General features: G+C 38.6%; 3 protein-coding genes and 1 pseudogene across 22 annotated transcripts; 2 read left to right on the forward strand and 2 right to left on the reverse strand.

Moving 5' to 3' along the window:
- Window positions 1-78,577: 78,577 nt before the first annotated feature.
- Window positions 78,578-143,355, reverse strand: SPMIP7 (sperm microtubule inner protein 7). Its single transcript, XM_005549608.5, has 9 exons — window positions 142,601-143,355; window positions 134,178-134,275; window positions 108,752-108,828; window positions 104,349-104,487; window positions 102,417-102,484; window positions 97,915-97,956; window positions 96,428-96,535; window positions 86,199-86,306; window positions 78,578-78,826 (listed from the first exon to the last, which is right to left on the reverse strand). The coding sequence occupies exons 1-9, from the start codon at window positions 143,151-143,153 to the stop codon at window positions 78,703-78,705; spliced, it is 1,317 nt and encodes a 438-aa protein (XP_005549665.1). The 5' UTR covers window positions 143,154-143,355; the 3' UTR covers window positions 78,578-78,702.
- Window positions 143,356-145,976: 2,621 nt separating this feature from the next.
- On the forward strand, window positions 145,977-295,788 carry ZPBP (zona pellucida binding protein). 15 transcript variants are annotated; one of them, XM_005549610.5, is made up of 8 exons: window positions 145,977-146,182; window positions 149,743-149,823; window positions 158,233-158,358; window positions 181,108-181,260; window positions 208,205-208,423; window positions 221,159-221,235; window positions 249,966-250,143; window positions 294,188-295,788. In XM_005549610.5, exons 1-8 carry the CDS (start codon window positions 146,056-146,058, stop codon window positions 294,280-294,282), a joined length of 1,056 nt encoding a protein of 351 aa, XP_005549667.1. In that variant the 5' UTR covers window positions 145,977-146,055; the 3' UTR covers window positions 294,283-295,788. The 15 variants fall into 15 exon arrangements, 13 of the variants coding, with proteins under 13 accessions (XP_005549667.1, XP_005549668.1, XP_073892668.1 ...); XM_005549611.5 differs by having other exon boundaries at window positions 181,111-181,260; XR_012433199.1 differs by lacking the exon at window positions 221,159-221,235.
- Window positions 245,327-467,688, reverse strand: VWC2 (von Willebrand factor C domain containing 2). 6 transcript variants are annotated; one of them, XR_010585667.2, is made up of 6 exons: window positions 466,648-467,123; window positions 464,639-465,437; window positions 438,034-438,163; window positions 319,206-319,600; window positions 310,327-310,505; window positions 245,327-247,164 (listed from the first exon to the last, which is right to left on the reverse strand). XR_010585667.2 is itself a non-coding variant. In XM_074036573.1 (4 exons), exons 2-4 carry the CDS (start codon window positions 465,332-465,334, stop codon window positions 319,449-319,451), a joined length of 978 nt encoding a protein of 325 aa, XP_073892674.1. In that variant the 5' UTR covers window positions 465,335-465,437; window positions 467,303-467,688; the 3' UTR covers window positions 316,650-319,448. The 6 variants fall into 6 exon arrangements, 2 of the variants coding, with proteins under 2 accessions (XP_073892674.1, XP_065398040.1); XR_010585668.2 differs by lacking the exon at window positions 245,327-247,164 and adding an exon at window positions 309,212-309,464; XR_010585665.1 differs by lacking the exons at window positions 245,327-247,164; window positions 466,648-467,123 and adding an exon at window positions 467,303-467,688 and having other exon boundaries at window positions 309,542-310,505.
- Window positions 290,065-292,502, forward strand: LOC141410004 (nucleolar GTP-binding protein 2 pseudogene; annotated as a pseudogene).
- Window positions 467,689-570,150: the final 102,462 nt, after the last annotated feature.

Raw genomic sequence — 570,150 nt, forward strand, 5'->3', positions numbered from 1 at the left:
TAATTTTTGAAGTTGATGCTGGTGCTTCACCAGACTTTTGTCCTTAGCTTTTCTGATAGTCTCTTGTAACACTGCAGCTCACATGGTAGTTGGCAAATGTTAACGCATATTTTGTGCAATATACGGTCATTATTAGGTTTATTGAGATGTGGAAATTACTTAATTTTTCATTAAGTATTTACCTTCTTTTTAAAAAAATAATTTCTGTCAGAATGAGTTATTGCAAAATAAAAAAGCAGTTCACAGATATATGACATTCACAAAATAAAACAATTACAGAGATGTACCACGGTGATGAAGAGAAGATTAGCGGTTGTAAGAGGTAAAGGATGAGGGAGGGTGGGTGTGACTAAAAAGGGGTAGCTCAAGAAATTTTTGTGGTGACACAGCTCTGTATTCTGATTATGGAGGTGGTTACATGAAGCTACACATGTGATAGAATTATATAGAGCTATACACACACACACACATCTGAAGCTCAGGACAAAAAGGATAGGTCATTACTGGTTTTAACTCACACTTAAAGTTGAACTTTCTCTATTGACTGAGTTACACATTCAAGAGAGAATCAATGCTCATCTACTCATCCCTTCTTGACTTATTTTGGTGTACTTCCTAATAATGGCAGTACTTCACTAAAACATGAAAAACCTAAACCAATTTACCAAACAGGAGTCAGGGACACAATCACTAACAGAGACTTTCTTGGACAAACTGGAACCTACACTCCTCATATTTTTAGTCTTGCCAACATGAAGAACCTAAAGGAGAAAAATGCACATTTCTCAAAGATTCTGACTGGGAGCTGGATGTAGTAACTGGACAGGTCTTTGGGTTGTTTCACTTAGGCAGAGGGTGTAAGTGTGTGTAGGGAAGAAGTGTGTGCCTGGATTTTGGATAGCCATAGTCACAACTATGGCAGAGCTTGCTAGAGGATCACTGGTCAACATCTACATCTTTACCTTCAGAATTTATTGAGATTTCATGTATGGTTTAATGCATGGTCTATTTTTAGAATGTCCTACATGTACTTGAAAGAACGTGTATTTTCTGTTTCTTTGGGGTAAAATTCTACATAATAGTAGCTGGAGAATATTAATTGTATTGTTAGAGACATTGATAACTCTGCTTATTTTTTTACTGCTTAATCATATCAGTTTTGGGGGATAGTTTGTTAAATTATCCAGTTTGTTAAAATGAGAATGTTCAAATAAAATATAAAAGCAAAACCACTTTAAAAATAAAAACAGTAGAAAGCAGTATATTGATAAATTCAATAACTAATTTTATTAAAAATAAAAAATTGACATTTTAGACAGATTAAATTAAGGAAAAATAGAAAAATACTCAACATATAAATGAGACACTACATATAAAACGAATACAGAGAAAATTAGAAATTACAAAAACAATCATGCACATACATTTTCTGATACACTTAGAAATATAGTAGTGAGGATAACATTCTAAGATACTAGAATTGTATTTATCTTGTATCCTAAGGTATTAATTGTATCCTAAGACAGTGTGTCATTAAATTTGACTGAACAAGTAGTGGAAATCACAAATAAGTCAATAATCAAGGAAGAAATAAAAAATTTTATCTAAAAATTTCCACCAAAAATCTGACTATAAATGCAAAAGACATTATAGATCATTTTTTAAAACCTTCAAAGTAATTTTTCATTCTAATACCACATAATCAATTTCAAAGCAAAGAAGAAGCTGGAAACTGCAGTGATATCATAAAACTAGGATAACTAGGAGAACAAAATATGAAAAAGCACAAAGAACCATGTGGAAACCAATATAACTTTCAAATATAAGTACAAAGACTTAATCAGTTCAGCCAGCTACTATTTAAGTTGCTTAATACAATAAATATCAATTGGATGGGTACCTTGTGGAAATGTAAAAATGGCTTAATGTCTAGGAATCCTCTAAGATCACGTAATATATCGATAGGTCAAATACAAATTTAAAAAGTGATGCTGAAATATATGGTGAAAAAATTGTTGTGTAATATACATTTAATATTTCATTTTTTGAAACTTGGTACATTAAGAATGGAAGGATTTTACTGATCATTGGAGAAATGCAAATGAAAAACACAATGAGATACCACCTTACGCCAGTCAGAATGGCGATTTTTTAAAAGTCAAGAAACAACAGATGGCTGGGGGTGGTGGCTTACACCTGTAATCCCAACATGTTGGGAGGCTGAGGTGAGTGGATCACCTGAGGTCAGGAGTTCGAGACCAGCCTGGCCAACATGGCAAAACCCCATATCTACTAAAAATACAAAAAATTAGCCGGGCATGGTGGCAGGCCCCTGTAATCCCAGCTACTTGGGAGGCTGAAGCAGGAGAATCGCTGGAACCCTGGAGGCAGAGGTTGTAGTGAGCTGAGATTGTGCTACTGCACTCCAGCCTAGCAACAGAGCTAGACTCCGTCTCAGAAAACTAACAAACAAACAAAAAAACAAAACAGATGCTGGAAATGTTGGGGAGAAATAAGAATGCTTTTACACTGTTGGTGGGAATGTATATTAGTTCAACCACTGTGGAAGACAGTGTGGCAATTCCTCAAATATTTAGCACCGGAAATACCCTTTGACCCAGCAATCCCATTACTGCGTATATGCCCAAAGGAATATAAATCATTCTATTATAAATATACATGTGTGCGTATGTTCATTGCAGCACTATTTACAACAGTAAAGCCATGGAATCTACCCAAATGCCCATCAATGATAACTGGATAAAGAAAATGTGAAACATATACACCATGGAATACTATGCAGCCATAAAAAGGAATGAAATCATGTCCATTGCAGGGACATGGATGAATCTGGAAGCCCTTATCTTCAGCACACTGATGCAGGAACAGAAAACCAAACACTGCATGTTCTCACTTATAAGTGGGAGCTGAACAATGAAAACACATGGACCCAGGGAGGGGAACAACACTTACTGGGGCCTGTCAGGGGAGGGTGGGGGTGACGTGATCATTAGAGAAAATGCTGGGTTTAATACTTAGGTGATGGATTGATAGGTGCAACAAACCACCATGGCACAGGTTTACCTATGTAAAAAACCTGCACATCCTGCACATGTACTCTGGAACTTAAAAAACAATAAAATAACTCCAAAAAATTACTATAAACAAAAAAAAAAGAATGGAAAGATTTTTAACATGAAAAATTATGTACATGTAATATAAAGTATAATGTGCTTTATATATTTAATCATATAATTTATGTATAATTATCATTACACATTATATGACATAATATGTATGCTATATAATATGTAAATATATTTATGCATAATGTAAAGGATAATCTGCAATTTTCTTCTTTAGGTTCTTCATATGTAAACATGTATTCATATATCTATAAGTATATAGATACATAAATGCAGCAGCCAATATCATAGTGAAAAGTGATCCATTAGAAATGCCTAATTAATAAAGTAAAAAGAGAAATGTGTCCATTATTTGACATTATCCCAGAACTTGTAGCCATTGAAGCAAGAGAGCAATCAGAAATAAGGAATTCAAATATTAGGGAGTAGACAAAATCGGTATTATTTGTGGATGATACGGCATATGTATAGAAAATTGGCCCAGGACCAGACAGATTCACAGCCGAATTCTACCAGAGGTACCACAAGGAACTGGTACCATTCCTTCTGAAACTATTTCGATCAATAGAAAAAGAGGGAATCCCCCCTAATTTTATGAGGTCAGCACCATCCTGATACCAAAGCCTGGCAGAGACACAACAAAAAAAGAGAATTTTAGACCAATATCCCTGATGAACATCGATGCAAAAAACCTTAATAGAATACTGGCAAACCAAATCCAGCAGCACATCAAAAAGCTTATCCACCATGATCAAGTTGACTTCATCCCTGGGATGCAAGGCTGGTTCAACATACACAAATCAATAAACGTAATCTAGCGTATAAACAGATCTAAAGACAAAAACCACACGATTATCTCAATAGATGCAGAAAAGGCCTTCGACAAAATTCAACAGCCCCTTTCATGCTAAAAATTGTCAATAAATTAGGTATTGATGGGACGTATCTCAAAATAATAAGAGCTATTTATGACAAACCCACAGCCAATATCATAATGAATTGGCAAAAACTGGAAGCATTCCCTTTGAAAACTGGCACAAGACAGGGATGCCCTCTTTCACCATTCCTATTCAACGTAGTGGTAGAAGTTCTGGCCAGGGCAATCAGGCAGGAGACAGAAATAAAGAGTATTCGATTAGGAAAAGAAGAAGTCAAATTGTCCCTGTTTGCAGATGACATGATTGTATATCTAGAAAACCTCATTGTCTCAGCCTAAAATCTCCTTAAGCTGATAAGCAACTTCAGCAAAGTCTCAGGATACAAAATCAACATGCAAAAATCACAAGCATTCCTATACACCAATAACAGACAAACAGCCAAATCATGAGTGAACTCCCATTCACAATTGCTTCAAAGAGAATACAATACCTACGAATCCAACTTACAAGAAATGTGAAGAACCTCTTCAAGGAGAACTACAAACCACTGCTCAACAAAATAAAAGAGGACACAAACAAATGGAAAAACATTCTATGCTCGTGGATGGGAAGAATCAATATTGTGAAAATGGCCATATTGCCCAAGGTAATTTATAGATTCAATGCCATTGCCATCAAGCTATGAATGACTTTCTTCACAGAATTGGAAAAAATACTTTAAAGTTCATATGTAACCAAAAAGAGCCCACATAGCCAAAACAATCCTAAGCTAAAAGAACAAAGCGGAGGTATCATGCTACCTGACTTCAAACTATACTACAAGGCTACAGTAACCAAAACAGCGTAGTACTGGTACCAAAACAGAGATATAGACCAATAGAACAGAACAGAGCCCTCAGAAATAATACCACACAACTTCAACCATCTGATCTTTGACAAACCTGACAAAAACGAGAAATGGGGAAAGGATTCCCTATTTAATAAATAGTACTCAGAAAACTGGTTAGCCATATGTAGAAAGCTGAAACTGGATGCCTTCCTTACTCCTTATACAAAAATTAATTCAAGGCAGACTAATGACTTAAATGTTAGACCTAAAACCATAAAAACCCTAGAAGAAAACCTAGGCAATACCATTCAGGACATAGGCATGGGCAACAACTTCATGTCTAAAACACCAAAAGCAATGGCAACAAAAGCCAAAATTGACAAATGGGATCTAATTAAACTAAAGAGCTTCTGCACAGCGAAAGGAACTACTATCAGAGTGAGCAGGCAACCTACAGAATAGGAGAAATTTTTGCAATCTAACCATCTGACAAAGGACTAATATCCAGAACCTACAAAGAACTTGAGCAAATTTACAAGAAAAAATCAAACAACCCCATCAAAAAGTGGGTGAAGGATATGAATAGACACTTCTCAAAAGAAGACATTTATGCAGCCAACAGACACATGAAAAAATGCTCATCATCACTGGCCATCAGAGAAATGCAAATCAAAACCACAATGAGATACCATCTCACACCAGTTAGAATGGCAATCATTAAAAAGTCAGGAAACAACAGGGTTTCCTAGAGAGGATGTGGAGAAATTGGAATACTTTTACACTGTTGATGGGACTGTAAACTAGTTCAACCATTGTGGAAGACAGTGTGGTGATTCACCAAGGATCTAGAACTACAAATACCATTTGATCCAGCCATCCCATTACTGGGTATATACCCAAAGGATTATAAATCATGCAAGTATAAAGACACATGCACATGTATGTTTATTGTGGCACTATTCACAATAGCAAAGACTTGGAACCAATCCAAATATCCATCAATGATAGACTGGATTAAGAAAATGTGGCACATATACACCATGGAATACTATGCAGCCTTAAAAAAGGATGAATTCATGTCCTTTGTAGGGACATGGATGCAGCTGGAAACCATCATTTTGAGCAAGCTATTGCAAGGACAGAAAACCAAACACTGCATGTTCTCATTCATAGGTGGGAATCGAACAATGACAACACTTGGACACAGGAAGGGGAACATCATGCACCAGGGCCTGTCGTGGGGTGGGGGGAGGGGGGAGGGATAGCATTAGGAGATATACCTAATGTAAATTACGAGCTAATGGTTGCAGCACATCAACATGGCACATGTATACTTATGTAACAAACCTGCATGTTGTGCACATGTACCCTGCAACTTAAAGTATAACAATAAAAAAAAGAAAATAGGATAACATTAGGTACAAAAACTATTCGAACCAATAAGAGATTTTAGAAAATTGGACAGACATTAGGAACTTTCTTAAATATTAACCAATAAATAGCTGGAAAAAGATTTTTAGAAGATCTGATTGACAGGGACAACATGAGAAAAAATGAAAACTATTATAGTAAATATATGAAAACAAAACAAACACACTTCAGACCTTTCCTAATGGACAGAGGAGAAGTGCTTAAGTAAATGGACAAGCCTGACTAGGGCAGTGCCCCTCACCGGGCAGAGGGAGTACGATGGAAAAAAGAAATCAGGCATCTGTTTCCCAGAAACTGATTTGCTATAAGGAGAAGCTGAAAGTCTTAGCCTTGATCTTCTACCTCCTCCTATACTGGGAAACACAGTTTGGTCTTTGGAAGCTTGGGCCTCAAAGCTGGAACTCCAACCACTAAGAAGTTTTTCAACTATGTAGTCTTCTTGAGTTTATGCAGAAGGGAAGAGGAAGCGCAGTTTAGGACTCATGCTCTATGCCACATTCTCTGGTCTATCTGTTATTACTGCAGTGTTGCAATCGTTGCTTTGCCATTTATTAAAGTGAGCAGTTGTTTTTCATGTAGGGAAAATGTGGTACTCAATTCTTAGGTTCAAAAATCTATGACTACCCTCTCAAACTCATAACTGCATTTTTTAAGTTCACTTTTTCTTAAAAAGCAAAATGAAGGTAACGATCTATAGAAAAATAGCCCAGGTCTGATGTCAAAATGGGCAAAAAGAGTTTGTTGCCTATCTTTTAACTCTTGAGCAGATTTTTCCCTTTTTAAAACTCTGTTTTTTTTTTTATCTAGAATGTATTCAAGTATTAATTTTTTAACCAATGTTTATATTAACTTGCTATGTGCTAAATACTATATTAAGTGTGTGAGTAAAATGATGAATATATATGTGTACATATATATGTATTTGTGTTGTCTTGTATGTATGCACACACATGGCTATCCCAATTAAGAAAAATACTTATATAAAGAAAAAAGACTCTAAAAGAACACATGACAATTCTGGGAGGTAGTATTACAGGTGATTTTAAGATTTTTTTTTTTTCAAATGATTATGAAGAGCATGGATTATTATTTATTATCTAGAAAAATATTTTGGGGAATTTTTTAAAGCTATAGAGATTTGAATTGCTGAATTGTAATCTCTATTGTTCGCTTCATGCATGAATTCCACATTAAATGTGAACTCGATTTCTAAAAGCCACTGTCGGACCATGATTTAACACTACTGCCAGCTGGTGGTGGGTTACTATAATTGCAGGTTTAGTTATTTTATGTGATGACTAGCTTCTAGGTAAATTTGATTCCTGAATTTTTCTCTTCTGTGACATGTCATGGTCAGAGGCACATGTCACCCTATTAGATATCTTATTTATTTAGTGGAGGAGAGCTGTGTTTGAGCTCTGATGAGCAGCCTGGTCTTCAAAATACCTAATCATCCACTTGTAATGGGGTTTCCCTAAAAAGATGCATTAAAAATGATTTGGAGTCAGGGAAACACATGATAAAATTAACAGACTAGCCCTGGCAAGAAATAACGAGCCCTGGCAAGAATAGAGTCTTGCCTAAATTAACCAATGGTCTTTCTTTCCCTTGTCTCTGGATAGTTCTCCAAAGCAAGGTAATTTGTTTCTTTCCATCCTGGGTCCTTTATAGGCTAGGGTCTAAATATTGACCTCTCAGTTTTCCATACAAATTACCATTTTTGCACCCAGCTGATCTCTGGATGATTAAATTTTTCCCAGAAAATCTTTATTAAGCCTCTCTTATGTAAAAAAAAAAATCATCTCTAGAGATGATTTTTGATTCTTAAGCCTCGTAAAGCCAAAACCAAACAAAATAAATACCAACTCCTCTCAGACTACACATTGTAATTTTTCCACCCTGGATGAAATTGGTGTTCCTTCCTAACAAAATTTCCTTAAACAGTTTGATCATTCCTGCACCCTTCCTCTTTCCCATCACCCCCATCACCAAGTTCCAGCTCAGGGATGCTTAGTCCATGTTTCAGAATTCTAACTTACTTTTGAAAATTTCACCAGAAGGAAAGAATTTAATGTTCCAGTTAATCAATAACATAAACCGAAGATGAAGATGGGGGATCACTAAATAAACAAGTGAGGAAAAAGTAAACACAAACACTGAGTTTTCTCAAAGCTAGGTGCATGTTTTCTTATATGTTTACACACCTAATATTGGAACGCAGAGTATGATCTATATGTGATTAATATCTATGTTTTGATCATGCAATGCCTTCCAATATCAGAAAGGTTAACATGTGAGAAATTAGTCTGTAGTATTTCCCCAACATGAATGTTTACAAATATTATTACATCTATGATAGTTTTACAATCAATGGCATCCTGGAATGAAGAAAATGAAGTATCTTTCCTTCATGATAAGCCCTGTCTTGATGATGAACATGAATGATTGAATGTTTGGCAGAGCATTTTGAGCACTTCAGTAACGCAGAATGACCACTCTGCTTTGGATTGTTTGCAAAATTCAGCCACAAAGCAAAGCCATGTCTGGAGCCAATGGGAGGTCTATATTTACATTTTAGGACGAGACTTGCTTCCTTTAAGCCCTAAAATACTGCTGAAGATGAGAGAAAAGAGGAACACTTCTAACTGGAAGGGGTTTGTTTTGCTTTTCTCATTTAAAAGGGCAAATTTAGTTAAAATTTTAAAATAAACTAACAAGATAAAGATGAAGTTTCCTATAACTACAAACACAAATTAAAATAAAATTATAGGTTTTTGCTAGAGATGAGATTGGGTGTGGACGAGATGGGATTTTTAAGGAGATTTTTGTATGTAATCTATTACTACTTTTGTCTTTGAAATGAATACGTTGAAGAAGTCATTAACAATTAGCTACTGCCAAAGAGAATTGTTGTATTGGCTGTTGTGCAGGCTGACATGATTCTCATTCACTAAAGTGGGGGCAGGATGGAGAACGCTGAGCTCTCCACAGAAGTTGGAGGTGTTTGGAAAGTTCCTCCAGAACACCAGCTGCCTACATGACAGTCACATTCAGTAGGAGAACACGGGCACATGTGCTATGCTCCAGGATAGATATTCTCCTGGATTTGAATTGTAATGAGATTAATTCAGAAAAACAGCAAGACAGGAAATATATGTTGATTTTGATACTAACTGTGGCAGTTAAACCACAATTATCTTTGCACAATAGTGTTCATTGCTTACGTAGTTAAATAAGTGGAATTTTTAAAAACATGGATTTTCTCCCCATTTGAAAAAGGAGCATGTCAGGAAGTATTCAATTTATGACAGAAAGGACAAAATGAGGAAGGTGATGTTTAGCTGAAAATAGGAAACTAATTCTAAGAACTGCCAGCTTGAAACCCAAATCCTGATTCCCTCCACTAGATAATGACGCAAGGAGTTCCTCTGTATTCACAGCAGCTCAGATAACTTAGCTGTTTTGTAAGAATCCCCAGGAGTTGGAAACCTTAGTTCCAAACAGAAAATATTTGGTACTTACCACCCACTTAAGCAAATAATGAGAATCGCTGCCCCTCCCTTAGTTTCCAAGTAACTCAGAACTGCCTCTACCAAGGACACCAGGGACATGGAACCTAGCAGCCAAGTGCTCGCTTTGCTTAGATCTGAAGACCTAGTTCTGGGAATTTTTGCTTGTAAATATAGAAGATGGTATGGTATAGTGGAAAGAGCTCTGATTATGGAATCACAGACTTTGCTGTGAGTTTTGTGTCTACTATTTATGCATTGTCCTTGGGCCAATAAGTCCTTTGCTTTCTGGAAGTGTGGCAAGGGGACCAATATTAGCTGTATAGCTCCTAAGATTGTTATAAGAATCAAAATAAGACAATGATAGAAAAAGTGCTATAGGCATTATGACATTCATAACATTATCGTTATTATTAAGGAATTTGAGTTTAGAGTTTATTTAGAGTACTCTAATTTTTAAACTATTAATATCTTCTTTATATAAAATCAGGCCATTTTCTGGTATTTTCCTACTTCTAACTTTCTGTCAAATCTTCCAATAGAGGTGAATGAGAGAAAATATCTATTTCAAGCTAACTGGAGTAAACCTATATGTTATCTAATATTACTCTCCTTACCATGTATGCAAATTAGCCATTAGGTTAAACCATATTAAATTGCTAATTCTGGAGGTAAAAATAATTCAGCATTGGCTATTATAAACGTTTCAACCTAATACGACCATTCTCATCATATAAATGAATCAGATGGGATGTAGAGAGCTAAGATGATAAGATAAGAGATAAGAAGATCAGCCCAAATTTGATTCTTTCCAAAGTGAGGCAGAGGACGGCAGAACAGAAATTTGATCTCAGGGCCCCTCTGCATCTAAAGCCTCTGCACCATATTGACAGCAATTAAAAGCCAGCTTGGTGAATTTTCTCTGTTGCCTGGGATGTAATTTTACTGGGCTTGATATGAATCAGCACAGCCTGAAACTCTTACCTCCCCACTCATCCTGGGTTTCATTTTGCTTTTATCAGGGATTCCCCACACTTTCCGTCACCAGCACTGGGCCACTCCAGTCTGCACCTTTCTGGCTGGGAACACAGCCTGAGGAGGTATCTTTGCTGTATTAGTTCCACAAGTGTCATTCTAATCATCAAGCATCTGCTCATATTTTTGACCTTGATTATATGTCCTTTTCATCTTAAGCACATTCTTTGAGAATTCAAACCCAAGCTAGGTGTTTGAGCATTATCCAAACCTCTGAGCACACTTTCTTTTGAGAGCCTTGGACCTTGGAATACTATCTCTTTTTTGTTTGTGTTTTTTGCTTGCTTTGACACTGATGAGACTGTGCCTAGAAATCTGAGTTTTAGAGAGATATTCTTTGTTTGTAAGGGAGCACATCAGCTTATATTTTTTGAGTGATTACTATCTGCAGGCACTATGCTAAGTGCTTTACATGTGCTGTGTATTTTAATTCTCATACTAACACTCTGAGATAGATATTGTCATGAACTCACTTGACAGATAAAGAAAATGAAGCATGTGGAAGTGAAGGGTCTTGCTCAAGTGTGTGTGGTTAGGAGGCACTGGTGTTGGGATTCTCATCCAGGCTGTTGGACTTCAGATCCTGAGCTCTGTCACAATAGTCTATTGTCTCCTTGGTGTTGGATCCTGAATTATTTCTTCACTTATCTAAATATTTAATGCCAAATATTTATATGTAAATGTGCACACTTGTGATTCAATATCCAGCTTAAACATGATTTTAAATCCAAGTAGCCATAAATATATTCATATTTTGTATCAAGTAAACAAATCTTTTGACAATTAAATAACATCTTTTTACTTTTAAGCAGATGTTTGGGTCTCTGTGGAAGTAGTCCCTAGCTAACATGAGATGCCGTGATGCATGAGCCAAAGTGACAAGCATCTAAGTCCCTTATTCTAGCAAATTCAGTTGTTTTGTATGGGATTACGGAAAGACATGAGAGGCCATTTCATGCCCTGGAGCATTACTGCTGAGCCCCATGATGTCACAGGACCCTGACAATAGGTGGTGTAGGATTATGCTCATGTTTAAGTGTTGAGAAAATTCTCTGCTCATTAATTTATCAAAACAACATTTAGGAAAATCTTGCTTTTTAGCTTTGGGGAAACCCTGACCTTTTTTCTAGATTTTGCTTTGCTTTGTTTTATGCTGCTTAAACTGACGAAGAATGATGAATGTGCATTACTTATTTTTCTAAATTATTAACAATTCCTTGAAGTACAGACAAAATAATGCAGGGAATATATTTATGGCAGATAGCATGATATAGTGGAATGAATGAGAGAGGCAGAAACTGTGAGACTGGCTTAAATGTTGGCCCAACTACCTACCAGTTACGTAAGAGTGGGAAAGCAGATTAAGCTTTCTGAATCTCAGTTTGTTTTTTCCTTCATTCGTTCATCTTTTAAGTTTCTACTGAGTATCAGGTGCAGACTTAGGTCCTGAGTAAGACACTGCAATGGAGTCTTTTTTCTTCTATAAAACAGCAATAGCACTACTTTGAGTTCGAAAATGTTTGTTATAAAATGCAATTTTCAGATGTGTGAGTGTTTTCATATTAAGAAGCTTAATTAAAGTATGATTCACTTTGTGCTTTTAAAAAATTTTACAGTTTAAAAAATCTTACTTAAAAATTATGGTAACACACACATAACAAAATGCGGTGGCTCACACCTATAATCCTAGCACTTTGGGAGGCTGAGGTGGGTGGATCACCTGAGGTCAGAAGTTCGAGACCAACCTGGCCAACATGGCCAAACCCTGTCTCTACTAAAAATACAAAAATTAGCCTGGCGTGGAGGTGGGCACGTGTAATTCCAGCTACTTGGGAGGCTAAGGCAGGAGAATCACCCAGGAGGCAGAGGTTGCCGTGAGCCAAGATCATGCCATTGCACTCCAGCCTGGGCTACAGAGCGAGACTGCATCTCAAAAACAAACAAACAAACAAAAAAAGTACCACTTAAATCATTTTTTAAAAGTCAGTGACATTATTTTATTCAAAATATTTTGCAATGATTGCCATCATCTAGTTTCAGAATTTGTATGATCCCAAGTGAAAATCTGTATCCCATTAATCTCATCCCCAACTCCTAGCAGCCACAAATCTGCTTTCCATCTCCATGAATTTGCCTATTCTGGATATTTAATATAAATGGAATAATACAATGTGTCACCTTTTGTGTCCTGGTTCATTCACCTAGCATAATGGTTTTGTAGCATGTTGTAATCATGCATCATTTATTTTATAGTTGAATAATATTCCATTAACTGAATACACCACATTTTATCTACCTATTGACAGACATTTGGGTTGTTGCCACTATGAACATTTGTGTGTATGTTTTTGCTTACGCATCTATTTTGAATTCTTACAGGTATACACTTAGGAGTGGAATTGCTAGGTCATATGGTAATTCTATGTTTAAATTGTTGATGAACAGTCAATTATTTTCCACAGCAGCTATACCATTTGACATTCCTGCCAACAGCATGTAAGGGTTCCACTTTCTCCACATCCTCATCCTTGCATGTTATTTTCCATTTTTAAAATTTTGGTTATTCTAGTGGGTATGAAGTGATATCTCGTTGTTTTGGTCTGAATGTACTTAATGACTAATGGTGTTGAGCATCTTTTTATGTGCTCATTGGCCATTTGTATATTGTCTTTGGAAGAATGTCCATTCAAGTCTTTTGCACGTTTAAAAATTGGTTTGCTTTTTTTATTGAGTTTTAAAAGCTCTTTATATATTCTGGGTATTAGACCCATATCAGGTGTATGATTTGGAAATGTTTTCTCCCATTCTCTGAGTTGTTTTCTCACTCTCTTGATTATGTCTTTTGATGGACAAAGTTTTTTATTTTGACTAACTCCAATGTATTGATTTATTTGTTTTATGTTACCTGTGCTTTTGGTGTCATGTCTAAGAAACCTTTGCCAAATCCAAGGCCCTGAAGAGTCGCTCATGTGTTTTCTTCTAAGAGTTTTATTGTTTTAATTCTTACATTTAGGTTGTTGATCCATTTTGAGTTAATATTTGTATATTTTATGAGGTAAGTGTCCAATTTTATTCTTTTATGTATGAATATCCAGTTGTCCCAGCACCATTTATTGAAGAGACTCTTCTTTACGAAATGAATAATGTTGGCACTGCATTGAACAACCAATTGACTATGAATCGTTTTATTTCTGGGATCTCAGTTCTATTTCATTGATCTATATGTCTATCCTTATGCCAGTATCACATGCTGGTAACACAGCTTTGAAAATGAAAAGTGTGGGCTGGGTGCGGTGGCTCATGCCTGTAATCCCAGCACTTTGGGAGGCCAAGCCAAGTGGATTACTTGAGGTCAAGAGTTTGAGACCAGCCTGGCCAACATAGTGAAACCCCATCTCTACTAAAAAATACAAAAAATTAGCTGGGCGTTGTGGCAGGCACCTGTAATTCCTATAATCCCAGCTACTCGGGAAGCTGAGGCAGGAGAATAGCTTGAACCTGGGAGGCAGAGGTTGCAGTGAGCTGAGATTGCACCATTGCACTCCAGCCTGGGCAACAAGAGTGAAACTCTGTCTCAAAAAAAAAAAAAAAAAAAAAAAAAAAAAAAGACAACAACAACAAAAGAAATGAAAAGTGTGAGCATTTCAACTCTATTCTTTCTCTTCAGATTGGTTTGGCTATTCAAGGTCCCTTGCAATTTCATGTGGGTTTCAGGATTGACTTTTCCTTTTCTACAAAAAAGATTGATGAAATTTTGATAGGGATTGAATCTATAGATCATCTTGGGGAGTATTTTCATTTTCATGGTATTAAATCTCTCAATCCATGAACATAGTATATATTTCTATTTATTGATGTCTCTTTTTTAAATTAAGGTTTTGTAGTTTTTCAGTATAGAAATATTGGCTCTTCTTGGTTAAATTTATTTCTATATATTTTATTCTTTTGAATTGTATTGTAAATGGAATTTTTAAAACAATGTTCAAATTGTTTATTGCTCATGTGTAGATTTGCAACTGATTTTTGCGTATTGGTGTCATAGCCTACCATCTTGCTGAACACACTTATTAATTCTGTTTTTCTTAGTGTGCTCTTTAGCATATTCTATATGTAAGATTATGTCATCTGGAAATAAATATAGTTCTACTTCTTCTTTTCCAATTGAAAAGCCTTTTATTTCCTTTGCCTGACTAATTTCTCTGACTGGAACTTCCAGTACAATATGGAATAGAAGCAGTGAGAATGAATATATTTATCTTATTCTTGATCTTAGGGGAAAACAATCAGTCATTTTCTATTAAATTAGCTGTGGACGTTTCATAGATGTCTTTTGTCAGGCTCAGGAAATTTCCTTTTTTTTTCATAGCTCTTTGAGTGTTTTTATCATGAAGGGGGTTAGATTTTTATCAAATGCCTTTTCTGAATAAATTTAGAGGATCATATGGTTTCATCATTTATTCTGTTGATATGTTATATTACATTAAGTAATTTTCAGATATCGAACCAACCTTGAATTCCTGGAATAAGTTCCACTTGGTATGCGTGCACATGGTATACAGTTTTTGTTATATGTTACTGGATTTGGCTTGCTAGTATTTTGTTGAAGGTTTTAAATATCTATATTAATATGATATATTGATTTGTTTTCTTGTGATATCTTTGGTGTCAATAGGAAATTAAGAATTTATAAGCGGCAAGGAGTAGGGGCAGACTGGAAGTTTTTCAAGGCTCCTAACTAACTAGGGAAAAATTTTCAAATCACACAACAGTGCAAAAAGAGCAAGAAAGAGTATACTATGTTTTCTATTTATCTTTGACACTTACATTTAGGGCTTCCTGAATCTACTTTATCCCATTTGTAAGCTTACTTATTGAATTGGCTAAAGAGACAGGAACAAAGCTTTATAGCCATGAAAGAACTGCTGTAATCTTGGTATCATAGGTGGAATGTGCCTTTGAATAGACTTGATTACTCTAACCTTTTTGTTTCTCTATATTTAAGGGATGAACTATGAAAAGCGTATTAAAAATAACATGAGCCTGTCTCATTATGTTTGGCTGAAGTTAAATTCCAGTAAATGTTTGGATTCCTTTTCTAATCACTACATTAACTGGAATTAATAACTGAGAAACAAAAGACTAATACTCCCAATATTTTTTGAGGTTGTGAGTATATGGCATTATTCATTTAATCTCCCCCCAGCAACTTGTGCTTATGCACACACACACATACACAATCCCCACCCCCATACAGGTATGAATATGTGTGTATATGCATCTGTGTGTGTATATGATTTAACATGACTCTACTTTTGAACATTCAGTGAAAATTAAGAAATAATTCATACAGATGATATTGGATGGCTTAAGCCTAAAAGTTAAAACTATCATTCTGGTTTAAAAAGTAAAATAGTACATGCAAATGAATTTCCCATCATAAGTTGCTTATTTCCAGTTTTCACAGCAGCTCTGACATAGGTTTGAGGGCTGACATTTCATCCTTGGCTGTGCAAAGTTTCCAACTCATGACTGTTTGTTGCTGGGAGTCCAGAGCAGAACTGGAGGAAAGGTGCTTCCACCACTTCTTCCTAGAGAGGGAGGGGCTGGGAGCTCCTTGCCACAGGCTGACCTCTGTCCCCTCCCTTGCTGAGAGCTGGTGGTTGCCCAGTCCCTGCCAGTGTTACCTCACTTCCTCTATTTGGAGGTCCTCCTCTACCTCTTCCCTAATTCATCTCCATGACGTGTCTCAAACTTTTCTGCATGAAGTTGTCACTAATTCACTTCACTCACTTGGGTCACTCCTTTGGGCTCCTCTATCTTGAGATAGGTCAGATGCCATTTACAGAAGGAACTCCATCTCTAGCCATGTAATGAAGTAAAGAGACAGGCATAGGTGGTGCTTAGTCTTCCCGCTGGGGTAAGAAAATGGAGGCTGGAGGAACCCACAGGGTGAGGATGTTGTCAAGGAAGGGGAGGCTGGGCACAAGTGTCCAAGAGCACAGCAATCTCAATCTTGTTCAGGGAAAGTTGTCAGCTGTGGGAGTGGAAGTGGGGTAGGCAGGCGGTGATGGGATCCCAGTGGTAGATGGAGTGTAGACCATGAGCATATTGGCTAAATGATGCCAAGCAGTATGGAACCACTTGAAAAACTGGTTCTTGGAGCCTGGGTCCTTGCCGCCTGGTAGGGTGTTCAGAAGCTGGACTTCAATATTGAGAGGAAGGCATTTGGATGACTAAATGGAGACAGAAAAGAGCACTTAAAGTCCTTTCCATAGACTAGGGCATGCACAGGACAGGGAGAGTTGGTGATTGGGGCACACAACAGGAGCTCCCTGGTTAACCACGTAATAAGAGTGATGATATTAAGTTCTGCCTGTTGAAAAGAGAGAAGGGGATGGTTGCAAAAGTTTAAGTAATTGCAACCTCAGTCAAAAGTGATTCAGGAACTAACTGTGGGAGAGGGAGTGAGCATGTGGGTATGGGTGATCCTTTAACTGAATCATAAGAAAGTAGTGGGAGAGATCCAGGGTGAGGAGGTTACAGTGCCATGCCAGGAAGGGAGACCTGCTGATTGGGCCACTCGGTAGCTAGGTGAAGAAGCCAGGTCAAGGGCTTCCAATTTTTCAGGATGGAGAGGATCAATTTTTTGAGGGCATCTTGAAGTGATCACATTCTCAGAAACAAACCTATAATAGGCAAACTCACACGATGCCAAATTATAATCCAAAAATAATCCTTTTGTGAATTTACTATAAGAATCATTTCTTTCTAGTGATATTGATATATGTGACCCAGGTTACCACTTCCAAATCAGTAACTATCAGGATATGATTGGAGCACAGGATGGTGAAAACTCATAGAACACTTCTGGGTACTATTCAGGTCTCTTTAATGCCAATGTGGGCCCAGTCCCAAATGTGACAAGCACCACTCATGACTTTCCTCTCCTCCCTTTTCTAATTCAGATTCCTTCTACTGTCACCCTCTCCTCAGGTCTGCCTCTATCATTGATGGTACTACTGTTTCCTCATTGGATTTATGTGTGGTCTTATTCTCTCATGCTTTGATTTAGGAGATACGGCTTTTCTAAAGACCACCACAGAGTGCCACCTTCTGCATTGCTTGAGAATTCTGATAACTGAACTTAGAAGCTCATCTTAGGTATAAGAACACACTCCTTTAACTTCTCTCTATGGGCCACGCAGGCAGAATGAGACAGTAGTCTGAGACAGCCTGTGTCTTTCCAACACTTCAGATCCTTAATCATTCTGATGAAGGAGTGGATGGAGAGATGGACAAAGAGCTCACAAACTCAGAAACAACCAGAGGTGTAACATCTACTAGTCTTTTTGTCTTTCATGAAATCTCACCTCCTCATCATTTTCCTTATCTGTTTGATGATCACAATTGAGCACTTATTCCTTAGCACTATTGCTTATTATGTCTCTTAGGGTTTCCACTCCAGAGATGCATAGCCTCTTCCTGACCTGGGAATGTACCACTATTTGGTGCTGAATTGTGACCCCAAAGTGCTCAAGTACCCTCCCCAGGAAGGCAGAACAGATGCTTAAACCTGGGACTCTTAAGAAAATGCACATTCTGATTCTGTAGGTCTGAGGTGGGGCGCAAGGATCTGCATTTCTACCAAGCTTCCAGGTGGCACAGGTGCCACTTGTTCCTGAACCTTGAGTAAAAATGCCCCTAGTGGTAAAATCAAGGGGTTAGAGCTTAACCTTCCTGAGTTGGAATCTCATTTTCCTCCATTATCAGCTTCATGACCTTGGACAAATTCCTCAACCTCTCTGAGCCTCAGTTTTGTGTCTGAGGATGGGGATGCCACTTGGTTCCCAGGTTCTTGTGAGGATGGAGGTCATGTATGTTCAGTGCTTCTGCCAGTTTATGCCACCTGCAGTCTTCACAAGACCCTTCCCTTCAAGCCCCATCTGAGTCCCTTCTCCACCCAATATCTGACTTCTCTATCTGGAGGATCCTGGAAGGACAAGATAAAGCTGTTCTCAGGGCCTTTTCTAAGGTATTCAGTCTGCTCTGGGGCCAAGTAGCCCTGTGATGTGGTTGCAGCCCCTGTTTCCACCAGGAGTCATCCTGCCTCTGGATCACAGCTTCCAATCCCTGGGATCTTCCTGAGCTTTGGAGTTCTGGGCATATCTGGCTTAGACTCTCACCTTCTACTGGCACTGTGGAAAGGTGCTCACCTTTTTTATTTTTTTATTTTTGAGATGAAGTTTCACTCTTGTTGCCCAGGCTGGAGTGCAATGGCATGATCTTGGCTCACCGCAACCTCTACCTCCTGGATTCAAGTGATTATCCTGTCTCAACCTCCTGAGTAGCTGGAATTACAGGCATGCGCCACCACGCCTGGCTAATTCGGTGTTTTTAGTAGAGATGGGGTTTCTCCATGTTGGTCAGGCTGGTCTCGAACTCCTGACCTCAGGTGATCCACCCGCCTCAGCCTCCCAAAGTGCTGGGATTACAGGTGTGAGTCACTGTGCCTGGCAGGTGCTCACCTTTATGCCATCAGCCAAGGAGACCACATAAGTCAGTACTTTTCCCCCACCTCAGCACGGCTGCTAGCTGGAGAGGATGAACAAGCATTGCTTCTAAATGGAATGAAGTTTACATTTGTTTGGGGAGCACATTTCTCTCTTGTGGTGATCTGTCCCTCAGAAGTTGGTTACTGGCCTGCATTTTCCCAAAGGCCTGGTAGCCTGATTTCAACCTGAGAAGTGGTTCCTCTTTGGCATTTAAAGACCACTTCAGTTTCCGTTGCCACGTGAGATGTGCAATCCCAGATTGCTGAGCAGGGCTTTGGCCACAGGCTTCCTGCCTGCAAAGGAGAGCCTGGTTTTTTACTTGAAAGAGAGCAGGAGGCTCTTGTGTAGAGAGCAAGGGGAAATCATTAAGTTGTCCATAGTTACCAAAGGATATGTAAGAAATATGTTCTCTAAAGTGGAAATTGCTACCCTTGGGTAACAGGAAAAGGCTGACCATTACATTATAAATAGGAAATGGGAGATAATGAAATCGATGCCAAGCACACAGTGCAACCTCGATAAGGGAGTTTGCATCACAGCCCTCCCAATTCATTTTCACAGATGGTTCTTCTCTCAGGCATTTAAACTTTGTCTCTAATATTAATCGGTGAAATGAAAAAAGAGATTTGCCCAGTTGTGGTTATTGTTATTGGAGACTAATACCAATAAAGTGGTAGTAAAATATCCCCACAATATCCTCTAACATTGGAAACAACCTCAAGGGCTGAAAGCTGACTTGTGAATTCCCCCACCCTCTGAAATGCTGCTGGTTCTAAGGTCTTGTGGAAATGAGAGAGAAGTCATTTCATTTAAGTCTTAATGGACCCGAGCTTTAAACAGTCGGTGTACACAGCCTCAGCATGTCAGGAGAGGCCATAGGTAAAGTCTGTAAAAGAGATTCGCACGCCAAATGATTCACCCAATATATTAGGTAGGCAGCTGTAATGCAGGCTCCTTCCATATACAACTATATTCACAGAAGGTCTTGATCCTCAGTGATCGTTATTATAGAATCATAATGCCAGCAAGTACCCAGAGACCACCTCCTCATATCTCAGGTCCAGGCTGTTCCTTGGCCTAGCAAGGGATAGTCCACAGCTTAGGAGCCAAGCTGGGAGAAAGACTCCCAACTCCCATCCCAGAAGGAGTGCCACGCAGACCCCCACAGCCCAGCCCTACCCGACCTATCCTCTGCTGTCATGGTAGCTGTAATGTGAGTCACCAGGGTTCCCAATTCCCCTGGCGGTTGGGGAGGCCTTCACGGTCAGGTCTGTGGGACTGGTGACTTCCGGAATCTTGTACCCATGGTCCAACACGCTGCCTGTGCTTGGAAACGGCTGTAATCTAACCTAATATACACACAAGAAAATCAAAGGTATCCTCAAAGCATGATAAAAGAAATGGATGGTGTGAAGCTCCCAGTCAGCAGCAAACCCCAAGGGCATGGAGCTCCGGCCTGGATTCCTCAAGACAGAGAGCCATGGAGACGGCAGTGCTGGGTTGGGCCGAGGTGTCACCAGATCCAGCCCTCATGTCAGAAAAGGAAACGTTTGGGCCCCAGGGGAAATGGCTGGTCCAGCATCACTGGGGACATCAACTGGCTGAGCCAGGCTAAGGACCCAGGGTTTCTGGGTGATTGGCTGCCACACTCTCCCTATGGCACCTTGAGGGGTACAGAACACCCTGCTCTGGGTCAGGGAAGGACAGCCTCCTGAGCTGCCTGGATGTGCTAGTTAAGGCACTCTGGGGCCAATCAAAGTCACCTCCAGGGAGTTTATGTAAAACAGCAATGTTTATTAAGGAGAGGCACAGGTCTCTCTCTGAACCCACAGGAAGCTTTCAGCTTTTTTGCACTAGTTCTGTCTCACACACACACATTTCTGTTGGTGTCTGACTCTTTCTCTATAGACCAGTGTTCTTTGCTCCTCACCGCTCATGGTATAATATTCCATAAATTCACCCAGCCAAGACTCTTTCCATCTCAACTCCACAGGGATGCTGAGTTTGAAGGTGCTGGTCTCTGATGCTCACCTGCAGTTGCAGGTGGGGGCTGGCAGGTACACCTGGTTGAAAATTGGACAATGAGAGGCTGTTCCTGAGACTCCAGGAACCTGGACAGAGTTGTAAATGGACTCTGCAGACATGTCAATAGGTGTCACTACATCTAGGGATCTGTGTCCTTCCCCAACACCCAAGGCAGCCTCACCCAATCCAAGTACTTACCAACCTTGTGTTTCTGTCCTCTCCACTCCAATGACAGGCACAGGGCCCTAGAGGAGTGAATGGGGGACTCGCCACATGCTCACGCAGCCCTGCCTTTGCAGGCTCTGTCCTCACTCCAGGGTCACGCGCACCCCTCGGGAGAGATTCCGGGAAGCAGCCTTTCCTGCATTAATGGCCATGATGCTCCCTCTGTCCAGTGGGAACCTCCAGCGGGCCAGTGTTGGGGATGTGCGTATCAGTGAGGTGAAAGGTCTTCTTCTACAAACTGCATTCTGGCTTCAAAATAACCCAAGTTCCCCCTGGAACATGAGCATTGAAGTTCATGGTCCCTGACAGCAGCCATGGGGAATAACAAGGCACGTGAACGAGGAGCCCTGGTGGCAGCCCATGTCTTCTGTGTATTGAAAGGCAATTTCCCAACTCTCCTTTCTGGCCCACTGTGCAGTGCTGCCTTTTCACAGGAATTTCTGAACTGTCCCCAACTGGTCTCCTGGCCTCCCAATTCCCTATTCTCTAATCCAGGCTCTGCCATTGGCTCTACTGAGCTTTACAAAGGTAACTGTTTCCTTTTCTGTTTTAACCCTCCCAAGGCTCCCCCAGGCTGATGGGTTCAAGTCTAAGTTTGAAGCAGAGCTCTAAAGCCCTGTGTGACCTGGGGCCTTTGCCCTCCAGCCCTCTGCAGACATGCTCCAATCCTGGGACCGCAGGGAGCACTCCAGGCAGTGCAGAGCAAGCTGGGGGGCGTGGCGAGCCCATCTCCAGTGACAGGCGTGCTCTCTGAGGGCTTCCTGGGCCTTTCTCTCAGCAGCTCCAGCACTGGGACCAAGGCGGGGACGTTACGGGTCCTTGATCCTGTTTGATGCCATGACTCTGAGTGGTGAGGGGACATAGATCTATTGCAGTTTTAATTCTGATGGGTGAATTACCTAGTTTTGGTCACACAGAACTTGGCTGCAGTTTTAGAAATTAAATGGTGCGTCTCCACATCTCTTTATTACAACTGTTGTTACTTAGGCCCCAGGAAGTGCCAGGGTCCAAAACTGTAAGCAACAGTGTCTGAGGACTGTAAGGTATGGAGGGACCAAGGAGCTCATAGAACTGGCACTGATTGAATTCTTGTCAATGCCCGACTCTGCTAGGCCATTTATAGATTATCTCAGAGGGACAGATGGAAAAACTGGCAAAGATAAGGCGAGTTTAATGACTGCTAATATCCAGAAAAGGACAGGCCTCAAGGGAAAAAGCTATGGGGGAGAGAGGCCTGCTCAGAAGAGCGCGGCAGAACGCAGGCACATGCCGCACTTGTCTCCACCTCAATCTTTGCTGAAAGATGAATCCTTCCTGGAAAGCATCATGCCACAGTCAATAGGATTCACCTGTCCAGGGCTTGCTGTGAGCAGAGTCCCTGTGCTCTCTGGAAAGCAGAGGCACATGGCTCTGGGGACACTCTCCCCAGCTTTTCACCAAGGAGGAAAATAAATGAGGCCTGGAGAAATCCCTGGTACCTCTAGGTCTGGTATGGGAGCAGTTCTGTCGGAGTTCCCAGTCGTACCGCCCCATCTCTGAGGCTCCCCTTTGTGCTAAGAAGGGTGTGGGGACCCCAAAGAGTAGAGCAGCAGCTGCTCCTACCCAGGCACCTGGGGGCAGCTGATTGACCAGAGACAGCTTCCTTCCAGAGAGAGGCAGTGCCTGAGGCTCCCTGGAAAAACACTCAAGTGCCTCAGCCCCTTAACAAAATGTCCTTCCAGAAACAAGAACTTTCTCTTTTCAACTCAATTTCAGTAGCTGAGCACCTGCCAGGCTATGCTTCAGGTCCAACTTCCTCATCTTCCTTGTCCAACCCGATGCGATCTCCCTTCCCAGGGGCTTATCAGGCCTCAATGGATTTGACAATGACTACTTGGCCTGGCTTCAGTTTCCTGCAGAGGCCAGGAGACCAACAGCTTCTTCCCTTCATGCTGCTGAGTTGATTAAAGTAGCTCGTCTTTATTTAGTGGGAGCTGTGAGCCAGGCAATGCGATAATTTCATCATTTTATGTACTAAACCTGGTGCTACCCTCTGCTTTACGGATGAGGAAACTGAGGCACATAGGAGGAGGTGATCTGCCGGGATTTTGCCCAAGACGGCTGGAATCCCAGGGTGTGCTTCAAACCTACACTCTTTCAGGTCCTTTCTGGGAAACGGAAGGCAGCTTGTGTGAGGAGATCCACGGAGGGGTTGTAGGGGGAGGGAAGAGAGCACAGTAGAGGACACAAGATGCAGCGTGTCCCCGAGTGGCCAGGAGAGGAGCTCAGCCCCTCCCACGGCCCTGGGGTCAGCACCAAGGCCTGGTTTGTGTGAGGGACACGGTGTAGACAAAGAGGGCTGGGAGGATGCAATTGCCACAGTGTGTGGTGGTGGATTGTGCTAAATTTGTTGAGACTGATATGAAGAGGAGTGGGGAGTGAGAAGGCACAAAAATGTGCACATGTGGAAAGGCCCAGAATAGCAGAAGGGCCTGCACTCTCCAGCCAGGGAGGCGAAAACCCGTCCCACTGCCTGGAGCAGACCTTGTTGGGAGGAAACGGAGGCAGCTGGTGAAGACCAGGCGCTCTCCAACCCTGGGCAGTTCCTCTCGTGTAGAAGCCAAGGTACGGATGTGGTTTCCAACTCTCTGGAGGCCCCAAAAGATATGTATCCTGGCCTCATGCACGCTTGATTGAGAGATAAGTGTTGGCATGGAACCGAGGGGAGCGGGGTGCCCAGCACATGTCCCCACTGCTCCCCACTGCCCAGGCTGATGCCCGAGGTCCCCCTGCCTTATGCACCCTGCTCCTGCCCTGCCCTTCCCCTAACCCACATCCTGCTGCTGCCTCAGCCCGGCTGGAGCCCCTGCCCAGGCCAAGCACTGTGGCTATGTCTGTCCCATGACCACGGACAGGGTCCCTTTCGTTCTCCTTCCTACCTAGGCCACATCTGTTCTCTGTGGATAGAGAAAAGCCACAGTGTGAGAGCAGAAGTATTGGAAGGATGTGTGCCCCGTGTGCTCACCTGCCCGCCTGTCCCATCTCCTGCCCCATCCCCTGCCCCGGCCTGCCTCCCACTCTTTCTCTAACACCTGCCCCATCCCCTGCCCCAGCCTGCCTCCCACTCTTTCTCTAACACCTGCCCCATCCCCTGCCGTGGCCTGCCTCCCACTCTTTCTCCAGCATCTTCCCGTCCCTCTTAGTTCTTGTTCCTGTGCCTTGGGTCAGGCCATCCTCTCCCCTCTGCAGGATGCAGGGCTCCCATCTGCCCTACCCACCCTCCCGGCTGGGCTCTACCTTAAGCCTCAGCTCCAGCTTTGTCTCGTGGGCTGCTCAGGGCCAGCCCCGCTCTGTCCCCTGCTGGGTACTCTGTCATATACTTCCTCATTTTATTGGCACCATCTCTTTATGCATCTGTTGTTCTTCACTGAATATATGGTAACCTCACAGACCTGGGCCATTGCTCCTTCATCTTTTCATCTCAACACATCTCACAAGAGCCCTGTACAGTAGAAAGAGTGGCCCTCACAGGGCTGACCATGCGCCCAGGCTGGCGGTCCTCTTCCCAGCAGGCTCTGGGAAGTGAGTGTCAGCTCCTGAGTGCACCCCTTGGTGGTCTTGGGATTGTCTGCCAACATCCCCTGGTGTGTCGTAAACAGGACTGAGAGCTTACGAAAGTGCTCTGCCACCTCTAACATGAGCTTCAGCCTGCAGGTTATCGTTATCCACGCAAGACCTGTGGCAGGATGGCACGTGGGCAGGCCTGGGTAGAAGGAGAGAAGAAAAGGGGAAAGAAAAGGAGACTGGGAGGGTATAGGGCAGGTAGGTTCTGCAGGGGCCATCGGATTCTACCTTGGTGACAGGAAGTTGCCTCACTGGCCCAGGTCTCAGCTTCCCTAAGCATGGGAAGTGACCCTTTGCCTGCTGGGGTGCTAGAAGCATTTGCAGTCAGCAGAGCCCAGAGCATGCGTGCTGACACCTGTCTCCTGATGCCAGCATGCGGACACCTCCTCCTGATGCCAATGTGTGGACACCTCCTTCTAATGCCAGTGTGAGGGTGCCTCCTCCTGATGCCAACATGCTGACACCTGCCTCCCAATACCAGCGTGTGGACACATCCTCCTGATGCCAATGTGTGGACACCTCCTGATGCCAGCCTGTGGACACTTGCCTCCCGATGCCAGCATGTGGATGCCTCCTCCTGATGCCAGTGTGTGGACACCTCCTCCCGATGCTAGTGTGTGGGCACCTCCTCCCAAGGCCAGCGTTTGGCCCCTGCCTCCCGAGGCCAGAGTGCAGACACCTCCTCCTGATGCCAGCATGCCAGCACCTGCCTCCCAGGGCCAGTCGTCTTTCCTGCTGCACTGCAGGTGACTCCTGGTTGTGCCAAGTTCCATCTGTGGAAGGGGCTCCCTGGCAGGTAAACATATGGAACCAACCTTGCTGACTGCAGGTCTACCCTTAAATTTGGCCGAATTCAGCTGAGTCTGTCCTGGAGTGAAATCCTCCTGCCAACTGGAGGGCAGGAAAGGGACTGGCACACACGACCTGGCCTCCAGACAGCTTCTCTGGCCACTTGTGGATTCCTTGGTGTTTCTCCCTTCTATCTCAGAAGCTGCCACGTGCATCAAAGCTGTTCTTATGGTTGTGTACAGATCTCGCCTCTCCGTACCAGACATGCTTTGATGTTTTGAAAAAGTCTTTAAAACCAAGCACAAGATTTTGTAGTTGTGACTAAGGAAGGAGATAAACAAACCCAACAATATTATTACAAATAAAATTCTACCACTTTGCCTTTGTTGAGTAACTTCAGCTTATTTGATACCAGCTTATGAAGAAAGACAGTTAGGTATTTATTATGGCATTTTAAAGAGGGCTAAAGTGACTTGTTCACACCTAGAGAGTGGCAGAGAAAGTGTTAGAAGTTCTGTCTCTAGCTCATATGCTTCTCCCACCCTGGTGAGCAGAGACCACACATCCCGTCTTGGCCATGCTGTCTTCCAGTGTTCAAGAAGAGTGAGGTTGAAGGTGATCTTGGGTAAGAGATTTCTGGATACAGCAGGCCATTGCACAAGGCTGCTTGGTCAAGCCTTCGAGTGTCCTCTCTGGCTCATGCTGGGGACACAGTTATTGCAAAGGTGATGCCCGCACAGATAAGGAGAGATTTGCGTAGTTCCTCAGCCAGTTTGCACACATTCCCATTTGACCCAACTCTCAGGTCATGAAACCACTCGCTCACGGGAGAATTCAGTGAAAGGCAACCGTCCTCCCGCCTCCTTCAAATTCTGTCTAATTCTGACAAGTCGCTGAGTGGTCAAGCACAACTCCTAGTGGGCAGAGAATGTTTCACTTTTATCAGCAGAATGAACCATTGTTAGGAATGCATGTTCTGGAGACACAGAGGCCCAACTGCCAGTTCCATCATGTTCTGTGTGACTTGGGCAGATAATTCACTTCTCTGAGTGTTAGTTTCTACTTCTGGAAAATTGTGATCCTGATAGCATTTATTTCAAAAGACTACTGTGAAAATGAATTAGAGTCACATATGGGAACCGTGACAGCCGTTTAAGTGTGAGCTGCGGATGCTGTTTCTGGCACAGCCCTTGTAACGCAGGGTGGTATATGGAGATGCATCCTATGAGACAAAGTCTCCAGGTCAGTCTTTTCCATCCTCTAGGGAATCATTTTATTTGTACTTCAATGTAAAGTATGACTTTGATAATTATTTTTGCAGAGAGTCATTAATAAGAGGATGGCATGAATGAGCCCCGGCAGTGACTCACGTCACTCTCCAGGTTTTCTATCTCCATCAGAAAGGATGGGGTTGGGTTGTGTATGTCCTCAGTCCCTCCTGCCTCCCACTTTTCAAAAGGCTCAGGCTACAGTCAGTGTGTGTGGAAGAAAGAGTGGAAAGGTATGAGCTCTGCTCAGAGAAGCACAGAAGGAAAATGTCTAACCAACAGACTCAGTAGGGAGACGGAGCCAGGAGTCAATGGAAGTGACAGCCAGGCACCAAGGGGTCCACGGGCAGGATGTATGGAGCTGTGAACCCCTGCCACTATGCTGGAGCACGTGGCATGTGGTAGTGACCCTGGGCAAAGACCACATGAAAAGTCACAACTAAGTCTTACACACTTACAAGACGTATGCACTTATTCTGTGTGAGTCATAAGGCCACCTTGCCTACATGACCTGCCAATTCAATGAAAAATATACTAAATTATAGCAATCAACGCTGTGTAATAAATATTTTGTTCTCTGAGGAAAAACCCCAAAGGTCTTTCTAGCAGGCAGGCATTTACGATTATGAAACACTCCCCTCTGGGTCTCCCACGCAGGTTCTGGGATTCCACACTGACTGCTGACTATATCAGACTGGAAATAACCACAGCGCTAGTCCCACATCTACCATGTGTGTGCCCTTAGACAAGATTCCTCATCTGTATATTACCTGCCTCTTATTCTATAATTTATTATGTTATAATGACCAAATTAGGGATAATATATACCTATAAATTACCTTTTTTTCAAACAAGGTGTCATGACCAAAATAAAGACCTGGTGTTATGTATTTGAAGCCACCTTACATTTTTGCCTTGAAGCCTTTCTAAGATTCTGTTAAAATGTTTGAAAATATTTTGTTCCTAAAAAATAGATACCAATACTTTTAGACGACAGTTTCTTGAGAAAAATGTGGAATAAGTAAGGTCGTGAAAGTTCCTTATTGCAGATGGCATCACAGCTATGGCTGCACTGCTATGGCTGAAGCCTGGAATCTGAACAGAATACAGAAATGCTTTCTTTCATGCTGTGTTTTTCTCCTCGAAGAGAGAAAAGATAACTATTTCGATCAAACAAGATGGTCCACCTGTTTCGGCTGTGGACTTGTTCTATCCACTGTTGTTGGACAGGACTCAGGACACGGGGGTGCCCTTCTCAGTTAATAAAGACAGCGATGGTCTGGCTTTAATTAGCGCTAAGGGCATAAAGAAAGAAAAGCTGGCTGGGTGTGGTGACTCATGCCTGTAATCCCAGCACTTTGGGAGGCCGAGGCAAGTGAATCACCTGAGATCAGGAGTTTGAGACCAGCCTGACCAACATGGTGAAACCCCGCCTCTACTAAAATTACAAAGATTAACCAGACGTGGTGGCGCATGCCTGTAATCCCAGCTACCGGGGAGGCTGAGGCAGGAGAACTGCTTGAACCTGGGAGGTGGAGGTTGCAGTGAGCCAAGATGGTGCCACTGCACTTCAGCCTGGGCAATAGAGCGAGACTCCATTGAAAGAAAGAAAGAAAGAAGAAAGAAAGAGAGAAAGAGAGAGGAAGGAGGAAGGAAGAAAGGAAGGAAGGAAGAAAGGAAGGGCGGGCACAACAGGGACAAGGTGAAGAATGGCAGATGACAACCTGGAGAAGCAAAGGGCTTCTTATGTCTCAGATGACTTAGGCCAACAGCCCCAGCGCCATGGAAAGAGCAGCCTGTGGTGGGAGGGAGGGCAGATTAGGACAGCCTGGGCTGTGGGGGCTGACTGCATGAACTGAGAAGGAGGCACCTTTTTCTTTGTTTGTTTTTTGTTTTTGAGACAGGGTCTTGGTTGACAGGTACTATTCTGTACCTAAGTGTGTGTGCGCCCTCAGCTGACATCCATCTTTTGCCAGAAAAGTCTTGATGATGTTGTCCCTCCAATCTCCTGTGCAGTGCTCGGATTTCACACATTGGGCCTTCCCATGGCATTTCACCCCAGAACCCACTTTTTATTCTCCCTGCCTGACCCCAGCACGCCTAACCCAGCAGTTAGTTTTGAGGGACAATACTTTAAAACTTCGTGGCCTCCCTCACCCATCTTCTGGCAGCCAGCCTCCTGTCCTGGACTGACGGTGGCCCTCCACCCAGGTCCCTGCTCTCCCTTCGCCCTGCATCTCTCTTCCACAGAGCGTGTCAGCTCCACAGCATCCCCCAGGGCGGCAGGCCCGACTCACAAACCTCCCGGCTTCCCCTAATTCTGGGAGTCAGAACCAACTTCCTTCCCAGCCAAGTTTCCCACACCCCACCCAAGGCCGCCTCTCCATCTCCTCCCTGCCTTTCCCTCGGCCTGGAACGGCCACTCCTTTCCCCCAGGTCTTGCTCAAATGTCACTTCCTCAAAGAGGCCTTCCCTGCCCACACCCGCTGGCCTGCGCCACTCAGCTGGAGTAAGTCTCTTGCCAGCGCCAGTGGGAAAGAAAATATCCGCATTCAGGTTTTGTCTTTGCTGCTGTTTCTGGTCAACTTCCTCTCATTGGAAGCAACATTCCCTGAGGGGAGTTGGTTGTAGCCTCCCCAGTTTCAGCCCCAGTGCTGCAGCGATGCCAGCCTTGGAGTGACCACAGGGTCAGCCCAGAATGAATGAGTTTGAGGTGAACAACCTCATACCTGCTTTTCCTAACCCCTCCTCTTTAAGCTCCTTGATGGAAATCTTTGCTGGTTACATCTCCTTGCATCTATCTCTGCCTGCTCCAGCACCTTCCTCTTCCCCTGCCACCCTCCCGGGAGCATGAGCTCCCCATACGCTGTGCACCCCAGGGTGTTTCTGCCCAGGGACAGGCTAATGTGCAATGAGGGCTGCGGCCTAACATGGACGAGAAGGCCTTGGGTCCTGGTGCCAGAGCACTCACCTCTCCCTCCTTCTTTGGCATCGTGGCCTTCCCCATGGAGGTCCCATCATCTGCCGCTGCTGCTTTGCCTTAGAAAACTCAGGGACACTCACTGACTGCCCCTGCTCCGTGCCCCTCATGCGTCCATACCACGTGGCAGCTTACAGGGTACCCACTCCACGCGGGAGCTTAGGCAGATCCTGATGGGACAGAGAAACAAAAGGAAAAGCCTGTTTCCAGCAGCATTCCAGGGGGTTCCTCTCCTAATCCAGGGGACAGAGGAGCTCACCAGTGATACTGGTGTGAGGGGAGAGGTGTGGCGATAGAGGGTGCTGTGGGAGTTCCAGAGGACCCCATCGACCTGGTGGGGGCTGGGGTGGGTAGCCTAAAGTCGATTCCTTCCCAGATTCACCTGGCCCAGCTCCTCCATCCCAGGAGGGACGCCCTGGCTTCCTTCTTTTGATCCCCTATTCTCCCCCAGCCCGGCCAAACTCTGTGCAATGTGATGAGTTGCTCCGTGTTTAGGGAAGCGAGTCATCACAGGTCCAGCACCCTTCACAAGCTGCCCCATGTTTCTTTTTAGTGTCACCCCACCCCCAATTTTGCACACACTATACACACTGAAACCTCAGTTGACTTCCGTGGCCAGCTATGCAGGGTCTTGTTGGCCAGGCTGCTCCTCTGCCTGGAATAACCTCATCTTCCTCCCTGGCAGGCAAGTGTGAGTCACACAGGGCTTCAAAACATACTAAAATGTCACCTCCTCTTTGAACTCACCTGCCCCTCTTCCTGGCTTGCCCTCCCCCATCCACAGCCGATGCTGTCTCCCTTTGAACTCCTGTCAACTGGGTAAGACTTCGGTGCTGGCATTGCCTAGGTACGTCGTAATAAACAAGTGCTTATTCACAATAGCAAAACCAACCTGGAGCCCATCAACAGTGGCCTAGATAAGGAAACATAATACATATGCACCATGGAATACTACACAGCTGTAAAAATGAAATCATGTCCTTTGCAGCAACATGGATGCAGCTGGAGGCCATTATCCTGAGTGAATTAACACAGGAGCAGAAAACCAAATACTACATGTTTTTACTTGTAAGAGGGAGCTGAACATTGGGTACACATGAACATAAAGATGGCAGCAACAGACATGGAGGATACTAGAAAGGGAGGGAGGGAGGGAGGGGGAAAGACTGAAAAACTACCTATAGGGTACAATGCTCACTACCCAGCCGATGGGATCAATTGTACCCCAAACCTCAGCGTCATGCAATATATGCACACAACAAACCTGCACATGTACCTCCTGAATATAAAATAAAAGTTGAAGTGAAAGATAGAAAGAAAAAAGAAACAAAGAAAGAAAAAGAGAGAAGGAAGAAAGCGAGAGAGAGAGAGAGAGAAAGAAAGAAAGAAAGAAAGAAAGAAAGAAAGAAAGAAAGAAAGAAAGAAAGAAAGAAAAGAAAGAGAAAGAAAGAAAGAAAGAAAGAAAAGGAAAGGAAGAAAGAGAGACGGAAGGAAGCAAGAGAGAGAGAGAAAGAAAGAAAGAGAAAGAAAGAAAGAAAGAAAGAAAGAAAGAAAGAAAGAAAGAAAGAAAGAAAGAAAGAAAGAAAGAAAGAAAGAAAGAACAAGTGCTCCGTGAGTTCCAGGAAGGCAGGAGCTGATTTCATTCCCTGCAAATCCCTGTGCCTGGCTCGGTGCCAGCACACAGTGGGTGTTCAAAACATACGGCCTGATGGAAGAAGATAATATGCTTCCATCACTACAATTGTGAAATCCTTTAAGATAGCAATGTGATAGACTTGACCTCTGTAGAAAGCAAAGCCACGCTGAATAGAATCAGCTAATTTTTTTCTTTTTTAAACATCTGGCGAATGATTTCATGGGATCTGGCTTCAGTTTCCTCCCCCAGATCGTGATGCGGAATTCTACCTGTGGGCTCCACATTGGTTGATTCAAGGACCTAGTCAGTACTGCCACCTGGTGGCCGTTTACCCCATTTGCAGACTGGGCTCTTAAAAACACCCGCACAGTAATTCTGCAATCATTATTTATTTATTTTGGTAAAATTCCCATTTTTCCCCCACTCACAGGGGAAGAAGAAATAGTTTTTAGTGTGAGAGGGAGAGGATTTCCTCACCATTATTTCCCTTCTAAAATCCCACCCCCACCCAGACCTGCACAGTCCACAAGGAGAGCCCATGAAGAGTGGCCTGGCCTTGGTGGAAACCCACAGCACCCTCTGGCTGTCTGCACTTACGCATCTCCGCATCTCCGAGCAGAGCAGAGATCGCCTTGTCAGACCTCCCGCAGCGACGTAAGCCTCAACTCCAAGGTCAGGAGCAGCTCCGGCTGGGGGGGGCCAGCGACCTGTTCTGTGCTCTGCTCCAGGCCCCTAAATGCAGCATTTGATTTCTCTTAGGACAAAATGAAGGCTTGTTAAATATATGTTAAAAAAGTAAGCACAGCCAACCAGTGCCACTCTCATTGCTTTACCTTTCCTTGCAACCCTATAACAGTCAATGGAAAGACAAAATGTGAGCTGCCAATTTCTCCTTCCTGGGACTTCAGGTCAACATCTCCTCATTACAGCCATCATTCCAGAAAATAATGACTATGTTCTTTGATACTTTGATACTTGCAGCGATGATCTAAGCCCTTAAATGCAGGGATTAAGTTCCCCTAAAAAACTAGGGCTATGTCGGCAGGCTGGTCAGACTGTCTGGAAGAGCAGCCAACAGGAAGTCGTAGATTGTCTGTGCTTCTTCTGAGTTTGGATGCGTCTTTACCAGAAAACTATACTGTCTCTGACAGCAGCTTTCAACTCATGATCCTGCCTCTTGTCCCTCTTAGCAAACCACTACCAAGTGGCATTTGAAGATATCGAAAAGTCCCAGCATAGAATTGCTTCATTGTGAGTGCTGGTGGTGTTGGCACACAGTGGGTGCTCAAAACACGTGGACCCAATGGAAGAGCATTTGCTTTTATCACTCTACAACTGTGAACGTCTTTATGTTTTCTCTGTACCTGAATTGTAGCAAGGCAAGGATTGGGGCTGACTCTGGGATTTGGGGACAGTTAAGGCAGCCAATGGAGTCTGTTGGCAGGAGTATTTACTAGTCCTCCTGCAGGAAACAGAAGGAGGGACCCTGGAAGTGAGGTCCCTGGGGTTCTTGGTTGAGGACTTGAAAGAAGCGAGAGAAAGATGGATCTGAGCCTTTTAGCCTATCTTCATCTGAGGTGAGGTTGTTTTGCTTTGGACCCTACATTCCCAGCAACAGGCTCAGGGGGTACCTCTACAGACCACACAGGGAAATTCACTCATTCATCCATTCATTCACTTACACAACCGATGATCATAAACAGTTTGCTGCAAGGACTATGCTGGGTGCTGGAAATAGGGGGCAGAGAGAAAATCACCATGGTGCTTGTTTGCAGAAAGCATAGAGCCTCATGGAGGGAAATGGAGATTAACCAAAGTATCACATAAATGACTGTATGATTACAACTGAGAATATTATGAAGGCAAAGAACCTATTATACAAGAGCATAGAGCAGAGGAGCTTTACCCAGCCCAGCAGCCAGCCAGGCTTCACAGAGGAAGGAAATCTTGTATGGAGAACTGATGGGTGAATGGAAATTTACTGGGTAGTGAGAGGGGAGAAGAGAGCCCCCGCAACCTTCTGGAAGTAACAGAGCTACAAAGGGAGAGGGAAAGAGATCTGAAAGAGGCAGTGTGCGGGATAGAGCCTGGGGGAGAAGGCACAATTAGCGCTGGGCGGTCGCCGGCCTGGGCAAGCCTGGTGGACAGCAGCCTACAATGCATGGCCAACCATGCTGAGCTCACACAGAGAATCGTATGAGAAGAGTGCAGGCTCCTCATTGACACACAGGATCTCTGTACTAGAGCAGTGCCTGAGGTAAAAGATTAATAGCTGCGTAATAAATTGTTGAATGAGTAAATGGAAAAATGCTTGGTCTCAGCCTTGGCAGGTGGCTTCTAGCAGGGAAAGCTCCTAGCTCCCTTAGTTTTTCTTCCTTTCCTTATCCTCAAGGAAGAGGAATGCTTTTGTATTGGTCAAGTCCAGGGATATTGATTGGGTCATGTGGTTCTACATGAGCATTAGGCAGAGAGATACAAAATAAACAGGCATTAGGGTGAACACTGTTCTATGCTTTTGCTCTGGTTCCTGTGTTTTGTATTTGCTTCTCCTTGCTGAACATTTTTCCTGTTACCATCAAAGGGGTAAGAATAATAATAGGGCTAGGCTGAGGAAAACAAAAAAGTAAAGTGGTTTTACTCCTGCTCCCTTCAGTTCAGGCAAGTGGCGTCACTGAAGTGATTCTATGTGGCTTTGAGGCCAACAGTGACACCCAGGATTTTTCTGCTGAGGTTTAGCTTCCCGTGGGAAGCTTGCAGGGGTAGGTTGCTGACCCAGGGTCAGATTCAAAATTTAGGAATGCTAGGTGTCAGTCAGTAATCTCTCTCTCTTCTATTTTCACTCTTGAGGACGGTGTATGACAGTAGATAGTATCAGAGGTGAGCATACAAGAGCAGAAGAATGCAATGTGGCTTTGGGGCTCTCCCATCAAGAAGTGGGGTCCATTTCCTGACCTCTGGGATCTGGACTCAGGAGCAGCCTGTGACTTGCACTGACATCAATGGATAATGAAATGGATGGAGACAGAGTTGTGCAAGTTCCAGAAGCTACGCCTTGAGAGCTCTTGCAGATTTTGCTTTTGACCTCTTGAAACTGCCCTGAGACCACTGGGAAGGAATGCCTGTCTGGTTTTCTGGAGGAAGAGAGTCACATGGAGAAGAACTGAGGCAGCCACCAACTGCCAGACATGTGACCACCAGCTCTGCTGACCCCACAGCTCAAAGAAGCTGCACAGATGAGCTGAGGCTACACTCTTCAGGGAACAATTCACGCAGTCCTGAGAGACAGCAACTGCTTGCTCTTCTGAGCCACCAGGCTTTGAAACAGTTCATTGCTTCTTTTTTATGACATACTCTAATTGCATCATCTTGTTCAATGCTCACAACAACCCTGCAAGGCTCTTATTAATTTTCCACTTTACAGATAAGAAAACCGAGCTTCACATAGTAGATGCAAAGCCATTAAGTGGCAGGACTGGAATTTGCACTCATGTCTATGTGGCCCTAAAGGCCACCCTCTCCCTATTTCACTGGCCCATCAAAAACCACAGAGACCAGATAACAAGAGCTCGTCATAGTGCTGACAGCAGAACTGAGGTCCCAAACTGCAGCGTGCTCTGAACTCTTCTGGTCACAGAGCAAAGGCCATCGAAAGGGATCAATAGAAGACACAGGAGCTTCCAGAATGTCAGAGAAAAAGGATGGGCTTGGACTTCTATTGACTTCATTGAGTCAACACAGCAGTCAAAAACTGTTGTGATTGGGGACCCACACCCTGTCTGTTCTTGTTGATCTTTGGACAAACCATTTCAGCGGACTGAAACTTTCAAATAAAGCTTAGAAAAGTGAAAAAAGAAAGTGTGGGAAGAACACCATAGTAAAAGAAAATAGGAGAGATAAATAGTGAGGCAAACGTATCACTAGCATCATGGTCTATCAGATCATGTGCTCAAAATAAGGTTATGGATTTATTCTTAGTGGAAGGACTGGGGCTCATGGCCCGAGTATCATTCACAAAGAAGCCAGAAAACTCCATGTGTCCACGTGGCCAGAGGCAGGAATGCCCCTGCAGGCACTGGATCGCTAAAGCTGAATACCTGCCAGAGAAGCTTTGCTACCCTAAAGCCAAGGCCAGGTCTTCTAAGAACGCACCAGACCAATAAGGTAACATGTCCTGTGACGGTCTGGTATGGTTATGTGCTTTGCCTAGAATCCAAGATTGCATTATGATGGAATTTCTGATATAGAAAAATTGTAATGTTCAAACATTGTTTTTGATAATAAAGTGCTTCTTCATTAAAAAATAGTTTAATTGTGGTAAACTACACCTAGCATAAAATGTACCATTTCAGACAATTTTTAAGCATATAGTTCTGTGGCATTGAGTACATTGACACTGTCGTGCAACCATCACCACCAGCCATTTCCAGAACTTTTTCATCTTCCTAAACAGAAACTCTGTATTCATTAAACATTTAATCCTCATTCCCACCTCCCCTTATCTCCCGGTAACCACCATTCTACTTTCTCTACGATTTCCAGAACTTTTTCATTTTCCTAAATGGAAACTCTGTATTCATTAAATATTTAGTCCTCATTCATTCTCACCTCCCCCTATCTCCCGGTAACCACCATTCTACTTTCTCTATGAATTATACTACTCTAGGGACCTTATATAAGCGCAACCATACAGCACTTATTCATTAATGACTGGCTTATTTCACTTGGCTTAATGTACTTAGGGTACATTCATGTCATAGCATGAGTCAGAAGTTCCTTCTTGTTTAAGGCTGAGTAATAGTCCATATTGTGCGTTTACCACAGTTTGTTTATCCATTCTTTTATAGATGGAAACACCCACCTTTTGGCTATTGTGAATAATGCTGCTATAAACATGGGCATACAAACATCTCTTTCAGATCCATTCTTCTGGGAAGATACTGAGAAGTAGACTTGCTGGGTCATATGGTAATTCTATGTTTAATTTTTTTGAGGAACAGCCATGCTGTTTTCCATAGCAGCTGTACCATTTTATATTCCCAACCAGAATGATGATTTCTTCACATCCTTGCCAGTGCTTGTTATTTCTTTTTTGTTATTTTTTTAATTTTTTTGAATGAGTAGCCATCCTAATGGGTGTGGAGCTTCTTCATTTTATAGAATAGGAAACCAAGACATAGCAAATGTTAAAAGTTTCCCTGTGGTCACACAGCTAATAAACGGCAGAGCTGAGAATTGTACCAAGGTGATCTAAATCCAAGGAGCAGGATTTTAAAGTTTTTCTTTCCAGGTTAATGGTGGACAACCTCAGGCTTATGGGATTTCTGCTAATTGTATGGAATTGCTCATCACTGGGAGGCTTGTTCAGCATACGCTGAGGTGAGGAGGAAGACATAAAATACTTCCATCAGTGAGAAGTGAGTCTGCATTTGGTTCACTCAAAAACAAGTCGATAACCTGGAACAGATAAAATCAGAATAACTCCTGACCTTTGGTACAAACGCCAAGGGACTCGAATGTGGATAATTTTGGAAGCCAACTGAAGAGTTGAATTATTACTTGTCTCAATGCTTCCTGCTTTCGGTTGGTTCTGGAAATGGAAGTGCCAAGCCCTGCCAGGAAGTCTTCTCTCGTGGTTTTACTGGTCAGGGCTAATTTAGGAAGTGCTGGAAATCTCGTAGAAACCCCTTGGGAAATTTTTACCTTGTTTTCCTACATAAAAAGTTCCACTCAGTTGTAAAACCTCAGAGATGACATCTGGCCTCCCCACTGGCTTATCTGGGCAAAACCAGGTGTCTTTTCCCGGTGCAATTCAGTATCAGGCATCATAACCTGGGCCGCTTGGGCTGTTCCAGGAGACGGGAGATGTTTTGCCAGGCATTTTGCAGGTTCATGCAGGCGCCTTCTTCCCAGTCCACTCACACATTGCTCTATGACATGGTTGGTAAGATTCCCATCTCACTGTGCAAGACCTTAAGGCTCAGAGAAAATGGGCCAATTTATCCAACGCTACCCAGCTAATAAACAGGAAAGTCAGCACACAAACCCAAACACATGTCATTCCCTAAATTACACTTTTCTCTTTACCCCTCTCTGTTGAGAAGTATCAGAATAATTCCTTTATTTAAGGAGATTTGAGTTCTTACTGTAACATGTGCAATCTTAAATTTCTCCATCAAATAGAAAACACACATGTGGCATGAAGTCCACACTCAGGCTCCCATCCACGCCCAGTGGCTTCTGAGAGTCTCTCCTTTCCTTATGCAATGCCACCTGCAGCCCACCGGCTCCTTGCTGCTCCAGGACAGGCCTGCGCTTCTTGCACCCCCTACCTGTCCTCATGCTGTTCCCTCTGACTGCAGTGCTCCTGCTCATGCCGTTGTCTTCACTTGGCCGGGTCCTACTGATCATGCATGCCCTGTCCAAAGGACCCCCAAAGAAGCCATTCTCTTTCCCTCTTTTCAGTGCTCACAGCATGTGCCCTGGACCTTTTTCTTATGCATCACTGTCTCCCTGCCAGCTCCATGCATGTCTTATTTCACCCCCAAGAAGTCCTGGATGTGAAATGCATGGCAAGCTGAGGACACACCTGGGAGTTCAGGAGATGATGTGAAAGATGGGCCAAACAGTGACAGGGGTGGATGCAAAACAATGGCAAGTTCTATGCAAATCAAAGGAGAAAGGAAAATGTGAACTTGCATTAGAAAATGAATAAGATTTAGAAACCAATATTTGGGGTCGGGTGCGGTTGCTCACAACTGTAATCCCAGCACTTTGGGAGGCCAAGGGCAGTGGATCACCTGAGGTCAGGAGTTCGAGACAAGCCTGACCAACGTGGTGAAACCCCGTTTCTACTAAAGATGCAAAAATTAGCCAGGCATGGTGGTGTGTACCTGTATTCCCAGCTACCTGGGAGGCTGAGGCAGGAGAATCTCTGAAACCTGGGAGGCGGAGGCTACAGCGAGCTGAGATCACACCACTGCACTCTAGCTTGGGCAACAGAGTGAGACTGTCTCAAAAAAAAAAAAAAAAAAGTAAAAGTAACTAATATTTGGATGGCGGAGGTTCAGGGCTGGGGAAACAGGGTAGGCAAACATCAGAGAGCAGAGAAGAGGTGGGCAGTCCAGACATGAGGAGCAGGCCCATCTGGTTAAGGTACAGGTTCCTATTAGGACTGACCCAAAGGTAGCGCTGCACTTGTATAGGGTGCCAGACGAGAGACACTTGCCATCAGCAAGAAACAAAATTTTAAGTTTCTTTACAAAACAAAGAACAAAACATAAAGTGTGTATTATTATGTATGGCAGTCGAAAATCAACCATTATTAATTCATTTGTTTAATAAATATTCGAGGGTGTTTACCACATTTAATGAATAAGTTAGCCTGTCTTCCTGCCCTCATAGAGCAGATAGTTGAATAAGAAGAATCAGAAGCAAGTCCATTCATTGTCTTTTCACTTAACATTCATTTTGAAAGGATGCCTAGTAATTAACATTATCGAGAAAATGGAATAATCATTTTATCCTGGAAAACTACATCCTACAGGCTTAGTTTTACTGGTGGCAAAATTTTATTCACATTTGCTCAAGAGTACACTTTAAAGGTGGAATATGAAAAGATAAAATTCTAGTTCATTTTCCTTTCCTTAAAATCAATTTTAATAAGTAAGAGCTGAGTGTCTCATGAAAGATTAATCTGATTCTATTCCCTTGAAAAATTAAAAGGTGAAAAATCTTTTACTTATGTGCTATTCTTTTTCATAAAGATACAAGAAAAAAACTTGGCATCTTGTTTTCTAAATCTATGATTCAAATATGCTCTCAGCAGTTTGGAAATTACATGTAGGGTTTGCAAACTCAATTTACATATCCAGCAGTAGTTTGAGTTAAAAAAAATAAATTAGAATCAAAACATCACCTTTCTCTGGAAAACTAAGTACCAAGGCTGGTGGCAACCCCTTGCATGAGTCATGACGATTGCTTTGAAGGTCATTTTCATACTCCCACCCCACAGAGCGCCAGGCGCCAGTTGCCTGCAGCAGGCAGGCCGCTGAGTCAGAGTGCAGCCCTCAGCCTGTCACCCACCTGTGCCCTGGCCTGGTGGCATGACTCATCCCTGAGGCCCAGCCCCTGTGAGCCTCCTGATCCTCCTCCGCAGGATGTGATCTTCCTATCTCCCAGTTCCCAGGCTGAGAGGGCCACCCCCAGGTCTCTTCATCTCACTGGGCCAGGAACAAATGAGCTATTTTTAAGTGGGAATCAGTTTCTGGAGGTCTAAGTCAGTCTTGGGAGTAGATTCTCACTCCTCTGTTCTTGGAGACAAAACAATGTGGAGTTTTTAGTCATGTCGTTGCTTCAGACTAAGAAAATCTGCAGTTGGCAATGGTGAGAGAACTCTCTCTTCCTTGCAGCAGCAAGCCTTCCTGCCCAGGTGACGGTGATGGCCTTAAGAGGCCATCTGTTCCCCTCTCCTGTGGCTCTGAATGGTCGGCAAGGTCGGGCTGGGCCATGGGTCCTGAGGAGAAAGGGGCGGTTCTGGCAATATGGCAGCTGCATCGGGGCCTAGGACAGGTTGAGCCTGGAGGCAGTAATGTCGAGTCAGGTTGGGAGTGGGGGTAGCTGAGGTGTGCTTCTGGTTTTCCTCTCTACGTTGCCATCTTCTTTTGTGAGCCAGCCTGAGGAGAGTCTGTTAGAAGTGACAGGTGTGAGCATAGCTGGGCTTTCAGGCTAAAGGGATGAGTTTTGATGGTGATCTCATTGAAAGCAGACTGAAGACTTCTAGAAACTTGGAGGGGTGAGGAGAGCGATGGCTCCTGTCAGGGTGGATCTGAGAGAAGCGAAGCTCTTCTGGGAGCAGCTGCTGGCAGGATGGGACCCACTTTGTTCTTGCTCAGAGGCTGGGCTGCTGGAGACCAGTCGTGTTTACATTCTCCTCATCACAGTGCATTTCTATTACAGACCAAGTGTCATGACATCCTAAGCCCAAGGTTTATTCTTACATATCACTGGTGAAGAACCTAGCTTAGGATCACATGCTGTGAGAATCAATGCGGACTGGAAAAGCCAGGACCCCCTGAGCAAACAGCCAGCCAGTTTAGACTGTCCCTGAAAACCAGGGACAGTCGGGGTGGCAATTTTCCCCATATTTGAATATTAACAATATAGCCTCAGCAAACTGACATCTCCACCTAAATGAATTGCTCAGGCCTTCTGTAGAGAGAATCGTGTGTCCATATCCTTCTTCAAAGTGATGGCTAATTTTGTGTGTCAACTTGGCTACACTACACAGGCCAGGTTTTACTCAAATAACAGTCTAGATATTGCCTTCAAGTTATTTTTTGGATGAGATTAACATTTACCTCTGTAGATTTTGAGGAGAGCAGATTGTCCTCTGTAATGTGGGTGGCCTCATTCTCTTCATTGAAGGTCTTAACGGAAGAGACTGAGTCCCTGGGAAAGAGGAATCCCTGCCTCCAGACTGCCTTTGGACTTGAACTGTAACATCAGCTCTTCCCTGAGTCTCCAGTCTGCCTGCCTGCCCTGAAGATTTCAAAACGGCTGGCTCCCACTTTCTCATGAGCCAATTCCTTAAAGTAAATCACTCTGTAAACAGACAGCCTATTGGATCTGTTCCCTGGAGAACCCTGACCAGTGTACCCTGTTGGGTCATGAATATAAAGCATACGAACATGTTTCAGGATCTCACATCTTAAAAGACAAAATAAATCTGTCCCTCGGTCCCACCTCTCCACCAACTCCTGGCCCATTTTTCTCCTGAGGTCACAGGAAATCTCCATGTGGGCCTGGCTCCTGGTTGCCCAGCAGTGCCGGGCATGTACTCTGTCTCAGCCCTGCCAGTGAGTCTCTTCCCTCAGGAGATGGCTCTTGTCAGGGCCCTGAGGATCCCAAGCCACGATGGCTGCCAAGGTCGTGCTCCATTCTTCCGGTCTGATTCCAACCACTTATCGGCATTTGGCACCACTTTCTTTTGAAAACTGCTTTTCCTCCAGGCTTCTGTGGACTCTTACCTGGTGGATTTCCTTCTGCCTGTTTCCTTCCTAGTTTCTTACTCATGGTGCTGAAATAGGGCAGTCCCCCCTGGGCTCTGCTCTGGCCCTCTTTCTCCTTTACTACTCTTCCCAGAACCTCCTTCAGGCAAGGCTTGTCCTGATGACCCCCATTCTGTCTCTCATCCTGGCCCCTCCCTGAAAATCCAGACCCGCACCACCACCTGCACACCTGGCATCCTATGCAGGCTTCTCATAGGCTTCTCCACCTCCTCAGGGGCAAAGCAGAGCTCGTGGCTCTCAACTCCAGTGAACTGATCTCGCAGTCTCAGTAAACAGATTGACCCAGTGGCTCAGGCCACCCACAGGCATTATTCTTCCCCTCCCCACATACTTCAATGTGTGGTAGTGTTATTGAAATATAATTTTATGCCATAAAGTTTACTCACTTAAATTGTACAATTCAATGTTTTAAAATATATTCACAGAGCTGTGTAATAATCACTACAATGTAAGTTTAAAATACTTTCATTCATTATTCGTAGTGACTAGTAATCATTCCCTATTTCTTCCCCCAAGCTGATCTCCTCCCCAAGTAATCAATAATTTACCTTGTGTCTCTATAGAGTTACATGTTCTGCACATTTTATATAAGTAGAATCATACCCTCTGTGGCTTGTGACTGACTTCTCTCACTTAGCGTGATGTTTCTGAGGTTCACTCATGTGGTAGCATGTACCAGTACTTCATTCTTTTCATTGTCAAATACAATTCCATTGCATGGACCCACTACATTTTGTTTATCCATTCACCAGTTGATGGACATGTGGGTTGTTTCCATCTTTTTGCCATTATGAATACTGCTGCTATGAACATTCATGTACCAGGGTTTGCAGGACATAAGTTTTCATTTCTCTTGGCTCTATACCTCAAAGTGAAATTGCTGGGTCATATGGTAACTTTATGCTCAATCATTTAAGGGACTGATGACAGACTTTTTCCCAGAGTGGCTGCACCACTAGCAGTGTATGAGACTTCCACCTTCTCTGCATGCTCACCAACACTTGTCTACCTTTTTGATTACATCTGTGCTGTCGGGTGACTGATTTGGTGTCCAATGCTTTGCTGTTCCAATCAGTACTGCCCAAGCTTTGGAAATATTCTTGCACGAGAAATCATCACCAACCCAGCCACGACTTTTTAGTAGCTACTGCAGGCAAGTTCCTTTTCTGATACTCTGAGAAGGCTAAAGAAAAGAGACAAGATGCAATCTTTGCTGTAAAGTGCCTAAATATTTGTTTTTGAGTTAAATACCTTTTAAAACATGGATATTTAGGGTGGGATTATATGAAATCCAGTTAAAAAAAATCAATGGAATGTTTTCCTGGGATCTAGAATCTGAGCAGGCATTGGAAGGATGGAGAGGATTTTGATGGCTATAGGGAAAATAGGTCTTTCCTGGAGGATGCAGTAGCATGAAAAAATACTAACTCTCTAAAGGCAAACAAAGCAGTTTGGTTGCACACTAAGGCTCAGGATACTCCAGTGGTATCCTAGTTTCTGAGATTGGGGGTTACCCTCTGAGAGGTACAGGCATTCCAATTGCCATATTGATATGGCAGCTTCGACAAAGGGAACATTTGGTCATTCATTCCCATTTTATGACTCTTCCCCTGACCTCTTTCCTGTCTCTGCATCTTACCTCATTGTCTGCCCTCCACTCCAACACTGAGCTATATCCCAGTCCTGCCCAGTACCCAACTTTCAACCTGATTTTATGGGTGACTTTCATTAAATAAATGAAAAGAATACTATTTAGGGTTCCCCCCACTCCCCAAGACTACATTAAAATATATTATGCCTATTGGCTATCACTTAATGTTCATATCAAAACTTCTTGCTTCAGGTCAAAACAGAGAGAGAATTGAATGAATTGCCAGGTCATTTTGCCAATGGGGAGGTTATCATTCTGAGTGGTAGAGTAAGGGCTGGGACTGTACTTTAGGAAGACTGACCTGGCAGTGTGTGAAGGACGGTTAGAGAATCAGTGAGTGAAGACCAGGTAAAGAGCCATGGCTTCAACCAAGGTTTTAATTCCTGAAAATCTAACTAGAAAAAAATCCCGTATATCACAGGACAAGTGTGAGTTGTGGAGCTAGAAGTGACTGGACGTGGAAGGGACTGGGGAAGCCAATATGCTTCTTAGCAGAGCTTATTTTTCTCTGACAATATATCGTAGTCTCTCACTCTTATCTGTGGTTTTGCTTTCTTCAATTTAGTTACCTGTGGCCAACTGCAGTCTGAAAATATTAAATGGACAACTCCAGAAATACACAATTCATACGTTTTAAATTGTGTGACATTCTAAGTAGTGGAATGAAATCTCGCGCTATCCCACTCCATCCCACCCAGGACAAGAATCATCCCTCTGTCCAGTGTATCCACACTGTCTCAGCCACCCACTGTGAGTCACTTCACGCTGCCTCATTTATCAGATCAACTGTCACATCATCACAGTACCTGTGTCAGGTCACCCTTATTTTACCTAATGACAGCCTCAAAGCTCATGAGTGGTGATGCTGTCATGTTGTTATAATTGTTCTATTTTAGTATCAGTTATTGTTATTAATCTCTTACTGTGCCTAATTTATAAATTGAACTTTATTATAGGTATTTTTGTTTGGGAAAAATAGTATAGAAAGGGCTTGGTACTATCTGTGGTTTCAGGTATCCACTGGGGGTCTTGGAATGTATCCTCAGAGGACAAGAAGGGGCTATTATAATGTGGTACTAGCATTTCAACAATGTCTGGTTTTTCTTTGTTGTTTTATTTATATCCACCACAGCTTTGTATGGCAGAGACAGATAGTCACCTTGGAAAGGATCTACTTTGTTAAATAAGGTGTTATTTAAGCAAAACATCTTACAATGCAGAAGAATAGAATGAGACTTCTCATTTACCTCTAAACACAGCCTCTTCCATTAGGGATGCAGAACACTAGAGCAACTTAGAAAAGGAACCCAAGGTATGTGGGTAGGAAGGCTGAGACCCTCACATCCCTCTAGCTGGGGTTTTAACTTAGCTTTGCTGTTTCAAAGGAGCTGATTCAGCAGGAGGTCAGGGGCCCAGCTGACACCTGACACACAAAGGTCAGCTGCTTAGCTGACTGCCCCATGATGAGAGCTGAAGGTGAGCCACTCTGGGAGTGGTGAGGGCACATGGTGTGTGAGCCAAGAGCACATCCTGATCATGGGGTCCAGGTACAAGCACCAACATGGCATGTGTTGGTGCCTGGACCAGCCCAGAATTACTGCCAAGTGGGTTCTTTAAGCTGACAGAACCCACTTCTTGCAGCACCACCACCCAGCAGCAAGTGAGTGGAAAGTATGGTGGACCCACCAGGTATCCCATTCCCTATCTTTCTGCTGCAGCCTGGAAGCGAGACTGACCCCTTGGACCAGGTGACCCTCAGCAGGTAAATGCAGGCCTTGCTAATAAAAGATGTTGGGGGCTCGATCAATTAACCAGGAAACAAAGCATGCTTCCATCTGTACTCAAAGCTGATAAAACAGGTCACGTACAGATATTTAAAAAATGGTTTTCTACTCCAGTATATAAAAATAGCTTTGCTTCTTCAAACATAGCTAATGGCCCATTAGCACTCACGAGGTACAGAAAGACTGACGGAAAGCCAGTATTCATAAGTTTTCTGTATTTGTGAAGGAATTATCGGTGTATCCTGAAAATGCTAAGCAAGTGTTAAGTAATGTGCCTGCTCTATGCGGGTATCTCTTTCCCTGGATGGTGTGCCCTCTCCCATTCAGTGTGATTGTCAAATTTCTGCTCTTTGACTCTCCTTAGCTCTGTGGTCCTGCGCAAAGCTGTACAAATTCGGCATGGGTTCCAGGGTTCTTTGTCCTGTGCCCGCCCCATCCTTCTTGCAATGGCTGTGACCTTTTTGTCTATCAGCAAAGGGAAGGGGCAAGTCTGAAAATGGGTCCCAGGTTGATGATCACAGTTTTTATTGTCTGAAATCTAAGCAAAATAATGTCAGCATTCAGTCAGTTCAGCTACTCACGTTGAAAAGATGTGCGAGACTCAATGAGACGAGAAGCCAGGATCACCTCCTTCTCACATTACTGACTGCTTGGAAATAGTTTGTCAAATTGTATTTATGGTGAGACAGGTTCAAACAGCAGCTTTAGAGCTACCCGCCTGGAACTGTATTGGAAATGGGAAATGATGGGAGCAAGAGAATAATAAAGGGTCAATTAAGGCTCCGGGGAAGATAGGAGAAAAGACAAAATCAGAACGAATGCTAAAATGAATCTGATTTTTTTCTTTTTTTTTTTTTTTAACTATCTTAAAATACAAGGGGAAAGGAGTGCATCAAGAAAAGTAGCTCTGTCAGCACGTGGAGAAAGCAAACTCAGGATGCATAAAGTAACAAATTAATAACATTAATCATAGTCATCATAGCTACCATTTGTTGAGTGATGACAAGTTAGTTAATAATGTTAATCACCATAATCTTAGGCACCATTTGCCAAGTGACTACTCTCTGTTACTGATGGTGGAGCTGGTATTTGAGCTTATGATTTCCAACTCCTGAGCTCCGCTGTTTCTACTTCACCACTGCCTCTAAATGCGGGGACAAGGATGGAGACTCTTTGCCCAAATGCTAGTCTCTCCTGAGTCTGAGTTAGTGAGCCATTTGGGATCTCCAGTGCACCCTGGCCCTGTCAAGCTCATGGGAACTAGGAGGGCCATGGATAGGAACTCCAAATCATCTTTGGAGATAGCCAACTATTTCAGAGAGCCAGCCTGGATTCCTGGCAGCAAGCAGAGAGAGGCCAGGCTGGCCAGTGGGAAGTGATGCCAGGGATTAGGAACACGGAATGCAAAAGAACAAAACAGGGAAGGGGAAAAGTTGCTGGGCCCTATTGGGCCGCTGTCCTCCATGCAGCAGTGGAATGTAACTCAGACATGCCCACTGGCTCTGATACCCTGCTGCTGCTCATTGGGCACCTCCTGAGGCCGTAACTCCCTTGCACTTCCAAGTTGGTTCAGTCAAGTGCTGTCTGCATTTAAGGAGGACTGAGGCAGAAAGAGAGTGACCATCCATGCCCAGAGGCAGGTGCTGTTAGTAAGGCCTGTGGGAAGCTGGCTGCCAGCAGTGGCTGGAGCCAAAGGTGGGCAGAGCTGTGGGAGCCAGAATGCAGCAGGTGGTAGATGAGGAGGAGTCAGAGCCTATTCATTATTCATCAGGAGGGCTTGCACCCTGTTAGTGTAGGGAAGGGGAGATATGCCCACCACCTTCTGAGGATTCAGCAACTGAGTCTTTAAAATAAACTGACAACAGGCAGACTAACAGGAGAAAAAGTAGACAAATGTATTATGTGCACAGGGGCATCACAGGAAATAAAAGTGAATACTCCAAAACCCAGCGATATGGTACATGGGTCCCCACCCAAATCTCATCTTGAATTGTAGCTCCCATAATTCTCACGTGTTGCGGGAGGAACCAAGTGGGAGATAATTGAATCTCCCACAAGGATAGTCAGGATAATTGAGGGTGGTTTCCCCCATACTGTTCTCATGGTAGTGAGTAAGTCTCACGAGATCTGTTGGTTTTATAAGGGGAACCCCTTTCACTTAGTTGTTATTCTTCTCTCTTGCTGGCCATCATGTAAGACATGCCTTTCACCTCTGCCATGAGTGTAAGGCCTCCCCACTGTGTGGAACTGTGAGTCAGTTAAACCTCCTTTTCTTTATAAACCACCCAGTCTTGGGTATGTCTTTGTCAGCAGTGTGAAAAGAGGCTAATATACCCAGTGAGATTTAGAAGCTTATATAGCCTCTTCATGGGGGAAAGGGAGAGGGTTGTAGGCAACATACGTGAGAGTAATGATTTTTTGGAGAAAGGCAAATTGGCCCTTAGGAGAATAGACGATGGTTGGTGACAAGGTCTGTCTGGGTGTGGTATCACTTCAGCTTTCTCCCCTGTGATGAGAGTCCATCTTCCCTGGATAATGAAACTCCCTGGAAAGGGATTGATGACAACTGAGGTCCTTTGGGAACTCTATCTTTGGACTGATAAGGAGTGTTCATGCTGTTTTGCAAGTGCCTTCAGCTCAGTAACAATATACCAAAGCAGCAGATTTGGGGGTGGCATTTCCTGAACTCCCTCATTAACAATTTTTTTTTCCCAAGATGGTAACTTCCTCCTAGCTATAAATGGATCAAGGGCAAGGAGCATTGCTTGGGAAATCCCCAAGAGTCTGACTGGCAGCTAACAGCCAATCAGTCCAGCATTAGAGCAAAAGCCAAGTAACACTTTATCACATTTCCATAGAGCTTTAGTTTTCAAAATGCCTTCATGCGCACCAATTCATTCCACCCTCATGGAACTCTGTTAAGTCATCACTATGAGCCCCACGTTACCAAGCAGAAAACTGAGGTCCCAAATTTTGCACAACTTTTAAGCAAGGGAGGACAAGTCCAGAACTCTTGTCTACCAATTTCTGCAACTTGGGCCATTTTTTTTTTTTTTTTTTTTTTTTGTCTGAGACGGAGTCTCACTCTGTCACCCAGGCTGGAGTGCAGTGGCGGCTCACTGCAAGCTCTGCTTCCTGGGTTCACGCCATTCTCCTGAACTTAGGCTGTTTTATGTGATGATAAAATGTGGATGCTTATGCGTGTATGTTCCAAGACAGTAGTGAGAATACTTTGCAAATAAAATCTACCCAAATTCCTCCACATGTGGTCTATTTAGTTAGTAGTGTGCTTTACAATGGAGAAGTAGGGCGTGGGAAGAGAAGGTAGCAATGGTTGGTCTTCCTCATGAAGAAGTACTCATAACTTTTCTGTTTTCGTTTTGCACTTTAACCAAGCAACACTATATTCCCCTCACAAAACAAATAGAGCTGTGAAGATGTTTCAGATTCCATGGGTGATTTTAAATACCATTATATTTCATGTATCAAGCATTGCTCTCTTAACTGAGTGCCAGGTACATGCTACACACCTGTGTCAGATATTGCGTTTAGCTCCACAGCAGCCCTGACAACATGAGAATCATTATCCCTGCTTTATGAATAAGCCTGAGATTTCCAGAGGCTTAGCATCTTACACTGAGGCATGCAGCTAACAGCCAGTCAGTCCAGCATTAGAGCAAGAGCCAATTCCACATTACTTCTGGAGAGAGAGGGGAATGGAAGACAGTTATATTCAAGTCATATAACTGGAATCACTATGTTGGGACAGAGATCTCTGATTCTAAAGCAATAGAAAACCCTGATGAGGACCCTATTCAAAGTTGTAGACTGGCAACTTCTAGTTGCATCCTCACATAGCAGAAAGCAGAGCAGAGAGAAAGCAAGCACGTGCACGCTCTCTCTCTCATGTTTTTTAAAATAAGGGCACTAATCCCATTCATGAGGGCTCCACCCTCATTACTTGATAACCTCCCAAAAGCCACATCACCACATATCGTCACATTGGGATTAGGGCTTCAACGCATGAGTTTTGGTGGGGGATGCAAACATTCAGTTTATTGCACTGAACGTGTGTCTATTTGGAAAATTTAATGAGCTAGTGCATTATCTAAAAGGATCAAGTATTTATTTTAATAGGAATATATTTTTAGTACAGCTCACTAGATACTGGGAGATGGAGGGAGTTACAGAGATGAGTGAGATCAGATTGTTGCCTTTGATGGTGCTTACTGCTTACACTCGAATAGGAGGTAGACATGTGCATAAACAATGGAAAGTGAGGTGGGGCAGGACAGGCCAAGTAGGAACTGAGAATGAGAATACCGCCTATTAGCTGGTGGGAATACCACCTGGTTTTCAGGCTGTGGCCCCATTACCTGATAACTGGGGGTAGAGGACCCGCTAAAGACGGTAGCCAAGGAGGCTGGTTAGTGTTTGGTCATTATGGACCCATTAAACAGCTATACCCTAGTCCTCCCGGGGATTTAAAAAACATCTTATTTCCCACCAGTCTGAAGGGCCTTGTTCCTCTGTTTGTTTCCCTCTTTGAGAAATAATCGTTCTCATAATTGCTACACACTCACAATCAGATGTGATGATTTAGCAGCTGATCGTCCCTGTTATTCCTCTCTCTTACAACAAGAGATTATGGAAGCACATATGATTATTATTAGTATGAATCTTTAGAATAGAATTAAAAACTTTTTAAAAACTTCTTATTCAAAACCATGGCATTTGAATAATTTTTGGGCTACCAAACGGAATTTATTTAGGCTAGTTTAAAGGCTAATTGATACAATTTCAATTTCAAATTGAAACACTACTTATAATGCATTGTCATTCATCTTAATGGGTGTTAATGTTGAAACATAATTGCGACTCTTTGAATAAGAGCATCATTAACCCCATTATTGCTGATCAATGTACAGAGAGGCTCTAATAAAAACGCTTGTCCGGTATGACTGGATGTATGATCTGGTATCTCCAATCACGAGCATTTGTGCAAGGAAAAGGGGCCTGCCCAAATACTTTAATGTGTAACTTTTGGATGTTGAGGAAATAAATGATCTAACACATGAAGTGCCTAACATTGTGCCTAGAATGTAATGAGTACTCAACAAACAACTCAGTGGGTAGTAGATTGTGATTTTTGCAGCTGCCCTCTGAAAGTTATTATCTTTATTTTCTTTTCCCAAGCCTCTCAGAGATTCCCACTGGATCTAGACTGTATGTTAGCTACAGAAAGTGTCCTGGAATGCATATTAATTGTGGCTGGGCACACTGGCTCACGCCTGTAATCCCAGCACTTTGGGAGACTGAGGTGGGCGGATCCCAAGGTTGGGAGTTTGAGACCAGCCTGGCCATCATAGTGAAACCCTGTCTCTACTAAAAATACAAAAAATTAGCTGGGTGTGGTGGCAAGCACCTGTAATCCCAGCTACTTGGGAGGCTGAGGCAGGATAATTGCTTGAACCTGGGAGGCAGAGGTTACCATGAGCAGAGATCGCGCCACTGCACTCCAGCCCTGGCGACAGTGCGAGACTCCATCTCAGGGGGAAAAAAAAAAAAGAAAGAAAGAAAGAAAAAGAATGCATATTAATTGTGATGGTCACTAGCTATTGCATTTCTTGTATATAGCAGGCACTCTACAAAATCTTTGTTATATAGCAATACCACAGAATAGGTATTATTATGCCACTTTACACACGAGGACACCAAGTTTCAAAGATGTTAAAGAAAAAGTCCCGAATTCACACACGAAGTGCCCATTAAGTGGCTAAGCTGAAATGTCATCTGACACTGTGGCCCAGGCTCTTAACAACCATGCTACCACCCACATGGAGGGATCTTCAGGGACAGTGGGTCACGTCTACCTCTGGTCAAAGTTCATGCAGCTCCTCAAATTTCCAGAAAAGGAAAGTGAATCGGCCTGGCTTGCTCTGTCATGCAACCACTGCCCTTTCCAGTTCCCCTTGCCTCAGGCTCCCAGCACCCAAGGAGCCCAGAGCCCACCGCTGTGACCATTTCCCTGAACTGACTCTCCTGCATCCTTCACTATAGTCATCAAAAACACAATGCACTCCACCTCTGCATTCACGCTCGCGGGTTGCAGTTCTAGAGTATTACTGACAGCCAAAATGTTAGGCTTTATCTTTCCCAGATGGTATTCCTTGAAGGTCTCTAGTGGGTACCTAACACCCTACCTCTTAGGGCCATCCCATTTGAGCTCATTGAGGTGGTGAGTGCATTCAATGCCTCCTACTATCAGCCAGCCAAGCTTTGCTTCACTCTCATTTAACCTACATTTACTGAGAGGACGTGTGTGCAGGGGCTGTGCACTCTGGGTAGTTGTATGTGGACAGATCCAGCCTCTTTTACCAAGGAGTTGCCTGCAGTTTAGTGCAGAATTTCTGGTATAAACAATACAGTAGTACAAGATAATTACTATAACTATTTATTTTAATTGCACACTATGTCCTTATATTATGCTAAGTATGTGCTTAAGATTCAGTCCTCACAGTGTACTCGAAGAAGTTAGGAATATTCTTACTCCATTTTACATGTGGGGAAACTGAGGTCTAGAGAGATCAAATAACTTCCTCTAGATTCTAGATTACTTGGTGGTGATAGAGTTAGGGTGTCCATCTCACTAGTCGACCCGCAGAGCACAAGGTTCAAAAGGCCTTACAGAGAATGACAAAGGAGAGAAAATTCCACCACTGACTGGCAAAGCAAGAGAAGGCCACACGGAAGAGGCAGCGTCTAATTATAATCTTACAACTTGAGTAAGAACATGCAGGTGGACCAGAAGACCTAAAAATTCTAGCTGAAGAAAGAGTTTAAAGCTGGGTGGAGGCCAAGGTCGTCTCATGTTGTGGGAAATGCTTGTGGTGTTACTCAAAGCAAGGTTCCTGGTGCAGGCGGGGGCAGTGGGTGCTAGAGAAGGGAAGTGGCAGAGCTGAGGCTGGGCATGTCAGGGAGGGCCCTGCGGGCTATGCAAAGGCTGGGGAGCCCTTGAGGAAGTTGGAGACCCAGGTTAGGAAGCTCATGGTGCCTGTACCTGCTGCAGGGAACAGGGTGGACTGTAAAGAAGATACCTGGGTGTGGGACCAACTCCACAGCTACTGCCGTGGCCCAGGTGGGGCACAAAGAAGACCTGAGGGCAATGGCAGCAAAAATGGAAAAAAGGTTCACTTACTCAATGGGTAGAATGATCAGGACTTCGTGAATAAGTGGACCTGTGTGTGTGGTCAGAGGAATGTATATTTAATGTGCTTTGCATGATAAGCAGCAGAAACTGACTAATGCGAGCAACATAAGGACTGTGTCTGAGGGACACAGTCAGCGCAGCTCACACATATGAAGAGCTGGCATCCCGGCTGCACCAGGGATAAGGCCCAGAGACCCCAAAGGCCTCCAGAATCAACTTTCTAGTCATGCTCATAATGGGATTTGGGTACAAAGTTCCATTTTGTCTTGTCTCTCTTTGACTCTTAAGTGTGGCTGAATACCTGCAATACCTGCTATTAGGAGAGACATATGGCCATATCTATAGGAAGCATGAAGTGGGGGCATGGAGGGACAGAAATTAAATCTATTTCCTGGAGGATTGCATGAAGTCAGGTCAAGGGTCCTCTAAGAATGCAATCTAGCCTTCTACTCTAGAAAGGTTTGAGGTGAGCTTTCCATTCTTAAAGCAGAACAATATTTTTTCATGGGTGAAAAATATTAAGATTTATAACATATTAGCTATGATTGTAAAACACAAACCAATTTTAACTCCTCACTATTTAAAAGGAAGTTCATCCATAGCGGTAGTTCTCCCTGGGCAGACTGGGGTGGTGTCAGCCCACTGAGCGTCCGGAACACAGTAACTGCCAGAGTTTGAGGGTTGAGGCATGGGAACAGATGGAGTCCAAGCATGTTGGCTGAACGTCTAGTGGAGGAGGCATACATTTAGGAGGTGACACACCTGGGACTTTAGCCATGATGGTTACTAGCTGTGTGCTTTGGAGCAAAATTACTTATCTCTGTGAATCTCTATTTCTTCAGAAATTTCAGCAAAATATCAGTTCCAGACTTCACCTCCTTAGAGTCTGATTCAGTAATTTCTCATGAAGTTCCATATTATGAGCAACCACAGTTAAAAACTGATGTACAGGGCTGGGCGCTGTGGCTCACACCTGTAATCCCAGCACTTTGGGACGCCAAGGCAGGTGGATCACTTGAGGTCAGGAGTTCAAGACCAGCCTGGATAACATGATGAAACCCCGTCTCTACTAAAAATAGAAAAATTAGCTAAGCGTGGAGGTGGGCACCTGTAATAACAGCTACTCAAGAGGCCGAGGCAGGAGAATCGCTTGAACCTGGGAAGTGGAGGTTGCAGTGAGTCCAGATCATGCCGTTGCATTCCATCTGAGAGACAGAGCCAGACTCCGTCTCAAAAACAAAAACAAAAACAAAACAAATAAACAACAACAACAACAAAAAAAAACTGATGTACAGGAAAACCCTCAAATTTTCCATGGTCATTTATTTTTTCACTCATTCATTCAACTCCTGTTTTTCCAGCACCCACAATGTGCCTGGGCCTGCGCCTGGCACTGGGGCCAGAGCAATGGAGATGACACATAGGACTCACTATGTCATGGAACTTACGCTCTTAGATGTAGTTATCAATAAATTAATCTGGTCGGAGAAAAATGTCACATCAGCTCTAGGATGGTACCTGATTATCACCTGCTGGCAGCTCCCTGAAACTGCCTTAGCTCCTGAATCCTCAAATGCTTTTATTAGCAATTCTAGAGCTAAAGAAAATCTCCATTTACTACACCCAAGGACACTTCAGTTGCAAATAAATATTCAGCAAACTCACTTCACGTATTACTGTGGGACATTTCAGTAAGCACTGTGTGGGGAGAGGGAGGCCAGCATGGGCCATATGCAATGTTCTTTCTCCAGCCCACCAGTTCTTCTGCTGTACCTACTAAATCACAAGACAACTTTTGTGCTACCTCGTGGCATGTTTCTGAGCATAAATGCGAGTCCCTGGTATTGAGTCGCTGCCATGTGAATGAATGCTTTCCCCCAAAGGGTCAGCTCCTTCCTTCAAGGGGATCATGAGCAGAGCTGAAGTGTGTATCCATGGTCGTGCCTCCCACCAGCTAGAAGGATGAGAAGCAGTTGTCCTTGCAGGTTAGAAACTGCAGACTGCTCCCTCTGAATACTATGAAGACTTAGAACATAGAAATGAGCTTTTTAGACAATTAGGGAACTTGATAGTAGCAGATGAGACTCAGAACTGAATCCAGCAATGAGATGGTTAACATGGACAGCCTGAGTGATATGCATTTCCTTGGGAGCAGAAGTAAGGAGCCCACATGGGAAGAGCCTGGCAGGGTGGAAAGAGGAAGCTGAAGCCTGTGCTTGTGTGGTCTGGGTTGGGGAGGCGTGCAGCATGGAGGGCCAGGACAGGAACAGCCAGGACTTGTGGGACTCTGCAATGCTGTTGCGTTCACAGTGAAAAATAAAGTGACTTGAGAAGCTGAATGTTTTAATGCAGGTTCAAGGGATATGTGCCTCTCTTGGCAGAAATGAATAAGTGACTATTTTAGTTGACAATGACTTTTTTGTTTTTTTTTTTAGACGGAGTCTCACTCTGTCGCCCAGGCTGGAGTGCAATGGCGTAATCTTGACTGACCGCAACCTCCGCCTCCTGGGTTCAAGCGATTCTCCTGCCTCAGCCTCCAGAGTAGCTGGGATTACAGGCATGCGCCAGCATGCCCAGATAATTTTTTTTTGTATTTTTAGTTGAGACAGGGTTTCTCCATGTTGATCAGGCGTCTTGAACTCCCGACCTCAGGTGATCCGCCCGCCTCTGCCTCCTAAAGTGCTGGGTGTGAGCCACCGCACCTGGCCCTTGACAATGATTTTTATCTGGCATTCCTAATGGCCCTAGCGCCCTCAGTGCCTCTGTAAGGGGTGGGTGGTAGTAAATGTTTGTGAATGAACAACTGGCCTACTGATGGGATTATTGAATAAATCCTAGAATCGTGATTATAATAGTAACAAAATGAAGCAGTACCAATTGCCAACATTGGCTTTGGTACAGTGGAGATGAATTTGGGCCTGGAGGAGGGCCTAGCTCTCACTTCAGCATGGACTAGTAAATAAGAACAAGGATGTTGGTATCAACTGTCTTGGGTTCAACTCCCAGCTCAACCACCTGCTAACTGTGAGACCCTGGATGTATTATTCAATCTCTCCATTCTTTGGTTTCTAAATTTAAAATGAGGTGTAATAGTACTGTCTCTCTCTCTCTCTCTCTCTCTCTCTCTGTGTGTGTGTGTGTGTGTGTGTGTGTTAAGGGAGTTATATATGTGAGATGCTTAGAATCATGCCTAGAACACAGCAAGGTCTGTGGAATTATTAGCTATTATTATTAGTTGTAAGAGACAAATATACAACATGGGTAAACAGCATCTGGCACAAAATCTCTGTTCAATGCTTATCACCTGTTTCAGACACAGGCTAGCTGGTTACAATTTTATACTGTATTTCACTTCCTTTCTTACCCCCTCACCACTTAAAAATAAATTCAACTCCAAGTATATTCCCAAATCAAATTATATTTAAGATTTCAAATAATTCAGCAGTTACCAGGCAGAGGTGATTGTTCAGTAAGGACAGAATGCACCATGCCCTAATAATTACAGTTTTTAAAAACCTTGGCATTTGTGTTCCCAGTGTATGGAATGGTCCTCTGCCTCAGGCACTTCAATGGTCTTTGATCAAATGTCATAATTTTGCCAGGATCCGATGCATCAGAAACCCAAATGGCCATGCTCACAGACACTCTGAGGGCGAAGGGCAGGAGAGACCCCGCGGCGTGGTATTCCAGGAGCCCCTTCAAACCAGGACCACCGCAGAGTCAGCAGCTTCCTCCCTGAGGGGACAGGGGAATTTTAAAGTGGGACCCTTGGGCAATCCCCCGGCTCTTACCCAAACGGTCACAGGGTCTGCAGTGGGTGCAGGACAGTGATGGCTTCTCCTGAGAGGAAATGTGACCAGGGAGAAGTGCTGGATAAAGGGAACTTCTGGGCTGGCTTTGTCCAGAAATTTCCTGTTGAGTGTTTCACTTCACGTTTAGGAAAGGATTGAGGAACTCTTGGGAATCCAGTTAACAAAGGTTTAGAACGCAATGAAAAGAAATTCAACACACATGTCTGTCTCTCAGGGCCTCCTGGGACATGCTGCTGCACGCTAAGGCCAAGGAGACTTGAGTTTTGGCCTTTCTTCTAAGAAATGGAGACAATTTTACATCCTGTCTTAGTTTCTCAACTTGCTGATGGTCCTGAGCACGCACTTGGCATTTGTCTTTTTTTTCCCCCTTTTTCCAGGTTTAAAAAGAAGAAAAAGACAGGAAATACTGGAAGTGGTTCATTTCTTCATGCACACCCATGCCTTTTTGCAAAGTGCACCAGAATAACCACCACCCTTCCACTTTCCTCCAAAATGCTTTCCTGCTTATTCTAACGCTTCATACCAATAACCTTGTTCCAGGCCAGACCCATTGAAATTAAGCAAAACAAAACAAAACAAAACAAAACAAACAAAACAAAACAGGCCAGACCAATGAATGTAATACCTCTATTAGAATATGCATTAGAACATCATGCAGAAAAGAATCTATATCTTTCAAGGAGAGCATTTTCTTAGTACTTCTCCATAGGTTTCAGAGAGCAATTTTTGGAAGACTGGAGAGAAAAAAAAAAAAAAAAAGTGCAGGTTTTCTTTTCATTTCATGGATCCTTAACCCATATTTAATGCAGGCTCTGGATTTTAGACACAGCAAGTGTGCTTGTAATTATTTCAAACAGTTAAAAAAGCTAGTTAATGATGTTCAACATAAGTAATCATGTTAAATAGTAAAATTTAATTTCTTAAAAACTTAAATCCTCATATCTTCTGGAATGCATTGTACTGTAGGATGTCTGAGTAAATTAAATTCTCTCCTGCACACTAAAGCATCAATTTCCTTATGGTAATTATCTGCTAGATTGGATCTGTCAGAGGCAGGGAAGCAAGCCTGACATTATACCCTCTTTACAAAAAATGATTACAAAAAATTAAGACGAATGAGTAAAATTAAGGCTGTGGCTGGTAAGCCTCTATAAAGCTCTCATGGATCACTCTACAGAAGATACCATTGTACTGGGGACTAAGCTTTTAATGACTAGCCGTATAATCAGGTGAAGTCCATTAAAGAAGGGCAGAAGTAACCGATCACAGAGATAACAGCGAGAAATGATTTTCCGCCAAGTAGAAGCAATTTATTAAACACAAAAACGCATTTTCTAACGGAAGTGTCTGGATGGATAAGGAACTTGGTAAAGGTGACAGGATTTATTTCCTGGAAAGTTTGAAAAAATGGTAATGCACAGGGGTCTATGTGTGCTTTTTCTTTGCCTTTGGAGTCTCAGAGGGTTCCAGGTGGAATTCCCCAGGGTTCTGGCAAAGCCAGCTGCACAGCCAAGTGCCTTCAGGGTCACGCTGCCACCCGCCTCTGAGTTCTCTGGTCTAGATTCCTCAGAAGCTAATTTGACCAGAGATATCTTTCAATTCTGCGCTGGGCTCTCATGGACTGCACCGTGGATAACTGAACCGTTCATCTGCTGTTGTCAAACCCAGCCGTGTGTGGAAGCGCTTATGGAATATAATTGCATGGCTATCAGGGCCAGCACATCAGTTTAATTAACTCTAAGGCAAAGAAAAAGCAAAATCCCCATGGAATCATGAGGAAAGCTGCCTGATCTCAGGGCATACATTAATAAAGAAAAATGCCTGAGTTGGCGTTCAAGGCCCAGGAGCAGCTACCATCTGGCCATGTCCCGAGTCCCTTTCCTGCTGTCCCAGAAGAGCTCTCTGCTAGTCCTGGTCATGCCTTTTTTAAGGGGGTATTCCTTTCCAAGGACTCTCTCCTCCTTGCAAGTGACTGAGATTGCGGGTCAATCCCTGCTCTGCAGTGTTCTTCCCCTCTAGGTCTCAGTTTTCCTGATCTGGAAAGTGGGATCATTAATGACAGCATGACCTATCAGGTTTACTGGAGCATACAAGAGCTCCGGGCTTGTTGAGGTGCCGGCACATCCATACTATCTGGACTGCAGGATGGCAGCCTTCACCTGGCTTCACCATCAGCTGTGTGTGGCCATCTTGTCCCTTCTCTGTGAGCTCTGTGAGTGTCAGGAAAGTGTTTTGTTTCCCATTGTATTCTCAGCACCCAGTACAAATGCCAGCAAATAGTAGATGCTTTAAAATTACTATTGAATGAAAACTGTGAGGGCACAATTGGAATTTTTCTAGTCATGAGTGAAAACAAGGGGCAATGAATTTTCATTTGTAAGCTTCGGTTTACCTCCATTTGAATGCTATAGATAATCTGGTGCATGGCTTTCTTGCATCTCTGGTACTAACAAAAGCACACAAGCTTTGGGTGAGCTGTGCACATTCAGACTACTAGCTTGCAGACATAAAAGCTATCAGCTTAACTCATGCTTCAGCATGAAGTGTATGTGAGGTAGTTTTCCAATGACAGTTTTCCCGTGGACATGCATGGCATTTCCTGAGGCAATCCCAGGAGCACAGGCAGGCTTCTTCAGGAGAAGTAGCAGCACCACTGAAAGTAGCAGCACCAGGCAGAGGCCAGCTCAGATGGTTATTCGAGGCAAACTGTCATCTCAGTCCTCATCATGGTGTTCGGAACTCTTCAAAGGCTTGTCTGCAGGTTCAGCATGAGTTCCTTCTCTCCCGGCCTGCTCTCTCAGCAGAGCACCAGGCCCAACTGGGTCTGTGTCATTGTTCACACTTGGCATGTGGTTGGCAGGCTTGATCCCTTTCTTTATCAGAAAGACCCCTGAGCATTCTTAAGGTAAAGTTCTCTGAGATGGCTTTTCTAATGTGCTCAGGGAAAACAAACTGCTTTCATTAAACTTTGTTTATATTTCCATAAAAGCACTGCCAGCTAATTGGGTATGTGTCCGTTGCTCCAGGGAGTTAGTTATTTGAAAGCACAGGGCGTATTTTTTATTCTCATCAATGGTCTGGAAATCTTTCCTGATATAACTGGTAGGCAATAGAAAATAATCTTACTCTTAAGTGACGATGAATATAAAATGTGTCCAAACGATGGTGCAAATAAGTATTTAGCTATTTGATTGAGCGAGCCACGTTTCCCTCTAAACCCTGGAACCCCGATGGTCTGCTGATTCCTTTCTGGTCTCTTCCCTTATTCCTCCCTGTTGTCACTATTGGTTATTTCTCATAGCATAAGTTTTGTTTGCAACTGTGGTAAAATACTCATAACATAAAACCTATCATCCTAATCATTTTTAAGGGTATATTTAAATAGTGTTAAATACCTGTCATGCAACCATCACCACCATCCATCCCCAGAACTTTTTCATTCTCCTAAAGTGAAACTCATTAAACACTAATTCCCCATTCCCCTCTCCACCCACCAACCCTAGGAAACCACCGTTCTTCTTTCTGTCCATGAATCTGACTTCTCTAGATACCTCATATAAGGGGAATCATCCTATATTTGTCCTTTTGTGACTGCCTTATTTCACTTAGCACCATGCCTACAAGTTTCATCCATGTTGTAGCATGTGTCAGAATTTCCTTCATTTTAAGGCTGAATAATATTCCACTGTATGTGTAGACTACATGTTGTTCATCCGTCCATCCATTCATCAGTAGACACTTGGCTTGCTTCTACCTTTTGGCTATTGTGAGTAACACCACTATGAATGTGGGTGTACAAGTATTTCTTTAAGATCCTGCTTTCAATTCTTTTGGATATATACCAAGAAGTAGAATGACTGGATTATATATTTAGTTTTTTGAGGAACCAGCAAATTGTTTTACACAATCACTGAACCATCTTACATTCCCACCATCAGTGCACAAGGGTTCCAATTTCTCCATATCCTCACCAATATTTGTTATTTTTATGTATTTATTTATTTTTTGAGACAGAGTTACACTCTTGTTGCCCAGGCTGGAGTGGAGTGGCGTGATCTTGGCTCACTGCAACTTCTGCTTCCCAGGTTCAAGCGATTCTCCTGCCTCAGTCTCCTGAGTAGCTGGGATTGTGGGCATGCACCACCACGCCCAGGTAATATTTGTATTTTTAGTAAAGATGAAGTTTTGCCATGTTGGCCAGGCTGGTCTCGAACTCCTGACCTCAGGTGATCCACCCACCTTGGCCTCCCAAAGTGCTGAGATTACATGTGTGAGCCACCGTGCCCGGCTGTTATTTTTAATTGTAGTCATCCTAATAGGTGTGTAGTGACATCTCATTTTAGTTTTCATTTGTATTTTCCTAATGATTAGTTGATCAGTTTTCATATGCTTGTTGATCATTTGTGTATCTTTTTTGGAAAGACATTTATTCAAGCCCAATTTTTAATTGAGTTATTTGTTATTGCTGAGTTATAAAGGTAATTTATATATTTCAGATAATAGTCTCTTATCAGATACATAATTTGCAAGTATTTTTTCCATTCTGATAGTTGCCTTTTCACTGTTGGTAGTGTTCCCTGACACACAGAAATTTTTAATATTGATGTTATCCAGCTTAATTATTTTATTTTTGTTACCTATATTTTTGATGTCATATCCAAGAAGGCATTGAAAAATTCAATATTATGAATCTTTTCTCTTATGTTTTCTTGTAAGAGTTTTCTGGGATGGATGTGGTGGCTCACGCCTGCAATCCCAGCACTTTGGGAGGCTAAGGCGGGCAGATCACTTGAGGTCAGGAGTTCAAGACCAGCCTGGCCAATACGGCAAAATGCTGTCTCTACTAAAAATATAACAATTAGCTGGGCGTGGTGGTGCACGCCTGTAATCCCAGCTACTCAGGAGGCTGAGTCAGGAGGATCGTTTGAACCTGGGAGGTGGAGGTTGCAGTGAACTGAGATCACGCCATTGCACTCCAGCCTGAGTGACAGAGTGAGACTTTGTCTCAGATTAAAAAAAAAAAAAAAAAAAAAGTTTTCTGGTTTTAGGCCTTCCATTTAGGTTTTCGATCCATGTTGAAGTAATTTTAGCATATGATATAAGTTAAAAGCCCTAATACTTTTATATAATAATATAAGTGTTATGCTAACAAATTTTGGTCTTTTTAAAAAAATTTATGAAACTCACTTTTCCCTTAAAAGAGCGAGGAAGGGGTAAAGATGACACTGTGACAGACAAAAGAAATCTTATCTTACCACATTTGTATCCAATGACACCCAACTCAACAAATATTTGTAAACTTTGAGTACAAATTTATATAGAAGCAAAGATAAATGCATGCCTTGGGTTTGCACCAGAGTGCACTCTGCTGGAATGTTTGCATTTAGAGCAGAATCTTACTCCGTAATTGACAGTACTGCAAAGTTGAGAGAGGAGCTAGTGACAATGGTGGGAGAAAGCTTTTAGAGACATTGTTGTTGCAATGGGAAATCTGGGGAAACCACTGTTTTTCTGTGTTAAACACTTCCATCACCATTGTGGGATCAGGACATGAGGGAGATACTGTCTCCCAGGAGGACTGAAATGAGTGACCAGGCCCAATAAATTCACATGAAAGTCTTTGAAACTAAAGAGAATTAATGCAAATGGACAGCCTAAGGTGCAGGAGTGGGACCATAGACAGGAAGAGTGCTGAGAGTCAAGAGCTGGAAAGAAGAAACACATTAGAACAGGTGAAGTGCTTGTTTAATACCTTTCATAAACCCTGTGCTATCTGTGGGCAAGTTTCTAGGAGGCCTATTTGCATGAAAGCCCTATGTTCCTGAGCAAAATGGTGAAGGAAGCACCAGGGATGAGAGATCTGGTCCCTGTACCATGGGAAGCTAGACCTGGAGTCACTGGGTACAGTGAAATCTACCAGATAAGCAGACTCTGGCTGGACTGCCTTGGCCTCCCTGGGCTCCAGGTCTGGGCCATTGATTCTTGAGAATAACTTGGGTATAGCACAAATTAAAGCTGACTGAATGCCCTTGGGTTCTCCCAGACACCCAAATCCCTAACCTCTCAGTGATGTTATTGGATGGGGCTTAGGCAGCTATGACCCTTGAGGTTGTGATCTACTTCCTGAAAATGTATGAACTGAAGTCCAAGGTGAGTGAAACTTCTTGGCTGGCTTTGTGCTCAGGGCTCTGCATGTGAGTTCCTCCTCTGTGACTCTGAAATGAATACCCAGAAAGATGACATATACATCAAAATCATCATGACGCTTATCTATTGCCATAAATTGGAGCTTATACCCCTCCCAAATTCATATATTGAAATCCTAACACTTAAGGTGAGGATATAAAAAAGAGATGAGGTCTTTAGGAGTGATAAGGTCATGAGGGCTAAGCCCTTGTCAGTGGGATCAATGCCCTTATTTATAAGGCCCCAGGGAACTTTCTTGCCCCTTCTGCCATGGGAAGGCAAAGCTGGATGGCTAGATCTATGGGCACCTTGACATTGGACTTCCCAGCCTCCAGAACTTTGAGAAACAAATTTTTGTTGTTTATAAACCACTCAGCTTAAGGTTTTTTTTTTTTTTTTTGAGACAGGGTCTCACTCTGTCACCCAGGCTGGAGTATGGTGGTACGATTATGGCTCACTGCAACCTTGACCTCCTAGGCTCAAGTGATCCTCCAACCTCAGCCTCCCAAGTAGCTGGAACCACAGGCATGTGCCACCATGCCCCGCTAATTTTTGTTTTGTTTTGTTTGTAGAGATGGGGTTTTGTTATTGTTGCCTAGGCTGGTCTCAAACTCCTGGGTTCAAGCCGTCTGCCTGCCTCTGTCTCCCAAAGTGCTGGGATTAAGGGCATGAGACACTACACTGGCCAAGAGAACATTGTTGTATCAACCTAAAAAGACCAAGACACCTGTAATTTCAACAAGCACCTGAAGTAATCTACACAATCTTTATAGGTGCTTCATGGTTGGCAAATATAGTCAGTGATATTCTTGTTAGTCGCAATATCCTAAAGATGGAGATGAAGAACTTAGAAAGTGACAACTTCGCTTCACAGAGGGGTCACCTGAGGCCCAGAGATAACACGTGACTTGCTGGAGCTGACTGAAGGCAGAACTCGCTGTCATGGGCCATCTTTGCTACATCATTTCTGCTCCTATAATTCCTTATAGGCTAGTTGACAGGATTTAGTGATTTCTCAGACTATCATAAAATACATGCTATCATATCAGGTGCTTTTGCCTAAGTAATTATAGACTAAGTTTTAATTATTTAATTGGCTAAACAATGTTTTGACATGGTGGCAGTCCATACAAAGTATTTAATTATTCTGTAGGAAAGTTAATAGCAGGAAAGCACAAACTGTGCTTCAAAATGAATTCAGGAGCCATCTAGGATGTTAAGAGGAGACCTCACCTTCATTTTATGTAAAATCAAGGGAGCAGGTTTTTAGTTAATAAACAGATGAAAATACTTTTTTTGAATTAAAATAGCAAAAAGCCAGCTTCATAGTGAAAAAATTTGAGAAGACTCCATGGTGCATTCTCCTTCCCGAACAAAGACACAGATGCAAGTAAGGGGCCTCAGTGACAGTGGAAATTCTCGAAGACTAGAGCTGGAATAACATGGGATTTTGTCATCAGCGGACAGCATCAGAGGGCAAAGGCTTTGTATAGTGAACAGCTTCCTCCTACCTGGCCAGCTGTGTCAGATTCAGAAAGGAAACTTCCTTTATTTTATTCTTCACTGTGCCTCAGCTGCAGCACACTGCCTGAGGGGTTTCACAAAACCCCTCACTGTGACTGTCTCCTGGCAAGCAGGCCTATCAACATGCAAGCTTCTCCCACAATTAGCACACAATGGTGCTCATTCCATACAAAAATCTTCTCCAGGTGTCTGCACAAGTGACCATCCTGCAGAATTCTTTTTAGCCATGCTGTGTGCCAAGGACTCACTAAGGACTCACTTCCATTTGTAGGTAGAATGTAGTGTACGTTTTCCTGAGACATAGGAGGCATTTAATAAATGTTTCCTAAAGTAGTGAAAGATTTAAGTCAGTGAGTTTGGAATTTTTTCAATTCATCCTCAGCATTTTAGGAATCATATGAGACAAGACGGTAGAGGTGTAAATAGATACAACATTCTCTGTCTCATATAGGTGAACTTCAATTTCCTTCTTGTAACTTTGGCTGAGTTTCTGAATATATGCCAGGCATTTTTTTTTCTACACTTAGAGGACATAGTTTCCAGCTGTTTAGGACCAACGGGGCATACAGATAAAATATGTAAAAAATTCATTAATAGATAGATATGTGCATAGGGTGCAATGAAAATGATAAGAAAGGAGTCATTAATCCTCCCAGTGGGTTAGGAGGACTTCACAAAGCATGGGATACTACCACGGGGTCTTTTAAGTTTAGGGTGAGAAAGTTGGTGGGGAAAGGCAGGCACTCTGGGCAAAGGCGAGAGAACCTATAAAGAGGTGTGACACAATTCCTGGCAGCTGCCATGGCAGCAATGGGATGGGATGGGATGGGATGGTGGCAGGTAGAAGGTAGCCTGGAAAGAGAGGAGATGGGGACCATGTGACCATGTTCTGAGAGACCACTGTGTCCTGAATGGGCTAGAGGTTTGTTGTAAAGGAAATAGGAGCCATTGAAGTATTTTTAAGCACAGAATTAAATAAACAAATTCATATTTTAGACCAATCATATAGCAACACTGAAGAAGATGGATTTGAATGAGGATCCATGTTCCCCAGAATAAGAGAAGAGGGAGAAACGGATGGGGGGGGGGAGAGAGAGAAAGAGAGAGAGGAAGAAGAAGAAGAAAAACAAGAAGAAGAAGAAGAAGAAGAAGAAGAAGAAGAAGAAGAAGAAGAAGAAGAAGAAAAAGAGGAAGGAGGAGGAGGAGAGAAGGGGAAGAGGAGGAGAAAAAGGAGGAGGAGAGAGAGAGAGAGAGAAAGAGAGACCCCACTGAAAGGCTATTACAAAATATCAGGCATAAAACAGTGAGGGTCTAAATTAGAGGAAAATGAGAGACAGGAATGGAGAAAAGAAGATTTAAAAAATTAGTAGATATATTTTTTAATATCTAGATGCAGGGTCCCTGACTACAGAACTGGATCCCTTGATGGGGTATCAAGATTTATTTGTGGGTCACCAGCAGATAGAAGCCAACTGAACACACCTTAGTAGGGCAAGTTGCACACGAATATTATTTTCCTGTGTTTAGTTTCTCTCCTATTCAGAACTTCCTGTAATTGATTCAAACTCATCTTAAAACACTCAGAAATATTTATCAATCTTTTTTGATTGTTATTTACAGGGAAGAGTCCAAAGTTCGCATACTGGCATTTAAGGATCCTTTAAAATCTGGCCCTAGCCTGCCTCCTATTTTCCCTGTACCTGCAGTTCTCAAAGAGTCATTTGAGAAAACTCGAGATACCCCGCACTCATTCAGATATCTGTGAGGTCAAATCACAGACAGGAAAAAAGTCCACTGGGAGTGTGTATTTGGTTGAAGTGTTTGACTAGAGAAGTAGAACCAGTAAGGTACCTATGTTATATGTGTATGTGTATGTATGCGTATGTGTATACACAAACACAGGTAATTTTTTAAATGATCTTAGTACAGAGTGGGCTGGCTAAGCAGCCTATACCAGGCTGCCCCAATTCTGAGGCTGGAGCCCGAAGCCTACTGGCAGGCTGTCAGGCAGGAAGATCACTAGCAGCCTGGAACCACAGTGCTGAGCTGGACACACAGAAGCCTGTGTCTGCTCTTGTTGCCACTGATCTTACTGACAAGGGCACGTGGTGAAAACTGGGGTCCTTCCTCAGGGAGCAACACACACCTGGCCCAGGAGGCAGAGAAACTGAGGAGGATTCCGAAGAGGGGCCTCTGTTCCCAGCATTTGACAAACAGCTGGAGAAAGTGTGTGTAAGATACAAAATGGCCATTGCCTCTCTCCCACCTTCTAACTTTCTTCCTGAGAAAATCTCCCTTATAGCCCACTCTTACCAAAAACATGCTAGAATGGAAGTTCTGGGGAATGGAGTTCGACTTGGCCAAGATGATGCATTACAAAACCATCACAAAGCAATGGGCCAATCAATTTTCAACAGAACAGTTTCCAACAGCATACGGCAAATAATTTTGCAAAAACTACCTCTTGTCAATTTTTGATACAGAATCAAGGAATAGTATCTGTAATTATCCAAAAAAATTAAAATATTCCTCTCCTTACTAGTTAACTGTGTGAAGCCTGACTTCCTTCATATTCTTCAACCCAAAACACCTATTGCCACAGATTTGGAATGCAGAAACAGGCATGAGAATCTGGCTGTCTTCTGTTAAGTCAGACATTAAAGAGATTTGCAAAAATATACAATGACACTCTTCTTATTTTTTTTTTGTTTTGGGAAATATAGTTATTTTATTTAAAAAGTAATTATTTGTGTTAACATAAAATGACTTTATTATTATGGTTTCAAAATGCATTGATCCAGATTCTGAAATTTCTCAATTTTAATTTATAATACAGTAAATATCAATAATGTAACCCATATGATCAAAAGTCCTTGGGAACCTTAATAAGTTTAAATGGTGTTAAGAATTCCTAAAATCAAAATGTTTCAGATCTCCCCACTTGATGGAGGGAGTCATCAGTTCGAGCGTCTCAAGTGGAGCCAGGAATGTTCTCCTCACTCCTCCGCCTCACAGAACTCCTGATATTCTTCAGGGCTTTGCTGAAGTCATTGACCCCAGGAAGTGTCCTGTTCTCCCCTGAAGCGGGAGCCTCCATTTCTCTCTTCAAGTTTCTTACATAATACATTCTTCTCTCTGGACCTTGCCTCGCCTGTGGGATTTATCTCTGCAACCAGAAAACATCACATGCCCCTGGGGAACCAACCTTCCTTCCCTCCTTCCTTCCTTCCTTCCTTCCCTCCCTCCCTCCCTCCCTCCCTCCCTCCCTCCCTCCCTCCCTCCCTCCCTCCTTCCTTCCTTCCTTCCTTCCTTCCTTCCTTCCTTCCTTCCTTCCTTCCTTCCTTCCTTCCTGTGTTCTCTTTTCTTTTCTTTTTTTTTTTTGGAAACAGAGTCTTGCTCTGGCGCCCAGGCTGGAGTGCAGTGGTGTGATCTCGGCTCACTATAACCTCTGCCTCCCAGGTTTAAGTGATTCTCCTGCCTCATTCTCCCAAGTAGCTGGGATTACAGGCATGTGCCACCATGCCCAGCTAATTTTTGTATTTTTAGTAGAGGCGGGGTTTCACCATGTTGTCCAAGCTGGTCTGGAACTCCTGACCTCAGGTGATCTGCCTGCTTCGGCCTCCCAATCTTTCTTTAATTTCTTTTCTTTCTCTCTCTCTCCTCTCTCTCCCTCCCTATTTATTTATTTATTTTTCTTTTTTTGATCAAGCTCTCCTGTGTGTCTCAGACTTTTGGAGACACATCCTGGGGTTCATATGCCTCACACTTTAGGAGACACATCCTGGGGGGTCTGTATGCTTTAGGACTTTAGGAGACACACATGAGAGCTTGATTTTGAAAAAAGAAAGATGGTGGCTCCTCATATTCCAGGCTGATGTATTGAATTTCCAGATAAGCAGCCCCAGAACTGTTCATTTATTCTGAAGGGGAATGTGTACAGAGAATAGGATGTTCTTTTGAAAAAAATTTGCACTTCCATGTGACGTGGGGCCCCAAAATTGGAATTAGCAGTATTTTCACAGAAATAGTTTCTCTCTTTTAGTAATATTTAGAATGAGTGGTACTTGACTAAATATATTTCATAGTCATTTGCAATCGGAGTATCAGTGGTCTGACACTGGTTGGAGGCAGATCTCTGCTAGATACCTCAACCCACCACGAGCTAGTATGTAACCTTGGACATGCTGTCTGGATTCTAGTTTCCTCATCTGTAACATGTAAGAAATGATACCTACCTTGTAGTGTGGTGAAATAACTAGATGAAATACTACCAGCAGACCCACACTGTAAGCAATGAGGCTGCGGAGCAGAGGGAAGCAGCAGACAAGAGGGATGCTGACCAGAGCAATAGATGAAAGAAAATGATCCGAAGGAGAAAACACAGTGAACAAAAAGGGAGTAACTGGGAGGACAAACACAGAAAAAGTATTGGAAATTTCTGACTTTCCATCTTATGAATTTTAGGACTGCTTGGAGTCCTGGGTGACTAACCATCCATCCATCCATCGATCTATCCATCGATCCTTGTTGCAGATATTTGCAAATACCTAATAGTACCTGGCTACATACATAACCCTCATTCACACCAAAAGGAATCAAACATGACTTTCAACAAGAGGAATAAAACCAGACTTGAAGGATCAGGGAAAATAATACATAAACAGGTCCATTCATGACAATGAGATCACTGCTATAACATAGTACAGACAAAACCTAAGTAAGGCGATATTGGAAGTAACATAAATGTGGGGGTTTGAGAGATCTGGATTCTAGGCTGGCTCCCAGCCTCCAGTGCTGCTGCCCACATGAATCCTGGTATCCCTGGCTCCTCAGCATTGCCAGAGGCCCAGCCTGTCTGGAGTAAGAGGACTTGGTTGGCCGGGCGCAGTGGCTCACACCCATAATCCCAGCATTTCGGGAGGCTGAGGCGAGGGGGATCACCAGGTCAGGAGTTCGAGACCAGCCTGACCAACATGGTGAAACCCCATCTCTACCAAAAATACAAAACTTAGCCTAGCATGGTGGCGCGTGCCTATAATCCCAGCTACTCAGGAGGCTGAGGCAGCAGAAACACTTGAACCAGGGAGGCAGAGGTTGCAGTGAGCCAGAGATTGTGCTATTGCACTCCAGCCTGAGCGACAGAGCAAGACTCTGTTGCAAAAGAAAAAAGGAGGACATGGTTTATCGCGATGGCTCCTGGGGCTGGGCAGGGTGGGGAAGAGCTGCTTGTTACACAGACAGTACCTGCAGGCCAACAAGGGGTGCCAAAGCGTGTTTCAGAGGACAATGATTTTTAATATTCAAGATTGTATTGATTGCTTCTAATGTGCCAGGTACTTCTGCATATTCTTTTCTTCAACACCCACAACAACCCTGTATCTTCCTAGTGAGAAATGGGAGTCTTTGAGGACATAAATTCCATGGCACAAATCAGCGTGAGTGCTGGATCCTATGCCCTAACCTCTCCTGGAGCAGACTCTGACGCAGGCCAGGCGCATGGCTTCCCGGGTAGGGCCTAGTGCAGCATACAGCCACGGTCCAAGGGAATAGGTTACGGCTTTATGGTTTTACTGGTATTTCCATGTGAACTTTGAAGTTCTAGAAAGTTAGAAACTTACGGAAATAAAAGCTAAGTATTAGGGAAAATTTCCACCAAGAAGGCAAATACTCTTGCCCCACAGCCAGAGGGAGGGGTACGTGAGCGTCAATCTCAGCACAGTTGGAATTTCTAGGTTCCTGCATGCGCAGAACGGCTGCTCCTCTCCTCACCCCTGCTAAACGTCCCTCCTCCTGCCTCTCCCTGCCCCCTTCAATGCTGCCCCTCAGGCAGGAAGTGAACAGGAGCAATTCACTCACAAGAGGTGCCTCCGGGGAAAAGGGGTGCCTCTCTGCAGGGTATGCCAGAAAGGAAGGGGTGCTGTCACTGTGAAGAGGGCTGGGGCTTGCTTTCAGGAGCCCCAGACTCCAGGAACCTTGAAGGACAAACAATGAAGAATTGAAAGGAACTAGAATCAAACCACAACCAACATAAACACGTCACTGCCCTGCCTTAGCTAAGCTAACATTTTCAGCAGAAGAGGGTGAAGGTTTTGTAAAGGTCCTGGTGGTTTGGAGAAATACCCCATGCTCTCACCTCCACAGCACCATGGAGTTCACGCCTGAGCTCCGGGAGTCCTCCCCAGGGATAGCCTGGCATCTGGCATGAGGATCTGGCTGTCAAGCTGCAGGAAAGGCTGGGTCATGCACCCATGGGCAGGGCATGAGCCTTCACAGAGCCTGGACTCCATCTGGGGAGAACCTTCACTTGGTTCCACTGGTTTTCAGAGCCAAGAACTAACTTAACTGCACAAATGGTCAGAGTGGCCCCAAAAGAGCAGCAACCACTTGTGCTTGGATGATTGTGAAGTCCCCTGTGTGTAGATCAAAGGAATCCACATGTGCTCAGGTGGGGCATTTACGCAAGACAGCTCCTCGAGAACACGAGAGGAAGGCGCTGGCCTGCCAGGCCTGGCAGCAGCTGTAAGGGAAGCATGCCTTGGCCCAGTCTCTGCTGTGCATCCCCTTTTCTGGGTCTCCTTCCTTCCCTACTTGCTTCCTCAGCTCCTTGGCTGAGGTTCCCGTCATTTCAGGGCTCTGCCTGGACTTCTGGGGTGTCTGAACACCACATGGCCATCCCCTTGTCATCCTTGGAGTCACAGGAAGCCCAGTGGCTCTTCCTCCCCTGTGTGTATTTCAGCTGGGTTTAAAGCTTTTGCAGGAGAGGTCCTTTTATTTTGCTACTGGTAAATTCATTATTAAATAATTCTTGAAGAGATACAGGCCACTGATTTTCTGCAATTTGCATCACCACACTTTAACTTATATTGAAAGCTGAGCCTTTTGGTCTTCTAGTTTTAGAAGTATATTAATATTTCTGTGACCTTTCCCAGATGGCAGTTGAGACATATTCTTTTAAATAGCAAGACCAAGAAAACCAATAACCTAAAATGAATATTTCTGACCCTAGTTTGATGAGCAAATTAGGAAAGATAAGTTTTTTTCCCAAAGAAAAAATAAGTCAAGGGGACTTCTAAGTTCAAATAAAATGATATGTCTATATCTATCCATATTCCAAGATATTCAAATATGGATAGATACACAAAATATTGAGATATGAATATATTGATATATAACATGAATGTATGAATATATCCATATTCCAATTTTTGTAGACATGGATTCAGATATATCTTTTAATATGCTGTAGCACTTTACACCCCTTTAAATTCCATATTACACCTTACATAATCTGCTTGCATATTAAAAGGATTACACATTTAATATTTGGATGACAAAATGAAAGATAAGAGAAGCTTTCTGCTCAGCGTGCAGGGCAGCTGCCTCGAGATAGATCAACAGTAAGTACACAGCACCTTCTCTGTCTTCCTGCTGAATGCTCCTCTGTTTCCATAAACATTGGTCCAAGCGTGGCAGAGCCAAACTTGAGAATAAAACTTGGATTTAGGCTGGGCGCGGTGGCTTACACCTGAAATCCCAGCACTTTAGGAGGCCAAGGCGGGCCTGATCACGAGGTCATGAGTTTGAGGCCAGCCTGTTCAATAAGGTGAAACCCCGTCTTTACTAAAAATACAAAAAAATTAGCTGGGCATGGCGGCACGCGCCTGTAATTCCTGCTACTCGGGAGGCTGAGGCAGAATTGCTTGAGCCCGGGAGGCGGAGGTTGCAGTAACCCTAGGTCACGCTACTGCTCTCCAGCCCGGGCAACAGATTGAGACTCCATCTCAACAACAACAACAACAACAACCCTGGATTTGATTTTGCAGCCATGAGCCTGCTTCCTGGGGGGTCCCAATGGCTGAGGAAGGTAGAGTTGCAGTGGTTTCTCCCACCCCTATCCACATTGCTGAGCTCAGTTCAGCATAACCTGGACCTCACGCTTTGAACACTGAGCTTCTTACCAAGGCCTGTGCCTTAACAGAGGCCACTCCACCATGATGCATGCCAAGGAAGCAACCGGAAGGCCAAGACTTTCCTTAGAGACCAGTCCAGGTGCTCCCAGCAGCGTTTAACATGACTGTTATCATTGCAGTCTATTTAGGAAAGCTTTAGATTGTGGACTAGGAGTCTACAATTGCTCACATGGTCTTAGAATCATCCCAGGAAAGGACCCATAGGGGATCTACCCTGAAACACGGACGTTTTAGTCAACTTCTCAGGGAAGACTTTGGTTATATCTGTCTTCTTAGATAACTGAGTATGAAAGCATAGTACTAAGTCATTAAATGTTGGGGAATATTTACTCAATATACTGATTTGTGTTTGGAAGTCATTCTTTCGAGCAGGAATTGGACAACGGTCAGTGTTCTGATACCACCCCCTACCCTCAGCTATCAGACATCAGTTCTCCTTAATTTCTGCTTTGCGCAGCACAGTTCCCACTCAGCCCATAGCCCTGCCCAGAGCTCAGCAATCCTGCATTGGAGCTGTGCTTAGCATTGCGGGGTTGCCATCCCAAGACTATGCCTGGACCCTGCCCATGGGTCCCTCCAGAGCAGACAGCCTCTAGCTGTGACACTGGCCTTCCAGTGCAGATACCCCAACCTTCCACAATGTGCACCCTGCAACCTCAGGGCACCACACCCTCAGCGTCTCTTCCCCACCCCTCCTCTGCCCAGGCACGTCTTCCTGCTTGTCCTCACCCGGCCCTTTGCTGTCTCACTTTATCTTTTATCTTGTGGCTCTGCCCACAGAAGACACAATAAAAACAATCTACCAGCACTAGAAACATAGATTTACACTGAACACTTTTTAGGGCTTTATTTCCAAAGTGTGCATGTAAGGAAGTAAATCTGTTTCCATTTACAGTTTACAGACTAGAACCAATGGGGTTTGCCCTGGAAACCCAGTCTGGGTAACCAGCCAAGTCTGGGCTGGCACAGAGGAAACCAGCACTCTTCCTGTGCACCTGTAATTAGCAGGTAAGATGAACAGGGCTGAAACAACTCTTCACTGTCAATTTCACCACTCCATGAGGAATCTACATTTATAGAGGGTGAAATGGGAATTGCTTTGACAACAGTAATTGTGAGTATCATATTTAAACCAACCATAATTAAAAAAAAATACAATGGCGTCAAATAAAATCACAGTATTGTTTCTGAGTACCATTTGGATATGATGCATTTTTACACAAAGTAAAAAAAAAAAAAACAAAAAAACCACTGAAAAACCATGTCACCCAGCCCAGAGTCTACACTGTGCTAATGGGAGCAAATAGATTAAATTTTGAGTAAATTTGGAAAATTTTCACTTATTAGAAAATAATTCTGGGTTAAGTTATTTCTACTATTGGATAATTGCCTTCTCTGACCATAAAGGCAATTTGGACAATCATTAGGAGAGGGGTCTAATTTTTTTCCCTAAAACCAATGCTCCATTTTGTGCATGAAACACTCAGGGCAAACAAGTTAAACATGAAGTCATGTAGGTTTTAGATTTTTCTGTGTCCACTTTAAGACCTTACAGTATTAGGAGATACCTCAGATCCTTCAGGAATAGAAAAGATACAAATTTTATTAAAATGTTGCTAACGCAGGAGGAAGCAGGCACACAGCCCTCAGAGTCATCAGTGGTTGTCAAACTTGAACGTGGGTCAGGATGACTCCTTTAGTGGCTTATTCAAATGTCAGTTTTAAATGTGGAACCCTGGCTCAAGTGTTTAAGCTATCAGTTAATATATTCATTCCCTTCAGCTTTGAGCTCCCTGGCAGGCAGGGGGAAGTAGAAGCACTTTACCTTATGTAATTTCACTCCTGTATATATTATAAACCAGCAGATTTTAGAAGAGATTGAGGTGGGTGACTTACATGATTCTCATACTCTAAAACCAGTTTTTTTTTTTTTTTTTCAGGAGGGGCTATCATTTTTCTGTTTCTAAATTATTAAAAGAATGTTTTGGATAGTTTCTTATGTAAGGACCTTTGAAGAGAAAGGGCATTGACTTTATTATAACTTCTCAAGTTTTCCGGTTTTTAAGAATACATGCCTACTGTAGTCACAGTATAAAAGGGTAATCACCTGTAATCTCAGGACTAGTAACTATTAACCTTTTCTCTACATTCTTCTATGTATACATATATTTAAAATTTAAATATTAAATACACACTGTTGTAATACTTGCTTTTGCATTTGCCAATATTGCATATATATTTTTTCATGATAATCAGTATGAAGCTGTATTATCTTTTTAATGCATATGTTTCAGTATATTAATGTACAACAATTTATCACATTTTCTCTCTCTCTTTTTTTTTTTTCTTGAGATGGAGTTTCACTCTTGTTGCCTCAGCGGGAGTGCAGTGGCCCAATCTCGGCTCACTGCAACCTCCGCCTCCTGGGTTCAAGTGATTCTCCTGCCTCAGCCTCCTGAGTAGCTGGGATTACAGGTGTCTGCCACCATGCCTGATTAACTTTTATATTTTTAGCACAGATGGGTTTTCACCATGTTGGCCAGGTTGGTCTCAAACTCCTGACCTCAGGTGATCTGCCTGCCTTGGCCTCCCAAAGTGCTGGGATTACAGGTGTGAGCCACTGCACCAGGCCTATCACATTTTCTTTTGATGGGCATATTGTATTGAACTATGCATCTCAATAGGGAAGACACTAGGTTCAAGAGACTGAAGAAGACACCCAGAGACAGCAAATGAGGCATGGGATTTTATTAGGAGCATACATACAGGGGAGAGAGTCCAATGGAGGTAGGCTGGATAATAGGACTGCCTTAATTACAGAAATGGTGGTGGTAGCCTGGACAACATATAACCACATAACCCAGTGGCGGCAGGCTGGGCAGGAAAATTGCAACTGCTTGCAAAGAGCATGCAGTTTATATAGCATTTTCACTTAACATCCTCCTCCTAGTGAACTCCACCTGCCAACCTTCATGAACCCAAAACTCAGCGCCTCAATCTCTTGTTCGGTCATGTTCCACAGGATGTGACAGGGGCTCAAATGTTTATCATAGATAAGAAACCAATCTCTGTGTTGGCCACTCCCAGATTCCTTAGCTCAGAACACACATCAGGTGCGTCTGCCATAAGGGTCATTCCAAGAGTATGCTTAAGTTATTGCTATCAGTTGTACTTACCCTACAGCACAGTAAGTTGTTCTCATTTTCTCTCAGTTAAATAAAATGCTATACCTTTAATTCTTTATGCAAATATATTTGCTTACTCCGTGATTATTTGCTTTGACAAAATCCAAAAAGTGAAATGACCAAGTTGAAACGTATGCCACTTGTGAAAGCTCTTAAAACGTTTTGCCAAATATCCCCTAGGAAGGTGTTACCCATGTGAACGCCTACTGGTGGTATACAGACATCTATTTCTGCTCATCAGCACCAATTTGTGGGTGAAAAGTAAAATACTACGGTCATTTCTCTAATACTACTGAGGTGTAAAGATTTTATTGGCCATTCATATTTCTTATTTCTTGTTAATATCCTTTGACTTGTTTTTACTAGTATCATCATTTTTAAATCATAGGCTGTTTTTACAATGAGAATATGAATCCTTTGACATATTTTCCTGGCAGTTTTATCTTAAAATTTTGGTTGTATTTTTTATGTTGAAAGTAGCTTTTTATCTCCTTCAGTGTCCTTTTGGGAAATTTTTTTCACACCCTCCACCTTATAAACCAATTCCCCTGAATTTCTGAGTAATCTGTAACTTATCTATTTAAGTCTGTATTCCAAGAACAATTCAGTTAGTGGATCTTTTGTTTCAAATAGTTGTCCCAATACCATCTATTGAAAAAAACCTATCCTGTACTCAGGGGTTCAAAATGCTTTCCTCCGTTTGATTCTAGTTTCCATTCTGCTCTGTGTTGAGTGCCATATTTTTTCATATTATTGTACTTTTGTAATATTTTAATATGCTGCATTCTAACATCCTTATCTGCTAGAATAAGAGTATTAGCATGGATTTTCTTCTGTCTTTCATTTTCTTTCTTTCTTTCTTTCTTTCTTTCTTTCTTTCTTTCTTTCTTTCTTTCTTTCTCTTTTCTTTTCTTTCTTTCTTTCTTCTTTCCTTTTTTTTGAGGCAGGGGTCTCACTCTGTAACCCAGGCAAGAGTGCAAGGGCGCCATCACGGTTCATTGCAGCCTCAACTTCCAGAGTTCAAGCGATCCTCCTACTTCATTTTTTGACTGTTTTGTAGAGAAGAGGTCTCACCATGTTGCCTAGTCTGATCTTGGACTCCTGGGCTAAAGCAATCCTCCTGCTTTGGCCTCCCAAAATGCTGGGATTACAGGTGTGAGCCACTGCCTGGTAGCATGCATTTTCTGTCTCAGGTGAACTGTATAATTTATAACATCTTTCACCTAAATGCTATAAAAAATGCCACAGTTCTCTGTATTTGGGTCATCTCTGGGGATAACTGAAAGCTGAGAGGGTGACTTTATAGAGAAGATGGTGCCTGGAGGGTAGGGAGTGAGAGGCAAGTTGTTAGTCCGAGGAAGCACACTTGTGATGGCTCCTGGTGAAAGAAATCATGCAAGACCAGAATTCAGAATCTGAAGAGCTGATGCATATCCCTGAGACTATCTCCCATGGCTTTTGTGACTTTTAGTTGTAATGTTGACCACAGAAGCCCAAATACTACAACTTACACCCACAGGTCAGGGTCAGGAACACTGGTAATTCTATGTTCTTCCTTGTTGTGACTGACCTTGGATTCTAGGTCTGTGGTGAGCAGTATTTGCATTTTATCATCACAAGTGAGAAGTCTGAACAAGTTAGAGTGCAAATGAAGAGTCACCATCTCTCTTTTTCTGAATGAGGTCCAGGGATGCTACAGACAAAGCCAACATCCTTCTAGAAGCAGCATTTGGGTGTTCAAGTGCTCTGACAGGTGTCTAGGTATCTGCACTGTAGAGAATGAAAAAGTTATCTTAGCCTGGAAAATGCTAAGATCCAGTATTACTGAAGCCCTGTCCAGGCCCTGAGTGATGAAGAGGTCTCTTAGATTTTGAGCACCACCACCCCCTGACAAAGTGGGCTGCCAGGGATGTTTACTGCAAAATGTAATCTCAGGTACCTACGCTAATCTGCTTCCTGAAGGAGGATAACATTGCCCCATTTGTGTTTTGCTGAGAACGTTTCAGACTTGAAGATTTTTATTTGGGTCTGTTTTTTTTGTTTTTGTTTTTGTTTTCCAATTTACTCTTTCTAAAAATAATTAAACTACAAGATTGGGTTCAGGGGGTGCCATTCCTTTTGCATGCAGGGACGTCCGCCCTCAGGATGGATGGCTGTTGCCCTTCCTCTTTCATCCTGGTAGAATACTCACCATCCAAGTCTGTGTTGTTGTTCGTTGAGGCAATACATGATTCCATCACAAAGGTAGCTGACTTCTCCCTTTCTGTGGGAAAATCAAGAACAAACTACCCCCGAAAGCATTTACACATTTACTTGGAGTTCTGAGGTATAACTATCTTGATCTGAATTTCTTAGAAGAAGTCAGATAGAAACCCTGAGACATTTCAGAAAAGTCTAGAAACACAGGGAGGGTTTTTTTTCTGTTTCTTTGTTTTTATAATTCATTGAAGGTTATCCAATCTGCTGAAAAAATGGAAGGGTAGGAGAGATATAATATTTAAATTTAGAAAATCTCGGTTCTAGTTATAACTCTACTAATTACTAGTTGTGTGACCTTAAATACTTCACTTTTCTTGGCCTTAGTCTATTTTATTCATAAAATGCAAGATATTTGTAAAATGCCTGCTACGAGAATTTATTACGAGGTTGCAGGATCAAATGAGCTAAGGTTTTCAAAAGTACTTTGTAAACTCCAACAGGCTTTGTGTATGTGTATGTGTGTATGCAAATACTATGTAAATATACTTTAGGTGTATATTCGGAAGACCAGAGGGCTCCCCCTCAGCCCACATGCACCCCTGAGAGATTCTGCGAGCTGGTGCTCTCTTTGGTCAAGGCCGGGTCAGGCCACACTCTAACCCAAAGTGGTCCTGACTTAGACCTCAGGACCCTCATGGGGCCTGGGGAACGCTTCTCTCTGAAGGAAACACTGGAGCAGGCCAAGAGAGGGTAGATGTTGTCCCCTTGTGTGATGTCCCCTGCGAGAAAAGAAGAACGCACTTTCTCAGCTCAGTGTTCCCACTGACAGCATATGGATTTTTGACTTTGAGATTCTAAAATCTATGGTCTGCTTTCTGCTGTAGAATCCCTGCACTGAAGTGGTCCGATGTGAAACCTCTAGTTAGACCCAATAATCCAACCCTAAAGAGGAATCTTCTGCAATACAGTCCCTGTTCCCCTGCTGCCGGCGGCTTCGTAGACTGAGCCGCGGCTGGCCGGCGCCCCGGGTCCAGCTGAGCGCTGCCTACCGGAGGAGAGAGGCGGGGCTGGGCAGGGATGCGCAAGCCAGCGGAGAAGAGCACGGACCCCACCACACTGCGCAGCCGGGAGAAGCGGCCTTTATTTCCCACCTCCGCACAGGCCCTCCCCAGGCAGAAGCCTGGACAGCCGGCGCCGGGCAGCCTCCTCTAGTAGTCTATGGTTTCTTTGTCCTTCTTGTTGAAGGGGTTGTAGGGTTTTACAATTGTGACCAGTCGAGACAGGGGAGCCTGGTGACGGAAGAGGTCAACTGCCATTTCTTTCTGTAAGACGCTGAGGCAGCATGGGGAGAAAAGGAGGAAAATGAGACATAAAAGACATATAAAAACATACAACCTCATCCAACAAATGATACCCATGTGCGGGAAGGGGAAGAGAGCGCGCACTGCAGGCAGGGAGCGAGGATGACTCCTGCTGGGGAGCTCTCGGCTTCAGGGACTGCACCTCTGCGCTGCGCAGAGTTATGGTGGGTGCTAGGAATGGCGGTGATCTGCAGAAAGCCACCCAAGGAACCCGACCGCATCGTGTCTGGGGAGGGCCCAGGGCACGCAGGCGAGAGCTCTCCGGGCTGGGCGGCCGTGGGAATTAAAAGGAGTGTCCTCCGAAGAGGAGTGAGAGGTGGACAGACAAGGCACAGGGAAGCCAGGACAAGACATGGGGCGGGCAGACCTCGCTCAGAGGGTAAGAGGGAACATACTTGCGTCACTCAGAGGCCTGGAAAAGACATGGGTGACATGGGAGTGGGGAACCCGGGCCTCACCCAGTGGCCAAGAGGAAACATGGGTGGAGTGGGCCAGGGCCTCACCCAGAGGCCCCAAGAGAAGACATGGCTGGGTCACTCAGAGGCCAGGAGAAGACATGGGTGGGAGGGGCCCGGGCCTCACCCAGAGGCCAAGAGAAGACATGGGTGGGTCACCCAGAGACCTGGAGAAGACATGGGTTGGGGGACCTGGGCCACACCCAGAGGCTGGGAGAAGACATGGGTGGCAGGGACTCAGGCCTCACTCAGAGGCCAGGAGAAGACACGGCTGGGTCACCCAGAGACCAGGAAAAGACATGGGTGGGAGGGGCCTGGGCCTCCCGCAGAGGCTGCTGTTGAAGGGTGAGCAAGGCCTGGTGTACAGGACTTTACTGGCTCTGCCAGAGCATTTAAGCTGCCTGTTCCCAGAGGAGGCTCATGACTGGGCTTCATTTTACTTTGCTTGTATACCCAGTAGGAACAAATTTGCCCTATCAAGTTTGGTGTGATAACTAAAATAATTTTGTTTAAAAAAGCTTTGAAAATGTGGAATGCTTTGCAAGTGATGTTTTATCCCCTTGGGTTACTGGCATTCCCAAACTCCCTATTCTGCCTGGAGGTGGCTGTCCCAGTATCACAGGAGTTGGGCCAGCTATTATGAGCAACCCCACAAGCCCATGGCCTGAAGTAATTTTGCTGTGAATTTGCTGCTATTTGAATCACACACGCAATGCAGTGCTTGTATTAGCAGTGAGTTACAATGCTGGCATGGGAGATTAAAAAATTAAAAATAATTAAAATTAACCTTCTATATAGCGACTCCGTCAAAAATGGCTTTGTTTTATGCTATGATCACCTTGAACTAATATTTTATTTTGCTTTATATATATAAATACACACATACACACATATATATATATTATATGTTGTGAGAAATGGCTGCAGAGGTGGGAAGGCAAGTTTCTGTGAAGGTTACATTCTGGTGGGAAGGTGTGGGCAAGAAACACTGGACTGTCCTGGAAAAAGGGAGCTAGAAAAATCATTTGTGCCTGTGTTCCCCTTGCTCATGACTTTGGAGATTGGTCACATCGCTTCTTCTCCACCTCCAATACACCCCATCTCCTCACTTCAAATCTCTTTCAACTGTCCCTTCCTCTCAGTTTACATTCCATCCCAATATTCATCCTGAGGCACTGTGGGGGCCCTATGTACTTTGCTCCAAATATGGTGTGGGAGTATATGGCCATGGACCCCTTTGTATCAACATTTGAGGCCCAAACAACTTAAAACCTCCAAACCACCAGTACAATTTTCTCGATTACAGAGATCCAGCCAAATGCACTGTTCCTTGTCTCTGCATCAAGAAGATTCAATGGCCTCTCTCTTGTCCCCCTTCCAGTGTACAGCCTGGCAGGCAGGAGCATGTCACTTGACTGTTGGTGTCAGAATCCAGAGCCAGGAGGTTCAGGTTCAGGAGAGAGTGGGCAGGAAGGAAGTGAAGGCAGGAGGCCCGGGAGATTAGCTGTTTGCTTTTTCAAGAAGTTTAGAGGTGAAAGGAACGAGAGGGGAGAACAGGGTGGCAGCTCACAGGGAAGCCACAGGAGACTTTGCTGGGGTTCTTCATAAACAACTGGCCAGCTGGGAGAGGCCAGCACAGCGGGGCAGAAGGGAGGAAGCAGGACTGATGGGAACACAGGACTCAGAGCTCAGAAATAATGATCAATATTTTAGAAAAGTAAGAGCATGTCTTCCTGGGGGAAAAGGGAGACAGCAGTGATGGAAATAGAGCCTGGCATGTGGAGAGGAAGAGGGGACACTAGCAGGGAAAATGAAAGGGTCACGTTGGGTGCCCCAGCAAGCAGGAAGCAAGGCCAGCTGAGAGGGGTGTGGGGAAGGGACTGGAAGCTCGTGTGGCACAGAGAGGTTTGAAGACAGCCACCACAGGAATGGCATTAGCTCTGAATAAGCGAGGAACCCATTGCAGAGGAGCAGTGAGAGTACAGTAGCAGCTAATATTCAGGAGTTCCCAGGGGATGCCCGTGTGAAGACGACTTCTTAGAAATAACAGGAAAAAATGCATCAGATCAAGCAGAAACAGTCAGAAGGAAGTTAGCTCACTACGTTCTCATGACACTCATCAGAGAGAGATCAAGGCTCATACTTTCACTGGAAAGTTTTAGAAAAATAAATTATTGTGTTAAATAAAATCAGAGTGATACTTTTTGATGTGAAGACCCTGGAAGGCCCAATTTTCTGACCACAAGGGCCAGACCTTCCTGCTAGAGGGCACTGTCCTTATGAAAGCATGGTGAGTTTTTACACGTTTTAATTCCCTCCTGCCCCTCTGCACTGTGCTTTTACGTGCCAGAAAAAGCCACCACTTGCCAGGAGCTGCTGTTAGGGCAGAAGGCAGAGGTGCAGGCCTTGACACCTGGGCCCAGCACAAGCCATCACTTAGTTGTGGGTGACACTTTGGTTAGTGTCACTTTCTCTAGCGTGTTATCTGCACCCTAAGAATGAGAATCCCAGAGACGCTGCCTCAGAGGGCGCTGGGTTCCCATTCGGGCCATGGATGACAGCTGTATGTGCACTATGTGTGTATATTGAGGGCCATGGATGGCAGCCATATGTGCAGTATGTGTGTATTGAGGGGGATTGCGAGGACCCCCAAGAGTCAGCTATGGGCCTGAATCTGAATGTGAAAGTCTGGCTGAAAGATACAAGTTATATTCTCTGGGAGTAACAGTAAGGGACAGTTTTTCATTTAGAAATAGAGATTTATCTGAAAGATAATAGGAACCTTTTATCACACATTGGATGGCTTGATTATGCGTTGTGTAGATGTGTTAGAACAATAAGAGATCTGGGTGGGGTCTGAGATTTGGGGGTGAGAAGATGGATTGTTAAGAAAAAAAGAAAAGGGATTAGCAGTGTTTATATCTGCACTGACAAAGAATCTCTGGATCGGATCCCTCCTAAATCATGAACCAGCCACAAGGTTTCATCCTAGCTCTCTTTGGACGGTGAGTCTAAATGATCAATATAAGGATGTATTTAATTTTGACATTGTTTTATGTCCCTCACATGAAGTAAATATATATTGCTTGTCTAAATGTCTACCAGCTTTGCCTTTGGAAATGGATTTGTAACATTTCAAAATACGCCTTGACATTGGCCTTGGCAATGATTTCTTGTGTATCACACCCAAAGCTTGGGCTGCAAAAACAAAAATAAGTAAATATGACTATGTCAGACTAACACACTTCTGTGCAGCAAGGGAAACAATCAGCAAGATGAAAAAGCAGCCTACATACTGGGAGAAAATATTTGGGAACCATATATTTGATAAGGGGTTAATATCCAAAATTTATTATAAAGAACTCATACAACTCAATACATATAACCCAATTTAAAACAATTTAAAACCCAATTTAAAAAATGGGCAAAGGACCTGAACAGACATGTCTCCAAAGATAACAAAAATGGTGAGCCGGTATATGAAAGAGTGCTTAACATTGCTCCTCAGGGAAATACAAACCACAGTGAGATATCACCTCACACCGATTAGAATGGCTGCCATCAAAAAGACAAGAGATAATAAGTGTTGATGGGAGTGTAGAGAAATGATAGACTGTTGATGGGAATGTAGGTTGGTGCAGCCATTATGGAAACAGTATGGAGTTTCCCAAAGAAATTAAACATAAAAATAACATATTCCTTCTCTGGAGATATACTCAAAGGAAGTGAAATTACCACCTCATAAAGATATCTGCACTCCTGTGTTCATTGCATCATATTCACAATAGCCAAGATATGGACACAACCTAGGTGTCTGTTGACAGATGAATGGATAAAGAAAGTGGAATATTATTCAACCTTAAAAAGGAGGAGATCCTGCCATTTGCACTACACGGATGGACCTGGAAGTCATTTTGCTAATAGACACAGAAGGAAACATGTTGCATAGTCTCACTTATTTGTGAAATCTAAAAAAGAAATAAAAAGTGAAATATACAGAGATAGTGAATAGAACAGTGGTTATGAGGGATTCGGTGGAGGGTGAGGCAAAAGGAGATGTAGGTCAAAGGATGCCAAGTAGCAGACACACAGGAGGAACAAGCATGAGACATAACATCCATCACGAGGACTATAGAGAGTCATAGTGTATCGTATTCAGGATTTTTGCTAACTGAGTAGATTATAGCTGCTCTGACCACAAGGGGAAGGGGAAAATGGGTAACTATGAAGATGACAGATATGTTCACTATAGTAACCATTTTACTATATACCCATATCTCATCGTAATATCATGTTGTTAGGATGATATACACGACAGAATTTATCTTTTTAAAATACAGGCAAATATTGAGACTGGGAAAAATGTGTCTTGAGAGAAAACCAAATGCAAGTTATTAGCCTAGAAAGCCATTGACCTCCTTTTAAAATGTTTCTCATCAGATGGCCTGGAGAGATGCTAGACAATTACCAATCCAGAAAGTGAGAGGCGTTGATAAAGCCTCCTGTTGGCAGGCACCTTAGAAAAGGCCACGCACACAGGGCTTGTGGGATGCATAGAATTGTCTATACACGGTGGCCTACAATGGGCTAGTCGGGGCCTGAGAGCTGCCCCCTATGGTGCCTTTACTGTGCCATGAGGAATGCTTGCTGCCCTCAATTACCTGGCACCAAGCCCCACTCCTTCAAGTCACTGCATGAGCCACTCCTCTGTGAAGTCTTCTTTAGGGCCCCCTCCCAGAGCTGCAGGCAGCTTGTGTGTGCCTCAGTTTCCTTATCTGTAAAATGGGGATAGTAACATTCCCTTCCTCACAGGATTCCTGGGACCGTGACATGAGTTAGTACCCACAAAGCACTCAGCTAACAGAAGTGATTATTAGTGTTAAGACATTTTTCGTCATCCTCTGCTGCAATTGTTTATTTCTCATTGTGAGATGGTGAGCTCCTTGCAAGCAGTTCTTGTGATTTATTGGAGCACAGTAAACATGCATTGACTCAATAAAAGGTCATGTGAATCCACCAGCAAATGGGTGAATGAATGAGAGGATGAGCAGCGGGGTGGACCAGGAGCCACAGCCCAAGAGGCCCATGCATGGCAGCTGCTCCCATTCACAACCATTGCCTTTCTGAAAGTTTAAGCAGCTGATCAGAGCAGGAGCTCGGGCTTGGTACCCATGGCCTGACAGTCACCTCCTCAAAAGCTCTCCCTGACCAGCAAGCTCAATAAGCCCCTTCTGAGGAACTCTCTCCTACATCAGTCTTTCTTCTTCATTTCACTAGCTAAAGTTATTATTTCATTTCTTCACATTTCTTCAGTTACTCGTGTGCTTCTTTACTGTCTATCTTTTGTACCAGAAAATAAGCTCCTGAAAGCCGGGACCTTGTCTGTTCATCCCTGTATCTTCAGTGTCTTGAACAGTACCTGGCCCAGAATTGATGCTCAATAAATATTTGATAAGGCCAGGCACAGTGGCTCATGCCTGTAATCCCAGCACTTTGGGAGGCTGAGGTGGGCGCATCACTTGAGGTCAGCAGTTCGAAACCAGCCTGGCCAACATGGGAAAACCCTGTCTCTACCAAAAATACAACAATTAGCTGGGCGTGGTAGTGCATGCCTGTAATTCCAGCTACTTGGGAGACTGAGACATGGAATCTCTTGAACCCAGGAGACAGAGGTTGTAGTGAACTGAGATAGCACCACTGCACTCCAGCCTGAGCTACAGAGTACTCGGTCTCAAATAAATAAATAAATAAATAAATAAATAAATAAATAAAATGTGTGATAAACAAATGACTCCTCTACCAAAAGAATGTAACCTAGGAGAACAAGCTCTCCTTTTGGAGGAGAACTGCCATCCCTCTAGTCTGCCTTCCGACTGTGCTAGCATATTCATCTGCACTGGGCCAGCCACTAGACATCATTCAGACTGTGTTTGCATTTTCCAAACCATTTGCAATGCCAGGAATTCCATCAGGTGCTTTCAAATTTGAGTTATAATAAATGAGTAACGATGTGCTCCTTCTCACTAGTAGCTTCAAATAAAGGAATCTTCAGTAACCTTGCATCTAACATCTCCTGTTTTCTGGGATTTTTTTTTTTTTTTGAGATGGAGTCTCACTCTGTTGCCCAGGCTGAAGTGCAGTGGCACTCTTGGCTGACAGCAACTGCCACCTCCTGGGTTCAAGTGATTCTCCTGCCTCAGCCTCCGAAATAACTGGAATTACAGGTGCCTACCACCACACCTGGCTAATTTTTGTATTTTTAGTAGAGACAAGATTTCACAATGTTAGTCAGGCTGGTCTCGAACTCCTGAACTCAAGTGATCTGCTCACCTCAGCCTCCCAAAGTGCTGGGATTACAGGCGTGGTGAGCCACCATGCCTGGCCACATCTCCTGCTTTCAGTCTGCAAAATGCAGGTTTAAAAATATATGTGACTTTCAACAGAATTTTGTCTTTTCTAAAAAATAAGGTGACTGTTACAAGAAGTAACTATCTGATGTATGTTCCATGTGTCTTCTGATGGTCATGCAGAAAGGTAATGTGTGTGCACAGCTGTGAGTCTAAGAAGCAAAGATGCCATTCCTCTAAAGTGCCTGAAATACCTTCATATGCCCCTTTTGGCCACATTCATAATAACATTAACCTACACCTGGTTTTCAGTGTAATTTTGGGTAAGATTCAAAAGGGAAACATATACAAGGCTTAATAAAGTTCCCCTCAGTAGGAAAACGGAAAATTATCTTTTTTTCTGTTTCAGACTTGATGCCACATTTTTAAAAACAATGTAAATTTGCTTTTACTATTTAATTGTTCTTTAATGGAATAAACATAATTAGGATTTCCCCTCCTAATGTATCTGAGCAAATTGAGTAAGAGGCTTCATACTTACCGGTGCAGTTCTGAATCTGGTGATGGGGTTGTTGATGGAATATTAGAATTTGCTGGGTGGGTGGCTGTGAAATGAACCTTGCCGGTATATCCTGGAATATTTGCAGCACTAAAGTGAAGAGTTAAGAGAGGAGGAAGAGAGGAAATTAAAATGATGATTTGTGAAATTGTCATAGTAACTAGCACCCAAATATGAAAAATATAAAGAAAGATGCAGTCTAATTTTTTTTTTTCCTGTATAAGGTGTGGAACTTGGGCTGTCCAAAAAGGAAAGAGTGCAGGCTTGGGGCATGCTCATGCACAGGTACTTAGATAACAGCCCTACGCTGGGGTCAATAAAATTTGTTTCAAGTTCATGTTTTCGTAATATTTTAAATTTCCATGTCTTTTATAAACATGACTCACTGCTGACTCTGTTTCATAATGAAGGAAGATATCAGGTCCTCACAGAGCAGCAGACCTATATCCCATATATATTTCTGTAATGCAGACTCTAATATTAATGAATATGCACACTTACATTTACAACATTGTTACTTTTATCAAATATCTTTCTTATCACCATTAATGTACTGTACTACAAATTTCAGATGATTTCCTAAAATTGCCCATTGGAAACAAATGTACCCCAGCATTAATTCTACAACAGTTTGTTTAGTTGAACTCCACTGACTCTTCTGCTTCCCTGTTCTTTTCTCCACCAGGAACAGTGAGAGATAAAAGGAAAACACAAGCGTGAAGAAGCCGTTCTTCAGTGTGTGTAAAAGCTCTCTCTCTCCAGAAAGGGCAAACGAGTATTCAAGAGAAAGGTTTAAGTAGGTAGTTCAGAGGAAGGAATGTGAAGAATAACGAATATTCTTGCCATGATAGCACACAAGGTGGTTTACACAGATTATTTCCTAGGAGGTGGGTAAGGCTTATGGGACAGGCCCAGCGTGAAGCTACGTCCTGTGTGCTGCAAGGAGTTGAGGAAAATAAGATTTAAATTGTATTTCAAAGTCCAAGAACACACCATTTGCAGATCATGGGGCTCTGTGTAACAGCCTACCATCTTTGCAGAGTCGTATCAAGGCCTTGGCCTCAGCTCACTGTGCTGGCTTCAGGAAGGAACGAGAAAGGCCACCATCATGAACTTGCCCCCAGTGAGGAAAGGGCCAGTGGGCAGCTTGCACATTTCACTCATCTCAGTGGCTTTCACTTGCCATCCTTGGGCCTTTCTCTGAGAGCAGGACATCCCTGTGGCATGGTTCCCTATTCAAATTGGCGCCCAGACAAAATGCGACACAGTAGCAACAAGAAACCTCTGTGGGTGGTGGAGGAATGGTTCTTCAATGGCTGCCTTGGTTATATCCATGACCTTCCCACACGACCAGTAAGCCAAACAAAGCCTTCTCCAGGAACCACTTATCTTAGGAGTAATTTTCAAAATTTGGAACTTATAGGAGTTGCTCCTGAAAGTATCAGGTGACAAGGCAGGCAGAAGAGAGGTTAGTGAAAGGGGTGTGTGCTTAAGGGTTGGGAGGAAGATTCAGACCCCAGTTCCCCATATCATCTCTGGGATCTGGACTAGACATAGTCTTTTGGAGCCTCCTAGCCTCAGCCTGACCCCAGGTAGTGATACCAACCAGAAGGACTTGGGTGAGGGAGAAGTGGAAACAATGAGAAGGATTCACATTGCAATTTCTTGGTGCAATTGATTTGTGCAAATATCAAAATGTTAGGGGGAAAATACGTATCAGGCAGGGAATTGCACTAATAAATCTCCTAATTCTCTTCCAGTTATGTAATTTATGACTCTGTTGGTGATGACTTACTGGCTTGCAGGTGATATAATCAAGGACACCCAGAGACTAACAAAGTGAAGGGAAATTACACCTATGGCAACAGCAGAATAAACAGTACAAAATAACCGATTTTGTGAGACTAGGAAAGTAAGGCAGCTAAAGACTGGGGGAAGCTCACTGCATCGAGAAGCAGGCTTCTGTGGCAAGTCTGACTCTGCCCCTTAACCAACTGTGAAGTTTTACTCCAGTGAAGAAAGCTCTCTGGGCTTCAGCTCAGTCAACTGCAGCATGAAGACAACAACACTAACTTCTTAGGGGCACTCTGGGGATTAGAGGAATTAAATGAATGTGAAAGCAGCTAGCAAATTGTTAGCACTTAATAGATGCTAAACTAATTTCAATTGAAATACAGTAATTTAAAGAAATAAAACATTTACAAAATAAGGGCCATGCACATGGAGATTGCAAAGTTTATCCAGTACAGACAGCTGAAAAGATGCTGAGACAGAGGTTTCCAATAGTGCTGCACACTGATATCTCAGGGGCATCTTTAAAGGTACCAATGCCTGGCTCCCACCCCCACAATTTTGTTTTTTTGAGACGGAATCTTGCTCTGTTGCCCGGGCTGGAGAACAGCAGCACAATCTCGGCTCACTGCAACTTCCGCCTCCTAGATTCAAGTGATTCTCCTGCCTCAGCCCCCTGACTAGCTGCTGTTACAGGCATGTGTCACCATGCCCAGCTAATTTTTGTATTTTTAGTAGAGATGGGGTTTCACCATGTTGGTCAGGCTGGTCTCGAACTCCTAACCTCGTGATCCGCCCGCCTCGGCCTCCCAAAGTGCTGGGATTACAGGTATGAGCCACCGTGCCTGGCCCAGCCCCACATTTTAATGTAACTAGTAAGTGGTGTGGCCTGAGCACTGGGACTTTTGACAGCTCTCCAGATGATTCTCCTGTGCTGCTAAATTCAGGAACCTCTGTTTTAGAGTCACACTGTCAAGCTTGCTGGAGGGACCTAGGTGAGTGAACTGAAGCTGCCGAATTCTAGGCAGTGCCCTGCAGGATTTCTTGGAATTTTGTTGGAAAAGTGCAGATGTAAGTTAGAGAGGTAACCCAGAATGAGGCAAAGTTATTCATGCATGCGTCTCTCTGTCAACCATTCATTAAAGCTTCCATGCATGTTACAAAGGAAATCCCCTCCATCTGTGTGAAAGGTTTTTTCCACTGCCTTTGAAAACACCTGCAGAATTAAAATGCCTCTAAAGTCATATCCTCCCATCAGAGCAGTTAATAAGTCAGAGGGATGGACGCAGGCCATCTGTCAATCACATGAAGGGCTTGATAAAAAACATTGCACAGCCTCTGTGCCTCTGTGGCATGCAGGTTATTGATGCTAAATGGTATCATATGTTACATTGTCTTAATGCTGTTAGATTACATCATATTTCATAATAACATATCATGAAAGGTAGACTGATTAGCTGCTCAGGCTTGAGAATGAATTCACTTGCATAATAAACTGCCAAATACTTGAAAACGAAAGTCCTCACCCACACTACTTCTAAATCTATTCCATTTAACCTTGGCACATATGGCCATAGCAAGGGGAATTTTGCCATCTTAAGTGCAATACGGTGACCTTATATTAAGAGGAGAATACTCTCTGGGGGACACTTTAGACTGCTGCTGATAGGAGATGTTATTTTTCAGCTGGAGGGAACAAAGCTATTAAAGATACTGAAACATACAAGCTGAAAAATGGATTTCCAGATTAGTCGCATGTTCAAAGAATTCCACTCCCCATTTCAGGAAAGCAGAAAGAAGCAGAGACCCACTTAAAAATAAGAAGTCTTCATTTTTACCTTTGCTCCACAGCTTCCAGTCTTTTAAACACCTTATTTCGTACTCCCTAGTTCCAAATAAACCAGGATTTTGTTCACTAATTGGTACATTTGGATTGTATCAAATTGTATCAAATGTATAAATGTTCACTAATTGATACATATTATTGCCCAAGTCTACAAGGAATTGGTTCTCAACAAAGCATGATAAAATAGAAATTAAGTAATTTAAGAAAATCAAGAAGTTTAGTAACTCAGAAGAAGGGAGTACAGATGGTATGTAAGTTAAATATGAGACAGGAAAAATGTGGAGAAAACCATGTTATATGTAGAATATAGTAGTGTATATGTGCATAAAATGTAGGCATGCATACAAATTCTCACTCTACACTGTAAACATGACTAATAGTCATTGAGTATGTTCTATGTTCCAGGTACCCTTTTAAATGCTTGATGTAAGTTGACTACACAATAATCTTGTGCCATAGGTCCTATGATCCTGCCCATTTTATAGATGGAGAAACTGAGGAAGAGAAAGTCTAAGTAACATGGCCAGCACCAACCAAGCTGGCAAGTGGCAGAACTGGACCTCAGTGTGATTGAACGGAATGGGAAGGGCCATTGGCATTACTCCCAGCTCAGCCAGGAAAGCCTTGTTAGCTCACGGCGGGCTGCATTTATACAGGGTAGGGTGTAAGTGCAGGTTCAAATCAATGTGACAGTCTTTTATTTAGAGCCATTCTATATCAGGTACAGTTCTAGACAGATATCAAGCTGATTTAGCTCCCAACAGCTTTCACACTAATACTTTTAATTTAAAAAATGCACATTTAAATGTTTAAAGATCCCAAGTGGACAAAGACCGTGGATACGACATAAGGAGGGGAGTGTGAGACAGACACATTTAATTTCCAGGGCTGCCCTGACCAGCTGTGTGAACTTAGACCTCAACTGAAGTTTTCTCAGGCATCTCACCTATGATTGGCCATCAGTCAGGGTAGCTGCACTCCCTTGGAGGGTGCTGGGGACAATGTGATACAAGTAAAGGCCTGGCACAGTGTCCAGCGTGCAGCAGGTGCAGACCCATGTGAGAGGAGCAGCAGGAGATGGATGGGAGTTAGGGTGGGCAAGGGGAGCACAAAGTGGGAGAGGGAGGAAGAGTAGTAAAGTCCAGGCTTGGACGTTAGGGAGGGTCAGCCTAGAGGGCTGGGAGAAGGGAAGGACTACGGAGAACTGTAAAGGGGATGCAGCTGGAGAGGAAAAGACAGGAGTCCATTGTGAGTTGGGCTTTTGTCTGATTTTATTGTTCAGTGACAAATGCAAGTAAAACTGGAATCATTTTGCAATGACTTTTGGCCACTGGATTGCATTTTTCTGAATATCATAAGATGTCGTGGCCACAAGATATATTTTAGGAATTACAGGTTTATTGATTATTCTCTTCATCTAGTGGGTATAGTCTTTCCTCCTGTTTTCTTGGGATCTTCAATTCTTCCATTTAGAAGGGAATGTAGAAACAGTATAACTCAAAGCTTTTATATTATAACTGAGGCTGGAGCTCCAAGAACCCGTTATTTGCCAAAGGCAGAAGCCACGTTTAATGTGAGTTAAGGCAAGAGCTTGCCCTGGGGATTAAGAGGTCAGTTCTCTGGACTTTTTACCACTCATGAAATGAGTGACCTTGCCTCTTTATGTCATTTCCTCTGGCCTCAGCCTCCTCATCTGCAAAATGGGGATAGAACTTGCACCTTCACCTCTGGGCTCATCACATTATTTGAAAAACAAATGAGGGAGTGTGTGAAAGTAGTCTGAAAAGGCAGAAGTGTTGGGCTGATCTAAGGAACTACTATTCATAGAGTTATTCTTTAACCTGGGTTGTGGTAAGGTTTTTTTGTTAAGCTGCAACACAGTCCAGTGGCTGACAGGGAAGCCCCCTTTTGGATGGGAGACATTTGTCAGGGGCTGCCTGGGGGTCCATGTTGGACAATTCCTCTTTATTTGCAAATGCTTCCTCAGATATCATTGAGGTCAAAAAGCACAGTAAATGTGAAACCTTGTAACGTCCTGAGATAAAAGATTATAACTTAGTGGAGGATGGTACCTCAGAGGCAGCTGCCTAGTTTGGAAAAACAAGCAAATGGTGACTGCAAGTGCTGGGTTTGGGGTCAGAAGGCATGGGCTGTGCTGCTCTGTTAGATGGGCCTGCACCTCACCTGTGCTGAGCCTGTTTATTCTTTGGAAACACAAGGGAGAGATGCATATATGTTAGATCCCAGAGCTCTCTTCCATATATGTAAGATATATACATACACACATACACACACACATACACACACACACATACACACACACACACATATATATATCTACAATAGAGTCCATTACCAAAGAAAAAGCACCCCAACACCTCTTTCCATATCCTTGGGAAAGGACACAGATCCGCCATTACAGATCATTCAGTTATCATGTTCCTTGTACTGATGACTCATGACTGCAAAGCACTGAAGGTATATGGCACTGTAAAATGGTTACTAAAATGGACTGAGCTTCTCTTCAGACTTGTTCACTGAGCCCTTGCAAAGAATATGGATCTTATATTGAAGAGGATAAAAACATCAGACTTGAAAAACAGGATTCTTTTTTCTCTTTTTTTGAGACAGGGTCTCTGTCACCCAGGCTGGAGTGCAGTGGCGTGATCTTAGCTCACTGCAACCTTCGTCTCCCAGGCTCAAGCGATTCTCCTGCCTCAGCCTCCCTAGCAGCTGAGATGACAGATGCTCAGCACCAAGCCTCGCAAATTTTTGTGTTTTTTAGTAGAGATGGGGTTTCACCATGTTGGCCAGGCTGATCTCCAACTCCTGACCTCAGGTGATCCACCCGCCTTGGCTTCCCAAAGTGCTGGGATTACAGGTGTGAGCCACTGCGCCCGGCGTGATTAAACAGGATTCTTATCTCAGTCTTACCTTAACTTTCTGCTTGACACAGATTATAAGTGGGGATGAATTTGTATCAGTTAAAAAAAATTCCTGAACACTACCCAGATCCAGTCAACAGTACATGTTTGTTGAAGAAACAAAGAAAATTGTTTAGCTATACTGAACTTCAATAATTTTTGTTGAACCCAATGACTGTTTTGGATTCTTTCTATTTCCTAAATTAGTCTCAAGTTATAAGTTAGGAACTGCAGTAGAAACCGTAGAAACCGCATTAATATTTCGAGTTCCTGAACTCTAAATGTCATTTAATAACTGCGCATGCCTACCAAATTCGAAAATAATTTTAACAAGAAAACTCAGGCAACAATTTCATTTTTAGTGGTTTGTTCTAAAAGAATGCATGGATAAGTGTACAACATATATGTAGAGGCTGCTTTTGCTATATTCTTTACAACAAGAAAAGTAGTCAGGGCTTGGGCTACATAAACTTGTTATAGACTTGGTGGGATACATCTAGCCATTAAAAAGATTTTAATATGGAAAAATATTTAGTGCATATTTCAATCTTACATACACACATACACTCCACCTATGCATGCACACGTGATACACTTGTACATATATGTTGCACACATTCATAAATGCATGAGGGGAAGAGTCTAAAAAGAAATCAAACTTTTAATATTGGAATTGAAAATGAAAGGTATTTTACTTTCTACCTTCAAAAATATCTGAATTATTTTCATAATGAACATTTTTGGAAAAAAGTTATTTGTGGAGCTTCAGTGTTAACATTAAAGGTGAGCATAAATACTGAGCATAATCACGGGCTCATCAAACCTCTGTAAATTCACATAACACTTCAAGAAAATGATAGCCATAAGTTTAAGAACGTTTTAAGAATGTTTACATATTCTGACCCCGGAATCCTTTTGGAGGAGTGTCACTTAAGTAAATAACTTCAAATCAAGAAAGAGTCATATAAAGAATATTTGGGGGCATGATTTACCATATCAAAAATGGAAACAATTTACATATGTAACCTAAGTGAATGAGGCAGTTACAGTACATCTACACAAACAGAAGCTATGATAAGCTCATAAAAACATGTACCCATAATTATGTGGTAATGTCATGGTGGTAAAAATGTTCTGTGTAATGTGATCATAGCTATATAAATATACATAAGCAAGATTAAAAGTGTGTATGACAGATGGAAATATGCCAACATGTTAATAATAGTTATATTTTGTGCAAGAGTTTGGTTATATTGTTATTGTTATTAATATTTCTGTACTTTTTCTTTAATGATCAGATTCAGTTCTACAATAAAAATTAAAACTACTATTTTTAAGCTATTAGCACAATCACTACCAATATAAAAAACACAGAGCATGTCAGATGACTTAGTAACCATAAAACAAAATTAAATGATGAAGGAAATTTTTAAAACTTTTGCCCTGTAGGAAAATTGGTGATTCCAATGCTGAAACCACTTGAACTAGAGAGTAAATGGCCTTGACCCTTGCCTGAAATATGGCTTTTGGGCTGGGTGTGGTGGCTGACACCTTTATCCCAGCACTTTGGGAGGCCAAGGCAGGTGGATCACTTGAGGTCAGGAGTTCGAGACCAGCCTGACCAACATGGCGAAACCCCCATCTCTACTAAAATTACAAAAAAATTAACCAGGCATGGTGCTGTGCACCTGTAATTCCTGTTACTCAGGAGGCTGATGCAGGAGAATCACTTGAACCCGGGAGGCAAAGGTTGCAGTGAGCCGAGATCACACTACTGCACTTCAGTCTGGGTGACAGAGTGAGACTCTGTCTCAAAAAAAAACAAAAAACAAAAAACAAAAAAAACAAAAAACAAACAAAAAAAACCACAGAAAACAAAAAAAAACAAAAAGGCTTTCACTGAAAAGGCAAGGGTATAGCAGGGCTTCCCAGCCATGATTAAGTGCCACCAATCATTAAAAAAACCCCTAAAAATACCATAAAGCCATTTCTCTTCAAGAAACTTTAAGATGAAAAAATTCAAGAGGAGACATACTTGCGTTTGAATAGGATGGTTCTCTATTCCTTACTTGGCACAAAGTAAGCTCATGTACTCGTATGCAAATGACATCATATTGTTTGTATTCTCCTGTACTTTGCTTTTTAGCTCAAGCAGTATTGTGGAAACTACATAATAATTTGTTTAGAGATTCATATGTATGTATCAAAACTAGAAAGAAAACTAAGCAAAAGAAAGGCATAAAGTCTAACGAGTTTAACTTCTGAGCTGGGGAAGCAGAAGCATGGGCAATGAAATTGGGGCTACACACATGGTTGAAAACATTTGAGTATGATTCTGTGTGTTACTAGGTGGGGGATAGACAGGTGTTTACTTATGTTATTTGATATGTCATATGTGACACTATATCTTTCTGTGTCTGTCAATATTTTATAAATAAAAATGAAAAGCATTTCTTTGTGTTAACAGGTTAAGATTCCGTTAAAAATTGACAGCGAATCAAAAGAAGAAACTTTGCAACCTTGGAGGCCCTCTAGTGCCCAAATCAGATAAGTACAATTAATGTCTTCAATTCTTTTCTATGATTCTCTCAAAATATCATTTGCTTAAAAACAGAAATTAACAGCAAGATGAGGTAGGAATGCTATACGCCCAATTTATTGAAGTTAAGTGGTTCATTTTTACGTCAGATCTTTAAAATGCTGCCATACTGCTCTTCACTCTCTTTGAAGAAATGACCCCAAAGAATGTTTTGATTCTTTAGCAAGAATGTTTCATAAAACATTTCAAAATTTAGATGTACGTATCAAAGAAGAAAGAGTCCTAAATTGTTGTGCCCGAAGAATATTTTAAATTGACTTTCTTCCTATATCCTTCCTTTAGATTTTTAGAATTATTATGTGTAATAGCAATGATTTCCTTGCAGAATGTATGGAAGAATCCAGCCCACTGACTCCTTCCTCAGGACGAAGCACGGCACGACAGCCTTCAGTTTCCTATGTGTAAAAGTGATTCCTCTCGGCCGGGCGCAGTGGTTCATGCCTGTAATCCCAGCACTTTGGGAGGCCGAGGTGGGCGGATCACGAGGTCAGGAGATTGAGAACATCCTGGCTAACACGGTGAAACCCCGTCTCTACTAAAAATACAAAAAATTAGCCGGGTGTGGTGGTGGGCGCCTGTAGTCCCAGCTGCTCAGGAGGCTGAGGCAGAAGAATGACGTGAACCCGGGAGGCGGAGCTTGCAGTGAGCGGAGATTGCGCCACTGCACTCCAGAGCCTGGGCGACAGAGCGAGACTCCGTCTCAAAAAAAAAGTGATTCCTCTCTGTTAGTGATCAGCCGTTTCTCAGATACTTTACAAACATTAGTGATCCCTCCACGATCACCTCGCTTGGTGGCATTTTTTTTCTCACAAGTTTCGGATGAAGAAACTGAAGTCACAGAGATGAAGTGACTTGCTCAAGGGCCCCAAGTGAGTCAATCTCCAAAATCTCCTTTGTGACAAACCACATTTCTTTTAGGAAGCAGGTATCTTTCTTCTTCAGCTATGTTCAATAAAAAGCCACGTTTAAATTCCTTCATTTATAGTAAAGTCCATCATCATATTTCATTCTCAGTAATAAAACAAGGGAAATAATCATGAATGGAACTCACCGACTTGTGTTTGTATAAAGAGGCTTAGAGCACCGCGGCTTGGCTAGCGATGCGATGTCTCCCAACGGGTTGTCAACATCATCAGCATTTGTAGACTGCACATGACCACTGTTAGAATGGAAAGGAAAGAAGGCATACGTTTCTTTATAAGAAACATAGAAGAAACCGTTGAACAGTATTCTAACTTCCAAAGGAAATTTATTTGCCAAAATAGATCAAAGGCTCAAAATGCAAAATGTAAAGCATAATGATAGAGCAATTTTCCTTAAAATATATAAAGATGATTTTCTCTTCCTCAGAATGAGCGGTGCCATGCTCCCTGATGTTAAGTTTGAGCCAGAGTGAGAGTAAGGGCTGTTTTGTGTTTCTGAACAAAGAAGCGGGCTGTTCCTGGAGCCCCAGCACAATTCCTTCTTTGGAGACTGGCTAGAGGTTGGGCAAGGAAGAGGCGGGCGTATGCTGGAGATAATAAGGCTAAGGGTGGATGGAAACCCTCACGGGTGCAGAGGGGCTTGGGCAACAAGCCACGTGCCCTTGGGCCTGAGAGAAAATTGAGAGGCCGAGTTAATGTCAATCAGAGAGAGTTTCAAGGACTTCTGGGGCCACTGGTAGAAATACCAGTCAACTGCAGAGCAGGAGAGGCCGAGTAATGGGAGGGGTTGGGCCAGGACTAAAGTTCCAGATCCCTCCTCCATATTCTTGGATCTACTTTGTTTCAAGGTTTTTCTTCCATTTAAAAACCAAGAGAAGACCCCAACTGGCAGATAATGTACTTTTTTGCCATCTATGGAAAGCCGGCATTAAATGTAGAAAATAAGAGGTGATATTTCCTGCACTTCACTGTTAACGAGCGCCTCATCCCTTCTGCAATTAAAACAATTTTCGTGATTCATAACACCCAATAGTGGTAGCATCCAAGGTATTTTATTTCAAAAGGTAACCTATTTGGAAAAACAAAAAAATACCACTCTTTCTTTCTCTTTCTCTCTTTCTTTCTTTCATCAAAACCAAACCTCAGATGGGACTTCTGACATTAAACAGGCACTGTGTGCCATGTAAACATTAGAAATGTGTTACAATGCATAAGTTGTCTTAAAAAGTGAATACAACATGAGTAAGCTGAAAGCAACTACAACCAAAATATAAATCTGATTTTTTTTTTTTTTTTTTTTTTGAGATGGAGTTTTGTTCTGTCACCCGGGCTGGAGTGCAGTGGCGCGATCTTGGCTCACTGCAAGCTCCGCCTCCCGGGTTCACACCATTCTCCTGCCTCAGCCTCCTGAGCAGCTGGGACTACAGGCGCTCGCTACCACACCCGGCTAATTTTTCTGTATTTTTAGTAGAGACGGGGTTTCACCGTGTTAGCCAGGATGGTCTCGATCTCCTGAGCTCGTGATCCGCCTCCCAAAGTGCTGGGATTACAGGCGTGAGCCACTGCGCCTGGTCAAATCTAAAATTTTTTTACAAGACTGAGAAACATTACTTACGTGTAGAGAGGAATATATTTACTTCTAGAACTTGAACTCACACTTCAAAAAAAGAGAAGAGAGGCAACTGGGTTATTTACATTAAGTTAATAAACATCAAATTATTACAATATTTCTCTAATTAAGATAAAAGCCTTCAAAGATATCTCATAGGAATTGTCCTTTAAAGGTTTGTGATTTTGAACAGAGACTATTTAAGGATGTAGTTTGCTTTCTCCAGAATGTCAAATAAATGGAACCATATAATAAACTTTTGGGTCTGACTGCTTTCAAAATGTGTTTCAGATTCATTTATATTGTTGTGTATTGCATTTGTTCTTTTTCATTGCTGAGTAGCATTCCATTGTGTGGGCATACTTTAGTATCTTTATCTATTTACCTACTGAAGGGCATCTTGGTTGTTTCTAGGTTTTGGAGATTATGAATCAAGCTGTTATAAACGTTCACATATAGGTTTTTGTGTGGGTTCTTGGAAGGAACATTTACATACAGGAGGCTTCCATTGTGAATAGTATGCTGAAGAATTCTGAGGTGTGGCGGTGCTGACTAACACACATAGCTTTTCATTTGCCAGCTGACTTATAATCAATAAATTAAGTGGATACATGTAAACTGGAATAAAAAAATTATAATCTCCCTGAGCTATTTGCCATTTTACCACATGATACGTAATTAAAAATACCAATATACCAATTAAGTTTTAGAACTAACATTCACATGTTAAGAATTAGTACAAAAAAATTACATTTTAAAAAAGGTATTCAAATGGGATTATCATCAATTTCAGCATGCTATATAAACAAGAATCTCTTTTTTTGGTTTTTTGATTTTTTTTTGAGTTGGTGTCTCGCTCTTGTTGCCCAGGTTGGAGTGCAGTGGCGCAATCTTGGCTCACTGCAACCTCCGCCTCCTGGGTTCAAGCGATTCTTCTGCCTCTGCCTCTCGAGTAGCTGTGATTACAGGCACCTGCCACCACATCCAGCTAATTTTTGTATTTTTAGTAGAGACGGGATTTCACCATGTTGGCCAGGATGGTCTTGATCTCCTGACCTCGTGATCTGCCTGTCTCAGTCTCCCAAAGTGCCGGGATTACAGGTGTGAGCCCATGCACCTGGCCAAGAATCTTAGAATTTTAACTATTTCAATATTTTATTTAAATGATTACTATTCAATTTACACGTTGGAGTCTATAGCAGGGTATTTTACACATTTGACAAAATCATACTTTAAATAATTTTTATCAAAAATCTTACACATCATTTTTAGATATGGTTCAATAAAATGGTAGTTTTCTGACAAGACTCAACATTCTTCTCCGTACTGTCACTATTTGCATTTCTAGATCCAGCAGTCAGACTTGAGTACAGTATTGTGTATTTCCATTTCATTCTTTTTTCTACCAGTTACCAAAAAAATCCCCTTTAAAGGTCACTTTATACTACTTTTATTGAAGTGGTGCAATTGTTAAAGATTTTAAAAATGATATCCTTGATATTGATTTTTGATAATTAAAATTTAGCAAAAACTCTCATTAGTTTTGCTGTGGACCAATATCTCCTCCATTTTGCTTTAAATTTAATTTGGATTAGGTAAATATAAAGTTAAATATATAAGATTAACCATTCCACTGAGGTGATGATCAAATTGATCATCTAAAAACCAGAAAATCAGATGAAATTCCAGGGAGCAAAAGATAGAATGAATAATTTTTTTCCGGAATAGCATGTATTTTTCGTAAGTGATGTCTGTCTCTCTCACGCCATTCTTCATAATTGCCCACAGTAGTTATTGAAAAATACATAGTTCCATTTTAAAATTCCATGTGATTCACTTTTATATTTCCTATTCAACTTTATTTTTGCAAAATGCTGATTGTGATTCAGCACTCACAGGCTTTACCCAACAGGCCTACAAATCACTCATTACACTGTTTAGTAAGATCCTCTCATTAAACTGAACTAGCATAATTGCTTATTTATGTTGGGAAAATGGATCCCTAGCTTTATCATAAGTAAAAATCAAATGCTTTAAAAATAATAAATGTGAAAAGCAAAACTTTGAATATTTTAGAAAAAAAGTTATAAAAGGAGGATATCTTTATTCTTTCAAGGCAGGGAAACAGTCATTAAAATCTTCACAAAAACAACAAAACCTGAAGAAAAATATTGATGAATTTAGTTACATTAAAATTCAAAACTTCAGATAAGCAAAAATAGAAAAGTCTTAAAATAAAAAAGTCACAGACTAGAAGGGGATACTTTGATGCATATTACCAAGAAAGGATTTTTACCCAGCATATTGAACAGAAAAGTTGTGACAATCAATAAGTAAAAATCCAACAGCAAAAGGGACAAAATATATGAGCAGGCAAGTTACAGATGTGAAAATTCAAACAGGTCATAAACTTGCAAAAACTGATCGTTAGTAATCAAGTAGATGTAAACTAAAATCATAATGGAGCACAATTTGTAATTCATAAGATTGGATTTTTTTTTTAATCTGAAAATTCTAAACACTGGCTGTGATGTGCAGTAATAGGAACCCAAGCACTTATAATGGGAGATTCCATTGTTAAAACTCATTTGGAGAAGAACATGGCAATATGTAAAAAGCAGAGAAGTACACATCACATGACCCAACAATTCTAGACATAAATATGAGTATATAAAACTCAGAAATATTTTTACACTTAGGTATGTGAAGGCATGTGGGCACTGTACCAACTATAGTAAAAATCAGAAAATTATGAGAATGGATGAATAATTTTTGGCACATCCATTTAAAGGAAGACTCTACAACAATGAAAACAAATGCCTAGAAACACAGATGTCAACAGGTATGAATCTTACAAACACAAATATAAATTTTTGTGTAAATTAAAATAATGTAAAACTAAATAATGTAAAATTAAATAATGTAAATTATTTTATATCAATTTTTGTATCATATAGTTACTTTGTGTTCTATTAATGTTTGAAACTATGCCTTTATTAGTATTACTTCCTCATATGTACTTTTTTATATGAACAAAATATAAACTTGCATAAATATATGTATGATACCACTAATACTGGGTTTATAAACAAAGAACACAATTCCATATATTGGTTAACAATAACACGTATGTCTTAAAAAATTAAAAGAATGCATGAAAATGTGAACGTCAAATCGAGAATATTAGTCATGCTCCCTGAGGAAGATAGATGTGCTTAGAAAAAAGTACATAGAAATTTTCCATTGTGTAAGTAATATTTTATTTCTGAAGTTGGGGAGCAGATACACAAACTATATCACATTCTTATACATTTTTGTGTACATAAAATATTCAAAACTGAATACAAAATAAAAACAAAGATGATAACCTGTGTTGTGGGTTGTGTTAAGAACAAAAATGAAGAGACAATATTGTGATGTTTTCAGAGGCAGAAACACCAAGTTTTTTTAGACTAAATGTGAAAATTACATGTAAGGAAGTAGTAGTAATAAAACCATAGTTTCTAACATTAATAGAACACAAAGTAACTATATAATACAAAAATTGATAGAAAATAATGTATAATCTATTTTATATAAAGTCCATGGATTTTAGCGACATTATAATTGCTTATATCAAATTGTTTATAAAGCCTTCCCTATTTTATATTATTTTATTTATTTATTTGAGATGGAGTCTCGCTCATTGCCCAGGCTGGAGTTCAGTGGCGTGATCTCAGCTCACTGTAATCTCCACCTCCTGGATCCAAGCGATTCTCCTGCCTCAACCTCCCAACTAGCTGGGATTATAGGCAGGGTTTCACCATGTTGGTCAAATTCCTGACCTCAGGTAATCCTATGCCTAGGCCTCCAAAAGTGCTGGGATTATAGGCATAAGCCACTGTACCCAGCCTATTTATTTATTTTTAAGGCAGGATCTTGTTGTGTCACCCAGGTTGGAATGCAGTGGTGCAATCACGGCTCAGTGCCGCCTGGAACTTCTGGGCTCAAGGGATCCTCCTGCCTCAGCCTCCCGAGTACTTGGGACTACAGGTGCACCACCATCCCTCTTGGCTAATTAATTTTTATTTTTCTTATTTTTGTAGAGATGGGGTCTTACCATGTCTACAAAAGAGAAATTATAACTCATTTTCAATTACAGACCATCCAGGGTGGTCTCTACCTCCTGGGCTCAAGTAATTCTCCCACCTTGGCTTCCCAAAATGCTCCAATTACAAGCATGAGTCACTGCACTGACTTTTCCAAAATGGTTATGGTACATCCAATATTCTAAATGTTAAGGAGGGTAAAGAGAAAGTAAAGGAAGCAGGCACACTGAGCAATTGTCCTGGGATTTGGGTCATCTTCCCAGCCCTAAGGATGTGAGTCAGGGGGGCCCTGGGTTGCTCTCCATCAGAGAACATATTCCTCACCCACCCCTCTAAGCCATGGGCTACAGCACCAGCTTCTTAATTGTAATACATGATAATGAAAAACCTAGTGTGAGAACTTCAGGAGATAAAACTTACAAATTAACTGGTTTGACTGGTGCCAAGAAAGATCTTGTTTGAAATCTGTCCCAGAGCTCACCAACCATCTAAAAATAATCATCAAAATCAATGACAGTTAATGAGCACATTATAATTTCTGGTGGATAAGTTCCTGTGCCCTTGACAGTCCTTTCCACATCACAGCCATGTCCCAGGCTCTCTAGGAAACACATTCTTCAAGCTTTCCTAGCACTTCATGGATTCGGTCTGGAGCCACTCATGGTCTTTGCTTTGGTCTCAAACTTCCAATTTCAATTTGTTTTCTCATAGCTGGAATCCATCTCATTATCCACCTGTTTCAGATCGAAACCCATGTGGAAGGTCTGATTTTAGTTTTCATCCTTAGCTACTGTTCTGACTTGGATCCCCTGTAGCCTACCCTCTGCAAACTCAGGCCAGTCTCCCACTTCCAAACCAGGCTAGATCCTAAGCTTTGAATCTCATCTGGCCCAAGAAGGACTTTGGATGCTAGTAGAATTTAACGCCAAGGAATGTGTAATGAAAGGACCAACTTTCACAGGTATAAAAACATTTTAAAGTAGTTTAGCAATCCTTTAAATTTAGCTAGATGAAACCATATATATTTATCTTTTAATTAACTTTTTCTATGTGAAAATCTCAGGCTTGAGTCTTTATATTAAAGCCATGTTTTCCCCCTTTCATTATCATTTTCCTCTGTAAAAGCTGAATAAATTTTACAAGAAAATACGAGCTTCTTAACCTATCATCAATGGACTTCTTGGGATCTATATTAAGAGCTGTATTTCAATATAATTGATTTTCTTTTTAATCCTATGGATTTTATGTACTCAAAAACTTCATTACGGGAAACAGTCCAAGGGCTTAACAAGACTCCTACGCAGTGAGAAGTGGCACAAAAGGATAAAGGAATCAATGGAAGTAGAAGGTACTTTGCAAGCACAAAGCTGAGACATCTAATCCAGTGTTGGGAGGTCAAAAGTGAGGGCTACAATAAGACCTGAAGAAATTCTTGAGATTCACCTGGCATAAATAGGGAGAGTGAGGAAGGCAGTGGAACACTCTTTGCAAAGCACACAAGCTGGAAAAGAGCATGGCAGACTTGAGACTTGAGAGAAGCTCAACAGAGATAGGACACAGAACAGTGAGGAGTGATGTTTGGCCAATAAAGTGGAACAGTAAGAAGTAACAGTAAGAGAATGGGACAGGGATGAAGCTAAGGAGGGAACCATGGACAAATATTGGAGAATTGGATCTGTGTCATGTCAAGGAGTATGGATTTTTTTTTTTTTTTTAATAAAAAGCGATGGGTTTAATCAGTGGAGTAACACAGATTCACACATGAGGAAAAGTTATCTGGCTATGGCATAGATATGATAATTCATGTGATAAATTCTTCTTGATACTCAGAAATGAAAAGAATGAGTGTCACTACTGAAAAGTTGGTATGCTTTGTTTTATCACATAATAAGTGATAACATCAGATAGCAATCTATGGATCTTCTCTTTTTGCCATGAAAAGCACAGAGCTAAGATCCAGATCCTGTGTGAAGAACCATCTTCAGCATAGGTTATCTGGTAAAATTATTTCTGTCTTCTTCATTATTTACTCATTCTCTTGCAATTCTAGAAATAAACACAGTCATTGCAAATGACTTTTGAGAAAGAGGTAGTCTTTATATAATCAATAAAAGTTTTAAATATTGAAAATATCAAAGTATTTGCAGTCATCAATAACTTGTACGATTATGGAAATTTCAACTCCATACATATGTGTGTGTGCGTGTATGTGTGTGTGTATATATATATATTTACCTATCTTACATAAATTTACTTCCTTATGTATTGTTAACAACAAGATAAGTATTATTTTGACTTAAAGTTTTGGAACTCATTTCAGTAACAATGAGAAATACGGAGAAGTCTGCTGACCTGAGTTATTGCTGGCAACCCTTTGTATCTTTTCAGAGTAAAACACTGTGAGATGGGGTCAGCGGCCTTTTCCAATGTTGTTTCTTCTGGAACAAGTTTTGGTGGTAGCATCTTATCCCAAGGAACATCTTCATAAGCTCTATGAAGTTATTAAATAGAAACATCTTATGAAAAGCATATTCAATTGGTAAAGTTTATAACAATATTATACTGTGATAAGAAGAATCTGAAGATGACGCCGAGGACCCCTGCCCCTTGGTGTGCATACCATATATAATCACTTCCCCTGGACAGTAGGCAGAGGAAGTGATTATGATGAGATAGTACTCCTGTGTTATGTGATTTTATATGCCCCAAGAGATTGGCACATGTAGTAAAGGTCCCTAATCGGTTGAATTTGAGTTAATCAAAAGGTGGGATTGTCCTGAATAGGCCCAATCTAAGCAAGCAAGCTCCAAAAAGAGACACGAAACGGCAACACATGCTCTTTGTCTGCCCTTGAAGAAACAAATATCAGTCCTACAGCCACAATGAATGGAATTCTGTCAACAACCTGAATGATCTTGGAAGATGAGAACCCAGTCTCAGCTGACACCTTGATTCCAGCTTTAGGGAACCCTAAACAGTGAACCCAGTTGGAATATGCCTAGACTTCCGACCTACAGGACTGCCAGATAACAAAAGCTACTAAATTCCTGCAGTCTGTCACACAGAAATAGAAAACTTACATACATCTTACAGTTTCCAAAAAAATGCTCATTTGACCTTCAGAGAATACCATTAATTTACAAATAAACTATGGCTTAGAAAACTGATTTCCTTTGCTTACGGTCAGCTATTGATCAAAGTCAGGACTCAAATCCACATAATCTGCCTCCTAAGATTCAGCAGCATTCCCAGTATTCCACACTAATGCAGCCAAATTGCACAAGTTTCTTTTAGCATGGTTGAAGGGCTTCAGCCATCCTATGAAATGCAATTATTTCACATACACACACACACACACACACACAAAATATGGGGATCTTCGGAGTTTTGAAAGTTGTTCTTTTTCACAGGCATATATGACAGACACGGTGAAATCAATTCCAATTTGATTGAGTGAAAACCATACAACCCGCATTCTAAAGACTATATTATGACAAGATGGATGGATCCCCAAACCTTCTCCTGCCCTATCCACACTTAGTGCGAAACTTGATCTTTCCATTCTCTGGACAAGGCATACCCTTCCAAAAATTCCCCTGTCAGTCAAGTCATTTTTAAAAGAATTATCAGTGACTGTTACTTCCTCAACACATATTTGTTCAGAGTTGACTATATTTCAAGTCTTGTGCGAGGTGTTTATGATACAAGAGTGAACAAGAACCAATACAAAAATTGTCTCTACCACATAGGAATGCTGTGAAAATTAAAAAACATAATATTGGAAAAGTTAAATAGATCAGTGATGAGTCCATAGTGTTTTTGTTGTGTGTGAACACATTTTGAACTTACTTATCTTCAAATTAGTGTCATAGAAGTACTAAATATAACAAGATATTTTAAATCATAGCAAAGTCTTAAATGTTTTCTAACATATCTGACTAGTATTGTATGTAAGAAATTAATCCGTGAGTTCAATGAAAGCTTAAAAGATACCTCACTGTTTGAGCCTCTGATAAATTTCATAAATATTTTAGGAATTTTCCATGAAGGTAATAAACTTTTCCCTAAGGATACTTTTATATGTTTCAAGATAAACTACTTAATACTCTGATTTGATACTTTGTCTTATAATAAAACTTTTCCATTCTGAGTGAAGTATCATGTCCTTAATCAAAATATTAACTGTTTCTGAGATGATCACAGACATTTTTAAAATTAAAATCAAGACAAGAATACAATGGGAAATAAACCCAAAAGTGAGAGAGGAATTTAGGGGTCATTTAGTTATCAACCTTCATTTTTAAGATGAGAAAATTGAGACGAAAAAGAATGGAGGATGCCAAAGTCCCACATTCAGCAAGCAGGTATGTTTTGAGCCCTAGAGTTGGATTCAAGATAACTGATGAACAAGGCTTTTTTCTCATGTTGTTCTAATACTTTGAAATCCAACTTCATATCATGTTTTTAAATGTTTTCATAACACCCCTGGGATACTAGGCATTCATACATGTGTTTCATGACACTATGTTTGGTCATGGGTATACTTTCAATTTGAATGAGAAAAAAAATGAAGTTGAAATGTGAAGCCTGTCTGAAGTGTTCAAAATATGTGAAGAAAAAAGAGTGGGCAGACATGAAGTGCTTTGAGGTCCACACGTGTTGTCATTTTTTTATTCTTTTTGCTGCCTCTCTTTCCCTCTTCATCCATTTCTCTGTGCCATGCCATGTGTTTTGGCCTTCACTCTATCACTCTGCTGAATTCTAAATCCACTAGTAAGCCCCATTATCCATTCTCGGGCCTCATCCCACTTGACCTATTTGCATCATGTGAACTGGCATTCATTACTCCTTCCTGAACACATCCTCAATATGCCTTCCAGGACCTAGACTCTTCATCTTCCTCCTGCCTTACTGGTTGCTCCTTCTCAGTCTCGATTGCTGGCTTTTCCTCTTTCTTTCTCTTTTTTAACGAGGTGCAAAGACTCAGTGCCCTTTGCCTGTCTGACTACACTTCTCCTTTAGTGTTCTCATTCAGTGCCATGGCTTTACATACCTTTCTATAAGCCATGACACCCAGGTTGATTTCTCTAGCCCAGGCCTCTGCCTCAAACTTCAAATCCATATTTCACGCTGCCTACTTGACATATCCATTTGGTTGTCTAATAAACATCTTTATACTCAATGTATGTAAAACTGACTTTTCCACTGCCTTCACCCTGTTACGAAATGGCAACCTCAGTAGATCCAGCTGCATAGTCCAAAGGTTTAGAATCATTTTTGAGTCCTCTTTTTTCCAGATTCATCACAATCAGAAAATTGTGTTGGCTCTACATTCAACATACATCCAGAACTCAACCGTTGCTTACAAATTTTTCTGCCAGCACTCTCCCCCAAGATACCATTATCTCTGTCCTAAATGACAACAATAACCTCCTAACTGGTGTTCCATCTTCTCTCCCCTGCAAAAATCTACTTTGAAAACAGCAGACACCATGATTGCTACCTTCATGTACAAGTCTGATCTTTCCACTTCTCTGCTAAAGCCTCATGTCACTCAGAATGACAGTCCAATTGCTTAAAGTGTCCCACAAGATCTGGTTCCTAGTACTTCTCTGACCTTTCCTTTTGCTACTCCTTCCTCTTACCCTACTGTTACCCTACTCCAGGCACCCTGGCCTTTTGTTCTTTCTTAACATCTTAAGCACACTTTTGACCTGGGCTTTTGCTCCATATTCCTTCTTCAGGGAATAGAGTCACTCCAAGTCTCTGCATGGGTGCTCTCTCAACTCCTCCAAATTTCTGCACACCCCTCAGCACCTGGGGAGGCCTCCCCACGTCTCCTACTTATTACTGAAGCCTGCTACCCTGTACATGTGGGACTCCTGATCTTATCCTGTTCTACCTTTTCTTCGCAGACTTATCCATCACTTTCTAAGATATAGTCTGTTTACTTTCTTAGTGTATTTGCTTATTATTGTCTGTTTCCCTTTTGATATGGTTTGGCTGTGTCCCCACCAAAATCTCACCTTGAATTGTAATAATCCTTACCTGTCTAGGGTGGGGCCAGGTGGAGATAATTGAATCATGGGGGCAGTTTCCCCCATACCGTTCTCGTGGTAGTGAATAAGTCTCATGAGCTCTGATGATTTTATAAATGGGAGTTCCCCTGCACAGGCTCTCCTGACTGCCACCGTGTAAGACGTAACTTTGCTCCTCCTTGCCTTCTGCTATGATTGTGAGGCCTCCCCAGCCATGTGGAACTGTGTCAATTAAACCTCTTTGCTTTATAAATTGCCCAGTCTCGGGTATGTCTTTATCAGCATTGTGAAAACAGACCAATATACCTTTATAATGAGAGATCCTGAGAGCAGAGATCTTTGCCTACTCACTGATGTAGCTCATAGTCTAAGACATAGATTCATAATAGGTACTCAATATATTTGTTGATGGAGTCAATGAATTCTCCCCTTTAAACTTTCTCTGTCTTGACTTTCTAGGATGCTGTACTCTTATCCCCCTTTCTCTCTCTTTGACCATTTACTTTCTGTTTTGGTTTTATTCTTCCATCAAGCATAGGTGTGCCTTAAGACTCTTCTTTCAATGTTTATTTTAGCAATCACTATAAGTAAATGTCTGTGTTTGATGTTCTCTGGGTCACTCATGAGATCCAGAATATTGTAGACATAAAGAGGATGTGTCATGAAGGAAAAAGAAATATATTCCAAAATCAAAATTCCACTGGGAAAACTGCTTACTTTTGTGTAGAGGACTTGTAAAATGAGTCCTTTGCATTGCATTTCTTGTTTGTTTGAACAAGTGGTTCACTTTCATCCTAGAAGGCATGAACAATAAGTTAAAAGAGACCAAATATAAATGGAAATTGCTATTGTTTTCTAGTCATCATGTTTTCTTTTGGGTTCCTCTTTCTTCGTATTTCTTCTTTCACTCACCTCTTGCATTGACCAGATTTAATGCTTCCCTACTTTTCCTCTCCTGTTTAAGGAATTTACATTGTTTTATTGTCATAATCATTAAATTAAAATTCACAAAAAGTATATTAAAGTTAGTGGAAAGTGAGAATTTAAGAGAAACCACTTGAATTGCAAATATCAGCAAATACTTAGTTTTAGCACAATGTAATTAAAACATTTTTAAAACGTATTGTCTTTTCTTCTAATAACTTAGGGAGAGTAGTTATGAGATACTTTTCTCTATCTTCCAGTTATTTTATCAAAATTAATTAACTAATTATTGTTATAATAATTATTATCTTTAATGGTTACTATTTATTTCAATTTTCAATGATATTTTACCAATTCTTTGCCTCCTTTTGCTTTTTTATTGTACTTGTTTTTTCTCCCCTAGCAACTTGGTTCCATTTTGTTTTTGCTGAATTTCAAGTTTTGTTAATTCTTTCACAAATGTAAACTTTTTCTAGTTCTATGTTTTAATTCACCCCCAGTTTTGAAAAATGTTCTAACTTGGGTTTAAAATTCTAGTTCAATTCTAGTTATGATCTTTTTAGTAACAAATTTATCTAATTGATTTCAAAGATGTATTGTTGCTTTTAAAATACACTGAGTTTAATTGTTTGCAGGTATTCTGTGTCTCTCCCCTTTGCTTATATTTAGGACACTATCTTTGTCTTGAGATTTTTTACAGATTCAATAGAATTTGTTTAGGAAAGGACGTATTTTTGTTCATCTGGCTTAGGACTTGTTATACTTCTTTGATTTAACAATTCATGACTTTCATCAAATATTTCTCCATCTTTATCTATTTACTGTCAATGAATTATAATTATTCTCTTCTTTTAGAATTACTACCAGAAAAATATTGGACTTTTCATCCTGTGGTTCATGTCTCTTAATTTTGCATTGGTTTGTCTCTAATTTCCATATATACCTTCTACTCTACCACTATTAACTTTCATATTTTTAAAATGTATTTGTGTTGATACATAATAGATATACAGATTTTGGGGGTAAATGTAATGATTTGATACATTCACATACTCTGTAAAAATCAAATCAGACTAATTGGAATATCTATCACCTTAAATATCTATCTTTTCTTTATGCTAGAAACATATGAATATTTCTCCTCTAGTTATTTTGAAATGTGCAACAGATTGTTGCTAACTATAGTCACCCCACTGATATATCAAACACAGTCTTAATTATTGAATCTAACTGTATATTTGTACGCATTCATCAGCCTCTCTTTATCCCCCCTCCACACCCCCTTTCTTGGCCTCTGGTAACCACCAATCTACTCTCTATCTTCATGAGATCCACCATTTTAGCTTTCATATATCAGTGGGAACAAGCAATATTTGTCTTATGTAGTTGGCTTATTTCATTTAACATAATGACCTCCAGTTCCATCCGTGTTGGTACAAATGAGAGAATTTTATTCTCTTTTATGGCTGAATAATATTCCATTGTATGTACATACTACATTTTATCTAGCCATTCATCCACTGATGGACACTTAAGTTGAGTCCACATTTTGCCTAATGCGAGTAGGGCAGCAATAAACATGGGAATGCAGATGTCTTTTTGATATATTGTTTTCCTCTCTTTTGGATATATACTCAGTAGTAGAATCACTGAATCATACAGTATTTCTAGTTTTAGTTTTTTGAGGAACCTTCATACTGTTTTCCATAGTGGGTGTACTAATTTACATTTCTACCAACAGTGAATGAAGGTTTTCCTTTTTCCATATCCTCACCAGCATTTGTTATTCTCTGACTTTTTGATAAAAGACATTTTAACTGGTATGAGATGATATCTCATTGTGGTTTTGATGTGTATTTCTCTGATTGGTGATGTTCAGCATTTTTTTCACCTGCCTGTTGACTATTTTTATATCTTATTCTGAAAAATGTCTATTCATATGTTTTGCCCCTTTTTAATCAGTATATATATAGCAAAAGATATGAATAGACATTTTCAGGATAAGACATAAGACATACATATATATACACAAAGCTATAGAGTTGTGTGAGGTCCTTATATACATTGTGGTTATTAATCCTTTGTCAGATGGGTAGTTTGCAAATATTTTCCCCATTCTGTGAGTAGTCTCTTCACTTTTTTTTTTTTTTTTTTTTTTTTTTGCTGTACAGAGCTTTTTAGCTTGATGTAGTCCCATTTTTTCTATTTTTACTTTTGTTGACTGTGCTTTTGAGGTCTTACACAAAATATATTTGACCAGACCAATTTCCTAGATCATTTCCTCAGCTTTTTTTCTAATAGTTTCAGAGCTTCAGATCTTAGACTTAAATCTTCAACCCATTTTGACTTGATTTTTGTGTATGGTGAGAGGTAGGGGTCTAGTTTCATTCTTGTGCTGATGGCTATACAGTTTCCCCAGCACCATTTATGGAAAAGACTGTCCTTTTCCCATTGTGTATTCCTGGAGCCTTTGTTGAAGTTGAATCAGTTGCAATTATGTGTCTTTATATCTGGGTTCCCTAATCTGTTCCATTGGTCTCCGTGTCTGTTTTTATACTAGTACCATGCTGGTTTGGTTACTATAGCTTTGCGGCATATTTTGAAGTCAGGAAGCTTTCTTATTTTGTACATTATTGCTTTGGCTTTTCCAAGTCTTTTGTGTTTTCATATAAATTTAGTATTTTTTTCTATTGCTATGAAGAATTCACTTTTCTGTTTATGATTTCCTTTTTCACTTTTTTCTACTCCATGTTTAAACCTGTTCATTATATATTTTTAAAAATTCATCAAAGGTATATCTAGCAAAATAATTTTCTCCTTTACTCCGTTAGTATGTTAAATTACATTGATTAATTTTTAATGGTAAGTGAATGTTTGCATTCCTGAGATAAAGTTTACTTGATTATGATATATTTTTTCTATAAATTATTGTTTTTTATTTGCTTTGTAAAGATGTTTGTGTTTGTGTATATGAGAAATACTAATCTATGATTTCCTCTTTTTTTGTAAAATCTTTGTCTGATTTTGTTGTATGAGGTAAAGTTAGACTCCTAAAATTGTTGGAGAAGTACTCCCTCTTTTATTTTCTGAAATAACCTACATAAGATTGGTGGTTGTTTCCTGAATATCTGATAACATTTATCAGTAAAACTATCTAGGCCTGAAGTTTTCACTGTGGTAAGTCTTTTGATTAAAAAAAAAAAAACAGAACTCCATATATAATATATACATATATGCATTTATCATATTCTATTTTATCTAGTATTAATTTTGTTAACTTGTATGTTTAAAGATTTTGTTCATTTTGTCTAAGTGCCAAAAGAACTGGCACACAGAAGTTTGTAATATTTCCTTATCCTTTTTTAGGATCTGTAATTTTTTATATTGGTAATATGTATTCTCTTTTGCCTGATCAGACTAACAATAAGTCTATTACTTTTGTTAATGCTTTCAAAGCAAAACCTTTGGGCTTTAAAAAATATTTAATTGAAAAATAAATGTATATATTCAAGGTGTTCAACATGATGATTTGATACATGTATACATTGTGTAATGATTATCACAGTCAAGTTAATTAACACATCTGTCATCACCCATTGTTATCATTTGTATGTATGTATGTGTATATGTGGTGAGGATGCCAAAAATCTGTTCTCTTGTCACATTTCAAGTAACAAATACAGTATTATTAACTACAGTCCCCATAGTGTATCTCTGGAACTCATTCATCTTAAAACTGAAAGTTTATACCCTTTGACCAACATCTCTCATTTTCTCCACCTCTCAGCTCCTGTAAACCACCATTCTACTCTTTGCTTCTATAAGCTTGACTTTTTAAGATTCCACATATAAGTAAAATCATGCAATATTTCTGTTTCTGTACCTGGTTTATTTTACTTACAGTGTCCTTCAGGTTCATCCATGTTGTGGTAAATGGCAGGTTCTTTTTCTTTTTATGACTGAATAATATCCTAACATATATATTTATATACACACACACACACACACACAGACACACCATATTTTCTTTATCCATTCATTTGTCTGTGGACACTTAGGTAGGAAATAACTTTTGACTTTTCAAATTTTTTATCTTGTATATCTATCCTCCATTTCACAATTTCTATTCATATCATTTTTAAATTTTCTTCCTTCTTAGTTTTGGTTTAATTTAATCATTTTTCTAGTTTCTTTTTTTTGGATTTTTTTTTTTTTTTGAGACCTAGTCTCACTCTGTTGCCCAGGCTGGAGTGCAGTGGTGTGATCTCAGCTCACTGCAATCGGCACCTCCTGGGTTCAAGTGATTCTTGTGCCTCAGCCTCCCAAGTAGCTGGAATTACAGGCGCCCACCACTATGCCTGGGTAATTTTTGTATTTTTAGTAGAGACAGGGTTTCACCATGTTGACCAGGCTGGTCTTGAACTCCCGACCTCAAGTGATCCACTCACCTCAGCCTCCCAAAGTTCTGGGATTACAGGCGTGAGTCACCACACCTAGCCTTTAGTTTCTTAATATTGAAACATTATCATTAATTTTAGATCTTTCTTGTCTTCTAAGATAAGCAAATAAAGCTAATTTTTCTTCTTAGCAGAGTTTTAACTGCATTATACAAATTTTGATATGTTTTCTTTTGCAATAAGTTTAAATATTTTCTAATTTATCTTGTGACTTCTTCTTTGACCTGTAGTTTATTTAGAAATGTGTTTAATTTTAAAAGATTTGATATTTTCCTAGATGTCTTATGATCATTGATTTTTAATTTGGCTCTGTGGTGGCTAGAGAACATATGTGGGATGAATTCAATACTTTTAAATGTATTAAGACTTGTTTGTGTTCTCACATATCATCTATAGTAGTAAATATACCATGTGCATTTGAAAAGAATATTTAGTGTTTGTTTGGTGTAGTGTTCTATAAATACCAACTACCTGAAGGTGATTGATGTGTTGTTTAGATCTAGGTATTTACTAGTTGTTTTGTCTAGCTGCTTCATCAAGTGGACAAAGGTCTTAAAACCTCCTAAGGTGATCAGTGGAATTGTGTATCTCTCCTTTTTGGGTCTGTTCATTTTTGTCTCACGTATTTTGAACCTTTGTTACTAGATGCATACACATTTATGATTATTAGGTTTTCTTGACAAATTAACTGTTTTGTAACTAAGCCATGACCCTCTTTATGTCTTGTAACACCCTTTGTCATGAAGTCTGTTTAATCTGATCTCAAAATAGCCACTAAAGCCTATTTATATTTTATTTACATTGTATGTATTTTCCATTGACTTGCTTTCAATGGATTTGTATCTTTATATATCTCAAGTATGCCTCTTGTAAGTAGCATATAGCTGTGTCTTGCTTTATTATCTATTCTGACAATGTCTGCCTTATAATTGCAATGTTTAGTATATTGCCATTAATGTAATTAATGTAATTATGATATATTTAGATTAAGTGTAGCATGTTATTACTGGCTTCTGGAAAACCCTACCTTTCTACTTCTCTGTTCCTTTTCTTTCTGCCTTTTTGGGAATTATTTAAATTTGTCTTTTTGCTTTTTAAGAATTCCAGCTTAAGCCATCAATTGACACTTTAACTATACTTCTTTACTTTGCATTTTAGGGACTCCTCTAGAGAAAACAATATGCATGTTTAACTGTCCACAGTTCACTTAGAGTTAACATACCACTTCACATAACATGTACAAACATTGCAACCTTATGTTAATTTATCACGTGTTTTCATCTCTTACTCTACAGTTGTCATACATACATTCAGAGGACAATGTTATACTTTTATTTAAAACAATCATATGAACCTTAAATAAAAGGAAAAAGGTAATATTTTGTTAGGCAGGATTTCTTTTAGTGTACACTTGTTGGCAATAAATTTCCTTCATTTCCTTTACCTGAATTTTTTTATCATTTTAATATATTCATATTTAAACCCCCAAATATATCCATATTCAAATCCCTGGAACCTGTGAATATGTTACTATTAAAAAAGAACAGCCGGGTGCCGTGGCTCCTGCCTGTAATCCCAGCACTTTGGGAGGCCAAGGCCGCAGGATCACCTGAGATCAGGAGTTCAAGGCCAGCCTGGTCAACATGGTGAAACTCCCTACAGAAATACAAAAATTAGCTGGGCATGATGGTGAGTGCCTGTAATCCCAGCTACTCAGGAGGCTGAGGCAGAAGAATTGCTTGAACCTGGGAGGTGGAGGTTGCAGTGAGCTGAGATCATGCCATTACACTCCAGCCTGGGTGACAGAGCGAGATGCCATCTAAAAAAAAAAGAACCTTGGATAAATTAAATGTAGCAGTGTTTAATTGGGCAGAAAAGAAAGATTCGTGAACAAGGTAGCACTCAACACAAAAGCCATTCAGAGAGTTCCACTGCAAAATGTGGGCAGGGAATATTTATAGCCAGGAAACAGAAGTGACATACAAAAATAGTCTACGTGGTATAGTTCCGTGTTTGCCTTAGTTTAACATGTTTTGCTGGTTTGCAGCCTGTGTGATTGGCTGAAAGCTTGGCTGCTATGATTGGCTGCAACACAGCTGCATGTTGTAAGAATTTACTCACAAGTTGTTAGGTTGCAGTTGGTTCACATATAATTTAGATTACAGTTTATTACATATGTAGGTTAGTTTCAGGCCAAATCTAATTTAATTTAACAATTATTCTCTTTTGCTCAGCCACTCAATTTTGAGAGAGTGACCAAAACCTTAGCACTGACACTCCTTTCTGTCACCTTCATAATGGACTTGTTTGGTCTCTGTATAAAATTCGCAATTCATTATATGAAATTAGTTGGATGATTATGTTTTCCTCATGTTTTTGTTACTCTAACTGTAATGAGATCTTTTGATGTACAAAGGATGGCTATAAATGAGCATTTATGATTCTTAAGGGATATAACACACAAGGGAGACCACTATAATGGCTATTGAGAGGATAATATAAAGAAAGAGGGGAAGTACACTATTTAACAGGAATCTCTGCAAACTAAACTCATCAGAACAAACAATTCAAAATTCAAGCAATAAAGACAGTTCAGCAGTATTTAAGTCTTAGTGGTCATAGTCTGTGTTTGGGGTGGAGTGGCAATTAAGAACAATAGTGTGCCGTAAAATGGTCTGATTTAAAGAGATACCTATTTTTGTAGTTAGCCTGGTAATATCAATCGTAGTAATCTGCAGATGATTAAATGAAACATAGAGATGAGAAAATCTTAGACTAGCCAGCCTTCCCATCCACCATTCGGGATGCCTGCAAATCAGCTGTTAGCTACTTCCATAAACACATCATGTGTTTCTTTTCCCTGAGAAATGTCCGTGGTGCATTCGGTGGTAGTATCTACAGGAATAGCAGTGTTGGCTACCTTTTAAATTAAGCTTTCTGTAGTAGTAAAACCAGGGGGAAGATAAGTGCAGCACTCAGTTCTGTTTAGCACCACATGCAAGATCCCAACATAAGCCAAGAAGAGATCTAACACTGTATGGTGTTCCATTAAGTGTTTTTGCTGAACATGACTTTTTTTTAATCCCCCTTCAGGAGAGTGGCTTCTTCCCATTTAAACCCTGGAAAATATAATTGGCTACAAATTTCAAGATGTTCTCCCAATTTATGGATTACCTTCAAATTCCATACAACTGGCACCATCTACCAACAAGAGTGAGCATCCAGGAACCTCATTAGAAACTTTTCTCAGTGGAAAGTAACTTATCTTCATTCCACTTTAAGGTTAGTATTAATTTTGGTTATTGATCACTTTGGCCTTTGATTATGGAAGGTATTATTGAAACTTTCAGAGAAAGCTATTTGGAAGACAGGAGTGAGCCAGGCCCATTAGCAAGATATGAACCAGCAAGGAGGCAGAACACAGTAAACAAATTCTCCTCAGACCCGATGTATCTGCAGGCCCCCAGGAGCTGGAAAAGAGGGCCACCTGGTGGCATGTGAGCAGAGGCGAGTTACACTTTTTCACCCATAGGCCTATGTAGCTCCTGAGCCAGGTTCGATGAGAAATTTATTTTCTGTGTGTAGTCCCTTTAAAGCATGCTGGAAGGATGCATAACCATATTCAGTGGAACAAGACCTTACAGGATTTAGCCCAGTGACATCATACAAGCAATTAGTTGTACCCCCATAAGTGATCCCCAGATCTTGAGTATTCAATGCCTGGAAGCACAATATACCTTTTATAGGCATCACTCGGATAGGTTTTTTTAATATTTGGTAGCCATTCTGTTATCAACTGGAAAGGTCAGAGTATTGTTTTCAATAAGCACAGGAAAGCAAGTAGCAGTCATGTCTAGAATATCAATTTCCACTTCTCCTTTGAGGTTTTAGCATGACTGCCACCGGTAACACAGACAAGCAGTGGCATTAGTGGAATCGTTTCCTAATTTGGGGGCATTAGGTACAAATTTAATAATTGTTTTGGTTTCTTACTGGAGCATAAGCCTTTGCTAAAGCCATCCACAAATTACAGTCCATGGCTTTTCCTGTAAAGAAAGGGAAGGATTAGGATGGCAGAAATAGAAAACAGAGGAAAAAGGATAAGGTTTTCGGTTTTCATGATGTCAGAAAAGTCTTGATCTATGGCCTTAGGGTAGCTGACAATGTCTAGGATGCCATCTGCTTCTGGGGAAAAGTTTTCCTGGTCAGGTTTACCTTCAAGTCTCAAACAGGTATACATTTCCAGGAGCTTGGAGGGGCCCTTTTGAGTTGTAAGATGTGAACCCAAGGGTAAGCCTTTGATATTTTACTGCAGCACAGATGGCAAGTAGAATTTGGTACGGTCTCTTCCAATGGGGATAGGACCATGGGTTCAATGAGGTCTCTGATGTCATTTTCAGAAGATCCAATCTCCAGGTTCTGGGTTTTGAAAGGTTTGGTTGTTCTCAGTCTGTGGGTCATGGAAGATCTCCTTTACCTCGTGAAAATACACTTAGACATAATGCATTAGGAGAATGGAAGATACATGAGGTTCTACTATTAACGGCATATGCCTTCCAGGAACTTATTCCATAAGGAGTCAATCGATGTTTTCAATTGGGGGTGGATATGATGACCATTAAAGCCGAGGTAATATCTTTGGCCAATGCAATCAAATTGATTCAGTTAATTTTGCCCATTTCAGCTGTAAAATGTCATTTATCTTTTGACCTTTCCAGAAGACTAAGGGTAATAGGGACAATGGTGATGACATTGTGTGCATAAGCTTATTCAACTGCTTTCTAAATTGTCCAGTGAAATAGGTTCCTCTGTTGCTGGAGATTTCTCCAGGGATGTTCCATAAAGGAAATACTTTTTAAATAACTTGTCTTGTTAGTTACCATCATAAGATCAGCTTTCCCAGATGGGAAAGCTTCTATCCATCCAGGTAACATGTAAAAATATACTGATATCCCACTGAAAATGACAATTGAATAAAGTCCGATAGTGAAAACACACCACCTTAAGTTTTTATTGCTTTCACAGGATTATGAGTTTGACAAACCAAACATTGGTTATAAGCCATTTTATCAATGTGATAACAGTCACCCCACCAGTGTTTGTTCGTAATTTGGATCATGCTATCTGTTACTTGATGAGTTGTAGAGTGAACAGCTTTGTGGAGTGCAGAACTTTTAACAGTGGAAGCTTCAAGGACTCAGGAAGTACCTGAAGGAAGTATTAGGCACCCATCTGAGAGCTCTTTGAGTTCACGTTTAACACTGAATTTACAGCCTTTCAGGTATCAATTTTGTTTTTCCAAATCAGGCACACTTAGCAGTTTGTTAAATAGGTCACCATAGGTGAGTTGACTTTGATCAATCTTGTAGAGTTTATTCAAATTTTATATCCTAACAGTTTCAGCACTAGCTGATTAGCATAGAAATCTGTCAGGGAATTCCTTTGATATTCAGGTTTAGTTTTACAGCTATGACCTTCGATCTTAATAATGGCAGTTCGTGATGATAAGAGGATAGCAGAAAGGAGTGCATTTGCTTGGAGACTGTTTTTAATGGGGGGGGTCCCCCTCTTTGTTTCTGTAACATGTCAAAATCATGGACTACTCCAAAAGCATATAACTATCTGTATAAGTGTTCACTGACTTGTCTTTAGCTGTATGTACAAGCTTAGGAGACACTGACTTATATTGGGTAAGAGTTCTCTTCTGTATTAACTCATTTCAGGTGATAAGATCATACCCTGCCTGGTATTTTCCTTCTGAGTTTTATAATAAGACCCATCAACAAAAAGTATCAACTCAGGATTATCAAAGAGATTATCTCACATATGAACATGAGGAGCCACTATTTCTAACACTACACTCACAATTGTGGTCTTCACCTGCATGAGGCAGAGGTAGTAGAGTAGCAGGGTTAAGTAAGTTGCAACATTTTAGATAGAAATTAGGAGATAGGAGAAGAATTCCAGAAGATGTTAATCTACTTGCTGACAAATGCAGAGTTTGAATGGAATTTAATATATATTTTTTGCAGTGTGCAAGACTTGCAAATAAAGCTTGTGTCTTAAAAGTGGCTCAGATGAAGCTACCAGTTTGGCTGCTGCTTCTACTGCTTTTAAACAATTAAAATATGCCTTAGCTACTAAGTCCAATCACAGCCTATAAAATGTGATTGGCCTCTTTTTCCTTCATGTGTTTGGGTAAGTACTCCTAATGCCTGAATGTTATTTTCATGAATGAACATGGTGAAAGGTTTAGCATAATTTGGAAGTCCTAAAACTGAAGACTGTTGTAAGGCTATTTCCATTTGCAGAAAAGCCTGCTCATGGCTGTCTTCTCAAGGTAAAGGCTCTGATACTGAGTTTCTAGTAAGCTAATCCAATGGTGAGGCCATTAGGGCAAAACGTAGGACCCAGCATCTGTAGTATCCTGCACGCTCGAGAAAACCTCTTATTGTTTCTTTTTTTTTTTTTTTTAAATTTATTTATTATTATTATTATACTTTAAGTTGTAGGGTACATGTGCATAACGTGCAGGTTTGTTACATATGTATACTTGTGCCATGTTGGCGTGCTGCACCCATCAACTCGTCATTTACATCAGGTATAACTCTCAATGCAATCCCTCCCCCCTCCCCCCTCCCCATGATAGGCCCCGGTGTGTGATGTTCCCCTTCCTGAGTCCAAGTGATCTCATTGTTCAGTTCCCACCTATGAGTGAGAACATGCGGTGTTTGGTTTTCTGTTCTTGTGATAGTTTGCTGAGAATGATGGTTTCCAGCTGCATCCATGTCCCTACAAAGGACACAAACTCATCCTTTTTGATGGCTGCATAGTATTCCATGGTGTATATGTGCCACATTTTCTTAATCCAGTCTGTCACTGATGGACATTTGGGTTGATTCCAAGTCTTTGCTATTGTGAATAGTGCTGCAATAAACATACGTGTGCATGTGTCTTTATAGCAGCATAATTTATAATCCTTTGGGTATATATCCAGTAATGGGATGGCTGGGTCATATGGTACATCTAGTTCTAGATCCTTGAGGAATCGCCATACTGTTTTCCATAATGGTTGAACTAGTTTACAATCCCACCAACAGTGTAAAAGTGTTCCTATTTCTCCACATCCTCTCCAGCACCTGTTGTTTCCTGACTTTTTAATGATCGCCATTCTAACTGGTGTGAGATGGTATCTCATTGTGGTTTTGATTTGCATTTCTCTGATGGCCAGTGATGATGAGCATTTTTTCATGTGTCTGTTGGCTGTATGAATGTCTTCTTTTGAGAAATGTCTGTTCATGTCCTTTGCCCACTTTTTGATGGGGTTGTTTGTTTTTTTCTTGTAAATTTGTTTGAGTTCTTTGTTGGTTCTGGATATTAGCCCTTTGTCAGATGGGTAGATTGCAAAAATTTTCTCCCATTCTGTAGGTTGCCTGTTCACTCTGATGGTAGTTTCTTTTGCTGTGCAGAAGCTCTTTAGTTTAATTAGATCCCATTTGTCAATTTTGGCTTTTGCTGCTGTTGCTTTTGGTGTTTTAGACATGAAGTCTTTGCCCATGCCTATGTCCTGAATGGTACTACCTAGGTTTTCCTCTAGGATTTTTATGGTATTAGGTCTAACATTTAAGTCTCTAATCCATCTTGAATTAATTTTCGTATAAGGAGTAAGGAAAGGATCCAGTTTCAGCTTTCTACTTATGGCTAGCCAATTTTCCCAGCAGCATTTATTAAATAGGGAATCCTTTCCTCATTTCTTGTTTCTCTCAGGTTTGTCAAAGATCAGATGGCTGTAGATGTGTGGTATTATTTCTGAGGACTCTGTTCTCTTCCATTGGTCTATATCTCTGTTTTGGTACCAGTACCATGCTGTTTTGGTTACTGTAGCCTTGTAGTATAGTTTGAAGTCAGGTAGCGTGATGCCTCCAGCTTTGTTCTTTTGACTTAGTGTTTCTTTTAACTGTAGGCCAGGAAAAATTTTGAGTAGTTTTTATTCTCTCAGGCAAGAAGAGAACACAACACTCAGGTTACATCCTACCAAGTGAACAGTTTTTTTCTTAAAAACAGAAGTTTTTCCATTAAAACATTGTGACCCTTATGAGGCCAGCAAGTTGCCATAAAAGGGTATTGAATTTCTCCCCTCTACTTAAGAATAGTCTTAGTTATTTCTGACTCTTTGTTTTTATGTATCTATTTTTTAAAGAACTTTTCAAAATCCCACAAAAATACAGGTAGAATATTGATTTAGATGGCATTGAAACTGTTACGAAGCTCTAAACTTTTTAAACATTTTAAGTTTCCAGTCCAGAGAATAGCATATTTCCCTGTCTGTTTAGGTTTTAGATTTTCTCTCAACACATTTACTAGTTTTGCCATAGGATTCTTGAATATAGTTTCATAGATTTATTACTCAACAGTGAATAGTTTTTGATACAATTTTAAGTGATAGATTAAATGTTTTAAAACTTTGTTTCTTGCTGATATTTAGAATATAATAAATGCATTTCTGATAATGTTTATTTCTGAAAACCTTCTTCAGTTTCTTTATATCGTAGTAATTTAACTGTATAGGCTGGAGTCAGTGGCAGATTGCCTGAGCTCAGGAGTTCCAGACCAGCTTGGGCAACATGGGGAGACCCTGTCTCCACAAAAAATACAAAAATTAGCTGGGCATAGTGGTGCATGCTTGTAGTCCCAGCTACCTGGGGGGCTGAGGCAGGATGATGGCTTGAGCTCAGGAGATTGAGGCTGCAGTGAGCTGTGATCATGCCACTGCACTCCAGCCTGGGTGACAAAGCAAGACTCTGTCTTAAAAATAAAATAAAGGTAAAATAAAATGAAAAGTAATTTAACTACATATTTAGTTGGATTTTTACATACATAATCATATTATCAAGAATAACCGTGTTGTTTGGTCACCTCCAATTTGTATACCATTTTTATGTTTGCTTGATTGGGCTGGCTAAGAACTTCAGTGCTTAGGTGAAGGGAGGAGGAGAAAAGAGGATGTGAAAGAGGACATACTTGCTTGAGACTGACTACAGAGGGGAAGCTTTCAACATTTCACTGTTTAATATTGTTTGATTTACCTTTTCACAGACTTCCATTATTAATTTAAGGATAATTTCAATCCTATTTATCAAATTTTTTTTCATATCTTGAGATGAGTAAATGACTTGTATTTTAATCAGTTAATACAATGAATCACATTTACCCATTTTCTAAAGTTAAGCAAACCTTACATACCTGAAATAAACCTAACTTTATAATGATGTATTAACCATTTGTATATTGCCATATTTTAAATGTGCATATATGCTTTTATTTTTTACCAGGCATCTTTTATTATTGAGTTCTAGTTTAATTTTGTTCCTATCAGAGAACATCTTTCTATAATTTCAGGTCTTTCGATTTCATTTGATTTGTTTGATATTCCAGAATATAATTTATCTCAGTGAATGTTCTGTGTGCCATTGTTATTTATATTAATTAGATCAAGTTAGCTGATTAACGTTTTTCATATGTTCCATATCCCTCTGTTTTTTCTGTCTATCTTTCCTATAAACTGCTGAGAACAGAGTTTTGAAGTATCTACTAACTGTAAATCTGCCTTTCAGTTCTATCAGTTTTTGCTTCAAGTATTTTGAGTTCTGTTATTAGGTGATATACATTTTAAATATATTTTATGTTCATTTTATGGATTGATCCCTTTCTTATTGTAAAATATCTGACTCCTTAGTAAAATTTCTTGTTCTGAAATTCACTTTGTCTAATATTATTACAGTTAATTCTGCATTAATTTGACTAGTTTTTGAATTATATACATTTTTACATCTCACCTTAAACTTCTATTTATATTTCACATGGTTTTCTTGTGGTCAGCATATAGCAGGGTCTTAATTTTTTCTTTTTTTTTTTTTTGTCGCCCAGGCTGGAGTGCAATGGTGCGATCTCAGCTCACTGAAACCTCTGCTTCCCAGGTTCAAGCGATTCTCCTGCCTCAGCCTCCTGAGTAGCTGGGATTACAGGCGCCCGCCACTACGTCTGGCTAATTTTTGTATTTTTAGTAGAGACAGGGTTTTACCATGTTAGTCAGGCTGGTCTCGAACTCCTGAGCTCAGGTGATCCGCCCGCCTCAGCCTCCCAAAGTGCTGGAATTACAGGCATGAGCCACTGCACCCAGCGCGGTCTTAATTTTTTATCCAATTAACAATTTGTGACTTTTAAGTTCACTATATTAAATTCTGTTTAACAGTGGACATAATTTGGTTTAAATCTGTTTTTTTTTCTATTTGTTTTATGTACTCTATTTTTCTTTTGTGTTACTTTCTTTTGAGTTAGTTAAGAATTTTTTTAATTTTAAAATTTCATTTTATCTTCTATTAGCTTACTACGTATGCTTTACAATTTTTTTTTCTTTTCTGTTGTTGCTATCTCTCTAGGATTTATAGTATAGATATTTTACAATATACATCTTTAACTCCAGGGTTTACAGGATAATAATATATCATTCCAAAAATAGTGCAAAAAAGTTTAAACAGCATATGCTCATTTTCTTTGTTGTCCCTTATACTACTGTCACACAATTTACTTTTTTATATGCTATAAACCTGAAACACATTACTATTATCGTTGCTTTAAACAGTGATACTTTAAAGAACTCCAAGATGAAAAATAGTATTTTATATTTACCTATATGTTTACCATTTCTGTTAACCTCAATTTATTTCATTGTGTAAACTTGAATTTTCATATACATTATTTTCTTCTGTCTAAAGAAATTCCTTCAGGTCTACTTTCAGCTTTGTTTTTATAAAAATGTTTTATAAAATGTTTCTATTTTGCCTCTAATTTTAAATATTTTTATTGTTAGTTAATATCTTCTTAGTTTCTTTTTATTTATTTTTGTTACTTAAAATATATGCATTTATTTTCTTCTGGCTTGCACAAACTGACAAAAAGCCAGAAGTCATTCTTACATGTGTTTCTTTGTAAATATCTTTTCTCTAGTTGTTTTTAAGATTTTATTTTTATCGCTGTTTTTCAGTAACGTCATTGATGTGTTTTGGGCATAATTTTAAAACATTTTTATACAGATTGAAATTTGTTGAACATTTTGTGTCTTCAGATTTATAATTTTTATCAGTTAGGAACAATTTGTGTCATTGTGTCACCAACCTTTTTTTTCAACTCACTTTTATTCTGAGACTCCAATGCATGTATGTTAGACGTCTTACTAGATACTGTTCCACAGTAACTGATGCTTTATTTTGAAGCTTTATTTTCTCTCTTTTCATCTTGAATAGTTTATGTTGCTATGTCTTTATTTTTACTGATCTTTCATCATGCAAGATCTGCTCTGTTCTTAAAACTACCAACTTATCTTTTACTTCAGATGTATTTTTCATGTCTAGAAGTCCGTTTGCATCTTCACATCATCCCTTGTTATCATGGTTATGATTGTCTCTATGATCTGAACATACGAAACAGATTTGTAATAGCTGTTTGAATACAATAGTTGCTTGGTCCTTTACGTCTATCACTCATAGGACTGTTATTATTGACTGATTTTTCCCCTATGGGCAATATTTTTCTGCTTCTTTGCATGAAAAGTAGTTTCATTTTATTTTTTAAACTGATAACTTATTTTGGACTTTAAGTTGTTGGTTGGTTGCTGGAAGTTGTTTTATTCTTAAGTTTTGGATTTTTTTCCAGCAAATAAAGTAATTGGAATCAGTCGGGTGCTTTTAAAATTTGAGAAAGTCCACAGCAATCTTTAAAGTTGAACTAGTTAAGCCTAACTACAAAGGTAATATCCTTTTGAAGATCTGACCTGATGTACCTATGTACTATAAAGTGTTTTATTCTAGTTTGTGGGGACATAAAATGTTCCCTGCTCTGTTTGAGTTTCAGGGAAAGCTTACGCCCATTTCTTTACAGTGGGTTTTTCCTTAGCTTTAGTAGTTCCTTCTTTTGTATACACAGATCAGTACCCAAAGACCCAAGCTATCTCTTCTGCATATTTCCAAAGCCCCACTGCTCCTCCACATCCTCATAACTCCCTCTTTTCTGTCATCTTACCCTGCAAATTCTCCATTCCTTGGCTTCTCAGAACTCTAATCTCTCTCTTCAATCCAACAGGAATGTAAAGCTATGTTTGGGTTTCACTTTCCTGGACTGTGGCTTAAAAACTGCCCACCCCAGGAAGCAAGCTGGTGTAATTGTAGGGCTCACATTGTTAGTTTCCCTTCTTTAGAGATCTCAGTCTTTAAGTGCCTTTGGCCAGTGTCTGGAAATGATTTTTTTTTTTTTTTTTTTTTTACAATTTGTCCAGTTTTCTATTTGGCTAAAGCAGAAAAGTAGCTTGAGTGCCTGTTACTTCATCTTCTTTAATTTATTCATTACTTTGCTTATCATTTTTTATTTTTCTTTCCATGCTTTCTTTTGATTTACTTTGCTGTTCATTTTGTAGCTTTTCATTCACCTGGGAAGGGTGCTACTGGCATCTAGTGGGTGAGGTCAGGGGTGCTGCTAATCATCCTACATTGCACAGGATAGTCTCCTTCAGCAAAGAATTATGAAGCCCAAAATTCTGACCATGCCAAGGTCCAGAAACCATGGTTTAACACATTCTGTTCCACTGTTTGGTTTTTGTTCTTCAGGAACTCCAATTATATGTATATTGTTTCTTCTTTGTTTATCTTCCACTTCAACCACCTTATCTTTAACACTTTCAAATATTCTTTATCTCATGTTCATTCTCTTGGATGTTTTTCATTTTTTATTCAATGTCTTTTATTACATTTTTGTTTTTTTCTGTTTTTCCTTTGCACCATTTAATTATTATTCCAAGATCAATTTTTATTAGTTTTTGTCACTGATTATTTTATTTGTATTTAATTTTTGGAGTTCTGTAAGAAGGCAGACCTTTATAATCTCAAAGACTTATTTGAAAATATGTAATTCAGTTTGGAGTATTGTAGTACAATGTTTCATTTACTGCTAAATAGTTGATGTGGGAGTAACTGTCTTCACTAGATTGTTTTGATTCTTGTTTTTTGTTTCATTACAGTTGGTTGAATTTTGAATAGATTTATTTTATTTTCTTCTATTCATTTTGTGGATTTTGTGTGGTTTGCAATATTTTTAATTTAATGTTGCTTTCTCTGTCAGTGTAGCAAAATACAATGTCATGTTGATACAGGAACTAGAAACAAATTGTTTAATCAGATAGTAAGGGCAACAGAGTCCTTGGCAGGGTTTCCCTTTTAACAAAAAGCAGCACCCAAATAATTTATTTTCTAACAAAGATCAGCCTGAAAAATCCAGCTGCAAACATAGATAAGCAAGCTCGAAGCTTGCATGTGTGAATGCTGACAGCTGTGCTGATAGTGAAGGGCTACCTGGAAGCCAGGTATATTCAACATGGAGGCTCCATCTTCCCTTTTCTTTGTCACCACGCATACAGTAAAAAGCAAGCAACAAGGCGCCAGTCAGGTAGAGAACCCATCTACAAAATAAGATTAGGGTGGCAGTGGCCAGATTCTCATGTGCTATGCAAATGGCACATCTGGTTCAGCCAATTTTGTGTGCCCTATGTAAATCAGACACCATCTCCTCAAGCTTTTTTCACTGCGGAAGTAGGAACCCATTTTCTCCAGGACCCCTCTCTGCACAGAGAGCTCTTCTCTTTCTTTTGTCTATTAAACAACCACCTTGTCCTCACTCTGGTGTGTGTTAATTTTCCATGGCCATGGGACAACAAACCTCGGGTACTACCCCAGACAATGACACCATTTCAATATATATATGTATCATATATATGATAATATAATGTTATCATATATCATATATAAATATATAATATACATTTTATATATGATAAAGATATTACATATATATTTATTATATATTAGTTGATGATTTACATATTATAAATATATATTTTACATATTATATATTAGCTTATGTTTTTATATATAATCATATATTATGTAATAATACATAGTAATATATATCTAATTATATATTATAATATATAATAACATGATTATATATTATATTATGCATGTTAGATATCATATTAGTTATAACTATACATTATAATCTATATCACATAATGTATAACATATTTATATATAATATTTAATATATGATGTATATATAGATAATATATAATGTATATATTATAGATAATATATGATGTCTACACATATAATATATTTATATAATATGTAGTATATATTATATATAAATATAAGTATATAATATATGAAATGTAAAAGTGGTAAATATTATATATAAATATAAGCATATTATATATCAAATATATAAATCTAATGTATCATATACAAATATATAAATATAACATATAGTATATAATATAATATGTAAAACTATATATCAAATATATAAATATACAATATATAATATATAAACTATATACAACATATTAAATATGAATATAATATATATTAAATATATAATAAATATAAATACATATGTTAGAACTCCTGCTGTAATCTATTATTGCTATGTAGAAAAGATCTGTCAAGCCTTTGAAGGTAATCTGTGTTTTTTCCCCTACCTCTGGCTGCTTTTAAGATATTATCACTGATTTTGGTTTTATGAAGTTTTTCCCTGGTTGATTAGGTCTTTACTTTTTAAATTCTTCTGTATTTTACTGCACTCAAATAATATTAAATGAAGAAATTTTACATTTTTAAAAAATTTATTAATTTTTTTCATGTTTCTACATGATTAAATACAAGCTTTATTTATTCAGATTTGGAATTACAAAATATTCAAATTGACTACAGCAGAATTGATCCTCAATTCCCAGAATTTTTTGAATGATTGTGTACCGAAAAATCCAGTATAACTTACTTTATTTATTCACCAGTCCTTTTATTCCTGAGATTCTTATAAAAAGTATTGCTTTATAAAAGTAGTGTTCTAAATCTGAGAATATAAATTAACATTATTCAAATTAATGTCAATGTTGTATCAACAATATCAATGCCGTATCTATCTGTAATATCACATCAGAAAAATTACAGCTTATTTTATTATTTTGGGTTATTCTACATACGTAGAAATTATTAAATTGCAATTTGAGGTAGCTATAATAAAAAAAAAATCTCTTTGATTCTGACCCTAGTAACCAAAACAATTACCTTATTTTAAAACAGTGTTGGCCTGGCACGGTGGCTCACACCTGTAATCCCGCACTTTGGGAGGCCAAGGCGGGAGGATCACTTGAGGTCTGGAATTCGAGAACAACCAGGCCAACATGGTGAAACCTTTCTCTACTAAAAGTACAAAAAATAATCAGGCGTAGTGGCACATGCCTGTAATCCCAGCTACTTGGGAAGATGAAGCATGAGAATTGCTTGAACCCAGGAGGCAGAGGTTGTAGTAAGCTGAGATCATGCCACTGAACTCCAGCTGGGGCGACAGAACAAGACACTGTCATAAATAAATAAATAAATAAATAAATAAATAAATAAATAAATACTGTGTTAACTTGATGAAATGCTGCCTCTGACACTTAAAGGAAAACATTTCTTATTATTCTTTAGGCTAATATTTATTTCATGAATGAAGTTACGTTTATCTCCTTTTCTAAAATAAAAATATTTTCAACATAAAACTATTTCTGAGCCATAAATAGGTAAATTCCAGTGAAAATGGTTCACATTTTGTAAACAAGTAGGCCCTGACAACATTTTATATATCATAAATCAATCTTAATGGGGAGGCCTTATTCACTTTTATTTTAAAAACATAGTGCAATACTAAAGCTACTGGTGTGAGGGTGCTTAATTAGCCAGAGGCAAAACAAGCCTGAAATTAAGTGCTAGTAATTTATGTTAGTTTTCTAAAATTTAAACAGGTGTCTAATAACAGCAGCTATGATATGACCAGTCTAATGTGCTAAGAAGTGTTTTGTACTATACATCAATCCATATAATTTACTTGTGTCCGAAGAGGCATTTTACAATCCAATCCCCTAAATAATGTCATTAACTTTTTTTCTAATTAATTAGCTACATGTTTCAAATAGATACAAATTTATGTCTTAAGTAGTATGTTTGAAACTAATATAGTAATTTCTAACAAAAATATCAGGGTAGGTATAATCAATGTAAGTATCACTCTTTATAATAACTCCCATCAGCCAGAGTCATCGTAGTCTGAAATCCACCAGTTTTTATTGCCCTTTATCAAAGGGACAATTACTTTTTCTAAACCTTTGTTTAAATCTTCTCTAGCAGTATCTGAAATTTATGTCATATTTTCTATAGTTCACATGTTTGTTGACTATTATCTTGGTATGCTATATCGTGATAATACAGCATAATCTTTCAGGGGAATCTAGGTTTTTCTCTAATACAGTATCTCTTCCACTTTCTGATTATATTCCTACAAACTCACTTGTACACATTATGTATCTTCAGTTTCTTTATAAAATGTTTTCATTTCCAGGTACTCAAATTTATCATCTACCTAATATCCTTGCTGTCTATCTTCACTTTCGAGTGGCTATTTTCTTGCTGGTGCATCTTCTCTCTATTGCTGTCTTCTACATGTTGTGTGTCTACTATTTCATAGAGAAGGGACTAAATTTGCTCTTTGATATCTTTACTATACTTGAAATCTGATTCAGTTGGAATCTCTACCTCTAACTCTAAATGTTCCTTAGTTTCTACTGATAAAAGTAATCACATTGAAGTAGAACTTCCTTTATGTACTAATAAAACTTTAGCATTATCCACATTAAGATTCTGCAACACCATCAGCATCATTCAATGCCTCAATTTCCAGAATTTCTTCATATTTAACAAGACCTGACAAAATATGGCTATTGATGTCCAGATTCCAAATAATGCAATTACCATAATCTATGTTGAAAAATGAACTTTCAGATTTTTCCTTTTTCCATTTTTATGTTCTCCATGTTTTGCCTCCTTTAACTTGAGACTTTTTCTGCCACTACTCTTGGTGCTGGGGCTGAATGCTTCTGTTGCTGTCACCTTTGGCTTGTTTATTTGGAACCATAACTCATCCTCAATGTACAGCAGAGAATGTGAGGGGATGCCTCAGTGAGCTATCAGAAATAAACATTCAGTGGATATAAAAATCGTATCTTAGCTTCTGCTCTATTTCTTCTCTCTTACACTTTTGGGATTCCAAATAAGCATGTGTTCTTTTTTCTCCCTATATCTCCTAGTTTTGTGGCTTTCACTTCTGTATTTTTCATATTTTTGTATATTTGTGCTTCATCATAGTTTCTTCTAATTTATCTACCAGTTCCCCAATTCCCTCTATAACTGTGTCTAATCTATTACTGAACTCATCTATAAAGTTCTTTTGTTTATTGTATTTTTCAGTTCTGGAATTACTTTTACCCCCAATTTTCTTTTCTCCTCCCTTCCTTCCTTCCTTCCTCCCTCCCTCTCTCCCTCCCTTCCTTCCTTCCTTTCTTTCTTTCTTTCTTTTCTTTCTTTTCTTGTTGAGACAGAGTCTCACTCTGTCATCCAGACTGGAGTGTGGAGTATAGTGGCACTATCTCGGCTCACTGCAACCTCTGCCTCCTGGGTTCAAGCGATTCTCCTGCCTTAGTTTCCCAAGTAGCCGGGACTACAGACACGTGCCACCACACCTGGATAATTGTTGTATTTTTAATAGAGATGGGGTTTTGCCATGTTGGCCAGACTGGTTTTGAACTTCTGACCTCAGGAGATCTACCTGCCTTGGCCTCCCAGACATGTGCCACCACACCCAGATAATTTTTGTATTTTTAATAGAGATGGGGTTTTGCCATGTTGGCCAGGCTGCTCTCCAACTCCTGACCTCAGGTGATCCGCCCATCTTGGCCGCCCAAAGTGCTGGGATTACAGGTGTGAGCCGCTGTGCCTGGTGTAATATTTGTATTTTTAGTAGAGATGGGGTTTCGCCATGTTGGCCAGGCTGGTCTCAAACTCCTGGCCTCAAGTGATCCTGCCTTGGCCTCCCAAAGTGCTAAGATTACAGGTGTGAGACACCATGCCCAGCCCCTCCCCCAGTCTTCTAATTTCCATTTGGTAATTTATAATTTTTTTACAAAAATTGTGAGCTCATTTTTTTTGTCCTTGAACATTTTATGCATATTTGCAATGTATGGACCCAATGTGTGTTTCTGTTTTCTTTCATTTCTGCTGATTCTCACTCACAGTGTACTTTCTCCTTATGTGTTTGGATACTGTTAATTATGTGTTGAACATTACACTTTAAAAGTTTTTGGCTGGGCATGGTGGCTCACGCCTGTAATCCCAGCACTTTGGGAGGCGGAGGCGGGTGGAACAGCATCAGGAGATCGAGACCATCCTGGCTAACATGGTGAAACCCCGTCTCTACTAAAAACACAAAAAATTAGCCGGGTGTCGTGGTGGGCGCCTGTAGTCCCAGCTACTCAGGAGGCTGAGGCAGGAGAATGGCGTGAACCCGGGAGGCAGAGCTTGCAGTGAGCCGAGATCGTGCCACTGCACTCCAGCCTGGGCAAACCAGCGAGACTCTGTCTCAATAAATAAATAAATAAATAAATAAATAAATAAATAAATAAAGTTTTAATAAAAATACTTTGAGATTTAATAAGATAATATCTTCCTTCAAAGAAAAATGTTGTTTACTTCTGTCTGATTTCTGGAAATGAGAGCAGTCTAGTATCACCTTCATCCTAGTTCAGGACTGGAAGTTTTCTTGTTTACTTGGATTAAGCTAGGCTGTAGTCTGTTCAAGTGCTTTCTATTATTAACCTATCCTTACTTGTAGGATTCAGGCCTCCAAGTATTCAGCCCACAGTCATAGGTGTTTTTCATGGATCATTCCAGCTTCTGATCTTTTACTCCTATGAGACCACCAAAAGTTCAAATCAAACTTTTGGTTGCCTCTTCAAAAATTACAAATTCTTTCAGTATCAAAGTGGCCCTAAGTGCTAGGCTTAAATTTTAGAGCGTCTATCCTCTTGTTGGCCTAGTAATTTCTCTCTACCTTATTAGAAAAAAGGAACATTAATCCAGTTGTTTTGCCATTGGAAATATTGGTCCATATTACTTGGCTTCCACTACTGGAAATAATACCTAGATTTATTCACTGCTATAAAAAGTCTAAACGTATTTTAAATTTAAATAAGTATGCTAATAAGCCTTTCCATGACAAGTTCCTACTTCAGAATTCTAGTTTTAAAATAGTTAAAGCATGGAATCTTGCCATAAATTTGTAGCATAGATTTTTTTAAAAAGGCAACGAGGTCTTCAATTTCTTATAAGGTTCACTTTGATTTGCTCTCACAGGATTTACCTACAGGACCAATGGATCTTTTGATAAGAGTTTTAAGATAGAATAAGTAAAACTAATCAATAAAAATTTTCATTACCCTTGCAATCACATTATGAATTTTGTCTAAATTCAGAATAGCCTAGAACAGACAAAATTGCCACTATTTCTAATACCATAATTTTCTTATAAAAGAAAAATGTGTAGGACAAAGAAAAACATAAAGTCCTACCATGTGTGTGACATCCTGGTTAAAGGAGGCATTGAGGACACGTACTTTAAATGACTCATGCTCTTTGTTTCATGGCCATGTACTGTAGTACAGCTGTTAATATGTGAGAGGTATGCCTCATTTCCCTTTGTGGTAAACTAGAAAGTGTTATTGTGAAGGAAAAGGTGAGAAAAAAAGAAATCAACATGGCACTATACGGGTAAATTCCCAGGCAGATGAATTTTAGAAGAAATACATATAGGAGTTACAGAAATGGAAATTGATTCTTTACAATGTATTCATACCTTTACTGCTAATGAATATGGGTTTTTTTGAGGTAATAAAAATCTAAAATTAGATTGTGGTGATGGTTGTACAACTCTGTGAATATTCTAAGAACATTGAATTGCACACTTTAAGGGACTGAATTTTATGGTGCATGACATATATCTCAATAAAGCTTTTTTAAAAAATGTTTTTATATCTCTGTGTATGTCTTAGGAGTCTTTAAGTATCTCAATTTAAGTGCCAAGAATTTAGAGACTATAAAATCTACACAGGAAGATGATTAAGAATATATTCCTTAAATTCTGAAAAATATTTACGTTAAAATTTTGGTTTTATATTTATTATCTGTCTTATCAAAAGTCAGTTACTCAACATCATTGGGCTTCTGTTTTCTCAAATGATATGAGAATAACAACACTACTGGTTAAGGAGCAGGGATTCAGACAGGATTGTTGTTCAAGTGATATATTGTGGGAATGTCCTCAGGCCAAGGGGAGTGAAGACAGTAGAATAGGAGAAGGAAAAGAAGTTAGTGAGAATGCAGTCTCAGCTGGAGAGTAGCATTTATCTGTTGCCCTAAGAAGTCGGTCAGTCATTGACCAAAATCTGAAAGAGACAGCATGAGAAGGTGCAGTCCTGTAGTCTTGTGGCTGTTAGCCTTTCAGTGGTCATCACTCATTGCTACTGGGAATAGACACACTTGCCAGTGAAGGGAGTCTGTGATGGGCACCAGCTGCATCTACTACTCACTCCTCCCCCATGTATTGTAGGAATGATGCAAGGTAATGTATAATATACATTGACTGCAAGGGTCTGCACAATACCTGGAACATAAGAAGAACTATATACATAGTAGCTATTCGTCTAGGGCATACAATATCTAATAACCAAACAATGAAATAAACTAATTACATATATTGTATAATAACACCCAGCAAGAAAATCTTACTGCACATGTTGCCTCCTCATCAAATGTAAATATGTGACTTATTGAGCGTCCTTCATGATGAGGTTGTAAAGGAGTAACCTTCAGCGGGCTTGTCCAACCTGAAAACACAAAACAAGTGAATGGGATTTTGGTTAAAAACACAATAAAAGTTCTTTTTCAACAGAAATATTTACTGTTAGAAGCTAGACTGTGTGATTGTAATTCATTTTTTAATGGATTATTTAATAACTTTTCTGGATCTTTTAGCTGTGAGTACAGAATAGCTCTGGAATTTCTGTGTGAGCCTAATTATAATAGTGCAGAATCACTTGTTATTTCTTACTTATTATTGGAAGATACCTATTTGGTACTATACATCGATGTATGTGCACACAGACATGTTGGGGATGGTGATGACACAAGGTGAGTCTGGTTATTTTGCAGATAATTCATGTAATGATAGATCAGAAGTCCTAAAAAACTAACAAATATAAAAAGCAGCCTTCAAAAATATTTGGTACACTGTAATTGGAAGCTTTTATATAAAGATGAAAAACAGGGGCTCCTGGTTTTGAGGTGTCCATAAGCAAATAGAAAGTACAAACATATAAGTAGATAATTTCAATATGGTATGGCAATACAGCAATAGCTGAGCTCAGAGTGCTGTGGGGGGTGCATAGGAAGGATACTTAAGAATACCTAGTCCAACCAGGTTGTCGGGGCTTAGGGACATCTCCCCAAAGATAACACCTGATCTAACCTTGACAATTAAGTAGAACTTGGATGAAAAAGGAGAAGTAGAGGAAGGGTAGTTGTTCCAGGAAGGGAAACAGTATGTGCAATGGTAGTCCTGCTCTGCGAGAGCCTCTTCATGTATATAGAAATTAAAAAATGTTAGGTATAGCACATTGTAAAATGGTAGATGGGAAATGGTAGAAGATAAGCAAAAGAAATAGTCCAAGGTCAGGGTATGAAAACCTCGGACTCAACCTGCAGATGAATTGCCCTTGAAAGGTTTTAATAAGAGAGATTGATTACTTTGGTTTGGGCAGGTGACTAGCATAGGTGAACTGCAGTGCCTCTGGTAGTTTCCATAGAGATCATTTCTCTCATCCCATGGGGGCTTCTGACTTGGTCCTCTACCTCATAGCTTTGTTCCACGAATTAATCCAACTTGGCAAAATGTAAATTTAAAAGTTAAAATTTGAGATCAGGATGGACAGCACAGAGATGTTGAAGCAAGAGAGAGATGCATTGTGAGAGGTGCTTAGGGAAGGATAGGAGCTCCAAGGTCATCTGTGGGTGCCACTCTGGTGGAGCTCTATCACAGATGCCATCTATCTAATATTATATATTGTATATATAAATATTATATATGATCTTATATACTTACAAGTATATACATTATATATTACATATAATATATACTTACAAGTATATATATTATGTATGTATGTAAATACTTACTTGCTTGGGTTCCAGAGTGACCTTCCTGAGCTATTTGACCCATCTGAGCCTCATTTTCCTCACCTTTAATGACTATTGCCAGAGTTATAAAAACTATAATTAATGAATACAAAGAAATAAGCGAACTATGGCATGTAGTTTAAGTGCTCAACATGTTTATTAATTAACAATTAGTAGTTGTAATATCATTAGTATTTTTAGTACTAATGTAGTAATGCTATTTTCATGACGATGATAATGATGATGATTGATGATAATTCAGTCAATGTTTGACTGAGAAACTCGGGACAGAATCTGCAATGGGGATTTGCAAAGGAGGAATACAGAACAAGCGGATGCTGGATAGTCTGTGGGTTTAGAAGGGCCAGTTAGAGAGTAGAGTATCAGTGGACCTCAGTGCACCATTGTCGACTTTGAAGCTTGAGGCAATCACATGAGTAGGATATGGGTAGCCTCTAGGAGCAGACAGAGTCCCCTGGCTGACAGTGCATGAGGAAATAAACAGTTTAGATGGAAGAAACTGGATTCTGCAACAATCTGGATGTGCTTGGAAGTTGATTTTTCCCCAGACCCTCTAGATAAGAATCAAGATAACACCTTGATTTTGGCTTTATTTATTTATTTATTTGAGACAGAGTCTCAATCTGTTGCCCAGGCTGGAGTGCAGTGGCACGATCTCTGCTCACTGCAACCTCCACCTCCTGGGTTCAAACAATTCTCCCACCTCAGCTTCCTGAGTAGCTGGGATTACAGGCACATGCCACCATGGCCAGATCATTTTTGTATTTTTAGTAGAGACGGGGTTTCACCATGTTGGCCAGACTGGTCTTGAACTTCTGACTTCAGATAATCTGCCTGCATCGGCTTCCCAAGGTGCTGGGATTACAGGCATGAGCCACGGCCGTGTCCGGCCAATTTTGGCATTATTATTATCATAGATTCTAAATAGAAGACCCAGATGACATTCCCCAGACTTCTGATCCACAAAACTGTGATTGATGGGCTTCACTGTAAACTTTCCAGTTTGTGTCAATTTGTTACAGCAGCAAGAGAAAACTAATACAGACATAGAGTTGAGAGGCCAAAGCAAAGGGAGGAAAGGAATGCTGAATCCCATAGTAATTTCAGTTTTAAGAACCATGAGGATGATTCTGTCTGCGACACAGCGGACAAAGAAAACTCTCTAGAAGTCTATTGTGCCAAGAGCAACAGGATGGCATTTTGTGGTATCTATCTTATTTGGAGCCATTCAAACAACTGCTTTGAAAAAGCAGGAAATTAGGAGAATAATAAAACTTGAATTCCAACGTTAAGACAGATTAGAAGGACTCTGGACAATGAATTACACCTCAGAGTCATCAAATTTAAGTCTAAGTATGAGGATATCCTTTCCTCCACTCTGTTTCAGTATCTACTATTTGAAAAGCAAACAATTCTGAAACTTAATGGCTTAAGTCAACCACTTATTCTCTCCCGGAATTCAGAAGATAGTTGGGGGTGGTTCTTTCACGTGGTGTCAGTTTCAATAGCTGCAAAGGTTCAAAAATGGCCTCACCCACACGGCTGGCAAGTTGGTATTGCCCATTAACTGGGGGTTTAGGTGGGCATACCAGCAAGTGTCTTGTATTTGTTTCTGTGGGCATAGGTTGGTCTTTCACAGGATAGTGACTGAGATCCCAGAGAAGACTCTGAAGAGGACTAATCCCAATGTGCAAGTGCTTATCAAGTCTCCATTTGCACAATGCTTACTAACTTATAATTGGCCTAAGCCAGTCAAATGTCCAGGCCCAATGTCAACATGGGAAGTAAACAGAGTTTATTGGCAAGAGTGGCAGGCACATGCAGGAACAGGGTGAATTGCTGAAGATCACTTTTGGACGAGCTACCATTCATCTCTTCTTCATAACTCACCATCCCACTTCATCACTTTCATACCAAAAAGTAAATGTCAAGTCTTCTGTTAAGGAAAGCACTATAGTATTTTCCTTACTTCTTAGGAATTTAAAATGTTTAAAACCATGATCATATTTTTATTGTGAGAAGGATTCATGTGTAACCTATAAAATGATATGAGTTTGAGGGCATCTGCCATGAATCCTATTTTCCCATAGGCCCTGTTATTTTTATTGTTAAATATCATAATATTGTGCTTTTAAGGAATGCAAAAACTATTATAGCAGAAAAATTCAAGAACCATTCTATGTATTTTGTCTTCTTCTTCATGTATTTTCTACCATCTACTGGTTATATATAGGTTTTAATAACACCTAAAATGCCCTTTGTTAATGGTCTTACTTGAGTTATCTTTCTTAATACAGCTAAAGTAGATCATGTTTGTTGATTTTTAAAAGGACAACTTTAGGTTTAGTTGTTTGTACATGTTGTTTTTCTATTCTCTATTTTATTTATATGCACCTAATATCAGAGATTCAAAATACAAGAAATAAACATTGACAGAATTGAAAAGAAAACTAGGCACTGCTACAATAATTATTGGATACTTTAATATCCACTTTCAGTAACAGAATGATCAGACAAAGATCGATAAGGAAATAGAGAATTTGAACAACACTATAAAACAATTTGACCTAACAGAACAATTCACCCAACAACAGCAGGATATACATTTTTCTCAAGCACACATGGGACATTCTCTAGAATAGAAAATATTTTAGGCCACAAAACACTTCTTTATAAATTTAAAAGGTTAAAATCATACAGTGTCTTTTCCAGTCGAAATGAAATGAAACTAAAAATCAACAGAAGAAGGGAAACTGGAAAATTAACAGATATATAGAAATTAAACATGATGCCACGAAACAAAGGATCAAATAAGAAATCATAAAGGAAATGGGAAATTATCTTGAGAAAAATGATTTTTGTTTCTTTTTAGACAGAGTCTTGCTCTGTCACCCAGGCTGGAGTGCAGTGGCATGATCTCGGCTCACTGCAAACTCTGCCTCCCAGGTTCACGCCATTCTCCTGCCTCAGCCTCCCGAGTAGCTGGGAATACTGGCGCTTACCACCACGCCCGGCTACTTTTTTGTATTTTTAGTAGAGATGGGGTTTCACCATATTAGCCAGGATGGTCTCGATCTCCTGACCTCGTGATTCACCTGCCTCAGCCTCCCAAAGTGCTGGGCTTACTGGCGTGAGCCACCGCACTCAGCCGAAAAATGAAAATTTAAACAACAAAATTTATGGGGAATGACCTTAGCAAGATGGCAGAGTAGGAAACTCTGAACTTCCTCTCCCCAATTAACAAACTGATTGGGCAACAATTCATGAACAAGTTGCCTTTGTGAGAAATACAGAAACTAACTGAAAGGCTCCTGCACCTTGACAGAATGCAAAACAGATGCACTGAAGCTGATATGGAGATTTGAGTCACCCTCTTGCAGATTCCCTGCCCCTGGTGCAGTACCAGACAATCAGGAAGAGATTTCCTAGCTCCCATATTCACTCAGGATGTTCTCCCCTCGATTGATTCCCATGTTTAGCACCCCAACTTTTCCAAGGGGGCTCCCCCCAGGACTGGCTTCTGTCTTGCCAGTCCTGGAGCCCTGAGGGGTTTGGTACAATCTAATGATCCCAGAGTGAACAGAGATTGCATTCTGGACTGGTAGATAGCACAGACTCTCCCATATGCTCAGCACAGAGTAAGCAGATTTTAAATAATCCTCGCTTTCAGCCCCTAGAAAAGGTTGATTCACTCATGTGTTCAGCCCCCCAACTTCTTCGTAGTTGCCTAAATAACTAGGATTTATCTTACCAGTCCTGGAACTCTGATAAATTCAACATAGTTTAACCCCCTGGGGGAAGACGCAGAAAGCAGGCTAGGCTTGTAGATGCCACAGATCTAGATCTAGAGATAGTCATCATAGATCCAAGAGTTGATTCAGGATCGCAGCTTCTCTGGGGCTGCCCCAAAAAACAGTATCTGTCTCACCAATCATGAAACTCTGATGAATCTGGCACAGTCTAGTTGCCTATGGGATAATGGAAATGGGAGTTTGGGCTAGTAGACACCATAGCTCACCCCCTCCTCAGCATAGAGCAAGTGAACAAAAATCCCATCTCTCAGATTCCCTTGGGAAGGAAAACAGTTGGCAGAGGTTCCCAAATCTCTGGCCAGGCTGAAGGGTGAAGGTCTTCTCATTTTCAAGACCAGGTCATGAAGAATGGAAGAAGTGCCTGTTTTGTCTAATGTGCGAACACCTCTACAGTCAAGGAAAATGAAGAATCAGGCAAAGATCCTCCAAACAAAGGAAGAGGATAGATTTTCAGAAACCAATCCTAATAAAATGGAGTTAAATAATGTACCCGACAGAAAACTGTCACAAAAAAATGTTCACCAAAGTCAAGAGAATCATAAATGCAGGAAGAGATAGACAGCAATACAATAATGGTAGGATATTTTAGTACCTCACTTTTAATAATGAATACAACATCCAGACAGGAGATCGATAAGGACATAGAGTACTTGAATAAAACATAGGCCAAATAGACCTCATACACACAGAAATTTTGGACATATGCTACAACATGGGCGAACCTGAAGGACATTATGGTAAGTGAAATAACCCAATCACAAAGGACAAATAATATGTGATTTCACTTAAGTGAGGAAACTTAAGTAGTCAAAATCATAGATAACAGAAGATATAATGGTTGTGAGTCCATAACTCCTGGCAGGGAGGGAAATAGGGGGTTGTTTAATTGGTAAAGAGTTTCAGTTTTGCAAGATGAAGTGAATCCCAGAGATGGATGGTGGTGATATTTGCACAGTATGAATATACTACTTAATACTAATTAACTATAAAAACGGTAGTGGTGAATGTCTGTATCACTCCAAATTCGTGTGTTGAAGCCTAACTCCCAATATGATGTTATTTGGAGGTGAAGCCTTCGGGAGGTAATTAGCTTTAGATGAGGCAAAGAAGGTAAGACCTCCATGATGGCATTAGTGTTAAGTAGAGGAAGGGAGACTAGAGCACTCTCTGAGGATGCAGGGAGAAAGAAGCCTTCTATAAACTAGAAAGAAGGTCTTCACCAGCAATCAAATATACCGATTCCTTGATTCTTGGCTTCCCAGCCTCTAGAACTATGAGAAAAAATATCTGTTGTTTCAGCCACCCAGTCTTTAGCATTTTGTCATGCAATGTGACTTAATACAATGGTTTAAAAAAAGAAAGACATACAAAGTGGTATCAATATTGATATCAGGAGGCCAAAGCGGAGGACAACCAAGGAAGTGACAATAGACAAGTTCTATTTCTTCTGTGATAACAAAGATTGGATCATCTACTGCAATGAGAGGCAGAGTTCTATAAAGGATTTGAATATAATTAGAATAAGTTTAGAAGAGTTAATTGGTAGATGATAAAAAGAGGCAACTGGATCAAGAAAGGAAGTGCTAAACTCAGTAAAAGGTCTACACAAGTTTGGAATGGGGCAAGAAGAAATCAGCAATATCATATTTTATGATCTTTCTTTGATATTTGTGAAAGTCCACTGAAGAGCATACCAGTGTGTGATGAAATTAATTCTGAAATGTCCGTCTTTATGAAAATGTATTAGAAATAATGTGTTTTGAGGTTTAAAACCTGAAAGTACTTATCATTTACAATTAATGATTGTTTCCAGGATGTACAAAGTCATTGAAAGCCTAGGACAAATTATATTGAACTCTGTCCCCAAATTGCAGGTATTACTTTTTGAAACTCTTAATAGCTAATAATAATAGCTACTATTAATGAAATGTTTTATCAGGTTTCAGGGATTCTGCTAAGCACTTTACAAGTGTTAATTCATTTGACTCTTACAAATGTATAAAAGAAGTACTATTATTCCTAATTTATGTATGAAGAAACTGAAAATTTTGGACTTCTTACAATCTGACATTAATTCTTTATTTTAGGTATTTTTACATGAATTACATAAAATGGCCCTTACTATTATCTTATGAAGTTTTACTCTTAGGTGAGTTTTACAAGTGAGGATACACAGGCATAAAGAGAATAGTAACTAGCCCTGGGTTGTACAGCAACTTAGTTTTTTGCCAGAGTTCAAGGCTAGATAGTCTGAGTATAAAGCCTGTTCTCTGAATTCCTCTGTTTCACCGATTCAGGCAGTGAAATACATGGGATAGATGAGCTCCATACTTGGTTCTGACTTGGTGGTGCAAAGTCTGTTAACACCATTTTAGCCCTATGTTAGCTTTGCTAAATCATTTCTTCAACCTATCATTTCTTGGAATAATGTTTAAAAGTCTTCTTCCTATAGCATCTGGTCCTTTCCTTTTCACAAGCTAAAAAATGTTGATCTTTTTACATTCCTGTCTGCCAGACAGCTTTTATACAGGAAATAGTACCTATGGCTTTCTTTTGGAGGTGTTTCTTATCATTTAGAAGAACTCCATTTACAGGAGTTCTTACAGAGAAACCACATGGTACAGATGTCAGTAAGGAGTCATCAATCCTGCCTCCATTGCTGTGGAGCTATTTATGCAGTTTGCTTCATTTCAGCTTCTATTCTTATTGGAACCAAAAAGTTTATGTTCAAGTACTTAAATTTTTCCCATTTTACTTCAATCCTTAAAACTAACTCTTTCATAATCATCAGTGAATTAATTCTTTCAAAGCAGAGAGACAGATAAGGAGAATTCTATAAAATTATCAAAGTGATACGTAAATTCCCCTGTGGTAAAACAAGCTTATCCATATATCTAGAATAAATAATGTTATATAATCTGTGTGAATCACTTAATGAATATTCTTTTCTTAAAGAACAAATTTTCTTTTACAAATAAGTTTATAAGGTTTATCATTCCTTTCTTATAATCTGTAATTTAAAAATAAAACCTTTTTCACATCATTGTAATTTTGTAAATTTAACTGCCTAAATATTGAATCTTATGTCCATACTCTCTTCCCTCGAGTATTTAAAAAATATAAAGTTCATGTCACTTCACTTACCTCCAAGTCTTGCTCTGATAGAAATGTCCGGCACTCCCCTGGAATTCCATTTCCTGTTCTGTTGCAGTTCTTCTGATAGAATTTTTTGCCTTTTTATTGTTGTTTGAAATCCTGTGTCTGGTCTGGGAACTCGATGTTGAGGTTTCACATCACTAAAATCCACTAGGGTTGGTATGGTTCTGCCAATGCCAGGATTTAAATCAGCATCACCACCAGGACTCATAAACCCTGAACAGGAATCACCTAAGGTCACATCATCCCGAAGTGGAAATAATGGATAATGTGGCCCATATGGTGGGGGATAAGGATAATGTAAATGATAGTCTGGCAAAACTGAAGGGGGATAAGGGTGAAATTTAAGAAAAGCAGGGTTGCATTTCTTTTCAAATCTGCCATAGTTATGTCTGTTCTCAAGACCTTTCACAAAAGGCATGTTCATTTTTCTTAAGAGATCACAATAGTGTGGGTAATCTATATTCTCAACAGTTCCTGAAAGGATGGACCTTTTAGAAATACTTATCTTTCCAGGTGTGTCCTGAATCTCTACATCCATGGCCTTTCTCTTTAGAAGTTTTGATAATATAAAGTATTTCTGATAATTCCTTTATCTTTAACTATATAAACTCTATTTCCAATAACTCAAGATCGGTGTTAAACTAGTATAAAATTGACTCAGCTTTCTAAATGTTGGCAGATAATTTTGATTTTCTTTTTAAGGTAAATATTTTCCTCCACCAAAGGAAGAATAGGGCAATGAAGGAACAGGACAGAAGGAGAGAAAAGCAGAGCCCTTGTTGCTTGGCAACGGCTAGAACTCTTAACACATTGAACGATTTATTATGTGCATCATAATTTAATTCTTAAGAAAAACAAAAATAGCCTTGGTACTAATATTTCCATGATACTTTTCTCCCCGGTGCTCAGGAAAGCTGTGTTCATTTACTTATTTTAAAATCTTCCATAAGTTGGTATTTATGGGTATAAAATATATTTAAGGAGGGTAAATAAAGCAGTTAATTCAGTGACAATATATTTCCCAAAAGTATATATGTGACTACAATTAAGTATTTATAGATATAACACTTGCTATCTAAATAAATGTAAATATAAATGCACTGCAAAATACAAACAATACTAAAGTTAAATTGGTATATCTAATTTTTTTTTTTTTTGAGACGGAGTCTCACTATGTTGCCCAAGCTGGACTGCAGTGGCACGATCTTGGCTCACTGCAAGCTCCGCCTCCTGGGTTGATGCCATTCTCCTGCCTTAGCCTCCTGCGCAGCTGGGACTACAGGCGCCTACCACCATGCCTGGCTAATTTTTTGTATTTTTAGTAGAGACTGGCTTCACCGTGTTAGCCAGGATGGTCTTGATCTCCTGACCTTGTGATCTGCCCACCTCAGCCTCCCAAAGTGCTGGGATTACATGCGTGAGCCACCGCGCCCAGCCCCAGTATATCTAATTTTTAAGAAAAACAGAAAATTATAATGAAAGTACAGGTACATATTTACATACCCTAAATTATCTTTACTTCCCTTAAATTTACCATGGTGTCCAGAGTAAGAACAGTAAGAGTTTTAAATTCATTTTAGGAAACCACAATGGGTGTCAGTTAACTGTCTACACACACAATATCATTTAAATCACTAATATATTGGTTCACTTAAAAGTTCTTTTACCTGAATAATTTCATCTTGCATGAACTACTATAAGAGGAAATCCAAGTATTAGAATTTGGGGTAAAAGTTCACATCATCCTTACTGCAGCAAAAATGTTAGAACAGGCAAGATTCTAGCTTTGAAGAGTAAGGCACATAATCATTAATCCGGCCAACTGTCAAGGGTGATATGCTTGGTATAATCAGAATGTCTATGCCCCACTGAAAGTCTTCACAATTTTGAGATATATTATTAAACAAGTGAGGAGATTAAATTAGGTGGTTAGACTGTCAGTCTTAAATCCCTGTCAGATCATAGTATATCAAGTGACAGTTTTTAGCCCACCCATGATCACTCATTTCTTCATATCAAAAGTGATAACTCATTTGTAATTAGGCATTCTATATTTAGTTGCTCAAACTTCATTCTTCAGTGTATTTGCACCAACTGCTTTATTTCTATCACAGCTCTGCTCCCATTAAGTAAATCCTTCCAGCAGCAGAAAAGTAGAGGCATGAGTTTCTTTCAATTTCTCTGAAACAAGTTCTGGCTATAAATGGCCTCTTAGGCTGTGTATGGGAAAAAATAATCCCCATAACTTTGTACTTAGAATGAATCCTTTACAAGAGACAGATTAACAAGAGAAAAACAGAAGTTCATTAAGAAGTTCATTAATATATTTCATTTATATATGAGGAACACCCAGAGAAAGAGTAGTTCTCAAAGAAGCATCTTTGAATTCCAGCTTGTATAGCATCTTCAACAAAGACTAGGAAATTTTTAGAGATGTGACAAAGGAAAACGACTCTGAGTCTCTATAGGCAGTGACTTGGGCTAAGCAAACAAATAGCAGACAAAAGATGGTTAAAAAAAAAAAGCTAATATTAATTCCTCTGGTATCATTTCAAGGCTAATGAGGGTCTGAAGCTGTCTTCAGTGGTTAACCTTTATTCTCCCTGGTAAAGGAGCAGGGCAGGATACCTTTTGTCTTTCTAAATCTATGTCTTGCTTCTAGGTAAAAAGAGGGAAGGTGGACAGCTCTCCTGCATCCGCTGGTTGTCTTCAGGGCAGCAATCCTTCATACTTGAGAAGGTATATTCTGGTCTCCCACACAGGATAGATGGTTTTGTATGTTTTGCTGAATTTAGGTGATACTATAGGATGATTTTCCAGTCTATTTTAGAAAGTAAACTTCATCTATGGTTGTTTCCTCTGTCCTTCCATCAAGCTTCTTTCTGAGGCTGAAGGCCTTACTTACCTTTAATTCCCACGTGTATTGCATTTATCTCCCAATTAAGTTCCACACATCCATAAAATACTAGCTGCTGACATTACTAGATCAAAGCAATCCACTGAGGGCTATACACGTCTTAACTCATACATTCTCACTATCGGTTGTTCGAAACTGGGTCCCACATCTACCACCTGGCTTACAAAAAGGGCCTTCCCTCTGATCACAAACCCTTTGCAAAGGTAAAAGCACTGGCTTTGAGGCCCAACGATGCTCTCTCAGCTCTAGGATCTTGGACAAATCACTTATGTTCTTGAGGATGCCCTGCGTGGCGGTGTTGTCCTGAAGGCCTGGGGGCCGCACAGCAAAGCAGGCGAGTGCAGGCCCCACCAGCTACGTGGAGACACAGGCGGACCCCCAAGTCTACCATCCCGGCGGAAGTGGGAGCACGTCCATCAGGTCCGTCGTTCCGGTCCTCCGCCCGCCAACTTCCGGCTGCAGGTGGAGGCGCGTCGCTTAACGACCTTCCGCGCGGACGGTGGGCAGCGACGGCGGCGTGTGGATGGAGGCCTCGGCCCTCGGCCCGGCGCGGCGGGGCAGGCGGCGGACCCGGGCCGCCGGCTCCCTGCTCTCTCGGGCCGCCATCCTCCTCTTTATCTCCGCCTTCCTCGTGCGGGTGCCCTCATCAGGTGAGGGTCCGCGCCGCCGGGCCAGCTCCGCAGGGACAACCGCAGCTTCCCCCACTCTTCGAATTGCCTTTTCTTGTGTCACGTGCATCCCTGTTATATAGACACCTTGCTCACTAATACGTGACAAGAAAGGTTTGTTTTTTATAGAAGTAGCACTCTGTATTTGCATAGAAGAGTGAATGACAGGAAATTAAGGTATAGATAGATCACCCACAGTTGAAGTTTTAAAATTAAATTGCTTTGTTAATAAACTCCTTGATTCAGTCCATGGGTCATCTGCCAGGTTTGCATTTCAGTGTGTGAACTCTGTAATGATGTGCTCAGTGTTTTTCAAAGTGAATAGGCAACGTGCTGCTTTGAAATTATCCGTGATGGTGGAGCGCCATCTATTGGTTTTAGCTGTAAAATATAGGAAATAATGCCATTTTAAAGTTTTGACCTCTCAAGAATTGAAGTACTTTTCTATACTGTTTTAAAAATACATTTAAGGCAGGGCGCGGTGGCTCACGCCTGTAATCCCAGCACTTTGGGAGGCCGATTTGGGCGGATCACAAGGTCAGAAGATCGAGACCATTCTGGCTAACATGGTGAAACCCCATCTCTACTAAAAATACAAAAATAATTAGCCGCGCGCGGTGGCAGGCGCCTGTAGTCCCAGCTACGCGGGAGGCTGAGGCAGGAGAATGGCGTGAACCCGGGAGGCGGAGCTTGCAGTGAGCCGAGATCGCGCCACTGCACTCCAGCCTGGGCGACAGAGCGAGACTCTGTCTCAAAAAAACAAACAAACAAACAAACAAAAACCAACAAAAAATACATTTAAGATACTGATGAACAAACACTGAGGAAGGAAGTGAAAGTTTAATTGAACTGTTCTTTAGAAAGGTTTGGGCTGCATTATTTCATGTTGAAATTCTAGACTCATAAAACAAAATATCTCCCAGAATTGATAAAATCACAGATTTGCTTCATATGAAAAAAGTTGTTCAAATAAGGAATAATGAGAAAAAGAAGTCCTCCAAGAATATAAATGTAAAAGGAATGTGGAGGTAGGCAGGGGATGGGGGAGGAGAAAGTAAGTAAATAGAGTCAATAGAGATTTAAAAATCAAAGTCCAGGCATCAGAAATCCAAAGATGATGATTCTATAAGTATATGAATAACTGATAGCCATCAATTGCCATGTAGGAGAAAGAAGCTTCTTGGATATGGTTCATGGTCGTGTATTAGGTGTGAAAAGGTTTTTATTTTAAAATTTTACCTGGTGATCTTTTGATGAAATGAGATTAGACCTTTGAGGTATAAGAAATAGAATAAGCAGTTAGTATCTTATAAGTGATGAATAGTGAAGGCCTCTTATATACCTTTTTACAATTTTTACAGTATTCTCATTTTCTACAGTAACTGTAAGGATGGAATTATTATTAGTCCCATTTTGCATATGAGAAAACTGAAACTCCTAGAGTCAAAAGTGATTTTCCTAAAACCAGTACATGGCAGAATTAGGATTTAAACTCAAGTCCTCTGGCTTTGATACCACATTCTTTTCTTTGCACTTTGCTATTCCTGTCTGCTAAAGGCTATTTGGGTATAATGCTTTATTGCATTTTTATACTGCCCCTCACATTATTATGCCCATCACATTTGCTCATTTAACAATGAAGACTATCAGAATATGTTTCACAATTGTTATTTAATATTTACAATGTGTGAGGTGTAATATTTGATAAGTTAACATAAACATTGATCCCACTATCAGTGGAGCTTATAATCTAATAAGGAAAATGATATGTGTGCATCAAGAGCTATAGTACAATGTAAGCCAGTGTCTACAAGGGTTTTTCTGATGTTCTCTTATAGAATTTTTATAGTTTCAGGTCGTAGATTTAAGTCCTTAATTCATCTTGAGTTGATTTTTATATAAGGTGAGAGATGAGGATCCAGTATCATTCTTCTGCATGTGACTTTCCAATTATCCCAGCACCATTTAGGCAAAGATTTCGTGACCAAGAACCCAAAAGCAAATGCAACAAAAACAATGACAAAAATGCCAGACTTAAGTAAACTAAAGAGCTTTTGCACAGCAAAAGGAACAGTCAGCAGAGTAAATAGATAACCCACAGAATGGGAGAAAACCTTTACAATCTATACATCTGACAAAGGACTAATATCTAGAATCTATATCTAGAATCTACAAGGAACTCAAACAAATTAGCAAGAAAAACTCCCAACAACCCCATCAAAAAGTGGGCTAAAGACGTGAGTAGGCAATTCTCAAAAGAAGTTATACAAATGGCCAAAAAACATATGAAAAAATGCTCAACATCACTAGTTATCAGAGAAATGCAAATCAAAACCACAGTGTGATACCACCTTACTCTCGCAAGAATGGCCATAAACAAAAAATAAAAATTAATAGATGTTGGTGTGGATGTGGTGAAAAGGGAACACTTCTGCACTGCTGGTGGGAATGTAAACTAGTACAACCATTGTGGAAAATTGTGGAAATTCCCTAAAGAACTCCACATTGGAACTCCCGAATGTAGAACAACCATTGGATCCAGCAGTCCAACTACTGGGTGTCTACTTGGAGGAAAAGAAGTCATTATATGAAAAAGATACTTGCACACACATTTTTATAGCAGCACAATTCACAATTGCAGAATCATGGAACCAGCCCAAATGCCCATCAGTTAACGAGTGGATAAAGAAACTGGTGTATGGTATATATATAAATTGTGTGTGTGTGTGGGGGTATATATATATACACATAAATATACGTGTGTGTATATAAATATGTGTATATATACGTATATGGAATACTACTCAACTATAAAAAAGGAATGAATTAATGGCACTTGCAGCAACCTGGATGGGGTTGGAGGCTATTATTATAAGTGAAGTAACTCAGGAATGGAAAAACAAAACATTATATGTTCTCATTTATCAGTGGGAGTTAAGCTATGAGGATGCAAAGGCATAAGAATGATACAATGGTCTTTGGCGACTCAGGGGTGGGAGAAACGGTGGGAAGGGGGTGAGGGATAAAAGGCTACAAATTGGGTTTAGTGTTATGTGATGGGTGCACCAAAATCTGAAAATCCTTACTAAAGAATTTATGGAACCAAATACCACCTGTTCCTCCAAAACTTATGGAAATTAAAAACAAAGAACTATAGTACAGTGTAGAATGAGTGTTATTAAAAAGGTGCTGGTGATGTACTGTGGCAGGTAAGAAGTGCTAAGGACAAACGAGGTTTGAAGGAGAAGGGACTTGTGATTTGCGTCTTGAATTGTGGGAGATGTGAACTTCTAATAATGAAGAGAGTATTCTAAATGGATTTAGAAAAAATCAGAGGTGAGATATAAAATGGAGAAGCAGTAGGTAGATTAAATTTATCAGATCGTTTGAGGGGGAATAGAGTTGGAACAGTGATATCAACTGTCAGAGGAGATTGACTTATGGCTCTTCCCCTCAACCAATACCAAAGATACTGTAATACTATACTTGAATATTTTAGAATATCTAATGAGACAAATTGTTGATCATTTTTTTTTTGATAGTTGGACACTTGGTTCGATTACCAAGAGGTTTTCGCTTGACCAAAGATTCAGTGAAAATAGTGGGATCGACACATTTTCCAGGTATTCATGAATATATTTTCACTAATTTTTAAATAAATTATTAGCATTTGTTTAAATTTTATCAGTCTTGTCCAAAAGGCTAATGTTCTTCAGTTATCCTAGTCTCCTAAGGCCCTTTTCTTTCTAGAGAAGTGGATTAAAGTTGTTTGCATATGGTTAGACTCATCCAGTTCTAATACTGTAAGCTATAACTGCATAAGTGTACAAAGAATAATTATTTCTAAAAGTTATCTAAAGTTGCCTGTAGTGGATTTTTATTATATAATAATTAGCTATAATACTAAGTGTATGTAGTGCAAATATGGTAATACAAATCATACATATTTTGGATTCAAAGATTTGCAATAGTCACATGAAGTGTAGCAACTACAGCTTGTTTTGGTGTTTTTTAAGTTGTAGCAAATTCACATGCCATAAAATTCTTCCTTTAAAGTGCACAGTTCAGTTGTTTTTAGTATATTGACAAGATTGGACATATATTGACAACTGTTACCCCTATCTAATTTTACAACATTTTCATCACCCCAAAAAGAAAGACCTAATCCATTATGCAATCGTTCTTCAGCCCTGGAAACTACTTATCTACTTTCTGTCTCTATAGTTTTGCCTGTTCTGAAAATTTCATATAAATGGAGTCATACACTGTGTGCCCTTTTGTGTCTGTCTTTCACTTAGTGTAATGTTTTTGAGGTTCAGCCATGTTATAGAGTGCATAAATACTTCATTCCTTTTTAGGGTGAAATAATACTCACTTCTCTACCTAGCAGTACATATGGGACATATGGTAACTCTATGTTTAATATTTTGAGGAGCTGCCAAACTATTTTTTAAAGAGCCTAAGCTATTTTACTTTCACACCAGCAATGTATGAGGGTTCAAATTTTCCAATATCCTAAACATTGTTATTGTCCATCTTCTTTTTTTATAGCTATCGTAGTATGTGTAAACTGGTATCATTGTGGTTTTGATTTGTATTTCCCTAATGACTAATGATGTTGTAACTCTTCATGTGTTTTGTGGCTATATGGATACGTCATTTGCAGAATACCTATTGAAGTCCTTTGCCCATTTTTAAATTGGGTGGTTTTCTTTTTGTTGTTGAATTGTAGAGTTGTTTATATATTCTATATATTGGATATATGATTTGCAAATTTTTTTCCCAGTTGGTGGATTGTGTTTTCACTTTTTTTTTTTTTTTTTTTTTTTTTGAGACGGAGTCTCGCTCTGTCGCCCAGGGTGGAGTGCAGTGGCGCGATCTCGGCTCACTGCAAGCTCCGCCTCCCGGTTCACGCCATTCTCCTGCCTCAGCCTCCCAAGTAGCTGGGACTACAGGCGCCCACAACCGCGCCCGGCTAATTTTTTTTTTTTTTGTATTTTTAGTAGAGACGGGGTTTCACCATGGTCTCAATCTCCTGACCTTGTGATCCGCCCGCCTCGGCCTCCCAAAGTGCTGGGATTACAGGCGTGAGCCACCGCGCCCGGCCAGTGTTTTCACTTTCTTAATGTTTTCTTTGAAGCATATGTTTTAAACTTTGATAAAGAAGTCTAATTTCTATTTTTTATATGGTGCTGGTGCTTCAGGTATCATATCTAAGAAATTATTGCTTAATCAGTGGTTACAAAGTGTTATTCCTATATTTCTTTATAAGAATGTTGTAGTTTTAACTCTGACATTTAGGCCTCTGATCTATTTTGAGTCAATTTTTGTGTATGGTGCAAGGTAGAAGTCATACTCCTTTTTTAGCACATGGCTATCCAGTTGTTTTATCACCATTTGTTGAAGAGATTATTCTTTTTCTTTTGAATTGGCTTGGCACTTGTATTGAAAAGCAATTGGCCCCAGATGTATGGGTTTATTTTTGGACTTTAAGTTCTATACAATTGATTTATATATCTATTCTTATGCTGATACTTTGCTATCTTGATTATTGTTCCTTATAATAAGTTTTGAAATCATTAAGTGTGAGTCCTTCAAATTTGTTCTTTTTAAGATTGCTTTGTCTTCCCTGGGTCCCTTGCAATTCCGTATTCTAGAATCAGCTTGTCAATTTCTGCAAAAAGGTCTATTGAGATTTTAACAGGTATTTCATTGAATCTGTAGATCAATTTTAGGAGTATTGTCACCTTAACAATATTAAGTCTTCTTATCTGTGAAATTGGGGTGTCTTTCCATTATTTCAGTTTATTTAGATCTTTAGTTTCCCTGAATTATATTTTGTAGTTTTCAGTGTACAAGTGTTACATTTCTTCTGTTAAATTTACCCCTAAATATTTTATTATTTTCAATGATATTGTAAATGAATGGTTTTATTCAGTTAGTTTTTGGATTGGTCATTGCTAGCATGTAGAAACACAATTGATATTTTCATACTGATGTTATGTAAAACTGGTATCAGTTTTCACCATTAAGTATGATGTTAGCTGTGAGTTTTTTGTAGAGGCCCTTTATCAGGGTTACGGAGTTCCCTTCAATTCTTAGTTTGTTGAGTTCTTTTATTGTGATAGGGGTTGAATTTTGCTAAATGCTTTTTCTCCATGTATAGCAACGATAATGTGTTTTTTATTCTTTATCCTGTTAATATGATGCATCACATTGATTTTCGTAGTTTGAACTTGCTTTGCATTCCTGGGATAAATTCCAGTTGATTATGATGTATAATCCTTTCTTATGTTGCTGGATTTGGTTGCTAATGTTTTCAGGATTTTTATGGCTATGTTCATAAGGAAAATTGGTCTGTAAATTTCTTGTGATGCCTTTGATTTTGGTTTTAAGATAATACTGGCTTCATAGAACAAGTTGGTATGTAATTACCTCCTCTTCTGTCTTTTGGAAGAGTTTGTGAAGGATTGTTTTGTTTTGTTTTGTTTTTTTTCAGACGGAATCTTGCTCTGTCGCCCAGGCTGGGGTGCAGTGGCCGGATCTCAGCTCACTGCAAGCTCCGCCTCCCGGGTTTACGCCATTCTCCTGCCTCAGCCTCCCGAGTAGCTGGGACTACAGGCGCCTGCCACCTCGGCCCAGCTAGTTTTTTGTATTTTTTAGTAGAGATAGGGTTTCACCGTGTTAGCCAGGATGGTCTCGATCTCCTGACCTCGTGATCCGCCCATCTCGGCCTCCCAAAGTGCTGGGATTACAGGCTTGAGCCACCGCGCTCGGCCAGGATTGTTGTTAATTCTGTTAATTGTTTGGTAAAATTCACCAGTGAATTCATTTGGTGCTGAATTTTTCTTTGTGGGAGGTTTTTTGATTACCAGTTTAATCACTCATTTTAGGCCTATTCAGACTTTCTATTTCATTATGACTTTTTTATGGGAAACTATTAATCAAAGGTTACTTGTGTGGGATGAGTTGCTTCTCTCTTGCTACTTTCAAGATTATCTCCTTGTTTATGGATTTTGACAGTTTGATTATGATGTATCTGGCTATGGATTTCCTTTAAGTTTATCATAATTGGAGTTAATCGAATTCTTGGATATGTGGATTCATGTTTTCAATCACATTTGGGATGTTTTGTCATTATTAAAAAATTTCTTTTTCTCTCTCTCCCCTCTTTCGGGACTCTGATTATGCATACATTGATATGCTTAATGCTTTTTCAAAGGTCTCTTGAGTTACTGATGTTTATTCTTTTTTTCTTCTTTCTCTCAGACTGGATAATCACATGTTGACCTATCTTCAAGTTTGCTAATTCTTCTGCCTTCTCAATTTGCTATTGATTCCTTCTAGTTAATTTATCATTTCAGTTATTGTACTTTTTAATCTGCAGTTTATTAAAAATAATTTTTGTATCTTTATTGATTATTTTCTATTTGGAATATCATACATTCTTTATTACTTTTTTTGATACTTTCTTTTTTTATTGGTTTTCTTTGATTATATGTGAAATATCTAACTTAAAATCTTTATCCAGTAAGTCCAACATTTGGTCTTTCTCCAATAATTGACCTTCCTTGGAGTCTGTTTCAGTGGGTTACTTTTTCTATGCATATGGCCATATTTTCTTGGTTTTCTGCATGTCTCGTATTTTTAGTTGAAAACTTGACATTTACAATAATATAGCAACACTGGAAATAAGATTCTTTCTACTTCCCAGAGTGTGATGTTGCTGCTGTTTGCTGATATCATGTATTTGTTCAGTGAGTTTCTGAACTAATTGTGTAAGTTTTGTATTCTTTATCACATAGCCGCTGAAATCTCTGCTTAATTAACTTAGTTAAGCTAATGATTGGACAGAGTTTTTATTAAACATCTTGAACCAGTTAGTCTCCTAGTCTTTGCTGAGGGTGTCTTTGTGCATGTTGTGACATACTTTTCAGATAGTTGGCAACTCTACCTTATCATTCACTTTACGCTGTGCAGAACCTCAATTTCAGCCAAAGGAGAGAACTTAAGGCCTCTTCATCTTTACTGAGTATACAGATTGTCCTAGGCATGTACACAGTCCTTTGCATGAATATGTCCTGCTATTTTTTCAGGAATATTCAGAACAATTCAAAGTTCCTGTGGACATGACATTCCCCAGCTTTTCCTCTTAAGGGTTTTGGTTAGCCTATTGTTTTCCCCAATTGTTGTTCACTATATCAGGCAGTTCCCAAAGTTAAATGAGGGCCTCTAATTGTTTTTAATGAATTATTTTGGGGAAAAGGCTTTTTGCAGTAGGCGAAGTCCAAGTCAGGTCAAGTATGGACAGCCTTTAATGTGAGATCTTCCAGGATGTTGACTCACAGGTCGCATACTGATAGTACTCTGGGAAGGAGGCTTTGAAGGCATTCTAACCATGCCTGCCCCTTCCATTGGCTGCCAGGCCGCTGGTTCTCACTGGGATTGTAAACTGTTGGTTGTCATGGCTCCTTATTGCAGAGCTGGGAAAGGAGGCATGGAAATCAGGCACGTTAAATTGCTACAAGCTCACTGTTTCTACCAATTGTAATTAGTTCCTTAGGGATGCTGGAACAAAAGAACCATAGACAGGGTGGCTTAAACAACAGAAATTATTGTCTTACAGTTGTAGTGGCTAGAAATAAAAAATCAAAGTGTTGACAGAGTTGGTTTCTTCTGGAGACTTTGAAGAAAGAATCTGTTCCAGATATTTGTCTTTGGCTTTTAGATTGCCGTCTTTTCCCTATCACTCTGTATCCTCTTCCCTCTGTATTTTCTGTTTCCAAATTTCCCCTTTTAATAAGGGGATCAGTCATATTGGATTTGGACCCAGCCTGATGACTTCATTTTAACCTGACTTCCTCAGTAAAGACTATTTCTAAATAAGTTTATATCCTGAAGTACTGGAGATTAGGACTTCAACATATTAATAAGAGAGGGAGGACACAATCAACCCATAAATCAGATCCAGTTGTTTTTCTTGAATAAATGTTTTCTGGATTGCTATATTTGATTAATTTTGAGTTTGAGTTCTGGAAATGTTTATTGTGATAATTTCTACATTTTTCCTCCTTACTTTTATGAAGGAGATAATTTTTGGAGTTCCTTATTCTGCCATTTTTATTGATCTCCCCAGTGACAACTTTTAAAGCTGAATTATAAAATGTTATCTGGGTAACTAATTTCCCTTTTATTTTCTTTTATTGTATAATATTAAATTTATTCTTAAAATAGATTACCATTCCAATTCACTAGGTAGTTCTTATATCTCTTGAGTAGATTATTATATGATATTTCATTGGTTTTGGCCCATAATATACTGACTGCATGATTTTTTGTGCCTTCCGTTTCTTCTGTCATGTAAGGTCTTGGCATCTGTCTGTGTTGGCCACTTTTCAGATTTGTGACCCTCTTTTTAACTCGTTCACCTTTTGCATATTCTTTTCAGGTCAGTTAGTTTTCCATTTTCATTAACTCGTGTATTAATTCACTGAGCCTTTATTTATATTTTGTTGCACTTTTAGTTTATTCTATTTTTTTTAGTGTATATAATAAACGCCATTTTGTATTTTTTTTTGGTACCTGTTGAGAAGTTTTCTGGGACTGTATATTATCCAGGAGAAGAGGTTTTAGCATCATAGGACCTGAGCATTCTCAATCTCACTGACGTTGCTCTTCAAAAAGGCTGCACCAGTTCACACTTCCTTCAGTGGAACTTGAGGGGGTCCCATTTTCCCACATCCTTATCAGCACAAAATTTTACCCAACTTTTTCCATATTTGCTAAGCTGAAGATTATGTTGCCTCTGCCCATTCTTTTCTTTGTTGTTTTCAAAGGAGTTCTTTTTCATATTGTTTATATTCCAGTTATAAATACGTTATTAACTTTGTGGCAAATATCCTCTTCCTACTGTCAAATTTGTTAACTTTGCCTGTGTTATACAGGATCAAACAGAAATTGTTACCATTAAGAAGTTGAGTTCAGTAGTTTTATATTTGTGCTTTTTGCTAAAATAATTTTCTATAACTGGTTCAGACAAAAAGGTATTATTTTCTTTAAATAATGACTTGCCTTCAGGAATTCAGTGTACCTGGAATTTATTTTTATATACAGTAAGAGGTATAAATCTAAGTTTACTTTTGCATATATTTTGAGATAACTTTTAACTATAATTTATTGATAATCTATATTTTCTCCAGTGATTTTAGGTACCACGTCTACCACATATATATCAGTTATTTATACCAATTTGATTTTTTTCCCTAGACCCATTATTTGTTCCTACACCAGGCCTCTCTTTTTTAATTTAGTGTAAATATTAATATATCTCAATAACTCTTATTGCTAGTCCCTCCTCTTTGCTTTTCTGTTATAGAATTGTTTCGGATATTTATGAAGCTTTAATCTTCCTAATGGATTTTAGAATCAGTATTGAAGAGCTTCTTAAATAATTTCTTCTGGGATTTTGCTTATGTGTTGATAAATACATTTGGGAATAAATTGACATCTTTAAAGTTACGTGTATACAATGATGATTATGGCATTGTGGTCTAATTTTATGTCTTTTGCTAGAGTCTAAAGATGTTCCCCATATAGGTCTGATTATAGAGGGACTTTTGTTTATTGTACTCTAAATATTATCTTCTTTCCTGCAAAATGGTTTAATGCATTATTGTTGATGTAGAGGAATATTATTTGTTTTTGTGTGTTGATCTTGCATTGGGAAACTCTTCTGGATTCATGTATATTTGCTGTGAAATAGGTACAGGGATTAGTGGGGGCGAGAGGAAGGGCACAGTCATGGTATGAGGTACTGTCAAGCCAAAGCACAAAGGATATACTTATGCTGAGTTTCCAAAGATGAGGAGGAACTTACACCAATAAAATTACAAAAGAATGATGCTGTGTGCTGCTATGGCATGGTTAGGGCAGAGGGTGTGAAAAGAGGTATACTGAGATATATGCAAAAGACAGATCATGGAGAGTGGTGCCAGTAAATCATGCCGAGGAGTGAAAATTTATGGGGTAAGCATTTATTAAAGAAGTTATTAAAGAAGTTAGGCAATCTATTAATGCAAGCATTTCATTAAAGTATTCAAAAAGAAAAAAATCACCTCAATCAACGTAGAAAAAACATTTCTTAAAATTCAGTGCTGATTTATGTTTATGATAAAAACAAATAACCAAAAACAGAGGGGAACTTTCTTAACCTGTGGAAGGGTATGTACCTAAAAGTACATTCAATAAACATCATGCTTTATGGTAAAACTTTAGAGGAAGTCTCTTAAAAGTCAAAGAGAATTTTGATTCTCTTTATTTTACTGGATCACAAAAATCTTTGTATACAGTGTGTCAGTGAAGAGTTGCCACGCAGTGTCTAAAGGGTTGTTGGAACCTTTCCTAAAAGTTTGCTTATGAGTAAACTTAAAACAATGGAATCTTTACCGAGTTCCTTTTGTATTTTCTAAAGGATACTAGTTTTGCTTACTTATCAGGATTTAAATTTCAAAGCAAATGAAACAAAATGCTTTAATATTTAAAATCAATACAAGCATAAATTTGCAGACTTTTTAATCACTTTATCATTTTTATTCAGTACATCATGCTACATCATTGTGAATAATGCATTATTCTGCTAATCTAAACAATTTTAAAGCTCTAATCATGTTTGGTGTCTTTACAAAACAGATAAAGTGTAGATATAGTATTAATACTTTGTTATTGAAATAATATTCTGAGAATAAAACAGGTTAGTGTACAGGAGCTCTGAGTGAAAAGTACTAACACATTATGCTCAGGTTGGGGATACATGTACACGCACATACATGCATACACATATATACATGCAAATACATAATATATATTTTAATGTTAATTACATAGAATGCAATGAAATTTAGTTTTTATCAGGTAATAGCAATAATTCAAAGTACTCTTATTATTGCATGTAACCCAAACTACAATAATGTACATTATAGAGAAAGAAAAGAATGTAAAATACTATTGGAACATTTTAAATATTGTATTTTCAGTGAAAGTGTATGTCATGCTCCATCAAAAGAGTCCACATGTGTTATGTGTAACGCAACGACTGCGAAATGCTGAACTGATAGACCCATCATTCCAATGGCATGGGCCTAAAGGAAAAATTGTTTCAGGTAGGATTTTTTTTCAATTATTATAATTAAATAAATGTATCTGAGTTGTGTGCAACACAAAAAGAATGTTTGTATCTCATACATATTTATGTTATTTCCTCAATTCTTTTTTTTGCGATTTCCTTCTGGAGTTAGAGCTAGCAATGTAGATAGTGTTCCCATTTTTACGTATTTTATTTTGATACAGAGACATACTCTAAGAATGAACTGTTTAGAGGGCTCTCAAAGCATCTATAATCCCCAAAAGGTACTTTTTTCACTTAGAAATTACTGTTTGTATGACTGATTTGATCAATATTTCCTCTAGTCACCTTTTTGTTTTTTAATCTTGAAATACAGATTTTACTTTTATTATAATTTTTTAATTGGATAAAAGCTGATTTTTAACACTGTAGTTTTAAAAAACTACAGTTAACTCAGCTGACTTTGTTTCTAGCCTTGCATAAAATATAGATTAATGAGTTTTCATTTTGAAGATCTGTTCAGTCATTTTTGTATACCCTCAGAGAAAATTTTTCTTTATTGCTCTATATACCATATTTTCTTTCCTTTCTTTTTAAATATCTTACTGGTATTTTGAGATCGTGTCTGTGGATAAAAACTTACAGGCTTACTTTATTTTCTTGGATGAAAGAGAGCAATATATTTATACAAAGACTTGCGAAAGAAGCGTAGGAAATAGTAATTTTTAAATATGTTTTAATTCATATTTATGTAGCTAAGAGATCTCAGCTGTATGTTTCTGTGATATTTATGTTGATTCTAAAATAGGTAATTTTAAAGAGTTAATCTCCTCTTTGGGTCAGTCTGTGTTTTTCTTAGGATGAATTATTCATCATTCATTTAGTGAGTGACTACTTGATGGAAGCTGCTGTGCTAGGTTTTATGGGGGATAGAAAGATCAGACATAACCTCTGCCTCACAACACTAGCAAAGTAGGAATGATTGTGCAGTTTGTTCATGAGATCAGCAGGACTCATTAACAGAAATTCTAATAGGTTTTGCAGCTTATATAAGTCACAGAAGTGGTCCAGGTGTAAAAGCACCCAATACTGGAAATACAATCAGATTTTATTTTTGTTGCTCTCTAATAGTAGCACATAATGTAATAGAAACGTGTATATTGAAACTCTGCAAGTTGAAAAATAGAAACATTTAAGCATTGAATTTTTCTATTGTCATTTGTTGCTCCTTTGCTTTGGAAATTGAAATTTGAAATTTTTTCTTCAAGGTGCCATGCCAGGTCTTGCAGTTTATATTGCAAATATAGTATGAAATTCAATTTATCCTTTAAGTAGGAGCAATATTTATTTTACTCACTTTTATAATAGAAAAGTAGGTATTCATAAATGTAGTTATTTCCAGGTAAAGATACAATCCTGTTACTACGTTGGTTTTTACCTTTATAAAAACTATTCTCAGGGAATTCTGGTATTTTAACTTTATGATTATATTATAGTTTTCAATACAGTATTTTATCATAGGTCACTGTCTACCAGTTGTAAAGCTTATTAAGAACACTATACTTTTTATTTCAGAAAGGACTGGAAGAGGTCTAATTTCTTAAAGTTTGAAGAACGGAGAAGCTTTTTGGACTGTAGTTTAAACTACACTGTACTTATCATTTTATGAATATCTCAAAGATAGTTTCCCTTAATTTGAGCCAAATAAATCATGTAATTATGTGATTACTTGTACATTCTTTTGGAGAAAATACTCAAGTTGTTTGGATGTGTTATGAAACATAGGGAGCAAATCTTAGATTTGATGTCTCTCTTTTTCTCTGTTTCTGTTCAGTATTGTTTATTTACAAAGAATTGCCTTTATTGCAATAAGTTCTGTACCTCCCACTCTGACCCTAATACTATTCTGATGAATTAACTCTTTTTGGTGTGTGGACTTTCCTACTTTTCTAAATATTCACACAAACATCTGTAAGTACTCACACATGTGTTCAGCTTTCCTACATCAAGCTATTAACAATCAGTTACCTTACATAGTTGCCATTTTTGTGTATGTGTGTGGTGAGAACATTTGAGATTTACTCTTACAAAATTTCAAGTATACAATACATTAATGTTAACTGTATTTGCCATTCTATACATTAGGTCTCCTGAACTTATTCATCTTATAACTCAAATTTTATACCCTTGGACCAAGAACCACATGTCCCCAACCCCCAAGTCCCTGGTAACCACCATTCTACCCTATATTTGTGGTAGGGTGGAGTGTGAGTCTGACTTTTATATGAGTATTAGTGTGACTTTTTTAGATTCCACATATAAGTGCGGTCATGTATATATGTCTTTCAGTTTCTGCCTTATTTTACTTAGTATAGTGAATTTTATAAAAATAATAAACAGGTAAGATTACCATGTGTCAGATATTATTCTGACAATTTACACATATTAATTTTAACAATGACCTTTTGCAGTAATTACAGCCATTTTCTCCATTTTATAAATGGGAAAATAAAAACATTAAGAGAATAAGGTACTTTCCTAAAGTCAAATGTCTGAAGTCTTTTATCAGAGTTCATAGATATAATCTCAGTGAGATAGGAACACACCATTTTATGAATTTTGGTAGATTGTATCTTTCAAGAAATTTGTCCAACATTGGATTTTTAAATGTGTTATATTTATATGCATAAAGTAGTTTGTAGTATATTGTGTTATCTCTTTATAGATAACAGATTTCTGGTTTTCAGAATCTATAGTGATGTGTCCTCATTCACTCCTGATGTTGGTTGTGTCTTCTCTCTCTCTCTCTCTCTTTTTTGTTCTCTCTTACTAGTGATGTTGAGCATATTTTCATATGCTTGTTGTCCACGTTTGACTTCTTTTGAGAAGTGTCTGTTCATGTCTTTTGCCCATTTTTTAGTGGAGTTGCTTGATTTTTGTTTGTTTTGTTAAGTTCCTTATGGATTCTGGTTATTAGACTTCATGGGAGGCATAGTTCGCAAACAGTTTCTCCCATTCTGTAGGTTGTCTGTTTACTTTGTTGATAGTTTCTTTTAATATGCAGAGCTCTGTAGTTTAATTAGGTCCCACTTGTCTGTTTTTGTTTGTCTTGCAATTGCTTTTGGAGTCTTGTTCATGAAATCTTTGCCAGTGCCTGTGTTCAGAGTGGTGTTTCCTAGATTTTCTTTTAGTATTTTTATAGTTTTAGGTCTTATACTTAAGTCTTTTAAAAATTCTTCTTAAGAATATTTTAAAATTTTTTTTAAAAAAATTTTTGGATACCTAGTAGGCGTATATATATATATGGGGTGGATAAGATGTTTTGATACAGGCAGTCAGTGTGAAATAAGCACATCATGGAGAATGGAGTATTCATCCCCTAAAGCACTTATTCCTTAGGTTATGAATATTTCAATTACATTCTTTATTTTAATATATACAATTAAGTTATTATTGACTATAGTCATCCTGTTGTACTATCAAATAGTAGGTCTTATTCATTTTTTCTATTTTTTTTGGTACCGATTAATCATCCCCACTTCCCCACAAAACTCCCCACTACACTTCTCAGCCTCTGGTGACCATCCTTCGACTTTCTATGTCCATGAGTTCAATTGATTTGAATTTTAGATCCTACAGACAAGTGAGGACATGCAATGTTTATCTTCCTATGACTGCTTATTTCACTTAACATAATGATCTCCAGTTCCATCCATGTTGCTGCAAATGTCTGGATCTCATTCTTTTTTATGGCTGAACAATACTCCATTGTGTATATGTACCACATTTTCTTTATCCATTCATCTGCTGATGGACACATAGTTTGCTTCTAAATCTTAGCTATTGTAGGCAGTGCTGCAACAAACAGGAATGCAGATATCTCTTCAATATACTAATTTCCTTTCTTGTGGGTATATACCAAGAAGTAGGATTGCTGGATCATATGTTAGCTCTGTTTTTAGTTTTTTGAGAAACCTCCAAACTGTTCACCATAATGGTTGTACTAATTTACCTTTCCACCAACAGTGTACAAGGGTTCCCCTTTGTCCACATCTTCACCAGCATTTGTTATTGCCTGTGTTGTGGATATAAACCATTTTAACTGGTGAGATGATACCTGTTGTAGTTTTGATTTGCATTTCTCTGATGTTGAGCACCATTTCATAGGCCTGTTTCCATTTGAATGTCTTCTTTTGAGAAATGTCTATTAACATCTTTTACCTATAGTTGTTTGAACTGCTTGTATAATCTGGTTATTAATCCCTTGTCAAAGGGGTAGTTTGCATATATTTTCTCCCATTTTGTGGATTGTCTCTTCATTTCATTGATTGTATCCTTTGCTATGCAAAACCTTGTTAACTTGATGCAATCCCATTTGTCTATATTTTCTTTGGTTGCCTGTGCTTGTGGGGTATTGCTCAAGAAGTCTTTTCCCAGACCAGTGTCCTGGAGATTTTCCCCAAAGTTTATAATAGTTTCAGAGTTTGAGGTATTAGATTTAACTCTTTAATCTATTTTGATTTGATCTTTGTATATGGCAAGAGATAGGGATCTGGTTTCATTCTTCTGCATATGGATATCCAGTTTTCCCAGAACCACTTACTGAAGAGACTGTCTTTTCTCCAGTGTATGTTCTTGGCACCTTTGTCAAAAATGAATTCACTGTAGGTGTGTGGATTTGTTTTTGGGTTCTCCATTTTATTTCATTGGTCTATGTGTCTGTTTTTATGCCAGTACCATGTTGTTTTGGTTAGTATAGCTCTGTAGTATAATTTGAAGTCAGATAATGTGATTCCTCCACCTTTGTTCTTTTTGCTCAGGATAGCTTTGGTTATTCCTGGGTCTTTTGTGGTTCCATATAATTTTTACGGTTGTTTTTTTCTATTTCTGTGAAGAATGTCATTGGTATTTTGATAGGGATTGCATTGAATCTCCAGATTGCTTTGGATAGTTTGGACATTATAAAAATATTGATTCTTTCAATTCATAACACAGATTTTTTTTTTTTTTCATTTTTTGGTGTCCTCTTCAGTTTCCTTCATCAGGTGTTTTATAGTTGTCATTATAGATATCTTTCACTTTTTTGGTTAAGTTAGTTCCTAGATGTTTACTTTTATGTGTGACTGTTGTAAATGGGATTACTTTTTTATTTCTTTTTCACATCGTTCACTGTTGGTATATGGAAATGCTACTAATTTTTGTATGCTGATCCTGAAATTTTACTTGTTTATTGGTTATAGTTTTTTCATGAAGTCTTTAGGTTTTTCCAAATGTAAGATCATATCATCAGCAAACAAGGATAACTTGACTTCTTTCTTTCCAATTTGGATGTCTTTGTATCTATCTTGTCTGATTGCTCTAGCCAGGACTTCCAGCACTATGTTGAGTAATGGTGGTGAGTGGGCATCCTTGTGTTCCAGATCTTAGAGGAAAGGCTTTCAGTTTTTCTCCATTCAGTATGATAGTGGCTGTGATCTGTTGTATAAGGCTTTTATTATTTTGAGGTATGTTCCTTCTATACTCAGTTTTTTTGGGGTTCTTATCATTAAGGGATGTTGAATTTTATCAAATGCTTTTTCAGCATCAGTTTTGAAGTTTAATCAAAACATGATCATTCATGTTTTTATTCTTCATGCTGTTGATATATCACACTGATTGATTTGGTATATTGGAACCATCCTTGCATCCCAGGAATAAGTCCTACTTGGTAATGATAAATGATCTTTCTAACCTTTTGTTGAATTCAGTTTGCTAGTGTTTTGTTGAGGATTTTTGCATCAGCATTCCTCAGAGATATTGACTTGTAGTTTTCTTTTTATGATGTGTTTCTGTCTGGTTTTGGTATAAGGGTAATACTGGCCTTATGAGTTTGGAAATATTCCCTCTTCTTCTATTTCTCAGAATTGTTGGGAGTAGGATTGGTATTATTTCTTCTTCAAATGTTGTTTGGTATAATTCAGCAGTGAAGCCATTGAGTCCTGGGCTTTTCTTTACTGGGAGAGTTTTAAGGCTTCAATCTTGTTACTTGTTATTGGTCTGTTCAGCTTTTGGATTTCTTCCTGATTCAATCTTGGTAGGTTGTATGTATCTAGGAATTTGTCCATTTCTTCTAGATTTTCCAATTTATTGGCATACAGTTGCTCATAGTAAACACTAGCGATCCTTTGAATTTCTGCAGTATCAGTCATAATGTCTCCTTTTTCATTTCTGACTTTATTTGGATCTTCTCTCTTTCTTAGTCTGGCTAAAGGTTTTTCAATTTTGTTTAACTCTTCAAAATACCAACTTTTTGTTTTATTTATCTTTTGTATTTTTTATCATTTAAAATTCATTCATTTCTCCTCTGATCTTTATTATTTCTTCTACTAATTTTGGGTTTGGTTTGTTCTTGCTTTTCTAGTTCTGCAAGATGCAATGTTAGATTCTTTGAAGTTTTTCCCCTTTGTTCAATGTAGGCACTTATAGCTATAAATTTCTATCTTAGTACTGCTTTTGCTGTATCCCATAGGTTTTGGTGTGTTGTGTTTCCATTAACATTTATTTCATGAAAATTTTCAATTTCATTCTTAATTTCTTTAATGATCCACTGATCGTTCAGGAGCATATTGTTTAATTTCTATGTATTTGTATAGTTTCTAAAATTCCTCTTATTATTTATTTCTAGTTTTATTCCATTGTGGTCAGAGAAGATGCTTAATATTATTTCAGTTTTTTAAAAATGTTTTAAGACTTGTTTTGTTACCTAACATATGATCTATCCTTGAGAATGAATCTCTATACTGAGGAAAAGAATGTGTATTCTGCAGCTCTTGGATGAAATGATCTATAAATGTCTACTGGATGCATTTGTTCTGTAGTACAGGTTAAGTCTGATGTTTCCTTGTTGATCTTGCTGTCTGGAAGCTCTGTCTAATGCTGAAAGTGGGGTATTGAAGTCTCCCGCTGTTATTGTATTGAGGCTCTCTCTCTCTTTAGCTCTAATAATATTTTCTTTATATATCTGAGTGCTCCCATGTTGGGTATATACATATTTACAATTGTCATATTCTCTTTCTGAATTGACCCCTTTATTATTATATAGTGACCATTTTTTTCTCTGATAGTTTTTGTCTTGAAACCTATTTTGTCTGATATAAGTGTAGCGATTGCCACTCTTCTTTGTTCTCCATTGGCATGAAGTATCTTTTTATACACCTTTATTTTCAGCCTATGTGCATCTTTATAGGTGAAGTGTGTTTCTTTTAGGCAGTAGATCAGAGGGTCTTGTTTTTTCATCTACTCAGTCTATTTTTTTTAATTAGAGAATTTAGTCAATTTACACGTAATGTTATTATTTATAAGTAAGGACTTACTCCTGCCATTTTGTTATTTATTTTCTGATTTCCTCTTCCTTCTTTCTCTCCTTTCTGTCTTCCTGTAGTGAAGGTGATTTTCTCTGGGGATATGATTTAGTTTCTTGCTTTTTATTTTTTGTGTATCCATTGTATGCTTTTTGGTTTTAGGTTACCATGAGGCTTGCAATTGCTATCTTGTAATCCAATATTTTTACATGATAAAAACTTAACATTGTTTGCATAAACAAAAAGCAAACTAATAAAAACTCTATGCCTTAATCTCCCTGCTTTTTAACTTTTGTTTTTTCTATTTATATCTTATTGTATTGACCGTGTCTTGAAACATTGCTGTAGTTATTGTTTTTGATTGGTTCATCAAAGACTAGTTTACACATCACAGTTACAGTGTTACAATATTCTGTGTTTTTCTATGTATTATTACCGTAATAATTATGTATTTTGTACCTTCTGGTGATTATTTATTACTCATTAATGTTCTTTTCTTTCTAACTGAAGTACTCTCTTTAGCGTATTTTGTATGAAAGTTCAGGTATTGGTGAAATCCCTCAGTTTTTGTGTGTCTGGGAAAGTCTTTATTTCTCCTTCATGTTTGAAGGATATTTTTGCCAGATATACTATTCCACGATAAATTTTATTTTTCCTTCAGCACTTTAAATATGTCATGCCACTCTCTCCTGGCCTGTAAGGTTTCCACTGAAAAGTCTGCTGCCAGATGTGTTGGAACTCCATTGTATGTTATTTGTTTTGTCTTTCTTCTTTTTGGATCCATTCATTAACCTTTACCTTAGGGAGTTTGATTATTAAATGCCTTGAGGTAGTCTACATTAGGTTAAATCTGCTTGGTGTTCCATAACCGTCTTGTACTTGGATATTATGACTTTGTCTAGATTTGGAAAATTCTCTGTTATTATCCTTTTGAATAAACTTCCTACCCTTATCTTTTTCTCTATCTCCTCATTAAGATCAATAACTGTTAGATTTGTTGTTTTGAGACTGTTTTCTAGATCTTGTAGGAATGCTTCATTGTTTTTTACTCCTTTTTCTTTTGTCTCCTTTGTGTATTTTTAAGTAGTGTGTTTTTAAGCTCACTAATTCTTTCTTCTGCTTGATTCATTCTGCTGTTAAAGGACTCCGATGCATTCTTCAGCATGCCATTGCATTTTTCAGCTCCGGGGTTTCTGCTTGGTTCTTTTAATTTCAGTTTCTTTGTTAAATATATCTAATTCTGAATTCCTTCTCTGTACTATCTTGAATTTCTTTGAGTTTCTTCAACATAGCTATTTTAAATTGCCTTTCTGAAAGGTCACATATCTCTGTTTTTCCAGAATTGGTCCTTGGTATTTAGTTTATTTGTTGAGGTCATGTTTTCCTGAATGGTGTTGATACTAGTAGATGTTCTTTGGTGTCTGGCCATTGAAGAGCTAAGTATTCACTGTAGTCTTCACTGTATGCACTTATTTGTAGCCATTCTTCTTGGAAAGGCTTTTCAGTATTTGAAAGGACTTGGGTGTTGTGATCTAAGTTGTATCTGTTTTAGGAGGCACCATTCTTCTTGGAAAGGCTTTTCAGATATTTGAAAGGACTTGGGTGGTGTGATCTAAATTGTATCTGTTTTAGGAAGCACCTCAAGCCCAGTAATGCTTTGGTTCTTGCAGATTCATAGAGGTATTACCTTGATGGTCTTGGACAAGATCCAGGAAAATTCTCTGGATTACCAGGCAGAGATTCTTGTTTTCTTCCCTTACTTTCTCCCAAAACATACAGAGTCTCTGTCTCTGTTTTGAGCCACCTAAAGTTGGAGGTGGAGTGACAATAGCACCCCTGTGGCTACCACCACTGTGATAGAAATAAAGACTTTCCCAGTGACTACACTGGGTCAGACCTGAAGCCAGGCCTGCTATAACCACTCCGTGGCTCCTGCCTATGTTTGCTCAAGGCCCTGGGGCTCTCCGATCAGCAGGAAGTAAAGCCAGCCAGGTGTTTGTCCTTCCCTTCAGTGCTGCAAGGTCTCTCAATCCCTGGGTGGGTTCAGAAGTGCTGTCTGGGATTCAGGGACTAGAGTAGAAAACCTGATCCCAGCTACTCGGGAGACTGAGGCAGGAGAATGGCGTGAACCCGGGAGGCGGAGCTTGCAGTGAGCTGAGATCCGGCCACTGCACTCCAGCCTGGGCGGCAGAGCGAGACTCCGTCTCAAAACAAAAAAAAAACAAAACAAAACAAAAAAAAAAAAAAAAAAGAAAACCTGAGAAGTCTGCCTGGTGGTGTATTATATTGCAGCTGAGCTGGCAATCAAAGCAAAAGACACACTCCTTCCCATTCTACCCCACTACTCTTTCCAAAGGGAGAGGAGCCTCACCTGATAGCCACCACCACCACAGGCCAGTAGAATTATTGCCAACTACCACCAATGTTCCCTTAAGGCCCATGCTTCCTGGCCTGGGACTTACGCTTCAGGGCAGTGGACTCTCCTCTGGCCCCAGGGCAGGTTCAGAAATGCCATCCAAACATCAAGTCCTGTTCACTGGGGACCCTGAGGGTCCACTTGTTGCTCTCCCGCTCTGTGTCCATGCTGGTACTTAAGGTGTAAGACAAAGTACCCTTTAGTTTTCCTTCTGCATTTCTCAAGCAGAAGGAGTTTTTCCCCATAGCCACCACAGCTGGTCATATGCTGAGTCTCACCTGAAGTGAGCAAGTCTCAGAGGCCTACCCAAGGCCCTTGAAGTTGTACCTGGGTATCGCTGCTGGTTATTCAGGGCCCAAGGGCTCTTCAGTTAGCAGATGATGAATGCTGCCAGGACTGGGTCTTTTTCTTTAAGGCAACAGATTCCCTTCTGGCCCAGGGTATGTCTAGAAATGTCTTCTTGGAACTAGGGCCTGGAATAGGGACATAACAACTCTGACCAGTGCTCTATCCTACTCTGCCTGGGCTGGTAGCTTAGATGCAAGACAGCATCCTCCCCACTCTTTCCTCTCCTCTCGTCAGGTGGAAAGAAGGGGTGCCTTTTGGGGCTGCAAGCTGTGGAGCCTATGGTTAGAGGAGGGGTGATGCTAGCCCTCCCTTTGCTTCCCCAGCTGGTGTCTCAAGATGTTGTGTGCTCCCTCAGTTCACTGTCTTTGGGCCTACTTCAGCACCAGGACTCACCTATGTTTTGCAGCCCTATGACCTAGATTGCCTTTCAAGTTTACTTGGAGAGTAAACAGAGTGCTGTAGACCTTGATGGCAAGGTTTGTAGGCACTCAAGTTCATATTGCTGGGATTGATGATTCTCTTCTGGTTTGGGCTGGTTTAAATGCTCACTCCATGGGCAGGTGTCAGCTGAATTTGGTCTGCTTTTCCTTTCTGCTCTAACAGGACAGCTCTGAGCTCAATACCTCACAATTGCTGTGCTCTCCCTCCCCCAGTACTCACAGACACTAATTGCACCAGGCCACCACTGTGGGGTATGGGGGTGGTAATGGGGGAGGGGTGGCATTGGTGATTTTTGGATTTTTAAAAAGTCTTTTCAGTGCCTCTTTTAGTGATATTAGAACAGGAATTAAAAGAAATTAAAAACTGTATATTCAGAAACTTAGTTTTATGTAAGAAAACCCTGTTCCCCCTGAGGAAAAGAAAGAGCTGGAGTCCTTTAGAATTAACTGCCTGTTTTTCTGTGGCTAGTGAGCCTTATCTCTCCCCCTTTCCCAGGCATTGTGAAGATGCTGTTTTTCTAGCTGTGCAGCTTCAAGGTCACTAGACAGATAAACTCAAGTCATAAAACACGTTTTTCCTTGAAAAGTAAAAATGATGTAATGCATGTCTCAATTAATTGAATAACTGTCTTTTCTCGCTTCTGTGATATGCTTCCCCCTACACAGATCTCCCCCACCCCACACAATTCTTAAAAGGTAACTTGACTCTTTGATCAGGGCTCAGTCCTCTGGATGTTAATCCAACTGGGCTGGTGCACCTGCATAATAAATACCCTCCTGAACCCTATCAGTCTCTCTGATTCCTTATCAATCCCACTACATTTCTGGGGGGTCGTCTGGGATTGGAGATGACAGATTTACTGTTTCCTTTGCCTTTGGGACTAGAGGCCCAGGGCCGGGGGAGACCTGGCATCCAAGGCATGCCACGGGAGAGCTTCACCCGGATGGAAACTGGCTCTCCCCGCATCCCAGCGCCATGCCTGGCAGTGCAACGGAACCGGGTATGGGGCTGCGGGACAATACCAGCACTTCAGGAACTGCAGTAAGGAGTAAGGGCCCAAGGCAGGAAAGCTCGTCCCATAGGGATGAAGGGGAGTTTGATCACCTCCGGGGTAACAACCACTAATCCAACCCAGAGTGGCTGGTGATGGCAGGAGTGGCCTGCCAATTTGGATGAACCTCGTGTCCCCACTAACAAAGTGAAAGTGGTTCACTGGATCTGGAGACAGGAACTGGGAGTTGTGGGTGTGTGTGAACCTACCTGGGATATGAGAGAGACTCATTTCGTTCAATGATGAGTCCTGGGGTAGGAGTGGTGTGTGTATGTGTGTGAATGTGGGAGCCTAACTAGGCTCACCCGTGACATGAGAGAGGCTCGTTTTGTCTGATTAGGAGTCCTGGGGCAAGGGAGGTGTGTGAAATGGCGTGAAAGAGATGATCTCGGGAGAGGCCAACGTGGGGAGTGACATGGGGAGGCACAGATCCCTTAGCGTGGGCTGTGTGCTCCAAGGCGAGTGTGGGGGAAATCAGACTGAGGACATTGCATAAAGCTGATAGGACTAGCTTCATAACCGCAGTAGGCTGTGATGGGAAGGCATGTTCCTGGATAAGCAGTGTCTGAAACTCCTGTAATAGGACCCGGTCTGGTGGACCTGAGAGTGAAAGTGAGAGTGAAAGTGCTTTGCAAGGGAGGAAATGGGAGGGAAAGCGTCAAAACCAACCCCTTTGGAGTGCATGATAAAGAATTTTAAAAAAAGGATTTAGAGGTGATTATGCAAAAAAACTGGATGTTCAAAAGTTAAGGACGTACTGTGAATTAGTATAGCCCTCTTTTAGTGTCGGATGACTGGCCAGAGGCACTATAGAGAAATTGGTCCTGTGTTTTAAGGTGGTGACTAGGATTGGAGGACATCCAGGGCATTCAGACCTAGACTTTGTATTGACTCATGACTGAATGCAGCCCTGCCTAGCAGTTTATTGTAAAATGCTTGCAGCTCACGCCAAGAGAAATCAGCTGCACTGGCAGCTACAGAGTTAAAGGGAAAGTCACAGAGGCTTGTAGCACCACCAAGCCAATAGTGAAAGTAAAAATCAGCTGCCCCTGAAGCTGAGACAAAAAAATAAAGTCTCTGGAAAGGCAGAAAAACCAGTTTTGCGAGAACCACAGTAGGGAATAGAGACCCCTCCTCCCTACATTCCAATCTACCTGACTTTACCAAGGCTAACTGCCCCTAAGGAGTTAAGTTGAAAGGAATACAGGCTCTGGATTTCACGTGAGAAGGAGAAATCAGAGCTCAGGGAAATTAAAGTGAAGGGCTCAAAAAGTCAGGCCATCTCAGGTCTGGCCATGCCCAAATTGTGCTTATGCCTCTTAAGAGGACAAGAGGACCCCCACTAAGAGCCAGATGATGCAGTCCAGCTTCAGCACCTACAAAGGTGCCGAGAAGCACTTCTGCAAAGGGTAAAGTGTGGTAAAAGAAAAGGCAACTCATATAAAAATCTCAGAGGTGCTCCAGGGTGCAGATAAAAGCACCAGCCAGTTTTATAAAAGACTTTGAGAGGCATTTTGGTTGTGTACTCCGTTTAACTCTGAGGCTGCTGAAAATCAACACATGGTGAATACGGCGATTGTAAGGCAGGACCAAGGAGATATCAGGCATAAACTGTGGAAGTTAGAAGCTCCATAGGTGTGAATGCTACTCAGCTTATTAAAGTGTCTACTAAGGTGTAAATCAACCGAGATCAGAAGGCTGATCGGAGGCTTTAAAAAGGCTAATTTACTAGCAGCAGCCCTTAAGGAAAGAGAAGCTGGCTTTGCAAGGAGGCATGGATGTGGGCGTGAACGCAGTCATGGAACAAAGCTAATCTGGACAGGAGTTTGAAAATCGGCCGAGGCTAGAGGGAGATTAATGTGCATGGTGCGAAAGAAAAGGACACTAGAAGGATAAATGTCAAAAGAATAAGGAAAATGGTCAGGGCCATAGTATGAAAACAAACAAAGAAACTAACAAACAAACAAAAAAACACTGGCCAAGGGCTACTGCACCCAGAAAAACCCAAGACCCCCTGCACCTGCTGTGAAAGACAGGATATAAAGTGTCAGGAGAAAGCTCAGATCTACTCTAAAAGTGTCCAGTAGTTGGGCTTTTATGTGAGCCAAGAAGAAAGATGGCTTAGTAGTGAACAAACACAGGCTATTTGTGCACTTCCTGGTCCAACCACCTGGTGTCAAATAAGTGAGTTCCTAAGGGCAGCAAGGTTCTGCCGTCTCTAGATGCCAAATTTCTTGTTCATGGCTAAGCCATTATACAAAGCCACAAAGAGGAGAAAAAAAAGGAGCCCCTCCTCTAAGAGGCGAACCAGGAGAAGGCTTTAAAAAAAAAATCAAAGAAACCTTGACTCAGGCTCCAGCTTTAGGACTACCAGATCTAACTAACTAAGCTTTTCTTGTATGTCCACAAGTGAAAGGGAGGCTGTAAAGCTTCTAACTCTTAAGTTAGAACTTAGAAGGACAGCTACTAAGTTAGAAGTCCTGAGAAGGACAACTGCCCTGCTCTGACCACACCGGTTCTAACTCTAACTCAAGCCATAAGATCATGGCATTGCCCAGCGGCATACTTATCCAGGCAATTAGATTCTGTGGCACTTGGATGGCTTCCTTATCTTAAAACACTAGCTGCCACTGCTCTACTGGTGCAAGAAGCTAATAAACTGACTTTAGAGACTGTGAATACCCTAAACCCAGCTACCTTGCTCCTCATCGAGTCAGTGCCAGAAGGCCCCCTTCATTGCTGCGTGGACATGGTAGATGAAGTGTTCTCAAGCCGAAGAGATTTGACAGATCGGCCCCTCGGGGACCCAGACATTGAATATTTTACTGATAGAAGCAGTTTCATACTAAAGGGAGTCCGCCGAGCTAGGTATACAGTGGTGACTTTGGACTTGATAGTGCAGTCTTTGCCTACAGAAACTTCTGCTTAGAAAGCAGAGCTAATAGCTCTGACAAGAACTCTCTGGCTAGCAGAAGACCAAAGGACAAATCTTTACACAGATTCCAAATATGCTTCTGCTACTTTGCATGTTCATGAGGCCATTTACAAAGAAAAAAAAAAAAAGATTTTAACTGCTGGAAGTAAAAAAATAAAGTACAAGGAAGAAATTATACAGCTTTTAAATGCTGTATGGGCCCCAAAAGAGGTGGCAGTGATGCACTGCAAGGGGCACCAAAAAGCAAGAACACTAAAGGCTAAAACAAAAAAGAGAAAGGTAAACATAAAGGCAAATGCAGGCTTTAAGTATGGCCATGCAAAAGATGCATGGTTAGGTATGAAAAAAATACCTATAAGTCTAACAGACCCGGTACACCCTTTCAAACCTAAGGACTTCGTTTAGGTTGAAAAATAGAATCTAACCACTCTAGGACCCATATAAGATAGGCCCCATATTGTGATCATGTCTACTCCCACTGCTGTTAAAGTTGCAGGTGTTACACCTTGGATTCATCATAGATGGCTAAAACCAGCGGCAGTAGTGACTCCCAACGATGACCAGTGGATTAGCCAACAAGACCCAGATCGCCCCACCTGAATATTTCTACGGTGAAACCCAGCCACTGGTAAGGACAACTGCCCTGCTTTGACCACGCTGGAGGCTGGTCAGTTTATGCATGGCTGAAGCTTGAGGATCCTGCAAGCTCTGCTCTAGTCACATCCCGAAAGCTGACTAGTTTATGCACAGCTGGAGCTAAGAGTACCATTTCTGGATAAGTAAATGTAAATATAATTTATAAGCCTAGTTATAGTTCTGTCAATACTGATTGTTCTGTTGTTATGTTATTAATGCAAATGCCGCAAATGTCTATGCCCAGAGGAATGTTTGCCATGCCCATGTGTAGTGTAAACATATTTCTATTACCTACACTGATGTTTTTACCATTTCTGCCTACACTAAAATGGAAGAAATCTCTAGAAGAATGCCCACACTGTGTAGATACTACCTGGGTAAGGAGTACGATAGTTACAACTCTACTGTACCATGCCTACTATAAATGTACAGGAACCAAGTTAGGAACCTGTACATACAACCAGACCACCTATTCAGTCTGTGACCCAGGAAATAATCAGCTATATGTATGTTATGAAGCTCTTACCCTATAAATTCTGGTTTAAAATACTTATTAAATCAGAGAAAAAAAAAGAGAGCTTTTAGCTCAAACCAAAGAATACCCTGTCTCCTATAAAAGGCCTATTTCCTTGTACTTTAATGCCTGCCATGCTGCGTATGTTCATAATCCTAAAACAACCAGAAGCAGTCTGCAATGGTTTAACACAAGAGAGGCTTAGCAGCAGCTACCCTAAACATCTGTATGGAAAACCACAAATCGGATGCCCAGACTGTAACATTCAGTGGAATATGCTAACACAGCTCCAACACTTATATTCAGGAAGGACTGCTCTACTAAGTAGTATGTCAACCAAACGAAATTGTAAGACAAAGACATGCAATTCTTTAAATTTTACTGTCTTAAAGCCAGAGCTACCTTTTTGGTCTACAGGACAGACAGCACTGTTACAAGTTAAAAGATAAGGAACAGGTCTTGGAGTTCCACTACTAATTGTCAAAAAGACTAGAAGGGCTCAAATGCATCCAACCCTGCAATTCCAGGTCCATAAGTCATTCTAGAAGCATTTTAATCCGTCAGTGCCTGAGCTTCTCCCATCAACCAAAAAGTTATTTGCTCAACTAGCTGAAAACATAGCTGGCAGCTTAAGAATTTCCTCATATGTGTGTTTCTCCACATATATATGGAGAAACAAAAATTGGAGACCAGTGGCCATGGGAGGCAAAAAAATTAATGCCACAAGATAACTTCACTTCCCCTAACCCGGCCAGTGAACCAACAGCCTCAGCCAGTGTTTGGTTGTTAAAAACCTCCATAATTGAAAAGTACTGTATCACCTGATAAGAAAAGGCTTTCACAGAAGCAGTAGGAAAAACAACCTGCCTAAGGCAACAGTATGATAAATAAGACTAAAAACAAAACTCTACGGAGAAATGCCCAGAACACCTCCTACTTACCAGATCCACTTTCTCTTGATTCTCTAAGCCACTCATGAGATCAACTAGAGGCTCCAAATGCTTGGAAGGCACCCTCTGACCTGTATGAGATCTGTAGAACATGGGCATATTGGCAACTGCTGGCTAAATGGATGAGGGCATGTGTGTTAAAAACAATCAAGCCATCCTTCTTTCTAATTCCTCTAAAGCAAGAGGAACTATTAAGATATCCAGTTTATGATAAAAATAAAAAAATAGAAGCATAATTACAAAAATAGACACAAACGTCAAAGAGATGTGGACATAAGAGACTGGAAAGATAATGAATGGCCTCCTGAAAAAATCATTAAATATTATAGGCCAGCTATATGGGTGCAAGATGGGTCATGGGGGTACCGCACCCCAATCTATATGTTCAACTGCATCATAAGGTTGCAGGAAGTTCTTGAAATTATAACCAATGAAACATCAAGGGCACTAGATTTATTGGCAATGCAAGCAATACAAATAAAAAATGCTATATATCAAAATAGTTTAGCTTTAGATTACCTCAGCCTCAGAAGGAAGAGTATGTGAAAAATTTAATTTAACCAACTGTTGCCTAGAAATTGATGATAATGGCCAAGCTATCATGGAAATCACAGCTAGAATGTGTGAGTTGGCCCATGTTCCAGTTCAGACTTAGTCCAGGTGGTCCCCGGATTCCTTGTTTAAAAAATGGTTCTCAAGCTTTAAAAGATTCAAAGCCCTCACTGGTAGGTTCTTGCTTATTCTTGGCATCTGCTTCATCCTCCCTTGCCTTTTACCTCTGTTTATTAGGAGTGTTCAGTCAACTATAGAGGCAGTAGTAACCCGACACACTACTGTGCAATTGATGGCACTAACCAAATATCAGCTGCTGCCAGTAGAAGAAAAAGCTCAGCTCCGTGAAAAGATGGCAAATAGTGGTGCTTTGTATTAATGCCTTTGTGATAAAAAGCACCAAATGGGGGAATGGAACGGAAATTAAAAGAAATTAAAAAATGTGTAAGCAGAAATTCAGTTGTATGTAAGAAAATCCAATTCCCCCTGAGAAAAAGAAAGAGCTGGAGTCCTTCAAAAATTAACTGCCTGTTTATCTGTGGCTAGTGAGCCTTATCTCTCCTCCTTTTCCAGGCATTGTGAAGACCCTGTTTCTCTAGCTGCAAGGTCACTAGACAGATAGACTCAAGTGGCAAAACATGTTATTTCTTGAAAAGTAAAAAATGATGTAATGCATGTCTCAATTAATTGAATAACTGTCTTTGTTTCTCACTTCTGTAACATGCTTCCACCTGCACAGATCTTCCCTGACCCCACAAAATGCTTAAAAGGTAATGACTCTTTGTTTGGGCCCCAGTCCTTTCGATGTTAATCCGACTGGGCTGGTGCACCTAAATAATATATATCCTTCTGAACCCCATCAGTCTCTCTGATTCCTTATCAATCCCACTACAATATGAAGTTAAAACCAGGCACTATGAGTGCTCATCTGATTTTTGTTATTAAGAGAAGGTATTTTTTCTGTGTATAGTTGTTAACTTGGTGTCCTTGCAGGAAGGATGTTCAATAGAGCCTTCTATTTAGCCATCTTGCTTTGCCCTTTCTCCGGGGGTCCCTTACATTTAAGTCTTTAATTCATCTTGCATTGATTTTTTATGTATGGTGGAAGAAAGGGCACCAGTTTCAATCTTATGCATGTGGCTCGGCAGTTATTCCAGCACCATTTATTGAATAGAGACTCATTTCTCCATTGCTTGTTTTTGTCATTTTTGTCGAAGATCAGATGGTTATAGGTGTGTGACTTTATTTGTGGGGTCTCTATTCTGTTCCATTAATCTATGTATCTGTTTTTATACCAGTACTATGCTGTTTTAGTTATTATAGCCCTGTAGTATAGTTTGAAGTCAGGTAGTGTGTTGCTTCTGGCTTTGCTCTTTTTACTTAGGATTACTTTGGCTGTTCCAGCTCTTTTTTGTTTCCATATGAGTTTTATGGTAAGTTTTTTCTAATCTATGTAAAATTTCATTGGTAGTTTGATGGGAAAAGCATTGAATCTGTAAACTGTTTTGGGTAGTATGGTTATTTTAACAATATTGATTCTACCCATGAGCATGGAATGTTTTTCCATTTGTTTGTGTCATCTGTGATTTCTTCAAGCAGTACTTTGTAATTCTCATAGTAGAGATCTTTCACCTCCCTTAACTGTATTCCTAGGTATTTTATTCTTTTGTGGCCATTGTGAATGGGATTGTGTTCTTGATTTGGTTCTCAGTTTGGATGTTATTGGTGTATAGAACTGCTACTGATTTTTATACATTGATTTTGTATCTTGGAACTTTGCTGGAGTTGTTTTTCAGATCCAGAAGCCTTTGAACAGAAGCAATGTTTTTTTGTTTGTTTGTTTGCTTTGTTTTTTTGAGATGGAGTCTCAGTCTGTCACCCAGGCTGGAGTGCAGTGGTTCACTGCAACCTCTGCCTCTCAGGTTCAAGCCATTCTTGTGCCTCAGCTTCCTGTCTTATGTATGTTTTACTGTCTGCTCTTTCTGACTGCTTGTAATTAGAAGAGAGATGATTTCCTTGAAATGCATCAGGCTAGAAGGAGAGATGGAACTTAAAGTGGCAGTGTTTGTTCAAGATGATGGTGCTTCTGCTCTGTCAATATGGAGTAGCCAGGAGAAATCATTAACATCATTAAAATCAACCTTTATTAGCTGGGATTACAGGCATGCACCACTATGCCTGGTTAATTTTAGTATTTTTAGTAGAGATGGGGCTTCACTGTGTTGGCTAGGCTAGCCTTGAACTCCTGGCCTCAAATTATCTGCCTGCCTCGACCTCCCAACATACTGGGATTATGCGTGTGGGCCACCACGCCAGGCCACGATGGAGTTTTCTAGGTATAGAATCAAATAGTCTGTGAAGGCATATAATTTGAAGTCCTCTCTTCCTATTTGTATGACTTTTTATTTATTTCTCTTGCCTGATCCCCTGGTTTGAACTTCCAGAACTATGTTAATAGGAGTGGTGAGGGTGTGCATTCTTTTCTTGTTCTGGTTCTCAAGGGGAAATGCCTCTAACTTTTGCCTGTTTAGTATGATGTTGACTGTGGGTTTGTCACACATGGCTATTACTATGTTCTCCTTTGATGCCCAGTTTATTGAGGGTTTTTAACATAAAGAGAGGTTGAATTTCATTGAATGGCTTTTCTGCATCTGTTGAGATGATCACGTGATTTTTGTTTTTAGTTTTGTTTCTGTGATGAATCAAATTTATGATTTGTGTATGTTGAACCAACCTTGCATCCCAGGGATAAACCCTATTTGATTGTGATGAATTAGCTTTTTGATGTGCTTCTGGATTTGCTAGGCTAGTATTTTGTTGAGGATTTTCGCATCTATGTTCATCAGGGTTATTATCCTAAAATTTTCTTTTTTCATTTTGTGTCCACCAGATTTTTATATCAGAATGATACTGGCTTCGTAGAATGAGCTAGGAAAGAGCCAATCCTCCTCAATTTTTTGGAATAGTTTAGCTAGAATTGGTACCAGACCTTCTTTATATGTCAGGTGGAATTTGGCTGTGAGTCTGTCTGGTCCAGGGCTTTTGTTGTTGATGGGTTTTTAATTACAGTTTCAGTGTCAGGACTCACTACTGGTCTGTTCAGGTTTTCAATTTCTTCCTGGTTCAATCATGGGAGAGGGTGTATGTTTCTAGCAATGTATCCATTTCTCTAGGGTTTCTAGTTAATGGGCATGGAAGTGTTTGTAATAGTCTCTGAGGGTTTTTTATATGTCTCTGGGGTCAGTGGTAATGTCCCCTTTGTCATTTCTGATGGTGTTTATTTGGATCCTCTCTCTTTTTTTTTTTGCTGTATTAGTCCAGCAAGCAGTCTACCAGTCTTATTTATTCTTTCAGAAAACCAGCCTTTGGTTTTGTTGATCTTTTGTTATGTCTTTTTGTGTCACAATTTTGTTCAGTTCAGCTCTGATTTTGGCAAGCCTTGGGGGATGGTGTCCCTGGCCATGCTCCACTGCAGCAGGTCCCATGGCAAATACTCTGGGTTCCATGCAGGGGAGCCTTGTCCCCACCAACCCTCCCTTGCCAGCCCAAATATCCATGGATTCTCCTGTAGCTAGGATTCTAGAGGTCCGTAGTGACAGTGGGCCACTCCATGTCTATTTAACTTACCCCTTCCCCAGGAGCCACTCAGGGCGAGGAATAAGTCCTGATGCTTGGATACTCTGTGCAGGGTCCCCAGCTTCTTGCTCCTTCAGTCCAGGGTCGGTGTCCTACCTCTGTCTACTCTCAATGCCTTCCTTCTGAACATCTGCTCAGAGTGTGCTGGTCTTCTTGATGGTCTTATCTCTTGGTGGGAGAAGCTCTTGCTGGCCATGTCTGGTTGGCTATCTTGGCTCTGAGCCCCTTTATTTTTTAGATCTACTTAAACATTTTTTAAATAAGAAGGCAGTCAGGGGGCATTTTATTATAGATTGTATACTACTACATTTTCTGGCTGTCATAATGTTTAGTGTTGTAGTAGGCATTTAGGTATATATTTTGATACACCTATTAATTGCTTTCTTTAGTGTGGAAAACATTCATTTCAAATGATTGCCAAGGAATATGTAATCTCATTGATGACGTAATATTCTATAATTTGTTTAAACTTCATGAGAACCCTTTATTATATCTCTACGAGGTGTTTCTGCTGAAATACATAGTGAACTCTTGCAAACTGTTGACTTCGTTTATAAAAGACTTGGTGTGTTAGGATAAATATGTAATATTTCATCAAAAGATAATCATGAAGAAATAGGCATTACAATAGAAATGTATTCTAAATTCATATCACGTTTTTCAGCATCATCCAGGATATAGAAATGGAAGTTCTCAAGGCATAATGCTCTATGTAAATTCCTTGATGGTGGGTATATCCATCTGTTCATTTCTCTTCCAATACCTGAAGCAGGGCTTGTATGTACTAGACACTCAGTAAATATTTATTGAACAAATAAATAATGAAAATTTCATCCCTATGAACACTCATCATTTGTCTTGGAGAAATATTTCAACTTAAAATTTATAAGCAATAAATCGTTTACCTAAAATAGAAAAAAGAAAAAAGGTAGACAATTATTTCCTGATGTAGTACTTTCACTTCTAATGAATGGAATATCAAATTATTGACTAAGCAAATTTTAATCTAAGAATTTTTCTAATTAAAAACTGTGGTTATAAACTTTCAGAATAACAGATTTATAGCTTTTTCAAGTACTTTAGCATTCATTGTATTTGTTATACAGAGAAATCCTGTGAGATAGGCTATCATATATTTTGGTTTTTCGTTGTACAAATGAGGGAACTGGATCTCAGAAAAATTAATAGGTTACTCACGGTTACAGTTTGTGAGAGGGAAAGGTAGGTCTGAGACCCAAGTGTCAATGCCTCCAAAGGCAGATTTACTTTTCATTTCACAACAGAGCTTTCTCCCTGTATGACACTTAAATAATGAAGTATGTTGAAATGAAAAGGGTGCTTACATCCCATTCTAACCCCCAGCACTGCAACTGTGTGATTATGTGATGTTGGGCAAGTCAGGTGATCTCATATCCAATATTTTTATTCTTCTGCAAACCTCAAATTTATAAGCTAAATTTTGCCTTTTGTCATATGTAGTGATAAGAAATCTCTTGTTAGTGATTATATTCTGATAGCCTTTGTTCTGGGTGTATTATTTATTTGTTTCATATATAGTTTGTAAGCTTACTGAGGGCCTAATTTGTCATTGAATATAAATATAATCATGTTAAAGTATGTGTATGTATTTATGTGTATATATTTGTATATATGTGTACTGTATTTCTGATCGTGCCCAGTTCAATGCAAGGAGCAGATTAGGAGCATATTCTGTATGTATCCTTGTTAGTCTCTTTCTACTTCGGCAACAATGTAATTGATGAACTCTGGTTAGTGAACATCTGTCAGTAAGAAGGTTATCCTGGCATCCACTGTTAGCAGACACCAGTTGCAATGTCCTAGCTATGCCCCCTGCTCCTTTCATTGACTGTGTTGGTAAATTATGATGGTTTTACCTTGCCGAGAAAATGTTTTGGTAGTTGTCTCATGTAATTTAAGCAACTCATAACTGTATCTTATTCCTTTAGTAGAAAACCGCACTGCACAAATAACATCCACAGGAAGCCTTGTATTCCAAAATTTTGAGGAGAGTATGAGTGGAATTTATACATGTTTCCTCGAATATAAACCTACTGTGGAAGAAATTGTTAAACGTCTTCAACTAAAATATGCTATATATGGTAAGAAGTAAAGTTAGTTGTGTTTTAACCTTCCTTAATTATTTTAAACATTTAAATATGTTTAAGTAGGTTTGTCTTAAAGGGACTTTATTTTTAGTCTCATTTAATTAAAAAAGAATTACTGCCTCCCTATGTAAGTACTTTGTAAAGGGTTAGTGGTGAGGGCACAGAATGGTTAACAGATCGTAGTCTTCTTTTCTTCAGGGGAATGTTGACATGTACACACAGATGAATTTTAGGGCCAGGTATGTATACATGTTTTCAAATTATTATGATATTATGGCTTGTACTATATTAAATTCTAAGTAGTTTAAATTTGAGTATCATGATTTCTGGTACACTGCCATCCCCCAAAACAGGAGCGTGAAACACCACTGTAAATTCCTTTTCTGGCGGGTTGACCTTTTGAGGCTTACAATTGGCAGAGGTCAGTTGATATTTGTAAGAATTACAGAAAGAGGAAAGAAACATGAAAAGGTGGCTCTCCAGTCAAGACAGGTTTATTTTAGAAAACAAACCTGAGAGATGCCTTCTAGCTGAGTTAGGTCAGAGGCACACTCTCTTACAGACTAAGAGTTTTTAAGGATTCAGGGTGGGAGAGTTTATCAGAGGCTTGGACTGCTTCTGTGTCTCTTTGTTGTGCTTATCTGGGAGGGAGAGTTGTGTGTCTGTTCCCATGCATCTTTTTGCAGCTGCAGGCATACCCCCCAAATCTGCTTTTAGCTTCTCTATCGTGCATCGGAAGGGAAAGGGAAAGGAATGTGCTTATTAAGGCCCACTGTTTTTTTTTTTTTTGAGACGGAGTCTCACTCTGTCACCCAGGCTGGAGTGCAGTGGCGCCATCTCAGCTCACTGCAACCTCCACTTCCCGGGTTCAAGCGATTCTCCTGCCTCAGCTTCCCGACTAGCTGGGACTACAGGCACATGCCACCACACCCGGCTAATTTTTTGTATTTTTGGTGGAGATGGGTATCACTGTGTTAGCCAGGATGGTCTCAATTTCCTGACCTCATGATCTGCCCACCTCGGCCTCCCAAAGTGCTGGGATTACAGGCATGAGCTACTGCCCCTGGCCAAGGCCCACTGTTTTACTGGGACCCTTTGTATAAGGGTGAGGTTTGGCAGTTACCCAAGAGACTTTAACCCATCTCCTTCTGTGCCGCAGCTCTCTTATCTGTGTTTTACTGTCTGCTCTTTCTGGCTGCTTGTATTTAGAAGAGAGGTGATTTCCGTGAAATGCACGAGGCTAGAAAGGGAACTAGAACTTAAAGTGGCGGTGTTTGTCTGAGATGACGGTGCTCCTGCTCTGTCAATATGGAGTAGGCAGGAGAACAGCCTGAACCCAAGTTGCTTGTAGGTTCCATCTCACTAGTGGGACCCATGTGTGGCAGACAGAATAATGGCTCCTAAACATGTCCATATCTAGTCATATCCAGAACATGTAAGTGCGTTGCCCTACATGGAAAAAGGGATTTAGCAGATGGATTGCGATGAGATTATCCTGAATTATCTGGGTGGGTCCAGTGTAATCACAGGGTTCCTTCTAAGAGGAAGGCAAGAGGGTCAAAGGCAGAAAAAGGAAATGTGCTGACAAAAGGAGAGGTTGCAGTGATTTTCTTTGAAGATCAAAGAAGCCACATGCCAAATAATACAGGCAGCCACCACAGCTGGAAATGGCAAAGAATTGGATTCCCCCTAAAGCTTTCAGAATGAGTACAGCTTGATTTTTGCTTAGTAAGACTCATTTTGGATTTCTGATCTCCACAGCCTTAAGGTCCTAAATTTGTGGTGTTTAGAACATTAGGTATGTGGTAATTTGTTACAGTGTCAATAAGATAACTTATACACCATTACTTTGACAGCAAGGGTGCCAAACAACTGGCAGAATGGTTAGTGGTTTCTTGATAATATTTTGGTTCATCAAAAAATACTTTCCCATATAGCCAAAGAGAGACATAACGTTTTGGTAAGATAATTAACTTTGTTAGGCAAATAATTTGTTTAAACCTTTTAATCAGTCATGTTTCATTTTTGTTACATAGTAGTTATCTCCCTCTTGTTACTTCATGTACCTAACTTATAATAAATGTACTTCAGAATCACTCATAAGTACATATTCACATATGCTAACAAATGTAGAAGTGCCTAAAATGAGTACTGGTTTATAATAATGATAATGATAGCTAATATTTACTGAGCACTTATGATACACCAGGTGGTGCTGTGTTTTTACATGTAATTATTACAACAACAGCAAAATCCATATTTATGTAATGCTTGCTTAGTGTAAGCATTGTTCTAATTTATTTATATTAAATGTATTTCACCACAAACTGTGATGTAGGCACTGCTATTTTTGGTCTTGTAAATGTAAGGAAACAGAGTGGTTAAATGACTTTCTCAAGACCACGGCTATTAAGGAGGGGAGGGGAGAACTCAGATTTCAATTTAGGAATTCTGGTCCTAGAGTTAGTATTCTTATGCTTTATGGTATCCTGCTATGTATACCACTGTTATATGAATGCCAGCAGGATGAAGACCTGATTAATAAACTGACTTTGAAGACCTACTCTTTTAATGCTTAAAACCAATGCAATTGATTATATTTTATTATACATACCTCCTTTAATCTTTCTAATAGCTACATGGTGTTTCAGATTTTATTTGAGCATTCTTCAGTTAATTACTATTTAGTTTGTTTCACATTTTCCCTACCTCAGATGGTACTGTGTGGAACATTTAAATATGTGTCCATCCATCCATCTGCCGTTGGTCTGTGTATACACACACATACACCATACCCCCTCACCATACTAACATTGCTGTATTTTGTAAGATAAGTTGTTAGTCTTTCAGAAAGATGAATTCTGTAAAGGAAAATCTGCAGGGAATTCATAGTGCTATTTTGGTTGATTCTTTTGTATAGCAATTTGCAACCCTGCTGTAGTAGATGAGAACCTCAGTTTCTAAAACTCCTTTAATGCTGTATTTTGAAGTGTTGCCAATATGATAAATTAATGGTATTTTATAGTTTTAATATGCATTTTTTGGTCTTTGGTGGGTTATTCAAATCTTATTTGTGTGAGCTCTCTCTGTGCGTATGTGTGTGTGTCTGAATAGCTATAGAGAGATGTATAGCTATGTAGATATTAATTTTATGTCAAATGCATTGTATTCTGTATTTTGTTTTTAGCTTATTAATCTCTTATATTCTAAGTAAAGGATAATTCCAAATTTTAAAATTTTATATAAACTACAAGTGGCATTTTCTTTTTGACTCATGTTTTTTACTGTGTTGAGCAAGATATTCACCATTACCTGGATTGTAAGAAGTAAAATCAACTTATAATTTTCTATATATATTAAAAACCATTAAAAATTTTAGAAAATTACAAAATAAAATCAAGAATTGTTATCAGTTTTGAATATGGCAAGACACTAAATGTATAAAATGGTGATTCATTGCTTTAATATACACTTCCTTAATTATTAGTAAGTTAGAACATCTTTTCATATTTTTATTATTCAGTAGATTGCCTTTTCAATTCAATTGTCATCTTCCTTTTGCATAGTTTGTCTTTTTCTTACTAATTTTTAGATATTTTGCTGTTCTGGATACTAGCCTTTCCTTATGCATGCTATAAACAATTTCTACCTTCTCTCACTTAAGATGTTTATACTAACAGAAGTTTCAATTTTTTTTTTTTTTTTGTAATGAGACCTATCAGTTTTAATTCTCTGAGTTGTTTTGCTTTTGTTTTGTTTAGTTTTGTTTTCTAAGAGATTGTTTCCTATCTAGAAAATAAAAATTGCCCAGAACTTTGGGAGGCTGAGGCGGGTGGATCGCTTGAGACCAGGAGTTCGAGACCAGCTGACAAGATACAGAGCAGTCCCATCAAAAGAAGGATACCTTGTGTTGACCTTTTATAATTGAACCTGCTTTCCCTCCTACCTCCATCCAGAATTCCTGGCAACCACCAATCTTCTCTAATTCTGTATTGTCAACATGGAAAAACACCATCTCTTCTAAAAATACAAAAAAATTAGCCAGGCGTGGTGGTGCATGCCTATAATCCCAGCTACTCAGGAGACTGAGGCCAGAGAATCACTTGAACTGGAAGCTGCAGTGAACCCAGATCATGCCACTGTATTCCAGGCTGGATGACAGAGTGAGACTCTGCCTTAGAAAACAAAAAAGAGAAAAGAAAAGAAAAATTTTTTCCTATATTTTCTAGGCCTATTTTTAAAAATAGGAATAAATTAACATCTTTTATTTGTTAGACAAAGAGCAATGTTCAATATAAATTTTCTCAAGACCCTTAAAACCTGTGAATTTCTGGCCAGTTCACAAAACCGTAAGATGACACTTTTCAGCATGAAGTAAAAAACAGTCTGTCAGCTCTAAAGATGTTACAGAGCAGAAATTTCCAAATGTGTTATACAAGCTTTCTGGGCAAATGAAAAATCTATCTTCTATGATATATGAACAAAAATTCGCAAGATAAGATTATGTTTTGACATACTTAACAAGCATTCCTTCTTTGTCTCCAACAAACAAAGCTAAGGAAATAATGTAACCATTTTTATGCAGAAAATTAAGGCTGCAGGTCATACACAAGAACAGAAGTGCTTGAGCATTGAAACTGTTCTGCTTCATTGTCATACTCGAATTGTTGACTCTTAAACCATTTTCAGTTAAATACAAGGAAAGGTTATTGCATGTTCAGCAATTACTAAGTTTTCAATAATTTAAGGTCCAGTAGCTTAGAAAAGTAGACTGAGAATGGTTCTGAAAAGGCAAGTTAAACCTTAGGCCTGTTTTTTCAGGTTAAACTTTTTGTTTTGAGATAAATGTAGATTAACATATGGTTGCAAGAAATAATACAGACAGATTCCATGTATTCATTAGCTAGCTTCCTCAAATCATAATATCTTGTAAACTAAGATAGTGATTTTGTCACAGTCTACCCATCTTATTCATATTTTTCCAGGTTTATGTGTACTTGTGTGTGTGTGTGTGTATGTGTGTGTGTGTGTGTGTAATTCTGCCATTTTTATCCCATGGGTAGACTCAGGTATCTACAACCATAGACAAGATACAGAGCAGTCCCATCAAAAGAAGGATACCTCGTGTTGACCTTTTATAATTGAACCCGCTTTACCTCCTACCTCCATCCAGAATTTCTGGCAACCACCAATCTTCTCTAATTCTGTATTGTCATTTCAAAAGTATTATACAAATACAGTGCATAATCTTAGGGGATTGACTTTTTTTCATTTTTCCAAATTCCTTGGAGATTGCTGTAAGTTTTGTGCATCTATCACACACTCTTTCTTATTGCTGAGTTGCATTCCAAAGTATGCATATACCACAGTTTGTTAAATGACTTACCCATTGAAAGATATCTAGGTTGCTTTGAGTTTTTGGCTGTTGCATATAAAGCTTCTAAGGACATTTGTGGATTGTTTTTCTATAGACCTAAGTATTTATTTCTGTGGGGTAAATACCTAAAGTGCAGTTGATTGATCATATGATAGTTGCATATTTAGTTTAATAAGAAACTGCCAAACTGTATTTCAGAATGGCTGTACCATTTTGTATTTCTACCAGCAATATAAGGATAGTCCAGTTACTCCATGTCTCCACCAGCAATTGGTGTTATAATTATCTTTTGTTTTAGCCATTCTGATAGGTGTGAAGTAATATTTCATTATGGTCTTAATTTGCATTTCTATACTTTCTAATGACGTATTTAATATATTTTATATTAATAAAATATATTATGAGTTTATTTGCCATCTGTACATCCTCTTTGGTAAAATTTCTGTTCATATCTTCTGACCATTTTTAATTGGATTGTTTGGTATATTACTGTTGAGTTTTTTGATATTTAATACACATACACAGATAGATAGATACTCTTTCTTTGTTGGATATATATTATTTGTAAGTATTTTCTACCACTCTGTATTTTGTCTTTTCATCTTCTTGACAGGATCTTTGCAGAGCCTGTTTTAAAATTTGGTTTATCAGGTTTGCTTTTGTGAATCATGCTTTTTGTGTTAAGATGAAAAATTATTTGCCTCATCCTAGATCCCAAAGATATTCTAAGTTTTTTTTCCTAAAAGTTTTGTAGGTTTCCTTTTTTTTAAAAAAAATTATTTTTATTTTAAATTCTTGGGTAATGTGCAGGATGTGCAGGCTTGTTACATAAACATGTGCCATGGTGGTTTGCTGTACCTATCAGCCCATCACATGGATAGTAAGCCCAGCATGTATTAGCTATTTTTCCTAATGCTCTTCCTCCTCACACCACCAACAGGCCCCATTGTGTGTTGTTCCCCTTCCTGTGTTGATGTGTTCTCATTGTTCAGCTACCACTTATAAGTGAGAACATTTCTGTTCCTGCATTAGTTTGCTGAGGATAATGGCTTCCAGCTCCATCCATGTCCCTGTAAAGGACATGATCTTGTTCCTTTTTATGGCTGCATAGTATTTCATGGTGTATATGTACCACATTTTCTTTATCCAGTCTATCACTGATGGGCATTTGGGTTGATTCCATGTCTTTGCTTCAATGACATGGAATAGAATGATTTATATTTCTTTGGGTATATACTCAGTAATGGGATTGCTGGGTGAAATGACATTTCTGGTTGTAGATCTTTGAGGAATTGCCACAACATCTTCCACAATGTTTGAACTAATTTACACTCCCACCAACAGTGTAAAAGCGTTCCTGTTTCTCCGCAACCTCGCCAGCATCTGTTGTTTCTTGACCTTTTAATAATTGCTATTCTGACTGGTGTGAGATGGTATCTTATCATGGTTTTGATTTGCATTTCTCTAATGATCAGTAATGTTGAGCTTTTTTTCATATGTTTGTTTGCCCCATGAATGTCTTCTTTTGAGAAGTGTCTGTTCGTGTCCTTTGCCCACTTTTTAATGGGATTATTTGTTTTTTACTTGTAAATTTAAGTTCCTTGTAGATTCTGGAATATTAGACCTTTGTCAGATGAATGGAGTGCAAAGATATTCTCTGTAGATTGCCTGTTTGCTGTGATGATAGTTTCTTTTACTGTGCAGAAGCTCTTCAGTTTAATTAGATCCCATTTGTCAATTTTTGCTTTTGCTGCAATTGCTTTCAGTGTTTTTGTCATGAACTCTTTGCCCGTGCCTATGTCCTGAATGGTATTGCCTAGGTTTTCTTCTAGGGTTTTTATAACTTTGGGTTTTACATTTAAGTCTTTAATCCATCTTGAGTTAATTTTTAAATAAGGCATAAGGAAAGGGTCCAGGTTCAAATTTCTGCATATGGCTAGCCAGTTCTCCCAGCACAGGTTTACTTTTTATATTTAACTATGGGATGCATATTCAGTTAATTTTTGTGTAAAGTGTGCTGAGGCTTGGTTTAAGGTTGATTTTTATTATTTTTATTTTTTACATATGGATTGAACATTGCTTCAATGTTATTTCCTGAAAAGGATATCCTTCTTCCATTGAGTTGTTTTTGCATCTTTGTCAAAAATCGGTTGAGGATATTTGTGTGGGTGCTTTTTTTCTAGGTTCTGTAATTTCTTCCATTGATTTATAGGTTTATACCTCCTCTACCAGTACTGTACTGTTGATTACTGTAAGGATATAGAAAACCTCAATACTAAGGAGAGTGTTCTTTTCAAGATAGTTTACAAGAATAGTCTTTGTTATTTAAATGTCTGTCCCTTTCTATATAAATTTTTGAATATTCTTATGTACATCAACAAAATATCCCAATGTGATTTTGATGGGAATTACATTCAGTCTATAGATTAATTTGGGGAAGAGTTGCATCCTTACTATACTGTGTCTTCTAGTTTATGAACATGGTATGTCTATCCATTTAATTAAGTCTTTGATTTCTTTTATCTGCATATACATGCTTTCTGAAGTGTATACTAAGAATGTTATTTTGATTTTTTAGAATAATTATAAATAATATTACATTTTACACTTTGAATTACACATATTTATTGCTAATATGTAGAAATAAATATTATTTTTGTGTTGATTTTGTATCCTGCCACCTTGTCAAAGTCACATAATAATACTAGATTTTTAGATTTTTATAGATTCTTCATGAGATATTCATGGCATGTGGACACAGAGACAGAATCTGTATATTTGTTATTTATTTATTTTTTTTTTAATTGAGGAGGCTAGGACTTTAGATACATGTTAAAAAAGTATGTTGAGAGTGGGCATCTTTATCTTTGTCTTAATATTAGAGGGAAATAATCTAGTCTTTCACCATTGAGTATATATAATGTTAGCTGTGGGTTTCTTGTAGGTGCCCATTATCAGATGGAAGAAATTCCCTCATTCTACATTTATATTTGCAGATTGGTTTTATTGTGAAAGGATGTTGGATTTTGTCAAATGTTTTTTCTTGCATCAGTTAATACAAATGTGTTTTTTTATTTTGTACTTCATTACTATGGTTTGTTACATGAATTGATTTTTTTAAATGTTAACCCAAACTTGCATTCCTGGGATAAATCCCATTTGGTCATGGTGTGTGATTTTTTTCAATATTTTGCTAGATTTGGTTTGCTAGTATTTTATTGGGAATTTTTGCATTTGTGTTCATAAGAGATACTGGTTTATAGTTTTCTTGTAATATCTTTGGTTTAGATATCAGGGTATTACTGGCTTCATAGAATGAGCTGGGGTGTATTCCCTTCTGTTCCAATTTTGAAAGTGTTTGTGAAGAATTGTTGCTAATATGTCTGTTTGGTAGAATTCATCAGTGAAGACATTTGGGCTTGGGTTGTTTTCCACAGGTAGTTTTTTGATTACTAATTCGACCTTTTCGTTACAGGTCTATTCAGATTGTCTATTTCTACTTGAGTCAGTTTCAGTAGTTTGTGTCTTCCTAAAGAATTTGTTTTATCTAAATATGTCTAATTTGTTGGCATACAGTTGTTTGTAGTGTTCCTTTATATTTCTTTTATTTCTTTAGGGTCAGTATTCTCTCCCCTTTTATTTCTGATTCTAGTAATTTGAGTCTTCTATCTCTTGTTTTTGTAAATCTAGCTAAAGTTTGATCAATTCTGTTGATTTCTTAAAAAACTGGTTTTGGTTTCATTGATTTTCACTGTTTTTTATTTATCACATCACTTATCTCTGCTGAAGTCTTTATTATTTTATTCCTTCTGCTTGCTTTATATTTAGTTTTTCTATTTTCTCTTTCTTTTTCATTGTCTGAAGATAAAAGATTAGGCTACTTGAGAGCTTTATTTTATAATATGCCATAGGCATGGCATATTATTTCCCTCTAAGTGCTGCCTTACCTGCATGCCATAGGTTTTGTTATGTTTTGTCTTCATTTTCATTTGTATCAAGATTATTTCTAATTTATCTTTCAATTTTTTCTTTGACCTATTGATTATTTAGGAGTCTGTTAATTTTCATTTCTGAGTTTTTCAAATTTCTTTTGTTGCTGATTTTTTAATTTTACTTTATCAGAGAAAATAATTTGTATTATTTCAAAGATTTGTGGCTTAGCATATACTTCATCCTTGAAAATGTTCCATGTGTATTTGAGAAGAATGCATATTCTGCTGTTGTTAGCCGGTTTACTATAGATGATTCTCATATCTATTTGGTTTATAGTGTTGTTCAGGTCTTCTGTTTCTTTATTGATCTTCTTCCTAGCTTTTTTATTCATTATTGTAAGTAGGATATTGATGTCTCCAAATAATGTTGAATTATCTAATTCCTCTTTAATATCTGTATATGTTTATAATTGTTCTTTCTTCCTGATATATTTACCTTTTTATCATGATAAAAGTCCCCCCCCCCTTTTTTTTTTAGTAACTTTTTGTTGTTGTTTTAAAGTCTGTTTTTTTGGTTTTGTATTTTTTTTTTTTTGTTTTTTTTTTTTTCAGTGTTCCCGGTACCTGACTCTCTGTAGGAGAAGTGTAGTCTGTATTTCTTGAGAAATATATCTACACTCAGTATGCCTAACTCCTCCTTTCACCCTCAGTTACCCTCCCATTCTATTCTGGTACTTGCATCTGCAATTGCATGAAACTACTAAGGTTAAGGTCATCAATAGTGCCCTTGCTGTTAAATTCAATGGAAACGTATTTCTCATTGTCCAGTGGTTCTGCATCCAGTGCTTCCTCGTGCACTCCACCCACCGGGCCTCTGTTCCAAATCAGGTGTTCTAATGACCTATTGTGATATAGAGATATTGCCATACATTCAGGAAAGCTGTGGGGGACTTGGTTTAGATCCTGGATGCAAAGGAGGAACTTTGATCATTTTCTCATGAGGCACCCTGCTTGTTATGAGCCATAGCTTCAAGCAGCGATTGTAGCCATTTGGGATTTTTTTTGCCATTTGGGTTTTTTTTGCTTCTGTGAGCAGAGTGCTATACTCAGTCCCTAGTTTTATTCTGTGAGCCTGGTTTTAGTCCCCTATCTCACATAAAAAACATGTAAGACTATTCTCCACAGAGGCCAAGTTCCTGCTGCCACTTCTCTGCTACTGGTTCCATAGACCAGCAACCCTATGACATTTTCCCCGTGTTGTATATGTACTCTGCTGTGTGGTCTGTAAAAATATCCATCTCCTTTTTGACCTGAGCCTTGGCTTTTTGGTGTTGTCCTTTAATATATCACTAGCGTTAGTGTATAATTTTATCAGAAAGGGTGTGGAAGCATGATATATTGTGAAGACATCTCCTACCATTTCTTTTTTTTAATTATACTTTTAAGTTCTGGGATACATGTGTAGAATGTGCAGGTTTGTTGCATAGGTATACACATGCCATGATGGTTTGCTGCACCCATCAATCTGTCATCTACATTAGGTACTTCTCCTAATGCTATCCCTCCCCTAGTTCCCCCACCAGCCGAGAGGCCCTGGTGTGTGATGTTCCACTCCCTGTGTCCACGTGTTCTCATTGTTCAGTTCTCCCATATGAGTGAGAACATGTGGTGTTTGGTTTTCTGTTCCTGTGTTAGTTTGCTGAGAATGATGGTTTCTAGCTTCCTCCATGTGCCTGCAAAGGACATGAACTCATCCTTTTTTATGGCTGCATAGTACTCCATGGTATATATGTGCCACATTTTCTTTATCTAGCCAATAATTGATGGTCATTTGGGTTGGTTGCAAGTCTTTGCTATTGTGAATAGTGCTGCAATAAACATACATATACATGGGTCTTTATAGTAGTATGATTTATAATCCTTTAGGCATATACCCAGTAATGGGATTGCTGGGTCAAATGATATTTCTGGTTGTAGATCCTTGAGGAATTGCCACACTGTCTTCCACAATTGTTGAACTAATTTACATTCCCACCAACAGTGTAAAAGTGTTCCTATTTCTCCACATCCTCTCCAGCATCTGTTGTTTCCTGACTTTTTAAGGATCACCATTCTAACTGATGTGAAATGGTATCTCATTGTGGTTTTGATTTGCATTTCTCTAATGGCCAGTGATGATGAGCTTTTTTTCATATATTTGTTGTCCACATAAATGTCTTCTTTTGGAAGTGTCTGTTCATGTCCTTTGCCCACTTTTTGATGGAGTCATTTGTTTTTTTTCTTGTAAATTTGTTTAAATTCCTTGTAGATTCTGGATATCAGCCCTTTGTCAGATGGATAGATTGTAAAATTTTTCTCCCATTCTGTAGGTTGCGTGTTCACTCTGATGATAGTTTATTTTGCTGTGCAGAAGCTCTTTAGTTAAATTAAATCCTATTTGTCAATTTGGCTTTTGTTGCCATTGCTTTTGGTGTTGTAGTCGTGAAGTCTTTGGCCATGACTATGTCCTGAATGGCATTGCCTAGATTTTCTTCTAGGATTTTTATGGTTTTAGCTCTTACGTTTAAGTCTTTAATCCATCCTGAGTTAATTTTTGTATAAGGTATAAGGAAGAGGTCCAGTTTCAGTTTTTTGCATATGGCTAGCCAGATTTCCCAACACCATTTATTAAATAGGGAATCCTTTTCTCATTGCTTGTTTTTGTCAGTTTTGTCAAAGATCAGATGGTTATAGATGTGTAGCATTATTTCTCAGGCCTGTGTTCTGTTCCATTGGTCTACGTATTTGTTTTGGTACCAGTACCATGCTGTTTTGGTTACTGTAGCCTTGTAGTATAATTTGAAGTCAGGTAGCCTCCAGCTTTGTTATTTTTGCTTAGGATTGTCTTGGCTGTATGGGCTCCTTTTTGGTTCCATACGAAATTTAAAGTAGCTTTTTCTAATTCTGTGAAGAAAGTTGATGGTAAGTTGATGGGGATAGCATTGAATCTATAAATGACTTTCAGCATTATGGCCATTTTCAGTATATTGATTTTTCCTATCCATGAACATGGGATGTTTTTCCATTTGTTTGTGTCCTCTCTTACTTCCTTGAGCAGTGGTTTGTAGTTCTCCTTGAAGAGGTCCTTCACATCCTGTATAAGTTGTATTCTCAGGTATTTTATTCTCTTTGTATCAATTGTGAATGGGATTTCACTCATTATTTGGCTGTCTGTCTATTATTGGTGTATAGGAATGCTTGTGATTTTTGCACATTGATTTTATATCCTGAGACTTTGCTGAAGTTGCTTATCAGCTTAAGGAGATTTGGGGCTGAGATGATGGGGTTTCCTAAATATAAAATCATGTCATCTGCAAAGAGAGACAATTTGACTTCCTCTCTTCCTATTTGAACATGCTTTGTTTTTCTCTTGCCTGATTGCCCTGGCCAGAACTTCTGATACTATGTTGAATAGGAATAGTGAGAATAGTGCCAGTTTTCAAAGGGAATGCTTCCAGCTTTTGCCCATTCAGTATGATATTGCCTGTGGGTTTGCCATAAATAGCTCTTATTCTTTTGAGATACATTCCATCAATACCTAGTTTATTGAGAGTTTTTAGCATAAAGGGATGCTGAATTTTATCAAAGACCTTTTCTGCATATATTGAGATAATCATGTGGTTTTTGTCATTAATTCTGCTTATGTGATGGATTACGTTTATTGATTTGAGTATGTCGAACCAGCCTTGCATCCCAGAGATGAAGCTGACTTGATCATGGTGGATAAGCTTTTTGACGTGCTGCTGGATGCGGTTTGCTAGTATTTTACTGAGGATTTTCGCATTGATGTTCATCAGGGATATTGGCCTGAAATGTTCTTTTTTTGTTGTGTCTCTGCCAGGTTTTGGTATCAGGAGTATGCTGGCCTCATAAAATGAGTTAGGGAGGAGTCCCTATTTTTCTGTTGTTTGGAATAGTTTCAGAAAGAATGGTATCAGCTCCTCTTTGTACCTCTGGTAGAATTCAGCTGTGAATCTGTCTGGTCCTGGGGTTTTTTGGTTGGTAGTCTATTACTGCCTCAATTTCAGAACTTATTATTGTTCTATTCAGGGATTTGACTTCTTCCTAGTTTAGTCTTGGGAGGGTGTATGTGTCCAGGAATTTATCCATTTCTTGTAGATTTTGTAGTTTATTTGCCTAGAGGTGTTTATAGTATTTTCTGATGGTAGTTTGTATTTCTGTGGGATCAATGTTGATATCCCCTTTATTATTTTTTTATTGTGTCTATTTTTCTTTCTTTTCTTCTTTATTAGTCTGGCTAGCAGTCTATCTATTTTGTTAATCTTTTCAAAAAAGCTCCTGGATTCGTTGATTTTTTTTTAAGGGATTTTCGTGTTTGTATCTCCTTCAGTTCTGCTCTGATCTTAGTTATTTCTTGTCTTCTGCTGGCTTTTGAATTTGTTTGCTCTTGCTTCTCTAGTTCTTTTAATTGTGATGTTAGGGCGTCAATTTTAGATCTTTCCTGCTTTCTCCTGTGGACACTTAGTGCTATAAATTTCCCTCTAAACGCTGCTTTAGCTGTGTCCCAGAGATTCTGGTACATTGTGTCTTTGTTCTCACTGGTTCCAAAAAACTTATTTATTTCTGCCTTAATTTTGTCATTTACCCAGTAGTCATTCAGGAGCAGATTGTTCAGTTTCCATGTAGTTGTGCAGTTTTGATTGAGTTTCTTAATCCTGAGTTCTAATTTTATTACACTGTGGTCTGAGAGACTATTTGTTACGATTTCTGTTCTTTCGCATTTGCTGAGGAGCATTTTACTTCCAATTATATGGTCAATTTTAGAATAAGTCCAGTGTGGTGCTAAAAAGAATGTGTATTCTGTTGATTTGGGGTGGAGAGTTCTGTGGATGTCTTTTAGGTTCATTTGGTCCAGAGATGAGTTCATGTCCTGAATATCCTTGCTAATTTTCTGTCTCATTGATCTGTCTAATATTGACAGTGAGGTCTTAAAGTATCCTACTATTATTGTGTGGGAGTCTCTAGGTCTCTAAGAACTTGCTTTATGAATCTGAGTGCTCCTGTATTGGGTGGATATATATTTAGCGTAGTTAGCTCTTCTTGTTGCATTGATCCCTTTACCATTATGTAATGCCCTTCTTTTGTCTTTTTTGATCTTTTTTGGTTTAAAGTCTGTTTTATCATAGACTAGGATTGTAACCCCTGCTATTTTTTGCTTTCCATTTGCTTGGCAAACATTCCCCCATTCCTTTATTTTGAGCCTGTGTGTGTCTTTGCATGTGAGATGGATCTCCTAAATACAGCACACCAATGGGTGTTGAGACCAGCTAGGTCATGGAGACCCTAACCCAGCGGTGCTAGAGGAATTAAAGACACACACATAGAAATATAGAGTGTGGAGTGGAAAATCAGGGGTCTGACAGCCTTCAGAGCTGAGAGCCCTGAACAGAGTTTTACCCATATATTTATTGACAGCAAACCAGTGATAAGCATTGTTTCTATAGTTTATAGATTAACTAAAAGTATTTCTTATGGAAAATAAAGGGATGGGGTGAAACTAGGGATGGTCTCTGGCTAGTTACCTGCAGCAGAAACATGTCCTTAAGGCACAGATTGCTCATGCTGTTGTTTGTGGTTTAGGAATGCCTTCAAGCGGTTTTCCTCCGTGGGTGGGCCAGGTGTTCCTTGCCCTCATTCTGGTAAACCCACAACCTTCCAGCAAACCCACAACCAACCAGCATGGGCGTTATGGCCATCACAAGCATGTCACATTGCTGCAGATATTTTGTTTATGGCCAGTTTTAAGGCCAGTTTATGACCAGATTTGGGGGCCTGTTCCCAACAGATGGGTCTTGACTCTATTCTATTTGCCATTCTGTGTCTTTTAATGGGGGCATTTAGCCTGTTTACATTTAAGATTAATATTGTTACATGTGGATTTGATCCTGTCATTATGATGCTAGCTGGTTATTTTGACTGTTAGTTGATGCAGTTTCTTCACAGTGTCAATGTTCTTTACAATTTGGTATGTTTTTGCAGTGGCTGGTACAGGTTTTTCCTTTCCATATTTAGTGCTTCTTTCAGGAGCTCTTGTAAGGCAGGCCTGGTGGTGACAAAATCTCTCAGCATTTGCTTGTCTGTAACGGATTTTATTTCTGTTATGACGCTTAGTTTGCCTGGATGTGAAATTCTGGGTTGAAAAATCTTTTCTTTAAAAGTGTTGAGTATTGGCCCCCACTCTCTTCTGGCTTGTAGGGTTTCTGCAGAGATCTTCTGTTAGTCTGATGGGCTTCCCTTTGTGGGTAACCCGATCTGGCTGCCCTTAACATCTTTTCCTTCATTTCAACCTTGGTGAATCTGACAATTATATGTCTTGGGATTGCTCTTCTCGAGGAGTATCTTTGTGGTGCTCTCTGTATTTCCTGAATTTGAATGTTCACCTGTCTTGCTAGGTTGGGGAAGTTCTCCTGGATAACATCCCTGAAGAGTGTTTTCCAACTTGATTCCATTCTCCCCGTCACTTTTAGATACACCAATAAAATGTAGGTTTGGTCTTTTCACATAGTCCCATATTTCTTGGAGGCTTTGTTTGTTCCTTTTTATTCTTTTTTCTCTAATCTTGTCTTCATGTTTTATTTCATTAAGTTGATCTTCAATCTCTGATATTCCTTCTTCTGCTTGATTGATTTAGCTTTTGATACTTGTGTATGCTTCTTGAAGTTCTCATGCTGTGGTTTTTAGCTTCATCAGGTCATTTATGTTTTTTTCTAAAGTGGTTATTCTAGTTAGCAATTCGTCTAACCCTTTTTCAAGGTTCTTAGCTTACTTGCATTGGGTTACAACATGCTCCTTTAGCTCAGAGGTTTGTTATTACCTACCTTCTGAAGGTAGGTAATACCTTGATACCTGGTTTTCCTCATCTTCATCAATTTATCTACCTTTGGTCTTTGATGTTGGTGACCTTTGGATGGGGTTTTTGTGTGGACGTCCTTTTTTGTTGATGTTGATGCTATTCCTTTCTGTTTGTTAGTTTTCATTCTAACAGGCCCCTCTGCTGCAGGTCTGCTGGAGTTTGCAGGAGGTCTACTCCAGACCCTCTTTGCCTAGGTATCACCAGCAGAGGCTGCAGTACAACAAAGATTGCTGCCTATTCCTTCCTCTGGAAGCTTCATCACAGAGGGCACCTGCCAGATGCCAGCTGGAGCTCTCCTGTATGAACTGTCTGTCGACCCCTGCTGGGAAGTCTTTCAGTCAGGAGTCAGAAGGCAGCTTGAGCTCTGTGCTGGGAGATCCACTGCTCTCTTCAGAGCTGGCAGGCAGGAATGTTTAAGTCTACTGAAGCTGCACCCACAGCCGCCCCTTCCACCAGGTGCTCTGTCCCAGAGAGATGGGAATTTTATCTATAAGCCCCTGCCTGGGGCTGCTGCCTTTCTTTCAGAGATACCCTTCCCAGAGAAGAGGAATCTAGAGAGGCACTCTAGCTATAGTGGCTTTGCAGAGTTGCAGTGTGCTCCACCCAGTTCAAACTTCCAGGCGGCTTTGTTTACACTGTGAGGGGAAAACTGCTTGCTCAAGCCTCAGTAATGGCAGATGCCCCTTCCCTCACCAAGCTCAAGCATCCCAGGTCAACCTCAGACAGCTGTGTTGGCAGCAAGAATTTCAAGCCATTGGATCTTAGCTTAATAGGCTCTGTGGGGGTGGGATCTGCTGAGCTAGAGCACTTGGCTCCCTGGCTTCAGTCCCCTTTCCAGGGGAGTGAATGGTTCTGTCTCACTGGTGTTCCAGGTGCCACTGGGGTATGAAACATAAACTCCTGTAGCTCACTCGGTGTCTGCCCAAATGGCTGCCCACTTCTGTGCTTGAAACTCAGGGCCCTGGTGGTGTAGGTACCCAAGGGACTGTCCTGGTCTGCAGGTTGCGAAAACTGTGGGAAAAGGGTAGTGTCTGGGCTGGAATGCACTGTTCCTCATGGTACAGTCCCTTATTTCTTCCCTTGGCTTGGGGAGGGAGTTGCCCGACCCCTTGTGCTTCCCGGGTGAGGCGACACCCCACCCTGCTTCAGCTCGCCCTCTGTGGGTTGCATTCACTGTCTAACCAGTCCCAGTGCGATGAGCCCGGTACCTGAGTTGGAAATGCAGAAATCACCTGCCTTCTGCGTTGATCTCGCCGGGAGCTGCAGACCAGAGTTGTTCCTATTCGGCCATCTAGCCAGCCACTTAAAGTCTGTTTTGTTTGGTAATTGTGTCACCACTATTGTATTCTTGTGATTGCAGTATGTGTGGTATATCTTTTAACATTCTATTACTTTGAACCTATTTGTATCTTTGAATTTAAAGTGCATCTCATGTAGACAATATATAGCGTAGTTGGATATCACTTTTTAAATCTAGTCTGACAATCTGCTTTTTGATTGGCTTGTTTAGTCCGTTAACATTTAATGTTATTATTGATATACTTGGATATACTTTGTCATTTTACTTTTTGTTTCCATGTTCTTCATGTGTATTCTTCTATTCTGCATTAATTCTGTTGAATTAAATGAATATTTTCTAATGTGGTATTTTCATTTCTTTACTTTTTGCTGTTTATTTCCAGTTCTTTATTAATTTCTCTAGAGCTTGCTGCATACATATTAACCTATCAGAATCAGTTTTAGATTTATACTAATTTAATTTCGGCAAGCTATAGAAATGTTACTTTTTTGTACTTCTGTCTCTCTGTAATTTACGGTATCAATATTACACATATTATATCTTTAGATGTTACAAACTAAATACTACCTTATTATTTTATGTAATTTTGTATATTTCAAATAAGCTGAGAGTAGAAAGGATAGGAATTATATATTTATAGGTTTTGTCATATATAGCCTTCTTATTTATCATTTGTGGTTCTCTTCATTTGTTTCCTGGATTCAAGTTACTATATGAATTTTTTTTTAGCCCAATACAGCTTCTCTCACGCACCTCTTTTGTGTTATCATTGGCAAATATATATATATTTATGTGTTATAGGCCCAATTTATACATTATGTATAAATTCTTCTGTGAAATTGCTTTTAAATCAGTAAAAGGGAAAAGAGTAGAAGAAATGCATAGTTGTACTGTCTTTTTGATTACATAATTACCTTAATTGGTGCACTTTGTTTTTTTGTGTGTGTGGATTCAGATACTGGCTGGCATCACATTTTTTTATTCTGAATGACTTCTTTTGGAATTTATTTTAAGCTAGGTATGTGGCAAATATTGCTAATTATTTATCCTGCCAGTTTAAATCTACTCTTGAGCCCTCTTAGTATTTTTACTTTTCATCTCTTGCATTTCCATTTCATTCTTTTCTGTAATTTCAGTCTTTATTTATATTCTGTATTTGATGTGATTTTATAACCATATCTTCTTCAATTTTGGTTTCCTTTAATTCTTTTAACATATTTATAATGAATTATTTGAAATGTTTATTTTTTTAAATCCCACATCTGGTCACTGTCACAGATAGTTTCTGTTGCTTACCTTTTTCCAGTATATGTCCTGTTTCCTTACGTGTGTTGCAAATTTTTGTCAGAAACTTCACATTTTAGATAATATAGTTATGTGTTTCTTAATGATGGGGATATGTTCTGAGAAATGTGTCATTAGGCAGTTTTGTTTTGTGAACATCATAGGGTATACTTATACAAACCTAGATAGTATAGCTTACTACACACATAGGCTACATGGTATGGCCTTTTCCTCCTAGGCTACAAGCCTGCACAGCATGATACTATATTGAATATTGTATATAGTTGTAATACTGTGGTATTTGTGTATCTAAACATATCTGAATATTATAAAGGTAGACTAAAAATAGGATATTATCATCTATGGGACTAAGATTGTATATGCAGTTTGTTGTTGACCAAAACGTAATTATGCAGCACATGACTGTATATTGTAGCAACTCTGAGGTGAAGTTGCTGGGTGAAGCCTCTGATGTGTGTCCTTGAAAGATGCAGCTTGGGTGTACCCACAGCAGTTTTGGCAGGGCCGTCTCTGACTGTCTCTTTTCTGAAACATACTCACTCAGGTGACTGATCTATTGCTTTCAACAGTGCCCTAGGAAATAAATTGCTCTACTGATCCAGTTAAATTTAGGTTTCTTGAAGTATTAGTTCTTTAGGTCAGTGTTTGAGATATGTTCTGATCCCAGTATTGCTTCTCCCAGGTGACTCCTGTGTTGCTGTCTCGCCAAGTTGTAGTTTAGCTTATAACTCCAGTGAATCTGTGAATCTCGTCTTAGTTGAGCTTGTCTACACTTACACGCAAGTGAAACCAGTTCCTTTGAGATTCAGAGCTTTCTGTTCTGCAGCCTGGTTCTCTTCCCTGGGGAAATTCTCTGAGCGATAGCGCTGAAGCTGAGGCTGGGGACAGTGGTGTGCTTCTTTCTGGGTGACACCCTGCTTTAGGAGCTGAGCACTTGATGTAGGGGTAGCAGGAGCCCTAGGTATCATCAGCTTACAGTCCTGATGTGGAACCCTTACACCACGAATTGGGGTAAGGGTGATGGAGGACTCAGTATTCTCAGTGTTCCTCTACCTAATTTAGAGCCTCTGTCTCAGGAGTTGGGACTAGGTGGAAGAAGGTAGCTATCACCTCTCAGCCAGATTCACCTGGAACTTAATAAATTCAGCAACACGGAGCTGGGGATAGATGAGAAATGCTGACATCCTTCCTTTCCCGGGAGATAGTCTATTAACTGAAAGCTGGATGGGGAAAGAACCCTATGTTAGGCTGTAGAAATCTGGAATGGAGTGTCTCTCTCTCTCTCCTTGAGCTGAGGGAAGGGAGGAAGGGAGCAGGTCTTGGTTCATATGCTTTCTTCAAATACTGTTTGATATGGTTTGGTTGTATTCCCACCTAAATCTCATGTTTAATTGTACTCCCTAATGTTGGGGGAAGGACCTGTTGGGAGGTGATTAGATCATGGGGGCAGATTTCCTCCTTGTGCTTGTGATAGTGAGTTCTCATGAGATCTGGTTGTTTGAAAGTGTGTAGCACTTCTCCCTTCACTCTCTCTTTCTCTCCTGCTCCATCATGGTAAGACCTGCTTGCTTCCCCTTCACCTTCAATCATGATTGTAAGTTTCCTGAGGCTTCCCTGCCATGCTTCCTGTACAGCCTTCAGAACTGTGAGTTAGTTAAACCTCTTTTGTTAATAAATTACCTAGTCTTAAGTAGTTCTTTATAGCAGTGTGAGAATGGACTATTACACTATTTTTACGGACATTCGATAGACTTCTTTGAATAAATGTTTATTTTTTCTATGCCCTTAGGACAATTTCCAAAGACTGTTTAATGGTAGGTTTTTTTTTTTTTTTTTTTTTTTTTTTTTTTTTTTTTTTTGGAGACGGAGTCTCGCTCTGTCGCCCAGGCTGGAGTGCAGTGGCCGGATCTCAGCTTACTGCAAGCTCCGCCTCCTGGGTTCACGCCATTCTCCTGCCTCAGCCTCCCGAGCAGCTGGGACTACAGGCGGCCGCCACCTCGCCCGGCTAGTTTTTTTGTATTTTTTAGTAGAGACGGGGTTTCACCGGGTTAGCCAGGATGGTCTCAATCTCCTGACCTCGTGATCCGCCCGCCTCGGCCTCCCAAAGTGCTGGGATTACAGGCTTGAGCCACCGCGCCCGGCTAATGGTTGTTTTTAAAAAAGAATTTATAGCAGCTTTGTTGGAGTTTGCAGAGCTCCTCCAGCTGTCTAGTCAGAAGTCTGTCTCCTACAGTTATTTTTTTAGTAGTAGTCATTACTTTATTCAGTTTATTTCTTCTTGCACAAATTATAATAATTCATATTATGAATAATAATTTTTCTCCTAGAAATGGTTTTAATCCAACTCTCCAAATTCATTGACATGAAGATATTTATAGTGTTTTATGTAGTCATTTGTTTTTTCTTTATATATTAAATTTTATAGCTTTTTTCTGTTGTTTAATTAGTACATTATTTGATGTTTTTCTTATGTATCATGGATTTTACTGTCTTTCTACCTGAATTATAATTTTTTTAATATTTCTCAGGGATTCATTCCTTCTTTGATTTTTCTTATTCTCTTTCCCTAACTTGCTTTCTTGTGTTAACCTTGTTCTTTATGTAGACTCTTGAGTTGTACAATTAGCTCATTTATTTTCTTTTTATTTTTTGGGTAAATCTAGTTAAGACTATAAATTTACTTTTTATTACTATAATTGCATCCCACAATTACTGATATGTTTATCATCATTTCTAAATATTTAGTCATATCTACTATGATTTATAGTCATTTATTTAGTATTTTATTTGTTTAAAAATATTTGAGGGATTTTTGTTGTTGATTTTTATTTTGATTTTTTTGTGTGTCAGAGAGTGTGGTTTACATATTATAATATTGAAGTTTTGGATTTTGTTGACTTCTTTCAAAGCCTCCTTTTGATTATTTTTATTTCTGGAATGCTAATTAAACATATTTATTGGCCAGGCGTGGTGGCTCATGCCTGTAATCCCAGCACTTTCGGAGGCTGAGGAGGGCGGATCACAAGGTCAGGAGTTCAAGATCAGCCTGGCCAATATGATGAAACCCCGTCTCTACTAAAAAAAAAAAAAATGTAGCCAGCTCAGTGGCAGGCGCCTGTAGTCCCAGCTACTCGGGAGGCTTAGGCAGGAGAATCACTTGAACCCGGGAGATGGAGGTGGCAGTGAGCCGAGATCAAGCCACTGCACTCCATCCTGGGAGACAGAGCAAGACTCCATCTCAAAACAAACAAATGAACATATTTATTAGGATTTCTTAACTTATCATTCAAAACCTTTAACTTGTCTTTCATATACCAGAATCTTTAAATGTGGTGTATTTTAGGTACTCTCATATGATTTACCAAATGTTTCTTCAGGTATGTTATGTCTGCCATTTAGCTTATGTATTTCACTTAAGTTATTTATTTTTTAACTTTGGTGATTTTTTTCTTTTTATTTCAATGACTATATTTTCATTCTCCAATATATTAGACCTTGCATTTTTATAATCCCCACTTGTTTTTGGTCATATTCACCTGTTTTTGTTTTATAATTTTCTGTTCTTAATTTATTCCTTTCTTTAACATTTTGAGGATTTACATTTTTACATTTTATTATATTTTAATAATGTACGTATACTTCTTTGTATCCTTACCACCAACAAAATAGGTTTTATTGCTCTTTATATAGTGGGTGTAAAAAAACTGTATCACTTATAATTTGCATTTTCCTTAATACTGTTATCTTTGAGCATCTATTTATATATGTTCATTTTCCCATATAAGATTTTCTATTTATAAATTTTGCCTATTTTCCTGTTTTTGTGCTCTTGTCAATTTCTAACAGTACTTTGACTATAGATCAGTGGTTCTCAAATTGTGGTCTGTGAAACTCTGGGAGTCCCTGAGACACTTTCAAGGGATCAGTAAGGTGAAAACTAATTTAGTAATTATACTAAGATTTTATTTGCTATTTCTACTGTGTTGATATTTGCACTTATGGTAGGTAAATTCCTGTCACCTATTTAGTAGAAAGCAAGGCAGTGGCCTTGAACTGTACTGGCAATTGAATAACTTCTTAGTTGAGACGCTGCTGAAAACAAAAGCCAGGTTAACAAGGAAGAAAGTGGCAGAAGTTTATGCATGTGCTGTACCTATCATGCTGGAGAGGCCTCAATTCAAAAGTATCTCCTATTGGTACCTTAGGGGCCTTGCTTACGTAATATTTTAACAAACAGTCATAAATCCAATTTAGTGACAAAACAAAGGAGAGAGCAATTCCAGTCTTCTAAAAGGTTAGAAAATGTGGGATGATAGTAAAATCTGTTCCCAGATTCTTTTGGTGCCTGCTGGTGCTTTCTCTGGACAGATTAGCAAACGTTATCTCCAGTAAGGAAGGATTGGTGTCCTGCCATTGGGCAAATGGAGGCTAAGGCCTGAATGGTCCCCTCCATTTTCAGCGTCTTTAACCTTACAGCCCTCAATATTTGGGGGAGAAATACTTTGTTTTTCTTCAGTCCCCCTTTTACAGCTTTAGTTTTAGAAAGTTTTACATATTAAAGTCCAAGTTGGTAGCTTTGGGGAGATTTGGGTTAGAGGTTCTAATCTGGCAAAGGGGGAGAAATAGATTGAAACAAGTAGAAAGCAACAAATTGGGTTCCATGTCTTACCGAATGAGTCTCTTCGTCTTGAGAGTAATTAGCTTAGTTGAACAGATGAGCCTAATTTCAGGAGGTGGTGTTATAGGTGAATTTTTTTCAAATTTAGTCTCTATCTGGTATAGGCACACTGGTATTTAGTTGGCAGCATTTTTATGGAAAACACAGAAAAACAAAAATTAATATCTGGAGCAGTCTGCAAACTAGTCTTTTGAGTTTGGAGGGCAGTCAGCTGAGAATATTTTAGATTTTGACTCAAAAAATTTCAGTTGGGATGGACAGGGAGTGGCAATTTGATAGATTTTCCCAGATTGTCGTTTGAATCGGGTTCCACTGAACTTTCTGTACATACATAAGTTGTTGTTGTGATTTCTCCAAAGTTTATATCAGGTTGTCTAGCATTAACTTGCAGGACTTTAGGAAAAGCAGTTTTGATGTCTAGGGATTTAGAGTCAGATGAGTGAGTGGGAGAAATATTGGAAATTTTAGTCTGGAGAGTCATAGTCAGATATTGGAAGAAACTAAAAATTCAAGATTCAGCCTAGATAATTTTTTAAAAACCCTCAAAAGCAAATGGACAAAGCTAGAATCTAATAACGAGCGCACTATAGTTTTTAAATTTTTCTTGAAACATAATTTTTCTCTCTCTGGTCACCTGTTTCTACCAAAGATCACAGTGAGTCCAGTTTTGTTGTAAAATAAGTTTTAGCCTCATTATGGTTGGCTTGATTAGTTATATAAACTGTAGCAAGGCCGGATGCAGTGGCTTACACCTGTAATCCCAGCACTTTGTGAGGCCGAGGCAGGTGGATCACTTGAAGTCAGGAGTTCAAGACCAGACTAGCCAACATGGTGAAACCCCATCTCTACTAAAAATACAAAAATTAGCTGGGCATGGTGGTGCACGCCTGTAATCCCAGCTACTTGGGCAGCTGAGGTGGGAGTATCACTTGAACTTGGGAGGCAGAGGCTGCAGTGAGCAGAGATGGCACTGCTGCACCCTAGCCTGGGCGACAGAGCGAAACTCCATTTCTAAATAAATAAATAAACTGTAGAAACAATAATGATTGACCTTATTATAGGCTCTTTTAAAGTTGGCTTTGCTGGAACTTGTCATAAGGAAAAGACTTTTAAAATACTCTCCAGGTTAGGAAGTCAAGCCATGGACTCACCCTCAGATTTTACCTGTAGTACTTGAGTGAATTTTTTTCTTGAAGTCCCCAAAGTATTTAGAGTATTCTGCACTTCTCAGAAACTGATATTTTTTTACCTACCACAAGGCTAGTAACCCTGTAAAGGAACCATGTAGACAGCGTACTTGGCCAGTTTTTCCAAGAGATTAATTGGATCCTAGTTAACCTTTAGTTCCTTAAAGCAGCCTGGTCATACCTGAAAATGTGACATCCCAATCAAAGCCTTTGTAATATGTGTTTTTAACTGTGTCTTATTATGAAAGGAAACAGATTCTTATTAATGTTATGCAAATAACTATATTGCCATAAAATAAAAATATTTATGGTTAGTTTCTCAATTCAGAAGAAATCAGAGAGAAAGGTAAATGTTTTGATTTTGCTAACAAAAATATACTTTACTCAATTCCTGCAAACTATAAGTAGCTTAAAAAAAAAAAAAAGCTTTCTCGACTCTGGAAAAAGAAACAAAAACTAATTAGCAATGTTTTCAACAAAAAGCCATTAAAAATCATTTTAGTCCTGCATCAGTTGAGTCCCACATAATTCTTTTTCTGCTTGATGTTAGATTAGCAATTTTATGAGTCCAGTTTTTAAAATGGGAGTTATTCAAATTCTTAACCAGTCTAATCGTGTTATCTCAGTGATGTCGGAAAACTGTACTTAAGTGTATTTAAAGTCTATTCCATGAATCTTCTTGAAGACACTTTATGATTTGCAGAGAGCTTTTGAAGAAAAAACAAAAGCAACAGAATAAAGCAGTAACACATCCAGAATGTTTATTAGGGACCAGTTCTGCAGGCACTTTTGCCTAGCAACTCCAACAATCTCAGACTCCCAGAAGGCGGAAAGATGTTCAGTGCATCAGGTGCTTAAAAAGACAGTTTTATCGTGAAGAAAAGGATTCCTGTCTTGTGGAGGGAAGTGTTTACCAGCCAAGGGCTAATCCTGCAAGCAGCCTCCCACCTGCAGCGTTAACTCTTTTATGCACATAAGCTGATCCTGAATTGTTGCTGGTTTGTGTGTACTTCTGCTGGATGCTCAGAAGAGTATACTTTTGATACAGTGTTTCAGAGAATTTGGGGGATATTTTGACTTAAATTCAGACTTAGTTCTATTTCAGGAAATACCTTCATATGGGTCAGATTTCTGGAGAGAAAAAGTTTTCTTTCTTTGTCCCCAGTCATACTGTGACTCACTACAGTTTCCAGCTCTAACCCTTCAGGTTCAGTTATTCTATGTGATATTTGTATATATTACATATCTTTGATATTATAAGTCATGATATATGTATGTATATATGATAAATGTGTACCTACGCTGATGGATGAATCAGTACAAAAAGCATGTTAGAATTCCTGTTCAGAAATGAAACCTATAGAGGTTTCCTTAGCAATTAGAAGCTGTCTGGTCTCTACTCCGAATACAAAGATGGACGGTAGCTAACTATGTGTACTTAATTTTAGCTTAAATGTGTAGGTAGGAAAGTAAACAATGACTGGGTGCACTTCAGTGTATGCAGGAAGCTTTTCCTGAGCATAATCCAGGAACAGGCAGGGAAGTCTCCCTTGTTGGACAGAAGTAGCAACAGAGCGCCTTGTTTTGGAAGTTGAACTTTTCTGACTTTTGGTATTGTGAATTTCTTTTCATTTTTATTTTTCTTGTGTCATTTCAGTGAGAATTTGGGATGGTTAAAATATATATGTGTGTGTGTGTGTGTGTGTGTTCTCAGTTCCAGCTGTTGTACTCAACTCAATAAAACTAATTGTGTATCTATTAGAAACGTATTTTTGAATATTGTTCATAATTATATGAATTTAATTTCTTCCAAGATAAATATTTAACTTAGAGAAGTGCTATACCTGAGTTTGAGCAGCATAGTGTTGAGGTTAATAGAATAGGCTCTGGGACCAGGCTCCATAAGTTACAATCTTAGTTTTGAAAGCATAGGCATTGGACATGTGACATAATCCCTGCCTCCCTCAATTTCTTTATGACAGATAGAAAATCTTAATGATGCTGAGAGATTCAAATGAGTCACTATTTGTAAAGTGTCAATCATAGTATTTGGTACTTAGATAAGTGTTGGTACTTAGATAAGTGTTGGTACAAGATAAGTGTTGGTGAACTAAAAATAAATATAATTGTATCTAAAAACATGTGCCAAGAATTTATACCAAGTAATCATATTTCTTAAATAGTTACAATATGTTTGAATTATTTAAGTAACCATTTTTTGTCTTTCTCTTCTTAATTTTTTACAGCTTATCGTGAGCCTCATTATTATTATCAGTTCACAGCTCGATATCATGCAGCTCCCTGCAACAGTATTTATAATATTTCTTTTGAGAAGAAACTTATTCAGATTTTAAGCAAACTGCTTCTTGACCTTTCATGTGAAATTTCCTTACTTAAGTCTGAATGCCATCATGTTAAAATGCAAAGAGCTGGTTTGCAAAATGAATTGTTCTTTACATTTTCAGGTAAGTCTATACAATTTATTAGAAAAGCAAATGGAGAACACATAACTAAGAGTTAAAAAAATGTTGTTAATTACTCACAGCATTTTTACAATATAAACACTATACATCTGAATATATTTTGTTCTCTACTTTGACTTAGTGCTATTAACCCCTCAAATAGAATTCTACTGATTCATGTACTAATGAAAAGTTTGCTCTCTCAATAACACTGTTATGATAATTTACTGTAGAGTGGAATTTAGTGTAAGGAAAGTCATGCTATTTAGATTTAATGATTTAATTTGTAAAATCATCTTATTATAAGATGGGTTAATATCATAGACCAGAGGAAACATTCAGCTTAGTATGCTTTTCTTGATAATGTGGAGTAGAGGCCCAGTATTTTCTGGAAAACAAAGAATTGGACTTTATACTTATACCTTTATATTTATCTTTATATTTATAATGGTTTATGAATGACCACTTAGGAATACCCACCCATGTGTTTTTAAGAGGTCCCAGTGACAGTAGGGCACCCCTCCCCTTTCATCACAAATGTTATTGCTTGCTAGTTTCCTACCTCCTTTTTTAGTGTTTTTTTTTTTTAAATCATTATTTATCTGCTATCAGAGTTGGATTGTATTTAACCATTTCCCCAACTTTCCCTTCTGTTTCTTTTTTGGCCATCTAGGATTGAAGTTTTAGAAACACAGTTGAGAGGCATGAAGCTTTAAGGGGAAAAAACAAGAGAAGTTCAGCCTCATTTTCTGTCTTTTATCTCCTTACTTTTCTCCTGTCTTCCCTTCTTTTCTCCTCTCTTTCCTTCTCCTCAGCCCTCCCTTCCCCTCACTACTCCTTTTCCCTTCCCTGCCCTCCCCTCTCTCTCCTCTTCTCCAGAAATACATTGAGAGTTTTTCTCCAGCCCCTGGGTCTGTCTCATAGGTAGATCAGGTCTTAGAAAACCTGAAAGTGTGGCTCTCTTCAGGTTCAGCACTTTGGGAGGCTGAGGCAGGTGGATCACTTGAGGTCAGGAGTTTGGGACCAGCCTGGCCAACACGGGGAAACCTGCCTCTACTAAAAATACAAAAATTAGCCGGGCATGGTGGCGTGGGCCTGTAGTCTCAGTGACTTGGGAGGCTGAGGCAGGAGAATCACTTGAACCCAGGAAGCTGAGGTTGCAGTGAGCCGAGATCATGCCACTGCACTGCAGCCTGGCTGACAGAGTGAGACTGTTTAGAAAAAAAAAAAAAAAAAAAAGCTGAAAGTGTACTGGAACTTATAAAAGAGATGATATCCAATAGAAATGAAGCATTATGAGACTTGATTTGCATTTCTCCAAAGGCAAATGTTGTTGAGCATCTTTTCATGCGCTTATCAGTCAGTTGTGTATCTTCTTTGGAGAAATGTTTATTCAAGTCCTTTGCTCAATTTAAAATTGGGTTTGTGTCTTTTTGGTGGTGTTGTAAGAGTTCTTTATATATTCTGAATACTGTATTCTTATTAATATGTGATATGCAAATATTTCTTCCATTTTATAGGTTCTTTTTTCACTTTCTTAATAATGTCCTTTGATACCCAATTGATTTTAATTTTGATGATGTCCAATTTACCTGTTTTTTCCTTATGTTTCTTGTACTTTGGGTGGCGTTTCTAAGAATATGTTGCCAAATCTGAGGTCATCAAGATTTACTCCTTCTGTAGTTTTAGCTATTACACTTCGGTCTAAGATTCATTTTGAGCTAATTGTGTATATAGTATGAGGTATGGGTTCAGCCTTATACTTCATATTTTGCATATGGCTATCTGGTTGCCCGAGAACATTTGTTGGAAGAGACCATTTTTTTCCACATTGAATCGTCTTGGCAACCTTGTTGAAAGTCAGTTAACCATAAATATATGAGCTTATCTCTAGACTCTCAATTCTATTGCATTGTTCTGTATTTCTGTTCTTATGTCAGTATACCATTTTGATTACTGTTTGATTTGTGGCACTTTGGAAATTGAGAAGTGAGAGTCCTCCAATTTTGTTCTTCCTTTTTAACACTGTTTTGGTAATTTGAGATTGTTTTTAATTCCATATGATTTTTAGCATCTCCTTCTCCATTTCTGACAAAAATCACCATTGGCGTTTTGATAGGGATTGCATTGGATCTGGACATAGCTTTAGATATTATTGCCACCTTAACAATATTAAGTCTTTTAATCTGTGAACACAGGTAGCTTTGCATTTATTTAGAACTTGTTTAATTTCTTTCAGTAGCATTTTACAGTTTTCAGTGTATAAGTATAGTGCTGTAACTCTTGACAAATGTATTTCTAAGTATTTTATTAGTACTGATGCTATTATAAGTAGAATTTTCTTAATTCCCTTTATACTTTGTTCATTGCTAGTGTATAGAAATACACTAGGTTTTTAAAAAAATGGATTCTGCATCCTTGATTGAATTCCATTGTTAGCTCTAATAGTGTTTTTGGTTTTGTTTTGTTTTTGTGAAATCTTTAGTAGTTTTTGTATAGAAGATCATGTTGTCTGTGGATAGCAATAGTTTTACTTCTCCCTTTCCACCCTGGATACATTTTACACCATTTTCTTGCAAAATTGCTCTTGCTTGAACTTCTAGCACAATGTTTAGTAGAAGTGGCAAAATTGGCATCTTTGTCTTGTTCTTGATCTTAGGAGGAAAGCTTTCAGTCTTTCACTGTTGAGTATGGTATTTGCTGTGGGTTTATAATGAAAGGATTTTGTATTTTGTTAAATACTACTTTTGTATGAAATGAGATTATCATGTTTTTTTTTTTTATTTTCACCCTGCCTTCTATTAATGCGGTGTACTCTATTTTTATTGTTATATTTTCAACAACTTTTGCATTCCTGGATTATACCCTACTTGGTCATGCTGTATTCTTTACCATACTACTGGAATTGGTTTGCTATTTTTTTATTAAGAATTTTGCATTCATAATGGATATTGGCCTGTAATCATATAATTTTCTGGCATTGGTGCCAGGGTAATGCTAGCTTCATGATATGAGTTAGGAAATGTTACTTCCTCTTCTATCCTTTTGGAAAAAAGTGAGATGAATTTTATTTAATTCTTCTTTACCTGATAGAATTCATTACTGAAGCTTTTGGATTCTGGGTTTTTCTTTGTTGGCAGGTTTTTGATTACTGATTCAAACTCTTACTTAGTTATAGACCTATTCATATTTTCTGTTTATTCTTGAGTCAGTTTTGGTAGTTTGTGTGTTTCTAGCAATTTATTTCATTAGGTTACCTAATTTATTGGCCTACAATGGTTTATAGTGTTCTCTTGTTATCCTTTTTATTTCTGAAAGGTAGGTAGTAATGTCTCTGCTTTGATTTCTCTATGTGAATGTTTGTCAACTTTATTGCATTTTTTCCAAAAACCATTTTTTATTGCTTTTTCTCTTCTCTAGTTTATATATTTTCTACTCTTTATTATTTCCTTCTTTTTGCTAGCTCTGAGTTTAATTCATTCTTTTTCTAGTTTCTTAAGGTGTGACATTAAGTAATTGATTTGAAATCTTTCTTCTTGTTAAGTATAGGTGTTTACTTACACCCATACATTTCCTTCTGAGTACTGCTTTAACTGCAACCCATACTTTTTGGTAAGTTGTATTTTCATTTTCATTCATCTGCAAGTATCTTCTAACTTCCCTTACACTTTTTTTTGACCTGTTTGTTATTTAGAAGTATGGTGTTCAATTTCCACATGTTCGTATACATTCTAGATGTCCTTCTGTTAAGGCTTTCTGATTTCTTTCTTTTGTGGGATAGAAGTCTAGTCCAAATGACCACCAGGATGGCTAAATAGTAGAAAGAAGAGATTTATTGTGACATCAACTTGCAGTTTGGGAAGATATGATCTTTGGTGTGGACTGAAGGCACTCTGTCTTCCAAAGGGAAAGGGTCTGTATTAACAATAGGGTCTTATGTATTCAGCTTGTTTTGGGTAAAGCTATAAATATTTATGAGGGGGGTTGAACACATGTACAATGGGTAGACATATATGTAACTTACGTTCCATGTTCACTTTGGGGTGGGTTTTAGCATTAAAACGAGGTAGAATTTGGCTCTGTCTATTGAAAGGCTGACTATAAAACACAAAGAATTTGTTCAGTCTCTATTAGCTTGCTGAAACTGGCTTAAGGCCTGCAGTTGCCTTTCAGGAAGGAGTTCTTGTAAGGCAGATTCTCTGTCCAGTCAGAATTTTAGTGGTCTCGGTTGTAAATCAGTTAGGAAGGGAATCTGGCAATTTGTCTGATAGCTCCTGTTAAAGGGTTTAGCAAGGTGTGTTTGCATGCGTGTGTGTGTGTGTGTGTGTTTTGTAGCCATAGAAATTTAGGGAATTGACATGCCAGCTGAGCCCTGAACCTTTAGCTCATAGCTAATTTTTGTTTCCTTAACCTTGGGGTCCATCTTAGTTGATAAAGGAGCATCTATTTTTGTTTCTCAGATTACAGAAGCTACTTTATATCATTTTCATCTTCTTATACTTACTGAGACTCTTTTGTGGTTACACATATGGTCTACCTGGAGGAATGTTTCATATGTACTTGTGAAGTATGTGTATTCTCCTGTTGTTGGGTGGAGGGTTCTGTGTATATTGTATAGATCTAGTGTTGTTCAAGTACTCTATCTGCTTATTGATCTTCTGCCTAACTTTTATATTCATTATTGAAGGTGCGGTATTGATGTGTTCCACTATTATTATCTGCTTTTCCCTCTGTTCTGTCAATTTTTGCTTCATATAATTTGGGACTCTGTTGTTAGAGGCCTATATACTTATAAATGTTATATGTTCTTTAATACATTGGCCCTTTTATCAAAATATAGTGCATTTCTTTGCATCTTGTAACAATTTTTGACTTAAAGTTTATTTTATCTGATGTTTGTATATAGATCTGTTTATATTTTTTGTTTCTTCTTGAGTTTTGATAGTAGTGTGTTTCCAGCAATTTGTGTATTTTATCTAGATTTGATGACTATTTGCACAAAGTATCTTTTTTCATCCATTTACTTTTAATCCATGTTTTTTTTGCTTTTGCATCTAAAGTGAATCTTTTGTAGACAACAGTTAGATCCTGCATTTTTATCCATTATGTCCACTTCTGCCTTTTAATTGGTGTCTTTAAATTAAGCCACTTACATTTAAAATTATTACTGATAAGGGAGGACTTACTTTTGCCTTTTTGCTACACATTTTCTATATTGTGTGGGTTTTTTTTACATTAATTGACTATTTTTAGAGCAGTTTTTACTTTACAGAAAAGTTAAGCAAAGTATAGACACACACATTTTTACATGCATATTTGTATGTAAAAAGTCATTAACAAACCCAAGGTCACTTTTTCTTCTTTGTTTCCAGCTTTCCAATTTTGTGTATTTTACAGGTATCTCTGTGATTATATTATGAAGTTAATTTTGGTTAAAGGTATAAGTCTAGATTTATTTGCATGTGGATATCCAGTTGGTCAAGCATCATTTTTTAAATGACTATATTTTCTCTTTTGAATTGCTGTCTTTTCCTTTGTGAATGATCAATTGAGTATATTAACATGCGTATATTTCTGAGATTTCTGTTCACTTATATTGGTCTCTGTCTGTTCTTTCATCAGTACTATACCGTCTTGACTTCTGTAGTTTTATAGTAAGTCCTCTGTATTTATAGTCAGTCCTCTGTATTTCTTGCCTTTAATAATGTGTTGGCTGTTCTAGGTCTTTTGCCTTTTCATGTAAATTTTAGAAGCAGTTTGTAGATAAGCACAAAATATTTTATTGATATTTTGAGTGTCATTGAGTTTAAAGTACATATCAAGTTGGCAAGAACTGACATTGTAACAATAGTGGATCTTCCTATCTATGAACATGGAATATCTTTTTATTTACTTAGGTCTTTGATTTTTTATCAGAGTTTTACAGTTTTCCTCATATAGACTTTGTACTTATTTTGTTATATATTTCATTTTTGTTAGTGTAGTGGCATTGCATTGTTTTCAAATTACAGTTGTTTGTTACAAGTACATAGGAAAGCAATTGACTTTTTAAAACAATTTTTAATTGTATAATTTTAAGATGTACAACATGTTTATATACACACATATGTACACATTAAAATAATTACTGCAAGTCAAGCAAACTAGCATATCTATTATCTCACATCATTATCTTTCTTTCCATCTCCAACCCATGGTAAGAGCATGTAAAATGACTCTTCTTGCAAGTTTTTAGCATATAATACAGTATTATTAACTAGAGTCCTCATGTGGTACATCAGAACATTAGATCTCTAGATTTATTCATTCTTCTTAACTACAACTTTATTCATTTTGATTCACATCATTACCACGACCCCTGCCCTGCCCCTGGGTAATCACCATTCTACTTCCTGATTTTATGAATTTAGTGTTTTTTTTTTTTTTTTTTTCTTAAAGTGAGATCATTCTGTATTTTTCTTTCTGAGCTTATATTATTTCACTTAACATATGTCCTTTAGGTTCATCTGTATTGTTGCAAATGGCAGGATCTCCTTTTTTAAGGCTGAATAATATTCCTCTGTGTGTGTGTGTGTGTGTGTGTGTGTGTATAATGCATTTATTTATTTATATTTATCCAGTCATCCATCATTGAACACTTAAGTTATTTCCATATCTTGGCTGTTATGAATAATGTTGCAGTGAACATGGGAGCACAGATATATGTATGAGGTTGTGGTTTCATTTCTTTTGGATATGTAGTCAGAAGAGGGATTGCTTGGTCAAATGGTAGTTGTATTTTTAATTCCTTTAGTAACTTCTATACTGTTTTCCACAATTGTTGTACCAATGTACATTCCTACTAACAGTATACAAGGGTTCTAGTTTCTCCACACCCTCACCAGTACATTATCTCTCATCATTTTGACAGTAGCCATCCTGACAGGCATGAGATGATATCTTATTGTGGTTTTCATTTGCGTTTCCCTGATTATTGGTGATGTTAAGCATTTTTTCCTTTTTTTCTTCTTCTCCTTCTGGCATTATCATTTTGTATATTATTCAACTTATGTTATTATTCCACAGTTCTTGGATATTCTTTTCTCGTTTTTTTTTTTAATTATGTTTTTGAGAAATTTCTACTGATGTGTTTTCAAGCTTCGGTCTATTTGATTCTTTCCTCCAGCCCACTGATGGGCTCATCAAAGGCATTCTTCATTTTGGTTAAAGTGATTTTGATATCTAGCATTTCCTTGTGATTCTTAGAGTTTCCATCTTTCTCACTACATTATCCATTCTGTTCTTGCATCTTGTCCCATTTTTTCCATTAGAACTCTTAGCATATTATTCATAGTTATTTTACATTTCTGTACCATAATTCCCAAATCTCTGCCATATCTGAGTTTGGTTTTGATGGTTGCTCTGTTTCTTGAAACTGTGTTTGACTTTTAGTATGTTTTCCATTTTTGTGTGTGTGTGTGTGTGTGTGTGTGTGTGTGTGTGTGTGTAAAGCTGACCAGTATGCACCAGGTAGTAAGAAATTAGTTAAATAGTTCTTTTAGTGTGTGATAGTTCTGTTTATCTGGCTAGGATTTGGGCTTTGTTTACTGTTTATTGTAGTACTAGAGGCTACATTTTTTTTTTATCCTCTTGTTTTTGTCTTTCCTATGGTCTTTGGGTAATATGGAGACTTTTTCTTGAGTAAGACTTGAAATGCTTTCCATTATAATACCATGGCATTATACGGAACTCTGTAAATATAGTGGTAATATATGCATGTATGGGGGGTAAGCATCCTGTAAGTCTGTGATTTGCTCTGTTTTTTCAGAGGGCCTGTGTCCTTTGCCTGAGACCTTCACAAGCGCTTCTCTTTCTTACTTTACACTGAGAAGGCTAGAGAGGGTTTGAATTTGGTATTTCCCTTCCCCCAGGTCATTGAGGCTCTGGTAAAAATGAAACTTTGTTAAGCTATTTCTCTTGAGGCAGGGTTTCCAAAATACTAGTTTTACTTCAGATGCTCTTGTTGTACTTTGGTTTGGTTTACTTCCAACTGGTTACTTTTCTCCTTCCCTTTGCCAGAAGCACAAGGAGATTTTCCTCCAGTCTTAACCCTGAGAACCTGTTGGGTTTCCTAGACATAAAGCTCATGAAAGTTTGGAAGCCCTCGCCTGCCGCCCAAGAATGTGCCCCATTGCAGTTTTAACGGTGGAGCTTGTCCACCCTGAGCTTCTTAGCAATTATAATTTAAATTATCCTGGTAATGGCTCCCATAGCAGGCTTCTGCTCCTGGTAAGTTGTGATTCTCTGTATACACCTATCTGCCTCTACATTTTTGGAAGCTGCAGTTTTCCCAGTAACCTCAATTTTCTGATGGGTCTAAGAAAAGTTGCAGATTTTTTTGTTGTTGTTGATACAGGCCTGACATCTGACAAGTTCCTTAGATGTCAAATAGAAACCAGAAATTGTCTCATATCTTTTTTTTGTTTGATTATCCCTGTTACTACCTTCTTTTGTGTTTAGTTATTTATAGAGTACCATTTAAATTTCCTTTTCATTTCATTTTATTAATATATTTTAGTTACTTTCTTGGTGGCTAACCTGAGAACTGCAATTAGAATTTCAAACTCATAAGAAGCTAGTTTGAATTGATTCCAGCTTAGTTATAATAGTATTCCAAAACTCTGCTCCTGTGAAGGTCACTCCTCTATGTTGTCCCTAATTACATTACTGTATATTGTGTATCTACTAACATTGATTTGTAATTATTGTTTTATTCATTTGTCATTATTATCATATAAAAAGATGAGTGATAAAGAATAGTGACTTTTATATTTATCTATATTTACCTTTTATGTTTACCCAGATGTACTCCTATGTAGTTACTTTTGCCAATATTCTTTTTTTTGTGTGTAGTAACAAGTTACTATCTATTCTTCATCAGCTGTTCATTTTTGGAAGACCTTAGATTCTCCTGCATTTTTGAAAGCTTGTTTTGCCAGATACAGGATTCTTGGTTGAGTGTTTTTATTTCAGTTCTTTAAATATATTATCCCACTGCCTTCTGTCCTCTGTGGTTTTTCATGAAAATCTGATGTTCATCTTATTGTGGACACCTAGTATGCGACAAGTTACTTCTTTCTTGCTGCTTTTAAGATTCTCTGTCTTTTATTTTTAAAAAAAATGGTTGCCCATTTATTATAAATGATACTACAGAAAATACAGATATGCTGGCAGATGGAAAAGATGCACAGGGCAAGGCATGTGGGAAGGGGCCTGGAGCTTACATGCTCCCTTTGGGCATGCCACCACCCAGTATCTCTGCATGTTTAGCAACCTAGAAGCTCCTGTCTTTGATTTTTGAAAGTTTCATTATAATTTGTCTCAGTGTGGGATTCCTTGTGTTTACCCTATGTGGATTCTATTTATCTTGTATGTGTTTTATAAAATTTGGGGAATTTTGGCCATTATTTCTTCAAATACTCTTTTTACCACTTTCTCATTTTTCTCTCCTTCTGCGACTCCCATCATGTATATGGTGGTACACTTGATGTTGTTACACAGATGTCTTAGGTTCTCTTCACTTAAATTTTTTTTCTTTCTTCTCTGACTGGATAATTTCAGTGAACTATCTTCAAGTTCACTAATTCTTTTGCTTGCTCAAATCTGTCATTGAAAATGTTTAGTGAATTCCTCATTTCAGTTGTTACAATTTTCTGCTCCATAATTTTTATTAGATTTTGTTCTGTAACTTAATTTTGCTTTATTGATATTCTCTATTTGTGAAGGCGTCATTTTCCTTATTTTCTTTGGTTCTTTGTTCATAATTTTCTTTAGCTCTTTAAGCATATTTAAGATAGCTGATTTAGCGTTTTTGTCTAGCAAGTCCAATGTCTCTTTCCTCAGGGACAATTTCTATTATATTTTGTTCTCTGTGAATAGGCCATACATTCTTGTTTCTTTATATAACTTCTATTTTTTTTTAAAACTTTACATTTTAAAATATTTTAATGGATACTTTTGAAATCAGATCCTTCTGCCTGTTCAGCGTATTTGGTTGTTGCTTGTGTGGATTGTAGTTGTTTGTTTTATAATTTTCTTCATCTTTTGTCATGTCCTCTGAAGTCTGTCTTCCATTTACTTGAAATTTTGTTACATATTTAACTTTTGAATTCTTTTTAACCTTTGTGGTCAGCTACTGACTTAACAGATATTTTCTTAAATTCTGTGTTGAAGTCATCATTTGTTGACTTTGCATTCACTTGGTTGTTGTAAACATTTGATCATTTTCTGGAGTTCTGACAAAAGTTGATTCTGGCCATTTTTGTTCATTTTTTTTTTCATGTTTCTGTGGAAAGAGGTGGCCAGCAGTTTTCCTCTCTGCTATTTTCGCTGGAGTCATTGCTATCTTCTTTATTTTTTAATCTCATAGAAAACTTATCTTACAAAAAGCTAGGTGATTGTATACATGATGAGGTTAGTCAGCTAGCCTAAAGAGGGGATATGCAAGAAGCTCAGGAAAAGATAGCTGATGCAGACAACATGAGTGTCGTGTGGTTTGCCTGATATGGTGGGGATGGATGTAGTGTCTGTTGTCTGTTAACACCATTAATACTGGATTTGGGCTGAACCAGTCTCCTAGATATTTGTTACTTTAGCAATCTTTTATGTATACTGATTCTGAAAAGATAGATTAGAAAATACCTTGTATTTCTTTTGATTCTATGTTGTGGTTTCTGACAGTTTTGCATTAGTTTCATGAAAAGTAGATCTTAATGAATTTTTAAAATTGCCTTAAACTTTTATAAGGATTCAAAAGTAAGAAAATTTTACATCATCATGATGATTCAATCTCATAATCATGTTATGATGCATTGGTAGACTCAGGTCTGCCACCTTCTGAATTACTTTATGGACAATCCATTCAAAAGCTGTACCTTAGGTGTATAATATTTAAAAGACCTGGCTACAGTTTACTAGTGCTTTTCATAACTCTACGCATGTTTCTTTTTTTTTCTTTTTTTCTTTTTTTTGAGACAGAGTCTCACTCTGTTGCCGAGGCTGGAGTGCATGGGCATGATCTCAGCTCACTGCAACCTCTGCCTCCTGGGTTCAAGCGATAAAATTTAGAGATTTAACTTTTCTCGGGCCTGGATTTAGATAACTTCATTTTAAAAGGACTGAAGGTAAAAATAGAATATAAATAAAACCTTTTCTCCCCCAAGTCTGTGACCCTAGTTGGACCTCTGTCTGAAATTAACTGATCTAATTTTATAAAATCACTAGGTTGAATTTTGTTGTCTGTAATATTGTATAGTACCTCATAATATCAATTCAGATGGCAAGAGTGAAGTTTCACACCATGTATGGGTTTGGGAAGAATTTGAAAGAAATATGTTGAAACAACAAAATAAAGATTTCCCATTATTCTGGGAATATACTCCACGTATATTCATACTTTTACGATCAATTTTATGATCTTCATATCAATAGTTGTCCATCAGACATATTTTACATGACATACTAGGTAAATGTTGGTAATATAGAGTAAGGATCCCTCTTCAAGATTGTATTATGGTAAAAACAATATGCATATAATAATAGTACAACTTATGTAAATACTGTAGAAGAGTTACCAAGTGTTGTATGGGTTCTGAGGAAGTAAAGATGTTATTAAGGAGATCAACAGTTAAGGAGGCACGTGAAAAATTACTGGTGTTTTGAAAGAATTCTGTGGAAAATGAACAACTTAAAAGTCATGTACACAGGTATCATAGAGCAATATTTGGAGTCGAATAGCGAATGGATAGCATACAAGTAGAGTTATGGGAAAAACAAAATTGTCAAGATCAGTAGTAAATAAATTATAGAGATTTTGGTTGCTGAATTGAAGTATTTGGTTTTAAACGTATCCTCATAACTGGAAAGGGTGACAGAAATCACATTATTCAGCCCCTTGTTTTACAAATTAGAGTAGAAACCTCAAATGTTATTTTAACATTATACCTATGTTTATTAGTAGACCTCCTATAGAACTCAGGCTAGAAATCAGATTTCTTTCAATGTATTTTTTAAGTCTTGTAGTACAATAGGAACATTTCTCAGATGATCTTGCAGAGACAGTACTCATTTCTACATTGCTAAATTCAATGGGATTTTGTTGATTTTGTTCACTTATGTATCCCAAGCCCCTAGAGTAATTCCTGGCACACAGTAGGCTCCTGGCAATTATTTATTAAATAAATGAATGTGTGTCTGAATATAAATATTCATCATTTTAGTTACCATGGCCGCTACTAAAATCCAACCTCATTTCCCTTTCCAGTATTGTGATCAGAGTTTATCCTACCTCTATCATTTTGCAGCTAGAGATTAAGAATTGAGATAAATGACACACAGTATATTATATAGAGTTAAATACAATATTGAATGAATGCACATAAATGTATACATACCTATACATATGTATGTTATTAAAATTGAAATAAATCTGTTGCTCAGATTTTACAAAATCAACAGCCCAACATTATCAGGAAAGTTGATTAATTCTTAAGTTCACTGAAGAAATAAGGTTGTCCTGATTTATAGAAAGCAAATTGTTGACTTAGTTTTTTGCTAAAAAGAGTCATTTAGCACTAGGAAAATTGCTTAATATTTTAATGGAAGAGAAATATTAGAATATCATTTCATTTTTCAAAAGCCAATTTAAATATTGTAACAGAATACATTATACCCATGATAAAATATAATATATTTTCTCAGTTTCATCTCTAGACACTGAAAAAGGACCCAAGCCATGTACAGACCATAATTGTGAACCTTCCAAAAGACTATTTAAGGTATGTTATGTGAGGCTGGTAAAAGGAAAAAAAAAGTTAAATGAACATGCCCCATGAGTAAGTAAGCATCCTAGCTATTTATAAAATACATTGAATCCCCACAATTAAGGATTTCAACAATAAAAATAAAACTTTACCCACTAATAAAAGATAAGACGTTAATAGAATTTATAAAATACTTTCAAATTTAGCCTTTTGTAATGGGTTATATGAAGAATAATGGTTTTTCTATTTGTTTTGCCTTATTTGCTATTGCCAATTAATTTATAACTATTATTCAGATAAAATACTGTCCATGTTACCATTGTCCATCATAAATAACAAGCAAATTTGAACCATCTTTATAATCTATTTTCATATTGCTTTGCTCTATACCCAGCATCTTGTATCTATGCTTAGGATGAAAATGATGCTATATCTTCTAGAAGCAATTTAAATTAGTTGTTTTTTACATTATACTTAACATATTGTTCATGTTCAATAAATTTGTGACAATATTTTTCTATGCCTAATTATAATTTACTGACCATAAACACATTGTAAACAGTAATATTTTTAAATGTTTGGCATATATAATTATTTACATTATAATGGTTGTAAAGTGTTTCTACTAAAGGTATAAGTATTGTACACAGAGATCGATATCCATTATTTTTGCCTAGTGAAATTGACAAGGGGATTATTTCTTAATTTGTACTCAGTAAGCCTCCTAAAATGTAGCTTCAGTCAGGAATTCCCAACTCCTTGGCTACAGACTGATACCAATCCATGGCCTGTTAGGAACTGGGCCGTATAGCAGGAGGTGAGTGGCAGGCTAGAGAGAAGCTTCACTGTGTTTACAGTCCCCCATCTACATCACTTGTATTACCACCTGAGATCTGCCTCCTCCTGTCAGATCAGATCAAGCGCAGCATTAGATTCTTATGGGAGTGCAAACCCTGTTGTGAACTGTGCATGTGAGGGATCTAGATTGTGTATTCCTTATGAGAATCTAATGCCTGATGATCTGTCACTGTCTCCTGTCAACCCCAGATGGGACCTTCTAGTTGTAGGAAAACAAGCTCAGAGCTTTCACTGATTTTACATTATGGTGAGTTGTATAATTATTTCATGATTTTTTTACAATGCAATGATATAAATAAAGTGCACAATAAATGTAATGCACTTGAGTCATCCTGAAACCATCCCCCGCCTTCCCAGTCTGTGGAAAAATTGTCTTTCATGAAACCGGTCCCTGCTGCCATAAAAGGGTGGGAACTGTTGGTCTAAGTCATCAGTTCACATATTATCTTATATTTCCATTTAAAATTTTTTCTTACCTGTCTTCCTTGGGATAGGTTTTCTTCTTTTTTACTCTTGAAATAAGATTTAGGATTTGAGGCACCATGAAGAGAGCACTTAATCTTAATTTTCTTCTCTCAGTTTTTAATATGTGAGTACTGTGTTAAACTTTAGTCAGTTATTACCTAATACATCTTTTACTCTTTACCAGTCTTAAACAGTCACAGACCCTGAGTTAGGATAATTTATTTGGAAATGGGGTTGGAATGTGTGTTCAAGCATAGGGATTAGGAGTAGGGGAAGGAATCTGACCCATTTCATTATTTTCCCTGATGGTGGGCTCACGGTGATAATTGTTGAGCTTTCTTATGTCATTTTTATTTATTCTTTTCTCTTTTACATTCAGGGGGTACATGTGCAGGTTTGTTACATGGGTAAATTCCACATCATTGGGGTTTGGTGTACAAATGATTTTGCCACCCAGATAGTGAGCATAGTACTTGATAGGTTGTTTTTCGAGCCTCCACCTTCCACCCTCAAGTAAGCTCTGGGGTCTGTTGTTCCTCTCTTTGTGTCCATGTGTGCTCAGTGTTTAGCTCCCACTTATAAGTGAGAACATGTGGTATTTGGCTTTATGTTTTCTGCATTAATTTGTTGAGGATAATGGCCTCCAGCTGCATTCATGTTGTTGCAAAGGACATGATTTAATTCTTTTTTATGGCTGCATAGTATTCCATTGTGTATAGGTACCACATTTTCTTTATCCTGTCTACCATTGGTGGGCATCTAGGTTGATTCCATGTCTTTGCTATTGTAAATAGTGGCAGTGAACATATACACCCATGTGTCTTTATGGTGGAATGATTTATATTCCTTTGGGTATATGCCCTGTAATGGGATTGTTGGGTCAAATGGTAGTTCTGTTTTCATTTCTTTGTGAAATTTCCAAACTGCTTTCCACAGTGGCTAAACTAATTTACATTCCCACCAGCAGTATATAAGTGTCCCCTTTTCTCTATAACCTCGCCAACATCAGTTATTTTCTGACTTTTTAATAATAGCCATTCTTACTGGTTTGAGATGCTATCTCATTGTGGTTTTGATTTGTTTTTCTATGATGATTAGTGATGTGGAGCATTTTTTCATATGCTTGTTGGCTCCCTATATGTCTTCTTTTGAGAAATATCTGTTCATGTCCTTTGCCCTTTTGTTAATGGGATTGTTTGTATTTTGCTAGCTGATTTAAGTACCTTATAGATTCTGGATATTAGACCTTTGTTGGATACATAGTTTGCAAAAAATTTCCCCCATTCTGTAGGTCTTGTGTTTACTGTGTTGATAGTTTCTTTTGCTGTACAGAAGCTCTTTAGTTTAATTAGGTTCCATTTGTCTATTTTTGGTTTGGTTGCAATTGCTTTTGGAGACTTCATCATGAAATCTTTGCCAAGGCCTATGTTCAGAATGGTATGTCCTAAACTTTCTGCTAGGGTTTTTAATAGTTTAAATCTTTAATCCATCATGAGTTGATTTTTATGTATAGTGAAGTGAAGGGATAAGTTTCTATCTTTTCTACTGAAAGGCAATTTTATTGCTGTGCTTTATATAGAAACACAAAATAATTTTTAAAGCTTCCATACGATGAAGCTTTGAATACAAGAGGTCTGTGGTTTCATTAAGTTCATTTGTTCCTTTTCCTCCCCAAATACCTGCTTTCTGACTTTTCCTGTCCTTTGGAAACTTTTTTTAAATGCAGTATGTTTATCTTTCTTTCTTCTTCAGCATAGAATTTCTTATTTGGCTTGTTACAGCAAAATAAAGAAGAGTGGTGCTTTTCTGTCTTGATGATAATATAAGAACAGCATATTGGCATATAGGAAAAAGAATTCAGAATTTGCAGGCAATGCTATTTTCACAAAAGCACCTTCATTTAAAAATCTGAAAAATTACTTGATGTATTTGTCTCATCGTTGGTCTCATTTGCCTTTCAACGTTAGTACCTTTTCATCTTGTATTAGCATCTTATATATTATTAAATACAATCTTTTGATTTTAGGAAGATTTAAGTAGCTGAAATTGTCTCCAGATTACACTAAGGCCAAATTTACTTTGGCATACTTGTCCCGATGATGTTGTATCTTGCTTTTAAATATTTGTTCTAAATATGTTATATTAGGCCGGACGTGGTGGCTCAAGCCTGTAATACCAGCACTTTGGGAGACCAAGGCGGGTGGATCACCTGATGTCAGGAGTTCGAGACCAGCCTGCCCAACATGGAGAAACCCCATCTCTACTAAAAATAAAAAAAAATTAGCTGGGTGTGGTGGTGGGTGCCTGTAATCCCAGCTACTCATGAGGCTGAGGCAGGAGAATCACTTGAACCCAGGAGGCGAAGGTTGCAGTGAGCTGAGATCACGCCATTGCACTCCAGCCTGGGCAACAAGAGCGAAACTTCGTCTCAAAAAAAAAAGAAAAAGAATAAATAAATAAATATGTTATATTTCTTAAGTGTATCATTTTCGTGCCACTCTTCTCTGTTTTGTCAATCCTTATGCCAGTTCCATACTTTCTTCATTACTTCGTCTGTACAGTGATTCTTTTGTCAGTAGTGTTTTTACGTTGATTTTTTGTCAAGGTTGTTCTGGATATTCTAGGTTCCTTTCCTTTCCAAGAAAATTTAGAATCAGCTTGTATGTCAATTTTCTCAAAAAGGACTGCTTTGGTTGGGATTGGAGTTTCCTTATTATCAATTTGGTGAGAAGTGCATTTTAATAGTATTCAATCTTCCAATACCTGAAAATGCTACATCTCTCTCTCTAGGTTTAAAAAAATAAATATATAGGATTATTTGGAGATGAATAATGTATTGTCTCCTCCTTCAGAGAAGTTCATGGGAAAGTAGGAGAACCAACATGTAGACAAGTTACCTTATGTATGCAATGTGGCAGTTAACTGTAACAGAAATAGGTAAAGGATGATAGGATAATATATAATTGATTAATATTTTTCTAGAAGTCGAAGAAGGAAAACAATGCCACTGCCATATATAACAGATGGTATTTACTCATTCATCCATTTATTTTAAGTATGTTTGCAAGTTAAGCTATCATAGTGTCATTATATTCAAATAATTGTATAATTACTTGACTCAAGTGTTCAGTTGAAAATCAGACCAAGTGGAGCTTGATTACAACCCAGAAAGTAATCTATTTAGAGTCTTTCATATTGGGATCATCTCTGACATATTTATCACTCTTAAGAAAGGTGACTAATATTCCCTAATATTAAAAATAATGATTTTAATTGGGTAAAGTTTATATTGGAAAATTCATAATCCATTTCTTTATCTCTTTACAATGTTATTCATAAAAATTAGTCTTTGAAAGAAGAAATGCCATTGTCTTCTGTTTTTCAAAATAGACTGTTATTACCTAGAATTGGAAATAGTATAATAATAAATATAAGAAGACATTTGCTGCTAATGGCTTTACACAGAAATTTTATTTACAATATATTTATATTTGTCTGTGTAATGGTGAACTTCTGTACGTGCCAAAAGAACTTCATTACATGTTGTTCTTCATGAGCTCTCCCATGGAAATTATTCTTTACAGTCAGAGAAATGTGATGCCTTTCTTCAGTCACTGTTACATTATGCAGGTTTTTATATTTCTCTTTTTCAGCTTCACACATCAAGTGACATTATAACAACTATACTGTAAAATAATTTAAATAACTATATTATAAAATAATAGAGCTTGGGTTGGAACAGTCTTCTATGTAACAATTTTATCTCTGCAGATTTAAATATATTAATTTGAAAAAATTATCTTCTTTTTGCATTTTTTTAGTGTAAAGGTCTTTTATGTAATTTGGGCTAAATTTATTCCTAAGTATTTTGTGGTGGGTTTGGATGCTATTTTAAATGGAATATTTAAAAATTCACTTGATAGTTGTTTCAATTTCCAGCAGATATTTTCATATTATCCTTGTATCATGCTACTTTGCTAAATTAACTTGTTAATTATAGTAGTTGTTTTATAGATTACTGAGGTCTATGTAATCTATCATTTCATCTGCAAATAGAGACAGTGTTACTTCATTATTTTTATTTTTATGCATTTTATTTATGTGTTACATTTTCTCTGAATACCTGTAATCTACAGTACAACATTGAATAGATGTGACAAGAATGGGCATCCTTTTCTTTCTCCTGATCCTAAAGGGGAAAGTACCATCTAGCATGATGTAACCTCTAGGTTGTAACCTCTAGGTTTTCATAGATACCTTTTATCAGAATGAGAAAGTTCTCTTCCCTATTTACTGGGAGATTACATTACGAATGGGTGTTACATTTTTCAAATATTTTTTCTGATCTTGTTGAAAACAACTTTTATCTGTATTATATTTGTTAATGTCTTATTAAGGATTTATATATATATATATATGTTATATGTCATGTTATTTTTTGTAATGTCTGCTCAGGTTTTGGTATTTGGACTATGTTGGCCTTGTAAGATGACTTGTAACTCTTTCCTTCTCTTGTATTTTCTGAAAATGTTTTTAGTTATTAGTTTACTTTTCTTAAGATGTTTGATAGAATGCACTAGTTGAAGCACTGGGTCCTGTAGTGTTCTTTGTGGGTAGGTTTTCAATAAGAAATTATTTCTTAAGTACATGTAGAGATATTTGGATTTTCCTGTTCATTTTGTTCACTTTTAGTGAGTTGCATGTCTCAAAAATCTCATATATTGAATCAAAATTTTCAGATTTTTCTGGCATGAAATTGCTTCTAATATTACCTTTCTGGTTGTAAGATTTGTAGTGATTATCTCTCTTTTCTGATATGTTGAGTGGTATGTGTTCTCTCTCATTTTCAGTGTTTTTCTAATTTCCTTTTTTTTTTTTTCTTTTTTGAGACAGAATCTCTGTTGCCTAGGCTGGAGTTCAGTGGTGCAACCTCGGCTCACTGCAACTTTTGCCTCCCAGGTTCAAGCAATTCTCCTGCCTCAGCCTTCTGAGTAACTGGGATTACAGGCGCACACCACCACGCCTGGCCAATTTTTGTATTTTTTGTAGAGACGGGGTTTCACCATGTTGGTCAGGCTGGTCTTGAACTGCTGACCTTGTGATCTGCCTGCCTTGGCTTCCCAAAGTGCTGGGATTACAGTCATGAGCCACCATGCCCGGCCCCTTCTTTCTTTTTGATTCTTGAGTTAGCTTAATTTCCAGGTTTTGGGAATTTTTCCTAATATCTTATTATCAATTTCTAGTTTAATTCTGTTTTGGTCAAAGACATACTCTGTATATTTTAAGTCCTTCTGAATTTATTCAACATGCTATCTAGCCTTGTGGAATATATTATGTACATGTTAAGATACTGTGTAGATGTTAGGTGTCATGTTTTATAATTAACTAAAAGTGGATGATAGTGTTGTTCAGATCATCTTGGTCATGAGTTGGCAAATTTTCCTTGTAAAGGACCACATAGTAAATATTTTAGGCTTTGTGGGCAACATGGCTGTCTGTTCACCTTGCTGATTATTTCCTTTGTTGTGCAGAAGCTTTTTAGTTTAATTAGGTCCCATCTGTTTATCTTTGTTTTTGTTGCATTTGCTTTTGCATTCATCATCATGAACTCTTTGACTAAGCCAGTGTCTAGAAGAGTTTTCCAATGTTATCTTGTAGAATTTTTATGGTTTCAGGTCTTAGATGTCAGTTTTCGATCCATCTTGAGTTGATTTTTGTATCCGGTGAGAGATGAGGATCCAGTTTCATTCTGCTACATGTGATTTGCCAATTATCCCAGCACCATTTGTTGAATAGGGTGTCTTTCCTCACTTTATGTTTTTGTTTGCCTTGTTGATGATCAGTTGGCTATAAGTATTTGGCTTTATTTCTGGGTTCTGTATTCTGTTCCATTGGTCTACATGCCGGTTTTTATACAGTACTATGCTGTTTTGGCAACTGTAGTTTGTAGTATAGTTTGAAGTCAGGTAATGTGATGACTCCAGATTTTTTTTTTTTTTTTCTTAGTCTTGCTTTGGCTATGTGGGGCCTTTTTTGGTTCCATATAAATTTTAGGATTTTTTTTTCTGGTTCGCTGAAGAATGATGATGGTATTTTGATGGGAATTGCATTGAATTTATAGGTTGTTCTTGATAAGATGGTCATTTTGACAATATTGATTCTACTCATCCATGAGCATGGATGTGTTTCCATTTGTTAGTGTCATCTGTGATTTCTTTCAGCAGTGTTTTATAGTTTTTCCTGTAGAGATCTTTCACTTCCTTTGTTAGGTATATTCCTAAGCATTTTACTTTTATAGTAGTTGTTATAAAAGGAGTTGAGTCCATGATTTGATTCTCAGTTTGGTTGTTGGTGGTGTACAGCAGTGCAACTAATTCGTGTACATTGGTTTTTATGTTTTACATTTCCCGTCAAAGATGTGATAATTTTTTAGTAATTTTCTATAAGGTATGAAATTTAAGCTAAAGAATATTTTATTTTATTTTATTTTATTTTTTGCCTATAGATGTCCAGTTGCTCCAAAATCAGTTGTTCAAATGCTGTCTTTTCTCCATTGAGTAGCTTTTGTACCTTTGTTAAAATACAGTTGAGCATATTTGTGTGGGACTATTTTTGGGTTATTTATTCTGTTTCATTGTTCTATGTGCTTACGTGTCTTGTAATATCACATGGTCTTGACTACTGTAGCTATCTAGTAAGACTTACTAATGGTAGCGTTATTCTTCCCACTGTTTTCTTGTCAAGATTATTTTAGCTATTTTAGGGTCATACCTTTCTGTATACATTTTGAATAAGCTTGTATATGTGTACAAAAATCATTTTGGGATTTTGATAGGGATTGTGTTAAATCTATATATAATTTTGGGGAAAACTTACATTTTTACTATATTGATTCTTCCTGTCCATGATTATGATATGTCTCTACATCTTCTTAGACCTGCTATTTCCTGTATCAGTATTTTGTAATTTTCAGTATACAGATCTTGTATGTGTTTTAGTAAGTTTGTATATAATTATTTCCTTTTCTTTGGAGTTATTTTGAAGAATGTTATGTTTTAATTTGGATTTTCAAATGTTCATTATTAGTGTGTTCAAATGCAATTGATTTTTATGTGTTGATATAAGTTTCCTGTAAACTTGATGTATTCAATTATTCTAGACTTTTTTCATTTTGTTTTGTTTTGCTTTGTTTTACATTCTTTGGGATTTCCTATCACAATTACATCAGCTGCAAACTGAGATAGTTTTATTGTTTCCTCTATGTTTTATTAATAGGGAGTAAGTCTCATTTGTGAGATGTTTAGGGATGGTTCTAACATGACCACAGAAATTGTATTCAGAGAGATATATGAAATTAAAGGATTTTTAATACTTACCAGCCCTAGAAATGGGGGCATGGCACAGCAAGCAGGAGGTCTTGTGGTAGGAGCTTTCAGAGAGTAAGTACAACCAAGCAGGTGGGGAGCTTGCTGGGGTAAGTGGGGTGCAGAATGAGAGACAGGACTAGAGAACCATTGGGCAAATGCCTTAATCAGGGGACAGCAAGAAGGTGAACTTGTGGTAGGTTCATTGTTGGACCTAGCTACCTGGGTGAGGTGCTCACAGTCTGTTTGAGGGGATGTTGAAGTATCAGGAGAGTATTAAGTTTTAAGAATTTACAAAACATACTCAATTAGTATGTGCCTTTTTTTTTTTTTTTTTGAGACAGAGTCTTGCTGTCGCCCAGACTGGAGTGCAGTGGTTCTCGGCTCACTGCAACCTCTGCCTAGCAGGTTCAAGTGATGATCCTGCCTCAGCCTCCCAAGCAGCTGGGATTACAGACACATGCCACCCCACCTGGATAATTTTTTTGTATTTTTAGTAATGACGGGGTTTCACCATGTTGGCCAGGCTGGTCTCGAACTCCTGACCTCAAGTGCTCCACCTTGCTTGGCCCCTCAAAGTACTGAGATTACAGGCATGAGCCACTAGTGCCTGGCCCAGTATGTGTCTTCATTTACTCTTTTGCTTATTGCAAAATGAGCACTGTGCCCGGCCCAGTATGTGTCTTTATTTACTCTTTCGCTTATTGCAGTGGCTAAAACATCCAGTACTGTGCTTAATGAAAGTGGTGAGGGTGGACATCTTTTCCTTGTTCTCCAGCAATGGGGAAAGCATTCATCTTTTCACCATATTGTTTATAGATGCTTTTTAGAAATCATTTTGACCATGTATACGAGGACTTATTTCTGGTTTCTGTATTCTGTTCCATCAGTTTGTTTGACTGTCTTTATGCCAGTACCACACTGTTTTGATTACTGTAACTTTGTAATAAGTTTTGAAATCGTGGTGTGAGTCTTTCAACTTTTCTGTTCTTTTTCAAGATTGTGGGGCAAGTAAGGGTCTCATGAGATTTCATATGAATTTGAGTTTTTCTATTTCTGCAAAAAAAAAAAAAAAAATTGACATTGGGATTTTCATAGGGATTGTATTAAATCCATAAATAGATTTGGGTTGTATTAACATCTTAAATGTGTTAATTCATGAAAGTGTGACATATTTTCCTTTATTTGTATCATTTTAAGTATTTTTCAGCAACATTTTCTAATTTTCAGCGTACAAGTTTTTCATATCCTTGGTTAAATGTTTTAACTAAGTGTTTTATTTGTTTTTGATGCTATTGTAAGTGGAATTGTTTTCTTAATTTCCTGTTGATATAGTTTGTTTTTAATATATAGGAAAACAACTGATATTTGCATGTTGATTTACTGTCCTGCAAGTTTGCAGAAATCTTTTATTGCAGTGCTTTTGTGTTTTTTGGTGTGGAATCTTACAACTTTTCTGTATGTAAGATCATGTCATCTGTAAACAGAGATAGTTTTATTTTTTCCTATATAGTTTGGATTTATTTTATTTCATTTTCTTGCCTAATTGCTGTTCCTAGGAGTCCTGGTGCTGTTTTGAAAATAAGAGGCAAAATCAGTCATCTTCGTCCTATTTGTAATCTTAGTGGGAAAGCTTTTAGTCTTTCAATATTGAGTATGATGTTAGTGGTGGACTTTTGTTATATGGCCTTTATTATGTTGAAGTAGTTTTCTTTTATTCTGAATTTTTTTAGTGTTTATTATGAAAGTGCATTAATTTTTTTAAAATACCTTTTCTACATCAGTTGAAAAAATGTATGTTTTTTTCCTTCATTCTGTTGTGATATACTACATTGATTGATTTTTGTATGTTGAAACATCTTAACATTTCAGCAATAATCATTCTTGGTCATGGTGTATAATAATTATTTTAATGTGCTGTTGGATTCTGCTTTGTTGAGAATTTTCTATCTTAGTATTCCTCAGGGATATTCATTCATAGTTTTCTTTTCATGTAGTCTTTTTCTTGCCTTGGATTAGGGCAGCATTGGCCTCATAGAATGAGTCTAGAGGTTTCCGTCTTCTGCAATTTTTGAGAGTTTAGGAAGATTGGTTTTAATTCTTCTCTAAATGATCAGTGACTTTACTGCCAATAAAGCCATCTGGTTCAGGGCTTTTCTTTGTTGGAAAGTTTTTGGTTACTGATTCAATTTCCTTACTAGTTACAGGTCTACTCAGGCTTTCTGTTTCTTCATGATGCAGCCTTTGTAGGTTGTATGTTTCTAGGACTTTGTCCATTTCATCTAGGTTATCCAATTTGTTGACATACATTTTCTCTCAGTCCATTTGGAATGCTATAAAAATACCTTAGAAGGGGTAACTTACAAATAATAGAAATTGTATTTATCATAGTTCTGGAGACTAGAAATGCCAAGCTCAAGGCTTCAGTAGATTTAGTATCTTGTGAAGGCTCACTGTCTGTTTTATAGATGGTGCTTTCTCTTGGTTGGTTCTCACATAGCAGAAGGAAGAATAGCTCCCTTCTTCCTCTTTTATTAGGGCACTAATCCCATTCATGAGGGCCCTGCTCTCATGACTTAATCACCTCCCAAAGGCCCTACCTTGGCATTTAAGTTTCAACATACAAAGTTTTGCAGGACACATTCAGACCATAGTGCAATTGTTTATATTATTTTATTTTTTTACTTTCTATAAAATGGGTTGTACTTTCTTCATTTTCAGTTCTGATTTTAGTTTTCTTCTCCCTTTTTCTTAGGTAATTGAGCTAAATGTTTGTCAGTTTTGTTGATCTTTTCAAAGAAGCAATTCTTGTTTTGGTTAGTTTTCTGTCTTTTTCTATCCTCTATTTTGTTTATCTCTGCTCTAATCTTTTAAATTATTTTCCTTTTGCTATATGTAGGTGTAAATTGTTCTTTTTCTAAGTATTTAGGTTGTAAAGGTAGGTTATTGATTTGAAATGTTTATTCCTTGTGTAAGCATTTATAGTTATAAGTTTCCTTCTAAACATTGCTTTAACTGAATCCCATAAATTTCCCTTGTGCTTTCTTCTCTGACCCTTTCATGTTTAGGGATATCTTGTTTAATCAATATATGTGGATTTTCCAGTATTTAATTTAATAATATTAAATTAGAAATGGAAAATTGATTGGAAAAGATACTTTGTATTATTTCAACCTTTTATATTATAAATATTTGTTTTGTGGTTTTACATATGGTCTGCCCTGGAGAATGTTCCATGTGCACTGTAGGAAAAAACAGTATTTTGTCATACTGGGTGGAGTGTTCTGTGCATCTTTTAGGACCAGTTGGTCTATGGTGTTGTTCAGATTCTCTGTATGTACTGATCTTCTTTTCGGTTGTTCTGTCCATTGTTAAAAGTTGGGTATTTTTGTTGTGTATTTCTCTCTTCAATTCTGTCCGTGTTTGTTCCATATCTTTAGGTGTTCTAATGTTTGGTGTGTATATATTTATGATTATTATAGCTTGTTGTTGAATTGGCCCTTTCATCGTTATATAATGCTATGTCTCCTGTAACCATTTTTGACTTGTCTGTTTTTTTCTGATATTAGTATGCTCTTTTTTGGATACTATTTTCCAAGGAATATCTTTTTCCATCCTCTCACTTCAACCTATATGTATTTTTAAATCTAAAGTGAATTTCTTACATAAAGCATGTAGCAAGAACCTGATATTAATGTAGGCAAAACACATACACACACACACATACACACACATTGTTATGAAGTTTAACTGATTTATATTTAATGTAATTACTATTAGGGAAGAACTTACTATTGACATTTTGGGGGTTTTTTGTATGTCTTAGAGCTTTTTTACCCCTCTTTTCCTCCCTTACTGTCTTCCTTTTTGTGTAGTTGATCTCCCACAGTGCCATGCTTTGTTTCCCTTCTCATTTCCTTTTGTGTATATTGTATAGATATTGTATTTGTGATTGCCTGGGGCATTAGATAGAACATCTTAAAGTTATAACTATCCATTTTAAACTGATAACAACTTAATGTCAGTCACATGCAAAATCTATGCTCCTTTACAGCTCTGCACCCTCCCATTATATTTTGATGTCACAAATTACAATTTCATATTCTGTGTGCCAATTAATATACATTTATGCTTTTGGTTTTTAAATCTTTTAAGAGTTAAAAATTGACTTACAAACCAAAATTTCAACAATGCAGGGTTTTATATTTTTCTGCATATTTTTGTTTACAGAATTACTTTATATTTTTGTAAGACTTTGATTTATTCTTTAGAGACCTTTCATTCCAAGTAGACACACTCTGCTGGTGGTAATGAACTTCCTCAGTTGTTTATCTGAGAATACTCTGATTTCTCCTTCATTCTTTGAAGGACAGTTTTGTTATATATGTATAATTTACAGTTGACAGCATTTAAATTTTTTTTTTTAGCACTTGAAATATATCATCCTACTGTCTTCTGGCCTCCATGTTTTCACTAAGAAATCAGTCACTGATCTTACAGAGTTTCTCTTGTGTATGACAAGTCAGGTTTCTCTTGCCTTTTTTTTTTTTCAATGATTCAGTTGTTTTCTTTGACAGTTTAATGATAACTTCTGCTTATATCGTATTTTTAAATTATTCCTACTTAGCGTTCACTGAGCTGTATGTATTTGTGTGGCCATTTCTGCCTGTATAAATTCGGAAAATTGTGAGCCATTATTTGTTTAAATAAACTCTCTGCCCTTTTCTCTCTCTTCACCTTGGATTCCCATAATGCTTATGCTGATCAACTTGATATGGTATCTCACATATCGCTTAGGTTCTATTCATATTTCTTCATTTTTTCTTCTTTTTCCTCCACAGATGCTAATTTCAAATGACCTATTTTCAAGTTGACTGATTGTTTCTTCTGCCTCATTGGTTCTGCTGTTGAATCTCTGTAGCAATTAATTTTTCACTTCAGTTATTGTACTTGTAACCTCCAGAATTTCTGTTTGGTTTTATTATTTCTGTCTATTTGTAGATTGTGTTAGGGTTTTCCGGAGGGACAGAACCAATAGGATATATGTGTATATAATAGGGAGTTTATTTATTAGGGAAGATTGGCTCACAGAATTATAAGGCAAAATCCAATGGAAGGTCCTCTGCAAGCTGGGGAAAGACAGAAACCAGTAGTGGCTCAGTCCTAGTACGAAAGACTCAAAACCAGGGAGGCCAACAATGTAGCCCTCAGTCCGAGGCCAAAGGCCTGAGAGTTTCTGGAAGACTGCTGTTGCAGGTCCCAGTCCCTGAGTCCAAAGGCTGAAAAACCTGGAGTTCGACAGGAGGAAAGGAGGCAAGCATCTGGCATGGGAAGAAAAAGAGAGCTAGAGGACTCAGCAAGCAAACTTATCCCACTTTCTTCCACCTGCTTTGTTCTAGCTGTGGTGGCAGCTGAACAAAGTGTCCACTCACTTTGAGGATAGGTCTTCCTCTCCAGGTCGCCTGACTCATATGTCAGTCTCTGCTGGCAACACCCTCACAGACACACCCAGAAAAATGCTTCACCAGCCGTCTAGGCATCCCTCAATGCAGACATGCTCATGTTGTTATTATTATTCTAATTTTGTTCATAAACTGCTTTCCTGATTTTGTTCATCTATCCATGTTCTCTTTTATGTAATTAAGCATATTTAGGGAAATTTGTAAAAATTATTTATCAATTCAGTAAGAGATGTGTGTTTTTTAGGGCTGGTTTCTGAAGATTTATTTTTATCTTTGGAATGTGCAATTTTTTTTCCTGTTTCTTTATATACTTTGTAAGCATTTCTTGAAATTTGAGTGTTTAACAAATAGCCACTTTTCCTTGTCTCTGTGGACTGGCTTAGTGCAGGAGAAGTACTTCCCCAGTTACTCCATTATATGACGTCTGGGTCCCTTCAGACTTTTTCTGCAGTTCTAGCATACCACATCACCTGCCTTTGCTGTCAGTGGCCTCCAATCTGCTATCCAAACTATGCCACTGTTTCTATCAGCTCTCCAGGTCAGGTGAGACAGAAATTAGTCTCTCAAGTAGTTCCCCAGACCTAGAATGCTATAAGCACATTCTACACCTTTTCTTCTCTCCCTAGGTGGGAATGAAGAATTGGGCATCCTCACGTCAACTGCACTGTGCTGTGCCACTGGAGGTGAGACGTGGGATAGTCCGAGCTAGAGTGAGCAAAATGTAATGACGTTTTCTACTCTTCTAATTGCAGCTCTTTCTTGGTCGAGCATTAAAGTTAGGTTCTACAGCTTCTTAGCTGGTTTCTAGAGTTCTTACAAAGCCACTTTAATCCATGTATTATTGTTTATTCAGGGTTTCCATGGGGGGAAAAGGACATGAAACTTCCTGGTCTGCCATCTTATTGATGTTACTTCATGTGGAATTTTTATTTCATTTTCAAATCAAATTAGAATTCAGAAGAACCAATTCATAATAATTCTATATTAACAGTATATTTGTGTACTTCCTATACCATTCTCAGTGCTGGTATGTCTTTTAGGGTTTTTCCTCCAAAACAAGTAGGGAATTATTAGCAAATTGTGTCTGTAAAATAATTTGTGTTTTAGCTTGGGAATAACACATTGCATTTTTGCATGGATGAGAACATACAGTAACTTTTAACCTTAGTTTCAGATTTTTTGGTAACATATCAATTATTTTATCAATGAATGTTTTATCCCAAATATTATGATTTTTACCTTGCTGGGTGCTGGGAATTTTGATATTCTTATAAATGTTCCTGAGCTTTGTTCTAGAATACAAGTTATTTGGAAAACAGCTTGATTCATTCAAGTATTGCTTTTATGACTTCTAAAGTAGGATCTGAGCAGTATGTTTAGGCTAGATCTAATTATTCCTTACTTCTAAGACAAGACCTTTATGCTTTAGAAGTCCTGTGAATTTTCAGCTTTTCTATTCTGGGTGCTATTAAGAAGTAGCATTTCTGACCTGGTATGATTTTCAGATACTTTATCCTTCTGGGTAGTTCTTTTAAGGTCTTGGGAAGATTCTGTACATATGCTGATGAATACTCAGCTAAATACATGAGGATGAGCTGGGTGTGGTGGCTCATAACTGTAATCTTAGCACTTTGGGGAGGTTGAGGCAGGGGAGTCGCTTGAGCCCAGGAGTTCACGACTAGCCTGGGAAACGTAATGAGACCCTGTCTGATATGATTTGGCTGTGTTCCCACCCACATCTCACCTTGAATTGTAATAATCTCCACATGTCAAGGGCAGGGCCAGGTGGGGATAATTGGCTCATGGGGGCAGTATTTCCCATACTGTTCTCATGGTAGTGAATAAGTCTCATGAGATTTGATGGTTTTATAAGTGAGAGTTCTCCTGCACAAGCTCTCTTGCCTGCTGCCATGTAAGATGTAACTTTGCTCCTCATTTGCCTTCCATCATGATTGTGAGGACCCCCACCCATGTGGAACTGTGAGTCCATTAAACCTCTTTCCTTTATAAATTACCCAGTCTCAGGCATGTCATTATTAGCAGTGTGAGAACAGACTAATACACGCATGTCATTATTAGCAGTATGAGAACAGACTAATACACTGTCTCTACAAAAAATTAAAAATTAGCCACGTATGGTAGTGTGTGTGCCTGTAGTCCCAGCTATTTAGGAGGCTGCCTTGGTTGTGCCACTGCATTGCAGCCTGGGTGACAGAGCAAGACCTATCTAAAAAAATACATGCATACATTCATATAAAATAAGTATTAATACTTGAGGATAACCCTCACAGTTCTGAGGACTCACTCTATGCAGCTGTCTCTTTTTTTTTTTTACATTTTACTACTAACAATAGTCATGTTGGCATATTCCCAGATTCTAATTTCCATCTTTTCAAGTCAGGGGTCCTCCTGGGTTTCCCATCATTACCACAGCTAAAACTTGTTCAAGGTAGCAAGGTAAAGTATTCAGACACCTGACCTTATTTGTTTTGTGCTCTTAAGGAATGGATTATTCTCTTTCATTGCAAGATGCCCAGTGTCTGTCTTGCAAACTGTTGTTTCATATATTTTGTCTGTTTTTTGTTTATATCAAGTGGCAGTCCCTGTTACTAATTATTGGCCAGAGGCAGACGTTCTCAGTAATTTTATGTTCCTTGCATTACCAGATACAAAAAAGAAGAACAGGTTTTCTTTTTTCCCCCACCTATATGTGTAACAAATGAAAAACTGATGGGAGTGGAAAGAATAAGGAAAAGGTGTTCAATTATTTCTGCCTTAAATTGTTTAAAGTTTTTGTCTCCAAGCATTAAAAAGCCTCCAGGAGAAAATTTTAGGTTTCTATCATAGCAAATACTGTACAATTCATAAGGTGAGGTTCTTTGAAGTCTCTGATTTTATTATGGTAAAATTTTGTAGAACTTCCCCAGAAGTTTCAGTTCTTCACTTTTGCACAATAAGATGAAAGATTAGTTTATTAGTTTTTATTAGATTTATTGATAAGACATTTTATGTGTCAGAGAGTGAGAAATAAATCTGATTAAAATTTGGGGACCTTCTACCTCAGTGAAATTTCTAGGGGTTCAGTGGTATGAGGCCTCTTGAGATAACACAGGGCAAAGGGTATGTTGTTGCATCTGGGTCCTCCTTCAATCAAAAAAGGGGTACAATGCCTAGTAGGCGTATTTATATTTTAGAGGCAACATATTCCTCATTTGGGTGTGTTACTCTGGCACATTTACATAGTCACCTGATAGCTGCTAGGTCTGATGGGCCCAGAACAAGAGAAATGGATCTACAACAGATCTAGGCTGTTGTACAAGCTGCTGTGCCATGTAGTCTATATGATCCAGCAAATCCGATGGTGGTTGAAGTATCAGTGGCTGATAAGGATGCTGCTTGGAGCCCTTGACAGGCCTGAATATGTGAATCATATCACAGACCTTTAGGATTTTGGAGCAAGGCCCTGACATCTGCTGATAATTACTCTCCTTCAGAGACACAGCTTCTTCTACAGGGTCTTAGGAAATATTGAATGCTTGACCATCGTCCACCAGGTTACCATGTGACCTGAGCTACCCATCATGAACTGGGTGTTAGCTAGCCCACTAAGCTATAAAGTTGATCATGCACAACAACACTGTTATCAGATGGAGATGGTATTCACTTGATTGGGCCTGAGCAGACCTTGAAGCACAAGTAAATTAATGAAGAAGTGGCTCAAATACCCATGTTCCCCATTCTTGCTACACTGCTTCTCTCTCCCAGTCTTTACCTATGGCTTCATGGTGAGTTCTCTATGATCAATTGACAGAGGAAGAGCTCAGGCCTGGTTTACAGATGGTTCTCAACAATATGCAGGACCACCCAAAGGTGGACAGCTGTTGGACTACAGCCTCCTGCCTGGGACAACCCTGAAGGACAGTTGTGAAGGAAAATCTCAGTGGGGAAAACTTTGGGCAATGCATCAAAATTGTGCAATTGGAAGGAGTAATGGCCAGATGTGGTATTATATATTAATTCTTGGGCTGTCGCCAGTGGTTTGGCTGGATATTCAGAGACTTGGGAAGATAATAATTGGAAATTGGGTGACAAAGATACTTGGAGAAGAGGAATGTGGAAAGACCTCTTTGAATGGGCAGAAAGTGAAGATATGTGTGTCCCATGTGAATGTTCATGGGTGACCACAGCAAAGGAGAATTTTAATAAGGCAGGGGATGGGATGACCCCTTCTGTGGATACTAATCAGCCTCTCTCCTCAGCCACCACAGTCATGTCCCAATGTGCTCATGAGCTACATGGCCATGGTGGTGGGCATGAGATTATGCATGGGTTCAGCAATATGGATTCCCATTCACTAAGGCTGGTATGACTGTGGCCACCACTAAGTGCCCAGTCTGCCAACAACAGAAACCCACACTGAACCCTGTTACATGACACCATTCTTCATAGTGATCAGCCAGCTACTTGGTGACAGGTTGATTACATTAGGCCCCATTCATCAGTGAATGGGAAGATTTTTGTTCTAAGTATTTCTTACTTAATGTTGTTACAGATGTTTTTAAATTTTATTGTATAATTGCTTTTAATATAGAGAAAAACATTTATTGTTCATAGACTATAGTTGGTGACTGCTTTTCAATCCAGTTAACAATCGTTTCATTTTAATTGGAATGTTTAAATTAATTGCATTTAATTTCGTTATCCATATATTTGGATTTAAATCCACCATCTTTCCATTTCTTTCTATTTTTCCTATCTGTAGCCCTTTTCCTTTTATTTTGCCTTCTTTAGATTGTGTCTTTTAAAAATGACTCCTTTTCATAGCTCTACCTTGGTAGTTTATTATTTACATATCACAATTACTACTCTATGTGGATTGATTGTCAGCATTCTCTTCTGTATAATTTATCCTGGTTTTCTGTTTTTCAGATTTTCCTCTTTTAATTGATTAAACTTTTTTTTACCATATTTTTTCTGTTGTTTGATGTTGTACACTTTAAATATTTATTTTAGTGGTTTTGCTTCAAGTTTTAACATATATACTAGGCAGCAGTACTGAAAGTTAGTTTATTTTACACTGCTGAAAAATGCAAGGCCTTAAGAACCTTTAACTCTCCTGACTTGCTTTTATCTTTCATTGTTTTAGTTTCTAGTGTTTGAGTTCTATTCTTTTTATTTTTCTACTTATTATTGAGATTGTTTCAGAATATCAGTGTCTGTTTAGATTTACCCACAATTTTATTTATTTATTTGCTTTTCTTCTTATATTTTAGTCCTTCGTTCTCTTGTCATTTTTCTTCCAGAATTTACTGTGCCTCCCAGATCTGAGTATTCATTGGCTGTCAGCAGTTAAGAAAAATTTTCAGCCAGGATTGTTTTGAAAATTCCCTTTTCTACATTTGCTTTTGTGTTCAGCAGTACACTTGCAATAAATACATTTTATGTAAATTATATCTCAATGAAGTTATCTAAAATAATGAAATTTCTATTCACTATAATTTGGATTTTCTCATTGATTTCTCCATCTCTCTTTTGTAATATTCTTTTCTAGCTGTTTATGTTTTTCATGTTGAATATAATCTTCAGATACTCATTGTATTTCATTGTTGTGGCTACATTTAGGTCTAATCTGCTGCTAAAGCTGTCCATTTAATTTTTAATTTCACTCCATTCATTATGTGTATTCAAATAATTTATTTTTCAAATGTGTTTTCTCTCTTTTCATGATAAAAATTACCTTATGTTTTCATTCCATTTTAAGCTTATATATTTTAAAATATACTTTTAAAGTCATTCTGTATTTTACATAACTGATATTCAATTATATGAATTGCTTGATGATCTAATTTGGCTGTTGTGGCTTCAACTGTTTCTTCATTTCATTATTTACTTCATAATTCCGGTTGATAAAGTCATGCTTTTTAGACCTTTATCAGTAAGTAGATAGCTACTTTGGTCTAAGAATTCACACTGGAGTTTTTCTTCTCCAACTTCTTTACCCTCCCTGCCTCTACCACCCTCTAAGAATCCTTGTTTTCTCCCATTTGTAATCAGTTTTATTTTCTTTGTCCACTGTGAATTAGGGACGTAGCTATCATTAGGTTTGTAGTTTTCCCCTCAGTTTTAACTCTCATCTCCTTTTCCTTCTTTCTCTCCTTTCCTTCCTACATTTTTGCTTTTCTTTTTCCCTTTCCTTCTCTTTCTTCCCTTTCTTTCTCCCACCCTCTCCTATTGTAGAAATGCGACTATACAAAGTCTTTGTTTCAATTAGGTGATTTTTGACAGGAGGTTTTTTCAAGGTATGTAGTACACCACAAGGTTAAAAATAGACATATTTTTCCTATTTTTAAATTTCATTTCTACCTGCCCACTCTCTGTTTCATCTGCTTTTTTCAATGAGAAATATACTACTTAAAAAAACTTAATATACCAGTTTACATCTCTAATAATTTCAAAATATAAGTTACAATTTGTCTTTAATCTTTCTTTTGAAGAGCCTAATTTTCTAGTGCATGTTTCAGTTTCTGGAGAAAAAACATAGTGAAGAATGGATTGTTTTGCTTTTTGCTTCAGGATTGAAGTTGTCCCCACATTGCAAAGTGAAAATTTTCTGATCTGAAGTTTTAGGATTAATTGTTTATTAGGATTGAATTCCAACTTTCATAGAATTCAAATTGTTATATAACCCTTACTTTCTTCCTCATTCCTTTGCTTTTGCTCTCAAATTTAGCTCTATCTCATATATCTCTAATATGAGATCTCATATCAGTAATATGAGATCACATTATTCCTGTTCTGATGTTCCTAACGAAAGAAGGACAATTTTGAGTTTCTGATTAATCATTTTTATAGTTATCTGTAGAGACTTTGTTATAAAGTCTGTACACCCCTACCTCTTATTTGCATTCTGATCATCAAAATAATCCCTTTTTCTATAAAAATTCGCATTTCTTTCCAGTTCATTCAAGACACTTTGTGTTTCCATCTCCTTTCAAAAATTATTTTTCCAACCCCTTTTGATTATTATTGTCATTTATCCCAGAGATTCCCAAATATAGGTGTTAATCAGAGATACTCAAAGGACTCTATTTTTTAGGTATAATATCTGTAACACCTTGTAAATACTAGTTCTCTCCTAGTGGATATTTGAGCCTTAGTTAGACTATAATCTTGTATGGTATCTGTTGCCTATCCTAAAACACCCATAATGCTAGTTGCTGCCTTCTTGTTAGACTAATTAGTTAACTAATCTTGTTAGACTTCTTGTTAGGTTTGTTAGACCAATCTAGAACATATATTAAAGCTGTTCCAGTCATATTTATTCCCAATGAGTTTGGCATGGTCAGTAGGACAGATTGTAGTAATTAAAATAAGCTGTTCATTTTCATGCAAGAATGTACATATTTTACAGATTGCTCATTGTTGAAACGGTAAGTTTTTTTTGTTTCCTGAACCATTGACCAATTATTGTAAAATATAATCCCGCTCATATATACTTAATCCCTCTATAAAGCTTTTCTTTACAGGGGGCTTTTTTTCAAAGGAGTCCCAAGGTTTCAGTGTGCATTCCAAAGGGGTACAGACTGAAGATGAATGGCTACTCATCTAGAAAGAGGAAGAGCGACTCATCCCAGTTTCCCTTCTCTTCCTAGTGAATACCCAGAGTATATGAGGGAGAGAAAGTGAGGCATCCTTCTTTCTTTCATCTGTCCTTGTATCCCTGAGTCTGGTGACTGTGACAGGGTGCTGTCCATGGCTTTCACCCATGTTAACAGAGGGTGCCCAAAGGGGTGGGAATATCTGCTCTTACCCACATATGCCCTATCCCCTCTGCTGTCAGTAGCCTTTGAGTTTTCTAGGCCTCATTTATGCCATGGATACTAGCATGGCATTTATCCTTTAAATGGGAGACTTGGCTTAATCAACAGGAATTAGTCATGCTTACCCGCTCTGTGCCTTTTAACTTCCATTATTGTCTGCCTCTGGATCCCTTAGATCCAGTTCTCTTCCTAGGGCTTTGACCTGAAGCTTGGAATTGAATTTGGGACAAAAATGTGTTTTGGGGAGATGGCATGGACTCTTTAGCATAAGCTGAATGCTAAGGTGAAGCTGTAAAATTGAGTCCTCTTCCAACAAGGGAGAGAAAAGGATATCCTGTGACATGCCAAGAAAACTGGTGGCTATAGTTACGCTTGCTAAGATTTGGGTGATGGGTCTTGACTTTGGCTCCGTTAAGGAAAACTCCAGGTGATGAGCACCCTATTTATTCCTTTCACATGGCAGGATTTTCAGGATAATTACTCAGAACTAGAATATTGATTCAGATTTTTACATTACCCATACCCTTTTTTACCTTCTGGTCTGCAGTCAGAGATTGCTGGTTGTTTCACAGGAATAAACAGGGTTACTCTAAAATGTAGGCAAAAACTTAAAAGCAACTAATGAGTGTAGATTTTCATGACAAATGTATGATAAGTTCTGAAACAAAATTTCTGTCTCTCTGGTCCTCATTTTTGTTAAAAACAAATCATGATAGGACTAACTTGTTTGCAAAATAGACTTCAGTCTTATACTTGGCCTGATTATTTGCATAAAGTGCAAAGAGAATAATTATTTTTACATAGACCTTTTAGATCCGCTTTGATGGAACTCTGTTCCACAAGGAATCTCAGATAGGACTTTGTAAAGCCAAGCCCAGCCATGGGTTTGTACCCTCAAACCTGTGAGTTGGGCAAAATCCTCTCTTTTTGAGGTTCCTAGAGCATGGGGTTCTTGGGCCTGTTAGAAACTGACATTCTTTACTCACCGCAGATTAGGAACCCCATACAGGGACTGTGTACACAAGGGATGAGGCCATTTCCTCCCATGGGACCTTTATCAGCTCTGCAAGTTGAGCTTGATGCCTTAAATGGAAGCAAACCCTTCCAGTCAAAGCTTTGGTAAAACAACCAGTTTCTCCAATTGCGTTCCTGTTGCAAAAGAAAATGGATTCTTATTGCACTGATGCAAACAACTATATTGGCATAAGTTAAGAATACTCAGAACTAGTTTCCCAATTCTGAAGAAGCGATGCAGAGAGAGAGACACAAATATGCTCCAAATTTTGTTCATAGGAGTATAACTTACTCAATTATTAAAGGTCATAAATAGCTCAAAATAAGCTTCCTTGACTCTGAAAAACAAAACAAAGATCAGCAATGTTCCAATCAAAAGTCATTACTGAAAACCTTACTTCAGTTTTCTATTAGTTCAGTCCATTCAGTTAACTCTTGTTTTGCTTGATATTTGTGAACATTTCAGCTCTTCATGAGTCCTGTATGTTTTTCCTTTATTCCAATGTCACAATCTCCAAAGTTTTCAGAATCCTGCATTTGAGACCACCTGTCAGAGTTTTGTGACTGATTATAAACCATCCTTTGAAGAGGATTAAAATAAGACAACAATTATCTGTGAATAACAAAATGTCCATGGTAGTTACAGTTTGAAACATGATTAACAAAGAAATTTGGTTATCTCCGTGGTTCATAATAACTTAGCATAATGACCTTAATTGTGATTGATAGCATATACTCAGAATTTTAGAAATCCCATACAATTTTGGAACATATATTAACACTATTACATAAAATATAACCTAAATTAGAGATTAAGCATCATTTTGGCAATCCCATGTACCTAAGCATGTCAGATAATCCTGTTTATCACTCTTCTAGATGCTTCAGGGGCCCCCTGTAGCATCAAGCTAGGTGTCAGGAACGACAGTTTTTGAAACTGAAGTTTGATTTGGGAAGGCCTGTTAAGTATGTTAGAGGTTTAAAACACTTGATGATATGAAAGAATTCCAAATTTCCATATTATTTATTTTTCCAAAATGATGACTTAGGATTTTTTTTAAAAGCAAAAACCTCTTATAACCCTTTACAGATTTAGCTAAAGAGCAGATTAGTGCATTAAGAGTATTTTGTTGTGCTTTTATTTTAATGCTTAATTTACAGACAAACCATATAATACCCTGTTGAATTTAATGTATCCACACATGAAATTTCTTTTGCAAGATTAATTTTTACAGTTTTTCCACAACTTGTTTGAACTTTTAGGTTTATCTTATCAAATTCAAAACAATCCTAAATTAACCCTAGTCAAAAATTTACATTTTGACAACATCTGCATTTTACCAATAATCTTTAAGACTATTTTTATTTTTCAAAAATTAATGTCATGTGAACTAAAAGGTACCACAGCTTTTATTTTCCTTTTAAAAAATATTTGATCCAAGTGTTTATCATTCTTTAAAGTCAGTTAATTAGAGCTCTTTTTTATAGACATCACACATACACACACATGCACACTCACACACAAAACACATATATAACTACACAGAAAGGCAGCAGAAGAAGATTCAGTAACTATAAGACTTTTCGTTTGCCAGTCTCCTCATTGGATTATTGGCCTCTGGATGGAACTCTCTAAGGCTAGGAAAGGCTTAAAGCAAGGCTAGGAAAGCATGCAGTTTCCAGGGCCTATTAAACAGGTATAGCTGGAAGATAAAAACAGATTTTGAGAGGGATCTATCCACCTCTAATTCCTGGGGCTTCTTTAAGAAAACAGAGATCTCTCCCAAAATGGAATTTGTGGCACCTTTTCTGTTTTTCCCAAGGAGTCCCAGGCCATGAGAAATCATCTTAGGGTGTCTCATGCATGCATTAAGATTGGCAAGGCAAAATGGAGAAAAATAGTTTAGTCAGCTGAGAAAAAAATCTTTTTCCAGGAAAATAAAGTTCAGGAAGAGAAAAACATAAAGGCCTTTTAAATATACTCATAACTTGGATATCCATTTTGAATTAAGCTGAGTGCTCTTTAAAAAAAAATCCTTTTAAATCCCTTATTACTTGACTTTATCCATGCCAAACAGCCAATATTTGTAGCTTTGAAACTTTATCAAAGGTAATCTCCCAGGTGCTCAGAGAGGAAAATTCAAGGCGGTTGGTGGAGGGTAAGAGAATCAACAAATGTCAAAGGTCACACAGATAGCAAACCAGAAAGGACTCACTCCTCTAAGCCAAGATTTGAACCCAGGCTGCCATTGTAAAATGTTGGAGGCTAAAACAAAGCACTGCCACCTGCTTACAGTAAGATCATGCTTCCAAGGACATAAAACAAGATGAAGGCCTGCAGCAAAGTTTGCCACTGACCAGTTTACCAGACTGGCTTTAATAGAGGGCCTGTGGAGTCCTGGGCCCATTATCGCATCCTTAGGTACCCCTCTTTTTTACAGAACCGTAAAGACATGTAAAGCACTCCAGATTGGCTGTAACAAGACCAGCCTCACAAATCCTTTTTCATAAATAAAACTTTATGGAGAATATAAACAGTGATAGTTAGGGTCCTGGCCTAGTAAAATGTCTTCTGAAAGGAAAAAAGCCTTTCGCGTAAAAGTTAACTCGACTTGGTGGAGTAAAAAAAAAATAAGAAAATAAAAACAGCTTAATGTTCAGGGCTGTGTTAACTGGGGGAAGAACCTCTTATTCTTGTGCAAATGGTTTCCTCCAACAAAGAGGGAAACTTAATTGCTGTTTCTTCCCTGGGGCTGGAACAGAGCTGGACCTCTTGGCCAGGGGAGGGGAAGACCCTGTGGACACACACGTGGCAGGGAATGCTGGCCAGCCTGCCATGCAGGACCCTTTGGGCATGGGCCCCAGCCCCAGCTGGGAGGGAAGGGGGAACAGGTGATGCTGCTTGCCTTTTAGTCCCATGGGTGCCTGCGGCCATTGGGGTGGGGTGGTGCCATTACAGTCCTGAAAAAAAGAAGGAAAATGCCATAGAAAAGGCTAGGTTAGACCAAGGTTGACATTCCTGATCCCCAAGAGCAATGGTGGGTAGGGGATGCAGTTTCTTCTACTCTCAGAAGTCCAAGGACAAAAAGGCTCAGATACAAGAGGGGAAAAGATGCTTTGGTCTGCATTTTACTCACCTTTCCTCATGTCCCCACATGGGCCACCAAAATGATGCAAGATATTTTGCTCCTTAGTTCAGCTAAAATCCAGGTCCTTATCACACAACCAGGAAAAATTAGGCATATGGACACATTGAAAGTTTGAGGAGAGCGGAATTTATTAAAGAAAGCTCTCAGTGAAAAAAAAGGGGTTCTGCCAGCAGGCTTCCAACTCACAGATTGAATACCAGATCACCACACATATGAGCTGAAGAGGACCCTTCTCACTGCTTAAGGTGTGAATCCCCACTGGCTGCACCCCCTTTTCCCAGTGTGCAGGCAGGCCCCCAGTCTGTTGCCAGCATGCACAGACAAGACCCTGGGCAGGTTCCCACATCTGCACAAAAGCATCTGATGTAAACACTTGTGGGGCAGGTCGGGGATTCTCCAGGGATCCTCCCTTATCTGCCTCCTGCATCTATCACTATCAGGTCTAACTTCATTTAGGTTTTTTTTTTTTTTTTTCATGGGGTATTAGAAGCCTAATTAGGCTCTGTATGACCTAATCTGAGTGATTAGGAGTGTGTCTCCTGACAGTTTTAATTATAGTCTCAAATTTAAATGCAATTACTTTCATAACACATTTATACATATTTTGAATATCCTTTATCTGAAATGGTTGGAACCAGAAGTATTTTAGATTTCAGATATTTTCAGATTTTGAAATACAGTAAGTCTTCACTTAATTTCATCAATAGACTTCTGGAAACTGCAACTTTAAGCAAAATGACATATAACAAAACAACTTTACCACAGGCTCAATGATATAAATGAGAGTTAAATTCCTCTGGCATATTTCTGGTTGCAAAAATGTAACCACATTTCAAAATAAAGACCCAAAACACTTCTAATATTAAACATTGAAATAAATGTGAGAAACACATATATTTAAGAAAGAGTAATGAAAACAAAGTATGATAATTATTTACTTGTTCCAGTTCAGTGTCACTGGTGGCTGGAGCCTATTCAAGTAGCTCAGGGCTCAAGGTGGGAACCAACGCTGGACAGGATACTATTCCATCACAGGGTGCACTCACACACATCCACGCTTACTCCTTGGGGGACAATTTAGCCATGCCAATTAATGTAACATGCATCTTTGAGATGTGGGAGGAAACCAGAGTACCTGAAGAAAACTCATGCAGACATGGGGAGAACATGCAGACTCCATGTGCACAGTGGCCTAGCTGGGAAGCATTTTTTTCTCTTCAACATTTTAACAAAATGACATTGAAGGAAAGGATATTATTTGAGGACTTGCTGTATTTGCATATATATAATGAGATATCATGGGGATGGGACCCAAGTCTAAATAGAAAATTTATTTATGTTTCATATATACCTTATACTAGTGGTCCCCAATCCCCCGGCCTTGGACTAGTACCAGTCCATGGCCTGATAGGAAACAGGCCACACAGCCAAAGGAGAGTGGCAGCAAGCGAACATTACTGCCGGAGCTCCACTTCCTGTCAGATCAGTGACAGCATTAGATTCTCATTGGATCACAAACCCTATTGTGAACTCCACATGCAAGAGATCTAGGTTGCACGTTCCTTATGAGAATCTTAATGGCTGATGATCTAAAGTGAAACAGTTTCATCCCAAAAACATCCTGCCAGCCTGGTCTGTGAAAAAACTGTCTTCCGTAAAACCATTCCCTAGTACCAAAAAGGTTATGAACCACTGCCTTATACAGATAACCTGAAAATAATTTTATGCAGTATTTTAAGTTACTTTATGTATGAAACAGTTATTTTATCACCCTTTGTGGGTGTTTTTGCATGGGAGAATCTGGGCATTATAGAAATTGTAATGGAAGGAGTGTAACTTACAAGATATTGGAAGAACTCAGTAGACATGAGGTGCACCATTAGTGGTTATAGATCAGCCTGTGTGGTCCATTTATCCCTGCTCCTGACTAGATTGGAGGTGCAAATTAGTGTGGCAGAGTGGAGTAGAACTAACTAGCTTGTAGCAGTTTGAATTTATGCATACCTCATACATGAATGCATAGATTTTAGCAGTCAGAGAAGTCTAAGGCTCTTGTTAATTTTAGGAGGCAAGCCAGTATAATTATTACAAACATACAGATAATTACAGATCAGAATGGTGCTTTTTTTGACTTAATTTTTGAAACAGAGCTAGAAGTTGTAATGTGTTATATTTTTTCTTGTTTTTAAATTAAATTTTTCTTTGTGAAAAGAGTTGATGTTGTGCCTCAGGATAAGCTTCTTACAGATGCTTATAATATATTATTTTAAAGTACATTACATTTCTTATCATTCAATCAATTTCAAAGAGCTTTCTTGATTTTGCTCATATACTTATCCATATATTATTCAAAATACAAAGGGACCAAAAAGTTTGGTTATATCTTCAAATGATTTCTTTGCATTGTAATTGGAAGTACATTTAGAAATATTTGATGTGTATAGATGACATCTTTTCAGTTTTGTGTGTTTTATTTATATTCTACGAGTGCTAGAAAAAATAATGACTTTGAGACTTTGTTTTCTTCAAATTGTAAATCCACATGCATCCTTATTTGTTCTAAAATTACATTTTTTATGGCTAACAATTCATCAAATTATATTTATATTTTAGGCTAAAAATCTCATCGAGAGATTCTTTAATCAACAAGTAGAAATTCTTGGCAGACGTGCAGAACAATTACCTGAAATATACTATATTGAAGGTACTCTCCAAATGGTTTGGATTAATCGCTGCTTTCCAGGGTATGGAATGAATGTCCAGCAACATCCAAAATGTCCTGAGTGCTGTGGTATGTAATGAATTATGATTTCATGTTTTATATTGTTGAAAATTTACTTATTTTCATTAAGCCTAAGTGAATGCGTATCACTTATTTTTACCATCATTTAGGTATTTTTTCATAGTTTATTTAAAGTAGTGTATTTGAAAAGACTATGTGAATCTAAAGATGTGAAAGAAAAAACAGTCTGGCTTAATTTTGGCCTTGGTATTAATATTACAGCAAGGGAGTTTAGGATCACTAGGCAGTTATCTGGGAGGAAACACAAATAATAGTTATGAGTCACTTAGAGTTCCTGACTTAAAAAAAAGCCAATTAACATATCTTTTAGAATCTATTATTGATGAGTTTAGGTTTGTATAGTCTACAGTAGACATCTTTGTGACTCTTTCCTTCCTTTTGAAATAAGTATATGAATTGTTTTATTACCAATTGTTTTTTCTAACTTTTGGTCCTAGCACTACAGTATCTGAGCTGCTCTCTGATGTTTATTCTTTCTTTTTCATCTTTACTATAGAAGAGAGTTCTGAAGAGGCTGTTGATTTAGATTGAGCACATGAATTCAAAGTCTTTGCATTTCTATTATTGAGAGGTTAATGGGCCAATTAATTTTCAGTCTTAAAAGACTTTTAAAAATTTATACTAATGTCACTAAATTTATACCTGTCTTAGTCTCTTTCATATTGCTGTAAGAGAATACTTAAGCCTTGATAGTATATAAAGGAAAAAAGTTTATTTGTCTCATGATTCTGATGGCTGAAAAGTTTGAGATTGAGCATTCAGTGATGGCCTTGGTCTGCTTCTACCTGTGGCAGAAGATGAACGTGAAGGGGAGCCTGAGTGTGCAGAAATCACATGGTGAGAGAGGAAGCCAGAGACGGGGGCAGGTGCCAGCCTCTTTTGTATAGCCAGCTCTCACAGGAACTAATAGAATTAGAACTCGGTCACCCCTGAGGGAGGGTATTAATCTATTCATGAGAGATCTGCTCCCATGACCCAAACCTCTCCCACTACACCTTACATCCCAACACTGCCACATTTGGAATTAAATTTAAACATGAGATTTTATGGGAATAAGCAAACCATATCCAAATCATAGCAATATCATTCTCATTAAGTCATTTCTAATTGTTCTTTTCTCCTTTCTTTCTGCAATTTAAGTTAGATTAAAAGCCTTTTCATAAAATAGACCACTAAATATTCCTTTTACTTTGTTTTCTTTGATTTGGCTAGAGTTATCTTTATAACTTTTTGTGTTTCATTATGGTTTAAATATATGAACTTTCAAAAAAATACAGTACCAAGGTATATTATGAAATAGAATACAAATTAAATAACTTCCAACTGTTAACTCTGTAACTATTTTTAAAATTGTGGTTATATATATTATTTTATATATATAAAAATCACTGATTTTAAATATAATTTATATATAAATCATATGATTATTTATATCATATAATATATAATATATTTATGTATAATGTAATATATACAAATTATAAATATTTATATATGCCATATATAGATCATATATAAATATAAAATATATAATTATACATTGTATATAATTAATAATATATGACATGTATATACTGATGATATATATAGATAGTCTGAAACAGACTATGACAGGTATAAATTTAGTGATATTAGTGCAAATTTTTTAAACTTTTAAGACTGAAAATTAATTTATATATTATATATGTAAATATAATATGTAATATATTACATATAATACATATTATATATTACTCCTGAACACAAATATATAATATTATATTATATATTATATATATATATGTATATGAAACTCCAGTACACAGATAAGGGTAAAGAAAAACATAGAAATACCCAAAAATAAACTGGAACATAGTAGTTAGACTGTCTGTTACATGCATTTATATCATTATTCAAAAAAGACTTAAGATAAACTAAAATTGTTAAAATATTTGCATCTCCTTAATTATAAGTATTTTGAAATTGTCAAACATAGCTCTTTCAAGTGAAGTAGTAGTTTTAAATGTCAGAATTACACATAATTTTATCATTAAAATTTTGTTTGTATTTAAAAACTTTGGGTAACAACACAATTGTAATGTTTTCTAATTTCATCATGTAATGATTACACTCAACTTATGTGCTATGCTATTTGATCAAGTTAATTAATTGTTTTTATTCATGTCATAAGAAGTATATGAGAAAATTTAACATGAATCTCAAAAATATTTTCTGTCTCTAAAATACTGTTTTGTTCTTCTGAATATTTGATCTCTGCCCACGGAGTTTATATACTTAAGAGATGCATCCATGAAACAATTAGGGAACAAAAGGCTGTTAAACTTAAAGGAAAAAATACAAGAAGATTATATAAAGAAAACTGAGTTAGCAATAGGATACATCAGAAAGGTTCAACGTAATTGTGATACGGCTTTCTTGGTGGGTCTTTTGAGTCTTGAGGAAGTTACTTTGCAGTATACCAGGATAGCAGGTACCATCCAAGCAACAACATGAATGAGCATCAAGTTTATGGGGGGAAATTTTGCTTAAATAAAATAAAATTTATTTTTTGGATTTTATGGGCTCATCATCATTGCTCAATAGACTTATTAATTAGTGAGTTGCCAAATTTCATTTTGTGCCATCTTATGGTTAATAAACATTTTAATTTATAATTGTCTTTGTGTTATTCCTGTTAAGCAAGATTCAGTTCCCTTAATGCAATATTCAGGACCCCATAGGATAATAATAATTTTTGTTCATTTTACAGAAGGTCATCACTCTAACATTTTAGAAAAGCGTATAACTACTCAAAAAGATACTTAAATGTTTCTCTGAATAGAAAATGACTTAACAAATTACCCTGTGTTTTAAATTAGGATAACACTAGTTAAAAGACAAAATTAACACAGTAAATGAACTTAAAGTCTATTCAAGTATGAAACTACTAGATAAAATGATGATGAGCTCATAAAATATATGAGATATTTCATAAAACAACTTCGTCCAGAATAAAATGATATACCATGTTTATATTCAACAAACAAGATTGAGACAAAGCATGTTTATGACATAAGGGAAGTTTGTTTACTTTCTCCATAGTAGGTGAAAGAAGCACCAGATTTGTTCTTTTCCTTTGGATATCATTCTTTACTCATTTAATTTTACTTTCTAGATGGCAGACAAAGCTTGTTTCCTTATAAATTAGTGAAGACTTGACATTTCTACCTACATTATTTTTGTTTTTCCTAACTTATTTAGTAATTTTAAATTAAGTTGTACTGCAAAGCTTCTCTGTGACTTGACATTTAGCGTTGCTTATTATGTACATCTATTGTTAGTCAGTTTTGGTACTTTAAGGAGAGATTTATTAAATTTGTGAGTTATCAGTATCTTATAATTTTATAAATTATATAATATACTACAACCAAAGACCAGCCAAATATTACATTGTTTTTAAGAGAATATTGTTAAAACAGATTCTGAAATGCTTTACTTTTCAATTTCTATTATTTCTGTTTTTGTGTAGCTTGTATATTCAACTTTCCCCTATTTTATTTCTACTAATTTTTTTCAAAAAACAAAAAAAAAACCCAACAAATTTGTAGGTCCAGTAACATTCTTTGACATAATACCCCAGTTCTCCTTCCTATTTTTTTTCTGTTTAAACTATGGCAGTGGTTTTAAAACTCTTACGTGTGTATCAGAATTTCCTAAAGATTTTCTCAAAATATATCCAACGTTTATGAATCAGACATCTACATTTATAAGCTTCCTAGGTGATTCTTATATACACTGAGTTTGAGATATCTGAGTATTAATGTTGATAAGGCAACACATAGATAGAATGTCAGAATATTAGTTTTGATAAGGCAATACCTTGTCAGGATGTCCACGCTTCTACTGAGGTAGCAGACTGTTTGCCATTGATTATTATGGATTAAATATGTAGCTCAATAATAAATTGGACAACTTTTTTTTTCCTATTGCTTTCTCTTTTTTAAAAAAACGAATAGCTGGCCGGGCGCGGTGGCTCAAGCCTGTAATCCCAGCACTTTGGGAGGCCGAGACGGGCGGATCACGAGGTTAGGAAATCAAGACCATCCTGGCTAACACGGTGAAACCCCGTCTCTACTAAAAAAATACAAAAAACTAGCCGGGCGAGGTGGCGGGCGCCTGTAGTCCCAGCTACTCGGGCGGCTGAGGCAGGAGAATGGCGTGAACCCGGGAGGCGGAGCTTGCAGTGAGCTGAGATCCGGCCACTGCACTCCAGCCTGGGCAACAGAGCGAGACTCTGTCTCAAACAAAACAAAACAAAACAAAACAAAACAAAAAAACGAATAGCTATTGCTTATTCAAGACTTTTGATAATCACATGGAAATTCCAGTAGGGAGTTCTTTCATTGTGACACAGATACTGTGTCAGTGGTCAGAAATGATTAGGTTACAGGTTAGCATATTTAATCATCTTGAGATGGTTTTATTAATAAACTGTACATTTGTACTTTTAGTTAATTATGCAGGAAAAACAAATTAGTAGGTGAAATTTTTTTTTATGAAAGCATTTCAGAGTCAATAAATTTATCCTACTCAGACTTGCATCCCTGATTTTACATCAGAGGATCAGAGACAAAAAAATGTTTCCTTTGCAGCTTTTTCACTACATGTATGTAAATAGTTTCTATTATCAGTATGAAATAAAATTCATCTGCCTTTTAGACCCACAAAGACATTGTTCTTATTTTGAATCATTATATTTCTGAAGAAACTAAATAATTGAAAAATCATGGCCAATGGATAGGTCATTCTATGGATTAGCAGTGTGGAATGCCCAGATTTTCCTTAAATAGATACATTTTATTTTTATTTATTTACTTTTTGAGATGGAGTCTTGCTCTGTCACCCAGGCCGGAGTGCAGTGGTGCAATCTCAGCTCACTGCAAGCTCCGCCTCCCTGGTTCATGCCATTCTCTTGCCTCAGCTGCCCAAGTAGCTGGGACTACAGGTGTCCACCACCATGCCCAGCTAATTTTTTGTGTTTTTAGTAGAGATGGGGTTTCACCGTGTTAGCCAGGATGGTCTCAATCTACTGACCTTGTGATCTGCTAGCCTCGGCCTCCCAAAGTGCTGGAATTACGGGTGTGAGCCACTGCACCTGGCTGATACATTTATTTTCAGTAAGAGCAGTCCATGTAATTTGAAAAACTTATTTGAGTGAAACTGTCTTAGATATGTTGAAAAATTAACAATATCATGAAGACTTACTGGGTCAAAAGCTAAAAAACAAAAAGTAGTGCGTCTCCTGGCCATGCTGGAGTAGCTTGTAGCAGACCCAAGCTCTTTCTGGAAAAACTAGAAAAAGATTGTAATAGTAGATTAAGATGCGTGATTTAATAAAATTTAAAAATTACTCATTCTATTAAAGACATTGGTAAAATGTCAGGGCATGAGGATTCAAGAGGCAGCATATCTCCCTTCCTTTCTATCATGGATAGAAGGGGTGTGTGGAAATGCATGACAGATACCAAAAGGCAATAAGATGACATGTTCATGTGCTGAAATCAAACAATTGTCAACTTATAATGCTATACCTGATGGAAATATCATCATACATGATGGAAAATCAAAACACCTTTAGGCATAATATGTGAGAGAATTGTTGTAGGCAAATCTACACTCAAAGAAGGACTAAAGGGAATTTTTCAGTTAGTTTAAAATGATCCCAGGTAGAAACATGTTCATGCAAGATGGCATAAGGGGCAATGGAAAGGAAAAACATAGAGATAAATGTAAATAAATATTGACTAAACAAAAATATATAATGCTTTATGTGCTTAAAATATGTAGCACTAAATATATGATCATGGTAACACCAAAAGCAAGAGGGAGTAAATAAAATTAAAATGTTTTCAGTTTCAACTATTGTCTAGAACTGGTATAAGTAATGATTTGTATTAGATGTAATAGTAGATTAAGATGTGTGATGTATTCTTTAGGACAACCACTAAAAGATAGTAAAATAATATGTATGTAACAATTAGTAGAGAGGAAAAAAAAAGTTACCTCAAAACTCCATTTTATTTATCCAAAAGAAGCCAAGTTGGAAAGGGGACAAAAAAGTACAATTGGAACCAAAAATATTTCACTGAAACGATCAATTTAAATTCAGTGTGTATGGCCCAGAGTCCCACCTCTACTGCCTCTTCTCCTGAGATACTGGAGACCCGAGGTGACTCTTATGAAGCATTTGTGACCTATGACCTGAAGGAATTAGATTGGTATGCAGGATACCAGGACATCCTGGAAGCCGAAAAATGATAGCAGAATAGAGGCTTTGCCAGCACACCTCAGCCACTTGGAAACAGCAAAATAGTGTATATAGAGAAAATTCACACTGAGAATGTTTATACAAGGAAGAACACGGGAGTTCAATATAAAAGTGAAAGAAAACTTTGTATTCTGGGAAAAGAAGATGGGCAGTAGCCCACATGAAGAGGTCCAGTGGAAAATTGTGTGAAAGCCCAGTACGTGAGAGGGAGAGTGAGTGTCTCTGTGATACACATTCCCACTGGGTAGCCAGGCAATCCAGGCCACAGCAGAGCTCCTTGACCCTCTCAAACCCTGAGTCTGACTTGGGGAGCAGTCAGGAAACTATGAGAAGGAACAGCACCGGGAAGTGTACCAAACATGCTCCTGGACCTGGGCACCAAAAGAGGAAGCCATTTCTTTCTTAGATCCTAGAGAATTGCTTGGGAGCATGCCAGTTAGCAACAGTGACACTCACTGGTTTTGAGAATCTCAGACTGGGGATTGGCACTCTGGTCTTGAGCAGGGTAGGAGCCCCCATAGCCAGAACTGACAGATGAGTGCAACATCCCTGACCCCCGCCACCTTCATGGAACTGTAGCAGGAAGCTATTTGCCTGAGTTTCACAGACTGAAAGCAAACTGCTTGTGACTTATTGTCCCCACTTGCTGCCAAGGTCAGGGCATGGGAGGGAACGCCACTGGGTCCAGAGGATAAAAGCAAAGTGGGTCCCACAACTGCTCACTAGGCTGTGGAGGTAGTCACTCCATTTCCCTGTGCTGGGTCTTTGGCATGGCAGCAGTTCTTCCAGTCCTCACTGGGGCATTTCTCTAGGAACCTGAGAACTGCTACCTGACCCCCATCAGATCTGGTGCTTGCATGTCCCGCACCGGGGGACTTGAGTGCAGGTTTGCCCAGCTCAGTCCTGCCCAGCTTGGCCTCCCGCCTGTGCTGGGCAAATCTGCACTCAAGTCCCCCAGTGTAGGGGATGGAAGCACCAGATCTGATGCTATTTTATTCCTTTGTCTTAAAGTCTTGTTAGAAAGTAGTTTGAGACTACAGAAACATGCATATTCATCACACATTTGGCAAATGTGTGGACAGAGTTTAACATCAAATGATGAACTAATTTTAGCATCCAGTGATAATTCCTGCATGTGACAATTGTTTCTGTGTTGTTTGCCTAATGGCAGTTTCTTTATTCATTATTCTATATTTATTGATTATAATTCTGCTCTAAGGGAAAGTTATATTCTTTCCCAATTTATTACTTTTTTGCCATTATGGATTTATGAATATTGTATTCTTTTAGTTATTTTTCATTGCCATCATTATTATGTTGTTCAAATTATCCAAAATTTCACCATTATAGTTTATCTAAAGTAAAATGTGTACTCATTCAATATACCCTCCTCATTTTTTTAGCAATTTCTCACTTTGTGTCTTCATAACATGTTCCAGGCCTGCCTTCTAATTATCCTGCCCAAACCTTCTGATTAGCCATGTCTCCCAGAAGCTCTGCTTTTTTTTTTTATTGGTAAATTATACATGGCATAAAATATAGAATTTTAACCATTTTTAAGTGTAAAATTCAGTAGTGGTAAGTACATTCACCATATTGGGCAATCATCACTATCCATTTAGGATCTTTTTCATATGGCTATCAAAAATTGTATTAATTAAACAATAACTCCATTAGCCCTTCCCTTCATCTCCCAGTAATCTCTGTTCTGTTTTTGATCTCTATGAATTTGTATACTATTGGTACCTTATATAAGTGTAATCATACAGTATCTGTCTTTCTGTGTCTGGCTTATTTTAGTTAAAGTATTTTTAAGGTTCATTTATATTGTAGCCAGTATGAGAACTAAATTCCTTACGGTAGAATAATATTCTACTACATTTATCTGTTCATTTATTAATGGGTCTTTGGGTTGTTTCTATCTGTTGGCAATAGTGAATAATGCTTTTATTAGCATTAGTATACAGTTATATGAATCCCAACTTTCAGATATTTGCATATATACCTAAGAGTGGAATTACTGAATCATATGGTCATTCTGTGAGAGGTCCAACTTTTTCACAACAGCTGCACCATTTTATATTACCACCAGCAATATACAAGCCTTCCAGTTTTTCCATTTCCACACCAACACTTACTTGTTTGTTTTCTACACTAGCCATCTTAGTGAATGTGAAGTGTTCCTCATTGTGAGCTTGATTTGCATTTCTCTAATGACTAATTGATACTGAGCATCTTTTCATGTGTTTATTGGCCATTTGTATATCTTCTTTGGAGAAATGTCTGTTTAAGTCTTTTGTCTAATTTTAAATTAGGTTGCCTTTTTGTTACTGAGTTTTAGGAGTTCTTTATATATTCTAGATATTAATACCTTATCAAATGTGTGATTTTTCAAATATTTCTCCCCATTCTGTGAGTTGTATTTTTACTCGCTTGATAATGTCCTAAGTGCACAAAGCTATAAATTTTTGTTAAGTCCATTTTTTTCTTTTGTTGCCTGTGGTTTTGTCACCATATCCAAGCAGTAATTGCCAAATTCAGTGTAATCAGACTTTCCCCCAGAAAAGCCTGATGACAATGAATTTTTCCAATTGGAGTTAAGTCTAGATTTTTTCTTCTGTTGTCTATGGTTTTGTTACTGTATCCAAGGAGTAATTGCCAAATTCAGTGTCATCAGACTTTCCCCCAGTGTCATTAGGCTTTCTAACAGTTTTAAAGTTTTAGCTTAGGTGTGTTACTTACTTTAAATTACTTGTTTGCTGTGTAAGGTAAGGGTCCAACTTCATTCATTTGCATGTGGATGTCCGGTTTTCACAGCACCATTTGTTGAAAAGACAGTCTTTTACCCATGGAATAGTCTCAGCTTCCTTGTCAAAATCAGTTGACAATTTGTGCAAGTGTTTTTTTTTCTGGGCCCTCTATTCTGTTCCATTGGTCTGTATGTCTGTCTTTATGCCAGTATCACACTGTTTTTATTACTGTAGCTTTGTAATACATTTCAAAATCAGGAAATGTGGATTCTTCAACTTTGTTCTTTTCTAAGATTGTTCTATTTGTGGTACCTTGAGATTCCATATGAATTTTAGGATGAGGTTTCCTATTTTTGCAAAAACATGCTTGGCATTTTGATAGGTACAATACTGAATCTGTAGATTGCCTTGGGTAGTATTGCCATCTTAAAAATATTAAGTCTGCCAATCCATGACCACACAGATATTTATGAGTTAATTTGTTTCAACAGTATGTTTTAGATTTCAGTGTACAAGCCTTTTGCCTCCTTGCATACATTTATTACTAAGCATTGTATTCTTTTGAATGTAACTGTAAATGGAGTTGTTTTCTTAAATTCCCATTGGATTATTCATTGCTAATGTACAGAAATGCAGCTATTGTTGCATGTTGATTTTGTATGTTGCACCTTTACTGAATATGTTTATTAGATATAAACAAGATTTTGATTTTTTTAGAATCTTGAAGATTTACACAAAGATGATAATGTCATCTGTGAACAGATAATTTTGCTTCCTTTCCAGGTGGATGCCTTTTGTTTATTTTTCTTGCCCAATTTCTCTGGCTAGAACTTTCAACAGTATGTTAAATGTAAATGAGGATAGTAGACACCCTTGCCCTGTTCTTAATCTTAGGGGAAATGCCTTCATCATTTCATAATTGAGTGTGATGTTAGCTGTGAATTTTTCATATAAAGTATTACCATGATGAGAGAGTATTATTCTATTCCTACTTTATTGAATATTTTTATCAGAAAAAGGGGTTGACATTGGACAAGTGGTTTTTCTGCATCAATTGACATTAGCCTGTAGTTTTTTTGCTTTTCATTCTGCTAACGTAGTATATTGCATTGATTGTTTTTCATGTGTTAAATCTTTCACGCATTCTGGAAATAACATCTTCTTGGTCATTGTATATAGTCCTTTACTACGTTATTGAATTTTGTTTTCTAATATTTTATTGAATTTTTGAGCAGTAATCATAAGGGATATTGGTCTGTAGTTTTCTTGTAATGTCTTTTCCTGACTTGGGTGTCGTGATCATACTGGCTTCATAGAATGAGTTAGGAAGTTCCTTCCTCTGCAAACATTTAGATTGTGTATAAGGATTTGTGTCACTTCTTTAAATGTTTGTTTGAAATTACTGGTGAAACCATCTTGCTGAGCTCTTCTTTATAACAAAGTTTTTGATTACTGATTCAATTGCCTTACTAGTTATAAATCTGTTCACATTTTCTATTTCTTTTGAGTCATTTTTTATAGATTATATATTTCTATAAAGTTGTTAGTATTATCTAAGTTATCCAATTTGTTGGCAAACAGTCGTTCATAGTATTTTGTTATTTTTCTTTCTGTTTGTATAAAATCGGTAGTAATGTCCTGACTTTTAAATTGTGATTTTTAGTAATTTGAGTCCTCTCTTTCTTTTTCAGTCAATTTAGCTAAAGTTTGTTCCCTTTTTTGATCTTCTCAAAGAACCAACCTTTGTGTTTTTTTTATTTTATTTTTTTCTATTTCCTAATTTATTTCCCTCATTATGGTGATTCTATGTTTAGTTTTATCTCCTTTTCCTGATTCCTTAAAGTGTAAATTAGTTTACTGATTAGCAGTCTTTTCTCATGTTTGATGTATGTGTTTCCAGCTATAAATATCCCTCTTACCACTGCTTTTGCTGGATGGCATAAGTTTTTCTATGTTGTGTTTGCATTTTCATTTGTCTCAAGGTATTAACCTGTTTCTTTTGTGGGTTTTTTAATTTTTTTATTGATACAGGGTCTTGCCTTGTCACTCAGGCTGGATTACAGTGACACAGTCATGGCTCACTGCATCCTCAACCCCCTGGGCTCAAGTGATCCTCCCACTTCAGTCCCCTGAGTAGCTGGGACTAGAAGCATGCACCACCATGCCTGGCTTATTTATTTATTTATTATTCTGTAGAGACTGGATCTCACTATATTGCCCAGGCCAATCTCAAACTCCTAGGCTCAAGTCATCTACCCACCTAGGCTTCCCAAAATGCTGGAATTACAGGTGTGAGCCACTGCACCTGGCTGCTTTGGTGTTTTCTATTTTGACCCTTTGAGTGTTTGATTGTATTGTTTAATGTCCACATATTGTGATTTTCAGTGTTCTTTAAACGATTGATTTCTAGCTTTATTCTACTTTGATTAGAAAATATACTTTGTATGATTTCAGTATTTTTAATTTATTTGAACATTTTGTGATTAAGCACATGATCTATCCTGAAGATTGTTTCATGTGCCCTTGACAAAAAAAAAGAAAAAAAAATGTATATTCAGCTGTTGTGTGGAGGGTTCTGTATAATACTCTTAGGTCTAATTGGTTTATAGTGTTTTTTAAGTCCTCTATTTTCTTATTGATCTTTTTTCTCAGTGTTCATTCATTATTGAAATTGGGGTAGTGAAATCTCCAACTGTTACTGTAGAACTCTCTATCTCCCTGTAATTCTGTCAGTGTTTCCTTCATATATTTTGATTCTCTGTTTGAGTATTTTAAGAGCTGCTGAGACTGAGTTTGTTTTTCTGTACATCTATTGAGAGATTGTTTGATTTTTCTTTCTTAATTTATTAACATAGGCCACACATGTGGCTCACACTTGTAATCCCAGAATTTTGGGAGGCTGAGGTGGATGGATCACCCTGAGGTCTGGAGTTCGAGACCAGTCTGGCCAACATGGCGAAACTCTGTCTCTAATAAAAATACAAAAATTAGCTGGGTGTGGTGATGCATGCCTGTAATCCCAACTACTAGGGAAGCTGAGACACAAGAATCACTTGAACTCGGGTGGCGGAAATTTCAGTAAGCTGAGATTGCGCCAGTCACTGCACTCCAGCCTGGGTGACAGAGAGAAACTCTCTCTCTCTCTCTCTCTCTCTCTCTCTCTCTCTCTATATATATATATATATATAAATTTATTAACATAAACTTTTTAAACTCTTAAATCAAATTTGCATCTCTGAAATAAACCCAACTAGATTCTTACATATTTTCATTTTTATACAGTGCCATTTGCTAACATTTTTGTAGAAAGTCCTTTTTCTGCATTTATGAGAGACTGGCTGTAACCTTCTTTTCTCATACTTTTCTAATCAGGTTTTGACACAACTTTATGTCAACCACCTTAAATTGATGCGTGATTTATCTTTCTTTTCTCTATTCTGCATGAATTGGAATAATTTCATCCTTATGTGGTTTTTTGTTTTTTTGTTGTTTTGACCATGCTATTGAAGTTGTCTGAGCTAGGTTTTCTTTTTGGAAGATTAATTTGAAGAAATAATCTTCTCTTTATATTGGTTATGATATCATTAAGATTGTATATTTTGTGTCAGTTTTGTTATATTTTCTCTTGTTATTTCCATCTTAAATTTAAATTTAATGGATAGTTATATTCAGGTATATAATTTAAAACTTATTATGTTATAACTTACTACTTAAAATACATAGATCTTATGTGGGCAACTACAAGAACATTTAGATATATATAGGCTATAAAAATATTATATAGTATTATATATCATATATATTGTATTATATATGTATGTATAAAAATATGTATAAATAATATATATATCACTAATCACAAGTTTACATCAATAGAAGGAAAATTTTCAATATTACAGTAATTTTTCCATCAGGTCTCTTTATAGTCCATCCTGGCCCAGAAGTAATTATTAATGTGACATCTATCACCATAAATTAATTTGCCTATTCTTGAACTTCATTTAAATGGAATAACAATATTATGTCATCTTTTGTGACTAGCTCTTGTATTCATCCTATGTCTATGAGATACGTTCTTATAGTTTTATATGATGATAAATATTTTCTCCTGATATGCAGTATGCTATTGACTAGAGTCAGTTTACCCATTCTGTTGCTGATTGGAATTCATTTGTGATATTATTAATAGTAATTATTAGCAATTACTATTAATTATTAATAGATGTGATATTATGAGTGTAATTGCAAGTCGTGTTATTTTTCATGTTTTCAGAAGAAGTATTTTCCTTGAGTATATATCTATAAATGGAATGGCTGAGTTACAGGCCTGGCATATTATACTAACTTTAGTAGATACTGCTACACGATATTTTCATGTGCTTGCATGATTGTATTTATATCAGTAATTTATAAGAGGTCTAGTTTAAGATTATATGTTAATTAACATTTAATTAATCGATTCCATATATCTTGATATTTTTTGATGTAAATCTACCAATTCTATTGTTTTTCTTCAGCTTAATTTTTGCTCTCCTAGGTTGCTATATTTTTAGATAAATTTTAGAATCATTTCATAATTTTTACAAAATACATGTGAGTGCTTTGATTTGAGTGGAGTTTAAAATATAGATTAATTTTGGAAAATTTGCATTCTTATAATATTGGTTCTTAGAATCCATGAACCTAATATATCTGTCCTTTTATTTATATCTCTTTAAGTTTCAGGAAAAATATTTTAAATATAATGGCTTTCAGTCTAGAGGTCACACACATTACTGAGTTTGGAGTATTTCCTGATTTCTTTTTTTAGTTCTTTAACTTAATAATTATATAGAAATGTGTTGTAATTCTGAGCATTTGGTAATTTTCCCAATATGTTTTTTAAAAAAATTAGTTCTAAATTAATCTGCTGTCATGAGAAAAAATACTCTATTATTTTGTCTTTTCATACTTATATTTAAGTATATTATAGTATACTGTTTTGGTTACACAACTACCAGTAGTTAGTATTTGAGCATATATTTTTCAGGGACATAATTCAACCCAGCACAACCTGCCCTGTGGTTGTGGCTCTCAAAAATTGCTGGCAATCCACTCGCAAAATATATTCACACTGTGCCAGATCTTCAAAAATCTCATCCCACCCAGGCATGGTGGCTCATGCCTGTATTCCCAGCACTTTGGGAGGGCAAGGCGGGCAGATCACCTGAGGTCAGGTGTTCAAGACCAGCCTGACCAACATGGAGAAACCCCGTCTCTACTAAAAATACAAAATTAGCCAGGCGCGGTGGCGCATGCCTGTAATCCCAGCTACTCAGGAGGCAGAGGCAGGAGAATTGCTTGAACCCGGAAGGTGGAGGTTGTGGTGAGCCAAGATGACACCACTGTCCTTCAGCCTGAGCAATGAGAGTGAAACTTCATCTTAAAAATAAATGAATAAATAAATAAAATAAAATAAAATAAAAAATCTCATCCCATTGCAACATTAACTCTAAAAGCTTACCTAAATAGTAAGAAAGAAAGTCCCAAATTATCATTATCTAGGTCATGTCAGTCTTGTATGGATGAGACTCTAGGTATGATGCATCTTGGTGCAAAGTTCTTCTCCATCTATGGATATATGGTCATAGAAAACAAGTTACCTGCTTCCAAATTAAAAGATTGGGATATGCATAAGATTGATACTCTCATTCCAAAAGGAAGAAATTAGAAGAAAGAAAGGGGTCACTTATCCCAAGGAACTTTGAAACACAGAATCATTAGATTTTAAGGCTTGAGAGTAATCATCTGTGGTTTTATTCTCTGCCCACCGGACCTGCAGAAGCTCTGCCCTCTGGGCTCATGAAAGCTCCATTCTTCCCTACCTCTAGAACTATTACTATGGCTGGATCAGCCTGTGGGCCCATTGCTCTTCCATCAGTCATGTTTTTCTTTTTCTTGAAGAACAGCACAAGCTTGAGGCCAGGTAGCTCTTTTAGCCCATTTTCTGCTTGTAGAATTTTGGAAATCCATCAGTCCTCTTTCATTTTATCTTTCCTCTGTCTCCGTTAGTCTAAGTAAACATTGATACAGCATTCTCAAAAATCTTGTCTGTGCCATGGAAATTTACACCATTAGATGGGGGATCCTCCACAGAACTTTCCCGCATAACCCCATTTCTGTTGTGGGCTTCTTGGATGTTTGACTAGATCTGTGAGTCACAAAACTAATCTCTGCAGCAAAAGTTGTTTATTTCTTCTTAGAAAAGTTTTGATTGTTTGTGTCTTTCAGGTAAAAATTTCTGTCTAGCATTGCTTTTGTTGCACCTCATAAATTTCAACATGTTGTATTTTCATTTTCATTCAACTCAAAATGCTTAATAATTTCACTTAATTTCTTTGAGCATTTGGTTGTTTAGAAGAGTGGCATTTAATTTCCAGATTTTTAGGGGATTTCCAGAGATTTCTGTTTTATGGAAACCTAATTTAATTATTAGAGAATGTACTTTGCATGCCTGAATACTTTTAATTTAAAATGTTTTATGGCCTGGTATATGGTATATATATTTTGGTAAATGTTCCATTTGTACTTCAAAAGAATATGTATTTTTCCCTCATGTCATATCTATATATAGATACATATATATTGATACTGAGAGAGAGTGAGAGACAGAGACAGAGAATGGGAGGAGAGTTCAGCAAATATAGATTAGGTCAGTTTTATTGTTAATTTTACTTAAATCTTTTATGTCCTTTACTGATTTTATGTCTACTTATTTTGCCAATTATTTAAAGAGGGGTATTTTATCTTTATGACTAAAATTATGGAAGTGTCTGTTTCTCTTTGCAGTTTTATGAGTGTTTGTTTCAAGTATTTTTAAGTTCTGTTATTAAGTATATAAATGATTAAGATTTTTATATGTTCCTGGTTAAATCCACTCCTTTATCATTATGAAATGTCCTTTATTTTTTGTAATAGGTTTTCCTCTGAAATGTACTTTGTCTAATCTTAATATTGTCATTGCAGCTTTCTTTTCATTATTGTTATCATGGTGTGTCTGAGTTGTTTATGACTCCATTTATCTGACTTGACCTATTAGGTACAATTTGTGTTTTTTATTTTGGTAGTTGCTTTAGGTTTATAGTATGTATTATTAATTTATCTTAGTCCACCTTCAGGTAATATTATACTTTATATATAATGTAAGCATCTTAAAATAGTATGCTTTATTTCGCCACTTCTGACTTTTGTGCTGTTGTAGACATCTGTTTTAGTTTTACCTATGTCACAAATCCTGCACTACACTATTGTTATGCTTACTAAACAGTCAGTTATCTTTTATGTGGATAGAAATAACAGCAAAAAAATCTCATGTATTTACTCATGTAACTACCATTTCCAGTAGACTTCATTCTTTGGTGTAGACTATTTCCATCTGCAGTAATTTTTCTATGGCCCGAAGGACTTAATTTAATATTTATTTTGGTATAGCTTTGCTATTGAGGAATATTTCCTTTTTTAAATATATCTAAATGTCTTCTTTTACTTTAATTTTTGAATTATTTTGTTTGGTGGGTATAGAATTAAGAGTTGATAGTTTTTTTATTCTTTATATCTTGAAATTGTTGCCCCTCCTGTGTCTTTTCACTGTGATTGTTTCCAATGAGATATCTGCTTTCACCTTTATCCTTATTTTTCTTTTTTGTCTGATGATTCTTTTAAGGTTTTATCTTTATCATTGCTTTTGAGGAATATTAGTATGTTGAGCCTTGGTGTAGTTTTCTTCACAATTCTTTCTTTTGTTTTGGCACACATAGGTAAGTTGTTTGGAAGCAGTTTAATCATTTCTGGTATTGCTCTTAAGATTTATTAGCTGGGCCAATTATTTGTTTACATTAATTATATTCCACTTACTGGGACAAGACTTTTCAATTTGCTCTGTCAGCCTGTCATTCTTGGTGTTTTCAAGACTGACTCCTGGGAGTATGCACTATTCTCATCCCTGTGTGAACATTGGGTTGTCACCTTATAATATGGCAGACAAGATCCAAAGTTCATATCCTAAGGAAACAATGGAAATCCATGATGTTTTTATGACCTAGCCTCAGAAGTCACCTAGTGTCAGTTCTGCCATACCCATAAAGATCCTCTTATGTTCAAGAGAAGGTAACTCAGACCCCACTGCTGAATGGAGTCACATTGTAAGAATGTGTAGAATTAGCATACGGTATTTGCCATCTTTGGAACATGCCATTTGCCAAAAAGTCCTTTGCATTTCCATATAGATGTTAAAGTTAGCTTGTCAATATCCATTTTCAATAAGCGAGGATTATTTGAAAAGAATGTGGCTTCATGTCTGTAAGTGTGATATATATCTCTCTCTTTAGGGATTCTTAAGTTTATCTCATCAGTATTTTACAGTTTTCATTGATGGTGTCTAATACATTTTTTTACTCTATTTTAAATTGAATTTTTTATTTCAATTGTTGGCTGCTGATATAAAAATGGAAAATGTGTTTTGTATGTGGGCTTTGTTTCCTGTGACCTATTAAACCTATTTCTAGGGGAAAATTTGTATATACCTTAGGATTTGATACATAAATCATCATATGGTCATTAAATACAGTATTGCTTATTCCATTTAACCTTCATGGTGTCTATTTCCTCATTATTTCTATTACAGAGCCTAGAGCCTTGAGTAAATATTTAATATAAATTGTGAGAATAGCTATGCTTATCTTTCTCCCAGTTTTAGAAAGAAATCATTCAATGTTTTACCTTGAAACAGGTGTTAGCTATAGAAATTTTTTAGATACCCTTTATCAGATTAAGAAATTCCTACTTATTCTTAGTTTACTGAGATATTTTATTGTGGATAAGAGAGTTGGATTTTGTTAAATGCTTTTCTCTGTTATTGAAATAAAGTAGTTCTGTTTAATTTGTTGAAATATGCATCGAACCTTACGTTCTTTTTTCAAACTCCACTTTATCATCATCTATTGCTGTATCTAATTTGCTAACATTCTAAGCATTTACATTATTTATATTACATATTTTATTATAAATCCTTTTTCATTTTTATTATGCTGGCCTTTCAAAAACAAGTTGGGCAGTATTCTTTCCTCTTCCATATTCTGAAAAAATAAACCCAAAATAACAATTTTTTTTTTGCTTAAATGTTTCATTGAATTCACCAGTGAAATCATCTGGGCCTAGAACTGTCTTTGTGAGACAATATTTTAATCCTCTTTATTTAAATATAATGTGTTTATTTTATACATGTAATTTTAATTTTAAACATTCCAATTTTAACTTTATAGCTCAGTGAGTTATGGCAAGTATCAGAACTAACATTTAACTAACATCAGTTAACTAACATCACTATGAAGATGCAGAAATTTCCATAACCCTAAATGATTCCCTTATGCCATTTCACAATCTCTACCATCACTTATTAAATATACTACTATATATTTATCTGTCCAACTCTTGATCAGCATTTGAGTTGTTTCCAGGTTTTGTCTTGTGTGAATAAAGTTGTATGAACATTTATGTGTTAAGTTTTTATATGGTTATATGTTTCCATTTCTTTTGAGTAAATACGTAAGAGTTAAATTGTGGAGTGATATGGTAAATATAATTTAAAATTGTAAGAAGCCCCCAAACTTTTACATAGAAATTGTGTGATTTTCCACACCCACCAGCAATGTATGAGATTTCTAGCTTTTCAGCATTCTCAGAAGTGTTTCCTATTGTCCATCTCTTAAAATTTTAACCATCCTAATAAGAGTATAGTATTATTAATTTGCACTTAATAACTAATGATATAAGATATCTTTTCATTTGCTCTTTGCACATTCATATGTATTCCTTTCTGAACTGTTTGTTCAAAACTTTTCCTGTATCTTTTTATCAGGTTATTTTTAAAAACTATTTCCTTATAAGATTTATTTACATATTTTGGAAACAGGTCTCTATGTGCTCTGTCTTCATTTTCTCAGTGGTATCCTTCAAATATCAGAAATTTTAATCTTGACAAAACCAAGTTTCTCAAATTTTTTCTTAATGTTCCAAGGATATTGTGTCTGTCCAAGAAATCTTTGCTTAGATCAAATTCATGAAGACCTTTTTCTGTTTTCTTCTAGAAATGTTGACTTTGTATCTTGTGGCCTTGCTAAATGCAGTGATAGTTCTAATAGTTTACTTTTGATTTTTAGGATTTTTCTTTATACCTAATCATATTCTACAAGAATAAAGACAATTTTACTTTTTTCTTAAGATCTATTTGCTCATTATTTCTTTTTATTGCCTCTTGAGACTATTGTATTTAGAAAACTTTAAACAGAAGTGTTAAGAGTGGGCATGCCAATCTTGTTCCCACTATCAGAGCCCTCATGCTTTCATAATTAAGCATGACACTAGTTGTGGGCTTTTCATAAATGCCATTAATCAGGTTGACAAAGGAAATTCTGCTTCCTATTTATTTTTATTTTTAATCATAAATCAGGTTGAATTTTTCCTAATGTCTTTTACACCCCAATTGAGATGATCACATGGTTTGCATCTTTTATTATGTTTTTATGATGCATTGATTGATTGGCATATGTTAAAGCAACCTTACATAAACTCCCCTAATATAAAATACACATGATCATTTAAAAATATATTTTTAATTTTTATATGCTATAACATTTTAAGGATTTTTGTGTCTAGATTCATGAGGGACTTTGGTCTATGGTTCCCTTCTCTCGTAAATTTTTGTAAACATTTAGTGCTATATTAAGGCACTGCTATTTCAGAAATGAGTTGCAGTTCTTCCCTCTTGCCTTTTCATAAATGGTTGATGTAAAATTTAAATTCTTGTTTCAAATATTTAATTCTTCATCGAAGCTGTCAATGGAGGTTTATTTCAGTTTTGGTTTTCATGGAAAAGTTTGTATGTGTTTATGTATGTGTGTTTGATTTATTATGGCTCTTTGGAAATGAAATATTTCTTCATAAATATCATGTTTCAAACACATAAAATAACAGAAATGATAGGGGGCAAGTATTCATGAATCATCCATTGAAAGAAAATGTCATATTCTGTTACTTGCTTTACATTCTAAGATTTAGGGCAACTTTAACAAGACACAGGTGACACCTCCTATGAAGTCCTCAACAATCTTACTGTCTTCCCTCTCTCCTCAGATATATCCATTATCATAGATTGGTCTTTTTTTAATCCTAATTAAAAATTTTATGCTATTCACACTTATTGGGATCATGAATAATGACAAATAGTATTGTTTTGCATGATAACAGCAAAATAAATGATATTTTGCCTTAAGTAACTTTTGCAACTTGTTTTATTTTGGCTCAACAATGACATACAATTAACTATACATATTGAAATTTTACAGTTTAGTGACTTCACATGTATATACCCATGCAGGCATCACAATGGTCAAGAAAAGTCCCATGTCCTGTATTTTGCTTATGCCCTTTTGTAATCTACCTTACCTCTCAACATCTGCTCCTAGGCCTTGATATGCTTTGTGTCATTACAGATTTGCATATGTTTTTGTAATTTTATACAAGTAGCCGTGTAGTATATATATTCCTTGTCTGAATTTTATTAGTCAGCATAATGATTTTGAGAGTCATCCATTTTGTTGAATGTATTGTTTGTCCCTGTTTATTGCTGAATAGTACTCCATTGTATGGGTATACCACATTTTGTTTATCCATTCTTTCACCTGATGATGGACATTTGGGTTATTTCCAGTTTTAGGCCATTATAAATAAGGCTTCTATAAATATTCCTGTACAAGTCTTTGTGTGGATATATATTTTCGTTTCTCCTGGAAAAATACATATGACTGTGATTGCTGGGTCATATGGTTAGTGTATGTTTAACTTTATTTATTTTTAAGAAAAGCCAAATTCTTGGCTTTTGTAAGCCAATTGTGTCTATATTTAGGAGCCAACAATTGGCTTTATAAAGTGGCTGTATAATTTCCACTTGTGTTAACTGTGTAACACACTTATAACTTGTGTTATACAGTATAACTTGTGTTATACAGCAATATGTGAGGTGACAGTTGCTCCAAACCCTTTCCAAAGCATGATGTGGTCAGTCTTTTTCATCTTAGCCATTCCAGTATGTGTGTGTTGTGGTATCTCCTGTGGTTTTAGTTTTCATTTTCCTGGTTAAAAGATATCTTGAGCATCTTTTCAAGTTCCAAATGGCTACTGGCATGTGTTTTATACTTTGTTCAACTATCTTTCCCATTTTTAAGTGGATTGTTTGTCTTATAATTATTGACTTACAAGAGTCCTTACAATAGTATGGACAAAAGTCCTTTGCTGATATATGTGCTGTGAGTATTTTCTCTCAGATTGTGGCCCACATTTTTGTTTTTAAACAAAAAAGTTGGATAAGTATATTTTATTTATTTTATTCAATAGTTTATGTATATGTTTGTGTTCTAATACACCTTATCTTGCTCTGAATTCACAAAGATTTTCTTCTGTTTGCTTTTTTCTTTTTCCTTTTTTTTTTTGAGACCGAGTCTCACTCTGCTGCTTAGGCTGGAGTGCAGTGGCACAAGCTCACTGCAACCTCTTTCTCCCAGGTTCAAGCAATTCTCTTGCCTCAGCCTCTGGAGTAGCTGGGATTACAGGCACGCACAACCACGCCCAGCTGTTTTTTTCTATTTTTAGTAGAGACAAGATTTCACCGTGTTGACCAGGCTGGTCTCGAACTCCTGAGCTTAGGTGATCCACTCACCTTGGCCTCCCAAAGTGCTGGGATTACAGGCATGAGTCACTGCGCCTGACCTCTGTGTTTTTTAATAGTATTTTGGATTCCGCATTTAGGTCCATGATCCATTTTGAGTTGATTTTTCTGTTTGGTGTGAGAAAAAGGTTGATGATCATTTTTTACTGTAAAGATATCATAATGATCCAGTACCATTTGTTGAATATACTTTTCTTCCTCTATTAAAATGCCATATTGCCTCTGTCAAACATTCAGCCAACTGCAATTATGTGCATTTAATTATGCTCCATTCATCTATGTCTGTTATTTGAACAATACCTTGTCTTGATTACTGTAGCTTTATAGTAACTATTGAAATAGCAATGATAATCCTCCAGCTTTGTTTTTATTTTAAAAATTGCTTTTTTCACTGTTTTTTGAATTACTGTATGCATTTTAGAATTAACATATCAATTTCTACAAACAAGTCAACTGTAATTTGAATTGATTTCAATGACTCTAAAGACAAAAGTAATTAAATGTTATCTCAAATATATTTAGTCTTCTAAATAGTGAATATGTTGATTCTCCATGTGTGTAAATTCTTTTTAAATTTGTCTTTGGGATGTTTTGTAGTTTTCATTTCAGATTTCCAGCAAATCTCTTAGATTTATTCATAAGAATGTTATGTTTTATTTGCTCTCTTTTAAATTGAGTTATTTTAATGGTTATTTGATTTAATTATTTGATTTAATTTTCCAGTTAGTATGTTATTTGATTTAATTTTCTAGTTAGCATGTAATAATATGATTGATTTTTTAAAATATTAACCTGGATCCTGTGATTATGCTTAGTTCACTGGTTAAATATCATAATTATTCTGTAGATCCTTTTAAATATAAATATATGTTCTGCAACAGATTTAATTCTTTATTTCTGCTGTTTATGCTGTTTTTTCTTGCTTGCTTTATTGCAATGACTAGGTCCTCTAGTACAGTGTTACATAAAAATGTCAAAAGAAGGCATTCTTGTCTTTTTCCCAATGTTAGAGGAAAAGTAATAATTATTTCACTTTTAAGTATGGTATTAGCTGTAGGGTTATCTTAGATGTTCTTTGCCAGTTTGAAAACCGACAAAGAACATCTGAGAACACTTATTGTATTAGTATAGTAATTTGCTTTGATTGACCCTTTAATGCTGAACCAAGCCTTGCATTTCTGGGAGAAAAACCTATGTGGTCATGGTCCTTTTATTTATTATTTGATTTGTTAGTATTTACACCTTTTTCAAGAGTATTTTTCTGTATTTTTAAATAATGTCTATGTCGTCATTTTGGATTATGGTTATGCTGGCATTATAAAATGAGTTGGACATTGTTTTCTCCTACTATTCTGAAAGTGCTTCTATAGGATTGATATTATTTTGTCCTCTGATACTTAATGGAATTCACTGGGTTACCAGCTTGTTCCATTGATCTACGCGTGTATCCCTCCACTAATAAAGCACTGTCTTAGTCTGTTTTGTGCTGCTATCATAGATAAAACAGAATACCACAGACTCCATGATTTGTCATGAAAAGACATTTATTGGCTCACATTGCTGGAAGCTGGGAAGTCTAAGATCAAGAGTCTGGCATCTAATGAGGGCCTCCTTCCTGTGTCATCCCATGATGGCCAAAGAGAGTGAGATGGAGCAAGAGACTGACCTCTCAGCCTCAAGCCATTCTATAATTGGCATTAATCCATTCATGAAAGTCAAGTTATCATGACCTAGACACGTCCCATTAGGCCCCACCTCCTAACACTGTTGGATTGGGGATTAAGTCTCCAACACACCCTTTTTGAAGATATATACCAATCATATACCATTTTGACCTTGACCGCCAAAATTCATGTTTTTCTCGCGTATAACATAGTCATTTTTCTCCAGTAGCCCCACAAGTCTTAACTTGTTTCAGCATCAACTGAAAAGTTCAAAGTCCAGAGTCTCATCTAAATCAGATGTATATGGGTGAGACTCAAGGCACAATACATCCTGAGGCAAATTTCCCTCCAGCTGTGACCCTGTGAAATCAAACAAATTATCTACTTCAAAATATTATGGTTGAACAGGCATAGGATATATTTCCAAAAGGGAAAAATAGGTGAGAAGAAAGGGATAAATGGCTCTAAGGAAGTCCAAAACCCAACAAGGTAAACAACATTAAATCTTAAGCCTCCAGAATATTTTTCCTCGACCCCTTGTCCTGCCTTCTGGGCACACTGGGGTGGCAGTTGTGCCCTCAAGGGGTCGAGAAGCCACACTCCTATGGCTTTGTTGGGCATAGCTCAAGCAGCAGCTCTTGTAGGTTGGAGTCAGATGCCTGCTGTTCTCCCAGGCTGGTATTGGACTCGGGTAGCTCTACAGAGCTGGCTCTTCCCTCATAACACTGGGCATTCCCTAGTAGGGACTCTTGTATTGTGGCCTTGCTGTCATGGCTCTACTATGCATTACTGTAGTGGAGACTCTCTGAAAACTCCAACCACACAATTCTGCTGGGCATTGCTGCAGTAGAGGCTCTCTGCCGTGACTCTGCCCCTATGGTAAGTCTCTGCCTGGGCCCCCAGGTTTTTCACAACAAGGTTCTTTGAAATAAAGGTGGAGGAAGCCATGCCTCCACAGCCCTTGCATTCTGCCTGCCTCAAGACTTAACACCACGTGGGCACCACCAAGATTTGTTGTTTGTATTCTTACAGTCAGTGGCTCAAGTCCTATCTGGGGCCTCCTTCAGCAACACCTGGGTGACTGAGGAGCCCTGTGTCAGAATGCAGGGAGCAGAGACCTGAGACTTCCCTGGGAGGCAAGCCTCGATGTCCTGAGGGCCCACTAGGCCTCTCTTTTCACGTATATCCTTCCCCAGATCTTTGCACTCTGGGCCTGTGATGCGAGGAGTGACACTCTGGGCTTGTGATGAGAGGACTGTTTTAGCAAAAGTCCCACTTCTCAAAATCAATTTTTGATCTTATTCCACTCTGTGCTGCTGTAATAGAATATCTGAGACTTTGTAACTTCTAAAGAACAGAAATGTATTTCTCACAGTTCTGGAGCATGGAAAGTCCAGGATCAAGGTATTGACATCTGGTGAGGGCCTTCTTATTGTGTAATCTTATGATGGAAGTGCAAAGAGAGGGTGTGAGACAGAGAGAGAAACAGAGACAAGGGGGCCAAACCCAGAATCCACCCCCATGATAATGACATTAATCAGTTCATGAGGGCCAAGCCCTCATGGTCTAATCACCTCTTAAGGATCTTACTTAATACTGTTACAATGGCAATTAAATTTCAACTTGAGTTTGGAAGGGACAAGCATTCAAACCAGAGCAAACCCTGTCTTCAATACTATGGTTAGTAAGTCTTAAAATTGGTGGTGGGATTTCTCCTACTTTTTTCTTCTCTCACAAAGCTAATTTTAGCTATTCTAGTTTCTTTGCTTTTCCATATAAAGCTTAGTTTATCTGTATTTACGAAAAAAATTATTCTAGGATATTCATAGCAATTGTATTAAACTTATAGTTCAATATAGGATTTGTGGAATTTTCATAATTTTACTGTATTAAATCTTTAGATCCATGAACATAGCATGTCCATCTGTTTATTTAGGGCTTTGATTTCTTTCATTGGTAGTTTGTAGTTAGCATCTTATAGGTCTTATACATAGTTGTTAGATTCATATAGTTATTTCATTTTGGAGGTAGTTGTTATAAGTGGTATTGTGGCTTAAATTTTGGTTTGTAATCGTTTATTGCCAGTACTTAGAAATATGGTTTTTGTTCATTGCCCTTGATTACAACTACTTTGCTAAATTTACATATTTTTGGAGACTTTTCAAAAATAGATTTCTTGAAATTTTCAATGAGGGCATTGATATTTAGAAATTTCCATTTTTTCCTAATAAAAGCCACATGTAAAATGATAATTTTTTCAAACACTGCTTTAGATTTATCCCATTAATGTCAGTGTTATATATTCATTGTTATTAATTTCAAAATATTTTTAGATATTTAAGGTTTTTCTAGATAACTCAGTGTTCTTGATATTTATATAGTCAGAGGACATTTAAATTAATTTGATTGATTTTGTGGCTTGTTATATCTGTATTGTTGAAGGTACCATATCTGATTTAAAAATATGGATATTTTGTAGTTGTTGATTGTAGGATTCTATAAATGTAAGTAGATTAAAGTGGTTGTTTATGATCTATAATTTCGTCAGGTTTTTATTCTTCTGAGACTGTTATTTCACCATATATGTCCTTCTGATGGATTATCATTATGAAATGTCTCTTTATGTCTAAATTGCTGTGTTGCTTGAATTTTGTTTACTTACATTAGTGTAGCAATTCTGGCATTCTTTTCCTTACTGTTTGCATGATAAGGCTTTTCCCCCCTTCAATTACTTTCAACCTGTCTATTATAGGCAGCTTATGCTTGAATCTTGCTTTTTTAGTCTGTCAATGTCTGCCTTTCTTTTAAAGTGTACATATTGTTTTCATTGTTTTCCATTTGTCTCCTCTCTTCTTTGATCTTCTCTTTCTGTCTCGTTAGAATATTTTTAATATTATAGATTAATCTGTTCAGTTGCATTTGTGCTGTATTTAATTCATTTAATTTTCTTTTGACTACATGTTTTTGTATGTTTTAGGTAGTCTACAGATTAAAGTATACAAATTTATAGTTTCACTGTCTACTTAATGTAGTACAACATTACATAAAATGTAGGATCCTTACAATCATTGAGGCTCTATTACCCAGCTACCCTCTCACTGCTTTTTATAATTGTCATATATGTTATATGTATATAGATATGTTATATGTATATGTGTGTGTGTATATATATAAACACTGAAAATTCCTCAAAACACTATTGTAATTTTCGATTTGAAGAGTTTTACATATTTTAAAGAACTTAAGGGGGAAAATGTCTGTTGGATGTACCCGCGTTTACCACTGTTGATGCTCTTCTTACATTTCTGCAGATCTGAGGTTTCCTTTTTATTTTGTTTTACCTGAAAGCATTTTCTTTAGCAGTTTTTGTAGAGAAGGTATGCTGGTGGCAAATTATCTTACTTTTCCTGAATCTCAAGGCTTTCCTTTATGTATAGATGTCTGTTCTTCATTTCTTGAAGGATATTTTCTCTGACTATAAAATTCAGCATTCTCAGCACTTTTTCTCAGCCCTTAAAAGTGGTGTTCCATTGTCTCCTGACCACCATGGATTCTGATAAGAAATTCCCAGTGACTTGAATTGCTCTTTCCTTTTACATTATTTGTCATTTTTCTCCAGCTACTTTTCAGATTTTTGTCTTTTCTCATCAACATTTTGATTATGTTTCTAAGCATGGTTTTCTTTGAATTTATCCTTTTAGGGGTTCTTTGTGATCCTTAAATCTGTAAATTTATGTTTTTCACCAAATGACATATTATCATTTTAAAATATTGCTGGATTTTCTATTGCCCCCTCTTCTTTTTGGACTCTCCTTCTGTAACAACTCATAGTTCTTGATATTGTACACTGCTTGAGGTTTGTTCTGTGTATTCCCCTATTGTTTAATTTTTTCCTTTCCGTTTTTCAGTTTGATTAATTTATTGATCTAAAAGTGTTCTGACTTTGCTGCTATCATCTCCATTCTCTTGTTGAGTCCATCCAGTGAATTTTTTATTTCCAATATTCTATATTTAAATGTTGAGTTTTCTAATTTTTTTCTAGTTGTTTCTATTTATCACCTAAGATTTACTGTCTGTCATTCATTTTAAGTATGCTTTCACATGTCTCATGTAATGTAGTTATCGCTGCTGTTTTAAAGACATTGTTTGATAATTCACACTTCTGTCATTTTGAAGTTTGCATGTTTTGTCTTTACCCTTTTAATAGGTCACATTTACCTTGATTTTTCTGTGTAGACTTAGTTCGTATTGTATGTTGTAACTGTGAATGTTATATTATGTGTCCTCTAGCTTCTGTTATAATCTGATGGAGAAGGTTAATGTTTTCCTTTTAGCAGGAAATCTATCCAATTGTATTTAGGTAATGATAATTTAGATAAAGGTAATTTTATCTTTCCTTCTGTGGGCAGTAATTGAAGTCCAGTTCAGGTCTCAAAGACTTCGTTATGCTGATTTTGGGTCTTTCTCATGCGTCTGTGTTCAAGGGTTAGGCTGAAATTTGTATGGTTTCAAATCTCAGTTCAATTCTTAAGTCTTTGCTGGTTTGGATCTATCTGGTGTAGTGTATGTGTGGTTTTTGGGTTTGGCTAAGCTTTATCCAGGCTTGTACACAGAATTAGTGGAACCGTTTCTCAGCTTCTCTCCCTTCCAGGATATCTCCTTTACATCACAGTATTATTTGGCTTCATTCTTTGGTTTCATTGGCCAGAAATATGGCAGGCCTACTATCCAAGTTTTACCTACCTGCCCAGTGCTGTTCTGCAACTCAGTTCACCCTTGTGGTAATAAATGCGAGAGAGAGAAAATGTAAAAACAGACAAACAGAATGGACACTCTTCCCTGTGTGAGTTGTTTCTTTCAACCGCCCTTCTAAATTCACTTGAATCTCTTCGCTTTTTAGAGTACTCAGGTAGTTATTTTACAATATAATTATTTTGAGTATATAATTGTAATCAATGGAATGGCTGGATATTAGTAGCTTAGACCATAACAATAAAATGGTAACTCCATGTGTAAAGGAGTTTAATTACAATTCAGTGGCTAGTTGATACAGGGCTTTTCAGATTTTCTGAGTCTGTTTTGATAATGTATATCCTCAAGAGTTTGTCTGTTTTATTTAGATGTCAAATTTATTCCACAAATTGATCACAATGTTCTCTTATTTTCTTTCTAATATCATAGGATCTGCAGTGATGTTTTATCATTAATTCCTGATATTATCCACCTACATACGTTTTTTGTTTTTAAGTTTTACTAAATTTTAATTGGAAGTTTATCAATTGTATTAGTCCTTTTAAAGAGCCAGCATTGTATTTATTTTCTCTTATCTGATTTCTGTTTCATTAATTTTAGCTAATACCTTCAACAGTTTCTAAAGTCTTTCCTTTCTTATCTGAAAATTAATGTGCTCTTCTTTCTTTAGTGTTTTTTTTTTTTTTTTTTTTTTAAAATGGGAGTCTCACTCTCTTGCCCAGGCTGGAGTGCAGTGGCGTGATCTTGGCTCACTGCAACCTTTGCCTTCCAGGTTCAGGTGATTCTCCTGCCTCTGCCTCCAGAGCAGCTGGTATTACAGGCACACACCAGCACGCCCAGCTAATTTTTGGTATTTTAGTAGAGACAGGGTTTCACCATATTGGCCAGGCTGGTCTCGAATGGCTGACCTTGTGATCTGCCTGCTTTGGCCTCCCAAAGTGTTGGGATTACAGGTGTGAGCCACTGTGTCTGGCCCTTTCTTTAGTTTCTTGTGAGAATAGCATAGAACATTGATTTCATACCTTTCTCTTTTTTTCTTATGTAAGTATTTAAAGCCTTACATTTCTCCCTAACATTGCTTTATCTATAGCCCACTAATTTTATTTTTATTGATTTTTAAGTTTTTGGTAAGTCCAAAATATTACTGAATTTTGTAATTTTATTTAGCCCAGGTCTTATTTATTAGTATATTGTTTAATTTTCATAACATCTGGTCAATTCCAATATAATTTTTGTTAATCTACAACTAAATATCTTATGTTCAGAAAACATATTCTATATCAATTCAGTCCTTTCAGTTGTTCTAAAGATTGTTTTCTGGCCAGCATTCTGGCACATCTTGATAAATGTTACATGCCCCCATGAATAAAAAGTTATTCTGATATTTTTGGTTTTAGAAGATTAATCTTCTATATCCCTGTATTTTCAACTTGTTATATCAGTTTTTGAGAATGGAATGTTTGAAATTCCTAGCTATCATTGTGAATTTGTCTATTTTTCCTTTTAGTTTTGCCACATATTTGAAACTCAGTAACTAGTGAAATAGACATTTAGGATTGCTATATTTTTCCTGATCACTTCCTCCTCTGTCATTATGTAGTACATTTTTATATTCCTGATAATATTTCCTACATTGAAGCCTATTTTGTTAGATGTTAATATAACCATTCCAGCTTTCTTATGTTTAGTGTTTATATATTGTACCAGTTATTTAGATCCTGTAAACACTTCTGCTTTGCCAATTTGCAAAGTTCTTGGTAATATACTTTGATGGACAAAATCTTAATTTTGATGAAGTCAAAGTTACGTGTGCTTTCTTTTGTTACCCATGTTTTTGGTGTCAGATCTAAGCATTTATTGCTGTATCAAAGGCATGAAGATTTAGCCTTATGTTTTGTTCTAGGAATTTAATAGTTTTAGCTCGAATTTATTGAGGTCATAAATCCATTTTGAGTTGATTAATGTATTTGATATGAAATAGCGGTTCAACTTCATTTTTTTGCAGTTGGAAATCCACTTGTCTCTTTACCATTTGTTGAAGAGACTATTATTTCCATAATTAAAATACTTGGCACCCTTATAAATAATGAGCTGGTCATGGATATATGCACTTATTTCTGTTCCATTGGGCTATATGTCTGTCCTTATGCCTTTACCACATTATTTTGATTACTATTGCTTTGTAGTAATTTTTGAAATTGGGAGTTATGCATCTTCCAACTTTGTTTTCCTTTTTCTAATTTTTTTGCCTATTTAGTGCCCTTTGAATCCAACATAAATTTGAGGGTTGGCATTTCCATTTCTTCAATAAAAGCTGTTGGAATGTTGACAGGGATTGTATTGAATCTCTAGATCCCTTTGGGTTATATTAACATCTTAACAATATTAAATGTTTATTCTCATGAACACAGAATATTTAGGTCATCTTTAGTTTCTTTCAGCAATATTTTATAGCTTTCAGTGTATTTTACCTCTTTAGTTGCAGTTTGGTTTTGATTGTTTGATTATTTCCCTGATTATGGGTTATGTTTTCCTGCCTCTTTTTATGCACGGTAATCTTTGTTGGGATTCCAAACATTGTGAATTTTGCCTTATTTGGTGCTGGATATTTTGATATTCCTAAAAATTTGTTTCTTCTGAGTCTTTGTTTTCACATGCAATTAATGCATTTCTTGGAAGCTGTTTGATTATTTTATGTCTTGCTTTGTAATTTGATAGGTGGTTCTTGTTCAACATTCAGTCCAGAGGTAATTGTTTCTTACTGCCTTTTCAAGTGCTTTACCCAGTGTCCTTTGAATTTTAAGTTTCTCATACTGGCTATTGGGAACAGACACTGTTCATTATCCTGAGTGACTGCCAGGCACTGTTCCCTCTATTGCTATCAAAATAGATGTTCCTCTTCCCAGCCTAACAGCTTCCTCACACATACCTGCTGATTCTGTTGTGTAACATATGTAGGAGAAATATTCTACTCATCTCCAGGGTCCCCTGTGTATGTAGCTATCTCCTCTCTGGGACATAGTCTTAACTCCAGCAATGTTGGTCTTCTCTGACTCTTAGGTTGGTCTCTTCAATTGAGGGACTTTGCTGGGCTCCACCTTAGTTCCCTGTAACATAATTTGAAAACTCACTCAAGACAGTAAGCTATGGAAGTTAGTTTACTAATTTTAGGCTCACAATTGTAGGGCTCACATCTTCTGTTTCTCATTTCCAAAGAATCACAGTTCCTTGTGGTTTGATAATTAATGTCTTGAAAACCATTTTTTTCCATGTATATTGAATGATGATTATTATTCTTCGTTGTTTCAGGCAAGGTGATACATGGATTTCCTATTATTCCATCTGGTAATAGCTCTCTTCAGGCTAAGGAATTTCCTTTAGTCTTTCTTTTTTTAACTTTTATTCAGGAATACACATCCAGATTGATTCTATAGACTGCATGTTGCAGGATTTGGGAGAACATATTATTTTGTTACCTGGATAATATGTCTCTCTAATTTTTATTACAAATTGTTTTTTTACCCTTAGTTTTGAAAGTAAAATTTACTTTTATATCTAGTAAACCATTGCTCCATTCTCTTCTAGCATTTATTGTTTCTGATGAGAAGAGAGCTTCTAGTTATATAAATCCCTCCACCTTGCCTGTAATACGATGGGCTTTTACATTTATTTCCTGTATAGCTTTGAGAATTTCTCTTTATTAAAACTCATTTATCTTTATGTTAAACTCATATAGAAATTCTCAAAGCTACACCGGAAATAAATAGCAGTTTGACTCTGTAGTGCCTAAAAGTGGAGTTCTTTGTATATATTGTGTGGAATGTTTGCCAGGTATCTTTGACCTGTTAATTTACGTCATTCATTAAATTCAGGGCTTTTAATTATTTATTTATTGTTTTATGCATGATTGGCCTCTCCTTTTGATTATCAAATACACATGTGTTACACCAATTTATACTGGTCCACAGATTAAATGAAGCTCTATTTATTTTTTTAATTGAGTTGAAATTCACATTAATTAAAATTCACTATTTTAGTGAGAACAATTTAATAGCATTTAGTACAATCACAATGTTTTGCAAATACCTCTGCCAAATTCCAAAATATTTTAATCACTGCAAAAAGGAAACCCCGTACTTTTTAAAAAGTTACTCCTCATTCATGTCTACCATTACCCCCTGGCAACTATCACTATGCTTTCTATCTTTATGGATTTATTTATTCTGGGTATTTAATATAAAACACAACAATATGTATTATTTTGTATCTGGCTTCTTTCACATAGCATATTGTTTTTGAGATTTGTCTGATGTAGCATGTATCAGTGCTACATTCTTTCTTATGGCTGAATAATACCCCATTTTATGTATATATACAATTTGTTTATCCATGCACATTTGGTTATTTCCATATTTTGGCTACTGTGAATACTGTTGCTGTGAGCATTCATGAAAAGTATACACTTAAGTGCCTATTTTCAGTTCTTTTGGGTACACACCAAAGTGGAATACTGGGTCATTCCACTTTATTCTATTTTCCACTTACTTTGTGTTTAACTTTTTGAGTATAAGCCAAACCATTTTTCACAATAGATATACCATTTTACAATCCCATTAGTAATGTATGAGAGTACCTGTTTCTTCACATCCTGGCCAACACTTGCTATTTTCCTTTTTTTTTTTTTTTTTTTTAAAGTTTATTCTAACCATTCTAGCATATGTGAAATAGTGTCTCATTCAGTTTTTATTTGTATTTCCTGAATTATGATGATGTTGAGCATTTTTTCCTGTGTTTGCTTGGTGGGCATTTGTGTATCTTTTTTGGAGAAATGTCTACGTAAATCCTCTGCCAGTTTTTTTAACTTGGGATTTTGTTTATTTGTTTTTGAGTAGTAAGGGCTCTTTAGATATTCTGTATGTTAGATTCTTAGCAAATATATGCTTTGCAAATATTTTTACCTGTTCTCTGCTTTTCTTTTCACATCCATAATATTGTCCATTTGGTCACCGTTTTGAGATGAAGTCTAGTTTATACTTATTTTTTATTGCTTTTGCTTTTGGCGTCATATCTAAGAAACCATTGCAAAATCCAAAATCATGAAGACTTACCCCTATATTTTTTTCAAAGTGGTCATCAATGCATTTTGAGCTAAATTTTATAAATTGTGTGTTGTAGGAATCCAACTGCATTATTTGACATGTGGCTATCTGGTTGTTACAGAATAATTTGCTGAAGAAACTGTTCTTTCCGCATTTCATTGTCTTGGTATCCTTGTTGAAAATCAGTTGTCTTAGATGTATGAGGTTATTTATGAACACTATTCTGTTTCATTGGTGGTAGGCCTTTCCTTATGCTAGTACTACACTGTTTTGATTATTATGGGTTTGTAGTAAGTTTTGAAATTTGGAGGTGCAACTGGAAGCTTTGTTCATTTTTTAAAATATGTTTTGAGTATTTGGGACCCCTTGCAATTATACTTGTTTCTTCTTAGGAAAGTTTTAGCTGTCTCATAAGCATGAAAAAAAAATCTAATATTTTATTTCAATAATTTCATATTTTTGTTCCTTTACTCTCAGGTCTATGAAGTAAGGGTATATACCGTATTAATTTGTGTATTTATATGTGTATATATAAATAGACATATACATGTACTAACACATATAAAATACATATATACACACATCTTTTAAAGAATTATGTTTCTTCTTTTACTGATTGTGATTATTACTAAAACTTACAAAAATGTCTTATGTATAGAGATCATTGTTTTTATTCTTGTTAAAAGCTGCCAGTTTTAAAATGGTTTGTCCAGTTGAATAAAATAAAATTGTCATGGTTGAGATTTTGTGATTGCTTTGCATAAGTATATATTAATTTGGCTGAAACTTATATTTTTATGTTAACAGCATACAGCTGGATTTTTAAATACCAAGATTGAGAATCTATCCAGTCAAGACTGAGAATTTATCTAATTATAAATCTATCCAATTATAGTTATTTTAACCTATTCACATTATTATAGACCATATGTGTGAAATTTGTTTGTACTTTTCTGATTATAACACTATTTAAAATTTATATTTTTGTATAATTTTCCATTATATGAATATATCAGAGTGCATATGTCTGTTTTATTGTTGGTTGAAATTGATTGTTCTTAATTTTTTGCTATGACACACAGTGCTGTAATGAACATTTTTGTTTATATATTCTGTTCAAGATTCTTAAAGGTCTTTATCTAATATTGGGTCACAAGATATGCAGTTAATTAAAATATATCAGACTATTTTTCACAGTTGTTTTTATTAATACATTTCCAATAGTAGTGTGGAAGAAACTCTTATTCCATATCTATGTGAATTCTTGGCATAATCAAATTTTAGATATTAGCTAATTTAAATATACGAATGCATATATATAACATTTTTATTATGGTAAAATGTACATAACATAAAATTTAACATTTTAAGTGTATTTAAATGTATAATTTAAATACACAGTGGCATTAACTACAGTCCCACTGTTGTGAAATCATCATCAGCATCCATCTCTAGAATTTTTTTCAACTTCTAGACTGAAATTTGATACCCATTAAATAATAACTCCCCATTCCCTTCTCCCTCCAACACCTGAAAACCAGCATTCTACATTTTTTCTTGACAAATGTGACTACTCTAGATACCTCATATAAATGGAATCATATAGTATTTGTCTTTTTATGACTGGCTTATTTCACTGAGCACAATATTTTTAAGATTCATCCATATTATAGCATGTGTCAGAATCTCCTTCTTTTTAAGGCTGAATAACATTCTATTGTACGTATACACCACATTTTGTTTTCCATTTATTCATTGATGGGCATTGGGCTGCATCCACCTGTTGGCTATTGTGAATAATGCTGCATTAAACACAGGTAAGCAAATATCTGCAAGATCCTTTTAGATGTATACTGTGTTAGGCTGCCATAGTAAAATTTCATGGAATGGGTGGCTTAAACAACAGAAATTTATTTTCTTGCAATTCTGGATGCTAGAAGTCCAAGATCAGTTTCTGCAGAGGGCTCTCTTGTTGATTGCAGACAGCCACCTTCTGGTATTGTCCTTACATGGCTTTTCCTTGGTGCATATTCATTGAGAAAGAGATAGCAGTGTTTCTGGTCTATTTTCTTATAAGGACATTAATCTTATCAGATAAGGGCCCTGCCTTTATTACCTTATTTAAATTTATCTCCTTAGGGACCTTATCTCCAATATTGCCTCATTGGAGATTAGGGCTTTAATATATCAATTTGGAGGGACACAAACATTAAGTCCATAATGTGTACAAATATCTCTTTGAGACACTGCTTTCAATTCTTTTGAGTATATACCCAGAAATGGGATTGCTGATTCATATGGCAATTCTATTTTAATTTCTTAAAGAGCCACCATACTGATTTTCCATAGCCACTACACCATTTTACATTCCCATCAGCAATGCACAAGTCTCACAATTTCTCCATATCCTCACTAACACTAGTTATTTTCCATTTTCTTGATACTTGTCGTCTGATTGTGTTTAAAGTGGTATCTCATTATGGTTTTGAGTTGCATTACCCTAATGGTTAGTAGTGTTGAGCATCTGTTTATACTTATTGGCCACTTGTATATCTTCTTTGGAGAAATACCTATTCAAGTCTTCTTCCCATTTTTTAATTGGGTTGTTTGGTTGTTGAATTATAGGGGTTTGAAATTTTTTAAAAAATTAACCACCTATCAGACATATGATTTGCAAATATTTTCTCCTATTTTGTGGGTTGCTTTTGCACTATATTTGATAGTGCCCTTTGATACACAAAAGGTTTTATTTTTGTAGAACCCAATTTTTCTTTTATTTCTTGTGCTTTTGGTATCACGTAAAAGAAATCAAAACAGGGAGAAGGCAGAGTAAGATGGCCAAATAGAACCCTCCAGTGATTATCCCTCCTGCTGGAACACCAAATTGAATAACTATCCACACAATAAAGCACCTTCATAAGAATCAAGCAGTAGCTTGGATACCAGCTCTGTGGAGGAGAGCAACAAGTGGGCTCCTGGAGTCTCCAGGTCCAGGTCATTGCTCCTGGATAGCATTTCTGGACCTTCTCTGAGCTAAGAGGGATCCTACTGCCTTGAAAGGAGAGGCTCAGGACTGACAGCATTCACCACAAGCTGACGGAAGAGCCTTTGGGCCTTGAGTGAACATTGGTGGTAGCCAGGCAATACTTGCCGCAGGCCTGGGGCAATGATGGTCACAGAGAGAGACTACTCTGCTTGAGGATAGGAGAGAGGGAAGAGTGGGAAAGACTTTATCTTGCAGCTTTGGTGCCAGTTCTGCAGCTGTAGAATAGAGGACCAGGTAGATTCCAGTCCCTGGCTCCCAGCTGGCATCTCTGAACCCAGTCAGGGCTGAAGGAAACTTGCCAACAGGATATGAAGGATATGAGCCTGGCTGGACTCACCACCTGCTTATTGTAGAGCCCTTGGGTCTTCAGTGAACATAGGTGGTAGTTAGGCAGTGGTCACTATGAGTCTTGGGTGAAACCCAATGCTATGTTGGCTTCAGTTCTCACCCAGTGCAGTCACAGGTGGTGGTGGCCACAGTCACCCCTCCTCTTGTTCCAGTCAGCTCAGTACACACAGAGCGACTCTGTTTGTTTGGGGGAAAATAAGAGAAGAGAACAAGAGTCTCTGGCTGGTAATCCAGGGAATTCTTCGGAATCTTACCCAGGACCTCCAAGGCAGTGCATCTGCAAGTCTGCCAGAGCCACATTGTTACTAGGCTTGGAGAGCCCCTTAATGCAGATATAGCTGCAGTGACCAAAGACTTCAATCACAACACTGAAGTCTCTTTGAATACCTAGAAGGCCTTCCCGAGGAGGATGGGTACAAAAAAGCCCAGACTGCAAAGACCATGATAAATACCTGACTCTTCAATGCCAAGACATGGACAGACATCTACAAGCATCAAGATCATCCAGGAAAACATGACCTCATCAAATGAACTAAATAGGGCACCAGTGATCAATCTTGAGAAACAGATGTGTAACCTTTCTGATGGAGAATTCATAATAGCTATTTTGAGGAAGCTTAATAGAAGATAACACAGAGAAGGAATTCAGAATCCTGTCAGATAAATTTAACGAAGAAATTGAAATAATTAAAAAGCATCAAACAAAAGTTCTGGAGCTGGAAAAACGCAATTGATATACTGAAGAATGCATCAGAAACTCTTAACAGCAGAATTGATAAGCAAAAGAAACAATTAGTGAGCTTCAAGATAGGCTATTTGGAAATACAGTCAGAAAAGATGAAAGAAAAAAAGAATGAAGCATGTCTAGAAGATCTAGAAAATAGCCTCTAAAGGGCAAATCTAAGAGTTATTGGCCTTAAGGAGGAGGTAGAGTGAGAGGTTGACGTAGAAAGGTTATTCAAAGGGATGGTAACAGAGAAGTTTCCAAACCTAGAAAAAGATATCAGTATTCAAGTACGGGAAAGGTTTGGACGCCAAGCAACTTTAACCTAAGTAAGACTACCTCAAGACATTTAATAGTCAAACTCCCCAAGGTCAAGGATAAAGAATGGATCCTAAAAGCAGCAAAAGAAAAGAAACAATATACAATGGAGCTCCAGTACATTTGTCAGCAGACTTCTCAGTGGAAACCTTATAGGCCAGGAGAGAGTGGTATGACATATTTAAATTGCTGAAGGAAATAAAGAAAAAAACTTGTATCCTATAGTGGTATATCTGGCAAAAGTATTTTTCACTCATGGAGGAGAAATGAAGACTTTCCCAGAAAAACAAAAGCTGAGGGATTTCATCAGCACCAGACCTTGCCTATAAGAAATGCTGAGGAGAGTTCTTCAATCTGAAGGAAAAGGATGTTAATGAACAATAAGAAATCATCTGAAGTAGATACACGCAAAAAAAGAACATTATAATACTGTAATAGTGGTGTATAAACATATCTCGAGTAGAAAGACTGAAAGATGAACCTATAAAAATAATAACTACAACTTTTCACAACACTGTATAACAAGATATAAATAACAAAAAGCTAAAAAGTGGGGGGGGGGGGATGAAGTTAAACTGTGGAGTTTTTACTAGTTTTCTCTTTGCTTGTTTGTTTATGCAATCAACATTAAGTTGTCATCAGTTTAAAATAATAGGTTACGTGATATTATTTGCAAGGCTGTGGTAACCACAAATCAAAAAACAAAACATATATATATATATATCACCAGAGAAAATCACCTTCACTAAAAGGAATACAGGAAGGAAGGAAAGAAGGAAAAGACTACAAAACAACCAGAAAACAAGTGACAAAATGGCAAAAGTTATTCCTTATGAGTAATAACATGGAATATAAATACACTAAACTCTCCAACAAAGAGACGTAGAGAGCTGAATGGATAAAAACACAGGACCCAACATTCTGTTGCCTACATGAAACACACTACACCCAGACAGACATACACACAGACTGAAAATAAAGGGGTAAAAAAAATTTCATAAAAACCAGAAAAGAGCAGGAGTAGCTATACTTATATCAGAAAAAAAATATATTTCAAGATAAAAAGTATAAAAAGAGACAAGGTCATTGAATAAAGAAGTCAATTCAGCAAGAGGATATAACAGTTCTTAATATATATGAATCTAACACAGGAGCATCCAGATATGTGAAGCAAGTATTATTAGAGCTAAAGAGAGAGACCCCTATACAATAATAGCTGGAGACTTTAACACCCTACTTTCAGCATTGGACAGATTATCCAGACAGAAAATCAACAAAGAAATATCAGGCTTAATCTGCACTATAGAACAAATGAACCTAATAGATATATTCACAGAACATTTCATCCCACAGTTGCAGAATACACAGTCTTCTCCTCAGCCCATGGATAATTCTCAAAGATAGGCCTCTTCTCCTCAGCACATGGATAATCCTCAAAGATAGACCATATGTTAGGCCACAAATCCAATATTTAAAAAGTCAAAAAATTGAAATTATATCAAGTATCTTCTCTGACCACAATGGAATAAAAGTAGAAATCAATAACAAGAGGAATTTCAAAACTGTATGAACACATGGAAATTAAACAATATGCTCCTGAATGACAAGTGGCTCAATGAAGAAATTAAGAAGGAAATTTAAAAATGTCTTGAAACAAATGAAAATGAAAACATGAGGTACCTAAACCTATGGGATACAGTGAAAAAGTACAGGAAAGTTTGTTACAATAGGCACCTATATCAACAAAAGCAGAAAAACTTCAAATTAGCAACCTATTGATACATCTTAAAGAACTAGAAAAACAAGGGCAAACCAAACTCCAAATTAGTAGAAGAAATAAAGATCAGAGCATAAATAAATGAAATTGAAATAAAAAATACAAAAATCAATGAAATAAAAAGTTATTTTTTAAAAAGATAAACAAAATCAACAAACCTTTATTCAGACTATGAAAAGAAGATAAAATAAATGAAAGTAAATAAAATCAGATAAAAAAATAGACATTGCATCTGCTGCCACAGAAATTCAAAGGACTAGTAGAGACTACTATAAGCAACTATATGCCAATAAATTGGAAAACCTAGAAGACATTGATAAATTCTTAGACACATACAGCCTACCAAGATTGAACTGTGAAAAAATCTAACAACTGAGGAGACCAATAACAACTACTGAGATTGAAGCTGTAATAAAACAGGTCACTTCAGCCAGGCCTGGGAAGCTGTGAACTCATTTACCCAACATAAGCCGGACTTAGCACTTCAGTTCCCATCTCGTCGCCAAAATGGTAAAGCCCAAGTACAAAAGGACAGTGCACCATCAACCTCTTCAACACAAGCACAAACCCAGACTGAGTCCAGGAAGCAGGAGGTCAAAACACGAGGGACCAGGCCACAGTCTCAGGCCTGAATATGTACAGGCAAAAGAAATGCAAGAACAGTTGTGGTAAGATCATTAAGCCCCTTGAATATCAATCAAAGGTGGCTTCTGGCACAGTGATAAAAGTACAGCCAAATATTAAATGGTTTGAAAATGCACATGTGATTAAGCAGTCATGATTACAAAAACTTCAAGAGGAAGTGGATACAGTTACGAAGGATTCATACATAGTTGTCATGAAGCAAAGCAAGTTACCAATGTCTCTTCTCTAAGATTGAATCCAGCCTCAACTCAAAGGTGCACATTCCTGATACTGAAAGTTCCTGATACTGAAAGTTTTAAAACTACATTTGGCCCTATGTCACAAAAGAAGCAACCAAATTTATTTTCAAGTGATATGCAGTCTTTTATAGAAAATACTGAAATGTCCGCTGAGAGCTATGACCAGTTTCTATAAAAGATCATGATTCAGTAACTGAAGACACTGGTGTGATAAATGAAGCACAAGAAGAGATATGTAAAAAGGGACAGTCCAAAGGAATATAGAATGAGCTCTCCAGGGTTATAGATTCACCAGATGCTGTAGTTCAGGTTGCTGATGCTAGAGATCCAGTGGGTACCCGTTCCTCTCACGTTGAGCCTTGAGCCTCACTTGAAAAAGAATAAACCTTGGGAACACCTTATGTTTGTACATAACAAATGTGACCTTGTTCCAACCTGGGCAACAAAATGATGGGTTGGATTAGCCAACACTTGCTTTCCATGCAAGTCTTACTGACCCCTTTCACAAAGGAGCATTTATTCAGCTTTTGTGGCAGTTTGGAAAGTTGTACACTGACAAGAAACAGATGAGTGTTGGGTTCATTGGCTCTCTAACTGTTGGCAAGAGCTCTGTGATATAAACATAGTGTTCCAAGAAAGTTTGCAATGTGGCCCCCATTGTAGATGAAATATCTGGAAATACATTACCTTGATATATTGGTTATGCTTGATTGACTGTCCAGGTTTGGTTTACTCTTCCAAGGACTTGAAGACAGACATTGTACTAAAAGGAGCTGTTTAAGTAGGAAAAATTAAGGCCCCTGAAGACTGTATTGATGTATTTGAACAAGTAAAGCAAGAATATGTCAGCAAGACATAAAAGATTAATTATTGGGAGAATGCTGAGGACTTTATTGAGAAGCTAACTTTCTGGACTGGAAAGTTACTGAAGGGTGGAGTAACTTACTTACTTACTGACTGTGGGTGGATAGTCCTCAATGACTGGCTGAGGAGGCTGGATTCCCTTCTTTGTCAAGCTGCCTAATAGAGAGCCCCTTGTGGGCCCCCAGCTTTCACCTTCCTAGTCTGTGAAAGTTGCCACAGAAGCAACCCAGAACAATCCAGAAGAGGAAGTGACAGAAGGAATACCAAAACTGTAGGTGAAGTGACAGAATCTGTGATTGAAAAAGAAAAAGAAGAGAATAGTCATTGGGATGCTAACTCAGAGATGCAACAGATTCTTGTGCATGGGTTCAGCAACTTTGGCAAACCCAATGTGGTGCCTCAGTCTTCTGGGGATGACCCAGTTCCTGTGGATATGTCATATCTGGAGAAAGAGCTTGAGAGCTTTTCTACTGAAGAAGAGGAGCAGAAGCAGGAGATGATGAAGAAGAGTCTTACTAGGAATCTGAGGAAGGACATATGGAAAAATCACACCAAAGCCATTATGAAAGCTCTAGATGAGAATATTGCTAAATATCAAAGTTTTTAGACAAAGTTAAAGCCAAAAAGTTTTCAGGAGTCAGAATATCCAAGGGACTAAGTGAAAAACATGAAGAGCAGAGAAAAATATCTGAAGAAGATGTAGATGATGCACAGTATCTACCAAAAAAGGAAATAAGCAGAAGTCACAGAGGGAAGAGGAACATTCAAGCAAAACTTGCAGGATGCTTACATCTAAGGAATGGAAGTGAGCAGTACAGCAGCAACAATCCGAAAACATTTGTGTGCACTACTGTGAAACACACAATGTGAAAAATACAAATGAGAAACAAAAGAAGACCAGTGACTCAGAGGGACTGAAGTACAAACACAAAAATTCAGATACTAGCAGTAACGTTTAAAAGGTTGTATGTTATACAAAAATATGCCCCCCCCCCCAAAAAAAAAAGAAAAGAAAAAAAGAAATCATTGTGAAACCCAGTATCCTGAAGCTTTTCACCAATGTCATCTTCTAAATGTTCTACAGTTTTAGCTCTTAAGTCCTTGATTCATTTTGAGTTAGTTTTTGTATATGGTCTAAGAGTCCAGCTTCACTTAGTTGTCTATGTATATCCAGTTTTCCCAATACCGTTGGTTGAAAAAAAGTATTCTTTCCCCATTGAATGATCTTGGCATCCTTTATGAAAATCATTTGTCCCTATATGCAAGGATTTATTACTGGGCTTTCTATTCTGTTCCATTAGTCTGTATGTCTGTCTTTTTGGCAGCACCACACTGTTTTGATTATTGTAGCTTTGTAGTAAGTTTTATTTATTTATTTATTTATTTATTTATTTATTTTTTTTTTTTTGAGACGGAGTCTCGCTCTGTCGCCCAGGCTGGAGTGCAGTGGCACGATCTCGGCTCACTGCAAGCTCCGCCTCCCGGGTTCACGCCATTCTCCTGCCTCAGCCTCCCGAGTAGCTGGGACTACAGGCGCCCACAACCGTGCCCGGCTAATTTTTTGTATTTTTAGTAGAGACGGGGTTTCACCGTGGTCTCGATCTCCTGACCTTGTGATCCGCCCGCCTCGGCCTCCCAAAGTGCTGGGATTACAGGCGTGAGCCACCGCGCCCGGCTGTAGTAAGTTTTAAAATCAGAAAATGTGACTTTCAACTGTGTTTTTCTTTTTCAATATTTTGGCTATTTGGAGTCTTGAGAAGGATTTTTGGTTTTAATGAAAAAAATGTTATTGGGATTTTGATAGAGATTGCATTGAATCAATAGCTTTGTGTAGTGTTAACACCTTAATATTGTGTTCAACCCATGAACATGATATGTCTATTTATTTGTGTCTTCTTGAATTTATTTCAACAATTTTTGGTAATATATAGTATACATTATTCCAACACCTTGGTTGAGTTTATGGTGAAATATTATTTGATTGTATTTTAAATGGAACTATTTTCCTAATTTCCCTTTTGGATTGTTTATTGTTAATATACAGAAACAGAGTTGATTTTTGTGTATCAATTTTGTATGCTACTACTTTGCTGAATTTATCAGGAGATTATTAGAAAAAAACGCAGTCTCTTTTCACCTAAAATACAGTTGTTATGGCCGTGTGTGAAGCACATTTGGTTCCTCCTGTAGTGTTGACCTCTTGTGGCTTCTGCTATATGACTTAAAGCAGGGGTCCCCAACCCCCAGGCCAGGGAACATTACTGGTCCATGACCTGTTAGGAACCAGACTGCACAACAGGAGGTGAGTGGCAGGCAAGTGAGCATTATAGCCTGAGCTCTGCTTCCTGTCAGATCATCAGTGGCATTAGATTCTCATAGGAGTACCAACCATATTGTCAACTGTGCATGCACGCAAGGGATCCCGGTTGCACGCTCTTTACAGGAATCTCAGAGTAAGCAGTTAAAACTTTCAGTGTATGATTCCATTTACATGAGGTATGTAGATTAGTGAAACTCATAGAAACCAAAGGTATAATGGTGGTTGCCAACAGCTGTGGAAACAAGGAAATGGGTATAGAGTTGCAGTTTTGCAAGATGAAAAAGTTCTGTAGATTTGTTGCACAACAATGTGAATGTACTTAATACTACTGAAGTATACACTTAAAAGAATTGAGATTGAAAATTTTATATTATGTGTATTAGGAAAATACTACTTATTAACTTATTCTTTTTTCACAGTGATCTGCAGCCCTGGATCATATAACCCCCGTGATGGAATTCATTGCCTTCAGTGCAATAGCAGCCTGGTGTATGGAGCAAAAACGTGCTTATAAGCCATTATCTTCAGTTATTCAGTAGTTTATTAAATGCAAAGTATATATTTGAAATATTAACATATAATAAATCATTATTATGCCAAAATTAATCACATTTTACAAAAAATGGTGTCATCATTTTAATCAAATACTGTATGTCCAAGTGCTTTATGAGGGCGAAAATCCCCTAGTCTTTATCCATTAATGCTAAACCTACATATGATTCTAAAATATTTCTTGTACCACTGCATTTAAAAAATAGTTTCAAATATACTGCATCAAGCTAGCCCAAAAGATTTTTCAAGATTTTTCACAAATATTCTGTTTTATTTTTACTATATGTTCACTAGATCCAGGCCACCATATTATTCTATAATAACTTTAATTTCAGCTTGTGTCATTCTTTTGATTTAAATTTATGGGATTTTATTCATTCTAGTTTCACCTTTCACAGTTTAAAGCCATATTTAAAGCCTGGGGTCTTATTGCAATTTTTAGCCTCTTTAATATAAGGCCTAGTTCCAAACACACTGTAGATTTTTAATATAGCTCAGTGTGACTATCTTAAACTTTTCAATTTTAAGTCTCTTAAATTACCTTTTCGGCATTTTAGAATGGAGTAATTATTCTATGTTCCTAAATTAATAATTGAACTTTCTTAGTGGAAAGAGAGAAAGAGAAAGAGAGAAAGGGATTTCTTTCCCTGACAATCCCTCTAGGAAAAATAATCAACAGTTATCACAACCTTTATTTTATTTCTTCCGCTAAGAAAATGAATATTATGTAACAAATATCACTTGTACCATCACTAATACTTATCCTGTCTCACATTGGGATGCTATATTTGAATATGAAATGTTATCAAAAATTAAAAGATTTAAATTCTAGGAAAATACATGAGTGATTTAGAGAATTAGTAGTTTCTCAATTTTTCTTATTATTGTTTTATTTATATTTGTATCAGCTTTCTCTCTCTGGATGCACTGTTTTGCTCTTCATATTTCCTCTCTTAAGACATAAACGTTTGTAAATGGCAAACATACCCCATGTTGGCTCTGGGCACAAATGTGCAATACATTGACAGGAGGACAGTTCATCTATACATAGGATGTGTTCGACTTTTAAAAAATGAACTAGTTAATAAATTAGCCTCTCACTTTTCCATCCTATGTACAAATATAACTCTAGAATTCTAACACAGACACAAAGGGAAGATAAATAACATATGGCTGTACTTTGTGATTAGCCCTGGTAATGTTTTCTAAAAAAATTCCTTAGGCTTTCATCATCATGATGTAATTGTTTCTATATGGTTTAGAGACATTTTTCAAGTGCTTTCTTTCCTCTAGTACGTGACATACTCACATTACACCGTGCGGGTGAGTTACTGTTCTTCCCAAAATTACTAACACATGTATTTTGCAAATAGTAGAAGACCTACCATGTCTCCACCTCTAAAAGCAGTGTAATCTACTAAAGTTTCCAAATTTCTTAACTGTATAATAAATAATGGATTAGAATACATATTCTTTATGTTTGCTTACTTTTTTCCTATATTTAAAATCTTTAATAATTTAACTTAATTTAACTTACAATGCATTTTTCTGAGGCATGAACAGCACCCCATCAACAGCCTGGGAAAGCAGAGGCAGAGTTGTTATTCCTGTGATAAGTACTGGGGATCGGAATGCAATCACGAAGAGATAGGTGACCCCAGATAAGAGGAGTGAACAACAGGAGTGGGATGAGAGCATATCATGGATTTTTAGCTACTGGCACACCAGAATGAGACCACACAAATATCTGAAGGGAGAACAAGGTTAAGACTTGTAAAGTTCAGGCAAAGAAAACAAGCTGTAGAAATTGAAGCAAAGGGCCGGGTGCGGTGCCTCACGCCTGTAATCCCAGCACTTTGGGAGGCTGAGGCCAGTGGCTCACAAGGTCAGGAGTTCGAGACCAGTCTGGCCAACATGGTGAAATCCCATCTCTGCTGAAAATACAAAAATTATCCAGGCGTGGTGGTGTGTGCCTGTAATCCCAGCTGCTCAGGAGGCTGAGGCAGGAGAATCGCTTGAAACCAGAAAGTGGAGTTTGTAGTTAGCCGAGATTGCGCCACTGCACTCCAGGCTGGCAACAAGAGCGAAACTCCATCTCAAAAAAAAAAAAAAAAAAAAAAAAGAAAGAAAGAAATTGCAGCAAAGGACAAAATAGGAGAAGGAAGGGAAGCATTAATTATTTCTTTTTCTTGGGTCCTATAGTAAAATGTTCTTTGCTCTGTTATATCACTTATCACATTTATTTTAGTTGATTATGTTTGTCTTCCACATTCAATTATACTAGGATACTCCTAGCTTCATGGCCTTCTTCATAGCACATAGTTATATCCTTAATACTTTTTAAAATTAATGAATAGATCATTAAAGTTCTATGAGTATAAATGCTTGAGTAATTTAGACAAAAGTTGCTTCTATTAACAGGTAGGATGTGAAATGTTGAAAGTTGTTTAAAGTGATGACAATGTGTACAATAAAAATTATAAATGAATTCCCGAGAGATTATTGTCATAAAGCAGTTTCAAATGTTTTTTATTTATTTGCATCAAAATAGTATCTTACTTTTATATAATGCTTAAATTTTCACGAAACACTTTTTTAGCAATTATATAATCTGATAATTATACCAGTCTGTGAAGTTAGCAGGGCAAATATAATTCCCAGTTTTTATTTTATTAATTTGAATTATTCTTATTATAAATATGTAAGATGTGTTTATTTGGCAATATGGTAAAAGAGCCTTAACATGTTTGGTCCAATGGAAATTTTGGTCAATGGAAATTTTACTACAGAAGTAAATCAGAAATAAAGTGAAATATTGCATCCAATGGTATTAATTTCTGTATTATATATAATAATAAAAAGGAAAATAATATAAATGAGTGACAATATAATTGGTTGAATAAATTATCCTGTTTCCATTTGATTGAATGTTATTGTGCCATTAAAATCACATTTACAAATTAATTAAGATTATATACACAAGTGTACAGTTGTTACCCATATTGTATGGATTTTTAAACCAAATGCACCAAAATGTTAACAATGGTTGTTTCATGTGATGGGATCATGTGTGAGTTTTTTTTTTTTTTTTTTTTTAATGCCCTGTGTTTTCCAAATTTTCTGCAGTGAAATGAATTGCATTCACAAGCTTGGAAGCAATAAATATACTTTGAAAAATTAAAATAGTAGCAAAGTAGAGAAGACATTGCTTATCTCTCCAATATCAATTCACTTCTCCCCTTCTTCCTAACAAAGCCCCAAGTTTGTTTACTCCAGAGAATGATTCTTTTTAGCCAGTCAACACATAGCTTTTCTGGCCACTGCCTTGTTGTGACCATGAGGTGAACCAGTTTGAGGATGAAGCCCACAATGAGGACACACAGTGAAGATAGGAAAAGAACTGGGGCATTGATGATGGTGTTGAGTTACTGTCCTTATTTGTACCTGAACCCTAGCCTGTCCTAGACTTCTTAGTTCTGTCAAATAAGAAAGTTTCTTTTGCTTAAGCAAGTTAGGTTTTCTGTTACTTGCAGCTAAAAATATTCTAATTGATACAGTATTAATTACAGGAAATTTGTAAAGTAGAGGGTTAGAAGTAAGGGGAAAATACCACTTATAGTTTCATAACCCAGATGTCAGCAATGTTAACATCTTGGTAGATTTCCTACTTTTGTGTGAATTTTTTATTCATGCTATAGGTACCATATGTAGTATTTTCCTTAATAGTATTTTATATATATATATTTCTATACTATTTACGTCATTAACATAATTTCAGTGACTACAATATTTCATACATTTCAGCAAAAAAAACCTATAATATGGTTTATTAGTCTGTTCTCACACTGCTAATAAAGACATGCCCAAGACTGGGTAATTTATAAAGGACAGGTTTAATTGACTCACATTTCCACATGGCTGAGGAAGCCTCCCAGTCATGGCGGAAGGCAAATGAGGAGTAAAGTCACATCTTGCATGGTGGCAGGCAAGAGAGCATGAGCAGGGGAACTCCCATTTATAAAACCATCAGATCTTGTGAGGCTTACTATCAGGAGAACAGTATGGGGGAAACTGCCTCCATGATTCAGTTATCTTCACCTGGCCCCACCCTTGATATGTGGGGATTATTACAATTCAAGGTGAGATTTGGGTGGGGACACAGCCCTACCATATCATTCCACCCGTGACCCCTCCCAAATCTCATGTCCTCACATTTCAAAACCAATCATACCTTCCCAACAGTCTCCCAAAGTCTTAATTCATTTCAGCATTAACTCAAAAGTCCACAGTCCAAAGTCTCATCTGAGACAAGTCAAGTCCCTTCTGCCTATGAGCCTGTAAAATCAAAAGCAAGTTAGTTACTTCCTAGATACTATGGGTACAAGCTTTGGGTAAATACGCCCATTCCTAATAAGAGAAATTGGCCAAAACGAAGGGGCTGCAGGCCCCATGCAAGTCCAAAATCCAGCAGGGCAGCAAAATCTTAAAGCTCTGAAATGATCTCCTTTGACTCCATGTCTCACATCCAGGTCATGCTGATGCAAGAGGTGGGTTCCCACAGCCTTGGGCAGCTCCACCCCGTGGCTTTGCAGGGTACAGCTCTCCTTCTGGCTGCTTTCACAGGCTGGCATTCTGTGGCTTTTTCAGGTGCGTGGTGCAAACTTGGTGGATCTGCCATTCTGGGGTTGGGAGGACGGTGGCCCTCTTCTCACAGCTCCACTAGGCAGTACCCCAGTGGGGACTCTGTGTGGGGGCCTCCCACCCCACATTTCCCTTCCACACTGCCTTAGCAGAGGTTCTCCATGAGAACTCTACCCCTGCAGCATACCTCTGCCTGGACATCCAGGCATTTCCATACATCCTCTGAAATCTAGGTGGAGGTTCCCAAACCTTAGTTCTTGATCTCTGTGTACCCACAGGCCCAATACCACGTGTAAATTGACAAGGTTTGGGCTTCTTCCCTCTGAAGCAATGACCTGAGGTGTACATTGGCCCTGTTTAGCCATAGCTGGAGCTGAAGCAGTTGAAATGTGCAAGGCACCATGGCCCTAGGTTGCACAGAGCAGGGGGTCCTAGGCCTTGCCCACAAAACCATTTTTTCCTTCTAGGCCTCCAGGCCTGTGATGGGAGGGGCTGCTGTGAAGGTGTCTGACATGCTCTGGAGACATTTTCCGATTGGTGATTAATATTTGGCTCCTCATTACTTATGAAAATTTCTGCAGCTGGCTTGAATTTCTCCCCAGAAAATTGGTTTTCTTTTCTATCCCATCATGAGGCTGCAAATTTTCCAAACGTTTATGATCTGCTTCCTCTTCAACACTTTTCTGCTTAGAAGTTTCTTCCACTGGGTACCCTAAATCATCTCTCTCAAGTTCAAAGTTCCACAGATCTCTAAGGCAGGGCAAAATGCCACCAGTCTCTTTGCATAGCAAGAGTGACTTTTACTCCAGTTTCCAACAAGTTCCACATTTCCATCTGAGACCACCTCAACCTGGACTTCACTGTCCATATCACTATTAGAATTTGGGGCAAAACTATTCAATAAGTCTCTAGAAAGTTCCAAGCTTTCCCACATTTCTTGTCTTCTTCTGAGCCCTCCAAACTGTTCCAACCTCTGCCTGTTCCCCAGTTCCAAAGTCGCCTCCACATTTTCAGGTATCTTTTCAGCAGTGCCCCACTCCCAGTACCAATTTACTGTATTAGTCTGTTCTCACACTGCTAATAAAGACATGCCAGAGACTGGGTAATTTATAAAGGAAAGAGGTTTAATTGACTCACAGTTCCACATGTCAGGGAAGTCCTCACAACTATGGCAGAAGGCAAATGAGGAGCAAAGTCACATCTTACATGGTGGCAGACGAGAGCATGTGCAGCAGAACTTCCCTTATAAAACCATCAGATCTTGTGAGACGTATTCATTATCACAAGAACATCACAGGAAAAACTCGCCCCCATTATTCAGCTACCTCATACTGGGTCCCTCCCATAACATGTGGGGAATATTAAATTCAAGGTGAGATTTAAGTGGGACATAGAGCCAAACCATATTATATGGTTAAGCTGTTCTAATTGTTGGACATTTTTATTGCTTCCAAATTTTCACCATTATGTGTTGCATTACAGTTGACATCTTCTTACTTTAGATTTTGTGGTATTTTAAAGTTTTGGCGTTTTTTTGTTTTGTTTTGTTTTGTTTTTTTTTGCTAAATACCCAGACGTAGAATTGCTAGGTTTAGGTATTTCTAATCTTTTGGATCATTTGCCAAGTGTATTTTATAAGGAGTATACCAATTTCTAGTACCACCAATGATATATCAGAATACATATTTTATTGCATGTTCTTCAGTATCATTTTTAAGTCATTCATTTAATGTGATATATGGAAATAGTTTCTTCCTCTATTAATTTTCATTTTTTTTAGTACTAGTGAGGTTTAACTTTCCTCCTGTAATAATGTTGCTGTTGCTGATGCTAGTTAGTTATTGAGTGTTTATTATGTGAAAGGTTTTGTTTGAAACCCATCACATAGATTTTCATATTTAATTTGCCTGAGTTTGTGAGTTATTGTTACTCTAATTAGTACATGAAGGAAATGAGTCACAATAATTAAATACTTTCCCACGTTTACATAGCTGGTAATGGTGAAGATGTGTGTCAGTTACAATTTGGTTTTGTGGCAAGATCCTGAGGGTCCTGATTCAGTGGTTCCCCTTAGCTGATGCAGTGGTTCTGCAGCATTCTCCTGATCTCGGACCACTTGTAGTCTTGCCCCCAGTCCTTAGTGCAGCTTTTGTCCTCATGGTTGCAGGTGCTTTTATGCCTTCAGGCTCTTAATTGCCTTTCATTCAGATAAAAACATAAAAATGAAAAACCCTCTACAGGACTTTTACATTATATTGAACAGAATAATGTCACAGGGTTACCTGATACTATAAGGCAGACTAGAAATTGATGCCTTCATTTTTAAATTCTCATTATTAGAGAAAAGAATTTAAAAGGGGACATGAACTTTGAATGAGTGTTGAATGGGCCAATGTCTTTTTCTTATACAAATCATCTCTTTAACTTGTGTGCGTTGATACACACCCTTCACATTAACATGTACATTTAATGTCCCCATTCTCCTCCACATGTAATACAACTTCAAACTCTCATCCAGTTACTGCATCTCACTGATGCATGTTGAGTCATGGATGAGATGTAGAAACTTGCATCAGGTCCAGGGCTCATATGGTCTAGACAGTTTATCTGCCCCCACCTCATAAACATGAGAAAGAATAGAGTAACTAATTTAAAACTCCCATGCAGAGAATGGAGGAAAGCAAAACTCACCTCAGTGCTTATCCAGGTGGACAAGATACAGTGGGACCTTCCTGCTATCAACTTGGTTTTAGTTTGTTGGTTGGTCCCTGGTTCTGTCCTGTGTGGTTGTCTTCCTTATTCCTTTTATTCCCCTTTCTGGAAGCTGCACTATATTTCAATTCACTTTATCTGAGAAGTCAGAGGCCTAAGACACTCACAGGCTGTCATCGGCCAGATTTGGATTTTTCAGGGGCCGTACAGTTCTCTTTTGCTGGGTTGTGTTGTGTTGTATCATCCTGATCAAGCATGGTGACAAAAGATGCAGAGGTGCATCTCTCTTTCTTTCTTCATCCAGTTCATCTTCCTGTGATCCAGGGCATGTTCATATCCTTCCATGATTATGGACACATTTATCTGGCTTCTTTAATCAAGAAAGAGGCTCAATGCCTAAAATGAGGAGGACCCTCTTGATTTGGGAGTCAACGTTTATTTCCATTGGGACTGCTGCTCTTGCTCATTTCTTATGTCACTGGGAAGCCTGCCAATTTTGAATGAGGCTCAGAGCAGAAACTGGCTCTGCAACCATTCCAGGCCACTGTGAAAGGTGCTCTCCACTTGGAAAATGTGACCGAGGGGTACAAGCATGCTCAGAGTGTCATGGCAGATAAAGGTGTTGTGTGGACTCTTGGACAGGTTCTGAGAGGTGAGGATCACAGTGTGAACCTTTAGGATGTTAGAGAAAGCCATGCTATTCTCTGTAGATAACTATTCTCCTTTTGAGAAACAGCTTTTGGATTGGTGCTGGTTCCAGTTTGAGCCAAAAAGTTACTATGTAATCCGAGCTACATAGGTGTTGTCTAACCCACTGAGCCATGGAATTGGGTATGCATAGCAGCACTCTTATCCATTGGGAATGATATACCAGTGTGTACAAGATTGGACTCAAGCAGGTCCCAAGGGAGTGGTAAGTTGCACAAACAAGTGGCTCAGACCTTCATGGCTTCTGTTGCCATGAAGTTGCCACTTCAGCCTGCACCTGTGACCTCATGGGAAGTTCTTTATGATACCTGAGCATCACTTATAGAGTGGTGTACACGTATGTTGGCAGCAGCCACAAATAGCCCTACCCACAGAGGTGGTCCTGAAGGAGAGTGGGGAAGAGAAATGCCAATAGATGAGGCTCCAAGAAGTACACCAGTCTCTCCACCTTGTTGAGAATGAGAGATGACTAGAAGTATGGACCTGCACAGATTTTTAAGCAATAAGTCAACAATTTGGCCCACTGATCAGAAGCATAGAAGGAATAAGATTGGAAATTTGGTGACAGTGTTGTGAGAAAAGTGTATGTAACTAGATATTTCCAAACAAGCACACAGCATGTAGGAATGCACACTAATGAGAAACTCAGCAAATAACCTTAGTTAGTGGACAACATATCTCCTGTGGGCATTGGCCAGCCTCTTTCTTCCTTGCCAATAGGCTCATGAACAAAGTGGCCATGAAAACAAAGATGGAAGGTATGCATGATTACCAAGGCATAATCTAGCTACAACTCATTCTGAGTGTCCAGTTTTCTAACAGCAGAGTCCACCAAGGAGCCCCCAGTATGGCAACATTGACCAGGGAGACAGCCAGTCACCTGGTACCAGATTGATTACATTGGATCTAGTTCATCATGAGAGGGGCAATGCTGTGTTCATATTGAAATTTGATACAAATTTTCTTTCCCTGACTACAGTGTTTCTGCCAAAACCACCATCTGTAGACTTACTAAATAAATTCATTGCTGTCATATTCCTCACAGCAGTGCTACTGACCAGGGAACTCATGGTTAATGACATGTGGCAGTGGGCTCATACTCAAGTAATTAATTGGTCTTACCATGTTCTCCATTACCTTGTAGCATCTGGAATAACAGAATGGTGGAAGGGGCTGCTGAGGATGCTTATGGTGCCAGCTGGGTGACATCACTTAGTTGAGCTAGTGTAATTTCCTCCTGGGTGTGATTTTTTGCTCTGAATCAGCAACTAATAGCAATTTGCCAAGTCACCCTCTTTGATTCTATGGCCAATGGTGTTTTTGTGAATATTGTAAGGAGGGCATAGTGGAAGCCCCTAGAACTGTCGCTTCCAATATGACTCTAATATATGGTGCCGTTGCTTCCATGATTAAGATTCATGGGTCTCAGAATTGTGTGTGGGTTGGAGGGGTGTTGATGGGAATAGATTCTCACTACTACCCTGGATATCCACTAGCAAAACATTTGCTTCCTGTCTCTGTAATTTTGGACTCTGCTAGTTTGGAAGTCATACTTCCCAAGGGAGGAATGCTTCTAACAAACTATAAGCCAGGACTGCCACCTTATGTTTTTGAACCAGCTGGCACAAAATAAGTTACTGTACTGGCTGGAGTGATTGATCCTAACCATCAAGGGGAAATTGGGTTGCCATTACACAACAGAGATGGGGAGATCCTCTGTGGCGTATCTGAGTACTGTCTTGTCCTGTGGTAAAAGTTAATTGAAGACTACAACACCCAATATAGGTGCGGCTGGTAATGGCACAGAATGAAGGTACGACAGCTATGAAAATGTGGCTCTCCGACCTTCTGCTGTAAGGAGTCACTGACCAGTGGGTCCACTGCTGCACTCTGATTCCACTGTGTTTGTGCTGTGTTCGTGCTTCTAGACTGAGCACAGCAGAGGCCTGCTGCCTGTCTTTCCTGGTTCTGTGAGAATTTCCTGTGGCCGCTATGGCTGGAGGGCCGCTCCTTCACAGCCAGTTGCTTCTCAAAGCTAACTGGAGTCTAAGGCCTTCCTTCCTCCCTGCTCTCCTGCATTATTATCCAGGTGATCTCCCAGCCTCTCCTCTCTTCCTTCCCTTTTTCTCTCAAAGACATTTTAAACTATAACACATCTCTTACATGTCTAATCCTATTTTTGTGACAGTTTCTCAGAGGATCCAAGCTAACCCAAGTGATGCCAGGAGCCAGAAGTGGTCTGAGAATACAGGCAGTGAGATGGGGCTCTGTGACTCATTCACTGCCCATCCCGTGGGCAAAGAGGGTACCCTTCTAAGTGGCCTGTGTATGAAGGTGTGATGACTTAGGCCTAAGAAGGGGACAAGGGTGCCACCAAGGACAGCAAAATTGGCTGACTACTGTTAAGTGAAACAGATACTTTGAAAAGGAATGAGAAACTGAGGGCTTTAACAAGATTGAAGACTTTGGGAAAACTTACTGCTAGAAAAAGTGATGGGCAACACAGTAAATGAGAAATGCCTAAGCTGCAGGTGGTAGAAGAAGGAATAGAGAAGCTGACGGAATTGGGAATGCTGGAGCTGGTAAATTATGAGGTTAAAAAAACCCAACAGCGCATTATGTCCAAGAGGACTCAAGGACACACCATTCATGGCACTATCAGCGACACACTTGTTGTCTAAGCAGCACCAGCATCACTAAACACCTAATTGGTGGGTTTTCTCTATTGGCCAGGATTGATGGGAGGAAAGGTAGACATAGTAATGCAAGAACTGCAGGCAGATGGAATGCTTAACTATGGGGCGCCAAGTAACTACAGAGAACTGCCTGTTACGCAGAGTCCACTGACCTAACAGCAGTCCATTCAAGACTGGGTCCAAGCAGGTCCAGAGGGCCCAAGTAAGCTACATTCGCTGACAGACCAAACTCCCAAATTACCCACAGCAATCATACCATTTCCCTTCCCCAAGCTCACATGAGGAAAAATCCCAAGCTTGATTTATGGATTCTGTCAGTGGGTGAAGCCAAAAGTTGACAGTGACTGCCCTATTTTAGAGGGAGATCTGAAAGACAGTGGAGAGGGGAGAATATGTATAATTCTTAGACAGCGGCCAATGGTGTGGCTGCAGCCAGGGGCCTGGAAGGGAAAACAAAAAGACTGGAGACAAAGAGGTCTGAGGCAGAGGCCTTTGGATGGATACATGGGCATGTGTGCACAGTGTGAAGACTTTTCAATCACATAGTTAACACTAAGCAGAAAACATGTACTTTAAAAGAGGCTCTGAAGAACCAAGTAGGTAATTTTTTCCAGGTGACTGGCATTGGCCATCTTTCATCATCAGCTCCACCAGAAACCCCACACAGACATATGGAGGGAGTGGCCAGGATAGAGCAATGGAGTGACATATGCACCCAATAGCATGGACACCTGCTTTCCCAGGCTTGTTAGCTACTACCACCTCTGAATGTCTAAGCTTTCTGGAACAGAGGCCAACACTGGGTCTCGATATAGGACTGTTCCCCAGGGACACCAATCATCCACTCAGTAGCAAATTAATGCCATCTGGCCCCTGTCCACTGGTTCATCTTTACAGGGATGTATATGTACTCATTGTGTGTGTGTACATACTATATCTGTGCGTGCGTGTGTGTGTGTGTGTGTGTGTGTGTGTGTGTGTGTATGTCTCACCACCACCGGGGGGCTAATAGGAGGGCTGATGCCTACGCATGGAATCCCGCACAAAAGAACATATGACCAGGACTTAGACCACTTCTCAGCACAGGAGGTGCAGAAATGGACCAGATACCACCAAACAGGGGTCAGGAGTGCTGCCTGCTTTCATGCCTGGAGAGTGGGTGAAGAGGACAGCTCCTGCTGGGCCCATTCAGATCAGAGGTAGGTAGTTGTTTACCTGGAGTAGGGTGCACATAGCCAGAAAGGTTTTCTGCTGTTAGGTCATCCTTTTCCTGTGCGTTGGGTTTTCTTGGAGTGTTTATGGTTGGTGCCTGTTGGTGAGTCTGGGATTTATGGGAGGCAATAAGGAAACCATGGAACAGACTGGGGTGTCGTTCCTCAAATCCTGAAGTCCTTGGCAGCCCCCGTCTTCTTTCCAACTTTCAGAGTTTTTATTTATTTATTTATTTATTTTGAGACAGAGTCTTGCTCTGTCGCCCAGGCTGGAGGGCAGCAGTGCGATCTTGGCTCACTGCAAGCTCTGCCTCCCAGGTTCACGCCATTCTCCTGCCTCAGCCTCCCAAGTAGCTGGGATTACAGGCGCCCGCCACCACGCCCGGCTAATTTTTTGTATTTTTAGTAGAAACGAGGTTTCACCATGTTAGCCAGGATGGTCTCGATCTCCTGACTTCATGATCTGCCCACCTTGACCTCCCAAAGTGCTGGGATTACAGGCGTGAGCCACCGTGCCTGGCCTTTCAGTGTTTTTTATGGTTGTTTGTTGTATTATGTCAAGGGTTTTTACTAGTAAGAGGGAGAATCCGGGAGAAATGGGGCTAGTCTATCTTGACAGAGCCAGAAGTCTCCCATAATATAATTTGATTATCTTCTTAACACTGCAGAGTCTCTACTGACAGCCCCATTCTATTGTGACCTCCTTTGACCTTGGCCTTTGAGTAGCTGGGACCATAAGTGTGTACCACCTCACCCATCTTGGAATTTTGTTTCTTAATTTGCAACATATGGAGACATTTTATTTATTAATAGTTTTTCTTGTTGAATTATAGTTTAATTGAATTGTCAGAATTTGTAATTCATGTGATGTCAATGTTTTATAATGAAACTTTCTTTATAGCTCAGAGTAAAGTCATTGTTTATAAATTTTCCACATGCTTGTATTCTGTAACTTTTTCATGAAGAATTATGCACCTGTTTCCTAGGTCAGCTTTGTTAATTCTGTTGTTCAGGTATTTATGTATTTTATGAACATTTTGTCTCCTGTTCATTCCACTGCTACATATAAAAAATTACCCTATAAATTATGGTATGCCTCCTTGCCTTATCAAGATCTAGTACTTATTTGTGCTTTTACCATTTTATAACCTTATTGTTATTATTATTATTTGAGACAGTCTCGCTGTGTCACCTAGGCTGGAGTGCAATGGCATGATAGCTCACTGCAACCTCTGCCTCCCGGGTTTAAGCGATTCTTCTGACCCAGCCTCCCGAGTAGCTGGGATTAAAGGCATCTGCCATCATGCCCAGCTAATTTTTGTATTTTTGTAGAGATGGGGTTTCACCATGTTGGCCAGGTTGGTCTTGAACTCCTGACCTCAGGTGATCCACCTGCCTCGGCCTCCCAAAGTGCTGGGATTACAGGCATGAGCCACTGTGCCCGGCCTATAACCTCATTCTTTAAAAATGCAGATTCTTAATGAAATGAAAGCTGAAAAAATTACCACCAGTAGAAATTCACCAAAAGAAATATTAAAGAGTATTCTTCAGGCAGAGGAAAAAGATTTACAATGAAAGGTGAAGGAAGCAATAAAAAACAAGAAAATGGCAAATGTGGGAATGTGGCTAAATGGATAATGAGTATTAGAAGAAGAAGAAGAAGAAGAAGAAGAAGAAGAAGAAGAAGAAGAAGAAGAAGAAGAAAAAGAAGAAGAAGAGGAAGAACTTTTCAGATTTAAAACACACAGAATTAAGATACAGCAAAACAGTAGACATGGTGAGGGAATAGTTAATGCATTGTCTGTAAAAGTGATAAAAGCATCAATAAGTATTAGATCTTAATAAGTCACAGCTGTATACTATATAGGGCACTAATTATGTGTATGGAATTCTAAGTAGGCAGTTCTTTTCATTCAGCATATTAAAGATGTTTAACTGCCTTCAGAATTGTGCAAAGATAAGAATATTAAACATGCATCAAACATTCACAATTGTCATAATTCTTTTTTACATGGAATCTGTCTGTTTCCTCTGGCTGCCTTTATGATTGTCATTTTTACTTCCTTTCACTGTAGTGCTGCTACTTGGGAATTCTTTGTTTTATTGTCTGTCATCAACTTTAGAAGGCCATCAGCTATTTTCTAACTATTGTTTTTCTGTTCCATTCTATCCTTTTTCATCTTTTGAAACTTCAACTTAATATGTGCTATATTCTTTACCTCTTATGCATTTTCTATTTGTACTTCTTTTCATTTGATCTGTCTTTAGATTCACTCTTTTCTCTTAAGTTGTTTCTAATCTGTTAAATCCAGTCAACGAAGTCTTTAATTTCAGTTATTACATTTTGCAGTTCAAAAAATCTGTTTTTGGTTCTTTTCAATTTTGCTGGGTCAGTTTAGGTTTCTAATCCTCTGCTGAAATTTCCGATTTTGTCCTATAGCCTTTGAATATAGATTTATATCTAGGTCTGATTATTCCATCATTAGGAGACTGTGATTCTGAACCTGTTGTTGTTTCTGCTCCATTGTATTTGTGTAGCCTCAGATCAGCTGTGCACCTTGAATGCAGCCCCATGGGGCCACAAACACATATGGGGAGGTCACCCGCCTTTGTATACCCAGACTCTAAAGTTTGCTCCATTTTTTCCATGAAATGTCAAAAAGTGCTATTCAGCTTCTCAGCATGCTATTCCAATAGGAAATCTACTCAGGGAAAAATGCTCAGAATGCCAGATTAAACTCTAATTTGGACTTTTCCAGCTGTTGGTCTGGTAGGTTTTGCTAAGTATTTAGTTCTCCACTGGCTTCAGGAAGAACTCTTTATTCTGCCCAGCTTTTCCATTTGCCCTTGGCAGGATGATTGTTCTAAATTGCCTAATCTTCCAGTTCTGGAATGGGAAGTTCTTAGCCTTAAGAAAAAATAATTTTTGTTTTTTATTTATTTTTTAAGAAGCCTTTCTCCAAGCCAGTGCAGAGGAGCCTCTAGAGTGTTTCCATTTAAAAAAAAAAAAAATCTGAAACTAAGGTATTTACTTACTGTTAGTCCATATTTCTCGATTTGTGGTTTCATAATCATTACATTTGCTTTTAGAAATGACAAAGTAGAAATGTATTATCACAGTCAATTCCTTGGGATATTGTATTATAGATGCTACTTCAGTGTACAGCAGTGTCCATCTTTCATTTAAATAAGAGAAATAAAAGTTATATATTTGAGTGAGCCTCAGGGATTATATTTTAAATAACTCAAAATATTTAAAGCATTTTAAATATTTTTAATGACGTACATACATTTATCTTGCTTAATTTACTTTCAAAATATTTTAAAATATTTCAAAGGATTATCTTAAATGTGACTCTACCTGGAAGTGCAAAACCCAGTTTAATAAATACTTTATTTTATAAATCAGGTCAATACACATACCCATCCAACAACACATACAAATTAGGCCTAATTATTTAAATTCAGCTCCACATAAAATTAAGGTATTACAAAACATTTTTCTGGCAAATATATATATAAATGGGATAAAAACTAAGATATAAATTATATGTTAAATTTAAACATGATGATAAAATATTTTTCAAATGAGCACTAAATTATTCATTTATTAGAATCTTCAAAATGTTTTAATTTCAATAGTCTCATATTCCAATGTATTATGTTATAAACACTTTAAATAGATCTTGTGCTTTATAAATATTTATTCTAGGCTACGTGTTTTAGAAATATTCACTCATTTAATCCTCTTAGTGGTTGATACCACTCTCCCCATGTTACTGATGAGCAATCTGAGTTACAGAGAGGTAGGTAACGTGTACCTGATAAATAACCGGTAAGTGGTAGAACTGGGATTAGAATCAGACCTCCAAAGGCCAGAGTCTTTACTGCCAAGTTACATTAAAGCAAATAAATTGCAAACGTTTATTGAGAATACTTATGATAGAAATGTTAAAAGGATGCTCTGGCCTTTGTTTCTAGAGACTATGTTTCTATAGCTATGGAGTAAGGCCCAGGCCAGGGATGGGAACAACTCACCTATGCCTTTTAACTCCTATCATCTCTGCTGGAAACCAGACCCATCCTCCAGCCAGCATGTTCTCACCCTGGTTTCCTGAAAGCATCATGGGCATTCCCTTTTGATCAGTTTGCTCTCCTCTTTTCCCCTCACTTGAGTTCCCTTTGGTATCTTCAACACTAAGCACAGTGTTCTCCATCTGTCAGACATGCAGGAAAAGTGGTGACTGATGATTTATTAATGGTTACAGTTGTTATGTAAAATTGATGTTCTTTAATAAAATTTGTGCAGGATATGAACACTTACTGGAAAACTTTCACCAAATAATGTATAAAAACATTTCATTGTTCTCAGTCTATAGAAACTGTCTGAAATTCATAAATGTAATAAGCACAACATTTTAGTACATTTTCCCTATAACAGTCTATTAGAAATGAAGACTAAAAGCTATAATTTTACATTCATCGGGTACCTTGTAAAGCATCACTCAGACTTGGTAAATGCTGTTATTTAAAATGACTTTTTTTTTTTTAATTTTCAAATACTGAGTTTATGGAATAAGTATTTAAAATTATTTTAAACATCAAATTATAAATAGTAAATAACACAATTAAATACATATGTGTATTATTCATGCTATATTTATAGCTATGTGCAAATAGTTGTGAACTTTACGTAGCCGTACTGACACAGACAAACGAGAATAGCAAACTTGGCCAAGCAGTCTCTCTCTGTTCCCCTACATCCTTCACTGCTTAGGTCCAGCTTTCTGTGGACTTAAGTCTGACTTAAAAGGAATTTCTGGCCAACAGTGCAGTGCTTCTTTTGTCTTTTGTTTGTTTTGTTTTGTTTTGTTTTAACCAGACTCTAGCTTATATTTATATCCACCTTTCCTATCCCAGCGAACTGACAGAGTAACTGTTTTACCATTTGTATAGATGCATGCATGTATAGAAAGATGAGCTTCCAGCTGGAAAATTTACATCATTCTGAGGAATAAGTTTAAAGGAAAATTATCTCATCCAAATACCACTTTTATTATTTTCCTTTTTTCCTTAAGAAAAGGATTCATTGTGTAGTAAAATGTTTGAGTTTTTAAGTCATACTTCTTAATATTTTAAATGTTTCAGACAAACCTCTGTTTTGCTCTATATTACTCTGAATTTCAGCATTTCCATTTTGCTTCCATATCCAAATTAATGTCTCCTTTTACTTTCCCTCCTGGTTATTATATCACATGATTTGTCCTCTGAAGTGTAGGTATGCTGTTTATTGTACCAAAAAAACACCATTATGTTTATTTTAAAGACATTTACTTTCTTGGCTTCAATAGAGGGCACAATTTTGAATCTCACTTCAGTGTTATTTGTAACATAAATATTTTAAAGTATTAATTGGCCATAATTAATCTACAACCTACAAAAACATATATAGAACATAATGATTTTTGTATCAAGCTCCTTTATTGCACTGATGCCTATCTTAAAATGAAAATCTTTTTCTTGAGAGAAAACAGGGCAGGTGGGAGCAGTTGACAGACCTGGCCGCTGGTGGCTGAGCCCCCTGGGGATGGGTGGGACTACCTCTGTCCACCCACGACCTTCACCATTGCTGTTATTGTTTGGAGTGGGGATAATCTTTGTTTTTGTTTTAAGAAATAGCATACACTTTGAAACTACAGATTTAACATTATGTAACATGGGTAGATTACTTTTATAATTAATCTATATTAAATTGAGGTTTGTGAGGATTTTTTATTTAATCCTCACAATAAACCAGGGTATACTGCAGAGTATAAGTAGCCCAAGCAGGCACTTAGGTTTTTATGTCATTGGACCATACAATAGTAACTTCATAATTTTATCACTAGCTACTGTGTATCAGAAAATGGCAAAACTCTGCTTAAAAGTATAAATCGTAATACTGATGTAAGTTAATGACTTTAATGCAAAAGTTCAAAATGGCATGTGATGCCATCACTTTTTTTTTTATTAGTTTAAGAATATCTGCTGGTATAGTTGACTCAGAGCTTCATGGGTCCAAAGACCATATATGACCATCACTCAGGCCTAAATTGCATTTGACACATAGAATGCAATGAATAAATCGATTCAGTAAGACTCACAGCCGCTTCCCAGGGAAGAATATTTGGAAGCAGGTAGACTATCCATTCCAGTCCTGACTGTGCCCCATGTAGAATAACTTTGGAACCCAACAGATTTGGCCACAGTACCATCACTGATTTTTTTTTTTTTTTTTTTTTTTTTTTTTTTTTTTTTTTGAGACAGAGTCTCACTCTGTCACCCAGGCTGGAGAGCAGTTGAGGCGATCTCGGCTCATGCAACCACCTCCTGGGTTTAAGGGATTCTCCTGCCTCAGCCTCCCAATGTGCCACCATGCCCAGCTATTTTTTTTTTTTTTTTTTTGTATTTTTAGTAGAGATGGGGTTTCACATGTTGGTCAGGCTGGCCTCAAACTCCTGATCCATCTGCCTCAGCCTCCCAAAGTGCTGGGATTACAGGTGTGAGCCACTGCGCCCAGCTCATCACCGAAATTTGGGTAAGTGACCCACCATATGTTGACTTCCTCATCAATACAGCAGAGTTGATAAAAAAGAATAAATCAGATAAAAGAATTTGAAATTTGAAATTGTAGTGTTTGCCATATAATCATTACCTAATAAATGGCAGTTTACTTCTCTTGGCTCCAGAAAAACTGGGTCACAATATTTGGTTGTATTTTGTAAATTTCAATGTGAGAATCATACCCGAACAACCTGATGCTTCAATACTATTTTTAAAAAGCGATCTAGATTTAGGAATCAACATATAGCATAAGCATTTAGACTAGGGAGGTCACAACATTTTTGTGAGAAGCTACTATTTACTTTGACAAGTATCAAGATTGATATTCTAGAATTACGGGTCAGTGTTGCTATTCATTATCTTATTTATGGGGAGTGGGGTAAAAGACCATTTTGGAAATTTCTGTCTAATTTCTAGAGGTCCCTGACCTAAAGAAAAATGGTAAGACTTCAAATCATGGGCTCTGGTATAAAGCAGATTTGGATTCTTAACTCAGCCTCTCATTCACCAGACTGAATCTTAAGGCAGTTTTAAAATTTCCCTGAGCCTATATTTACTTTTCTGCAACAAAGGGGATAGTATTACCCACAATTTGGGAGAATTGTGAGGTTAAATGTGATAATAAGTGAAGGAAACCTAGCATAACTTTTGGCTGATGATATACATTCACTGATTGCTTAAGAATGGCTTTTTAAAACTAAAACTCCTTGGTAATATAAAGAACATTAATAGTTTCATAGGTTTATAGTACTTATGGGATACTTCTCACTTTTTTCCATTATAATTATAAGAATTATATGCTTAGGAAAAGAATAAACCCTGAATTCTAATAGAAATAAAAATAGAATTGTATGTATTTGACAAGGTAAATATAAAAATAAAGGAAATGGAAAAATGAAATCTTTCCATAAAATGTGTTTGGAAACAGTTATTTTTAAAACATAGATTACAGAAATTCAAATAACAGAAAATATTAATCATTAAGTAAAATAATGATCATTAAATATTAATCATATAAATGCACTTTAATGTATGCGTTGGTCTTAATGTAATTAGATACTAAATAAAATTGAGAAATATTTCTACTTATTGAAAATTGAATTAAAAACTAAAGTCACAATATTTGCAATTGTGTTTAGTCATTAGGCTGTATTCATAATATACTAAATTGACTTTGATTGTTTTTGATAATTCTGTGCCTGTATAATAGGTCAGCCAGGGGCTTTATGTACTTTTCTACCTTTGAAGGAAAGAGTTAAACAGTATGCATGTCTTAAATCATAAACTGCTCATGGGCCAAGCACTGAGAGCACATTTTCATGTCAGTTTCCTAATTCTATTGAAACTTTGGCTGAATACTTTTCAGGGTGATTGTCCGTGTCACTTAATATTCAGTGGGATTTATTCATTTAAAAATTAGGCATTGGAGTTAGTTTCTAAATTTTTATGTTAAGGCTAGAACAGCAGGTGCTTTGCAAAATTTAAAGTGAAATTTGACACTAGTAAAATTTCGACAATCATCATTTTTAAATAGTTATCATTCACGTTATGGAAGCTACTATATTTCTGTACAAATGACTCAGCTCATTATTTTATCAGTTCACTAGATACCTACTGAGGTGTTTAATTACGTTATGTAGAAAGATTAAAACACGCAGAAATACTCAATACCACAAATGAAAGTCTAAGAAAATTGTTTTCCAAAAATTAAAAATAAGAAAGTAAATAAGTATCAAAACTGTAAACTTGACCTCCTTTTTCATAAAGGGCCAGTGTCTCTTCAATACAATAAACTTTCTTCAGCATCAAAAATTTCACACTAAAAGCAATTTTTTTTCTGACTTGCACCAGAAATAGCCAATAGCTGTTAGAGTTCATCCTAAAACTACCATGGAGTATTTGGTGTGTCTCTGGGTTCTGTGACTTAGATATTTGATACTTGCAAATTGACAGAGAAATCAAAAGACAACTGGGTTGGCAAACAGTAATGGGAGCTTTTAGTTGCTCTTTAATATATACATTGTCCTTAAACAAGAATAGCAAATAACTCTGAACTAATAGATTGAATACAATTCAACAAGCCTTTAACATATAGATAATTGGGTGATGTTTTGGGGATTTAATGTCTCACAGCCCAAACTAAAGGGATTTGTAAATAATAGAAGCAGGCATAAAATTAACTATTATGCAAACTATGGTATGATTTATAAATGATATATTAAAATAAGAAACCAAATTAGTACTATATTACTGGGACATAGAGTGACAATTCTTCCGATAAGAACTACAGAAGTCTTCTTACCAGCAATGGCACTTGAATTGGACATTGAAAATGGCTAATATCTCAACGTGCTGCAAAGGACACTCAGGGCAGGATCTGAGATAGTAGAGACCATGTTTAGAGTGGTACCCAGGGCCCAGAAGTCTCACCAGCCACAGGGGCCTGGGTCATGGTGTAGTCCATGATCTAATTGTGAAGACACCAGTCTTCCATGTTGAGGAGTTTGGATGTTATTTTGTGTGTGATTGTGATCCTCAAAATAAAGAATTCAGTTGAAAACTAGATCTACATTTAGAAAACTAAAATAATAGACTGAAGCGGTTGGTGTGGAGTGAGGATATGATATAAGTAGGCTATTTAAACTGTGCTATGGAGCAATGAGAACCTGATCTTTGGAAGTTGCAGCTGGATTGTGAAAAATATGTGCTGTAAAAATGCACTTATTCCTGAATAAGTAAATTGTTCTCTCTTAATCTAATTCTTCAGAAGAATTACTGACTGTATCAACCATCAGATGCTAATAGTGAGGGAAAAAATATAGTAGGTAAGTAGGTTCAGTAAGAAAGTTACAAATTATGTTGGCCAAAGAAGCATGTATGTTTTTACCAATGGTGCTTATTTGTACATCTGATACTCTTCTTTTCTCATTACATTATGTTGGGGAAAAATATGATATTAAAAAGAATAATGAAAAGTAGGATTGATCTCTTGCCCATTGAAACAAATTTAGCAAATTGTTAATATTTTTAAAATCATAGTTTATGTCCATAATTTTGTTTTCTACATGTTTAAATAGTCCACATTTAAAATAATGGATTTAGTTTCCAACAATGCTTGTTTGAAATAGTAAGTTCCAGATAATGTATACATTTAAAAACCCATTTCACTGCTTAAAATAAAAACAAAAATTAAACATCTAAATTTTCTGATTTTTTAGGACTTTTAACCTTATATAAATGCAACATTTATGTTGGAGAAGTAGGGAGGAGAGTTTATTAAACATATTATTGATGTTACAAACTTAAAACTTTATGAGAACTCTTCTCAGCATGTTTTACTGCACAAAGCAGACGATGAAATTCTAAGTATCAAAAGATTAGAAGTATTATAATCAAACCTAAATTAGTTTCAAGGCTTACAGACCCCTTGATGTCAAGGATACTGTGCCTTTCCATCTGCACTAGCAGCAACATTGTAGCAGGACTTGCCCAGACTGGAGTGCATCTAATACTTGTTGCATGCAGGGATGAAATACAAGTTTTTGAAATGACTTTTCTCAAGACTTCTGGGAAATGTCAATAAAAAGTATTGTTAATCCACCCAACAAGTAAATATCATATCACTGAAAGAATGAATTTAACTTGAAAACCTCTAAGACACCAGATAATTTCCAGAACCACTCTATTGCTTACATAAGTAGCTTTATACTTTCAGATCTAAATATAGGTTGAAAATTTGAAATAAATTCATTAATACATTTGTAAGCATGGTTTAGTTTATTAAGTTGAACAAATCATTTAACAATTATTAGGTACTTATAGAGCAGGCCTATTTGAATTTTAATGATTATGGCTTTTCCAGAACTTCTATACTTGAATTCTGAGGCCGCCTTTTCTGTGCTATCTCCAAACACTGTTATTTTGAAATTGAGTGACTTATACTTTCCTTTTTTATTGGGCAGTTATTGAAGTTATGATGTTTACTGAATAGAACAGTTTGTTGTTGATCATCTCAGCAAAGAGTTCTCTGACAACAGAGGGGAGGAAAATAGAATGTCAATCTGAGATAGCTATATATTTGTGAAAGTCTAACTGCAAGAAGAAGTTGATCTTGGACAAAATTGCAAATAATGCCATTGTTATTCATGAGTATGTGCAGTGTCATAAATTCAAGTTCTTCCGTGGGTTGGTTTATGTATTATTTCTATGAGGAGAGAGGAATGAGGGGGTTGAAATCAGAGATGGGGAGGGGAGTTACTTTGGTGTAATAACAACCACTGAGTTTTAGTGCTTAGGAGTGTGTGCCTGTGACGCTGCAGGTCAAACTAAGTTTAGAGCAAGTGAGTCACTTAATTTTCCAAGATGATATTGGGTTCATTCTCTATATGCAACAAAATACTAGGTTTTCTGAAATTCTCACAGCATTGAAAACACCACTGCAATTATTTCAGAGCTCATCATCCGTTCTGGCAGGAATTATTATTAAGGGAAACAGGAAGACTTTGAGCTGCATGGATTGAGTCTCTAATTGCATCATGCCTGATGGAGAGAGAAGAGGTTACTAATGGCCCACCTACCCATGGGGGCTAGGGCCATTTATTAGCAAAGCGACAACTATAAATAACTGTGTCTCAAACAATCCATCCTCGAATAAAGGAGGGATGGCCAATGTCTACCACTCTTGAATACAAAGGTTAAATTTTGGAAAGCTGATTACACCTGAGAGCAATTAGCTAATAATTCCCCTGAGTATTTTCATGAAATCTATGTACTGGTAGTCCCTTTGGCTCAAAGTGTTCTTTATGAACAAGATAAAAATGACTATATGTAATGTTTTGATGACTCAGTCCGTGGCATCTTTATATTTACTAAAGTCCACAATAGTTTAATTTTTCAACTATGATAGGTGTATCCATTTTTCTTGAATATTATTCAATCTTTAATGATTGAATCATTTTTTATATAATGATTTTTTCATGTTCTCCATCTTCTCATTAGGAAGGCTTTCTAATCTCCATTTGCTGGTCTCCAGTTTGGCTTCTAACACAATACATTATAACTTCATATACTTCTTATGCCAGAGACCAAAAGTCCAAGAAGGCAAGAAATCAAGCCTTATTCCCTTGTTGTCATCACAAATGCTTTGTACTTAATAGGTTCTTAATGCAAAATTTTAGAATAAACAAAAGTATAAAAAATATCTTTAGAGGCTTCAAACAATGATTATATATATTTTAATCCTTTAAAGACATAAATAGTGATTATAGTTTTGCTTTTCTTATCCTACACCTATTAAGACTCCAATTACCTCTTTCATCAACACACTACATGCTGATATGATTGATAAAGGTAGAACTATTTTCTATTATGCATTGATTAGACTAGCGTGACTGCAGTGGCTTTTCATGTTCTCTGTTCAAATGAAGAGAAAAGAAGTTGGTTTGGAATTATAGCTATAGGAAAGTTGTGGAGTACACTTGGTCTTCAGCTTTGTTTTAACAGAATAACTGCTTTCTCACTCTGCTAGTAAAGGGTGGCTGATTCAAGGTTATCAGTCAAGATTTTACTGTGTAGTTTATGGAGAATAGATGACTCAGTCTGATGATGAATATGATTCCACTGAATTGAGAGCTGAGATATCTGTAGCACATTTTGATTTCAGGTATATGAACTTGCTTAGGAGTTTGATTTTCCTTAACTCTCCTAGGAGAATTAAAGGACTCCTCCCCTATTTTGTTGTCTGCTTCAGCTTGATGGAACAGTAATGCAAAATTTCCAGCCTACTTTATTCCTCAGTTTAGGGAATGAATTAAAGTTATGCTTAGAAGAGAAAAATAATGTAAATAAGAACGAAATATATGTATGTGCTTACCTATGGTCTACAATATAGGAGGTTAGGGGAAAGAACTGAGAAAGTGTGAGTTAGTGATCTTTATACCTGCATTTCACAAGTGATTGAGAATGAAGCAGATAAAAGCAGTATATTATTATAAGAAGGAAATATATTTATGTGAAGTAGACATCAACATTAGAGATATGTCTGTAATTAAATAGAATTTAAACAGGGTTTCAGTGGAAATTGGTCCTAATATCTTATGATCCATTCATGGGTGACTCTGCCCTGTGAAAATGTGCAGGGGGAACATTCCCGGATGATGGAATCAGAACTGAAAAAGATATGCAGTTACACAGTGAGGACGGTTGACAACACAGCATTTTTAATCTGCATCTATAGAAAACACTTATATAAGCTCTCTAATGGAGGGATTATAGAAATACATTTAATATATAATAGTGTACTTTTGTGTACTTACTGTGAAAATAGCACATTTATTTAGAGAGGGATTTTATGCCCAAAGTTCTTGTTGATGTTTTGAAATATATCCATTTCCTTCTGTTGTAGTAACTGTTATCAAGAAAAGGAAAAGTACCAACAATTTTCCATTATTCCTCATCATAAGTCTTCTCCTTTGACTGATATTTCCCAGAGTCATCTAGAATGTTCACATCAGTAAAATGTTCTAGAAAAAGTCAAGAGTTTGTGTTCTGGGGAGCGTCTACATTTGCCTGCATTCATGTCTTGTGCACATGGCCTGCCGCTCGATTCTCCATGTGCCTTCCTCGTAAGTACAGTGGCATATGGTGCACTCGTCAGTCTTCACTTCTCTGCCAGCAGGGATCACCGCGGTTTCTGCAAAGCAGTTTGGACCTGAAATGCAGAAAAAATGTTTTATGCTATATGTGTGCATAAATATATAATGTACATAGTTAGGTATTAAGCATTACAGCATGTGTGTGTGTGTGTGTGTGTGTATATATATATGTATATATTTGTTTGTGAGACAGAGTCTTGCTCTGTCACCCAGGCTGGGGTGCAATGGCACGGTCTCGGCTTACTGCAACTTCCGCCTCCCAGATTCAGGCAATTCTCCTGCCTCAGCCATTCAAGTAGCTAGGATTACAGGGGCATGCCACCATACCCAGCTAATTTTTGTATTTTTTGTAGAAATGGGGTTTAACAATGTTGGCCAGGCTGATCTTGAACTCCTGACTTCAGGTGATCCACCCACCTCGGCTTCCCAAAGTTCTGGGATTACGGGCATGAGCCACTGCACCCGGCCAATGGCACATATTTTATTCAGTTTCTTTTATGAAGGACAGTGGCAAAGTTATAGTTTCAGTAATGTGAAGTACTCTACTTTTGTTCTGAAATGAAACCAATGTCATTTAATTTTTTTTTTTTTTTTTGAGATAGAGTCTTGCTCTGTCACCAGGCTGGAGTGCAGTGGCGCGATCTCGGCTCACTGCAACCTCCGCCTCCCGGGTTCAAGCGATTCTCCTGCCGCAGCCTCCACAGTGGCTGACACTACAGGAGCATGCCACCATGCCCAGCTAATTTTCGTATTTTTAGTAGAGATTGGGTTTCACCATGTTGGCCAGGATGATCTCCATCTCTTGACCTCGTGATCTGCCCGCCTTGGCCTCCCAAAGTGCTGGGATTACAGGTGTGAGCCACTGCGCCCAGCCCATTTAAAATGTTTGTAAGAGACAACACTGTGACTTTCATTAACTATTCCATTTGGGGGCTAAAATCTGCAACCATTTGATTTAATTAATTCTAAATAATCACAGAAAAAGCATAACTAAGACCTTCAAAGAACCAGTCTTCTTCAGGACACTTTCGGCAGAGATATCCTAAAACAAGCAAACTGCTTGAAGTGACATAAATTCAGTGTACTTTCCAGGCCTCCCAGGGCAGCTTTTCAAACTTTCCCATACGTTGCAATGGCCTGGAGGGCTGTTGAAGACACTGTTTGCAGAGTTTGTGACTCACTAGGTTTGGGTTGGGGCCTGAGAATTTGCTTTGATAAGTTCTCAGGTGATGTGGATGCGGCTTGTTTGGGGATACGCTTTGAGAAGCACGATCTCAGTGTGCTGCAGGAGTGTATCTTTCACAATCTTCCATGAGAATCGAGGATCTCTGTAATTCTCAATCAATTCTATATCAGCCATAATATATCAGCCAACAAATGTGTCACATCTGCACTTTATGTTAAGATCAAGGACATGGAGAGATGGCTATCAGAAAGAGTTCCAATGTTAGTTAAAACACATTATTTTTTAAAGATTGATGGCTTTCTATTATGGTTTATACCTACAGACCTCATTCAACTATGAGCAACTGCTCTACTTCTACACCTCCCTCCAAAATTCAAACACTGGTAATTACTGCATCCTGGCCCTCAACTTCTGTCTTCAACAGTTTGCAAAATTCTCATTCTCCTCCCTTCTTTGCTTCTAATATCTTTGATAATGTGCTCACAACTAAAATGTGTTCAATTATAATGTGTGAAGTCATCAAAGAGATGAAAAAGGTCCATCTGCAAAATTTTAAAAAATGAATTAATCCAGCAAACTCCAGAATAACAGCTGGCCTTTGAATAATTCTAAGCACAATAGCTCATGTTCTGTGGTGGTGGCTTTCGAGTTCGCCCAGGAGGTGGAGGGCCTGCGCCTCTGGATGCCCAGCTCTGCACATGGCTCCCTGCTCGCATGTGCCCCCTTCTCCCTCCTTGAACTCTGTTTTCTTTTTTGTTTGTTTTGTGTTTGAGACAGGGTCTTGCTCTGTCACCCAGGCCGGAGTGCAGTGGCATGATCACGGCTCACTGTAGCTGCTTCAACCTCCTGGGCCCAAGGGACCCTCCCACCTTAGCCTCCCGAGTAGCTCCGATCAGAGGAGCACACCACCACACCTGGCTAACTTTAAAAAAAAATTTTTTTTTGGAGATATGAGGTCTTTCTATGTTGCCCAGGCTGGTCTCAAACTCCTGGGCTCAAGAGATCCTCCCGCCTTGGCCTCCCATAGTGCTGGGATTACAGGAATGAGTTGCCACACCCAGGCCTGAACTTTCTTTTCTTCTTGTCCCCTGCTCAGACACTGTCCTAAGATTCTGCCCTTGAACTCTTCTCTTTCAGAGAACCCAACAATCATTCATCTGCCAATGACTCCCAAATTATAGTTCCAATTGTACTTTCTTGCTTGAGCGCCAGTCCCGTGTTTCCAGGGGGCCAGTATGTGCATTACCTGAAAATGCCAGATTTATGATGTCTGAGCCCAGTGTCACATATCCATTGGCTTTGGTGAATTGTAAGACTTTAAATTCAAGACCCCTCCCCACCCAGTGGCCCCAAAAGGATATTATAGTCCTCTCTGCACTCCACCACACCCCACACAACTGGCCTCCACACTTTGCTGCCTCCCTTGTTCTGCAATGCATTTTCCTTAGTCCATAAGGCCAACAGTGCCACAGTGACCATTCAGATGGTGCCTAGGTTGTAAAAGTTTCCCTAATTAGTCACATTTGGCTTGAGCTCTCTTTGGCATGCCTTCTTTTCTGTATCATCTTTTTTTGCAGAGGTAAATTTGAAAATACAATCTGCTTTTATTTCACCCTAATATCTGTCAGTGTGCTTTGCACAGAGAAGCCACACCATAATTGCCCAGAAGGCCTGTATTCTTAGATACAGATACTGACAGGTCTCATCTCCAGACAAATCTGGATTAAAAATCTGGTACTTAATAGTTATGTGATCTGGGACTGATTAAATTAATTATCGTGTGCCTTAATGGGAATAATAAGACCTCACAGGGCCTCATGAGGGCTAAACTGGATAATTATATTTCACCTATCCTGTTGTTCTACAAATGCTAGCAAAAGTCTTTACCTGAATTAGTCTTTCTATGTTAGGGCAATAGTCACTTGTAATGAGCTTTTATCATTCTAAAGTTAACTCTTCATTTTGCATTTTACTGTAGAATATAAAATCTTTATTTTTCAGTCTTTTGCAACACAATGAAGTCTTTATTCTTTTTGATGTTTAAATTATCCAAAATTTGGCTAATGGGAGATCTGGACATCAAGCTAACTCTCATGTCTTTTTGCCACACTCCTTTAATCATTAAAAGCCTCTTTCATTTCTAAACTAAGAAGATATCTTCAGCTCATCTTGCCCATATCTGTAATTAACCTTCTCTCTTCCTTTTGGTGGAGAATATATTTAGAACAAAGACCTGGTTATCACATGTAGTATACTGGGGTGGCACTTCTAGGCCTTCCTGGGGGGCACAGATAGGAACACATAAAAACACACATGCATACATTTTTAAAAATTATAAATTCATATTAATTATAATTCAAAAATTTTCCTCTTAGATTTGTGTCTGTATAGCTTTTCTCATACAATGAAACACTTTAAATTTAATGTATTTACTTATTTTGCTCATCCTATTGTATTTAGATTTTAATTATATATCTCATTTTACACTAAGTCTTGTAAATCAAAAATAAAATTCTAGGTCCCTCACCAATTGAATGGACCCCTCCTTGTGGACCAGGGCATTCCAAAGTTAGCCTGAAAACCTATCTCAGATCATGATGAGGTTTAGGCATTGGACATGCCTCATTATAACCTCCTCCTTTTGGAATTCAGGCACAGCTGACCAGCTTTACCATTAAAATAGAGATCTTAAAACTGACAAAACAGACTTTTTGTAGCAATAAGACACCAAATTCCAGCTTGACTCTAGTAGTGGCATCACATGACAGACAGTGGTCCCTGAAAGAAATAGATGTATTTTATTCCAAAATATATTTCTTTGACATATTTTGAAATGGCCCCGAGAGGCTGTCTTTTGTGAGGAAAATCTGCATTCTGTAGAGAATCCCCTTCCCTTTCCAGGTCTTTTCCCTCATCCAGGAAAGAATTAATGAAGAGTCTGGCACCTTTATAGGTCTGCTAAGAGCACTGAAGCCTGCTACTGGAGGCTTCACCTGCATGACAAAACTATGATCTCCACAACCACTTATCTTAACCCAGACATTCCTTTCTATTGATTTCAGGTCTTTATATAATAGCTCTTTCAAGCAATTGTCAATCAGAACATCTTTGAATATACGTATGACTAGGAAGTGGCCCCCATCTCCACCCTTAGTTTTGAGTAGTCCTGCCTTTCAGGACCAAACCAATATATACATTACATGTATTGATTGATGTCTTACGTCTCCCTAAAATGTATAAAGCCAAGCTGTGTCCCAATCACCTTGGGCACACATTCTTAGACTCTCCTGGGACTGTGTCATGGACCATGGTCACTCATATTTGGCTCCGAATAAATCTCTTTAAATATTTTACAGAGTTTGACTCTTTTTGTTGACAGACTCTTGTTTATTAAAATCCTTAATATATTCTATTTTTATCCTACTATTATGTAATTTAAAAATTACAATGCAAATGTCATTCCTAGTAATATATATTTTGCACTTCTTATAGTCAACATATTTTGCTCAAAAGTCACTTATCTCTTCTCTGTGTGGTTGTATTATCACGGGCAAACAGAATTAGGTCCATCTGTTCCCATTTATCCTCTCCACTTCCTCTGTTACCTCCCACCTCCAGCCATTATGTCCATCATTTTCAGTGATTTCTAATTTATCCTTCTAGTGTAACTTTTTTAAAGAATAAGCAAATTGGCCGGCCGCGGTGGCTCAAGCCTGTAATCCCAGCACTTTGGGAGGCCGAGATGAGCGGATCACGAGGTCAGGAGATCGAGACCATCCTGGCTAACACGGTGAAACACCGTCTCTACTAAAAAATACAAAAAACTAGCTGGGCGAGGTGGCGGGCGCCTGTAGTCCCAGCTACTTGGGAGGCTGAGGCAGGTGAATGGCGTAAACCCGGGAGGCGGAGCTTGCAGTGAGCTGAGATCCGGCCACTGCACTCCAGCCTGGGTGACAGAGCGAGATTCCGTCTCAAAAGAAAAAAAAAAGAATAAGCAAATTATTTCCTCATTTTTCTTTCACAAAAGGTAACACACTTCTTAATGCTATGTACTTTGCTTTTTTTCACCTAAAAGCATGTCCCAGCTTATTACTCCACATCCATACACAGACTCAGTACTTGTTCTTTACGGCTCCATTGTGTGCGTTCACCATTGTTTATTCAACATGGACTCTATTGATGGGTCAATTGAAACTGGTCCCCCTGCATTTAGGAAACATATAAATGCTTAGCACATTTTTTAAATCATATGCTTCAGGCAAGAAAGAGATATAAAAATTATTGGAATTTATTACTAAAGCCTATATTCATATGGAAAAGCAAAAAGCCAACGAAAACATCAAGTGTTAAAATGATTTAAAACACACAATCCTAGAGGCAGAAAGCAACAATTTACAAGCTGTTTCACATAAGAAAGTTGGTTTTATACACTTTCAAATATAGTTATATAGAGATTTATCTCTTTATCGTTGCTAAATGACTAATGAGAAGAAACATTGATTCTGGGTTTCCCTTGCTTGAGTCACAACGTCCAGACTAAACTTGGGGTGAAGGCGACACAAGCATCTGGACTTCAGATGTTTGTCCCCCATGGCTGTGATTAAAAAAAAAATTCTTCTTGATAAGAATTTTATGATAGTATGATTTATTAAATTTTTTTGACAGTTAATATTTACTATATTCTTTAGCTCTTTGTTCTTTTTTGAATTTTTTGTCCTTATTATTATTTTAACTAGTTACCCTGTTACTGGAAAGGGGTCCTGATCCACACCCCAAGTGAGGGTTTTTGGATCTCATGCAAGAAGGAATTTAGGGTGAGTCCATAGAGTAAAGTGAAAGCAAGTTTATTAAGAAAGTGAAGGAATAAAGTGACAGGCCTCTAAGACAAAGCTAAGCCATCATATCCCCCGTGATGTGCACATACACATCCATATGGCAAGTTCCTGCCTTAACTGATGACATTCCACCACAAAAGAAGTGAAAATGGCCTGTTCCTGCCCTAACTGATGACATTACCTCGTGAAATTCCTTTCTCTGGCTCAAAAGCTCACCCACTGAGCACCTTGTGACCCCCACCCCTGCCAGCCAGAGAACAACCCCCTTTGACTGTAATTTTCCTTTACCTACCCAAATCCTATAAAACAGCCCCACCCCTATCTCCCTTTGCTGACTGTCTTTTCGGACTCAGCCCACCTGCACCCAGGTGAAATAAACAGCCTTGTTGCTCACACAAAGCCTGTTTGGTGGTCTCTTCACACAGATGCCAGTGACATAAAGAATGGCTACTCCACTTAGACAAAGCAGCCCCAAGGCTGCTGGCTGCCCATTTCTATGGTTATTTCTTGATTATATGCTAAACAAGGGGTCAATTATTTATGAGTTTTCTGGGAAAGGGGTGGGCAATTCCCAGAACAGAGGGTTCCTCCCCGTTTTAGACCATATAAGGTAACTTCCTGATGTTGACATGGCATTTGTAAACTGTCATGGTGCTGGTGGCGGTGTAGCAGTGAGGATGACTAGCGGTCACTCTCATGGCCATCTTGGTTTTGGTGGGTTTTAGCTGGCTTCTTTACTGCAGCCTGCTTTATCAGCAAGGTCTTTATGACCTGTTTCTTGCGCCGACCTGTTTCTTGTGCCAACGTCCCATCTCATCATGACTTAGAATGCCTTAACCATCTGGGAATGCAGCCCAGTAGGTCTCAGCCTCATTTTACCCAGCCCCTATTCAAGATGGAGTGGCTCTGGTTCAAACACCTCTGACATCTCCATTAGACAGTAATTCTCTCATTGTAGAGTTTTCTATTGTATTGTAGTTTACAAAAACACAAAGTACAATGCACACAAACAAAACCCTTTTTTAAATGACAGAAATTAAGGTTTACCTCAAATTAAAATATATTATCAATGAAATTCTAAGAGGGAATGTAAACTTGAGGACATGCTATGTTTCGAATGTAAAAAATGAATATTTACCAAAATTTGCTTCCTTTTTGTTTATGTAGTCCCTGATGACTTTGAAGAACTATTGTCCTGGTTGTTTCACAGCGTGAGTAAAAGCAGTGGCACTGCTGTAGCGGTGGCTGCTGTGGTGGAGATGGCTGAGTGATGAATGGTCCCTTTCCATAGCTATCATTTACTCTCATGATAAGTACTATCTTTTACACCCCTTTTTCTAATACATCATAGAACTGCCCATGTTGAATAAGCTGCTTCTGTCTTAACACAGTACAATTGAGGTGATGGAAGGTCAATTTGTGTTTCAAATAAGCTGTGTAAATGTGGACCCTTAAAAATTCCTAAAATAAGCTTTCTTCATCTAAAGTAATTTTTAGTTTAAGGAGGGGATTATTCAGATAACAATTAGAATTAATATATGCCAGCCTGGCACGATGGCTCACGCCTGTAATCCCAGCACTTTGAGAGGCTGAGGTGGGTGGATCACGAGGTCAGAAGTTCAAGACCAGCTTGGCCAAGATGGTGAAATCCCATCTCTACTAAAAATACAAAAATTAGCCAAGTGCAGTGGCAGGTGCCTATAATCCAAGCTACTTGGGAGGCTGAGGCAGGCGAATCGCTTGATCCCAGGGAGCGGAGGTTGCAGTGAGCTGAGATTGTGCCACTGCACTCCAACCTGGGTGACAGAGTGAGACTCCATCTCAAAAAAAAAAAAAAAAAATTAATGTATGCTATGTTGCTATTTTTTCCTGCTTCAAATATTTAGTTATGATGTAAAGTTACTGCTCTTGTAGTAGGTAAATTCTTTTTGAATCAAAACCACATAAAAGTGGTAAGTTATGAAAATTTAACCAAAATGTAAATCTGGATTTTTACAACAGATTTTAATTGCTGAAATTTTTAAAGCCTTTGTCCTATAAGCAGCATTCCTAATAATCAAATTGTGAGATTCTTTCAACCAAGTCCCTCTGAACATGTGTACCTACATGCATGTGCATTTATTTTCTTTATAAAAACATACTACTTTTTAAAAATTTGTTTTCTTTTGAAATCAAACCTGGAAGTTGCGAAGGGAGTAGGAGGTCCTATGCACCCTTCACTCAGTTTTCCCAAAGTTACAGCTTACATGATTATAGAATGATATAGCAGTGAAGAATAAATCACTTAGGCAGATAGGGTATGGGAGTCCTCGGTAAAGCTTTTCTTTTTAATGCAAAGCAGCCTCAAATCATTTTCTAAGGAAGAGCAGCCTGTAAAGTCGCACTGCAGACATAGACAAACAAGCTGGGAGCTTATAAGAGAGAATACCAGCAGGAACTATGGACTAGACATGTTCAAGATGGCGGCTCCATCTTCCCTACTCTGCCAGCCACGTGTATAGTAAGGAGAAGACAAGATGGCAACCGCCAAGGGGAGAGTTCATTTACAAAATAAGATTGGGGGGGCAACCAGCCTTCCCCCATGCTATGTAAACGTCACATCTGATCGAACCAATCTGTGAGACCTACATAAATGAGACACTGCCTCCTTAAGGCGGAGTATAAAATCCAGCGCATCTGCCACCAGCCAGTCTTTCCTTTCAGAAGTCCCTTCTCTCTCACTAGAGAGAGAGCTGTTCTCCTTTTACTTTCTTCTGCCTATTAAACCTCCGCTCCTAAACTCCTTGTGTGTGTCCCTGTCCTAAATTTTCCTGGAGCGAGACCACAAACCCCGGGTATGTACCCCAGACAATGGTAGCCGCTTCAATAATAGGTGCAAAAAATCTATGTTATTTGATTGTATATACAACTTTGTGTAATCACCACCTAATCAAGACACAGAATTGTTCCATCACCACAAAGACCTCCTTCTGCCACCCTATATAGTCACACTGCATCTTCTCTTGCCCCACCATCTTTAACCCCTCAGGGCTGATAATATTCTCCATATCTACTCTTTTATTATTAAAAGAATACTATATAAGTGGAATCATATAGTATCAAAAGTGGGCTTTGGGATTGGCTTTTAAAACTCAGCATAAAGCCTTTGAGATCTATCCAAGTTGTGATGAGTGTCAATAGTTCATTCCTTTTAACAGGTAAGTTGAATTCCGTGGTATGGATGTACCACAGTTTAATAATTTGACAGCTGAGTGGCATTTTTTTTTCCAGTTTTGAGCTGTTATAAATAACGTTGAATATTTTCTGTGAACATAGTCTTTCTCCTAATTGAAAGCATAGGAGAAATACACAGAACTACCAGAATTGCCGGATTGTGTGGTAACTGTGTATTTAGTTTTGTAAGAAACTACCAAACTGTTTTCCAGAATGTCTATAAAATTTACAGTCCAACCACTAATCCGGTTTACTCACATCTTTACCAGCATTTGATCTTGTCATAAGTTTTTGTTTTAGCCATTATATTGATGTATAGTGATATCTCAAGTTTTAATTTGTATTTCCCTAGTGGCGAGTGATGATCATCTTTTCATGTGTTTGCCATTTTATATCCTCATCTGTGAAAGGACTCTTCATGTATTTTGCCTATTTTCTAATTGAATTGTTTGGTGTTTTTATTGTTGAATGTTGTGTTCTTTATATGTTCCAGGTACTGTTCCTTTATCAGATATGTGGTTTACAAATATTTTATCTGAGCTTGTAGCTTTCTATCATCTTAAAGGGGTCTTTGATAAAAGAAAACTTTTATATTTCAAAGGAAAAATTTTATATTCCAATGAGGTCAAATGCATCAATTTTCTATCTTATGGATCATGCTTTTGATGTCCTAACAACTCATCAAGAAGCTGTACGTCCTAAACTTTTTCTCTTGTTATTTTATAAGAATGTTATACTTTTATGGTTTACATTTAAATCTATGATCCATTCTGAGATAATTTTTCATAGGGTGTTAAGTTTAGGTTTGAGATTTTTTTTTTTTTTTTGGTCTATGGATATCCAATTGTTACAGTGTCATTTGTTAAAACAAACAAACAAACAAAAAAAACCTATCCTTTCATTGAGTTACTTTTGCACCTTTGTCAAAAATAAATTTGCTATACTGTTGCGGGTCTGTGTCTGTGTTCTGCCGTTCCACTGATCTATGTGTCTGTCGTCTTCACAATACATTTTAAATGGGGTGGAATGATTCTTCCCTCTTTATTCTATTCGAAAATTGTTTGTATATTTAGGACAACAGTTTTTTCATATGTGTTTTGCAAATGTTTTCTTCCAGTCTGTGGTTTGCCTTTCATTCTTTTGACATCTTTCAGAGAGCAAACATTTTTAATTTTAATGGAGGCCAGCCCATCAATTCTTTCTTTATTATTCGTGTTACTGATGTTGTATCTAAAAATTCATCACCAAACCCAAAGCTATCTAAACTTTCTCCCGTGTTATCTTCTATGAGTTTTATGGTTCTATGATTTATATGTAGGTATATAATCTATTTTGAGTTAATTTTTATGAAGGGTGTAAAGTCTATGTCTAGATTTACTTTTTCACATGTGGATGCTCAGTTGTTCCAGTACCATTCGTTGAAAAAACTATCATTGCTCCATTGTATTATGTTTACTCTGTTAGCAAACAGTGTTCATGATATTTATTTGAGTCTATTTCTGGGCTCTCTATTCTGTTCCATTGATCAGTGTGTCTATTCTTTGGCCAGTACAATACTGTCTTGATTACTGTTGCTTTATATTAAGTTCAGCTATGTTTTTCTCTTTCAATATTGTGTTGGCTCTTCTACATCTTTTGCCCCTCCAGATAAAAAAGGATCAGTTTTGATATCTACAAAATTGCTTCCTGGGATTTTGTTTGGGATTCTGTTGAATCTATTGCTCAACAACAGATCTTGATCATGCTGAGTCTTTCTGTCCATGAACTTGAAACACTCTCTATTTGTATAGTTCTATGATTTTTTTTATATCAGAATTTTATAGTTTTCCTCATATAGATCTTATGTATATTTTGCTAATTTTATACCTAAATATTTCATTTTGGGGGTAGTAATATAAGTGTATTATGTATTTAATTTCAAATTACAGTTGTCATTTGCTAGTATATAGGAAAATGATTGAATTTTGTCTATTAACCTTGTACATTGCAATCTTGCTTATTAGTTCCTGAAGTTTTTTTTCTTGATTGTTTTGGATTTTCTACACAGACCATCAAGTCATCTGCAAACAAAGACAGTTTTATTTCTTCCTTCCCTATCAGTGTATGTTTTATTTCTTTTTCTTGTCTTATTGCAGTAGTTGGGACTTCACTATGATTTTGAAAGGAAATGATGAGAGGAGATATCCTTATTTTGTTCCTAATCCTGGTGGGAAAGCTTTGAGTTTCTCAACAGTAAGTACAATGTTGTAGGATTTTTGTAAATAGTCTTTATCAAGTTGATGAAGTTCTCTGCTATTCCTAGTTTACCTTATCATAAAAGGGTGTTGGATTTTGTCAGGTCTTTTTTTCTGCATCTACTGATATCATCATGTGATTTTTCTTCTTTAGCCTGCTGATGTGATGAATTATGGCATACCTGGGATAAATCCCATGTAGTTGTGACATATAATTATTCTTACACATTGTTGGGTTCAATTTGCTAATAGTTTGTTGAGGATTTTTGTATCTATTTTCTTAAGAAATATTGGTCTTTAGTTTTCCTTTCTTGTAGTGTCTATGTCTGGTTTGGTAATAGGGTAACGCTGAAAGAAACTGTAAAATATTGATAATCATTTCTTTCTTAAATGTTTGGTATAATTCACCAGTGATCCCATCTGGGCCTGGTGCTTCCTGTTTTGGAAGGATGATAATTATTGATTATATCTCTTTTATATATGTAGACCTATTTGGAGTATCTATTTCATTTTGTGTGAGTGTTGGCAGATTGTGTCTTTCAAGGAATTGGTTCATTTCATCTAGATTATTAAACTTGCAGGAATAGGGTTGTTTGTAGTATTTTCTAAATTATCCCTTTAATGTCCATGGGATCTGTAATGATGTCCTCTCTTTTATTTCTTATATCAGCAATTTGCATCCTCTTTTTTGTTCTTAGCTTGGTGAGATACTTAGAACGTTTATTAATCTTTTCAATGAACAAGCTCTTGTTTTAATCAGTTTTCACTATTGTTTTCCTGTTTTCAAATTAATTGATTACTGCTCCATTTCTTTTCTTCGGCCTACTTTGAAATTAATTTGCTCTTCTTTTTCTAGTTTCTAAAGGTGGAAGCTTAGATTACTGGTTTTAGATTTCTTCTTTTCTACTTTATGCATTCAATACTACAAATGTCCCTATAAGTCCTGCTTTCACTCTATCCCACACATATTGGGGTTTTCATTTTTATTTAGTTTAAAATATTTTTAAACTTCTCTTGAGACTTCTGGGCTCCATGTGTTATTTATAAGTGTGCTGTTTAACATTCAAGTATTTGGGGACTTTCCAAGTATCTTCCTATTACTTATATCTCATTTAATTCCCTTGTAGTCTGAGAACAGATATTGTATGATTTCCATTTTTCAAAATTTGTTAAGGTATTTTATGATCCAGAATGTGGTCTATCTTAGTGAGGGTTCCATATCATTTTGAGAAGAATGTGTATTATGCTATTGTTGATGAAGTAGTCATCAACAGATGATGTCATCAATAGATTGACGTCAATAGATGTTAATTATATCCACTTGACTCATGGTACTTTTCAGGTCAACTATGTCCTTACTGATTTTTCAGCTTCCCGAATCTATACATTTCTGGTAGAGGGGTGTGGAAATATCCAAGTATAAAAGTGGATTAACCTGTTTCTTCTTGCAGTTCTATCAGATTTTGCCTCATGTGTTTGATACTGTTTTCAGGCAAATGCATATTGGAGACCTGTGTGTCTTCTGAAGAATTGACTCCTTTATCATTACATAATACCTCCCTCTGGCTGATAACTTTCCTTGTTCTGAAGTTTGCTCTGCCAGAAATTAATATAGCTACTTCTGCTTTCTTTTGATTAATCTTAACATGGTGTAACTTTATCGATCCATTTACTTTGAAGCTATACAGTAGTCCCTTTTTATCCATAGTATTGCTTTCCATGGTTTCAGTTACCTATAGTCAACTGCAATCCAAAAATATTAAATGAAAAATTCCAGAAATAAAAAACTCCTAAACTTTATTTTTTTTGCACTGCTCTAAATAGCATGATGAACATTCACACCATCTCATGTCATCCTTCCTGGTACATAAATCAGCGCCTTTTCTAGTATATTCTTGGTGTGTATGCTACTCACCATTATAAGGAGAAAACATAGTATGTGTAGGGTTCAATACTATCTAAAGTTTCAGGGATCCATTGGGGGTTGTAGAACATATCTTTTGTGGATCAGGGGAGATAGTCTATGTGTCTGATTTCTTGTAGACAACAAATAGTGGTGTATTGTTTTTGATCCCCTTTGAAAATCTGTCTCTTGGTGTATTTAGCCCATTTATATTCAAAGTGACTATTAATATAGTTTGATTAATATCTGCTATATTTCTCACTATTTTCTATTTGTTGCATTTGTTCTTTGTTCCTATTTTTGTCTTCAACTTTTTAATGCTTTTTGTGGTTTTAATTTAGCACTTTATGATTCTTTCTTTATGATTTCTTCTTTCTTGGCATACATGCTATATTTCGTTTTTTACTTTTTATAGGGGTTGCCCTAGACTTCTTTACGCTTTTTGTGGTTTTAATTTAGCAATTTATGATTCTTCTTTCTTTATGATTTCTTCTTTCTTAGCATACATGCTATATTTCCTTTTTTACTTTTTATAGGGGTTGCCTTAGACTTTACAGGATACAACTAATATAAGTCAGCTTTCAACTAACACTAAACCACTTTGTGGGTAATGAGAGTATCTTACAATAACAAAATAAACCTAATTCTTTTTATCCATTGTCCCACTGCTATCATTCATTTCTGTTATACATAAGCTTACATAGGTTATATGTATATGGGGGTGTATGTGTGTGTATGCTTATGATATGTGTGTATGTATATACATCTGTAATGTGTTGTAAGAAAAAAATCACCACTCTAGAATTTTGTAGCCTGCAGAATTATCTTTCAAAAGTGAAGGAATAATAAAAACTTTGTCAGACAAACAAATATTGAAGGATTTATTGTTAGTAGACCAGCCATACCAGAAATTTCAAAGTTCTTTAGCAGGAAAGAAAATCGTATGGGTAAGAAACCCAGATCTAAATAAAGAAATAAGTAACATCACAGAAAGAACAAGTGAAGCTTTAAAAAAAAAAAAAAAAAAAAAAACTTTGATTTTTTCTTAATTGATTTAAAAGATAACAGTTCATAATAATAGCAACAATGTATTTATGTATGCTTATGATATCTGTGTGTTTGTGTGTGTGTATATATACACACATATATATATAAAGCATACATATATACACACACAAGTATAAAGCATACATATACATACACACACATATATATATACACACACACACACACATATATAAAGCATATATAATAGTTGTACAGGAAGGCTATAGTGGGCTAAAGTTGGGTATTTATTTTCCCCCAGATCAGTTAGGCTCTGGTAAGACCCTAGCAGGTTAAGTTCTGGTTAAACAGTTTCTCCTGAGAACTGAGAAGAACACAATGCTCTGGAGTGTTTCAAATGGCTACTTTTCCCCTCCCGCTGCAAGAAGTATGAGCGAATTTTTCTCTAATATTCACTGTGAGAACCTTGTTGAGCTCCTGGCAGTTAAACTCAAAGTGTGGAAACTGTGACCCTATGACTGGATCCCCGTGGAGTTTTTTACTTTCAATTTTGTCCAGCAATATTCCAGCAATTCATCAGTTACTGGTTAGGTTTTCCTCAATTACAGTTTACATTGTCTTAACCCAATACTGGTTCCCATGGAGCTTTCTGCTCAGGTAAATTGTGATTTTCTGTATTTGCCTATAGATCTCTTCAATTTGGAGAGTAATAGTTTGTCCTGTTACCTCTGAGGGATCCAAGAAGAGTTGTTGATTTTTTAGTTTGTTCAGAGTTTTCAGAGTTTTACTTGTTTTTAGGATAGAGTTGCAACTTCCAAGCTTCTACATGCCAGACTGGAAACTCTATTGATCAGTGTTTGAGAACTAAGCCAACTTTGGCATATCTGGAATAAACTCCCCGTGGTCTTGGCATGCAATTCTTCTTCTATATTGAAGTATTCCTTTTATCAATATTTTAAAAGAAATTTTGTGGCAGTATTCATGCAAAATATTGGCCTGTATTTTTTTCACTGTCTTTGGTTTTGGTATCAGGATAATAATAACTTCATAGAATGAGTTGGGAAATTATTGGATGAGATTCAGGGATACTAATTAATTCTTCTTTCAATGTTTGGTATTCTTCTTGAGTTTGAGTTTTTAAAAAATTATCAATACAATTTTCTTAATAGTTCTCAAGTGAATTATTTCATATTGAGTGAATTGAGGTAGTTTGCATTTTTTGAGGACTTTATCGACATCTTCTTACTTGTTAAATTTATGTGCGTAGAGTTGCTGATAATATTCCTTTGTTTTCCTTTTAATGTCTGATGGACCTGTAATCATAGCTCCTGTTTTATTACTGATTTTAGTAATTCATGTCTTCTTTCTTTTCTTCCTTTGTGCTGCTATGTGTTTAATTGTCGATCTTTTCAAAGAACCAATAAGCTTCTGGTTTCATTGATTTTCTTGAGTGATTTTTTGTCTTCAATTTTACTGATTTTTGTTCTCATCTTTACTATTTTTTCTTTCCATTGCTTTTGGTTTATTTTGCTTTGCTTTTTCAAGTTTCTTCGGGTAGGAATTTAATTATTGATTTAGGAATTTTTTCTCTTTTCTAATGTGAGCATTTCATCCCATACATTTTCCTTTTAGCACTGCTTTACCTGTCTCTCACAAGTTGTGATGTGTTATATTTTCATTTTTTTTTTTGAGGTAGAATCTTGCTCTTTCACTCAGGCTGGAGTGCAGTAGTGTAATCTCAGCTCACTGCAGCCTCCACCTTCTGGGTTCAAGTGATTCTTGTGCCTCAGCCTCCCGAGTAGCTGGGACTACAGACGTGCACCACCAAGCCTAACTAATTTTTGTATTTTTAGCAGAGACGGGGTTTTACCCTATTGACCAGGCTAGTCTCAAACTCCTAACCTCAAGTGATCCACCCACTTTGGCCTCCCAAAGTGCTGGTATCACAGGTGTGAGCCACCACACCGGGCCTGTATTTTCATTTTCATTAAACATTTACTTTAATTTTATAGACTTGAAGCCCAATAACTACTAAGAATCTTGGGAAAATATATCACTCATGACTACCTGGTGGATGAAAATATGAATTACTTAAGAGAATGTATAAAATTTATACATTCTAAGAATCTTGGGAAAATATATCACTCATGACTACCTGGTGGATGAAAATATGAATTACTTAAGAGAATGTATAAAATTTATACATTCTAAGAATCTTGGGAAAATATATCACTCATGACTACCTGGTGGATGAAAATATGAATTACTTAAGAGAATGTATAAAATTTATACATGTATACAAATGGATTCTACTATTATAATTACTCAATGAAAGTAACCTCCCATAAATTTAACTTCATTAGTAACTAGGAGAATGGGTTAATCTTAATTAATTAACATTGATTGTACTTAATTTTCATATTTACATGCTACTTATTTTTTATATTTATATGCTATATAAGAAATATGATGCAGGCAGAAAAATTATATAAATATAAAAAATGAGACTTAGACTATTACTCCAAGTCATATGGCTGATAGTTAATTACTGATATGTTACATTGTGTTGATTTTGCATGGTTTCAGTTAAAGGATGCTCTGGTTAAAAATGATTCGTTGGGGGCGGAGCAAGATGGCCGAATAGGAACAGCTCCAGTCTCCAACTCCCAGCGCGAGCGACACAGAAGACCGGTGATTTCTGCATTTTCAACTGAGCCTCTGCTGCTGATACCCAGGCAAACAGGGTCTGGAGTGGACCTCAAGCAATCTCCAACAGACCTACAGCTGAGGGTCCTGACTGTTAGAAGGAAAACTATCAAACAGGAAGGACACCTACACCAAAACCCCATCAGTACATCACCATCATCAAAGACCAGAGGCAGATAAAACCACAAAGATGCGGAAAAAGCAGGGCAGAAAAGCTGGAAATTCAAAAAATAAGAGCACATCTCCCCCGGCAAAGGAGCGCAGCTCATTGCCAGCAACGGATCAAAGCTGGACGGAGAATGACTTTGACGAGATGAGAGAAGAAGGCTTCAGTCCATCAAATTTCTCAGAGCTAAAGGAGGAATTACGTACCCAGCACAAAGAAACTAAAAATCTTGAAAAAAAAGTGGAAGAATTGATGGCTAGAGTAATTAATGCAGAGAAGGTCATAAACGAAATGAAAGAGATGAAAACCATGACACGAGAAATACGTGACAAATGCACAAGCTTCAGTAACCGACTCGATCAACTGGAAGAAAGAGTGTCAGCGATTGAGGATCAAATGAATGAAATGAAGTGAGAAGAGAAACCAAAAGAAAAAAGAAGAAAAAGAAATGAACAAAGCCTGCAAGAAGTATGGGATTATGTAAAAAGACCAAATCTACATCTGATTGGGGTGCCTGAAAGTGAGGGGGAAAATGGAACCAAGTTGGAAAACACTCTTCAGGATATCATCCAGGAGAACTTCCCCAACCTAGTAGGGCAGGCCAACATTCAAATCCAGGAAATGCAGAGAACGCCACAAAGATACTCCTCGAGAAGAGCATCTCCAAGACACATAATTGCCAGATTCACCAAAGTTGAAATGAAGGAAAAAATCTTAAGGGCAGCCAGAGAGAAAGGTCGGGTTACCCACAAAGGGAAGCCCATCAGACTAACAGCAGATCTCTCGGCAGAAACTCTACAAGCCAGAAGAGAGTGGGGGCCAATATTCAACATTCTTAAAGATAAGAATTTTAAACCCAGAATTTCATATCCAGCCAAACTAAGTTTCATAAGTGAAGGAGAAATAAAATCCTTTACAGATAAGCAAATGCTTAGAGATTTTGTCACCACTAGGCCTGCCTTACAAGAGACCCTGAAGGAAGCACTCAACATGGAAAGGAACAACCGGTACCAGCCATTGCAAAAACATGCCAAAATGTAAAGTCCATCGAGGCTAGGAAGAAACTGCATCAACTAACGAGCAAAATAACCAGTTAATATCATAATGGCAGGATCAAGTTCACACATAACAATCTTAACCTTAAATGTAAATGGACTAAATGCTCCAATTAAAAGACACAGACTGGCAAACTGGATAAAGAGTCAAGACCCATCAGTCTGCTGTATTCAGGAGACCCATCTCACACGCAGAGACATACATAGGCTCAAAATAAAGGGATGGAGGAAGATTTACCAAGCAAATGGAGAACAAAAAAAAGCGGGGGTTGCAATACTAGTCTCTGATAAAACAGACTTTAAACCATCAAAGATCAAAAGAGACAAAGAAGGCCATTACATAATGGTAAAAGGATCAATTCAACAGGAAGAGCTAACTATCCTAAATATATATGCACCCAATACAGGAGCACCCAGATTCATAAAGCAAGTCCTTAGAGACTTACAAAGAGACTTAGACTCCCATAAAATAATAATGGGAGACTTCAACACTCCACTGTCAACATTAGACAGATCAACGAGACAGAAAGTTAACAAGGATATCCAGGAATTGAACTCATCTCTGCAGCAAGCAGACTTAATAGACATCTACAGAACTCTCCACCCCAAATCAACAGAATATACATTCTTCTCAGCACCACATCGTACTTACTCCAAAATTGACCACATAATTGGAAGTAAAGCACTCCTCAGCAAATGTACAAGAACAGAAATTATAACAAACTGTCTCTCAGACCACAGTGCAATCAAACTAGAACTCAGGACTAAGAAACTCAATCAAAACCGCTCAACTACATGGAAACTGAACAACCTGCTCCTGAATGACTACTGGGTACATAACGAAATGAAGGCAGAAATAAAGATGTTCTTTGAAACCAATGAGAACAAAGATACAACATACCAGAATCTCTGGGACACATTTAAAGCAGTGTGTAGAGGGAAATTTATATCACTAAATGCCCACAAGAGAAAGCAGGAAAGATCTAAAATTGACACTCTAACATCGCAGTTAAAAGAACTAGAGAAGCAAGAGCAAACACATTCGAAAGCTAGCAGAAGGCAAGAAATAACTAAGATCAGAGCAGAACTGAAGGAGATAGAGACACAAAAAACCCTCCAAAAAATCAATGAATCCAGGAGTTGGTTTTTTGAAAAGATCAACAAAATTGACAGACCACTAGCCAGACTAATAAAGAAGAAAAGAGAGAAGAATCAAATCGACGCAATTAAAAATGATAAAGGGGATATCACCACTGACCCCACAGAAATACAAACTACCATCAGAGAATACTATAAACACCTCTATGCAAATAAACTGGAAAATCTAGAAGAAATGGATAATTTCCTGGACACTTACACTCTTCCAAGACTAAACCAGGAAGAAGTTGAATCCCTGAATAGACCAATAGTAGGCTCTGAAATTGAGGCAATAATTAATAGCCTGCCAACCAAAAAAAGTCCAGGACCAGATGGATTCACAGCTGAATTCTACCAGAGGTACAAGGAGGAGTTGGTACCATTCCTTCTGAAACTATTCCAATCAATAGAAAAAGAGGGAATCCTCCCTAACTCATTTTATGAGGCCAACATCATCCTGATACCAAAGCCTGGCAGAGACACAACAAAAAAAGAGAATTTTAGACCAATATCCCTGATGAACATCGATGCAAAAATCCTCAATAAAATACTGGCAAACCGGATTCAGCAACACATCAAAAAGCTTATCCACCATGATCAAGTGGGCTTCATCCCTGGGATGCAAGGCTGGTTCAACATTCGCAAATCAATAAACATAATCCAGCATATAAACAGAACCAAAGACAAGAACCACATGATTATCTCAATAGATGCAGAAAAGGCTTTTGACAAAATGCAACAGCCCTTCATGCTAAAAACGCTCAATAAATTCGGTATTGATGGAACGTACCTCAAAATAATAAGAGCTATTTATGACAAACCCACAGCCAATATCATACTGAATGGGCAAAAACTGGAAACATTCCCTTTGAAAACTGGCACAAGACAGGGATGCCCTATCTCACCACTCCTATTCAACATAGTGTTGGAAGTTCTGGCTAGGGCAATTAGGCAAGAGAAAGAAATCAAGGGTATTCAGTTAGGAAAAGAAGAAGTCAAATTGTCCCTGTTTGCAGATGACATGATTGTATATTTAGAAAACCCCATAGTCTCAGTCCAAAATCTCCTTAAGCTGATAAGCAACTTCAGCAAAGTCTCAGGATACAAAATTAATGTGCAAAAATCACAAGCATTCTTATACACCAGTAACAGAGAAACAGAGAGCCAAATCATGAATGAACTTCCATTCACAATTGCTTCAAAGAGAATCAAATACCTAGGAATCCAACTTACAAGGGATGTAAAGGACCTCTTCAAGGAGAACTACAAACCACTGCTCAGTGAAATAAAAGAGGACACAAACAAATGGAAGAACATACCATGCTCATGGATAGGAAGAATCAATATCATGAAAATGGCCATACTGCCCAAGGTAATTTATAGATTCAATGCCATCCCCATCAAGCTACCAATGAGTTTCTTCACAGAATTGGAAAAAACTGCTTTAAAGTTCATATGGAACCAAAAAAGAGCCCGCATCTCCAAGACAATCCTAAGTCAAAAGAACAAAGCTGGAGGCATCACGCTACCTGACTTCAAACTCTACTACAAGGCTACAGTAACCAAAACAGCATGGTACTGGTACCAAAACAGAGATATAGACCAATGGAACAGAACAGAGTCCTCAGAAATAATACCACACATCTACAGCCATCTGATCTTTGACAAACCTGAGAGAAACAAGAAATGGGGAAAGGATTCCCTATTTAATAAATGGTGCTGGGAAAATTGGCTAGCCATAAGTAGAAAGCTGAAACTGGATCCTTTCCTTACTCCTTATAGGAAAATTAATTCAAGATGGATTAGAGACTTAAATGTTAGACCTAATACCATAAAAATCCTAGAGGAAAACCTAGGTAGTACCATTCAGGACATAGGCATGGGCAAAGACTTCATGTCTAAAACACCAAAAGCAACAGCAGCAAAAGCCAAAATTGACAAATGGGATCTAATTAAACTAAAGAGCTTCTGCACAGCAAAAGAAACTACCATCAGAGTGAACAGGCAACCTACAGAATGGGAGAAAATTTTTGCAATCTACTCATCTGACAAAGGGCTAATATCCAGAACCTACAAAGAACTCAAACAAATTTACAAGAAAAAAACAAACAACCCCATCAAAAAGTGGGCAAAGCATATGAACAGACATTTCTCAAAAGAAGACATTCATACAGCCAACAGGCACATGAAAAAATGCTCATCATCACTGGCCATCAGAGAAATGCAAATCCAAACCACAATGAGATACCATCTCACACCAGTCAGAATGACGATCATTAAAAAGTCAGGAAACAACAGGTGCTGGAGAGGATGTGGAGAAATAGGAACACTTTTACACTGTTGGTGGGATTGTAAACTAGTTCAACCATTATGGAAAACAGTATGGCGATTCCTCAAGGATCTAGAACTAGATGTACCATATGACCCAGCCATCCCATTACTGGGTATATACCCAAAGGATTATAAATTATGCTGCTATAAAGACACATGCACACGTATGTTTATTGCAGCACTATTCACAATAGCAAAGACTTGGAATCAACCCAAATGTCCATCAGTGACAGACTGGATTAAGAAAATGTGGCACATATACACCATGGAATACTATGCAGCCATAAAAAAGGATGAGTTTGTGTCCTTTGTAGGGACATGGATGCAGCTGGAAACCATCATTCTTAGCAAACTATCACAAGAACAGAAAACCAAACACCGCATGTTCTCACTCATAGGTGGGAACTGAACAATGAGATCACTTGGACTCAGGAAGGGGAACATCACACACCGGGGCCTATCATGGGGAGGGGGGAGGGAGGAGGGATTGCATTGGGAGTTATACCTGATGTAAATGACGAGTTGATGGGTGCAGCACACCAACATGGCACAAGTATACATATGTAACAAACCTGCACGTTATGCACATGTACCCTACAACTTAAAGTATAATAATAATAAATAAGTTAAAAAATAAAAATAAAAAAAATGATTCGTTTTGTAATTACTACAGGATATAATGCTTTTCTTGCCTCATGGACAGTTGATAAACATGGCTTAACTGAATTTTTCTGTGATCATTTGATGTCAGAGCAGAGGGTTCACATTGTGAAGGGTTTTTTTGTGGTTTATACCATCTAGACCTCATGAGTATGTCCACCCTGCTCACTGGTGCTGATGCACAATGCTATGATCTGAATATTGGTGTCTCCCTGAAATTCGTACGTTGAAACTTAATCAACAATGTGATAGTGTTAAGAGGTGAAGCCTTCAGGAGGTGATTAAGTCATGAGGTCTGCCCTCATGAGTGGGATTTAGTGATCCTAGGAAACAGATGGGAGGGAGCTGTTCATCCTTTCCATCCCTCCCCTGCCCGCTGTGTGAGGATGCTACCGTGACAAGACACCATCAATTGAACAGGCCCCCTCCAAACACCAAATCTGCAAGTGCCTTTATGTTGGACTTCCTGGTCACTAGAACTGTGAGAAAATACATTTCTGATGTTTATAAATTACCCAGTCTGTGGTATTTTGTTATAGTAGCATGAATGGACTAACACATATAGTATCAGAATGGCCTAGCACATTTAACAAAAACTCAATCTTGATTGGGGAAGAGCCATCTTCCATCCCTTAAAAAATCTCCTGCAATGCAGAGGCTGTGTTCGGCACCTGCTGTTGCCCTAGTTGCCAGCACACTGTAGCCCAGGAGAGGTGCTTTCACTTAGCACTGAACAGATGATAAGGCTGTGGCTTACAAATTACAAATCCAGCTAGAACCTCTTGGGCCATTTTTAGTTGAGCCTCCCCTCCTGGCTGCTCCTGTGTCTCCAGCAAAACTGCCTTCTCAGTGACAGCCCTAGGTCCCCACCCATGCTTTTCCCTGATTGGAAGTCCCAGGAGCCAACACAGCACTGCAGCCTCTCCTTAGGGTCTAGTACTGCATGCAGCACAGAGCTAAAGCTCAGCATATGTACAGTTAAGTCTTCAAATTAAATAATGAATTGGCATACTGAAATAAAAGTATCACAGCTGTGTTGGTGGATAAATTGCTACTATGTTTTAGATGTTTATAACAAGGGATGGTAAGCCATAGGAAGACTGTGTTGATGAACAAAGATTGGGCACAGTGGCTCATGCCTGTAATCATAACACTTTGGGAGGCCGAGGCAGGTGGATTGCTTGAGCCCAGGTGTTCAAAACTCCGTCTCTACAAAAAATAGAAAAATTAGCCGGGCATGGCAGTGTCATCTATAATCCCAGCTATTCAGGAGGCTGAGATGGGAGGGTCACCTGAGCCTGGGAGGTCAAGGCTGAGGTGAGCTGTGATTGTGCCACTGCACACCAGCCTGGAAGACAGAGTGAGAACTTGTCTCAAAAAAAAAAAAAAAGAAAGAAAGAAAGAAAAAGAAAAAGCCCAGAAACGACACACATAAGTGTCTATGTCACATATCTCCTCCCCTTCCATCCAGGACTAGGTGTTGAGGAATGGTCCATCACACCAGAATGACATAGCCCCCGTGGAGCAGAACTCCAAGCAGTGAGAGCCCAGCAGGGTACAGCATCTGCTTGTGGCAATGCATTTTATTTTAGGCACTAGACTATTGGTAATTTTTTTGCGTTTATCTGAAATTAAACTGCAGATAATTCCCAAGTATTCCAAACTTTACATCCCAAACCTCTTTTGAAACAGCTGCTTTTTCTGTAACTTATTGTAAATTATGTTCCTTAGCACCAGCTCTGTCTGCCAAATGTAAAATTTCCCAACTGTTATTTATAGAGAGGAATCAACATCTATTGTATTTAGATTTCCCTTTTACATACCGGACATATTTTAGTTTCACAGAGCGCTGGTCTCAAAAGGATTAAAAAAAAAAAAAAAAAACACAACACTGGTTTCCTAAGATGCATTTTCATTTCACTAAGAGTAAACTAAAAATATGTTGATGTCTTTGTGCATATTTATGTGTTCATGTGGACTTGTGTGTTTTCCTAGTAAGGACCTAGTACAAAATCGTTTATAACTAAGAGTTCAAATGAGCAACACTTTTTAAAAAGGGACTAAAACAAGCATGAAAAAAAGCAAATCTGGTCTCTATGGAAGAAATAATCTTCATCAAAAGAAAACGCCTGCCAGCTTGAAAACTATCCTGCCAAATTAATATCCTGTCTTTCTCAGTGGCTCCCAGCGAGTGCTGTGCAGGAATAGGAGCCCTTCTTGTAGTTTATACTCTTCCTTCCAGCCCTCTGGGAACATTCCCCAGTCTAGATTCATGGAACCTAATGCATAACTCCTTGATCACCCTGTTTCAATCCTTTCAAGTTGATTTATCATATGCTACCCAGTCTCCACCAAAATTCAAGATATAAAATATATCTCCATTTTTAAAGGCTAAAGTATTCTCATGCTCAACATTCTCAGGAAACAGAAATAGTAGGTCCTCCTCAAAGGAATAAAAAAGGAAAAATATTTCCCAAAGTTCATATTCCAGTATAGAAAAAGGTACCCTGTTTAAAAAAGTGTCCCTGCTGTCAAATAAATTGAGGACAGGCTTCATTATGCAACTTAAGTGAAGATTCTTCATTGAAGATCTTTTCAGAACTTTAATTGTGCTAACATATACTGAGAACCTCAGAGAAAGGGGCAGCGTGGGCAGCATTTTCTAAATTCACTTGAATAGAAGTCTTTGCTCACAAACAGTTATTAGGATCTGATAAACATTCATATTCATTCCCCGGAGCAGTGTTTGAAAAATGAACCAATACAATGTAAGTAAAAAAAAGTCACTGTCTCTTTTGCATACAACATGCAGAACCGAGAGGCAAATACCCGGGGCTTGCACAAGCTAACTCACTGGGCAAGTATTATTACATAGGCCTTCCCACCCCTCTGACAGAGCACACACAAAAATGCCAACACAGCATGAAACTGCAACACAAATCAAGAAACAGAACATGACCAGGGCCTGAGAAGCCCCCACATGTGCCTTTGCTGACTTCTAACAGAATAAAATAGGTTTGCCTATCTCTGCACTCCTTAGATAATCATAATGTATATACCCCTGTAGAGCAGGACTTCTTTTCCTCAATATTATGTTTATAAGATTCATTCACATTGTTGAAGTAGCTGTACTTATTTCATTCTCATGGTTGCATGGTATGGTGTTTTTCATTTTATGAATGTATCACAATTTATTTACTACTCTTGATAGACATTTACTTTCTACTGGATAGATATTTAAAGTATCAATAGCAGAAAGTTAGAGTACTATAGTAGTAGCTATTAAAAGGACCTATTATGAAGTAAAACATTCTTCCATAAGCATTTTTAGAAGTGTCCTTGCTGTGCAACTATCCCAGGAATGGAAGAGTTGGGTCATAGGGCATGTATGTATACTTTCAGCTGTAGCAGGGAGCAGTAAACGTTTTCCCAAAGTAGTTACATCAGAATCAGCATATAAGAACACCAGCTGATCCACAGCTTGATGTTGGTATTACTGTTATTTTTTTATTGTTATGTTTTACTGACCCTGGCGGATGTGCAATAGTATCGAATGGTGGCTTTAACTTGCATTTCCTTGATGACTGATTGTTTGGATACTCTCTGCTAATATGTGTCTTTTGAAGTATTTTGTCATTATTTTCTACTGGTTGTCAAGTCCTTATTTATTTGTCAGAATTTTCATGCACTCTAGAAAAGTCCTTTGTCTGATGTGTGATGACAAATAAAACTTCCAATGATAATTATTAAATTGTCATCTCTCTTTTTAGTTCTTTCAAATTTTGCTTTACTTTAAAGCTGTGCTATTAGGTACATATATAATTAGCAGAGTAATGTCATCTGGCTAAATTGAGGTTTTTATTGCTTGTCTCAAGAGATGCTTCTTGCCTTAAAATCTACTTTGTTTGTTCTGCCAACTGCATTTTTTTGGTTATAATTTATAGGGTCCATATTTGTATCTTTTTACATTCAACATTTTTTCCATCCTGCAGTTAAAGTGTCCCTTGAAAGCAGAAGATAGAGTTTAAGAAACTGTGTTTGAAAATCTTTGTCTTAAAAATATATTTAATTGATTTTTATTCAATATAATAATGAATATAAGCAGAATGGCATAAACCCGGGAGACGGAGCTTGCTGTGAGCTGAGATCCGGCCACTGCACTCCAGCCTGGGTGACAGAGCGAGACTCCGTCTCAAAAAAAAAAAATTAAAAAAATTAAAAAAAAATAAAAATAAAAAATGAATATATTTGGCTTAAATCTATGGCCTTAGTAGTTCTTTTCTACTTAGCCCATCTGTTTTTATTCATTTTATCTCATTTGTTGTCTTCTAAAGGACCTTTTATTTTATTCCTGTTTACCTGTCTCCTGGCTTGTGAGTTTCCTATTGCCTGACACAAATCCTTAAATACAAATCTTAAAAGAATCTTAAAGTAAGGAGGTGAACATGGGGTTTATCTCAGTGAGCCTTCCTTTCCTGTGAGAGCTAGACCTTCAAGTCCTTTGTTCTCTCATGCTTTCCAATCCGTTTTTTGTTTTGTTTTGTTTTGCTTTGTGTTTTAATGTGTGTGCATTCTGTCCCTTAGACTTGTTCTCAGTAGTGGGAGTTACTCTCATGCATCCTCTTCCATCATGGCTAAAAGTAGCTTTGGGATGATTTCATTGTCACATTTTATTTGACTAACACTTCCCAAATAAGAAAGGAGCAGATCATAAGTATCCCTATAAAATGAGAAGTTAATCTGCAGAAATTGATAAGGTGTTATGATTGTATAGTTCAGTAGGGATGCTAACCCGGAGATGTTATGGATTTATTGGTCTGTAAAAAGTCAAACAGCATATTATGTAATTTAGCAATCTTATATATGCATTCCTTTCCATATTGACTGTTATAAATCCCTGTTTTTGAACAAGTTCTTTTGTCTTCCTCATGGTTCTACCATTAGAAATTAAATACAATTTTGCATGTGTCCCTCATCCATTTATGTGAGAATATAATTTATATAATAGAATTTCAAAGTTTTTATCAAATACACTTGACCTGGGAAAATTATTAGGAGAGTACATCCCCTTGTCATTTTGCTACTTATGCAGTTCTTCATTGTTAAGACCTCAGAGCTCTGCTTCATCTGTGTTAATCTTCCCTCTATTCCTAAAGGAGATGTATGGGTATTAAATGTGAGGTGGGAAACTGAGGCTTTGAATGCTCAAACTACAAAATATTAGGCCTTGGTGATCTTTGTTCTGATACTTCAACACTCATATGGGAAAACTGAAACCTAGAATTAGATCCCAATTCTAATCACAAGATTAAAATTGAGATTAGTTATTTGACTCTTTTGCAAAACGTATATTTGTCTCTCAAACTTTTTCGGTAGGATCTAACATGCCAGATGGTCTCCCTGTTTCAGAATTGCAAGTGTGAATGACGGCATACTGGGGCACCTATTTGTTACCGTTAAAGACCAACTTGGACTGTTTGAATTCAAATAGAATATATTCAAGACATGTTAATCAGGTTTGTTGTTTATTTCCAATAAGTTCTTTTTCTTCCAATACAGTTTGTAGTGATCACTGGCGAAAGCAACATGAAAGCCTTGAGGAGCTCCTAGGGCAAACTTAAGGGGCAAGAAGGGTCCACATGTGTGTCACCCAGAATTCTGACTAGGTCATCACATTGTACCACTGCTCTTTTCATCCTCATCTTTGACCAGCCTTGGTGTCTAGCTCCGGGGACTCCTTTCACTGGACCCATTTTAATGTCTTGGCTGCCCTGATTTTGCCGCCATCTTCTGCCTGTCATTCATTTCTTCCCTCTACTTCCCCACATTTGAGGCATAACAATTTCAAGTATGTGGGAAAGCACTAATATTGCCACGATATGTTTAAATTATACCATCTTATTTTGATAGTTAGACCTCAATCCACTGGATACTATGACATACTATCAAGTTTAACTTTCACAATAGAAGCCTAAGTAGCATTTTGAAAAACTCGCAAAAAAATGGCAACACCAGGAAATGCTCCTTCTCCAAATTCCATTAATATATTTTAAAAGTCATGAAGTGAATGTGATGTGATTCAGAAATGAGGGAATAATAATTTGTAATGCACTCAGAAGAAACAAAAGGTGAGCATTCCCTGTATATCTGGTCTCACAGGGGTGAGCCATGGCGCCCGGCAAAGGGTGCACTTCTTAAACACTGCTGGGCCCAGGGAGTGTGCTTGGACGCAGGCTGCCTGAGGCTTCAGGGAGGCCTGCTATGATCTTAGATTCTGAAGCCAGTCCTCCTGAACTGGTCTTAACCCCTTCGTAGTGACATGGTACAAAGGATGAATGGAATGTTATGAATGTTATGAATTAGAAAAAAAAAATCGATATTACTAATAGAATAAAATGTAGTGAAACCACCGTTTTGTAGCTCTATACCATACCTAAATTGATAATCTGAACAAGAACTAAATTGAGGAAAATCAGTGATCATCTAGATAATAGCTACAGAGCTAACAAAATCGATAAACACCAAGTTATTGTGAAACAAATAAGGAAAATTAGAATTAGGAGCAGGATTAAACCTAAGAAGATAAGGAAAAAGGAAATTTAGTGGTGTCTTGATTAGTATTTAACTGGCTGTCAGAAAATTTTTAAAAAGGCCCAGAAAAAATAATTGCCATGGACTACTTCCACCAAGGCCAATTTTGAGCTACCAATGAGACCTCACTGAAGAGGCTGGGAAGAGTCCCTGAGTTGGACAGAGAAGTACATGATCAACTCTCAAAGCCAGTAGGAGCCCGCCTCTAGCGACGTGGATGAAAACATGATACCGAGTGGTTGTGAAGGGCAATGATGAAACAGGCTACAAATACACAAATGTAAATAAGTGAAGCAATAAACATAGATTGGAGAACTGTGAATAAATACAATGCAAGGAAGAAACCAGCAGCTAGTCTGGTGGTTAAGTGCAGTAGGCTAGAACATTTGTGAATAGATATTTCTGGGGGATGGGAGAGAAGTTCCGTATATGGAAAGCGCAGTGCAGACAGTAGAAGTGCCATGGGTTGGGGTGATGTTGTATAGACTTCCTAATTCAACAAATGGAGACGCTTGCATTTGAGCTGGGTCCCGGGACGAGCCTCTCTGAGAATTCACTGAAATTTTGGAAGGGCCTATTTTACTTCCATAAGTTGTGTTGGATCCTGTACAAATGGAAACCATTGACATCTGATTATCGTATAGACACAAATGAAATGATACACAAATGAAAAGACCATGTAAGGAGAATACAGCATGGTGTTATCTAACACCCCACAATTACAAGTTTTATTAGGGAAACAAAAACATGGTAATCCAAGCACATACACTAATAAATCAATGATATAACCACATTTAAAATCAGTCCAAAGTGATGTCAATATCTTTGTCTGTCATTCTTGATGACTGGCATCCAACATAAAACAAATCAATTGCAAATCTTTCAAACGATGCAGAAAATCCTGAAGTCAAAATTGCTGTTGAGAAATTGCTAAGAATCACACACAAAGCCACTAATAAATAAGTGTATGTCAGAGCTAGACCACAAATCTAGCATCTATTCAGTAGTATTGAGATTGGGGGGGAACCCAAATCATCATCGATCAGTATAAAGCATCCCTGAAGTTAAAATACACAAACCCTTGTCGATAAAGAATTTTATAATTCAAGTAGTTAATGTTCATGTGCAAAGACGTCACAGAGGAATTGCGATGGATTAAAATAAATTTTCTGCAAAAAATTACTTAAACTTTGCCTTGAACATAAGTAAAAGTAAAAATGAAGGTAAAGACAAACAAGACCAGTCAAAAGAAAAAGAAAAAAAATAACTACAAAGGACCCATAAAATAGAAATTAGGGTAGAAGAAGTCTTATAAGGTCCAACAATTGTAAGATACACGTTTTCCTATGCAATAAAGGCTACATGTTTTTGATTAAAAGCAAAGAAGCACCAAAATGTTGTGTGTGAAAGAACATAAGTACAAATAAAAATTCAGAAAGGCTAAATCAAAAATTAATTTTAAACAATGCATCACTTCTTTTAAAAAATTACATAATAGGTGACAAAATAATCTGTACAGCAAACCCCTCTGACACTAGTTCACCTATATAACAAACCTGCCCATGCACCCCTGAACCTAAAGTAAAAGTTAAGAAAAGAGTACACGACATAATAACATGATACTTACCACATTCTAAAAGAACTGAATAGGGACATTTGATAAGAACAAGTGAAATTAAAAACAAAATGAAGAAATAACATTTTAAATCTTAAAATGGAAAAGAGCATATCAATGAAATAGTTGAAGAAAAATCCATTTGAAATCAAAATTAAAAAGTAATCATATCATTTTTAATTACCTATATTAGCATAAAGTAGATTAGATGATGACTTAGAAGCTATAGGAAGCTTAATTAACATTGTAGAGGTCGGGCTAATATGGCGAATTTTGTGTTTCCAAATAGGAATATACTCTACTGTCTGCATATTCAAGGGCTTTTACTAAAAGTGATTCAAAGCCACACTGATAATTTCAGTAAAGTAGAAGCACAGCTTACCAAGGTCCCCTCACTCCCCTCACCCCACACTGTGGTGCCCCACATTCAGTGTGGGATGCTTCCTTCTCTGTACTTGCCCAGCCCAGGGGCTTCAGAAACTGCGCAGCACCTTGATGATGCCTCCGTTCTGGACCTCTCCCCTATCTCCAGGCTCCTGCACACACTGCTTTCCTGACCTCTCCACTCCGATGTCCAACAGCCTTTTCAAAATCCATCACATCAAAAATGTAACTGATTTTCTCCAAACTTCCCCTGGCAGGGAGGGGAGACTCCTCTGACTGCACAGCGCCAGAATCACAGGGGTCTTGATTCCTCTCCTCCTGTGCCACGCCAAGGACCTGTAGCCCTATCAGGTTTACCCTGAAAGCAGCAGCGGCCAGCTGCTTCTCCCCAGCTCCAGGGCTGCGTCCTCGGTGCTAGTGGTCCAGGCCGCAAGCACCTGCACTCATAAATCAATGCTTTAACCACATCTAAAATTAGTCCCAAATGCTTACACCCTCCTAGACTCTTGTATCTATTCCTGATCACCATGTTAACACCTTTGTATTAATAGACTAGGTAAGAACTTTCAGAATAAAATGAGAGGAGGTGTTTTCTTTTTTTTTTTTTTTTTTTGGCATAATTGATATTTTTATTGGTAACATCTGCACACAGAATTAAGAAGACTCCAAAAAATAAAATAAAATCGAGATCTGTTCTCATCGGATTCATCTGGCAAAAGTTCCAAATGTCTTTATTTATGAAAATTAATGTATGTCTTTTCATCTCACCCACAAGGAGAGCTCTTAAAATTTAATTGATTATGATTATTTTTACCCTTTTCTCCATCAAACTCTAGGTGGGTTAATATGAGCACCAGATGTTGGCTTGGCACATTCTCCTCCTTCCACCAACAGTCTTTTAGGGAAAAGTGAAGAGGTTAGAGGAGGAAGATAGGGGTTCACACTCAGTGGTCAATAGGGGCAAACGATGAACACCCCAGAACTAGGCAAAAAACCCCAAACTGTCACTTAACCATCACTTTCTGAATAATTATGGGTTGATTTTAGTAAACAATAAACTGAAGATGTATTTGAAATTGTATGTTTCCGGCAGCACATCATAAGCAGTGGTGATTTAAATTTGGTATAGTTGAATTTCTACTGCTCTTGAGGCTGTATCTCTATGCCCAAATGGTAGAATAATCAACAGATTCCATAAAATAGTATTATAAGAAGTCATTTGATTTCTAGCAAAAAAAAAAAAAATTATTGGCTTTCACAGTGGTATTTGGAAGGCTGTTTTAGAATAAATTTTATTAGCCTGAAAAAGACAGTAAATGAGCATCCCAGCTATTATTCCATGAAATAGAGCAATGAGATTGTCTTTCTTGGGTTTTTTTCCTGCTTCATTATGTATGTTTAACTACTAAGTTAGTTAAATAACTACTAGTTTAGTCATTCCCAATATTTAACTTTTAAACTACATTAACTTTATTTTTTTTCCTTCCTTCCTTCCTTCCTTCCTTCCTTCCTTCCTTCCTTCCTTCCTTCCTTCCTTCCTTCCTTCCTTCCTTCCTTCCTTTCTTTCTTTCTTTCTTTCTTTCTTTCTTTCTTTCTTTCTTTCTTTCTTTCTTTCTTATTATTATACTTTAAGTTCTAGGGTACATGTGCATAACGTGCAGGTTTGTTACATATGTATACTTGTGCCATGTTGGTGTGCTGCACCCAGTTTGTGTCCTTTGTAGGGACATGGATGCAGCTGGAAACCATCATTCTTAGCAAACTATCACAAGAACAGAAAACCAAACACCGCATGTTGTCACTCATAGGTGGGAACTGAACAATGAGATCACTTGGACTCGGGAAGGGGGACATCACACACTGGGGCCTATCATGGGGAGCGGAGAGGGGGGAGGGATTGCATTGGGAGTTATACCTGAGGTAAATGAGAGGAGGTGTTTTCTTAAAAACAAATCTTGTGCTTTACTTTTTTGTTGCTGTTTAGGAGACTGAGTTGAAATAGATAATTCTTGTAATTGAAAGGGTTATTAGAAAAAATCCTAATTATATAAGGAGTTTTACTTCTTCAGAATGTATTTTCATAAAGTTAATCTTCCATCTTACATCTGTATCAAGTGCAATTTTCCCATGTTTTCTTGTAAATTTTTATTTTTAATTTTTATGAACATAATTAATTGTATATGTTTATATAGTTTTCCTTTCAGATATATTTTTTAAAAATTAGATTGTGGTTTAGAATTATCCTAACTTTATGAAATTTGTTGATAAATTACCTGTCATTTTATGTGCCAACTTTAACTGAGACATATTGTTCGCTTTTCAAAAGCCTTGCAGAAGTTACATTAAAACTTTTCTGGAACTAAATTATTTAACAATTATTTCAATTTCTTATGTGCTTTTTGAAGGATTCTATTTTTCTGCTTCTCCTTTAGACACACTTTTAGTGAACCCAGATAATCATGTAATTGAGATTTTGATATTTTATCAAATATTTTTAAAATTGCAGTAGTACAAGGAATTCTCCTATAATTTTAAATTTAGCCATACAACTCTTATATTCTATTTCCTAATTTCAAAAATTTGATGCTTTTCATCTTTTTATTTGACTTGTTAGAAGCTATGATTTTATTGGTTTGGTCAAGCAATTAGTTTTTAGGTTTCTGAATTTCCTCTGTAATTTTTCTATTTTCTAATGTATTATTTTTCTATTTGTTTTGACTAGCTATTGATGTCTATATAATTTTTGGACTTTTGTTTTTGTCTCCTTTGGAATCCTAGGTTTATTTATTTATTTTTGTCCCTGTTTAGGAGTGAAAATATTTAAGACAATGAATTAAAACGAGTTTGGGCTGTAAATCTCACAGTGTTGACACAGTCAGGTGGCAGGTCCTGCTCTCCTGAGGCAATCAGCCCAACTGTCCTATATAAATGATATTTACTGGTTTTTAAATAGACATAGAAATTGACCCACTGCCTTAAAACTTGGAATTTATATTTGTCTTAGAACTGAGTTCCTTCCTGAACTTCAGTGGATCCCCGGATCCAGAGAATGAGATGCCACACCCCTCATCCATCAGGATGGCTTTCTTACCCCACCCCAAATTGCTGTTCTTCACCTTCCCAGCCATGTGAATCCCCCAATTTTAGTCAAGGAGACAATTTGAGACTTTATCTCTTGTTCTCCTTGGCTGTAGCACCCAGTTAAAACCTTCCTCCCAGGCAGTACTCAACTCAGTGATTGGCTCTCCATGCTGTGGTCAGCAGGACCTAGGAGGAACCCGTGTTTCTGTAGTACTGTCACCCATTTGCTAGCTTGGTCCTTCCTGCAGCCCAGACATGGGCAGCGGCTCCTCAGCCAGCAGCCTGGACCCTTCTTCCCTCCCAAACTCCAAGGGACTGGCTCCAGTACTGTGGCTTCAGGGGCCACTGCAGGAACCCCTTCCTCTACCAGCCTGACAGGTCTGCAGCTGGTTCTGTGCTCCGTGTTCTGTGTGGAGTGTGCAATGCCCCTAGGTCCTAGGAGTTGCCTCCTACCTTGGCTGTCCCCACACCCACAGTCGTGCTAACCCTCTGCAGGAAGAAATACTATCTCCACCCATCATGCCTACAGGGGATTGCTCTCCACTGCTTTCTGTTCTTAGCACAGGACAATCTGAGGCCAGCATGACTTTTACTAAATCTTTGTAGAGTACTTGTTTTCTTTATTCTAGAAATTCAAACATTCACTAGGGTATGTCTATGAATTAGGTTCTGTTCATTGATTTTAACTGATACTTGATGGACCATTTCAAATTTGTGTTCAATTAGAAACTTTAAAGCCAAAATTTGTATTCATTCTCTTCAATCTGTTCTGATGTCTGTTTGAGGAAGTACAACTAAAGGAAGGTGAAATTTCCTTTTTCTGTCAGTTTTTCCCATTTTATTTTTACATTGTTTATCATTTCCACAACTTTGGAAGAACATGCCTGAGCTAATGTCCTCATCAATCCTACATGTGCAACTAATGTTTTACACTATGATTTTTGAACATTGGCAGATGTGATTTTAATTTTTTCTTGGGCTTTCCCAATCTGCAAGTTAGTTTAAATCTAATGCCATGGATATATCATTATTTTTAATGTTTATTTTGAGAACATAAATCACCTTTTTTCCAAACTGTTTTTCCTATTTTTTAGTACATTCATTTCAGATGAAACCATTTTTATATTTAAGCTTATTTTTTGAGTCAGCATTGCAGCGTGGTAACTCGGCCTGATCTGTTCTCCACGGCAGTGCCCTGGATTCGCTGTTCTGGCCCCTGCTCTGGGAGGACGCCTCCCTGGGTTAGGTACTGCTTGGCAGGTTCAGGTCAGTGGACTTCCTTGCCTGCTTCTCCTCAAGTTCAAACCCGCATGAAGGCCTGACAGCTCCCTGCGCCTTCCTCATTTCCCCTCAAAGTTGTTTCTTTTGGGAAATCTCTGGCCCATCTCATCCGGTCTTGGCTTCTCTGTCTCAAAGGACGCAGACAAGCTCAGGGAGGAAGAGGGAATGTTAATCCAGGTAGCAAGCAGGCGGGCCTACGGCAGAGACGAAATGGAGACAACTCTGAGGTGACTGACAGAGAGCTTTGAGGTTTTCTGTGGATTTATTCTGCAGAGAGTTTAAGATAGAGGAAAATTCAAATTAAAAAAAAAAAAAAGAAAACAAAAAAACCACAAAAAATAGAAGATGTAGTTGAAACTTATAAATGACTTGAATTTCCTTTTAGAAAAAAAAGTTGGGAATCAGATTCTTTTAAATAAATTTTTGTCTGTGCTTCTTGTGTGGCCTTAGGAAACTTACACATTGATCTCTTCAGTGGACACCCAGAGGTGCAGAAGCTAAAAGCTCACCAGGGATGAGATGTAGTGTTTACCTCTCTCCCCGTCTCTCTCCCTGGTTCCTCTCTGTACTCACTATCTCTGTCTCTCTCCTTGTCTCTCTTTGTTACTCCCTGTCTGTCTTTCTCTGTCTCTCTCTCTGTCTCTCCCCCGTCTCTCTTTTTCTCCATCTCTCTCCATATCTCTCTCAGTCTCTCTTCCCTCCTCTCTCTCTCTATTTACAGTGACAATCTAAATTCCATATAGGATGTATATGGAAAAAGACTAAAAGAGAAGACAAAATAAAGACAGTGGATGGTTTACTGATGTGAAATACTGCTATGTTTTTCTTTTTCTGATTTGCTTTATATTGCCATGTGCTAACATTGTAAGGTGGAGAAGGCTTAGCAGAACAAAGAGAAATAGCCAAGAACCTCTCTTACTACTCCTAATTGAAAACTCTGGACAACTTCCATGTAAGCAAAAAAGTGTTACTTCCACTAGCTTTGTTTTCTTTTAAATTATTAAAAGAACAGAACAAATATTGATTATATCACCAGTTTTTTTCCTCAAGTATTATGGCACATATAAATCTATTTTTATACAATCATTTTTTTGTTTTAAATAATGAGCAACTGTTAAGCAGGCACTTGGGTGCTTCTGTAAAAGCTGTTTTCATTTTTTCTTAGGCTTATAAAATAATACCAAAATGTAATTTATTTTCAAGACAATTTAAAAAAGGAAAGGAAAATTTTAATTAATTGGAGATTAGGTATATCTAATATTTGTCCCTTTTATTAAAAAATCTATGAATTCAACTTCAGAAAAATACCTGTTTAGTAGTACAAACATAAATTATGAATTATTTTAATTATTATTATATACGAAGTGATTTCAATCCATATTTTAAAAGAGATGAGTTGCCTATCAAAAGCCTATTTATAGTTATTCTACTAGAAATCTAACCAAACCAAAGACTTTTAGGGAAAACTAATATATTCTGAAATAATATTGTAGTGGTTTGAGACAAGCAAGGCATAGATAGATGGGAACAAGAGTATCTCAAAGAAACAATATAGCACACATTTTGGGGGGCTAACAACACATATCTTGAGCTTCCTCCTAATTAGTTTCAACCCAAATAACTAAGGCCACAGTCGAAAGAGACAGGACGTTTTGTGCATGGGCAGAGGTGGGGTAGGGTCAGGCATAATTAGTGCTCTCTCACTCTTTTTTAAACTTTCTACTAAATCATTCATTCCAGACTCCCCTATAACCCCAAATATAATTTCAGTGCTGTTCTTTTAAATTTCTCAAGTTCCACAAGCTGTATTGTCAGATGGGTGGAGTCTCCTATAGGCCAGCAGCACTCTAAAGATTTAGCTGGTTGGTGGAACAAATAGAACAAAAGAATTGGAAAGCTGGGACTGAGGCAACCTGAACAGGACTCTCCTCCTCTCTGCTCAAGCTCAGTCAGCTTCACCTCCTGAGCCTAGTAGCCCCAAAGGCTCAGGACAACTAAATACAAGTCAAACGCAAACCTGGCCTCTCAGGCTGAGACAACTGACGCCAGGAATGGAGGGCAAGATAGGGCAAGATATTGGCCAACAGAGAATGGGCAAAGGGACCCAAGAAAGGATGAAACATTTGAATAAATCACTTATTGTACAAAGGATGGATCGAAAGCTTACTCTTTAAAAAAGTACACAAAGCCAGATAAACTGACAATTAAATAAAATAAAACCTTTGTCTACAGCCATACCACCCTGAACACACTCGATCTCATCTGTAAGAGAACCTTTACTCCTGGTAGTATTTACAGTATTCAATGTCATAGGCAAAAATGAAGAGCTCTACGCGACATAATGAAGCCACGTAAACTTCAATACAAACGCTACAAATGCCTAACAAAGATGATAACATGAAAGAAACCCAAAGTTATCTATAAATTCAGATAAAAGCTTAAAAGGAAAATACATAGAATTCAGCATCATGCATTAAAAATACAAAATGATATATTAAGAAATGCAAGTGTGGTTCTATATATGGAAATGTGTCAACATGTTTTATAGCCACACATATAAGAGGAAAATCATTACCACATGAAGAGGTAAAAAAGGCACTGATGAAATTTAGCAGATACTCTTAGTAAAATATTGCAAAAGCAGAAAAGTTTTTAAATGAAAGAAGAAAACTTTGTCAAAATCTAACAGGAGTTATTATTCCAAATCATGTTGAACTAAAATCATTTCAATTAAAATCAATTGATTTTAATTGGGAGAAGATGATGCTCCCTCTAGCCATTACTATTTTCTTTAAACTTGAAGCCTGTAAAACAATAAAACAGAGAGGAGAATGAAATTGCTTCAATAAACACTGGAAAACCAGTGATGAATCTCATCTGTCATGCTGCTGGTGTAAGACTGAATACCCAGAAAACCAAATAACTTTCTGAGGTTTTAAAATAAGTACATAAAAAGGGAAATGAGAAAAATATCCACTGACAATTGTGATCACGCCTAAAATTGTAAGAACAAAATTAGCCAAGATAGCAAAGGGCCTACTTAAAAAAATAACCATGGAAAGAAATAAAACAAGAACCAAAGAGAAAGAATTACTGTGTACTAGGATGGAGAGATTAAATATCACAAAAACTGCAGTACAAGCCCTTGCAGTTGGGGTTGGGACAGAGTTGCCTGTGAATGCCACGAGCTTTGGGTCAGGACCTGGAACTGCTGCGTTCTGGAACTAGGAGTGAAATAGAAGTGGACAGGCCCTACCAGAGACTAACGCTCAACTTGATTTGGTGATTCTGCATTCTATTACATGCCATGCTTTGGTGGTTCTGGGTTGTATTACGTGCCATGCTGTCTGGTACCTGCACATATAAACCCTCTCCAGATAAGATAATGGCATCTTTAGTCTCAAATCATTCCTACAAATGTTTGCAAAAAGAGTATCCAGCAAATAATAAAAATTAATAAACACATGAGATCAGGCAAACAAGAATAAAAACAGCAGACTAAAGCATAATTGCTCTAGAGATTGGAATTATCTGACAGAATTTCAACTAGATTTGCTCACTATATTCAATAAGATAAAGGACAAAATTAAGAATTTAGGCAGAGAATTGAAAACTACAGAGAATCAAGTGGAAGTTCTAAAACCAGAAATACAGTCATTGACATTACGAAGGCAGTGGAGAGAAATAAGAAAAAGCAGAGAGCTTTGAGAATTGAGGGAATGAACTGCCAAATATTAAGAAAACATCCAGTGGAGTGGAGCACAAAGAGACAAAAATTTAAGAATATGAAGAATACATAGTGACATAAAGAGTATCGTGGTAAGATCTAACCCAGGGGTTGGCAAACTTTTCTGTAAAGGGACAAACAGTAAATATTGCAGATGTATTAGATTATCCAGTTTCTGGAGCAAAATGAGCTCTTCTGTTGCAGCAGGAAAAAGCCACGCCTGGTACATAAACGACTATAGCTGTCTTCCAACATGTCTTTATTCACAAAAGCAGGCAACAGTTTGTGTTTGGCCAGTAGGCCATGGTTGCCCACACCTGGTCTAACCTATGTGAAATTAAAATATCAGCAGTACAGGAGAAAATAGTGCGTGAGCAATTTTTTAAAAGATTATGGCAGAGAACTTATCAAAGACATTGAACCATAGATAAGGGACACCAGGAGGAAAAATAGAACTAATAATAATATACAACTTGGAATGCCATTATGTAATAAAACTGCTGGAACAAAAACAAAGATAAGACACTAATGGCAGCCAAAGGAAAAAAGGAAACAACATTAAATTACTTCCAAAGGAGCAAAACGTAGACTGAGCATTGAGAGCTAGGAGTCAGGAGACACTTAAAAAATATATTCAGAGTTTTGAAAAAAAATAGTCAAAACAGAGGTATGTATTGAGCAAATACATTATTTAAGAATTAAAGGAAAATATAGACAGTTTCAAATGAACAAGTACTGAGAAAATTCATCACTCTCAGGTCTTCACTAAAGAAAATACTACAGGGTAATCTTCAGGCAGAAAGAAAAGTATCCCAGAAGGAGCTTGGAGAGACAGAGTCACACAATCATAAATATGTGAGCAGATCTCAGTGACTGCTGTCTGCAGAAAACAACCGTATTAACATATTGCAGTGTTTAAAATACAGGGAATGAATATATATGAAAGAGAGGGGGTGTGAGAGGGAGTGTTTGGAGGTAAGGTGATCTGAAGCCTGAGTGTGGCCCAGGCTGTGGGCACCAATTAATATTAACATTTAAGTCAAGGGGACACGCTGCAACAGTTGGAGCGGTCACTGAAAAAAGCCAGAAAATCTTCTGAGCTCACAGAAGTGGAAAGCTGAATAAAAGACCATCAGTCATCCAAAGATATCAAGAAAGCAGAAGATTATTTAACCCAAATGATATGACACCAAACCCCAAAATGACAGAACCTATGTTTTTCAACCAGACCCAAAACATTTTGCCCAGATGCAAGGTCAGGAAGATGATGACAAAGTGGCAGTTGCTTAACAGTGTGGTGGGGAAATGGTAGCAGTAGCCTTGGAGACTACTCCCTATTCCAAATAATAATAATAATAACAACAATAATAATACGGCTTAGATGAAAGCAGCTGACACCTGAAAAGTGAGTGCTCTCCAGAATGTAAAAGTTAGGACTAGATGGGAGGGCTCCTAACACCCAGTTCATGACTCTTGGGGTGCTGCCACAGGTAAATCATCACATAAATCACAGCATTTACAGACCAAATTTTGTCCATCCATGAGTCCGGACTTCAGTCATGGAAACAATCATAAAAAAGGAAGACAAAGGATGAAATGGGTGAGCAAGTGACCAAATATATATATATGGGGGGGGAGGGGGGGGGAGAGAGAGAGAGAGAGAGAGAGAGAGTTTCTCTCTTGTTGCCCAGGCTAGAATGCAATGGCATGATCTCAACTCACTGCAACCTCCGCCTCCCAGATTCAAGTGATTCTCCTGTCTCAGCCTCCCAAGTAGCTGGGATTACAGGTGTCTGCCACCATGCCCAGCTAATTTTTGTATTTTTAGTAGAGACGGGGTTTCCCCATGTTGGCCAGGCTGGTCTTGAACTCCTGACCTCAGGTGATCCACCTGCTTCAGCCTCCCAAAGTGCTGGGATTACAGGCGTGAGCCACCGCGCCCGGCCCCAAATAAATATTTTTGAGCACTGAGACTGTGTGTCAGGAAAGAGATACATGTCTTCCAATGTATTTTCTCACTTGATTCTCACAACAACACAGCATCTTTCCTTCCAGTCCCTTTGGGCATCAGCTGTAATCTGGAGGAGACTGATGGTCAAGTAGAGTGCCCTGCACCCCAAGACTGTCCTAAGGAATAAATGTGGCTGAATAGATTTGAACCTTGAAGACGTGTCAAAAGAAATTGGGCAAAGACACTGACAGGAGTGCATCAAAAGGATCCACTGATAAATTTAGACTTTGTTTTAAGTCATCTAGGTGCGTTCTGTCATATTCTTTAGATGTGAAGGCTGAGCAAATAAAGCAACTCCACAACTGTAATTAAGAGAATCATTTTCAAGCTAATTATGCCATATTTATTCATACCAAATAAAACTGTGTTGACAGGTAATGATTGAATACAGATACAGGCTGTCAGGAAAAAGGGGGAGGAAGGGGGTATCTTAAAATAGGATAAAATGTCAAGCCTCCTAAAAAACAACAAGGCATTTCTTCCCTTGATCTCTTTCCTGGAACTGCTCTTCGTTAGTGCTCACAGAGTTTCTCCAAGTAGGTATTTAATTGAAGCACTAAATTAAATATGAATAATGTCAACAGCATATCCCTGAATACAACTTGAGAATTATAATTATAGATGAGTTTGTGGTCTTAAAAGAGCTTTTACATATAGTTAATTATTTTCCAAACTCTAGGAGACAGGTGCTATTTTCCTACACTATAGATGTGGAAACGAAGGCTCACAGATACTGACTTGGCCAATCTTGTCAACCACAAAGTGCCAGGCAGAAAAATCAAACTTGGATCTTTTAAATGAAAAGCATTTTTCACCAAACTAACTACAACTTCTCCCTGTAATGAAAATTTACCTATATTTTCAAATTATCTTGGACAAAACATGTCAGTATCTTACCATCTGGACATGATTTACCCAACCTTTGTCTCTTAAAGGTTACCAAGTTCCTATACAGCCAAGACGGCCTTCCATATAATTCCTGGTCTGTAATTTGGATCCTTTCTTTAGGATAAGCTTCCAGAAGTACAATCTTCAAACCACAAACTCTGAACAATTTTGATACGTGGTACACAAGGTCAAGTGGTTTTTGAGAATATTGCCTGGGTTCATATTCACAGTACAGAATAAGTGTTCCGGCACAATGCAACACCAGTTTCTTCTACTCATTATTCCAGCCACTACATAATTAAACACCACTATTTATTAGATATCATAGTTGATGCCAAGGACAAGGTGGTGAGAAACCAAGCAGGATTCTCCTGCCTGTGGAGCCTGGAGCCAGTAGCAAAAAGGAATAGTAACACCAATACTAACAATAAATAGTTACGTTTTGGTTGCATTATTATGGCATTGTTTTAGGGGCTAAATATACAGCATGTTAAAGTAATTCTTATGCCACCCCATCAGACACTGTTATTACCCTCATTGCAGAGAGGAGGAAAGTGAGAGTCAGGGGGACAACATGACCAGCCAAGGCCACAGAACTGATACTGGATGGGGGTGGGTTTCCACTCAGCAAAGCACAGGCAGCTGCACCTCTGACCACATGATTGCATGTGTCAATCATGCAGAAGGACTCTAGCCACACACCAAGAACACTGGCTCTCCTCCAGCTTCCCCAGCACAGCACAGAGGCTCCACATTGTGAGTGAACTAGCATTCAAATACTTTATTTTTTCCTATTTTTTAAAAATATGTGTGACATGACATTTATTCCTTTTTTTTTTTTTTTGAGATGGAGTCTCACTCTGTTGCCCAGGCTGGAGAGCAGTGGCGTGATCTTAGCTCACTGCAACCTCCATCTTCCAGGTTCAGGTGATTCTGCTGCTTCAGCCTCCCGAGTAGCTGGGACTACAGGTGCACACCACCATGCCCGGCTAATTTTTGTATTTTTAGTAGAGACGGGGCTTCACCATATTGGCCAGGCTAGTCTTGAACTCCTGACCTCGTGATCTCCCCGCCTCAGCCTCCCAAAGTTCTGAGATTACAGGCGTGAGCCACTGAGCCCAGCCATTTTTTCCTATTATGTAAGTATATTGGAAGTTCTTTTTTGTTGTTGTTTTTCACAGAAACAAGATCATAAACTGTTTCCAGTTCTTTCTGCAAGATTTCTTTTATCCATTGGAAACGACGAAACTATTTCAAAGACACCTCAGCACAATTTAAAACTGACTTCTGTGGGTAATTAAAATCCCAAGAATCTCACTCTCTCATACAAATAGGAACAACCAAGAGGCAGGTTCTGGCCACACTCTCTGAATTCTGAGTTAGAGAAGAGGGGCAGGAATCTTCACTGAAGTAGGAAACGGATGGACAAGTGAGACGTAAGCCTCCTGGTCTCTCATCCCTGACACTCCTATAGCAAAGGTGCCCTAACCTGAGGCCTGCTAGTGGAGTCTTTCTATAATAATTTTATAAGTAGAGGTTACCGCAATTTTATAAATTCCAGAAAAGAAAAAGGAAGAACACAAATACCTCCAATCCAGTCCCTTAAACCTAACAGCTGTATTTCTCTCTCTTTCTCCATATATATATATACACACACACACACACACAGAGACATATATACACAGACACATATATATATACATATATATAGTCATGTGTCATGTAACGAGGATATATTGTGAGAAATGTGATGTTTTGTGATCTTGTTGTTATGTGAACATCATAGGGTGCACTTACACAGACCTAGATAGTACAGCCTTCTACACACCTAGGCTGTACGGTATAGCCTATTGCCCCTAGACTACAAACCTGCATAGCATGTTCCTGTACTGAATACCGTAGGCAGCTGTAACACAATGGTAAAGATTTGTGTATCTAAACATATCTAACCATAGAAAAGGTAGAGTAAAAATGTAGTATTGTAATTCTATGGGACCACCATCCTATGTGCAGTCTATGGTTGACCAAAATGTGGTTATGAGGCACATGACTGTGTGTGTGTGGGTGGGTGTGTGCATGTATATAGTTTCACTTTTTCAAAACCTTGGCTATAACGCATAGAGCAAGGGCATCCTTTGCCCATCAACTCCAGTCCCATCCTCACTCCTTCCCCAGGGAAAGCCTCTATCAAAATATACCATGTATGTGATAGTGTGTGCATATGCTAAACACGCACACACATACACACACACACTCCAAACAATATAATGCATTGGTTTTAATTTGTTTGAATTTGCAATAAATAAATATATCATGCTAATACTGTTTCATCTTTTTTTTTTTTAACTTAGTTATATGTTTTGACATTTCTCCATGCTGGCGTAAATACAAATGCTGTGTAGCAGTACATTATACAAATGTTCCATAATTAATTAACCCATTTTTCTCTTGATGACCACATTTCTATTTCTGTTTCTATTTTGTATTTTTGGTCATTAATAACAATGATTTAATCAATATACATGTTCAAGTTTCCCTGTACAAAATGCATGAGAGCATCTCTCTATCAACCCACAAGCAAAAATTTGTGATTGCTGCACATTGCCTGGCTATGCACATTTACAATTTTAAAATATACTGGCAAACTTTTTTCCAAAGAAGTCCTTCCAACTCATACTCACACCAGCTGTGTGCACCATCATTACTTTACACTCTAGCCAACCACCACTGTGCAATAGTCTGAATGTTTGTGTCCCCCCAGATTTCACATGTTGAAATGTTAACCCCCTAGGTGATGGTATTAGGAGGTGGGGACTTGGGCAGATGATTAGTTCATGAGGGTAGAGCACTCATGATGGGATTAGTGCCATTATGAAATAGACTCAAGGGAGCTCCTGCCTTCCCTCCACTACAAGGTGGACACAGGGAGAAGGGACCACCTATGAACCAGGAAGCAGGCCCTCACCAGGCACTGAATGTGCAGGCATCTTGATCTTGGACTTCCAGCCACCAAAACTGTAAACAATAAATGTCTGTTGTCTACGTTTCACCCAGTTCATGTATTTTGTTACAGCAGCCCAAACAGACCAAGACAAATTGTTACTCTCAAAATTTTTTTTCTTCAAATTAATAGGTAAGAATTTGCTTTCTTTTGTATTGTTTTGCAGTTCTCTGAAAACTACTAAGGTTGAACATTTTTTCTTCATCTCATTCTTGTCATCAGTACTTCTGGTTCTGTTCCTGCTCATTTATCAGACTTTTTCCTATTTAGAATAAGAAAATATCTATTTAGAATACATTTTTAAAATATTTATTCTAATATTTATTAAATATGTGTTTAGAATTAAATATTATAATATTTATTAAATATTTATTAAAAATAAATATTTAGAATAAGAAAATATTTATTTGGGTACGAAATTCTTATTTTTTTAATTTCATTTTATTTTTTGAGATGAAGTCTTGCTCTGTCCCCCAGGCTGGAGTGCAATGGCATGATCTCGGCTCACTGCAACCTCCGCCTCCTAGGTTCAAGTGATTCTCCTGTCTCAACATCCCAAGTAGCTGGGATTACAGGTGTGAGCCACCATACCCGGCTAGTTTTTTTTTTTTTGTATTTTTTGTAGAGATGGGGTTTCACCATGTTGGCCAGGCTGGTCTGGAACTCCTAACCTCAGGTGATCCACCCACCTTGGCCTCCCAAAGTGCTGGGATTACAGGTGTAAGCCACTGCACCCAGCCCCAAATTCTTATCTTCATGGCTTTTATTGTATCTTATTGTGGAAATATATGGTAGTTTTTTCCTTTGTGTTTTGTAATTTTTGTGTATCTTAAAATTTTCATTCCCCGTAAGCCATAGATTCTTACTCACAGATATTGAACCTTACTTTTTTATTCACACTTAGAGTTTTAAACCACCTAGGATTTATTTTTGCATATATTATGAGGTAGTGACCTAATTTTTTCTGTGTAAATCCAATTTCCTTGACATTATTTATTGAATAATACCTGTTAGGGTTAGGCTTGTCTGCAAACAACAGGCTTACACTGCATTTTCTCTCACATCAGGAACTCATGGGCAGCATTCAGGCCTGGCATGGCAGTTATGTGCTCCAAGAGGCCTAGCTCCTTCTTCATTTCTGTCCCCACAATCTGTGGTTTCCTTGCTCAAGTTCACCTCATGCTCCAGGCCAGCTGCTGGTGCACCAGCCAACACATCCCAGTTCCAGAAGGGAAGACAATGCTGAGACGTTCCATCCATAAGCCTGGCATAGGTTGGCCTGTTTTTACTTAAGCATTGTGGACATATCAGGTGAGGTAATTTTTATGGGAACTATATTTTTGTTATGTTGTAAATGGTATGCATTTTGGGGAACATATAGAGCTTTGCATTTTGTATTTGGCATGTTTCTCTTTGCTTCTTTCTTTTCTCCCCTCTTCATTCCACTCGTGGTGCTGATTTTGTGTCTTCCCTTTGTTTTCCTCTACTAGTCAAGTTGTTAAATATTCTGTGCATATTCTTTTGATGGTTGCCTTTACATTTTCTAACATAATTGAAAATTAACTAAAGTTAATCAGTATTTCTAGTCTCCCCTCAAAGAAAAAGAAGTTGTTGTGTGCTTTAACTGCCCTCTTTTTTTTTGAGACTGAGTCTCGCTTTGTCGCCCAGGCTGGAGTGCGGTGGCGCGATCTCAGCTCACTGCAAGCTCTGCCTCCCGGGTTCATGCCATTCTCCTGCCTCAGCCTCCCTAGTAGCTGGGACTACAGGCGCCTGTCACCACACCTGGCTAATTTTTTTTGTATATTTAATAGAGACAGGGTTTCACCATGTTAGCCAGCATAGTCTGGATCTCCTGACCTTGTGATCCACCTGCCTCAGCCTCCCAAAGTGCTGGGATTACAGGCATGAGCCACCGCGCCTGGCCTTAACTGCCTTTTAAACATCCTTGCTAACTCTCAAGTAATGGTTAGCCATTCTTTTTCTTTGAAAGGTGATTCTGAGCACATACAAAACCTATGTTCCTTCTATTCTCATTTTTAGACTAACACTTACTTAGATTGACCATAATATTTTACTTTTTTTCATTCTCTTTGCTTCTGGCTTAGAGTTCTGTACCCCTCGGAATCCTCTTGCCTCTCCGCCTTCTCCTTCTGTTCTGTGCTGGGATAGTAAGGATGGTGGAAGAGTCAGGGAGAGTCTTCAGGCTTCTGGCAGCATCTGCCCAGGGATGCCCAGCTTAAATCAGAGGGAGCAGGAAGAGAGGCATGACACTTTCAGCCATCTGTGCACCCAGCCCCCAGGCTCCAGGCCATACGTACCTTTCTCTTTCTGGGTTCTACAGAGGACTCAGCTCCTGTCTCTATGGGATGGCATCCGCTGAGCCGATAAACTCCATCGACTGCAACGGCCCGACTCCCAGGCATCTGTAAATCACTGTTTTGTTCTTTTTGGTTTTACCTACCATTGCTTTCTGGATGAAAAAGGTATTTTTTTGGTAAGGTGCATCTTCAGTATTAAAATGTCTTAGTTCTTGTAAACTTAATAATATCTTTACCTTTATTCTTAAATGAAAATGGGTAACTACAGAAATCTAGATCATCATTATTTTCTCTCAGGACTTCTAACTATTTTAAATACTCATTGCCTTTCCATGCCCATTATTATTGTTGAGAGAAAAGCTATTGTTACTTTGATTGCTGGTGTTTTCTAGAAACCTGCCTTTCCATATGGACATTTTCAAGAATTTCTCCTCCAGCTTCACTGTGATGTGGCTGAGTGTGAGTCACCATTTCTGTCATTGTTCCCAGCACATCTAACTTGACACTTGGTGGACATGTTAAATCCAAGACCTTTCATGTTTTCACTTTTTTCTCAAAATTCCTCAGTCACTGTCTCTTCAACAGTAGCCCATCTGTCTCTCCACCTCCACCCCCAGCCATGCCACTAATTCTCTCTTTAATTGTGACCTATCGACTGGATTTTTAGTTTCAACGACCAAATATTTTTCACTTTTTGGGATTTTTTAACTGCTTTCCACATGTTAACTACCTGTTTCTGTTTCATAGTCTACTGTTCTTTAAATAAGTATTATTCCTCTACTTAGTTTTTTTTAGTTTATTAATTTTTTTCTATATATTACTTTATCATTCTCTCTTGTCTCCGCTTATTCTTCCTGCCCTCCTTCTCTCTCTCGGTGTGTGTGTGTGTTTATATACACACATATATACATAATATATATGCACATATGTATGTGTTTGACTGGGTGTATAATTTCCCTTAAATCTAATTACAAAATGCATGCTGTTTTCCAAGGACAGTATTTTTAAAATAAACCATTTATTTGTTTTGATTTTTTTCCTTACCTGATCTAAATCCCCTGCCCAACATTTGCACAGAACAACAGTATCATCCCATTATGTTTCCTTCCATGACATTCCATTCTCATATCACATGAATAAAAAAAATCTAAATCCCCTGCCCAACATTTACATAGAACAACAGTATCATCCTAGTATATTTCCTTCCATGACATTCCATTCTCATATCACAATGAATAAAAACACATAGAAGTTTCTGTTTTTCTCAATTCTTCTTGTAGGAAAAGAGATACTAATCAACTTTTCTGCCATTTGTTTTTCTGCTTAAAGACACATTATGGAAACCCCACCAAGCCAACTCATCTATAACGAAGTCACTGCTTTTAGTCACTGTGTATTAGCTCATGAATGTATATGGTATATTTTATTCAGTCATTTCATTACTGATGAGTATTCACCACAATTTCATATTTTGTTCTTATTAAAAGCAATGTTATAATAAAGAAAACCATGGGACATACCTTCGTGCACAGGGGTTTTAATTGCACAGTGCTTCAGGGAATCAGACTTGGATTGAAAGGTCCATGAAATTTCAGTTTTAGGCAAAAATACCCAATTGTTTACACAGAAGGCTGTAAGAAGCTTCAGTAAGATACCAACAATAGATATTATTATTCATTTTTATTTTTACCATTGAATTTTGCTATAAATTGATATCTTATTCCTTTATCACCTTATGTATTTATGAAATACTACTTTGAAGTCCTTCTTGGATGGCTCCATTAGCTCTCCATTCTTAGGGTTGAATTCTCCAATTTACTGGTTCTGTGGAATGCTTTTCATGGTTTTGCATTTTTTAGCATCTTTTATCGTTTTGATTATCAATTCATTTTGCAAAGGGGTCTTCTTCTAAGAGAGTTTAACATATATCCTGGAGCAGTTCCATAGTTGTTTTGCCTGGGTTCTACAGAGTTCACCTGTTATTAATAGGTTTTGTTGATGGTTTCTCGAACTGGAATTCTCCCACAAGCATCAGTATAAATGAGGTGCACAGTCTATATTCCTTCTTTGTGGATGACTCTTTTTCCAATCATGCATTATCATGCAGGTTACATTTTCAGCAGTGTGGATTAATGAGGAGAAACTTTGTTGTCTACTCATGATAATGTCATGGTTTCCCAACTCTTGTTTCAGAAGAGGAGCCCTTTTTGGACTTCCTGCTGCACATGTGAACTATAGCCTCAGTTTCCCTGTGCAAGTGTGAAAATCCTACTCGTAAGGCATGCCCTGTATTCAGCTGTGTAAGTGCCGGTCACTACTCCCACTTACCTCTTAAAATGTTTAGTTTCAAATACAGAAAAAGTTGCAAATCTTACATGTTGGTAAAATCTACATATCTATACACTCATGCATCTACCACTCCAATCATAATATAGAAAATTTTTATTTTTCTGAGACTGAGTCTCGCTCTGTCACCCAGGCTGGAGTGCAGTGGCGCGATCTCCCCTTTCTGCAAGCTCCGCCTCTCAGGTTCATGCCATTCTCCTGCCTCAGCCTCCCTAGTAGCTGGGACTAGCCCTCCACCACGCTTGGCTAATTTTTTGTATTTTTAGTAGAGATGGGGTTTCACCATGTTAGCCAGGATGGTTTCTATCTCCTAACCTCGTGATCCACCTGCCTCAGCCTCCCAAACTGCTGGGATTACAGGCGTGAGCCACGGCGCCCAGTGAAAATTTTTTCACTCCACGTTTCCTTGTGTCCCTTCCCAATCGGTACTGCATTTCTGTCTTCTACCACCATAGATCAGTTTTCTTGTTCTTGAACTTCAACTAGACAGAATCATATAGTATACACTCTTTTGTTCCAGGGTTCTTTTATTCAACATAATGTTTTGAGACCCACTATATCTTCTATATATCGAGTAGTCATTCCTTTTGGCATCTGCTGTATGAATAGGACACAGTTTGTTAATCCGTTCTTTTCTGAATGGGTACCTAGGAAGCATCCTGTTTTTGATTACTATGAGAAAACATATATGTACCTTTTATACATGTAGTTTGGTGGCCATGCACATCCTGTTCTCTTGGGTGTATCTAAAGGTAGAATTGCTGGTCATAGTGTAGACATAGATTTAAGTTTGTCACATCAACTTACAAGAAGTCCAGTGGCTTTACATCCTTGCCATTCCTTGCTATTGGCAGGTTTCTTAATTTTAACTATTCTGGTGACAAACAGATCCTTTTTTAGGACTTTTTAAATTCCTTAGCCAAAAGATCAAAATAAGGATTTCAATCTTTGCAAAAGGATCAATATAAAAATATAAAACATATAAAGCTTAGAAATATCATGATACAGCAACCATAGCAGCTACTTTTGTAATATACAAGATAATTCTTTTTTCCTACATCCAATTTGCTACCCTAGTGTAGGCTTTGATTTGGTAAAATCGTTGCTTTGTTTGAAACAGTCCTTCCTCCCCTTCTCCTCTTGGCCAGATGAACCCACCCTTTCAGACCTTGTTCAGTGTTACTTCCTCTAATATTCTTCCCCAGATTCCTGAATGGAGGAATTATTTCCTCCATTCACTGTGTATTTTGCTAAGGCTTAATTTATAACAATTATCTAACGGAATTATAGTCAATGTCTGCCTCTTCTCCCAAGCTGTAGGATACCATGTTTTATTCATATTTGTGCCCTCAACCTTACTGTAGTGTTTAAGCACATAGCTAGTGTTCCATGAATATTTATGGGGAAAAAAAAAAAGAAAGTGTAAATGTTTCCTCACTTGTACGGGTTTCAAAAATTCCCTACAACTCAGAAAGATAAACAACTAATATTTTCTTAATTCATAGCTTATTCCTTCGGAAACTGTACTCTGGAAAACCATACATATATTTGAGAAAATATGTACGGGAAAACTTCTTTCCTATATATAACTATTTTTAAAGATCTCCCAGGCCAGGCACGGTGGCTCATGCCTGTAATCCCAGCACTTTGGGAGGCTGAGGCAGGTGGATCACTTGAGGTTAGGAGTTCAAGACCAGCCTAGCCAACATGGTGAAACCCCGTCTCTACAAAAATACAAAAAAAATTAGCCCAGCATGGTGGTACACGCCTGTAATCGCAGCTACTCGGGAGGCTGAGGCAGGAGAATCTCTTGAACCCAGAAGGCGGAGGCTGCAGTGAGCCGAGATCGTGCCATTGCATTTCAGCCTAGGTGACAGAGCAAGACTTCATCTAAAAAAAAAAAAAATTCTCCCTACATGAGATCATTACACTTAAATGTTGCAAATTAATGCTTAGAAAAATTAAACATACATGTAGAACTATATGATGAAAATCCACATATGGGAACATTTTTAGGTACTTTTTAAAAATTCTATGTGATTTAGATGTTTTTATAAAATACAGTACATATACTCCCCAAGTAGACATGGTGGCTCTGAATTAGATGTGCTTCATCTCACAAATACTATAAATGTTATCATCACTAATTTATGATCAAGGAAATGAACCATCAATTAATATTTTGAAATATCTACAAAATTGACTTGGCAAAAGAGGTCTAAAGCAAGTCTCGGCTTTAAAAGAAGCAGCGTATATCTCCTATTAATGAAACCTAAATTATTCCAAGCTCTTGGGAAACAGCACCTATTAATGTTACACAAAAACACCAAAATACAGTCATTGTAGGGTGAATGGATCATTCACTTGGGTTTTCCTCATTTATAATGTAATTTTCCTTGGCCGGGCGCAGTGGCTTATGCCTGTAATCCCAGCACTTTGGGAGGCCGAGGCGGGTGGATCATTTGAGGTTGGGAGTTTGAGACCAGCCTGGCCAATATGGTGAAACCCCATCTCTACTAAAAATACAAAAATTAGTCAGGTATAGTGGTATGCACCTGTAATCCCAGCTACTTGGTAGGCTTAGACAGGAGAATTGCTTGAACCTGGGAGGTGGAGGTTGCAGTGAGCCGAGATCGCACCATTGCACTCCAGCAGGGGCAACAGAGCAAGACTCCACCTGAAAAAATAAAATAAAAAATAGAAAAAAATGTAACTTTCCTTAAATAAAAGGCTGCTGCAGGCAGCCCCAAGAGATACCAGCAGATCTTCTGCTGTTTCTACTTTTGTAGCCATGTAGTGGGATCATGGCTGACTGACAGGTGAGCCTTAGGGCCAGAATTCTACTGTCTCTTCAGCCAGGGCCTCGCAGGTGCCAGAGTTCATGAGGACGAGTGCCTCAGATGTCTCCTGTGCCTCCAGCACCACACAGCACCTGTGTCCTCTATATAGCCTTTAGTTACTTGTTCAGTCTTTTATTTTTAACAGAACAAGAAGGCTATGTCAGCACATGAGACATACTCTGTTTGGTATGGTGCATCCTTTCTTAACATTTTCCTTCGCTTGGGAGGCCCACCTCCGCCTCTCCGTTGATCTGTACTCCTTCCCTTACTTCATCCTCCAGGTCTGTCCTCTCTGTGTTGGGGAGCAGCTGCTGACACTGAATATGTAAATGTAAGGATGGCCTTTCTGGGTTTCTCATGCTGCTTCCTTTCTGGCAATCTTCAGGAATGAAAAAATCTTTAAGTATATTTTTAGTGATAGTTTGGTCAATATCATATTCCTATGGGATTGTTAAGGGATGTGGACGAGGTTTCGATCTCTTTAGATGAAGTTGACTGAAAGGGAAAGGCCTTCCTCACATGCTAGTCTGTGTGTGTTGTTCTCTCCAGAGGCTCCCCACATAGCTGCAGGACCCCCAGGGAGACATTTGGCTATTTACATTTCTTGGGCCATCTGTCTCTCTAACAGGGGTTGCAAAGATAATGTAATCAGTCCTGGATTATCCCTGCTGTAGTTTAAAGTTTCACTTATGATTTTGCTTCTAGCAAGAAGAGGACACAGATGGGCTTCTGGGTCTGTGCGTCCTCAGAAAAAGGTGGCTTTGCTGCGCTGCTGCTCCACTGGAGCCATTTCAGGCATGTTTCTGCCTCAGGCATGCCTCGGGCTGTCTGATTTGAAAGGAAGCAAATGTAGATCCAATTCAACAAATACAGGAACCTGAATGCCATAAAAGGAAGCTGCGCTTCGTGTAGAATTCCAGCCTATCCAGCTGTGGACCATCATCCTCTGAAGCAGATGCTTGAGTGTTTCTGCCTCCTTCTAGCAATGCACCACAATTCTGCAAATGAGGGACCTGTGATGATGTCAAAACTGACCACCCTTTGTAATGGGATGTTGCATTTCATTCCATCAAGAAGAAGGCTGTCTTCCTTCTTTTCCAAGTCACATGGGCAAGCCCGAACTCAAAAGATTCAGGGCTTGCCCATGTGACCTGCTTTGATCAACGGATCCTTAGCAAATGTAATACAAGCAGAGGCTTGCAAAGGGCTTGCCTGCAGGGGCTGTCTCACTACTGCACTCGCAAGCCTGAGACCACCACAGGAGAGCCCTAAGGGAGCCTGTGGCATTAGTTTCAGGATAGAGTACAAGGCAGGGGTTAGAAAAGCAATGAGGGAAGAATGCCAGTCAGGACAGGAAAAGTGGCAACCAGCGTTAGGCCATAGCAAGATACCTGGCACGGCAGACAGCTGGAGGACCTTGAAAAAAACATACCCAATGAACACATCTGGCGAAGGGTCTGTTGGTTCTCCCAGCTGTGTCTGAATAGATAAGCAAGTGAGAAACAATCCGAAGAAGGAATTGTTTGGCTTAGAAGCAGAATTTAGAGGTGATATGAAAGAGCCAGGACTTGCCGGATGGAAGAATGAAACTGTTTCACATTTCTAATCTCTCCACCGGCAAAAGAGTCTCAAAGGAAGGAAGAAAATTTAAAAAAAGAAAAAATAATAAAAGCAAGGTATGGCTGTAAAAGTCTTTTATTAAACCTAAGCAATTTAAGATGGTGCCCAGTAGACTCTCTCAACTGGACAAGTGGGCTTGTAAGAATCTTAAGGATATTGTTCCACTGAAACATGAAATGTTCCCCAAAGTAGAAAGACATCCGGACTTTGAGACTGAGGTTGAACAGAATGAGCATTCTGGGTGCTGGGATGGAGTTAGTATATCTTGCAAGTTAGAGGTGGGTGGATCAGGAGGCTGACTTGTTGCCATAATAGACCCCTGTGTTTAGGTCTGCTCTTCTGAAGGCATGCCCTTAGGTGTGACTTTCACTCACTTGACATGTGGCTTGCTTTGGACAATGGGACTGCAGCCAGTGATATACAAACAGAGTCTCAAAAATACTTGCATATTGGAGTTTGCCCTCTCTTGATGCTTTTTGGAGTCCTAGGCCCACTATGTGAAGGATAATGAGTTAGCTTATGGGAGGATGAGGAACCACATCGCCAGAGGCCACACCTGCCCAGCCATCTCAGCTACTTAAGAAACAAGAGCTAAATAAAACAATTGTCACTTGAAGCCACTACGTTTTGTTGTTGGTTGTACAGCCAAAGCTAACTGATTCAGTGCTCATGTTACTCCCATTTTTCAGCTGGGAAAACTGAGGGTTACGTGCTTCAGTAAATTATCAAAGATTATAAAATGGATAGGAAAGAATCTACTACTTGATCCAAGGTACTCAGATTTCAGATACCAACTCTTTCATCACCGTTCCTCAAGAAACTTTTGCCTTTCTCTACTACCCCACGGACCACACTAACAACTGAACTGCACATTCTCTTCCTCCTGTTCCTGAACCGGCATATTCTTATAAAAGCAATATACAAAATCAATCACATCTCTACATGGCAAATTTCAGCGAGAAAACATGACAGAAAAATATTCCATTTAGAATTCTTTACAAAAAATAAGACCTTTAAGAATCAATACAGAGGAATATCAGCAAACTGAGAGTAGGCAGCTCTACCCTCCCGTTCTCCCCACAGGAGCACTAAAAAACAAGCAGGAACTGTCAGAATCAGCTTCGTTAGAAACGTGGAAAATAGTCAAAGGTTTACAGCAACAAAGCAAACACTGAATCACGAACAAGGCAACTTAAAAATGGCAGGAAAGCTTTGAGGCAGTCTTGTTTGTCCTTGCTCCACCCTCCCCTGCTCAGCAGCAGTCTTCATTCCCATGCTGGGAACTTGGTCCTGGGTTCGGGAGGGAGCAGACAGCATTCATAAATTATTGTGCATGTCTGTTTGAAACTGTCTGGAGCTACTTGAAAGACCAACAGAAGATGCAGGTCTCTGTTTTGCCTAACTCAGAAGCCATTTGGGATGGAAAAGCAGTAGATGGTGCTCGAAAACACTGTAAGGCAGACAACAACCTGCACCACCCACCCAGGCCAAAAGACAACTGCTGAGACATGCAGAGGCCTACTAGAGTGAGGAAGAGCCCAGAAAGAGCTTCCCTGGGATATTCGGGCATTCAAAAGCACCCATGTATTTGGAGGAATCTAGAACACCATGCACATGCCCAAGGTAAGATGCATGACCAGAAAAAACCTGAGAAGACCTTAAGCTTCCATCCCAGATGGATTCCGAGGCTCCCGGGAAATCCATTTAAGGGCTGAAGGAAGGTCCCAGCACAGAACCATTCTGCAGAGACTACAAGAGGTTCTCCTATCTTCTCCTCCTTCCTTCTTTGTCTTCTTTCTCGTCTTCTTCTCTTTCCCTTCATATTCAAGGAAACTTTCGGAAAAAGCTAACTGAACAATATCTAAGGAACAGAGACTTCAGTGACACCAATGGTAAGGAGTACAGTCTGAAAAATAGTTAAGAAAAGTCGCAAAACAGACAAACAACCATAGCCTGCAACAACAACAACAAAAACAGAAAACCTCTGGAAGAACGGGAGTCTGGTTTCCAATTTTATCACATTATAATAAACAATATATGATTTTTGAAAAAATAAAGGAAAAATATTTTAAAACAAAGTAAAGGAAAAATATTTTAAAACAACATGCCAAAACTTACAGGAAAAACAGTGCTAAAAGGGAAATTTATGGCTATAAATGCTTATATTATAAAACATAAAAGGATCTCGAATCAATAATCTAACTTTACACCTAAAAGAATGAATAAAAAGAGAGCACACTAAACCCAAGGTTAGCAGGAGGAAGGAAATAATAAAGATTAGCACAGGGTAAACAAAATAGAGAACAGAAAAGCAGACCAGGTGCAGTGGCTCACGTCTCTAATCTCAGCAGTTTGGGAGGCTGAGGTGGGCGGATGGCTTGAGCTCAGGAGTTAAAGACCAGACTAGGCAACATGGCAAGACCCCTTCTCTACAAAAAATACAAAATTTATCTGGGCATGGTGGTGCACACCTGTAGTCCCAGCTACTTGGGAGGCTGAGGCAGGAGGATTGCTTGAGCCCAGGAGGTGGAGGTTGCAGTGAGCCGAGATCATGCCATGCACTCCAGCCTGGGTGACAGAGTGAGATCTTGTCTCAAAAAAGAAAAAAAAAGAAAGAAAGAGAATCAATAAAGCCAAATTTGGTGCTTTATGAAGATCAACAAAATTGACAAATCTTTAGCTAGAGTGGCAAAGATAAAAAGAGAGAAGATACAAATGACTAAAATCAGGAATGAAAGCGGGAACTCACAGAAACAGAAAGGATGGTAAAGGACTGCTGTGAACAAATGTACTCTAACAAATTAGATAACCTAGGTGAAATGGACAAATTCCTAGAAACACACAAACTACCTAAGCTGACTCAAAAAGAAGAAAAATAACAAAACACCTATAACAAGTGAAGCTATTGAATCCGTAATCCAAAACCTCTCAACAAATAAAAGTTCAGGACCAGATGGCTTCACTGGTGAATTTTATCAGACATGTAACATACAATTAGCACAAATCCTTCTCAAACTCTTCCATATGATAGAAGAGGAAGGAATACATCCTACCTCACTGTAAGAGGCCAGCATTACCTTGATACCAAAGCCAGATCAAGATATCACAAGAAAAGTATAGGTAAATATCTCTAATGAGACAGATAAAAAAAATCCTCAATGAAACAGTAGCAAAGTGAATACAACGGCATATTAAAAGGATTATACATCATGACTAAATGGGATTTATTCCTTGAATGTAAGGGTGAGTCAACCTACAAAAATTAATAGACATAATACAACACATTAACAGAATGAAGAATGAAAAAAAAAAAACAACTTATCGTCATCTCAATTGATGCGGATAAAGCATTTAACAAAATCCAATGCTCTATTATAATGAAAAAAAAAAAACACATCAAAGCAGGAAGAGAAGGGAACTTCCTCATCATAAAGTCTTTTATGGAAAACCTACAGCTAACATTTTACTCAATGGTGAAATAATGAAGGTTTTCCCCTAAAATAGGAACAAGACAAGAATTTCCAATTTCACCACTGCTATTCAACATTGTATTGGAAGTTCTAGCCAGAACAACTAGGCAAAGAAAATAAAAGCATCCAAATTGGAAATGAAGAAATAAAACTATCTCTATTCACAGTTAGTATGATCCTGTCTATAGAAAACCTCAAAGAATTCACGAGAATGATACTAGGGCTAATAATGGAACTCATAAAACTTGAATGTTACAAGATTGACACACAAGAAATGGCTGTTTTTCTATATACTGGCAATGAATAATCTGAAAAGAAATTTAAGAGAGCAATTTTATCTAGATAGCATCTAAAATAATAAAATAGTAATAAATTTAATTGAGGTAAAAAGACTTGTGCATTAAAAACTATAAAACATTGCTTAAAGAAATTAAAGAAAACACAAATAAATGAAAAGATATCCCATGTTCATGGCTTGGAAGACTTAATATTGTCAGGATGGCAGTACGTCCCAAAGCAATCTACAGAGTCAATACAATCCCTTCCAAAATTCCAACAAACATTTTTTACAGAAATGGAAAAGCCTATCCTAAAATTCATATGGAATTGCACAGGTCCCTGGATAACCATAATAATCTTTTAAAAAGTAAAAATACACACAATTCCCAATTTACCACCAAGTTACCGTAATCAAAACAGTGTGGTACTGGCATAAGGACAGACATATAAACAATAGAATAAAATTCAGAGTCCAAAAATAAACCCCGGCATCTGTGGCCAACTGATTTTTGACAAGTGTGCCAAGTCTATTCAGTGAAGAAAAGATTAGCCTTTGCAAGAAATGGTGCTGGGACAACTAGAAAGCCATGTGCAAAAGAATGAAGTTGGTCCCCTACCTCATACAAAAATTAACTCAAAATTGGCCTGGGGCCTAAATACAATATCTAAAAATCATAAAACTCTTAAAAGAAAACAAAGGTTTAAATCTTTCTTACCCAGAATTTGGCAGCAGATTCTTAGAAGTGACACCAAAACATGAACAACAGAAGAAAAAATCGATGAACTGGATTTCATTAAAATTAAAAACTCGCCTGCATAATAGGATATTTTATCAAGACAGTGAAGAGACAACAAACAGAATGGAAGCAAATAGTTGCAAGTCATATATTTGATAAGGGCTTAATAATATTCAAAATATAAAAAAGTGTTAAAACTCAACAACAAAAAGACAAGCTACTCAATAAAATGAGTTGAACTGTCATTTCTCCGAAAATAATGGCCAATAAGCACATGAAAAAAGGCTCAATGTCATTAGTCATTAGGAAAATCCAAATCCAAACCACAATATGGTTCCATTTTACATGTACTAAGATGGTTGTAGTAAAAACAAAGACTAAAAAAAAAAAATAACAACTGTTGGCGAGGACGTGGAAAAATTGTAACGCTTATCAATGGAAAACCTGTCCATTGCTGCTGGGAATGTAAAACTGTGCAGTCACCATGATAAAGGGTGGTGGGTCCTCAAAACGTTAAAACAGAGTTACTTTCTTAGTTCACTAGAGCTACCATTTAAAATACCATGGACTGGGTTGCTTAAATAATAGAAATGTATTTTCTCATGGTTCTGAAGTCAGAAAGTCCAAGGTGAAGGTGTTGGCAGGTTTGGTTTCTGCTGAGGCCTCTCCCCTGGGCTTGCAGATGGCCCCCTTCCTTCTGTGGCCTCACATGGTCTTTTCTCTGTGCACACATCCTTGGTGTCTCTTCCTCTTATAGGGAGATCGGCCCTATTAGATTAAGGCCTCACCTTTATGACCTAATTTAACTTAATTACATCTTTAATGGCTCTATCTACAAATATGGAAACATTGAAAGTTAGGGCTTCAATATATAAATTTTGGGGGAAATAATTCTGTCCCTAACAGTTACTATATGCCCTAGCAATTCCACTCTTAGGTATACAATAGTCAAAGGAATTGAAAGCGGGGCTGAAACAGATACTTGTATGCCAATGTTCACTGCAGCATTATTCACAGTGGCCACACAGATAGGAGCAACCCAAGTGTCTATCAACAGATGAATGGAGCAACAAATCACGGCATATACATACAATAGAGTATTACTCAGCCACAGAAAGGAATGAAGCACTAATCCATGCTACCTTGACCTTGGACTTTCTGACTTCAGAACCATGAGAAAATACATTTCTATTATTTAAGCAACCCAGTCCGTGGTATTTTAAATGGTAGCTCTAGTGAACTAAGAAAGTAACTCTGTTTTAACGTTTTGAGGACCCACCACCCTTTATCATGGTGACTGCACAGTTTTACATTTCCACCAGCAATGGATTAAGTGAAATAAGCCAGACACAAAAGGACAAATATTGAAAGAGTCTACTCATGCGAAATAACTAGAATAGGTAAATTTTTAGAGACATAAATTAGATTCAAATTTACCCTGAACCTGAAGTAGAGAGGAAGGAGGAGGTATCACTTAACAGACAGAGGGTTTCAGTTTGGAATGATGAAAAAGTTTTGGAAATAGTGGTGATGACTGCACAACCTCGTGAATGTACAATGCCACTGGATTGAACAGTTAAAAAATATTAAAATGGCAATTTTTGTCATATTTTTTAACACAATTTAAAAAAACTTAAGAAAATAACAAAAGTGGCATAAAACTATGGATAAAATTATGAAACTTTAAAGAAGCCCTTAAAGAGTACCTAATTAAATGGAAATACATGTATATAAATATAAGCGTATATTTATATACAAGTGAATATTATATAAATAATGTTTATTTGTATCTAGATAGAAAAACTCCTTTAGGCAAAGTTCTTAATTTGCCCTGTGTTGATTCATACGTCAATGCAATTGTGATTAAAACCTCAACAGAGTGTGTGTGTGTGTGTGTGCGCACGCAGGCGCACACATGTGCGCTCTAAGACACATCAAGTACATCTGTAGGGAGAAATAGATGGAGAAAACAGTCAAGATCATTCTGAGGAAAACTGACTCGCCCACGGATTGGCAACACATAGTATAAATCTATAGCACTTAAGAAAGCAGAGTATTTGAATGCAATAGGCAAATACACCTTTGTAACAGAATGGAAAGCCCAGACGTCAACGCACACATATGTAAAAGTAGCCACATGACAGAGGCTGTACTGAGGGTCCCATTGTTGGGGCTGAGACAAGTGGTTATCCACATGAAGTACAACAAGGAAAAAATTAGATTTCCCACCTCACACCACACACAAAAATCAATCTCATCTCCATTAAAGTTTAAATGCAATAAGCAAAATTTAAAGAATTTCAAACTTTAAGGAGGATATATATGAGAACAGCCTTGTTACCTTAAGGAGGATAAGATTTTAAAAACCAGACTTAAAATAAAAAACCATAAAAGATAATTTAGAAACTTTAATTCCATCAAAAGATACCACAAAGGAATTGAAAAGAAGAACCCCCCAAATGGTAACTCAAGATATCTGCAATATGTAAAACCCTTAAAGAAGATTTTAAAAACTCCTAAAGGTATTATAATTTTGGTGTTGCTGAGTAACGCTGAAGACACACACGCCCCATGAGTGAAATTCTCCTCTAAGGTATAATTCTTAATGCTTCCTAAATAAGTATGTGCCCATATGGGCCACAATGTAGAACAAGATGTGTCACTAGTAGCACCTGCAGTTGCTAAAAACCATCAGATAGCAACACCAATGTCTAGCAAACACAATGGTTGAATATATCCTGACATATTCTGATAAACTCTGTGGGGCCATGAAATAAATATACCTTCAACCTTTGTCAATGTGGATGAATCTCTGGAAGAGAATACTAAGGAAACAAGGTAAGGTTTTAAAAAATTTCCACAATGGGATTCCATTTGTATGAATTTTATAAACAACAAAAAAGTAACATTTAAAAACTATCTACATAAGTAACAAAACTGAAGGTAAATGCATAATCTCGCATTGTGTTCCCTTTCTTATGTATGGCTTTCATTGACACGAGGTTACAGGGGAGCTCCACAAGCCTAAGAAAAAGAAATCAGGGTGATGTTCTGGGGAAGCCTGTGTGGTCTCATCTCTGATGTATCATCATCAGTAGACCTGTGGAAACACCAAACTTAGCTCAGATGCCCTCACCACCTTTTTCAGACCCACGATTGACAATCATAGGCAAAGAAGGTAAGGAAATGGAAGCCCTGCTTCACTTTTTATGGATTTATACCCAGAAGTGAGACTGCAGGATTGTATGGTGGCTCTGTTTTTAACTTGTTGAGAAATCTCCATATTGTTTTTGACAAGGACTACACCATTTTGCATTTCCACCAAGAGTCACAAGGGTTCTAATTTCCCCATATCCTCACCAATACTTGTTTACTTTTGATTTTTGTTAACAGCCATTTTGACAATTATGAGGTAATGTCTCATGGAAGTTTTAATTTGCATTTCCCTGATAATTAGCAATGTTGAACACTTTTTCTTCTACCTGTTGGCTATCTGTATGTCTTCTTTGAAGATATCTACGCTCCCATATTAATTGCAGCACTATTCACAATAGGTAAGATATTAATTGCAGCACTATTCACAATAGGTAAGATACGGAAACAACTCAAGTGCCCCTGGACAGATGAATGAATGAAGAAAATGTGCTATATGCCTACATTGGAATATTCAGTCTTAAGAAGGAAATCCTGCCATTTGTGAAAACATAGAGGAACCTTGAGGACATTATGCTTAGTGGAAAAAGCCAGTCACAGAAGAACAAATACTGCATGATTCCATTTATATGAAGTCCCTAGAGGAGTCAAACTCATAGAACCAGAGCTGAACCAGAGAGGAGAATGGTGGTTGCCAGGGGTTGGGGGCAGGGGCAAATGAAAGTTGTTGAATGGGTATAAAGTTTCAGTTATGCAAGATAAGTTCTAGAGATCTGCGGCACGATATAATGCACATAGTTAACAATATGATATTGCGCACCTGAAAATTTGTTAAGAAGGTAGATAACATGTTACGTGTTCTTACCACAACAACACAAAACAAACAAAACAAAACAAATAAAACCAAAGGGACATCAGATAACTTTTGGAGGTGATGGATATATTAGTTACTTGGACTGTGGTGATGGTAATATGAGTGTATACTTATGTCCAGACTCCCAAATTGTATACACTAATTGTGTGCAGTTTTTTATATACCAATTATACTTCAATAAAGCTGGTGGGGGAAATGGAAATCCTGCTGTATTATTCCATTTTGTGTTGTTATAAAGGGTAATTTTTTTTTTATTTTTTTTTATTTTTTTTTTGAGACGGAGTCTCGCTCTGCCGCCCAGGCTGGAGTGCAGTGGCCAGATCTCAGCTCACTGCAAGCTCTGACTCCCGGGTTCACGCCATTCTCCTGCCTCAGCCTCCCGAGTAGTTGGGACTACAGGCGCCCACCACCGCGTCCGGCTAGTTTTTTGTATTTTTTTAGTAGAGACGGGGTTTCACCGTGTTAGCCAGGATGGTCTGGATCTCCTGACCTCGTGATCCGCCCGTCTGGGCCTCCCAAAGTGCTGGGATTACAGGCTTGAGCCACCGCGCCCGGCCATAAAGGGTAATTTTTAAAGAAAATAAGTATATTTGGCTCGTGGCCTGCAGCCTGTACAAGAAGCATGGTGCCAACATCTTTTTCTGGTGAACCTCAGGAAGCTCATAATCGTGGCAGAAGGAGAAGGGTCAACCAGCATATCACATGTTGAAAGAGGGAGCAAGAGAGAAAAGGGAGGTGCCAGACTCTCTAAGCAACCAGATTTCACTTGAGATAACAGACTGAGAATCCACTCATTACCAAGGGGAGAGCACCAAGCCATTCATGGGGGATCCGCCCCCATGACCGGAACACCTCCCACTAGGTCCCACCTCCAACATTAGGGATCACATTTCAACATGAGATTCCCAGTTTGGACACACATCCTAACCTTATCACCTGTCTTTATTTGTATGGTATTATGCATTGCCTCCAGGCAGGGTGGCGTTTCTGCGGACAGAAGGGGACACCAGCCCTGAAAGGCAGCCTTGTACACCTGAACTAAGCAGGGTTTAAGCATTTCTCAAAAGGTTGCAGAAATAACTGAAGGAAACCCTTCCTCACAGCAGCAAACTGTGGGGCTTAGTGTCTCAGTGGGTCTGAAGGAAACATCAGTTTTCTTCCTTCTCTTCCCCACTTCACTCTGTCCCTCTCACCAAATCCCTCGGAATCATGGGGAGCCAGGTGCTCTGGGAATTAATATGCACCGTCAGCCACCGACCCCTGGCTGGTGAGGGCAGCTGGGAGGGCTGGGCTGGCTGCTGGGGAGGCAGGGACCCTGGAGGCCAAGCACTGAGCTGGCCCCTCAGGGGACTCATTTTTGCCTAATTCACACTACTCACCATCTGCCACCACAAGGCCCCCAGAAATTATTCTGGAGAACTGCCACATTCTCCTGCAGCACAGATCAAGAAACCTGTCCTGACTTAAAGGGACGCTACCTAGTTAATGCTTGGCAGGTCTCTAGGTCTCCTCCTCCTCTCTGTCCCTGGAACCTGTCCGCACTGAGCCTTCCTTACCTCTCTCCACGACATCTGTCCTCTTTCACCTGGGAAATACCCAAGGCTTCCTCCTCCCAGCTGGGCTGAGAGTCCTTAAAGCCTACTCCCTGGATGTTAAACTCCCACCCAGAGATGCTGACGAGGTCCCTGTCCTGTAAATGTACCACCTAATGCCAGGCAACCTGGTAGTGAATTGAGTCAAAGCTGTCAGTGATCATAAGGAAGATCATGAAACTTCACTAAGAAAGAGACTACACTGCCCATAAACTATGACCCAGTGTTCTCCTCAACCATTGATTGCAAAACATATCCCATTTTCAGAGACATGAAAAAAAGATTTGCCTTTTGGGAACTAAGAAATATGATAATTGCATTAACTATTAAGACTCTAATGTGAGCAGGCCTTTCACATGCACAATCTCATTTATTTCTATCTTCACAGCTGTACCAAGGAAAATATTTATTTTTCTATTTTCAAATATAGAAGCCAAGAACTCCTCATCCCTCTCAAAGAGGCAGGCTAATGCTTCAGTCTGCATTTTCAGGAAGCTTGGCACTCCTCTTATAACCAAAAGCCATATTTGTCAAGCCCTCTAACCTGGACTAGGGTGCACGGCATTGGGCAAGTTACTTAACCTTTTTGAGCTTCGTAATTCTAATCTAAAAATATGGTTGATAACAGCCATCCTGTCCAGGTGTTGTGACACGTGCACCAATGTATCTAGAGCTAGTTTAGCACAATGTGTGGTTCATGCTAAGGATGCAGTAATAAATGACAAGTAGAAAAACAAATGTTCGTAAACATACTTTATGTAAATTCTCTCATTTAATCTCATTATAGGGCTTATAGTCTACTATGATTAAAAAAAAAAAAAAAAAAAACTTAAGACCTATCTTATCCCACTCTGTCTTTCGAACTGTAAGACATGGGAGGGCAGAGATGGCGTTTGGGTCCCTAATAGGCCCCAATGCCCAGCAGAGCTCCTGGCACAGAGCAGATAGGCTGGCTGCCAGCATCTCCTGAGGCCGAAGGCCAGTCCAGATCTCAGGTGTGACTTCCTAGGCCTGGGGAGAGACAGGGGGTGCCTCCATGGGCAGGTGCTAGGGACCGGCCACAGGTTCCTAAGGGAGGCTACAGTCATCCCTGATAGGGTCTGCCATGCAGAACATGTGCACTCCACACGGCAGCAAGAGCCTGACCACCAGAGGCCTCACCTTCAACCTGGGATCCAGAGCAAAACCAAGTCCACCCCAGTGACTGCTCCTGTTTGGAGCCCGCAGCCCTGCCCCACAGCCGGGGAGCCCGCCTTCAGCCTGCAGCCAGAGCTGGGCACGCTGCCTTCCTGTGGCCTCTGCTTTTGTCCTTGGTGCAGCTGTTGTTTTTAATGTGTGGGGTGAGGAAGAGGAAAGGGCTCTGGACTGGAGTAGATCTGTGGGGATAAAGGACTGGATTTGTTTGGAGGCCTAACTTCTGCACACTCATTCTGGTAGTTACCCAAGTTCACAGAGTGCCCTGGCTTTACAGAAGCGGGTTTCCACCTGCAACTGTAGTTCAAGGAGCCAGGCACTAGATGGAGACGCAGCCCAAGTCATGGCCAAATGTTCCTCACATCTGGGAGTTTGAGAGCAGAGGGAGGAACCAGGGTTTGGAAGAAGTTGATTAAGACAGTCACTTAAATCGCACAGATATTGGTCTATAAGAGCCACGCCCGTCCCCCATCCGTCACACCAAGGTGATAGGGTTCTTTCTGAAGAGGGGAGGTGAGACATTACCCTGCACTCATCCCTCACTCCTCCCACAACATCACTTCTCAAAAAGCCAGAGAAACAGGAAAAACCACTAAAGAGCATTGTCCCCAGGTATGATCTTCAGCCCTTCTGCCCCCCAATTTTAAGATAATTATAAAGGTTAGTTTAAAGATGGAAAGAAATTATCTCCCTAAAGGGTTGGGCCGTGCAAGGATCATATTTCTAGCAAGTGCAAAACAGTACCGGTCATCTTGTTAAGGAGATGAGTGAACAAGCCAAGGACAATCACCAGCTCATGCCTGGCAGGCCTTTTCTTTGAACCAGAGCCTGCCATGTCATCTGCATGCATGTCCTTGAAGAACACAGCCACAGAGCCATCATGACCCTCTGATGCTCCAGGGTCACGCATCTGGAAAAGGAAGAGCTTTTGAGGCTGGACTTTCAACTCAGGCCATGTTAGTGAGGGTCTGAGATAAGGCAGTGGTCACAGGGCAGAGAGACCAGTGCTGGCCTGATGACCGACTCTTCAGAAAGCAGACACAGGTGGTGCTGGTGCCTGCTGGCCTCTGTCGGGCTCCCAGCATCCGACTGCTCAATATAGTTCTTGGTTTAATCTGGATTAAATCCGGACCCTAGGCTGACAGCAATGATCTACAGGGGATGAAGATGCCATCTTCACTGCCTAACAGTCCTTAGAACAGGAGTGGGAAGGACCCCACTGGGTTTTAGAGATCCAGTGTTGTGGGTATGAATGCTCTGTGGGGTCTGGCCGTTTTGTAGCAGACTTTTTTTTTTTTTTTGAAAGAGAGTCTTGCTCTGTCACCCAACCCAGGCTGGAGTGCAATGGTGCGATCTCGGCTCTCTGCAAACTCTGCCTCCTGGGTTCAAGTGATTCTCCTGCCTCAGCCTCCCAAGTAGCTGGGACTACAGGTTTGTGCCAGCATGCCCAGTTAAGTTTTGTATTTTTAGTAAAGACAGGGTTTCACCATGTTGGCCAGGGTGGTCTCGATCTCCTGACCTCGTGATCCACCCTCCTCAGCCTCCCAAAGTGCTGGGATTAGAGGCATGAGCCACCACACCCGGCCTGTAGCAGACTTTTTATTTCAGAGTTGGTCCCAGAGCCTAGACTCTGTTCACTCACACACTGTGACGTGGCACTGTCAGAGCCGCTGGAGCACTTTCAATATAACATTGTGCTAAGCAACTGTCCCCTTTCCTGTGGGCAGACCTCCTTAAGTGTCTGTCTGCTATGAGCCAGGCTCTGGTGCTTAGCACCAGAGTGAGTTGAATGGTGGCCCCCAGAATGTCTGTCCACTGAGAACCCACAAATGAGGACTTATTTGGAAAAGGATTTTTGCAGATGTAATTAAGAAGGATCTGGAGATGAGATTATCCTGGATTACTCAAGTGGCCCTAAATCCAATGACAAGTGTCGTTATCAGGAAAGGAGAAGACACAGGCACAGAGAAGACCACATCAAGACCGAGGCAGAGCCTGCAGTGAAGCCTCGAAAGCTCAGGATGCCCAGGGTGGCAGGCAGCCACCGGGAGCCAGGAGAGAGGCATGGAAGGGAGCAGCCCTCGGAACCTCCAGAAGAAACCAATTCTGTGGGACCTTGACCTACTTTAGACTTCTGGCCTGCAGAACTGCGGATGAGTAAACTGACATTCCTTAAAGCCACTCAGGGTGTGGGATTTGCTATGGCAGCACCAGGGAGCTAATGGAGTCTGGTGCCATGATCACTCCATGCAGCCTTCTCCACAGGGAGCCATCCTGAGGTACGGTGTCCACTATGGCCAGCACAGTGCTTGACCAAGTGTAATGGCGGTACGTGGTTGCTGAGTAAATACACAGAGGTCACCGTAGCCATGATGTAACTGAGAGTTATGCAGGGTGAAGTAATTTGGGGAAAGTCACACAGGTCAGACACTGGAGACCGATACATGAACACAAGTTGTCTGACGCTGGCTTTTTTCCAGAAGATGGCATTACATCTCCTAATCACAAACAGTTGATTGTTTAGGTAATATGAAATTAGACATGGTCTGGCCTAGTAAAAGCTGATGAGGCTGCTGTGTGTGGGCATCTGTGTGAGTCCATGCATGCACCAGTGAGCAAATGCTCCTCTCCTCTCTCAGGACCTCCTGCAGAGCCCCTGTCCATCTCCTTGTGCTTAAGCTGCCATTCTTTCCATAGTTCCAGGAGTACTTGGCTTATAAGGATGCTACAGGAAGACAGGGGGCCTCTGACACTGGATGTGAAGCTATGTCATTGCACTGGCCAGTTTTGTTCATCTTGGACTCACCAATGGAACTGGCAGATGGCAGGTGTGTTAAACAATGTGACTTAAAATAAAGGACAAATTCCTAGATGATGATGTAATTCTAGGTCCCTGGTGTGTGGCATGAAGTGGAAAGGTTACTATAGTCAAACCTTCATTGATGACAGACCCTGCCTAATCACTGTGTTGTGGTACTATGCTCAGTCTTCCTGAATACTGCATTACAGCACTGTGCTCTGTTTTCCTGCAGCACCATGCTATGTACTAGGCTCGGTCTTTCTATAGCAACATGTTGTGGTACTGTGCTTAGTCTTCCTGCAACTGTGCTAGGATACTGTGCTCAGTCTTCCTGTGCACCATGCAGTGGCACTGTGCTCAGTTTTCCTCCACACCCTGCTGTGGTACTGTGCTTAGTCTTCCTGTGCACCATGCTGTACTACTGCACTGAATCTTTTTGTACCTGTGCTATGGTACTGTGCTCAGTCTCTCCAGGGTCCTCTCAATCCCACTACATGAGGCTTCACTGGCCTCACAGGTTAGAATCTGAGAAGTGATGCTACCCTAAGACTTGGTTAGAACAGTAGCCACTTTGATTAAGCCAAACTCTCAGCAGAATAAGTGACAGGCTGGTTGCCCATTCTTCAGGCTTCTGCTGACATCCAAAATCTCCCTGAAATAAATACGGCGCTACCAAACGGTGAAACAAGCACCTAGCATTAGACCCAATCTAATGATGCATGTTCTTAGTCTGAGTCTTGGTTGGAACATTTATATTTGTGAAAGAAGGAGAGGAGAGGCAGCGTGTGTGTGTGTGTAGAGGAGCTGAAATGTGGCGTGGAGCAGGGGTGCATATGCCAGTGGGCTGCAGAAAGATGCACTTCAGAAGGGAGATCCAAACCCCATCCAGAGACCCGCGAGGAGCCTTCCTGATAGTCTGCTCCCAGCAGGGCTGATTGCTTTTGAAGCCCTCAGGAGCAGTGGCAGGAACACAGCAAATCTAAACTTCCTTCTTAGCCATCTAATTTCCAGTGCTCCCCCAAGCCACTTCATCAAAGGTAGCACTTACTTTCTCTCTCTCTCCTCGGGGAAATTCATTCATAAAAGACAAAAGCATTGCGTAATCAAGATATGGTGACTGTATTGGTTTCCCCCATAGCCGAGGTTTCATGGGATCCAGAGGGGTCTCCCTGGGACTTCAGAGTATGAACTGCTGAGATATGTAAAGTCAAACTCTGAGAAATAAGAAATACAATACAGTAGGACAAGAAATGCGAGGCAAGCGTGCCAACATAATTGTCACATATGAAGCAAGCAGGACCTAAAGAGAAATAGAGACAATTGGCTACTATATTGATCAGATATAATAAACACACATTTTCCACAGTTTAGATAACTTTTTGTGCTATCATATAAGAGATATGGAGACTAGGAAATTCTGAAAATATTATTAGAGGTGTTTTCTGTCTAGATTCCTTTCTGGTCTACTGAATTAGACACAATGTAATCATTTTATTGACTATACTATAAAAGTGTATTTGATCTGTGGCATAAAAAATAATTTAAGGGCCGAAGAAGATATTACCAAAATATCCACTTATATTATTAACATGTGAGAGAAATGATTCATATAAAACACAAAAATGTGTTTGCCTTCGAACGTATAAGGTCCGAGGAGGTGAGAAATGACAGTCAATGATTTATAGATGCACATATTTTTGACAAGATTTTACAAGTGGAGAAAGGGAAAAGATAGCTCCTGAGAGCAGCTAAAGAGGAGCTGGGTGATAAACCAGGAAACGAGAGAGCAGAGCACAGCTACGGGAGACACACCATTTCCAGGCTCACTGAGCGACAGTTCCCATGGCCCACAGCCGACCCTGGGCAGGTGGGCTGGAAACAGAGGATCCCATGTGTCCTGGGATGGATGGCTGGTCCAGGGCCATGCCCGGCTCCCACATGCTACAGGGCATCTCCTGCTTCCTCTTGTCAGTGGAGAACAGGACATTTGGAGCTGCCCCATAGGAGAGAGAAGATCCTGGAAAGATCCTGCTGTGGGAGGCTCTGAGTGGAGGTGGTAGGGTGACACTCTCCCGACAGCTAGTGCTGCACCATAGACTGCTCCCCAACGCATTTACAGCACAAGTGCAAAACTCATGCATCACTCAAAGTCTGGGCTCCTACCTTGCAGCCTCCCCAGCCCCCACTGGGTAGACAGAGCATCCCACACACAAAGCTGACTCCCGTTACATTTCTCCCTGAGAGAGATCTAATTAGCAACTGAGACCTAGAGAAGCCCCCACTCCCCACCCATGTTGCTGTGGAAGCAACACGCTGTGCTAGCCCTGTCTCATTTTCTGCATTCTAATGCTTTGACATTGGGCCTTGCTGATGGGGGAGGGACTGCCCCTTTCAGGGCTAACCCATTCCAGATGATAGTAAACCACTCACCTGTGAGTGCACTTTTCATGTTGATTACCCAATCAGAGCTCACATCCCCATGACCTCCTCTGCGGGGCTTTCACAAGAGCCACTGTCCACCTCTCCTGATCATCAGGGCCAGGTTCCAGACACAAGGGGCAGTTCCTGTGCCCACAGCCTGCTGAAATCACTCCAAGTAGCCAATCCTAAGCCTGCCTCGCCCCTTCTTCCCGTGGAAGCCACCATGAGGGCTTTTGCTCATATTTCCCTTCAGCTTCTGCTGCCTCCTGACCCAGGCCAGAGTGCCCCTGTGTGCTCCTCAATAGAACACCGTCTTCTCTTGGGATCTCTGAGTATAACCAACTCTCTGTGATCAATGGCGATCCTCTCATGATCTGTTGACCTTACCATACCCAATAATAAAACCCACATTTTCAAACCTTTGCCCTCGGGAGGGTCACAAGTAATAGCACTGAATTAATAATGGTCAGGGATCCTGGCGAGGCTCTGTGCTCAGGCCACACACACATTCACTGTTTGACCCTCTCAGCAACAATTCTATAACACAAATAGCACTATTATGCCAGTTTCAATATTAAGAAATAGAGGATTAAAGAGGATAAGTAACTTGTCAGTAGTCGCAAGTGATACTAGTCAGATGTGGAATTTACAACCTAATCAGATATTATATTATGATAGGTTCACACTTTTTTGTGTCTTAATATTACGTCCCACAGAGGATTCTTACATCCTGGCAATGACCCTTTTAAAATCCACCTATTCCTATCACAAGCCCCTCTTTACAGCTTGCTATTCTTTTAAAACACTTTGCAAATAACAAGCCAACCTTTTCAAAGACATCCACAATTTGACAGAGACCTTCTGCTCACTGCAAGTTAGAGTTAAATTCTGCAGGTAGGAAATTTACTGCCTCACACTGAATAATTCACATTCGCAATCTGTCAAACTGCTAATTATTCCTGCAAAGAAAAACAATCAGATATTTGTATCATAATATTTTACCTCATCTAGGCTAAACTGCCAAGGTGTCAGAGTGATTAGGAACCCGCTTCTCTGGCTGTCAAATGAGGCTGGGGAAATTTACATATGTATAAAGAAGAGAAAATGTACGCATTCCTATATCAGGAAATTATGAGTTAATTCAACCAATGTGGAGCTCAGGGACTTGGGCATTATCTGTTCTTTGCTCTTTAGGCACAGTGGATACTGTGACGAAAGCATCTCTATGGTACTCACAGTTTCATGCAGGAAATAAGTATGGCAATAATAATAACAGCGTAATAAGGAGAAAAGGAGAGAGCCATCTGTCTTAGCCCACAAGGCTTTCTACAGTGATAAGCCTTGAGCTCAGCACTGTCAGGCCACGGCCAAATTTGGAAGCTTGGAGATGACACTCCAAGCACAGGAAAAGGCATGTGCAAAGACGTAGAAGTGAGGGAGAACTTTATGTTGTTCTGCAGATGTCAAAAATGTCCCACAGGGCTGGAGCCCTGCATGTAGGTCTGGGAACAGCAACAGTGGAGAGCTGTTAAGAGACCAGATCACAGAAGCGCAGGTAAAGACCGGTGTTCATTGTCGTTATTGTTTTAGTCCATTAAATTTCTTTCCATATTTACCACAGAGGAAGTCGTGATGTGCAGGTTGGAGCAACAGTCTTGGGGGGTGACTCTTTGCACCACATGGAGTGATGGAAAGTTATTGGAAAAGGGGTGGATTCATATCTTAGTAAGTCTGGTGGGCTCTATTGACTTGCTTAGATACTTGGGATAGTTATCTCTAAAGAAGCAATGTGATATCATCCAAAAAAAGCAATGTTTATTTTTGAAGCTGCCTGAAATACTTTTTAGAAAGCAGGACAACATGGATAATTTCCACGGACTGGAGCCATCTTTTATCATGACTGTACCAAGGAGGCATTTAGAACAAAATATCCACAGGGGCAGGTGTCAAAGACTCATTAGTAAAAACTCTCCAGTGATGAATATGTAAGATGAGAAACGTGTGGGTGTGCACACGTACTCACACTCACTTACTCACTCGCTCTTCCTTCCTGCATAGCTGTTCTGTTTGCCACTCCCACATCACAAGGTTCTATATCTGTGGCCATAAAGACAGGGGAAACTTACCCTGTCCCTCTGATGTCTGCTTCCTGCATAGCTGTTCTGTTTGCCACTCCCACATCACAAGGTTCTATATCTGTGGCCATAAAGACAGGGGAAACTTACCCTGTCCCTCTGATGTCTGTTTTGTACTGGGAAGTGCTCTTGGGTTTAATTTTGTTACAATGTCAAGGTCTTTTATTAGGAATTATAATTTGTTTCTGAAGTATCACCAAGGGCTGGTATTTTAAAGTTAGGAATTTCTGTATTTGAAGACTGACTTTGGGTAGGAAGTCCTTTTGGCCACAGATATTCTGTATTTTGTTAGCATCTGACCAATTTCACACAGACACCTTGCTTGCCTCTCTCTCTCAGATACATTCCTTCACCATTCTGCATTTCAGTCTTTTTTACAGTTGAACTAGTAAATGTCAAGGGTTTGCTATCTCACTAATATATTGATAGTAATAATCACAAGTGTTGTTGAAATTATAGATTGTATATGAAAAGTCTAAGTTTCTATAGAAACTGTAGATGCTTAACAGATGGATAGAGTCTTAGAGATTGTATACTTAAATCATCTATCACCTTTATTTTTTTCTTCGACTTTCAAGTTCCAGGGTACATGTGCAGGATATGCAGGTTTGTTACATAGGTAAACGTGTGCCACTGTGGTTTGCTGAACAGATCAACCCATCACCTCGGTATTAAACCCAGGCTCCATTAGCTATTCTTCCTGATGCTCTCCCTTCCCCCACCCCCACTGACAGGCCCAGTGTGTGGTGTTCCTGCCCATGTGTTCATGTGTTCTCATCGTTCAGTTCCCATTTATAAGTGAGAACATTCGGAAATAACTTCCTTTTGAAAAAGGAAAAGTGAAGCCCAAAAATGAGGATAAAAGTGACTTGCGGGCCAGGCGCGGTGGCTGCTGCCTGTAATCCCAGCACTTTGGGAGGTCAAGGTGGGCAGATCACCTGAGGTCAGGAGTTTGAGACTAGCCTGGCCAACATGGTGAAACTAAAAATACAAAAAATTAGTTGGGCGTAGTGGCGGGCATCTGTAATCCCAGTTACTCAGGAGGCTGAGGCAGGAGAATGGCTCGAACCCGGGGGCAGAGGTTGCAGTGAACCGAGATCATGCCATTGCACTCCAGCCTGGGCAAGAAGAGCCAAACTCTGTCTCAAAAACAAAACAAAACAAAACAAAAACAGTGACTTAGCCAAGGTAATGTGGCTGCTGTGTGCCAGATCCATTGACTCTAAACCAGAGAGTCTCAATCAAAGACCAGAGCTCTCATACTCTTCCATACTGCATTCCCATTCTAGGGCTTCTGTTTGCTACAATTTTATGACCCACTAAAAAGCAGAAATTTATATTCAGCAATGGATATACAATTAATTGAGTAATGCCGTATAAATATTGCCCAGGGAAGTATTTATAGGATAATATTTTAGAAGCTATCATATCTATAGTTAGCTAACTCTGCCAGGGCAAAGCCGATCGTTCTGACAGACCTGGCTTGGCTTACCTAGAACTGTGAAAATGGAAAGTTTAGTAACTTAAGGAGATTTCCAAATGTAAATACTGCAGTGTTTTAAATTGCTTTAAAGGTTGAGAGGATAGAATCAATACCCTCAAGGGACTCAGCCAGTCATCATATAGATTGATGTAGAGATATTCTCTACTAGCATCCGTGATGTCCACTCTGAGTATGCGATTCCTATCTGAGTAGACCTTTCCACGTTGCAGTCCCAACACACCTTACGTGAAACACCACACATTCATCCTCCTGTTGCCATCCTCTCCTGCAGCAAAACCTGCCCCGAGTCTCCTCCTGTGCTGCCAACCTTCATGAATCATCATCCAGTCAATTCCATGGCCAAACCCAGAAATCTTCATTGACTTTTTCCCTTCCCTTACACATAGGCCCCTGCAATAGAATGAGTCCTAACTGTCACCTTTTCTTCATCTTTTAAAGCTCTGCTATCTCTCCATCTATCAGGGATTATGACCACCTGTCTTCTTTTTTCCATTCATCCTCTGTACAACTGACAGATTGAGTTTTCTAAGATGAACTGTCATCACATCGGTGCCCAGGTTAAGTCCTTGCATGATGCCCTATAGCACTGGGGGCAACATTTCAACTCTTCGCTTCTCATTCCAGTGCTTCTACGATCTGGCCTCTAACAGGCCTCAGCTGTTGCTGTTCCCCAACTAACATGCAGGACTCTAGCCCTCTGAAACATTTTTGTCATTATTACCTACATTGTGGGCATTACAAATTGAAAACTTTTCTCTACATACAGAACTAAAGTCATTCATTGAAGAGTAATTCTTAGCTTTTGTTTGGTGTTTGTTTTTTACTTGAGTAAAATAGTCAAATTATCCTGAATCAGTGCTGTAAGCTGGGCTCCTGCTGTCTAAGCTCATTAATCATAGACCCTTTCATTTCTTGAATGGTAAGAAATGGCACATATAAACAATCTCTGAAAATATTTGCTTAATATGTCCATGGGCTTCACTGAGCTGTGTCTCCTCTTCACTTGGGAGATTTTTCACATCTGATGTTTCTGAGAGCTTTACATGCCTGCAGCCATCAGGAAAGGGGCTCACCATGAGAAAATGAAGTTTAAACCAGAATTTGAATTTGGATTTATATGAGTATGGAAGAATATTGGAATTCCCACATTTTCCATTTCTTTTTTTTTTTTTTTTTTTTTTTTTTTTTTTTTTTTTTTTGAGATGGAGTCTTGCTCTGTCACCCAGGCTGGAGTGCAGTGGTGCGATCTCATCTCACTGCAAGCTCTGCCTCCTGGGTTCACGCCATTCTGCTGCCTCAGCCTCCCGAGTAGCTGGGACTACAGGCGCCTACCACCAGGCCTAGCTAATTTTTTGTATTTTTAGTACAGACGGGGTTTCACCATGTTAGCCAGGATGGTCTCAATCTCCTGACTTCGTGATCCGCCTGCCTCAGCCTCCCGAAGTGCTGGGATTACAGGCATAAGCCACCGCACCTGGCCTATTTTCCACTTCTTATTGGTTACAGTAAGCAAGAAGTTTACAGAATACTGCATGTTCTCACTTGTAAGCAGTAGCTAGACATTGGGAACTTAGAGACATAAAGTTGGCACCCACAGACACTGGGGACTGCTGGAGCAGGAAGGGAATGCAGTGACTCAGGGAAAGGGAAGAGGAAAAACAAACTGTTGGGTACTATGCTAGAGTTCATAAGTTCACTATGAGATAATTTGTACCACAAAGTTCAGCATCACACAGTATACCCGGGTATCAAACCTGCACATATACCCTTCTGAATCTAAAAATAAAAGTTGGAAAAAAAACAGAAAGGGGAGATGAATAATATTATGAGATATCTTTCATTATGCAGTGAAAGCATGAGTAAACATACTTCTTTTCTATAGAATCTGGCCACCTTCTAGATGAGATGTATTAAAGCTACATTGCCAAATTCATACTATGAAATTTCCCTCTATTTCAACATCTCCAGGGAAATCACTAATAGTGGACTTGCATGAATTATTGCATTACCTCCCACATTTATTCCCAATAACTTTAAAGACAATTATTAATGCAAGTATACACAGAAAATGCCTGATAAGAACATTCCTAAGTTCACTGACACATGATTATAGGGTGATTTCTGGAAGCATCCTATAGGCAAGGGTGTGGATTCACTGTCATGTCAGTGAGTTTCACTAGATGGTGAAACTCTCAACATGAGTTTCTTAACTTCATTTGCTCTCCTATATTATCTCTAAGGTTTTAGGCTCTCTCCTATACTGACTTGACTAAACTATCATATCTAACAGGCATCCAACTAAAAATAAAATAAAATAAAAATGTCATGGCATTTCAGTAATTTTTAAGTAAGCTAAAGTATACAGATAATATAGTTTTAGTTTCTTTTTATTTCCTGAATGATAATATTCTCTCATGAGCTATGGCATTGCAATAGCCATTTGCTAATTCATGCATATCCACTAACACTCAACATGTATTTATCAAGCATTTATATAACGCTAATGACATCACTTAAAAGAGTTGAATTGGTCGGGTGCAGTGGCTCACACATCTAATCCCAGCTTTTTGGGAGGCTGAGATGGGTGGATCACTTGAGGTCAGGAGTTCAAGACCAGCCTGGGCAACATGGTGAAACTTCCTCTCTACTAAAAATTCAAAAAGTTAGCTGGCCGGGGTGGCGAGCACCTGTAATCCCAGCTACTTGGGAGGCTGAGGCAGGAGAATCGCTTGAACCCGGGAAGCGGAGGATGCAGTGAGCCATGATCACGCCATTGCACTCCAGCCTGGGCAACAAGACCAAAACTCCATCTCAAAAAAGAAAAGAAAACAAACAAACAAACAAAAAAAAAACAAAAACAAGAGTTGAATTTACAACATTCTCCTCCTAGGAGTTATTTTCTATCAAGCATAATATAAACAATTGCTTTGGTCATGATTTCTCACAAAAATGGAGTTCCATGAAAAATTCCTGCAAAAATTATTACACGTTATAAGAAATGTGTGGACAAGGGCATCAAGTAGGATGAATGCTTAGAAGAAATGCAAACCATGCTAAGTAAATTTCTACTGCAGGGCCTCCCTAAGCGTGTCCCACTTAGGGAGACAGAGAAGAACCTCTGTCCTCCCGGAAGGTCTGAGGGAAAAAGCTCCACATCCAAAGCGTTTTAGGAAATTTGCCATATTTGGCGATTTGTTATATGCACTATGATAGTTAAGCTCTGAGTCATGAAACTTCCAAAAGAAAGACTTGTTCAATACTGTTTAAGTGAAAAGTTTATATCCACATTTTAACACTGAATCCCTTCCTTAAATTCCACCAATCCATTTAATTTCTCCACTATGAAATCATTTCTTTTTGCTTGCCTACAGTACTTTGAGCTGACAGTTCTGCTTACTGCTTTTGCCTGATTCTCTTACTTAAAAAAAAAAAAAAAAAGTACTGTGTAAACATCTTAGGTTGTTTCAGCAAATACTAGCTCTCAAAATATGGCCACAAGCCTCAGTGGAATTCATCTCTGCAAACAGGGAACAGTCAGGCCTCTTTCTTGCTTTGGTTACTTGAGTCTGGAGCACGAAGGCCACTTGCTCTGGAATCCCTCCTGGGTCAGAACAGACAGCTTCGCTTGTATGCATTATGTCTCATAATTCAGACAGAAAAAAATTCCAGTCCACACTCCTCTGGAATCCAAATAAGACCAAATATTTCAATGTTCTGTCCTTGCAGTGGAGTCCAATCACGAAAGAGGTATTCCTTCTAGCTCTTCTCCTGACACCATCTGAGTCTGTTCCTTGCATCCCATCAGGTCATTCATGTTAACCCACTGTAGTGTTGACCAGCTTTCACCAAGAGGCAGAAAACTTGAGACAGGGCAACAGCTCTGCCTTGGCGGTCAGAAAGAGGATGGAGAGGGACAAACTGTGAGTGGCTTGACTCACTGTGAACCTGAAATACAGGGAAACTAACTGGGAGAGTTTTCCTGAATGCCGGATCCACAAAAATAAACAATAAAAGAGTGAATAATCGGCTTTTTATGCAAACAGCTTTTGAAGCTGCACTGAAGCAAATTTCTTAGTAATACGGGAAGAAAAAATAATCAAACCAATACTCCTTATGCTCACAAAATAGAATCAGAGGAGTTAACAAAGACTTATTTATTTGAGAACCTAACTGACTGATTTGTGCTCAATGATCCATAGTCACCCCCTCCCACTGCTAAACATTATTACACAGCACTTGAGGTTTATAAAATGGCTCCCCACCAAGCTGGGGGCTACCAAGCAGCAGCTGGTACAACCTGATAAGCATGATGGATCTGGAATTAGTCACTAATCAGATGTGATGCGCCCCCACGAGGCAGATAGTACATGCAATTAAAACACGGTGAAACCCCGTCTCTACCAAAAATACAAAAAGAAATTAGCCAGGCGTGGTGGCGGGCACCTGCAGTCCCAGCTACTCGGGAGACTGAGGCAGGAGAATGGCGTGAACCCGGGAGGCGGAGCTTGCAGTGAGCCGAGATCGCGCCACCGCACTCCAGCCTGGGCGACAGAGTGAGACTCCATCTCAACAACAACAACAACAACAAAAACCAAAAAACCTCGGCGCTGCTGATGATCTGCTGCACGACTGTCAGAATTTCCTATACTCCATGCCCCTCCACCATACCACCAGACATTCCCTGCAGCTCTAGAAGACCGTAGTCATTTTCATAGTTTACATTTAGCATCCGAAGAAACATATTTGTTCATCTACAACTCTCTCGAAAATGGCTTCCTAGGTCTGCTCTACCACTGACGGAAGAAGAGTCACTCTTCTCAGGCAGGCTCTCCTCGGGTGGAAAGTGAGGTGCAAAGTGAGAGCCAAGTAAATGGGCTCCTGCTCCGGAAGCCTGGTCAGCCCGGGGCCGGGGTTTTCCATGAGGTGAGACTGACACGCCTCAGCACCCATTTCCCAGAAACAGACCTTACTGCCTGGGTCTTTGTCACAGTTTTGATTTTAGGAAGGCATGATTTGATCCTAGAAATCATTCATTTGGGAAAACAACTACAACAAAAACTCAGCTTGGAACCACCAGATCTTCTTTGAATGCTTCTAACTTTAGGCTCTAGAGACCTGGGACTTCACAATTTGAAACATGTGGTTCTCACTCCTGACTTGAGTTCACGTCAAAGGCCCCGTTTGTGAAGTGGCTTTATTTCCGCAGGCAGCTCTTTCCTCTCAGACCATTTTCAAATATTACAAATTCCCAGTTGCCTGGATCCAACATACATAGTCCTCGGCCTTCTAACCATGGGCACCACGTGAGAGATCTTTGGCAACAGACAAAGAAAACCTTTTTTTTTTTTTTTTTTTGGCTCTTGTTTGAAGGTGGTTATCCTGCAGTCAGATCTTGTCCAGGTGAAACCTCCCCTAGGTTTCTCAACAATTATTATGTTGGTTTCTCTCTGCTTTAATCATGAGAATGTAAAACATCATTCAGTTCAAACAAGAAATTTTGAAGGGATAAAAGACATTTCTTAATAAGCAAAACCTTGGTTGTCCTCAGATTTGACAGCATTAGAGCATGTTTTAAACAAGCATATAAATTAAATGGTGTCACATATTGTAAGTTATCCCCATTGCTGCAGAAGTACCACGGTATCAATTAGACCTCAGGGGACACACGGGTTAAATTTAAATTCTGCCTTTGGTTCTTATATTGGTGCTGCCATAATAACATATCACAGACTGGGTAGCTTAAATAACATAAATTTATTTCCCACAGTTCTGGGGGCTGGAAATTTCCAGATGCAGATCCAGGTGGATTGTTGTCTGGTGTGGGCTCTCGTCCTGGCTTACAGACAGCCGCCTTCTCACTGTGTCCTCACATCACAAAGAAGACAGGGAGGGTTCTGGGGTCTCTTTATTTTCTTACATAAAGGCCCGACGCCTATCAGAGTAGGGCCCTACCATTGGGAAATCATTTAAACTTTATCACCTCCCTCACAGGCACTATTTCTAAATTCTGTCACTTTGGGGATTAAAGCTTCAATGTACAAATTTTAGGAGGACACAATTCAGTTCCTAGCACATCTTAACAGTTGTGTGACTTTGGGCAACTTACATATCACCTCTCAGCCTCGTTTTGTGATTTGTAAAATGTGCGTTATATTGATTTCATAGTATTACCATAAGGCTTAAATGATTTAATGTAGGTAAAAAAGCTCCTGGAAAATCCTGGAAACTTTTAGATCCTAAAAGATAAATTGTAGCTATTACTGTGTCCCTTGTAACCTTATAAGGATGTTGGTTAATCCTTCCGTCAAAACACTGCTTGTATAGGGAGCCACGTTCTACTCCAAACGCATCGTCTACTCAAGCGCAGTAGGATGCTCTGCAGCCCGTCCCAGAGACACAAGCCCTCCTGTGCTAGCCCTGGGAGAACTCCAGCTGTGAGTCCTCACATCCTCCGCAGGGCAGCCTCCCAGCTCCCATCCTCCACTGACAAGATCCCAAGAGACCGGAGTCTGCTTCAATCCTACTGTCTCCTGACTCCACTCCGTCAACATCTGTACTCCCCTAAAAGTCCAATTAGCTATCTCTAAGGAAACGAAAAAGTGCACCAATCTGGTGGAAAAAAGTAAGAGATAATAGATAAGTTTCATTATGTGTTTAACAGAATATTGTTCAAGAATCTCAAGTGAGAAATGTCTCACATCCATAGAGCGTTTTGCCTTTTATGGTTGTGTGCTCCCAGCATGTACTTACATTACTGAGGTTATAAGCCCTGCCTCTGCCTCCTGATTCACACAGGCTGGCATTAGATGAGGGGCTAAGGAAGACAGTTTTCAGGATCTTCATTCTTCTGTCCCCATAGCTAGAGTGAACTCAATACTTGGGCCAAACCAGGCCATTTGGGACTTGCATATCTTGACTGGATAGCATTGACTTCCTTTTGAATTGCTTCCACTGAGCTGCATGTGATACTATCCCATCAACGTACATGGAAGAAAGTTATAGACAGATTTTTGAACTTTACGTTTGTATTTTCTGTATGGATTTGAAAAAAATTTTCATTATATCATAAGGACTAAGGGGAATATTTCTCTCAGGTCTCAAAATAAGAAATAAATATGCTCCTCCTAGGCAACACACCTTTATTTTTATTATCAGTACTGTGGATTGTGCAATGGATTAGATTTCCACCTCCTCGGCTACTGGAAAATTCAAAATGAAATTTGTATTCCATCTCTGGTAAGTAAGTATTTGGAAAGCATTTAGAGTCATAACCTTGCCATTCAATTTATCTTTTTTCCTTCTTCCTCTCAAATCTTGTAACTTTAAAATTTTTCCCTCACAAAGCACAAGTAATTCCCTGGAGACTGTGAATCCAGCAAGTGCCATGAGTCCACGTACAGAACTCTCCCCATGACCTCCCCCAGCCTTCAGGGATTCCAAGGCAAAACTCAAAGTGAAGGATCCCTCTTCTGTTTTTAGCTAATAAGGGGGGGAACCGAAAGTCCTTCACATGTTTTCGGGACACTTATACTCTTTCTTGACACAGTAGGCACATCATCGAGGTGACTTGTTATTGGTTTTCTTGCATTTAATACCAGGTTTTGCAAAAGGCAGACACAATTTTCAGCAATTACTCTAAGAATGTCTAAATTTAATTAAGTTCTATTCCTCAAGCCAATATCCAAAATGTTTGCATGGTTCATTGAGTCTCACAGAGCTCTGGTTATTTAAATATTCCCTCACTGAATATCACAGTTGCAATTCTTAATTTAAAGTCTGCACATCTCTATGGAATATGTTTAATAAAAATGTTTGAAAAGAACTGGGTCATTTTGTTTAAGGTTCTCAACTCACTTCAATAGTTGCCACATATGATCATCTGTAAAGTCAATTTTTAATGTCACACAAATCAAATAAGTTAAACTTCAAAGTCTAAATTTCAAGCATTTAGTGACTGTATACTTTAGCAATTAGTTGTGCACACATTCTCATGATTTTTGGCATTTTGTTCAAGGGTAGGAAAAAAGTGGTGTCAAACTCTGATCTAAGTGTGACATATCAAGTGAGGCTGCTCTCTGAGAAGAATATATGACACAACTTACTAAAGAAACCAAACCAATCTACATATATCTACAACTAAACAGTGGTTTGGTTTCTTTTGTAATGTATCTATATTCGTTGCATATAAAAAAAATCTAAAATATTTTTTCTAGGTCTCAAGAAGGATTTTTTATAAATCAATGCACAATTAAGTATAGATTTTATTTATGTATTTATATATTTATTTATTTATTGTGATGGAATCTTGCTCTGTTGCCCAGGCTGGAGCACAGTGGGAGACCTCAGCTCATTGAAACCTCTGCCTCTGGAGTTCAAGCAATTCTCCTGCCTCAGCCTCTGGAGTAGCTGGGATTACAGGTGCCTGCCACACACCTGGCTAATTTTTCTGTTATTTTTTGTTTTTGTCCTTTTGTTTTTTGTTTTTTTTTTTAAGGGACAGAGTTTCACCATGTTGGCCAGGTTGGTTTCGAACTCCCAACCTCAAGTGATCTGCCTGCCTCTGCCCTGCAAAGTACTAGGATTATAGGCCTGAGCCACCGCGCCCAGTCCACATTTAAGTATAGATTTTAAATATCATTTCACTATAAGTCATAGACCAAAAATTTAAGTGTAAAAATATTAATGCAAACCATCAGCCTACACGTTTATCTCGTAGTTCATGTTAGCAGAAAAAAAAAATTTCAGTTTGGTTTTACAAATATGAATACAATTATTGATTGAATGTATCTGCCTAAAATATTCTATCCAAATTAAATCTGATGACGTGATGCCATATGGAATAATCTGAGAGCAGCAACACAGACTTCTGTTTTAACTCAGAATGAAAACAAATTAACTAGCTAACTCCCTTTCTCTGGCTTCTATTCATTATCATTTGCAAATTATGATTTAATGCCTAGGAATCAATAACCAGAAAATTGTATTTTCTTCTAAAGCAATTTAATTTATCATTGTTTGTTTTTATAAGAAATTTAGTCATGACACCATGACTTTTTTCTTTCATATGATTTAAAAAATGGTCATTATAACAAATAGGAAAAATAAATAAAGAAGAAGCAAAAGGTCTTAATAATGTCCAAAGAGAGATAGCTAATGACAATAGTTTATTTCCTTCCAGTATCAATCAATCAATCAATCATACATTTTACTTATAAATTAAATTGTTTTAACACAATGCTGCCAAACCCTAAAATGCACATGGACACAACACAAATTGCCACACCACTTTCTCAGTAATTCTCCACTTAGCCCCTACTGTAATTTTCCATTTCCTCATAGGCTCCAAGTTTCTTTTTTGTTCTTGCTTTTTGTTCCCTCTCTGTCCTCCTTTTAAAAACCTCAGCCACCTTGGTCTTAGTTGAAGTTGAGCTCAGTGTATACTGGATTGTCTCCCTTACTGCAGCTGTCTGAATACAATCCGTCTTGCCCTCTTTAACAAGTGTTCAGTCCTGTTTCTCTTTAAAAATTTCTGATCCCGGTCCTCCCGGCCCCCACCATGCATGTAAGAAAATTTGCGCCCACACCCACACGTGTCACTAGCTTAAATATTGAGAAAGGAAAGAAACTTCATATGAGGAATGTGAGCCCCCTTTAATTATCAGGCCTAATTGCATCAGTCACCTCTCATTCCTCCTTGAACTAAATAATTACTGCTTGAAGCCACTTGCTAGGTGGGTTCTGGACTAACTGATGTCCAGTAGCCATAAAATGCCATATGCTGGACACTATGTTCCCTACCCTATTGTTCAACAATATATAGCCAATCACTGACAAATGTTACCACTGTAAACCAATGAGAATTCTAAGCAAACAACTTTGTATCAGGGCCCTCTTTGTCTCCTTTGCCTTTAAGAACCTGTTTGTAACAAAGGAGCACTCCCCAAGGCAACTTGGAATTATGTCCTAGGCTGCTGTGTTCAACCTTGACCCAAATACACTCTCTATATTAATTTTTCCTCAGCTTCTATCTTTAGGTTGACAGTATCTCCCCCATCCTGGCCTCCACCACCACACACAGTTTAGATTAACAACTGTATGCACAGGGTGTGCTCCAGGTCTTCTGACTCACAAGCACTTACAGCCAAATGTCCTGTCCCCATGTGAGATCATGACTCCAATCCTTGGGGCCTCCAGCCAGTCCCAAACTCCCAGAATCACATGGCACTGCCTGTCTGATATTACTCTGGGATTTACTTCTTACTTGATTTCCAGCACCTGGGGAATTTTATTTTTTCCAAACTAAGCTAGATATTTTAAAGGCAGATATATCCAGCATTTACTCAGCATTTTGTGTTTACAGTAGGAAGGATTCATGAACCTCAGCTCCATCTGCCACGTGACCATAAACCCTATTTTCTACTGATAATTCGGCATATAATAGAGACTGACACTCAGTAGGACTAACAGATCTGTGGAATAATCCCCACTTGCTCATTCACTTGTGGCATGAATATGTATTTACATAATTGGAGTCCTCCTTTAATAGTTTTACATCTTGTTTCCAGCATGGGCTTCTTAATGTATGATGAAAGCTCTCTGCCTAGATTCATTTTCCATATAATTGAACTATCTGATTCCCACAGAGTCCCCTGGAAATGAATTAGCCACTGGGGATAATGAATAGAGGACAGGAGAACATGCCAATGAACTGTATCAGGTCAACCTTGAAGTTTGCCCCAAGGCCCACATAACCCACACGGTGATATTCAGCTAACCAGAACAGCCCTGTGCACAGATCAGAGAGGACTGTGGTGGAAAACAGAAGGCCTCCTTTACTCCCAAGTCCACCTATCAGCCTAGAAACCAGTAGAATCATTATCGCTGCTGGTTTTGCTCAGCCAATACACTTCCCATGGTATAAGATCAACTTTATGGCATCTGAATGTGAAGATCCACAAGCCACCTCTGAAATCAACAGCTAAGCTAGTGATCCTGCAAAACTTTATCTGTTTTGGTTGCTTTTAGCTCCTTTTTTCTAGTTGATCTTAAAACCTATATAGTTAAAAGTCATGAGCTAAACAATATATAACTAAATTCCCACTGCCTAACTTATAGATAGAATCTGTAAGTTACGATGGTAAGTTGCTTACATTGTTTTTCAGGAACTTGGGGTCAACCTTCGTCCGGCTCAAGCCATCTGAGCCTCCAACTGGACAGGGTTGATTCCCTGCAGCAATGTTCAATAAGTGATCTTCTAACATTAGAGGGACGAAAACATCACTCTCAGATCGTGTTAATGATGCCATTTTGTGAAGACGTGTCCCATAAAGAGCCATGAAGCTTGACTGCATTTACATGGACCACTGATTACCTCATTTTTCCTCACCCTCAATCACCTTTCCTAATGCCTTGGACCACCCTGCTCCTCTATCTCGTAAATATCCCTAAGACCCCATCTTCAGGGAGGTGGATTTGAGAGGTATTCTCCCACTTCCTTGTTTGGCTGCTTTGTGAATAAAATCTTTTCTCTACTGCAAAACTTGTCATTTCAGTGATTGGCTTATTGTGCAAGGGGTGGAACATGCTGGTTCAGTATCACCTCCACATTCATCTTTCTGGCCGGGATCCCATCTCTGAATTCCAAACTCCAAATCTCTACTTGAAGAAGTTACTCAGACTTCTAATAGGCTTATCAAACGTAACACAGACAAAACTGAATTCTGCATCTCCCTCCACTACCTCCTGTTAAGCCCACATTCTTCTCTGTATCAATAAATATCAATCCCATTCATTTAGTTGCTCACACCTAACTCCTTGCAGTTAACCTGGAAACCTTCCTTTCTCTCATGCCCAAATGCAATGCATCAGCAATTCTTATTAGCCTAACCTTCATAGTATCCTTTGATCTTTAGCCCTTACTCTGGTCATTTTGACTTCTGGATTTTTCACATTTCCAACTCAGGAGGTACAGGGCCTGTAGCTACAATTCTGGAAGTGTACTTCTCCAGAGAAGACTCTTAGACTGGGATCTCCTTGAAGCAGTGTCGATTTTTGATCCAGACTTTTAACCTTAGAGCCTAGTGAAGGGCCTGGAGGTACCTGGCAAATGACCAAAGAAAGCTAAATGACAACTGGACACAGCTCATTGCCACGAAGTGAATATAGCTTGACAAAGTCTTGGCAATGTAGAATTTTACCTGAATGTTGTTAAACACAGTTGATGAGAGGCTGTTGGCTTAGACCAGCCTCCTGCACTAGGCCCCAGCAGACCAGATCAAACCAGAATGGACAGACCTGTGGTAAGTGCCATGGAACCAAACAGAAGTTTGAAATGCGTTGGTTTTCCTAAAAAACAGGAGATTTCAGTTAACCTGGTTCAGCACAATAAGGAAGTTCCCTCTGCTTTAACCCTGTAAGGAAAGAAACTTTCAAATGACCAATACACTTTTTGTTGCTTGTTTCTGCTTCCTTGAGTCCTTTCTGCCTGTAAAGCCAACCTCCTCTGATCAGTTGATAGGAACCTCATTCTATTTCTCAGAAAATAGAGAATATAATTCTCTATTTCTCAGAAAATAGAATGAGGTTTTATTTCTCAGAAAATTCTCTTTTCAGAAAATAGAATAAGGTGATGCTCAATTCTAGAATAGCAAATAAAAGCCAATTAGATCTTTAAACAAAATTTCTTATAATTTTGTCTTTTGATGAGGTAAAGGAATATCCCACCCTTTTGTGTCCCTGAAAACAGCTTACTGCAAAGACTCGCCCCTCCCATATGACTTAGATGTGTGATGCCCCCTTGTTCCCTGTGAAAAAGACAAAGACTCTGCAAATTCCCATTTTTCTGCCTCATAAATAATTAGCTGAACTCCTTTGTCCCCACCGATCAACCAAACAAAATGCTTGTTAACCTTCCTCCAGGGCCGCCTCAGCCTGAGCAGCCGATGCCCCTCCTGAGAACAGGCTGGCCTCAGGGAAAATATTATCTGTCTACTATCTGATGATGCTACTCTTTCATCCCAATTCCCCATGCCTGGTTCTTTCTAGCCTTGTTGACTCGTGTCTATGAAAGAAAAGAAACTCTTTTTTATTTTTAATTATACTTTAAGTTCTAGGGTACATGTGCACAACGTGCAAGTTTGTTACATATGTATACATGTGCCATGTTGGTGTGCTGCACCCATCAACTCGTCATTTACATTAGGTATATCTCCAATGCTATCCCTCCCCCATCTCCCCACCCCACGACAGGCCCTCATGTATGATGTTCCCCTTCCTGTGTCCAAGTGTTCTCATTGTTCAATTCCCACCTATGAGTGAGAACATGCGGTGTTTGGTTTTCTGTCCTTGTGATCGTTTGCTCTGAATGATGGTTTCCAGCTTCATCCATGTCCCTACAAAGGACACAAACCCATCTTTTTTATGGCTGCATAGTATTCCATGGTGTATATGTGCAACATTTTCTTAGTCCAGTATATCACTGATGGACATTTGGTTTGGTTCCAAGTCTTTGCAATTGTGAATAATGCCACAATAAACATATGTGTGCATGTGTCTTTATAGCAGCATGATTTATAATCCTTTGGGTATATACCCAGTAATGGGATAGCTGGATCAAATGGTATTTCTAGTTCTAGATCCTTGAGGAATCGCCACACCTTCTTCCACAATGGTTGAACTAGTTTACAGTCCCACCAACAGTGTTAAAGTGTTCCTATTTCTCCACATCCTCTCCAGCACCTGTTGTTTCCTGACTTTTTAATTATTGCCATTCTAACTGGTGTGAGTGATGATAAGCATTTTTTCATGTGTTTGTTGGCTGCATAAATGTCTTCTTTTGAAAAGTGTCTGTTCATATCCTTTGCCCACTTTTTGATGGGGTTGTTTGTTTTTTTCTTGTAAATTTGTTTGAGTTCTTTGTAGATTCTGGATATTAGCCCTTTGTCAGATGAGTAGATTGCAAAAATTTTCTCCCATTCTGTAGGCTGCCTGTTCACTCTGATGGTAGTTTCCTTTGCTGTGCAGAAGCTGTTTAGTTTAATTAGATCCCATTTGTCAATTTTGGCTTTTGTTGCCATTGCTTTTGGTGTTTTAGACATAAAGTCTTTGCCCATGCCTATGTCTTGAATGGTATTGCCTAGGTTTTCTTCTAGGGTTTTTATGGTTTTAGGTCTAACATTTAAGTCTCTAATCCATCTTGAATTAATTTTTGTATAAGGAGTAAGGAAAGGATCCAGTTTCAGCTTTCTGCATATGGCTAGCCAGTTTACCCAGCACCATTTATTAAATAGGGAATCCTTTCCCCATTTCTTGTTTTTGTCAGGTTTGTCAAATATCAGATGGTTGTAGATGTGTGGTATTATTTCTGAGGGCTCTGTTCTGTTCCATTAGTCTATATCTCTGTTTTGGTACCAGTACCATGCTGTTTTGGTTACTGTAACCTTGTAGTATTGTTCGAAGTCAGGTAGCGTGATGCCTCCAGCTTTGTTCTGTTGGCTTAGGATTGTCTTGGCAATGCAGGCTCTTTTTTGGTTCCATATGAATGTTAAAGTAATTTTTTCCAATTCTGTGAAGAAAGTCGTTGGTAGCTTGATGGGGATGGCATTGAATCCACAAATTACCTTGGGCAGTGTGGCCACTTTCACAATATTGATTCTTCCTTTCCATGAGCATGTAATGTTCTTCCATTTGTTTGTGTCCTCTCCACCGATCCCATAGAAATGCAAACTACCATCAGAGAATACTATAAACACCTCTATGCAAATAAACTAGAAAATCTAGAAGAAATGAATAAATTCCTTGACACATACACTCTCCCAAGACTAAACCAGGAAGAAGTTGAATCCCTGAATAGACCAATAACAGGCTCTGAAATGAGGCAATAATTAATAGCCTACCAACCAAAAAAAGTCCAGGACCAGATGGATTCACAGTCGAATTCTACCAAAGGTATAAGGAGGAACTGGTACCATTCCTTCTGAAACTATTCCAATCAATAGAAAAAAAGGGAATCCTCCCTAACTCATTTTGTGAGGCCAACATCATCCTGATACCAAAGCCTGGCAGAGACACAACAAAAAAAGAGAATTTTAGACCAATATCCCTGATGAACATCGATGCAAAAATCCTCAATAAAATACTGGCAAACCGAATCCAGCAGCACATCAAAAAGCTTATCCACCATGATCAAGTGGGCTTCATCCCTGGGATGCAAGGCTGGTTCAACATATGCAAATCAATAAACGTAATCCAGCATATAAATAGAACCAAAGACAAAAACCACATGATTATCTCAATAGATGCAGAAAAGGCCTTTGACAAAATTCAACAGCCCTTCATGCTAAAAACTCTCAATAAATTCGGTATTGATGGAACATATCTCAAAATAATAAGAGCTATTTATGACAAACCCACAGCCAATATCATACTGAATAGGCAAAAACTGGAAGCATTCCCTTTGAAAACTGGCACAAGACAGGGATGCCCTCTCTCACCACTCTTATTCAACATAGTGTTGGAAGTTCTGGCCAGACAATCAGGCAGGAGAAAGAAATAAAGGGTATTCAACTGGGAAAGAGGAAGTTAAATTGTCCCTGTTTGCAGATGATATGATTGTATATTTAGAAAACCCCATCGTCTCAGCCCAAAATCTCCTTAAGCTGATAAGCAACTTCAGCAAAGTCTCAGGATACAAAATCAACGTGCAAAAATCACAAGCATTCTTACACACCAGTAACAGACAAACAGAGAGCCAAATCATGAGTGAACTCCCATTCACAATTGCTTCAAAAAGAATAAAATACCTACGAATCCAAATTACAAGGGATGTGAAGGACCTCTTCAAGGAGAACTACAAACCACTGTTCAATGAAATGAAGGAAAGAAACTCTTTTTGCCTAAGTTCTGGAGTTGCTTAAAGATCTTCTGTTCTTCCATTTGCAATCGTCTTTTATTATCACAAAAATCCTTTTGAACAAATATCTCTTCTTGCTAAGTTCAGATTTATGTTTTTATTTTGCAATCGATCACCTTGTTGACAGAACTGAACGCTTCTTATCATTGCCAGAGTCAGGAACTCTTCTCACTGTAGCTAAAGCATGGCCAACGAGCCTTTGCCCTCCCACCTCCAGTAGCTGGAAATTGTTGCTTCCTTAGTGTCTGTTTCACTGAGGGTAGCCCTCAGTATGAGGAGTGTCTCTTTACACTGAGCGAAAAACTGCCACCTGTATATTCTACCCATGTGCACCCTATCAAACTATGCAGAAGAAATCGAATTCCTTTTCCATAAAATAAGCACTCAAGTATCATAACATTTCTCCCCTGAAGTACCTGCATCTTCTCCAGGTTAAATAATTATTTCCTGGTTAAATAAGTATGCTAATAAATACATTTGTTATAGCATTCCTGAATTCTGGTGTTCAGAGAGCGTGGAATAGTCCTTTTTACAATTGCTGGTGAAAAAATAAAAAATTCAAATTACTGACAGCCTAAAGCACAGAGTTTAACATTTCAAAAAATAAAATCCACATCAAAATAAATGAGAATGACTTCAAAAAGCAATGAGAAATTTACAAAAGAAGATCATCACCACCATGAGCTCTTAGGAGAAGAGCCAGCAGCTGGAGATGGGCACCCTCAACTCAGGAGCCACAGGGAGCTTCTGGAGGTGTTTGGTCACCTCTTCAGCCAAAGCCAAAGAAGAATGATTACCACCTTAGATGCAGACAAGCACGTGGCACTGTATTGGGCTTGCTAAAACAGTCAGGTTTGGCGGTGGGGGCGGCGGGGGCGCGTGCTGGGTAATTAACAAACTTTCCAGAAGTTACGAACAACTGAATAGCAAGAAATACTGGAAGAGCAATGTTAAATAAAACTAGCCCAAGAAAATTACCATTGGACAGTGGACAGGAATAACAATAATAATACAAGGTGAATTAACAAATTTTGAAGTCAAATCCCAGTAATACAACATGTGATGAAGTCTAGATACCAGAGAAACCAGAGACTTCTGACAACACAGAGCCCCCATCACCCCACAGTGAAGCTCAAATTATTAAGGAAACAACTTCTGTTCCAGGACTCCTACTTGTTAAAGTTTTTGTTTTTTGTTTTTTCAAATTTTAAAGATTAATAAAAGATTCTACAGCTTGCCAAGGACAAAAAGGACAATGCCTAATATTTCTTCCTGGAGACTTTGAAAAGGAGGAGAACCACAGGGAAGAGCTGAACAGTCAAAAGCAAGTTTCCAGTACAAGTACTACATTCAGTGATGTTGACTTTTCTTTTGAAGGCAGAAAAATATAGAGTAGTTGGAGGACATGAAAAAAGAAAATCTGTAAACATAGTCCATGGCTGTAAAAAATCTTCCTAAGCAGCAATAGAGATCTGAGAACAGATTGAAAAAATGACAATAACCCAAAAGATAGTTAATGGCACACAAATCAATCAACATGAAGTTCTGCTTCCAGGTAGCAAATAAAGAGTCTCCAGAGATGGCCATTCTCATCCTAACAGAAAGAGCTGGATAAACTGTGAAACCACAGGTTCTTGTAATTGTTTTTTGTTTAATGTATCTATTCATTAGAGAGCTAAAGATGCAAAGAGATCCAGGTGGACTAAACGCAGAAAGGGATAAGCCTTCTGGCACCTACGGCTTGCCCTCCTCACTGGCAATGTGAAGGCAGAGGAAGAAGGCTGTTTAGGCAGGGCTAAGGAGAAAGGAAACAATGGGATCACAAACTTCAAAGGGCGTGTGTAGCCTGGCGTGATGCGTTAGACCCCAGAAGAGCACCAGCCATGGAATGAGTCTGCAACCAAACACTGGCCCTTTCCCATGAGCTTCAACAAGTGACCAGGGATGTTAGGGGAAGGGCACGAATGCCGAGATGCCCTGCCAGACTGCCAGAACCTTAACTGGGGTACTATGGATGCCTCCATGGGACACAGAGGAGAGAGAGGCCACTGAAGAAGTGGGACCCAGGAGCAAAGCTGGAAAACAAGGAACTCCCTAGAGACCCAAAACTCTGGCAAGCTATAAATGGGGAGAGACTCTAAGAGTTCAGAAAGCTGGTGGGTGGGATATTATTTTCTAAAAAATCTCAAGTCACATGGGTGTTCAGATTCTAAGCACTGCTAAAGAGAAATCCTGATACAGCCTTTGCAAATATTTTAAGCCAGTGAATAATTGTTTTAAAATATAGTGTATTAACAGAAAGTTGAGGTATAGTAAGGACAACAGATCAGGAGACAACTCTCTTTGCAAGATAGTTCATTACTCATAGGTTCCAATAGAAGAGGGACACCACCCTCAGGGGACCACTGGGAAGTGGCAGGGTTAGCCATGAGGCAGAGAGAGAGAGAGAGAGAGGAGCTGTGGGCAACAGCCTTGGTGTGGGTTCTATGGGAAGGAATTGGTAGAGGAGGGCAAACAGGCTTAGCATTGACTAGTCTGAATCATTTCAGTGGGCTGTGGGGTACCCGGGCTATCCCTGGGACCTGGCCCTGAGTGAGTATTAGGGCAGGGTACAGCAGCCCAGAGTGTAAGAGCCTGCTGCAGGAGGTGGTTGGGGGAGTGAGCTCTGGATTGGTTGTTTATATTTGAAAAGCCTGCTCTCTGCAAGTTGCTTACTATCTCTCAGAACTGATGAACACTGGGAGAAGCCATCTGTCTAGCAGCAGTGAGACCCCAGATGTCAAAGTATCAGAATACAAAAAATAAAAGACATGGTTAATATAGAACTAAATCCAACTACACAGCAGCACAGCCCAGACTCAGCTCAACACATACAGGCTACCACCACACCCCACTAGAATGGACAAGTTTAGAAAGACTAACAATACTGAGTGTTGGTGAGGATGTTTAGCAACTAGAACATTCATATATTGCTGGTAGGAGTGTAAAATAGTACAAACCCTTTGAAAATTAGTAATTTATTGTAACTTTTCACATAGACCTACCCCATAACCCACTCCTTAGTATTTACTTGCAAGCCATAGAACTATATGTCCACAAAAATCCTGGTGCAAAATATTCATAGCACTTTATTCATTATAGTTCCAAACTGAAAAGGAACCAAACATCCATCAGCAAGAGAAGGCACTTACAAATTGTGGTTTATTTGTACTATGGAATACTACTCAGCCAAAAAAGGAACCAAAATACAAATACGCACAGCACGGATGAAATTCAAAAATATGCTGAGTGAAAGAAGCCAGATATAAAACATCTCATGTAAGATTCTACTTATACGATGTCTCAGAACAAGCGGAAATAATCTATAGAGACAGAAACTGGAAGTAGGTATTTCTGGCACGAAGGGTGGGGTGGGAATTACATGGCAATGTGCATGAGGGCACATTCTGGGATGATGGCTGGTGGAAGTATGTAACTATGAATACTTAACTGAATGATCAAAATTTGTGCATTTTATTGTATGTAAACCGTGTCTCAATAAAAGACTTGATCAGAATATATAAGAAAGCAAAATGCATTCTGAAAAAACAAAGAACAGTAAGTATTGCATTTTACAGTAAAAAACTAAATAGTAAGATGTAATGGGGTTTCCAGAGAAGGCTATACCAATGCCCAATTTAGAGAAGTCCCCCAGAAAAGAGGTGAGACATGAAATAAACGGCCATTATTAAGAGGAGGCTTAGAATTGCTCTTGTACATGATGGACCTTTTAAATGGTGATTATTATTAATACAATATAATGGTAAGAATGGTAGAAAATAATGAAAGCAACTTATTTCAGCATAATAAATTCTAGAAAATGAATTTAATAACATGCAATTATCTCCCATCCAATACTAAGAAAAATAAAAAGCTATTGTTTTATACAACATAGAAATAAAAAGACACAACAAAGGCTAGCTATGATATTGAATATATTGGAGAACGGGATCCTGTACTAATAAAATACTAAAATGGGCTGGACTTTTCTATAAAAAAGAGGCACTTTCTGGAATTAATATGAATTTAAAAAAATTTAAAGCATGTCAAACAACTTTGCTAACTATACAATAACACTTAAAGTCAAAATGCATTATATAAATACTAAAAAATGGGCAAAGCTTCACTCTATTTGCATGAGTATAAAAATATCAGAATTGACAATAAAAACTCAAGAATACAGAAAAGTACTTAAAATGTAAACATACAAATATGTGAGTCCTATTCATAAACACAACTGCAATATGACATAACTAACTGTATTAACAATATATAAAATCATACAAAGCAATAAATAATTTTAAAACTTCAAATTATAATAAGCATATGTCAAAACTTGGGAATATTATGAAAATGAAATGTGTATTCTTATGTATAAGTGGATATAAGCAATTAATAAAACAATTGTGAATAAACTATTTTTTCCTGACTTGGAATACTGAACATGCTCAAGATAAAAATTTTGCCTAAGAAAATACACCAAATTCATATAATCGTAAATTTATCATAAGGCATAAATAATACATAGTACTTGCTAGAAAAAAAAAGAATATTTATATAGTCCACCCATCAGGGGCCAGAGTCTGTTAAACGACTTTAAGTTATCTTTTGTGATAATATTTTCAAACATTTGAAACATTAGTTAAACAAATAAGAAATCTATTAAAAACTTTTTAAATGAAACCACCAAAAATTTCCTAGCAGATTTGTAGTATACAAGACATTAATATTTAAAAATATCACTGGTTTTGACATGTAGTATTTATTTTGTTTCTAAACAGCACATAATTTTAGTATGATTTCTTCTTTAAGCAAAAAATGATTAAGACAATATTTTTTTCAATTGAAATTTTATAGGACATACATTTGTGCACTTCTAAAGACTCTGGCTTGTTCACCTGCAATGCTATAGTTAGAACCACACTTGTATATAACAGGTTCTTGACTGAAAATTATTGAATGACTGTCTGCGAGCCTCACCTTTTTCAGTCCACTAATATTTTTGGGGGGACCTAATACATGATCATTTTTTAAAAAATGTTCTAAGATGTTTTAAAGGAGATTATTCTTTTTTGGATACAAAATTTTATATGTGAAAATAACTAACTTGTTAAAGATTTCTCGTATCTTCATTTTCTTGCAGACTAAAAGTGGAAGACTTCTGGTAATGGTGATGGTGTCACTGAAAAACTGTTCCCCAGACAGCAATGATGAAAACCAGACAGAAGGAATAATTATTGGGAGGTATCAGAAAGCCACCAAAAGCAGGCAGAAAACCTAGGAGAGTTTACTCTAAACAGATGCTTACAACAAAGGGTAAGAATCATGAGTTTGTAGCTTTTTTGCCTGTGGTGGGTTTTTGTCAACTCTCCTTTCTCCTCAAGTCACAGGAAATCACAGTCTTACTGCCTCAAGGACAGAGTCAGATTTGGCAGAACAGTTGGAAATATGGGGGTGGTAGGGATCACTGAAGTAAGAAAGCCAAAGAAAGGGTAAGACTCCAAATCAGCACAAACTGCCTGTAACTCTGGCCAACTGATGAATAAGCATGTACAGTGAGGAGTCTGAGGAGGTAGCCAGAAAGTAGGTGTAAATGTAAGAGGAGTCTATCATTAAAGGACAAAAGTGCATTAAGAAACATCAGTTTCTTATTGCTGTTTTGATTGTATGACTTTCTCAACTCACCTGCAGTTCAGATAATAGAAAGCAAAGTCTTACAGCTGGGATTAGCAGAGCAGCTGGAAAGTGAGGAGGAGCACATGGAAGCAAGGAAACAGAAAATGGCTAGGCCCAAAATGCCAGCATAAACTGCACAAGTACTTTGCTTGACCACTAACCTCCACAGGCACAGTGAATTCTGAAGAGGTCCAGACCAATTTAGAAGCAGCTGTAACCAAAAAGAACTAGGCAAAGAATAGAGGAGATCTATATTCACACTGTGGTTCCAGGCAGGAACAGAAAACCATCAGTCCTCAGAAGAAACAACAGAACGCAGAGTTGCTGCAATGTAACAACAAAATGTATGCCCCATACTGAAGGAGAAAAAAACTAAAGAAATGGACTCCAAGAGGGCCTATATGTTGTACTCTGTAGACAAAGACTTCAAAGTAGCTATTAAGGGATGTTTAAAAATTTTAAGGAAAATGTGATCTGAATGGGTCTTAATGAGTGAACATATAGATAACATGAAGAAATGAAAACTATAAAAATAATTCTATGGAATTTCTAGAATTGAAAAGTACAATAACTGTAATGAAAAATTCACTAAATTAACTCAACAGATGATTTTAGAGGGCAGAAGACAATCAATCAACTTGAAGATAAACTAATATAAATTATCCAATGTAAAGAACAGAAAGAAAAAAAGATACAGGGAAAATAAATCCTTAAAGACGTGGGGGGTGAAATAAGTAGTTTTCATATGTATAATTTGGGTTTAGGAAGGGTAGGAAAGAGAACAAGAAACAGAAAAATAACTCAATAAATAATGAATGAAAATTTCACAAATTTGGAGAATTTTGTAAGGTAGGAAATACAAGATTAATAAAAATCGAATATATTTCTATACTGAAGGAGTAAACAACTGGAAATTGAAATTAAATGTAAACATTTCCATTCAATATTAGGAAAAGCATAATATTAAGAATAAATTAACAAAAGATATGCAAAACTTGTATAATAAAAACCATAAATATTACTGAAAGAAATTTCAAAATATCTAAATAAGTGAAGAGATATGCCATGTTCGTAGACTGAAAAACTCAATCTGGTTAAGATGTCTGTTTTTCCAAAATTAATCTGTAAATTAAATGCAAACTCAACTAAAATCAAAACAGGGTTTTTGTAGAACCTGACAAGCTAAATTTAAAATTTGGTGACAATGCAAAGGCTAATGGAATTTTAAAAAATAAAGTTGGACATCTTCTAGTACTTAATTTCAAGTTTTTCAATAATTCTAGAGAAGAGTCTGACATTGGCATAAGGATTAACATATAGGTCGATGGAAAAGAACAAATGGTTTGGAAAAAGCTCCCCACATATGGTGAACTGATTTTTGACCCAAAAATGTCAAGATAATCCAATAGGAAAAAGCTAATCTCTTCAAAAAATGGTACTGGAACAACTAGATATCAACATGGGCAAAAGCAAACATCAACTCTTATCTCCCTCCATGTACCCAGACAATAAATCTGAGAGCTAAAATTACAAACTTTTAGAAGACAATGTAAAAGAAACTTATGACCTTGGATTAGGCAAATATTTCATAGACAGGACCAAAAAGTAAGCCATGAAAGAAAAATTGAGAAACCAAACTTTATCAAAATTAAAAACTTCTGCTCTTTAAAAGATACCGTTAAAAATGAAAAGGCAAGCCACAGACTGAGGGAAAATACCATATACACATATACTAGATGAAGGATTTGTATTAACTTTTTCAAGTCAATAACAAGAAATATGACAGAATAACAATAACAATAAAAAGAATAACAATAAAGAATGAGCCAAAGATTTGAACAGGCACTTCACAAAATAGGATATAAAAGTGGCTATAAACAACATGAAAAGATGCTCATATCACTGGTAGTTACGGAAATGCATATTAAGGTGCACTAGACCTCCTAGACCTTCTGAAATTAATCTCTGTCAGTACCAAGTGTTGGCAACGATGTGGAATACCAGTGTAATATAATATTTCACAAGTGCTGTTTTGACCTAGATTTGATGTCATGGCTGAAAACTTTCAATTCCTCTACACAGGCAGTTTACTAAGCCCCCGCCACCACTACTTCCCTTACCAGGCACTAACACTGCTGAATTATAATAAACACACACCCAACCGCCAGGGACCCCAGGATACTTAGGGCCCAGGAATGGACCTTCTTATTTGGAATTATTCAAAATGCCCAATGTCCAGGGATCCCAGTTGGCTCCACCAAGCTCACCCCACCCCACTTGCCATACAGAAGACTATATTTTCCTTTAAATCTTTAAACATACCCTCATAGCTACTTTGAAGGCTTTCTCTGCAGAGTCCAACATTCTAGACTCTCTTAGAGTCAGTCTCTTTAGTCTTTTTTCCTTCCGTATGGGGAGTACATTTCACGGTTGTATAGTTCCATCTTGCTGTTACCCTGTCCCTGGATGCAGCTCACTGTGTAGCCCAAGTGGCAGCCTCTTCTCATTCAAAGCTGTAACCAAAAGTTCTTTCATCTGTCCAAGCATCCTTGTATGATATCCTGCCAGTTAGAGAACCCATACTCGTAACTATTATCGTGTAATTATAAAACAAACTGGAGCACTCATGCCGTCCTGAAGGGAATGCTCAATAGAACAGCCACTTTGGAAAACTGACAGTTTCTTACAAAGTAAAACATATCCACTCGCTCCCACAGTTCCATTCCTGGGAAGTTACCCAAGACAAATATAAACATATTTCTACACAAGGGCTTATCCACGAAAGCTCACAGTAGCATTATTCATACTAATCAGAAGCTTAAAACTTCAAATCTCCACCAAGTAGTAAATGAATGAAGTGTGCTGTGTCTACACAAGCGAGCACTGCTCAACAGTAAAAAGGAAGGGACTGATACAAGCAACAACACAGGTGAGCCTCAAAAACATCACCAAGTGGAAGAAGCCAGACACAGAGACTCATACTCCATGACTCTCATCTGAAATTCTGTGAAGCACTGGTTAAAAATAACCACAGTGATAATCCGAGCACTTTGGGAGGACAAGGCAGGCAGATCACTTGAAGTCAGGAGTTCGAGACCAGCCTGGCCAACATGGTGAAATCCTGTCTCTACTAAAAATACAAAAACTAGCTGGGTGTGGTGGCAGGTGCCCATAATCCCAGCTACTCAGGAGGCTGAGGCAGGAGAATCAAATCGCTTGAATCCTGGAGGCAGAGGTTGCAGTGAGCTGAAATCCTGCCCCTGTACTCCAGCCTGAGCAGCAGAGTGAGACTCCATCTCAAACAAAAAACAAACAACAAAATCCCACAAAACCCCACAGTGAGATGAAGCAGAGCACCAGCTGCTTAGGATTAGGGCTGGAGAAAAAGGTGAGAAATAAACTGCACCTTTAAAAGGCAGGTTTTTAATTATATGTGAGGTATACCTCAGTAAGCATGATTTATAAAAGAAGAAACTAAAAACACTACACAATTTATACATGACAGGGCATAACTGCATTAATAATGGCAACTTTCTAAAACTTCAAAAGCTAGAGTTTTTTTTAAATTAATTAATTCGTTAAATACTGTAATGAAAGATTTCTAGTTGGAAAGAAATATGCAGCCAAAATAAAGAGAATTCAATTTTTTAAATGTCAAAAACTTTGTTAGGCATTTAGATTGACTTTAAAGTAGGTCTTCCAAAGTTCAACTATTTCTAAAGAAATTCCAACTGATGAAAGAGAAAGCACTACTGCCATGCTGAGAATTTTTTTATATTCGTAAAAAGATGGGTTTATGAGAATATTTTTAAATTTTGACAACTATAGCTTCTATATTTATTTTTAGAATGTCACAGCTTGTTTAGATGCAATTATGAATATGTGCAACACAATCAAATTCAAGTGCATTTTAACTCTGTTGGTTTCTTAAGTTAAATCACGGTTTTTATCATGACACTCTGCTCCTGCCAAAATTTATCCAAAGTATTAGTCAAAAAAAATTGTACTTTTAACACTGAATTCTTTAAATGAATTTAAAATACAATTTGCAATAGTATTAGATGTTTTAACTCATGGAATCAACTTCCAAAAGCTTTTTTTTAAATCCAAGAATAGATTTGTTTTTAATTACTAACTTTGAAAATTATGGAATTGTTTTTCTACTTGAAGTATGTAAGACACTGATATAAAACTGACATTATTTAATGTTTTGCTGCTTTTTTTTTATGCTATTGGAGTCAACATAGTAACAGGATTTGTTTTACTTTTTGCACAGCTATTAGAAAATTGCAGTTGAAAATGAGTGATGTTAATCTAGGGCAAAATTCTCATCTGCTGTCAATGAGCATTCATGGTTCAGAGAGTGACAAGTAAATATTCCTTCCACTGCCAAGTGTGTGACATCATTGTCTTGAGATCCTCTTATTACTGTAACTATTTACTTTTGAACTAGAAGCTGATGTTTCTTCCGCAAATTTATGTTTTCCAGTTTGTTTGTATCTTGCCAGTGAGCTCACTGCAGCCTCCAACAATGAGTGGGCAAACTGCAAATTAAACACTCATCAATATCCTTGCAAAAGCAAAAATCAATATTAAAAATTGGCTAAAGTCCTCTTTCCCTCCCTGCTTCCTTCCTCATTGCTAGTGAAAGGACTAGTTGCAAAATGGAAAAGTTCATAGAGTGAGTTACTTTCGTTGTGATAATATTGGCTAACAGGAAAACAAGCCCTTCATTCAGCATCCTGGGTGGGGAGGGCTGGGCAGCTCATCTCCAGGCTGTGGTTCCATAGGTGGTGCAGGCTGAAGGACAGCTCTTATCTGACCATGCTCATCACTGCACAGAACTCTCGTCCTGCCAGCCTTCCTCAGCCTGTACTTGGGCTGCACCTATGGGGGATGACTGTCAGTGTTCATCTTTTTGATAAGTTTCAGGTGCTAGATTTTTGTGTTTAATCAGGGATCACAAGGCATTGCAAGGATAAATGATGGGGAAGAGTCAATGTAAGTGAAGTACACTTTATTCTTTGCATTCCTGGTATGTGCAACCACCATATTTACATTCTTTAGACAGTGAAACAAAAGTCAAATTCTTGTCAGTTCGATTAGAATTTTTGAACAAAATGTAACTAATGAAACATTTCAGGAGTACTTAATTCAAAAACTCACTTGCAGTAACTGAACTTCATTTTAATCCTTTTTAAAAATAAATTTGTATTCCCTACAAAGTTCCTCAAAATTAGAATATTGGACAGGAATGAATTTCTTTAAAACAAATATCCATTTATTCTCCTCTGCTTATAAAATCTTAATGAATGAGCCCTTCCTTCAGGCTTTCATTACTCATGGGAGCCAGAGGGGAGAGTCTTAGCATCTTCATTATTCTGATGCTGTATTTTCAATAATGACTGCGGGCTGCCATGGTAATCATCCTTCATGGTACCTGGAGTGTGGAGCGGTTGCCTGTGAGATGTTTCCAGCACTCCAGATGGGCTCAGAGCTACAGAGTAGCTGCAGGGTAGAGCGTTCCTGAGATATTAAAAGTAATGGCACCTACCTAATATTTACAAGAGGTAAGAAATCGTCATCAATCTCTTCAAGAGCTTCAGGGAGATTGTGAGGGTCAATCTCTCTCAAAGTAATGACAGGGAGCTTGGTGTTTCTAATCTCACTTTAGAAAGGATTAAAACCTTAGAAATATATTGTGAGAGACCAAAATATACCTCCCCAAATAGGGAGGACTTTGAGCTGAAGATGATTAAGAAGCAGCAGATGCAGGAAAGACCTCTGCCCTCCCTCTATTTATATGGACATGGTGTTACAAAGACTAAAGGTACCCTACCTGTCCCCTTCTACCAGGGAGAATAGAGACCCTCCTGGACCTGAGATGGTACCAGAGGAGCCCACACTAACAAGCATCACAAACTAGTCTCTAGCTGCCAGTTATTTGCCCTCCCCCACTGGACCCCTTAGGTAATCAAAGTCCTTTGCTTTTGTCTCCTTACTTCTCTAAAAATTTACTGTTCCCTGTTATCAGCTAGAATTCAAAGCCACCTCTTTGAGAACTACTCATTCTCTGGGTATCTCCCATGTAAGTATGAAATATAAACGTGAATAAACTTGTTGGTTTCTTTTAACTTGCCTTTTGTAACAGGTCTCCACACTACAAACCTATGTTATTTTTCCCCTACAATATAAAGAACATCATGCAGTATTTTACATTTCAGGCTGCACAGCATGACCCGTGTTTTGGCTGCATGTCCCTCATGTTTCAGAGAACTTGGTCATGGAGAACGCAGTGTGAAATGAGCAAGTTCATGAAGGTGGTCAAGGAATCATGTCACCCGAGACTGTGAGCACCACGGCAGGGGCACACACAACGCTTTCTGTGAACACAAAGTTGAGACCTTGTGAAGCAGGAAGTAGACATCTGCCTCCACCCTTGAACTCCTGTAGAGTTCTGTTTGTTCGAGAAGGGTTTTAAGGCATTCTGGATGGAGTAAGCAAGAGAGCGAAAACAGGTGAACAGATGTATTGACAGTTTTGTGTAGGTTCAATACAGCAGGAAGGGCTGAATGCAGCCATGACAGAGGGAACTGCAGACCAACGAGGAAGCTGTTGGATGCCAAGGTGTCTGTCTTCCCAAGGGGCTAGTGAGAGGGCTTCAAAAATTGAGTTATTAGGAGATAAGTGAAGTTTGGGTTTTGGGACATGTGTGACACTTTTCGTAAACATTAATCACATTCAATTTATTTGCTGAGGCTGTTGACTTCCTTTACATAATATTTTATTTTAAAGGCACATTCATATATATATATATATATATGAATTTACATATATACATGAATTTATATATATATGAAGAGATATATATATATATATTTTTATCTTCAATTTGCTTTCAATCTCCTTTCACTGATGAGGAAAGTGAGGTGCATGCATCACAGGTGGCCCCGGCAGCAGGTCTAGCCAGATCCAGCTCCCTTGCTGCAGGGTCTACTCTGTCTCAGGGTCCTGCAGAGCCCCTATGCGGACTGGATGTTGCTCTGCTCTGCTATGGGGAAAGGTGATCAGCACCTTCTCTCGAAGGTCTTCAAGGAATAAAGGATGAATGTTTTAAGTGCTTATCTCGTTCACTTACCAGATGATTTACTGGCATAAGATGGGGAAAAACAAGAAAATTTGTGAGTTAACTGGAGAAAAAAACAACTGTTCTTTCTGTGCACCCAAAATGGATCACTGAGTAACGATGTCTGAAACATTTATGCATTAGTGTCAAAGAATAATAGATTTTTAGCGTTGAAGGGCTCTTCAAATAAACTAGTCCAATTTGGGAAATATTTCTCTGTGAATTTGGCTCCCCATCCCCTGAATACTTAAGTAATAGGAATTCTAATGATTAGAAAATTTTTCTTTGTATCACTTCCCAATCTGCCTTCTCTCAATTGCCATCCACTTTTAGCCATTCCCTCCTAAGATTACCTAGATGCGGACATGCTCAGCATTTGGTGGCTCTCCTTGAGGTAAAGTCTAATGTGTACTTTTGTACCTACCGTAGCCTGCTCATAAGGTGACAAAATACATTCAAATAACTGGTATTTTTAACCGGTATTATAAGAATCAAGTTATAGCATAGGCTAAAATTCAGACACTCTTTTCAGAAGCGTTTAATTCTTATTATCTGAAACATTTCTGTTTTCTTTATTAATGAATTGGCAATGTTTTTCCCCCCATATGATAATGCTTTACTCAATGATGGCTGATGTGCTTTCAAAAGACACTCAGTGAATGTGTGATTAAAGATAAATTCAGTTTGCAGCTGTCAGGATTGGCAAATTGTAACTGCTCTTAAGTGAAGGCATTTGTTTTAGAAAAGATGAGATGCAATTTTCAGAATTGGAGGTTTATGGATACCTCCTGGGGTAATGGACTCTTTTATACCTGAAGTTTATCTTCCTGAAAGACAAATAAAAGGTTTGGGTTTTGCTGTTAGTGTAAGAGCAGAATGTGTCTTCTGATCAACAAAGAGGGTATTTTACATTCCCTGGAAGCACCCACTGAAAATCCTTGCTAAGAATATTCATTGGCTTATTCTCCTGGAGATGAAGACAGATTGGGCAAGTCATCCACAGGGTTATTTGTCTTCACACTGTCTCCACTGACAGATCATTTCTACCAGAATGTGTTCCATGTAAGTGTTTTGGATGCAATTCAAGTTACCTCTGGTAATGGCACCATTGATCATGCTGTGGATGTGGTAAAGATATCTGCCTTAGGATGAATAGCTGTATTGTATATTGTGACAATTGATTTCCCTTTTGCTGAAGACACAGGCTGGAGATATTTTAGAGCACTGTATTAATGACCAAGCAGCTTTTAACAGATGAATAATGGTGAAGGAGTGTGAATGGATAATCTTCTAGAGGACAGAGGGCCTTGCCTGTGAAATACAGCCGGAAATTTAACCTCTTCTGCAGCTTGGGGCCACTGCCTGAGACCGGACAAACTGCCATAGTGTTCAAGCAACAAGTCTTAGAGGTTGATTGGAGGTGGATATTACTTTTAAGAAACTCAACTTGGGATGGAGTCCCAGGGGGCCAATGGCAGGGAGAAAGCAGTCGTGAGTGTCTGGATTCAACAGTGGGCTCTTGATTTACTTGATCCTCATATGAAGCCCACAAGGAATGAATGGAAGATTGTCCCAGTTTTGCAAGTGAAGAAACTGAAGAGGGGAAGCACATTAGACAAGGTGATAGGGATAAAGCTAGAATGTGCCAGTCTAGCTCCAAAGCCAAGGCTTTTTGTACTATTTCTTCAACGAATTCAGTCTAACTTGACAGTTCACAACACTGAACAAAAAAGCATCCATAAGTGCCTGTGATGTGCTCTTCCTCCCATTCTTCCTGCCTCTTGGATCAACCCATAGTCTTTGTCATTACCCAAATCAGAAGTGAAGCACCATTCTTCAACTTTTGTTCTCCCCCTACCTTGTACAGTCAACCACAAAGTGCGGTTGACTTGACCTTTGATGTATCTCCTTAGGGCACCGTGTCTCCTTGTGCTCACTGCCCATGTCCAAACTATTGCCCTTCTCTGGATCACTGCAATAGCCTCTTTTCAGACACCCTCAACCAGAATGACTTTCAAGAAGTCAAATGTATTTGCACCATTTCCATCCTATAATCCCTTCTTTGGCTTCTCATGGCCTCAGAATTAAATCTATTAATAACTTCTCTAATGAAGCATCAAGGTCCTTCCTAATCTAGTCAGCATCCATTCTCACATCCCTGCCTCACACTTCCCAACTCTCCCTCCAACTCCAGGCTTAGGCAACAAATCCAGTGCATAAATATGGTTCACTCCCACCCTCTGGACATATGCTGTGCCCACAATCCACACACTCCTTCTCTTCTTCTCCCATTCCATAACCCACTCCCACTCTGCAGCAGGCATTCTCCTTGCTCAATACTGTGTCCTTCATAAATTCAATGGAAATCACCTGTTTCCTTCACATAATCTATGGTTCTGGAAGCTTTCCTATTAGCCATTTTCTCTTCTGTGACATACAGCAAAGGATGAGTCAATCTATCTGTTGAATAAATTAATGAAGGACTTTGAAATTCATCCTGGTATTTAATTGACACAAAGCATCCACTGATGTGGCTACGTTAAATATTTCCAAGTTATAGGTACCCAAAAGGATACAGAGAAATCAAGTTACCTGACCAAAGTTTTACTGTATAATACTCTGTCGTATCACAAGGCAGCCTGATCATTGGTTTTCACATCAAGGGTCTTCAGTTATTAAGAACCACTTAAATTATGTTCAAAATTATTTTGCCAATAAAGTAGACAAGTATAATACATTGTGGAAAAATTACCATCTAAAATATTGTAAGGTTTATGTGCTCAATATTGAAATAATGAGGCATCATTTTTCTATAGTTTAAATTAACAAAAGGTTAGCAAGGTTATAATAAAATCAGAGGCTTTATAAATTTACACAACCTTTTATAAAACAACATAGTGATATGTATCAGAGTCATAAAATATCCTAAGCTGTCAGCCTAATAATCTCACTCCTGGGAGTTTCTCCTAATGTAAGAATTCAAAGGCAAATAAAGGCCATATACATTGTGATGTTTACTGCAGCATTACTCACTTCTTCCTCCTCTTTCCCTCACTACTTTTGTCATAATTCAAGTAAAACAGAAAACACAAGTTATTTACAAGGCTACCTCACCTCTAGACTGTGAGATCATTAAAGGCAGGCATCATAGCTTGACTCATCTTTATACATGCAGTGAAATAAACAATAAGTGCCTCAGTGTTTTATAAGAGTAACATATATATGCTACAATATATATATAAATATGCATGCACATACACAGAACACACTTTTCTCCAACAATCTGAAAAACAAAGGGTCCAACAACACATGGTGTCTACACAATTCCTACACTCAGTATCAATGGCATAAGAATACAATGGGATTAGGACTGTGGCTTCTGAGAATAGCCATGAGTGAAATCAATCTCCATTAGGAAGCAAGCCAGAGAAAGTTCCCACAAGGATCTCTGGACACACATTTATACAGACTCAGTGACAGTTAAAGAGAGGCAGAGATAGGGAAGTGACTTCAGGGCTGGTCCTCAACAGGTTCAAGGGGCACAGTGTAACTGGTAATGGCCAGGCCTAGTGGACACCAGTTTTTGATCTGAGTCCCTGGCTTTATCTGAAATCCATTCCCAAAGGCAGTTTGTCTTGAGGAAGCATACAAATAAAACCACCAGCACACACTTTCTGACCATCAGTTTAGAAGTGCACTTAATTCTGAAAAGTACTTCAGCCTAATAAACTGGTAGCAACACTTTGGGGCAGTCTGTCTGTAACTTTATTTATTTATCTTAAAAATACGATTCTGTCCCAGTGCTTGCAAGCAAAGGGACCATTATAAATTGTTCTCAGATTTACAAAGAAGAGATGCTAATTCAAAGATCTCAGGAAGAGATAAAAACAAATTAAATTCCTATATGTAAGAGATCAAATGTTATCTATTCATCCTCCTTATCTAGTTTGTCAGAAATGAAAATATCGGAGAACCATCTGAACTCTTTTCTGCTGATACTGAGCACTAAAGCCTGAAATAGCAACAGCAAACACATAGTATTAGTTAAGGAAGTGATGAAGAAGAGCGTGAAAATACTTATTACAGAGGCTGGGATACTGAGGTTCTTCTCTAATAAGAATAAATAATTCATACCCGTTGGGTTTTTTGCAGATTAATGGGTTGTCATCTGAATCAATATTCCCACAAAATCAAAATGCAAGTAAAACAGAAGACATGTGTAAAATAAGTACATTAGCACTTTGGAGTAGAGTTCTTGACTTTTGTTGGGAAATGCCAACAGGAGGAACTGAATGAAGCTTTTAAATATTTTAAAATGTATTTGTGTATTTATTTGTACAGAAACAATTCACCAGCGAGTCATTTCCTCCAGGCTTCAGTACCAAGAAAAACAGAATTGTGTGTTTCTGATAAATACTGTAGCTAATGTTTCCTATGGTTCTCCTTTTTGCTTTGGCTGCTAGCAAGCCTATAATCTAATTTTATGCCAACCTGTACTAACTAGCTGTATATGACGATAGAGAGTGTATTTCTGTATAAAACCTTTCCGACTTAATTTGCCATTCAACAGTCATGTTTTCTCTGCCCTGATATTTTCCAATTTTAAAGTATTATTGCATGTTAATATATTTCCATAAACCCTACAATCTGTAGAATACACCAAACATAAATTAATTAAGGCATTTGAAATCCATTCGAAGTCTCAAATTTATCTCATTTCATGTTTAAAGCCTTATAAGCACTGTGTTCTCTCAGTAAATTTGACTGGCAGGAAATATCCAAGAATAATAGGAACAAACGAGTGCCCGAAAGCAGTGGCTCTCACAGCAGCAGCAGAAGCACACAGCAACAGAAGACCAGCAGCAACAGAAGCACACAGGGTTTGTTAAAATGCAAATTCTCAGGCCCCAGCCCAGACCTCTGGACCAGGCACTCTAGGCATGGGTCCCCAAAGTGTGTTTCATCAAGCCTTCGAAGTGGTTCTGCTACACACAATACTTTGGCAATCACAGGTCCTAAAAAGCACGTTGAGTGTTGCGTCACGGGCTCTGCAGTTTTAGCAGTATGCAGTGCCTGCAGGAGAGCAGGAGGCAGGCACTGGCTTTCATTCTCCCTGCATTTTCAGTGTTCAGCACCATCTTCTGGGAAGCTGAATCCATAAAGAGGAAGAGCCTAGAATGACATGGAGAAGAGCACTGCTTGAAGGAGAAAGAGGGTATCTCCATGGCAAGAAAATAGTAACAGGAGAGAGGGAAGTGTGGGGAGTTGGACTTCCACATTACACACAAGGAACCAAGAGTACAAAAAATCTACAACCAGCTATAGACTTGTGTTTCTTTGCCTATTTTTCTTTACAACTTCTTACCTCTTACAGGTATGAAATAAGAAGGCGGCTATTAGCTTGAAGCAGCCTCCTTACTTTGACTTTCTACCTAACAAATCAAAACATAATTTAGGAGTATATTTTTATAACAATTGCTGGCTTCAGCCAATCAGAATCAGCTGAGCTTCAAGCAATTACAGGCAGCCAAGTGATCAGACTATGCCCAAATAAGGGAAATGCCTCATCACACCACACCCAAATATGGTGACTTCTCCGCTTTGCTTCTGTGTTCAGCCTATAGAAGCTCACTGCTCACACTGCTGGGTGGGACTTTCTGAACCTCTTCTGCTTCTTAATGTTGCCTGACTCATGAATCCTTTGCTCAAATAAACTCGAGTTTAATTTGTCTGAAGTTTCTATTTTAACACTGGCAAATAATATATACTTATAAGGGTCTCAGCTTCAGTAGGCTTAAGAAGGACGATTTCATAAAGCTATTAAAGACATCAGACCAGAATTAGAAAAGTCAGTCTCTGAGGAAAGATAAAGGTTGTGTACCAAGATTAGCCTTGGGAGTGAGTCGAAGGAAATTACAAAAATTTCATTTTGCCTATCTTTGTTAAGAGGGTCAATAATTTTAGGTTTATTCAGGAATATTTCACATACCAGAAGACTCACCCAGTGTAAGTGTATAATTTAATGATATTTAGTAAATTTAGTTAATTGTGTATCCACCTGACAACTCAATTAATAAGCATACCATCACCTCAATAAATTCCCTCACGATGATTTGCAACTAATTCCCACTCTGATTATAGCTCTCGGCTACCACTGATCAATTTTCTTCCTATGTAAATTTGCCTTCACAAAATACTTCAAAGAAATAGAAGCATAAAATATGTAATCTTTTGCAACAGCTTCTGTATTTGAGGTTCATCCATGTTGTATGTATCATTAGTTCATTCCTTTTTACTGATAAATAGTATTCAGTACATGAATATACTACATTTGTTTATCCATTCACTGGTTAATGAACATTTGCATTATTTCCACTCTTTGGCCATTAATAATAATTCTAGGAATAATAATAATCTGCTAGGAACATTTGCATACATATTTTTGTGTGGAAATATGTTCTCAATTTGCTGGGATATAATCCTAGGAAGCAATAACTGGGATGTATGGTAAGTTTTCTTTAACTTTTTAAGCAACTGCCAAACTGTTTCCCAAGGTAGGTGCACCAGTTGACATTTCTGCCAACAATATTTTTCCATTTTCTCCACATCTTTGCCAACATCTGGTACTTTCTGTCCTTTTTATTACAAACATTCTAATGGGGTATAGTAGTATTGCATTAGACTGTTCTCATGCTGCTAAATAACCTAAGACTGGATTATTTGTAAAGGAAAGAGGTTTAATTGACTCAGTTCTGCGTGATTGTAAGGTCTCAGGAAACTTACAATCAAGGTTAAGGGGAAACAAACATGTCTTTCTTCACATGAAGGCAGCAAGGAAAAGTGCAGAGTGAAGCGGGGAGAAAGCCCCTTATAAAACCACCAGATCAAAAGAACAGCATTAACCCCCATGATTCAATCACCTCCACCATTTCCCTCCCACAACATGTGGGCATTACAGGAAATACAATTCAAGATGAGATCTGGGTAAGGACACAGCCAGGCTGAGGTTGAGCATCATCTTAATTGGTTATTTGTCATTTGTTTGTCTCTTTTGCTGAATTGTCTGTTCAATCTTTTGCCTGTTGTTAAATAGGTTGTCTTCTTTTCAAGTTGTGTGAGTTGTTTATATATCCTCGATACAAGTCTTTTATCAGATACATGATTTACAAATGTTTTCTCAAAGTTTGTGGCTTGCATTTTCATTTTATTTGTTGTGTGTTTTGAGATGCAAAAGTTTTTCATTTTGATGACATTCAATTTATTAGTTTTTTCTTTTGTGGATTATGATTTTGACATTAATTTTAAGAAATATTCACACAACCTATAGTCATAAAGATGTTCTCCTATCTTTTTAATCTAAAAGTTACATAGTTTAAACTCTCACATTTAGGTCTATGGTTCATTTTGAGTTAATGTGTATATGGTATAAAATAAGGGTCTAAGTTTTATTTTGCATGTGAATATATAATTGTCCCTGCACCATTTGTTGAAAAAGTTATTCTTTCCCCATTGAGATATCTTACAACATTGGTTGAAAATAAATATGTGAAGATTTGCATACTGGATTTCTTTTGGGACTGTCAATTCTTTTCCATCATCTATCTTTGCACCAATACTATGGTATCTTGATTAATGTGATTTTCTAAAAAGTTACAAAGTGGGATAGTAAAAATTTTCCAACTTTGTTCTTTTAAAATTTTCTTTTGGCTATCCTTTACATTCTACATGAATTTTAGGATCAGACTGCAGACTGTCAATTTCTACAAAAAAATGTATGCTGGGGTTTGTGTGGGAATTGTACTGAATTTATATTTTAATTTGGGAAGAACTATCATCTTGACAACATTGAGTCTTCTACTCATGAAATGTCTCTCCATTTATTTATATGTCCTTTGATTTCTTTCAGCAATATTTTGCAGCTTTTAGTGTACAAATCTTGGATTGTGACGTGTTTCTAAGTATTCTTTTTGAAGCTATTCTAAATGAAATTATTTTCTTAATTTCATTTGTATTATCCATTGTATACTACAAAAATGTGTATTTTTGTATATATATCTGGTATTAATCTTTATTAGCCCCCATAGTTGTGTGTATGTGCATGTGCATGTGTGTATGCATGTATATGTGTGTGTGTGCGTGTGTGTGTGTGTGCACGTGTATGTGTAATTCTTGGTATTTTCACATACAGGAGCATAACTTCTTCTAATAAAGGCAGTTTTACTTCTTAATTTCCTTTTCCTTCCTCTTTTTTCTCCCGTCTTCTCTTTCTCTCTGTATATAGGACCTCCACTACATTGATGGATGAAAGTGGTCAATATGGATATCCTTATCTTCTCCTAGATTTTAGGAGTACTGAGAGAGTATTCATAATAGTTGTTAGCTGTGAGTTATTCATAGTTGCTCTTTATCAGATTGAGAAAGTTCCCGTTTATGCCTAGTTTGTTGAGAGCTTCAATCATGAATTAGTGTTGGATTTTTCAGATACCTCCTCTGCATCTATTGAGATCATATGAGGTTTTTGTTATCATTTGCATTATTAATGTATTATGTTAATTGATTTTTCAGACAGTAAACCAAACCTTGCACAACTGAAATCAACTGCATTTGGTTAAAGTGTATAATTCTTTATATGGTGCTGGATTCAGATTGCTGATATTAACTCATTTGGTTAAGGAGATTTCCATTTATGTTCATGAAATAAATTTGTCTCTAGCTTTCTCTTTTGTGTGGTGTTTTTGTCTATGTTCAGTGTTGTGGTCACAACAAATGCAGAAACTAAACAGGAAAGTGTTTCCTTTGCTTCTATTTCCTGGTTAAGTTTGTAAAAGATTGGTATTATTTCTTTCTTTGAATATTTGAAAGAATTCACCAGTAAAGGTATGTAGGCTTGGGCTTTTATTTGTGGGAAGCTTTTAATTATTAATTTGTATTTTATTTGTTTTAGGGCAATTCAGAAATGAACTGAGTCAGTTTTGGTAATTTGCGTTTTCCTAGGAATCTGTCCATTTCTTTCAACTATTTTAATTTGTTGGCAAAGAGTAGTTCATAGTATTGCCTTGTAATCATTTTCATTTTTGTAGGGTTAGTAGTGATGCCCCTCTTTCATTCCTGACTTGCGTCTTCTCTAATTTTTTCTTGGTTAGTTTAGTGAAAGTTTTGTCAATTTTATCAATACTGTTAAGAACCAGCTTTCAAAAACGAACCTGGTTTTATTTACTTTTTTCCTAAGCTTTACTATTTTCTGTTTAATTGATTTATGCTTATATTTTTGAGTTCCTTCTGCATGCTTTTAGTAAAATTTGCTGATCAGTTATTAGTTCCTTAAAGTAGAGGGTTATATTGCTGATTTGAGACCTTTCTTCTTTTCTGAGATAGGTCTTCATATCTATACATTTCCTTCTAAATACTGCTTTAGCATCATCCAATAATTTATAGTGCATTTTGTTTTCATTATTAAATCAGTTCAAAGTATTTTCTAAAATCTCTGAAATTTCTTCATTGGCCCTTGGGTTATTTAAAATGTGCTGTCTAATTTCCAAATAATCTCCAATTTCCCAGATTTCCTTCTGTTGTTGATTCTAATTTAATCCTTTCAAATTCTGTGGTGTTCAAAAAAGAAACTTTATATGATGAAGTCCTTTAAATGTATTGAGACTTGTTTTATGTCTTAGCGTATGATCAACTGTAGAGTGTCCACCTGCACTTGGCAAAAATGAGTATTCTTCAGTGGATGGGTGGTATATTGTACATATATGTCCGATCAAGTTCACTATATAGTATCATTCAAGTCTTCTACATTATTGTTCATTTTCTGTCTATATTTTCTATGAATTATTGAATGGTTTATCAGAATTTGCAACTACAATTACTTAAGTTTATATTTCTCCTTTGAATTCTATCAATTTTTACTTCATGTATTTTGGGGCTCTGTTATTAAGTACATATATGTATATAATTTACTTGTCTTCTATCAGTTTCCTGACAGTTGTTCCTGTTTCTCCTTGACTGCCTTTTAAAATTAGATATACAATTCTTTCTTGTGTCATGTTTAATGCCTTTATTGATTTTCTTAGTGATTGTTCTAGGAACAACAAAATGCATCTTAAGTGATCACAATCTATGTCAGGTTAACACTAATTTAATTCCAGCAGAACAGGAAATTCTTTTTTTCTATTTTTTATTTTTTCTCTCATATATGCAGCAAGAACAGGACCTGTCATGGAAACGCAATGTTACAGAAATAACAAAGGCAGCCCATTACTTAAAACCCAGTAAGAAAACTCATCTTGCTGATCAGAGGGATTGGGAAAATGGTATTGATATACAAAGAAAGTTGGGAATCTCTCCTTATACTTTTCTCTCTTTTGTATCTCTCTGCTTTATTTGGATGTGTTGGAATTATTTAAATAGATATTAGTTAATTATACATACTGCAAATACTTTCTCAAAACATGTGAGCTATATTGTGCTTGTTTAATATTGTTTGGTGAACAAAGATTCTGAATTTTAAAAAGTTCAATTTGTAAATTATTTCCTTATGTTTAGTGCTTTTAGTGTTCTTTTAATCTTTGCATACTCAGTGACAAACTGTTCTACGTTTTCCTCTAAAAGCATTATTGTTTTAGCCTTCATATTTAAATCTGCAATCTGTTTGGAAATGATTTTTTGTCGCATGTGAGGTAGCAATCATGATCTCTTTTATCTCCATACTGCTATTCAGTTGGTCTAGCACCATTCACTGGAAAGATTACTCCTTTCCCACTGTCCTGTGATGTCAGCTTAGTCACACAGCTGGTGGTCTTACATGCACAGGCCTTTTCTGACTCTATTCTGTTCCATTTGTCAGTCTTTCTTTGGGACCAAACCACAACGGGCTAATTACTGTCTCTTTGAGTAAGTCTTAACATTTGTACATTTTTCAGCTTTGTTGTTCCTCTTGGATATCTCTCAGGCCAGCCTTTGGCTTTTGTATATCATTTGGATTTTAGAAACAGTTTGATAATTGCTAAAGAAAACCATCGGATTTTTGGCTAGAATTTTGTACTGAATCAATAGATTACTTTGAAGCAGACTCACATCTTTATGTTATTGAGTCTTTCAATCATGAACATGATATATCTCTCCTCTTACTTAGGTTCTTTAATTTCTCTCAATAAAGATTCATGTTTTTTAAGTATGGAGACTTTTCACAATTTTGTTAGATTTACTTCCAAGTATTTGATTTGTATGATGTTATTTGAAACTCTAGTTTTTAATTCGCTTCTATTTGTTTCCGGTATATAGAAATACAGCTAATTTTTCAAACACTGATCTTGCTAAACATCCTTGTTAAAATCAACTCTTCATTTTGATATTTGCAAATTCCTTTATTTTTTATGGGCACAATCATGTAATCTGTAAATAATCACAGAGCGTTTCCATAAAATTTGTATTATTTCTTTGGTAAAAACGTTAGAAGGATTCAATGGTGAGACCATATAGGAGCAGGCTTTTCTTTGTGAGAGGATCTTGATATGACCACACACATACACACACACACACACACACACACACACACCCCATTCCGTTTTGTGTAACTCACTGCATGAAATTTACTACCATCTTATCCTACTCTATGAAATACACAGGAAAACAAACAAAACTTTACCTAATTCTCAGTCGGTGCTTCTTACATATTTTCCCATGAAATTATGTTTAATAATTTGACGTCTCAGTGTTTATCTTTAAAGTGTCATAAAAGTTTTTCACTTTCCTCCAAAAAAATAGACATTTACTTTTCGTGTGAAAATAAAGCTGCAAATAATAATCATCAGGTGGCAGTAATACTTCAGGGAGATATACAACCTTTATATCCAGTGGCTTTGTGCTTTTGGCATAAGTCATATCCTCCCCTGGATACTATATTCCACCTTTGAGAAACACAGCTAATTCTGACAAAGTCCTCATATTTCAATACCAATGTCTTACTTTTATCATTTTTCTTCTTTGGATCCATAAAGTAAGATAACATGTATACCTGCAGAATGGAGGTCTTCTGATCGCTAATGGGAGCCTAGTGCCTACTTGATGCAGACAAGCATGTCTAAAACTAAGGAGTTTGATCGGAATCGGTGCTGTGCACCTATCGCCAGAGAAAAGCTGAATTCTTGAAAGTCAAATAATACTCACTGTTTGTATCATTGTGGGGTAGGGGGAATTTAAAAACAAATAATGCCATGCAACATCCATTTTATCAAAAGAAAAACACTGGGAGATTGATCTGCACAAGTCAACAAAGTGAATATATTAAAGTACATGTGATTTGTGATCATTTATTTATATTCAAGACGTTCTTGGTTTCCATCTTCTGCTCCTTTGATGCAAGTGACTTTGGCAGCTGGCAACTGAACTGTAATTTTCCTTCTGTCGGAGAAAGAGCTATTTAATGCTACAGGTCAAGACACGCCAGAGTGAGGAGTAAAGGCCAGTCTACGGAGATCAAGAGTTAAAACCTTCATATTTCATCCAAGATAAGTCTATTCAAGCTTTTAATTTCATATAAAGCATTCATTTCTGATGTCCCTTAATCTGTGATGCATCAAACATATAATCTTTTTACAAGAACATTGTTTATGCGGGGAGGCAGGGTTGGACTACTGTAAATTATTCATTAATCTCAGTCAACTATTATAGAGCATTTGTTTTTCATAGAAGCTGTTTTCATTTTTCAAGCAGTTCTCTTTTACTAAGAATTTCAAACCCCGTTTTCCCTGTCAAGGTCAGAATACCCTATAACTAGAGACAGCTGAAAGCCAAGCTCTATCTAGTGAATAAAAGAAATGTAATTGTATGTGCGTGATTAGACACATTTAAATTTATTTCCAGTTAAACTCCCCAAAATAAGTTGTTGATGTTTTGATATAACTGGATCAAGCCTTATAATAGAAGTCTTTCTGTAATATAAATCTAGCTTTAAAAAACATATTCATCTCCCTTCTAAAAATCTCTAGTGGGCCACCACAAAATCTTGCCTTATTCCATCCCATACTGCCCCTCAAAATATAGAGGTAAAGGGTCAACATTTAGAAGTTTACCATCAGGACAACAACCATCTCACAAAACCATCAATGCAATATGAAAACAAACTGTGAATCTCTGAGTATATAATATTTATAAAGTGTTTACTTTTTCTATTTTTTTTACTCAAACATATAATTATATCTTACATGAAAAAACTGAACACGGAAATAAATTACATCTCTGTAAATTTAACATATCTGCACACTTTTAAGTATTCATTCAAATAACTGTCCAATGTAGTTCTCTGACTATATGCTCTAAGAAGGATAAATCCTAAGGGCAAAAGAAAAACTCTAAAAAAATCTTGAACGCTATTCAGTAGGTTTCACGTTGGTGGTAGTCTCAATAGAGTTTGTGCTGTGTGTCTTATGGGAAAGAACAAATAAGTAAATATATTGACGGTGTTGGATTATGTATATACAGAGATGGGGCAAGAGCGGACCAAAGATAGAGGGCCAAAAAAGAGACAAAGCAAATATGGCAAAGTGTTAGGAATAGGTGTAGCTAAAGGTATACAATTCTTCACTGGACAGTTATTTCAACTTTTCTGTAGGTTTGAAATTTCTCTAAAAGCTGGAAAAAAACAATCCAGGGGTTGAAATCCTGTCTTCTCACCTATTGGTAACACCCAAGGTAAGATTCCCTGGCTATCTAATGCCAAGACTTAGTTTACAATCAAAATTTACAGGAAAAACATGGAATATCTTGGATAGTTAAGATGCCAAATATTTGAACAACACATATTTAAGCCACTCACTAAACCCCCTGATGCAGTGAGAGTTGTTGTCCAGTACCCCTGAGATGCAGGGCACATGGCCTGAGCGCCAGCCCTCAGATCTCCCAGCAGACCAGAGGTGCTCACTCGGGCTCCTCAGTGCATGTGCTGAAAGCCACACCCTGAGACTCTGCCAGACTCTCCATCTCCCTCTCCTTCCTCAATCTGAGTCTTCTTCCCCCTTTATTAGTGTTAATTAGTGGAAATTAATACTAGCAGAGTAAACTGTATTGATTTCCCTCCATCTCACAGCTGGTGTCTCAACATCATTAAAAAAAAGACACACACACATACTCTCCATGCTCAAAGGCCCACTCGTTCCAAATGGAATCCTACCTCAGGATTTCTTCATAATTAACATGCACAAGAGACCAGCCAACCCCATATAAAGTACACTCTGTGACATCTTTGTTTTAACACTGTCCACTTGCCTTTGGAGGACTGGATGTACTATGCTACAATGATTATGACATTCCTAACACAGTCATCTTGTTCTTTCAGGGCTATCCTTCAACAGCAACATCATTCCCTCTTCCAATTATTTACCTCAAGAGTTTTACGATGTGTTGTAGTAAAATTTGGATATGTACAGGTACGTGGTCGAAGGTACCCATGGAACCTCACGGCCCACAGAATTTTGACTGTGATGAATTGGACTCTGGGAATTGTCTGAGTACCATGACCACCCCTGTGTCACCATCCTCTGACACATGCCTGCCACTTACCAAACCCACGCCACACAGCTATCAAGCCTCGGTCCAGCAACCCACTTGAACAGCCAACAGCGTCACAAGTTAGCCCTGAATGCTCTCAACCAGGGGTCCCCACAGCATGCCCAGGTGACATCCAGAAAGCCCAGTGGCTCCTGTCAGCAAGGCCACTCAGATCCTTGTAGACTCTGGCTGTGTCCCCTCCGTCCGCTGTTTCCCAAGCTCTGCTCAGCCTCTTGTCAAACTGCCCTCCAGCCATAATTCTCAGGCCCAGCCATCCTGGGAATGCACTCTGTCAAAACCCACCTTAAAGTGTAATGCCCTCAGTACTTCAGGTACAGAGTAATCATTGTTTGTCAGGATGAGGAAACACTCTCCCTTGACAAATTAGGATCAAGGACATCCTGCCACTTCATTTTTCATAAAGCAGGCAAGGCTTCGGATCTACCAGGGGCTCTCACTGGGAATAGGAAGGGACTCTCTTCCTGCCTAATTTGCTTATGAAAAATATTCAATTATGTTCCAAGTTTAATTCACTTAGTAATGAAAAGTAAATGAGCCCAACCAGTGTGTTTAATTTGTCTTGGAAAGATAGAAATAGCTTTGTAAGAACAAACAAAGTTAAATTAAAATAAGTGACTCTCCTCAAAGGTGGAAATTGAATGTCTCCCCAAAGAACTTCTTAACATCCATAAAACATGGTGCCGATGCCAGTAAGAGAGAGAAGGCCTTGCTACAGAACCACTGTGGCCGAAAGATTACACACGTGTGTATGCATGTGTATAGATACATAGGTTGAAACTCACATATCCGTATGTGTGTCCCGTCTACCATGAAGCAGCACATGGGTTGTGTGTCAGGGTGGAAGGTGCACCCCATCACCAACGGGCATCTCACATACCGTTTTTGCAGATGGGACAACACTGATCAGGCTCGTATACAGGGTCCACACACTCCGTCTGGGGACACGCTGACACCGTGCACAGCACCTCACCGTTGGCTTCACAGCGACACCTCTCGCATGGAGACACCTGAAACACAAGTCCACAATCAGCATCATGCCTGCTGTCATGTTTATCCTACAGGGTCATATATATATATATATATATATATATATATATATATATATATATTTTTTTTTTTTGAAATGGAGTCTTGCTCTGTTGCCCAGGCTGGAGTGCAGTGGCACAATCTCAGCTCACTACAACCTCTGTCCCCCGAGTTCAAGCAATTCTCCTGCCTCAGCCTCCTGAGTAGCTGGGCTTACGGGCACCCGCCCACCATGACTGGCTAATTTATGTATTTTTTATAGAGATGGGGTTTCACCATGTTGGCTAGGCTAGTCTCGAACTCCTGACCTCAGGTGATCTGCCCGCCTCGACCTCCCAAAGTGCTGGGATTACAGGAGTGAGCCAGCGTGCCCAGCCCTATAGGGTCATACTTTTCTTCCCCTAAACTTTCTGCAAAGACACCTACGTGTTTTAGGAATGTTAAAAAAATGATCCAGTCCAGTGATTTTCAGAGTGTGGACACAGGCGCGCTGGGTGTTTAGTGAGTTGTCTTAGGTGCAAATGCACAGGACGGGCCATAGGGCTATGACGTTCCCTCTCCTGTCCAGCCAGAGCCACTGTTTAATTCGTGGTCTGCATATTGGGTTTCTCAATAAACTTTTTTTTTTGAAGAAACGTTTTTCATCTCTTTAAAAATTAAACAAATAAAAACTTGCTGCTGAGTTGTTGCTCATCCCCTCACCATGTAGGTGAATCCCTTGTCTATAACCCTGTCAAGTCACCACCCAGCCTCACATGGAACACTCCCAGTGTTTCCAGTTACGAAGACACTGGAATAGGAAAGGGGAAAGGAACGAAGGAGGAGAAACAGAGTGGCATCCAAGCAGGGCCGTGGGCCAGGGACTCTATGAATATTCCCTCACCGAACTTTTACAGCAGTGCTAAAATACACCTACTCAAATTACTGGCCCTTTGTACTAACAAGAAACTGAGACTCACAGGCGTTAGACAACGTGCCATGGGCAGGTCTGTCTTGTGAGCACAAGATCCTCTTCCACTGAGGGCTCCTGACTGCGAGTCCATGGTGATTCCAATCTCCTCCATGTCATTCCGCCCATTATCCAGCATCATGATGCTCTGTTAGAAACCAAGCTTCCATTTGCCTCTCTGTACTTTCCAGCCATGGGCTCAAACTCTGCCTTCTGGAGCCATCCAAATCAAGCATACCAGCCATTCCCAGGAAAGCTGTACGTGGCTAATGGAACCCTCCATGGTCACCCACACAGGGCATGGTGATTTATCTCCTGGTTACCACCAATGGAGTGATTTTTGATCCGTGTTGACCCAGGGCAAAGTGGGAACAGCATATGCAGACCCAGCCATCAGAAGCAAAACAGGAAAGTGGGGATACCCACTAAAAAGACTATGGAAATGGGGGACATGAAAATGGGTCATATCAAGCTGAGTTCCTGCTTTCCCAGGGGCAGGGAGACCCCAGTTGAGTTGTGTGCCCCATGTCCATGGTACAAACACCACTTCTAAGGTATAGAACATGAGCAACCCTCACAGATGCCCCCTTTGTCTATACAACGCAAACGCTAAAAACTGAAATCTCCACTGAGTGGACTGGCTATTATGAGAAGCAAAAGCTCAATTTGAGTTTGACCATGTCTCTTTCTGAGGCACTAGACCACAGTCAACATGCCTGGGAGTGAGGGCTAAGTGTGTGTGTATGTGTACTTGGCCAAAAAAATTTTTAAAAGAAAGGAAACTTTGAAAAACTTTAGAGTAGCCTGAGACAAAACGCTGACCTGGTTTGCAATGTAGCCTTAGAAGTTAAAATCAATCTTGAAGTAATATAAAGGCCTGTTTTTGAGATGAGTTATTTTTGTTATTGTTGCTGTTGGCACAATTAGGTGTTTTTTTTTTTGTTTTTTTTTTTTTCTACGATAACCAGTGTTGTTCTTTGCTGTTGCTGTCATCGCTGTGGGTCTCATTTCCTTCTATCTCCTACCAATTGCCCCATTCAGTATGTAGCATTTTTGTCTCAAGGGGGATATATACATAGCAAGCAGAATGAGAACAGGATTCTGAGTTTTAAAAGCCAAGACCTTCAGTTGCAAGAGACATGGTTTATTGCATGTCAGAACCCTTTGGCCAGAAGGACTCAGAGCATAAGCCCTCAAGCCCAGGTGGTGTGGATTATGTGATGGAGAGCCAGAACACCCTGCCCCAGAGGAGGGGAGCACCATCCCCTGTAGAGATCAAGATAGTCAGCAAGGAGCAAGAGGGTCAGATAGTGAGGTCTGTCCTCACGAAGCAGCACAACGTGGCATCCACTCCTCACCTAGGCATACACCAGGGAGGGAGTAAAAAGCATCATTTCCATTTGGGAATTTAAAAGAAGGCCAGAGCATGCCCTATGTCATATCCCCAGGGAGGGCCCTGGAATACAGCAGGACCAAAGATAAATGTCCAACTGCAACGTCAAAAAGGCTCCAGGTCCTTAGGCAGCAGGCCCTGAATCAGCCTCGTCCAGCAGCTTTCTGCATGAAGGCGCACACCTTGGCAAATGGGGCAGAGATCACTGGCCTGGAAACAAAACACTTCTTACTGCCACTGGAGCTGAAATTTCACTGAATCCATGCCACAGAATACTGCCCAAAGGCATGCACACAGGCCGGCATGCTATTTTCTCAAAGGTTTTGTAGCTTTGTAAAACATTTGATTGTCAGTTATATTGTCATTAAATATTTAGAAATCCTGATTCAACTTCAGTCATGTGCCCCATAACTGGGTCAAAAAGGGACTACATATATGACGTGGTCCCATAGATTACAATGCCACATTTTTACGTATCTTTTCTATGTTTAGATACAAAAATACCGTGTGTTATAACTGCCTATAGTTTTCAGGACAGTAACATGCTGTGCAGGTTTGCAGCTTGGGAGCAATAGGCTATACCATATAACCTAGCTGTGTAATAGGCTATACCATATAACCTAGGTGTGTAATAAATAGGCTATACCATCTAGGTTTGTGTAAGCCCACTTTATGGTGTTCACATAATGATAAAATCACCTAAGGATGCATTTCTTAGAATGCTTCCCCGTCATTTAGTGATGCATGATTGTGTCTGGAGATTTGTTTACTTCTAAAAAGTGAGAGTTGATGCTTAGAATTAGGATCGCCAATCAGGCCTCCCCTCCTAGCGCCTACATCTGCCTTCACCAGCACCCATGCTGGGCTCCTATGCTCCTCCATCCCGGTTTGGGCCTGTCTCAATTCCCAGAGGAAGTGAGGCTGGTGACAGCAAGTGGCAAAGCTGTGTCAGTCCCTCAAATGCCAGCCAGGTGCCCTGCTAGTCCTGCCTGGGCAAAAGCCCTCAAACTAGTCACAGGTCCTGGATACTTAGAAGTCAGAGTTTCTCATCTGATAAGCAGGTTCCAGAACCCCTACCCGGGATCCAGGTCACATAAAAGAACCCTGCCTTCTCCTGGTTTATGTTCCTATCTCCTGCAGGCAGGCGTCCTAGGCCTGAGGCAGCCACAATCCCAACCTATGAACCCACCTTCCAGTAAAACCTTCTTGCCTCACAGTCTCAGAACACCTGCTGGGCCACTGGGCCACTTGCCAGTGTTGGGCCCTGATCACTGATCAGACTTCACCCAACACTGCGGGTGTGCCCAGACTCAACAGATGAAAATAATGCCCCGTCCTTTTCAGCCATGCCAACCCCCTGAGCCCACCCCGCCAAGCTCCTCGCTTGGTGAAGCAGTGGCCTATGCCCCCTCAATGCTGTCCTGTCTCCCTGGCTCACATTTGATAAGCTCCTACCTGTCACGGATTCAGCTCAAACGTGGTCTCCTCTGTGGAGCCATCTTTGATACCAACATGGATGAAACTGGGCACTTTCCCTCCATTGAGACATCGCTTGAGATCAAACCTAGGCCTTGCATAGCCCTCAAGTAGGGAAGGGAATGTTGTTAAAATAGCAAAACAAAACAAACACAAAACCCAGTGCCCACGTGAACTCAGCAGCCAGCTGAGGAAGATGCAGCCTCACCACATTGGGGGGAAAAGCCACCACTGAACTCCACACCTCAAGTCCTCCAGGGACATCTGACAGAGACCCAGCTGGATTCAGGCCAGCTCTTCCCATGGCTCCAGTCCCTACACTGCCTAAGGACCCCTCATTCCAACACAGGGCTCTGTTTGGTGCCCCAGGATGGCCACTGTACACTCATAAAAGCAGCTTCCTGCTCAGAGTCCTCCGGGACAATGTGCCAGTGCCTCCCACCTCCTGAGGCACAGAGAGGCTGCCAAGGAGCAGATGGAAGCTGCAGCCGTGGCTCCAGCCATGGGTTCCAGCTTTGACATGAGGCTTTAATCCCCAGTCATCAGGGCCAATCTGGCATTCTGGGTTACAGTGGCCCTCTTTTAGGCTCATTTTACCAACCCATGGCTGGATCCCCACTGGCGTGGTCAGCAGGCCCAGGAAGCTGACCCAAATGTCTAGGAGTGAGGTCAAAGATTTGCCTGTCCCTTGACCTGGTCAGACACCAAGCTGCTGCTCTGACTCTAAGCACCCACCAAGCTGATGGTTGCCCACCTGCCAACTCAAGCACCACGGACCTTTTGCCAGGCTGTGCTCTTTGTTCCCCACGGAAACTAAAGGTAAGATGCCCAGCACATCACTTACGCTGCAACCAGCAGCTGGAACTTCCACACACATTTTTCTCTAATCAGATGAAACAAACCTTTCTCCTCTTCTAAAGTTATCATTTCCCCAGAAGAAACTTAACTAGGGATAACTTAAGTTTAAAGCACTAGTACTTCTTATTAGCAAATCGCCACCTACATTTTATGTACAATACCTTACGGCAGAAATATCATTCTTCACAATCTCCCAGTTATAATTCCAAGTTTTGCATAGATAGAATTTAGAGGCATAGCCTGGAGAAACAGCTGGGAATTGAGAAAAGAATTCATTCTCAAGGCCCTTACTGTGTGCCAGGAGTAGTGAAAAAAACTTGTGGGATCCAAAGAACATGGCTTCTTGGAATTGGGAGTGAGAATGAAGACATTCTCGATGTGTTCATTGATTCATTCCAGTCCTAAGGCCAGAGAGATGAATGCTACTTATACTATTTTTCAGGAAGATGAGAAAACAGATAATAGTAGGGAGTGGTAAGGAAAATTAGCAAAGATGTGCACATTGCACCTGACCCCCACAAACAGGGTCTCTGAGCTGATGCACTAATCATTCTCACTCATCCACATTGCTTTCACAGTTACCACAGTGCCACTGTCTGTAAGACAGCAGTTAAACAGGATCTGAGAGATACACCCTCAAACCTGATGCAAAACAATGAAGAATAGATACGTTTGGGAATATTTTTTCAACTATGACTAGCAGAGGCTAGTCATAACTACATGCATAGCAGAGGCTTTGTAAAGATATTAACTTGATGGCAAAGTAAAATTATTCATAATTAGTTAGACCTTTATAATGTTCAATAATTATAGATATGTCTATATCATATGTACATAGGCAACAAGGACTGCAAAATAAATATTGAATCTATTTCTAAATAAGTAGGAGTAGGTAATAGAGTTTACACATGAAACAATTCTTAAATGAAAAATGAGGCCTATAAAACTGGATACTGCTTAAATCAAGTGACATACATAAACTAAAGCTCTATATAATGGTAAGTGGTACAGAGTTAGGATTAGCACTCCTATATGAGTAGCATTTAAGGAGCTTCATATTGCATTGCATACATTTTACGTTAGCAAACTGAAGTCCAATTAGGCATCTATCTGTAAGAAGCTTTGCCTTGTTTAATTTCATAACTGTGATTATAATCATTATAACCACGAGAAGGACCAGACTTTGAAATGTTACAGAAAGCAGCTTGATTTTAATGTCTCAAATGTCTTTCCACTATGGAAGGTAGGAAGTATTTTTCAGACACTATCTCCTACTCCATCCTGTCTGCAACAGCAGCAACCCTTACCATCTACCGGGATGCCTACCTACCTGAGAATGCCAACATATTTTTCTCAAATCCAGCTTAAACACATCTTTCTGTGAGAAGTCAGAGATGCCTATGTTCACAATGTCACCTGAATAAGGACCACCATGACATGTCTAATCTGGAGCTTCTGATTGTGAGCTGCTGGAGTAGGTGCCAGGAAATCCCACTGCTGCAAAGTGCACTGGCTTTCGGTAGCTAGAGAGTAATTCCAGGCTGAATGCACATGCCCACTCATGAGCAGACAAATGGGAGGCATGAAAACCCCAGAACAATTTTCCAAGTAATTGTAATGGTTTCATAGATGGAGTTAATTTAAATATAGAGAAGAAAGAGAAGTATTGAGCTAATAAACTTCAGCATAGAACTTTCTCAACTACTATTCAGCATAAAGTAAATTCTTCTTCCCATTTTGCTATGTCTTCCATTAGTAGAGATATTGCACTGATATTTTCTAACTCTCAGATTATTGGATTCTGCAATGATACAAAATAATACTAACATGAAACCAGTGAAACACTGAAATATTGCCTGCCCCCTTCCTTCCTATCTGCCTCTCTCAATCCTTCCCTTCCTTGAAATTCTTTAAGTCTCTGGACCCCCTGGAGCCTGCCAGGCCTTTTGGACACAGATGATCTATCACTGAGGTTCTTAACCCCCATGTATGCAGAAAGTGTGGCCACCTAGACTAGGTGCAACTCAAGGGCCAGAGCCATCTCTCAGTCAAATCTATGATGGCTACAGTAACTGGGCCAGTGCAAAATGTTGAACAAGCTCAAGAAATATTGATTGAGTCAAGAAAGAAATGGTTGGAAAGACACAAGATCTAACACCAACTTACACAACATATTATGAAAACAAAAACAGTGTCTACAACTTTGCTACAGGGACAATTGCTCAACACTTCACAAAGAGCTGCTCAAGGATTAGGCACCCAACTCTTAAGAATGGGGAATAAAGTTAAACCTTTCTATTGAGACGGATCATGATTTGAATTACACATGTAATCCACAAAGGGAATAGAAGGCATAGATACTAAAGCAGTGACTTTGAAGAAGGGGCCGATAGTGTGTGAGGGCTGTGTGGAAAGTGAGTAAATGCAAAATCTGAGATCAGAAAGCAAACTTCAAGGTCCTGATTCCAGTTCTGAACCTAGGGCACATACAGCTGCACACCACACTCCACCTATTCCAGACGTCTAACTCTCTGCACTACTCCCTCTGTTGATGTCTTCTTTAAACAGCTAAAAATGTACAATGAATAACTGATAATTCATACTTACACAATTGACAAAAATTTTCAAATTCAAATATGAAAGATACACATCCATCTTGCTGATTAGAGATTATATACAAATGGGACCTGGGGCAACAATACTAAGAAGAGGCCCCACAAATCGCATCAACGACCCGGCCATCCTACTCTTGATCAATTGCATAGGCTTACTACATTATCTCTCCTTGTGTTCTCAAGGAGAGATATAAATAAATACACAAGTCACTCACCTCAAATGCTCAGTCTGGTTAGGGAGATGAGGTATAAATATATGGAAGAGAAACTAACAAAATGGCTGAAAATGTTGGGTACTAACTGAGCTATGTGCATACTGAGAGTTTTAAAGACAGTGCTGTCACTTCTGGTTGGGATTTTCACACAGAGAACTTGGAATACGGTAAGTCAGGTGGGAAGGATTGGGACAGGTAGAAAAGAGAAGAGGACCACATAGACAAGACGATGAGGATGGAGATGTGTCCAAAGGATGCTGCACATTCTAGACTGGCTGAACTGAACTACAATGAAGAAGTGCAACAGTGGATCAGATTGGGCAGGTGGAGAGGGAAGGCATTAGGAATATAGCCTATATACCTTGGGGAATATGGAATGAGGTGATGAATATCCTGTGCTCTGGGTCCTTGTACCATAAGAGAAGACGAACTTGGATCTACAATAACCAACAATAACCTCTTCAAACTACATGCAATATTTCTTTCTCAAGCTTCTGCGTCCAGCACCAATACATACCTGCCTGCTGAGCTCACACCCTGTTTATTACAAGGGCCAAAGACAGTGCAGCTAACAGGCATGGATGCAAATTCCAATGTATTTATTGGTGTAAGCTTGGGCAAGCACTTAACATTGCTGTGTCTCAGTGTCCTCAATTGTGAATGCTCTATTAAGTGGCAAAAGAAGAAAATCTGAATGGTCAATTAATGTATAAAAGAACATTCCATCTCATTAAAAATCAGAAAAAATGCAAACCAAATGATAGTATTTCATGCACATTCGAGTTGCATGAAAAGAAATTCTGATAACATCAGGTCTTGGCCAAGAGAAGGGGAACCAAAGTTCTTACATTTGCTAGCATGCAAATGGGCAAAAGGGCTTTGGTTTGGGATATATAAGAGGTTAGAATGAGAGGGTCGGGAGTGAGAGAAATTCTTGCTTCTTTTCCAGTCTTCAGTTATGTCTCTCTGGGAGGAGGCATTCAAAGAAACTCTACAGTCACTCTGCTCAGCCCCTCTGATTAGCTCTCTGGTGTTGGCTAGTTCACAGGATGAGCACAGTTGTGCCCTCCTTTCAGAAACCTTGCAGGTACCCCTACAGGTGGACTCTGAGTTGCTCAGACTGCTGAGGTTCAGAAATGCCCCTGGTCTACCCTGGTCCATCTAGCTGCACTTCCCAGTCCAGGATGCTGATCTTGGTCTCTGTGTCCCTTCTAAGTTGGTTGTTAACTAAAATGCATGCCATTTATGTGCTATCTATCAAAGACCTAAAGCCCTAACAGTTTGCAATAGAAAAAAGTTAGAAACAATCGACCATTAAGAGAGTGGCTAAACACATTGTGGTGTTAATCAGATGGAATAATAGACAGCAGTTATAAATTAATGAACAACTATGCCTGTGACAATACAGATGAATCTCAAAAACATAAACAGGAAAAAAAAGTTGCAAAAGAATATATGTGGTATGATGTTGCTTCTATCAATGTCAGTCTTTGAAAACACATGTACAAACAGGTGTTGCTTACAGATACAGGCTCATGAATAAAATAAGAAAATCAGTACAGGAATGTATGTAGCAACTTCACTGCACCAGCTACTTCTGCAGAGAAAGGAAGGGGGGCAGGATGGGATGAATGAGAGGGCAGTTTTGTTTCTATCTGTACTCTTCAATTTCATTTTAAAAAGGAGGGTTAGAAACAAATGTGACAAAAAAGTGGCATCCAGTGATGCCTCGACAGAGTCTGCATATTATTTAGGCACATTTGATACATTCTAAACACACATTTTTAAAAATCTCAGATATGAATTTGTTCCACATCAAAGGTCATTTATGAAGTACCTAAAAAATGCCAGGAAATATTCCAAATCCCACCGATCACCTCTAACCAGCAGCCATCTGATGGAGGATTTTAGTGGCGCTTTACTGGGCTGCAGCTCTTCCATAAGAAAGCAAAGACAGAGAGTGGAATCATTAGCACAGTTTAAAGTTCTGTCAGGGCCTCTGGGAGCAGCTGCCAGGAATCTTAATTGTAAAGGAATAAGCACGAGGGTTCTCCCAGATCTAGAGACCCAGGTAGGCCACGAGACGTGGGAAACTCGGTCCTGGACCTCACTCCTCAGCCTGCCCTGTAGCCTCAGACGAGCCCCTGGCCCAACATCGTAGTACCAAGATGAGACACACAGGAGGACTCCCATGTTCCCTTCTCCCACTGAAACCCCATGAGGCTTCCCCAGGGTGGAGGTTGTGCAGTGGCTCCAACATCTGGCCTCCTCCAGCCAAGCCCGAGGAAAAATACAAAGCTGGACGCAGTGCAGATGGGGAGACCTCTGGCCGCCAGGACAGAAGGCTTCCAGAGCAAGGGTAGGAAGGGTGGCCAAGGAAACAGGAGGAATGACAGCATACATGGCAACAGTACAGCGATTCTCAGGAAGAGAAGCAGCTCTAGAACTGGACTGCGCCATCTCCAGCCAGTCCCTTTTCCTTCCTGAGTTTCCATGTCCTCATGTTACAAAGGGGAAGGAGGAAGTTACCTGTTGAACCTACTGGGGTACCAATCCTCACAGTCACTGCCTGGCCACAGGAGTGCAAAATCAAAGGTGTCTAGTGCAGCGTAAATGTGCACAGCGGGAGAGGACAATCAAGCCCAATTCTGCCCGATTAACTGTGGGACCTGGAGCAAGTTATCTGAAACTTGTGCCTCAGTCATTTTATCTGTAAAATGAGGACAGTTAAATTACTGTTGGCAAAGTGCTCAGAGCGGTGAGTGGCTCGTGATGGGCACTCCACAAGGATGAATTTCAGTCATCCGCTGGTATCCACTGGAGACTGATTCCGGGAAACTACTCGGATACTAAAATTCAAGGATGCTCAGGTCCCTTCCAGGTGGCTCTGCATATGTGGCATCTGTGGATGTGGAGGGCCAAATGTGCTAGTAGTCATGGCAGAGAGAAGGACAGTGTTTTGAAGTGCCACCTGTATATTTCTTTCTCACCAGTGTTTCCCTTTGGCCCTTCCACCATTGCATCTACACAAAGAGGCTAAGCCTTGGTTTTCTAGAGAGCAGACACAAGTAAGCAGAACAAGTAACTACACAACTGCTGTGCTTTTAAGAATGATGAGAGCTAGGCTTTCCAGGAAGACAGTGGTCGTTATCAGTACTTCTTGAGCTCGAGTTTTACAGACCGAGTGCCAAAGTCCAGAGGTTCAATCATAGAGTGGGAAGAATGAAAGAACATATAACAAAGGAAGGAGAAGCATCTTCTCATCCAGAAGGACCCGAGGGAGGAGGATGGAATGAGGGCGAAGCCAAAAGGTCAGATGCCACCACCCTGGCTTGAATCAGCCTGCAGCTGGTGGAGGGGGCACTGAGAAAAATGGCCCTAGGTTTGGGACATAACTCCTGAAAAGCTGAGTAACTTCCCAGAAGTGATCAGATTCCTGACTGCCCAAAAGGCTGGGATATCCCAAAAGGCACAGAAACTTTAGTTTCATAAGAACAACTGTTTTCAGCCATCAGCAAATGTTGGGAGCCATGAAAGGAAAAGCAATGTTCTGAACTAAGAGGGCCTCCCTGTCTCCACATACCACTTTTGTTGTGTTCATTTTGACCCTGGTACATGATTATTTGGATGACCTCAGATTAAGAAGTTAGTGAAAGGCACGAACGACAAAGCAGTCTCTCCGTGTAGCCCAGGACAAGCAGCCTCCCAAAATCATTGTCACAGTTCTGTCACCAGATGGCGAAAGTGCCTTTTCTAGCTGCCCAATTTATGAAAACCTGTTTCCAGCTCACACCCTTCCGGCGCATGTACAGGCAAGTCACAAAGTCCCTTCCATTTATATAATGAAGTCTTACCAGCTTCTGATAACCCGGAACTGTGTGATTTCAGAGCTGGAGGAAAATGCTGAAAATGCTGAAGTGATTCCTTTCAACTTTGCTTTTTATGGAGTGAAAACACACCCACAGGTCTGGTGACTTTTAGAGGCAGGTCGCTGCCTGAACTCAAGTCTGGTCATACCACAGCGCCACTGATAGAAAATCTTCATTAATAAGTACTCAGAATCCACAGGCATCCTGGAGTGGCTCTGCCTGCACCTGTCAACCCTCCTCACGACCTGTAAGAAACCTGGAAAATGAGGTCTCCCTTTCAGCACCTGGAACTAAACCTCTCCCCCATCCTTCTTCAGGTTTCTTCCCTGAAACTGTCTTATTAAACTAGCACAGGACATGGCCAAATTCTCCTTCCAAACTTGACAAGCAGAAGGGCCCTTGCCACCTGGGGACACTGGCCCTGCAGCCTGAGTCCCCTACCCCCTGAGGGCTGGCAGGTGCCCTGCCGCGTGATGTCCCTTCATCAATCCAGGCAGGCATAGAAAGGCTCCCCACCTAGCTTCCTTGCCCCTCTCTACTTTCTCCCTCAAAAAGAGAGCTAATTCTAATGTGAAGTGATGTTGATTCACAAACTACCTTCCAGCCTCCAACACAAGGATGGTAGCAACAGAAACTAAGGACAGAGAGATGCTGCTGCCTGTGCCATTCAGAAAAGAATTTTCTTCTGTTCTCTTTGTCTTTCCACTCTCTGTCAGAGAGCAGATTTGCACACAAAGGGATTTAATTAAGAACTGTCCCCCAGAGGCTGTCAGTTTCGGAGTGTCAGTAAGAAGACAACTCCACGTACCGCACAATAGATTAACAATACAGCAGCCTGACAATCTGAGGCAATACAGCTTTCTTCTCCAGCACCACAGACAACTTTTCCTTCTTTGTGGTTTAAGCTTCAGGCAAGACCCTTGTCTACTAACATCTTTTAAATCCTCTCCTGAATAATGCCTTCATATTAATACAGATTAACAGGAACTTGCTAGGTCAATTATGTGGGGAAAAACCAGTGGCAGAGTTTATAGTACATATTTATGTGGTTGCAAACAGCAGAAGAGCTAGGAGGAGAATGAGGAAGACCTTCTTTGCTGATGGTTCAGACCTCATGGGCAGTCTGGAATCTGCCAGCCTGCCTACCAGATACACAGTCAGAAAGGATGCAGCCAAACCTGTTGGCCACCTGCACCCCGTGGCCGTAGGGCCACCCGGAGCACCAGGGCCAGTGCAGGGAGCGGCCTCTCACTTCCCAGCTGGGAAGCATGGGTGATGCTGAAATCTTTGTAGAATTATTTTGTAGCTAATTTGCTCATTTATAGATTCCTAAATTAAGCCTATAAGAGAAGGAAAGTAATGTCAGCTGCATCTGACCACCTGCTTGGGGAGAGAAAAAGGTTCTCTGACAAATTTTGAAAGAGATTCTCTTCTTTAAAAACATTGGAAGATCAAAACCCTTTTGTTTTAGAATTAAAGAATTAAAGCTAAGTAATCCTTGGGAGAAAAAAAAAACAGAGAGCTTAATTTTCACTTAATACATAAATAACTAAAATAATGTTTTCCTAAGAATAGACTTTTAAAAGACGAGTGTGACATGGGGATTAGTTCTCTCAGGGATGACAAATTCAAATTACTTCAGGGACCACTTAAGTAAGAAAATGAGGCAGTGAACTAGGTGTGTAATAGGGAGTGGTGGGGACTGTGGCCAATGGGGGGAAATGTTAATGCAATGGAACTACTATGCCTACTTCATACACACACTCACACACACAGTCACATATACACACACACGCACCCACACACTCTCACACACTACACCCACATTCAGGCACACACTCACACTCACACACACAGTCACATATACATTTACATGTACCCACACACTCTCACACACACCTACACCCATACTCATGGACACACACCTACACCCATACTCATGGACACACCCACACTCACACTCCCTCACACCCACACTCTCACATACACGCATACAGCCACATTCACACTCATACACACACCCACTCCCACGCCTACACTCTCATTCACACACTCACACATACACCCACACTCACACATATGCACCCACACACACTAACACACATACACCCACACTCACACACACACCCACTCATTCTCATACACACATACGCACTCTCATACACTCATTCACACCCACACCTACACTCTCTCATACACCCACTCACACACGCACTCACACATACTCCCACTCACACACGCACCCACACATGCTAACACACACACAGACACACTCTCATACATGCGCCCACATCTCCCACACACATACGCTCACACGCACACACATGCACCCACACTCATATTCTCACCCACATATGCCCATACTCATGCAACCCACATACACATATACACACACTCCACACACACCCTCTCACACCCACCCCTCACACACCCCCACACACATGCTCACACACATGCTCACACTCTCATATCCACATATCCACTCTCTCAAACACACCCACACACACAGTCACACACTCTCACATACCCAGTCACACAAAAGCACCCTCTCTCACACACACACTCACCGCCCACACCAACACACACCCACACATCCACACACACCCCACACCCACACACCCTCTCTCACACACACACCTCACACCCCCACACTCACAGACTCTCATACCCACACATCCACACTCACACACACCCACACATCCACTCACACACCCACCACTCATGAGAGTGTGGGTGTGTGGGTGTGGGGGTGTCACATACCCCCAAACTCATACACACTCACTCTCTCACACTTACACACTCATACTGTCTCACACCCACCCACACTCACATCCACACTGTCTCACACACCCACACTCACCCACTCTCTCTCACACACACACACATACAGAGGCCGGGAGAAAACAGAACTACACTGCTCCCATTTGGCATTCTTTTATTTGAGACGGCGATGACAATGCCCACTATAAGCAGGAGGTGAAGATGACCAAAGGCACCCATCAGTCTGCCTTTGCCCAAAGCTGGCCTGGCTCCAGCAGTAGCACTCGCACCCGCAATTGTAAAGTGACCCAAATGGATGCCCGTCTGGACGCTGTCTGAAGTCATGGTTTGCTTGTCTTGTTAAAGTTCCTTCAGCATATCAGCTGCCAATTACCCAGAAAGTGCTGGGCCACAGCCCGAGCCAGGAGTGGACAAGCACTGTGGGCTCCCATTACTGGCTCTGAATCTCTTCTTGAACCTAAGCCTATTCAAAGGTAGGCTGAAATTAGAACAGGACACCCACTGCGGATTCTCCGTTTAATGAAGTCCCTTTCCATGGAGTTTTAAGCTCTGGTGGAGAAGGCACAGCAGTGCTCACTCACGCAGAAAGGGACTCTTTGCACTCAGTCATACGGTGCAATGGTCCCTGAGATCTGACCATTAAATTATATCTGTCATCCCTTGCTGTTACCTAGAAGCAAGATGAGCTGATTTTCTTGGCTTCCTGGAGGGCACTGGGAGCCCAGACATGAACTCTGTTACCAGTGTGAGGTTACCCTGAGCTGGGAGGCTGACATTAGAGCACAGTGTACCCCTCAGCTGCCTGTCTCTCTCCTGATTCTCCTACCCAGGCCACAGCAGCAGCCTTGTCAAAAGCCATATTCTTTTTCAACCTACCCACTCCTGACATTTGTGTGTGTGATGCAGCAAAAGCACAGTGAGTGGAGGCAAAGGCGCTCGGGGCAGTTCTGCCCCACATGAGAAAGGAAGGTGAGCATCTGGCCACCTGCTGGCTCCCTACACATCCCAGGCTCCTCACAGGTGGGGCTTGTGTCCCTCCATGTCCCTAGAGCGTAGCTGTCAACAGTGCCACAGTGTTACCAGGCAGGGAGGTTTAGCTCCTGGCATATCAAGAGGAATTAATAAGAATAGTGACTCACTTGACATTAATTCTATTATATTTCATTTATTTCAAGCTTTCTAAAACAAAAATGTTGAGCTCTCTTTTTTAAAAGCACACAGAATTTGAAAGTAAAATATAAATAAAAATTGTTTTTAAAGCTAGATACAAGGAAAGCAAAGATACATACAGAAGGGCCAATCTGTTTGGTATGGTTGAAGGTACTATTTATTTCTGATTGGCCTATTGCCCCAAGGGTATAGAGAGCAGTAGGAAAGGAATCTGATTTCCAGGCATTCTGACCTTCATTACAGGAAGGGCAGGAAAAATTGCCCATGGCTGAGTAGAACTTGGTGGTGGGCAATTCTGACCAGCTGGGGGTGCCTTTGAAATGTTCACCTACTTGATGATTTGGCCTAAGGCTGAGCTGGCTCCCAGCACCTGTTTTCTAAGAATATTTAAACTAAAGAGCTTCTGCACAGTAAAAGAATCTATCCACAGAGTAAACAGACAGTCTACAGAATGGGAGAAAATATTTGCAAACTATGCATCCAACAAAGGTCCACCATCTATAAGGAATTTAAACAAATCAGCAAGCAAATAGCTAATAGCTCCATTAAAAAGTGGGCAAGAGACATGAACAGACACTTCTCAAAATTAAACAAACAAGCAGCCAACAAGCATATGATAACATGCTCAACATCACTGATCATCAGACAAACGCAAATCATAATCACAATGAGATACTATCTCACACCAGTTGGAATGGTCATTATTCAAAGGTCACAAAATAACGGATGCTTGTGAGGCTGCAGGGAAAAGGAAGCACTAATACACTGTTGGAGGGAATGTAAATTAGTTCAGCCACTGCAGAAAGTAGTTGGAGATTTCTCAAAGAACTTAAATCAGAGCAACCTCTTACCCAGTAATCCCATTCCTGGGTATATACCCAAAGGAAAATAAATCCTTCTACCAAAATGACACATACACTCTTATGTTCATTGCAGCACTGCTCACAATAGTAAAGACATGGAATCAACCTAGGTGCCCATCAACAGTGGACTGGATAAATAAAATGTGGTACATATATACCATGGAATACTACATAGTCTTAAAAAAGAATGGAATCACGTCCTCTGCAGCAACATGGATGCAGTTGGGGGCCACTACCCTAGGTGCATTAATGCAGGAACAGAAAACCAAATACCACGTTTTCATTTATAAGTGGAAGCTAAACATTGGGCACTTATGTACTCAAAGATGGGAACAATAGACACTGGGGACTATAAGAGGGGCGAGGGAGGTGGGCAAGGGTTGAAAAACTAACTGTTGCATACTATGTTCAGTACCTGAGTGATGTGATCATTCTTATCCCAAACCTCAGCATCACATGATATACCCAGGTAACAAATACTTTGTAAAGGTCTCCTGAGGGAAGGCAGGCAATGTTGCCCACAGCTGAGCTCCACCAGTCTACACCTTAGTAAACAGTTAAGTTGTATCCACTCCTTCTTGATTCTGTGACTTTGCTTCTGGGATCATCTTCCTTCTTCCTAAATTTCATCCTTTAGACTCCTTTTTAAAAATTATTTTAGTAAATACTTTTTGGTGATACTCTCCATTGTATAAAGTATCTTTCTTTAGGCTTACTCCTGAAGGACAATTTTGTTGGATACATCAATCAGATTAACACTTGTTTCTCTCTTATTTAAAAATATTCTCCTACTGTGCTGTGTTTTCTGTTGACCAGATGTCTGCTGTCAGCCTACTCACTGCTATTCTGGAGGTAATGTCCTCTCTGTCTGGTTGCTCTGAACATCTTTATTTTGCCTTTGTTGTTCTGCAGTCTCTATAATATGGCTGGGTGTGAATATATTTTTTTTTATCTTTCTTTAGATTCATTGGGTTTCCTGAATGAGAAAATAGATGTCTTTCAACTAGAAAGTCTTGGAACTTCCATATCTTAATTTCTTCCATTCTCTACAATCTCTATCAGAATTCTAAGCAGATGTGTGGTAGATCTTTTCACTTTATCCTCCGTGTATCAAAACATCTCTTTCCTGTGTCCCATCTATATATGTTTCATACTACTTAACTTCTTCAGATCTGTGTGCTGGTTTGCTATCAAATATCTCAAAACAGACATCAAAATGAGTATATATCAAATATACTCATTTTACATCCCAATATCTGGGCCTGATTCAACTGCTTTTGCCTCAGCTGATTCTTGCTTACACTGCCCTTTCTCCTTGTGACTAGTTTTTATTTTGAGGTCACATTTCTTGGAACACTATTTGTGGGAATTTTTTGTAGCCTGGGTGAAGGGTGCATTACCCCGTGTGCATGTGTTTAGGTCAGACACCTGTTGATCCATTTAAAAACACATATTCCATTTGGACTTTGCACACCACACAGGGAAGCATAAATGGGGCTCCACATTCCTAAGAGGGTAAGCCTGCTACAGATGGCAATGACTCAGGGAAAACAAACATTTCTTTCTCTTCTGGACAGAGCCAAGGTCCACTGAGAGATGTTTGCTTACATTGTCCCACTGCAGTACAGGCTCTTGGGTCTCCTGGCTTTATAAGATAGATCCTGATCTGATTCTCTCTACTTGGGTACCTGCACTCATCACATGCCACAACCCAGCAATGATTGGCCATGAGGGCCAAGGGCCCAGGGCCCGAGATCAAGAGATGCTCCCAGACAGCCACCACTTTAAGGCAAACTTTGCTCTATGGATTCCAACTTCACCTCTAGAAATTAATTTCTCTTATTTTCTTGCCATGTCAGCTGTGCTTTTAAAAATGGACGTAGAATGTGAAATGACAGACAATAGAGACTCAGAAGGGTGTCAGGGATGGAGAGGGAGTAGATAACGACAGATTATGTAACGGATGCACTGTACATTATTCAGATGCAGTGTACATTACTCGGATGCCATGTACATTATTCTGGTGATGACTTCACTAGACGCTCTTCCTTTACCACTACGCAGTGTATCCATGTAATAAAATTACACTGTGCCCCATCAATTTATACAAGCAACATTTTGCTTTTAAAAATATGTGTTTTATATGGTATTCAGGATTTCAGGCATTTTGTTGAATGTGAGTTTTCAGGCTGTCCTCCATATTCCCAGGAAAGGAAGGAGTAGTCTCATGTTTAAAGCATCATCACTTTTACTATACTTGGATACTTGGAAATGTGCAGAGCCACCTGGCATTTTAATTTCTTTTTCTCCTCCCTCCCTCCCTCCCTCCCTCCCTGCTTGCTTGCTTGCCTGCTTGCTTGCTTTCTTTCTTTCTTTCTTTCTTTCTTTCTTTCTTTCTTTCTTTCTTTCTTTCTTTCTTTCTCTTTCTTTCTTTCTTTCTTTCTCTCATTATTGTTTTTTTTTTTTTTTAGAGACTGGGTCTCACTCTGTTGCACATGCCAATCCTAAACTCCTGGGCTCAAGTGATCCTCCCAGCTCGGCCTCCCAAACTGCCGGGAATATAGGCATGAGCCACTGTGCCCAGCCATGGAGTTTAAATTTTCAAGCTCTATGCTTTTTCACAGGCCTAAGGCTTCTGAGAGAACTCATAGGGCCCTCGGCAGAGGCCTGACATCATCCTTTTCCACAGATTTGAAAGGCGGTCTATGTCCTGGCCGCACCCCAGTGCCCGACAGAAATAGAATGAGAAGTATGATCCAGCTGGCAGGATCTCAGCCTTGGAACAGACAGGCAGTAAGAAGGATTTCTAGCTATGTGGTCAGAAAAGTACCATGAAGGATGGTCACAGGGTAGGTAAGCCTGGGTGGGAAGCCATATCCTTCATGCAAACTCACAGTTGTTACATTTGATACAAACTCTTTTCTTTTCCCTAGAACATCTGGCCCAGGATTCCTCTGTCATTTAAAAACAAGTTATCAGCAACAATGGAGTCTATTAATAATAATAGAGTGACTTCCACTGTGTGTCCCCTTGAACCCCTGACCCAAGCTCTCACAGTGCCTCACACACCACAGTACTGCTGCCTGTCTCCTGGAGGGGGCCATGTGCTTCCCGTCACATCTCCAGGATGCAGCCCAGGGACTGGCACACATGGTGTCCTAAATATTTTCAAATAAATGTAAGAATAATGTTTCTGTTGGGACTTATCAGATTTAGAGATATCATCTGAGGAGGTAATGCTTTACGGAAAAACAGCTCCAAGGAGCCAGTCCCTAATGGTCTACAAGAGTCCTTCTAGAGACCAAAATCTGGACCAGGGCGTAGCCACCTACCCCTGAGCGGCACACTCTGCAGAACTTGTCTAAACATTCACATCGACTTTGTTCAGAGCTTTACAGGTTCAAATTGCTTTCACATACATCTTATTTACTTCTTATAATGGGAGAGAAATGCAGAATACTATCCACTTTTTTATTTTTCTTTTCTGATTTTTAAGATGGGGTTTCATGCTATCATCCAGGCTGGCATGCAGTGACCCAATCATGACTCACTGTAACTTCAAATTCCTGGGCTCCAGCCATCCTCCTGCCTCAGCCTCTCAAGTAGCTGGGTCTACAGGTGAGCACCAACATGCCTGGCCGTTCTTTTGTTTTGTTTTGTTTTCAATTTGTGGTAGAGATGGGGCCTCACTATGTTGTCCAGACTGGGCTTTAACTCCTGGACTCAAGTGATCTTCCAACCTCAGTCTCCCAAAGTGCTGGGATTACAGGCATGAGTCACCATACCAAGCCTCATTTTTTTTTTTCTTTCTAACCACTAGAAAACAAGGCTCTGAAAGTTGTCCAGAGAAGCACTGGATAAAACAGAACCCGGTTCACACTGCTGTGTTCAGATGATAAGTACCCTGTCCTCAAAGTCCCAGAAGCTGATTCTCCACCAAAACTGAAGAGGAAAGGACTGGAGAGCATGGGACCTGCTTTCCTAAACCTCCTCACGATATCAACTGCCTGTATGATTCTGGAGGGGGCACTAATTTTCTAAGGTGAATTTTTACTGCCTATGAACAAGAGTCTTTTCAAAGTCGTGTATTTACAGAAACATGGGTGAATCACACATCTGCCGAGTAGGGGTGTGGTCAGCTGGAAAGCAAATGCCCTCCCACAGGAGCAGCCCTGCCCAGCTCTGACAGATGGCTGCCATCTGGGAATCATTTCATTTTTGTAAGAATTAGGCAATCTGGGAATTTACATGAACCTCCCACTTGTCAAATACTGGCACTAATAAACAAATGTTTTATATGCCGTGAGCCAAACAGAATACCTCCTAGAACCAGATCTTCCTCTTGGGCCACCTGTTGCCCCCCATGGGTCTGATCATCCCTGGAGTCCTACCCACCTCTTGGGATCTAGTCTTCTTTTCGCTGCCCCCTGGACTCATTCCCCCTTGCTCTCAGGGAAATCCTGGGACTAAGTACTTTTAGTTCCATTACAACTCAAGACTTCATCCTTTGAAGGACACAGGCATTATTTTGTCCATCAGATGGCCAAGTCAAATATGACATAAATCCATGTAAATACATGTTTAACCAAGAGGATCAAGCATTTATTGGACATACATATGAGCAAGGTACTCTGGACTTGTATTATTTTTCCTTTTTCCAGGTACCTGAAATGTTCTCCACCACACACAAAATGCCACTTCATCACCATATGGTCATGAAGACACTATGCACGATCTTCACAGTCCAACACGCTAGGATTCAAATCCTGTCTTTACCATTTACTAGCTCTATGATGTTGATCAAGCTATTTAACTTTTTTGGACCTTAGTTTTCTCTCCTTTAAAAATAAAGAAAATACCACCAACTGATTAGTCTGTTGTGTAAATTACTCCAGAAAAGCCAACACATAAAAAATATTGGTACTGGATAAATATTGATTCCCTTCTGCCCACTGCAAAAGGTTATGGTGTTAATTCCATCATACTTCACATCAGATATTGTATGAAGCAGGCAAATAAGGAGTTTTTAAAGCTGTGTTTCCCCCACCTCAGTTAGGAACACATCTAAAGAGTCTAGATATGGCATATGACTCCCTCTTTAAAAAAAAAAAAAAGTCACTGTTTAAATGACTTTAGACAGAAGGGTAGAAAATGAGAAGTCGAGAATTTATAAAATCTTACTCAGAACCAAAACAAACTCAGAGACAGCAACAGTACATGCATTAGCCTGACTTGCAGAAAAGAACACAGATTGACTCATTTTACTTAGTGAAGGTAGATAATAATAGCATTGTTTTCAGTTAAGTAACATCAGCCAAAAGAATATAAATACCATTAGACTGAAAAGCATGAATAACCGTGGCTTTCTCTTTGCTGGCATTTTCTCATAATTACAGTAGAGATATATTTAGATGGAGGTTTTGATTCCAAATTTCACGTTTGAATTTTTTTAATTGATAAAAACCTAGAAATAAGATTTTGCAGTGGGGTTAACGGCAAGTCAGATACGGAAGCAGTCAGAGAGAATTTGGTTTAACTCAGCGGTCCCAAATCATTTCACCTCCAAGTACCCCTTCCTGTTATCTCTCTCTCAACAGTTCTCAAGCTTTGAAAGACAGTCTAGTAAGCTTAACTTATTAATAATTCATCTTCCCTTTTTCTTCAAAGACTTATACAATTGCCAATCAGAGCTCCTGATCAGCTATGATAACCAGTGTTGACACACTTTGCTGATATCAATCCTACCAAAAGCAAAGAAATGTGAAGATTTAGTTATCCTGTATGGCCCTATTTCAGAGTCACAAAATTTCCATTAGGTTCTATAAAACATGAAATAAGCCTGCAAACTCCCCTTTCCACCATCACGGTCCTCCCAAGATTCACAGAGGGAATCACAGAGACCAAAATTCTCATGATGAAAACAACTTGTTTTGTTGATCAAAATAGAATGATTTTTTTTAAAATTAACACATTTCAAATGTTATTTTACTTCTGAAAAAATCACATGGTCATTGAGGCAAAATTTACAACTACTCAATATAGCCCCCCTCCGCACCCTTAGTCACCTTTTAGTTTTCCGTGATACAAGGATCTATTCACATAAGTAATATAAGAACTCCTAAAGTGACTCTCAGAATGCAATAGACACAGAATCAGAATGGTCAAGATGAGCCCCTCAGTTAATATTCATTGGCATACACTTCATCACCACTCACTCTATGCCTTTGCCGTAAGCACTGTTTTCCCATCATGCGTGCTGATGCATCCTCACACACCCCACTGTTACTACCTCATTAGATCTGTTTTATGATGTCAATTTTGGTCATTGACACTATGTTTTGGGCTGAACTGTGTGCTTCTACAATTCAAATTTTGAAGTCCTCATGCCAGTAGCTAAGAATATGACTGTTTGGAGACAGGTCTTTAAAGAGGTAATTAAGTTAAAATGAGGTCATTGGAGCAGGCCCCAATCCAATATGAGTGTGTCCTTATACGAAGAGAAGTGGACACAGACAGATGCAGAGGGAACACCACGAAAAAACCCAGGGAGAAGATGGACATCTGCAAGCCAAGGAGAGAGGCCTCAGAAGAAACCAGCCCTGCCAACGGCTTGATCTTGGACTTCCAGATTACTTGCAAAACTGGAAGTCTGGAAATCTTGGATTTCCAGACAACAAATTTCTGTTTAAATTACCCAGTCTGTGTTCCTTTGCTCCAGCAGCCCTAGCAGACTAATATACTGTAGGAAGCACAAAACAGTTAAAAATATCATTCCTTTACTAAAAAAACAATAATAATAAGCCAATAGACAAGCTTCCTTATTCAAAGTTGGATGCCTGCTGGTATAAGTTAAAGAAAAAAAAGACACTTGGTATCATTTGAGAGGCAGTGGGGAAAATTCTATTATTAACTATGTTTTTATTTGAATGTCCAAATTAAATTACAACCATCCCTGGAGGAATGAACACATTACTCTCATTATTATTAGCAGCTTAATGGTATTTTGTGGAATCAGTGAGATCTTTCACAAGTATCTAACTGAGATCAAACAGGCTGTAAGGAGAGGAAGTTTTAATGGGGTAAAAGAGTACAGAGAGAAGGGAAAGAACAGGTTCAGAATATTCAGAAAACTGAGTAGAGTAGAGAAGGCAGCAAGAAAACATGCCCAACAAAAGAGAAGCCTATGAAGACAGGGAGAAGCCACACTCCTGCCGGAGCCAAATACCCTGCACATCGCAAGCACAGGCAGTCTCTGGGGTTAATCTACTGCTCAAAGAGGGTCAAGCCTCCATCAATAACTATTAATTTCCCCTCTCTCTGTCTCTCTCTCTCTCTCTCTGTCTCTCTGTCTCTCTCTCTCTCTCTCTCTGGAAGCAGAGAACAGACTGTTAAAAGATCTATGCATCATGCAGGGACTGAGGCCCAAGGAATCTCACTTTCACTTCCTTCCTTGCTAAAGTAAACAGTGTTCCAGTCATGACCCTACTGCACCACAATCTCCATTTGTATCACATTTTCTTCAGAGAAGTGCAAAGCACTTCAGACAGAAATGCTTTCCTTTGTCGTTTTCCATGTACTTTGTGCTATGCAAACTACAGAGTACAATTTATCTCTGAAACCCAGAATACCCAGAGCAGGCATGTTAACAATTTCTGTGCCCTGGTACTCAGCATCACGACAAATCTCTATTACTACAACCCACAAACCCCATGGACTCACAACTAACCCTATACCATTCTACATTCATATTTTCAACATTCTTCAAAAAAAGCACTGCTTTCTCTTTTGTACACTGAAGGACAGAAAAATGGAGACAGTAAATGGTCTGCACAAGGCCACAATAAATTAGAAGAATGCCTAGAAATGTTCCTGATAATAACAAAAAGGAGCAAACATGATATAACACTATAAAATCTTTATGTAGTTGACATAAGAACAAGCATATAATTAAAAATGTGTAACAACTTTGCAACTTTCAAGCATGTGTGCATCCCACCATCTGGTAATAATTGATGAAAGTTTAGAATGAAATATTATTTGAAGATGGAAGATGCACTTAATACTCCAAAAATAGCTTTACTGGTATTTTAATTCTTTCTAAGATTGTAATCTTTCCAATTTCCCTTTTGTCAGTATCATCTCCTGTCCTCAGAGTTTGAAAACACATTCTCCCTATGGACTACCAAACAGGTAGCAAAGAGGAATTAAATAAGAGATCCCTCTCCTCCATTGACAAAAGCAGCTTCATGGCTGCTAGCATTTAGCATGTACAATTAAGACAGAAGTTTGAATTATTCCCTTTACCTGTGATCTCAGGTAGGTAAGTGGACACTGAAGTTATTTGGGCTTTCTAGATCAAAGTGCTATTAATTCCTCAGTTTACCTCTTACGACAATTCTAACAAATTACTATGGAACTATAAACAGTGCAAACAACAAAAGGAATTAATTACAAACCACTGCTTATCTTTGACTTTAGAAGAGCCAATGATGTTACCAATTCAAAACTTAAGAGAATTGTTCTAGTGTTCTATGACCCTGCTCCAAGCCAAAATGGAAGGCCCCTCTTCTGGGGTCATCTGGCACCCACGAGTTCCTTTACCTGGACACATTTGCCTGTGCACTTTTGTATTGCACCCAAAACATCTGGAGAGATAACTACCAGACCTTCCCATAGGCAGGAAGCATTTTGAGGGCAGGGTTTCTGATTTAGTTAATTTTGTATGGCCTGGGCATGGATCATATGAGTTGCTCCTCTCAGCTGTCTTTCTCCAAAGGGCTGAAGTCAAATGTTAGTACTTAAGCAATGTATGCCTGGAGCTATATTTTGCTACATGAGCCTAGGGATAGCTGGACCCTTATCTTACAGATAAGAGAAAAGAAACCCAGAGAGGATATGTCTTTTGTTCCAGTCCAGCAGCTGGTCAGTGGTAAAGCCAGAATGGATAACCATGTTTCCTGACTCTAAATTCCAGCACTCTTTCCATACTTTGTACACCATATATAGATATGTCCTTCCTGGCTTTGGACTTCTGTAACACTTGATAATTCATTGCCACAAGTCAGTAACTACATGGACTTCACATCCTGGGAATTAGCAGATCTCACAGGCTAATTCCAGGATGGGTATTCCAGCAGAATTCCTCCCTACCTGCCTGCCGAGCTTTGCTTTAGTAGCTGCAGGCTGCATGACGCCCTCCGCAGGTGGGAAAAGGACAGCTATGGCCTGGCAAGTCAATGGGCCAAGTCCAGGCAGGCCATAGGTTGAGCCTACCTTGAGGTGTCTGGAATAACTGAACACCTGTGCAGGACTCTCTCAGGCCCCCAGCCCACTTGCAGGGATTTTACCTGGAGCCTGTGCATGCAGGCTGTGCAGCACCTTCACCCAAACTAAAGCCGCAGTGGAGCTGGGCTTTTGGTTCAAGTAGAGTATAAGGGTTAAAAACCTAAGCTATGGGAGTAGAACTGCTTAGTTTGACATATGAATCTGCTTCTTAATAGTTGCTCTGCCTTCAACACATTATTTAAATATTCTGTGTCTGTTTCCTCTTCTCCATAAAATGGAGACAATGAATAATAATCCACCTCCTAGAATGGTATGAGATTTAACTAATGTACATGTAAAACAGCGGGATCCTGACGCACAGTAGGCATTAGAGAGATGGCCGGTATTATTAACACTACTACTACGTATCTAAATCAAAACAATTTTTAACCATTAACTGCACTTGTTGGTTTCGCCATCCACTATGATTTGGCACTCTATGAGCAAATATTTTTTTCTTTTAATTTTTAGAACATTTGCATGATACACACATAATCTAGGGAAATGGCTTATTTATATGAATAGTCTCCCTTAATTAGCTATTAGTTGAAAAATATATCCCAAATGGCATGGTAAATTACCCTGTGTTTGAAAGCAGGTTGAGCATTTCAGCGACAACATTCCCAAATTAGGAGCAGTAAATTAATGTTGAAAGTCCCTCTGATACCTGTTGGGACCCTTGCCTTCAGTGCCATGGGCTTCATCCTCATGAAGCCCTTTTAAAGTGAACACCGAAGGAATCCCTATGGATTGGCCACAGTGCTCTTGGAAGGATTACCTCTGCCCTGAAAAAGAGAGTCATGTCAAAGGGTCTTGAGCACAGCGCTCTCCACCTCTGAGAACCAGAGAGCACCTCTTCTTCAAAGTGGGGGACCACAGAACCAAAGCTGTTCCACCCCTTCCTGGAAGGTGCAAAGTCGCCCGGCGGGCGTTCGCCTCTTACCACGAACTCCTCCAAAGTCTGATAGGTCTTGCCCCGGAACTCGCAGTAGTTCTTCCTCTCCTTGCACTGCGGGCAGCACTGGCTCGTGTCGACGTGGATGCAGCGCGGGTGCAGCCTCGGGCACTCTGGCTGCGCGCACAGCGGACCCTCCTCGGTGCACAGGCACGGGCAGGCCGAGGGGCCCGGCGCGAACTTCTCCCCGATCGCGTACACGAAGCCGCTCTCGTCCACGCAGCCCTTGCCGCGATAGTCCGGGTACACGTACTCCTCTGGTGGCTCGGGCGTGGGTGCGAGTTCCGGGCCGATCGCGTCCTGGGCGGCTGCAGCCAGGGCTTCCCCCTGCGGGGTGTCCCCACGGGGCCGGACCTGCAGATCCCCGGCCTTGGCGTCCCCGCCCTGGGAGACCCAGGCCTGCTTCAGCTTGCTCCACGGCTCACGGCCGGCGAGCCCACGGCCGCTCTTGCTCTTCCAGTCTCGGCCGCTGCCGCCCTCGTCCCTCGCCGGGCGCCCGAGCTCGTTCACCCGCCCCGGGCCGTCCCGAGAGGCGTGCTCACGCTTCTCCTGGCCGGGCTGCTCTGGTGCCTGGGCCAGCTTCTCCAGCGGGATGCTCGGACTGCACAGAGCCACCATCAGGCAGCAGGTGACCAGGAGGGAACTGGAGAGCGCGCCAACTGCCATCGCAGTGGAGCTGGGCATCCCCTACCACGTCCCGGCGGGCGGGCGGGCGGGGAGCGCGGCCGAGGGGCGAGTCGCATTCACAGCCCGGGGGCGCGCCGCCGCCAGCCGGGAGCCGCCGTCCCTGCGGAGAGAACAGCAGCACAACTGAGCCCCGCGGCCCGCGCGCGCCCCGGCCCGCCGCGGCCCCCACCCGGGCTCCGGCATAGCTCTAGATTAACGAGCTGGGCGACGGGGGCGGGGGCAGCATGCCCAGCGTCGGTGCACTGCCGGGGTTCTTAGACATCACAAATTGTGGAGCGATATATTGGAAACGAAATCCAAGAACGACACCGGCCGGCGTGTTTCTGATGTAGTCGTGATTAGTGTTGGAGATGGCCAAGGGCGGCTTGCGGAGCCCAGGGAACGCAGTGAGCAGGGCCCCCCTGCAAAGCTCTGCTGGGAACCACGTAATTCGGGCACCCAGGGTGTCCCTCCCTAGGTCCTGGCCACGTTTCCCGAAGGTTATTAAATGGAGAATTCAGCAGTGGAGTTAGACAGACGAAAGTACAGGAAGATAAGAGGGAAACTCTTCCTCATTTGCTTTAGGGGTTTGTGCTGGGAAAATTCGGGGAGGTTAAACAAAGCTTCTCCTAGGACTCCACGATTCATTTCTAACAACTTCTTAAAAGCCTCCCGTCTCGGGAGCAGATGTCCCCTCCCTGCTCTCTAAGCCCCGCTGCATGAAAAGATGCCCTCGACCCCTTCCCAGAGGGCCAAGTCGGGGATTCCCGGGGCTTCAGTTCCTCCGCCGGCCCGCCCCTGGGAGCCTCGGGAGCCAGGTCGTCGGCCGCGGCGCTCAGTCTTGTAGGGTCCTGGCTGCGGAGCAGAAGCGCCCGGGCAGCACCAAGGAGTGCAGTGCGGAAGGCCGGGGCTCCAGGGCGCAGAGTGGGGGCGAGACCCTCCTACTCGCCGGACCCTCGCCAGCCTTTCTGGATTCCAAAGTTTCTGCCGCCCAAAGGGGCTGGGAGAGCCCGATACGCCGCAGGACACCGGCAATCCAGCCTCTCTCTGCCTCACTTCCCGAACGCCCCCACTCTGCGCACTCCAGTGCGTCTGTCCCCTCCCCCTCAGCCCTCCTCCCTGAGGGCTCTGAACGTGCCCGGCCTTGCTCACCCCCTGCCCGGTCCCTTCCGACCTCAACACTGGGCGAAGCGCCCATATTCACAAACTTGGGCGGGGGAGGGGGGGTCCTCCGGAGCAGCTGAGCGGCGGAACACAGCGGTCCCCCCCGGCAGCGCGGGGACACCCAGCATGCACCCTCAGCCCTGAAGACCGGCGCCCAACCTACATACATGAGCGCAAGGCGTGGGCCGGACGCCGGGCTCGTGGCGGGCGCAGGGGTAGCAGCGGCGGGCGCGGACCCGGGTTGCCAGCGCCCATCCTGGGCCAGTCGGGGACCCGCGCGGGGCGGACCGCGGAGAGCCCAGCCCCACCTGCGCGCTCCGCCCGGCGCGCGCACCGGGCTAGGGCGTCTCCGGGGACTCGCTCATCGTGCTGCCAGCTGCCGGTGGTCGCGGCCCCAACTCGCGTCAGTGCCCGCGTCGCCCTCAGCCGCTCATCCTCCAGCCTCGTCCCCACTTCTCCGAGACCAAGCGCGCCCCGGAGGCCACCCGGGTGCCGCCTCACTCCTCTCCGCGGAGGGGTTCGGGGAGCTGTCCAGACCCGGCAGCCGGAATGTCTGGGCAGCCGCTGCGCGTCGGAGGGGAAAGAGAAGCCCGGAGCGCGGCAGGCGCGGTAGTGGCACCGAGGCCAGCATGGGAGCCAGCGCGCCTGTCACCCGCCTCCCCCTGCCGCAGCCGCCTCCGCCCGGCTCCCGCTCCGCTCCCTCCTCTGCTGCCCCCGCTCGGGAGGCGCCGCCTCGGCCCCCGCTACCCCAGGGGAGGCCCTCGCGTTGCCCCCGGGGAGACCCTGCCGCGGCACCCGCTCCCTTTGCTGCGCCAGACCCACCTGTCAGTCGTCCGCGCGGCGGCGTCCCCACCTCCGCCGCCTTCCGCAGACCCTGCTAGGGTTGCCATTCTCCAGGCGTGTCACTCACTTTGCGCTGGACCTTTCATCTTGGCTTTTCTCTTTTCTTTAATTTCTTCCTTCCTAATTGGCCCCCTCTGGCTTTCCTCTTTGTGGACGGCTTGGTTCAGCTACCGTGTTCAGTTTGGGATTCGAAGGCCGTGTTAATTTAGCAGACTCTTGAGACTTTTTCGTCTTTGCATTCAGAAACCCAGAGAAATAGACGTGTATGAGTAAGAAACGTAAAAATCTCAAGCGCGAACTTTCTGAATCTCTGCCAGTCTCTCCCCGCTCCCATCTTCCTCTTCCTGCCTGCTCACTCTTCTGCTGCAAATAGAAACCTGTTTCCTAACTTTGCTGGAATCCTCAACTGTTAAGCAGAGGCCTGGTTGGTTTTACTCTTTGATGTTGTGTACAGGAGAAAAAGTCAGTAGCACCTGTTCGGATTAATCCCCGAAATGGAATTTTCATGGAAATGGCCATTCCCAGGGCACTGGTTCCCACTCATGGCATTTTAAAATCCCTGAAAGTGCTCGGACGGTAAACAGATAACCTTCCCTGCAAAGTCAGGCGCTCTGGTGGTGGAAACTGGGGAGGTTGGTTTAGGACAAAGTATTTCTCTCTACCTTTTAATTGTATAGACAAACAAGTCTTAGCTGAGGTGGTAGGAAGCCCTCCTTGAAAGTCTTCTTAGAAGGCTGCCCCTCCACCCCCTCCAACACACACAGAACCAACAGGGCAACAGGGCTGGATGGAGGATTTCTTTCTGTTTTCTGTTTGTTTGTTTGTTTGTTTTTGAGACGGAGTCTTGCTCTGTGGCCCAGGCAGGAGTGCAGTGGCTGATCTCCACTCACTGCAAGCTCCGCCTCCCGGATTTATGCCAGCCTCAGCCTCCTGAGTAGCTGGGACTATAGGCGTCCGCCACCACCAGCGGCTAATTTTGTTTTTGTATTTTTAGTGAGACGGGGCTTCACCGTGTTATCCAGAATGGTGTGGATCTCCTGATCTCGTGATCCGCCTGCCTCGGCCTCCCCAAATGCGGAGATTACAGGCATGAGTCACCGCGCCCGGCCTGGATGGAGGATTTCTATGTCCAGGATGATTTGAGCCTTTCTGCTGTTTCAGTTCTACTCTCATTTTAACTTTTTTTTTTTTTTTTTTTTAATGTTTTAGAGACACGATCTCACTTTGTCACCCAGGCTTCAGTGCAGTAACATGATCACGGCTCACTGCAGCCTCAAACTCTTGCCTCAGCCTCTGAAGGAGCTGGGTGTACAGGTCACCACACAGGGCTAATGGTTTTTTTATTATTATTTTTTTTTGGTAGAGATGGAGTCTTGCTTTGTTGCCCAGGCTGGTCTTGAACTCCTGACCTCAAATGATCCACCCGGCCTCTCAAAGTGCTGGAATTACAGGTGTGAGCCACCACACTCGGCCCTTTCATTTCTTGTTACCGTCAGAAAAGAGATAGGCCACATTTGCCTGTGGCTGCAGCAGCCTACCCACCCACCTGCCTCTCATCACTGCTCTAATCAATTATGGCTTCCGTGTCTTTATGATGCCTCTATTCCAAATATCACACCTTTCACAATACCGCCGAAATAAAAACACGCCTCAAGGTGTGATCATATGTAATGTGCAAAATGGGTCCTCAGTTCTATAAAATCAAGTTTTTATAGCATGGGTTAGGTTACAAATTTTGTTATTTGACTTACTTTATTAGCTAATTCTGTTCTTGTCATTAAACGCCCTGTTTGTTTTGTTTTGCCAACAGTACTCTCATGTGGTTACAATGGGGTAGCCCCAAACACGTGACTAATAAGAAGAAACAGTAACGGTGTATGTGTCCAGGATTCTAACTGAAAAATTGATTGGGGGCTCAGGTGAGGAAATAATGATGTCTTTTTATTGATCCCACCTCAATCACTGGTCTCTCTGAATCGGAAACTCCTTGTCCCAGCCAGCTGGTTCCAGTAGAGAGCCATGAATATGAGATAGCCAAGTTTTCAAGAAGAGGCCTGACAAAACTGAGGATGAATTAAGTGACCAAGTGTCCAAATGGCTTTGTTCTGTTAGATGTTCTCAGAGATAGTGTTATAGGGCTGATAGAAAGAGGGAGGAAAGCAGTTTCCAAGGGATTGCTGTTCTTTGTGAAGAACAATACCCATGCAGCTCGATGAGCTGAGTAATTTGAGAAAATATAGGGGATTTTGCAGGCACTGAAGGAATATATAATTTATTTATTGCCAGTGCAATGAATTGTAATTCACTTTTCTTCTTTCCTTGCTTCTTTGTTCCTTTCTTTCCTTCCTTCCCTTCGCCCTCCTTCTCCCCTTTCTGCCTCCCTCCTCCATCTCTCTCCTTTCCTTTTCCTCTTTCTCTCCCTCATTTCTTCTTTCCTTTATTCCCTCCCTCCCTCTTTCCTTTCTTCCTTTCCACTTACTTTCCTTTCCCTTGCTTTCCTTTCCCTTCTTTTCCTTTCCCTTCTCTTCCCTTTCCCCCATTTTCCCTTCCCTTCTCTTCCCTCCCCTTCCCCTCCCCTCCCCCTCCTCTCCCCCTCCTCTCCCCTCCTCTCCTCTTCCCTTCCCTTTCCCTTCTCTTTCTCTCTCCTTCCCCTTCTTTTTCCCCCTTCCCTTTTGCCTTTCCCTTCGTCTTTCCTTCTCTCTCCTTTCCTTTTTTCCGGGCTACAGTTTGCAAGGAAGCAGCAGAAAGATCTCTGGTCAGGGAGTGAGGTGACATGGGTGTAATCCAAGTTCCACCAGAGGCCAGTTTTGCAACTTTGAACAAGTCACTCAGTGTTACAGGTTCTTTGTTTTCTCACCTTTAAGAGGAAAAAGAGAGGATCTCTGAATGAATAGGAAGTCCAAAGCACTCTAGGAATATAGCACATTTCTGCTTTCATGCCCTGTTTTAACTGAGTTCGTTGGTCCATTTTCTTCCTGTGCGCAAGAGTTAAATCCATCTGCTGAGATACAGTCGTATTTAGTAGCCGGTGTGACAGTCTGAGCTTGGCCGCAGGACCAACCCTGAGCAATGCAAAGCAAGTGGGTTCCAGGCAGGATTCTAGGCCAGTCACCTTTCCTGTCCCTTTTGGCAGAATTAATCTTACCTTTATTTTCTCCCCAGAGAGTGGTTCATGTCTCTTGTAACAGTCAACTTTTTATGTCAACTTTTTTTTATGTCCCTTAAACTTTTTTTAATGCCAACTTTTGTTTTTTTAATGTCCCTTATAACAGTCAACTTTTTCATAGCTCCGGATTGTCTATACTCACCTCTGAAATGGTTGCTTATTTAAGGGCAGTGGCTATGCTTTATTCATCCTTCTATTCTTAGAGCCAATAGGACCAATTGAGGAGGGAAGGGGAAAAGGAGGGAAGAACGCAGCAATAGAAGGAGGGAAGGAAAGAAGGAGGGAGCGAGGGAGGGGAGAAAGGAAGGGAAGGCGATTCGGAGGGAGAAAAGAAAAGCGAGGGAGGGAGAGAAGAAGAGCACCGGAGGGAAGAAGGGAGAGAGGAAGGAAGGAAAGAGGGAAGGGAGGAATGAAGAAAGGAAGTAAAGAAAGAGAAGAAGGTAGTGAGGGATGGAAAGAGGTAGAGAGGGAATGGAGGTGGGAGAGGGAAAGAAGAAGGATGAAGGAAAGGGAAAAACATAGGAAGGAAGGAAAGAAAGAACGAGGGAAGAGAAGAAGAAAGGAAAGAGGGAAAGAAGGAAGGAATGAAGAGAAGGTAGGAGGAAGAGAAGATTGAGGAAGAGAGGAAGGAAGGGAAAAGTAAGAAGAGGGAGGAAGGGAAGAAGGGAGAGAGGGAAGGAATGAAGAAGAAAGGGAAAAAGAAGGAAGAAAAGAACAATGGAAAGAAGAAAGATTGAAGAAAGGGAAGAAGGAAGGAAGGAAGGAGGGAAAGAAGGAGGATGGAAGAGGGAAAGCAGGAAGGAAGGAAAGCCAAAACTAGGAGAAATTCACTTATTTATACAATATTGGGCGAGGTCACAACCATCTCATTTAATTTCTTACAGTACTACTGGTCTTAGCGACCATTATTGTTTTCCATTTTGCCCGTGGGAAACCATGACTGAAAGAGGTTGAGACTTGACTAAGGTTACCCAGCTAATAAGGGCAAGTGCCTGGTTGACAGTGACACCTGTGACGGCACCCCCAGTGTCCTGTCCCACACCCCCACTGCTGTCTCCTCCAAGTGGGCTGTTTTGGGTCAATGATTTACTATTCTGGATTAACTGGCTCTCCCGAGCTTCTCTATCCAGCCAGAACTGCACGACCTCACGCACTGGGACTTACATTCATCACAGCAGAGAAGCAACAGGTCATACAAGGACCAGAGTGGGTTGGTTGTAGGGGGCCTCGGGAGCAGTCCTGAGATGCTGGCTCCATCTTCATGTCCTCAGGCCAGGACCCCCTCTAACAGGGACTCATGTTTGCCAACAAATGAGAGAACACATTAACACATGCATGGCTGAGAAAGGATCCCTTGATGCATATTATCCCATACCCTGAGGAAGAAGAGTCAAGGAGCAGATTTGCCTGGGAGGAAAATATAAGAGATCATGCCCTGGGAGGAGAGGCACCTCAGGGCAAGCATTCGCAAGTGAAATAGAAGAGAGGTAAGGAGCTTAGGTGTGCTCAAAGAGGGATGAGACAAGGTCATCTGCTGCAACTGAGGGTGCCAGCTGTTTGTGGTTTGAAAGTGGAAAAGAGAATAAAACATAAACGAAGTTAGGATGACTGCAGACCTGACCAGGAAACCAAGAAGGCCTTAACGGGACACAGAGCCAGCCAGGGAACCTTGCATATTTGTTCTATGGGGAGAGCTGCTTGTGATGCACAGGCGAGCCAGCTTTACAGGTGGCAGTGGAGAGAACTGGCAGAATGCTGCCACGCCTCCCTTTATGGGTGAGGAGACAGTGTGGCTGCCCTGGGGAAGGAGGGTGTCCCGGGAACTGTGTGTTCCAGGCACAGCAGCTGCAGCAGTGTCTGCAGAAAACACAAAGGGCTCCCCACTCCTGCTCATGCACTCACTCCTCCCGCTGACTGCAGATCTCCTGAGCCCAAGGAGAAGAGCTTTCCTTCACTTAGTTCACACCTTTGGCAAAGCCATTTAACTTGAATTCTGGGTTTGGGCCAGTGAAGGAAATGCTTTGAAACCTTCATCTTTGAGGGTTAGAGGGAATAAAAGCCTCTTTCACCTGAAATCAAGGGTCAGCAGGATTGTTGTGGTTCAAGCAGAAAGGTGACCATTAATGAGTGGGAGAGGCCACTTTGGTGTTCAGATGGCTTTTTATGGATGTACACTGAGCAGGCCTGGCTGTTAAGGGAGCCACTAATTAAAGTTCTGCCCTGGAACAAGCTACCAGTCGGCAGGGCAACAGCTCCATTACTGCTTCCCCTTTTGATACATGTCTGCGGTTGAGAGTTACTGTTCCCTGGGCTGACCCGCCGCACATGATGCCTGATTACAACACACCTTGGGGACTCATCCCTTCTGCTATGATGCCAGAAGTCAGCAGCATCTGTTCAGATAATCAAATGGATGACTCACAGATATTCTTCTGAAATCAGTGGCAACATCTTACTCCTTGAAAAGAGGTTTCCAGGGATCCATTTTTTGTAGACTATTAAGTCATCCACTGTACTGGTATCACAGGCCCCATAGATACGGACCAAAGAAGTTTCAGAAACAATTATTGTGAAACAAAGGCCTATCAAAGTTTACTACTCTAAGAAGTACAATAAGCAGTTGGTTTAGAATGGTTGGAATTGCAGATGGCATAGCACTGTGCAATAGTGGGAAAGGATCTAGGTCCGTAAAGCAGAGGTAAGAAGCTTCAGGTTGCATTTGTAAAGGTGTTTCCTCTTACCTTTGGAGAGTTCCAAAGGAGGAAATCTCTGGCTAGTGCTGCATGCCATGTGGCCATCTTTGGGCAGGATTTTTCCCTGGAGTCAATAAAGGGAACCTGAAATCCACTCTGGAGCCCTTCTGACTTGGGATGTGTTTTCTCCTGACTTCTCTGGCCCATGATTTTCCCAGGAGCCAGACACTGGATCTGGCTGTGATACCACAAGAGATGGAGTGTTATTTATACCCTGTAGTCTATGTAGGGGATGCTTTGCTTGGCTGAGCATAGCAGAAAGCAGTGCAGGAAAGGGAGGGTGTTTCCAGGTGGGCTCATAATGAGTGAGTGGCTAAGAGAAAAAAACAAACTCTATTTTTAATTTGCTTTCACACCATGATGATCAACACAGAAAACTTCTGTGGCCAAATGTTTGGGGATTACCCCTAACCATAAACCAAGCAGTCAATTCTGCAGTAGACACCAACTGGGTGTCTTTCAGTTCAATTCCAACTCCATCTATTTGGAGATAGCCTCAGATCCCACACATTGGGAGCTCAGTCCCCAAGACTGCCTCCACTTCTGATGCCAACCTCAAGGCCCAGGTTGTTTTACCTGGGCTTCTGAATGACTGGCTATACATTGGGGATCCCATAAGCCCCTTCCTTGGGTTTGATTAATTTACTAGAGTGGCTCACAGAACTCAGGGAAACACTTTGTTTACCAGTTTATTATAAAGGATATTACAAAGGATACAGATGAAGAGATCCTTAAGGCAAGGTGTGGGGGAAAAGGCATGGAACTTCCATGTCCTCTCCAGGTGCCCCACCCTCATAGGAACCACTGCACATTCAGCTATCCTGAAGCCCTTCAAATGCTATCCTTTTGGGTTTTTATGGAGGCTTCGTTAGGCAGGAATGTAGGTTAAATCATGATGGACTTATTAAAATACAAAAAGACATTACTTTGGAGACTCTAAAGATTTTAGCAGATATATGCCAGGAAGCAGAGTTGAAGACCAAATATATATTTCATAATATCACAGGGGCACATGCATCTTTGGTGGAGAGTCAGGAAAATGGGTCTGCCTGGATGACTTATCTCCTTGGTCCCAAGCTGGTTGAACTCTAGAACATTCATTCCCTGATGTGCCAAGGGGACTTCGAAATTCTCTGGGGTTCCTCAATTCTTTCCCAAGTATCACTAGCTATACAGGACAATGGCAGAACCTGAGGATGGGTGGTACAAGGGATTCCCTCTGTAAACAGATGGTCAAAAACCTGACTTCTCCCTGACACGACTTAAAACCCTGACAATGGGCCTCATACTTGGGCTGGGACAGTGGGTGTGTGCTTCAGAAATACTTGGGCTGGGACAGTGGGTGTGTGCCTCAGAAGAATCCTGGGCTCATTATCACAAGGCGGTAAGTCCTTATTCCAAACAACTTCTTCATGGGATCTAAACATGAGAACATATAGATATCTAGGACTTACAGGACAAGGACAATGACAGTGACCACCCCTACTCTATCTCACTTCTTTATTTCTAGCATCTAGAGCATGTAGCATCTAGAGCATGTAGCATCTATAGCAGGCAGCTGGGGCACAATGAATGTTTACCAGATGAAATAACAAAGAATCACAAAACGACATGACACAAAGTTCTTTTTCCTACATCTCCCATTACCGACCCCCTCCACTCCCTCACCCCTCCCCCTAAGCTCTTCACCTCCTCACCACCAACCCACTAGGACTGTACTTAATCATGTAAAACAGTTCTGCAAATACACTGAGCCCTAGGGCACTGAGTGAGCACAGGCCTCCTGACTTCTCTTCATTTGCTGGGCTTTCCCAGGTACTACTTCACCCCCTCACTCAGGAACATGCTAGCTAGGTTTTATCTCCAGCTGTTGAAAGAAACTGCTTCCTTTCAGCACCAAGCATAAATAAACCTGAAATTTTTCTGTGGTTCTGGGCCAATAATTATTATTATATTGCTTTTCTCATACCTTATGCATCCTAATTATTCCCTACTCCCTTGCGATATTCAAGAAAGCAATCCTTTGAGGGGCTATTGAGGAATTCATCACCTGGTTTCCACCACTGGCCAGTGAAGAGATGCTCAGGAATGCATAGAATTTGAGAATGGAAAGGTCTTCTCTATTTTATTTCTGTGAAGTTGTTATTATGTACCTAGTCATTAGCCTTTAACTTCATTATTTACGTCACATTATTCAGTTTGGTCTATTATTCTAATAACTGACATTCTGTCTTCCAGCAAATTAAATAACCAGTCCCTGCTTGGGGTTTTCTAGTTTCCTCGATCTGTGGTTTGATATCTGACATTAACTTGAGGAAATTCTCAGTCATTATTGTTTCAAATATTTCTCCCATTCCTTTTTCTCTTTCTTCTCCTTCGGGAATTTCCATTGCACATATATTGCTCCTTTTGTAGTTGTCTCAGATAATTTTCTCAATTCCATTCTATTGTTTTCAGTCATTTTTCTCTTTGCTTTTTAATTTTGGAAGTTTCTTCTGAGATATCCTCAAACTCAGGGATTCTTTTTTCAGCTATGTCTAGTCTACTATTTAATAATAATAGGCTCATCAAAGGCATTCTGCATTTCTCTAACAGTGGTTTTCTTCACTAGTGTTTCTTTTTGGTTAACCAAAATTTCTTAGAATTTCTATTTCTCTGCTTACAGTGCTCAACTATTCTTGCATGGCATTTACTTTATCCATTAGTGCCCTTTGCATATTAATTATAGTTGTTTTAAATTTCTGGTATGATAATTCCAACATCCCTTCCATATCTGGTTCTGATGTCTGTTCTGTCTCTTCAAACTTTTTTTGTTTTGTTTTGGTTTTTTTTTGCTTGCCTTTCAGTGTGCCTTGTAATTTTTTCTTGATAGCAGGGCATGATTTAATGCATGAAAGGAACTGTGTCAATTGGCCTTTAGTGCTGTAGTGGTAAGGTGTGGGGAGAGGAAACACGCTATAGTCCTGAGAGTAGGTCTCAGTATGTGGCAAGCCTGTGCCTCTGGACTGTAAACTTCACCAAGTACTTCTCAATTTTTTATCCCCCTTTAGGTGGCACAGGATGGCTGGAGTGGGCTGGAGTTGGATATTTCCCTCACCCAAGGTAGGTAGACTCCAAGAAAACCATGGCAAGTGAGTCTCTGGTTAACTAGTTTCTTCTGAAGGCAGGCCTTGGTAAGAAGAGAATGCTCTGGTGTATTTCAAAATAGATCCTTTTCTCCTCCCCTCGCTGGAAGCAGGATCCTGTTTGATCTCTAGGAGGCAAAACTCACGAAAGTGTGCCCCTTCCCCCTCCGTGCCTGGTCATTGGGTCTAGCCAGAGTTTTTACCTCCAGACTTGTCCACCATGAACCCCCAGCACTTCGTCAATTACAGTTCAGGTGTTTCTACCCTGGCACTAGATCCATGGAGGTTGCTCCTCCATGGATTTCTGCTCTGATAAATCGTCATTCACTTGTCTGTCTAATTTAGAGGCAGTGGTTTGGCCTGTGATCTCACTTCCCTGACAGATCTAAGAAGAGCTGTTCATCGCTTTTTCAGTTCGCTCAGCTTTTGACTTGTAAGGGTGTTGAGAAGACTTCTTCACTCCTTATGTGCTGGATCAGAAACCAGAAGTTCACGAGTATCCTTTGAGTAAAGTGTTTCAAATAGTTTCAAAGCCACCTTCTATACTTACATTCAAATCATATTTCTGCCATGTGCCTCAAAGATATTGTTGCTGTTAATTCAGCATAGATTTATTTTTATGCTAATACCTATTTTGTTGGAGATTGTGCACTGAAAGATAGATATTGGTATCTATTTGACAACAGATATATAAATGTTCGCCACCCAATATCCGTTCTCTTTCTTCTGATAACACACACTGACCTGTTTTCCTCTAGAGAACCAACTCCTGCCCCAGTCTCAACACACCTGATTCTCAGTTGGAGCTGCTGGCTGCAGCAGTGGACCCTGCCTGGTCAGCTTTGTCATCCTTTGGTCATGTTGGATGTTCAAGGATGCTCCTGTGATCAATCCCATTGAGCCTGCAAGGGCTGGGTTCATCTTGAACCGTATGAAAATAAAATATGTCTTATTCTTTTTCCTACTAGACTTGAATCTTGTAAAAATTAAGGCTTCACCTGCTAGGGTCACCACAAGTTGTAGGTAGGTTCTACCTGAAATGGAGACAGCACAGAAGAAAACTGAAGCAAGAGAAGAAGACAAATCAGCTCCTGATAATGTGATGTGAAGTACGAGGTCCTTGCAGGCTCAAATAAGTTTCTAACTGGTTCTCTTTGTAATCACCAGAGCAAATTCACATCTTCCCCCACACCCCACCCCCCAAGCTTATTTGAATTGAAGTCTTCTGTCACTTGGAATTTCAGAAGCCCTGACAAATAAAATGGTTCATTAATTGAATCAGCTATATCACAATTCAAATGGTGGCCTGACAACATATCTGCAGATATCAAAATCCTACCATAATAATTAGACTATAAATGGTTTTTAGTCCTATTTTCAGTATTCTCAAAAGTACTCTCTTAGAAATTAAGCCACCGCTTATTCTGCACAAGAATTCCTTTCATGCCATCCCAGCAAATCTGCCTGTATGCGCTCAGATGCAGAACTGGTTCTGAATTGTGCAAAGAGCCAACGTTGCCAGCTCTGCTCCATTTTTTTCTGGCAGCCCCAGCATCCAATCAAGATTTCTGGATCTTTTCCAATTATAACACCATTTGGAAATACTCAGCATTTTCCAGCCTTGAATAATGTATTGATCTCTTTAAAGTAGAAAATATTCTCACAGACCCCCAATGTTGACTTAAATTCTTTTTATTGTAATTTTACTTAAATATAAATGCAAACATAAAACACTACAAACTGTTAGGCTTGTAGCTTTTAGACAACTATAAAAATAAACTTACAGATCAGATATAATATAAACTACAAAGCCAATGAAATGGAACTGAGCTACATTAGCTTACCAGGGCAGAGCAGAGAGTATTCCCGAAGCCCCATGGCTGCTCAGCTTGGGAGGCCAATGTTTCTAATTACTCTGAGTCCTGAGCTCAGCATTATCAGAGGATTCCTGCCTGGCAAGGCCTGGATTCTCCAAAATTTTTCTGTATTTAGATTATTTCAATGCTTCATTAGAATGGCTTCCCATAAAGTCACTGGCCTCTACTTAACATAACTATAGCTGTTATTTATGAAGACTCTCTGCTGTTTCTTATTGAATCTGTGACTAGTAAAATTGTACCAAATCCAGTATCAGCATTATAATAAACATTTGAGCTGTGAGAAATAAAATCACATGATGGCCCTCAGCAAGGTGATCATCTAAAGATCTAGAAGATGCTTATGTAATCTTTAATCAACTTTACTGAGGAATAGTTTACACACAATAAAATGTACAGACTTTATATGCTTGGATGAATTTTGACAAATATATACATTTGTAAACAAGACATCAATCAAAATATACATTGTTACCCCTCAGTAACTTTCCTGTTGTCTATTTCAGTCAATATCCTATCTGACTGCTATGAAAGTTGTCAGAATCAAAAGGGAGTCACTAATGTTAAGAAACTGCTGACAAATAGAGCTGAGAAAGGCTCTGAGACTTCTCATGCTTGTATGCCTGATAACAAAAAAGGCTACAAAACCCAAAAGTTTGCACAAAGGCTGTCACAACCCTACAAAAAATCTTCCAGGACATCTGCCCAGCAACTGCCCCGTCCATCCTCTGGCTGGTGTCACCCTTGCTATTGATCTTTATAGTCAAAGATAATTATTTAAAAGCAATTATGAAATTCTTCTCATTTTCCCTTTAAAATCCTTAGTTTTCCCTTACCTCCCTGAATACACACATAGTTTAGTATGACATGTGTATTCCCACTGCACTGCCCTATTCCCAGATAAATGTATTTTCTTTTGGAGAGGCTGACTCTGTTTGTTTTTTGGGTTGATATTGCCAAACCAACCCTTCACACCCCCCAATGTCAGAAAATCACTTCCATTTTGCTTAAGGACTTCCTATACATGGAATCATATAGCACCATATAGTCTCGTGTGTCTGTCTTCTTTCACTCAATACTATGTTTTTGAGATCTATTCATGTGATTATGTACATTAGGAAGCTGTTCATTTTTCTTGCTAAGTAGTGTCACATTGTATGGCTCTTCAAAAGTTTGTTTCTCCGTTCACCTGTTAATGACATTTGGGTTGTTTTGGGTTTTGGTTCAAGGTAATTTTGTGATGTATCCAGAGTTAGAAGTCAAGGTCTCTTTCTTCCATACAGATACCTAACCTTTCCATTATCATTTGTTGAGGACCTCTGAGGTCCTCAACCTCAGAGCAAACAAAAATATCCTAGAAAAGATAACTTTCTTTTTCAGTATTTGTCAAAATTCCATCAACTATCAAGTGTATTTGTCCAATATCTGTTCTGTTCCATAGCTTTAAAGATAGGTTTGCATGCCAATGCCATTAGTGCCTTAATTAAATATCTTTATATGAGATATAAACATCTTTATATAAGCCTTGAAATCAGGTAGTATAGGTCCTTTTGATTAAAAAAAATGTATTAGCTTTGAATTTATTGAGTATATTGCTTTGAATTTCCTTATGAGTAGTTGAAGCAATCTGTCAGCCTCTACTTGTTGGGTGGTATTGAGTCCACAGGTCCACTGGGAGAGACCTGACATCTTAATAACATTAAATCTCTCATCTATGAACATAGTACATCTCTCTACATGTTAAATTGATTTTCTCTGTGAATTTTTTAATACAAAGTTCTAACACACAATTTAAAAAATTTATTACAAAGTATTTTCTGTTTTTAGATGTTATTATACGTACTTTAAAATTTATTTTCCAATTGCTTCTTGCTAGTGTATAGTAATGAAATTGGTTTTAGCATATTGACCTTATGTCCTATCACCTGGGTTAATTCATTTATTCATTCTAGTAATTGCTTTGCATATTCCTTAGGAGTTTTTAAAGAAAAAACTTGTATGGGCATCAAATAAAGACAAGTTTAATTCTTTCTTTCAATCTTTATTACTTTTTTATTTTTAAATACTTCATTTCATTCGTTAGGGACTTCTAACACAATGTGGAATAAAAGGATTCAGAGCCTTGCTCACATTCACACATGGAAAACATTCAAAATGGATGATTAAATATAATAATGGCCATAGGTTTTATTGTGGATGTCCTTTATTAGATTGAGGAAATTTCTTTCTTTTTTTTTTTTCTTGGTTGATTGTTTTTATAATGAATGAGTGTTGAATTTTGTCCAGTGCCTTTATTATTTTCTCTGATAAACTTATCATAGGTTTTTTTCTTAATGTATAAATTATATTGAGTTTTGAATGCTGAACACATGTTGCATTCCTGAGATAAACTCCACTTGGTCATAATGCTGAATTCAGTTTGCTAATATTTGATGAAGATTTTCAGGTTTATATTCATGAGAAATATTGGTTTATAATTTCTTTTCTTGTAAGATTTCTATTAGCTTTTGCTTTTAAGGTAATTCTGGCTTCACAATGGAAATTGGGAAGCATTTTCTTATCCTGGGTTTTCTGAAAGAGTTTGTATATGGCTGATATTTACTCTTTAAATGTGTGATAGAATTCACCAGTCAAGCCATCTGAGCCTGGAGGTCTCCTTATAAGTAGGTGTTTAATTATAAATTCAGTTTTTAAAATGATATAACTATTCAGGATTTCTAATATTTAGGTAAATTACTTTTTAAAGAAATATGGTCAATTTATCTAAGTTGTCAAATTGTTTTGACATAATATTCAAAATATACCTTTGTTATCCTTTCAATATCTGAAAAATCTGTAGTTATCTTTCTAATTTCATCCTCTTGTTTTTAATTGTTTTCTCTCACTATTCTTAAAAGTTCATTATTATTTTTAAAAAATCTTAGTTGGGCTGTGTTGATGTGTTCTGTAATTTGTTTTTTATTTCATTAATATTTTGGGGGTAAATCTAGCTGTCTTTTTTGTAGATTTTTATGTTGGAAGCTTAGGTAATTAGTTTTGTACTCTCTTCTTCTATTGAAATGTAACCATTTAAAGGTATTGGTTTTTTTTAAGGACCACCATATCCGTATCCCATAAATGTTGATATCTGTCTTCTCAACACTCAGTTGAAAATATTTTTTAATTTTTCTGGAGGAGTTTTTTTCTTCAACCTATTTCTTATTTAATGTCTGCTGCAAAGTCTCCAAATATTTGGAGAGTTTCTATGTAATTTCTAGATAATTTTATAATTGCTGACATTTATTTTTAATTTAATTTAAATATGGCTAGAGAATATAATATTTACTATTTTAATCCTTCAAAATGTGTTAAGACTGGTTTCAGGGTCCATCACATGTTCCGTCTTGGTCTGTATTCCATGAGCCCTGGGAAGGATTGTGCACTCTGTAGATGTTAGGTGTGGTGGTCTGCAAGTGGCAATCATAGCTGGTTGGTTGATGGTATTATTCCCATCTTTTATATTCCTACTGATTTTTTTTGTTTGTATTTTTTATCACTTATAAAAGCTAGACATTGAAATCTCAAACTATGACTGTGGTGTTGCTTTTAATATCTTTAGTTCTGTCAATTTTGCTTCATGCATTTTGAAACTACTTGTATGTATGTAGGACTATTAATACTTTCAATTATTTGAGCTTTAGTTATTATAAAATGGTTCTCTTTATATCTGCTTATACTCCTTTTATAAAACCCTGTTTTGTTTGTTATTAATACACTCACACCATTTTTCTTGTGCTTCCTCTTTGTATTACATATCTTTTTCCATTCCCTCAATCTTTCTGTGTATCTTTGTATTTTATATACCTTTGTATTTAAAATTCATCTGGTAAACAGCATAAAGTGAGAAAGGCCAACTAGGCCATCCTGTGGCCTAAACATCTGTGCCCTTCTTTCTTGTGTTTAAATAAAATCCCTGGCCTTTATTTAAAGTGCTTAGTCCACTGTAATTATCAGTATAATTGGTTTTACATCTATCACCTTGCTATTTGTTTTCTCTTTGTACCCATATTCTTTGCTCATTTGTTTTTCTCTTTTTATGTTCTTGTGAGTTAATTTTTTTAAAAGTGTTTTACTATATCTCTTCTATTAGCTTTTTAGCTATACGTGTGTATTCTACTTTTGTTATGGTTGCCATATGAGTTACAGTATTATCTTTATCACACTGCACTTAATTAATGTTATTGTACTTTGTGAATAATGTAAGAACTTTACAATAATGTAACTTAATACATACCCTATCCCATTGCTCAGGGTATTAATGCACTGTGCTATATCTTATATTGACATGTTATAAGCACCACAACACATAGTTAATATTATTTTTTCTTTGAACAGTCAATTAAATTTTTCTTGAATAAGAAACAAAGAAAAATAACATGTCTATTTGCTCACATATTTTCTCTTTCTAGTATTCTTCATTTTTTTTCTGTAGACCGAAGTCTCCATCTGGTATCCCGTTTTAGTCCATTTTCAACTTGAGAAACTCCCTTAGCATGTCTTATACTATAGGTCCTCTGAAACAAACTATCTCAGCTTTTATTTATCTGAACATTTTACTTTCATTGCTGAAAATATTTATCACTGGAAATTAAATTCTAGGTTGACAGGTTTTTACTTTCCTTAGAACTCTAAAGATGTTGTTTCAGTGTTTTTATCTTCCATTGCTTTGAACGAGAAGTTCAGCAATTTCCTAAATATTGGTTCCCTGTGTCTACTCTGCCTCCTTCTTTGGCCTCTTTTAAGATTTTCTTTATATCATTATTTTTAAGTTAACCACTTACCTATGCTGTTCCTAAGTGTCATTTCTTATTTATTTCTTTATTTTGAGGCAGAGTCTCTGTCGTCCAGGCTGAAGTACAGTGACACCATCTTGCCTCCCTAATAGCTGGGATTACAGGCACCCGCCACTATGCCTAGTTATTTTTTTGTATTTTTAGTACAAAAATACAGGCTGGTCTGGAACTCCTGACCTCAAGTGATCCACTGCATCGGCCTCCCAAAGTGCTGGGATTACAGTCGTGAGCAACCGCACCTGGCCCATTTGTATTTATTTTATTTTATTTTATTTTATTTTATTTTTGCCATAGAGTTTTGCTCTTGTTGCTCAGGCTGGAGTGCAGTGGCACCATCTCAGTTCACTGCAACCTCTGCCTCCTGGGTTCAAGCGATTCTCCTGCCTCAGCCTCCAAAGTAGCTGGGATTACAGCCATCCACCACCATGCCCAGCTAATTTTTATATTTTTAGTAGAGACAGGGTTTCACCATGTTGGGCAGGCTGGTCTCAAACTCCTGACCTCAGGGGATCCACTGGCCTCGGCCTCCCAAAGTTCCAGGATTACAGGTGTGAGCCACTGAGCCTGGCCCGTTTTTATTTATCTTATTTAAAGTTTGCTGAGCTTGCAGTGTGTCTAGATTGCTGTTTTTGATCAAATTTTTAAAAGTTTTGGCCAACATTTTGTTTCCAATCTTTCCTTCTACTTCGCCTCCAATTACACATATTTCAGAATGCTTGACACTGTCCCCATATCACTGAGATTTTATTCATTTTTTTAAAAAACTAGTATTTTTTTCAGCCAGTACTTCAATTTCAATGATTTCTATTGACTTATCTTCAAATTTATTTAATCCTCATTTCTCTGTGTCCAATCTGCTATTAATCCCATATAGCAAAATTTATTTCAGATATTGTATGTTTTAGTTTTTTGTGTTTTTTGTTTTTGTTTTGTTTTGTTTTTTTAGACGGAGTCTCACTGTGTCGCCCAGGGCTGGAGTGCAGTGGCCGGATCTCAGCTCACTGCAAGCTCCACCTCCCTGGTTCATGCCATTCTCCTGCCTCAGCCTCCCGAGTAGCTGAGACTACAGGCCACCTCGCCCGGCTGGTTTTCTTTTTTGTATTTTTTAGTGGAGACGGGGTTTCACTGTGTTAGCCAGGGTGGTCTCGATCTCCTGACCTCGTGATCCGCCTGTCTTGGCCTCCCAAAGTGCTGGGAATGTTTTAGTTTTAATATGTTGTTCTATATAGTTTCCATGTCTCCTAAATTATTTCTCTCTTTATCCGTCTTTCTTTATAGTTTTTTAAAAATCCATCTCATTGCTATTTTAAAGAATTTATCTGCTGATTCTAAAATCTGAGCCATCTGTTGGCTTGTTTCTATTGATTGATTAGATTTAATATGGATATATCCCCCTTATTTCAGGAAATACCCTTTCCTCTCTTTGGCATCTGTAAGTTAGGACTGACCAGTTTGAGATAATCTGGAGTTGAGCTGGTAAAATAAAGTATTATGGCTTTAATATAGATATAGCAGGGCCTTGAAATTCAAGCACCAAGAGTTGCTTGAATTCTTTGTTTATCTTCAGTTTTCACAGAAGTTTAATTGAGTTGGGGTTTGGTTGCATCTTTGCTTAAACTCAGCTCACCTGGCACTTCAAATGCTTTGAGGGTGAGCTCAGGCTCTTCCTCATGAAGGACTCTAGATCTCCAGAGTCAAACAGAGGAAGACTGCTACACCTCAAAGGTGGGAGCCCTAGAGACCACTAGGTTGCAAATCTGATGACTCAGACATGTCCAGCTATGGACACTGGGAAACCTTAAGGCTGAGATCTGGAAGCTGCAGGACTGTGAGACTCGGACAGTGAGAGCTCATGATTTCTTTCTGTTCTCTAGCCCTCCTCCACCATCTATAAAATCCTTGGGTTACAGAATTACTGGGTGGAAGGGATTATCCTTGCCTCTGTGTTTTTTCCAGACTCAGAGCTGACCTGCCTGTCCATAGAGTGTCAACAATTTGGATGGTGTTGCCTCACCCCAGCAGCTGTCTTTCCCTGGCCAGCCCATGCCTCTCCCAAACCTGCAGCCACCCTCAGTCATGATGAGAAAGTGCACTGTGCCCCTTGCTCACCTGGGCCATGCTTGCCTTCAGGAGTTTTAGCTCTTGCTGGTTTCTTTGCTTCGAAAGCTCCACGATGACTTTAAAAATTTTTTTAAAACATTTCCTGTGCTTTTTGGTTAAGATGAGAGTGATTTTTTTTTTTTTTTTACATCCCTTCAAAATATTAACTGGAAGTGGAACTTGATTATACTATTTTAAAATTATTAGAAAAATGAAATTAAGACGCTTAAGTCAATGAAACAAATAAGACCTCAAAATCTGTACCCCTAAATTCTCAGAGTCCTCAGGTCCCAGTTTTGGGAAAAATAGCTAATCATGACCATTTAGGAGATGAAGTTCATAGGAATACTTCCTCACCCTCCAAGACTTTAAATAAAATATCAAGACAGACAGTAGCCAGCCCTCCTGGTTAGGTGCAGCTAGGTCTTTAGGGCCAGGGCTAGAGTCTGAGCCAATAAGTAAGTGGCCAGGTTTCTTATCTTGGACTCTCTCCATTTGAGATTGCCAGATAAAATACATAAAATACTGTATGAGGCATAATTATACTAAAAATATTGTTTGTTGTTTATTGGAAATTCAAATTTAACCATGCATCCTGTACCTTTCCTTGAAAAATCTGATAACCCTATTTCCATTGCATGATACTGACTGTTCTTATGCTAAGGATTTCTATAACAAGACATTAAAAGGATGGTTTTTCCTTTTTTTCCCAAATCAAAAGGTAAAAAATGAGTATTTTAACTTTCCGCTCTTACATGTGATCAGAGCTTTGCTGATAGAAGTTTTGTTATATAGTGGAACTAGTGGAATCACTTTATGATCCTGGGTTCTAGGGAAAGGCCATAAGCAAATGTAATGATTTATGGAACTAAAATTAATCTTATTAAACTGTAATCTCATTGAGAAAAGAAATGCATGCTTCTTACTGATATTAAAATTTACATGAAGTACATTTAATAAAAATAATACATGCTCATTTAAGGACATTTGAATAATAAAAATATATAAGAAAATAATCAATAATAATTTGACCACCTAAGAGAAACTCCTTCACATTTTAATGTATTCCTTTCATTCTTCATATTGATATAAGAAGGGCGTCTCTGTGTGTGTGTGCACATGCACGTAAAATATTTGTAGAATCGCTATGTCTCAGACTCAAGCAGCCAGCCTATGACCACAATATAGTCATATTGAAAGAAACAGCTTTTAATAATATCCTGCAAAGCAACTTTTACATAGTGACTCCATACATATGTTTACACACACGTTTGCCTAAAGATGCAAAGCCTAAGATGTCACTTTGCTCTGTCTTAGTAATTGTTACACTAGACTTCTTGTTTCTTGGAATGATACATGCATTTGCAAACCTCCAGGATAAAATGTCCCTAGTATCCCCCTACAGAATGCCCATCTGTTACAGTAACAGCAGTTAATTGCTTGTGTTTTCGCAGCTTTGAGCCAAGCTAATAGTTGGCTTTAGTGTCCACAGTCATTTGCTGTCACTTGGAAGAGCTGTTTTCACCCCTCCATGCCAAAGTGGGCAAGGGCCATCTTGAGTGTCAGCCATCCATCACTAAAGAATATATAACACTGACCTAGCAAGGAAGACACTGGAATTGTTAGAGCTGAGGGTAGGCCATCGTAGGAGTCCAGAAACAGCCTTTGATTTACTGATTTATTGGAAGATTAATTATCTTCTACAACAATTTGCCACCGTGACAAATAGGGACTGCTAGAGACAATCTGGTGATACGTGCAGTTAGTATCTGTGGCCTTATCTTTGACTGATGCGTGACGATTTTCTGTTTTACTAATCAATATTGTTAGGTGACAGGTGACTGGACATATTTCTTTGCTTTGGAAAAAACCATCAAAGGAAAAGAAATCAAAGTACAGATTACATAGGTTAGAGAACCACAGGACAAAACTTAAGGAGACCTATGCTTTTAAAGGCAGAATTACTTCCATGGGCAAAAATAGAGTTTAAATTTTGAAAGTCTTGATTAGCAGGAAGTCCTTTCTTATGTTCCAAACATTTTCTACCAAAATAATTTCAAAATTTTCAGGGATGCTTGCACGTCTCACAGATCCACCTGCCATGGGGAACTGGCAAAGTCATTTCTAGAGTTGATTTCAAATTCACTGGGTAAAATTTATCCACCTGACAAGGCTCTGGGACTGAGCCATCCTCCTTCTCTCCTGTTGCGACTCTTTTCCAGGCTTCAGAAATGGTTCTTCCCTCTACATGTCCAGCCTTTTGAGGGAAGCCGTTCATAGCAGAATTCTTTGGGCTACAAGTGATACAGGGGTTTTAGTTGTATCTTTTCTTTCCCAGAACCAAAAGACCCCATGGAACTCCAGAGGAAGTTAGGCCAAGGGTATTCAGGAGCCATATGTGTGGCCTGGAATCTCCCTGCTGGAACAATTGGGGTTCTGCTGCAGAGGCTGGCTCACCTTCCTCATTCATTTGTTGGGTCTTGAAGCTCATAATTTTCCCCAGGCCTGGCTTCCCTTAGATCAGTCCTGGCGTGAGCTGTGAAGTGGGAAGTGCTCCACTTTTCATCCCTGGATATCCCAGGTCTTTCCCAATCAGAGGTGGGAGCTCTATTGTGTAGGAAGGGTGGCAAGCATTCTAAGACAACATGTTCTACTAATATCCTGTGTCTCCTAAGAGGCCCCTTTTCCAGACAGTAGGGTTGAGAAGCAGCATCATTTAACTTCCATGCAGGTCAAGCTGTGATCTCCACCCTCCTATTTTACCTCTCTTTTCCTCATCTTTGCTTTTATTTTCTTGCACAAATTCAGGGCCTTCATTTCATTAAAAAATTCATTTCCAGTTCCTGCCTGCATTTAATCACTTTCAGAGTGGCAATGACATGGTTGAAGGGGATAGTCTTTGAAAATGAATTTGCCTGAATTTACACCTGATTCCATCATTTATTACCTGTGTGGTTAGGGGACAAATTTTGTGCTCTTTGAGTCTTAGTTTTCAGCATTTACAAAATGGAGTCAGTCATGTCCACTTCAAACAGATGGGTGTGAAGATTATGTGATTTAATGCATATATTTTTTCATGCAAGGAAGGAATCTGCGGAAGATTTATATTCCTACTCTTCTTCTATTTTCTCCAGTTAATCTCTTGTAAGCAGTTGGGATTTTGGTGTGTGGAACATCTGATTAATTTACCACCAGCTCTGATCTAGTTGCAATGTTTTCTTCTACCTTGAGTTTTGAGAAGCAAGATTCAGTCCTTTGACTCAGGGTCCAAACCATTCCTGCCTCTCTGAGGCTGGAGCTGGCTCTTGTCCTGGGAATTCTCAGACTCTACCATGTTCTGTCCCGGGCTGTATTCTGCATGGACTGTTCTTTCCTTATCTTGGCCCTTTCTACAGATTGTGACCTGAGAGTCATCCATTAGAAGCCCTCAATTATATGCTGTCTTTTCCATGAAACCTTTTCCAAATCACCCAGTTGGAGAAAGCACCATCTCAGTATAAACATGACACTTTTCCTACACCATCTTCTTCCAAGCATAACATTCTTTCTCACATTTTATATAGCTGTTAAATAACTGTATTTGAGGAGTTGGTCTCTTTTCCCATTGCATAGTAAACCTGTGAGATCAGAATCTTCATCTGATCCATCTTTATTTTTTCACAGAGCTTAGAAAATTGCCATATAGGCCAGGCGCGGTGGCTCAAGCCTGTAATCCCAGCACTTTGGGAGGCCGAGATGGGCGGATCATAAGGTCAGGAGATCGAGACCATCCTGGCTAACACGGTGAAACCCCGTCTCTACTAAAAATACAAAAAAAACTAGCTGGGCGAGGTGGCGGGTGCCTGTAGTCCCAGCTACTCGGGAGGCTGAGGCAGGAGAATGGCGTAAACCCAGGAGGCGGAGCTTGCAGTGAGCTGAGATCGCGCCACTGCACTCCAGCCTGGGCGACAGAGGGAGACTCTGTCTCAAAAAAAAAAAAAAAAGAAAAAAAAAAAGAAAACTGCCATATATGCAGAAGACACACTGTAAATGGTTTTAAGTAAATTGATTCATTTATTAAGATATAAAGTACTTGCCCTCAGAGTCTCCCAGGATCTTTTGCCATCTTATGTCCCTAAACGTCTGGTTTTATTGATAAAGGTCTTTCTCTAGCCTCTAGCTAAAAATGTTTAAATAAGTTACAGCATACTCAAAGCAGCAATTATTAAAAATAATAATGCTGGACCTGGAGCAAGATGGCCAAATAGGAACAGCTCCAGTCTCTAGCTCCCAGCACGAGTGACACAGAAGACGGGTGATTTCTGCATTTTCAACTGAGGTACCGGGTTCATCTCACTGGGGAGTGCCAGACAATCAGTGCTGGTCAGCTGATGCAGCCCCACCGCGAAAGCTGAAGCAGGGCGAGGCATCGCCTCACCTGGGAAGTGCAAGGGGGAAGGGAATCCCTTTTCCTAGCCAGGGGAACTGAGACACACAACACCTGGAAAATTGGGTAACTCCCACCCTAATACTGCGCTTTACCAAGGGTCTTAGCAAATGGTGCACCAGGAGATTATATCCCACACCTGGCCGGGAGGGTCCCATGCCCACGGAACCTCCCTCATTGCTAGCACAGCAGGCTGCTCTCTAACTGCAAGGCAACAGCAAGGCTGGGGGAGGGGCTCCCACCATAGCTGAGGCTTAAGTAGGTAAACAAAGCCACCAGGAAGCTCGAACTGGGTGGAGCCCATAGCAGCTCAAGGAGGCCTGCCTGTCTCTGTAGACTCCACCTCTGGGGACACGGCATAGCCAAACAAAAAGCAGCAGAAGCCTCTTCATATGCAAATGACCCTGTCTGACAGCTTTGAAGAGAGCAGTGGATCTCCCAACACAGAGGTTGAGATCTGAGAACAGACAGACTGCCTGCTAAAGTGGGTCCCTGACCTGGGAGACATCCCCCAGTAGGTGCAGACCGACATCCCACATCTCACACGGCGGGGTACATCCCTGAGACGAAGCTTCCAGAGCAAGAATCAGACAGGAACACTCTCTGTTCAGCAATATTCTATCTTCTGCAGCCTCTGCTGCTGATACCCAGGCAAACAGAGTCTGGAGTGGACCTCAAGCAATCTCCAACAGACCTACAGCTGAGGGTCATGAGTGTTAGAAGGAAAACTAACAAACAGAAAGGACACACACACCAAAACCACATCAGTACGTCACCATCATCAAAGACCAAAGGCAGATAAAACCACAAAGATGGGGAAAAAGCAGGGCAAAAAGCTGGAAATTCAAAAAATAAGAGTGCATCTCCCCCTTAAAAGGAACACAGCTCATCGCCAGCAACCGATCAAAGTTGGACAGAGAATGACTTTGATGAGTTGAGAGAAGAAGGCTTCAGTCCATCAAACTTCTCAGAGCTAAAGGAGGAATTACATACCCAGCACAAAGAAATTAAAAATCTTGAAAAAAGAATGGAAGAATGAATAACTAGAATATTCAATGCAGAGAAGGCCATAAACGAACTGACAGAGATAAAAGCCATGAAACGAGAAATATGTGACAAATGCACAAGCTTCAGTAACCGACTCGATCAACTGGAAGAAAGAGTATCAGTAATTGAGGATCAAATGAATGAAATGAAGTGAGAAGAGAAGTCTAAAGAAAAAAGAGGAAAAAGAAATGAACAAAGCCTTCAAGAAGTATGGGATTATGTAAAAAGACCAGATCTACGTCTGATTGGGGTGCCTGAAAGTGAGGGGGAAAATGGAACCAAGTTGGAAAACACTCTTCAGGATATCATCCAGGAGAACTTCCCCAACCTAGTAAAGCAGGCCAACATTCAAATTCAGGAAATACAGAGAAAGCCACAAAGATACTCCTCGAGAAGAGCAACTACAAGACACATAACTGTCAGATTCACCAAAGTTGAAATGAAGGAAAAAATGTTAAGGGCAGTCAGAGAGAAAGGTTGGATCACCTGCAAAGGGAAGCCCATCAGACTAACAGCAGATCTCTTGACAGAAACTCTCCAAGCCAGAAGAGAGTAGGGGCCAATATTCAACATTCTTAAAGAAAAGAATTTTAAACCCAGAATTTCATATCCAGCCAAACTAAGTTTCATAAGTGAAGGAGAAATAAAATCCTTTACAGACAAGCAAATGCTTAGAGATTTTGTCACCACCAGGCCTGCCCTACAAGAGATCCTGAAAGAAGCACTAAACATGGAAAGGAACAACCGGTACTAGCCATTTCAAAAACATGCCAAAATGTAAAGACCATCGAGGCTAGGAAGAAACTGCATCAACTAACGAGCAAAATAACCAGCTAATATCACAATGACAGGATCAAGTTCACACATAACAATATTAACCTTAAATGTAAATGGACTAAATGGTCCAATTAAGGACACAGACTGGCAAATTAGATAAAGAGTCAAGACCCATCAGTTTGCTGTATTCAGGAGACCCATCTCACATGAAGAGACACACATAGACTCAAAATAAAGAGATGGAGGAAGATCTACCAAGCAAATGAAGAACAAAAGAAAGCAGGGGTTGCAATCCTACTCTCTGATAAAACAGATTTTAAACATCAAAGATCAAAAGAGAAAGAAGACCATTACATAATGGTAAAAGGATCAATTCAACAGGAAGAGCTAACTATCCTAAATATATATGCACCCAATACAGGAGCACCCAGATTCATAAAGTAAGTCCTTGAAGACTTACAAAGAGACTTAGACTCCCATACAATAATAATGGGAGACTTTAACACCCCACTATCAACATTAGACAGATCAACGAGACAGAAAGTTAACAAGGATATTCAGGAATTGAACTCAACTCTGCACCAAGCAGACCTAATAGACATCTACAGAACTCTCCACCCCAAATCAACAGAATATACATTCTTCTCAGCACCACATCACACTTATTCCAAAATTGACCACATAATTGGAAGTAAAGCACTCCTCAGTAAATGTACAAGAACAGAAATTATAACAAACTGTCTCTCAGACCACAGTGCAATCAAACTAGAACTCAGGACTAAGAAACTCTATCAAAACTGCTCAACTACATGGAAACTGAACAACCTGCTCCTGAATGACTACTGGGTACATAATGAAATGAAGACAGAAATAAAGATGTTCTTTGAAACCAATGAGAACAAAGATACAACATACCAGAATCTCTGGGACACATTTAAAGCAGTCTGTAGAGGGAAATTTATAGCACTAAATGCCCACAAGAGAAAGCTGGAAAGATCTAAAATTGACACCCTATCATCACAATTAAAAGAACTAGAGAAGCAAGAGCAAACACATTCAAAAGCTAGCAGAAGGCAAGAAATAACTAAGATCAGAGCAGAACTGAAGGAGATAGAGACACAAAAAACCCTCCAAAAAATTAATGAATCCAGGAGCTGGTTTTTTGAAAAGATAAACAAAATTGATAGACTGCTAGCAAGATTAATAAAGAAGAAAAGAGAGAAGAATCAAATAGATGCAATAAAAAATGATAAAAGGGATGTCACCACCGACCCAACAGAAATACAAACTACCATCAGAGAATACTATAAACACCTCTACGCAAATAAACTAGGAAATCTAGAAGAAATGGAGAACTTCCTGGACACTTACACTCTTCCAAGACTAAACCAGGAAGAAGTTGAATCCCTGAATAGACCAATAGCAGGCTCCAAAATTGAGACAACAATTAATAGCCTACCCACCAAAAAAAGTCCGGGACCAGATGGATTCACAGCCGAATTCTACCAGAGGTACAAGGAGGAGCTGGTGCCATTCCTTCTGAAACTATTCCAATCAATAGAAAAAGAGGGAATCCTCCCTAACTCATTTTATGAGGCCAACATCATCCTGATACCAAAGCCTGGCAGAGACACAACAAAAAAAGAGAATTTTAGACGAATATCCCTGATGAACATTGATGCAAAAATCCTCAATAAAATATTGGCAAACCGAATCCAGCAGCACATCAAAAAGCTTATCCACCATGATCAAGTGGGCTTCATCCCTGGGATGCAAGGCTGGTTCAACATAACGCAAATCAATAAACATGATCCAGCATGTAAACAGAACCAAAGACAAAAACCACATAATTATCTCAATAGATGCAGAAAAGGCCTTTGACAAAATTCAACAGCCCTTCATGCTAAAAACTCAATAAATTCGGTATTGATGGAATGTATCTCAAAAGAATAAGAGCTATTTATGACAAACCCACAGCCAATATCATACTGAATGGGCAAAAACTGGAAGCATTCCCTTTGAAAACTGACACAAGACAGGGATGCCCTCTCTCACCACTCCTATTCAACATAGTGTTGGAAGTTCTGGCTAGGGCAATCAGGCAAGAGAAAGAAATCAAGGGTATTCAGTCAGGAAAAGAAGAAGTCAAATTGTCCCTGTTTGCAGATGACATGATTGTATATTTAGAAAACCCCATCATCTCAGCCCAAAATCTCCTTAACCTGATAAGCAGCTTCAGCAAAGTCTAAGGATACAAAATTAGTGTGCAAAAATCACAAGCATTCTTATACACCAGTAACAGACAAACAGAGAGCCAAATCAGGAATGAACTTCCATTCACAATTGCTTCAAAGAGAATAAAATACCTAGGAATCCAACTAACAAGGGATATAAAGGACCTCTTCAAGGACAACTACAAACCACCGCTCAGTGAAATAAAAGAGGACACAAACAAATGGAAGAACATACCATGCTCATGGATAGGAAGAATCAATATCGTGAAAATGGCCATACTGCCTAAGGTAATTTATAGATTCAATGCCATCCCCATCAAGCTACCAATGACGTTCTTCACAGAATTGGAAAAAACTGCTTTAAAGTTCACATGGAACCAAAAAAGAGCCCGCATTGCCAAGACAATCCTAAGTCAAAAGAACAAAGCTGGAGGCATCACGCTACCTGACTTCAAACTATACTACAAGGCTACAGTAACCAAAACAGCATGGTATTGGTACCAAAACAGAGATATAGACCAATAGAACAGAACAGAGCCCTCAGAAATAATACCACACATCTGACAAAAACAAGAAATGGGGAAAGGATTCCCTATTTAATAAATGGTTCTGGGAAAATTGGCTAGCCATAAGTAGAAAGCTGAAATTGGATCCTTTTCTTACTCCTTATATGAAAATTAATTCAAGACGTATAGAGACTTAAATGTTAGACCTAATACCATAAAAACCCTAGAAGAAAACCTAGGCAATACCATTCAGGGCATAGGCATGGGCAAGGAATTCATGTCTAAAACACCAAAAGCAACGGCAACAAAAGCCAAAATTGACAAATGGGATCAAATTAAATTAAAGAGCTTCTGCACAGCAAAAGAAACTACCATCAGAGTGAACAGGCAACCTACAGAATGGGAGAAAATTTTTGCAATCTACTCATCTGACAAAGGGCTAATATCCAGAATCTACAAAGAACTCAAACAAATTTGCAAGAAAAAAACAAACAACCCCATTAAAAAGTGGGCAATGGATATGAACAGACATTTCTCAAAAGAAGACATGCATACAGCCAACAGACACATGAAAAAATGCTCATCATCACTGACCATCAGAGAAATGCAAATCAAAACCACAATGAGATACCATCTCACACCAGTTAGGATGGCAATCATTAAAGAGTCACGAACCAACAGGTGCTGGAGAGGATGTGGACAAAGAGGAACACTTTTATACTGTTGGTTGGATTGTAAACTAGTTCAACCATTGTGGAAAACAGTATAGGAATTCCTCAAGGATCTAGAACTAGAAATACCATATGACCCAGCCATCCCATTACTGGGTATATACCCAAAGGATTATAAATCATGCTGCTATAAAGACACATGCACACGTATGTTTATTGCGGCACTATTCACAATAGCAAAGACTTGGAACCAACCCAAATGTCCATCAGTGACAGACTGGATTAAGAAAATGTGGCACGTATACACCATGGAATACTATGCAGCCATGAAAAGGGATGAGTTTGTGTAGTTTGTAGGGACATGGATGCAGCTGGAAACCATCATTCTCAGCAAACTATCGCAAGAACAGAAAAGCGAACAACACATGTTCTCACTTATAGGTGGGAATTGAACAATGAGATCACTTGGACTCGGGAAGGGGAACATCACACACTGGGGCCTGTTATGGGGAGTGGGGAGTGGGGAGTGGGGAGGGATGGCATTGGGAGTTATATCTGATGTAAATGACGACTTGATGGGTGCTGACGAGTTGATGGGTGCAGCACACCAACATGGCACAAGTATACATATGTAACAAACCTGCACATTGTGCACGTGTACCCTAGAACTTGAAGTCTAATGATAATAAAATAATACTAATAATAATGCTATTTTTTTAATTACATGGAAGGCTTAGCATTTTAAAAGAAAAAGTAGAATATTAAAGGTGCAGAATTATTATATATGCATATGTGTATAAGCCTGGAAGGCTACAAACTAATATATGAACTGTGGTTCTTTGTGGTAAATGGAATTTTATGTGACTTTCTTCACATTTTGTTGATCTGTTTCCTGTTCTCTTACAATGACTATATTACTTGAGGTTACAGAAAAAAAAAGGAAAGGTAAAAAATGAAATGCTGCTGCTAATATGAATAAGAAAATAGAAATAGTATAATTTGGGGACATTCATATTTTTTCAAGGTGTAAGGAGCTGCTGCTTTGCAGTCCTGGGTAACCGGTACGGATTCCCTCCTAGAGCAAGGGCCATGAGTTTTCAGAGCTGTACTTTTTCCATGACAGCTTCAACTCTGTAAGGCTTTTCTAATTTTTTTACTTTTTGAGATGGAGTCTTGCTCTGTCGCTCAGGCTGGAGTGCAGTGGCACAATCTCAGCCCACTGTAACCTCTGCCTCCTGGGTTCAAGCAATTCTCCTGCCTCAGCCTCCCTAGGAGCTGGGATTGCAGGTATGTGCCACCACGCCCAGCTAATTTTTGTATTTTTAGTAGAGATGGGGTTTCACCATGTTGTCCAGGATGATCTTGAACTCCTGACCTCAAGTGATCCACCTGCCCCAGCCTCCCAAAGTGCTGGGATTACAGGTATGAGCCACTGCACCCCGCTGGCTTCTCCAAATTGGAGTAAAGCTCTACAGAGGGGGCCTGATGCCTGCCTCATGCTGCACCCATATATATACAGCAGCAATACCAATAGGTATCTATACTATATGTAATAGCACAAGCAAGGAAAACTCTGATCTTTGAAAACTCATAGAAGTCTACAATTTATGAGCTGGACACGTTTATCAATATAGAACAAAGTTGGCATGAGACATAAAGTAGAGTTACATTTTCCAAACAGAAAATACCCAAGAACTACTAGACTATTACTTACCTGAATGCCATTTGGCAAATTCTTGACCATTTTATTGCCACCTCTTACTGCCACCTATAACACTTCCTCCTATGTGGGCTTTGTGCAGAGTGGAACAACCTTTGCTATTCAGGTCAGAAATGAGGAGATGTTTGTACCATTTTTATCCTCTATAATTTATGTAACTGTGGGGGAAAAATGGTATTTTGCAGCCACATATAAACGCTTGGTTTTAATTAAAAACTGTATGCTGAGCTTTCTTAGTTCTTACTAAAATGTAAGTAGATGCTTTGGAAGCCTCGTTAAGAGACAATTTTGGGAGGTCTGTGCTCCTGGTCATTGATTTTCCTGGAAAAGAATGTGTGCATGCAGAAACATCTTAGCATATTCTGTTATATATTATAAAACGCCATGCTATTTGTGATGCCTTTTTACATTCTAAATTCGGAGCTAAATGCTCACCTCTTTCTTCTCATCCTTCAAATTCCTGTAATGATTCTTATTCAGCCTATTGATGTGGCATACTAAAGCAACAGTGCCTCCCTTGGCTTAAATGCCTATTGCACAGATGAGGACATTAATATAGGAGATTGTGGTGACTTATCCCCGGTCCCACAGGCATCATGATCAGACAGCTATTCATCATGGAGTTGTCTAGGAAAGCCTTTCACCTTGCAGTGACTTTTCCCACTTTCTCTTCCAGCAACACTAGCAGTAGGCCTTCCCGAATTTCCAGACTCAACACTCTTAAGGAATCACATTCCATCCAGTGCACTACAGTAATTATCATGTTTTACCCATTACGGTAATACCCCAGTTGACAGAATCAGAGACACAACCCTCTCAGTGGGCCCAAGATACAAAATTGCAGCCTGATGGGTGATTCACCTGCTTCTCTGTCCCATAATCCTCCTGTCCCCGCTGGAGGCCACAGGTCCTTCTGGTGTCCTTTTTTGCTTATATGCCCTTGATCGAGGATTATAGACGAGGAAGGGAGGTGGTGAAGAAGAGGACATTTGGGGAACCTCTCTGAATTTCAAGTTACTTTAACACCTGGAATGATAAATGTTAGAATGAACATCTTGCCTTTTGACTGAACTCAGGGCAAAACTGGGCAGCCTTTCCTCCCGAATTATTCTGTTGTAGCTGTTTGTTTTCTAGAGTCCCTTTTCAGACTGGAGAAGTTCTCTTCCATTTTTAATTTGCTTTGCATTTTTATCAAGAATGTATGTTTAATTTAGTCGAGTATTCTATCTGTATCCATGAGATGATCCATTTTTTCTTCTTTAGGCTATTAATAAGATGAATTACATTGACTGACTTTCAGATGTCGAGTTAGCCGAACATACTTGATCATGACATATTAGCATTTTTACATAGTGCTGACTTTTATTTGTAAGAATTTATTGAGGATTTATGCATCTATGTGCACAAATGCTATTGGTCTGTGGTTTTCTTAAATTATAGTATCCATTGTCTTTTACACTTTGGATGAGTTTGCATAGATTTGGTATTATAGTCATCCACCACATAAGGACATACTGGTCAATGATAGACCATATACACTATGGTGATCCCATAAGATTATAATGGAGCCGAGAAATTCCTATCCTCTAGTGGCATCATAGCCCTCATAATGTTGTAGCACAATGCATTACTCATGTGTTTGTAGTAATACTGATGTAAGCAAACCTACTGCACTGCCAGTTGTATAAAAGTATACCAAATACCATTATGTAAAGTACCTAATACTTGATAATCATAATAAGTGACTGTGTTAACTGGTGTACGCATTTACTGTACAACATTATTAATCATTTAATCATTATTTTACAGTTTAATCCTTCTACTTATTAAAAAACAGCCTTAGGCAGGTCCTTCGGGAGGCATCCAGAAGTAGGCATTGTTTTCATAGATGGCAGCTCCCTGCCTGTCATTGCCTGGAAGGGCTTCCAGTGAGATAAAATGTGGAGGTAGAAGATGTGATATTGATGCTTCTGAACCTTTGTAGGCCTAGACTAGTGAGTGTGTTTGTGTCTAACAGAGTTTGTATATTTGCCCCTGCCTAAATCTCATGTAAATGTAATGTTGAATTGTCATCTTCAGTGCTGGAGGTGGGGCCTGGTGGGAGGTGCTTGGATCATGGGGGTGGGTTTCTTATGAATGGTTTAGTGCCATCCTCTTGGTGCTGTCCTGGTGATAGTGAGTGACTTCTGAGATCTGGCTGTTTACAAGTGCGTGGTGCCTACCCCGACCTTACTCTTGCTCCCATTCTCCTTATGTAATGTGCCTGCTTTGGCCATGAGTAAAAGCTTCCTGAGGCCTCCTTGGAAGTAGATGCCGCTATGCTTCCTGTACAGCCTGCAGAACCATAAGCCAATTAAACCTCCTTTCTTATAAATTACCCAGTCTCAGGTATTTCTTTACAACAATGCGAGAATGACCTAACACAGTGTCTTAGTTAACAACAAAAGTGTAAAAAAGTTAAAAAATAGAAAAAGCTTACAGAATAAGGACATAAAGAAAGAAGATATTTTTGTATAGCTGTACACGTGTTTTAAGCTAAGTGTTATTATAAAAGAGGCACAAAGTTTAAAAAGTTAAAAAGTTTATAAAGTAAAAAAGTTGTGGTAAGCTAAAGTTAATTTATTATTGAAGAAAGAAAAATATGTTATAAATTCAGAATAGCCTAGGTGTACAGTGTCTATGAGGTCTACGGTAATAAACTGTAATGTCCCAGGCCTTCACATTCCTTCACCACTCGGTCATTGACTCACTCAGAGCAACCTTCAGTCCTGTAAACTCCATTCATGGTAAGTGCCCTATACAGGTGTACCATTTTTTATATTTTATACAATATCTTTACTGTTCCTTCTCTATGTTTAGATATGTTTGGAAACATAAATACTTAACATTGTGTTACACTTGCCTATAGTATTCCATACAGTAAAATGCTGTACAGGTTTATAACCTAGAAGCAATAGACCATACCCTATAACCTACATGTGTAGTAAGCTATACTTTCTAGATTTGTATAGGTGGATTCTATGATGTTCACGAAATGATGAAACTGTCTACTGACACATTTTTCAGAATGGTGTCCCCCATGATTAAGCAACACATGACTGTATTTTGTTCTTAAATATGTATTAGAATGGCACAGTAAAGGCATTTGTTCTTGGAATTCGTTTGGTGGAACTCTGTTAATTATTAATTAATTAATTTAAATAGATATAAGGCAATTCAGGTTATCTATTTGTTCTTGGTAGAGTATGGCAATCGGTTCCTTTAAAAAATTTAATTTCGTTTAAACGGTTGAATTCATGAGTGTGCCATTATAGTTTTATTATTTGTCGAATGTTTGTAGTCTGTAGTGATGTCACTACCTGTTTCTGATGTTTATAATTTTTTTCTTCCCTACTTTTTGTTGGGCATTCTGATTAGAGGTTTTATAATTTTAGTTTATTAAAGAATCGGTTTTTTGTTTTATTGATTTTTCTCCATTGCTTTGCTATTTCAGTGTAATTGATTTCTGTGCTTATCTTTATTTTTCCGTCTCCTGCTTGCTTTGGATTTGATTTGTTCTTCGTTTTCCAGTTTTTCAAAGTGAAAAGTTAGAGAACTGATTTACTTTTCTTCTTTTGTGACATAAACGTTTTATGCTATCAATTTTTCTTTAAGCACTGGTTTTGTATCCCACAAATTTCATTAAATTTAAGGTATTTTCTATTATCTTGTGTAACTTCTTGTTTGTGCTATGGGTTATTTAAAAGTATTTTTCAAATATTTGGGGATTTCTATGTATATATTTTTCTGTTCATTTCTACTTTTTTCTTACTATGATCCAAGAACATTGTTCGTATCATTTTAATATTTTGTGTATGTTAAAGGTTGTTTTGTGGCCAAGAATAAATTCTATTCTGGTGATCATTTCATGTGCACTTAAAAAATATGTATTTGCTACAAAAAAATTAGCCGGCTGTGGTGGCGGGTGCCTGTAGTCCCAGCTACTTCGGAGGCTGAGGCAGGAGAATGATGTGAATCCAGGAGGCAGAGCTTGCAGTGAGCAGAGATCGTGCCACTGCACTCCAGCCTGGGCTACAGAGAGAGACTCGATCTCAAAACAAAACAAAACAAAAACAAAAACAAAAACTTATTTGCTATTGTTGGAAGTGTTCTATGCTTCCAATTCATCAAGTAGATAAAACTGGTTGATAGTGTTGTTCAAGTCATCTAGATATTCATGTATTTTCTGTCTATTTGTTTTACTAGTTACTAAGAAAGGAGCATTGACATCTCTAACTGCAACCGTGGATTTCTTTATCTATTTTTTCAGTTCATGTACATTGAAGCACTGCTGTTAGGAGGAAAATTATACAATGACTCTCCTGATCGCTGGCTATACTACTTGTTTCAATGTGTATTTTCTCTGATAATTTGTATAGGTGCTTCAGTTTTCTTTTGATTTGTATAGGTGCTTCAGTTTTCTTTTGATTTGTATAGTAATCTTTTTATATCTTTAAACTTTTGATTCATTTATATATTTAGATTTAAAAGTGACTGTTTTGTATATATAATATATTTGGGTTTCATTATTTCATCTGCTTTTACGGTCTCTGTCTTTCAAATGGAATATTTAGACCACTTATATTCAATATAGTTTTGATATAGTTGAATTATGATTTATTTTGGTAGTCATTTTAAAATTTGTTACATCTCTTCACTTTATCATTTTGTACTTTTATTCGTTGCCTTAATTCAGTATATTTTCAATGATGCTCTTTTGCTTCTACTACTGGGTTATCATTTAGTGCTTTTAAAAAAGGATTTTTAGTTATTTCTCCAGGCTTTAGAATATACATTTTGAATTAATTATATCCAGTCATCAAATATTATATAACTTTTCTATAGTGTAAAGACCTGCCAACTGAATTCCCCATTTCTTTGTCCCAGTTTTTCTAATATATTTCTATATACTCTATATTTGCATATACTGTAACACACAATGCATTGTTACTGTAGTGGTTTTACACAAGTAACTGCATTTTAGAACAATTAAAAATTTTAAAAATGATTATTTACCACCATTTATATCACTTCTTGCACTCTTTATTTCTTTGTTTAGATACAAGTTTCTATATGATATTCTAATCTTTTGTTCTGAATAATTTATTTTACCATTTCTTGGAGTACAAGTCAGCTGTTAATGGATTTCCTAAGCTTTTGGTTGTCTGAAAAACTCTTTCATATTTTTTAGAAAGATTTTTCACTAGGTATAGAATTCTAGGCTCATTGTTTTTTGAATTAGCGCTTTAGTCATATCATTTCATATTCTCTCACTTTAAATGTTCTGATGATAAGTCTGCCTTCAAGATATTCTCTTTATCTTTAGTTTATGCCAGTTTGTATATCACATGTTTAGGAGTGTTTTGTTTGTTTACTTATTTGTGTTTATCTTGTTCAATATTTTCTGAGCTTCTGTCATATGTGATTTTGTGTCTTTTATGCTTTTTGACAATTCTCAATTATTATTCCTTTAAATATGTCTTTTGCCCCATTATCTGTCTCCCTCTTTTGTGATTCCAATCATATACACATACCTGATAACTTGATATTGTTCCATACCTCTTGAATACTGTAGTCTGTTTTATTTTTTTCCCACTGTTTTGTTCTCTTTGTATTTCAGTTTGGATAATTTCTTTTGAAGTATCTTCAGTTTTGTTGAGTCTTTACTGTGTCAAGTTTATAGATGTGCCTATTGAATCCGCGTTTTTTTTCATTTTTGCTGCAATGTTTTTTATTTCTAGCATTTCTGGTTAATTCTTTTTGGTAGTTTCCATGTGTCTTCTAAAATTCCCCATCTGTCCATGTGTCTACCTTTTCCACACAATCCTTTAACCTATTATAGTAGTTACTTTATTTCTTTGATAGTTTCTACTTCTGGGTCATATATGTTTCCCTTTATTTCATCTCTTTTTAGGAATTTGTCTTTTTCTTTTTTCTTTTTTTCTTCTTTATGTGTCTCTTAATTTTTGGTTGACAGCTAGGCATCCTATGTGGGACAGAAGAGATGGAAGTAAATAGTATTTGTGGCACAAACTGAGCATGCCTTGTTTTGCTAGGCTTTTAGTGTTAGGCAATTAGTCTATGTAGTCAGGAATTGAGCTGGGTTTGGGGTTTGTTGTTACTATGATGATTATCCTCAGTTCACCTGGGACTGTTTGAGTTCTCTATATTACTTTGAGTTTAGGGTTGGGGGCTAGGTTGCCAGAGGATTTTTCTTCATAATCCTGATCTACTGTAAGCTTTAGTCTTTCAATGTGTGCCTATATCTTAGAGAAGACCAGTTTTTGTTATGTATTTTGTACTTCGCTCTCCTGGCTTTGGAATCCTTTTATTTGTGACTTGTTGCTTGCTAGACTGGTGGGAAGTGGGCAGAGGTGCTTTCTTCTATCCTGGCTCAGCCTTCATGTTAGGCAATGCTTAGTCCCTGGTTTCTCTGTGGTTCTTCTTCCACTGTGTTAGGGGAGTTTCTACGAGTCTGGACCCAAGATTTTTTCAGCCTCTACTCTAGGTTTTTTCTTCTTGTTCCCTTTTCATAGCTGTAGTGGGTCTTCACCTATGTCCTGAGGGTGACAGAGTTTGCTGCCCTTCCCCTAGCAGCTTAAGGCTTTTGTTCTGCAGAGAAGGTGAGTACCAGGCTTTAAAGGTGGACCTATGTGTCTTTCCTGCAGCAGCTACTGCTCTTCCCCACAGGCCTGCAGCATGAGACAGGCTTTCTTCTGTTTCTCGCTCTACCCCTCATTTTCTTTGAGTTTCCAGTGAAATTTCCAGAGAAGAGCCTGTAAGTGGGTGAAAAGTTTATTTTTTTCTGCGGGTTCTGGGATTCTATGTTCTCGTGCGAGCCTACACTCAGCGTTTAGCAAGTGGTCATACCCTAACCTTTGGTTTCAGCTATTCGGTTGCCCTGCTCTCAGCTCTCTAATGGATTGAAGAAAAAGTTTGATTTTGTAGATTATCCTTTTTTTCTTATTGTTGTAAGATTTGGACTAACACTTTTCAACTTCTTACATCTTAATTGAAAGCCAGAAAAAAAGGTCATTCAATTAATCCTTCATATTCTTCAGTTCTTGGAAGGCTTCTTGAATTATTTCACTGATGATTGTCTTGACTTTCTCTTAGTTATCTCTTTGTTTTTTGGCTTTTGGATCTTCTGAACTGAAACTTAATCTATTACCTTTTAAATTTCTATTTCTTAGTATTTTTTAAAAAACTACAGATTTTCTTGACTTTACTCCGAAATTCTTCTATTCAGTTATGTATTCAGGCTATCACGTCTTCATTCTTAAGAACTCTTTGCTCTTTGTTGAATTTCATATATGTGATATAAATGTTATATGTCAAATATATATTTATGAATGTATATGTAATTCTTATTTATTAGAATAATATAATTAATAAAATATGTATCTCTTTATGAGTGAGATATATGTAATATATGACATATATCCTAATTATATATAATTACTTATTTAGTTGCCAGGTTTTTTTTGTTTTTGTTTTTGTTTTCGTTTTTTGAGATGGAGTCTACTCTATTGCCCAGGCTGGAGTGCAGTGGCACGATGTCAGCTCGCTGCAACCTCTGCCTCCCAGATTCAAGTGATTCTTGTGCCTCAGCCTCCCGAGTAGCTAGGATTACAGGTACCCGCCACCAAGCCAGGCTAATTTTTGCATATTTAGTAGAGATGGGGTTTTGCCATGTTGACCAGTCTCAAACTCCTGACCTGAGGTGATATGCCTGCCTCAGCCTCCCAAAGTGCTAGGATTATAGGTGTGAGCCACTGTGTTCGGCCAACAGAATGGTTTTGAGAACATCAAGTTTTGTTTCGTTTTCATTTTCCTCTTTTGGTGCTTTTTTTTGTTTGTTTTTTCTCTATCTCCTCCAATGTTTCCTTTTTTTCCAGGAAGCGTCTTTCTTCCTTAAGACTTTCTTTAGCTATATAATATATAATACATGGCTGTCTTCTCATAATTAAAAGTAGGGGACTGAAAAGCTGATTGTAAGCTCTCAATGTGTGCTCATTAATTTTGACCTTAACTGTCATATGAGCTACTTGTGGAGGCAACTAATGAGAATATCTTTAGAACTTTCCCATTGGGTTTCTTGAATTACCCAGCGCAGGGCCTTAACAACTCCCACATGGAGGTAAGGGTCTTCCTTCCATTCATCATTCTGGGAGCTCACTGTAGGCATGGGTTGGGGACTCTCAGCGTTCAGTGTGCATAGTTGCTGAATCCTCCCTTGATGGTGAATACAAGCCTGTGCCCTCAGTTGAGTTTTGTGTTCTCATTCATTTCCAGGATTCTATCTGCGAGGAAAAGGCTGTGGCCAAGTCACGTGCAGTGCAGCAGTACTTCTCATCTCACATTCACTATCCCATAACATACTCTACGTAAGCCCCGTTCCTGCAGTAGCTCTAGTTACAGAGGTACTAAAGTTGCCAGTTCATGTGCATTTTTAGGGTTTTGCAGGGTAAATCATGTTAGTTCTCAGCTTATCCCACTGCTTGGGATTCACCTTTGTGGGGTTCTGCAAAGTCAGTTACCACCTCATCCATCTGTATCTTAGTTTTTGGCATTTTCTGTTCTTATCTCCTTTCTTGGTTTCACCATTGCTTTGGGTTTATATCTTTTCAAGTTAACCTTTATTTTAAAGATACATCTAGAAGGACCAAATTTGGATGCCTGTGTTTGATCTTCTGTCAAAATCCAGAAGCCGAATATATCATGCTTGATTTTTCTCCACTTCTCCACCAGTTGCAAAGTACATTTTGAAAATGAAGATAGCAAAAGGCAACTCGTCTCACTCTTTATTAAAACAAATAAATGTATAGCAATTGAGAAATCCCAGGTAATCAGTGAGAAAGGAGTTCTTTGAAATGGGTTTCAGTACCCATATGAACTTAATATATCTACAAGGAAGAGTCATAAATCAGCAAAGCAGGAGAGAATAAAATCTTAGAAATAAAATCATATTAATTAAAGTTATATTTTTAAAATAAAATAGTTATAAATTAGAAAAAGTAAGTGAATAACTGATACGATGAGAATAACTTTTCAGAATAAAAGCAGTAGATAAATTTATGAAAAATATATAATTGTGTTCAAAAACATTGTATACTTTCTTTATTTCCAGGTATTAGTATGCTTGAATTTTTAAAATTTATATTTTTCTGTAATTTCAAAATACATTACATAAGCATGAATTATATAATAGTAAAATATTGCACATTAATTTAGATAGCTTATACTTCAACTGCATGAACGTTTAAGAAGAATGTGAATGCAGGTTGGGCGCGGTGGCTCATGCCTGTAATCCCAGCACTTTGGGAGGTCCAGGCGGGTAGATCACAAGGTCAGGAGATCGCAACCATCCTGGCTAACACGGTGAAACCCCATCTCTACTAAAATGAACAAACAAACAAACAAACAAACAAACAAAATTAGCTGGCGTGGTGGCGGATTCCTGTAGTCCCAGCTACTCGGGAGGCTGAGGCAGGAGAATGGCATAAACCCGGGAGGCAGAGCTTGCAGTGAGCCGAGATCACACCACTGCACTCCAGCCTGGGCGACAGAGCAAGAGTCCAACTCAAAAAAAAAAAAAAAAAAAAAAAAAAAAAAAAAAAAAAAGTTTATAATTTGAAAACTTAAGTTACTTATTTAGTAATCTATACCATAATTTTTTTCTAGAGTATCTTTTGTCCACAGAAGTTATCTGACAAGCACTATTTTTCTAGATGGACTACAGGAACTGTAAATTGTTTTCCTTCTGCAGCTAAGATGAGCTTTGTCTACACAATTGCCACTTTAGCCGCAGTATAAAATGTCCGTTCTCTCTTAATTGTTTCCCTGTCAAAGAAAAGATAAAAAATAAAAAATAAAAAAGACATCAAACACAGATCATCCTTAAATACCTTAAGTGCTTTTGGGGAATAAAAGCTTATTCTCATTTTTAACAGTGTGATACCAAAGTTTATTAGTATGTCACATTTATTCTAGGCACTATGATTGATGCTAGGAATAAAGAGAAAAATACCACACAGTTCTTGCTCTGGGATGAAGTACATACTGAATGGGGTTGGGACCACAAGAAGAAGAAGGTAATTGTGTTAGGTGATATGGTGAATGCTTTGACTTAGTAGGATGTGAAATCTGTGGTCTCATGTGGATGGAGGTGGAGTGGGAGTGGGGAGGGGATGGGGAATGCTTATGGCATGGCTTGAAAACAGCCAGATTTGTACATAATCATCACAGCATACGATGTTCTCCTTGGCATCACTCCACTGCAATGCTGTACACAGCACATAGCTAGGAAATCTGGTTGTCAGACTGAACTCATTTACTACCTAAGTGATTTGCTGCTTGAGTCTACTTAGCCTGAATTGAGCAGCAGGTAGATGTTTCCTTTGTTTCATGTCTGCCGTTAACACTAGGGGTTGTAAATTATTTAACATGGCTTAGTTAATACTTAATTGCTAATGAAGCTGAGAAATGTTTATCTATTTATTTGTCATTCATGATTCATCTTCACTGTTTAATTTGCTTGCCCATTTTTTCTTAGATTGTTTTTCTTATTGTTACTGAGGTAATATGTATTTTGTATCTTTACCAAAGCTTTGGTTTGCCTTTTCACTGTTCATGAACTTTTATTTTGATGAACAGAAGCTCTTAATTTTAATGTAGTCAATAAAGAAGCTATTAATTTTAATGTAGTCAATGTATCCATAATTTTTATTTTTAAAAATTTGAAATAATTATAGAATCAGGCTCACGCGATCCTCCCACCTCAGCTTACCAAGTAGCTGAGACTACAGGTGCATGCCACCATGTCTGGCTAATTTGTTTTTTAATTTATTTTTTGTAGCGGCAGAATTTTTCTATGTTGCCTAGGCTGGTCTCAAATTCCTGGGCTCAAGCAATCCTTGCACCTCAGCCTCCTAAAGTGCTGGGATTGCAGAGGTGAGCCACCGCACCTGGCCCCAGTGGTTACATTCTACTCAACTGTAGTAAAATATCAAAACCAGGAAGGTGATTTTGGTACAACGTATGTGCACGGATCTCTGGCCTTTTATTATGTAAGCCCATGCATGTAACCACTACCACAATCAAGATACAGAACAATTCCATGAGCACACAGATAGCACTCCTGCTGCCCTTTTATTGTCATACCCCTCAACTAATCTCAACCCTTGAAAATTATTATTCTTTTTTCCTCTGTGTGTGTGTGCATGTGTGTGTAGGTGTGTTTGGTATTTTTTATTGAGTTGAAATTCAAATAACATAAATTTAGTCATTTGAAAGTGTATAATTCTGTGGCATTTAGTGCATTCACTGTTATACAACCATCATCTCTATGTAGTTCCAAAACCTTCTCATCACCCCCAAAGGAAAGCTTGTACCCCATAAGCAGTTGCTCACCATTCTCTCCTCTCCCTAGTTTCTCTGAACCCCTAACCCGCTATCTGTCTTTAGGGTTCACCTACTCTGTATTTTATAAATGGAATCACATGATTGTGAACTTTTATGCCTGGCTTTTCCTCATTAGCATAAAGTTTTTTTTGTTGCTGTCTGTGTTTTTGTTTGTTTGTTTGTTTGTTTGTTGTTTGAGACGGAATCTCACTCCTTTGCCCCGGCTGGAGTACAGTGGCACGATCTCGCTTCACTGCAACCTCTGCCTCAGGTATAAGTGATTATCCTGCCTCAGCCTCCTGACTGGCTGGGACTACAGGTATGTGCCACCACACCCAGCTCACTTTGTGTTTTTAGTAGAGATGGGGTTTCACTATGTTGGCCAGGCTGGTCTTGAACTCCTGACCTTGTGATCTGCCTGCCTTGGCCTCCCAAAGTGTTGGGATTATAGGCATGAGCCACCGCGCCTCACCTAGAATAAAGTTTTTGAGGGTCATCCGCATTACAGTATGTATCAATACTTTGTTCCTTTTTATGGTAGTATAATACTGTATAATAATGTATCTATATAACACAATCTGTTTAGTCATTTTTCTGTTGATGGATATTTGGGCTGTTTCCACCTCCTGGCTATTGTGACTAGTGCTGCTATGAGAATATGTGCACATGTATTTTTTTGAGTACCAGTTTTTAATTATTTTGGATATATACCTAAAAGCAGAATTGCAGGATCACATGGTAATTACTGCTTAACTTTGTTAGGAACAAATTGCTTAGTTCAGTGACTGAACCATTTTACATTCCCACCAGCAATGTGGCAGAGTCTAATTTCCTTAAATCCTCATCATTATTTTTGTTTTGTTTTGTTTTTAGAACAATTATAGGCTTCCCAGGAGGTGTGAGGTAGTATTGCACTATTGCTTTAATTTGTGTTTGCCTATTACAAAGGATTTTTCTTTCATACGCTTGTTGTCCACTTTTATATCTTCTTTGAAGAAGTGCCTATTCAAATCCTTTGCATATTTGAAGATAGGCCTGTTTGTATTTTTGTTGTTGAGTTGTTATGTATTCTGGACATTAAACCCTTATTAGACATATGCTTTGCAAATATTTTCTTCTATTCTATAGGTTGTATGTTCACTTAATGATAACTTTTGATGCACAAAAAAATTTAATTTTGGTGAATTCCAGTTTATCTAATGTTTTCTGTGTTGCTTGTACTCTTGGCATCCTATCTAATTATCTAAGGCTGTATCATGAACATTTAGCCTTACGTTTTGTGCAAAGATTTTTATGGTTTTAACTCTTTTATTTATGTCATTGATACATTTTGAGTTAAATTTTGAACATTATGTCAGGTAAGAATTGAACTTTACTTCTTTTGCATATAGATGTCTGATTGTCCTAGCACCATTTGTTGAAGAGACTGTTCTTTCTCTCCATTGAATGGACTTGGCACTTTCATTGAACATCACTTGGCTATAGATGTATGGGTTTATTTCTGGACTCAATTCCATTCTCTTGGTCTTTATGTCTATCATTATGCTAATACCATATTGTTTTGATTACTGAGCTCTGTGACATTGGAAAGTGTATTAGTCAGGATTCTCTAGTGGGATAGAACTAATAGGATCTATCTATCTATCTATCTATCTATCTATCTATCTATCTATCTATCTATCTATCTATCTATGAAGGGGAGTTTATTAAGGAATATTGACTTACATGATCACAAGATGAAGTTCCACAATAAGCCATCTGCAAGCTGAGAAGCAAGGAAGCCAGTTCAAGTCTCAAAACCTCAAAAGTAGGGAAGCGGACAGTGCAGCCTTCAGTCCATGGCTGAAGGCCATAGAGCCTCTGGCTAACCATTGGTGTAAGTCCAAGAGTACAAAAGCTGAAAAACTTGGAGTCTGGTGTTAGAGGGTAGGAAGCATCCAACATGGGAGAGAGATGAAGAAGGGAAGACTCAGCAAGTCAAGTCCTTCCATCTTCTTCTGCCTGCTTTATTCTAGCCGCACTGGCAGTTGATTAGATTGTGCCCACCAAGATTGAGGGTGGGTCTGCCTCTCCCAGTCCACTGACTCAAATTGTTAATCCCTTATAGCAAAAGCCTCACAGACACACCCAGGAATAATACTTTGCATTCTTCAATCCAATTATGTTGACACTTAATATTAACCATCATAGGAAGTGTGAGCCTTTCAGTTTTTAAAAAAAATCTTTTTAAGATTGTTTTGCTGATTCTGGGTCCCTTGAAATTCCATATGAATATAAGAATCAGCTTTTCCATTTCTGCAAAAAAATAAAAAAGGCCATTTAAATTTTGATAGTAATTGCAATGAATATGTAGATTGCTTTGGTTACTATTATCCTCTTCACAATGTTGTCTTTCAATTCATGAGCACAGGATGTCTTTCCATTTATTTAGGTCTTCTTTATTGTTTTCAAAAATGATTTGTAGTTTTCATTGTATAAGATTTTATATCTTTGGTTAAATTTATTCCTAGCTTTTTTTTATTATTTTTATTTTGAATGCCATTATAAATGAAAGCATTTACTTAATTTCCTGGTTAGGAGAGCTTTTCTCCTGGCCAGTTACTGTCAACAGGTCTTCCCGCTGATTCTTCTTGCTGGTTTTACTAGGCTTGGTGACACTGTAAATGAATTATTACTCAGTCTCTGGAAGGAATGAGCTTACTTGGGCCACCTTCAGTTGCTGAGCTGGGGGTCAGGAAATGTTGGGCCTGGTAAGTTCCAACAATGGTATGAACCTGTGGCCACCTGAATCTCTGTCAATATACAGAACATGACCATTGCTGTAATGTCTCTTCGTAGTAAATCCCTGCTAACCCCAGGCAACAACTTTTTTGATTTTTTTTCTACCATAGGTTAGTTTTTCCTATTTCTGAACTTCATATAAATGGAATTACACTGTACGTACTTCTTTTCCGAAGGCTTTTTTCACACAGTATAATTATTTTGAGATTTTGTGTGTTTCTTCATTTTAATTGCTGAATAGGATTTCATTGTATATGTGGATGTACCACTATTGTTTTGTTCATTTATCCTTTAATGGATGCTTCTAGCTTTGGGCTAATGTGAATAAATCTGCTTCATTCTAATATAGTCTTTTTCTTTTGTGGACACATCTGGGGGTAGAGTTGCTGGATGCATGTTTAGTATTTAAAAACTAGCCAGTTCTTTCCCCAGAGTAGTTGCATCAGCAATAGGTGAGAATTCTTGGGTTCCATGTCATTGTCACCATCAGGCATCTTTCAGTCTTTTAAATTTCAGTCATTGTGGTGGGTATGTAGTGATGAGTAATTTTGGTTTTAATTACTATGTCTTTTATGACTAATGATGGTGAGCAAAGTCAAGTGTTTATGAGCCATGCATGTATCTTCCTTTGTGAAACATCTGCTCAAACCTTTTGCCTGTATGTTCTTGGAAGTCTTCCTTTTATTAGTGAGCTGTAAGATTTATTTATATGGGCTGTATACTAGTCTTTTGTGAAATATATTATTTGCTAGTATTTTCTTTTAGCTAATATTTTCTGCTTATTCTTTTAAAAAATTATATCCCCTTATCAATAGAATTTTGAAATTTTGGCAAAGTTCATTGTTTTCCTGTTATTGATTTGTTAGATTAATATTTGATTTATATAATTTGAGGTTATATTATTAGGTGACTTCACAATTAAATACTTTATTACTCTTGTTGAATTTCACTTTTAAATTAATATTTGATACTAATCAGTGATCTGCATGAACAAAATATGACCTGTGAATGCTTTAACTTGGGTTAAAGCATTTTCCTTTTCAACTTTTATGCTATTTTTGCTGAATATTTTGGTTTTATCTTGTTTTTATTAAACCCCACAAACTGGATAGAAATGTTATTGCATTATATGATAAATTAGGTTATCAATTCATTTCTAACATAATTTTTATTTTTATTTATTTTTATTTATTTTTATTTTTGAGACGGAGTCTCGCTCTGTTGCCCAGGCTGGAGTGCAGTGGCCGGATCTCAGCTCACTGCAAGCTCCACCTCCTGGGTTTATGCCATTCTCCTGCCTCAGCCTCCCGAGTAGCTGGGACTACAGGCGCCCACCACCTTGCCTGGCTAGTTTTTTGTATTTTTTTTAGTAGAGACGGGGTTTCACCGGGTTAGCCAGGATGGTCTCGATCTCCTGACCTCGTGATCCACCCGTCTCGGCCTGCCAAAGTGCTGGGATTACAGGCTTGAGCCACTGCGCCCGGCCGTAACATAATTTTTAATTTTATTTTCTTGCTTTTCTGACTTTTCAGTTTGGATCATTAATCCCTAATGAAAATGTGATCTTCAGAAGTTACTTATTTGTTGGTGGAAAAAATCTCTCTTTCTTTTCAGTAAAATATTTTTATTTCTGTTTTTGATTTTAGGATTCATTGTGATCTTGATTCTGAGAACCGATTTTTTCAACCATTCTAAAGCATTCTCTATTATTATCATAACGTATATTGCCTCGCTTAATTCTTCTATGACCTTTCTAGAACTGTTATTAATAACTCTCCAAATAGATTAACCTCTTTTTTTATATTGCTTTAATACTTTATATTTGATATGGTTTGGCTCTGTCCCTGGCCAAATCTCATCTTGTAGCTCCCATAATTCCCACAGGTTGTGGGAGGGACCCAGTGGGAGATGATTGAATTATGGGGGCAGGTCTTTCCCATGCTGTTCTCATGATAGTGAATGGGTCTCATGAGATCTGATGGTTTTAAAATTGAGAGTTGCCCTGCACAAGCTCTCTTTTTGCCTGCTGCCATCCATGTAAGATATAACTTGCTCCTCTTTGCCTTCTGCCATGATTGTGAGGTCTTCCCAGCCATGTGAACTATGAGTCCAATTAAAACTCTTTCTTTTTTAAATTGCCCAGTCTCAGGTATGTCTTTATTAGCAATGTGAAAACAGACTAGTACAATATTCTTCTTCTTGTCCTGTGATCTGAATAATTTTTGATAATCTATATTCTCATTTACTAATTTACAAACTTTATATCAATTTCAATAATTAAAAATTTTTTTTTGAGAATGAAATGTATCAATTTTTTCCCAAATCTACCAGATCCCTTGCCCCTTAGTTATATTTCAAAACACCACTTTTGTTTTAGGACACAAGTTATAGGTATTTAGTTTCCATCTCCATTCCTTTTAGTAACTGCATTGTAAGTCTTTGCTTTTATGCACAATGCATTGTTTTCTTGCATGTTTTGTAATTTTTTTCTTTGAGTGATTGAATTTTTTTTAGAACAGTTCAGAAATTTATCTGTGGGTTGAAATACATATACCTTGAGGACGTTTACTTCTGTCAATTGCCTCTAACACCACCAACCCAAGACGATGTTCAGCTAAATTCTTCATCTAAGGGTTTTCAGGCACTCAAAGTAGCACGAATTCTGTCTATATACTGTGGTTGGATTTGGTGAGACATTTAAAAAAGGTTTTCCACGCAGCCTTCAGCTTAAAACAGACATGTTTCCTGTTGTCTTCTTCTGTGTTTCAGGATTGCTTTGTCTTTTGGTGAATCAACACTTAACCTGATGGTGTGATGTTCACGTCCCTCCTGTAAACACCTGTCACCTTTTAGATTCCCAACTTGCTCCCACTCTAGCTTTCAACACCTGTTTCTTGCAGAAATATTTTAAGGACAATACTATTTAAATTGAAATTCTTCATGTTGCTAAGATGTGATCCTCTCTGTCCTTCCTAAGAAGTCTTCAGTCAAGTTGGTTTAGTAGCTATTCTAGTGTGTGTGTGTGTGTGTGTGTGTGTGTGTGGCATTCTGTTCATATATAAGCTGAGATTCTATGCATGTAAAACAGATGGAGAGGACATTTGTCCAAACATCAGTCTATTAAATTAATTATGTCAGTGAAAACAGGAGTTCAGAGCCAGAGATAACCTCAACAATGTAAGGCCTTTGAGAAGTTTTCAAAATGTTATGGAGAGCTTTGATTGTTATAGGCTGTAAACTATGTAGTATAAAATGTTTTATTTTATTTTAAACAATTGTAAACAATTTTCAGATATACGTACCCCATTGAACATTAACTGTAATCATTTCCCAATATGGATGTAATTTTTGCTGTTTTGAAAAAATTTTGTGCCTCACTCTAATAATCTACTGCAAATGTTATATTCTGTTCTAAACTACTTGTCTGTTAAAACCAGCTGCATCAGTTTGGAAGACACTATTTTTCTTTAACCCCTTGTTTTTGTTTATCCAGTGGCTATCAAATTTGGTGATAATGATCAACAAATAAAAAACCCCGGGAGTTATTGTTGGATTGATTGCAATTGAGTTTAGTTATATAAATTATCTTTCTTTCTTCTGTGAATTTGAATGAGGAAGATATCCTTACACAATTTAGTATAATCACATTTCAAAATAATTTTTTAAATGTGAGCATATAATGGATTATAATTCCTACAGTACAGAATAATTAAAGGAAATAATTACTTTTATGAATGAAAACATTACCATAGGAATTATAATCTATTGACAAATAGTTCATATAATCCAGTGACAAATAGCTCATGTTCTAACATTTGTTTGGATCTTTGTAAGTTGTAAAGTGTTCCAGAAATGCTAGATTTTATTTAATTCAGACACTAATTTGGCCTTTTTATCAAGCCTGTTGTTAATTGCTTTAGAAGAACCAAATGCCTGTCATCAAAAAGAAAATATAAGCAATCAGGCCCTGTGAAAGCATAGCAGGTGCAGAAAACAAAAAGTAATGGCTGATGCCTAGCCACCAGTTTCTCTCTTAAAAAGACAATATTAGAATTAAGTTTGTGATGGTACAGTATATTGAGTGGATCTGCTTTGATTTGTTTGTACCTAGTTCAGGAGCCACTTTGTTTAATTGGGGTCATGTGTCTATTGTCTTAAAAAACCTATCTGGAGAAATAGTTAATTTCTGAGGCAAATGATGTAATGTATGTGAACAGTATTTAAAAACCAGTCATTATATGAGTATAAATTATTGTTATAACTATTTCCATCAAAATATCTTTTGGTTCCTGAATTCTATCTGCAATTATTTTTCCTGACATCCAAATTTAAAGTTCAACTCTTAGAACTGAGTGGTTTAACCTTGTTATACTTTCTGATCAATGACTGCATTTCAATTTCTTGATTGGAATGTTCATGATAATAGAATTATCACTTATTGCAATAATAGTTATTTTCAACTGCAGAAAATTCTTTTATTCTCTGCTCTATCCTAAGGAAAGTTAGCCCATGGATCAAAGTTAGAAGTAGCACTTCCTCTCGTTTCTGCTTGTACCCTCCAAGGCCACAGCCTGGGTTCTGTACTCAGACTCAACATCATGTAATTGATTATGAGGATATGATAAGACACATGAAGTTTAGAGTATTAAATGTTTAACACCAAACTATTTATAGTAGCAGAATATTGTAAACAACCTCTTTATCAGTTTATATGGATTAAATAAAAGTTGATATATCCATATGTTAGAATATTATGTAGTGATCCAAATATTTAGGAGGGATTTTAAAGAGATTATATGCATGATATAATTTTCATTAAAAAAGTAGTAGCCAGGATCATTTGTACATTAGAATTTCAATTTTGTATAAAAGATTGGCAAGAATGCTGGATGGAATATACATAAAAATGTTTCAGTGGGTCTCTGAGGGGTGATATGTAGGTGATTTAAAATATTTTTTATACTTTTCTATTTTTTCAACAATGATTACCTACTGTTTTTATTATCAAGACAAAAGAATAAAATTTCATTACAAAATGCAAAGGCTCTCCTGTAAGATGGACATCAGCTAACTGTAGCCAAATCCAGCTGGCCACTTGAATTTCTAAATACAATTTGATTGGAACACAGCCACTCCACTTTGTTTCTGTATTGTCTGTGGCTGCCTTTGGACCACAGTTGTAGAGTTGAGTAGCTGCAATGGAGACTGTGTGACCCACAAAGACTAAAATATTTACTATCTTGATTTTTGCAGAAAAAATTTTCGGTTCCTAATTCTACGATATCACCCTGCCACTAATCTCATCCAGCAATTCCTATTGCCATATCTGAGAAGCCCTCAGCCAATATTGCTCCTCGCTAAATGCTTGCTTATTTAAGACAGATTCTTCTCCATGCAGATACTCACTGTAACTTTTGGGATCTTAGAGACCACACTTGCTCAGTCAGCCACCTCCAAGAACCTCGGAGAGCCTGTTCACCAATTGCACTCTGCTTGTAGCCATTGCTATCCTCTGAGGACTCACATTCAGACTCTTTGTGGTTGACGCTGTGCCTGGAATTCTTGTCCAGTCTTCTGCTGTTATGGAAGCTGGTGCAGACCCACTTACCTTTCCTGGGTTACCTAGATGCAGCCACTGCACTGACTTCTCTGTGTCCTGCTGAGTTGTGTCAACCTCTCCATTTCTCTTTAAATGTTTACTCACTCTTTTTGGAGCCTAGTCTGTCTACCTTGAGACAACCCCATTTTTCTTGGCTGCCCTCTGCTATTCTCAGTGAGGGTTTTGCTACAGGATAACCTGTACCCAGGCACTAGAGTAATGAAGGACAAGCCTGGAAGTACATTAGGCACTATGGACTCATTGGCAGTGGGGAAGAAAATTGATTTTCCTATTTACAAGGAATGCACATGGGTATTCACTATTTAATTTAAAAACAAAAACAAAACCAAAACAAAACAATAAGGTAACAAACTCAAAAGGAAATATTGTGTTTCTGCTTGACTCACTCACCTACATAATTTAAATATGCTCCAGGTACTTTCTATACACTTTTTCTTTTAATTCTCCTAAGCACTCTGAGTATTATGATCTATTATGATATTTTATGGATTTCCTGTTGATAAATCAAACCTCTGAATGTTAATGCCATGACTTTAAGAATTTGCTATGCTGACTGACATCAAATCTTACACAAATGAGCTTTTGGGTTGTGGCCTTCCTTTAGAGATACTCTCTGGACATTTTCTTGCCAATAGGACCATCTTTCTCGGCTCTGGAGTTAGGATTTTTAAACTTTCTATGTGACTCCACCTTAGTCTTTAATGACTAGGAATCTTTCTCATCTGATTTATGGAAGGTATTTTGTTTCTAGTATCTTTCATTTCATTTTTCACAGCTTTATTAAGGTATAATTGATGCATAAAAATCTGCACATATTTAATGTATACAATTTAATGAGTTTGCACATGTGCATACACCTGTGATACTATCACCACAACCAAAGTAATAAGTACATCCATCAGTTTCAGAAATTTCCTTATGTTCCTTTGCATTTTTGTGTGTGGTAAGTACATGTAACATGAGATCTAGCCTTGTTTTATTCTGTTTGTCTTCCTACAAAGGAATACCTGAGGCTGGGTAATTTATAAAGAAAAGAGGTTTATTTGGCTCGCGGTACAGCAAGCCGTGCAAGAAACATGGTGTCAGCATCTGCATCTGCTGAGGGCCTCAGGTTGTTTCCACTCCATGGTGGAAAGGGAAGGGGAGCTGCCATGTGCACAGATCACATGACAAGAGAAAAGCAAAAGAGAGAGGGGAAGAAGATGCCAGACTCTTTAACAACCAATTAGCAAGGAAACTAATAAGGATGAGAACTCACTTATCCCTTCCCATGAAAAGAGGATATTAGTCAGTTCATGAGGGATCTGCTCTCATGACTCAAACACCTTCCATTAGGCGCCACCTCCAACATTAGGATCAAATTTTAATGTGAGGTGTGTAGGACAAACATCCAAACTGTTGCAACTCTCTTAAAATTTTGAGTGTGCAACACTGCATTGCTAACTATAGGCACCAAGTTGTATGGCAGACACTAGAATTGATTCATTTGTTTATCTGGGACTTTATACCCATTGTGCAACTTCCCATTTTTCCCCAAACCCCCATCCCCTGGCAATTATCATTCTATTTTTCTTAAAGAAGTATCTGCACTCTTTAATTTATAATAGCATTATTCACAATAGAGGAATGTCCTTCAACCCAACTGTTGGTCAACACATAAATGGTAAATAAAATGTGGTGTATTCCTTAATGAAATAGTTTTCAGCCTTAAAAAGGAAGGAAATCCTTCCATTCGTGACAACATGGATAGACCTGGAAGACATCATTCTAAGTGAAATAAGTCTGTCACAAATACTGCATGATTCCACTTACATGAGGTATCTAAAATAGTCAAACACATGGAAGCTTTTCTTTCATTTTGAATAAAGCTTTCTGTGTTTTTTATATTCACAAGTCCCTATTATTTGGTTGTCTTGACACCATATTTTAAGAACTGGAAGACAGTTCTTAAAATGTGGTGTCAGGACAACGAAATAATAGAGATTTATGAATATAAATCCATAGTATTAATCAATGGATATTGACTCATTGATTAGTATCTGATGGAATTGTCGCTCTCCTTCAGATTTGGTTTTGGAATATTGTGTCCTTACCAGTCATTTCCATATGCCCTGGGAAGAAAGGTCATTGATGTGGCCTTAGTTTTCTCTTGTATCCATCAGTTCTCAAGATTTTCTTTACTCGCTAAGAATGAGCTCCTCCCACCAATCTGCAATTTGATTTGAATTTTGAATATATACTCAAAATTTTACAACACATTGCATTATCATTATGATTCAACAAATAAGATGGAACTGAGAAACATTTTGAGCTTTGTCAATGTCATTAGAAGAAAATACATAGGAAAGTAGGAAATGTTCAGAGAAGCTCAATATTACCTCAGCATTCAGCCTCCCTGAAAGCCCCCATGCTCAGGTGAGTTCTATGCTGAGTTATAACTGCTGAGCTTTCTGGACTCTCTTTTGGTAGCTGATCCTTCCACACCATCCTTTTATGTATAAGAAAAGATACCTTTTCCAACAACAGTAGACTTTAAGCACCGGAACCACACACAAGTTTATCACAATTCTCCCTTGAGAAGGAGAATGGCAACATTGCTGAATATGTATTTTATTTTATTTCTTGACTTTCCTTTTATTTTCCCAGATTGACTGCAATTCACTCACCTACACTCTTAAGCCATTAATCATCCTTATGTGATATTTTTTTTGCAAGAAGTGATGTCATGCCTGCATCCATTATTTAAAGTTGCCCTTCATATATCTGATTATGGACATCACATTCAGAAACAAATGCAAAATGGAGGTGCCATTTAGCTGAAGTCAGGAGAACACCAGATGTCCTGATGTTTGCTGCTCCTGCAAAGGGAGTGAATTAAACTACACTTTCTTCTCTAGCACTGAGTTTAGGTAATGTTTTTACCACACCAGTCTCTCACTCAGTCTGTTTTCTGATTATGCCTCTGTAGACGTTGTCTTCTTTAGGAAGAGACTAGAGGATTTCTTTTGACTGAACTATCCAACAGCCTCCTCAGCACTTACTTCTATTGCAATGTGTAGCTAACCACAAGACCCTCCCTGAGACTCAGGCCAGGAGGTGTGGAGTGGTCTACTTAGCATAAGATGAAAAAGATGGAGAAGTACAGGTGCAGTGGCTTACACTTGTAATCCCAGCACTTTGGGAGGCCAAGGTGAGTGGATTGCTTGAGGCCAGGAGTTCAAGACCTGTCTGGGCAGCATGGCAAAACCCAATCTCTACTACAAAATACAAAAATTAGCCAAGCGTGGTGGCACATACCTATGATCCCAGTTACTCAGGAGGCTGAGGCACGAGAATTGCTTGAACTGGGAGTTGGAGGTTGCAGTGAGCCCAGATCGTGCCACTGCAAGCACCCTGGTGACAGAGTGAGACTCTGTCGTAAAAACAAAAACAAAAAACAAAACAAAACAAAAAGGGGGAGAAGCACGGCACCTGGAAAACCTGGTAATTGTTTTAGGAGAAGGTCATTCTTCAGTAGGAACTGGTCCAGGGTAATTTTCTTATCTCTTACTTTGTCATATTAAGGTTTTTGGAACAGAATTATTGTCATTGAGATTAGTAATATTTTAAGGAAAGTGTTGTGGTTGGTTCTCAACAAGGAAGGCTAGCTGAAAACAGTCATATTGTAAACAGAATGATATATGACTTGGAGCGCTCAGTGAGTCCAAGTCTTGCCCCTTAGCCCCTGGGCACTCAACGTTGTCAGAATCCTAAAACTAAGCAAGCTTGAGGAATGCAGAATCATGTTAACTAAACTCCAGAGAGAAATAATTTTACACAATGGATACCAGTTATTCATCTGTAATGAAGAATAAAATAATGCCCAAGGACTGGATTTCCCTGTGACATACATTGCTGGAGCCTCTACTCTCTGAGATCAATAAGAGACGTGGGAAGCCTTGTAAGTCGGAAGGTTACTTCTTGAGCTCAGAACTGAGACGATTTTATTGGCTAAGCTATCTTCATGCCTCCACATTCACTGAAGGTGTTTATCTTTTTCCAGGAGCAGAGTGCACGCAACTCCATGGCCGGACATCTCCTTCAATGGGGAGGATACATGAGTCCTACAAAGTCTTCTTCCCTGGGTCTTCATTTCTAATGCTTTCATTGCTGACCAAACTTTTTACAGGAAACTTTCCCCCTCTGAATTCAATAACATCTCAGTCAATTGTTTTCTTTGCGTTCAGTGTCATTATATGAATGCATAGTTTGCTATCCTGATTTCTTCTATTTTTGTCTGTAGTAATTCTCAAAAGACAGTCTTAGTGTAAGTTCAAGGACACAGAGTTGGGGTGCCGGCAGGGAGAAGATTTATTGCTGCCTCAGATTAGACAACTCATTCCTCAGGAGGGGAAAAGAAAGATGCAAGTGTGGGTTACACAGCCCTTCAACCCAAACAAAATCTAAAGTATATGCATCATGCTTTCGCTGTTATTTCATTTGCTTTCTATATTGTGCCTCACTTCCTAGTCCCTAAATTCCTCCTGTTCAAATCAGCTCTCTTTAATTCCAATTACCCTGGCTATCCCTTACATGTCTGGTGTCTGAGGTTGTTCCCCTCTTACTTGATATCAATCACCACCCCATTGAAATCTTTTATTTTCTTAAGTGAGATTTAGAAAACAAAGTCCATTTGGTCGTGATGATGTAGGATGAGTTCAGGTTGATTATATCCGCTATATTCAATCTAGGATTTAATAGGAAAGATACAAAGATGATTGGCCAAGGCAGGATCTGAAAAGGTGAATTTTAAAAGTGTGCTTCTTAGATTACCTTGTGGATGTTATTTTTTACTTTTGCATCCCAGAATTAGGGTGATGAAATACAGAGTATGAAAAATCTAAAAGAGCGTCATCGCTCATATTAAACATCATACTGGAAGTCCTACTTAGTGCAATAAGACAAGAATAGGAAAGAAAATATACACAGATTGGAAAGGAAGAAAGAACTGTCTTTATTCTTAGATTATATGATTTTCTATGTAGAATCAACAAGAAAATTCCTGGAATATAAATGATTACAACAAGATTCAAGGATTCAGTGCTAATACATAAAAATCAAGTAATTTTCTACATATCAGCAATGAAGAATTATAATTTGAAATAGAAAATACAATAGTATCAAAAAATAAAATATTTAGGCCTATGTCTGGAAAATATGTACAGGATCTTTATGGAGAATATTACAAAACTCTGATAAAAGAAATCAAACAAAATCTAAATAAGTGGATAGATATGCCGTGTTTATGAATTGGAAGAGAATGTTAACATGCCAGTCATCCCCAAATTGATCTATAGATATAATGCAATCCCAATTAAAATCCCAGCAAGCAGTTGTGTAGACATTCACAAACTGATTCTAATGTTTATAGAAGATGTAAGTGATCTCTAACAGCCAACACAATATTGAGTAAAAACAAAGAGGACTGATACTCATTGACTTAAAGACTTACCATAAAGCTACAATAATTAAGACAGTATGATACTGATGAAAGAATAAACAAATAGATCAATGGAATAGAATAGAGAGCCCAGAAATAGACCCAAATAAATATAGTCAACTGATCTCTGAAAAAGGAGCAAAGACAATACCATGGAGAAAAGATAGTCTTTCAAACAAATAATGTTGGAACAACTGAACAGCCACATGCAAATAAAAATGAATCTAGACACAGACCCCACATGTTTCAAAAAATTAACTTAAAATGATTCATTGACATAAATGCAAAATGCAGAACCATAAACTATCTGCAAGAAAATAGAAAAGAAAAATCTAAATGAGCTTGAGTTTTGTGATGTTTTTAAAATATATTATGAAAAATACAATCCTTTAAGAAAATATTGTTTATTTAAATATTACTAAAATTAAAAAATTCAGCTTCGTGGAAGACCATTAATAGAATAAAAATACAAGCCACAGCTTAGGAGAAAATATTTCCAAATGTCTTATATCCAACCTATATGAAAATCAAGAAAAACAAAACAGCAAATCAAACATCACAATTAGATAATAAACAAAAGATCTGAACAAACACCTCACCAAAGAAAAATGCAATGGCAAATAGGCATAAGAAAATACATTCAACATCATCTGTCACTAGAAAACTGCAACTTAAAATAACAATCTGATGTCATTGCACACCTATTAGAATAGCTACAATTTAAAAAAACCCCTGACAATACCAAATGCTATTTAAGATATAGGGCAATAGAAACCCTCATTCCTTTCTGGTGAAAATGCAGAGGATACAGTTACTTTGGAAGACAGTTTGGCAGTTTCTTACAAAGCTGAACAGCCTTGCCATACTGTGTTAGTCTATATTCTGTTGTTTATAAGAGAATGCCTGAAACTGGGTAATTTATAAAGAAGAGGAATTTATTTCTTACAGTTACAGAGGCTGAGCAGTCCGAGGTCTAGGGGCTGCATCTGGTAAGAACCTTCTTGCTGATGGGGACTCTGCAGAGTGCTCAGGTAGTGGAGGGAATCCCATGGTGACAGACTGAGTGAACGAATACGCTAGGTCAGGTCTCTTTCCCTCTTCTTATAAAGTCACCAGTTTCATCCATTATAAATCATTCATCCATTAACGCATTCATGGATTAATGCATTCATGAGGGAAGAACCCTCATAATACAATCACCTGTTAAAGTCCCAACCTTTCAATGTTACCACATTGAAAATTAAGTTTCAACATGAATTTTGGAGGGGGCATTTAAACCATAACAATCCAGCAGTTACACACCTAGGTAGCTTTCCAATTATTTTGAACACTTGTTCATACAAAAACTTGCTTGAGAATGCTTATAACAACTTTATAATCACCCCAAACTGGAAGCAATCTAGGAGTCCTTCAATAGGTGAAGGGATAAAATACTTTTTTACATCCATGCAATAGAATATTATTTGGCATAAAAGGTGAGAAAAAAATGAGCTCTCAAGTTATAAAAAGACACAAATGAATTATAAATCCACACTGCTAAGTAAAAGAAAAACTTCATACTAAATGATTCCAATTATATGACATTATAGAGTGCAAAATTGTATACAGAGTAAATAGATCAGTGGTTTTCAGAGGTTTGGGGGAAGCAGGGATGGTGGGGGATGTTGAATAGGTGAAGCCCAGGAGACTTTTGAGGGTGGTGAAACTATTCTGTATTCTACTGTCATGGTGGATACATGACATTATGACTTTGTGAAAGCCAATAGAAATTTACAGCACAATGAGTTAACCTTAATGGATGAAAATTATATATATATAAAAAAAATCACTGAAGAGATCAGGGTATTCCAGGATGCAATGCAGAATGTGACAAAATCATCTAACTTGATTACAAATGCATGAAAACATCCCACTGAAGGTGATAGATGAATAAGGTGCTAACCCAAATATGAATGAAGTCCGTAAGACTAAAGGCAAAAGTAATTTAATATAAGCATTGTTGATAAGGTTGATAAGGTGTTTGCCACTGGGATATAAGTTAACCATTCTCATACAGATTGACCCTGACTTATGATGATTTGACTAATGATTTTTGGACTTTATAGTGTGTAAAAGCAGTACACATTGAGTACAAACCATACTTTGAATTTTAATCTCTTATGTTTATTTTTACTACTAGAGAGTAGGCTTTGTGTTAGATGATTTTGCTTAACTATAGGCTACTGTAAGTGTTCTGAGCATGTTTAAGGTAGGCAAAGGTAAGCTATGATGCTCAGTAAGTTAGATGTATTAAGTGCATTTTTGACATGATATTTCCAATTTATGATGGGTTCATCAGGATATAATCCCATCGTAAGTTGAGGAGCATCTGTACTGTTATGCATGTATGCTGGAGTCAAATACCTAAGTAAATGGGTGATAGATGGTTGGATCCCAGGTTTTTCATTGTTGGATCTGGCATTACACATCAACAAGGTGGGGAGGAAGCTAGAGTGATTCATGTGGTAATGGATTAGGGTTAGACACAATAGAATAAATTCCTTTTTTTTTTTTTTTTTTAGTACAGTGGCGCGATCTTGGCTCACCGCAACCTCCGCCTCCCAAGTTCAAGCAATTCTCTTGCCTCAGCCTCCTGAGTATTTGGAACTACAGGCATGTGCCACCATGTCCAGCAAATTTTGTTTGTTTGTTTGTTTGTTTATTTGTTTTTTGGTAAGCCTTAATGCAGGTGTATCTGTAGTGAGTGGGGGCTAAGACAAAAGAACAAGGAGATATTGGAAACCTTTAAAACTCTAAAGAGATTGTTCATGAGGCATATATTCTCTAATCAGATCTCAGTCCTGGGCTCTTTGGAAATGTACTTCTCTAACCAAGCCATAGAAAAATCCAAAAGCCTGCTAGTTTTGAATGGGGCCCAGTCTGAAATAAACTCTGTAGCAGTTCCAGGCTGTGATATGAACCTTGCTTCCACTTGAGCCCTATGATCCAGTAGATTTAATGATGCTCAAGGAGTGATCTCTAGTAAATAAGGATGGCCCTGGCCGTCCCTGAAATAAAAATCATGAGGCAGACCCTGGGGGGTTTAGAACAAAGCCATGCTTTCTTCTGTTGATGATGACACCCCTTTTAATAGACAGCTTCTTGCTTGCCATTGAGTCCTGGCAGAGACTGCCACTTGCCATGAAGCACCAAGTGACTATGAACGGGTACAAATTTCATGTATATGCCCGGAATGCTGGTCTTGACATGTACCTATCATCTAGGAGCAAGTAGTCTGATCAAGCCATATTATGTCAACAGATAACTTGCTTATGACTGGAAGAGAACCACCTTTAAGAATGGATTGCTATTCTATCAGATGGAGCATATAATGAGCCAGGAACTGGATATAAATAACCTTTGCAGGGGTTTTGCTTTATGTGCCTAAAATCCTGACATCTGCTGGTCTAGAGATCCTAGTTTCCAAGAGAGGAATGCTTCCCCCTGTGGATACAACACTGGCCCCTTTTGGCCGGAAGTTGATACTGTCACCTGGCTAATTTTGTCTCCTCTTGACTGTAAATCATTTGGCACATGAGGAAATTACTGTACTATTTGGATGATCAATCCCGGTTATTATATTAAGAGTAAATTGGATTGCTATTCACAATGAGAGTAGTGATTAGATCTGGAAACTGGGGAATTCTCTAGAGTGCTTCTCAGTAATTCCAGGTTCATTGGTAAAAATCAATGGAAGACTTCATGACTCAATAAAGTGAGGACCATTAAGGGACTCTACCAGGTGAAAAACACAAATCAGGGAAGTGCTAATTGAGGGCAAGAGTAACCTGGAATGGATGTGGGTGATAGAAGTAATAAATATTAATTACTCCCTCTTTACTAGTTACAGAAAAGGGGACTGAAACAATTACATATTTCTGTTGTATATGCAATAGCCAAACATTTCCTTTGCACTCCTGCATATGAGAAGTGTTGCTGCTATTTAGTTCAAAGATTATCAGACCACGTAGAGTCACATCCACACCTCAAGGGGGGAACTGTAGATATATGGGACACAGGGTATGAAGTGGAAATGATGAGCAAGAGGGCTTGTCTTGTTTAGGGAAAGTGTGAACGTGTCTTCATTTGTGCAACTGTTGGCTTGTGACACAGAGGAAAAAAAATTAAGTTCGGGCAAATTGGTGAGAGCAAGCAAGCAGTGAGCAGCAAAGTGTATGGGCTGTGCTGAGCTTGCCTCGTTCAGACCACCCTTCATCTTTCTCCATCTCTGCTCAGTTTTGCAGAAGGGCTGATTCCTACAGGCTGAGTGTGAAGTCTTCTGTGTCAACTGCCTCCTGTCTGAATCAGTCAGTAAGGAGGCACTGGGGGATACTAGAGGACAGGAGAAAGGAAGAGAGAGCAGTATCACAGGCAATAACAATATCATGTCTATGTTTGCAGCCTCCGGCAGACAGACCCATTGGAATTCCAGTTTTTGTGGGATGACTCTGGTAGGCTTCAGAAAAGCCTACTTTTTGTGTCCTTCTGGTCTGAGGGTTGGAAATGATGGCTTCCTGATATTGCCCATTTCTGGCTTGCTTCACTGTGTTTCTTAGTCTTCTCAGCATTTTCATAACCTGAGTAACCAACTCCCTGAATTCAGTTCTCTTTGTTTCAAGTACTTAAGGTGGCTTCTGGTTTCCTGGTTGGGCCATAACTAACAGGGCTGGGTTCATGGGTGTGTAACCTATACAATTGCACAGGGACCTGACCTGGGACGGGCTTGTGCTTGCTTTACTGCTCATCTGTTGCCATATTGAATGAAAGAATCTGCAATTTAATTTTGCACTAAGCCTCAGAGATTGTGCAGCTATTCTTGCTGATGAACACACATGAAAACTCTTAGAATTGCTTGCTGTAATAGAACACATCTAGAAGGGGTTTGTTCTTGACAGGTCACTTGCCAAGACCTCTAGACATGGGGTGGGCTGTTCACTCTGACATGTAGACAGAAGGGTCACCTAAAGTTTCTATCAAGGACAGCAGCAATGACAGTGACCAGGAAAGTGTCATAGAGCATAATGACTGAGGTGATGAGGTAAGATTATAAACAAGACTGTAAATAACAGAGTGAGAAGCTGGGAGAAAGGGCAATTCCTTGCTGTGGTGCCAGTGGTTTTGCTAGGCCATGAGCAATGCAAGGATATTGCAGATCCAGTGTTCACAGTGCTTGAACGTCTTAAAATTCACACATTGTTTGCTCAGCTTGTTTTCTTTCCTAGAGACATTATTGTATGAAAGACTTGGGCTTTTTTCCACACATATATTAATGCTGTTATTGGCTCATCTGAGAAATATGGACAATTTCTCCTATCTGTAGCCCAGCAGGCCAAGATGTCCCAAAATAATGTTTGTACCTATACCAGGAATGAGTCCTTAAAAAAATCAATCTTTTGCAATTCAGCCAGAAAAAGTCCAGCACTGCTGTCGTCTCCAAAGACAACATATTCTGAACCTGGAAATCCTGCCTCCATCATCTTGATCCATTCACTTTATGAAGGAGATTTCTATCCAAAACATTATGAGGCTTACAAACCCTCAATGGAGAGAAGAAATTCAAGTCTGTGCATCTAATAGCTATGGCACAGATGTTTGTCCCCTCCAAATCTCATGTTGAAATTTGATCTCCAGTGTTGGAGGTGTTGGAGATGTGGGGACAGATTTGTCATGAATGGCTTGGTGCCATCCTCACATAATGAGTAATCAACTATTAGGTCTATTTGCTCTTGTGAGAGCTGGTTGTTAAATAGAGCCTGTCACCCCACCCCCTCTCTCTTGCTTCCTCTCTTGCCATGTGATCTCTCAACACGCCAGCTCCCCTTCACCTTCTACCATGAGTGGAAGCAGCCTGAGGCCTCACTGATACAGATGCTGGCACCATGCTTCTTGTACAGTCTGCAGAACTATGAGCCAAAGAAACTTCTTTTCTCCATAAATTACCCAGCCTTAGATAATCCTTTATAAAACACAATCAGATTAAGACACTAATTTATAATGAAAACAACTGCCAACATTCATATAAGGCACAATATATTTCAGGTACCATGCTAAACATGTTCCTTTCGTTGTCTTCATAAAAATTTCATGAGATAAGACTATTGATATGCCCCTTTCACTGTGGAGAAAACTGAGGATCAGATAATTTAAATAGTTTGTGCAAGTTTCTATGGATAGTAAATGTTGGAGTTGAGATTCCCACCAAAGCAGTGGGCCTGCAGAAAAAATTTCCTTAGCTAAGGGACTTAGTTCCTTGTTCAATGTAAAATGTAATTCTGGCCCTGTTAACATAATTGTTTATACTGAATATGGCTAAGAAGGTTAACATTATAAGATTAATTGATTGGTTGCTACAAACCCTTTATTTTAACCCCTGACCCACCACATGAGGAGCTCAGACCCTTCTTCTCCTTACTCCTGTATCACCCTAGGCAATACCCCACTGTTGTATTGCTTAGAACACTGGGTTTGTCCATCTGCTAACCAGCCTTCCCTCTTCTTCAGTCCTGGGTCTCTTGAAGACAACAGTGTTGTAAATCTGATACCAGCCTTTAGACAATGTCTAACACATAAAATCACCCCACACACGTCAACTGAAAAGGTGGCTGAAGGACTATGTATAATTCTAGACTGGAATTTTGAGATCAAAAATGAGGTTCTGTCCCACTGCTCTCCTGAAGTTTGACTTCTGCCAGCCTTGCCTTCCACGCCCTCTCTGTTTTCACACTCACTGTTGACCACCCTCTTTGCAGTCTCCTCATTCCTAATGGTTGGCATTTTTTTAATGACAGTAGCTAAAAGGAGATTATTGTTTAGCTTAGATCTTTTTTTTTCTTTGTTACTTTATTTTTTCTCTTCATTCTTGATTCCTTCAGAAATCAAGAACATCATAAGGAAGATTTAGGGAATCCTTAAAGCCTTTCCAAGCACCATAGTAACAGCATACTTCTAAGAAAGTTAAGTTCTGTCTTCAGGTAAGCCAGGGAATTTGAGGAGTTGAGTAGAGATACTTTGTTGACTCTGGAGAACCTAGATTTTTGGCAATCTTCCATACTCCCCACCCTTGCTACACTTTATTTCTCACACTTCTCATCTGTCAAGTTACCATTTTCTTGACTGAAAAAGATTTGGGAGCCAGGAAAAAGTACCTTTCCTGTTTAGGAGTGTATTTTTTATTTCCACCTTCAAAGCTGTTTTTATAGCTTTTGCTTTTTCTCATTCCTCTCCGGCCCAGCTTCTGGGATGAGATGATTCCACAGAAACTGTTTCCTCATTTGTTGTGCCTTCTGAATCATAGGGTGATGTGATTAGTCACTTGTGAAAAAGGCCAAACTAAATAAAATTCGTATTCTGATCATGTGGAATCATTTCTCATGTACGAGGGCTGTAAGGTAGTATTGTGTAATGAAGCAAAACAAACAAACCCTCCTATGAAATAAAATAAAAATCCTGACTGGCTCTGGTTAAATCCCAGGACATTCTTTTGATATGGAATCTCAGAAAAGTTTCTTTATCTTTCTGAATCTTCTTTCTTTTTACTATAAAATGGAGGCACTATGGAACTGTGTCATTATTTAGTTAAAACAACCACCATTGCCACCACCATTTGCCTGGGTAAAGTATCTCTAATAGTGTCTGGCAAATACTAGGTGTTCCAGCTGTGCTAATGTGCTTGCCAATTGTCTACATTAGAAATGAGACATCAAAAATTCACATAGTATAGGCACTTCATCCTTTTCCAGTATTCTAAACAGCTAGCTGTTCTGCTTTTGCTTGAAACTTCCAGTGATGGGTAACCCTCCACCCCCCATGGCAGTCTATTCTTTTTTTTTCCCCCATAAACCAATAACATAATCATTTGTTATTGTCAAGTATTATGTACTGTACATAATTATATGTGCTATTCTTATTTATTTATTTATTTATTTTATTATACTTTAAGTTCTAGGGTACTTGTACACAGCATGCAGGTTTGATACGTAGGTATACATGTGCCATGTTGGCTTGCTGCACCCATCGACTTACCATTTACATTAGGTATTTCTCCTAATGCTATCCCTCCTCCAGCTCCCCACCCCCCAACAGGCCCTGGTGTGTGATGTTCCCCACCCTGTGTCCAAGTGATCTCATTGTTTAATTCCCACCTATCAGTAAGAACATGCAGTGTTTGGTTTTCTGTTCTTGTGATAGTTTGCTCAGAATGGTGGTTTCCATCTGGATCCATGCTACTGTAAAGGACATGAACTCATCCTTTTTTCATGGCTGCATAGTATTCCATGGTGTGTATGTGCCACGTTTTCTTAATCCAGTCTATCACTGATGGACATTTGGGTTGGTTCCAAGTCTTTGCTACTGTGAATAGTGCTGCAATAAACATACGTGTGCATGTGTCTTTATAGTAGCATGATTTATAATCCTTTGGGTATATACCCAGTAATGGGATTGCTGGGTCTAAGTCATAATAGTAGAGAGATCTTTATTAGCATGAACTGAATAGACAGAGTAGCATCAGCCAGCGATTGCAGGCATGTGCCTCAGCCTCCTGCCTTCATACCCTGCTGGCCCAGGGCAAAGTCTTGATGTTTCTGTGTACATCACCCACCATCCCTGAGAAGGGAAAGGTTATAAACTTACTTATGCCTGAGAGTTGTGTAATAAAGTTTGAAACAGGCAAGAGATTAAATTAGCCTTATAAATCATGAAGCACAAATTGTAGTTGTGAAACAAGTTAATGGTTAAGAAGAAATCTAGCTAGAATTTTGGTTTTTGTTTGACGGTTTGTTTTAACATTTCCTTTTCCACATCTTTCGAAGAAAGACCAGTGTGGCTGTTGAAGTCTGAGATAGCGCCCAAGGATCCCTGCCTCTTGGGGCTCACATCCTTTGGTTAGATTTTCCTCTTAAGCATGGATGTTTATCCAATAGAATAAGGCCAACGGAGATGTTACCTCTATGATTGAATTTGGTACACTTGTAATGTGTGCCTTTCTAGAAGACTTTATGGTTCTATTAGATGATGGTTCCCAAACTAATTGGCTTGCTTGTAATCACTCAGGAGAACAGGTCATCTTTTGGATTTGTCCTCAGTTTGGTGCGAGGTCCACATACACAGGCACTGTGCTATGGTGCCTGTGTTTGCAAGTGTGGCTGTGGGCCTGCCATGCCTTCCTACAGGCCTACCTGCACCTGCCATCTGCCCTGAGCCATAGTTTCACTGTGTTGCCCTCTCACTAGTCTCCTCCCTGCTGCCAGCTTTGGTACCACAGTTTATTGAGGCTTTTGTGGCTATCTTGTTTTGTTTGTTTGTTTGTTTTTTGAGATGGAGTTTTGTTCTTGTTGCCCAGGCTAGAGTACAATGGCACAATCTCAGCTCACTGCAACCCCCGCCTCCCCGGTTCAAGTGATTCTCCTGCCTCAGCCTCCCTAGTAGCTGGGATTACAGACACCCACCACCACGCCTGGCTAGTTTTTTGTATTTTTAGTAGAGACGGGGTTTCACTATGTTGGTCAGGCTGGTCTTGAACTCCTGACCTCAAGTGATCCACCCACCTCAGCCTCCTAAATGAAGTTTTGTGGCTATCTTACTGCTCTACCTGCAGGCTCCTGGCACATTCCTTGACTTCCTGTTGAGCATATCTTGGACACACTATGCATGCATTAGATCTCCTTGGCCTGGTATCCTAAAGCCCTCTAGCAATGTGTCACGTGGGCAGCCTCCAGTGGTCCTGGCCCAGTGTTGCCTGTACCTAATTCCCTTCTTGTGTCCTTTATTGTAGGGCTAGGTGTGAGAAACTTACAGTTTTTTCAAATAGGTACAAGGAAGAAAAAAAAAATACACCTAGTTCTCCACACCCACCAAACTAGTGGAGGAAGTTTTATCCTTGTTAGTTTTCATTCTGCTATCTTTGTCACTGATTTTTAGGTTGGCTGAGATGCTGGCTTTCAATAAATTTGCTAATCATCCTGGCTTTTGTCCACTTGAAAAAATGATAAACATATTGTCCAAATATTCATATCCATGATACTTTTATAGGACAAATCTGGACAAAATATTGTCTTGTTCTCCAATATAGTTTAAAAATTTGACATATTTTTCCCACATAGTTTAAAGCATATACAACTAGATTTGCCTTAACATTTAATGCAAGAGTTTGAGAGAAATTTAAGACTCTTTTGCTTAAGAAATTATATCCAAGTTACATCCAAATACACTGATTCTGTTTCTTTATGGTTAATGGATGATTAGGTGTTTTAGGCTTTAATTTTGAAAGGAATATAAAAGGTTACAGCATACACAGCATGAAAATGTATGTGACAAAATCGTTGTCAGATGTGAGTTGCATTCATTAGCATGGACCCTTCTTTAGCATAATATGAATCTAATGCCAAGTTTATGTTTACCTAAACTGATGATGTTCTGGGTGGAGATGCTTAATCTACTCTCTTACAAGAAGGGGGTGAGGCAGAAAAGTAGATGTGTGTCCTCTCCCTTCTTTCTTCCTCAGTGCCCTGCCAGAAGAGGCCAGGGATCTCACATCACACAGTTAGTGGCTTCTTAACCTGTCTCAGGGTATGTGAAGATGTATGGCAATTAAGAACATTCATCTGACTGGGCTAGACACATGTCTCCACAGCACTGATCAGGGCTCCCAGCTTCTTTATTGCAGGTCATCAGGTAGTAATAACTTTCAGTCTTCACAGTGCAGAGCTGTATACAAACTGAACAAGGAGAAAATGCTGTAGCTTTTTAAAAACCTATTCCTTGAGTCACTGATTCTTAAGAAACAATCTGATTTTCCTCCTGATTGTTGTGTTTTCAAAAGGATTGATAGTGGCTCATGCCTAAGGGGAGAAGCCTTTGATGTGCCATAACTGCGTGCCCACTTTTAACAAGGTGGTGCCATACACCATGATATTCGTGGTTCCCACTTATTGAAAGGCATGATGCCTACTATACTCTTTCTTTAGAACCCACAACTTCCTTATTATGTAGGTATTAGTATTTTTCTCTTAAAAGAAAAAAAAAGTAAAAATAAAATTAAAAAAACTGGAAGCTCAGAAGAGGTACATGTTCCAATCAACATGACTACAAAGTCCCATTGTACAATGATAACAGCCGATTTTCTAACAGGCAGACTCAAACATAGTTTGGTAATGAAGCATGCTACAATGTGAGATAAGCTTGGTACAGAGCTGTAAAAATACTTGTGTCAGTCTAAAAACAACAATAAGATTTCACATTTTTATTGAATGAAAATGTGCATATTAAATAAAAATTAGGCAGGTGGTTATTTAAACAATTGTTCATTTGATTAAAGAGAAAAAACACTTAAAAAGATATAATCGTATTGATTAACTTCAAGCAGGTTTGCAATCTGATCCTAGTTCCTTTTGGGTTTCTTTCTTTGAACACACATATATAAAACCTACAGGAACATTTATAGACTCACAAATCTTGACAAATCTTCAGTACCAAATCATAGAAGTCATCTGCTCGAGTCAAGTACATGGATTCTATTTATTCTTCTCAGCCAGAATGGAAACTTTCTATTTCATACATTTTTTAGAAAAGGAAAAATGTTATTCCCTAACTATGTATCCCAAGAACTCACTTCTTCTAAATCTATCCTCCCATTAAAACTTATCTGACTGTTTTGGTCCCCTGAGTAAAAGCTGTCAGTGGTTCCCAGGAAGCTGCCTGTTGTTAAATTCTTTTAATGCTGTGGTAAATTGGATGATTGGCCCCTATCCTTCACCCCTTATTGTATCATACCCTCTGCCTCTTTGCTGCGGTATTCCTACCACAAAAGCAAAGTGTGCTCACTCACCCCTTGACACTGGGCTGTACCTTGTGACTTGTTTTGGCCGTTGGGCTAACAGCTGACTTGGCACAGGCAGGAGCTTCCCTTGTGCTTGTGCAGTTGGGAGAGTTCCCTCATGCTTCTGCCACTGCCACAGGAAGGATATTCTGCAGTAGCCAGCTGGTCCTGCATGAAGGTTGAAGGACACATGGAGGAGAGTCATCCTGGCTTATCCACTAATATGTGAACAAGACATAATTGCTGAGTTTTGTGTGCCAATGACATTTGAGATTGTTTGCTATGCAGCGATCTTAGACTGTTAGAAATTCTTTGCAACACTTTCCAGGGTCTTGTCCCTTCTGACCCTTTGCTTCCCCTCTCCCCGCTGGTGATTTTTCCCCCAGTGACTCCCACAGGCTGGTGGCTCCTGAGCATCCCTCATCAGCTCATGTTGTTTCCCTGCTAGCCTGCATTCCTGCATTCCTGATTTTCTTGAGCCTTGAGTCCCCCTACTCCTTTCAGAGAAGATGATAACCACAGGGCTTAGGGGATTAACTTTGGGTATCAATGGGCCCTTCACGGTAGACACAGACTTAAGCTTCGGGCACATAACTGCTCCAACCTCAGTGCTCTCATCTGGAAAATATGAGCAATAATATCTCATAGGGTTTTTATGAAGATGGTGTGTGTTTAAATCACTGGTTGCTCTAGTTTAACCTGCTCAGTAAGATTTGAGGATGTTAAGTGTTTTTACATAAGATCCATGTAAAGGTCATCTTATCTTGACAATTACTTCTTCCATTTCCCACTTTCCTGTATCCTTTCTCTCCAAATGTAGAAATCTCTTACTGCATTGGGATTGGTGTGAGACCTTAAACACTGTAAGGCAGGAATATATTTCTTATTCAGTGCTAGTTGGCACAGAGTAGGGGTTATGTCTTTCTTGTACTGAATTGAATTTTGCACTTGGATTATTGTCTCCTGGGGGGCCCTACCAGCAGATCCAAATTTCCTAGAGCAAACTCCATTGCTTGTGTTCCATTTCAAGCCTCCCTCCCTCCTTGTCTCTGACTGTGCATTCTGTTTACTTCTTATAACCAGGAACATTAATCATTTTTTGTATGTTTTCCTCCAATGGGACATGATGGACATGATTATTCATATGTAGGAGTAAACAAACCCAGCTTGTTTCCTTCTGGGAACCAATAAACCTAGAAGCTATTAATTTAGACTAGAGAACAGGAGTTTAAAAAGCTTTTCCCTTTTTAATGATGCATTCCCTGTAATTCCATAGTATTACATTCGGGAAGTAACATGAGAGTTCTCTTGTGGCTAATTTAACACCTGTTCTTGTGTGGACAGGTCTTTGAATTTATTTTTTAAATGTTTTTTGTTTTTGTACCATCAGTGCATTTGTCTTATTGCATTTCCATTGAAGAAAAGATAAGATTAAATATCTTTCACAAGAATTAAAGGAAACCAAATCGAACGTAAGTTCTAGGTAGTGCTGTATCATGTGAACACTTTCGTGAATGCTGGATTGAGAACTGAGTGAGCATCATCATTGATACACATAGTACTTCCGACAATTTTTGCAATCTTTTGGTACCTGTTTCTCTGTACAAATTATGAAGAAACAACTGAATTTTTTATAGCTTTTTGACATCTCAGAAGCAAATAGGTTTTAGGGATTTAAATTGCTGCAGAAGGATGCACGGTGTAGACAGTAGGAAAGAGTCTCCATTTAAAAGCTAAAGAAAAGTGCATTTGGGGAATTTCGCCATTCATTGTGTGAGAAAAATTAAAAACATCTGCTCTGAGCCTTTTCTCAACCACAAGATGGAAATAATAGTATGGACGTCACAAACTGATTGTGGGGCTAAATGTAAAATTTGTAAACATATTGGCTTCCTTCATTTGAATTAATATTTGTTTGGTGAGAAACATGATAGAACTTATTTCTCTGTGACTGGGGGGACAGATGCACCTGGGATTGCTGCCTTCAGCTTAGGTCAACTTAAATACTTTTCATTCACTGTGTTACCCGGAGGAAGTCACTTAACTTTTGTAACCTCAGGTTGGTCAGCTATAAAGAAAGACAATTATAAAACAAACTTCATAGAGTTATTTGAGTAAGAAATGTGTCAGAAGGTATAATTACCGATTAAATTAATAACATTCCTTTTTTGCACAGCTTTATTTAGATACAATTTATACACCGTAAAGTTCACCTGTGTAAAGTATATGATACTATTAATACGAAATTGTGAAGTCATCACCATAATCTAATTTTAGAACATTTTCATTACTCAGTAAAGGTATTTTATTTTTCTGCTAGCAAAGCATTGAATGCCAGTTTTTCCACATCCTTGCTAACCCTTGTTTTTCTCTGTGTATCTACTTTAGTCATTCTAGTAGGGATGAGGTGGGATCTCATTGAGGCTTTGATTTACATCACCTAAATGTCTATGAGGTGAATGAAGATGAATATCTTTTTAGGTGCTTATTTTCTGAGCCTCAGTTTCTCTTTCTGTAAACATAAATAATAATACTCTCCTTACAAAGGTAATGATTAGATCAGATGATATATGTAAAGGGGATACATATATATACACACACACACACACACACACGCACAAGATCCTAAACATAGAAGGAGATAAATAAACGGTTGTTTATTTTTCTTTGTGTTTCTTACTTGGGCCATGGGGTATAACTACAGAAAAAAATAATCATAACAATTATTGGACAACTTTCAGTTTCCCTTCTGTTCTGCTGAAACTTAGGAGTGCTTCATAGCACCCCACCAATCTGGCACTGGGTGAACTCCAGGACAGTGCTGGACATTAATGGTAGGGCTGCAATCAAGAGAACACAATGGAGTGACAGGGCAGATCTATCCCAGACACCTCCAGGTTCAGGACGGAAAGGTGTGTAGTGTAGTCAGTGTTCTTGGTTGTAAATTGAAAGAGAAAATAGATGTATTCAGTAGATATTGGGAGTTTTCAGGGTCCTCTTGAGGGGCTGTGGTCCAGGCTGGGAGAATGGCCAGGACTAGAACCCAGGAGGTCAGGCAGCGGAGGTAGTGCCTGGCTGGGATGGCACCACTGGCATGACCACACCATTCATGGTCTGCAGCCACCCCCTGGAATCTCCACCTGCCCTGGGCCTCTGCCTCACTCCCGCACCCCTATATTCATAGTCTTGACTATGTCTGGAGTTAGATGGTGACTGGGCCCAGGTTACCTCCCATCTCCTGGCTGCTTAATATGGGAGGGATTATCTGCTCTCTGATGGTTTCCTTAGAAGAAGGTGGGGACCTGTCTCTCCCAAACAATGAGGGACTCCTCAGACAAGAAAAGGGTTCATTTCCCAGGAGTCCCCAAATGACAAATAACTAGTGAAGGATCCTAGGCTGTTGATCTGTGTGTCAGGTGGGTGGGTGAAGAAATGAGTGAATGATTATATCCCCCTACAGATAATTGCAAAAGTGAATATTCACTATGTAAGTCAATCAAGGTATTTGGCTTCCTTAGACTTGTACACTTAATAGCATACACTTGACATGTTTATATTCTTTCTACTTTGTCATGGCTTTTCTTTTCTTAGGGTCCACTGAAAAGAGAAATTTCAGTGACTAAGAGAAGCATCTTCCAATTCCCTTATTTGTGAAGGTTCTGGTTTTCCAGGAGATAGTGCACTAACAGGTTGGTATCAGAGCCTTCCCCAGGCTACATCCCCATCCCTCCTGCCATCATCTCCTGCCTGGCTGCCTGTCTCTTATCCTGTGCTTTCTGTCTTCAATAGAGCGGCCAGAATGACCTGCCAGCCCATTGCTCCAAAGGTCGTGCTACATGCTCTACCCCCACTATACCTTTCCCCATTTCTTCCTGGCTAATGGCTACTTAATTATCCAGAACCCAGTTCAAACATCACCTCCCGATTTCTCCTAACTCTAGTTGCTTATCCGTGTGTCTATTATAGCTACTTAATTGCTTGTGTGTGTAGGTTCTCCTCTCTTAGATTGCAAATTCCTCAAAGGCTGAAAATAACTCATCAACGCTTGTGGCTCTCAGTCGCACTCCTGCTACCAATCATCCAGCAGAGGATGTGGTTCACGACACACATTCAATCCAGGAATACTGAACACAGTAATTCATTACTGTCAAGGAAGGTCTTAGAAAACCAGGGGCCATCTTTGCTTTTCCCAGGTCCAATTGTGTAGATTTCCACTTGCTCTCCCCAAGGGAGAAAGCTGTCCCGAGGTCTCTCACCAACTTCTTCACTCTCGCAATCCATTTTAGACTCCATAAGCAACAGATTAATTTGGCAGCCCAAAGAAAATTTCCCACCAACGAGTCTTCTAATTCTTCCTTTCTGCTTTCATGTAAACATTTGCACTTGCTGACACAACTTCTACTTAGCATTTATTTCTCTTTTTACCAAATTAGGCTACTTATTGCCTTATTTGCATATAAGACTCACTACTTGAGAATGTTCACAAATCGCAATAATTAATACTTACTTGCACTCAATATCACCTATCTACAAAGCAATTTAAATTTATTAACTAAGTCAGCTAATTGGTAAACAAGCATAAACCATTGCCACGGTTACAAAGAGTGGGGAATTGAGATGTGGAGGCACTAAGTGATTTATTTAAGCCATTCAGCAAATGAACTGCAGAGAGAGAGTTTGCATTAGTCCGTTGTTGGCTCTCAGCCCCATATCTAGACAACTGGCACAGCCCAAGCCGCACAAGCAACAGGGGGCAATTAGTTATGCAAATCAGGTAATTACAGACATAAATACTCACTGTCTCATGCCATGTCTGCTGGCCTCAGAAGGCCCATTTGGAGCCAGGTCTTGAAGGACTATGTTAACAAACTCAGCAGGACTTCGTGGCTCAACATCAATAGGAGAGTAGACTATTATGTTAGTGACTCTTGTCTACCACTGCGTTGTGTAAGGAATATCTGTGCTCTCAAATTCAGTATTGTCCTTAGTGAACTTCTCTTGTCATTTTTAAACCAAAAGGTTTGTCTCTTTAAGAAAAATAAGCAAATTCATCATGTAATTGGTAATTCAAATAAAATATTTGTTAAGATCTTCCTTTGTAGGCATTTGGGGAAAAGGTTAAGAAGACTCAGGTTCCTTCCTTATGAGAATTATCAAGAAGTGCTGCTGTGTTCCAGGTGTTTTTGTGTGTGTGTGAAAATCTCTTATTTTCCTAGGAGAGCTCTGGAGGGGGCAGTGCTATTTTTCTTACATATAGAGTCCAGAACAGATAAACACACACGCCCAGGATCAAAGGTAGAAATGAATACTTGAAAATTTAGGCTTAGGTTTGTGTGATTTCAGATCTCGCATGTATTTTAGGGTATATCATGAATACAGAAAAGTGCACAAATCAAAAGTGATACATTTTCACCAACTGAAAACACTTAAGTAACCAACATCAGATTAAATCTTCCTAACAATGGAAGTTATAGTTTCAGGCACTTGTTAGGAAGACAGTCCACTCTTCTAGAGATCACACACTTTTACTCACAGTTGTAAAGTGAGGACATGCAGGCCAAGGGAACGATGAAGCCAACATTTGCTGGAGCAGAGCCTTGTGTGTGCATCTCCGGCTTGGTCTGAGCAGGGGTTGCCTGTTACCTTCACTTTCCTGTTCCACTGCTCTGCACTGTTGGAGGCTCCCAGTTGCAACTCAGGATGAAACTAAGGCTTGGGGCACATTCTAATCTTCTTGAATTCTCCAGAAGGCCAGCTACTTACTTATCCATGATGGACACAGGGGAAGAAATTGCCCTGCATTTAGAAGATTTGGACATTGTTGGTAAAATACTTTCTGCTGTGTGGTGACCCCTTGTCAAGACCCAAGGCTACAGGAGAATAGACAAAGCATTAGGAGACATAGAAGGTAAAGAAAAATAAAAACAAAGGGAAACTCTAGTTAAAATACAAACAGTCTCTTCAGACGTATTCATTCTGCTATCTGGAGGCTGTGGGGTTCAATTAGCATGAAACACCACCTTTGCTGTAGCAGGTTTTAAGTGCAGACAGTGGTGTGAAATATAGGGACATGACACATAGTGCCTATTCTGTGATCAGCCCTCTCTGGGCTTCAGTCTCCACAGAACCTAGAGTTTTGGATAAGATAATTTCTTACCTGACATCCAGCCCTAAAGTGATCGTGTCTTGTTTAGTGAAGATGAGCTGTAACAGGAATGCGGAGGATGGCAAAGACCCCTGATACAGCAGGGGTCAGAACATGGATTCTGGGGCCACTCATGCCTGTGCACAGATTCTGCCTCCAGAGCTTCCTGGCCATGCATTGTGAAGCAAATTGTTTAGACTTTCTATGTATATCTTTTTCATTTGTAACATAAGGACGGCAATAATAACTTCTGTAAAATATTTCTGTGGGAATTAAAAGAACTAATTAAATCATTCAGAGCAATGTCTGGTGTCTAACAAGACCTCTCTAACAGTCTGAATTAGTGCTGGGCTCATGGATCATGTTCTTTAAGTCACCTGAGGGCAGGATTGGGACATTGTGGTTCACTGCCGGGCTCCTAGGACTTAGCGTGGTGTCAGTACTTGGCAGGCACTAGATGAATGGCTGAATCAGTTTTTTAAGGAATGATATGCAGACCAGGGCTTCATACTAGGGCTCTGTTAACATTTCTACCATGACCACATTGTCATCTTTGTTTATTCCTTTGAGCAGAGTTTTATAATTTTTCTTTTTTTATGTCTCGTTGCATTTTATCCTAACATAAGAGAAACCGTAGATTGCTGCTCTTCAATGAAATGCAGACATGACCTCTTGGTAAGTAGAATCCTGAACATCTGATCTAATTTCTTAGCCATATGTGAGTAGCTATATGCTCCCTTGCTCTATCTGGCATCTGTGAATGAGCATGCTTTCCTATATTACACTGTAGAAAAGGAAGTGGGCAGATGGTTGGTGTGAGAAATGAGAGAAAAAGCGGCTGTTAAGAAGGGGTTGCATTGACCAGTCGGGAAGGAAGGAGTGTTTTGTAGCTCTGAGCATCTCTTTGCAACATTTGCTTTTGATGTGGAGGTCACGTCTGTGGCTCTAAAAAGGATGTTGGGGGTTGAATTAAAAATGGAGCCTGGGAGGGGCTTTTCAGTACTCCTGACTGTGGACTGTTCTGGTCTTAGCGAGACCTGGAGTGAATCTGATGGGTGTTCCGGGAATAATGTCAAAAACATAAAGTCTAGAAAGTAATCACATTTAAATAAAATTATGACCACTCAGAAATAAATATAAGGAGTTAAATGTGACTCTCGGTGAGAACATCAGAGCACTTCATCTCTCACAGTGGAGAGCAGACCATCTCCTTTGATATTTCCTTTGCAGATTAATTTTTTGTTATTAAGAAGATAAATAGTACACAATCGACACTTCAATCTGGATAACATTGAAGGCAGCCGATTAATTTAAAATGAGAGAACTGCTCTCAAATGAACTTACCCTGCAAGAAGAGGCTCATGTATCAAGAAGAGAGAATCAGATTAAAATGGGCAAGGTTTGTAATAAAACTAAAACATCAGACATCTGGGAATTTAGCCAGGAAGATGCTCCTAGCTTCAGTTTTTCCTGAGGAAAAAATATAATTATCGGGTGTCCTGTAGTAGGTGTTTCTATTAGGCAGGGCCCTATTCGTTGATGAGAATAATAGTTTTTCAAATAGAGATGTATTTGTATTTATTTGTGAAGTTTTAAAATTCATTATCATGTGTGTACATGTAGCATGTTTGCTAGTTTTTTGCAGGACTGCTTACATAGTGGAGGCTTGATAGGGCTAAATAAAGCCTTCCAAAAGTGTGTGAGATGATAACTAACACTGTATTGACCAATCACAGTCAGGACTAATATTACAGGTACCTTCTTCTATATTTGAGGGATTAGGTATTGGTGTTTTATTTTTTTATTTTATTTTGAAAAAACAACTAAAGAGAACAGGTATTACTCATATAAAACAGTCACCTTGACAGACTGTGAATATTCATTAGAAGGTGATAATCTCTCTGTGGAATGTGTTGATAGGATGTGCTGTAATCTCATGTTTATTCTCTTTTTCACTAATAATAATGTATCCACTATCCCAAAGATGAATACCTCTAATTTGTTTATGTGTTCGTTTGTCTCCACCACTCACACATGGCATTTTATTTATTTATTTATTTATTTATTTATTTATTTATTTATAGTTATTTAGACAGAGTCTTGCTCTGTCATCCAGGCTGGAGTGCAGTGGCGCAGTCTTGGCTCACTGCAACCTCCACCTCCCGGGTTCAAGTGATTTTTGTGCCTCAGCCTCCCAAGTAGCTGGAACTAGAGATGTGTGCCACCATGGCTGGCTCATTTTTGTAGTTTTAGTAGAGACCGGGTTTCACCATGTGAGCTAGGGTAGTCTGAACTCCTGGCCTCAAGCAATCCACCTGCCTTGGGCCTCCCAAAGTGCTGGAATTGCAGGTGTAAGCCGTTCGTTTTATATAAGTATAATCATACTGTGAAGAGCCTTTTACATCAAAATGTACCCATTTACATTAAATCTTTAGTAAATTCCATAATACTATGCATTTGGAATGCCTTTTTAGTAGGAAGTAACGAAGTGAGTAATAAAACATAGTGTAATTAAGGTTTCCTCTGTTATGGGACTTTTCCCCCTAAGTGTTCTCTTCTATAATGCAGTGCTATCTCACCAGTGGCAAGTCTAGTTTTGTAGATGGGCTTACTTCGGAACCAGTCAGAAGTCTTTCATACTCATATCTGGCTTAAAAAGAAGCTTGTGGGTTTTTTTCCCCCCACAATTTAGGCAAATTCTTTAAACATTACAGGGCAGTGAGATGGGTGGCCTTCTCTGGAAGCACAGTCACTGGTCACCTAGCAGCAGACTTGCCATGGAACTTCTCCAGGTATCCACTGGCATGACACTGGGTGAGAAGGACGTAGCATCAGAATAGAAGTGATAGAACCCAGGAAATGTTGAAAGAGGAGACTTGACTGGCGAGGGAATGTAGAGGAAGTTGTATTTGCCTTTGTCAAATTGATGCCATTTCCTGTCACTGTGTATGCCAGTCATGTGTTCTTAGGTGGGAAGACCCGCCAGCCATTTAGGAGAGACTCCACCTAACCTAGACCTATCAGGTAATATGGACCCCAGCCTTAGTGATGGGTCAGGAGAAGGGTTCGTGTCTTGAGATGTTCCATGCACATTGAAGCTGAACATGTTTTTATAATAGCTATGAGAAGAGACATATAGTTTCCCCTAAATATGAAGCTTGAAGCCCTGTTACTACTGATAGTCTCTGTCTTGGGGCAAAGGTAGCACATGTGGGTGGCAGGAGGAATTGCAGGGAAACAGCTGGAGCTCTTATGACCTCCAGGAGACAGGACAGGAAGCCTGCAGACCTCCAGACGGCTCAGTCACTCAGCTAATAAAGCTCCCTCGTGATCTAAGATAGTTCAGCTACTTTTTTGTTTCTTCTGATTGAAAAAATTGTAGTGATACAGAAATGCTGAGTCATGCTGGCATAAGGAGGAGAGGTTATCTGAAGAAAAATAATGGTAAGGAGAGAGAGAATCAACAGGACGGAAAACACCAGCGAGCAGAAGTCACAGAAAAACAGACAGGATCTATGTGTGAAAGGGAAGCAAAAGGGATGAGAATACTGTGTAGGGCTCGTTTTGCTATTCCTTTTAAATAACTGAAGCTCAGACCAGTTAATTTTTTGAATACAATTTAAAGCATTGTTTAAGCAATGAAGGCAAGAATTGAGCTCAGATCTGGCCAATTCCATGCTTTTTCTACTAAACATTTGCCTCGTTACCATTCACAGACAGCCCATATGCCCAGGTGTAAGGGAAGATGTAGAAGCTACCTGTGCAGTAGGTGGGTTTACAAATTAAATATTCTGGAAGGACACTCTTTCACAACCAACACTCAATGTGTGTAACCAGAAACAAAGTTGAAATTCATCTCTTTAGAGGTCTGGTTCAGCTGAGCATTGGGAACTCTGTACATGTGTGCAAACATGGGTATATAAACACCTTCCTAAGGATGACTATAAGGCACAAGCATTAGACCTAAGGCAGTGCAGAGTTGATAAATACTTCATGGGGGAAGAAGTCCCAGGATTTTGTATTCTTCTATCATTGAGCATTCTAGAGCTGGGTGGACTCCTTTATATCAACCGTTCAGTGGGACAGAATATTTTGGATATTGATTTAATTCTGGAAATAGATGATAACATGTCATCTGCAACCCTAGCATCCGGGCAGCAGGTGTTCTATAAAGTGCTTGCCAAGTGAAGACACGAGGGAATTCTTGTGAGAAAATCATTCACTCTGCTGACTTCCACTTGTAGCGGGTTTCGTTCTAGGGACTAAAAGTCAAATGCATTTTTCCAGGAAAAAAGAAATTTATTGCATGTTTCTGTTGTACTATCATTTTTGACATACAATTCTTGATTTAGATGGACTCATTAATGAGGACTGAGAAATTTTAGTTGGTGGGTTATACACGAGTCAAGGGATCACAGAGACATATGGATGGTGACTGAATTGTATAGGGGTTCAGATATATAAACTCGAGTTATTTGTGCGTATGATTAAGGGGAAGGAAAAGGAACCAAGGGTAATTTAGCATTTTTAATGTGCCAGTCACAATGCAAGAGGATTTATAAGCATTACTTCATTTTGTCCTATCTCATGAAGAAAGCAATATCGCTGCCGTTTTCTAGACAAGGAAAATGAGCTTTTGAGAGGACAAATAACACAGCTGAGGAAACGACATGTTGGACTTAATCCCATGTTTCTGGCTTCAAAGCTACTGCTTATCCCTTTTACGTTAGAGAAATCTAAGGTTTATGTCTGGTTCTTGAGATTCCGAAACCTATGCTCTTTGGTTAAGAAATTGAAATAAAAATATACAATAGAAGAGAGTGATGCACTAATATGATACTGCACTTTGGTTAAGTGGAGTTTATATTATTGTTAAAATATTCGTAATACTAAACCCTTAACATTTAAAACATCAATCCCAATTTAGCATGAATAAATGAGACCATAGTTTTGAGTACAAAACATAATTACAGATTAATTACAAAAAATTAGAATGAAGCTGAGAGTTAGAACTAGTATAAAAGTCTTCTGAGTATTTAATTTTCCATTTGTAAAACAGAGGAAATTTACCTACATTTGAAATGACTTAAAGACCTAGTATATTACTAATATATTACCTTGGATATTACTGACTGGTAGTAGGTTTTCAAATATATTGAACATTTTTAACATCTAAATCGTGATTTGGTTTAATTGCAAGATATTAAGCTAAAACAAAAAGTTGGAGACAGGTCACACAAACTAAACTTGTGCTGGTATTAAAAAGAAATACAAAACAATCACTTTAGCAATGCTTTTTAGTCCTCCTCCTCCTCCTCCTCCTCCTTCTTCTTCTTCTTCTTCCTCTTCTCCTTCTCCTCCTCCTCCTTCTTCTTCTTCTTCTCCTCTCCTCCTCCTTCTTCTTCTTCTTCTTCTTCTTCTTCTTCTTCTTCTTCTTCTTCTTCTTCTTCTTCTTCTTCTTCTTCTTCTTCTTCTTCTTCTTCTTCTTCTTCTTTTTCTTCTCCTTCTCCTTCTCCTTCTCCTTCTCCTTCTCCTTCTCCTTCTACAAGTACTATGTCTTCTGACTAAAGTTTAGAAAATTCAGGTAAGAAAATCTCTAAAATGAAAATCACCAATAGTCAGAACTCTTAGAAATAAAAAAAAATACTAACGATTTTAGTGATAATACTTATGGAAACCTACCTATTGTTGACTCCCATACTTAGTCAGTGGTGCATGCTGTTCGCTCTTGTCGTCCCCACGGAGGAGCCCTGGCAGCAGGTGACTTCCCCTGCCCTCTGCTCCTGCACTTGGTGCTGCTGTCAGAGGCTGCTGCTCCTCTGGGGATGCCTCACCGCAGCGCGACCAGCTCCTTCCTTAGCTCCTCAGACAGAGCTGAGCATGGAGGGTGTCAGGCTGGGGTCCTCATCACCGCGCTCTGCCCCCCAGGAACCCATGTCGTATAGATTTATATTTGAAGGGGAAATCACTCAATTCCGTGCCTCTTAGATTCTGCACCACAATTGAGAAACAGTCTTGGGAGCTAGGCAGGAATGAACACATCAAAATTACTAGTCAAATGGTAGTGATGATGATGAGGTTTGGCCATACGAGTGGGCTTTCTTTGATGAAATCACAGGCAGTCCAAGTTGAGAACCAGGAGCCCTGCTCACTCACCATGCCCTCAGGGCCTACCCAGCTTCCTCTCCTGCTTAACGTGGAGCCAGGAGTGAGGAGAAGAACACTGCTGCTGCAATACAGGGGAAAAGGCAGGACCATGCACACTCTCAGCACCCTGTAAGTAAGGACATTCGACAGCGGGCACTGAAATTTTAATTTAGTATAGTGCTGCTTCCAGAGAAAGGTAGTGTAGCACTGCTTTTAAAAAGCAGTAGAAAAGGCCCCACAAGCCGTCATGAAAACCTGCGGAAGGCTTGCCAGTCGCTCCAGGGCTGCAGTTGCTCCCAGGGCTCAGCTGCCTACTGGAATGACCTGAGTCGTGTTGGAAACAACGGATGCCTGGGCTCCCCTCCAGATGTTCTGATTGAATTTATGTTGGATATCAGTGATATTTTAGCTGTTTGAACAATTCTCCCCAGGTGATTCCAGTGTGTGGCTAAGGTTGAAAAAATACAAAAGGACCTTCAAAATTATACCAATTTTATTTGATATATTTAAAGTCTACTAAAAATTATGCAAAATCATGTGGCCCCCAAGAAGGCAACAGGCATTGGATAGGAGCACAGAGAGGCAATGACCCTCTATGGTGGCTGGCAATGATTTTCAGGGCCTTCCACTAATCAGGCTACAAGGCCCCTCCTGCTGCCCTTTGGGGAAAGACCTTCTTTAGTTCTAACTTGAGTCAGAAACAGACTCAATCACAATGAGGACAAAACATGCCTATTATGGGAGCAGCAGAGGATAATCGCTGACCATGACATTTGTTAAATAACACCCTTCCTGGGATTGTACTTAATTAGTGGGAGATATTTAAGTTACACAGTGACAGAAATCAAAACTTCCTTCACAATTCTATAGATAAGATGGAACAGGATATATGTTGAATATTTAAGCTGAAGAACAGATCCCTGATGTAAGTGAGGCTCAAACCAGTATGGACTGACATAGAGCAAAATCACTGTCGACACAGAAGCTTTGAAAAGAGGAAAATTCAAGAATTCAGACTGGGACAATAATGGAGGCTATTCTTGAAATCACATAAACTAAATGATATCAATAATTTCTGCTAGAGGGAAACCCGAGTTTTACCCCCAAATCCATCCAGAATGAAAGGCTTTTTTAGTTGTTGTTGTTCCTATGTTCTTTGGACTCTTGGGTCTAATGGCAAGTACTTCTCCCTGCTATGAACCATTCCTTTCTCAGCCAGAGCAACTCTGCTTTTTCATTATTCCACATATGATGGTATTTTGCATCAGATTTTTTGTTTGTTTGTTTTTTTAGGGAAAAATGTGTCTGGTGCTTAAACAAAGCAGCTGGGAAACCACTAACTTAAGGGTAAATATATATTATTCCCATTCCGGGTAGGTCCAATGATTCAAAACAAATCCTTTACTTGTCACCTTGTACCAAATTACAAGGGACATGAACTGCCATGGTTATTGCTATAGACACGAGAATAGGCTGGGGGAGCCCCACCTGAGTGCAGGGCTCCAAGGGCCAAACAAGTTGGTTGATGCCCCTCACCAAAGAGAAACCTTCAACCTATGTAGTTCTTTCTAGCTTAGTAGGCTTCCTGCTACACAGCAACATATTTTCATGACTCATATTAAATCCACAGTCAAACATTGTTTAGTATACTAATCATCTAGGCACCAAAATAATAGAGGAAAGTGTTAATGTAAGCATGTTAGTTCACATCATATAGCTAAAAGAATTGAAATGCAAGTGTGAGCCCCTCACGTCCACAGAAGGTCATACAAGTCAAATGAACTTGTTTATGTATATAATTAAAAACAGATGTTTGCAGCAGTTTTTGGCGTATTATTTTTATAATGACAAATTATAATTGTATTTATTTATGGGATACGAAGTGATGCTATGATGTATGTATACAGTGTGGAATGATTACATCAAACTGGCATATCCATTATCTCAAATACTTATCATTTATTTCCCCTGTCTAGCAGAAATTTTGTATCCTGTGGCCAAAATCTTCCTATTTCTTCCACGTCTCACCCTCTGGTAACCACCATTCTATTCTGCTTCTGTGAGTTTGTTTTTGATTTTACATATAAGTAAGAACATACAGTATTTGTCTTTCTGTGCCTGGCTTATTTCACTTAACATAATGTCCTCCAGGTTCATGTATGTTGTCACAAATGGCAGCATTTTCTTCTTTTTAAGGCTGAATACAATTCCATTGTGTATCTATACACCACATTTTCTTGATCCATTCATCCCTTGGTGGATGCTTAGGTTGATTCCATAACATGGCTGTTGTTGATACTTCTGTAATGAACATGGAAACACAGATATCTCTTTGATATAACTGATTTTAAATCCTTCATATATACACTCAGATGTGGGATTGCTGATCATATGGCAATTTATTTTTAGTTATCTGAGGAGCCTCTATACAATTTTCCATATTGGCTATACTAACTTACATTTTCGCCAACAATGTACAAGAGTTTCCTTTTTTCCACATCCTCGTCAACACTAGTTCTCTTCCATCTTTTTGATAGTAGCCATTCTGATAGGTGTAAGATGATATCTCATTGTGATTTAAATTTGTATTTCCCTGAAGATTAGTGGTGTTGGGCATGTTTTTTCATGTTTCTTTTGGTATTTGTATGTCTTCTTTGGAGAAATGTCTATTCAGTCCTTTGCACTAACAACATACTATCCAAAAATAAATTAAGGAAATAATTTCATCTATGATAGGTATAAAAATACTTAGGAATATATTTAACCAAGGAGGTGAAAGATTCTGTAAGTGAAAACGATAAAACATTGATGAAAGAAACTAAGGAAGATAAAAATTAATTGAAAGATATTTTGTGCTCATAATTGGAAGAATTAATACTGTTAAATTTTCATGTGACTCGAAACAATCCACAGATTCAATGTAACCCCATCAAAATTCCAATATCATATCTCACAGAAATTGAAAAAAGTTCCTAAAATTCACAAACCTCTCAAATATTCAAGGAAATCTTGAGCAAAAAGAACAAAGCTGGAGACATCACACAATGTCACTTCAAGCTATATCACAAAGCTATAGTAATTAGAACAGCACCTGCTACTGGCATAAAAATAGACATATTGACCAATGGTGCAGAAAGAAAGCCCAGAAATGAACTATGCATTTACAGTCAATGGATTTTAACAGAGGTGCCAAGAATAAACAATGGGAAAAAAGACAGTTTTTTAAATCAAGTGTGTTGGACAAACTTGATATTTATACGCAGAAGAATGAAATCGGACCCTTATCTCACACTATATACATTAATCAACTCAAAATGGATAGAAGACTTAAGTGTAAGACCTAAAACTGTAAAAGTACAAAAAAATTACAAGAAAATATATGAAATTGGTCTGGGCAATGATTTTTTTGGACCTGATTCCAAAAGCTCAGATAACAAATGCAAAAAATGACAAATGGGTTACATCAAATTAAAATATCTTTCATACAGCAAAGAAAACGATTAACATAGTGAAGAGACATTCTACAGATTGGGAGAAAATATTAATAAGCCATACAACTGATGAGGGGTTAATATCCAAAATATAAAAGGAACTAAAACAGCTCAATAGCAGGAAAACAAATACTTTGATTAAGAAATGAGCATCACTGTTTGAATGGAGAGTAAAGTGAGGAAAGATGTTGGTCTGAGGGTACAGACTTTCAGTTGTTAGATGAAGAGATTCCGTGGATCTAATGTACAGCGTGGTGACTACAATTTATAATATTTTATGTTTTACTTTAAAATAGATAAGAAAGCAGATTTTAAGTGTCTTCACCCCCTTCCAGACAAATGGTAACTATGGGTAGTGATGAATATTTTAATTTGTTGTAATCTGCATAACATGCATACGTATTATAAATTATCATATGGTACATCTTGAATATATACATTTTTTTCTTTGCTAATTACATATTTTTTAAAAAAGTTAAACGATCCAATTTCTTCTTGTAGTACCTCAACTTTTCTAAATTTGCATATGGGCCACAATTGGGAAAGAAGGCAAGGACTGGAAGCCTCCATGCAAACCTTGAAGGGTTTAGTGACACTAAGTATTTGAAGGAGAACACAGGGCAGACATCTAAGAAGTGTGCACATGTATGCCTTTGTGCATGAGTGCATGTATACAAACAGGTTCCCTGATTCAACAGCCATAGACATTCATTGCAAACACTGGGACATGAGCTGCTGGTGTAGAAACATTACAAGGCCAAGTTTATTCCTTTCATGACTGGAATTTAATATCATCCTTTGGTCCTCAGCCAAGCCTTATACTTCCTTATTTAGATAAAATGATGGAGGCTTAACCCTTACTTCATGCCTCAGATCCGATTAACAACAAAACTACTATTATGTTCATTGAAGTCATTCTTGCCATAATCATTATGTATGCTGCCTCCCGTTTTAATTTTAAATAAAATGTAGCTCCTAATCATATGGTTTCTATATCCTAGAGAGGGTCCTCAGTTGGCCTAGAAGAAATTGTCTTAGCCACATGTTTGTGAATCTGGATTAGTCTGTCTGGTGTGGTCTCAAGGACATGATTACAATATTCGATGTGTCAGCAGTTACAAAAACATAGCCTTCCAATTTTCATAGCTGTTTTGAAAACGTAGAAGGTTGCGATATTTTATTCTAATTTTATTCTACCTAATATGCTCCACTGAGAATTCCTGAAAGCCTAATGAACCTGCACAAATAAGTTATTTCACATAGGTTAATGCTGCAAACAATAGAATATGTTACATTTTTTCCCAATCTTTAATTTGAATCTCTGTTGTAATTTCATTAATTCAAATATTCCTGTTGCTTTTATCGTTGCTTTTTTGACAGGTATCTTCATGTTGCCCTAATTTAAAGAATGTGTACATTTAATCATAGAACTGTTGCTTTACAAAACACAGGTTTAGTGAAATTAGTTTAAACAAAAATGGGAAACTTGAAAGAATAATTAATTGGCAAACTTACAGATCCCAGCATCAAAATATGGGCTTGGACCCATGAAATCTGACAATGAGGCACTTGCTCCTTCTTGCCCTGTTTCTCTTAGAAACCTGATCTCTCACCTGGGTTTCATTATTCACTTCTGTGTTCTCTCTTTCTCTTTTTTCTTAACTTTTTATTCTTTTCATAAATCTTGCTGCCCCAGACTCAGATTTATGGAGCCTCTCAGTTTAACTGACGAATGGACTAGCTGTAGTTTTTGTGTCTCTATTCCAAATCATTGAAGGAACAAACCAAGTTCTCCAGCTTGCATTCACAGTCCACTCCTGTTTCAGCCATCTCTAGCCTGGCTCAGCAGGCCTGGAGGGATGATGCTGTCAACTCACAGGCCATGAGCTCCACTCCTTAACAGACAGGTAGCAGCAACTATGATGACAAGCTAGGCCCGGAGAGGAGGACATGAGCCAGGCCGGCACCATAGGTAACTGTTAGACTTTTTATATGGTCTATTTTTTTTTCACAATATTCCACGATGTAAGAGTAGCAAAGGAAATATACGAAGAGACTTGAAGTGTGACACTTTGGGTAGAAACATAAAATTTATTGAGATAAAAGAAGAAACAAGATAGTAACAACGGAAGACAAAAGGTCAACTGTCCATGTGATGTCAGAGATATATCACCAAATGGATATTTTCATCATAAATATTCCATAGGTACAGTGTGGATATCTAGCTAGCTAGTTGACTATCTATCATCTGTCAAGAGCAAGAGGGAGAGAGAGGTAAAAGAAGATAACCCTGCCCTTTCCCACCCAACGCAATAATTGTCTGTCTGAGCAGCATGCCAATGTTAACTCTGATGAGATTTCATTTCCTCTACATTTCTGAAAATAGTCATGGGTTTCTGCTGAAGGTGGACGGAGATCTGTGTGATGTTAATTTTTATAGAGGGAGGAGAGTATATGTGTAGTGATGCGAGAGTATTGCATATGGTCGAGAGTACCTGAGAAGATGGAATCTCCATCTCCATCACCAACTATCTCAAAAGAGGCTGAGTCTGGGAGGTGAACGGATGGAAGAAATGGGAAAGGTGATTTGTCAGCTCTTACGGGAGTCTGGTAGTCACTGTTACATTTTAAGTCAATATAAATCTAGTATTAGCACATTTTATCTGTGGGATACAATCATCCAAGTGATTTTCTATGATGCCAATTCCTAGCTTAAAGGTAGTAAATATTGAAAAACATTTCTGTTTCATCGTGTGTACAATATTGGAATTACATGAATGGCTAAAATTTTCTCTTCTAGACCTTGCCTAAAACCTGTTTTGCTGTATATGTTTTGTCTCAAAATAAAATTTACATTGTATAGTATCTCTTCTGATTTAGTTTTGATTTCACAGCTAAAATATGTTTTCTAAGGAACATTTCATCGAGGAGAATTTGTGTATCCTCTTGTTCTGGTTAAAATATCAGTCTTCAAAGGTGGTTGTAAAATCACTAAGTAGGACTTTTATTGGGATCATGGTTGCAAAAGTCTGCATTTTCCTTTTCCTCCTGGAAATTATTCAAAAGTAAAATTTAAAAGAACCCAGACAGCTCAACTTTCAGTAAAGTGAAGATACATATAATTCCTAGTCTGTAACAACATACATGAGTCAAACAAAATGAGGGGATAAAAGAAAGAAGTGAGAAGGAATGAAGAAAGTACAGAGGCCTCAGTGGCATGAGATCTGTCACACAGAAGCACTGTCTCCAGGTGAGAAGCACACACTTTTAAGTATAAAAATCTTACAGCAGAAACATCGTAAACTGGCTTCAGTTTGCAGGAGCAGAGAAGGCAGCAAGAAAAAGAGCATATATGCGTTGTGAAAACTAGAAAGCTTTAGAAACTACTTTGGCTCTCTTCAGCCAATAGGAATTTGGTTTGAGGAAAGCCTACACATTAAATGACAAGACATACAAAAGATTCAGTATAATATTGGAAGAAGGATACTGTGTGAAAAAAATGAAGAAAAGATCAGCAAAAATAACTAATAGAGAACATTCACTATGGAAATACTGCCCTGAAGAGATAAAAATTATGACCAAAAATTTGGTTTAAATTAAAAAAACAAAATCAGAAACTTGGTAGACAATAGACTTTATAAAGAGAGACCACAAAGCAAGAAAAATTTTAAAAATAAAGAAAGGCATGCCATGGCAAAGGAGGAAATGCAACATTAAGTGGGAGAAATTAGGAGAGAAGTAAAATAAAAGAATAAAGTCATCATAGATATAAAAACAGTAAAGGAGAGGACAGAACCTACTAAAATCCTAGCAGGTGATGGAGAGGACAAAAATGAGAATAGTAAGCAAAATAAAACATTTTCAATAAAAAGAACAAACAGAAAAAATTTTAAAAACCATACAACACAGGGAAAGGAGATCCAAATTATGCACAATTTGAATTTCCAAGAAACAAAACTGAAACAACGACATCAAAAAACAATTTAAAGACACAATTCAATAAATAAAAATGATTTGAACTTACACTCTGAAAGACTATACCAGGTGAAATGTTTCCTAAAGTGGTTGATATTGAGGCATAGAATGGAACTCATGCATAAATACTTGGGCACTCTTACAAAAAAGATCAAGTCATTTATAATGAAAAAAAATTAGTCTCTCACTTCTCTACGGCAATAGTCAACAGATTCATTGTGAGAAGACAGTAAAATTGCATTAAATATTTGTGAGAAAATAAACTGTGAGTCTAGTATTTTAAATTCAGCCAAATTGTTCTGTTAGAATAAAGGTTGCAAAACAAGAGGTTTCAACATGCAAGAAGTCAGGAAATATTTTTTCTTGACAAAATTTCTAGAAGACACGCTTCTAGCCAACTAAAATATTCCTAAAAAATGGTGATAAAAAGACTGGCTGTAAACTTGGAATACATGTAACTAAATTAATACGACAAAAGATGGATTTTAGGGTGACAAAGGAGAATGGAAACGTCATATAATGATGCAGGAAATTGAAACAAAGTGGTGAAGAGGGTGAGAAGCAAACTCAATAGTTGCCTCACGAATAAGAGCTGGCAGTCAAAGGACAACATACAAAGTTTACAAATCCTCTGATGGAAATTTGAGTATAATTAACAATACACCAAGAAAGATAAACTTATGACTTAATTGGGTGGTTGAGAAGAGAGTTTAGAAGGGCTAAAAGAGAGCATAAGCCAATTTCATCATGGCTTACAGTTAGAATTCACAGATACTGTCCAAATCATTAGAGATAAAGCTAACATATTGCTTTTAATTATAAAGAAATATAAAACTTGTAAATAGCAGAACTAGACACAACATACACACACACACATGCACACACACATGCTGTGCACAAACGTGTGCACACAATGTACCCAAGGCACACGATAAAAGACTTAAGGAAAAAACAGAGAATAACATTACAAGATATAAAAAATTTAGACTGAACATATCTGTCATAAATGGGCTTAATTCACAAAAGTAAAGCAAACAAAATTTTCATATCGGCTGGTAAAACAAAACCCAGCTCTCTGCTGAGGATACCGTGGTATTCAAACGGTTAAAACTAAAATGATATTCCAGCTGAATGCAGTGGTTCAGCCTGTAGTCCCAGCACTTTGGGAGACCGAAGTGGGTGGATCACTGGAGGTCAGGAGACTGAGACCTGCCTGGCCAACATGGTGAAACCCTGTCGCTACTAAAAATACAAAAATTACCTGGGCATGGTGGCATGTGCCTGTAATCCCAGCTACTCAAGAGGTTGATGCAGGAGAATCGCCTGAACCTGGGCAGCAGAGGTTGTAGTGAGCTGAAATCACGCCACTGTGCTCCAGCCTGAGCAACAGAGTGACACTCTGTCTCAAAATAATAATAATAATAATAATAATAAAATTAAAAATGATATTCAAAGCTAAAGTGGGAAAAGAAAAAGCAAAAAAATTCATAATGGTAATGTCAGACAAAATGAAATCCAATTAACATTATTAAATGAGAAAAAGAAAAATACATAATCATGCTAAATAATACAATTATGAGTAGATATAGAACATAAATACTTTTGAATAAAGAGCAGATTATGAAGTTTTTAAAAATGAATATTCCAGGAAATAAAATGTGGAATAGAAACGCACTGGAAATAGGAAATTTTATTCACTTCTCTCAGTACAAACACAGATTAAAAGAGCCAAAAATAACATAGCCAATGTGACATGATGAACAAGTTACATCTGATTAATAGCTATTAAAATATGTGCTTTGAAAAGAATATATATATACATTTAAGTGCTTCTATATTTACAAAAATTGACCATACATAAATGTAATATAACCAGAAATTAAATTTAAAAATAAGAAATGATTTTTTTTGTCCTAAAACTTTAAATATTCTTATTTATCTCCTTGTTCAAGAGGGAAACAAACGCCAACAAAAATGGAAGAACAACTGGGAAAGAAAACAATGAAAATACAAGTAAAAACCTCTAGAATATAGCTTAATGAATATTAAAAGAAAATTAGCTATAGACTTAAATACTTACATCAATAAAACAAATAATGAAAGTAAGTGATTAAATATCTGACTCGAAAGGTTAGACAAAGAAAAATAAAATAAACTAAGGGAAAGCAAAAGAGGGAATTAATAGAAATGAAAGGAGAAACTGACACAGAATAGATAATTCTGAATTAGGAAGTAAATTCTAAATGTGGTCTGTTATAAAAACAGTAAAAAGATAAACCATTAGCTGATGATTACAAGAAAAATGCTGAGAATAAACAATAAGGACAAAATAACCATAAGAAAAGAGGAATTAAAAGAGTGATGCATGTACTTTGCTCAATTCCATGCCAATACTTTTGGAACTGTGGTTGAAATGATAATCATGTTACTACCTACATATTCTGAAAAAATATTTGGAAAAATAATTTTAGTCTCAATGTGATTAAAATTTAAGTGAAAACAAGTTGTACTATTATAGAACCTTAATAATTAATATATCGTGGCACTGATGTAAGATAATTCAAAAATACACATACATGCATATGAAAATTTAGCTTAAATTAAATTTGGTATCTCAAATCAGTGGGGTAATATATGGACTATACAATATATATTATTGAGAAAATGAGACTATCCATTGGGAAAGAAATTAATTTGAACACTTCACACTGAACAGCTTGAAAAAATTCTATATGAGTCAAAAATTTAAATATACTTAATGAAAATTAGAATCCATTTATGACATTACAGTGGAAAAGGAATTTCCAATCATAATTCAAAATTCAAAAGACACCAAGGAATAAGATGAAATATTCTATTACAGAGAAGTTAGTAAGCACAACCACAAAACATATGCTTGGTAAAAACAAACAACAAACAAATGTAATTTAAGCACAGTAAAGTTCAAACTACAGGAGAAATGCTCCAGGTTAGATCACAAATCAGGGGATGATTTCATTATATATCAATCCATCCTATAAGCCAATGCAACTTTTAAAAATCTATTGCCTTCCACCCCTTAAATTCTCATAAAGATAAGTGACTTAAAACATCAGACAGTGTGATCAAACTCCCTCAAGCTCATTATCAATCGACAAAAGTTTAAAGTTTGTTACTGTTCTCTATTAGTAAGGCTGTGGGAAACAGGGGATCACACACACTGTTGGCGGAAATGTAAATTGGTTAAACACCTATGGGAGAGGGAGTGTAGTCGATCAATATTCATCAAAAATGTCAATATATATATATCTTTTGGCCCATCAATTCTACTTTTAGGAATTTATGTTATGGACATAGTCACACATTTAAAAAATAGTGGATGTACAGTATTATTCATTGCAACATTGTTTTTAACAGCAAAAACAGTGGAAAAAATCCTAAATTTTCATCTGTATGGGATGGTGAAATAAATTCTGTCCTTTTTTTCCCTAACACCAATATGAAACTATAAAAAAGGGAGTTCCCTATGTAGTAAAATGGAAATATCTTCAGGATACATAGTCAAGTTAGTAAGTTAAGATGCAGCATACCGTGTATCACATGCTACCATTTGTATTAAGAAGCTTGCTGGGCTGTCTGTGGTGGCTCACTCTTATATTCTCAGCATTTTGGGAGGCTGAGGTGGGAGAATTGCTTGAGGCCAGGAGTTCCAGACCAGCTTGGACAACATAGTGAGACTTTGGTCTCTACAAAATAACTAAAAATTAGCTAGGTGTGATGGCACTCCCCCTGTAGTCTTACCTACTTGGGAGACTGAGGTGGGAGGTTGCAGGGAGATGTAATCACACCACTGCACTCTAGCCTGGGCAATAGAGCAAGGTCCTGTCTAAAAAAAAAAAAAAAACTGAAAAATGAGATGTAATTTTTGCTTGTGTGTGTGTGTAACATATGTCTAGAAGGACACGCAAGAAAGTAATAATGGTAGTTACTTGGTTGAAGATGAGATGGATAGTAATTTGATAGATGGGACAGATTTCTTACTCTATTATTTTACTGTTTGATTCTTAACCATATAATTGTAATACATTTTTCAAGAATTCAGTAACTTCTGTGAATACAAATGTTACCATATTTATGTTTGGGGAGGAGGGAGACAAGTCTTAATAGATCTGACTGAGATTCAATGACGACTCTGAAACACATTCTAAATCTTTTGACACTTAGGTTTTTGCTATGGAGTTTCCTAGTGCCTCATGCTAAACTTTCATTTAATGGAAATGATTACTTTTTCCCGTAAGTATTTTTGATAATCTTCACTTGAAATGTCAATTATTTCTGAGACATGAGTTTTTTTCTCTGTGCATTAATTGTTTCTGCAATAATTATGTTCAACAGTTTGATATCAATTGTTTTAATAGCTTAAACAGTAATAAAATTGCTCTTTTAGGTGTTATGACTATGTTATAACTGCATTTATAGCATTTATATTAAATAGATGTAATCAACATAGTCATAGGTCAACTGTGGACATGTGAAATCTGAGACAGGCAAATTTATTTTCTGATTACACTGCTAAAGTGACCCATGAACTAGAAAAATTCTTCTTAAGATGGAACTGAGGTTTTGGAGAAGCACCTGAAGAAATGAGAAAGGAAAGATGCATGCACACAGTTGCCTGGTTGGCCAACTCCGAGCGTCAGATGGAGACACAGGTGTGGCAGATTGATCACCAGCAACCTATGTAGAATTGCCAGCTAAGTCTAGGTAATGTTTTGTAATTTTCCTTGTGATTTCTTTTTGATGTATTGATTATTTAAGAGCATGTTTTTAAATTTTAATTATTAAATTTGGATAATTATTAAGAGCATGTTATTTAATTTTAAGAGCATATTATTTAATTTTAAGAGCATGTGATTTAATTTGCACATTTTTATGAATTTCTCAAAATTTCTTCTGTCATTGATTTCTATTCAACTGTGGCTGGGGAATACACTTTGTATGGCTTCAATCCTTTTACGTTGACTGATGCTTGTAAGAATTCGTGTGTGGTCTATGCTGGAGACTGTTCCATGTGTGCTTGAGAGGAATCTGCACTCTGCTGTGGGGTGGAGGGTTCTCTAGATGTCTGTTAGGTTTACATGGTTTATAATGTTGTTCAACTATTTTCTTACTAATTTCTGCCTAGTTGTTCTACCTAATATTAGAAAGCAATAACAAGTATTATTAAGCAACTGTTCTATTACAGACATTGAACTAAATTTGTGACCTTATTTCTATGTATAGGTCTCAAAAATAATGACAACAAAGAATATTGCAATTCAAAAATATTTTAAAACTAAGTAACTATGTACATGAATTCCTTCCTATTATGAAGCAATTTAAAAGACCAAAGTAAATATACTAAGGCTCTGAGAATAAGGCATAAAGTGGAAATCACAGCACCTAAAATTAGGAACATCTGGAAATCTGTCTGCTTTGCCATAGCTGTTGGATAGATGGTCACAGGTGCTGTCCATTCCCATTACAGGTTAAATAATGAGAAGAGCCATAGCTTCACATGTTCTGCTGCTTTTTTTCCCATCCGCAAGTCTTTTCTGTATTAAATAACTCAGGACAGCTACTTTTGATTGATGTATTATCATATCACAGATGCTTGTTACTGTTTGTTCTCTGGTACTTGTGTTCTTTTATTATACTTTAAGTTCTGGCATATGTGTGCAGAATGTGCACGTTTGTTACATTTTTTATGATTTCTTTGTGATTCGTGTGTATTTTTGTGATTTGTGTGTATTTTTGTGATTTTTTGATTTTTTGTGTATTTGTGATTTTTACAAGGCAGAATTCTACTTGTAGGTAGGAATTCTGTAATGTGAATCGGGGGCATTATGTATTTACCAAAAATTCATGTCTGTTTCTTTCTGGTCTTATTTCTAAGCCAATTGTCCTCTAACTCTTGGTCTAGAGTCTCTATACTTAAAAAAATTATTGATGATCCTAAAAATGTTATTGTTTATGTGTTTTCTGAGTATTGAAATCAATTATATTAGAAATTACACAAGTAAAGTTGAAAATATTTATTAATTAATTTTAAAATAATAAATCTACAATGTCAGCTTTTTTTCATGAAAAATAAATATATTTACCAAAACAAAAAAATATGGGAAAAGTGACATTATATGTTTGCAGATTTCTTTACTGCCTGAATTAACAGAAGATAGCTGGATTTATGTACCTGTTTCTATTAATATAGCCAATCTGTTTCAATTTGTGGTTTTGGTTGAAATATACGAAAGCAAATGTGTCCTCACACAGATATGTAGTTGGAAAACTGAGTAGGATTTTAAAAGTATTCTCATTGTAGATATTAATTGGAACTACAATTATAGACATTTTTCTTGAATTCTAGATCAAAACGGGATAAGAGACAATTTCTTAAAGGTTAGTTGCAATGAACTTTGCATACAGGGTGGCATTAAAGTCCATTGATCTATCTTGCATTTGAATATATCTTTTATCTACACATGATTGTTGTTATGTAATGATTTGGTCATTTGGAAAATATTGGGTCACTGTCTTATGCAAGTCTTCCTTTAACTGTTAGAAATGTAAAAGCTTTTGATTGGAACAGTTTCAGAAGCAACGGAATGAGTTCTTCTTTGTACCTCTGGTAGAATTTGGCTGTGAATCCGTCTGGTCCTGGACATTTTTCGGTTGGTAGGCTATTAACTATTGCCTCAATTTCAGGACCTATTATTGGTCTATTCAGGGATTCAACTTCTTGCTGGTTTAGTCTTGGGGGGGTGTATGTGTCCAGGAATTTATCCATCTCTTCTAGATTTTTTAGTTTATTTGCATAGAGGTGTTTATAGTATTCTATGATGGTAGTTTGTATTTCTGTGGGATTGGTGGTAATATCCCCTTTATCATTTTTTATTGCGTTTATTTGATTCTTCTCTCTTTTCTTCTTTATTAGTCTTGCTAGCGTTCTATCAATTTTGTTGATCTTTTCCCTAATTCATTTTATGAGGCCAACATCATCCTGATACCAGAACCTGGCAGAGACACACACAAAAAAGAGAATTTTAGACCAATATCCCTGATGAACATCAATGCAAAAATCCTCAATAAAATACTGGCAAACCGAATCCAGCAGCACATCAAAAAGCTTATCCACCACGATCAAGTTGGCTTCATCCCTGGGATGCAAGGCAGGTTCAACGTACACAAATCAATAAACGTAATCCAGCATATAAACAGATCCAAAGACAAAAACCACATGATTATCTCAATAGATGCAGAAAAGGCCTTCAACAAAATTCAACAGCCCTTCATGATAAAAACTCTCAATAAATTCGGTATTGATGGGACGTATCTCAAAATAATAAGAGCTGTTTATGACAAACCCACAGTCAATATCGTAGTGAATGGGCAAAAAACTGGAAGCATTCCCTTTGAAAACTGACACAAGACAAGGATGCCGTCTCTCACCACTCCTATTCAACATAGTGTTGGAAGTTCTGGCCGGGGCAATTGGGAAATAAATAAAAAAGAAATAAAGGGTATTCAATTAGGAAAAGAGGAAGTCAAATTGTCCCTGTTTGCAGATGACATGATTGCATATCTAGAAAACCCCATTGTCTCAGGCCAAATCTCCTTAAGCTGATAAGCAACTTCAGCAAAGTCTCAGGATAGAAAATCAATGTGCAAAGATCACAAGCATTCTTATACACCAATAACAGACAAACAGAGAGCCAAATCATGAGTGAACTCCCGTTCACAATTGCTTCAAAGAGAATCAAATACCTAGGAATCCAGCTTGCAAGGGATGTGAAGGACCTCTTCAAGGAGAACTACAAACAACTGCTCAATGAAATAAAAGAGGACACAAACAAATGGAAGAACATACCATGCTCATGGATAGGAAGAATCAATATTGTGAAAATGGCCATACTGCCCAAGGTAATTTATAGATTCAATGCCATCCACATCAAGCTACCAATGACTTTCTTCACAGAATTGGAAAAAACTGCTTTAAAGTTCATATGGAACCAAAAAAGAGCCCACATTGCCAAGACAATCCTAAGCCAAAAGAACAAAGCTGGAGACATCACTCTACCTGACTTCAAACTGTACTACAAGGTTGCAGTAACCAAAACAGCATGGTACTGGTACCAAAACAGAGAGATAGAGCAATGGAACAGAATAGAGCCCTCAGAAACAATACCACACATCTACAACCACCTAATCTTTGACAAACCTGACAAAAACAAGAAATGGGGAAAGGATTCCCTATTTAATAACTAGTGCTGGGAAAACTAGCTAGCCATATGTAGAAAGCTGAAACTGGATCCCTTCCTTACACCTTATACAAAAATCAATATAAGATGGATTAAAGACTTAAATGTTAGACCTAAAAACCATAAAAACCCTAGAAGGAAACCTAGGCGATACCATTCAGCTCATAGGCATGGGCAAGGACTTCATGACTGAAACACCAAAAGCAATGGCTACAAAAGCAAAAATTGACAACTGGGATCTAATTAAACTAAACAGCTTCCGCACAGCAAAAGAAACTACCATCAGAGTGAACAGGCAACCTACAGAATGGGAGAAAATTTTTACAATCTACCCATCTGACAGAGGGCTAATATCCGGAATCTACAAAGGACTTAAACAAATTTACAAGAAAAAAATCAAACAACCCCATGAAAAAGTGGGCAAAGGATATGAACAGACACTTCTCAAAAGACGACATTTATGCAGCCAACAGACAAATGAAAAAATGCTCATCATCACTGGCCATCAGAGAAATGCAAATCAATACCACAGTGAGATACCATCTCATACCAGTTAGAATGGCGATCATTAAAAAAGTCAGGAAACAACAGGTGCTGGAGAGGATGTGGAGAAATAGGAACACTTTTACACTGTTGGTGGGACTGTAAACTAGTTCAACTATTGTGGAAGACAGTGTGGTCATTCCTCAAGGATCTAGAACTAGAAATACCATTTGACCCAGCCATCCCATTACTGGTATATACCCAAAGGATTATAAATCATGCTGCTATAAAGACACATGCACACGTATGTTTATTGCAGCATTATTCACAATAGCAAAGACTTGGAACCAACCCAAATTTTCATCAGTGATAGACTGGATTAAGAAAATGTGGCACATATATACCATGGAATAATATGCAGCCATAAAAAAGGATGAGCTCATGTCTTTTATAGGGACATGGATGAAGCTGGAAACCATCATTCATAGCAAACTATTGCAAGGACAGAAAACCAAACACAGCATGTTCTCGCTCATAGGTGGGAACTGAACAATGAGAACACATGGACACAGGGTGGGGAACATCACCCACAGGGGCCTGCCAGGGGGTGGGGGGGCGGGGGAGGGATAGCATTAAGAGATATACCTAATATAAATGACCAGTTAACAGGTGCAGCACACCAACATGGCACATGTATGCATATGTAACAAACCTGCACATTGTGCACACATACCCTAGAACTTAAAGTAAAATAATAATAAAAAAATTTAATTAAAATTAAAAAAAATGTAAAAGCTTGGCTGGGTGCAATGGCTCCCACCTGTAATCCCAGCATTTAGGAGCCTGAGGTGGGTGGATTGCTTGAGGTCAGAAGTTCAAGCCCAGCCTGACAGGTTGAAAATCTGTACTAAAAATAGAAAACATTAGCTGGGCATGTGGTGGGTGCCTATAATCCCAGCTACTTGGGAGGCTGAGGCAGTAGAATTACTTGAACCTGGTAGGTGGAGGTTGCAGTGAGCTGAGATCGCGCCACTGCACTCCAGCCTGGGTGACAGAGTGAGACTCTGTCTGAAAAAAAAAAAAAGAAAAGAAAAAGAAAGAAAGAAAGAAATGTAAAAGCTTGAGGCACTTACATTTTCCCAAACTTTAGGTCAATTGTAAAAACTGGGAAGCCACCAAAGAAAGCAGAAAACATAATGTTCCAGTCAGATTGGCCCTCAAAGATGAATGCAAATGGGGTATCTTTGAATAGGTGGAGCAAAGTTACAGATAGTAATGTACTGTGGAGATTCTTCTCCAAAACAAAACCAGGAGCTAATCAGCGAAACACTCCCAACCCGGGAGAGGGTAGCTACCCATCAAGGGTTATGGGTGAATGGACCTGTGTGCAATGTTTTTACACACTCTGAAGGAGAAGGTTTACTGAGGTTGCCCAGCCTCTGCTCTCCCACTTGTATTGCACATGTATATGATGACCACATGACTTGCACTGCAAGCTAATGTTAACAGCCCATGAAGGGCCACATCTGCAGCAGAAAGTGAATGATGTTGCGTGTCATCTATATTATTTTGAAATTTGAGAAGGTGTGGTACTTAGATGGAACCTGTGATTTTCTGTTTAAGAGAAAAAATGAAATGTATACTTGGGCACAAGAAGAGTGGACTATGGCAGAGACAGCAATGTGCTCCTGCTATTTTGTTTCCTCTCCCTGCATACAGTGGGGCTACATTTCCATCATATTCAGGGCTCTCAGGTGGTTCCAGTTAAGCAGGCTCCCAGGGGTGACTTCTCCCCTTCTGTCTGATTCACATCAAAGATAAGTCTTAGACATCACCAGATGCTCAAAAAATTTATTCTGGCAGCATTCTTAAGAATCAGATAGTGGGAGCAGGCTGGGGCCTGGGCCAGTCTCAGACAGCGGTCAGGTAACGGCCTGGCTGAGGGGATCTCCTTCTGGACACCATTCTCAGAGTTTGGAGGATTCTTCCTCCTTTCTTATAACTGTATTCAGTCTTGGTCAGTTACCAGGTATTTCCTAAAGAGAGTTAAACTACTCTTGCATGAATAACCTTTGTTTTAAGATTTATGAGAGTTGAATCCGGCTGAATTGGCCTTATCTTCTGGAAATCCCTAGGTCAGGGTTAAAAATTCCCAGGCCAGTTTGTAGCTTACCATTAAGTGTTGTGTAGTATTGGCCCTGGAAGATGCTTGGGTGGGCCTATGGCTATCATTAATGCTATAGCCACTGTGTGACAATTTCCCAGCATTTCATGAAGTCCATTGGGGCCATTGAACACTGACCACATGAAAGGGTTATCTTGCAATCAGGTGTGTTAATATTGACCTTAACTTCAGTGAGAAATAATGTTCTATTGTGTAAAATAACTGGTTTGTTGGTTGCTTTTGTTGTGTTGTAACACTAGTCTTACTTGGCTGATGTTGCTTATTCAATGGTGTTTCCACATTTTAAAGCTCACAACGTACTTATTTAATACTTTCTGTGAGCCATATGGCACCCGATTTGATAGCAAAATTCAGTGAAAAGTATCATCTGAGAGTGTTGATTGATTACTAACTCAATGAAACCTAGAGTATGATAAGGTATAAAAAACTCAATGAAAAGGTCCTTCTGAGACCCTGATAGAGGAAGAAGCAATGCTAATTATTCCATCAAAAGCATCCAAAGGGAAGAGAATTTGGAGTAGCAAGAGCAGCGTCAACAATGAACAGAGTATGGTCTTTTCTCAGTAAGATAATAGGGCTTTCTACATTCAGTAATTTTGGAAATATAGTCTATAATATTTTCCCCCATATGTTTATCTCTTAATTTTGAACCTGTATGATTTCTCTATATTTACCGAATTCTATGAAGGTGTGTTTGGTAATATCCAATAATACTGTCTTGAATCCAGTTAAGATTCTTGATTAGCATTAGGATATGAGAATGATTTACCTCTCTATTTGTCCCTGGAGGGAAATAATTTTTCTATTAGAAAAGGTGCCTCTGGATAGATTTTAAAGGTAACTTTTTGAAAATCATCTGTTATTATGACAATAAAATACAGAATTTAACAACAAATGTATAGGCATTCATTTGAAATGATCAAGTGGATAATATTTAGAGACACAAAGAAAATCTTCCCCTTGAAAACATTTGCTTAATAAAATAAAATAAGATTATAGAGCGGTTGGTATTTATTCTCAATCTGATTAGAGAGTATTTCATGCATCAAACAAATAGAGACAGAAAGAGAATGCATTGAAAAGAAGACATTAACAAACTAAATACATTAGATTTGGAAACAAAGAGTAAAATTAAGTTTGCAGAAAAGTTAATCTGTGATGTTTAAGATAAAATGAAGAAACAGTGAATCAAAGCAATTATGGAAAATATAATGAAATAGAAAATAGTATAAAGTAACTTAATCCAGGAAAGAAAGTAACTGTTGATGGAAAGAGAAGAAATAAATGAGAACATATTATGCAAGGTAAACTGAGAGAAAATATCCAGAAATAAACAAATAAATGAACCTCTAGGATTGTGTAATAATATAACTGATCAATTCCTGTGACAACTGTAAAAAATTGTATGTAATTAAGAAGCATATTGTTTTCAACAAAATGGATAAAGAAATTGTGACGTATTAATACAATGAAAAATCATAAAGTGCTAGATATAAATGAGTTACACTCCAAGAAGAACATGGATCAGCCTCACATACATAATACTGAGTGAAAGAAGTAGACATTAAAAATATGTATTTCATAATTTTATTTAGGTGAAGGCTATTTGTGACAATAGAATTTCCTTAATTTTGCATTTTTATGCGTGAATATGTTTTAGAATTTTTAATACTCATGCCCTTAATAAATGGTCTGCACTAATATTGCCAGTTATGAAAATATCATTACTTTTTAAATTTACTTTTCCCTTATAGACTTCTCAAAATAGATGTAGCATGTTGAAGACACCGAATTAGTGACAGGAGGATTTAAGTGCTAGACCTCTCTTTAATACAATGTAAAATTGTGGGAAAATCATATAGTTTCTTTATAGATTGGCTTCCTCATTTGCACACCATATAGTGCTTTACAAGGCATAGGAGAAGGGCAGCTAACTATGGGCCAACATAATTGCAACTCTACAATTTGACTCACAGAATAACAATGACACCTTTTCTTCTTCTAATTTGAAAGACAGTAATCTAATCCTTCATGAATGTAACTACTTCACAATTTTTGATAGGTGGAAACTATTCTTACAGGGCTTTAGGATAAATTAATGATATGACCATAATCTGTCAATAACAAGCAAACTTGAACATCCAGCAGATAATTCAAATAACACACACTTGTAAATATAAATCAGAGTTAGCGTTATGCCTGATAGTCTTTTCTATGTGAAATGTATACTTTTCTAAAGCAAATGGGAGCTGGAGCAGCTGCAAGCTCGGTGCTTGCCAATTTGTCAGTTGTTTGAAAACTGTGCAAATTATTAGCACTTGTACTATACTTGGATACTTGGAAGCCATTTTTGCAAAAAATAGGAAGCAATTTTATCCTAACGTGGATTTTAAAGCAAGCATATTGGCTAGGAAGTCACACTGGGCAGAGATTTACATCAAACTGACACTTCAAATAAAGAGTATGGTGGGAAAACGTGATGCCACTTGCCTCTTGGAAACTGTGACCAGGTTTTGACCTTAGAGAAGTAAAAGGAAGTTTTCTCTTCTTATGAAATTGGCTATATAAATGCATGGCTTGGATAAGCAAATACGCAGAGAGAATTCCTCTAGCGTTGAATAAGTTATGTGCTTGTTCTATACAATTTTAAAACCGTAGAAGTTACAAAAAAAAAATCAGCCATGTCCTCATCTTTCCAAGATAGAATATCATTTGTTTTCACAAAATTGGAATCCTTCAGCATATGAATTCTCAATCTTGCTTTGTTCACTTAACATTCCATCATATAAATTTTCCGACATCATTTCTTGCCTTTAAAAATGCAGTTAATTACATTTTGTGATTGCACATTATGAGTCCACTACAATTTGTTTAACCAATATTCAATAGTGGAGATCTACGTTTTTGCTCTTGTTTACAAAAATGTGGTGAATATGTAAATCTGATAAGTCACTTAAAGTATTTTTTTGCTATAAGCAAAATAAATTATTGGGTGACAGCGTGTCTTAATTTTTAAGGTTCTTCAGAAAACCAAATACCGCATGTTCTCACATACAAGTGGGAGCTAAATTATGAGAACACATGCACTCATAGAGGGGAACAGCACACACTGGGGTTTGTCGGCAGTTGGAGGGTGGCAGGAGGGAGAGGATCAGGAAAAACAACTAGGCTTAATACCTGGGTGATGAAATAATCTGTACAACAAACCCTCATGACACAAGTTTACCTATAAAACAAACCTGCACATGTACTCCTGAAATTAAAATAAAAGTTAAAAAAAAATCATAGAATAGCTTCTGTTAAAAACTTTGTAAGATTCTTGAAGCATATTTTGAAGTTGCTTTCCAGAAAATTTTTTATTGATTTTACATTTTAACTTTTGAGTTAAATTATTAAATTGATAAGGATTCATACAATTATTTGTAAGGTTCTTTGACACCCTGACCCTAACACAAACTGGCAGGAATTCTTTCTTGTAGTCACGTTTCCCTCCACTACCCTAGGGAGTGAGAAGTTCTAGGATGCCCAGGTGTGCTTGAGTACATTTGAGGGCAAACAAAGTTCATTGGTCAAAGCAGCTTTAAGACCAGGTATTTGCTGGGGGTAATGGGAGCTTACTGTTTCTAGAAAGAGCAGAAAATAAGAATCTATTTTTCTATGGGATAAAATATTTATTTCTCCAGAAATATTTTAAAGAAATTAAAGGGTATATTTTTTTCTGGAAAGTTCATAATATATGCTCTCCATTGTAGGCAGATATACCAAATAATGCTTAAAATAGTTTATAATATCATTACATGATATTAAGAGATAAATCAAGTCATCCTTTACATTCTTTTTATAAGATCTTCTCTGGACTTATCATGTGACGTGGTTTCCATTTTATATGATAGTCTTTTGTGGTTGTTGTTGGTTGGGGGACTTCTCTCATTTATTGTGTCCTCATTAAAATCTAACACTCAGCCCCATGGGCAAACACTCATAAAAACTTGTTGAATGGAGCAAACACTCATAAAAATTTGTTGAATGTGGCAAAGAATGCATCAATGAATGTGTATGTGAGTTTTATGTGTGATAAACTAGTTACTAGATTTAGCACCAGGATGATTAACCAGTTTGTTAGGTCCTTCTTGGTTTTTCCCTTCCAAGCTGTTTGAACAGCTCAACATTACTTGAACAGTTGAGTGATCTAATTCATATTGTATTGTTTTTGCCCAGTCATTCTTAGTGTTAGATTCATAGAGTCATCAACCGATGGACTGGTTTCAATGCTTGGAATCGAAGGGATAAAGTAATTGAAGCAAACAAAACAGGGGCACAATAAAAAGTTTCCTAACTTTTAAATTTTGTAAAAAAGATAATAAATGCAATCAATTAACTTATGCTATCACTTTTATTTCACAGGATAGAAGTCATTTTGACATCCCTAAATAGGAAGAAATTACCCTTTGGAATTCTTCTGAGAGTGGATTATATATCTAACAAATGCTTAATTGTTTGTTGATTGATGGATTAATCTTTTTTTTAGTATTGAAGATAAAATGTTTATTTTTTTCAAAGAAGAATGGCAATAGCCAATTGGAAATCTACTTATTTTTTCAACTGCAATTTTGTTTTCATTACATAGAGAAGTGACTTACTCACTTACTATTTTAAATAGCTCCTTCCCCTTCTCCTCTGAAGTTTATTGCCTACTTGTGGTGAATTCTTCCAAACAGATCATTCCACTGTACCTCAAGTTCTGGCTTTGCTTCTTATACCAAAAAATGCAAAATGTAATTTCATAGTGTTAGATGTATGTGTCAATTGTTAAAAATGAAAAAAAAATGGAATAGGCAATTTAGTTGAATTTTTAAAAAATCCACACAACTGGGGCTTGGTTGCAGCAGAAATCCATTCCTGCGCTCCTGGTCATCTGATTTGGCTCCATGAGTCTTTGTAAATTGTCCTTTTTATCCTAGCCACATTATGATTTTAAGAATATTAATTCAAATGTAAAGAAAATAATTTCATGGCAAAATATCTTGTGTGTGATTGAACTGAGGATATGTTGGCATGGGCTGGCATTCAGGAACTGATGATAAGAATACCCTCCTTCCCAGTTTGAAATTCCTCTCTTAGTGTCTATGCACCAGATCCTTAGCAAGGGCGGAACCCCTTTGTGCTGTGACAGGCATCGTCACATTGAACATATTTGAGACCTTCAATATTTGGTAGAGCTGGAGCCTGTATCTCTTTTGCTCTGCAACCATTTTATGAGAAACTCCTGAAATATCCTCCTGTAAATTTGAAATTTTAAATAGAGTGACCTATCCATAGGTTTATAAAATGAATGGTATACAATAGTTTATAATACAAAGGAAGAGCTCTTGCCCCCTTCCTCCCCACATACTTTCATACTTTCTCTCAATCTGCGGGCTATGTTTCTTTTCTTTCTTTCTTTCTTTTTCTTTTCTTTTATTTCTTTTTTTTTTTTTTTTTTTTTTTTTTTTGAGACAGAGTTTTGCTCTTGTTGCCCAGGCTGGAGTGCAATGGTGCGATCTTGGCTCACTGCAGTCTCCTGGGTTCAAGCGATTCTTCTGCCTTGGCCTCCCCAGTAGCTGGGATTACAGGCATGCACCACCACTCCTGGCTAATTTTGTATTTTTAGTAGAGACGAGATTTCTCCATGTTGGTCAGGCTAGTCTTGAACTCCTGACCTCAGGTGATCTACCC

Source organism: Macaca fascicularis, chromosome 3 (assembly GCF_037993035.2).
Source record: "Macaca fascicularis isolate 582-1 chromosome 3, T2T-MFA8v1.1".
Lineage (NCBI taxonomy): Eukaryota > Metazoa > Chordata > Mammalia > Primates > Cercopithecidae > Macaca > Macaca fascicularis.

Bases quoted from the DNA above. Each gene is read 5' to 3' on its own strand.
- SPMIP7 (XM_005549608.5), bottom strand. From the start codon at position 143,153: ATGGATGTAGAGATTCAGGACACACCTGGAAAGATAAGTATTTCTAAA. The intron at 134,276-142,600 runs GTAAGTGAAGTG...TTGTGTTTTCAG, and splicing joins TATCAGAGCAAGACTTGGAG to GTTGGACAAGCCCGCTGAAG. The intron at 102,485-104,348 runs GTCAGCAGACTT...GATTATTTTTAG, and splicing joins GGTTGCCAGCAATAACTCAG to ATGGTTGGTGAGCTCTGGGA.
- VWC2 (XM_074036573.1), bottom strand. From the start codon at position 465,334: ATGCCCAGCTCCACTGCGATGGCAGTTGGCGCGCTCTCCAGTTCCCTC. The intron at 438,164-464,638 runs GTAAGAGGCGAA...CTTGTGTTTCAG, and splicing joins AGACTTTGGAGGAGTTCGTG to GTGTCTCCATGCGAGAGGTG. The intron at 319,601-438,033 runs GTATGTGAGATG...TCTGCATTTCAG, and splicing joins TTGTCCCATCTGCAAAAACG to GTCCAAACTGCTTTGCAGAA.
- ZPBP (XM_005549610.5), top strand. From the start codon at position 146,056: ATGGAGGCCTCGGCCCTCGGCCCGGCGCGGCGGGGCAGGCGGCGGACC. The intron at 208,424-221,158 runs GTAAGTCTATAC...ATATTTTCTCAG, and splicing joins ATTGTTCTTTACATTTTCAG to TTTCATCTCTAGACACTGAA. The intron at 221,236-249,965 runs GTATGTTATGTG...TTTATATTTTAG, and splicing joins CTTCCAAAAGACTATTTAAG to GCTAAAAATCTCATCGAGAG.